General features: G+C 43.7%; 3 protein-coding genes across 8 annotated transcripts; all 3 read left to right on the top strand.

Moving 5' to 3' along the window:
- The first annotated feature begins 71,784 nt into the window (after window positions 1–71,784).
- Window positions 71,785–309,118, top strand: MAP4K4 (mitogen-activated protein kinase kinase kinase kinase 4). Of its 2 annotated transcripts, XM_074991454.1 has the most exons (32): window positions 71,785–72,373; window positions 72,778–72,843; window positions 183,440–183,496; window positions 226,543–226,668; window positions 231,258–231,368; window positions 234,370–234,460; window positions 236,208–236,338; window positions 240,344–240,398; window positions 242,490–242,568; window positions 244,902–245,077; window positions 245,419–245,491; window positions 246,439–246,649; window positions 259,135–259,296; window positions 261,724–261,810; window positions 262,741–262,968; window positions 270,977–271,138; window positions 274,128–274,234; window positions 275,565–275,716; window positions 276,252–276,349; window positions 276,648–276,656; window positions 277,340–277,515; window positions 278,109–278,229; window positions 279,339–279,530; window positions 282,168–282,285; window positions 282,575–282,745; window positions 287,478–287,621; window positions 293,251–293,385; window positions 300,965–301,065; window positions 301,996–302,145; window positions 304,312–304,471; window positions 307,818–307,957; window positions 308,173–309,118. In XM_074991454.1, the coding sequence occupies exons 1-32, from the start codon at window positions 72,317–72,319 to the stop codon at window positions 308,254–308,256; spliced, it is 3,930 nt and encodes a 1,309-aa protein (XP_074847555.1). In that variant the 5' UTR covers window positions 71,785–72,316; the 3' UTR covers window positions 308,257–309,118. The 2 variants fall into 2 exon arrangements, with proteins under 2 accessions (XP_074847555.1, XP_074847564.1); XM_074991463.1 differs by lacking the exon at window positions 279,339–279,530.
- Window positions 309,119–368,639: 59,521 nt separating this feature from the next.
- IL1R2 (interleukin 1 receptor type 2) lies at window positions 368,640–387,415 on the top strand. Its single transcript, XM_074983269.1, has 9 exons — window positions 368,640–368,701; window positions 372,646–372,776; window positions 372,887–373,145; window positions 375,652–375,826; window positions 379,436–379,610; window positions 381,116–381,181; window positions 383,345–383,480; window positions 385,614–385,759; window positions 386,945–387,415. Exons 1-9 carry the CDS (start codon window positions 368,640–368,642, stop codon window positions 387,070–387,072), a joined length of 1,278 nt encoding a protein of 425 aa, XP_074839370.1. The 3' UTR covers window positions 387,073–387,415.
- A 31,032-nt stretch (window positions 387,416–418,447) lies between these two features.
- LOC142011623 (interleukin-1 receptor type 1-like) lies at window positions 418,448–497,782 on the top strand. 5 transcript variants are annotated; one of them, XM_074991401.1, is made up of 14 exons: window positions 418,448–418,561; window positions 418,683–418,785; window positions 456,583–456,631; window positions 465,118–465,201; window positions 467,509–467,575; window positions 469,799–470,030; window positions 473,277–473,466; window positions 477,448–477,622; window positions 480,193–480,258; window positions 485,409–485,529; window positions 487,901–488,046; window positions 492,197–492,340; window positions 493,758–493,922; window positions 495,233–497,782. In XM_074991401.1, the coding sequence occupies exons 5-14, from the start codon at window positions 467,515–467,517 to the stop codon at window positions 495,628–495,630; spliced, it is 1,698 nt and encodes a 565-aa protein (XP_074847502.1). In that variant the 5' UTR covers window positions 418,448–418,561; window positions 418,683–418,785; window positions 456,583–456,631; window positions 465,118–465,201; window positions 467,509–467,514; the 3' UTR covers window positions 495,631–497,782. The 5 variants fall into 5 exon arrangements, with proteins under 5 accessions (XP_074847502.1, XP_074847540.1, XP_074847511.1 ...); XM_074991439.1 differs by lacking the exon at window positions 456,583–456,631; XM_074991410.1 differs by lacking the exons at window positions 418,448–418,561; window positions 418,683–418,785 and adding an exon at window positions 454,706–454,772.
- Window positions 497,783–520,131: the final 22,349 nt, after the last annotated feature.

Here is a 520,131-nt window from a genome sequence, read left to right as displayed (position 1 = left end):
CCCCCCCCCCCGGTTGCAATGATATTGATATTAGCGCTCCCTAAATTGAGCTAGTGGCATTTACAGTGAAGACAGTCGCTTGGTACAATCAAGCTAATTGCCTTAAATTCAAATTTATCTCATAGTGTAGATGTAGCAAGGACGGCCAGATAAGTTGACTGTACATACGTTGATTCCAGTTACGCAGTTGTCAAAGCTGGAATTGTACACCTAGTATCGACTTCCAGATCTAGTGTAGACCTGCCCCGTGCCTTTGGCTCCAGCGTTCTGCAGTGTCTGATATCAGCTGCCCACAGGCACTTGTGAACTCAGGTGCCTCAGGCAGTTTAATGGCTCTAGAGTTCACCTGAGCACACCCTGTCACCATCCAATACAGAAAGACCTCTTTGTTAGTCAAGTCCCTAGAGTAGCCTCTTCTTTCATGGGAACCAGTAAGCACCGGATGGCTCTCTTAGAGCTAACTGTCCTTGGAGCCCATTGAGAAACACCCCAGTTTGGGCTAATTCATTCACTGCATTCACCAGTTGTCCTTGGCATCCCTGGCTTGGGTCCATGACCTGCACTGTGCTGGTGTGGGACCCCTGGGATATCAACTGTGGTGCTTAAGATACCACCGAGCCCCGCTTCTCAGTCAGGCTGGGCCGTCTTTTTCCTGCTCTTACTGAGACGGGCTTTCAAGCCTTCTCTGGGAAAGTACGCAGGCAGGGCCACAACCAGATGCTGATGCAGACACTGAGGTCAGCTCTGGGAGGACCCTGCTGTTCACCTACCCTTTTGGGGTATAAACCCAAAGTTATATGAAGGTTGCATCATACCTCAATGTGAAGGAACATATGCACAGCCTCTTCTCCACCAGTTAAAATTACATACAATGGGTTATATTATAAACCAGAAATAAGTTTACCCAGTGTTTTTTTGGTGCCGTTACTTGCCAGTACTGAGTAGCAGCACCTCAGCAATTCCAGCCATGGGATTGTCTGGGGGTGGGCAGTGGAGAGCTGGCTGAGTACCGGCTCCTCTTTTTTTTTTCTTTTTTTACAAAAAAGGCACTGAGTATACTAATGATGAAAAGATGTATTTTAAGTGATCAATGAGGAAGCACACACAGAACAAAGCAGACTACAAAGAAAATAATATAAACCATACAATCTAAAGTAAAATCACTAAAAAATATATTCTCCTGTGCTCCTCCAAAATGTTAATTACTAACTGGGGAGCCCCCAATAAGTCCCTCCCTGCACCCTTTCCCACTTCATATAGAGCTTCTGTAAGGTAGCAATTCTTTGTTTGATTTTCCCACCTCCCTCTAGAACAGTTCAGCAGTCCCAAGATACAGACTAGGTCACCTGACTCCATTGTCCATGAGTCAAGAGCAGTATGGAACATCTGCAGGGAGGCCAGCCTTATTGACATTCCTTCATACTAGCTGATAGGCCATCAAGCAAGTGCTGTCTGGCTTTTCCACTGCAGTTCCTGAAGTGCCACGGGGGGGAAAATATGAAATACAGATACATAGGTCAACATTCCTAACTTCGTACACAAAAATGATTAATGCATACATGACTGATTGCTGAAGAGAGAGGACACCTGCTGCAGGCTCCAGCCCGGGAATTGCTGAGGCCCCAGATGGTTCAAGCTGGAGTCACTGAACCCCTGGCAAACAACAAAGCTCCTTCATGGGCCCAAGCAGCAATGGATCTGCTGAGACCCACAACCCTAGCTTTTACTCCTGCAATAGTCTGAAGCCAGTCATGAAAACAGTTGTGCTAGCTAGGGCTATGTCCTCACGGCGGGAGCAATTTCGGGTTGCCCACCTCTATGCAATGCGCCTGTTGTCTTGAAACAGCTTTCAGGATAATGGGTATTCTGTTCCGGCATCCCTGTAAACCTCATTGCAGGAGGAGTACACGGATGCCTCAAGATAGGGCTTTATTTCAGCGTGTGGTGCCATTTAGGCAGCACCAGATGCGGAAATAGCCTATTTTGGAATCTACTCAAAATGAGCTATGCATAGCTCAAATTGCGTAGTTTATTTCGAGGTGAGGCTGTTGTGCAGACATAGCTTCAGTGACCAATCACATACAGTAAAACCTTGATTTAATGGACCCTGATATAATGGACTTCAGAAATAACAGATGTTGTCTGCCAGCCCCCACCTCCCAAATACATGCTGGAGACTCACCAGAGCCACCGCCGGAGCTGGAGGAGCTTCCGGAGCAGCTGGGGTCAGTGTGGTCAGAGGAGCAGGGCGCAGGAGCTCTCCTCCCTGAGCCCCATGTTCGTGGAGGATGTCGGTACCCGGCCACCACTGCCTGCAATAGTGCTGAGCAGCTGCCATGGCGTTGGAGGCTGCTGCCTGCTGGCAGGCTGGGGTTGGCCACGCTCTGCCTTTGTGTGGGTAGCTCAGAGCCGGGGCTGAAGCTGCAGGAGAGCTCTGGGAGCTGCAGGAAGTGGAAAGACCCAGGCCAGCATGCAGCTCCTCTCCTGGAATTGGGAGAGGGAGGTGGAGCTGTGAGGAGAAGAATGGGGCAGGAAGCGGGGGAGGGAAGAAGGGGGCAGAGGACAGGAGTGAGGGATGGGCTGGGAAGGTCAGTGCATCATCATACAGTATAACCATTCAGATATAACGGACTTCTGGCATTAACGGACACCTCTCCCCACCCATTAGTTCGTTAAATCAAAGGTTTACCGTACTACAAATAGCAAATAGTTGAAATGAACAGTTTGAAAACAGCCCAGAGATGGAATTTTTTATATAACCTATTTGGTGAATGTTTACAAATAAAAACATTTTTCTGAAGATTACGATTGGTTTGAGAACAATTTGCTGTGTTTCTATAGATGTGAGTTCATTTCTGAACGTCTTACAGTCTTTCATCAGCATTCAGTTTAGATAGGTGATGGAGACCCATTGTGAATGAGACAATATTTAATTTACATTTCAACAGAGTGAGGTGAATAAACATCCCTTATCTGATAGAAAACATGTTTGTCAACTTTGCCTTGATACAGATTTTAAAATATATTTTCAGTATTCATACATAACTTCTTAAATAACCCACAACAGTGCCCAGTGTGACCTTGTGTTTCCTGTCAGACCTTACATGAAATTCTTTGACTGTGCACACCAGAATCAGAATAACTGTGTAAACTTCTTACCCCACAAGTGGGGCAGGTGCCCTGGTGGGGCATGGAAGAACATGCAGGAGGTGGGGTGAGCAAACAGCAGTGCCAGCCCTGTGTGGCAGGTCTTAGGTGAGCAGTGACTCCAAGTGGCTCAGGCCAGCACTGTGCATGAGAGCGGGGACCCTAAGGTCAACACCACGCACACGAGCGGGCTTAGGTGATTGCCTCGAACCAGATCTGTGGGGGGATCCCTAAGGCCAATCCCATGAGTAGAAGGGGCCCGTGTGAGCAGCTTGGGGCAGCCCATTGTGAAAGGGAGGGAGGGGCAGGGCCCAGTTTGATTGAGCGGGGGCCTTGGGACAGCTCCTTGCAGGGGGCAGGAAGGGATTTTGGTGAGCCCCACATAGTGTTCCATTTTCCCTTTGGGAAATAAAGTTGTCCTACATTGAGGAGTGCTTGGTCACAGTCCAACGAACCCTTTTATTAATACATCACTATCCTTGTGTTAATTGTACTTCACTAAGAAGTGTTTTTAGGAATATCCATTCCTGTGTGATGCTCTTCTTGTGAGCAGAATACAGAGGCATATCCTTTGCAAAGCACTGAGGTAATGACTCCATGAATCAAACATTCTGAGTACAAGAGCTGCATGCTGGATATGGGTAGACCCTGAGGGAGGGAGAGCAATCTGGCCCCAACCCACTCTGCTCCCTGGCTCCCAGCCATGTTACTCCGCTTTCTGACAGCGGTGAGTGCGAGGGGTGGTCTCACCCCTGCCCCCAACCCCACCCCGAGCAGTGTGGCTGGGCCCGGAAGCCAAGGGGAACAGAGAGAGCTCGGCTTGGATTGTTCCACTTCCTGCCAGTGAATACACAGCTGGGCCCAACCCTTGCTGCTGGTGCCAGGCCCTCCACTAGCTGCCCAAGCCCTCCTGGGCCCTGAAACCATCCAATGGAGCAAGTGAAGCAGTTTTGTTGTTGTTGTTCTCACAAGTAATAAAAGTAAGTGATAAAAGTGATTAATTACTAATTAATGTACGCTAAAGTGTATCCACAAACTTTTTTTTTTTAGAAAATTATTGCTGGAGTCCAATTATTGTATGAAATTAAATATTTTTGGACCTGTTGCTTAGACTTCAATTCAATTTTACTAGTGTTTCATGATAGGCGATAAACTTTTTACTCCAGAGTAAGTGGAAAAAGAATAAAATGTGTAGCTTTCCAGAATGTAGCATTTCAATAATATCCTACAGGCTTTATATTTTCAACCCAAAGGATTTAAATGAGTGGTTTCAAAAATTATTAATTCAATTATTTCAAGTAATGCTCTAGTCTGGATGTTTTTTGTTGGGTGATTTGCTATGCATTTTGTGGTTTTTAATCCTTTGTATATTGTGATGGCGTAAAAACACCTAAAGCCTTAGATAAGTGCCTTAATAGATCAACAAATACATAAATAAATGAAGACCTTTAATCTGTATGATATAACCACCTTTATTTTCTTAAAAATAGGCAGACTTCTTTTGGATATTGGGGTGGGGAGGGGTCCCATAGTCATTTTCTGCACCTTAGCATAAATGTTAAGGTCTCAGTCAAGAGTCTAGCAAGTACACTTGGAACTGTATGACATGAAAAACCAAGGAAATTTTGTTCAGGGATAGAGTTCATTGGCCAGTGTAATACAAGCACTAAAACAGAATTAGTTTGAGAGGTATCAGAGGGGTAGCCGTGTTAGTCTGTATCCACAAAAATAAGCAGTCCTGATGCATCTGACGAAGTGGGTCTTTGCCCATGAGAGCTTATGCTCCAAAAAACCTGTTAGTCTATAAGGTGCCACAGGACTTCTTGTTGTTTTTGTAGAATTAGTCTGCATGCCTTTCAAAAGTTCCAAAGTTTGTTTTATTCATCTGGCAATGACATTTGGAAGTCTCCAAGGATTTTACATTTTAAGCTCTGTGTGGTTTAGGTCCTAACTTTGTAGTCTGGAGAAAAAGCACTCAGTGTATGTCTGTCTATCCCAGCAGTGTTCAAGTCCCAGGATATATGCTTAGCCCAGATCAATCGGTGTGAGTGTTCTCTGACACCTTTACTTTTGGCCTCATCAAAAAATTGTTGGTTGTATTTCAAAAAAAACATAGCTGCCCAGCACAGCTATCTAATGCTCTTTGATCATGAACATAACGTTTACCTATCATAGAACACTGATCGTAAGAGGTCATCAAGTCCACTACCCTGCCCTCATGGCAGGACCAAGCACCATGTAGACCATCCATGATATCTGTCTAACCTGCTCTTAAATATCTCCAATGATGGAGATCCTACAACCTCCCTAGGCAATTTATTCCAGGGCTTAATCACCCGGACAGGAAATATTTCCTAATGTCCTGCCTAAGCCTCCCTTGCCCATTGCTACGTGTCCTATCATCAAAAGCCAAGGAGAATAATTTTCCTCCCTCCTCCTGGTATCACTCTTTTAGGCACCTGTAAGCTTCCATCATTTCCCCTCTCAGCCTTCTCTTTTCTGAACTAAACAAACCCAATTCTTTAATCTTCTCTCATAGATCATATTCTCTAGACCTTTAGTCATTTTACTTGCTCCTCTCTGGACCCTCTCCAATTTCTCTGTGTCTTTCCTAAAATGTCTTTCCCAGAATTGAACATAATACTGTAACTGAGGACTAATCAGTGCAGAGTAGAGCAGAAAAATTACTTCTGGTGTCTTGCTCACAACACTCCTGTTAATGCATCCCAAAATCATGTTTGCTTTTTTTGCAACAGTGTGACACTGTTGACTCATACTCAGCTTGAGGTCTGCTATGACCCTTAGATCTCTTTCTGCAGTACTCCTTCCTAGGAAGTCACTTTCCATTTTGTATGTATGAAGCTTGATTTTTCCTCCCTAAGTGGAGTACTTAGCGTTGTCCTTACTGAACTTCACCCCATTTTCATCACACCATTTCTCCAGTTTGTCCAGATCAATTTGAATTCTGACCCTATCCTCCAAAGCATTTGCAACCCTCTCCCAGCTTGGTATCATCTGCAAACTTGATAAGCCTACTCTCTATGCCATTATCTAAATCAAGGATGGAAGATACTGAACAGAAAAAACTGACCTCTGTGGAACTCCAGTTTGTTATCTCCTTCCAGCAACTTCTACCTTTCGCTTCTAGTTTCTGCAATCCAGTCAGTTAATGAATGATCTGAGCAGGTAGAACACCTTGTTTCAATATTTGGTTTCCTCAACAATGAGCACAGTTTGCAAAATAAGACTTCAAAACAGATATTAGAACATTGCTTGATGCTAGGGGCGGCATTTCAACATAGAAATTCAAAAGATACTGATGCTGTAGATTTGTGCAGTGAACAGAAGGCTAATTCATGACAACTTCCAAGATATCTTACTACCTTAAGACGTACTGAAATTCATTTCTGAACATAGACTCAAAGAGAACTTTCCCAACATATTCATTGCTCTCCAAATTCTCTTGGCTCTTCCAGTTTCTGTTGCTAGTGGGCAGTGTAGTTTTCAAAGTTAAACTTTATAAAGACATACCTGTGTTTTTGCATGCTGAAAAAGAGACTTCTTGGATAGGCCACCATCCCAAAAGAACATGAAACAGCTTCAAAACTTCATCTCAAACAACGTACCGTGAACCCTCAAGATATGTAGAACCAAGTTGCACGTGTCTCAGGTTAAGGTGACTGCTGCCCTTGACAGGAACCAGAAAACTGCTCCTGTCAGGGGTAGCAGCCTGATTCTTGCTGCCCCTGACAGGAGCAGTTTCTTGCTGCTATCAGGGGCGGCAGCTGCTCCTGTCAATGGCAGCAGGTGAGAGTCAGGCTGTTGTTCCTGACAGGAGTGTGGAAACCGCTCCTGTCAGGGGTAGTAGCCTCAATCTTGGGTGCCGTTGCCTGGTCCCTGGAGTGGCAGAAAGCTGGGAACCAGACTGCAGCCTGGCTTTCCACTTCCCTTCACTTACGGATCCAGGAAACTGACCAGGGCACTGACCCACTCTGGGGACACGGAAACTGCTCCTGTCAGGGGCTCATAGCTGGTCAGTTTCCCAGGTCCTTTGTGTGGTGAGGAGCTGGGAACTAAGCAGCAGCCTGGTTCCTGGCTGCCCTGCACTGGCGGAAACCAGGAACCTGGCCTGCCATGAGCTGGTCACTTTCCCGGGCCCTGTAAACAGCAGGGAGCTGGGAACCAGGCTGCCGCTTGGTTCCTGTCTCCCCACTGCTTGCAGGACCTGGGAAACTGAGCAGCTCATGGCTGGCTCCTGCAAACCCAGGGGAGCCAGGAACCAGGTTGCAGCCTCGTTCTCATCTACCTTTGATTTGCCCAAAAATTTGAATTACGTGGGGGTTGCAGGAACGCAACTCCTGCGTAACTCAAGGGTTTACTGTATTGCCCAATATCTGAAAGCAAAAGCATGAAAACCAAAGTTCTAAATGTTTACACAAATCAATGGCCAAGTCCAAAAGGTTTACAACTCAAAAGCAGACTTTATTCAGTGTCTAGGAATAAAGATTTTCATAGGTTCCCAAAAATCTGTTCCTTTGGAAGGAAGACAGTTGCAACCTGAAATACAACTGTATATAACACTGATCAGAAACGCTGGCTACGTCTCCCCTGTCACAAAACTTTGAGATGGTCATGCAAATAGCCAAATCGAAGATTACTAATGAGGCGCTGAAATGCATATTCAGCGCCTCATTAGCATGCCACCGGCCGCAGCTCTTCAAAATTGCCGCTTTTCACTCCTGTGCAGCTCTCCCAGAAAGGGGTCTGTAGTGGGTCAGTATGGCCTCCTGCGGACCCAGAGGCCGGGGAAGCTATGCCAAGGCCCTGGTGGGCGGGGCCAGAGTCAGGAGACCAGAGGCCCGCCCCTCAGAGGGCGGGGCCAAGGGCTAGAAGAGCCAAAGGCGGGACTCGGGCACCATTCAGTGCTGGGCCTCCGGTCAAGGAGGACGTGCCTGCACGAGCTCCCCGGGGCCAAAGGGAGAGGGCCTGCAGCCGCCCAGCCAGGCGGGAGGAGCAGGCCTCCAGAGGCTCCACGCAACTCCGCATCCGTATGCCCCAAGGAGACTACCCGGACTTCCCGGACCTACCAGGACCTTCCCGCCGGTGGAGACCCCCTGCCGTGGAAGAGGCCCCGGGAGCAGGCTGCCTCAGAGCCCCGGCGGATCCCTATAACATTCGGACCCAGGACCGCCCTGCATCTCCTGTATTGCCACCGCCTGACTACCCTAACGACGTGGTCATGGACGATTGGCCAGGGCCCCCACAGGTGGATGACCCAGAGGAGACCGACCTAGGAGGACCCCTCGACCAGATGGACTGGGACCTGCCGCCAACAGAGGGTGAGGTAGGAAGTGGCCCGGGGAACGTCGCTCACGAACCAATGGCAGTGTGTTGCGGCCTGGATCCCCACTGCCGGGGTTGCATGTGAGCGACCCCCAGGGCCCCGGGCCGGGTCGCAGTGGAGTGGGAGGGCCTGCGACCCCCTACCCGCCTCCCTGACAGGGCCAGCCCCCGCTGAGCCTGTCTATAGTCCCTTGTGTTGCTGCCCTGCCCCAAACTGAGGGTTGGGCCGGTGCGTATCCTTGTGTTGCTGCCCCGCCCCAAACTGAGGGCTGGGCTGGTGTTTTTCCTTTGTGTTGCTGCCCCGCCCCAAACTGAGGGTTGGGCCGGTGCTTATCCTTGTGTTGCTGCCCCGCCCCAAACTGAGGGCTGGGCTGGTGCATAACTCTTGTGAACTGCTGCCCCGCCCTGGACTGAGGGCTGGGCCCAGAACTATATAACTCTTGTGAACTGCTGCCCCGCCCTGGACTGAGGGCTGGGCCCAGAACTATATAACTCGGGTGAACTGCCGCCCGCCCTAGACCAAGGGGCTGGGCGTCACGGGACGTGTTACAGGGTCCTTTTGCGCCAACTTTGAAATCCCCTTATTCTTATCAGCTCATAGGAATAAGGGGATTTCGAAGTTGAGGGGGGGTCATTTTGCAAAGAACCCATCTGGACAAGTCACGCGGGAGCGAAAAGAGGCAATTTCGAAGAGCCGCGGCTGGCGGCATCCTAATGAGGTGCTGAATATGCATTTCAGCACCTCATTAGTAATCTTTGTTTGGCCATTTGCATGACCATTTCAAAGTTTTGTGACAGTGTAGACACAGCCACTGTGTACAACTTAAAATGGCTAAAACTTACTCTGCCAGTATAATTCTGTTAGGATTAATGAAAAATAGAGGAAAAAACATTTTTTATTTTTACATTGTTAATTTTGAATGCCAAGTAAAATAAAGGTAAAATTTCATTCCAGATTTCTCATTTCTTTATACTGAATATCAGGGGAGGGTACCAAAGTCATGATTTACGTAGGGGACCAAAAAGTTTTAATTTAGTTAAACTTAACTAAATAATTTAATTTAGTTTTAATTTAATGCCACTTAATTTAGGCATCCCTGTCAAAGTACTGACTCCATGTTTTCATGTGAGTAGGACCTTTGCTGGGACGTCACTGGTGGAGAAAATACAGCAGTAAGAAGGGAAACGCCTGAAGACAGCACTATACTGCAAGAAACACGTGCAATGACTAAAGAAAATGTATACAGTAGACCCTTATTTTATGCAAGGGTTCCGTTCCCACGCACCCTTGCATAACCCAAATTTTGTGTAAGTAGGGGGGCAGCTTTTTCCCCAGTGGAATGCACGTCCAGCAGCTGGGGAAGAAGCAGGAGCATCTGGAGCTCCTTTTGCAAGGTAAGTCCTGAGCTGGGGGGGGCAGTTGGGGAGGGTTAAGCCCGGTGGTGGGTTAGGGTGGTGGGAGGGGGCAGGGAGGTTAAGCCTGGGGTGGGTTAGGGCTGCAGGGAGTGGAGCTGAGCCGGAGCTGTGTGCAGGGAGAGCGGTTGAACAGGGTGGAGGTGGAGCCAGAGCCCTGCTTGGGTGGTGAGCTGGGCCACAGGGGGTTTTATCCGGGCGGGGGTGGGTGGGTTGAACTGGAGCTGCGCATGGAGAGTTTGAACTGGAGCTGGCTGGGGGTTGAACTGGGGTGGGAGGATGGAACCAGAGCTGCAAGCGGGTGGTTTGAACCAGGGCAGGGGTGGTGGTGAGCTGGAGCCGTGCACGAGGCGTGGTGAGCCGGAGCCAGAACCGGGCATGGGGCTGGGGGGATGAGCCAGAGTTGTGCATGGGTGGTGAGTGGGGCTGGTGGGGGGCCTGAGCTGGGGCCGCGCGGGCCCTGCGGGGCTGACCCAAGGCTGGGGGGAGCAGGATTTTGAGTTGTGCTTAAACTGCGCATTTCGAGGGTTTACTGTGTTGTCCCTCTGTAAAAATATGGTTTGTTCACATGGATGTTCAGATAAAAAATTACCATAAACCTGATTCAGATGTAGTTCTTTTTTTCTAGGAAAAAAAGGTGCCAGAACTCAAGCTGCAAACCGCACCTGCCCCCGCTCTCAGGCTTAATCCCCCTGCATCCTCAAACCTCCCCCAGGCTTAACACTCCCTCATTCATGGCCCCAAACCACGCCCAGGCTTAACCACCCACCATCCAGGATTCACTTACCTTGCACAGAAACTCCACATGCTGCTGCTCCTCCACTGGCCCCGTCTTCTGTTTACTGCAGCTGCATGAGTCCTCCGATCTTCTGGCTTCCCCTGCCACACTGAAAGACTAAGACTTAATTTAACTGGATTAACGGTCAGATCCCTCCTGCCAACCATTAAACCAATTAAATCAAGTGCTAGTCATTCAGCACAGCAGGCAGGGCAGGCAGCCGGAAGAGTGAGTGGTGTTTGTGGCGGGAGGCACAAATGGCCCCTTAAAGAGCCACATACAGCTTGGAGCCAGCCAGCTTCCAAAGTGGCAGTGCTGGGAAAAAAGGTGGCGGAATGCACTTTTGCTGCGTTCTGCTGGAAAAGAAGCCCTGCTCAGATGCATACCAGTAAAAATCCTTATTAAGCTGAAGTAGTTATTCACACTGCATGTCAGCTTCTTTTATTAAATTGCGGCTTTAGTCCTTTGTTCCTCTTCCCACAAGGTCACACTCTCACACCTGCCCTCATACTATCACATCCCTTGAGGCCTCACTCCCATATTGTTTTACCCGCCCACTTCCTCTGCCCCCTGTCACCCACTTGCTCTGCCACCTTTCCCCATCACTCACCCTTATAGCTGGAAAAAGCGGGAGGACCATAGGTCTCCACTTTTTTTAAAGTGATGGGACCATGGCCTCCTGATCCCTCCTTTCTGCTGCCCCTGAAAGGGGGAATGCCATTTGCCATTGCTGTAGCTCTTAGCCACAAGTCTGGTGGAAACTCATAGGACATCATGAGCAAATATATAAATGGGTGTCATTGTACCCACCACACAGCCATTAAAACATAATTTTACCCCAATTTCCCCTGAGAGAGGCTCTGAGATTTGGTCATTAATCTTCAAAGAGGTAGGGCCAACTTTACTTGCTTGACTTAACTTCTTCTAAAAGTTATGGTTGATCCTTCTTAAGAAGGGACTCATTGTTGGTGTGCTCTCTAATCTTTTCCATCCATGTGCAGAATAATTTTTGTGTGCACAGACACGTGCAAATGTGCACCACCAGTAGAAACAAAAAAACCAACTGTGGGTGCTCTGCTAATCAGCTGGGTGGCATCTGAATCTCTTCTAAGTGGCTGCACAAGTGCACAGCTTACAGGTAAAACTGCTCACAGAAAAGTTAAGGGAATTTTTAAAAAGCAAGAACTATTTCTGGCCACAGCAAGAAGTAGTTCCTGTTCTTTCCTGCATGTTTTGTTTCCATTGGTAAAGATTTTCCTCCATGGTAACAGGAGCCAGGTCCATTAAAGCCATGAATACACATCCTATTATTAGTTTCCCACATTTCTCTATATCTGTAAATTTCAGAAGTTAATTGGATATTTACATGGGGGGGTGAGCATTATAGGCAGCATAAAAATATTAAATCAAACATCTTTGTGCTTCAATCATTCAGAAGTCCAAAAGAGCAAAACAGAGATCCTACCTCTCACAGCTCTGTTTCAAACAAAGCCCACAGCTCAAAAGGGAATATTTTATTGCATAAATGATGAACAGAGACAGTGGAGGCAGACAGTGACATACAAGAGTTAATCAGCAACAGCTTTTCTAGAAATGATAATACCCATCAATCTCAGGCAAAATTAAATATGCTGCTGCAAGAACTGCCTAGGACCAGTGAGATAATGATACCCCCTGGTTAAACATCATGTTAAATTTAGTCCAGGTCCCACATATATAGCCCATGAAGAAGAGCCTTCAGCAGCAGAAAAGGTGATTACATAACAATGGCTGCGCAGTAAAGCTTTAGTTCCAGTGGAGAGGCAGTGGCAGCAAGTGTCACCATTTACTGGTCTGCCAAAGTCACGCAAGTTACGACTCAATTCTGTTGCGGATATGAACCCATCTCATGCAACTGAACTCCACTGAAATCCAAAGTATTCAAATTTACAGTACTTCCTCACTGAAATGGAACCCAGGAAGAAAGCAGATTAGGACAAATGAGGTTAGGATTTTAGGAGGCCTCCCCCACTCTTGGTCCCTTTCCCACCCCTCAAAGGGAGAAAAGGACATTTTGGGAAGGAGATGAGGGCGAGTGTTAACCCCAAAATGCTTTTTCAACTAGGTTAACAAAGAAGATGCAAAGTACACCCCCTTTTTCCATGTCTATCATCATGTATTCGTCTAATGCCATGAAACTTCAGAACTGGGTGGTAAGGTGCAAAACAGACAGTACTTTATTAAAACCATGATCCTAGCATACGTGTCACACAACGCAAAACAAAAGTACTTGGTTGTCAACATGAAACAAGGGTTAAATCTCAGAACCCAAAAACTAGTATACACAGTCAGCAGACAGGAAATGAACAAGGTTAAACCAATGCCACATCTTGTAGGGAGGATCCACAGATATGAAATTTGGGAATACTGGACACCACTGAAAAGGAACTCAGGAATTTGATGGGATCTTCACACAGGTGAGCCAATCTTTAGTCTTCTTTTCTTTGGATCTTCTTGGCTTGACACATCACCCTGAAGTTAAGCATATGGGCACTGTGTTGAAGGAACAGCAGATGACAACTGTGCAAGGAATGCGAAACTGACCTACTTATGGAAAGATGAGTCCAGGTAGGGAACCATGTAGAAGTAAATGGAGTTCATGGATGTAGGTCTGCCTCTGGGGCTGAAGCTGTGCATGTGGTCACTTGCTTGTCACTAGTATGGACAGCCCTGAGGGATGGGTGAACCAGTCTTTTATAACCTGTGGTCTCTAGGAAGCTTGTGTGGTCATGGGACCTTCCACTTTCCCACCTTATAGGGAAAGGGTGCCAAGTCCTTCATGAATAAGGGGGCACAATACATATACCTAACAGCAACATTTTAAAACCAAGATGGCTATGACAGTGTAAGGTGGTAAAAAAAGATACAAACAAAAAATTCCTTATGTGGGGTTTGGGGTTGTAACTGGAGCATAGATTGATATAATGAGCCATAAATCCCAGGTCTCTATTCAGTCCATAATTTTAGTATCAAGCAAAGTTACGAATCTAAGCTCCCAGACTCATCTTTGGAAGGTGTTGTGGAAGTTTCCTTTTGCTTGGTCAGCTAGAGGATGAATGCTTTGTCACAAGCGTTCCCCCACAGGGGAGAGGGTGTTTTTGTCTTCTATCATTTTCCTCTTCAGTTCGTTCGAGAACAAAGTGATTGTCTGGTGGCTATTGCAGCATTGCATGCACTGAATGAGGTATACCACAAGTTGTGAAAGGCAGGTGCAGGGCCCATGGATTTTGAAAGAGGTGTCATGAGAGGTGTTGATCATTGTGGCAGTGGAGATATGGTTACAGGCTTTTTCATGTGTTGTTCTGACAGGTCAAGTGGTACTTTGAGTTGTCTTGTAGTGGCCTCTGGGAAACTAGTTTCTGATGAAGAGGTTGGCGGGTTAAAAGAAATCTTTTCTGAACCACCTCCTCTGGCCTTCTAACAAGATCCCCATCTCGCCAAGCATTTCATAAAGTCTAACCACATTTATATAGCGGCAATAAGCTATTCTCTGTCTTATTCTCGATCCCCTTTTTAATGATTCCTAGCATTCTGTTTGCCTGTTTGACTGCTGCAGCACATTGAATGAATGTTTTCAGAGAACTATCCACAATGACACCAAGATCTCTCTCTTGAGTGCTTATAGGTAAGTTAGTCCCCATCATTTTGTATGTATAGTTGGGATTATTTTTTCCAATGTGCATTTATCAACATTAAAATTAATTTGCCATTTTGTTGCTCAGTCACTTAGTTTTGCGAGATCTTTTTGAAGCTCTTCACAGACTGCAAATTTTGCCACCTCGCTGTTTATCCCTTTTTTCCTCCAAATGATTTATACATAGGATGAATGGGATTGGTTCCAGTACAGACCAAGGAGGGAACACCACTAGTTACCTTTCTCCATTCTGAAAACTTACCATTTATTCCTACCCTTTGTTTCCTGTCTTTTAACCAGTTTTCAAACCATGAGAGGATGTTTCATCTTATCCCATTAGAACTTATTTTACTTAAGAGCCTTTGGTGAGGGACCTTGTCAAAGGCTTTCTGGAAATCTAAGTACACTACAGCTACTGTATCCCTTTTGTCCCCATGTTTATTGACAACCTCAAAGAAATCTAGTAGATTAGTAAGGCATGATTTCCCTTTACAGAAACCATGTTGACTTTTCCCCAATAAGTTATGGTCATCTACGTGTCTGACAATTTTATTCTTTACTATAGTTTCAACTAATTTGCACAATACTGAGGTTAGACTTACTGGTATGTAATTGCCAGGATCATCTCTAGAGTCCATTTAAACAGTAGCATCACGTTAGCTATCTTCCAGACAATAGGCACAGAAGCTGATTTAAAGAGTAAATTATAAACCACAGTTAATAGTTCCACAAGTTCACATTTGAGTTCTTTCAGAACTCTTGGGTGAATGCTATCTGGTCCCAGTGACTTGTTACTATTAAGTTTATCAATTTGTTCCAAAACCTCCTCTAATGACACCTCAGTCTTGGACAATTCCTCAGATGTGTCACCTAAAAAAGAATGGCTCAGGTTTGGGAATCTCCCTAACTTCCTCAGCCATAAAGACCAAAGCAAAGAATTCAATTAGTTTCACTGCAAAGGCCTTATTGTCTCTGAGTGCTCTCTTAGCACCTCGATCATCCGGTGGCTTCACTGGTTGTTTAGCAGGCTTCCTGCTTCTGAGGTACTCAGAAACATTTTGCTATTACTTTTTGAGTTTTTGGCTAGCTGTTCTTCAAACTCCTTTTTGGCTTTTCTCATATCTTTACACTTGACTTGACAAAGTTTGTGTTTCTTTCTATTTCCCTCACTGAGATTTAACTTCCACTTTTTAAATGCTACTTTTCTTCTTTCACTGCTTCTTTTACCTGGTTGATAAGCAACGGTGGCACTTTTTGGTATTTTTTAATCTGGGGTACACATTTAAGTTGGACCTCTATTATGGTATCTTTGAACAGTTTCCATGCAGCTTGAAGGGATTTTACTTTTGGCAATTTCTCTTTAACTAACCTCCTCATTTTTTTGTAGTTCCCCTTTCTGAAATTAACTGCTACAGTGTTGGGCTGCTGTGGTGTTTTATCCACCACAGCGATGTTAAATTTTATTACATTATGGTCACTATTGTAGAGTTTCTTATATCTGCTTTCTCCTTGGACAGTTCCTCCCACTTTGAACTGTGAGAGGTGAAGCAGTGAGTTTGGTCCTGAGATGCTCTGAATAGAGGAAATGTTGTTCAGGTCACTGAATGCCATGGGAAAGCAGGTATGATGGCACTTGATCTGATTGATTCCCAAGAATGAATGGAGCTTGCATCGTCAGTCCATGGTGCAGTGTTTGTGATGGAAAGCCCAGTTGTAAAACAACAATGGAAATAATAATAGCAACAAATATTATTAGGTAGGCTGTAGTCCCAGAAAAAGTGGGTGTCAATGGCATCTGACATCCACTGTCTTGTTATGATGCCGATGATGCCCCAACTCTTTTTTGGTAAGGGAGGAAAAGAAGGGAGATCATGCTTATTATTGAGTAGTATGTAATAGTTATACTTGTACAATGTCCTCCTGGCTAGAAGATGGTGGTGGAGACTGGAAGAGCAGGGTGTAGGCTATGGGCAACTTCCCTGGAGAGGGGCTGAGCCCTTTGGACACCTTGTTCCTGGTGGGGACTCCTGGGCTGGGAGAGAAATTCCAGCTCTCAATCAATTTTCAAAAGTAAACAGTGGCCCTTCCCTTGAACCCGTCAGTGGGAGGAGGAAGGAAAGGCGGTGGAGCTTGGAGCCAAACCCTTTAAGGGCATTCAGGTTTCCATACTGCTTCTGCTGTGGCTGGTGGGTTGCAGAGCAGGCTGGAACTAGCTCCCCACTTTACTGTGTCCCTGCTTGTGAGGCATGAGAGAATCATTTGCCCCAGTCTGCGGTCTAAATACTAAGAACGTGTGCAATGCCAGCTGATGGCAAACAATGACTACGTTGAATTTAGCAAGCTCATTATGACAATGAGTCCTACTGGAGAAGATGTACTAAGTAGCACATCATATTAGAAATTTTCAGGCCAGATTTCAACTGTACCAATAAAATGAAGCAGCACCACCACTAGAAGCATAACTCTTTCAAAATGAAGGATGTGGTGGGCAAGAAATCACAGTTAACCCAAACATACTTTGAGTGAAACAGCAACGAAAGGTCCTGTGGCACCTTATAGACGAACAGAAAAGTTTTGAGCATGAGCTTTCGTGAGCAACGACTCACTTCATCAGATGCAGGACCCTTCGTTGCTGTTACAGATCCAGACTAACGTGGCTACCCCTCTGATATTCGAGTGAAACAGTGGATCAGGTAACCTATGCTCTTCAAAACAATTATATTAATGGCTTGCTTCTCTTCAAAGACGAGCATAAAAATGTCACTATCGTATTGTAATCAAGTGGTATTATAATTATACTGCTATAATGTCATCGTCAAATACAGTGTTACAGGAGTCTGGTGATTGTGACCTCAGTGTCACTTGTTAGTTCTTCTCAAGAGGCTCACTAGTAGAAATATCCACGCAGGATCCTGAAATAACTTTTCCTGTTACTGTATGAGAGCATATTAATCCTGAAAGTCATTATACATAATGTTTTCTAGCAGAGTTCATTACACAATCTCAATTACTGCTGTCATTTATTGAATTTTTTAAAGAAATGCATTTATGCAATTCATGCTCTCTAGTCATATGAATGAAACGATTCTAACAGAGATACTATTGTTCCTGCAGTCAGATCTTTAGCTGCGAATTGGAACAACTGTATCTTTGTAGGGGCTGTTTAAGGTTGCCATAATTAAAAGCTAAAACTGCCATGTCATATAAAATGTTTGAGAATGTCTGTTACTGTAATGCCTAGTGACAACAGCACTTAGAAAAAAATCTTGGTATCAAGAAAACTTAATTCAAAAGTGATCACCTCGTAGCTCTACCTGGACATCGGTTTCTGTTATATACAAACAAATGTATGTTTTGCTTGTTGACTGGGCCAAATCCTGCTAGTTCAAAATTAATGGGAACTCGGCATCAGGAATGAGTAAGGGCTACAGAGCTTGGCATATGAGGTGAAATTCATCCTTTGCAGCACAGAACCTGTACTATTTGGCTTTGTGCAGAGGACAAGCAGGAGTTAGAATGGGACCCAACCCCACAACCAATGGGTAGGCTGTGTGGCCATAGAGCTATCTATGCTAAATAATATCCTACCAGTGCTACCTAATCTCCCTCTCTCTCCCCGTCTCTCTTGTTTCTATAGGGTACCATATCCGATGGTGTGCCTCTGCACACACTAAATAGTGAGCACACTGGTGTATATGGAACTGGCCTGGAGACTTGGGTGCCTTGCTGCACGACACCTCTGCCCTCAACTCCTACGCTGGTTTTGCTGTAAATGGCCTTATACCACCCCACTGCAGTCAGCTGAATTTCACCCATCGTTACTGAAGACTGAATCATCCAAATGACCCATCTGAGGTTGCAAGAATTTTCTGGAACATTGTTTTTCAATTTGTTTCCAGTGAAATGCTGCCTTGTCTGTCACGCAGCACTGCTCTTTGCAATAAACTTTCACTTTCCTTTAGGCAGAATTGGGAAGTGTTTTGGTTTCATAGCAAAAAGATGGTTGTTATTGTTATTTATATTGCAGTGAAATTAGTTTTTCACCTGCAAAAGCTGCATTCGATGTGCTCACAGTGCAAGTAATAAAAAAGTTACAGAATTCAACTTACGAAATGTCATCAAAATCAGAACGGGAGATAAACGTGAAAGGAATTCAGATCATAAAATCATAGAACACTAGAACTGGAAGGGACTTCAAGAGGTCACTGAATCCAGTTCCCTGCCCTCTCAGCAGGGCCAAACACCATCTAGACCCATCCTCAGTAGGTGTCTATCTAACCTGCTCTTAAATATCTCCAGCAATGGAGATTACACAACATCCTTAGGTAATTTATTCCAGTGTTTAACCACCCTGACAGTTAGGAAGTTTTTACTAATGTCTAATTTAAACCTCCCTTGCCACAGTTTAAGCCCATTGCTCCTTGTCCTATCCTCAGAGCCCAAGGAGAACAATTTTCTCCCTCCTCCTTGTAACCCTCTTTGAGGTATTTGAAAATTGCTATCCTGTCCCCTGTAACTCTTCTCTTTTCTAAACTAAACAAGCTCAGTTTATTCAGTCTTCCCTCATAGCTCATGTTCTGTAGAGCTTTAATCATTTGTATTGCTCTTTTCTGGACCTTCTCCAATTTCTCCACATCTTTCTTGAAATGTGGTACCCAAAGCTGGACACAATATTCCAACTGAGGCCTAATGAGTGCTGAGTAAAGTGGAAGAATGACTTCTCATGTCTTGCTCTCAACACTCCTGTTCATCCATCCCAGAATCATGTTTACTTTTTTTGCAACAGCATCATACTGTTGACTCATATTTAGCTTGTGATCCACTATGACTCCTAAATCCCTTTCTGCAGTACTCCTTCCTAGCCAGTCACTTCCCATTCTATATGGATGAAGCTGGTTGTTTCTTCCTAAATGGAGTGCTTTGCATTTGTCCTTATTAAACTTTATCCTGTTTACCTCAGACCATTTCTCCAGTTTGTCCAGATCATTCTGAATTATGAGCCTATCCTTCAAAGCAGTTGCAATTCCTCCCAGCTTGGTATCAGCTGCAAACTTAATAAGTGTTCCCTCTATGCCAATATCTAAATGGTTGATGAAGATATTGAATAGAACTGGTCCCAAAACAGATCCCTGTGGAACCCCACTTTTTATGCCCTTCCAGCATGACTGTGAACCATTAATAAGTACTCTCTGAGAATAGTTATCCAGCCAGATATGCACCCACCTTATAGTGGCCCCTTCTAAGTTGTATTTGCGTAGTTTATTTATAAGAATAGCATGTGAGACGGTGTCAAATGCCTTCCTGAAGTCTAGGTATACCGCATCCACTGCTTCTCCCTTATCCACAAGGCTTGTTATCCTGCCAAAAAAAAGCTATAGGATTGGTCTGATATGATTTGCTCTTTACAAATCCATGTTGGCTGTTACCTATCACCTTCCAGATGTTTACAGATGAATTTGTTAATTATTTGCTCCATTATCTTTCCCTGCACAGAAGTTAAACTGACTGGTCTGCAGTTTCCTGGGTTGTTCTTTTTTCCCTTTTTACAGATGGGCACTATGTTTGCGCTTTTCCAGTATTCTGGAATCTCTTCAGACTTCCGGGACTTTTCAATGATGATAGAAACCTCCTCTATCAGCTCCTTAAGTATCCTAGGATGTATTTCATCAGGCCCTGGTGACTTGCAGACATCTAATTTTTCTAAGTAATTTTTAACTTGTTCTTTTTGTCTTTTATCCTCTAAACCTACCCCTTTCCCACTAGCATATATTATGTTGGGCATTTCTGCATTGGCCTTCTTGGTGAAGACTGAAACAAAGAAGTCATTCAGCACCCTCTGCCATTTCCAAGGTTCCTAATATTATTTCTCCCTTCTCACTGAGTAGTGGGCCTACCCTGTCCTTGGTTTTCCTCTTGCTTCTAACATATTTATAGAATGACTTCTTGTTACACTTTATGTCTCTAGCTAGTTTGAGCTAGTTTTGTGCCTTGGCCTTCCTAATCTTGCCCCTGCACACATGTACTGTTTGCTTATATTCATCTTTTGTAATTTCTCCTAATTTGTGTTTGGTGGTGTTGCAGAGGAAAGATTGGAGAAAAATATGGACAGGGCTCATAAATCTGCAGCAACTCTACTCTGTCAAGAATTTCAATAGAAAAATGGTAATTTGGGTAGGTATTTTGATGCCTTTATTACTCATTAAAGTGTCCCTGAAGAGAGCACGGGGAAAACAAAGAGTGTTGTCTTTTTGGGATTACAGTAAGAATGCAAAGTCAGGACTCATGAGTTCTATTACTGGCTCTGCTGCTGACTCACAGTACAACTTTGGACTAGTCACTTTGAGCCAGACTTCATGACCTAGCCTTGTGCAAATGCAGCAAGAAGGAAGATAAACACAAGTCTCTCTGGTGGGTGTTCTAAACAGGTTTTTGTCATAAAATGACTTGGTCTCCACTACGTCACAGGCTCAGCTTCCCCTTTAAGGGCATGCTTGGGCCTACCCCATTCTAAGCTGAAGTCTAGACTGTTAATGATGGGAGCTGGCATGGCTGTCAGGGACTGGAGAGGAGGGGGTCATGTGAAGGAAAGATTTAAATAAACTGTTAGTGCTTTATCTGAGCAATAGACTGGGAGATGCAAGGAAGGGGCAGTGCGCAGAGCTACCTGGATATACCCCTGCATAGGAGCTGGGGGGTGGGGGGGAAGGCATGATGCTGTGCAAACTGGAGCCCACACCCCTGATGTCCTCCCTGGTTCCAACCCCCCTCCCCTGCCCTGATCCCTCTGCTGCCTTCTGAACCCCTTAGCCAAAGTCCAGAGGAGCATCCTCCTGCCTCCCCAGCCCCTCATCCCCAGCCCCACTCCAGAGCACACACCCCAACCAGGGCCTCACTCTTCTGTGCCCCAGCCCTCATTCACCTCCCAGTCTCCAAATCCCTCACTCCTAGCCTGGAACAGTCTCCTACACCCCAAATCCTTCATCCCCAGCCCCACTCCAGAGTATGCACCTCTGGCCCAAGCCCTCATTCTGCTGCACTTCAACCTTGGACATAGCCCAAAGCCCCCTCCTGCACCATGAACCCTTCATTTATGCCAATGCCCTGGAAGCTGCATCCCCAGACGGGAGCCTGCACCTCCTCCCACACCCACCCTCCTGCCTCAGCCTGCAGCCCCCTCCTGTACTCCGAATTCATTGGCTCCATCCCCTAGCCCAGAGCCCCTTCCAGTATCCCAACCACTGCCTCAGCCTGGAGACCCCCTCCCACGCACCCTGAACTCATTTCTGGTCCTACCCTGGTACCTGCACCTACAGCTAGAGCCTTCACCTTCTTGCACACTCCAGCACCCTGAGTCAACCTGGTGAAAATGAGTGACTGAGTGAGGGTGGGAAGAGTGAGTGACGGGGGGGGGATGTGTCGATACAGCTTTGTATTAACCATTTTACAATGTAAATACATGTCTGTATTAACCATTTTCATCTGAGTGTAGATCATCTTCATACAACCTCTGTGCTGTCTCTCCACATGTAACCTTCATTTTCACATAACTTTATATTATCGTCTTTTGTTGTATATCTCTGTATTATTAAGTCCTTTTACACAGAAGCTTTTTATAACTTTGTATTATGTCTTTTGTATTAAGTAAAGTAAAGAAAATGTCCTTATACCCGACCTCCTTATAGTATGAGGTGTGAATGGATAAAGCACGGAAGGCAAACACCTCCAGCAACAACTGCAGTGGCTGGAGAGGGGATGAAGCAAGATCCAAGCACAATAAGACCTGTGAAGTGGGCTCATTACAAGAAGACCGGACATATCCAGGGCCGTGGGAGTCAGCAGCAAGTACCTGTTTTGACAGCACCCTCTTTGAAGTGTGGCAGCATTAAGGCAACACCCAAAAGAAGGCACCACAGATTTTGCATATGCATGAACTAATGCATGACTAATTCCTATAGCTCTGCACTAACTCTAGAGCATCTTGCAGGGGGACCCCCTGTCTTGTCTTGTCAATGTCAGAGCACTGATCTGGCTCAGCAGAAGCCTGGCTCCACCCCTCCCTCATCTAACTCACCTGATCAGTGAAACTGGGGGAGCAACCAGTTGGTAACAAGAAGATGGATATGCTTGTGTGTGAGAGTTAGGATGACCATCTGTCCTGGTTTTACTGGGAAAGTCCCTTATGGAAGCTGTCTCCAGGCATCCCAACTTTTTATAGAAAATAGACAAATTATGCCCTATTTTGTGGGGCTCCTGTTCCCTGGCCCCTGTGTCTTGGGGTGGCAGCCTCTCCTGCCAAGGAGCTCCTCCATGTGGTGGCCACCCTGTTCCCCAGAGCTCTGCACCTTGTGGCAGCCGCTCCTGCTGCAAAGGAACTCCTCTGTGGGGCAGCTACCCCATTCTCTGGTACCCTGGGAGTGGCAGCACCCTCTGCCAGTGAGCTCCACAATGGGGTGGCTGCCTCATTCCCTGGGGCCCTACACTCAGGGGAGGCAGCTCCCACTGCCACGGAGCCCCTCCATGAGTCAGTTGCCTTGTTCCCCAGCCTCCCACCCCTCAAGGCAGCATCTCCAGCTTCATTCCCTGACACTCCTCACTGGGAGGCTTTGGAACACACACACACCCCGGTGGGGGGGGGTTTCTGGAGCTCCCATCCTCCACTACCCTTCATCCCTGGTGCCTCTCCATTGGAAGCTGCAGTGCCCCCATCCCGGGTGCCTCACCCTGGAGCAGCAGTCCCCATTGCCAAGGCAGCCCTGACTAGGGACAGCAGCCCCACCCACGGAAGCTGGTGTCCCATATTTGACATAGAGCACATGTAATATATCTATCTATCTATCTATCTATCTATCTATCTATATATCATATGCATATAATAAAGTAGTGATTGATATATGTATTATCAATAAATGTGGCATTTTGATTTATCCCCCTGCAAAAGATCCACACAATTCTTTTTAGTACAACAGCTGGAGAGATTGAGGGCAGTGTCTCCAAGTAGGGATGGGGCAGGGATGGACTAAGGTGTTTGATTTTGTGTGAGAAGAACTTTAGAAAGTCTTGTCTCAGAAGAGACTGGGGAAGAGGGTTGTACGTGGGCAGGACGTAGGAGAAGGATGCTAGGGAAGGATGATGCTAAAGAAGGAAAAGGCTTGACAGAAATATTGCTGCTGTGGTGGTAGACCCAGTGGTAGCATGTCTTTGTTTAGAAGCCCAAGTCTGGGACTTCCACTAAGCATGGGAAGAAGGCTTCCAGCTGAGTGGAGAAGCCTAGGTAAACTCCGGAAGAAAGAAAAAAAATCAGTCAAGTAGCACTTTAAAGACTAATAAAATAATTTATTAGGTGGTAAGATTTTATGGGATAGACCCAATTCTTCAGACCGCAGCCATACCAGAACAGACTCAATATTTAAGGCACAGAGAACCAAAAAAGTAATCAACGTTGACAAATCAGAAAAAAATTATGAAGGTGAACAAATCAAAGAGTAGAGGGGCAGAAGACGGTTGGGGGGAAGTCAAGAATTAGATTAAGGCAAATATGCAAAAGAGCCACTATAATGATCCAGAAAATTCACATCCCTGTTCAAACCACATGTTAATGTGTCGAATTTGAATATAAAAGAGAGGTCAGAAGCGTGTCTTTGTAGACTGTTGTGAAAATTCCTCTTGATTAAAATGCAGACTTTTAAGTCATTAACAGAATGGCCCACTCCATTAAAATGTTGACTGACCAGTTGGTGAATCAGGAGTGTTCTTATGTCTGTTTTGTGCCCATTAATTCTTTGTCTGAGAGAATTTGAAGTCTGTCCAATATACAAAGCATCTGGGCATTGTTGGCACATGATGACATATATGATGTTAGTTGAGGAACATGAGAATGTGAATAACCTGGTTAGGTCCAGTGATGGTGTCTTCAGAATAGATATGTGGACAAAGCTGGCAACGGACTTTGTTGCAAGGAAAAGTTCCAGGACTGGTGCTCCTGCGTTATAGACTGTGGTTGTGGATGAGAATCCTCATAAGGTTGGGAGGTTGTCTGTAGGAGAGAACAGGCCTGTCACCTAGGGCCTTCTGGAGTGTGGCATCCTGATTAAGGATAGGTTGTAGGTCTTTAATAATGTGTTGCAGTAGTTTGAGTTGGGGGCTCCATCCCATTCCCAGGCCATCAGTGAATCGAGAAATGGAGGTATGTCGTGAATTCTCTTTCTCAGCAACATCCCTTTTGTTTGATGGCCACTGGGATCTGCCTAGGTGTGGAGACCCCTAGAATCAGTCAAGATTCAAGACATTTTTGTACCAACACCCTCATTGTCTGAGCTGCCTTCAGGAGTCCCCAGTTGCAGTGGAGGATCTGAACCAAAATCTCCAGGCTTACATCACAAATAATTGTTCTTTGGGAAGCAGAACTTGTCTCTCTCCTTTATAAGATATGTTTTCTTTAAGCTCATTTCCATTTTTAAGATACATTTCACATCAGCTTCTTCAGTTTAGTTAAAAATATGCCTGATCTTACTCAGAACTTTTTGACCAAAGCCCATGACAAACGTTTCCTCTTGCATCATTATCATTAATCACATCACTTCATACAGTATTTATACAATCAGAATGCCACCCGCATTCTAGACTATTGAAAATCATTCCTAAGTGCTAGTGGAAGGTCAGTTTTTGGCTCCAGATGCACTAATCTCATTACAGAGAATGACTCTTAAAAATACTGTAGGAGAACAGTCTCAATTACAGATACGTCTAAGATGCAAAGTTCAGATCAGAAGCTAAGTATTCTATAAGCTTGCAAATGTTGAGATCTGGAGTTTGGCTCCAGTTTATCCATATACGAGGCCTAATACAATTATCCTTAAAGTAAAGGGAAAGACACCCATTGAATTCATTGAAGTTGGATTGGATCCCTAAGATCAGTCAAAAGAATTCATTGCTGAATCTTGATCCAAGTGCTCCCAAAAGTTCTTGGGTGCTTAGATTCAGTGTGTTCATTTGGACCCCTCTCCATTTGTAAGAGCTGCAAGTGGAGCTGTGTCTGAATCAATTACCCCTTCAGTAAACTAAGTAGGTCCTGATGTAGTATCATTGTGGATTGGACTGTGGTGCTTTAGAACCTTCTGGCTGGTTCTAGAAGTTTCATGTTTACACACATGCATACTAAAGGCTCAAAATTAAGAGATTATTAGAAATCTTTGTGTTTCATGATTCAGCAAGTCTTGAAATATACCACAAGACCCTAAGAAAATTTTGAACTATTTCTAATGGCCAGTTACTCAGGTTTTAGTATAGGAATAAAAGCAAAACACTTTGTTCCCTTGCTGTAGTTTCCTGACACGGAGATCTGTTAGGCCATGGAATAGGCTCCCAAGGAGGTGATAAAATCCGCATTGCTTGTACTTTTAAAAGTTAATTCACTAAATGTTCGGCATGAAACAAACCATCCTTGACAGGAGATGAGTTGATATAAAAGGTACTTCTGTCTAGGTTCTATGATTGGGTAGGAAAAGGAGAATTTGCTAACTTCAGTCTCTGAATAATATAACAAATGGCTTTTTTCCTTTATGTTGCTTCTAGCAGCAAAAGTCCTTCCCCCACCCCCCACACATGTTAAGTGTTATGTGCTTCAGCTCTCTGGGTAGAACTGGTAAAAGTAATCATTAAAAATATTCATTACTAGAAGATTTTCCTGGCATTGCTCAGGTCTTTCTGGGCAGAGAAATGGGGCTGTGGGAGGTGCAGGACTCTGAGCTGGGGCTTGAGGAGGGGTTCAGGGCAAAGTGCTAGATGCATGGGGGTAGTACAAGAACTTGGTTTGATTTGCACTGCCTAATTGGAGGCCCTCCAGGGTTGGCCAAGGCAGAGGCTGCACTTCCCAGGTGGCAGCTAGGAAGCTTACCTCCATTCATGCCACTGTTGCCCCAGTGGGGTTATAGCTATCACAGTCCTCATCTCTGGCCCCTTGCTGCCTCCCTGTAGTCATTACACAGTACAACTGTCCCTCCTAGCAGCCTCCTCCCTTTCTGTGGTATAAAAAACAATTGTATTCCAGGCACACCCCATTATTCTGGCACAATCAGACTCTTACCTTACTTTAACAGGAAGCTGCATACCACATTTGGTGGGCCTAGCTCTTACCATTTAGGAGGAGCTCTTGGATGGACAGACAGACAAACAGACTCACTCACTCACAGACAAATTCTCTCAAATATATAATAGATTAATTTAGCCCCTCTCTGATTTAGAAAAATATTCACAAATAAGCATAATTTTCTTTTCATATACTTGTTTTCAAACACTCAAATTATGGCTTGTGTGTTTGATTTGACTACCAGCTATTCACACTGAGCAGTTGATCACTTAAGTAACATAGCATGGCTTCTGCTCTCTCCTCAGAGGACTGCACCGTATACCAGGTAACAAAGGAAAGACTTCTTGTATGCCTTTTCAGGCACACCATACATGCGGAAGTCATAACTCAGGATTTGTGAACTTTTACAGAAATATGTAGCAGCTTGTGAATATTCACAAATCATCAGTAATCTTGTCCTGCAAATAACAATGAGCTGAATTCAACACTTTCCTCACAAAAATGTTAAGGAACTGGGCTTTTGTTTAATATTTAATCAGCTCTACTTATGAGGTAGATTTTTTTTGGAAAATATTAGCTACTACATTTACTCTATTGAGATGTGTTTCTTAGATTCCTTTTAGCAAACCTCTTCTTAGTTACTCATTTGCAAATTCCTCCGATGTCAGTGGGAGCTGTGTGTACATGTTTGAGGGCAGAATCCACTCATGCCCGATGCTACTGGAGGCCAAGTGTCCAAAAGAAAAAAACCGGATGGTACAACTCATCTTCCACCCTGCTGTGCTGGTGTGCAAGAAAGGGAGAGGATACAGGGATGGGTATAACCTGCACTTTCACACTGAGGAAATGAAGGGGAAGAGGACAGCTAACAGCCTGAAAGACTGGATCTAAGTTACAGTGACTAAAGTTAGTGGAAGCATGACTGTACCAGCTGTATGAGTTTCATTGCACCAAAGTAAGAGTGCGACTCCCTGGCCTCACCCCACAATGATATAGCTGCGTGAAAAGATCTTTGCTTTTCTTTGTCTCCACCCAGTTGGATAAGGGCCTGGTTTTACTAAAGCTAGCTCACACCTGCTTCCTGGCAGCCATTCCTCTGTCATTAGGTGTCTTAGCTTCACATATCACTGTTTCTTGAAATGAAAATATAGGACGGCTTTGTAATTCAAGAGGAAATGTGTCAGACCTTTGAGATGCAGATTGCAATTGCTTTTTATTTGTGTTTGGTTTGATTTTTGGTGGGAAGAGGGGAATGTCGAGTCTCTTCCTTTTTATTTGCTTGAGAATAAACATGCAAACTCAAGGCTTTGGGTAAATTCTCTTATTCCCCCAATTTCAGCAGCAGAGTAATGAAGGAGAGAATTTGGCCCTCATAATAATCTTGCAAATAGTCATAAATGCCACCAGCAACCTCTGAAATAACAAGTTCCAAGCAATTTAGCCTGTACATACGTCCATCTGCCTCTCTGATATTTCGGTCTTTCAGCATATGGTGTCCTCGTGAGCATCATAATTTGAGGATTTTGATATACACCTCTAAATATTTAGTAATACAATGTAAACCCTTTCACAAACAGTATATCCTGTAACTCTATGGCTGTGTTTTGGTAAACTTGTAGTCTTCACATGTCCATACCCTGCAGTCTTTGTCTGGCAAAAGGCCATTTGTCTCAAGCGGGAGCCTAGCTGAAGGATGGCTGAGTCAGGGTTTGGCCTATAGCAAATTTGGATTGGAAAAAATACTTAGCTCATCACCAGGAACACAAAATTTACATTAACCAGAGTTGTTTTTGTGATGTCTCGAAGCAGACTTGTCTCTTCAGTTGTATTGTACATACCTAATAGAGTCTATTTTCAGCTGCAAGACACTAGCGGGAATAGCAAAAGTTCCAGTGATGAAACTTTTAGAGACACTTCTTGTAATGGTCAGCAAACCACTCCAGAGTCACTTTGGCTGGAGAAAAGGCACAGAACTACTCCTGTGCTGCTGTTACTTCTTCTCCTTCTCCTTTTATTTTTCTATGTATTTATTTAGCAATTTTTAATAGATGTACAACTCCTCATCATGTATCAGAAATAAAATCATTGCAACAATTAGCTATTGTTTTAAAAGAAATATTGGCACCAGATCTTTCTGTTTAACTGGTGTTGCCATATTACAGAGTACGCATCATTATCCTTTGTCTATAAAAAAACCCACCTATAACCATTTACATTATTTCATTAAAATAAGTGACATGTCTATTTACACATATTCTGCACCCCAGACACATCTATCAAGTGTTAATGTTAAAAACAATGGACAGATACACTAAGGTTTTTGCAGATGAATGTACTTTAAGTAGTGAATAAAGCCAACCAAATAGCTAAGTATCTGAGACCAGCACAAATATAGAGTTTGTATCCTCATCCAACACACGATTTGCAAACATCAGCCATAGCTGTAAAGTGGATAGCCACAGATTAGTAATGCTCTAAGTATTTATCAGTCCTCTGGCTATGTTGCTGGATATGTAATTAATGTGGTAGTGTTTCCATAACCACAACCTCCCATCGTTTTTGAACCATTTCTCTATGGTTGGACTATTTCTTTTTCAGAGAGGCTACCAATACCCAAACAGCTACTAGTAGAAGAGAGGTCAATTCTCCATTTCTTTGTGTGTGACCATTTCTCCTCGGAAGGCCCAGGAGAATTCCCAAAAGATCACCTGGTAATAAATATCTAACAATTTGTGACCTTTGGTTACAGACCACATTCCAATTCTCCCTAATGTCTGAACATCTCCACCCTGTATGCATAAAATCTTTCACCATGTGTTCTCCAACATTTACACCCATTCACTCTCTCTCTATTTTTAACTGACTGATATAATATACCATTCAAACAGTATCTTCAAGAGTGTTTTGTTATTGTGCTGCCGAGTGAGATTGCTAGTCCTCTTTTCTACATCAAGCCCCATTCGTCTGGGGGTAATTTGTCTATCTAAGTTCTTTTCCTGGCATCTCATATATGGACAATTTTTGGTTAGAAACACTGTCTGCAAAGATTGGTATAGAATATCTATAATTTTTTGTTTCTTAATTTGCAAAACGTTAATGTTTCTGTTAAAGTTAGCTTGGTTTTTTTTTACACAAAGCTTTCTAGACATATGAGAAACGTAATGCCTGACTTAAAAGTACTGGTGCCAAGGGAGAATGGACTAGTTAAATTTAGTTTTGATCTCTAAAGCTAGAAAAGTTTCTTAACTGCATAGGTGGCAGATACAGTGCTTTATATCAATTGCATAAGCAACTTATTCAGATCATCTGCTTCAGCTCCTGGAAACATGATTTGTCATTTCTTTGGACATAATGGCTACATCTACACGTGCCCCAAATTTGAAATGGCCACGCAAATGGCCATTTCGAAGTTTACTAATGAAGCGCTGAAATGCATATTCAGCGCTTCATTAGCATGCGGGCTGCCGCGGCGCTTCGAAATTGACGCGCCTTGCCGCCGCGCGGCGCGTCCAGACGGGGCTCCTTTTCGAAAGGACCCCACCTACTTCGAAGTCCCCCTTATTCCGGGGACTTCGAAGTAGGCGGGGTCCTTTCAAAAAGGAGCCCCGTCTGGACGCGCCGCGCGGCGGCAAGGCGCGTCAATTTCGAAGCGCCGCGGCAGCCCGCATGCTAATGAAGCGCTGAATATGCATTTCAGCGCTTCATTAGTAAACTTCGAAATGGCCATTTGTGTGGCCATTTCGAAGTTTGGGGCACGTGTAGACATGGCCAATGGGAGTTGCAAGGTACAAGTGACATTGTAATGTTTAGATGGGAGTAACTGTGCTAATGTCTGTTTTAAACTTCTGAACAAGGGGCCTGACTCTTCCCTGCCTTGTACCTTGTACAATCTTTTATACCTGTACAGAGAGGGTGCAAAATATTGCTACTTGTGTGAATGAGTTTTGCATCCAGTCTGTCTGAGTGTATGAGGTGCAAGACAGCAAGGACGTGGACATGCTCAGATTTTTAACATGGGAATTAGCATAGTTATTAGTATACAAGCAACATGTTATCGTATTTCCATGTCAGCTCCCATATTAGTAAAATCTAAGAAGTTACCTTTTTCCCTTTTGCATTATCACAACAGCTGAAGGTATGCCTAGGCTTTGTGGAAGATCGACCCGGTCAGGCTTGATCTTCTGACATTCGATTTCATACACCTGCTAGAGACATGCGAAACTGAACTGTGTAGGGTCAGCAGTCGACACCTGTACTCCTCCATATCGCAAGGAGCAAGGGAAGTCGATGGGAGATTTTTTCCTGTTGACGTCTGTGAAGATGGCCAGATAAAGTCGATTGCAGATAAGTCAATTCTAGCTACACAATTGCCATAGCTGGAATTGTGTATCTACAATCAACTTACCTGCCTACTGTAGACCAGGCCTCAGATCACCTGAGGCTCTCAAGCTCAGCCAACCCATGGTATAAATGGAAAGAGCTGATGAAAAAGGTGCTTTCCATAGGGAAACCTTGGTTCTGAGGTTTGCACCCTTCTTAGAATAACCATAGCCACATTGCGAGATTCAGCTGTTCTCCTAGCTTTTTCATAGGGACTGGGAAGTTGGAGGGGCCAGCTGAGACTGAAAGATACTGTAAGAGACCTATGTGATATATGGGCCTGCCCATATTTTAGTGGAATGGATTTTATTTTATTTACATTATAATCTTGTAGCTGAACTAGAGCCAGAGGTATCTGCAATGAATAACTTTGCATAAGTAATTAAACATTGTTCCTACCCTTATACATCAATGCCCAGACAGAAAATCTGCTATCTAAAATGTCTCCAGCAAAACCAAGCACAGCTGATGGCTTTTACAGATACTAAGTAAGTACCCATTTGCCAAACTTAATTAAGCACCTGAGGATCAGAGAGGTTAGAGAGGAGCTCAAATAGAGAACTCCCGTACGTTGCTCTCTATATTTATGATATATTTTAAAAAACAACCCCGAGTCTTCCAACCTGTTATTCAGTTCCTCCTCCTGTGTTGGCTTTGTTTTGTTTGTTTCCTGGGTCATCAGGATTTGGGAGACCAGTGTAGACAGTACGCTTGGCCCTGGATAAGAAGGAAAGGAACAACTTGTCACTCAATAATGAGACTTACAGTTGAATAAGAAATAGTGATGCTGAGTTCTGCAAGGTGTTCCGTCTAGTCATCCTGGCCAGGAGTATGGAAACTGAAATAATAGAGGAGTCTATCAAAAATGTGCAAAGCTTCCAGGAAAGCATACACAGCTATTATATTGCATTGCCTGGAACTGGATGATTATATAGCACTGCAGAAGTACAGAGAGCTTTACAGCAATACAAATGTATGACATAACAGTGACTCTGAAGGTCTAGTCCAGTAGTACTTGTGTATCTTCTTAAGATATATTTTAGAAATGTGCTTCTGTCTGTCCAGCCATCTGTGAGTCCATTTGTTCAAGAACTCTGCCTAAATGGGGAAAGCTATGACCACCATATTCTGCTTCCTGTTATCATAACTTACGCAGGGCTGGGCAAAATAAGGCCCACAGGCTGAATCCAGCCTGCACAGCCATTAGCTCTGGCCTGTGGGAGCCTTAGTTAGCTCCCTGCCTGCCCTACCCCTGCTTGGCACTCAGAAAAACAGCAAGCCCAGTGATGTAGGGGGAAGGGCTTCTCATGCTGGCCCCACCCCCAGCAGAATCTTTCCACTACCAGTTGTCCTGTTGCCAACCAGTAGGAGCTGAGCTGCCCGTTTGTAGGAGAGGCAGCATTTGGAGTACTCCTCCCCCTTCCCTCCTGGCTTGCAGCATCCAGTTCAGAGCAGTACCATGGTCCCTGCAGGTGCTCTGAACATGTGCAGGAGCCACCCACGTAAGTGCCTCCCAGCCAGAGCCTGCCTCTGGCACCCCAGCACCTCCCTCCCTCAAACCCTCTCCTCCCCAGCCTCCACCCCTACCCTACCAAATCCAATCACTGCATCCCTTCCTACACCCCTCCTCCAGGTCACAACCCCCTCCCAGACCCTGCACCCCAATCTTCTATCCCCAGTTGCAACCCAAATCCCTACACCAGACCCCCCAAATCCTGTCACAGGTTACTACCTCCTCCCAGGCTCTGCACCCCCTCATGCATCCCTCCTCCAGGTCAGAATCCTCTCCTGCACCCATACCCACTTCTTGACCCTTCACCCCTTCCTGTATCCCAGTCCCCTGCCTCAGGTCGCAACCATCTCCTTCACTGAAACTCTTCTCCCAGATCCCACACACCCTCTCGCACCCCGATTCCTGATCCCAAGCTCCTGTCTGCACCCAGCCTCCATCCCAGACCCTGCCCCTCTTCAATTAACATCATGGAAGAGTGCAGCCCTTGACCACTGTCCAAATTCTTGGAGTGGGCCCCCATATGATTATTGCCCACTCCTGACTTAAAGCAAAGTGGGGGGTTGGTTGTGCCAGGAAAATGGGATATGTGTGGCTTGCCATTGTTTCGTATCACATGGAACAGGAGGCGTGTGAGAGCAGGGACAGTTATAGCCATCAATGACCACAGGGGGGCCGTATGCACACTGGTGAACAGTCACCCGCTGGCATCAGGGCTCCTGTGACCCTGGCCTGCCCCCAGGAACAGCTGCCAGCTGGCTAGCACAGCTCCTGGCAGCCAGGCTGTGCAACCTCCCTTGCTCTGGGCTGTCCCTGGGAAGCGCTAGCAGGTAGCTGGTGTGTTTCCCACTCCCCCAGGGATGCTGGCAGGCAATGTAGTCCCACCCCAGGAGCAGCCAGTGGGCAGGGTGTGTGGCTTCTCCCACATTGGTCTGGAGAGAGGGCAGTGGGCAGGGAGGGTGGACCGGCCTCAGGGAAAAGCCAGCGGGAAGGGGTGTGCCCCTTCCTCCCCATCAGGCCAGCTTTGACCCCAGGCAACACCAGATAAGTCTTCTAGTATAAATATAAAACAAAATTTCAGAATTTAGTGTGTGATTAAGTATGTCCTCTTGGAGTAGTACCAGCAGTAGCCGTGTTAGTCTGTATTCTAACAAAACAAACCACCAGTCACGTAGCACTTTAAAGACTAACAAAATGATTTATTAGGTGATGAGCTCATGTGGGGCAGACCCACTTCTTCAGGTCTGGAGATATGCCAGTTACAGTACAGCACTGACTGTTTTATAATTCAGAAACCAAAAAAAATTTGAAATAAAAACTGACAAAGCCCATACATAGAACTGAGTTCATTTTACATCATGATTTACAATATTTATGTAACTGCTCACAGACAAACTTGAACCTAAGACTTTGGGTGCTTAGTACAGGAACCTCTATTACAGTTTGAGCTAAACTAAAGCTGCAGTAAAGACTTTCTCTGTATAAATGGTCTAGGTGCCCTGACGTGGGACAGTGACCCACACCCATAGGTGTGAGAGTTACATCTATATCTAGCTACGTATTTTTTCCCCAGTAAAACCATAGATCAACATCAAAACAAAAAGCAGTCAAGTAGCACTTTAAAGACTAGCAAAATGGTTTATTAGGTGAGCTTTTGTGGGACAGACCCACTTCTTCAGACCATAGCCAGACCAGAACAGACTCAATATTTAAGGCACAGAGAACCAAAAACAGTAAGCAAGGAGGACAAATCAGAAAAAGATAATCAAGGTGAGCAAATCAGAGAGTGGAGGGGTGAGGGGGAGGTCAAGAATTAGATTGAGCCAAGTATGCAGACAAGCCCCATAGTGACTCAGAAAGTTCCTGTCCTGGTTTAAACCATGTGTTAATGTGCTGAATTTGAATATAAAAGCCAGCTCAACTGCTTCCCTTTGAAGAATGGTGCGAAAGCTCTTTTTCAGTAACACACATACCTTTAGGTCATTGACAGAATGCCCCATTCCATTAAAATGTCGACTAACTGGTTTGTGGATCTGGAGTGTTTTGATGTCTGTTTTGTCTTGACTTACCCCCGCACCCCTCCACTCTCTGATTTGCTCACCTTGATTATCTTTTTCTGATTTGTCCTCCTTGCTTACTGTTTTTGGTTCTCTGTGCCTTAAATATTGAGTCTGTTCTGGCCTGGCTATGGTCTGAAGAAGTGGGTCTGTCCCACAAAAGTTCACCTAATAAACTATTTTGCTAGTCTTTAAAGTGCTACTTGACTGCTTTTTGTTTTAATAGTATATAGACTAGCACGGCTTCCTCTCTGTTACTATAGATCAACATGTATATATTCAATGTGAAGGGCGACTTTCGATTCTTGGTTTCATCCAGTTTTTTTTATGTAGGTATCCAGATCACAAGAGTCACAATCTGTACTATTTGGCACCTATGCAGACAGATATTCAGGAATAAATGGGCATAAGAACCAGTGACTCTTCTCTGGGTTAGGTTTCCAGACTCTTTACAGGGCAGTGCAAGAGGGCTTGTGCTGCTCTGTAGAAAGGCTGCTGCTACTCTACCATTGTCCTGTTGGAGGGGGCAGGGTAATGAGGCAATTCAAACCAGGCTAATGAGGTGCTGACATGCATCTTCAGCACCTCATTAGCATAATGGCAGCCACATGGACAAACTTCACATTTCAGATTGCCCCCCATCTTCACTGTCAATCTGAAATTTGAAGTTTGTCCGTGTGGCTGCCATTATGCTAATGAGGTGCTGAATATGCATGTCAGCACCTCTTTAGCCTGGTTCGAATTGCCTCATTACCATGCCCCCTCCGATGGGACAATGGTAGAGTAGCAGCAGCCAGAGAGAGCTTCAGTCTGCATGGTTGTCACTCTACTGCTTAGCAACTCTGCATTCACCTTAAAAGTGAAAAAAGCAAAACAATGAAACCAAACAAAAGGCAAAAAAAAAAGTACAAAATGTCTGTCAGAGCATTTAATGAAGGCTGCAGGCAGTACAGACTTCACTTTCCAATAGCATCCCTTATTTTTCAATTGCTTCTGGAAAAGTTCCTCCGCATCCCACCAACCCCTCACCCCAACCAGACATCCAAAAGAGACCTGGGCCTGATCTTGCCTGTCTCATTCACTCTGAAGGTATTAGGATAGCTCTATGTCTAGGAGATACAGGATCAGACCTGTTAAGGGCTCAGCTATAATATTGATTACATCATGATATTTAGTGTTGATACTGTTACTACCACAATTTGGTAAAAATGACAATGAGTGAACAATTATGATAGGGTGAAACAGATACTGATACATATTATACTCCTGTGCTTATTTCCATCTATGGACATTTTGGGTCCTCCTTTAACACAAATTATGCTAGATATAAAATGGAATACATTTGTAAGCATAATCGGAAAATGCTAATATTTTGCATTTGAAGACTACAATTTTTACCTGCAAGGAGTAAATTTTGAGTATATAGAGTCTTGTACAGCAGAAACAAGTTAAAAATAGGCAGAGACAAATATAACAAGGCATTTATTCTCGGCATTAAGAAGATATTTTTTTTAACCAGGGTAAGTAAGAATGTGATCATTTAAACATAAAAAATGGGTTTTTTTTGCCTATAATTGTATTTATTCCTTTTGCTTTTATGAGCAAAAGCAGCAAATGAAAATATGTGTCCTGTATGAACGTGTTCCCTCCAGCTTCTCCTGCTTGCTTCTATATGTTAATGTTTTATCATAGTCTGTTGCCATAGAAATGATTGATGTGCCCAAGTACAGCAGTCTCACTATTCGTCTGTATTTTCATACATTCCGAACCAGAGTCACATCTTACAGTTCAGATTATTCTGATTGCGGGTTGGAGAGAAACTGAAAGGGAACTGACATCCCTCCAAAGGCTGAAACTCATCCAAAAGAGAGCTACATATATTAACATAGCTAATTCTCCTAGATTTATTTGTGACATTTGGTGACATTTACTGAGCCAGTGACTAAGGCTTTGTGAGAATCTCCACATCATTTTATAAAATAGTATCTAGCCTTTGTGGTTGTGGAGGAAACCTTGATACTGTGACTGTACAGGCTCAAAACCCACAAAGCAAACTAAGGACTGCAGGATTTTTCATTTTATGATTGTTTGGGGGATGGAATCAGGATTTTTGATTACGTGGGGTTAGCAGTACTGATAATTCATTTTATGAAAGCCCCCCTCCACCAAAAACAAAGCTGATTCCAGGACGAGCTGCAGACATGATCAGAGTGCATTAGTAATATCACTTATTGAACCATTTTGTTTCCTACGCATGGCTCAAAAACCTATTGATCTAGGGTGATGATTTTCTAGTCTCTGGGTAGGTTGACACAGCACAGCGATTTCAAAAACAGCTGTTATTTAAAAAAAACTATCCTAGGTTCTACATGACACAGCCAGTATTTTGAAACATATTCAAAAGAGGGTGTAGCCGGTTTGGGTCAGTGGGCGGTCACTCTGCCCCACTACCACAGGTACCCATGTCAGCAGTTCAGGGCTTCCCACCTGGCCTCAGGTGGTTGAGAGGCGACAGTTCCGGGGCCTGGCCTTACCTCAGGCAGCCCTGGGGAAGTTAACTCAAGGCAGGGCAGTGCACCTATGCTCCCAATGCACCCAGGCCCTAACTTGGGGCAGGGCATCAAAACACCCACTCAGGAAAGCTGGGTCCTCACTCAGGGCGGCAGTAAAACCACCAGTCAACAAGCCCCAGCCCGAGCTCAGGGCAGGGCAATGCTCACAGTTCAGCTGGGGAAATTAGCACAAATCTTAGCAGGCCCAGGGCCTAGCTCAGGGCAGGCAACAGACCAACAGCTCACAGTTGAGCCCAGGCCCTGGTGCAGGGCAGTGCAACAAACAACCCCAAAAGAGCCCAGGCGCTAGCTCAGAGCAGGGCAGCCAACCCAGTTCACACGATTCCAGACAGGCACAGACACCTCACCTGTGCTGGCACAGAGATGGGAGACTGCCACTGGGCAAGCGGGTGGCAGGAGGGGGACACACATGGGCCTACCCACCTCACCATGTCCCAGCCCAGGGGCCCTAACTGCAGCAGCACACAGGTCAGTGGGGAATCCACACAACAACACACCAACCTGAGACCCTTTAACAGTTCTCTTACCCCCCGGGCCACTCCAGGCCTCCCCCCAGCACACACCCAGCGTCCTACCAAATTCTCAGGGCTCAAGGGGTTCCAGGTCTGGCTGGGGTCTGGGAGACCTGATCCAGGCCTGCGTGGCCTATGGGTTCTGCTGCCTCAGGGTGCAGGCTGAGACCAGTCTGCAGGTCAGTCCAGCCGGTCTTATACAGGCCAGTTCTGCTGGGGTGCACAGGTTACCAGGACCAGCAAGGGCCCTGGCAGCCCAGACCAGGCCTCAGCCTTACTCAGCCGGTCCCCAGCCTCCCAGGCAGGGAGCATAGAAGGCTACCCCGGAGGCTCAGCCCAAAAGTCCTCAGCCCTGGCTTGTATAGGCCTGGCCCCACCGCCTGACTTCCGGTTGGGTGATCAGCAGGGGCCAGGCTCCATACCCAATGGCCGCCAGAGAGGTTCCTCCCTTTCCAGGGAATGGGGTGGCTGCTCCACTGCACTATAGGAGGGTGTGAGTCTCCTGCTGCTGCTGCTGCTGCTGCTTTAGTGGAAACCCCCATCCCCAGCCCATTGCCTGTCCGGCTGCACCGCTGATGATCCTCCTTCCCCAGACTGCTGCACCACCACCACCTGCTGCTGCTGCTTAAAAGTGGGGGGGGGGGGTGCTAGCCGGCTGCCCCCCACTCTGGAGAAAGGGAGAGAGAAGAGGAAAGAGGCTCCACCCCCCCACCTCCACTCTCATCAGCAGTGCGCTGGGGTCCCCCTTCCTCCTCCAGCTGCCTGACTGCCATCCTCCCACCACTGCTGCTCCACACCAACTGTGCCCCCCCACACCCGCTGTGGGGCTGAAGAGGACCTTGTCCTTGGACTGTGGAGGGGGTTAGTGAGTATGTCTGCTTCTGGGGTGGTGGTAAGGACTTCATCCGCTGAGGCGGGGAAGGGGAGAGGCAGGGAGCCTGGCTGCCCTCCCCATCCATCAAAGCCACCACCCACCTGACCATACGGACCACCTCTTCGCCCCTCAGTGGGGCCAGCTGCCACACCTGTTCCACCTGGGATTGTGTTGGGCAGCAGTGTGTGGGGGATTATCCCACAAGTGCTTGGGGGTGCACCCCCCTGGACTTGGCCCCTCCCCACTATATTTGGCGCCCCACCCCCCCCGCCTTGCCCCTCCCAGAGTTTGTTTCTGACCGTCCTCGTGCACATTTGCTCCCTGCCTGGCCCCACTGCCTGGTTACCCGGTCCACCCCTGGTTTTGAGTTCATTACCCCACCCTGCAGTTGGCTTTCCCACCCAAGCCCCCTGCTCCATTTGTTGCCCCCGATTTCTGCTGTCCCCTTCTCCCCAGCCCCATGTCCTGTATGCCCCCTCCCTGACATGCTCGTGTCCCCTGCCTTCCCCTTTGAGTTGCCCCCAATTACTGCACCCCCCTGAGATTCGTGTGACTCCCCCACCCCAGTGCACTGAGTGCACCCTCCCCCACCGAGTTGGCCCCTGCCCTCCCCCCTCCATGAGGTTCCCCAGTTCTTCCCTTGTCTTACCAGTGCCCTCCTCCTCCACCTCCAGCCTAGCGGGGAGGAGTGGTTGCCCTCACCTCGCCTGTCTCAGCAAGGGAGAGTGGTTCCCCTTTCCCCCACTTCTGGTTCCTGCCCTACCCTCCAGTGCCCTCTTCCCCACAAGGAAGCCAGCTGGCAGCTGGAGTCGGGGTACGGGGTATCTGCAGCCACCTCAGCGCCCATGCTGTCAGAGTGGGTACCCTGTTCTCCCCCAGCCACAGGCCCAAGGTGCTGGGGTTCACAGACGTGATCCCAGGCCGCCTGCTGCACATCCGGGCCCGCATGGGGTGGGTGATAATGAATCTTGTCAATGTCTATGCCCTCCATGCAGGCCCGGACCAGTTGCTTTTCTTCCAGCAGGAGGCCTTCTTCCTTAACACCTTGGATTCTCATGACTGCCTGGCCCTGGGTGGGGACTTCAACACCACCCTTGAGGGCCAGGATCACACAGGACTGGTAAATAGCCAGGCTGCCGCAGGCATCCTCAGAGAGATCATGGACTATGACTCCCTGGTGGACATCTGGCGCAATCACCACCCCGACGACACAGTCATTTTCACTTGTGTCTGGGTGCGGGACAATCGGTTGAGCTGCTCCCAGTTGATCCACATTTATCTTTCCCATTTCCAGGGGCGCGGGCCCACTCCTCCAGCATACGGCTGGCCCTATTTTCCAACCACCACTTGTTGGTCATGACCACCTCTCTCAGTGCAGAGAGGCCAAGGCCGGCCTACCGGCATTTCAGTAACAGCCTGGTGGGGGATGTGGGCTTTGTGGTGGCCTTCCAGGAGTTGTGGCTGGCCAGGCGTGGGCAGTGGCCCGCCTTTCCCTTGGCACAGCATTGGTGGGATCTGGGGAAGGTGCATGTCAGGCTCTTCTGCTGCAACTACACCCAGGGCGCCGCCGGCGGAGGCATGTGGCGATAGGGCAGCTGGAGTGGGAGGTCTTAGAGCTAGAGAGGCATGTGGCCCCCGGCCCCGAGAATCCACCTCTCCGCGAGGTGTACTGGGAGAAGCAGGAGGAGCTCCGGGTCCTGGAGGACCACCGGGCCCGAGGTACCTTCATTTGATCCCGCACCCGTCCTTCGGGAGATGGATCGCAGCTGCTGCTTCTTCTATGCCCTGGAGAAATGGAGGAGAGCCCAAAAGCAAGTCACCTGCCTCCTGGTGGAGGATGGCTCCCCTCTGATGGATCCAGAGTAGATGTGTGGAAGGGCCAGGGCCTTTTCTCCCCAGATCTTACTGATGCCAACACCTGCAAGGTGCTCTCGAACAAACTCCCTAGACTCAGCGCGGGAGACCAGGGCTGGCTGGAGCTACCTCTCGCTCTGGCCGAGTTCTCGGAAGCCCTCCGTCTCATGCTGAACAATAAGACCCCGGGTATGGATGGGCTGAACGTGGAGTTCTACCGCAAGTTCTGGGATGTCCTTGGCCCGGACTTTGCCAGCATTTGGGCCGAGTCCTTGCAAAGTGGGGTCCTCCCTTTGTCTTGCAGGCAAGCTGTGCTCGCCTTGCTGCCGAAAAAGGGGGAACCCCATGACCTCAAGAACTGGTGTCCCATCTTGCTCCTCAGCACGTACTACAAAATCATCGCCAAAACCATCTGCCTCTGGCTGCAGTCCGTGCTGGCAGACATGCTCCATCCTGACTAGACTGACACCATCCTGGGCTGTTCCACCTTTGATAACTTTTATCTGGTCCAGAATCTCTTGGAGTTTGGCTGTAGGAACACTTGTTATCCAACTTCCTTTCCCTGGACAAGGAGAAGGCGTTCGACAGGATGGACCACGGGTACCTTCTGGGCACTCTGCAGGCCTTCGGCTTCAGGCCCGATTTTGTGGGGTTTCTCTGGGTGCTGTATGCCTCCACAGAGTGTCCGCTCAGGCTCAACTGGACCCTGACTGAAATGATCACCTTCGGGCAAGCAGTATGTGAAGGCTGCCCACTGTCGGGCCAGATGTACGCTCTGGGGATAGAGCCCTTCCTCCGTCTCCTCTGCTGGAGGGTGACAGAGCTGGCGCTTCGTGAACCGGAGCTGTGGCTGGTCCTGCTGGCATACGTTGATGACATGCTTCTCGTGGTCCAGGACCTGGGGGACCTGGTGTGGGTGGAGCCTGCAAAGCTGTATACTTGGCATCCTCCTCCGCCCGGGTCAACTGGGTCAAGAGCTCTGGCCTGGTGGTCGAGGATGGGTGGCAGGGGAGCTCCCTCCCACTTGTGCTTCAGGCCATCTGGTGGAGCACAGGTCCGGTGCTCTGTGTGGGCATCTATCTCTCTGCCATGCGTCCCTCCCTGCTCGAGAACTGGCAAGGGTTAGAGGCCAGGGTGGGTGAGTGGCTGCGGAGAGGGACGGGACTGCTCCGATGCCTCTTCCTTTGGGGGAGGGCACTGGTGCTGAACCAGCTAGTCTTGTCCGTGCTCTGGCACTGGCTCAACACCCTGACGCCTGCCCTGGAGCTCCTGGCCAGGCTCCAGAGAATGGTTCTGGAGCTTTTTTGGCCGGGACTGCACTGGATCTTTGCAGGGGTTTTGAGTCTCCCCCTGGAGGAGCGGGGTCAAGGCCTGGTCTGCACCCACAGCCAGGTGCACACCTTCCACCTCCAGGCCCTGCAGAAACTTCTTGAGTCTGGCATGTAGTCTGGCGTGGAGCGTCTTGGTGCATGCCTTCCCCCAACACCGCCGAAAGCTCCGGTATGACTGGCAACTCTTCTTTCTTGACCCAAGACGCCTTCTGTAAGACCTCTCAGAGCTGCTGGAGTTCTACCAGGACCTCCTCCAGACCTGGAAGCTCTTTGTGGCGACCAGGCCCTTTGTGGCAACCAAGAGGGCAGACCTCCTCGTGGAGCCCCTGGTACGAAATCCATCTCTTTGTGTGCAGGCAGTGGAGTCTCCCTCGGTGCATCCAGGGTGAGTCCTGGCAGCAACCACTCATGTCCGACACTTCCTGGACTAAGCCAGGGAGTGCTGGGTGGATCCCTGGGTGCTCGCATGCTGCTTAGGGCTCTCCACTGTTTGCAGCCCCTTGCGCGTACTCCAGGCTGTATGGGTGGCCTTGCCGCGCCCCTCGCTCGTCTTCCTGGAGCGACCACTGTAAGAGGGTATGCCCCACCCCCCCTTACTGCAACTCCTCTGGCACTGGTTTTGGGGCACTAATTCATTGAGCCCTCCCCTGGCCTCCTGCCCCCCAGACTCCCAGATGGCTGCACCACCTGCAGCCGGTCTGTTTTAGAACCATGCCTAGTGAACAGCTATACACGCTCATGCTCCATACTCTCCATTTCCTCACCCTCTGGTCTCGCCCTAACACTAAATAGCGGGACTACCTGACACTGAAAGAGGGTGAGGAGCCCTGGTGGGCCAGCCTGTACCCCACCTTGATACCAAGGCCCACTGGGGACATCAGTTGGCAGCTCCTTCATGGAACCATGAGCTTGGGTGGGTATTTGTCATGCTTCACCCCACTCCGTGAAGCCTGCCCCTTTTGCGGCATGAGGGAAAATCTGGTGGATGCCTACCTAGAGTGCGCCAGGTTGCAGCCCCTCTTCTGGCTCCTCCAGAAATTCTATTGAGGTTCTGGCTGCACTTCTCCCCACACCTGTTCCTGCTTGCACACCCAATCCATGGCCTCACAAAGTCTCGAGACCTCCTTGTCATCCTCCTGGCTCTCACCAAAGCTGCAATTTATCATACCGGGAGGAGGATGGTGGATGAGGGGGTGCTCTGTGACTATGGGGCTTACTTCCATTCCTCCCTTATTTCATGCATCCAGGCAGAGCTTTCTTTGGCAGCTTTCGCTGGCTCCTTAGCCAGCTTCGAGGAACAGTGTGTGCTGTCCAGGGTTCTCTGCTTGGTGTCCACTTCCAGTTCCCTCGTTTTAAACCTGTGACCCTCACTGCCCACCCCTAGTTTTTTCTAACTTGTCCCAAGCTTTCAACTGAATCTGGGTCCAGTAGCCCCTCCTGCTAGGCTGGGGGAGGGGCCTTGGTGGATGGGCCTAGCTCCACCAGCACTCAAATAGAGCCCTACTACATAGGGGCTGAGTTATTTCAAAATTGGTAACTCATTCCACAAGAAATAGCACTTATTTCAAAACAGCTCTTTCAAAACAAGCGCTTATTACCTGTGGCTGCATCTACACCAGCAAATTCTTTCAAAAGACTTTTCGAAAGAAGGGGGCTCTTCCGAAAGATCCAGTGGAGCGTCTACACCCAAAAAGTGTTCTTTTGAAAGTAAATCGAAAGAATGCTGCGCTTCTTTCGAACTCACTCTTCCTTTCCCATTTCAGGAAGAGCTCTGCATTTTGAAAGCTTGTTTCGAAAGGAAACGTGTGGGCGCTCCGCAGGTCCATTTTTTCGAAAGTCCAGTCCTCATGGGGCCTGATTTTTTTGATCCTTGGTCCATTCTTTCAAAAGAGCGGGGGCTGTGTAGACGCTCTCTTTCGAAAGAGCAGATCGTTCTTTTGACCCACTTTTTTGTGTGTGGGTGCACTCTCTCGAAAGAAGTTCTTTTGAAAGATCTCTGTAGTGTAGACGTAGCCTGTCTTAACAGCACCTATTTCAAAATAGCTGCTTTGGAATAGCTCTTCCGGAATGACTTATTTCAAAATGAGGCTGTTGTGTGGACATACCCTCTGATGCTTTTGCTTGTGCATGGGGTTTTTTTTTTGTCTACAATGGTACTTGGAGGACAACGGTCCAAGAGAGATGCCTCTTTACTGGCATCTGGAAATTAAGTCACTTTTTCGTTCCTTTCTACAGTGTCCTGTCTCCCTGCCCCATGAATAGAGGATATGAGTCCTCTGAGTCATTTCCTATTTCTGATACATGGTAGATTTTGGCTCACGGAAGCAACCAGCATGGACTAGGCTCTGTCAGTCCAAGAGAGGAATAGTGCGCAGGGAGTATTATGCTAACTGTGTGTCACCCTATGTTATATACTATCAAAACAAAAAAGCAGTCCCGTAGCACTTTAAAAACTAACAAAATAAATTATTAGGTGATGAGCTTTCGTGGAACAGACCCACTTCTTCAGATCATAGCCATACCAGAACAGACTCAATATTTAAGGCACAGAGAACCAAAAATAATAATCAAGGTTGACAAATGAGAAAAATTATTATCAAGGTGAGCAAATCACAGAGCAGAGGGGCAGAAGGAGTGGGTGGGGGGTGGTGTCAAGAATTAGATAAAGCAAAGTATGTAAAAGAGTCCTTATAATGAGCCAGATAATTGCCATCCCGGTTTGAGCCACATGTTAATGTGTAGAATTTGAATATAGAAGAGAGTTCAACAGCCTTTCTTTCCAAATGGCTGTTAAAGTTCCTTTTACTATTTTTGATTTTCTGTGCCTTAAATATTGAGTCTGTTCTGGTATGGCTATCATCTGAAGAAGTGGATGAGTCCCACGAAAGCTCATCACCTAATAAATTATTTTGTTAGTCTTTAAATTGCTACTGGACTGCTTTTTTGTTTTGATAGTATATAGACTAGCATGGCTATCTCTCTGTTACTATTCAATATGTTATATACTATTAGCTGAACAGCAGCATAGGGTCCATAATCTCTGTCCTGTAGGATTCTTTAAGGATCAGTTTAATTTGTAGTTAACCGGGGAGTTTTCAGCACAATAAAACATCATGGGTGGAGGTGGATTCACATAATCAGAGCTCTGAAGCTGCCATGCGATTATTCCCCAAAATACCCAGACTCTAGCTGCACCGTGATTTTTCTTTAACCTTTTGTTACAACTATACAAAATGCCCAGTAGTTGACTGTATTGAATCCACTGCAGACAGCAAACTGAGCTGAGCTCTGAGGGTCTCCAGAAAATAATCTAAAGCGGTAATCAGCTTGTTCTCACTGCACATCTGACACGAAATACTGTAAGTACCTATATGTTTTCTCTCAAGAAAATGAACCACGCTTCCTTGGCTGCCCATCACTTCTACTGGGACTGCTAAAAGAAAACATGGAGATATACACATCTTGCAGAGCTGGAAGGGGCCTTGGGAAGTGATCAAGTCCAGGTCCCTGCACTCACAACAGGACCACCACCATCCCTGACATTTTTTTAAAATTTTTAATTTTTTTTAAAATATAACCTGCCCCAAAACCTTGAAATGCCTCCTGGCAAGGGTTTACAAGGCCAATGCACTAACCACTGAGATATCCCTGCCCCCACTGAGCTCTCTTCTAGCAAGGACAACAGCATTAGGGTTTTCATTCTCATCAGCTGCTTGCAAGTAAGTCTTTGCATGTGTGACCTGAGCTTTTACAAAAAGGCAGCTCTGGATCAAACTTCTACAACTGCCAGCCTCTTGTGCTAAAAATGGGACTTTCCCAATCTCATTCACGGCCTAAGATCACAAATCTAGACAACAACTGAAGGCTAGGTGCACAGGGGACGTACGTGCCTTGGTCCAAAATGTCAGTCTTTCAAATCACATCCTAACCCCACAGATGCCTGAATTCCCAAAGCATCTGAAGCAACCAGAAGTCCTGTGGCACCTTATAGACTAACAGCTATTTTGGAGCATAAGCTTTCATGGGCAAAGACCCGCTCCATCAGGTGAGTTTGCACTGATAAAGTTCCCTAGGCCTCTATTTTCAGCCAGTTGATGGGTGCACCGACACCTCAGTCTTGGCATTACCAAGAAGCTCAGCATCCACTCTCAGGTAAGGGGATCCTCAGACTGGGCATTCTCCACCTATCTCACCAGCAGGCCCTGCCTTAGGTGTGCTCAGACTGTCCAACAGATCAGAGATTACAAAGTGGAGACAGAGGAAGAGGTGTTGTGGGAGTTCTGTCAGAGACAAGTGGTTATGGCACTCCTGTAGGGGGTAGACTAGACCAGTGCTTCCCATACTTTTTCATCTCGTGGCACACTTTTAAGATCTCAAACTTTTCATGGCACACCAAATTTTAAAAAAAGCATAAAATATTGCAAGAAGTAGCTCATTTCAAAATGAAACGTAGATCTATCACAATATTAATGAAAACAATATTTGGCCTCACATTTCTACTAGAATTTTGATGTGAAATGTGATTTTGTTTTAATGAACACAGCTGTGTAGTATTTGGTCCAATGCAGGAATGAGCTACATGGTGCTCTTGAGCCACACTTTTTAATCAGGATCTCCTCTTGCTTTTTAGAAGTGGTAATGAAGAGAAACAAAGGGAGGTGGTCGAAAATGGCAGGACAACCATTATTGCAAGATTTGAAATCAATGGATTTTAATTTCTCCATGTGTAGCCAAAATTGATCCAGTGGATTCTCCCTAAAATTGAGCTCAAGTGTGCGATCATTACTGACATCCAAAAATTCTTCCTTTTCCCTCAAACAGAAGCTCATTGTTGATTTTGCTGAAGATGATGCAAAAGGATTTCAAATCAAATCAAACTGCATGCCCGAGCTTGTCCTGAAGCAAATTCAAATGTTGCTCCACAAGTGGGAGTAGCCTTTCATCTTGGTCTGAGCCAGAAGCTTGCTTGAACATCTGGAAAGAACTGTGACCTACTTCTCTCCAAAGAGAAGACTGGAACCCATTTAACTTGTCTGTGCATGCCAATATGTTCTCATCACATCCTTGTAGCTTCCGATTCAGTGCATTTAGGTGCTCAGATACACCAACCAAGTAGGCCAGTTTTCCCAGCAAGAGCAGAGGCTCTACTTTTACTCATAAAATAAAGGTATTTAGATATTCCATCACAGCTGTGTTTCTTAAAACTTAAAATAGTTGCGTGCCCCTTTCGGGACTTCACCCTTATCAGCGTACCCCCTCTCCCAGCACTTCGCTCCAGATTTTTAGTTGTTTATTTTCTGCCACACGCCCCTAGAAATCTTTTTGTTGATCACTGTTGGTATGTGTAGCACGCTTTGGGAAACACTGCATCAGAGGATCTGGTGGATTTGCAAAATAATGAATGTGCAAAAAAGGAAGCTCTAGATACAAAACAGACAGTATCGCAACTACTTGGCATTTGGACTCACTTGGTTTGATGATCTTGCTGCTCCTCTGCCTGAATGTCTTATTTGCTGGGTCAAGTTATTAAACAAAGCCAAGCTGAAATGACATCTCTCCACAAAGGACCCAACTTACCTCCAAAAGGATATGAATTACTTTAAACGGTGGCCAGAACCAAATGCAAAACAGATTTGTCTCATGAGGACATCAGTGAAGGCATCAGATCGTGAACAAGAGGACAGCTTCATTGGTGCCAGATTGATTTGCAAAAGGCAAAAAGCCTCATACTATTGATGAAACTCTTATTCTGCCAGCCTGCCAAGACAAACATTATCCACACACACTATGGTAGGTCCGCAAGCAGCAAATGAGGTAGCAAAAGTTTCTCTTTCCAACACTACCATCAGCAGATGCACTGAAGATGTGTCAAGGGATATAGAAACAACATTGATTGAGAAAATCAAAGAGGCAGGAAATTTTTCCTTGCAAATTGACAAATCTACAGACATTGATACTTGTACACAGCTATCTGGAGTTGTTCGGCTTGCTGAGAAGGACAGCTTGAGAGAGTGTTATTTATTCTGCAAGAATACAAATGGGAGGAAACACTCAGTGACAGATGTTTCAAAATAAATGGAATTTTGTGGAAGAATTGCATAAGTGTATGCACAGATGGTGTGGCAGCATTGACAGAGAATGGAAAAGGCTTTGTATCCTCACTACCATCTACTAAGCAGATTTACTTACTTATAACCCCTCAGTGGCACACCGTGTGGGAAGTGCTGGTCTAGAGCACCGCCTGCGGAAATCAACAACAAAAAGCTGTTTGAGAAACTCACTGTCCAAACGTCAGTGGATGCAGCCCCATGTGTTTTCTGATCATTGGGACTGAAAGGAGAACTGCGCCCAGAGGCGGCGGCAGGTTTACGGTGTCAGGGCTCTGACAGCTGCAGTTTCATGTTAATGATTTGTTTAGTCGTCTCTTTGCTTACAGCATGTTTCTATTCTTAAGTCACTCTGACAACAAAAGAGATGGCCTTCCTGGCTCCACAGTTATTGGGTCTCAGTGCCTGCATGTCTCATATTAACGTACTTTTGGGAAGGGCTTGATCTCACAAAGGAATTTAGGCAAGTCAGGTGCCTGAATGCAACAGTTATGTTCTTAAACCTCCTGCTCAGCTGCCACCTAGACTTGTAGGAGCCTATGATCACTAGGTGCCTAAGCTTTACTGATAAAGACCTCTAGGATTAAGAATCCCCCCTTCCCCAGCATATTGCAGGACCTGCATACTGCTGCCTAAGACCTCATGCCTAGGTATCTAGCTCACACCTGTATCCCAGAGATGTCCTCCAGTGAGGCCTTCCCCAAACTGTGTTGCCTGTGAGTCCCAATCCAGCAAGAGTGCTTGGACAGCAGACCTTGTGCACGACTGTACTGCCTCCAGGAGCAGGTGGCGATGCTCTCTTTATAACCAAGATGAAAGGCTACTCTCACTTGTGGAGCAACATTTGAATTTGCTTTAGGACAAGCTCGGGCGGTATTTCAGTTAATTTGAAATGGAGTAGTTTGATTGGATTTGAAATCCTTTTGCATCATCTTCAGCAAAATCGACAATGAGCTTCTCTTTAAGGGAAAAGGAAGAATTTTTGGATGCCAGGAATGATCTCACACTTGAGCTCAAATTTAGCGAGATTCCACTGGATCAATTTTGGCTACACATGGAGAAATTAAAATCCATTGATTTTGAATCTAGCAATAATTGTTCGTTATAACCTTTAGCCCAGCAGATTAAAGTACCTACCCAGCAGTGGAACCATGGGCAGAGATTGAAAGATGAGGGACGCATTGTCCTCCTGTACCAGGAGACATTGAAGAGCAATACAGGGCAGGGGGCTGAGATTTCTCCCTTAGACCTGCTTCCTCCCTGTGGAGAAACACGAAGTGTGGCACAGCAGGCTGTGGGGACAGGTGCTCTGTGCCTGCTGGGCCATTTCCCTGACATGCTCAGTGTAGGAGGAGGGCAGCAGAGCTGGGAGGTGCTGAGAACCCCACAGATTTTTAGCTCAGACTGTTTGAATGAATTATAAAGTGTGAAGATTAAAGTCTGTATTAGTGAAGTTTTTCGCTGCGGTTATAAGCAGAATCCTGTCTTAGATTGCGCAGCAATGATTATGTACCGTATCATGCTTGCTCCTAGAGGTCTGAAGATGATAATGGGCAGGGATAGTTCTTAAAGCACCTGATAGGTCCTGATCCACAAAGATAGATACGTGAAGACCAGTTTAGACATGTAAGACACAGTTTTAGAGCACTTGCCTGGCCACCCCCTTTTGGGCTAGGACCCCAATTGTGAGAAACACGGCACTAGGAGATTCCTCTATGACTCTGAGGTCCAGCATGGCCTGTAGTTTTTGGGAAACCCTTTCCCACAACTTCCACAGAAGTGGTTGTAGATTCCCATGGAAGTTTTCCATATTTCAAATATATGTGTGGAGAGAGATTGGAGGACCAAAAGGGAGGCCATTTCTCGGAAGGCCCACATGCATGGTATACCTCTCAAACATCAGCATCCCTGGCATTAAGTGGCCATATACTCATTTGCACACATGTGTAGAAAGAAACCGGTTACTGACCTGGGAAGAAAAATATTGTGTCTGCATTCCACTTGTTTCAGCCAGAACTTATACAACCTTTTACTGACTCTTTAGTTTCCTGCAGGTTGCTCCTTCATTTCTTGCAATAGCAAAAATGAATCTTCATCTCTAATAGATGCTACATGGACACAGAATGTGTTGTCCTGGGGGGTATGGCCAGCATCAGGCCTAGAAACATCAGGAACCAAATAAAAAAATCATGAGACTGGCTTAAAATAATGAGAAGAAACAGACAGCAAAAAATAAACATGTAATTCATTATGGGTCTTTTTATGTGCCTTTGCTTTCTGAGCTTTGAGGGCACACTCAGGTCATGATTTCAGCCTTTTCTCTGCAAACTTGAAGACCTGAAACACATGAAAGTCAAGGGTGCATCTGCTCCCCAGAGCCTACATTGACATATCTGTGCCAACATAGCACCTGAGCTTAGCTGCAGACCAGAAGCAAGCAGGAGGAGCCCAGAAGGAAGCAGGAGTTTTTCTGTTGGCATAACACCAACACCTCCAGAAACAAAGCCCCCTTAGATTCCTAGCATGGGCAGTCATTCCTAATAGACGGAGCAGTGGCCGTCAGAGAGCAGGATTCAGAGACATGGATCAGAGCTGGTGTCAGCAGTCTGAGAGCAAGCCAAAAGACAGGGCGCATGACCCAGGCATTAAGGGCAAAAGGGACCATCATGATCATCTGGTCTGACCTCCTGCATGTTGCACATCACAGAATCTCATCCGTCCACAAATATAATAGTAAAGGAGATGCTGAGTGTCCCATTGGTGATGTTGAATAGTTGGAAATCCCCTTTCCACCTCTTTGCTGCAGTTCTTTATTTCTAAAGGTCTATAAAAAGGCGGTGCCTGCACCTGGCTTGGTTCCTATATACACTCAATGGTGTGCCTTGGGAACGTCCAGGAATACTTACTCTAGCACTAACTGGGTTTAAATCCAAAACAGCAATTATAAATATATCTAACTGATCAAACTAGAATTAACACTTTCACTTGATGACTTAAGGAAACAGGGTTACAGACTAAACTTGAATAAGAGCAATTGACAAAGTACACCAAAATAAATTATACTTATCTTATTATCTTACTGCCATTTACACTGCTATCAGTTATTCCCCTTCAGAGTGTACTCTCCAAAGTGGCAGATACTTGTTTGTGTTTGCACGCTTACAGGTCTTCACCTGGGTTGGAGATGGCTAGTACAGGTTCTGAGTGTCAGTCCAGGCAAGGCAGCAAGCTGAATACACTCATCCCTCGTTAAATGAGTACTTACGAGTACTTGCATAAATGAGGGACACATAGACCCCCATTAGTCCACTTGATGAGTGAACTTCCCCTGTTATTACAAGCTTTACCCCACTCCCCGCAGCTCCAACCTGCCATACTCTGACGTCCCCTCACCCTCCCCATGGCCCCAACCCATGGCAGCCTGACCCCCTGCCAGCCCCGCAGACTGGCCCCGGCAGCCTTAACCCCCCTGCTGGCCCTGCAGCCTCAGCCCGCGGCAGCCTGACTCCCCCACCAGCCCACAGACAGGCCCCACAGCAGGCTGACCCAACCCACAGCAGCCTTAACTCCCCTTCGGCCCCACAGACTGGCCCAGCAGCCTGACCCCTGCCAGCCCTATGGCCCCAGCAGCCTTAACCCCTCACTGGCCCTGCAGACTGGCCCCGGCAGCCTGACCACCGCCGGCCCTGGGGCCCTGGCAGCCTTAACTCCCACACTGGCCCCGCAGACCTGCCCCAGGAGCCTGACCCCACTCCTGCTGGCTTGCAGACCTGCCCGGCAGCCTGACCAACCCCCACTGGTCCCACAACCAACCTGCAGCAGCCTTAACCCACCCACCTACCCCATGGAGCCTTACCCGCCACCAGGGTTTAATCTTCCCTCCTACTCATGGCCCCAAACTGCCCCCAACCTTTAAACTCCCTCCCCGTCCCCAAACCCAAGGTTCACTTACCTTTCAAAAGCAGCGCCACCTGGTGTCAGTCCTTCACCAATCAGAGACTTTTACATGTATTTTAATGGGATTTTAGTGTCCCTCTTAAGAGTTTTCACCTATGAGCAGAAAGGTGGGAACCAACTGTGCTCATAGAGCAAGGGATGAGTGTAATCCCTCTGACACTGGAGCTGGCCCCAGCAGCATTTTAACAGGCCCAGATAATTACAGCGACTTCTCCGCTTGGTTCTGCAGCAGCCTCTAGCTTCTAGTAGCAGTTTTTGTGTTGGAAAATGGCTCCACATCTGCCCAGAAGAGGTCTGTTCAAGCAACATGAGGCTCTGGCTTCCTGAAGTAAGGAGATCCCCATCTTTTCACACTGCCTGGCAAAAAGCCCTAGTTTCTGTCCCTTTTTCTTTCCAAGGCATCATGGAAGTTGTAGTCTCTACAACCAGATCGCAGCACAAAGGATTCTCAATGTACAATATACAATATATATATTGTATTGTGAATTAAGCTGTTTTTATTCTTAGTCCTGGTTCCTTATCGGGGGCACTGAGGTTTATTTTTGGTGTCGGGAGAATAAAGGCCCCTCTGTCTAAAGGTGCCTCTGACTTTTAGTGGGAGAATCCTTTGTGCTGGTCAAACTAGAATGAACACTTTCCCCTCCATTGAATGTTACACTTTACCCTCCATTGAACGTTATCCCAACCAACAGTAGGAACTAATAATATATAGATTATTATTATATATAATATAATATATGTATTATTAGTTCCTACTGTTGGTTGGGATAACATTCAATGGAGGGTAAAGTATAGGACCAATAAAGTAGGCACAACTTAAGCATCTAGCCTGAGGTGAGCATCGCTGTGCAGAACTTTTCAGGTCATGCTTAGAGGATGCATAGTCTGGTTTGGGTTTCACAGGCGTTTTAAAATCTTTTAGCACAACCACTCCATGGTGTGCTGTCAGAATGGACATCTCACTGCTGACACCAGTCAGGTCCTATGTTAACCTCTGAGAGGACCTGATTTCTCGCTGGGACCTCCGTAAGGGTTGTGCCATCCCTTCTTCCTCCTCTGCAGGAGGTATTAACTAAACCCCTTCGGATCTGGCATCTATTACAGACTTACCTATGGCAATATCTATGCCTTATTCAGAGTTTTCCCCATAGGAAAGAACCACCAAGCCTCAGAGTTTAAAGGTGGTGTGCTGTTTGCACTTGTGGGTTGACCTGGCTCAACTGCCCCATAAGACATATCTAATGGTTCATGATACACAGACATATAGTCAGGGTGAACCTCCTCAGAACTGGTCTGTGATGGGGGGACCCCGTACGTTAATCATGGTAGCAAAGTCTGACATAGAATTAATCACCTGTCGAGTTAGGGAAGGAAGTCAAAGATGTCAGCACTTTCCTCTGGTTGGCTGAAGGGGTCGTGAGGTGGTTTCGATATCAGCTGGAACACCCATTCTGATACGTTGTCCTGGGGGAAATGAGTGGTTCTGATGTAAAGTCTTTAGTGGACCACCACTCCTTTCAAGCTTTAGTTGATATACTGGTAGCCCAGGCATTTGTTTCTTCACTATGTAGGGCTAGGAATTCCACTAGTCTGCAAGTCTGTGTTCCCCAGGGAGCCCAAAGTTCCTGATAAGAATGTGATCTTGGGGTTGCAGACCATGGTATCACACTCTCTGGTTATAATACCCTTTATTGCCCCAGATGATCTCATCAGATGCTGCCTGAGCATGCTGAAAAGCAGCACACAAGTCTTTTTTTTTAAATTAGCCATGTACTGGAGGTAAGACTGGCGGGAAGATCCATCCACTGACACGCCAAAGCAGAGGTCTACTGCTAATCGGGCATCACGTCCAGACACTGGGAAATATGGAGCATGTCCAGTGGCCTCACTTTGCGTACAATGGTAAGCATGTACCACATGGCTAACATGCAGGTTCCATGAGATTTTTGCTCGGTACTCAAAGTTCCTAGCATATTAAGCAGAGGGCTTTAATTAAGCATACTGAAACATTCAGGCTGGAGGGGTTTCCTTGAGGATGATAAGGTGTTGTTCTAGATTTTTTGTAGGCCTAGCATAGTTAGACATTCCTGAATTAAGTGACTCGCGAAATCCTCTCCTTGATCTGAGCACATGCACTTGGGCAGCCCATAATGGACAAAGTACTTTTCCCAAAGGGCTTTAGCCACAGTAGAAGCTGTTTGATCTTTAATGGGAAAGGCCTGTGCATTGCTTGTGAAACAATCAGTTATGACGAGCACATGACAAGTATTCCTGCCCTCTGGTTCAGCTGTGAGAAAATCCATACAGAGCAAGTCCATAGGGCCTTCACTGTTTAGGTGAGACAGGGGAGCTGCATTTGTGGGCAGAGTCTTACATTGCATACACCCGGCATAGGTCTTACAATACTGCTCAGCATCAGCCTTCATTCGTTGCCAGTAGAATCGGTCTCGTCCCAGTCCATAGGTTTTATCAAACCCAAGTTGCTCATGGTCATTGTGCAAAGATTGTAGTCGAACAGCATTGTGAAATTGGATATGTAAAACCAATTGTTTTCTTTGTGTGTGTGTGTGTGTGTGTGTGTGTGTGTGTGTTGTCCAGGATGCTTACTGATTCTCTACAGAAGTCCATCCTCCAGGGCAAGTCGATCCCATTCCTTCATTAGGAGTGGTGGCATGTTAAGGTGCCTGCCTTTCTCCATAGCAGCTGGGTTCCGTTTAACAACTGCCGGCCAAATCTCTCCAATACAGGTGTCATATTGTTGTGCAGCCTGAAGCTCAGAACAAGTCAAATGGGGAAGAAGAGAAGTAACTACAGAAGCAATGTTGCAATAAGCTTGAGGAGTAGCATGGGCCATTAGCCTCACAAGATCTATAAGGCAAGCAGGTAACATTTTAGTCAGCATCCCACAAACATCAGAAAGTTGACACAAAGCTCAAACCCCAGCACCAAGTACCTCTTCCCACTCACCCTGAAGAATTGCAACACTATGTGGTCATCTACTTGTGTTTAAATCCTAGCTCTGAATCCAACACAGTGAGGAGCTGAACCTCTGTTTTTCTTCTTCCTTGGCGAGTACTTTCCCCACCAAGTTCTACAGTAGAAGAGAGGCACCACCACTGTTCTGGTTTATTGGAAACAGCTGACATGGCTCAGGCACCCAGCTGCAGGAGACGGGTGGAGGTTAGGCCACATGTCTCGCTTTTTTTTTTTTAATTGGCTTCCTTAGGCATCTCCCTGCTCAGCTTTTGTGGATCCCATGCTTAGGTACTTAACTTTCCTGTAGGGAGCCTGCAGGTCTAACTCCGGGCTGGGTCTAGAGGCAGGGTGCCTCAGTAGTAACCATTTCAACCCTGATTGTAAGTCCCCTGTGTGGATCAAATCCTAAATGCACACAGCACCACCCTGCCACTTACATAGACATACAGGAAAATGGTGCAGGGGCTTTTTACTGTATTTCTATTTCAGTTACCAGAGTCTCCACTGATCTTCAACAAATTACACAGTAGGGTTGGCCTGGAATCTCCAGTAAATTAACGATTAATCATTAATTAAAGATTATGTCATGTGATGAAATCTCCAGGAATGTATTCAACCAAAATTGACAACCCTATAACGCACGCTTGTTGTACAAACAGACACCCACTTCTGAGGTTTGGTGTTGTTAATGAACAGCATAGTTCAAAACAGTGGCATAAACCTCAGCCTCCTCTGATTTCATGATACCTAAGGTTCCTTTTCTACAGATCCTGCCTTAATCTCCCCAAAAGGCTACTTCGTCCTTCCTTATTTCCAGGATGGAGTCTAACAAAGCATTCCAGCCCCAGTAAATTGGTCTTAATTAGCCTGCAGCTCCCTACTGCCTTCCAACGTCTCACAAGGTGGAGCAGCAGGAGGATCCTGCTTGACTGATATGGTACATTTTGCATTTAGTGAGCTACAGAACTTGAACAAATAGGGCTTAATGCTGAAGGCTCTAGTCAAGTGTCTTTATGGTAAAAGAATATCTGTCAGGAGTTTTTAGATGTTACATTGTAGAGCAGTGGAAACAGTGGTCTCTTTTGCACAGAAGGGCTTTCAGCACATCACTGTTAGTATGTGCTTCCATTTCTTGCCAGCACCTCCTCTCTGGGAGCCAGAGAGGCACTTAGTTGATTTCTGACTCTCTGCTAATGGGCACCTATCTCTCTTGGAGAGAGACCGCCATCTGTGGCAAACCTCAGAGAGAATGTTTGGAGTAATTGTGCGATGTGCTTATCTGATGCAATTGTCCTCTCGGGGCTGATTTAGGACCACTGTAGTAACTACAGTCAGAACTAATTGGATTTTTTTAAGCAGGATTCCCAGATGTGATAGCACAATGCTGCTTTGTTCACTAAGCCATTTTCATCCATGCTCTTTCTTACATATGAAGGGTTTTCTTTTTTTCCCCCCAGGTAGAAGGCTTCAAAGCCTTTATCTGTGGGTCTGCAGAACCCCAGCTGGAGCGATTGTTTGCAGGTTTCCAAACCAGGACAACACAAGCGATGTGACAGGCCTACCTTATCATATGCCAGGATGACAGAGAAACTTAAGACTGGTGTTGCTGTCCTATTGAATGTTGGTATTTTTTTAATAAACACTTTTTGTTATTTCCATTGGTGATTGACTCATTTCAACAAATTGGGCAAGTACAAAAAACCCAAAACTCTTCTTTGATTAATTTTCATATGAATTGTGAATGACTCATGGTCACTTAAATAATATTTCCAAGTAAGTCATGTGCAGCAGAATGAAACCTCTGTCCCTATATATCATCTTCTTATGGTCACTGGTTTCACAGATTTGTCTTTTTAACCTTCTGTGTAAAATTAATAATGAATAATATTATTACTTTCAAATCACCCTTCTCTCAAAGATCTCAGACAACTCTCTAAACATTCATTCATTTCCATAACACCCTTCTGAAGCAGGTGAGGATTAATGTGTTCGATGAAGCGGGGGAGAGGTTAAATAATTTGCCCAATGTTCACAGCACGTCAGTGGCAGAGCTGGGAACAGTCACTAGTAGCTGTGTCCTCATACTCCAGCCACCACCTTTTCTTCTTTATTCTGATCATAAAAATCATTGTGCACTTTGGAGTACTTGTCACTTTTCATGAAAGTATCAAAAGATCTGTTTTTTTACTTTGTATTTGCCTAGATGATTCCATGCTTTAGCTAAAACACAATAGATTACACACCAGGGCCGTGTCTACACGTGCCCCAAACTTCGAAATGGCCATGCAAATGGCCATTTTGACGTTTACTAATGAAGCGCTGAAATGCATATTCAGCGCTTCATTAGCATGCTGGTGGCAGCGGCGCTTTGAAATTGACGCGCCTTGCCGCCGCGCGGCGCGTCCAGACGGGGCTCCTTTTCGAAAGGGCCCCGCCTACTTCGAAGTCCCCTTATTCCCATGAGCTCATTGATCATTCTTTAAAAATTTGTCTCCCACCTCTCTGCACATCATTTTCCACAAGTCCCTAAAACTAGGATAAGGATACCGACTTTTTCCTCTGAAGCCCTTTGAGATCTTCTGATGAAAACTGTTATTTCTGATCTAAGTAACATTACGTTATGCAGACACTGCAACCTTATTCTTATGAACATTTTAGAACTAGAGGTCTATTATTATATTAATACCATCTTGGTTACCTTAAACATTGCATCCCCTCAAAAATTATACTGGGGGCAGAGCATTTCCTTCCTAGGTTATATTGGTGGTGAGAGAATGGAAAGTGACTGTTACAAAGTATTGGAACTCTTGTCTAACAGACAGCTGGTTTTTAAGAGCTGCAGACAAACATGGCTACCCCTCTGAAACTAGTTTTTATAAAAGGTGGCATGATTTCAGCTAGCCAGGCCTGAAATTAGCAATAGAATAAAAATATGTTTTGATGCTACCTTTTTAATATAGGTAGAAGAAAACCAAGACAGAACTTATTTTATTTCATTTTATATTTTCACACTGCACAATTTTTTTTTACCTCTGCAGATGGAGGTTGAAGTTTGCTGCTGGCATAAGTTGATTGGCATCAGTGCTATTATGGCAGCAGAGAAACTTGCAAGAAATCTTGGTTTAAGTAACAAATGCAAATTAGTTTGGTGGCCTCACCTCCTTAGTGGATATCTATTGATGTTGCCAAACCCCTCTTAGGCCATACCTACACTAACTCTGGAAGACCAACCACTTAGGATCAATCTTCCAGGATGCCGTTTCACACATGTACAAAATGGTGCATTCCAGGGCCATTGTTGACCCTGGAACTCCCTGCAGGCCATGAAGATTAAGGAAGGTCAAGGGGAGGAACCATGAAGATAGGCATGGAAGTTGTCAGTGTACCTAAAATCGTATTGCAGCCAGGTAAGTGTAGACGTAGCCTATAGAACAAAGCAAAGGACTAGAATAACGGAACAGCTGAAGGTCAGGACTTCAGTTTATTTGGCAGAATTTTGTGAGAAAAATTGCATAGCACCTTAAGTACAAATTTAGGACCTGCTCCAGGAAAATAGCCTATGAGAAAAGCCTGTGAGCAAACGTTTGTAACCCATTAATTTCAGTACCTAAGTGCTTTTCTGAATCGGTCTTAATTAGTATTGAACTTTCTTCCACATGTATGCTGCTGCATCTTATCAATCCTATCTGTCTTTTTCATACCAAAGATATCGCTAAGGTACAGGAGAGGAAGAACAACATAATTCTGGATCATATAAGTGGGGTATTTTTAAAGGCAGTTTGAAAGTCATCTGCACTGTCCTTCTATTCATTTGTCCCTTTAGCATTTTTTTGTTTATTTAATATTCAAGCTAATCTAACTCAGTGTAAAGTAAGCCGTATATCCATGTAATGAGAAGAATATTAATAATTATTACAGGCCTGCGGCGCAATCCTTACTTTCGCTGGTGACCACTTACTCCTGGAGCAAACCTATTAATCCAGATTCTCAGCTGAAATAAAAGGAGCAATGCCAGTTTATACCAGGTGAGAGTGTGGCCCTTCAACTCTGTTGGACTATTCATGAGTGTAAATGCTTACCAAGATGAATGAGTAAGGATTACACAGTGAGCCCTATAACATTATTTAAATAGCCAAACAATTAATAATGCCAAAATGATAAAATGAGCTCTTGAAATTCTATGTCTTGTAGAGCTAGTGGTTGTCTGCGGATCTAATTTCTTTGTTCAAATGTTTAAACTACAAGAAGGATAAACCTACATTTTAGAAGGTAAAATATTGCATTGGTTCCAAAGTTAATTATTAACAGCTATATTGGAAAGTCTTATTGAACTGGAATGGCAAACTGTCACTAACATTTGGTTTGACAAAGCAAATTGCAGACGATAGGTAAACCAGTCCAAAGGACCTTTTTGGGAAGAAATGATAAGGCCCTTAAAAAGTGAAGGAAGGGCAAATGTCAGTCCCAGCTCAGTTACAGCTAAAATACTCTGCTTTGCATCACAAAATGGAAATGTCCTGGATTCTTTGGCGATATTTTGATGACTCAAAATCCACAATAAAACTTGAATATCTGGGGCATTACACTGTGTCAAAGATCTGTCCAACGGTGATGAATGCTGTTTCAGTTTAAAGATATATTACTATTATCAGGTGTATTGCTGTTAGATTATATATTGCATACTGATGGCTGTAAACATTCATGTTGACACTTAGTGCACCCAAAGACCATACAAATTTAAAGAGAATTTAAACTAGTAAGGCAGAGTATTAATTTTTAAAATCCTTACCTGACATTGCTTCCACTTATAGTTCCCTTCAGCAGCAAGAGCCTTTTGTCCAAATGGATTGTTAATTGCAGCTTTTTTAGAAATGGATTGTGATAACTACCTCCTCATTTCTACAGTTACTTCCAAAATACAGCATGCTGCTCCCAAACCAGCCCTGTCCCACAGCTGTTCCTGAAATAAACAAATGGTACTTGAAACCCAAGGACTGAAACACTATCATGGAAGTGTTTTAAAAATGAAAGCTTGCTCTTAATTGTTTATGTGTCTTTTAACTCAGTTCATTAGCCTCTAATTGGTGGGCTCCAACATTTCCTGTAACTTTAATTTCACTCTTTATCATTTTATCTCGCTGAGGTCCCAGTCCTGCAAAGAATTCTGAATTCACCAGGACTCCAGACCGTGTAGAAAGTTAAGCACAAACATACATATTTCTAGGACTGAGGATTTAAAGTGGAAGTCTAGTCTGATCTCTGACTTTAAAAATGACACTGTGCAGCTGCATGCTTAGGTCACTGTATCGCTCCCATTGAAGTCAATGAAAACAATACCATTGGTATTGTATGGAATTGGATAGGGCTCTTATTGTCCCTCAAAGACTTCTATATCAGATAAACTCGGTTTTTAACTGCCAGTCTCACAAACTCAGTTTGCACTTGAGGACCTGTCCTTCGACTCTCTGGTTGTATTATATTTACAACCGTATTCTTGTAACCAGCTCACAAGCCATATGTGACCTATTGCAAACAATCTGGACCCTGGTTGAGTTATGTCTGTGGAGCAGCTTTTTTTCTATGACAAAACCACGTCCCAGTCAGTCTGTGCCTTCACTTCTGCCATGGCACCTAAACATCATCTGGGACACTCCAGGTGGCTATCCCATAGCGCATCTGCATACGATGGGGGACATGTGTGAAGTATGATACCACCAGCATGTACGCAGCATGTTCTGGTGTGTCCTAACTCAGAGCTGCCTGGAAGAAAGACTGGCCAAGCTATTGGTGTGCTGCATGTGCACTGCAATATAACAGTGTTGCACCCTGGTTACGGGACGACAAACCTGTTGGCTTGGGCTATTACTACTCTGTCACCAATCGGTTAAAAGTTGTGGTGTAGACAGGGCTCAGAATAAAGCTGGGTTCTTCCTAGTTCTGTTTGTTACCTGTGACAACAGGGAGATTTTGTGTTGTGTCTCCAAGAAGTGTTGTATAGAATTCACCGCCAGGAAGGTAGTCGGAGTGGAGGCTAAAATAGTTTTAGGTCACTTTTGAAGCTTGTTGGCTCTCGGTTTGAAGAACTTCAGTGATGATTCAGAGGCATGAGGGCCTGTTTAAATCAGGGCAGACTCCCCAGGCTGGTCTATTGATTGTGGTGCTGTTCAAAATACCCACAGTATTATGTAATGTACCCCCACCCGAACATACCCTCCTGTTCCCATCCCCAACCCTCTTCCAAGACTTGTGAAGGGGGTCCTCGAGTGGCCAGGATTTGTTCTCAGAAAGCAATGTGTGTATTGAAATAAAATGGAAAGTGAATTTCATGTGGAACAGTCCTGTGCCTTCACAATGCATGCATGGGCCTAGAGAGTTTTGTTGATGTCAGTTAAGTTGTCAATGAAAAAAGGAATAATAACCTCAGTTGCGCACGTTCACAGTACGCTCTGCCTGTCAGTGGAGCGTGGCCACACTTGGTGCTCTAACATCGACAAGGAGAGCCGTGCCTTGTGGGTAGCTAGCCCATTGTACTGCTTGCTGACTTCTGCAGCTAGCAGTTATGGGAAGGCAGAGTGGATTGCAGTGCATCGTGGGCGTGGGAAACTTCACTCATAGCCTTACAAATATTACAGAGCATGCAACAGACTCCTAGGACCACAGAAATATTTTCCTCATTTAGTTCTAACCTGCCATAAAGGCAATGCCAGGGCACTTTTAATCCATCAAAGGCACATTTCATGGTCATTCTATACCTTCTCAGCCTACTGCAGAGCTCCTTGCTGTTGTTCAGGTTTCCTATGTAAGGCTTCATGAGCCAGGGGTACAGTGGATCTCCCTGGATCACTATCGATATTTCAGTATTCACCACTGAAATCTGGCCAGTTTTTCTGAAGATGCACCTTACTGGACCATCCTGCATTGATGTGAGTGAAACTCCCATGATGATCCACAAGAAATATCCATTTCCATTGATGTACTCTGTCGCAAGATGGCCCAGGGCCAAAATTGGAATGAGTGCCAGCTATCATCCTTCAACAGTTGAGAATCCCATTGTCACAGACTCATCTATTATTTAGATTTAGCTCAGTGGTTTGAGCACTGGCTACTAAACCTAGGGTTGCAACGAAGGGTCCTGTGGCACCTTATAGACTAACAGAAAAGTTTAGAGCATGAGCTTTCGTGAGTTAACTCACTTCTTCAGATTCTTCAGTTAACTCACAAAAGCTCATGCTCTAAACTTTTCTGTTAGTCTATAAGGTGCCACAGGACCCTTCGTTGCTGCTACAGATCCAGACTAACACGGCTACCCCTCTGATACTAAACCTAGGGTTGTGAGTTTAATCTTTGTGAAAGTCATTTAGGGGTCTGGGGCAAATAGTTTTACAAAAAAAACTCTCAGGGATGGAGCTTGGTCCTGCTGAGAGGGCAGGGGACTGGACTTGATGACTTCTCAAAGTGTCTTCCAGTTCTGTGAGATACGTATATCTCTTTGTGCATGTTGCCAAGACTCATAGTTCTTCATAGCAACATGGCCTTGCCCACTTGTGTTAACATATGCTCAACTGCAGCTTCCACACAGCAATTGCCATGCACTTTTCTATGGAGAGGGCAGCTCTCATTTTGGTGTGCTTGCACTTCAGGGCTGGGGCAAGCTCTGCCCATTACTACCAGAAGGGGGCCTTCTGCATCCAAAAGTTCTGTAGCTACTGCTTGTCATCCTAGATCTTCATTATTTAAAAGAGCAGGTTAGTCTATCTGTAAACCTGATTAGTGATGTTTGCTTTACATTCAAACATGGTGATACCAGTTTCAAAAGAACATGGTAATCATAAAAATCCTGGGCCAAATTCTTAAGTATGGCTTACACACGATGGCTGTGTCTACACTTGCATTCCTCTTTCGAAAGAGGTATGCAAATGAGGTAGATTGAAAATGCAAATGAGGTACAAATTTGCATGCCAGCGCCTCATTTGCATAGTCTAATTTCAAAATAGCTTCTTTTGAAAGAAGAAAACCAGTGTAGACACTGCTCTTTCGAAAGTACACACCATCTTCGAAAGAGCAGTGTCTAAACAGCTTTTCTTCTTTTGAAGGAAGCTATTTTGAAATAGGAATATGCAAATGAGGTGGATGATATGCAAATTTGTATGTTATTTGCATTTTGATTTACCTCATTTGCATACCTGTAACCAACCAGGCTTGGGTTCCCCAGAAACAAGGCTGCACCCAGAAGGCAAGTGCTATATATTATTGAAAGCGCGTGACACCCACGACGGGAGCCCCGGAGACGCCGCAGTCACCAGCGGGGGAAAACCCAACGTGTCGGAGCTTCGCTCGGGGAGAGGCTCTGTACCAGGCCTCCTAACACTAGCTGATAAAGCTCAACTCATTAACATAAGATTGCCTAAAATTGCCTATGCATTCCTTATCACTATCTCTTGTGGCCTACTGCCAGCATAGCCTTGAAGTCTTGGCAAGCGCACCTTGTTCTGCAGTAGTTCCCATGGCAGGCAGGGTTAGTTGTTTTGCAGCTTTTCACCTTGCACAGACTGGCCTGTTTGGAATTCTCCTGAGGATTCACAGAGGGGTCGGACTGCACTCTCGACCGTTACAATGTCTTCTCGCACCCTACACTCCTCCCCGTGTCCCCTTTGTGAATTCCGAGGCTAGTAGGAATCAAGTGAGGTGGTTGATGCTCTTCTGGCAACACAGCGTGCACCTGTGGAACAGACTTGATAACAGCATATGAGAGCAGTGAAAGCAAAGCTACACAAAAGGGTTTAGTTTTGCAAGAGAGCAGGAGTAGCACAGACGCCTATAAAGCATGTGTCCATGAGCTGTCCCACGGCCATACTGTGGGGCAGACAAAAGTCAGATGCATTGATGGCAGTTTGTGCCAATGCTACATATACGTTGGAGCTGTCACTGATACGTGGGCCCCACTTTGAGGCTGTTGCTACAGCAGTCCAGAGGTACCCGTGACCCACCCCATTAAGGGGATCGGGGTTCGTACAGTAACAGGGGCGACGCCCGTGACCCCCTCAGTGTCCTGCAAAGCCCACACCACTGCTAAGATTTGCTTTTCCAGGGGGGTGTACCTACCTTCGGCTCTGCAAAGGGTTCATGACCAGAAGCCGATAGGTTTTTTTCGCTGGGTTCCTACCTGCTGCCACAGACCCCAGGATGCCACGTCACTGACAGTTGTTACCTCCAGTTCAAATGGTTGGCCCTGCAGCGGTGCAGTGAGGCAGGCATGTGCCACCACCGCCTCTTTGCAGAGATTAAAGGCTCGTTGGTGCTTCTCTGTCCAGTTCCACTGGGTGGCTTTGCGCACAAGCTCCTGTAAAGGATGCATAAGAAAAGCAAGGTGCAGAATAAAAGCATGCCAGAAACCGAGAAGGCCCAGAAAGGTTTGCAACTGCTGTTTAGACGAGGGTGTGGGGAACGCCTGGGTGGTATGCCGCACTTTCGGTGGAATGCATTTGTCTGTACCCATCCACAGTACACCCAAGTAGACCACACTGGTGGCTGGCCCCTGCACTTTCTTGGGGTTAATAGCCCACCCCCGTTCCTAAAAACCTGTTACAACGGTGTCTAGAGCAGCTTGAACAGTCGGTTCATCTGATCCCGAGATCAGAACGTCGTCGATGTCGTGGTAGCAGGCCGTCTGGTCAGGGAGGTCCAGACGCTCCAGATCAGCCTGCACTAGCTGATGGCAGATCGTCGGGGAGTGCTTAAAGCCCTGTGGTAACACGGTAATCATGTACTGCTTTGTTAGCCACGTGAAGGCAAACTGCTCTTGACTCTTGGGATGAATGTCAATAGAGAAAAACGCACTGGCCAGGTCTATGACGGCATGCCACGGCAAGGCTGCCATGGTGATGCGCTCCAGGATGGTAACCATGTCTGGAACTACAGCCGTTAGCTCCGGGGTTACCTTATTGAGTTCTCGATAGTCCACTGTAATGAGCCACAATCCATCTGGCTTCTTCACTGGCCAGACTGAGCTGTTGAAGGCGCTCAGCATGGGGCGACTAATCTCCGCCTGTAGCAATGCAGCAATAGTGTCACTGATCTCGTGCTCTCCACCAGGAATACAGTACTGCTTGACTAACACCGGGGTCTGGAGGACCAGCAGGTGCACAGGGTCCCATTTGGGATGTCCCTGCAGTAGGGGCTCCACAGTTCTGATTGCCCGAATGTATCGGGGGTGCCCAAAGGCAAACAGCCCATACTGTGTATCCACACACCGGCCACACCAGATGTCCATTCCAATGATGTATTCACCTAAAGGTGCAGCCAGCACAGTCGCCCGGAAGGGAGGGGATTTCCCCAGTGTGAGGGTGACCTCCACTGAATAAGCGGTGGTCTCCGCTCCTCCGAGGCCCTGCACGACCACCGCGTGACCCGCAGTCTGGGTAGAATGCAGAATGGTCACCTCAGCTCCAGTGTCTAACAGAGCTAACACATGCTGCTCCCCTCCCCGGGGCCACTTGATGGTTGACGGGATGAATAGGTGCTGGTCCCCTGCTACCTGTTGCACAGCCACAGCCCGTACCACAGGGGACCCACCTCCCTGTCACTTCCTAGGGGGAAGGGTTCAGTCGACCAGGGCGCTGGGCTCAGTCCTCCCCCCAGCTCCTGTACCTTTCTGTGGTGCCTGGGTCTCGCCCGCCCTCTTGGAGGCACCCACATCCTCACTCCGCTGGGTAGGCGGCAGTTGTAACCAACGCTTGTACAAGTCTGGTGTTGGCAAACCATTGATCTCCTCACGGGGGACTCCTGCCTTCAGCAAGTCCGTCCACATGGTTCTCCGGGTCACCTGAGTGTGCCCTTTCTCCTGTCCAGAGGCTCCCGCCCGACCACCTTTTCCTTTTGTGGCACAGACCACTTTCACGCCTATGACAGCCTCTAACTGCATCAATGTTCCAACCAAGTCACCTACATTCCCGCCCGCTGCCATGACCATGGCCATAAGGGAGGCCTTCAGCTTGAGGTGAGCAAGGTGTAACAGAGTGGCCTTGATGGATTTATGGACCCCTATATTGTCCGGTCCCATGTCAATGAAAGCCACAGCCCAAGCCATGCCCAGCTGCCGCAGCGCACTCACCCCTTCTGGGATCATACACCAGGGCCTCACCAGTGCTTCCAGTTCCCCTGCAGAGGGGTAGACCTGGTCCACCGCCGCAGTCAACCAGCGGTACAGGGACGGCGCTTCCACGGCATGTCCCTGTGCATCAGTAATACCTTGCATAGTCTGCAGCGCCTGTCTGACCTGTGAATCCTGGGACAACATGCCCATCTGGTGGAGTTCCGCAAACAGCAACAACACAGTGTTGCCCGCGTTGTCCTACACACGCACTAGCTAGGCCAACAGGCCTTCCCCTGGCTCCTGCTTAAAACTCTTCACCACCTCCTGCAACTCACTTGTCTTAAATGTTCGCCAGACCTCATTACAGCGACCTCCTTGTGCCCTCAACTGCCGAATGGGGCGCGCCTGTCTCAGGTCGGTTAGCACAGCTTCCCCATTCACCTCCTCAGATGAGGAAGAGCTCCAAATGTTCCCATCCCATGTCTCAGGGTCCCAAGTGGCTAGTGCAAGGACCACATGCACTTTGGCCGTTGACACTGGTTCTTTCCCTAGTTTAACGCGCTGCTGATTCACAACTCTTGCCACCAACACCTCACAACGATGGGTTAACTCTTGCGTCCTTTTGGACTGCGAGGTAACCACCTCCTGCGCTATTGCCTGTGCATCTGCCAAATCATGACATTCCTGCTCCTTCCCGCCAGTGCCTTTTGCAGGCGGAGAAGCTCATCATCCAGGGCCCGGAGGGCAGTTAGGAAAAGCCATGCTACCTCTCCCACTGCCCTTTTTTCCGTCCCTGGCTGGTGGCTCAGGCGCAGCCAATGCAACGTGCCTTCTACCTGTACCGGCGTCACGCCTGCCGCCTCCTGCAACTCCGGCCAGTCTGTCGGGGCTGCCCAACAGGCCACCATCCGTGCTACCAGCCCCCATCGCTCCCTCGAGGGACATCCTGGTATGCGCTGCAGGGACAGCGCTGGCTTCCCTGCCCCACCCCGCCAGCTTTTGACCAAAAACGCATCGTACCTGGAGAACCCTGCTTGCTGCGCCAATTGTAACCAACTAGGCTCGGGTTCCCCAGAAACGAGGCTGACCCAGAAGGCGAGTGCTATATTTGGTTTATTGAAAGTGCGTGACACCTGCGACGGGAGCCCCGGAGATGCCGCAGTCACCAGTGGGGGAAAACCCAATGCGTTGGAGCTTCGCTCGGGGAGAGGCTCTGTAACAGGCCTCCTAAGACTAGCTGCTAAAGCTCAACTCATTAACATAAGATTGCCTAAAATTGCCTATGCATTCCTTATCACTATCTCTTGTGGCCTACTGCCAGTGAAGCCTTGAAGTCTTGGCAAGCGCACCTTGTTCTGCAGTAGTTCCCATGGCAGGGTTAGTTATTTTGCAGCTTTTCACATTGCACAGACTGGTCTGTTTAGATTCTCCTGAGGATTCACAGAGGGGTCAGACTGCACTCTCGACCGTTACAATGTCTTCTCGCACCCTACAATGCCTCTTTCGAAAGAGGAATGCAAGTGTAGACACAGCCACAATGTTTTCACACCTGTTCCATTTTAGTGTGATTGAACAGTTCTTAGACTTATCTAACTCATGAGGACTTGCAGCAGACACAGTGGTCCAAAAATGAAGCCTAGGATCAACGTGATGTAGGCATGTGTCCTACCTATGCCCCCTTTCCTACAATTGCCACCCTTCTCTGGTATGCCGATAGCAGGAGACTTAGAGAGTGGATGAGGTAATATCTTTTGCTGGCCCAACTTATACCTATGAAATTGACAAACTTTTGAGACACAATAAAGATATTCTCTCACCCACTTTGTCTCACTCATATCCTGAGACTAGCATGGCTACAACTATACTATCTGGCTTTCACCACTGCAGAATCATCCCTTGCACTGGGATGATCCTCTCTGAAATGTTCACACCTTGTTTAAGGACAAATTGCATCTCCAGAACAATGCAAAGTTGCTGCATGGTACCTGAGGTTCTGGCCAGTGTTAGTCTGCTTTACTAATAATATCCTCAGTTGTTATGATTTTTAAAATCATCTGCACTCTTCATGTTTTTTTAATTTGTCTTACCTTTTGTATTTCAATCTGCTTGGACAGCAGAACCAGTCTAGTCAATTTCATACACTTTGTACTGTCAATTTAACTCTCTGGTTCTCACTCCCCAGCACAGTGCTATTGTGTTTGACTTTCCAACAACCCAGGAGAAATTCTGACTTAATAATAGTTTTAATTAAATGTAATTCATGAAAACATTTCTATTCATATTCACTCCTCATTCACAAACAATAAATATTGGGCCTAGATGATATGACAGTGACATTTAGGAATGGGCCTATATGTTCCCTTCTGCTATTCTGATGAGAGGAAAGCAGAAGCTGGTGGAAAAAGCCTGGAGGACACAGGAAGGAGCACCCTGGATCTTCAACATTCCCCCGTCTTCCTTTGGAGCTGGAGAAACTTCAGTCAAAGGATGACTCTTAGCTTTCCGTTCCCTGGAATCCAGCAGGAACTACTATGCCTGGAGGCAGTGCCTCTTGTCTCACCCAGGAACTCCCATGTATCTGAGGGAAGTATTTCACAGACCCTTGTGAAGTTTTCTGAGTTGCTAGTCTCCTTCCCAATGCTTTTTATTTTAAGAGGATAGGATTTGGCCTTTCATTTTCACCTGCAGGATTAGATTTGCTTTATGAAAAACGCTCTGTGGCCAGAAAACAATCTTTTCAAGATACACAACTCCTGCTATGAGAATTGCATAGCTGGAGTCGATGTTTCTTAAACTGATTTTTGCTGCTGTCCCCACAGTGGGAGGTCAGTGGGAGAAACTCTCCGGTTGACTTGCCTCACTCCTTGTGACTGTGAGAATTATCAGAGTCGACAGCAGGGCCCTGATCGTTCGATTTAGCATGGACCCAGTAAGCGTGCTAAATGGAACGCCAGGAGATCGGCCACCAACGTGTCAATCTTCCGTCAAGTACAGACATTCCCCCAGAGGGATGCTTTATGCTGAGCTCTTTCTGGGATGTCTTCTCAGACTTGCAGGGTTTACAAACACTCAGACAAAACACTGACTTTTAAAGTTTAGGCTTAATGAGCAAACGCTTTAGTACTGCAGTGTCCAATGCACACGCTATTCACCACATGTGGTGAACGGGGCAGCAAAATATGGCACGGTAGCTCAGGAGAGCCACATCCATGGGGCACCCCTCCAGCTGCTCTGTGCATGCGCCCCACCACTTGGTGGCACAAGTGTGTGGTGGCAGTGGCAGCCTCTGCTGTAGCTTCTCCGGCGTGATACCTGGAGCGTCAGCTGGGAGCCGTGTGACTCCTTCAGCCTTTGCACATCTCTTGCTGCCCTCGTGCCTGCGGCCCAGTATGGCCTCAGAACCTGGCAAAGCTTTGGGGCCTGGTATGGCGCTTGCGACCCTGGCAGCCCCAGATACAGTGGCGGCGACTCCAGTGAGTCGGCTGGAATTTATGGGGGTGGAGGTAGGGCTGGCTGGGGATGTTTGGCTCTGGGGAAGGGCATTATTTAGAGAGAGAGGGGCTGTGGTCAATGTGCAAGAGGACAACCACAAGTGCGTTGACCCCCGCTTTACTATTGGACTCCAATGCATAAGTAAATTTTATTTTCCAATAGCACCAATGTGTGTTAGGTGCTTTCTCCATAGAAAAGAACACAGAACCGTTTTCTAAGGACTTAGGCCCTATCCTGAGGAAGACTTAGACAAACACGCACCAGAATCTGTGTCAGCTCTGCAAAACCTGTCACTCTGTGTAAGCACTGGGACACAAAAGGATGAAGCACTCACAATGGTGTAAATTAAGAAAACTCTTATTGATACATTTGGGTAAAAATGTACTTGTAAACTTTTTGAAACATTGAGCCCTGATCCTGTAATTACACTCATGCAGCCTGAGCTCTTCACTGAAGTCCCATGGAAACCAAAGGGCTTTTACATGGACCAGGGGTTCTGTATATGCAGGTATAGTTGTATGATCCAGCCCTAAGTTTGTATAAAAAAAGAAAACTTTTGAAATGTGAAGATACTTTAAAATTCTTACTCTTCAACAGGCTTATTTTGTTCTTTTAATATTTCCTTGTCAGAAAACTTGAATTTACCATCAACTTAAATAAAAGACTTGAAAATATCTTTATGCAATATTATGGTTAAGAGTTTTAAAGGCAAAATAGACAGGACAACCGTGGTATTGAAAGCACGTGTAAATCAACTTCCTAGCAGGCAGATAAGACTTTTTATTATTGTATACAGTGACCTTAATTTTTCTGTTTTGATATTGCAGAGAAATTCATTAAGAACCCAATCCTGCACAGATTTGTGTGTGTGAGACTTATGTAAGTAGTCCAAATGAAGTAAATGATACAACTGTGAATAAATTTATGCCCATGCTGTCTATCTTTGCAGGAACGGGGCCTAAGACAGGAGGTGTCAATAAAGGTATTTGTTAAAAATATCTTTTTACAGGATTGTAGGATCTGATTCTGGAAGCTATTGTTTGTCTTCTACTTTTGTGAAAAGCCATTGGGATGCAGGATGGTTTGGATGTGGGTTAGTGATTGCCTCAGTAGGGCATGTTGGACACAGGGTAAATTAACACAGACTGATTTTTTTTTCGTTATTATTATTATTTTAGCAAACCCACTGCCATAGCACTATTTTACTCTTTACTGATAATCTGTTGGTGGTGTTAACAATGGTGATTTTGAATAATTCCTAGATGCATAGAAATGTACAGGGAGCAGATCATGTTTTCTCAATGCCCTTTGGTCACTCAGGCTATGTCTACACAGCAGTTATTTCGGAATAACAGCTGCTATTTCAAAGTAATTTTGTGAGCATCTACACAAAGCAATTGCTATTTCAAAATAATGTTGAAATAGCAGATGGCTTATTTTGAATTTGTTAAATCGGTATTCCTCATTGTACGAGGAACAGTGCCCACTCCAAAATAGATATTTTGAAATAGGGTCTATTTAGAAAGGGAATAGAGGCTATCTCAAATTAAGCCATAGTGCATCCAAGGACACTCTTTCTAAATAGCTCTATGGGGTCTGGATGCTCTGTTTTTTTCAAAATGCACTTTTTGTGTAGCAGAATTGTTTTGAAATAAGCTCTTTGGAATAGCTTATTCTGAAATAATGCTCCTGTGTAGACACCGCCTTTGTAAAAGTAGCGTAACTCTACACATAAAAGACATTTTCCCAACCTGTGCAACCCAGCCAACCCTTGTGATCCCTGAAACTGCTCACTGGCACCACTCCAGGGGGTAGATTTTTGATACTTCCATTATATTGACGCCTATCAATTCAGGTCGCTGAAAAGGCATCACATATAATAAACACAGCTTCTCATTTACACAGTATTTTGGATGTTCAGAGTGTTGTGCGAACACCCTTCTCAATCCTGATGTGTCCCTCAGTGCTGGAAAATATTGCAAGCCCTTTCCCCTTTCACTGTGGATGCCTCTGCTCTTCTTCTGCTGCCAGTCTTGGGGATTTGAGCTAGCTATGGGTCTAAGAGGCATATGAAGCGTGCATTGTGTGTGTATGTCTAGCTCCAGCCATTGTACATGTGTGTGATGTGTATCACCAGCCACTGTGTGTGTGTATGTGTATCTCCAGCCATTGGGTGTGTGTGTGCTGTGTATCTCCAGCCATTGGGTGTGTATGCATGTGTGTGATGTGTACCTCTAGCCATCATGTGTGTGTGTGTCTCTAGCCATTGTGTGTGCGCACGTGTGTGATGTGTATCTCCAGCCATCGTGTGTGTGTGTGTGTGTGTGTGTGATGTGTGTATCTCTAGCCATCGTGTGTGTGTGTGAGTGATCGATATCGCCAGCCATCGCCAGGGCAGGGCAGGGCAGGGCAAGGTCCTTCAGCAGCGCGGAGCGAGGCCAGAGTTAGTTATCTATTGTTCTCGGCCACACCCCTGTTGAATATTGAGCGAGCCGCCCAGACACTCACCCGCTGTGGCTGGGAGAGGAGCCGAGGCTTTTTTTTTTCCCAGAAGTGCTCTGGGGTGGCGTGTGTTTCCGCCGGTTTTTCCTGCTGGAGAAGGGAAGGGGGAGCTGTTTGCTCTCTGCCCACGATCTCGCTCGGATCCCTTTTCTCCTCCTCCCGGGCTTATCTTTGTCTCACTCCCGGCTCTCAGCCCAGCGCTGCTGGTCGGAACGGAAGCGCCCCGGCTGGTGCCTTGTGCCCGGCAGCCGGAGCCCAGCAGCCCCGAGAGGAGGAGCCGGAGCCGGGCGCCCGCGGATCGCTCCTGGGCAGCGCGCTGGGTGGGAGCGAGCGCCCTATGCCGGAGCGGGGCTGGCTGAGCGGGGCTGGCGCTGGGTGTGTAGTGCCCGTCCGCGGGCGTGCAGGGCAGAGACCGGCTGGGAGCCGCCGCTGCACCCGCCGCCTTACCATGGTGTAAATCCGCTTCCGATCCCCGCTGGAGAGAGGCTGGGAGCGCGGAGAGGGGGAGGAAGAGCCCAGCCCAGCCCAGCCCCACTCCTCGCCGGGAAGCCAAGCAGCGCCCGCCGCCGGCGCCCCATGCAGCAGGGCTGCCCCCCGGCGCGGCGGGAGTGAAGCGGGCAGCAGCCGGGGAGTGGGGAGCGACCCCCTGAAGCCGGGAAGATGGCGAACGAGTCTCCGGCTAAAAGTCTGGTGGACATCGACCTCTCCTCCCTGCGGGTGAGTGCGGACGCCGGGCTCCTGGCGGGGCTTTGTCCTGGCGAGCCCGGGCCGGGGCGGGGCGGGGTGGGGTGGGGTGGAAGGAGCTGCCGGGGTTGCAGTCAGCTCTGGGGGGCAGCTGCCGCCCAGGAGGGGCACTTCGCTGGCCAGCCCGGCAGCTCCTGGCCCGCCCCCGTCGCGGGAGCTACTGGGGGGGTGTTGAGCTGCGGGGTGGGGAGGGGAGAGTACAGCCCTGGGCTGCTTTCCTTTGTTTGCATGTATTGGCATGTGCGTGGAAAAACAGGGCGCAACAGCTGCACGGCCAACCTCCGCGCTCGCTCCAGCCCCTGCCATTAGCCCAGCGCCTTCCAAAAATGTAACCACCCTCCTCGCCTCTCCTCTCCCCTCCCCCTCTGATTTTGTAGGACCCAGCTGGGATTTTTGAGCTGGTGGAAGTCGTTGGTAATGGCACCTATGGGCAAGTCTACAAGGTTTGTGTCAAAATTTCTCTTCTTCATCTTTTTTCTTTTTTGCCCAGCACCTACTTCCCTGCTTTGTTTACTGCACATCGGATGGCAGGCTCCCTCCCCCTATTCTGCACAGGAAAGTTAAGGACAATAAAAAATGTCTTGTTGTTTTGTGACCAGCTGGCGTCTACCTTTCTCCATGACACTCCTGGGGTTTCGAAAAGGAGCATAAATTACTTCCTTGGAGTTACCTCTCCTGACAGGGTCTAGGGTCTTTCTGATTTAACGTATAAAATAAAGAACACAACAAATGACGGCTCCAAGGTACTGTGGTTGTGAGGGTCCATGTAAGTAGATATGGGTGCTGTTTGGACACCGAACTGCTTGCTCTAATGGCAGGTGTTGATTTTTGTGTTTACATACCAATAACAAATGACCTGACTTAAAATTGTACACAGTTTCCTTGCTGGAAATGTTCAAAATTCGTAAGATGCAAAGGATAGGGTAAAGGGGGCTGCATCCATTTCCTACTTTGCTGTGCACAGTGTACAGGGTGTGGATGATGGGGGACGACCAGAGCAGGATGGATTATTTGTTTGAAGATGGTAAAATCAGAATTCCTCAAAAAAAAATGTTTGATATGTGTGTGACTTAAAGCAAAAGGAAGATAGTGAGAAATTGGTTTCACACCCACCTGGACAGTCTGCTTCACACAACGTTCAGTAAGTGGAACATGCAGATCCGAGAGTGCATGACTTGGTAAGGAGTGGCCGTTATAAGTATGATTTAATAGTGATCCACCATGCAGTTTTAACAAATGGGTTAAGGATTGAAGATGTCAGAAATTATTTATGCACAGATGCAAGGGAATGGGGGGGGAGTAATTGGAACTAATAGAACATGGTTTTCTTTTATTAAGAGAATTTACTGCTATCAGTCTCTCCCTACATGAATAAATAAGCCATGTAATGTGCCTTTGGGTAAAGGAAGTGCATTTAGGTTTGTTTTAAGAGGGTGAACTTTAGGCTGGGTGAGGGAGAGAGAGAGCATGTGTCTCTTTGTTAGGCAAGTCAAAATTTAGAAGTAGAAATGAAGTTAATTTGCCTCTTTCAGTGTGCAAAAGGTGGATAACCATTTGGCTCAACAGGCCTGTGTAAGATAGGAAGATTGATTGGAGGCTGACCTTTGGCATCTCCCTCAGGCTAACCCATCTAATAATTATTTTTCTGTAATCTTTGTGCCCACAAAGCTTGCATCACCTGAGCCCTCCTTAAAAGAAAAAGTAGGGTGTGTCCAATTTTAAACTCCCTTATTAATTATTGCAGTTGGTAAATTGCTAGCTGGCTGACTTTGAATTAATTAGTGCAATCCTTGTTGGGTTGAGTGACAATAGGCAATGTACATTCATTTTGTTTAAGTAGCATAGAATACTCTAGCAACCTATTTTAAAAACTAAGCTGAACAAATACGTGCATCAATTTGAAACAATAGAAAATCATGCTAGGTTTAAGTGTCAATCACTTCACTTTGATGACACACAAGCTCTCAGAATTTTGGCTTCAGTATACCTACTATTACTTTTTTCTGTATTGGAAAGTGATAAAATAGCTCTCCCTTCCTCCAGTAATTGTTTTGAGAAAAACTGATTGGGTACTGCAGTTCAGAGGTTATTTAAATACTGCTTTGTTATAGAAAGAAACCTCTCTGACATCAGATGGTGCATGGGTAAGTGGTGTAATGGGCTAATGTAACCACACCAGGTTTACCCAAAACATAAACACGTCATAATGGTTTATTTTATAAAGAAGGGTGTGATTCTAAGCTGCTTATGAAGTTGCTTTGGGTGTGAAGAGAATGCACAGAGGACCCTAGAGCAGTATTTAATCTCCCTCCTTACTCCAGCTGTACTATTTTTTTTTTTGATGGTCTGGGAGGGGGTGGTAAATCCCTTGTCATCTAAAGGCGAGACTGTCATTTGTTGTAAAAACAAGTTTGACTTGTCTGTGAAATACATGATTAAATGAACCATGTGTGCCCTGTTCCCCTCAGCCCCATCCTTGTGGTGTTTACAGTTATAATTCTTACTTTTTGAGATCAAGTCTTTGTAGCATGTCTACAAGCCAGAAAATGATTTCCATTAGACAAATTAATGGCTAGGAATTTTCAGACCTGACTAGTTTGATTTATTTCCATGTTTGTTATTGACATCACGACTTCAGGAACACGATTGTCTGACTTACTGTCACTGCACCCTACGTGTAAGAAAATGAAGACAAGATTTTTTTTTTTTTTTTTAAAAAGAGCACCTAAAATTAGGATCCTAAATCATCTTGTAGGTGCCTAAATAAAGCTCCAGTCCTGCAATGAGCAGTGTGTGGTCAGAGACTTCACCCACAAGGACTTTGGTGGAGCTTTGTGCTATCACAAGGGCCTGCCAACAGTAGGGCCTAAGTGATGTAATTTTAAGAATGCTGCGTGAGCACTCAGCTACTCCTGTTGAAATCAGCAGATTCTCCAGTTTTTGTTCTTTCCTCCATAGCTCTGCTTATGCCTCTGTGGTTCCCAGGGGAGACATGGTTTGCACTTGAAGAGGAGCGTGTGAGGGATGGTGAATCAGGGAAAAAATGTTCATGAGAGTTACTAGGCTATATGTGACTGAATGAGATGGAAAATTTTTTGTTATCGTATGTTCAGTAGAGGCTGATTAGTTAAGTGATTGGTATTTTGTCCCAGAGTCTAAAATTGTTGCTAACAGCCCCTCAGCAGTTAACTTTGTAGCCTGAGGAAAGAAAAATCAAGTCCACCTTGACCAGAAGTTGTTTGTCCTGTAGATTAATTCAGCAATATCTTATTGTTTTTTTCACATTTCTGAGCTAAAGTGTTCTGAGTTGTATTTGCTTTGGTTGAGGAAGAAAAGAGTTAACTTTTGTCAGCTACAATGAGGAAAGCTAGCCTCTGAATCACTATGGATGTAGGTAACTATTACGCCTCCTGTTTTAAAAAGAATAAAATAGTTTTACAGAGCAAAAAAATTCTTATACTTCTGTGAGAGTAGTTTCTCTTCAACAGGTTGATATCAACTGGTCTTAGGCTAACTGGCATGTAGAGACTTGTCCACATGCATACATTTCCTTCTTTCCGGCCAAAAGAAAGAGTTTGAATGGTGTGATGGATTGTTCAGAAAATTTACCTGCTGTTGCCTTGTTTATGTTGGGTAGCCTTCAATACCTTTTGTACACAAATAATAGAAAGAAAGTAGTTATTAAAGTTATGGAATGTGTTACTCAGATTTATACTCCCTATTTAACTAGTATAGTGCGCTCACAGGGAGTTAACTGAATGACATTGAGTTTGGCAGGGAAATGGTGTTATCATGGTTGGTTGTGGTCTGTCCTTTGGAATAATGAAGACTTCATATATGGTGGCCTCTGGTCCTTGACTCAGTCAAACTTTATCAGAGCATTTAAGTGTCGCTGGAATTGACAGGTATTGATTTGGCAACCTGTCTTTGGAATTTTTGGAATCATTTGCAAATATTGCAGGAGCAGTTTTGCAGTTCTGTAACATTTTTTTTCCCCTACTTCACAATAGTAAACCTTACGTTAAAGGGTAACTTGGTTCACTCCCCCATTGGAAATGTTTACCAAATTCCGTCTGGGATAATATTTAAAGCTGGTAGCAAATAAGTTTTTGATTTTGTAAAATGTACAGCAGCTATGTAAATTATGGACATTCAGCAACCCTTTAAGAAATTTATTAATGTTAGATCTGTTTAAACAAATTCATTCTAGATGCATATTCTGTAAATTAACTCTAATTTGAAATGAATGCACCATATGGTGATTTTTTTCTCTTGTACTTTTTTAAAAAGATAACTTAAGATTTCAACATCTTTAAGTTTTTATTCATGTGGTGTCATTTCTCCCCTTCGTACATCACAGAAATATTAGGTCTTAAAATATAATGACTGGGGATAAAGTGTCCATGGTAGTTTTGAGACATAGTTATAAAAGTGCTAGGAAGCTCAAAATTAGGGATGAAACTCCTAATTACCATTAACTCGTGCTGGTGTTGCATTCTGAGAGCTGGTGAGAGCAAATTCATAGTGAAGCCTTCTTTTGTTGATTTCTGTCACAGCCGTCCAAAATTGCATGTAAATGATCTGTATTGTCTAACCTCTGGCTTCTGAAAGGACATGATGTAAGATGTACTCATTTAAGTGATTATTTGAAAATAAGTTTAAAAATAAGAGAGAGAGACTTTTTCCTTGATGAAGTCTGCTCTATTTTTATCTTAATGCAGTTTTGTTTTAAAAAATGGCTTTATTTTTCTGGGCTTGATATTACTAATAGCCAATTGTTTTTTTGTTTGTTTTTGTTCTCCTGCTAGTAAACAGACAACATTGTGAATTCTGATGATGTTGAATGTGAACACAATTCCAGTCTTATCGCTGTAAAGACAAACTGTGATTGGTATCCATGATGTCACTTGATTTCATGAACTGTCTCAGGCCAGCTTATTTAAGGATGAGCTGCCCTCCTTTTAGCTCTTACTTTCTGGGAGAATTCAATTGTGTAGTGGTGGTTTTCTTGGGAGGAAACAGGGATGCCAAAATCACAACTGTGGTGCGGAAAACTGGGTTGTGTTCTCCATTCTTTTTCAAAGAAAGATCACTGAACTTCTTGATCATCCTTCACCTCCATATAATTTTAATTAAATATACAAAGGCTGGGCAGGTGGCCAGTGGGGATTACTGTGATATTTACTTTTATTTAAAAAAAAATGCAACCTGCTAATTGTGAGTAACCACATGTTCCTCTTGCTGTTACAGCCATCCGCCCTCCCCCATTCCATCTGTCTGTCAGACCTGCTTTTCTGTATCTTATCTTGCATCAAATTGCAAGCACTTGGCGCAGGGACTCTCTCTCTTTCTCTGAGCATTTCATACCGTGTCGAGCACAGTGAGGCGCCGATCCTATGTGAGGCCTGTAGCCACTATTGCACTGCAACATCAATAGCTTGATCTAAATCGCCTTGAAAGTCAGTGGAAAGTTTCTGATGGCAGTCAGAAGTTTGGTTGTACCCTTTTCCCTTTCCTCTGCCTGTTTTGCTTGTTTCTGTACTATATTATGTAAACAGCTGTTGTTGGGAGACCACGCCTCAGCACTCAACTCACCCTGTTGCGCTCATTTTCTTAACTTTGGCGAGGAGTGTGCCCTCATGCTTGCACAGGAAGGTGATTCTTGGTGCCATGATACCTTGTCACTCCCCCACCCCTCCGCTGGTGGGCTGCTCACGCTCCACAGCAGGGTTGTTCCTTCTCCACAGGGTCTAGAGAAGCCCCTCCACTGGTCTGGGGGGCTGAATGGGAGGAGGTTGTGGGGAGAGGGCTGCCACCCTGCCAGATACCTCTTCCCCCTCCCCCCCCCCCAACGGAGTTTACAAAAACAGAATAATACAGACTGAGTAGGTAGTATTCTCTGTGGAGCCTCCCCCAGAGGGAGGACTGCTGCCGGGGGCAGAGGAGTGCCATCGCTGCAGAGACAAGTGATACTACAGGACAGGAGGCTGCCTCTGCAGCCACGGTGAGGTAAGTTCTGCTCCTTGCTGGGCTAACATTGGCAATTGCATGAGCACCTTCTGGACATCATATAGTGTTCTCCTCCTTGCCCCTGCTGCTGTATCTTGAATTAGAATAGGTGATTAGTTAGCCCTTTATGTCATCCCTTGCATTTGTAGTTTTAGTTTAAGCCTTAAACTTTTCTCTCTTGCAGTCTAGCATTCCTTTCTCCCTAGAAGTTTCGTCAGTGAACTATGTAGTTTGAATAGCAATTTCAGCTTCTCAACACTTGCCCGGTCTACGTTTAGATTGATTTAGCTACAGCACTTGGAGCCATGAACAATTTTATGTCTTGAGCCCCTCTAGTTCCATTGACCTAGTCGCTGGTGTAGCTGTAGCTCAGTCATCTGAAGAATTCTTTGTTTGATCTAGCTACAGCACCAGCTCTCCCAGAGATGGACTAATAAAATCGATGGTAACGCCAGAGATCGAGTAAGTAAACAGTCAGCGTAGGAAATGTCTGTGCTATGTAGTGATAGTGGCACAGTTGCAGTGGCTATAGTGTAGATAGGGTCTGTTCTTCTTGAGATCTACCATCCTTAGTAATTGGGGGGTGTCTTTTTTTTTTTTTTTTTGCATTTTTTTTATTTGCATTTTTAGCTCTAAACTTCAGTCTTACGAGATAATTTCTCACTTCCTCTTTGCTCTGGATGATGTTGACGTCCAAGAGAGTGATATCATCACTTGCACGATATGGGTTGACGTGGCCACATATCCTAGCAGATCACCTACAGCATTAGATTTGGCCCCAGTCCAATTCCCATTGGAGTCAATGGAAAGAATTCTGTTGACTTGATTGAGAGGCAGTGTGTAACTCTAGCAACTCTGTAAGATTTTTGTTGTGTTTTTTTTTTTTTTAAATCAAATGTTGCAAATTAGAGCATTGAATCCCGCCTTATTTAAAAAAAAATTATTCCTATTCGAAAAGGGACATAATCAATTTCAAATGTAATCTGCTCAAACAAAAAAAAAAAAAGTAGCTTTACGGTACTATGGAGAAACCCTGCTATCAACTTAGCAGTTTTACTGTCATTCCTTAATATTTTTCACAAAGATGTTTTTTTCCTCCTTTGTTGTGGTGGGAAGGGACCTTTTCCCCTCAAATTTGGAGACTCTGATGCAGAACATTGCATGTGAAATTCTGCTCAGCAAACAGTCAGTCATTTTAAAGTTGGTAATGCCTCTCTAACAAGGGGTAAACAAATCAGACCTGACAAATCAACTAATGTATAGCGTGTAGGATTTTTTTTCTTGGGAAGTGACATTCACTTCCTCATAATCTACATGTTCCCTATTAAATTGCTTTTAATGTTGCGAGTGAACTCTCTGAGGCTGTGTCTACACATGCTGCTTCTTCCAGAAGTGGCACACTAATGAGCTATTGGGAGGATGCTAATGAAGTGCAGGTGCAAATTTTCTGCGCCTCATTAGTATATTGGTGCATGGTTCAGAGTCTGAAAGAAGCTCTTCCAGACTCCGAAGTGCACATGCATATCTGTGGCCCGTGGGGATCTTCTGGAAGGAAACCCTCCTTCTGGAAGCCCCTTCTTCCCCAAAATTTACGGAAGAAGCAGCACATGTAGACACAGCCTAAGGATATGTCTACACAGCAGTCTTATTCTGAAATAAGATATTCTGGAATAGCTTATTTCGAAATAATGCCACTACACACACACGTGCATTTTGAAATAGCACTTAGCAGGTGTATTTCAAAATAGCTGTACACACCGAGCCTATTTTGAAATACAGCTGTTGGACGCAATATGACTTATTTTGAAATAGGCACAATTCTGTGTCTTAACAGTACCTGTTTCAGTCTATTTTGAAAAGCTTATTCCCCATGAAATGAGGCTTGCCAATTTCAAAATAAGTCAACTGCTATTTTGAATTTATTTCTAAATAGGAGTTGCATCATCTAGATGCTTGGTTATTTTGAAATAACGGCTGTTATTTTGAAATAACGTTGCTGTGTCGACTTACCCTGAGTGAGAAGTGGACATAAACTGGTACCTTGAAATGATAAATCTCTTCTCTCCCTATTCCCCCCTTCCCTTGTACCAACCTACAGTGTCAACCTATTGGATCTAATTGGGTGCTCAGCTACTGTAGCAGGGCAGCTGGAGGTGAGATTCCAGGGCCCTGTCTCTTCTCCTGTGTAGAAGAACATGATCAGTTTAAAGAATCCTGTTGTAACAGCCATATGTTTTACTAAGGTTGGCTACAGTCCAAAGCTGCCAATGTGCTGGTGTCATTTGATTCCCCCTCCCCCAATTTTGACTTGGATATTAAAAATTGAATAGTTATTTTTATTTTTAGCATATGTTTTGCTTTCTCCTCACAATTTGTGGGAAGCACTGGACTCCATTGGTTCAAATGTTTGTTTAAATCCATGAGTTCAAATAATTTTTGTCTTAATTTTTTAATCCTTAAATTATGGGCTCCACCTAGCTGACAAAAGTGTGTTTCCCAGGCACTTTAGCCAATTAAGAAGTTTTAGCAGAGTACCTTACACTGCTTTGAACATCTGCAAAATACATACTTTTTACAATGGTGCTTGTGGCCAGGGGAAAAAAAATCCACAATCATATATTTTTTTCTGCAGTACTAGAACATAAAAATTGTTTGTATTTTTAACAGATACAGACACCATTCTCCCAAGAAAACATCAGTTCAGGCCTGTTTGGACTTCTGGTGCAACATATTTGCTGGGCTTCACCTGCTTCTATTTGACTCAAGTTATAAAGTTTTAGCTACGTCTACACGTGAAGCCTACATCGAAGTAGCTTATTTCGATGTAGTGACATCGAAATAGGCTATTTCGATGAATAACGTCTACACGTCCTCCAGGGTGCTGGCAACGTCAACGTTCAACGTTGAAGTTGTGCAGCACCACATCGAAATAGGCGCTGCAAGGGAACGTCTACGCGCCAAAGTAGCACACATTGAAATAAGGGTGCCAGGCACAGCTGCAGACAGGGTCACAGGGCGGACTCAACAGCAAGCCGCTCCCTTAAAGGGCCCCTCCCAGACACAGTTGCACTAAACAACACAAGATCCACAGAGCCAACAACTGGTTGCAGACCATGTGCATGCAGCATGGATCCCCAGCTGCAGCAGCAGCAGCCAGAAGCCCTGGGCTAAGGGCTGCTGCACACAGTGACCATAGAGCCCCGCAGGGGCTGGAGAGAGAGCGTCTCTCAACCCCTCAGCTGATGGCCACCATGGCGGACCCCGCTATTTCGATGTTGCGGGATGCGGATCGTCTACACGTGCCCTACTTCGACAGTCAACTTCGAAGTAGGGCGCTATTCCCATCCCCTCATGGGGTTAGCGGCTTCGACGTCTCGCCACCTAACGTCGATGTTAACATCGAAATAGCGCCCAACACGTGTAGCCGTGATGGGCGCTATTTCGAAGTTAGTGCCGCTACTTCGAAGTAGCGTGCATGTGTAGACACGGCTTTTGAGGGCTTCCTGAAACTCAGAACATTGGTACAGTTGTCCTCTTCTCTTACTCTCCCACCACCCTGCTCAGCTCTGCATCAGCCTGTCAAGGCACCAGTTGGGAATACTTATGTCTGTGTGCCCTGAAAATAGGGCTCTATATACATAATAGAAATGCTGAGAGACCGTTAACTGTAGCACCACCGATATGTACTATAATTCTGTGATAACAGAAAGTACGTACTGCTCCAGAGAGGAGTTGTAGTGATATCCAAATTTTTTAAAAAAAGAAAGAGGTTTTGTACAGAATGGAAGCCTTAATGGCAATTTTTGGTGCTTCTCTAGAATATGGATAGTGCTTTGTATATTGTTAGTTTCTTTGCAATGGGCTGATGTAGTGAAAGTAGGTTGCAGAATGAGCACTCTGCACAGACACACTCACTCACTATTTGCATATTACATACCATCTAAGGAGATGGGCTCCAGCCCACGATAGCTTAAACCCAAACACATTTTTAGGTTATAAGGTGCCACAGGATTCGATCTCTTTCAGCCAAAACAAAGAGAACGCCTCGGAAGCTCATCTTTTTGCAACATTTTCTTAACTGGATTTGTTCTTTTTGAAAGTACACTTAGACAGACACTAAACCAAGCACTTAAGTGTTTTCTCTTGCTTTTGTGATGCTCTTTATTAAAGAGTGTAATGTGTGTATTCACCCCAGTCTGTATCATATTTTAAAGTGTCAAGGTCTATACTTGCAAATAGAATACCTGTCAGTGAAATGGAAGGTCGCCTGATCCAAGTATCATTTTAAAGCTGATTTATTTTATATGCCTTTTCCAAGGAGTGAATTTGCTTTTCTTTAGCCAGTATCATCTCTTCACTGCTCAGTTGTCATATTTATAGTAAGACTTGGTATTTACATATAGATATATTTTTATTCTTGTAGAACTCCTGAGGAACCTGACTGAAGAGAAGCTCTTGCTTTAAAAACAAGCATGTTGTCTGCCTCCACTCTTATGTCCACAGCATCAAGCTTGTTGACTTTTTTTTTTCTTCTCCTTGATAAATTGTGCTTGTACACAGGCCATATTTATTTATTTATTTATTTACTATCTTAGAGCAAAGCAGTCGGAATACCTAAACTCAACATGACCAAAAGGCTGTAGGTGGGTTGAGAATAAATATTTGACATCAAATCTATTCATCTTGTTAAAGATAAGTTACTGTGCTTGCCTTGTACCTCTTTCTCCACCAGCTCTATTAGTGCACACTTTCCTTTAGCCCAAAACCAAACTGTTGAAGTTTCACCTGGCTCTGAATCTTATTTTTAAGTTTGTCTGCTATAAATCTGAATGCGCTTTGTATTCATTAAGACCAATTAGCTTTTTAAAGCAGTGCATTTTACACCCTTGGGGCAACTGCAGTGGGTTTCCCTTAATCACTTTAGCTGCGGCCACACTAGTCCAAAACTTTGAAATGGCCATGCTAATGGTCAAATCGAAGAATACTAATGAGTTGCTGAATTGAATGTTCAGTGCCTTATTAGCATTCACATGCTTCCTGCAGCAGTGTTTCCAAAGCACCGCCTTCGAACTTGTGCGGCTACACGGGGACCCTGCACATTTTGAAATCCCCTTATTCCTCTTGCTTTTAAATCAACTTTTGAGCATTACATGTAGCAAATTTTTGGTATGAAAACCCTCTGTCCCATGCCCTCCCCCTCCCAAACAGCGTGTGTAGCTGGGCCTACACTGTAGAGTTCTGTCGACAGAGGAGGCCTTCTGTTGACAAAACCAGGGAGTGTCCACCATTACAGCTGAGAGGAATAAGGGGATTTCGAAATGTGTGGGCCCTTTCAAAAAGGACCCTCATTTAGCTGTGCTGAGCTGTGTGCGTTCAGAAGCGGTGCTTTTGAAGCGCCGCAGCCGGAAGCGTGCGAATGCTAATGAGGCGCTGAATATTCAGTTCAGCACCTCATTAGTATTCTTCGATTTGACTATTAGCATGGACATTTTGAAGTTTTGGCCAAGTGTGGCCATAGCCTTTGTTTCCTAAAGCCATTTGCTAGGCTGAGCAATCAGTTGAATGGTCCAATATAAATCTGAAATGAGACGGAGTCTGTGCATTCCTTTCGTCTTCAAGTCATTCAAATTAATTTCTACAGAATGAGACTGGAAACTGAGGCACTGACAATAACTTGTCTGAGGCCACCCAGCAAGTTTGAGGAAGAGCCGGTATCCAGATCACCTCTTATTCAGTCCTGTACTTCAGTCACAAGACCATCATGTTCCCCCTTAAATAAGCCACAACATTTACAATATCCTCAAATCAGGGGAGTCTGAGTGCTGGAGGTAGCTCTAAAAGAGTGATTTGAGCTGGATGGAATTGTTCTTTGCTAGGTATGTGGCACACTTCCTCAATATTGGCATTCTGTTCACAGTAAATACCTACTATTTTTGTGCCACCTTAGAGTTGTTGCGTTAGATCGCTGTTTCCCAAACTGCGTTCTGTGGGATGTGAATAGGTATTCCATAAAAAAATTGGTGCTTGCGATTATTCTTCCTTCTAAAATATTAAATATAAAATTGTGTGTCTCAAAAATACTAAGGTATTTGAATAGTATTTGGATTGTAGGTATATTGATATTTGTAACGCACTCATGATAGTATAGTTGTTATGCGACTTGCGCCAAAACAGTCGGAGTTGATTCAGCTAGTTTTGGCACAAGTCATGTTCAGAGAGATTGCATGATGATGCACCTGATATGAGGCTCTAACTCTCCAGCATTGTTCCTATTATTAAGCAGATTTGTGACTTAAAGATGCAAAAACACTCTTCACATTTAAAAACTGACAGATGTTACTTATTTTTATTTTCCAGTTGTTTTCTCTAAAGATAACACATTCGTAAAAACAGAATTTGAAGATGTTTTCCCATGCCTAATTTGTTTTGCATTTCTTTTTCATAAAAATGTTCTCAAGCTTTAAGGAGTGAGAGTCCTCTTTGAACTTTCTATTTTTGCACAAAAGAATGACACTAGCCTATCCTTCTTTTGGCTTTTATACTGATGTTTTGTTTTGGGTTTGTACTTAATTTTCATTACTTAATTTTTATTTTTTATAATTAATTATAGGGTGGCTAACTCTTGTAAATTAACTTTTGAGCAATACATGTAGCAATTTTTCAGTATGAAAACCCTCTGTCCCATGCCCTCCTCCTCCCAACCAGCATGTGTAGCGGGGTTTACACTGCAGAGTTCTGTCGATAGAAGAGGCCTTCTTTTGACAAAACCAGGGAGTGTCCACACTATAAAAGTGTTCTGTCAAGAATCTGTTGACAGAATCCAGCAGTTTTCCCATCAGAGTTGTGTCGTGACCATACGAGGTATAGGGCCTCCATCATCAGATTCTGTCAACAAAAAAATAATGTGGACGCTCTGGGGGCACTCTGACAGAGAGGGCTTCTGGTTCACTGGGCTGCCCTGTTTGCAGAGCTTCCAGTTGGCTGTTTTGTATTGCAGAGGGCTGGGGAGTCTGGTGGCTCTGTGTTGATGGGGAGCATGTATTAGGTGTAGACATGTTCTGTAGACAGAGGTTCTGTTGGGAAATAATGTTGACAGTAACTTCTGTTGACAGAACTTAGTAGTGTAGACACAGCTTATGTGTTCTGTCAATATAGTCCAAGCCCAAATGTGTTCCGCAGCCAAATTAATACAGGAAGTGCTGCCTTAGATAACTGCTTATGTGGCTTTTTTGAAAACAAGTGCTCAGTGTAACTGCCCAGATGCAACGGTATTTCACTCTTCTCCTGCACTGTAGTTGGCTAAACCATTTTTAAGATAGTGGTTTACAAAACTACTTGGATAATTTCCCTTGCCATTTACTTACGGTTAATAGCTTATTTAGACTTCTAAAATTTGGTATAACTGTACAGTTTGAGTAGTGCTTAAGGATGATGATTCTAATAGAATTTTATTGTGAGAGATACTGATTGTTTCTGGGGGAAAAATACTGTTTTAAGAATGCATTAAATTAGTCATGCATGTTAAACCAAAAAAATTAAGGTATTTTTGGTGGTTGTTTTTTTTTTCTTTATAGTTGCTGCTATGTACTTATAAATTATACTTAGATATTATGGAAGATTCAGCTAATGAATCTGTATCACAAGATGTAGACACAAAGGAGTTCATCAAGTACTGTAGGGAAGCCTCTACTTGTGTTTTTTTTTTTTTTTTTTTTTTTTTTAAACCCTTGCTTTATTCCAACAATTGTGTGCTTTTTTTTAAAGTGATACACACACATTCAGACACCCGTTTGTGCCTTTGCACAAATGCAGCATGTCGATTTTCTAAATTTCACCCAGCCGAGCTGGCATGTTTCCATTATTCTTGTTTAAATTGCCACCTTCCCATGTGTTTCTAGTGTAGTCTTGTGGGGGAGGAAAGAATGGCAGTCTATTAATAGCTACTGTACAGCTTCCCCCCTTCATCTGTTACAGATCCTTGGAATGCTTTGAGTAACAAATTAATGAAAACCTTATTTAATGTAAGTGCTGGAGAAGGCATATTCTCTCTTCTCCCCACAGAAAAAGGGGAAAAATCCATGATCATCTTAATCTTTGGAGGTGGCAGAGACTGAAATGTACACCTTTCTAAGCTATCTGGGTACATTCTGTGGGTTAAACTGTAGTGTGTTGACAGTGAATATGGAGGACAATTATTTCTAGTCATTTAAAACACAGTGGAGTTGCTAAATTAGTTCAAAAGGGGAATGGGAAAGAATTTTTTGAGTATGTTACATGGTAGGGAATAAAACCTTTAATATTGACCTAATTGTTTTTGTAACTCTTGTAATAGTTTTATAAGCGCTCTTGTAACTCAGGTAATAGTTTTATGTCACCAGTTTTGTGGTTTTCAGATCTAGTGGCATAAGGCAGAAGATCAGTAAATCATTGTCTGTGAGCAAAGCTACCTTTTGCTTTCTTTCGATTTCCTGTGAGGTAATGGAAGAGTGCCCTGTTCTCCTAACGGACACAACAGAAAATTAGTTATCAATGCACCTGCTTTCTGGTTAAAATTGTCAAGTGGTAAGGGCGCCTTCTTGTCTAAGGGCATGTAGTTGCAGCTCTTGGGCAAGCTGGAGAAGTACAGTGACTCTTCGTAGACCACAGGAATTTTAGTTAACTGGTCAAGTTGCCTACACCTCGGGACATGCTGGTGGTTGTTGTGGAGTGCCTCCTCTGTGGTAGTGTTCCTTTAAGTACTTATTTTGAGGGGGACCCCACGCACCTGTAGAAGTTCAGGTTTCCTATCTGTAAGTTTTCAAAAGTTTTGAATTGCAGAAGGGATGGGGGAAGGAAGGAAGCAAATGCTGTCAGTGGCGTTTGTTACTTTGTTCTGGTAGCGAACCATGCCTTCCTTGGGACACACTGTATAGATTTGTGTTAAGCGCCTGTGTTGGAAGCTCATTGACTTGTTGGAGGCTGAAGTTATGCATGAGCACAATTAAGCAGGTTATAGTCTTACTGCTTTACTTAGGTAAGAGCAGACAAGTTAAATGAAAGGGGCTATAACTGCACAGATACTGAAGGTGCAGTTTTAGTCAGAAAACTAACTTTAAGAATGACCCCCTCTCCGAGGCGACAGATCTACTGGGTCTTGTCTATTGGCCTTTGTGACTCTTTACTCCTATGAAATCTGCAAAGTCAACACAGCTGAGAGGGTATGAGCTGGGTCCAATTCCTTTTTATCATCATGAAAAATGTTCTCTATATTGAAGCATATTATACCTGAGCCAACCTTCTGAAACCCGGAGGTTGCACCGGCATTAATGACAAAAGCATGATTTGGCCCACAGAGCTTTTATAACATGTGATTATACACAAGCAGTGGTTAAGAAAATTGCAACAAACCACAACAGAACTCAGCCTGAGCTGACAGGGCCAGTGATTAGGGGAAAACCCAAATCTCTTGTTATCTGTAAACTGGGGACATTTGATTCTGGAATTTGAGAAGTGATATTCAAGGAGCCTCAGGATGCCTTTTGTGCCATAGAACCATACTAAAACTTGCCGTTTGATCAAGGTTAGCTGAAGAAATTGACGTAAATTTATTCAGGTTCCACTAACCACTAACTGGAGTGTTACCAAATGTATTATGTTAACAACTAAGAGTAGAAATGACTAGACTGGTTTTAATAAATATTTTATCCACTAAAAACTTTTTATAGTTTGTCAGATAATTAATGTTTATTTCTTCTTCTGTGCTTCATCTGTAGTAGCTAGCAAAAGCACAAACTTCTTCCAGTAGAGCCTTGTTTTTAATCTGACCTTGAGACACCTCAGTCTTGAGTTTCGTTAGAGGGGCATGCTTGATATATGTATTTCAGTGTGCTGAATTACTTGAGTTTCTTTTGAGTGACCCTGGGCTGCTATGAAGCATATTGGAGATAGCAGATTAAATTTACCGGGGACTTGCATCTGAATAAGTGTCCAATCAGTTAAACAAGTGGTTCTCAAATGGAGGCCTATATGTAAAGGATTGCAGAAGACATAAATGAATTCTGTTCAGTCTTCCTACAGCACTATAGATTTCCAAAGGGGTCTGCATCTCCATTTGAAATTTAAGGGGTCTACAAACATAATTGAGCACCACAGAGTTAAATTGCCTCACTTCTGTAGGAATTTTGCCTCATCAATAAAAGCTCTGTCAGAGAGTCTGAAAAGAACTATTCTTCAGCGAATCTGGAGTGTCATGATCTGAATGTTTTTGAATGAAGATGCCTCTGTTGATCAGTTAAGATGTGGGAATTACATCCTTAACAAATGTGGCCTGGATGAATATATAATTTATACATGTAAATATCATTTGAAGTGAAAACAGATCCAACAAAGTAATAGTGCAGCAGAACGAATCCTTCATATTAGAGCATGTGAGTATGTGTTCCTTTTAAGTAATGTGTTTTTCCCCTTCCCCTAGAAACACATGGGGAAGATCCTCAGCTGGTGGTATTCTGTGTAGTTCTGTTGAAGTAAAGGAATTATTCTGAATTAATATCAGATGAAAATTTTGGCTATACTGTGTGAACTAAATCCCCGAAAGAGTGAGTTAGCATGTTTTTGTAGAAGACCAACTTTCACATCAAATATTACATGAAATATGCATGTCTCATACCGCCATTTACCTTATGTCTTCCATGTCTTAATACCGCTCTGTGGTTTTAACTTTCTTTCATCTTCCCTCTATGGAAAATGTCATTGCTAATTGTGCTGTTCTTCACATGTTCCCTCCCTGCCTTCTCCCTCTCATCAGCTCTCTGTCTGCTGTCTTTTTCTTCTCTCCCTGTGTTAAACTTTTCTTTCCTTCCTCTCTTTATGGTACCATATCAGGGCGTGGCTTGTATGCTGGGGTGGTTTTTGTACTAAGTTAACTGTGTACGTTTAAAAACAGGGTTAAATTGGCACAATCCAAGGAATAGACACAATTCTACCAGTATAAAGGTTCTTATTTCTGTACATTAATCACTCTCCGCTCCTTGTTCTTACATCGTTTTCAGATCTTTCTCAGGATCCATTTTTTGGGGGTAGAGGAGGTAGTAGCAGTTCTCCAGCTTTACCTCTTCCGAGTGTGGGGAGAGAGGCTATGGGGAGGGAGAGTTGTGCCCTTCTTCCCCCTTTTCTCACTGGAGATGTGTCAGATGGATATTTGCTACCTCTAAGGAAAACCCAGCATTATTTTTCTTTTAGGAGAGAAATAATCCTCTCCATCTCTCGAAGCTGTGGTGATATAAGAACATGCAAATACCTATGCAGGGTCAGGCCAGTGGTCCAGCTATCCTGTCTTCTAACTGTATCCTGTCCCAGTATCCTGACTTCTAACTGTCTAATGCCAAATGCTTCAGAGGGAATGAACAGAACCAGCTGATTTTTGTCAAGTGATCTATCCCTTGTCATTCATTACCAGCTTCTGGCAGTCAGAGGGTTAGGGATGCCCCAAGCATGTCATGGCATGCTTGACCATCTTGACTAATTGATGGACCTTTCCTCCATGCACTTACGTTGTCCTTTTTTCAACTCAGTTATTCTTCTTTGCCTTCACAGCATCCCCTGGCAATGAGCTCCACAGATTCACTGTGTGCTGTGTGAAGAAGCACTTCCTTAGGTGTGTTTTTAAACCTGCTGTTAATTTTGTAGGGTGGCCCCTGGTTCTTGCACTGCATGGAGGGATAAATGGCACTTCCTTTTTCACTTTCCCACCCCAGTCATGGTTTATAGCTCTCCCTCAGTGTAGGAGCACCTGAGTGGGGATCAGTTGTTGGGGAGCTACTTAAAGCTGCTTGTTTTTTTTTTAAACTCGTGTGTGAGCGGGAGCTGAGTGCTTCGTCTGGCTTCTCAGTGCTGCTAAGGAGAGACATGAGGGAATGCTTTTTTTCCCCTTTCACAGATGTAAAGGGCCCACGACCAGAGAACCTTGCCAAATGGAGGTTTGTGGGGATTGTACGGGAACTTCTTTTTGCCCTCCTGCTTGCTAATCTGTTACTCATGTTGCCTTGTGGCCATGGACCCCCAATTTTCCATGTCGGATCCATTCCTACTCCTGTTCGTGCCCTCCCAACCACTCCCTAGAGCTGAGGCAGGAGTGGAGCCAGGGCTTCTGGAGGTGGCAGAGATGTGGAGATTTGGATGAAGTAAAGAGGCCAACGCTGGGGCCACAGCTTGGAAGTGGGGTGGGGCTTTGCTGGGATCAGCCAGGCTTGGGAGCATGGCGGGGCTGGGTTGGAAACAGAGCCAAGGCTAGGGTGGAGCCAGGAGACAGGGCTACAGCTGTGGGGGCAGGTAGGGGGCTGGAGTGAATCTGGGAGTGAAGCAGGTTTTGGTGGCACTCCTCCTCCTCCCATGGGGACTGGCCTGTGCCCTGCTGCATCCCCCTGGATGTTCCTCCCCCACAGTTGAGGAATCTCTGCCATATGGATGGAGTGACTGCTGCATGGAGGCAGTGTACAAAGGGAGCTCGTAAAGTCTGTCTCCCACAGCCTGTCTTAGACTAGGATTTAAGGTACAGGGTTAGCATGTGGTAGCTAATGACCCTTGTGTTAGAAGCCTCATCCAGACAGGACCAAAGGCACTCTGTCTTATCATATGCTAACTTCACATTTTAAACCCTGGACTAGACAAAAGCCTTGAGGTTGTGACACTCTGTGTGTGTGTGTGTGTGTGTGTGTGTGTGTGTGTGTGTGTGTGTGTGTGTGTGTGTGTGTGTGTGTGTGTGTGTGTGTGTGTGTGTCCGTCCTTCACTAGAACCCAAATACAACATAACCAACAAACAGTAGTAAAATGCGGAACTCTCCTCTTACTAGCTCCTGTTTGACTAGAGGCTTTTTAATGTGTTTTTTAATGTTTTCTATTTTTGCATAATTTTAAATTTCTTTCATCCTCTTTTTTTAAAAAAACAAAACAAAACAACCAATCAGTAACTTAGTGTTCAAAATAATATGTAAATGCCTTCATTCTTGACAAAGTATTGGGCTTACATCCACTTGTTTTTGAAACTGGGGGATTGATATTTTCAGTCACTTCATTCTTTCCTAAGACAAACTAATCCTCTGACTTGTGGTGAGAGAGAATGTACTGTCACAACGTAGTCTTGTGTGAAAAGACCCTGCTCTTCAGTCTGGTTTTCTCCCTGGTATAAGTAGATACAACTCCCGTTGACTTCAAGACTTAATATGTTCCTGATTTTTAAGCCTGGATTCGGGGATATCTTGCTCAGTTCTGTGCTGTATGCAAACGCAGAATACATACAGCTTTCCTTTAAACTGAGAAGTAGTTTGGCCATTTTATCCAAGGCTGCTTGACACTGGTGTGGGCACGCACTGAGTGGGTGGGAGGGAAAGTCTTAACCAACTAGTGGATAAAGGCGGGGTAGGTTTATCGCCTCGGCCTTTTGAAAACTTTTTCCCAAGTCTGCTTCTCTCAACAGGCCCTAGGTCTTATCTTTAAACTGCCCCTTTAAGTCTTAAGATCTGCTTCTGCAATGGGTTGGCTGCGTCATGGCCTTGAAAATGCATGCCTGGAGGGAAGTTTTGTTACAAATATTAGCAATACATTTTAGCAAAACATTTAGTTTCTAATCTTTACACTCTTCAAAACATTCTCAACCATGACTACTCGGAGTGAGTTTAAAAACATTTCACTGTTGATTCTGGTGCAGATGTTTGTTTAGGATCTCTTTTTAAGCAGTTAAAAGCTGTAGCAAAAATAGAGTCCCGTTCAGTTGCATCACGTGAAGCAGACAGCTAAATATTGACAAATTTAATAAGTGCTTGTACTTAGATGCAAGATGCCTAAATACGAGGATGGATGAACTTGAGTGCCTGGTATTGAATGGAGATGTTGATATAGTAGGCATGATGTAAACTAGCTGGAATACTGATACTCTATAGGGTGTGGCAATACCATGGTGCAAAATATATGGGAAAGACAGAACAGGTAGTGCCAGTGAGGTGTGGCACTGTATGTGAGAGAAAGCATAGTCAAATATAGGGTAAAAATCTGAAACGACTCAAACTGTACAATAGAATCTCTGTGGATAAAAATTCCATGTTTGAATACTCAGAGTACAAGTTGCACCTCCTAAAACTGGCGCTGTGGTCCAGCAACATCCTGGGTCCAGCAGGACCAGGAATTTTCCTGGATCAGAGCCAGCAGGAGGGCAAGATACAGTCCGTATGCTCCCGCGGCCTGGGGGGCTGCAGTTGGAATTCCCAGCAGCCCCACGGAGGAGCAGCTGTGTGGGCCAGAGCCCATGCTCCCAGCAGCCCCGGGCGGGGGCAGCTGCTCAGTGCCAGAGCTAGGGCTGGCTTGCCAGAGTCAGCTTCTCTGGCAGCCCCGCAGGGCCAGGGCTGAGGCCGGTGTCCCCACCCCTCATGGGGTAGCATAGGCAGGAGCCCCAGCAGCCGTGCAGGCCAGGACACACACCCCCGACCAGCAGATGGGTGAGAGTCCAATGGGAGCATGCGGGGTGAAGGCGGGCAGTGGCTTGGTGGTCGATGGCAGGGAACCTCCCCTGGTCTGGCAAATTCTCTTGTTCAGGACTGGTCAGGTCCCAACCGGGGAGCCACACCCTGTATCGCACTACTACTGTACCAAGCCTCTTGTTCCTCAGGATTGTGATATGTGAAATCAGTGGGGAGATTAGAGAGGCTACAAAAACAGAAGACCCAGTAATAATAATAATAATCTGCATATTGACTCGGTACATGTCACATGAGGAAGGGGTACATAGATAAATTTTCTATACACCATTAATGATTGCTTCTTGGAGCATCTATTCCAGGAACCCACGAGAGAAGATGCAATTCTTGATTTAGTTCTAAGTTGTACACAGGAGGTAAATGTTGCTGAGCTCTCAGGAATAGTGACCATAATTTTTAAATTTTAAATGGGTGAGGTGAGGGGGGGGAAAAAAGGGGATGGAATACCAAATAAATCCACCACAGAAATATTTAACTTAAAGGTGGAGGGGGAGTTCCACAAAAATGAGGAGTTAAATTAAATGGAAACTAATAGGAGAAGGTCACAAGAATGAAATGATTGCAGGCTATGTGGAAACTTCAAAACATCCTAACCAAGGCTTAAACTACACGTATGCTCCTTCCCACTCCCCAATATGCCACTATGGCTAAAAGCAGAGTGAAAGAGGCAGTTTGAGACAGAGGGGCATTTAGAAATTGGAAGTCAAATCCTACTGAGGAAAACAGGAAGGCCCGTAAAGGCTGGCAAAACAACTGTAAAGGGTATAATTAAGCAGATAAAGAAGAATTTGAAGCAAAAAAGGCAAAGATTATCTGCAATCTTTTTTAAAAGAACATGAGAAGCAGGAAGGTTGCATAACAGTGAGCCTACTGGATGATCGAGCTGCTAAATGAGCACTCAAGGGAGAGACAGCCATTTGGTGAAGCTAAATGCATTATTTGTATTGTTCTTCACTGCAGAGATTGTGAGGGAAATTACAACACCGGAGACATTCTTTTAAGGTGCCATATCTGAGAAGCTGTCCTAGATTGAGATGTCAGTAGAGGAGGCTTTGGAACAAATTGATAAATTAAACAATAATCGGTCATCAGCACTAAGTGATAGTTACTCAAGAATTCTGAGGAACTCAAATATAAAAGTGAAGAAGTGTGGGGTATACCTTATTTAAATCAGCTTCCATATCAGATGATTATAGCTATTGTAACAACATTTTTTTTGTTTTAAAATAAAGCTTCAGAGGTGATTGTGTCAATTACAGGCCAGTAGGCCTAATTTCAGTACCAGGGTTGTAACTATCTTCAGGAACAGAATTCCCAACATACAGATAAACATGATATGTGAGGAGTCAAGATGGCTTTTGTAAAGGAAAGTCCTGCTTCACCAATCTGTTAGAGTTTTTTGGGGATGGGGCATGATATCAAGAAATATGTGGACAAGAGTGTGCCAATGGATATAGTGAACACAGACTTCCAGAAAGCCTTTAACAAGATGCCTCACCAAAGGCTCTTAAGGAAAGTAAGGGCCATCAGGGGAGAAGAGGGAAAGTCCTTTCATGGCTCTGTAACAGGTTAAATGATAGGCAGCAATACATGGTCAGTTTTCTCAATGTAGTGAGACAGATAGGAGGGTCCCCAAGGATCCATACCTGGATGAGAGGCTGCTCAGGGCTTTCATAAATGATATGGAAAATGGGTGAATGTTGAGGTGGTAAAGCTTACAGAGAATACAAAATTGCTTAATGTAGTTAATTACAAAGCAGTTGGTGAAGAGTAGCAAAGTGGAGCCTCAGAATTCTGTGGCTGGTCAAGAAAAGTTCAGATGAAATTCACTATTCAGAAATGCGAAGCAATAACATTGGAAAATGCAATTCTAGCTACACAAACAAAGTATTGGGATTTAAATTAGTCATTCCCACCGGAGAAAGAGATCTTGAAGTCATTATGGATAGTTCTCTGAAAACATCTGTTCCATGTACAGTGGCAAGAAAAAAAGCTACCAGTGCTGGTGACCATTAGAGAAGTGAGAGAGAAAATGTTATCATGCAACTATAATTCCATGATTTGCCCACAGCTTGAGTGGTTCTTGCAGTTCTGGTCACTCTATTTTAAAAAAAAGCCAAACAGATAAATTGGAATTGGGGAATAATACATAGAAGTGCAACAACACTTAGGAAATGGAACAGTTTCCAGATGGAGAGATTTTAAAAGACTGGGACTGTTCAGCCTGGAAAACGGATGAATAAAGGGGGTAAGGGAAATATCATGGATGTCTATAAAATCATGAGTGATGTGGAGAACGGGAACACCGAAGGATTATTCACCTTTTCATGTAACTCTAGAACCAGGGATCATCCAATGGAATAGGCAGCATATTTAAAACAAATGAAAGGAAATACTTTTTTCACACAATGTGTAGTCAGCTTGTGGGAAGTCACTGTCGGGATGTTGTGAAGATAGAAAGTGTAAGGGGGTTGAAAAAAATGAATTAGTTAATTTCATAGAGCAAAGGTCCATCAATGACTCTTGTTCAAAATGGGCAGGGACACAATCCCATGTTCTTGTTGTCCCTAAACTTCTGAATGTGAGGGAATGGATCATGTGGTGATTGCCCTGTAACCACACCAGTAGATTTATTCCTTTGCTTGGCACATGCTGGCCTTGTCTACACTTACAAAAAATTTCGAAATGGCCAAATCGAAGAATACTAATGAGGTGCTGAAATGAATATTCAGCACCTCATTAGCATGCTGCCAGCTGCGGCACACAGCTCATCTACATGGGGGTCCTTTTCGAAAGGACCCTGCCAACATTGCAGTGTGACCACAACAGCCATCCATCATGACATTCTTCATTGTCTCTCGATAGTGTTTCTGCAATCCATAACTTTTAAAGAAGTTATATTGCAAAACTAGTTAGTGTATGCATGGAAGAGGGAGGAGGGACAGATCTGAGATTGATCCACCCCTAGCTCACTGTAATAGGCATTTATAACATGGTGCACCATGGAAATTAAATGAAGTCACCAGTATTGCCTAGCTGAGAGCAGCCATGCGGAGGGAATGGTTGCCAGTTATAGCATCAGAGAAAAGGCAAAATGCCACAGCCTATTTCACAGGCAATTTTTTTTTTTAAGTCAAAGCTGTAAATGTTAGAAACAATCCTTTCGAACATATACAGTAGTTAACTGCCCCACCACACCCAAAATCAAAACAAATGTCAGCTGAGGTATAACTCTTAATACCAAACATTCCTCTCTCTCTCAGAATATAGTTAAGAACGCTAGAATGGCCATAGTGGGTCCGACAAATGGTCCATTGGGCCCGTTCTCCTGGTATCTGACAGCAGCTGGTGCCAGGTAATTCAGAGAAATTGTGCAGAATGTCACCTTTCCAAAAAACATTAGCTGCGCTGGCAGAAGCACTTTTCTATTTGCATAGTTGCCCTCTTCACTGAGGGTTTGTCAGTAGAGCTGTGCTGTTATGTGTGGGGTGCAGAAGGAGTGTACTCTTGACCTACATGGGTATGATGGTGTAGATTTTAATGTTTGCTTTTCCCCAAGGTTTTGGCTTTACTGCCATTTTTGGCCACGGTCTTCCTGTTTGAATGGGGTCCTTGTGCCTGTAAATATGCTTGCACAATCAGGGCCTTAGGAGCTACTTGCTACATCTCCTCCCTCGAATTCATTATAATGAAAATATCCGAGGAGTAGCTGAGTTAGTCTGTATCTGTTAGTCTATAAGATGCCATAGGACTTCTTGATGTTTTGTGATGAAAAGAGTAACAGTTGGTGAGAGCAACCAGAAATGTTATGTGACTGTCCTTTGAATCTACCGCTTAATCATTTTCTTTGTTGATTGAAAGTCCCCCACACAAATGCAAAGGTCTCGCCACTCTTTGGGCAGACTTTTAAAACTCAACTGGGAGTTACATGCCCTTATGTTTTGACTCGTAGGTTGTTATCTTAGATCTGATCTTTTCTTCACTGCACAGGAAGTGTCTGGGTGTTTAAGCAACAGGAAACTGTATGCACCCACATTTATCAGCTTGCTTCCTGTGCGTACCCAGGTGAAGCATAATTAGTCATCTACCCATAGCTTCTCTTAAAGACCCCAGGCAAATGCTCTGGTTGGCAAAGAGAAGTGGTTCCCAAACTTTTCGTCATCCTGCCCCACTTTTCATTTTTTGGGGAAAACCTCACGCCACACACCTCTTTTTTTTTTTACTGCGGGCCAGCCATCCCAGCCGCCTGTGAGCCACCTGCCTGAGCTCCTTCCCTCCCCCAAAGCCAGGCACCACCAGCCCACCAGCATAGTCTAACTCCATTCTTCTCCTTTCCCCCAACCCACACTCACTCACCTTTGCAGGAGGCAGCTAGCTTCACATGGGCCTTTCCCGGCTGCCCTCTTTTTATAGTGGCTGCGCTGAGTCGCCCGGGTGAAGTGGCAGGGGCTGAGACCCAGAAGCAAGGTCTGGCTTTTTCTACGGGTGGGGAGAATGATGGCGGGGGGAGGGGGCTGGGTTGCCTCGTGCCTCCCCTGGAATTTCTTCACCCACCCAGGGGGCATGCCCCAAGTTTTGGAAACCATGGTATAGAGGGTGCACCAGGAAACAAGCACTGGGAATAGAATAATGGGGCAACCAGTGATGGTGCCTTTATGTGCATTTAATCTACAACCACACATGGTTTTTCTTCTACCAAGTCTTGCAAATATTATACACTACCAAAATGTCCAAAATTCTCAAATTTGAGTGTCAACAGTTTTGGCTGAAATACTTACTTTGCCTGATTTTTTTTTTTTTTTTTCATTGAAGGTTTCGGGTTGCTTTTGTTCTTCTTCTTCTTTTCCTTTTTTTTATTTTCCCCCCAAGCTCTCCCCTTGCTTCTTTCTGATCCGAAGAAGGTGCCAATTGTAGGAGGATTGACCCAACGTTGTTTGTGTGTGGGAGAATGCTGTCTGGTTCATTTGTGGAAGATGCACATTGATTCTGTAAGAAAATGATCTCGAGAAGGGTGTGTACGAGTGCATCTACGGGCTGAAAGGAGGATGAAAAGATACTGTTTGGGGGCTGAGAAGTGACCAGGTGTTTATATTTGTCGGTAAGTTTCCTAGCAGCAGGCGGAGAAAATGCTTTGCTGAAACTCCAGCTAAATGGGCAAATCTGAAAGGCAATCCTTCTGAAAGGATTTGATGCTGACCTGTTTAATGAGATAAGTAGACAAAAGTTAATTGCTTCTATTTGGCAAACTCTGTAATAAAATGGGTTCTTAAATAGCAGGGAATCACTTCCTTCCTTCCATTGACTTCACCATGTCTGTAGCAATGGTAGCTGAAATATTTATAACTATCTGAAAACAGGATTAAATTCCTGGAGAGGGTTTAAATTGCAGCATGTTTCCAACTTTACCCTCCTGAGTGTTTGGATAACTAGCCCAAATATAAGGGAGACATTCACTTTGCCCTCAGACATAGATCACATTTGTCTTGCTCTGCCACAGACAAACCTTTCTGTGCCATGATTTCAGAGCTGGGATTGTTTAAAAGAGTAGGGTGATTATTTTATAGAGGGAAAACATGCCACACAAAGGCATTGTGCTGTCCGAGGGCTGTTCTTGGACACCAACTGGATTAGAAAGTTATCCCTTGTGTCAGTGATGAGGCCAGCCCCCCCCGCCCAGCCTTGAAAACAGTATTCAAAAAGGACAATAATTTAGCTAAAATGTACACTAACCACTCTCTTGAAAGAAAAATCACAGTAAAGAAATGCATCTTGGGCACAGATTAAGTCACATGTTTGGAAGAAGAACATTTCTCCCAAGCCCAGTTGTGATAGTGGCTTGCTTAAGGGTGAGATGATTTTTTTTTTTTTTTTTTTTTTGGTATTAAATATTAGCTAAATCTGTAGTAGACTAGAATTCTAGTTTTAGTTTTAATTACTAAAGCTTTTAAGCCTAAAGGGCACTGGCATTTCCCCTTCTCATGACATTGTAACTTAATCCTTTCTTGTAAGCTGCAAGTTGTGCTTTCTAGAAAAATGTATTCAAAGAAGTTACTTCAAATTAAAATAACACATGGTGCAGTGATCCTATTTCCTAGCAGTCTGGGACTGATTACTTACTTATAATCATAGTCTTATAATTGGAGATGTTCAGAACATTCCCTGTGGAATTAATGATAAATGTCAAACTCTAGGAGGTCTGGTGTCTTTGCTCCTGTCATTCACTGCACCAAGAATGCTTGCTTGTCTTATTACTGCATATGTATTCTTTATACAAATACTCACCACCTTCTTCTCCTCCTCCTCCTGCTGCTGGTGGGGAGGAGGGACACCATTTCCCCCCACCCCCCATCACTGTTTCTTTTGAGATGTGATAGCCTTCTTATTATGCATATAGCAAGGAGAAGGTTTGCTGTCAACCTTAGGTTTCTAACGCATAGGGGGCTTGTCTACACGACCACCTTCCTTCGAAGGAAGGATGGTAATTAGGGTGTTGGAAGTTTACTAATAAAGTGCTGCCGTGCATAGGCAGCACTTCTTCATTAAGCAAATCCCCCCCTGCCCACGGCAACTTCGAAGTTGCTCCGGCACTTCAAAGTACTGGCAGGTGAGCCGTGGCTAGACACGTGCTGGTACTTCGAAGTTGCCGTGGGCGGGGGGATTTGCTTAATCAAGTGCTGCCTATGCACCGCAGCACTTCATTAGTAAACTCCCAACACCCTAATTACCATCCTTCCTTTGAAGGAAGGTGGTTGTGTAGACAAGCCCAGGGAGGGACATGTGAATTGCATGGATCTAAACTTCTGTCTTATAAATGTATGGCCTCAGATACTCCCGTTCTTTACACTGGTTGGTTGGTTGGTTGGCTTGCTCATTCGTTTATTCTTTTGATTGGCCATCTGTGAGACTGCCTGCCTTTAACTGAATAAAGGTTGGACCTGTCACCTGATTGCTTATGCAGACTTGTCCTTCCACAATGTCTTGGCTAAAGGCTATTTGTGTTGCAAAGATATACCTACTTTTGTCCCCTCTCATTGTCACTGTGTTGCCAGCACTCTGTTGTTTTGAAAACATTGAATGGTGGGAGTTAGAGGGAGAGAAGATAAACAATTTCTGGTAGCAATTCCCTGCCGCCTAGTGCTGCTTTGTTGCTGCTTTTCAAATAGTGAGCACTGATCCGGGAGATAGAAGCTTGTGGGGGAAAATAACTGCGTTTTAAGTTTTCTGGCAGTCTAGTTTTCCTTAATGAAGGAGTATGCTTGTGTGTGGGAGGGGTGTAAGTTGAAGATAAAATGGTTGATCCTGTGTGAACAGCTGTAACATGAACGTCTGGTTTAATGGCCTTAAAAGAGTGGAGTGCTGGGTTTCTCCCAGTGGACATAGGTCGATTTCTATCTTGAGGGTTTTTCACATGTCCAAACACAAGGGACATAAGAATTTCAGAATTGGAAGATGTGGTTGAGAGTGAGTGCCCCCTGTCCTTTTCCCTGTTGGCATGGTTCTCAGCCCTACCGTTTATCCTCAGTCTCACTAGGCCTTTCCCACAAGGGTTGTGTATGTAAAATGGCTCAGACGCTGGATGGAAATAAGAGGGGCAAAACCAAATACTTCACCATGGCGAAAGTATGGTTTGGGTTGATTTGTCTTTTGTGCCAAGTCTCAAACCCATCATCTTGCCTGCCACAGTCTCAAGGCTTCCCCACTCTTTATTTGCGGAAAGCTCAAGTTGCTTATTAACCAGACTGGGTGAAAGAGTGCTTGTTAGATACACACCTGTCTTATCAGCTGTGGCTAACTGTCTTCCCTGACGCTCCATCTCCTTAGCCCTCCTTGATAGTGCCTTTAGCCGTCATGATTCATGCAGTTTGAAGACTTTAATTGAGAAGTTGGGTCGCACGAAACATTTTGCACTGGCCTGTTGCCTTGTGCAACAAGTGATACCGCCCTCAGTGGTCTGGTGTGAAAGATGTGCCTTCCCTGGGGCCAAAACATGGCTGAACCATTACGGACCTTACTGTGAGGCCAGGCCTACAAGAGGAGTGCTTTGTAGTTTATTTAAACCCTGCTGTTCTCTGCCCTCCCTCAATCTGGGGAGAAAAGCCACACTAGTAGACATGCATTTTTTGCTGTCGTAACTGGTCTACAGTACTCTTGCTTGCGCTGCTGTATTGGTCACAAATCACACCCTTGACCGACATACCTGAAACGGCAAAAGCTTGTAGCATAGTTGTCTGTAGCTGTGTTGCTGTGCTAGCGATACTTAATACAGCAATGGAATGGGTTTTTCTGTCATTGTAGGGGATAGTCTATACTGTGTATTTAAGCCAGCTGAGTTAGCTGTGTAGCTCAAGGTTGTGAAAAGTGTCATGGCCTGTGCAAAGTAATTTGAGCTAAGTTGCTGTGTAGATGCTGCTTGGTTGGTTGACAGAAGATTCCTGCTCCACTGCTATAGTTAAGTGTTTACCCTCCAGTGCTGCAACACCACAATATTGTTTCTGGTGCAGTTGTGCCCTAGGAAATCTGCCTCTCAAAACACGATCGCTACGTCTGTTGAAGATTCTTCTGTCGTCTGAGTGGTGTCCATTTCAGAGTTCAGCTTGTCTCAATTTGGTTGCACAAGACACAACATTTTTCCCGGCCTTCTCTAGTTAAACCAACCAACTTTGTAGTGTAGCCCCTCCCCTGGAACAGTGATAGGTCAAGCTCATTCAGAGGAGGTGCCATCCTGCATCAGGTGGGCTCTTGTCCTGTTGATTAACACCTGGACAATGCCTGACGCCTGTTTCACATCTTTCCACTTCATCTCAATTACACAAGTCACCGGCTGCCAAAAAAAAAAAAATCTGGGTTATTGCTCCCAAAATAGATTCAGTGCTGAGCAAATTGCTCGAGCAAGCTTTCTTTCCTCAGAGTGGTTAACGTCTACCCCACTGAGACCCTTAGACAAATGCATCAGCCTCTGTAAGAGGCCCTGTGTGTTTTGCTGCTCTTGCTGAATGCTGTCTTAAAGGTGTGAAATCTGTGCTCTCACAACCTGTCTGTACATGCAGGATATCTGTCCCCTTCGTGAGGACAGAGCCTAATCGGTCATAGTGGTGACTGTCTTGATGTGATAACAGTAGTAACCTCAGGATGGATGTCTTGTCTGCACTGCGGGGGGCGTGAAATCTTTCCACCGGGAGCAGTTAATTGAAATCTGTTTTCAGGTTTATAGCGACAGGACTCTGTGATACTACCCTCCCAGGACTGACACAACAGCACATTGTGGGTGCAGAGTGCTATAACAGAGTCTGCCCGTTTGCTGCATCTGAGTGCCTGGCATCACGGCCATTCTGTCCCTGGGGACCCTCTCACCCTGAAGAGGATGCACTAAGCTAGCTGGCGGGTGGGAGAACACATGGCCTGTAGGGGGAGCCCCGGAAAGGAGGAGGACAGCGCTCCGGGCTTGCCAGGGACTCCTTTGTCTGTTAAGGTGCATGTCCTTTTTGGGAGCTTGTAGGAGCTAGGCGATCCAGAGGTTGAGTAAGTGAGTTACCAGTGCCAGGCAGAGCTGTGAGCTGCAGTGTGCACAGACTAGACCAATCTGGAGCTCCAAGATGCACCCCAAAACAAAGCCTTTTATGGCCCATCCTGCATAATAGTCCTATATCTGCCTTGGACTGCAAGTAGTGGGAGGTCTTTCCCTGCTCAGAATGATGGTGGCCTGGGTCCCCTCCACTACCTGCACCCCAATAGTGAGGGTAGATCTGCTTCAGTGTTGAGCAGGCTGGATGACATTCTTCTCATACACCACGCAGGTCCTTCCTGCCTGATCCAGGGATGACTTTCTGCTAACCCATTATTGGATCTTGCTTAGAGAATCCCCATTATGGTGTATACAGATGTAGCACACAAGAACATGGTGTCTTCCTTTCAAGAGGAGAACAGATCCTGTACTAGAGCTTACTTCTGTCTCCTGGCCTTTCTACCATCTACTAAATGGAGAGAACAAGATACTAACTCTTTATTGATGGGCCCAGCAACCTGGGAAGAATACTTTTCTTTGTGCATATTTACATATCACACAGCATGCTGCAGGATGGTGAAGGGGTCATTTGAAAGGGAGGGGTGGCTATTTCTGCAAGTTTGAAGTCAGCAGCTGGGTGCTTCTCACTCTGCCTTAATTTACATTTCTGTTCTTTCTGGATGCACATCCTTACCAAAATAATCAGTGTTGGATGTTCCTCTTTAGTTTTACACATTGACGTTGTTTAATATTGGATGTTATATCTTCAGGATAGTGTTTATAAAAAAAAAAAAAGAATTGCTCAAAGAACACTGCAGTGGGTCTAAAGAAATTCAGTCAAAGTTAACTTGTAACCTGCAACTTTTTTTTGTGGAAGTGATTTTTATTTTCCTTTCAGAACAGTAAATCCCTAGAGGGGCTTATGAAAGGTGAATGAATGCATAACAATAGCGGTTCTATGCAACAGTAGAATCAGACAAATTTAGTATATGTATCTGATGGAGATTTGTTGATCAATGTTTCTCTATACTTAATGTAGACTGTTTAATAATACATTGAATACATTTGACATTTGTATGAGACTTTTTTGGGGGCTCAGGATGTAAAAATCTCCCTTGTTTTTGGTCTGTAATCATGTGCAGTTAATATTTGCTAGTGAGACTGCTGCAGGGAGAGAACTGACTACAGCCACATCCATCTATTGTATATAGTTCCTTAGGAATTTCTCTAGAGGTTGAACCTCTCTAATCCCAAACTCTCTCATCTGGCAAAATCCGTAATCCGGCATGATTTTAGTTAGCTGAATGACCGCTTATCATGGGTGTGGCCAAGTTTCCCGTGTCCCATGAAGTTTGTCCCATCAGTCCTGGTGCTTTGTGTTCTGTGCTGTTATTTAGCTGTAATTTACCCTTAAATGTCTTCTATGATCCCAGTAAGCAGTGGAAGTGTTAGTAATGTGCGTGACAGATTTGACCTTCCGTGGTCTGACACATTCGTTTGGCGCCAATCAGGTCCAGACGGTGCTGGACTAGAAAGGTTCCAATTGTATTTAGCTGTAAAAATACTAGGGCTGCCGTTGCAGGTAACTGGATCCCATGGCTCTGTCCCACTCTGCTTCTGCCCATCACAACCCTGCCCCACTGATGCCTCTCCCTCTCCTCATGCTTGTTGTATTGTTACCACATGCCTCCGAGGCTCCCCCGTGCTCCCTTTGCTCTGGGCTGGGACATAGAGTCTGTCTGCAGGTAGGACGTGGCCCTGGCTGAGCAGGGGCTGGCATGAGTTGATGACCCCATGCCTCCCCACAGTAACTGGACTTCTGATGCCAGGTCCTGTTGGTTGAAAACTGGACATTTGGCAATCCTAAATTCAAAAAAATGGAGTCTCCAGGTAAAATGCTGAGTGACACCCTATCGTCACCCCACCTAATAAAAGGAAATCTCTTATATAGGGTAATGCCACTTACACTGAAATAGGGGGAACAGGAGAATTATTCACCTCATGTATTGCATAGCTCTACCCCGCTCCATTCTTACCACCTCCTTTTAACTGGAACCATGGGACACAATTCTGCAATGTGCTGGATGAGCTCCAAAGTTGTCAGCACACTCATGTGCTTCTCTCTGAGTACGTGAGTGTGGCTCAGAGCCCAGGTGATCAGCATTTTGCAGAGTCGTGGCCCATGGCATGTTTACTTCAGCCACTGTAATGTGCTGGGGTTCTTCACTTTCTTAACTTTAATGGTTGATAAAGGAGGGGCAGACTCTGAACTGGATTGTCATATCAGTGTGTCTGGCTGAGCACGTTAGCCTGGTGTTTGGATCCATTTCCCAGCATTCTGCAAGCGTCATACATCACTGGGAATGTTCACTCTAGCCACTAGTTGCATGTGGCCGTTTGGCTGCTGGAGTGTGGCTAGTTGGCTTGAACAATTAAAAACTCAAATTGTTGCATTCAAAAAATTTTTTTTTAAATCGAAAAGCAAAAGTATTAGAGAATAAAAAAATAGTTCAGAAGATCTTGCTGAATTTTAAAGCCACTGTCTGTTAATTTGACCTATCTGCTTGATGGGTCAAATGATTTACATGTTCAGAATAATGTGGGAAGTTCACAATAGCAGTAGCCACTGTAGTGGCTACTGCTTCAGCATGGGTTGGACCCTACAGTATCTGAAACTTGCTGGCGTGGTGTTTCCCGTCTCCCTGTGATGCTCTAAGTCTGTCCCTGGTTTCTCCTTGGGTACATGAGCATCTCTGAGTAGAGAAGCTAAGCTCTATACTTTGAACATTGACACTGAGTGGAAAGTAAAGAAAGGTGGTGCTTTGTTCTATGTCCCCTGGGTGCTAAATGTGTCAGATAGGAAGTGAACAGCACTGGGTCTGTGATCATTCCCCTTCCCTGCTCGCCTCCCCAGTGGTGGTATGAGTGTGGGAGGAGAAGAACCGTCCTGAATGTCTGAGCATCACCTGATAAAACTGGGTGGCAGGCAGATGGCACCTGATCTCTTCCCCCCGACTTTTCTGCTTGAAGTGGGGTTAGGAGGTCACGTTGTGTGACAGTACAGTGCTGTTGCACCGGTTGGGTTAAAGCCAGTTGTTTTAATTTGCTTCCTTTCTGGACTTCATGAGAGACTTTTTGTGGCACCTATTTCCAGAGAGTAGAAGCCATCCTTATTCCAGAGAAGTGGAGATGGCCTGTACTGAGTGCTCAGCACATCTCCTCATGTCATATGCCACAGGTCTTCTATGTTAGCATGTTTAAATTTGAAAATTTAATGGAAGAAAAACTACTTGTCTTTTAGCTATTTAGCAGCTGATGGAATGGGATTTTTATCCACCTTTCTTGCACACAGGGGCACTGGAGGGGTTTTTATTACCCTTTTATTTATTTTAAAGGAGGAAGCTGTCTTGGCAGGGAAGCGAGCTGAAGAATAAAGGGAAGAAATTCAAATAGAAGGCAAAAGGGAATTTGTTCTCAATTACAGTGAAAGCATATTCCTTCTTGGGATAGACTGGTGAATCTATTGTTTTCCCCACTTCACTTATGTCTAACAGTCTTTGGGTGTGCTTATAATAAACATCATAACTTCCACTAAATGAATTTTAAACTGCTTGATTCTCCACCCTGCACCCGTGAAACATCCATAAAAAAGAAACTTCCTCCATCAAGCAATCCCTTCAGGAAAAATCCTGAGTAAATAGCTTATGTGGTATGCCTTGAAGGTTAAGAAATTAGGGCTCTGTTAGGCCACTGTGCAGCAGAGGGAATGCAGATAGCTTGCCATCAGATTACAAACCTGGTGGCTAGATTAGTATCAGAAGGGTGCAGTTTTTGAAGGCACCCAGACATAAACATATTTACACTTTGAAACCAATACCTTGAATTCAGGGGGCCAACAGAATTGCTGAGCCTCTGGGTCAAGTGGTCCTGGGGGACAGCTCTGTGCTCCTGGTAGGGGCGGGGCCTTGGGTGGAAGAGGCAAGGCTGGAGCAACAAGCCATTTAGTGCTACAATGCCTTCCCCACAAGCCAGCCCTTGGAGCTGCCCGGAGTTGACCGCATAGGGCTCTGGCAGTGATTTAAAGGGTCTGGGGCTCCAGCCATTGCTTCTGCTGCATCAGGAGCTGGGTGACCTGGGCCCTTTTGAATTGCCAGGCCCTGCCCTCCGGCGTAAGAGGCCTGCTTGAATTGCACTCAGAAAGGAACTGGAAGCTAGTGGAGTCTATGGAAGCACAGGCACAAGTGGTCACTTGTATAGGGATCCCATTGGTGTTTAGGCATCTGTACTCATAGCTGAGGTCGTTACAGTTCTCACATAGCAATTGTAATCTAGTCTGGAGGTGACTGAAGACATGGGCAGCTCAGGTCCGCATTTGAAAGAAAAGATAGCAGCTTGCCAGCTGCAATTGGAATAAAGTGCTGCTCCCTGCACAAACACAAACAGCTGAGGATCCAGGACCCCCAAGGAGGTGGCAAACTCAAAAACTCCCATTAGCCTCCAAGGCTTGGGAGCTGTGGCGACTCTCTATATTGAATATTCGGAGCAGTTTGTGGCTGTAAAGAAAATTCCAAGTGTGTGACTAGTATCCACTCTGTTTATGGTCGCCATGAGGCTTACAGCTTTTGAGAAACTCTGTTCACAAGTCATTATGCTTATGCTTTGGCTGGGGGGAGCGTTACTGTTCTCCAGCACCAGCAACTTTTTCCATCCATATGCAGAATTTTTTTTTTTATGCATACTGAGGCACGTGTGACTGTGCACCACCAGAAGAAGTACAGAACTTAACTGTGGTGCTCTGCTACTCAGCTGGGCAGCATTTGAATCTCTCCCGAGTGGCTGCCCAAAGTCACAGCTTGCAGGAAACCACCGACGATGGCGGAAAGTTCTGTTTTCGCCACAGTAACCAGATTGTCTGGGTGGGCAGAGCCAACCTGTGGCTCAGTTTCCAGCAGTGCTGAAAAGCTACTAAAGTACTGAATTTAAATGTGACTTTTCCTGCGTCATTGAACAATGTGGTAATGAAGAAACAAGATATCATAGTGATGAGCATGTTAGAAATGCCTGGACATCAATAAGCTTTTGCCTAGTGGGTGATCTCACCTCCCCGAATGTGAAGATCGGCTGCAGCCAAAGAAACTGTTAAAGGAAATCCGAGCTGTTGGCTTGTTTGCTATGCTTAATGGCTCAAAAATTGAATTTTAAGCTCTTGAGCCACCTCAAAAGAAGAATCTAAGCCTGGCCTACACTTACAAAATTTAGTAACAGAGAGAAAGCCGTGCTAGTCTATATACTATCAAAACAAAAAAGCAGTCAAGTAGCACTTTAAAGACTAACAAAATAATTTTAGGTGAGCTTTTGTGGGACAGACCATAGCCATACCAGAACAGACTCAATATTTGAGGCACAGAGAACGAAAAACAGGAATCAAGGTGGACAAATCAGGAAAAAAAAATTATCAAGGTGAGCAAGTCGGGGCCGGGGGGGGGGGGGAGAGTGTGTGTGTGTCAAGAATTAGATTAAGGCAGGTATGCAAACGAGCCCCTGTAGTGTCCCAGAAAATTCCCATCCTGGTTCAAACCACGTGTTAATGTGTTGAATTTGAATGTAAAAGAGAGTTCAGCAGCCTCTCTTTCAAGAGTGTTGTGAAAATTCCTCTTCAGTAACACGCAAACTCTTAAGCCATTAACAGAATGGCCCACTCCATTAAAATGCTAGCTAACAGGTTTGTGGATCAGGAGTGTTTTTATGCTGTTTTGTGCCCATTAATTCTTTGCCTAAGAGTTAGAAGTCTGTCCAATATACAAAGCGTCTGGGCATTGTTGGCCCATGGTGGCATAGATGATGATAGTTGAGGAACATGAGAATGTGTCCATGATTCTGTGAATCACCTGGTTAGGTCCAGTAATGGTATCTCCAGAAAAGATGTGTGGACAAAGCTGGCAGCGGGCTTTGTTGCAAGGAAAAGTTTCAGGAGTGATGTTCCTGCAGTACAGACTGTGGCTGTTGGTGGGAATCCTCATAAGGTTGGGAGGTTGTCTGTAGGAGAGAACAGGCCTGTCACGTAGGGCCTTTTGGAGTGTGGCGTCCTGATTAAGGACAGGTTGTAGGTCTTTAATAATTTGTTGCAGTGGTTTGAGTTGGGGGCTGTAGGTGATGACCAGTGGTGTTCTGTTGGCTTTTTTGGGCCTGTCTTGGAGTAGCTGGTCTCTGGGTATTCATCTGGCTCTGTTGATTTTTTTTTTTTTTATTTTTTTTATTTCTCCTGGTGCGTAATTCAGGTTTATGAATATTTGGTAAAGATCTTGTAGTTTTTGGTCTCTGTCAGTATGATCAGAGCAAATGTGACTGTTCCTAAGGGCCTGACTGTGAATAATGGATCTAGTTATGTGTGCAGGATGGAAGCTGGAAGCATGTAGGTAAGTATGGCCATCAGTGGGTTTCTGGTTCAGTGTGGTACCAATCAGGCCATCCTTGATTTGTACTGTAGTGTCCAGGAAATGTATTTCTTGTGTGGAGTAATCGAGGCATAAGTTGATAGTGGGGTGCAGATTGTTAGTCTCTGTGGAATTCTTCTAGAGTCTCTTTACCATGGGTTCAAATCATAAAGATGTCGTCAATGTATCTTAAGTAGAGGAGGGGTAATGGGGACAAGAGCTGAAGAATTGTTGTTCCAGGTCAGCCATTTTAATGAAGTCATTAAATCAGGTCATTTTAATGGAGTGGGCCATTCTGTTTAATGACTTAAGAGTTTGCATGTTACTGAAGAGGAATTTTCACAACATCCTTGAAAGAGAGGCTGCTGAACTCTCTTATATTCAAATTTGACACATTAACACGTGGTTTGAACTGGGATGAGAATTTTCTGGGACACTATAAGGGCTCATTTGCATACTTGGCTTAATCTAATTCTTGACTCCCTCTCCCACCTTCTGCCCCTCTACTCTCTGATTTGCTCACCTTGATAATTTTTTTTTCTGATTTGTCCACCTTGATTCCCATTTTTCGTTCTCTGTGCCTTCAATATTGAGTCTGTTCTGGTATGGCTACGGTCTGAAGAAGTCAGTCTGTCCCACAAAATCTCACCACCTAATAAATTATTTTGTTAGTCTTTAAAGTGCTACTTGACTGCTTTTTTGTTTTAAAAAATTTAGCTCAACCTTGGTTAAAAAAAAGTCACACTTGGGTGACGTTGTTAATCAGACCCTAGACCTTCCCTAACCACTCCCCAACCCCCACTGCAAAAACCAGAGCCATCTAGGAACTTTTTTGAAAAACATCTGTTTTGAGCAGGCTTAAAGTGCCAGAACCCCTGACTCCATAGACTCTTAAGAGGTGTACCAAGTTTAAAGAAGATTCAGATAAGTATGTGTATTTTACAGCCCCTTGCAATGTTGTCATTTAACCAGGAAGGCCCACGCCACTCCACGCAAACCTTTTTGTGGATCATGAGCCGGCCACCCATGGGGACAAAATGCATTTGCTTATTTCTAAATAACCATCTGATGAAGCGGGTCTTTGCCCAAGAAAGCTTATGCTCCAAAATATCTGTTAGTCTGTAAGGTGCCACAGGACTTCTTGTTCTTGTTGATACAGACTAACACAGCTACCTCTCTAATACTTAAATTTTTCGTATTAGTTTACTGGAGCATAAAAATGTAGGTATGCAGCTGTAACGTAAGGGGCCAAAGCGGGGTCCTCATTGCGGGGGCAGGCTGCAAGTCCTGAGCCTGTGGCCTTCCTGCAAGGTGGGCCGCATTTTGAGAACCTCCACGGGCCACACTTTGAGAACCACTTGGCTAGAGCGATGGTGAAGGGAAAAGGTTCCTCTCTACACAGCCAGCAGCAGGATTCCGGCGTGAGGGGTGTGAAGAGGCCTGTTCTTCTCTCGGTGATGTGCTCAGGTGAGTTGAGAACATCCCCTTCCTGATGTTCTCAGGTAAATGAGAACTGCCCCCCACACTGAATACAACTTGGCACAAAAGCTCCTCTGTTCTCTTCTTCTCACTGGTGTTCCCACCGCCTTCTGGAGGGCTTTGCCTCTTCTCAGGTCCCTGCCCAAAGAGCAGGCCCACCCAGGTAATAGTGCAAACACAGGGAGCAGCAGAAGCAGCTTGGATAACCCCAGGGGGAACAAGGCTTCTATGTGGGGTACAGGGTGGAATGTTAGGCTTGCTAGGATGGGAAAGATGCCTGAGATCTGAGCATGTGCTTGAGAGGGAATAATATGGGCCTGACAGGTGCTGCTATATCTGTTGTTCTCCGGTTATACTGCCACTCACCCCCACATCTACCTTCGCAGTGTCACCCACAGCCTTCACTGGAGCCCACAATCTCTCCTCCTTTCTGATAACACCCCCCCCCCACACAACCCACCCCACTTACTATAGCCTCAAACCTTACTCCCCTACTCTTCTGCCCCATCCTTAACCCTCCATTCCTAGGAAACATTCTCATGTCTAATGCCACTCATGACTCAAATTGTAGTAGCCACCTCAGTCCAAAAAGCCTTTGGTCTTTGGAGGGGCTTGCCTCTTGTAATGAATTTATTTTTATTGAAGTGTGAGCTCAAACCCAGCAGTCAGAAGAGAGTCTGTGAACAATCCAGTCATTCATATGTTCCAGTTTAGCAGTACAAAATAGAAAAAGGAAATTTTGGGGAGGAGGCGGGGAGGGGAAGAGGGCATTTGTCTAACTTGGAAACCCCCTCAGTCAAATGGCCCCAGGCACACTGAATTTCAAAGTGATCTCAGTAAGGCTACATTTACATAGCAGCCTTATTTCAAAATAAGCCATTCTGGAATAGCTATTTTGAAACAGAGCTGCCCCCCCCGCCACACCCACGGATTTTGAAATAGCACTTAGCTATTTTGAAATACATAGTTTGTGCACACTGTGCTTATTTCGAAATAGTGCCTGTTTCAAAATAACTATTTCAAAATGGGTGCTATTAAGACAAGGAATAGTGCTTATTTTGAAATGGCTGTTTCAAAATGAGCTCTGTCCTGCATCTTAGCAGTACCTATCTCTACATTTTTGAAGTAGATGCTATTCCTCCTGCAATGAGGTTTGCTGTTTTTTTTTTTTTTTACCCACTATTTTGAATTTCTTTCACAGTAGCATGTATGTAGATGACGACAGCTGCTATTTTGAAATAATTTGGCTGTGTGGCCATAGCCTAACTGTACGGCTCTCAGACGGCTTACAGGAGTTAAGCATTAGAGCATATAAAAGGGGAGGAATGGAAACCTCTATCTTTTTTTGGTTGGTGTTGGTGCATGTGTGCTGTAAAAATGTACCTTTTGCTTAAATACTGTTCTCAGTTTGGGTCTCAGATTTAGGGGGTGCCATGCAGTACTTTCAGTGAAATGCAACCATTTGAGAGTGTTTTGACACATGTCAAATCAACAGTTTGACTTCTATCTCTTTGCAAAAAAACACCCACCTGGAAACTGGTTGAAACTCTTTTTCAGGGCTTATCTTCACAATCCCTAGCTCAGAGGATGCCAAATTGGGGTCACTAACCAACTTGTATCCCCTGAGGGTTGCCCAGTTGCAGAGGAATCTGACTAAGCATGTTGACTTTAGGGGCCTTATTAGGTAGATCTTTAAACAGAAGTTATGATGCAATCTTACTATAGTTGTGCTGCTTCACCACTATTATGTAAGGTTTTTTATCCCATGACGAACTTTGAAAATTCAGAAGGAATTAGAAAAAACCGAGAGGTATTGACAGAGCAGCACCCTTGGTCTGTGGCAAGTGGGGAATTGTGCCAGGTGACCTGCACTGTGAGGTTGCGGGGAAGGGTTGCCATTTATATCTATCACTCTAATCTGACACCACTTCTTGTTCTCTGATCTTACAATGCTGTCAACGTTTCAGTAAATACTGCCTGTTTTAGCATTTAGGGAACAATCGGTGCTTGTGTAGAACTCAACTTGGGATGCTTGCTGCACGTCACACGGTGAGGCCACTTCTACGCTTCCAGGAAAATCGAGGCTGCCATCGTCGATCATCCAGAGATCAATTTAGCATACCCAGTGGGGATGCAGTAAATCAAACTTAATGGGACACCTCTGTCAATGCTGATACTCCGAATGATAGGCAGGAGTAAGGGAAGGTGATAGGAGCATTTGCTCCCATCAACCTCCCTTAACGGAGAAGGTGCGAAAGCCCGAATCGAGGAATGTTAACTCCAGCAGTGTAATGAACGTTACATTAATTCGACCTTCTACAATAACACAGAACTGGCCTGAGTGTCTGTGTACTAGAGAGTCTTAGTTCATCTAGTCTGCTGCAGCAGGTCATCTGTAGTCTCCCCCCCCGCACCCCCCATTCTGCCTTTTACAAGCCTTGATTACAACCTGCAAGGTGACTGCAACACATGCTTGCTTCTAAATTTTCCCAAAACAGTTGTGTGCACTGTCCAGTCCTTTCCTGAACAGTTCAGAGAAATCATGCGGTTGGTTGGTTTGCCTCAGAGCTTATTAATTGGTAAATACACTTTGCTTTACAAAACAGCACTGAGTTAGTTTATAGTTCATAGTAACAAATAAAATAGTTGTTAATCTGACCTATGTTAATTGATGCCAAGTAAAAGGAATAATGTTAGAAATGGTTAAAAGCAAATAAAAGTGAAAACATTCATTTAAAAGTTTTAAAACGTACTCTAGCAAGGGTCAGGCTTCATTCAAGGTGGTTCCTCTCACTTTTTTTTCCTTTCTCCTTCTCTGTCAGGACTGTCCATAGAAGCAGGATGGGCTGACTTTCCTTGTCTCCTTCAGGCCGTATCTACACTTAGGAAAAACTTCAAAATAGCCATGCTTATGGCCAAATTGGAGAATACTAATGAGGTGCTAAAATTAATAGTCAGTACCTCATTAGCATGCTGCCAGCCGTGGCACTTTCTCGCACGCGGCTTGGCTGCACGAGGGTACTTTTTGAAAGGGCCCTGCAAATATTGAAGTCCCCTTATTGCTATGAATTAACATCAGCTGATAGGAATAAGGGGAGTTTAATGTTTGCAGAGTCCTTTCAAAAAGGACCCCCAAGTAGCTGAGCTGTGCACGAGCAAAACGCAACACTTTCAAAGTGCCGTGGCTGGCAGCATGATAATGAGGCACTGAGTATTCATTTCAGCACCTCATTAGTATTCTCCGATTTGGCCATTAGCATGGCAATTTCTAAGTTTTTCCTAAGTGTAGCCTCAGTGACGCATCTTTGCCTACATAGGTCTTTCACCTGTATGCAGTTCCTGGAGACGTCAGCCCCTCTGCATCTTGGGTTGAAGGACCCAATTCTCTTAGCTTACAAGAGCTCAGTTCTCTTATCTCTAGGGGTGGATGCCAACGATGGCTTCTGTCTTCACTTATATTTTCCAAAGTTCAATGACTGTGTTTCAACAGTCCGGATGACCTCGTGCTGTTCTTTCCTTTCTATGGGCTTCCCAGCTCCCTGTTTGTAAATGGAGCTCCCATTGTTTTGATTCCACCATGCTTAATTCACGTAGACTGATAAATAGTTGCCTTTTCTCTTGTCCAGATGGGAAGCTGTTTCTGCTTGTTTGGCCTCAGACTTTAAAGCATTGTACAATTAAGTACCATATTTTTGATATAGCATTCATATGGACATTTCACAGTGCTGTTAATCGTTGGTGTGTCATTCGTTTCCAGAAAAGACCTCACCCTATACACTCATATAATACAGTGATGCATCAGCTCGTCTGATTCAGTAACTAATCACTTGAAGTTCAGCCCCCATATTTATAGATCAGTACGCCTTTGAAATGGAGTCTTCTGAGGGATGTCCCTCAATGTAAAAGTTATTTGAGCTGTGAACAACGTGATATGGAGTCTGGTGGTGAGGGAAGCTCCAGATTCTTTCTTACTCCACTTTTTGGTTTATTGGCAATTTTTACCCAATATGTAAAAATGGACCTTGGTTGTCTTTGCTTGAAAACAGGGCTGGCCAGAGAATCAAATATACAATTCTTTGTAAGGCACAGCTGTTTATCAAGTCCCCCTGAAATGCCTGGCTTAATCACACTTTTATCATAATTTGAGCATCTCTCTGTTACTCTTAATGCAAACTGCCTGCACACGCCACACAAGACTATCAATGATCATTGAATTATTAGTTCATAAGTGATACCTCACAAGTGTAGGGGTTGGAGTTCGGGATGTTGGCGTGCCGCCATACCCCCCCGGCTTGTGCTGAGCACATTTCAGTGGCGCTCTCAGCACTTCCGCTGTAAAAATGGTTCCGGCCACCACTGTTAGCTGTAAGCTGAGCACTTGAGTGGTCCCCAGGAGAGATTCTGGGGCTGCCCAGCTGATTAACACAGAACCCATAGCTGGTAGGATGTGTTTCTATTCATGCTGCACATTTCCACATGACCATGCATATAAAATTTATTCCAACCATGGATGGAAAAAAAAATAGATGGAATGCTGCCAGCCACCCTCTTCTCAAATCTTTAAGTGTCATAACATGTTTAGAGGATGTTAAGTTAGGTGCTCAGCCTGATGTCTGCTACTTTGGTCTCACCTAGTAAATCAGGAGGAGCCTAGAGTTGAAGAGATTTGTATATGATTAAGGGTGGCATGCAATGACTGTAGACAGTTTTAATGAGTTTCAGATTGCTAGAAGCAGCTATCCACCTGCCGCTAACCATGAAAGCTGGATGTTGCAAGCGCTTTCCTTCTGTTGTAAGTTTTTACCCTCAATCTTGAATTCTTAAGTAAGCACATCAACACTTTCATATGGGCCTTTTTTCTTTAGCTTTTATTCTGAGTAGTCCCATTGACTGAAATGGTTCAACAGGACTGATGAGGATCTTCTGTATCCTCCATCCAGCCCCTTGCTATCACAGGTGATAATGTTAAATGTGCTTGTAAGTGTCTGCTGGACTTGAATCTAGGGCCTGGTCTACACCACTGTGCGCCATTGATCTAAATTATGCAGCATCAGCTACATGAATAATGTAGCTGGTGTCTTGGCTCCAGTGTGCTGATGGTAGGCACTCTCCCATTGACTTCCTATATGCTTCTCATTCTGGTGGAGTATTGGAGTCGATAGAGAGTGCTCAGCAATCCATTTATCATGTCTGTACTAGACACGATATATCAACCCCCCACCTGTGTGGATTGATTGCTGCCCATCAATCCAGAGAGTAGTGTAGACGTGCCCTAAGACTGTGCTGCCAGTATTAAAGTTCAATATATCAGTGTTATCATTAGTAACATAGCTATTCATTTTGCTGCCTCATCTGAAATATATTTTAAGACTTCTTTCTTCAAACAAACATGTTTTTATTCCTATATATTAAAAAATCATCTCCAAAATATTTTCCCCTGAAATCTGTTTGAAGAGAGGTGAGGCTGTCCTCCAATATGTTGTATTGATAGAACAGGATGAAAAGCAGATTCAAGTGTGTATTTAAAAAAAAAAAAAAAAACAACACAAAAACAAACTTGCCCTTCGGCCTCTTTTGTGGTGACTTTATGCTTGGTGTACATCCCATTCTCTTCTGGAAGATGATGGCAAAATCTTAATAGGAGATCAGATTACCAAAATCATGTGAAACTCTGATTTCAGCTGTGGCTGTGCCTTCCTAAAAGAGGGCAAAACTTATTAAAAGGAAAAATGTGGGTATTGGGTAACAGGGAGGTAAAAGGAAGGTCCAGAATTGCTGCATTGGATTAAAGCCATATGCAAGGAGCATTTGAATCCAAACATTGTATGTTACTTTCAAACTAACAGCTCTTGCAGCTGTATTGTTCACTTGGTTTCCCTTGAATTTGTTATGAATTTTTCAGTGCACTAGAGCTGCTATGTATGCTCTACATCAATCATACATGTTAACATATTAGAGATGTGGTGCCAGCTGTTCTGGTAGGTGGCTCATATCTTTAAAAGGGAAATTTCTAAACTGAAACTGTATTCCTAAACCCACTGAATTGCGAGTCTTGCTCCATTTCTTGACTTAGCTCATCAGTCAACATTTGTGTCCTTCAATTCAGCATTGGCAAGGAGAGAGCTCTGTATAATGGAGCACCTGGTGATTGCGACTACGTAAACGGATGAACAGTATTCCCCTAATTGCACTGGCGATCCCTGATTATACTACAGAAAAACACACTCTTGAAATGTAGTTGTGACTTAAGGGTACTACAGCATGCTTTCTTGCATACTAGCAAGCTCTCTTTTAGACTAGGCTGCAATAAGGTTAAAGCATGGGTTACTTAGCATTATTGTAACACTTCATATCTCCACCAGGCATATTATATTGGAGCAGTGTCTCATTATGTCACACACTTGCATCTATTTAAAATGGCTGTTTTTGGAGAGTACACTATGTGTTAATGAGAGGTAAATTATAGATCGTTATTTCTTCAGGTCAACCCAGTATAGAGGTTCAATAGTTATAGAATTTACAGAGAAACTCGGTGATTTTTTTTCAAAGTTTTGTCACAAAGGTGAAACAATAAAAGATATTAAGTTTGTGTTCATTCAGAGCATTTTCACACCTTTTTTAAAAAGCAGAGAGCCACTGGTTCTTGCTAACTCTTTAAAGTTCAGTAGGGCATGGTGCCAGATCCAGCTTGTCTTACTGAATGGTGACATAGACCTCATTGAGGCTCCGTGTCGGAGGAAGGTGAGAATGAGATTTGGTCCACCCTCTGAAACTTTCATCCCCAGTTGTGCAGTAACAGGCTGGAAAGTAATTGTGGTTGATGGATATTATCATTAGTCATTCCAAGTGCAGGACTGCTGTGCAGCACCAGCGTGCATATGTTATCCGAACACCATAAATTCTGCCTGTAATTATTTTAATACATTGCATGGTTAGTTCTCAGCAGCATTCTGTGCCTTCTGCTCTGATTGGCTACTGCATTTAACAGTCCACATCTGTGTCCACAACAATCACGGCTATCTCTGATGCCTGCCCTTTTGCTCCATCTTTTAACCCCACACTGTGCAGGTGTTCTCTTCTCCTCCCTGCGATCCTTTAAACTACCAACACTATAAGAGCACTGTTCATAACACGATTTAGTTGCCGAACATATTTCTTTACCTGTGCTACTAATGCTGCTACAGGTATATACTCGTGTAATGCATATATGTACAATGGGTGTAGCATATGTAGTTTAATCTGGTGTGTGTGTATGTGTATGTATGTATGTATGATTTAAAAACCTGTGCACTCTTCTAATTCTCCCATTTATTTGTGCTTAGACTGCAAAAACAAATGCTTGATTTTTATTATGCTAGCTCTAAAAAATGTTTGGTGCTTCACATAAATGCGAGAAGCCATGTCCTGCCTTGAAGAGCTTTCAGCCTAAGTAGAAAACATAAATCGGGGCGGGGATGGGATGGGATTCAATAAATATTTAAATAAAATTGCTAAATGAAATGCTTCACTTCTGTTAATAGTTTCACTTCAAGGGGCTCGCTGCTGTACAGCATTGACTACCAAATGCTGCAAATAACATTTTACCCTGGAACTCACTGAGGGAGTCCATGAAAGCATTTCTGTTGGCTTTAGGTTTGGTCAGCACCCACTTTGAGTCAGTCATTTACAAGCTTCCTTCCTGTATTCCCTTCCTCACAGCATCATCCTGCCTTTGGGATGGGCTTACAGGCAGGGGATCTGTGCTGCCAAGCGCTGTGGAAATATCTGTGTCAGGTAAAGGTGTGATGATCTCTTATGATCTCTGACGTGGTTGGGCTGGCAAAAGTCCAAGGTAGATGTAGCTACACTGGTGAAAGTACAAGTTTTCAGGTAGTTTGTTTTGCTGTGTTTAAAGCCTGGTTGTGTTGTGCAGTTGTGGCCACACTAGGAATGCCTTGCTAATATCGCATGCTGGTATTGCTGTACTAAAAAGACTTGTAGTGTAGACATGTCCACTCTCCTCCTGCCTCTCATCGGCTCTCTGTGTAAAGCTTTACCATTAATTAGCAAGGGGGAAACATTTGCTTTTAAGAGAAACGGTTGTGGGAGAAGAGGGTGCTGTTTATAAAATAAAAGGACTCATTTGTAGTGGTGGCCAACCAACGGGGCATCCAGGGAGCAAGGGTTCCAGACTTCTGAAAGCTGAATCCTCCAGCCCCTTCCCACTCCCTCTTGGGATAAGGAAACTCCCTTCAGTCCTGCCATGGCATGAGGGCAGTGCAGAGGAAGGAGGTCTATATTACTGCTACCGTAAGCCCCTCTGCCCAAACAGTGCTTCGCACCCACCAGCTGGGCACACCATGTACTTCTGGGAGAGACTGGCTTGGAGGAAGCTGCTGTGGGGGAGGGGTGAAATTACATGGATGACTGAAAAAGTTACAACTGCACCCTGGGCAGACAGAGAAGTAGGCTTTGTTCCAAATGTCTGTTCAGCCCGATATATGGTTATTACCTTATTAACCAGACTTTCCTGCTAATACCTGGTTTCTTCTGATAGCTCTTGGTGCCTCTCTCTCTCCACCCCATCAGCTCTTGAAAGCTTTCAGTTGTACACCATCATGTGTGAGAAGGGGGGATGGGAAAAGAAGTGATGTGGACCAGGCTGGGCCCAAGCAGAACTCGACAATCTGTTTTCAGTTATTTTTCAAAAATCCAGTCTCAGAACATCTCTCGTCACCGTCTCTTCCATCCCCCATTTACTCTGTATCCACGAGGTATCGTATGGGACAGGCAACGCAAACCAAGCGCCCACTTCTGTTTCTCAGTGGGAGAGTAAATGAATGTGTCACACTTGGATTGGTAACTGGTGCATAATTTAACCTTACCCTGGGGCTATAGAGTACGTTTTACAGCCTTTCTTTATAACATTTCCTTGTATCTGTGCTCTTTTGTTTCGTGTCCCTCTTGTTTGCTTGAATGCTCTCTTTGTTAGTTTACTGTGTTTCCCCTTTGTGAAGTAGGCATCCCTTAGGTGTGCGACTGAGGAGCAGTCAGGTGTGGCTGAAGGCCAGAGGAGAAATCCTACACAAATATGTGGAGGAAAAGACATACTCCAGTTCCTGGTACTGTGGTGATAATGATCTTTAAGTTAAAGCAGAACATCATGGTTTGAAATGTAGGACTTGAACATATCTCAATTCCTCTCTCCACCCCACACCCCCACTGAACTGCAGGCCAGGCTCCTTTCTGTTGGATTTTTAAATGCTGTGAGAATATTGGAACAACCTTCGAAAGAACCTTCATATATTTTCTCGTCTAATCCTGTTGCTTGTATATTCTTGGGACCAAGTTGTAAGGGTGCCTAGAATTTCAGGGAATGGAATAGTAACAGAGAGGTAGCCGTTAGTCTAAATTCTGTCAAAACAAAAAAGCAGTCCAGTAGCACTTTAAAGACTAACCAAATAATTTACTAAGTGGTGAGCTTTCGTGGGACAGACCCACTTCTTGTGAATGGGACAGGACCAGCATCCATGTCAAAGGCTGTATGTGGGGGTGGGTGAAGAACATGATTTGGGTGACATATGGTTTGCCATTAACTTTCCATAATGTTCGCAGTTAAGTATCTACAGCGGTTCTTCACAAATATAGAATTCTGGCTATTTCTTCAGCACTGCCCTGATCTCAGCTGCTGGCCATGCACACATCTCTCACATGAGCTTGCTGGCTTGGTCTGAGACAAAAAGTTACACCTCGCATAATTCCTTTGGAGTGAGGAGGCGAAGCCACTGAAGTGCTGGTAGTCAGTCCTCCAGTTCTTCCACAATTCCCATGATGGCACTTAGCTAATTAGTCATTTTTAACATGGGTTCTGCTGGCCACTTTGCATCCAGGTCTGACTTGGCCCAATGCGACTGGTTGCCATTGAAGTTCAGTGGCCTGTTAACCCGTAAACGTGCTACTGATAAGCCTCATAACATCCCTATTCCAAATTCTAGAATCAAAGGCTGTCATGCACCTCCTGTTAATTTGCGTCGAGGTGAGTTAATTTTTGTACCTGTTGATTATTCTCTGAACTCCATAAATTTGGATTTAGTTACCTTTGCACTGCGCGTCTGACTTAATAATTGCTCTTTTGTGTGACGGCTTGGAGAATAACGTGGAGACGAGTGTTTGAAAGTACTGTAATACTTGGAGAAAAGCCAGTGCTGCTCCTCTCTGTAGGTGGGATGACTACCCATCATAAACATGATGATTAACACAGTTATAACAAAATGAAAAAAATCCCTGAAACACACCCTTTCTCCTTTTCGCGTCATCCACTGTTGGCTTGAGGCAATGATCCTGCAGTTTGTCTCAGACAGGTGACTCAGATGACGGAGATGGAAAAGAGAAGTCTTGGGTTTCTGTTTACTGCAGTATCATCCTTTGTGCCTTTTAACTGCATCTCTTACTTCAGCAGTACAGACAGCTGTAAAGAGTATACCAGGCAATCACAAAAACTCTCTGCTGTATTACAGAGAACCACTTGGAATGTGCATAGGTGTGATGTTTTTGCTTTCCAGAAGAAGCCAATGTGCATTTAAATGAACATTAAAAGGTTCTCAGAAGTGCATTGCAAAAGAACCTTAAGACGTGCAGACAGGCAAGATGGTGAAAATTGTGTCCTTTAAACTAATGAAAGACAAAGGTCACCTTGACTGATTTAAATGGGCTTTTAGGCCAAACCTCAACTGCAGGCATGGAGGCTGAGAACTCATTACTACTTGTCATATCAGGGACCATATAAGAAGGTAGAAAATGTCTGTCCTAAACTTCTCTGAAATAACTTGTTTTTGGAAGCCAAGCTCATGATCCAGGGTTGTTTAGTTTCACAATTGCACAAATATATGCAAATGGAAGAGTAAACTGATGAGCTAATTGGGGCTCCTGAGATCTAAAAGCTGGCATCTACTGGCTCTTTCCTCTAGTTTTCCTTTTAAGCATGGAGGTGTCAGTTGCAGAGCCCAAAAGGTCTAGAACTTTCATCTAATGCTTTGGCAATAGGTCTCTGGGCAGCTGGGCTTTACCTTTTTTTTTTTTTTTTTTTTTTTTTTAAAAACAAACAAAAAAAAAACTTCACGTTTTCTGTATGGGTGTCTGATTAGTTGGAGCGTGAAAGACAAATCTGATAAACTTCAGGTTTTCATGGCTGGTGAATTCTGCCAACAAGCAGTTCTTTTGACTACATCACCGAAGGTTCACGTAAAAGGAAATACGGGCTTGTTTGGCGTGTTTTGGTTTTGGGTGCCTTTTTAAAGCTATAATTACAGCCAATGTAAATTATACAAAATACAGTTGTTACAGTTCCAGGAATCCTAGAAGGTTTGTCATTGTCCTTCCAAGTTACAAAGTGAATCCCCTGCGTTTTAAATCATTGGTTTCCCAAGACAATGGATTAATGTCATGCTTGAAATACGGGGAGGCTTGAAAGAAGTCCATCTCATCTGTGAATAGAGACACAAGCAATGTACTGACATGATTTTATTAACGATCCATATTCTTTAGATGACGATTCTGTTTTCCTTGCAACTGATCAGTCAGAGAATACTATAGAAAGTTGTTCTTCTCCCTGCCCCTACTCCCACAAAGTCTTGAAATAACGGTAATAATTGAGTCCATGTGTGACCCCGAGCATGAAAGAAATTGTAGCTATGGAAAGTACAGCTTAAATAATTTGGATTTTTAATCATCTCAGTACACAAAATGTAGAGGGATGTCAGAGCATTGCAGGTGGTAGCGGAATCCTCCTGCACAAATCCTAGTGGATCTGTTGTCTGAAATGCAGCTTATTATCTTAACAATTAATCTTTCACCCATTATAATTTAAAACACGAATAACCTGCCTCATCCCCCTGCTTCTTTGCCCCTCAGAATTCCTCAGTCTCCCACTTTTATTATGAATCTCAAGCCTTGCCCAGATCAGATCCTTTAGTACTATCTAGCCATATGAAACCTTGAAGGGCTGTGTTTGACCTTGGTTGTCTGCAGTTACTGAACATTACCCACTTGTTGTGAAGACAGAAAAGAATGTTGACATTCACAATGTGAAAATAAATATTTGAAGATAGGTTTTGGTCTGCTCAATTTGCACTGTCAGCATAAACAAAATCTTTCCCTTGTTTGCTTTGTAAGGATCCTTATTTGAGCCTTCACAATACTCCCCTGTGTAATCCAAGAGCCTTTCACAGAAGGCATTTTTACATGGAGTGGTTTATAAATTTTGTGTTTGTTTCTTTCCTCCTCCCAAATTCCTGGTCTATTTCTTGCATATTCCCACCAGAGAGCTGGTTGATACTAATGAGTGCTGTTGAAAACTCCTTAAAGCATAGTACTCTGCTATTAAGTACAGTTTCCTGATTGTAAATGAAAGTTATTCTCGATTATCCTATAGCACACTTACAAGACTGCATTACTGTGCTCCTAAGGTTGGAAGGATTTCTAGAATCCCCTGCCACACCACACTGACTCTGGTATCTCAACAGAGAAGGAAGACTTCTTTCCTAGGCTAGTTGCCTTCAGGGTAGTTAACCTTGCCTGGTTCCTCTTCTTACTTCGAGGGAGGAGGATCTTGAGTTCTTCCCAGAAGCAACAGACAACTGACGGTCACAACCACATTTAGACAACCTGCTTTTATTTAGGGAGGAAGAAAAATAGGAATAAGGAACAAGTGTTAGCTCTGAATCTTGCCTGGATGCAGCTACTGGAGCTGCGCTGCTTACTGCAGAATGGGAGAGCTGAGTTACAAAGATCCCACAGGCTGGTAGTTGTGTTCTTACAAGCTGGCGACTCTGCCTCCCTCTGTTTGCCCATTAGTCAGTGATTTAAACTTTTTAGCTCGCCCCTTTTGGCCATTCCCAGAGGTGTAAATCCAGCTCTTCGCTTATATTGGGGTCAGCGACCCCCAGCACTTGTGGCAAGAGTGGCACGTGAGCCAGTTTTCTTTGGCATGCAGATAGGAGCTCAGCCCCACGCCTGCTCTCCATGCAGCTCCCTGCAGTGGCTCCCAACCCGTGTCTCGTAGTGTCTCTGTGCTCTGGCTGGGACCGGCAGTGGCTCTGTTCCTGGGACCGTTGGTGGCTCCTTGCCCAGGGCCAGTTGCATATCAGGGCTCCCTGCCCAGGACCAGTGGCAGCTCTGCTCCCAGCCAGTGGGGCTGGCTGCCAGGCCAGCTGAGCTCTCTTAGCAGCGTCTGTTGCTGAGGCTCTGTGGTCCTGGGGGAACAGAGATGTTGCTGGACCAGAGGATCCAGGATAAGAGAGGTTCAACCTGTATTAAAATCCCAGACGTTTTTAGATATTTAAAAAACCCTCCCAGATGGAGATTTGAAGACCAAAACGGTGAAGCTGTGCACCTTCAGTTATTTGTTAATGAAGCTGCTGTAGGTAGGACTATTAGTGACTTTAGAAGATATCACCAGCACTCACGTAGAGGTCAAAAGGTCGCATTTTGGCCCTCTGCCTCAGAACGGTTGCTGACCCTGGTATACATCTTTCCTCGCCCTCACTTTCCCGCTGTCATGCCTGGCTCTTAGAACTCTGGTGGACATGAAATCTGGGGCACAGCCATAGGTGTTTAACTTTTTGCCACCCTGGATGGGCCCTGCCTGTTTTGGAAATTCAGCCTGTTTTAAATAGATAAGAAATATAAAGAAAATGGCCCAGATGGTCCCTTACACATGTTTTGTCACAGCCCAGCAGGCACTGCTTATGTGTTGGTGTGGGGCTAGGGGCAGAGGTCACTTCAGCATTTCTTCACTGCATCTCGCCTGTGTAATGGGCTTACATGTTTTGATAGGTGTGCTATGCAATAAGTAGCTGGCTAGAGCAGAAATCTGTGACAGTGATGTGACTCTGCAGTTTAAAGAGGTGAATAGTATCTCCAAATGACACTCCCAAGGGGCACCTTTTAGGTGGGATGGAATTATACAAATAGTAATTTGGCCAAGACACAGAGTAAAATTCTCCTTGCCGTGGGAAAGTACGAGGCAAGAGGTCTCGGGAGCTGCGTCTACACTAGCAGGTTCTTTCGAAAGATTTTTTCAAAAGAAGGGGGCTCTTTCGTAAGAGCCCACAGAGCTTCTACACACATGCTGTCTACACTAGCACCCCCCTTTCGAAAGGGGGGTGCCAATGAATATGCAGTGCCTCATTAGCATAATGGCGGCCGCAGCATTTCGAAAGTGCCGCTTTCGATCGTGCGCGGCTCGTCTACCTGTGGTCCTTTTTGAAAGGACCCCACACACTTGGAAATCCCCTTATTCCTGTAACCAAATTTGTAACGAATTTGTGTTCCACAGAGAAGACAGGATTCAGACAGCATGGTGATCTTAAAACACTCAAACACACTCATAGTCGTGTCTACACTTCAAGTACAGAGGTGGCTGTCACTGTTTGAGGAGCACTAGTGGTAAATTTTAGAGTTATGGGGCTTGCTCGTGTTTTTTATTAAAAAAAAAAAATAAAAAGCACCCCAGAGACTCCCAGGTACTGCAGTTCTGTGATTTACTGAATTCAGAATGGTTTATGCTTTAATAGAATTCCAACTGTGGATTCTGCATTCGCTTTTGAAAACTTGAGGGATTTTTTGTCTTTGGTTGACACCTTATATGAAATTGTGAGGAAGGGCAAAAAGGGCAGTACTAGGTTTGCTTTGTGTTGAGAGATAGAGTGCTGTTTTCTCTGGTACAATAATAATCTTGTAATGTTCTGTTGGGTAAACAGGTGTGCGAATACTTAAAAGTCTGCTGGAGTCTGATCTCTTTAGCTAAATCCATGGTCAGGAACAATAACAGACTGGAGTCTGAGTTAAAGTGTTTGCTAAGCTTCTTTGTTTTCCAACAGATTGATGTAATGGTTAATCTATAACTGTTTCAAGGGGCTGGGGAAGGAAAGAACGAGTTTCTTTTTCTAAGAGAACCCAGGAAAAGTACAGGTTGCATCTCCCTTGTCCAGCACCCTTAGGACCTGAGCAGCCCTGTACAAGGGATTTTGCTGGATGAGAGGTGGTCAGTGTCCTCAGGGCTCCCTTCCCGTTACCCCAGCCACTTTCAAGACTGCTTTCTTGTTGGCTCCCTGGCTCTGTGGTTCAGTGGCCGCTTCCTCCCTGCAGCTTCCCAGCCCTGCAGCTCCCTGTCTGGCTCCTGGCCCTACCGTTCCCTCGATGGCTTCCTGACAGCTTCTCAGCCCCACTGCTCCCCGATCAGTTCCCAAGCCACCAGGTGCTCACTGCTGGCTCTCCCATCACCTGAGCCTGCTGACTTCTGCTCCCCAACTTCCCTCTTTCTCCTCCATCAGGGGCTCTGACTCTAGCTCCGTGCTCCAGCAGGGCCTCGACCCGCTCCCCGCCCCATGCTGCAGCAGGGCTGGCAGGAGCTCTAGCTCTGGCCAGGGCCAGGCTGCTGGCCACTGGTATGACCTCAGCCCCTGTCCCACTGATGCAGTTCCTGCCCCAGCCCCAGGGCTCGGTGGTCCGTCAACATCCATGGTCATGCTGCACAATGGATGCTGCTGGATGAGAGAGTTCCAGATTTAAGAGGTCAAACCTGTACAATGAGCTGATACCAAACACGTGGGCAACGCTGCTAAAAACAGGATGAGTCTCAACAAGGAAAACTCTTGATCATTATTAACATCTCTTTAAACAATTAAATCAGGATATTAGCTGTCCGGTCATAGCTGAATCATGATGTACTAATATGGAATATATTCATTTTGTAAAGAAATAAAGGGGAAGTTAACCTGGTAGAGTTTTAGAGACTGCCATTAGGAAGGAAAGATTTTTTTTGTCTCCACTTCCGATATGGAGAAAAAGAAATAAGAGTTTACTCTCCCACCCCCCCAGAAAAAAACTAATGTACCAAAACCTTGAGAAACTAACTATACCCACTTGGTTGGAACTTGGTTAAACACAAGCATTTCTAAGCATTTCTGCTTACCTCCCTCAGGGGATTGTGAAGTTATTGTAATATGTCAACATCAGTGCCAGTCCAAACCACTTAAGTAGTGTAACCTTTGGGAATGCTTCCTCTAGATTCTTCTGTCCACATGCAGAATAAATTTTATGTGGACCATGGCACTGGATGATGTGCACCACCAGTAAAAAACACATTCTACCATCTTTGAGTGTCCTGCTATTGCGCTGGGTGGCATTTGAATCTCTCTTGGATGGCTGACCAAGTGCTCAGTTTACAGAGAACACTGCTGGGTACCTTTCCCACGTGTCTCGGAATCCATTTTGAAAAGCCACTGGTACACTATGGGATTGTAGTGGGGGAAGGCGCTCTTTGTTCTGTCAATGACCTCTGTCTGTCCTGACTCTGAAGAAGTGCACATTGAAATTTGTTGAGGATTGCCGAAAGCAGGAATAATCTGAGCAGAGTTTGCTATGATATATGTTTGAGGCATTTCTCTGCACGCATGCAAATTGCTATATAAGAAAGCTCAGAGGACAAATAGTTCCTGCAGTGTTAAATCTGGTGTGGAAGATCATGCTTATTTTTTCAGTGCTAATGAACTGTAAGGAAACAATGGATGCATTTGAAAATGTGAAGTGTTCAGGGGGCTAAGGAAAATAAGAGCAAAGTGCTTGTTTAGACATCTTGATTTGCTTTAGAATCCTTGTCCATTCCATATGTTGAACAGCTGTTTAAAATGTAATACCTTTGTCTTCTAAATCAGTGTAGTGAGGGTAAGGTGGCAGCTAAAATTGCTTTTAACAGGGGTCTGGTCCACTTAAAATGGCTAGTTGAAGAACAAAGAATTAAGAGCTTTTAAATGTATTGCCTATGAATATGTATAATACTAGTGGACCACCCACAGGAAGTAAAAGAATCCTGATGCTGAGGGATTTACAGACCCTCACCTAGCATATGGGGAACTACATTTGCTCTTTGTGTATGAAACAACAGGTTTTATAATATATTACATGTGTTGAGCCTTTGATTAAGAATTTGCCCTCCGGCTCTTTTAGACGAGTGCAGACAAGAATACTGGAAGTTGGGAGCAGGATATTTGGATTGATGAATCATATGTTGGTTGAAACAGAAATAATTGGATTCTTGGTTTCATTTATTGATGGGTTTACCCACTGCCACGTGGTACTGGCTAAAGCCATGGTGTCCTGTGGCGAACAGGACACTGTGGTGTGCTGATTCTGACGCTGGAGCCTCATGCAGCTCTTGGAGCCTTTAAATACGGGTCCTCCTGGAGCCACACATGGGGAGTGCTGCCTGCTCCATGCACACGCCCCGCTGCTTGGTGGAAGAAGTGTGTGGCACCAGTGGTGGCCCCAGTGGCTCTGGTGAGTCACCAGCATTGATTTAGATATGGGGCTGGGGCTGCCTGGCTGTGCGGGGAGGAAGAGAGCATTTATTTGGAGGTAGCGGGAGGTAGGGGAGCCTGGCTCTGGGGGAGAGAGAGGGGATTTATGAAGGGGAGGGCTGTGGCAAATATGGAAGCATGACAACCGAAAGTGTGGTGATCTTTGAATTCCTGTTAGACACCACTGGGCTAAAGTCTGCATTTGTGTATTTCTAGGGAGGTGAACAAGTCAGAGGGCGAATCAAGTGTTCTGGTGCAAAACTGAGAGCTCTCAGTGTTTGTTTTTAAATGTAATGTGACCTGGTGCTGCATTATGGTTCGATGGAGCAAGCATGCAAAGTGCCTTAGAAACAGCAAGTTTGAAAAAGTAGAGAGAGAAACTTGATGGCATTACAAGCAATGAAATTTTCTTTGGATTGATTAATGGGACTTAATTTTTAGTGTGTCCCCCCCCTGTGCATTCACTGATGTGGGTATTATACTGTTCATATGAGACAGGGCGGGTGAGATAGTATGTGTAATTGAACTAACTTCAAAAGCTTATTTCTCTCCACAACAGTACCCAGTCCAATAAAAGATATGACCTCGCCCATCTTGCCTTGCCGATATCCTTGGACCAACATGGCTACAGCACTGCCTTATAGGTCTGCTAACAGCTGTTAGGAGCAAGGAGACTTCCTCCGTCTTCGCCTGTCAGAATATAAAATTAAGACTTTGTCTGTATGGGAAATCTGTACAGCTTTAAATAGACCAGTGTCATGAAAGCAATGTCTGGGTTGAACCTTTCTAAGATGGAATTTCCTAGCCCAGCAACGTGACTGGTCTGGCATCATCAGTAACCCTGTGAGTGCTCCATGGCTGGCATGGTCACAGGGGAAACCCCGGCGGTTGGGGCCAGGAGCCTCGTTGGACTAGCAAAGAACAGGATTATGGAGCCTCTTCTCCCTAGTAGGGCCATGGGCTAGAGCAGTGGAGCCTCAGCACCCTTGGGGTCAGAGCAGAGGAGCTGCAGAACCTCAGGGGCAGGAGCAGCAGCGACTGGGGTGGGAAGGAGGGGCATCTGGGAGCGGAGGGGCAAACATTGATCTCCTTGGTCTGGCAAATTCCCTGGTTCAGGACTTGTGAGGTCACGAGGGTGCCAGACCTCACCCTCTAGGACCCCTGTTTAGTGTTGGTTTAAATTACACCAGGTGCAAGCACTTCTTTGCTGGTATAACTTATTCCTATATTTATACTTTGGGCTGTATGAAAATTGCAGGCTGTGATTATGTGGCCGAAACCTCAGCTATTTTAGTGGCTGCAGATTTGTGGCATTTATGACCCTGTGCTCAGGGGTGCGCAAAGTCAGGGGTGCGCAAAGGACAGGGGCAGGCCCCTTCATGGTGCAGGGTGGAGGTGTGAAATTTCATAAGGGGGCACAGCACAATCAACTGCTGGGTCTCAGGCTCATCCATCTCATTAGAATTGTTAAACTCTGTGACTGTTTTATGTGTGTGCATTCACATTTATCTACCCATTAATAGTGTTTTTACATTCTACAGACTTATTTTCTTACGCGTGCCAGAAGTCCCCCCCGCCACCCCATGAATATAACCAAAATTTCTGTCTGTCTGGATTACATTAGATGGGTTGCGGGGCCGTGGTAACTGCAGGGATGAAAAGAGGGGCTTGGTGAAAAAGGTTTGTTCCCCCCTTCTCCAAGTGACAATGACACTCGCTGGAAGTTGGAGAGGCAGTCAGGCCAAATTTGAGTAAGTGACATTGGGACATGGTGCCCTGACTGCCCTTCTGTCATGCTTGCCTTTGAAAGCCAAATGGGACACATGGTATATCTTCTGTGATGCTGTCCTGGAAGGCTGCATGCCCAGAAGTGCAACTTTAAAAATGGAGGCTTCAAAAAATCAAATTTCTACCGGCCTCACCTGTGCTAGTATAAGTTGTCCCCCTACCAGTGTAACTGCATCCATACTTGGAAGGCTGCAATCTTATGTTATAAAAAAGAAAGCATTCCTAGCCAAAGTATAGAAACTGCAGTGTATGGAAAAGCCCTAAGCTGAGCCGGTAAGTCACACTCCTTGGGCCTTATCTACTCTGCATCTTAACAGACACTTTTTTGCTTTGCCTTGCCTAGTCAATATAAACCAGGCAAAGTGTTGATTTTTGTTTCTGAAAAGCATTTCTCAGAGATAGAGAACAGAAAGAATGAATGTGGAGGAAACCATACTTCTTTTCCATCTCTGTCTGTAGGATACTTTTAAAGCTATTGTACAGTAAACTCTATCATATCTGGCAGCCCTGGGGACTGGGAGGTTGCTGGATATTCAAATATTCTGGATAATAGAGAGGTATACCCAGCAATGCATAACACTAAAGAAAAACAAGATTAAAGATTAAGAATCAAACAAAAATATATGCAGAGTACTTATTTACCAACAGTAGTATTGTACACTGCAAACGTATACCATATTTGCTGTATTTGTTTGTATTTACTTTCACTATCCTGTACTTACAGAAAATGTAACTAAAATTTATTTATGGATAAGATGCTGGTTATCTGAGAGTTCCAGATGATAGAAAGCTGGATATGAAAGAATACACCAGAGAGAGAGCCATGTTAGTCTGTGTCCTAACAAAACAAACCAGCAGTCATGTAGCACTTTAAAGACTAACAAAATAATTGATTCACTTTCGTGGGGCAGACCCACTTCTTCAGATCTGGAGATAGTGCTGTACTGGAAATTGTGCGAAAGTGAATTGACATGATGGTTTTATAGCAAAGAAATACACCCCCCCCCCCCAAAAAAAAAACAAAAAACTGACAAATCAGATACATAGGCCAGAAAGGGGGATGAGGGGAGAGGGGGAGAGAAAATTACTTTCTGGTAGTATCAGTTGAGTGACTTGCCTGTCAGGTCACACTTGCAATGAGTAATTTTCTTTACCCCCTCCTCCCCACCCTTCTCCCTGCCTTCTGGCCTATGTATCTGATTTGTCAGTTTTCATTTTTATTTTATTTTTGTTTGTATTTCTTTGTTATAAACCATCATGGCAATTCACTTTCAGCACTATTTCCAGTACAGCACTACCTCCAGATTTGAAGGAGTGGGTCTGCCCCTCAGAAGCTCATCACCTAATAAACCGTTTTGTTAGCCTTCAAAGTGCTTCATGACTGCTGTTTTGGATATGAAAGATATTATATGGATATTATCATTCACTTAATTTCAACAGTGCATGTGTTTGCTTTAATATAGCTCTTTTTTCCCGCAAAGTATATGGCAATTACAATAATGGCTGCCTGGCATTTCGGCTGTCGTCTTTTTAGGGTGTGAAAGAGTTAATGGTGAGTTCTAGACTTTGGAAAGCTTAATTCAACTTTGTGTGCAAAACCAGGTAGAATAAATACAGATGTTCTGCCAGTTACTGAAGTTTTAACTAAATGATGTTGCCTGCTTATTCTTATTCACTGGCAATGTATTGTCCTATGATGTGTCAGCGCATGGACAATAATATTCTTTGTCTCGTCTATTTTAATTGTTCATTAAATGGAAGGATAATTTCCTACAGGATTTGAAAAACGTACCTGGTACTTGGTAGCCTGAGGGATAACCCTCATTGTCAGGGTCAAAATACCCTGTTGATAGCTGCAGCCTTGCTGGGTGAATAAATAAGACTCTCAGTGAACCTTCTATTTAACCAAGTTTAAAAACATAAAGCAACCTGCTAGTTCTTTTCCAGATCTCATGGCTTGTCTACAAGATGAGTTACAGTGCAGCAAACTAGGGTGTGAAGCTACAACTCTTTTACTCGCAGTGAACAAAGTTGCCATGTGGACTCTACTACCATTTGTCTGCTTTGACTTGCCAAACTTCTAGTGCATGCTAGGTGGATCAACATGGCCTGTTAACGCACACTGAGTTAATGTGCTGTAGATTCACATCTGGCCTGATGCATGCTAACTCCAAAAACTGATGATACTAGAGTAGGGTTTTGTAGCCTTCAGCTAACCAATATAGCTACAGCAGAGAATATGTGGCATTGGAGCTGTGAGCAGGGAAAAGACGGCTCACGAGTGAAGAAGTGTAGGAACCAACAAAGCACAGGATATGATAAATTTTATTGATTCCTAAAGTGCCATGTAAACAAGGAAACAATAATGCAGTGGATGAAAAATGTTTGCACATACCAGACACTGTGTACCTTATTTTTTTTTTCTTTTTATTGACCTAGATGACTGAGTTGATCTGGTTATCATAGGGAAGAACTATTGGGCAGTGCCAGGATGAATATGACTAGTTGGAACACACTGAATGGCTTGAAATTTTGATGAATTGGGAGGGAGGGAGAAAAACTCATGGAAACTTTCTTCTAGTTCTTTTTCTTTCTTTCTGCCAACTCTCTGGTTGGTTGGAAGGTTTTGGGGGAAAAATCTTGTGTCCAGTTTTCCCTAGATGAGGGTTTTTTTAAATTCACTCTGGTATCTGGCTTTTCATACTTATGCTGTAAATTCAGATAGGCTTAACATGCATTCTTTTTGTATGATGCTTAGCACTTAACATTTTTCAAAGAGCTTTAAAAACATTTAATCCTTACCAGGTATTGAAGTAGGGAATTGTTACCCTTGTTTCCAAGGTAGTGGCAGGATAGCGTTTGAGGGAACAACATATGGAGAATAAGACGCTGAAAGATTAGTGACTTGCTCAAGGCTCGAAGTGACTTGCTCAAGGCTCAGTTAGTGGCAGAAGCAGGGTTATCACTCCATTGCATCTGGTTTCTAGTTCAGTTATCAGTCCCCTAGATCTGGGTTTGTCAGCTCCTAAGATGGGACCCACAACGGGGTTGCTAGAATATTTCAGTGTGTGGGGTGGTGACTCCTGTCCCGTGGGGCTGGCTGGACTTACCTCCCTGCTCCAGGCACTACTGCAGCCTCTGGGGTCCCAGCACCACGCAGATTTGGCTCAGCCAGCATGAAAACAGCAGCCCCGGAGGGGGCTAGATGTGAGTGAGTGGCACTGGAACCCCATGAGCCAGGTCACAGCCTCCCCAGTGGAGAGCCAGGCCTGGCAAATCCCACCACACTGGAGCTGTGCCACTGTGATGAGTGTCAGGTAGGACCCTCCTCTCCTCGGGGTGCAAGACCCAACTGAGTTGGCCCTAAGCCAATCAACCCATTCAGAGTCAACCTTCCAGAGTTGGATTTCGTGCATCTGGTAAAGGCGTAAGGGAGGTCAGTGGGAGAAATGCTCTGGTCAACCTCCCTCAGTGAGGACAGACCTTACAGTTGACTGCAAATATGTTGATTCTAGCTACGCAATTGCCATAGCTAGATCTGCATATCTGCAGTCAACTGTAGTGTCTAGTGTAGACCAAGCTTTAAGGTTTGAGAACTGCTGCGCTAGACCAGGCTACTTCTCTGAAAAGTTGGTAGTAATCTCCAGTGCTACCAGGTAGTGTTGATGAAGTGTGTAGGGCCTCCTTTTAGGTAGGAAGGTGGGGGACAGAGACCTCCTGGATTGTTTCATGGCCCCTTGTAGTAACACAACTGTTAAAGCTCAGCGTTGCAAAAACCCTCCGATCAAGGAGGGCTGGATGCAGCTACCTTAGGAGCCAGTGGAGAGCACTTTTGTATGCTCCCTTTCCCTTCAGGTTTTAGTGGAATGTCCTCATCCCTTGGGGACCTGGTATCCAAGTGCTTCCTTTGCCAGGATTTCCTTTTTCAGTTTTTGTATTTGGAATGTTCCCCCATTTTTCTTTTGTCACATAATTATCACTCTGCAAGTAAATATGTGGTACGATGGCAATGTGAGAAGTTAGGTGCTGTTGTTACAAGGGTCTGGCTGGAACCTCTAGGTACAGCATGTCAGAGATCACTGCCTCAGGCTTTTCTCGAATTCTGTACACTTAATTGGATAAGACACCTTAGGCAAACAAACATCTTTGACACAGCAATATATACCATGTCGAGGACAATTAACTGCTTTACGGGTGAACCATAAATTACTGCATGCTGACTCTGTTCTTCAGTTCCTGTTTTATAGTGTTTAACCTTAACTGTTCCCCCCCCCCCTTTCCTTTTTTAATGATTTGAGTTCAGTTTTATCTCTGTTTAGAACTTTACCTTACTAGATAAAAAATAGAAGTTCTATTTTGAAATGGCTCAAGTGAGCCTAAGAAAGGAGTTAATTTTCTGATGTTTTGTTCATTATGTATGCAGTTTGAACTGCTCTAGTTCAGCACCCTCAGAGCCTGAATAGTGCCGAACGATTTTCCAAACCACAGGAGGTCAGCATCATTTAGCAGCATTACCAACACATCTGCTGCATGTTTGTCTTTAAAGTGCTACATTTCTGCTCTTTTGTTTTGTTGGAATACAGGTTAACATGGCTACCTCTCTGTTACTGGGCTCTTAAAAGACATTTAGGGGTTAATTATAGCTACATAACAGTATAGAATGCTGAGACCCAAGACGGGTAGTTTAAACAAACTTTGTGGGAAACTTGGCCACGCGCCTGATAAGTGGATATCCAGCTAACTAAAATCATGGTGGACTAGGGATGTTGCCAGATGAGACAGTGATGGATTAGAGAGGTTCAACCTGTACCTAGTGTGGATTTTCTCAGAGTTGAAACCACTAAAAGACAGAAGTGCTACAGCTGGGGAAATAAGTGTGTGTGAGTGTGTTTTGGACCTTGCAGCTGTTGTAAAGTGCAAATGTGGTCCCTGAAGTAGGGGGATGGTAAATAAAGCAAAGGAGACTTTAAAGCGTTCTTTTAGAGAACAGATAGTCCCTGCTGTGTAATTGAAAAGAGAAAAGTTATTGGTCAGCACCAGAGATGTTTGCAAATTAAAACATCCGAATTAGAACTGAGGAAATAGGAGGGCCACATCCTGGTCAATTACTTCTCCTTTGAGTGGTAGGAGTAGGAGAGCAAAGAGTCCAGTTTGGATTAGGCAAGTGGAACCTAAAGCAGTATGTTGTTCTGTTGCTGTCTGCATCTAGATTCCTGATGTGAGAGTACAACTTCCATGAAGATCCTTTTAAGGTTTTAAAGGAGCCATGGTGCTTACATTATATATATAATATATTTATATAAATATATAATATGCGTTTGGGATTAAACCAAAGTAACAATATATCTCTCTTAAATCCTGTCAGTGGTCTACTTTCCAGTTACTCCATAAAGGAGCATGTCACTGTTACCCAGAATAAAATGTTAATGTGGAGGAGGGGTGACATCTCACTTTTGTACCGATTTACTAGGAAGGCATTGTGAGAGGTCCTTCAGGGCAGCTCAGCTCAGAGCAGTGGTCACAACAGGAGGCCTCGGATATAGAGCAGAGTTCTGTTCTGTGTTAATTGGTTATTTCATGGGGTTCTCTGACTAGCTCTGAGCACCAAAGATTTTAAATTGTAAGCTGTTAAATAGTAATGGCCACAAGTAATGTACTCTCATACCTAAATAGGAGAATTGTTGGAAACGATTGCCTCCTTGTTCACGTCATTCAGGAGGCATCGAACTCATTTCCCCCCCTTTATTTCTGTGAATGTTCTAATAGAAGGGGTAGCAGGGTGTCTTCTGCCTTTTTCCCAGTTGGGTTTTACTTTGTGTTGTGGACAAAATCTTCCTCTATGAAGTATGCTGAGCTACAAACTCCAGACTTACATCTATGCCACAACATACAGCTGATTTGAGCTGTGTAACTCCAGCTGCATGAATAATGTACCTTCCATTACCACAGAATCTGTGCCACAGGGGTTGATGGGAGAAACAGTCCTAAAGACTTCCCTTTCTCTTCTCACGTGCGGTAGAGTAATAAGGTTGACGGGAGAGTGTTCTGTGGCTGATTTGGTCTTAACCAGTGTTCCGTCTAATCTTTTCTGTCTGTGTGAGGACTTTTTCCATCTATGTGTGCACCACATTTTTTTTTATGTTCACTAAGGTTTCATGTGAAAAAGATGAATTAAAAAAACCCCTTTTCCTTATTTGTTCCCATAACATAAGAACTGGAGGTCACCAAATGAAATTGATAAGTAGCAGGTTTAAAACTAACAAAAAGCAGTTTTTCTTCATGCAGTGCATGGTAGGCCTGTGGAACTCCTTGCCAGAGGAGGGTGTGAAGACCAGAACTTCAACAGGGTTCAAAAAAGAGCTAGATACATTCATGGAGGTTGGGTCCGTCAATGGCTGTTAGCCAGCACGGCTAGGGATGGTGTCCCTAGCCTCTGTTTGTCAGAGGCTGAAAATGGGTGTCGGGAGAGGGAGCACTTGGTGATTACCTGTTTTGCTCACTCCGGAGCATCTGGCGCCAGAAGACAGGCTCCTGGGCTAGATGGATCTTTGGTTTGACCCAGTATGGCCGTTTTTAAGTCAAATGTGCACCATCAATAGAAGTACAAAACCTAGCTGTGGGTGCTTTGCTAATTAGCTGGGAAGCATTTGTGCAGCTGCACAAGTGCACAATTTCTGGGGAACGTGGGTCTTAACTGGACCCACTAAATCAGTTGCCAGTGGATCAGTCTCAGAGAGTCAATCCATGCTGCAGTGTAGATGTAGCTTTAGGCTGTAAGCTGTTTGGGATCAGGGCCTGTCTTTGTTCTGTGTTGGTATAGCACCTAGCAATAATGAGGTCGGGGGCCAAGAGTGGGGTTCCTCGGTGGTACAGTAATACAAATACTAATTAATTATAAAGAATCATTGACTTGTTTCTTCCCTTGACTTAAATCATGATGTCATTCCGCTTACTGGCCTACTCGTTGTTGGTCTATAATATAACCTAAAGCACGAGGGCTTATGTCCTTTAAAAAAAACAAAAACAGTGAGTATAATGTAACTGTAGATATTTTCATCCACGTAAAGGCCTACTCGTTAGCAAGATTTAAAAAAAAAAGGGGGGGGGTAAAAGACTCGTTGTATAAATGAATAATTATCCTCTGTAGTTATATTAGCATGGAAAATACAATATATGGCGTCCTGCTTTATAAATCATCCACTGGTTGCCTTGTGTTAAGAAGAATTATCCCCTGTGCACATGGAATTCCATAACTATAAATTACAAATATTCTTACACCACCCTCTGAAGCATGTGATCACTGGTAGAGACTTGGTATCAAGCTGGGTATTGCATACATTTGATCTGCCCTGGTGTGTCCATTGCAGGCTTCTCTCAGAGTGAGGTCATGGCTGTACTGCCGGCACCACAGGGGGACAGCTGCAGTAGGGCCATCTATTGCATAGATGCTTCCTCTGTTGACAGAAAGGGTTTTCCTGCTGCAGTTGGTGATTTGCCTCCCTGAGCAGCGGTAGCTAGGTCAGTGGAAGAATTTTTTTGATGATCTAGTTTGGAAGATAGCCCAGGTGAACTATGGTGCTCAGGAGTGTGGATTTCTCAACCCAAGCAGTCTAGCCAGGTTTATCTAACTTCTAATTGTGTACCAGTTCTGAGACTCATTTTCTCTTGGACGGAAGAAGGGTTATTGAGATGGCTCTAGCAAAGCCCATCTGGCATCATTTGCAGTCCTAAGATTTCCTAGGATCCTTTTAGTCTGATTCTAAGCATGCATATGGTACAGAGATGGCCCCAGTGTTATTGGCCAGGTTCCTACTTCTCCCTTTGAGGTGTTCTGTGGAGCAGGCAGTGGTGCTGCTCTCTCCTTTGAGAGTATTTCTGTTTTGCTGCAAGAGGGGTCTCTGGTGGGTTGTCAGCTGAGATTATTCTGAAACCACTCCCCAGGAGGCCCAGATTAACCAATGTGCACCCAGTACTTGTATGCACAGGGATCCCATCTCAGGGTGGCCTGTGGTCACCAGGGCAGGGAAAATGTCAGCCATAGCGCTGAGTCCCAGTAAGCCGTATTGCAGTATCACTCATGCATACTTGGCTTGCTTACCTCTCTGTCATGACAGGACAAGGCAGGCCAAACCTGAGTGGCGCAGGGCTATGTGATTGTGGGGAGAGTGCGGAAGTGAGGGGAGCTGGGTATTGGGGATGGGTGGAGCTGCCCTGTCCTTTGACAGGAGTGAAGCACTGAGTGGGAAGGTAGGAGGGTGGGGACGTTAGTGAGGGGCCTGTGGGCAGCTGATGAGGCGCTGGATGTTAGTTGTTGGATTGTGGGTGGATGAGGGAGCGCTGAGTGTTACAGGGACTGTGTGGTGAAGGATTGGATGGCCACTGAGAAGACACTGGGGTGAAGTGGGTCTGGGGGACTGGATGTGAGGGGTAAGTGGGGGATTTTGGAGACTGCCTGTTGGAGTTGAGGTGAGGGCGATGTATGTCAGGGCTACTGGGATGTGTGGGGGGCTTTCACGGTGGCTTGTTGGGGTGTATATGGGGTGGGAAGGGCATTCAGGGATGGATGCTGGGGGAGAGCGGGGGACGCTGCTTGACTGTCTAGTTTATGGAGGGTGGGGGCAACTTCCATGCTGTCCGAGATCCCAAAATTCTTTAATCGGGGCCTGCTCTTCAGCAAGTATGTGAGGCTGGTGGTGAAGACAGCTCAGCAGTTTTGAGCTGTGTTGCCATTAGTATTCTGACGATCTTCAGTCCCCCATCTCCTGCTGTGTGTATGAGATAGCATTGTCGCTGCTGTTCCAGCATCCTGCAGAGCTTGGGGCCTGGAAGAGAGCCAGCTGGTTCAAACTCAGTCCAGACAAGATGGAAATGATGCTAATCGTTCGCATGCCCTGTAAGGCTTGGGCCCTGTGCTTCCTTAGAGACCTCTTTTCCTCCCACATTTGAGGCGTAGCATGTTCTGTGGCAATCTCTAATGGTAGTTCTTTATCAGGGTCCTTTGGATTCTTCCTGAATGCCCTGGAAATTCTGCAGCAGCTTCTTTGAAATTCAAAAGTGAATTTGTTCGTTGAACTAAATAGAAAATGAATAATATAGTTAGGATTCTCTCCAGCATATTGCCTATTTTGGCATTTACAGTTGGCTGATTTTGTATTCTCAGCCCATGGTGCGCTTCAAACTTTGGCCATAAAGTGTTAGCTGCTTTGTAAGATTGGTCAAGCGTAGGATGGTTGGGGAGGAGAAACTGGAATTTTGGCCATTTGGGGCTGTTGGTGGGGGAGGCATGAGAAGTAGTTTGAGATTGTGGGATAAGCTGTTAGTGAAATAAAGCACAGTTGATATTCAAATTGTCATCTTTAAATTCTCAAAATGAGGCAGCTGTAACAAATTAGAGTTGTTCTTTCAAGCTACCTGCCGAGTCAAGAAGAAAGCATGTTGGTTTATACTTGGTTCCAATTTTAAATTTTCTAAACCACAGCTTAAAAATTGGGCCAAAAATCTTCAGTTAAAGGTGGCTTCTTCTGCAAATTCCAAACTACAAAATATGGTTCTTGAGGTGATCTTTAGGACACAAAACCAGGGCCTGCCTTCTGTACCTTCACACCCTTTTCCCCTCCTGGGGAGAATGTGCAGAGATTCCATTATTTCTTGGGAGCAGGAGTGGGAGAGGGTTGAGAGATTGAAATAAAAGAAATCCTTTAATTGGCAGTGAGTTAGTCTGATAATTTGTTAGGTAATTTAACGTTTCTTCACCTGGCATATGCACCTAGGTGCATTTTATCAATCAAGGGAACGACAGATGTTTTCTCATGTGGCTAGGCCTTGTTTGTATTCACTGAAGGGAATTTTCACTGATTTTAGCGATCAATAGCCAGCCACCACCAGAGGTACAAATGTATCTTGTCTGCACTTCCAGTTTGCCCTCGTTGCAAGTATATTTGTGCCTGTAATCATGGCAACTTCCTAGTGTAGGCAAGACCAATGTGATTTTCTTCTGTCTTGCTGACTCTCGTTTCTAGGAGTACACTTAAACTTGGGGAACAGGTCTCAGTTCCACCATTGGTTTTTGCCTGAAGGCTGGAACTCATTCAGTTCTTATATCAAGCACTTTTATTAATCTGTTTACTTCTTTAATGCAGTTGATGGGACATAATTATTCTGTTTACCATAATAGCATTTTAAAAACTCTTAATTTTTAGTTTGAACTACTTAATGCTCTGTTTGTGTATAAGGCTTTTTAAACACACTTCTAGGCACTTACAAACATGGGGTATAAATAAGCTCATGAAATTCCAGTTTTAATATATAATTATGATTGTTGTTTCTGAGTATCCACGACACCAGTGGTAAATGCTGCTTGCTTCGATATAGTAGGGACTATATTTGCTTTCCTTTGCCTCAATATGTAACTCTCTTTTTGAAGTTAATAATTGAGTTACATTGGTAGAGATCGCTAAGGGGATCAGTTTCCCCAGCACTTGCATGAAGTGTCGCATAATGTATAATGTGCACACATACAAACGACGGTGATTCAGGAGCATGTTACTAATGTTGCAAAGGCAAGCACTCAGAAGTGAGGAAATGCCAGGTTTATGATTGCCCTTTGTGCACCTTTTCTATGCTCTGGAGGAGACAGAGGTCCTGTGCAATGTTCCCTCTAATCTTTTCTGTCAGTGGATGGGATAAATTTTACTGTCTGCACCAAGGCATGTACACAGTGGAAAAAAAACCTGATGGTGGGTACTCTGCTAATCAGGTGAGCTGCATTTGAATATCTCCTGAGTGGATGCACAAGTGTACAGCTTACAGCAAATACTGATCCCAAGGAAAATGTAGCATGCGATTATGTAATTAAATATTGTATTATAATACCAACTCACAAGAGGCTTGAATTAAAGCTACACAGGCAGTGGGATAGTCTCTGTACTAAGTTACATAGAAACTTATATTCAGCTCCTTACTTTGTGTTTATTGGCATAGCTCTTTTGCCTTTAGTCTGCCCCTTGCTTTCTTAATTGTATATTGCAAAGGTAGAACACAAATGTTCACTGTGTCTCTTTGAATCTCTCCAACTTTGGCATTCCTTGGAAACCACCATTCTTGCAAAATACAGATGTGATTATGTACATGTGCTTGTCTTCTGGCCTTCCAGAAGATTTGTTTTTTCAACTCAGTCTTGCCCAAACATATCAGAGGATAGGTCTGACTTGCCTTGGTCACCTTGATGTAAATCCACAGTGCCTGGCATTAGTGGAGTTACTTCTTATGCTCACCAATGTAACTGAGAGCAGAATCTGACTCTTGCACTCAGTAATGGTTTATTAATCCTATAGGAATGTGCCATACATCTGGTGGAGTTTGAAGTTGCTGTTCCTATTTAAAGAGATTTGCTTGTGGTTTCCACCCACTTTTAGCTACAGTTGGCTAGAGTTTTTTCCCTAATTGTTTGGAGGATAACTGCATAGCACAACCTTTCTTCAGGATTATCTGCAGAGGTTTAAGACATGCTGATTACTGAAAGTGCAGCAGGATTGATGTGTTTTACTTTGAATACCTATGCAGATTGTAAAATAAAATATAGTAAACTCTTTCTTATTTGGTACCCCTGGGACTGATATGTTACTGGATAGTCAGATGTGCTGGATGGTGGGGAGGCGTCTTTACGGTCCCTGACGCAGCTCTGTGCCTGCCTGCAGGGGGCTCTCATCCTGCTGCAGCATGGTGGTCTTGCTTGGCTCCTTCTTTGCGGCCTTGTGACGGGCTGGCACCTCTTCCCGTTCAGATCTTGGCTGCCGGGGTAGCTCCTCCCACTGCCGGCTGCCCTTCTTCAGTGATGCCTCTGTCTCCTGGGTGCCCTGTGGCAGAGCCTCACCATGCTGCTTCTATTGTGCTTGCCCCAAATGGTGGGGTTCCCCCCACCCCCCGAGGTCAGCGCAGTTCTCTCCAGAAACCTCCAGGTCCAGCATGGCCATGAGCTGGAGGCCACTTATGGGAGACTCTGGGGCCCCGCACCAGCTGGAGCAGCCCACCCCTCCCGGATAGTGCAGCGCTTCCCCTTGGTGTATTGCATAGTTATTCCAAAAACACAAAGCAAAAATTTGGTTTTGCAGAAGGACTACACTTAGGCTGTGTCTACATTAGCCCCTTTCTTCGAAGAGGGCATGGTAATCCGCCAGAGCGGAGAATACTAATGAAGTGCTGCGATGAATACACAAGACCTCATTAGGCTAATTCTCCCTGCAGCAGGTTTGAAGTTGCAAACTTTGAAGCGCTGGCATGCCATGTAGCCGCAGCCACTTTGAAGTACTCATGCAATTTCAAAGTGCCCTTACTCCCCAAAATTTTTGGGAGTAAGGGCACTTTGAAGTGACTGGCTATACAGCATGCCAGCGCTTCAAAGTTTGCAACTTTGAACTTGCTGCGGGGAGAATTAGCCTGTTGAGGTGCTGCATATTCATCGCAGCACTTCATTAGATTCTCCGCTCAGGTGGATTACTGCTAGTGTAGACACGGCCTTAGAATCTTAAAATACAATGTATTGCAAGATCGTTCAGTTCTAATGTGGAAAAAACATCCTTATGTCTATAATTAAAGTGTGAACTGCCTTGTGTCATTATTGGCCATTTTTTCAGAGGCAAATATAAGAAGTAAGAAACTGCAATACACTTTTGATGAAATTACATCAAGTTTAGCATTCTCGTGCCATGTCTCCATTTTGAACCGAATTTTACTGAAGTGAATGGTGATGCAGTTTTGTATGGTGGTAAAGCTTAAATTTGTTTTTAGCACCTTCCATTTAGAAGGAGTCCCTAAATTATTTACGATCTGATTTACATGTGCCTTAAGTTACCCAACTTTGAGGTGAAAACAGAAACTACTTAATGTAGTATGGAAGCTATAAACAGAAAAAGAAAATAGTTTGTAACCTATAGAATTAAAACACCTAGGGAAGTTTTTAATATTAGTTATTTATGTAATAACCTGTATTGCAACTTGACTGGGACATTGGATCTCTAATCTTGCAAAACATTCCTGCCTTTAAATAACAGGTTGTTAGTAACAAACTTTTTCAGTATTTTTTTGAATTCTAAAGGTTTTCATTTACAAACCACAATTTGTTTTTTTTTTTTCACTCTTAGTTTTGATTGTTCTGCAGTGCTACTTCACATTGTTCTGTGAAGCAAATAGAGTTTGTGGCAGGTTGCCTTTTGATGGATAACAATACAGGTGATGAATTAGTGCAGAGCAACTTTCTATGCACTATGTTGACCTGACAGCTATGAACTTTAGGCCAAACGGAATGCATATGTTTTTTTCTAAATCATGTTCCCAGTTAAAATCAGACTGAAGTTAATAAATTGGTTTCTCTGCTGTTTCCTTAGTAACAGAGAAGTAAAATTACTACATCTGTCAAACGATTAAAAAAATTTCAAGTAATCACACTGTTAAACAGTAATGTAATACCACTTACTTAACTATTTTGGATGTTGTCTATATTTTAAAATATTTTGATTTAAATTACAGCACAGAATACAAAGTGTACAGTGCTTACTTTTATATTGATTATAATATTTATGCTATTTAAAACAAAAAAAAGTATTGTTCAATTCACCCAATACAAGTACTGTGCTGCAATCTCTTGATCAGGAAAGTTAAGCGTACAAACAAAGCTTTCAGAAACAAAACAATGTAAAACTTGAGAGCCTACGAGTCAACCCAGTCCTACTTCTTAAGCCATTTGCTAAGGGAACGTCTAGACTACCCAGAAGATCGATCTGGTCAGGGTTGATCTTCTGGTGTTTGATTTCATGTGCCTGGTAGAGACACATGAAATCAAACAATCTGGGGTCTGCAGTTGACCCCTGTATGCCTTAATATCATAAGGAGTAAGGCAGGTTGACAGGAGAAACTGCCCCTTTGTTCTCCCTCTGTGAAGACAGCCAGGTAATTCAATTGCATGTAAGTGAATTTTAACTACACAGTTGCCATAGCTAGAATTGCATACCTGCAGTCGACTTACCCACCTAGTGTAGACCAAGTCTTTGATAGACAAGTTTGGTTACAATTTGTGGGAGATAATTTTGCCCATTTCTTGTTTACAGTGTCACTTGAAAGCGAGAACAGGCATTTGCATCGCACTGTTGTAGATGGTGCTGTAAGATGTTTACTTAACAGATGTGCTAAAGATTCATATGTTCCTTTGTCCTTCAGACACCACGGGACATGTCTATGCTGGTGACGGAGTCTGCTTGGTAACAGTCCAAAGCAGAGCAGACTGATGTATGCTCATTTGCATTATCATAGATGCCACCAGAGAATGTTTCAGGTTTGGTAGTTTCTGCAGTGGAGTATTTGATCTTTTGAGACATCTGAAAGCATGCTCCAACCTTGCCCCCTCCACTTTTGGAAGGCACTTCAGATACTTAAGCCTTGGGTCCAGTGCTGTGGTGGTGGTTGGTTGGTTAGCTTTTGTTTTTCTTTTTCTTTTTTTTTTTTTTTTTTTTTTAAAGAAATCTCCCATTGGTACTTTTGTTTGCATTCTGCGACAGTATTGTTAGAACAAATATGCTGGCTTGTCATCTGAGACTGCTATAACATGAAATACGTAGCAGAATGCAGGTAAAACAAAACAGGAGACATAAAATTTTCTCCCAAGGAGTTTAGTCACAAATTTAATAAACACTTTATTTTTTTTAGCGATCATCATCAACATGGAATCATGTCCTCTGGAATGGTGTCCAAAAAAAGCATGAGTAGTCATAAAAAATATTTACCATATCTGGCAGGTAAAAATCTTGCAGTACCAGTTGCAAGAGTCCCATATGAATGCCTGTTCCCACTTTCGGAGCACAATATAAACAAGAGGTGGGCAGCCTTTTCTTCTGCAAATGTAGCAATCAGCTGAACAAGAAGTAGGACTGAATGGACTTGTATGCTCTAGTATTTTAAACTGTTTTTTCTTTTTGAGTGCAGTTATGTAACTGAAAGTCTACATTTGTAAGTTGTGTGCTTCACGGTAAAGAGATTGCACTACAAGACTTGTCTGAGGTGAATTGCAAAATACTATTTCTTTTATCATTTGTACAGGGCAGATATTTGTAATAATAATGTACAGTGAGCACAATACACTTTGTGTTCTGTGTTGTAACAGAAAGCAATGTATTTAAAATGTTTAAAAAAAATCCAAAACTGTTAGTTTAAATTGGTATTCTGTTATTTAATTGTCCAATTAATTGTAATCAGTTTTTTCCATCACGCTTAATTTTTTTTAGTTTTTATTGCAATGAATCAGCAATTCTAAAAATATTTATATGGTGCTGTTTACGGTAAGGTAATGTGAGGGAAATGTATGATTTTTGGCTCACATTATGGCATGATAACTAGGCAGAATTAATAAAGAATTTTGCATTTGTTGCTTGAGATGGGATCTAAATTTAGATTCTTCTTTAAAAGGTTCGGGGGGGGGTGTTTCAAGCCACACTACTGTGTGTTCAATGGTGATGGGGTAACATCATTGCATAGAAGGTTTTTTATTTTGGTGTCACAGTTTAGAGACTAATTGGAGAGATACTTGCATGCTGTGCTGAAATTCTTAAAGGCCTCCTTGTAGACTTCCTAGCAAAGGCCTTTTGTTCTGTTTCTCAATTCACGTGACCACAGCTAGGGGATAAATAACTGCTGGACATGTGCAAAGCAAAGGATTTACTTATCTCCCCCTCACCCGCTGTGGGTCCATGACTGATTTCTTTGAGCATGGCCCAATTTTTCCCTTACAGTTAAATTCAGCTAAAAGAAAAATCTACCCGGCTGTTGCTGTAAAAGCCATGATGAGATGCTCTTATAGAGGATCTAAGCAGCTTTAGTATTTTAACTGGTAGTAACTCTAAGTTTTGATAGCTTTTTGAATAATCTACATTGTTGGCCCATGCAGCCTTTTTTTCTTAAATCTTGAAAATCAACTGTAGTATTTTTTTCTCCTGCTTCATGCATGCTTTTCTTGTCTTCTTTGAACATGTTTGCCAAAGGTAATGCCCTCGCTGTGGCTGTAGCTAGATGCTGCTGATGTAGACTTGCCTTTATATGGTCTAATTCCTCTTTATTAGGTTCCGCAGAGCTCTGCTGGTGGTGGTATTGAACATGATTGACAGAACTTGTATCAACAGGTACTAGAGCAGTGCTGCTTCTTCTTTTAAAAGACTTTGTGGGATTGTGGGTCAGGGGAAAGTCTTATGGTGCTGCCAACTGTCTCTTTAATGATCTCACTACTGTTTTTTTCCAGACAGGAAAGTTTTCAGTATTGTGCCGAATAGTTTCATATTACAAATTCTTTCATCTGGTTCTTTTTTACTGGCCTTTCTTCTGACTACCTTCACACTGTACAAGCTGCAAGATAATAAAGCCCATCCATGGAGCCAAGATTTAGACTTCATCTGTTGGGCTTTGCTGTTCCTTTTTCTCTTCTCTCCTTTTTACATTTACTCCTACATAGTTGATTTAGAAAGAAAATTACTAGACCTAATGAAACTTGAACTCCTCTATTATGTTAAACTTAGTATCAGAACTGTATCTAAGGATTTAAAGCTGACCAGTATATTTAAAATTAATCAGGTATTAAATCACTGAGCTTTGTCATTAATCTTTATTGAGGGGGTTAGCTCACTGCACATTCTCGACTGACATTGTCTGTAGGGAGGAGCAATTAAAATAGAACTCAGAAGTTTTTTTTTGGGGGGAGGGAGGGAAGGTTTGATGGGGAAGAGAGTCTGGAGGGGCAGAGGAACTTGATAAATGCTTTTAAATCTTTTGCAGGCTTGGAACAATAGGTATGTTAAAAAGTGTTAATTCTTGGCAACTTTGGCTAGGCTCTTGGCTGAAAATCAGCAGAGCTTAGGGCATTTTATAAAAGCTGGGAGCCTCAGGAAAATAAATGTCTAGGTTGTGTGTGGGAGGGGAGCATCCTTTTTTTTTACTAAGTGGGTTTTTAAAGGATTTTTTAAAAATAAAGTAAATATATTTGATGGGCAGTCATGTGTTTCAGTGGTGGGTACGTAAGGATACCTACACAGATGCAACATGAAGTACCTAGTTAGCGTGGTTACATTACTGTCCCCTAGTACAGTGGTTTTCAAACCTTTTGCTGGCAGTGCAACTGAAGAAAATTGTTGCTGTCCATGACCCAGTAAAGCTGGGGATTTGGGATGCAGGAGGGGGCCTCTGTATTTGGGGGGAGGCTCGGGATTGAGGCACAGACCTATCCCTCTGGTGGCTCTCAGTCAGCAGCACAGTGGAGGTGTAGAGGCAGGCTTCCTGCTGGACCATGCTATGCACAGGAAACGGTCAGCAGCAGGTCTGTCTCCTAGAAGGTTGTGCCGACAGCTCAGTGTAGCTCTCACGCATAGGGAGCTCTGCTGCTCATGGTGGGGACTGCACACAGAGTCCTGTGGGCCCCCCTGCCTAGGAGCTGGACTTGCTGGTTGCTTCTGGGGCACAGTGTGGTGACAGAACAGGTGGGGATTCCCCAGTGATTATTGAAGTGTCTGTCAAAACGCATCTTTTGCTGTCCGCCAGGGTGCTGAGCCATTCCAGGACCCAGTACTGGATCGTACCCCCAAAGTTTGAAACCCACTGCTGAATAGATTTTCTGGGGGTGTTGCAAAAATGAAATATAGGTGTTTTTTTTCACCTAGTGCAAAATACAAAGCAAGGTGATTGACACGCCACAGAATATCAAGCTTGCATCTGGGCTGCTACAACTTAATGAGTTCTTGAACCCTGTGGTTCTGATAACTTTCAGAACTAGTTTCACCTTTGAAGAATGCTGGATATTTTTTGTACTGAAGTATGGGTAAATATTCAAGAAATCACTCAAAGTTTTCAGACTTTGAAGCGTTAAGTTTAGACAAAATCTATGTATTGGGCTTGATGCTTTATGGACTTGTAGCAGTGCAGTTACTGGAATAAATCCTGTGTATTTATTTTTAGCCTCTGATATTGTCTGTTAGGGAACGTATCATTACTAATGGAATACATATGAGTCTATCTTACTGTCATCTTGACTTCCTTTACTCTATAATTGTTACCAAAACTGCAAGAGTTCTGTAACTGACTCTGTGGTGGAACTTGAAATAACTACTGGTGGTCTTTCTTGTTTCTGGACACTACCCACATCACAGACACTGCACAGTTGAGCAGGCTTTGCAGTCTGTGTTCAGGAGAGGCCCTGGAAGTGTGAGGAATGTTCACAGGTCAGGTCAGAACTATGTGAGATAAATTTGTACAGCATTGGCCTGCACGGGGAGTATCTCAAGCTGTACTGATGAGTCCTTTGCTTTCAGTATAATTAAAATTGACAAAAATACAGAGTCTTACCAGCTACCTTCCCTGCGCTATTACTTCCAGGGAGAGGAGCCGCTTCTTGTCAGAGAAAATATACCTTGTTTTGGATGAATTAACATTTGTACTGTTGGTAAACTTAACCTCTTGTGTTTTTGTTACATTTCTATAATGCTCACCCCGTAGTCCTTAGGCGTTATGATCAACCTTTTCAAATGGCTGTCAATTCAACTTAATGGGCAGTCCTGGTACTAGCAGCCGGTGAAAGCCAGCGTCTTCCCAGGCAGCTGGTTAAAGCCAACGTCTTCCCGGGAGCCGGTCCTGTCCAATGCTCCCTTGAATGTTTTTCCATCCATGAGTGAAATAAATGTTATGTGCACCAAGTAATGTGCAGACATGCACCACCAAATAGATATGCCCCTGAGTTTCTCCTGAGAGGCCACCGAGGTACTCAGTACCTGTCCCATTAACACTGTTGGAGATGTCCTTTTAAAAAGCTTGCTAATAAGCAACAGCCATTGCTGGTATTCAGATCCCATTAACGCTGATGTTTGAAGGATTTAGATCATGGGTGTCCAACATTTTGGCTTGCCTGGGCTGCATTGAGTGAAGAGGAATTGTCTTGGGCCACATATAAAATATATAGTATAGTTAGTGTATATAAATCACATAATAATGTTAAAAGTTTACGATCTTGTGGGGCCGCATTACTAACTGTCCAGGGCCGCATGCAGCCCGTGGGCCACGGATTGGACATGCCTGATTTAGATACTGGCCGTGACCATTGCTTATTAGCAACTTTTTCTTAAGGAAGCCACCCTGCTTCAGGCAGGTTTGTGAGGCTGCAGCCAAGGAAGGCATGTCCCTGCACTTCCTTCTGGGACTGTAGCCCCACAAACTTGCTTGCTCACAGGGACTGCCCAGGAGGTAAGGGCAAGGAGGGGAGGCTGTGGGCAGGAAGGAGCTGGGAGGTGGTTGCAGCCTGGATGCAGGAGCTGTGTGGGACCTCTCCCTGCACTCTCTGGATTATATCTTGTGGGGGGGCTACACATAGGGAAAGAAGTACAAGGATGGGCCAAGACTCAAACCCCAGTGAGCTCCGGGAGAGAGAAGGTGTAGCCCCAACACCCCTATTCTCTGTAAATCCCTGGCATTTGGCCTTCCTGGGCCACTGCCTTGCAACCCTGCCTTCCTGATGATCAGCAGCTGCTGATTAACCGTTTTTTTCCTGACAACAGATGGGTTGGTAATAAGATGAAATTACTGTATTATTTTTCCTTTGGGAGTGCCTGAGAATCTAGATTTGGGTCAGGCTAAGTGTCTGCAGCCTGAGCTCTGGAGCCGCATGCGGCTCTTTTAAGGGCTTCTTTTGGCTACTGGTGCTATAATTGCAAAATAATATTAAAAACGTACTCTCTTGATTTTGTTTTGATAAACAGTGAATGTCTGTCTAAAAGCCCCCAAATGAGCAACTCCTATTTAAATAGCAAACTATATGTGAGCACAAAATTTTAGTCAACTCCCCCTAGCATCCTCCAGAGAGAGTGAAAGGAAGACAGTCGGACAAACACACACTTAAATGTGAGGAAATAGAATACGTAAAAAGTTGGTGAACATCCTGCAGTAAGCATGTATCTCATTACAAATCATTGTGTTTGTGCTGCTCTTAAAATAGAGTTACAAAAAGTAAAGTTTGACGTTATTTATTAAAGACAATCTCATATTCATATGCATTGCGGCTCTTGAATTGAATTTTTTACCAGATTGAAAAAAATGGCTCTCCTTGCTCTTTTGATTGCCATCCCCTGTGTTAGGCTCTGTGCAAACACAGAATGGAAGGACTGCCCTTGCTCCCAAAGACTAGGCAATCCATATGATGAGAGATTTGAGGATTCTTAACTTTGGGATCCCAACTTGAGATACTTCAAAGGTTCTTGGTTACTTCAGAGGATGCTCCGTACCTGCCTTCTGAAAATTTGAGTCCACTGATCACTAGTTGATGCTGGAAATATTGACTTTGATTGCATAAGTAATTGGCAGCAAACAAATAATGTGTTCTGAGGTTAATCTGCTTTTTCTGTCAATATTTCTCACACTAGTCTTAGAAACTAGCTCAGTGAATTAATAGTGTTGTTTGCATGCCCATGGCAAATATGTGTTCCTATACAGGGATTTCAATAAAAAAAAAAAATCAAAGAAGCAAAATTAATGACCAACTACCACCCAGTGGACCTTCTATCTTTTCACTTGTGTTTTGAAATATTCAAAATGATGAAGTACATAGATTGCAAGCTCTGTGGGGCAGACACCTGCTTCCTGTCTTGGCTGCTCAGTGGGCATGGTAATACAAATAACAACCGAGCAGCGCCTTTCTTAGGAAGAAGCCAGTTTTGTGTAGAAGGGTCATGAACTCCCACAGCTAGAAACTCTGAGGGCGGCTGTGGGAGTGGGAGCAGAAGCTGAGAGAGTGCACACAGAAGAAAATGGGCAACCGCTCAAAGGAGGAAGGGCAGACCAATTTGCCTTCATATCATTTCTTTAGTTGACTGAGATACCATTTCTTTATTTAAACATGTAATTATTGCAAGTTTTGGCATTTTCAATTTGCAGCACAAGTGTCTTACAACTGCAGATTAATCTTTCCATGAGATGAAAATCTATTAGATGAAAATCCTCTAGAGGTTTAGGGGTGAAAGCCTTACTGCTGTAGAAGGAAAAAATACATGCTTGTTCCTCTACTGCAAGTGGGTTATTATCTACCAGAATGTGGTCATATCTTTTCTCAGTTCTCAAATAATACTGTATGATACCATCTCGGTGGCATTTCCTGAGGAAAGTTTGCAACCCTGTCATCCCTTACACCACCCAGCATGTTTTGGTCACACAACGGAGAAGCTGTTGTGATAGGAGATAGGAAAAGGAGAGAGAGCGCGCATAACTTCAAGTGAACACTTCCTTTGCTGCAAGAGGAAAGTGTCTATTGCATCTTTATTCTCCTGCCTCATTTTCAGTTCCACTTTGTTACAGCACATATATCTTAGCTGAGAGAATATTCATCTGGGCACTGTTAGCTATCAGGGTTGCATAACATGTTGATCCAGTAAACTTGAGTTTCCCTTTAAGTCCAGGGTTATAGTTCAACCCATGTTGTCATATTTTATGTTACTTGGGGCTGTGAATAACACCCCACCCCCCTCCGCAAAGAGCCATAAGTTAGAACATTGGCCTTGTAAACCCAGGGTTGTGAGTTCAATCCTTGAGGGGGCCTTTCAAGGGTCTGGGGCAGGATAGATTTAAAAAAAAAATCTGTCAATGATGGTGATAGGTCCTGTGGTGAGGGCAGGGGACTGGACTCGATGACCTCTCAAGGTCTCTTCCAGCTCTGTAACTCCAGTTATGCTGACATAAGGACTTGTGTGCGCATGAGGACAGGAGAGCACTCAGCACTCTAGAGCGCCTTCAGAAGGTGCAGTACAGTGACAGTGCTCGATGTGCAGGTATGCCCTTGCTGTCCAGCCCAAGTTACTTTACAGCCTACAATTTAGGCTAAGTCTACGCTTGCCATTCAAAGCTGGAGAATCCCCTCTTTGTGTAGAAACTGGAGGAGCCTGCCAAATGACTCAGAAGTTTCTCCACAGAAAGGAAACCACCTCCACAAGAGGTGTATAGTTTTTACTCGTAATACTTTTATGCTGATGTACTGCTGTTTACAGAACTTTAGGTTCCCTAGGATATTGCACAGTGCCTGAGTTACCACTCTGGCCCGTAGCTCTGATACCAGGTAGACATCCACCCTGCTGCCTTCAAAGCCTCAGGAGCTTTGAAATCGCCCTTCCTGTTCTCTTGGCAAGTGCTCGCTTACCTTTCCATGGTGACAGTGGCTGCTCCACAGAGCAACCCACCTCCTGCCTGGAGCAGTGTGGAGCTACTGAACCTAATCGGTGTTTGGAGAGAGGAGGCTGTACAGTGACCCAGGGTACCCCATGATTGCTCCCTCCAAAGATCTGTGCTTAAAATGTAGAGATGTGCCTTGTGGGAGATCTGTGCACTGCTCCTATCAGTAGAGCCCTACCAAATTCATAGACAAGCAAAACGTCTCAAGGCCATGAAAGTAGTAGCAGCAGCAGCACTGCTTCTGAACACAGTGGTGTGGAGTTGTGACTTATTCATCTGTCCTTTCACCTTTTGCTTAGGCCTGCTCTGCCCTGGGGTTTACCCGCTGGGTATTTTGCAAGAGTGAAAATCTTGGGTGTGAGTTGCGGTGCAGTAATATGACCTCTGACTCGCAGTGCTGCTGGTTTCCCTGGACAGACTGATCCTGACCTCTTATCACAGTGGACTCATGTACCTTCATGTGCAGAGTTTGGATTTCACACCCAGATGGATCCCTGACCTTCCCTTTTCATGTATTCTCAGATTACTTCTTGCCCAGCTGCACCTTTTGCTCCTTTCAAGCATGTTCTCTCTTCCACGTGCTGTTGTTGCTTTCCTACTTGTGACCTTCACCTCTAAACAAGGCAAAGAAAATACTGAGAGAGCCTCTGCTGGAGACTAACAAAATACTCTTCTGTAAATTGTTGCTTCTTGTGTGCAGAGCAGCATGCTGTTTAAAAGGGCTTTTTATCCATATCATGTTCCACTATGGAAATCTCTCTTCCAAGATTTTTTTCCCCAAACAGGTTTCTTAAAATTACTCAAAATTACTTGTGTGCTCGATGGATACCAACAGAGAGGTAGCTGTGTTAGTCTGTGCTTCAACAAACCAAAGCAGCAGAAATGTAGCATTTTAAAGCCTAACAAAAGGATTTATTCGGTGATGAGCTTTCATGGGACAGACCCATTTCATCAGATCCAGTTCAGGTTCTGATGAAGTGGGTCTGTCCCACAAAAGTTCATCACTGAATAAATCCTTTTGTTAGGCTTTAAAGTGCTACATTTCTGTTGCTTTGGTTTGTGTGCTTGAGTACATGATCCTTTCCATGTCAAGAAGTGAAAGAATTTCTCTTTGCCGACTGGGGATTTTAGCTTTCCACCTTTTAGATTCCAAATGGTAACTTTCCAAGTCATGTCCGCAGCACCAACCCCTCATTCCCCTGAAGAGTAATTGGAGGACCAGATTGCAGGAAGGACCTTGAAACTGGAAATATGTTGTGTCTGGCTAGGGTAAAAACCCAAGTTCTCACAGAGGCAATCTGGAAAGGACTACTTTGGTATTGCTGCTGGGTGTCAGAATTACTTATGCTGATAACTAGGACTTCCTTTAGCATGGTAGTTCTTAAAAGAAGTCATGGAAGTGTAATAAAAATAAATGGTCTACATCCCCAAATAAGTATTTTCCTATGTCAGTGAAAATAACTAGCACCGAGCAAAACCCAGACACAGTGAAGCCATTTGTTGCCATAACACAGCAGACCTTTTCTGAGACGATTTTTTTTCTTACTGTGGTGGAAGCAGAAACCTAATCACCCAGGTGCACCTTGTATGTGCAAGCAGTTCTCGGATTGGGCTTTTTGTTGCTACAGCTGATCCTCTTCTGCAGCCCGTGGTTTTGTTTGGTAGCTAGCCTTCCCCATTTGTAGTGAAATCAATACAGGTGCACGCATCCAGGACCGTCCAGCTGAAGAAGTGAAAACAAACACAAAAACCATGACACCCGCCCCACCTTAAATAAATTGCTTTGCACTTCTGTGCTACCATTGCGACCCCGATCTGAATGCACTTTGCTTATAGAGCCTCGTGAAGAAACACATTTTTTATCATTTTCCAGAGAAGGAAAAACCAAAGGAAAGAGAGTGTAAGTTACACATTTTCAGGAAGCCACCAGAACTGCTGGGACTCTGAACAAGTGGGCAAGTGGGAAAGAGGGGGTGTTTTCACGCGCCTCTAGGCTCAGGGCCTCAGACAGAAGGGGTGTGGCTAGGAATTAACTCCCCCCTTGCTGCCACCCCAACCCTTCACTGCTGCCTGGAGCAATGCAACCTGGAACTCCAGTGGTGATTTAAAGCAGTGGTGTCCAAAAGAAATTCACCACATGCCACAGACCCCCCACTGATTGCCTCCCCTCCCCCAGCCAGGCACTCCTCCTGACCCTCCCTGCCGGTGACTCACCAGGGCCGCACTGCCACTCCACCTGTTCCACCCGCACAAGCTGTCCCGGCTCCAGCCAGCTGCAGCAGAAGCCTCCTCGCTGCTGCCACCACTCGCTTGTCCCACCACATGGGACAACTGACTGAGCCACATTCGCCACATCTAGCTGTCCTGTTCGCCACGTGTGGTGAACCGGCAGCATATTGGACACCACTGATTGAAAGGGCTTGGGGCTCTGCTTGGCGCTGCTGCAGTAGCTGTGTCCAAAAGCCGTAGGGCCTTCTGAATTGCTGGGGACCAGGGCAACTGCTTCTTGGCTTCCTTTCTCTGCTCTCCCTCGCCATTGGTGGGCCTGCATACGACAGTCTCACAGGAGGGCACAGGCAGTGGTTAATTGTGACGCCCTCCTGAGAATTGTCCTTAGCAAAAAATTTTTTTCTTTCCCTTGTTGAACTCAGGCATCTATGTAGCTTTAAGGGAACCTGTACTCATGATCCTACTTCATTAATTGGTTAATTTTAAATTAGAAGACTTAAACATCTTCAGTCTTTAAGATGATGAAGGCGAAGAGCATCACGTTTATGGGCGAACTGCTGCTGAAACTCACAGCTGTAAAATATATTGCCAAACAGGGTGCAGGAGCAAAGGAAGTCCAATAAGCTTAATGCTTAATTGATTCAGTTTAAGGCCTATATGCATATGCTAAGTAAAGCAATATAAATTTAGCTTCTAGTAAGAGGTTTAATTAAGATTGTACAAGAGGTTCCATTACGAGCCCTTAATTGTAGGCCCTCTAACTAGCTGAAAAAGTTTCCATATCTGTTTCAGCCCAGGAGTGGTGGGAGACTTGCTTTGCCATTTGAATTCAGTGGGATGAATGGAGGAATAGAGTTGGTCATTTGTACAAAACTCCAGCTTACTTTACTTGTGGCTAAAGCTGAAATTTTAAACTGAGGAAAATTGGCATGAAGGAGATATGAAATGTGCACATGCTCCATAGAAGCCCTCAGAAGAGACTGAACACCCTTCCTTAAAATCATGGATATGAGTAACGTAAGCATATCTTGCATTTTAGAGAGTCAGTAATTTTTGGTGCATTCTGAGCTAAGGGTGCATTTAAAAAGGTGATTCTGCTTTTCGTTATGCCCAGATAAAGCAGTGGAAGTGTTGGTAATGTGCTAGAAAATACTGACCTCCTATCATCTTGTTTGGCACTGGTCAGGTCTCAAGGGTGGTGGAAGAGAGTGGTTTAACCTGCACTCAATTTAGAAAATCTTTTAGCAGTTGTAGGACTCTAGAGTTTGGTAGACACTTTCCAGTACAATTATATTTTTTCTGCCCCAGAGAGTTTACAGGGTAATTTCAGACGTGTTGCAGCAGAACAGTCATGAGGAAGGGCAGAGTTTGTAGAACCAGTTCTAGTCTGAATTAGACATCAGTTCAGGAACGTGTCCCTGAATAGGGGGACACCTATTGGCAGTACTGTCCTAGACAGGGACAGGCTTAAGTTCTATCTAGAATCATTAAGGTTGTTGCAGGAGGCAAGGCATCTGGTGCAGAGCTGTGGGGCTGCATGGGCCATGGCCTGACCTCTAGCCATAGGGAAACTAGTCAGGTGCATAGGACAGCAGATGTATGGGGTAAGCACCTGTTTATGGGGATGTAAATTGCGGAGCACCCTAATGACCCTGTGTAGGTCCTGCTGGCACGAACTAAAGGGCACCTACTTTGCATTAGTATAGTCCCAATTTGAACAGAACTGTGTTAACATGCACTAGGAACCTTGTTAAATTCACAGCAGCAGATTCTGTATAGGACCCTTATGCCTGTACACATTGGAACGCACTGGAATTTGTACCCTTCTCTGTGGTAACAGGTAGACAAGCCCTTTTGGCTAGGAGGGAGGGGGAAAGATTGTGAGGGTGGGGGGCCTCTTGGCTCTGGACAGGTGGCCGCAGAGGAAGAGGTCCTGGCTGGTCCTGGTTTCTGTGGGGGATGGTAGAGGGGAGAGGTCCTGGCTGACCCATGTTTCCGAGGGGAGATTTTTCCCCATCCTTTAAATGGCTCTGCAGAGCCTCTGAAGCAAGTGTCCATTTGGGTGTTTGTACGCTCACGTCCAGTGAAGGCCTGGTCCTGACTTGAGGCCTGTGGGTGCTATGGCAGTACAAATAAATTAAAAAATGTCAGTGAACCACTGCCCTGATCAGGGGAGGTATAAATCTGTTCCATCCCAATAGGCTGCTGTGTATCACCTTGAATGAATATTCAGCATCCTGTTTCCCTTGGCAGCCAGGCATTTCTGCTGGCCAATGGGGAGGCAGAGTCCTCACCTTCCTCCCCATCCTTTGGTAGAAACCTGTGGCGTAAGCCCTGTAGATGCTTTACACTTTGTGAGCTAAAGGATTCCCATTGTGCTGGGCCCCTGTGAGTTGGGATGGGCTCCATGCATTCAGACTCTCATGTAAGCACACCAATGTAAGCACCCCGTAGTTGGAGTATGGTTAGGTTCACTTCAAGATGATTTCCCACGTGTAAGCAGCACTTCCCACTGCCATGCTGGAGCCTCCACTTTATTTATTGACAAAATTTGCATCAGTGTGCAAAATTTTAACATACAGAGTGCAGAATTCATATTTTTTTAAGACAGAATTCCCTCAGGATAATATCTGTACCTAATCATTGTTAGATGTCTTCTGATCCTAGTTCTTAATCTTCCTGTCCTGATAGAGATGAGAATAAGAAGTTTTTAGACCACTGCAGCTTGTTTCAGTGCTTTACTGTTATTCCAAACAAGGGTTTTCTTTGGAAGTGTGGCTCTGTACAGAAGATAATTGAAATGTTTCATCTTTATTGTTCCACTGAATTCATAGTGTACTTGTGTACGCCCCCTTTAAACATTGCGTATTATATGCAATTATCTGTACTGCCCTAGTAAGTACATTATTATCTTGAATCAGGTTTTAGTAATACTATAATATTCTGAGGAGTCTGAGGGATATAAAATCTCATTTTATTTATACTTCAGGGCCTAATTAGAAAGGTGCTTAAGCCTCTGTCAGTATGAACTCCATCTGCTTCCGGGAGGGCAAGAGAGTGGCTGTCTTTGCCTGCTCAATAGTGCAGATGAATCACTGGTATTGATTGCATGACACATTCTTGTGAATGACCATAATTTTTATGAGTGACCAGGGAAATACTAAGTGAAATTGACCACTGACAATGCCAGTGAATGCGCATGCTAAAGTGGTGTGTAATGCTGTTTTCTGATGTACTGACTATGTAAGGAACAATTTGATCAAGATCAAAACACACGCCATTGCTTTTCTGAGATTTCCTCCGCACTCCCCTCCTTCTGGTAATCATAAGTAAAATCTTGGCAGTCATAATGATGTGATAAGCATCTTACAAATTTTACATCCTTCATCAAACAGGAGAGGCCAATTGTGGTGCCTCCTTGCAGTGAACTGTCAGACTTGGTCTGAATGTCCAGGCTCTTTGAATTTTCAGAACTTCAAAGGTTGTGGTTAGGGTGAGCTGCCTTTGGCACCATCGGCAGAGTGGCATGGGAGGATTTGACCAGATTGTGGAGCACCTCCTTTCTCGCCGCAATCAATACATGGACTCTCACGGGTTCCAGTACATTTTTAACCTGGAAGTATAGTCACTGGTTATTCCAAGTATTGCGGCTGTGTCAATGCTAAATAAATCAGGAAATATAAATGGCAGTCATTGTCAGAGAGAGTGAGTTAGCATGTTAGCTTTATAAGTACAAAATATTTCTACGGAAATGAAGTTTAGAAAGTTTTTTGTATTCGAGTTTATAGATAAGATGTACATTTCCTTCTGGTTAGCTTCCTGTTAGCTAATTTCAGACTGATAATGTCTTATGATTTCTTCGAAGCAGTATTTTAATTTTTAAGGTTTTTTGTTTATGTAAGAGCAATGTATTGAATAGTGTTTAAACCTGTTGATTTTCAGTTTCCATTCTGAGCAGCAGTTAAAGAACTAGCACTGATTTTAAAAATTAAGGATGAGCTCTCTTGTCTTAATGTGGTTGTTTGTTGAAGTTCCTTGGAGTTCAAAGATGTGTCGAACATATGAGCTCCTTGAGTACCTTTGCTCTTTCATGAAGAGGGTTTTCCAGTGAGGGCATTCTGAATAGTAATATCTTTAACTAGAAAAACTGTTGATTCCTCAGACTGTTCTGCCAATTTAGCATCATTGTTTGCGTCATAGCTTTCAGTGAAGGCTGGTAGGTTAGTTGTCAAAAGCACACTCTCTCTCATGATTTCTTTGTCCTCAAAGCATTTCCTCTTCTTCCCTGCCTCAAAGATAAATAATTCAAACCATCATTATACGTACCTCAAACTCGGGGTCTGTAACCTGCAGCCCTGGAGCCACATGCTTAAGGACTACTTTGTAGCTCCTGACACTAAATTACAAAGTTTAAAAAAAAAAAAAAAAAACCTAAAAACCCCTCCTGATTATTTTTGATAGACAGAGAATGTCTAAAAGATCAACAATGAACAACTCATGTCTAAATAGCAGATGATACATGATCTTGTTGGATAAGTTTAATGTGCAGTGCATTGTGGGATATGATACCGTAACTGTGTTTTGATTGTGTTGCTAATAAAGTCTTGATTTTTGAAAAGGAAAAGGAAGCTTGCAGCATTCCTGCTGTGAAAGACAACACACATTTTAAGAAAGAAAACTGAAATTAAATGTGAAATAAAATTGGCACAATTGCTGTGGGGTTGGGAGTGAAAGTCAGGAAGCAAAGTATGAGGAAATAAAATATGTAAAAAGTTTGTGGAAATCCTGCAGTAAACATGTATGGCATTACAAATCATTATGTGCACGCTGTTCTTAAAATAGGGGTTACAGAAGTATGGTTTGATGTTATTTAGTAAGGACTGTCTCATATTCACATAAGTTGCCGCTATTGAATTTTTACCAAATTGGGGGGGAGGCTCTTCTCGCTCTTTTAGTTGACCATGAGTTCACTACAAAGGATATCTTCAGAAAAAACATTTTTAAAGACTGGAGAAAGGAAATGACTGCAGAAGAAAAGAGTACTATAACCTGCTTCAGAAATTTCTGTCCTACACTGACCCATGCCTCAGACCAATGAACATCTGAAGAAATGTATTATGAGAGGCAGGTGTCTGCCATATATTACTCCAGGGGTCAGCAACCTTTCCAAGACAGAGTGCTGAAATTTCATCTTTTGACCTCTGTGTATGGTCAGAGTGCCCGTGATTCTTTTTAAAGTCACTATATTCTTACCTACAACAGCTACATTAATAAATTAAGATGCAGAACTTTACTGTTTAGGTGGTGGCTTGTACCATTAGCGGGTCTTTTGTTAAACCACAGGCTGCATGGCTTTGAGCAAGCTCTGGGCTGCATGTGGGAGGTGGAGAAGGCCTGAGCTCCTACCTCCGGTGCCAATGAAAATCAGCTCGTGTGTCACTCTTGGCACATGTGTTAGCCTGAGACAGACAGAATTACAAAAACTACCAAATTTGTCAGAAGATGGGCTGGTCTGCAAGGCTCTGCCCCCTCCGCCTCTATCATCAGTTAATGTGTAGTTATGACAAGGTAGTAGAGTAAAGATAACAGTGTTTTATTTAACTATAATAAAATACAGTAACAGAAAATAGGACTCCCTAGAGCATACAAAATATACTGAATAACGGCTTGGTTGTTAGCTCAATAACCTTTGAAAGAAAATTACCAGGTAAGGATGGATTGGACAATACCATTTTCCCAGGCGACAGGAGAGTTCAGGAATTAGCTTTTGGGGTGTTCTGGGCTGCAGACAAGAACTGTCAAGCGGGGATGTGATCTTCTTCCCTCCTCTTTCCTCAGCTCTTGACTTGCTGTCCTGTGTGTGGAATGCCTAAAGGAAGTGACCTCCTGGGATGCGTGTGGGTGTGTGTATAAATTGTCTCTAACTCAAAAATAAGACAAAGTAAATATCAAAGTAGACTGACCTACAAGGCCTACCAATCTTCAGACTGCTGCCCTAGCTATCAGCCAGCCTCTCTCTAGCTCTCTCTGTCAGACTGGCCTACAGGGCCTAGCAGCCTACAGCTGTCACCCTAGCTACCAGCCGTGACAGGGGACCTGGAGAGTGCACCACAGGAAGCTACCACACCGAGGTAAAAGGCAGCTGTCATTTGAGGACCTCAGAGCACTTTTTAAACACCACAGAATTATGCCATACAACGTGGCTGTGAAGCTGGTAAATACTATCCCTGTTTTTATAGCTGAAGAAGCAGAGGCATAGTGGAAATTTGAATGACTTCCTGAAAATCACACAGGAAATATATGGCTATAGATGCAAATACAGTCCAGCTCAACTACCTGCAAATCCTTTGTCATCCAGAAATACTGTGATGCTGTAAAAACTCCTGCATAGGGAAAAACAGGCATCTAACTAAAGCAAGCACCCTAAATTGTGCTTCAGGTCATACAGGTACTCCTAGTGTTAAGTGATCTACATGCACCTTTCACCTTTGAATCCTGACCTGGAGCACATTGCACTGGAGAGTGGTTTACTCTCAGTGTTGTGTTTTCTCCTTTAAATGTCTTTGTAGCTTGTGGCAACTTCTGTGGCAAAAAATTCTGTGGAACCTTGTGGGTGGGCGAGCGAGTGTGTGTGTGAGAGAGAAGAATACATTTTCCTCTTTGTTTACTGTGCTTAGAGAAACCTTCTGATACATGTGTGTCCCCTGCAAGTACAGGGTTAATGGTATTAAATTATCTTTTCCTTTTGCAATTAATTATTGCAGAGTTTTGCCTTTGGAGCAACACCAAATTGCATGCACATGCTATTATCTATCTCCTTAATGTTAAAGCTACCTTACAAGGAAGTGCAGAGGTGTTGTATTCTGACAAAAGGAAATATTTGGGTTTTTTTCATTAATAAACTATAAGGTCTTGCTTGAGAACAGTGGAAAGACAGAACTTAGAATAGAGAAGACCCTTCCTTATACTTTTGCCTTGGGGATAGAGTAACAGACATGATTTTTGCCTAGCTGTTACTGCTAAATATTGAGTTCAGCAAAAATCAAGGCCAGAATTTTTTTCATGTTTGGTTACATAAAAGTAAGCATCTAAGTCCATATTTAAATACTTACATAAATGATGAAGTTCTTACAGGTCCTATTGGGTTCGGTAATACTTTAAGAACTATATACTTTATTGCCTGTAATAGAAAACTTTTGATACATATGGAAGATAACCTTTGTTTCTCTTATCTTAGTCTCTGCCTGCCTGTCTGTCCTTCAACTGTCATTTCCTCAGGGATGATATTGTTCCTTTGTCTGAAAAAAGCCTATCATTTGTTGTGGGTGCTGCTGCGAACATGTAATAAACAGTAATAAAAATTAGGCTGTTCTGTACCTCTGAAAATTAGTCTGTTTTAAAATACTTGACTTCAGGTACCTTAGTTCAAAAGCTTTGGTCCATTAACTAGAATCAAAAAGGTAGTGAGAACTGGCAAAAAGTGCCAACGGGTAATCTTGAGTTTTGGGCATCGTTAATGGATATGAGGAAATCTTCCTGAACTACTGCTGCTATTGCCGTCCTCCAATGTGTCCTTCCTTTCTCAGTTTTAAAATAAATAGATTATTCTGATTTTTTCAAAGTCAGACTAGAGGACTAAACTTAATCCCTCTGACATCTACAAAAAGTCACTGGTATCATCCAGGCCTTTCTTTGTTAGAAGTGAAGTTTGATACTCTTCGAAAAAACAAAACAACAACAACAACAACAACAACAAAAAACCCTCTGCATAAGTACACTAGACAAGTGATAGTGGTAGCTAGGATTACTAAATGCTGGAATTCCTCATGCTCTTAATCTCTTCGATGGACACTTGTTTTCTGAGCCTGTCTGTACAACGGGCTGTTGTCATGTCTTCGTTTTCCAACAGTCACAATACAGGGTTTCTTTGTGATGGCTCATGGTAATGGCAAAAAAAGTTAATTGCCTCAGAAGAGTAGGACAAAAGTTGGTTTAGTTGTCGTGTAAGTATGTTTTTAAGAGTACACAACTTTGCATTTACATAAACCTTTTAATAACTGAATAAGTATAATGGCTTCAATAAATTATGCACAAATAGTCAATTTGCAATCTGATAGACATAGATCGCACAGGAAACACAGCAATGTGGCATACAGAAGGTAAGGACTTTTTGCATTTCAGTAAAATCCCGTGCACCTCTGTAGGTAAAAAGGCGTGACTTGGGCAGGATTTGGCCTTACAATACTGAATTTTAGAGAATACCAGTAGTTATGCCATAATCCAGTGTAAAGTTTTCTTACGTCAGCTGTCCAATAGAACAAGGCCTCTTTTGTAAACAGTGCTGAGTGTAGTACTCACCACTGCAAGTGGTCCCCCTTGCTTTTTGTGAGACTGCTCACATTTGCAATTACTGCAAGTGATTAATATTTTGAAAATCTGGCCTGCTGGGAGCCAGTTATGAATTTTACTGTGACAAGAATTTCATAGGTATGCAGGGTATAATCAAACAATCAGTTTCAACATACTGAACTGACTTCTGTTTTCAGTTTGTTTATATAGTTATTACAAAGAATAACGATACAACTGGTGGTAAATTTAAATGCAAGCTTTAAAGAAGTCTAAACTTCTAAGAAATCCAATTTTTATTATAATTGGACAATAAGGTAGTTGAATCTTACCCAACTTCAGATCACTATAACTGGGGAGAGGCATACACGTGAGAGCAAACAGGAAAGTGTTGTCTCAGATGTGGACAGAAGACTTAAAACGTCAGGATAATGAAGGTTCTGAAATAGAGTGTTCATTACATACCTTTTCTGTGTGGTGTAGGGATGGCAGAAGAAAAAGGGATGCAGTGTTTCTTAACCTTAGCAGCTGCAGTTGGTACAATAAATCACTACACCAGCCGCTAAGGTCCTGGTTATAGTATTTTGACAAAGTACATGCGATATTTAATGCTGCCAATTTCCAAATGTATTTGGGTGGCAGTCAACCTGAGTTGTAGCTTCTGGGCCAACAGTTCCCAAAGCTGTCGTATGCCGTTAGCTAGCAAACACTCTCAAAAAGTCTTATTGAGGGAATGATCTTCAAAAGATGGAAAGCTTTCTGTTTCTTTTCATGTTTGTTTAAAAAATTTTAGTGCCTGAAAAGGGCAGGGAATAAAATGTGAGGAAAGCGTAAATAGATGGTAAGAATTTCAGTTGGGTTGTGGTTTTAGGATTTTGTATGCTGCTTTTTTGTTGGGACTGTAAACTCAGGGATTAACAGCTGAATATTTGAAAAACAGGCAAGATTTTAAATAATCACATTTTAAAAAAATATTTCCCCTCTGTGGTAATAAAATCCTCTTTCTGAAACTGATCTTTTTCTGTTGTACCCCCAAAGAGAGCGCTTTTTTTCCCACGATAATTTTCAGTTTCTTATCCTCCTTAACTGCTACAGTAAACTCTTTCATATCCAGCATTCTGTCTTCCAGAGCTCTCAAATAATGGTCATTCTAACCATAAGTAAATTTTAGTTAAGTTTTCCGTAAGTGCAGTCCACTGGAAAAAAATACAAATAAATACAGCAAATAGAATATAAGTTTACAGTGTTTACTACTGTTGTTGGTAAATAAAGTGCTCTGCATATATTTTTGTTTGTTTCTTAATATCTAATCTTTTTTCTCTTTAGTGTTAGGTATTGCTAGGTACATCTCTCTATTATATAGAATAATTGAACATCCGGCAACCTCCTGGCCCGGGCTGCTGGATATGAAAGGGTTTACTGTATTAGAACAGCTCTCTGTTGTGCATAATACAAAACAGATCGAAAAGCTGGTCTTTCAACTCGTGGATTTTGACTTTTATTTCACATTTGGGAGGGGAAAATATTTCACCTGACAAAGCAAATGAGTGTTGGTCTGGCTTTTAGCTCTCTGATAATAAAATAGGTTAGTGACACGGAGTCATTTTTGGAGAAGGGAAAGAAAAGCGAGGAGCCAGCCAGGCAGATGTTGAATCTTGAAAGGGTGAAGGCTACATAGAATAACAACCTGACCTCTTCTTCAAGTGCTGTTCCCTGTTGTATTCCACTGAGGGGTTTGTGCATGTGACTGCAGCCAGAATATTAGGAAGTAGAAATGTCTGTTGATCTCTGCATGTGTTGCTTTGACTCATGGTTTCATCTGAGGTGATGCAGGGTGGGGCAGGCTGACCAAACTCCCATTTCCTTCTTGCCCCCGCATGGCCTGTGCTGGAGTTACTACTATTCTCTCATGCATGATGAACCTTAAAATGTGTATATATTGGGGGTGGTTTTTTTGTAGCTTTTGCTGTTTTTAGTGTTTTCAGTAGTATTTGGAGCCAAACTGAGACTAAAGGAGACTGGTTACCCAATTGCCTACCCCCTGTGCCCACCAGTGGTAGGGCAACTGTATTCCCCTAGGGTAAATATGGGCCACCTTGGGGACAGGGATTATCCTGGCTAAAACAGGACAGGTGGTCACTTTGCATCAGGCAATGGCTGCACCCTTCTTCCCACCCAGCCCTCTCACCTCAAGCCTGCTCCTGAATCCCCCCAACTACTGCTGCACTTTACCTCCCATGCAAATGCCCATACCACAGCCCGCTCCTGTGCCCTCCCTCCCAGCCAGAGACCACACACCCACCTCCGGGCCACTGGGGCTGAGGAGAGAAACAAGCCTGCAGCAGGTTTTTCAGGGCTCATTGCTGTAGACTCCAGAGGGACTCTGGCCCTAGCCCCATGCCGCACAGGTCTTCGGGGGTGGGGGGGCTCGGCCTCACACAGTACAAGGCGCTGGCCCTGGCCCTGGCCCTGGCCCTGTGGTGCGGCGAGGGCTGGGGGGGCGTGGCTCCACCCTCTCGCCACACAGAGCTTTGGCCCCAGGTCAGCAGCAGCCGGCGCTCTGGTAGGGCCCCAGCCCTGCGGGGGGACTCTGGCCCTGTGGGAGGTGCAGGGGGGCCCTCACACCATACAGGGCTCCAGCCTTGGCCCTGTGATGTGACGGGGGCGGGGGGGTGGGCTTTGCCCCTGCGCTGTGCAGCCTCTGGCCGCAGTAGAGCTCTGGCTGTGCCACAGTCCCATGATGGGGACTGGGGGTGGAGGGGACTCTGGCGATGGCCCCAGCCCTGCACTGCAGGGGCCTCAGCTCCCCTGCTCCAGCCCTCACTTTCCTGCATCCCCAGCCCAACAAGGCGGCTGGGGCTGACTGTGGCATCTCAGTGGTACAGCAGGTGAGGAGCTACATTTTAAAATTGGGGGAAGAAAGCTCAGTGAGTCTCCAGCCAGCACAGGAAAAGGTAACTGGGACAACTGGGTCCCATTTAAAAAAGTAAGTTGGGATGCCTTTTTGGCTCCCTTAATACAGGACCATCCCACCTAATACAGGATGGATGGTCGCCCTGACCCGTGGGGACTGGGCAGTGCTGAAGATGGCAGGATTTAAAATCTTTGCCTTCTGCCTAGTTCCTTCCAGATGTGCAACAGACACCAACACTGCCTTGACTGCTTATGAGAAGCCCACATGTAATCCATGTGCAGTATCCGCCAGTCTTTCCCTAGCCGTACGCAGAAGTGCCTTAAGAAGTTCCCATGAGACCTCAGTCAGACCCAGGTTGGGCAACCTCATGCCCTGCACTTTGGCCAGAGACAGCTAGGAGTGTGCCTTCAGTTTTGGCTGTACCACCACTGTGGACCCCCTGCAGGAGGCTCGTTGGGAAGTAAGAAAACATGCACTTAAGCATGGCAGTAAGTCTTCTTTATTCAGGTAAGAAAAGGGTGAAGCATCTTTGTCAAGGCTAATCCCCACTCTGACACTTCCAGTGCAGAAGGTGGGGGCCTGCAAGAGACCTTAAAACCACTTTGCCCTTATAGGCTTCTGCTTAAAAGCTTCCCAAGGTCACAGATTCCCTGCTCCTGGGAGGTAGCTGCTACCACCCAAGCGAGAAAACCCACTTTAGAACTCAGGAAGACACACTTGAGATGTCTCCCTGTGGGTAACCACAAGCTCTTAATCCTCACTTAGGAGAGAGTTTGGAAACAAAGAGGAAGAAATTAAACTGCAATTTGATAACTAACCTTGTAGTCTTAGGCCTGGATATACACAGGCACTCCCCTAGGACAGAGGAATCAAGTCATTGCCTTAAAAAAGGTAATTAACAGAACAAAAAATAAAGTATACCAAGAAAGTGATGAAGCATACTTGGCTGCTAGGTGTTACAAAGTAACAACAACAACAACAACAACAAAAAGGTTATAGTACAGAGAATTACTTCCCTGGGATTCAGTTTAGAAGTTCCAGTGTACATGAGGGAATACCTCAGCCAGCCTAAGAAGTTGCACGCCAAACCCAAAATAAAAAATAATCTGATTGCGTCAGACTAAACATTTCCTTTCTACTTACATATTTGTATGGCCAGGTTGTGTTGTGCCCTGAATATTTACTGGATTCATTAAGCTTGCTCTGGATCAAACATCTGTCTTTGTGCTCTGTCCAGACAAAAGAAGGACCCTGCCCAGCAGGTAACTGCTTCAGTTCAATCCCTCTCTCCTCACAATTGGCTCACCTGGCTGCTTGCCAACAGAGAACCCTCTCTCTCTCTCTCTCTCTCTCTCTCTCTCTCTGGGTTTAACCCTTTACAGGCATGCGTTCATGACAGTCTTCCATGAGTTACAACTGTGGGAAGGCAGCATGTTCCAAGATGCACAAATGTGAGAAAAAAACCTCCACACAAACCAGTTGCTTCTCTGATAGTTGGTGCCAAGCCCCACATGCTGTCAACATTGGCCTCCTGTAAGACAAGGGATCTGTCGGTTCTGGGGAAGTCCTCTGCTCCAGTACCAATTCTGGCTGTGGAATGATGACCATTCTTATGGGGAGATCTGATGAAATGCCAAAATGTTGATCTTGGGAGAACCAAGAAATTGCGCTACAGTCTGTCTACCTGTGGAGAGAGGTGAGAGATCCCACTCAGGCCATACTGCAGTCAAGACATGCTTCATCGCCTCTTACAATGGTTTACATGTGTCCCTGAGTTCCAGCAGTGCCACCGTTAGAATGGGGATCTGAGTTTTTATCCTCCGAGGACTCTGGTGGAACACAAGGGCTGCCCATACTCTGCCTGATGCTTTGAGCCCTTAAAAATAATGTCAGCACTGTGGCAGCGACCTTCTGTCCAATTGCAGTGGAGATACTGGTTTCTCATGCCCTGGCGCCCTCTGCATCCCCTGCTGGATCTGTCATAGTGTCTGTATGGAGGATTCTGGACCCAGCATCTGCCATTGGAACCTGCCTATGTTACAAAGGAGGCTTCCCCTTTATCCGCATCAAACACTGCCTTGAGCAGATAGTTTGAACTAGTTGCGGAGGAAGAACTATTCGTTCAGATTCTGACAGTACCACAAGAATAAAAGCATTTTCCTTTGTCCTCTCTGTGGCCCTGTCTACACTAGCCCCAAACTTCGAAATGGCCACGCAAATGGCCATTTCGAAGTTTACTAATGAAGCGCTGAAATGCATATTCAGCGCTTCATTAGCATGCGGGCGGCCGCAGCACTTCGAAATTGACGCGCCTTGCCGCTGCATGGCTCGTCCCGACGGGGCTCCTTTTTGAAAGGACCCTGCCTACTTCAAAGTCCCCTTATTCCCATGAGCAGATGGGAATAAGGGGACTTCGAAGTAGGCAGGGTCCTTTCGAAAAGGAGCCCCGTCGGGATGAGCCGCGCGGCGGTGCGCCGCGTCAATTTCGAAGTGCTGCGGCCGCCTGCATGCTAATGAAGTGCTGAATATGCATTTCAGTGCTTCATTAGTAAACTTTGAAATGGCCATTTGTGTGGCCATTTCGAAGTTTGGGGCTAGTGTAAACATAGCCTGTGTGATGCAGTGAATTTGGCTTGTCTCTCACCCCCAGATGACTTTTGTCAGTTTCAAGATCTCCTGTGAAGAGTGGTGGAAAAACTCTGTATCCCCCTGAGGAGAAGTACAGGACAAGCTGCATTAAGTTTTGTGTCATGGCTTGTTTCTCAGTACTGTGAAGCATTGGTTTGCTGGTCAGCGATGCCATGCTCCAGCCAGCTCACACAGTTTGGCGTAGTCTGACCCCATGCTTGACTGTTCCTAAGGGGGCAGAAAAGAGATGCTGTGTGCCAGCAGAGGGGTCTGAATTTCTTTACTCCCAATTCCCTTCTGTTACATTGTACAAGCAGCAACTGAACACTACAGATAGCAACCCCGTAGTCCATCCAGGCTGTTAGGAAGCACAAATGATTGGGACTTCCTGGGACACAGGCTTTTCCCATCAGCTTGCCTGTATTCTGGATTTTGAACTGGCAAGTCTTGTTGGCTAAATAGGAGTTCCTAAACTGTAACAAACTAGAGCGTGTTACCGAAAAGCTGCAGCAATGAGATGGAGCATGGTTCCAGGCTATCCTAGAGGAAGGGAAACTGGTGGCAGGAGAGAGCTTCGGTTGACCGTAGATGTAGTAGAATACCGTAATGTGCTTCCAGAGCATTGTAATGTGGAAGGAATCATGGCTTTATTCATCTGGGCCCATGACAAGTCTGCATGGAGATTCTCTTTCTTCAATCCACCCCAGACAGGATGATCTAATAGGATGTGTAGCACACACAGGAGACATGACTCAAGTCATGTGGATGCCTCGGGAATCCCAGATGCACATTAACTTCCTGGAACTCCGGGCAGTACACAGATGGTGTCAAAGTTTTCTCCCGTCTATTCACTCCTACCGTGTGCCACATGATGAGAACATCACCCATGGACGGCAGGTGAATTGGCTGTTGTAGGATGCTACCCTGACCCCTTTTCCAGACTCCTGTCTTTGTTCCTCTGCGTCCACGGTCTCCTAAAGCACCCCAGCCTTGCCTGCTGATCCCCCAGTCCTCGGCCATTCCAGAGAATGTGATGGACAGACAGCCACAGCTCTGGTGCACGGAGGGGGTAATGCCTCAGCCCTGGAACACTGAGCAGGTGGGGCATCAGGGCAGTGCCCCCAGTGGAGCACCAGGTGTGCACCAGCTCCAGTCCCCTCAAGTCCAGGCAGCAAGTCATCAGATTCCACCCCCAGCCTGGGCCAGGAAAGAGGTGCGGGAACATACCCACGCTTCCTCTTTCCCCTCCCTTCCTCTCTTGGATATAGTTTAATGGGTTCAGGGGTGACTGGACTGTGTCCTTATTATGAGGGTTGGCCCATTGGCTTACCTTTTTCATAAGTTGGTTGTTTCCAACCTGTCTGGCTTCCTGCACTTGGTTCTGTGGGGTCCTGCTTCCCTTCCCTAACATTGTCTCCTCGCTTACCTTGAAGGCACCCCCAATTTCTCTACATCTCCAGCATCCCTATTATGCCCCAGCTCCCTCAGCTGCTGAGTAATGGAAGTCTGCTCTGATTGCCATTCTCCTTTGCTGAAGGCTCAATTAGCCTGTGTGCTATTTTCCCAGCATTCGTCTGCCCACACCTTTCTGTGTTGATTGTCTGTGCAGTGGTGCCATGTTAATAGGTTTGATGAATGGTTGGTTGTGCTGGGATAAGTTCTGCAGCTTTAATCAACGCACTCAATTGTGAAATGTAGGAATCGTTCTTCACAATTGCTCGCTGGGATTCATTTAATGTGTGACTGACATTTGCAGTCGCTTACTGTCAAACTAGCATGGTGCACAGCATTGGTTTTCCCCAGAATCGCTACTGCTACGACTCTCCACGAGCTGTTCTGACTGTTGAGCTGGAAGGGGGACTTGGTTTTGTGCTGTTGCAAATAACCAGATGTGTGGAGTCCAGGAAGGAGTCCCAGGCAGTGGTCAGTCATCTTCTTCGCATAACTCAAGGGACTGCTCTACTAGTGACATTGGTCCCTAAGTGTATTCTGCATCACGTTGGAGGATGAGTAATAATTCTTGTGTGCAACAGTAGTGATAGGAAATTTTATTTTTGCTGTGGTGCAAATGTTATGACTCAACATTAAAAGCTCTGTAATGTACAAACTAGATGTAGTTATAGAAGGCTTACAAATTTGGGACAGAAATCCCACAAATCTTTTTTTCAGTTGAAGTAATTTTTGCTTACTTGAAAAACAAGCGTGTTTTTATTGATGCCATCTAGAACAGCTAGGTAGCTTAAGAAACCAGGATAATCAGACTTTATAAATTTGTTTTCATTTCAGCTTTATTTTTACCATGATTTCACACCTAACTGTTGTCACCCATCTCCCTCCTTGCTTTACTATTTACACTAACTGTAGAACGTGTAAGTCAGTCTTAGCACTTGAAAATGCGTAATGAAAATCCAGCCTAATTGTTGTTACACTCCCCACCCCACTTCAAGATAAACAGAAGAAATAAGGTTAATATGAAAAGCCCAAAGCCAGAATATGTGAAGGCAGGTAGATGCTCTAAGGTGTTTCATTCTTCAGTTTAAGTGTATATGAAACAAGAGCGAAACTCGCCACTTCTCAGTCGCAGCCAGGCACTTGGGGGTACGCAGCCAATGTGGTTGCTACTGGAACTGAAATGCATACAGATGCCTGTGTCACACAGCATTCAGGGCATGCCATATTGGGGGGTGGGAACAATATCGGTCAGATGAGGGCCAGGCTGTGCGTAATGGCTCTGAAGGGTTGTCTATTAACATGGCATTGCAGAATATATACTTCACTGGGTAATGGGCGGGGGGGCAAGAAGAGAGAGATAAGAAATAGTCCACCTGCAAAAATTAATCGTTGAAGGATTCTGTTCCCTGCTTGGTGTTCTGCTTCCACACGCAAAAGTTAAACTGCACCACAGAACCAGCCGAATAGTGAATCATAACTGAGATTAGTTTTCTGCAGAAAGGAGTCATTTGGGGGTCAAATGTTATGTTGAGCAAAGGGGCTCTGTTTGTTGTAAGATGACAGGGCATCTCATAGACGTTCAAAGGAGAAGAGTTAATATTTTGTAAACTTGGTTGTAAAATGTAAAGAACACGTTTAGCCTGCAGTTGCATATTTTTAATTAAACCACAGTTAGTAATATAAAATCTTTTCCCAAGTGTATTTCTGATTTCTTGCCAAATACATCTGAGGTTGTGAAACAAAACACCTTGTCCTTGAAAACTTGGCAAAGGGACAGTCACCCTCTAACAGCTTTGTGTCCACATGAACCATTTCCAAACACTACTACAGTATGTTTTCAGAGCTTTGAAACTCTTTCTGCGTTGTCAGCACTAGACTCTGACTTCAGCCCATATGGCCCTTTCTTTGCCAGATTTGCAAACAACAAAGTCTTTCCTTGGAAGACTCCAATTCCATAGTTTACTTAAACAATGGGGCTGGAAGAAAGGGGCAAACCCAACACAGTTCTGGTTAGGATGCTACTTGATTGTCATTTGGGTTGGATCACCAAAGCTTGATACCACCAAATAGTCTACATGAAATCTGTTGAGGAGCACATTTAGGCTGCTTTTTTTGTTTTGTTTTTGTCCCCCACCCATACTTTTGTGATTGGTAGGTAAAGCACCCTTGGATTCTTTGATTGCGTTTTGCCATATGCTTAAGAATATGCTAGTTGCTTCCCGAAAACAAGACCAGACGCTTTCTGGGCCCCAAGACCATTCAATCTGAATTAGATAGGGTTCAGGTGAGGATCATGAACAGACCAAACTGAGGGGAACAGAGGGGGAAGACACGGAGAAGATCTGTACAACCAGCATTGTATACTGCAATGTTTTGTTCTTGTTCCATTGAAATCAGCCCTGTCCTGCCCTCTGCCTCAGTATACTTATTGAATCGCAAGTGGTGTTTTCCCCCCAAATATGACTAGAATATTCAGTTGTAACTTATATGCACAGTTCTTTTCCTAAAAGAAGTCTGTTAGTACCCCTGCTTCAACTGGTCTGAAGATGACTTTTCAGCATCCTGATTTCATTCCTACTACTGCAGCATGTAAGCCCCTACTTTGCTGGTTATGCTGAATAACAGAATGTGGAGTGTTTTCTCCCCTCCTCCTGGTTTTGAGCGAGGGTTTGCCTGGGGTGAGAAGGTTTGTGCTTTTCAAAACGGCTGTGTGAAAACTCCTTCAGCTGGTGGTATTACAAGCTAAAAAGGGATAGGCACCCTTTCAGTGCTTTATTGATTATAGCTCAGTCCTATAGAACTCTGTTATGATTTTTTTCCCTTCTTCATTTTTGTCTTCTGGTCCATATCTGCCTGTCCAAAAGTATTACAGTTGAACATGTGCAAGTCCATCAACAGCAGCAGTTGAGGGCATTGAAATGGGTTAGGCCAGGGGTCTGCAACCTCTGGCTCTGGAGCTGCATGCAGCTCTTTAAAGACTTCTTTGTGGCTCCTGATTATTTCCAATAAACAATGAATGTCTAAAAGTCCAAAAATAAACAGCTCATATCTAAATAGCAAACTATATGTGAGCTCAACATGTTGGATAAATCCCCCTAGTGTCCTCCAGAGAGTGAGTGAGTTTGGAAGTGAAAGTCAGGAAGACAGTGGTGCAAATACATACATAAATGTGAGGAAATAGAATATGTAAAAAGTTGGCGAGTGTTCTGCAGTAGCCATGTATGGCATTACAAAACATTGTGTGTGCACTGTTCTTAAAATAGGGGTTACAAAAAGTACGTTAAAGGTTTGACGTTACTACTTAAAGACTCCCTCGTATTCATGTGCATTTCAGCTCTTGAATTATTGAGTTTTTACTGAACTTGGAAAAAATGGCTGTTCTGGCTGTTTTGGTTGCCAGTCCCTGTTTTAGGCTAATAATGGTTATTTGTCATCCCTCAAATTCTTGGTCGCATAGTTTCTTTGCCTGTCTTAGGTGAAATAGCAATGGATACTTCCACTTGCTGTGCTGTCATGGGTCGGTCGAACATTGTACTCACAACGTTTTATTTTTCCCCGTAGCTGTTGTGCAGGCATGTTGGTTTTATTCACACCCATGTAGCTGCTGTGCTCGTTGATTTGACCTCTTTTACTTTCTTCAGTGCCCATTCAAAAGTTGTGACTATTGCCTGCTTGACAGTAGAACAAATGAAATAAGGTTTGTGTATGCATATGCTCCCTTTCCTCCTTCTCTCATGGTATAAGAAAAGGATCTTGTTCCTTTGGCCATGGAACTTTGACATAGAAGTCTCCCAGGAGAAGTCGACGCTTTTCAAAACAGCCCGATGTGCGTCATTGTAGAAAGCACAGTGGATTCTGCACTTCGTACTTTGTGTACATGTCACGATTTTGTCCTAAGCTTGGTTGAAGCTGACCTGCATGCCATCTCTGGCTATTCCATGGAAACCGTGTGCACGTGTCAACACACCACACCAGCATCAGTCTGAAGCTATAATCTGGTTCCTGGGAATTTATATTTTAAGGCAGTTGTTAGAGTGGCAAAGAAAACTTCAAACTAGGAGCTTAATGTAACAGCAGCATAAATGTTTGAGTCTGCTTAGAACTATTTAATTGGGTGTTTTTTGTTGCTTTTTTTTTTTAAACAAAAATAGAGAAGGTCACAGATCTGCCACAGGTGCGCAGTGATTGGAAGGTACCGGGATTTTTTAATCTTTCTTTTTTCTTGATCCGAGAAGGGAGCAACTGCAAGGCATCTTTAGAGCTCTTTGGGTATACACTCATCCCTTGTTAAACAAGTACTTTTATGTAGGAGTACTCGCTTAAACGAGGGACAGGTTTACTTACGTTTGTTCACTCTATGAGTGAACTCCCCCCGCTAATATGAGTCTTACCCTGCCCTGTGGCTCCAACCTGACACAGCCTGAGCCTCCCACCCCACAACATGCAGCTGTGGCAGCCTGCCCCCCGCCCCGTGGCAGCCTGAAACCCCCCACCATCTGCCAGCCTGTGGTAGCCTGACCCCGTACCTCTGCCGGCCCTGCAGCAGCCTGACACCCCCCCACCCGTACCTCCACTGGCCCTGTGGCAGGCTGACCCCTCTGCCCTCCACCAGCCCTGCAGCAGCCTGACCCCCCTGCTGGCCCCGTGGTAACCTGACACCTCTCACCCGCCCTGCGCTGGCCTGTAGCAGCCTGACACCCCACCTCCCCTCCCCATGAGCCCGGTAGACCTAACTCGCGGCTGCTTGACACTCTCCCCACCCCCCCCATGGGAGGTCCCACCCCCACTCCATGGACCCAACCAGCCCCCAGCCTTTAACCCCCCCTTCCACTCATGGCCCCAAACTACCCCCAGCTTGCAACTTTTTCCAACCCACAAACCCAAGGTTCACTTATGTTTCAAAAACAGCGTCACCTGCTGGCACTCCTTCGCTGAGCTCTAGGAACCAATTGGAGACTTTTACCTGTATTTTAATGAGAACTTAGTGTCCCTCTTATGAGTTTTCGCCTATGAGCACAAAGATGGGAGCCATTTGTGCTCGTAGAGCAAGGGATGAGTGTATTCAGGCCCAACCCAAGGTGGCCAGGCTCAGATAGCTCAGTGAGTTGCATGATCATATTTTGAATATCTGAGTAAACTACTCTGAGCAGCACCTCATTCTTGTCAGTCACGTGGGTAGAACTTCCCTGCTGGGCAGAGCTTAGAGAAGTTCTCTTCCCCTTTTTCTTTCCCCGTCTGAGTGAGGATGTTCTGAACTAGCTGGGTTGATTCAGCCTGTTCATTGTCCAGAGGTGGATATATTCAATAGTACAGCGTGACTCTCACTATGATTTAGAAAAATACCTTAAAATTTACTCCTGTTGGCTTTGTTTGGTTTGGTTCGTTAAATTTCCCATGACACTTCTTGGTGGAGTAGCAGTTCGCCCTGGTGTCTTTTGGCTGTGTTTCCCTGTTCTCCATGACCACACTTTGTGCCTTTGTCAGACTGGCTACTGACAACATCCCAGACGTATCTTCATTTTGAAGAGTGGTATTCTACAAAGTAAACAGAACACAGTGAAGTGTTTTGCAATGATGCTTACAGCTATAAGCCCATGTTATTCTCAACATGTACGCCCGTGTTCTTCATTCTGATCTAAACACTGCTTTTATGGTTCTTCATCCTATTTATAGTCCTGTCTTTTATTTTATAGTTGCCAGTAAGAGAGACTGCTCTGGATGGTCAGCTGGAATGAATCAGTACTGGAAGTAGAGGGTTTAATAAATGGTTAAATCTTGAAGATACAGTGACAGACTTATTTGAATATGAGAGAAGCCAGTGGCATGGACAGCAGGGCCAGGAATTTGCTAGAAGCTCTGTCCAGTGCTCTCTGAGGAAGCCAGTGGTACGCTGAGCCAAGTCTGTGTGTATGTGAGCGGTGAAGCAATTCCCTTACCATAATTTTATCCCAGTTTTTTTTTTTTCAGTCTTGACCCTATCAGATGGTTATCTAGACACACAGTTAAAAATGTAGAAGCACAAAGAGCAATAGATTGGATGTGAAGAACAGTTAGGGGTGGTGATGGTGGAGGCACCTTTCCTGCGAGGACAGAGAGGTGGAGAGAGCATGGACCCAGCTCTAGGAAAGGCCTGGGAAAGTGGGCAAGACTGTACCTCCAGAAAGTCACTGCATGTGGGCTTTAGCAGGTAAAGAGAGGAGGTGAAATCCAGCCCAGGGAGCTCCTTAGTGAGAGTGTTTGTTTCTAGCTTCCCCCATTTAAATAAGTGGGGCTGTTAGCTCAGGTGTTGCAGTTGAGGGTGATTTAATGTAGGGAGGGGAAGGAGGTGTTATAGTACCACAGTGTCCAGTACATTTGCCACTTGCCCCATGTTGTGAATGGGACCGTGTGTTGTGGTTGAATACAGGGGTGGCCAACTCGCATCTCTTGGAGCCTTGAAATGTGGCTCCTCCTGAGAGCCGCACGTGGGGAGCACCGTCTACCCGCTCCACCCACACACCTTGCTGCTTGGTGGAAGAAGCAGGTGGCAGTGGCGGCGGCTCTAGTGAGTTGCCAGAATTGAATTAGAACAAGGAGGTGGCTGGGTGTGGCTCTGGGGGAGGGGAAGGGCATTTATTTGTGGGGGGGCTGGGAGTGCCTGGCTCTGGGTGAGCCTGGCTGGGGGGCGGCATTTATTTAGTGCGGGGGTGTCTGGAAGTGTGAATAATGTGGCTAGTATGGAAAGATGACGACCACAATTGTGGTGATCTTTTGAATTCCTGTTGGACACTGCTTTTATAGTACATCCAGATCAGAAAAGCCTTGAAGGCATATCATGCTGTGCAGCTGCCATCCAGCCTCAGTTTCCCCACTAATCGTCACACCTGACAGTGTCTTCTGGGTTGCAGAGACTTAAGCCTATGGCTCTTTCCTTCCCAATTCCACTCCTTCCAAATCACTTTGAAAGTCCAGTGAGCCTAAAGCAAAGTAAATGTAAATTCATTACCCACTTCCTGGAGATCAGCTAGGTACAAGTCCAGGGGTCTCCAAGAAGTGGCCTGCAGCCACAATCCAGCCTACGGAGCCTTTTTATCTGGCCTGTTGAGCTGGCAGTGAGACCATTTTTAAAAGGTGGCTGGCCGGCTCCAAGCCACATGTGGCTCTTTAAAGAGCTGCTTACAATACCTGCTGGCTCCTGTACAGCATGGAAGGGGCAGCTCCTAGCACCCTGCCACTATGTACATGGGGGGGAGCCAGCAGGGGTTGCTCTGGAAAACGTGGGCTCCATCCCTCATGGACATATGGAGAAGCTGGGCTAGAGGGGTGCATGGGGGGATTGGGTCTAAGGCTGGGGCTGGGGGTTTAAGTTTGGGGTTGTGGGGGGGTTTAAGCCTGGGGGCAGTTGGCGACAGTGGGGTGGCAGTTTGGGGCTATTTTGTATTTGGCCTCTGGAACATGTAAAATATTATCATGTGGCCCCTGTTGAAAAAAAAGTTGGACACCCCTGCCACTAATCTGCTGTGCCACCTTCGGAAAGTTGTTTCCCTCTTACCTTTTTCCTACCTTGTCTGTTTGGATAGTGAGCTGCTCTTGTCAGCTACTGTCTCTCTCAGTATGTGAGTACAGTGGAGATGCTACCCTGATACAAACCATAACAATAAATCAGAGCATAGTGCTGCTTTCCGTGCTGTGAATTTGGTAGTGAAGGTGTCAGAGGAAACATGGAGCCATGAAGACAGCTTTATGTAGACATTCTGCCTTTCATAGGCCACAACCTGAGCCTAGGCATGGCATGATACCCAAGCATGCTGTCCTTGTTTCCCTAATATAGCATATTGAATCAGCAGTTTCTAAAGCAAGGTAAAGAATAGGTGTTCATGGGCCTTCTGTGCTCTGTGCCCTTTTGTTGTTAACTATAAAGGGGCAGCACAGAATCCTGCTCCGTCCTTAAGACTAAAATTTATTTTGGGTCCCTTTTGTTTATTTAATATTATTTCTTAAATACAGCTGGCCGAAGAAAACATAACCTAGTTCACAGAAGAGAACTTAGTTATGCTTTTTTTCCTTTTGGGTTCTCTGCTTAATAATTGAATTATTGAATTATTTGTGTGGCTCTAAAGTAAGCCACTAGGTCTTACTACTAGCGTTGTTTGCTGATTTTTTTTCAGGAAATTTTGATGCCTGCTAAATCTGAGGTAATTCTTAGCTGCATAGTTGGTGTTGAGAGCTAATTAGTTCTTTTGTAAAGTATTGCACAAATCCTTAGCAACAATACTGTTTTAACTACAAATGCAGTTTATTTTCTTGCTTAAGATCACTTTGTTTTATGGATGAGATTCATTTTTATTTTTTCTCCTAATCTCTGTCTCCCAGCTGGTTGTATTCACTTTGACCAGCCTTCAGCTTTGCACTTGTGCGCTCTCTCTCTCTCCCCTCCGCCAATCTCCACGTTTCTCTGAGAAGGAGCTCCTAGCAGGTCTTTGGTGTGTTCAGTGAATAAGGTACTCAGCATGAGGTTGCCTGAGGGCAGGTTCTACCTTACAGGGGAAGGTGGAATGAAGGTGTACAATTTCAGCTACATTGGTTACATAGCTAAGTAGCTTAAGTCGACCTACCTTAATTCGGGTTTCTGAGTCGTCTTCACCAAGAGAGATCTTGAGAGAGTTGTCTGCGGTGCTGAGTGGCAGAGGATTTGTTGCAAGTATAAATTGGAATAATGTAGTAGCATTGCCTGCAGGTATCAGCCATTCTGATAGAACAGAGTGATAGTCTAGTGCTGTAGCACTGTATGCTGCCCAGGGCTGTTAGGACTTTGTATGTATATCAGAATCCAGTAAACAAGAAGCATAATGGAAAAACTAATTTTGGCACAAGGGCGCTGCTTTGGGGAAGCAATAAAAGGAAAATGAGACGTCAGTGTTCACTTGACACTGTGTTTGGATGTTGTCTGTGGCTTACGTGCATCTTGAAGCAGCTAAAATGTATTACTGGACATTTTTGGTTTAATCTCTTTCCTCCCCACCCTGTAGCTGTCTCTACAGTGGAAAATAGGTTAGGGCTTCTCAGAAGCTAATGGCACCTGATGTTTGAGACAATCCACCCCTGTGAATTATGAGCAGTGTGGGCTACCTTCCACCTATAATTAGTAGCATCACCTCATACTGTGTGTTCTTGCCATTTGGCTGGGGAGCAGAATTCCAGGAACATTCTCCCTTAAGGCACAGTAATATATGTTTGGTAATGAATGCAGCTTATTTGAAGTACGTATACCGGGTGACTTAGCTGTGTGTGGTTAGAGGGAAAAGGAGATACAGTGTTACATGTTTTGGCTGACTTGAAAATTTTAGGTAGGGCTGGAGTTTATAGCCCTTATGTATATCCTGGCAACTTACTAAAGGTTGCATATTTGATTTTTTTTTTTTTTTTTCAGGCATGTATCTCTTAACTTCACTGAGATGAGAAATAAACATCAGGCTGCTTTGATGCTCTCTTGATAACATGTTTAGGTGTCATGTGATCTGGTTAAAAGCAGATTTTTATTCTAGATCTTGATATGTGTATGAGCATTTGAGACCACAACGTAAGGGGGGGAAAAAAAACAACTGGATTAATATGTGGGGTGAATATGTGAAACTCTCCTATGTCTTGCTTATCTCCGCTTTGTGTTAGGCCCTGAATGGATGGTTTAAAAATAAAATTGTGGAGTAACCCTCTCCATATTTTTTTAAAAGCTTGCATTCCTTTTTGGGGAGGATAAACAGATGTTTTAAAATAAACAAACAAAAGCCAGGAGAAGGGAGTCAGTGCATCAAAAACAGCAGTTAGTAAGGGGGTGTGGAACTGGAAAGTTCAGTCACTGAACTAAATTGAGTGAAATTGTACCTAGGACTTTATCATTAAGGTTCACCCACAGTAAACCTACAGCTGTGATTTTTGTAACCGTTTGGGGACTGTGTTAGCGTAACTGCTTGCACTTAACTGGGTAAGTCTGTATGCCTGAGCTTTTTGCCACCTTCACTGCATATTTTGCATTCACGCAAGTTCTCAAATTGAATCTTTTAGTACACATTAGATCTCCTCTAATCTGGAACTCTCTTGTCTGGCAACATCCATAGTCCATCGTGGTTTTAGTTAGCCAGATGCCCACTTATCATGGGTGTGGCCAAGTTTCCTGTGATACCATAAATTTAGTTTCCAGCCACCAATCCTGGCTGTCTGTTCTGTGCTGTTATTTAGCTGTAGTTTACCCCTAAATGTCTTCTAAGAACCCAATAAGCAGTGGAAGTGTTGGTAATACTTCAAGACAATATTGGCCTCTGGTGGTTTGGCAAATTCTCTTGTTTGGCACCAGTCAGGTTCTGAGGTTTCTAGACTTGAGAGGTTCAACCTGTGGTACCTTCTGGACAGATATCCTGTCTCAAAACTTATCTTAAAACTGCTCAGATCTGGGCAGTGTAGCCAGGGATGCACTTCGGGAGAGCAACACCAGATGTCATGTGGAATGGCATCCTCATCATGTAGAAAAGAGCTCTGTAGAGCATCTAACCACAGCAGGGAGAGAGTGTCGATGACAGTGGTATCATTAAGGGTTTTTGAGCACACAGGAAAATAGCTGTGTCTCTAACAGGAGCCAAACTGTGCATCAGTGGGCAGTTTGTAGGGACGGTGCATGGTGATGGATGGTACATAGGGATGTAAAATCCCGTTTAACCAATTAAATGGTAGTTTGAACTAGTTAATTGGCTAAATTGGGGAGGTGTGACTTGACAATCTCTCTTCCACCACCAGGACAGGGACTGCTTCTCTCAGGCTGGAGTGCCTCTACCCAGGGCATGCCAAGGACCTGGGTTGCTTCCGCCCTGCTGGAGTGTCCTTGCCAACGGTGCTGCCTCAGGTGAGGGGCACTCCAGCATATCCAGTGTAGTCACCATCCGTGGCAGCCAGATTGAGCGTTAAAATCCCTAGATTTATAGTGCGCCTTGTGGAAACAAATAATGGATTTTTGCCTAATGTGTGTTAACAGGTTACAGACATGCTCAAGAGCTGCTGTGTGGATGAGGCCTTAATCTCTGGTTATTAAGGCCTTGTCTATACTACTGCAGGCTGTCAGCTCAAGTTACAAAACTTGAGCTGTGTGAGTGACATAGCTGAAGTAGAGATATTTAGGTCTGCTTACTGTGGACCGCTGCTCTCCCATCCACTCATCTTGCTCTTCTTGCTTGATGGAATGTTGGAGTTGACTGGAGAGCACTCAGCAGTCGATTTGCTGCAATAAATCGACCTCTGTGGGATCAATCCAATGGGCAGTGGAGACATACCTAAAGTATCTTTGGTGTTGGGTACTATCCTGTCCATCTGGATTTCTTCTGTCATCAAATCCATAATTTGTTGATGAGATTAGGTAATTTGATAAAGAACCTCTTCTATAAGCCTTCCCAAAAGCAAACCTGGCAATGATTCTCTGAAGTGCACTTTCCAAAACAGTAGTACCTGGACACTTCCTGGTGTGGCAGATAATGTTACACCAGCATTCTAAAGTTCTTACAAGTCTGCATTTTGGAAGGGAGCACTTGAGAAAGCAAACAAGTGAACAAAAAAGAAAAAGCTGTGGTAATGCCTATATTTTCATTTAGCCCTTGCTTTTCCTTGTGAACATATATTATAAAGGAAAAGAAATTTAGCTTCACTATGTTGCTGTGGTTTTAATATATAAATCTGTTTGTCATACAGAGAAATCCCATGTGGACTTTAAATATAGAGCATCTGAAGTATTCCATACATTATGAAGAAAGTATCTGGAATGACTTTATATGACTGGGGCTTAAATTTGGCTTGGGATGTTGGGAATCTTGCATTTCCCACAGTCTGCAGTTTCCCTGCTTTGCAGTCCCTTAGGAGGATTATGGCAAAGCCGCTCCTATCCCTTCCCTAGGATCAGCAGAGTGATGTGTTAGTTGTAGTTGCTCTTTGCTACAGCAGCTGTGGCCTCAAGGTGACAAGGAGCAACAGAGGGACCCCCCAGGATCTTTTGAAGCTGTTGGAGAAGGACAGCTTTTCCAAAAGGAACTGAGGGTGGTATGTGGCAGTCATCCAAAGAGGGCGAACCTCTTGGAGCGGAATGTCGCCTCTTCTTGGCAAAGACTGGGAGTAATTTCAGAGCCCCTTTTTGGGAAAGACCAGGCCATCAGTAATACATGGCTTTAAGGCAGCAGATAAAACTGGATATAAAAATAGATTGTGTCCCATGTGTCGTTTACTTCTTTTATTCTTTTCTTTTTTCAGTCCCACCATTTCCCCCCTAGCATGCATGTTGGCAGCGTTGTTCCTTGGGTTGTTCACAGCATGTTTTTTCCTACGGAATTAATACCAACTTTTTTTTTTTTTTTTTTAAAAAACCTCCATTTCTCTGATTCAGTTTCCGTTTCAGATCTGGCTTCTGTCCCCTTATTTTTCATACCCCTTGAAGCAGCAACGGGATGGCATTACCATACCATGTAATCCTTATGAAATGCTGCTAGTGGCAGCTCTGTCTTCAGAGCTGGCCTCCTGGCCAGCAACTGCTGGTCATCTCTGAAGCCAGCACTACTATCACCAGTAGTCCAGTAACAGTACTGCAAACAGTAACAATACTGCAAACCCATCCCCCAAATAAATTTGTGAGCCGCAACCCCTTTTTGAGCCATGATCCCTATGGTTACACCACTGTGAAAGTTCCAATTTAAATAGCTGAAATCATGAAACTTACGATTTTTAATATCTGATGACCAAGAAATTGACCTGAATGGACCATGGATTTGGTAGGCCCCTAGTTACATAGCGTTAGCAGCTTACCAGGCAGTTTGCTGATAGGTAACATCTCTAAGATGTACATGACTCAGAAGTGGCTAGTGATTTTTGGGGTGCTTTGGGTTCACCAAGTTCGAGAGGTTTGTTTACAAGGTCTGTATTTTCACAAAGTTGCTGAAAAGTTGCTCAGAAAATAAGGCTTCATTCAGGTGTGTCAAAATTAGTCAAGCAACGCCACTGGTTATTTTTGGAAAGTCTGGACCAGGGTTCCTCTCCTGCAAATTTGACAGATTATGGAGGGGGAACGGCTGTAGCAATAGGTAGTGTGATTGGCCACTGTTAGTCTAGCTTGAGGTAGTAGTGACCTCTGTGGTTTGTGAGGGTTCTCTAGCTGTATTTATCTGGAGCAGAGAGGAGGTCAGAAGAAAGTCCGAGGTCAGAGAGATGACTAGAGTTTGTTGGCTGGTATAGAGAAATGTGTGTTAGTCTGTACTTAAAGGAAGCAATAGCAGATAGGGTTGTGAGGGTGGAGTTCTAGGTATCAGGGTCTCTGTGGAAGAAATGGAGAGTTGTGGGAGAGGGAGCATGTGTTTTACTACAGGATGACTTACACACTAGAGCATTGTAAAACCAGAGGCGCATCAGGGTTACTGCCAGGAAAACAAGGCAGGGTCAACACCCTGCAAAGTAATAGTGTGACCTTGTTGAACTACCTCCTGTAAAACACCACAGGTGCCTCTCTCCATTAAAGATTTTACAGTGAGATAATTATTGTGCTTGCTTTTTTTTTCCCAACCCTGTAACCTCCCCCCACTTCCACACTCCTGTCTGCCTTATCCCCTCTTTTGAAGCAGTGGAAATAAGGTCTAAGAAAATGTCCTTTTTCAGAGATGGTATGACTCACATGCTTTTCCATGGTGTTTCTCCGGGTTCACAGCAAAACATAAATGTAAAATAATGCTGGTGTTCTTACTTTCTGCCTTACCTAAGCATGCTCCCAAGATACCTTTTTAGAATGAATAGCGCTTGCAGTAACTTGCCTTATAATCATGGTTAAAATGTGGTTTTCCTATCTATGGGAGATTGATGTAGACCATGTGAATTGTTCTAAAGAAAATGGAAATGAACAGTAAAACAGAATGAATTTTTTTTTTGACATAATTGTAATTTGGCAATCTTGCTAATTATCCTTTTAATGAGAAGTGATTTATCTCCACGGTTCTGTAAATGCTTTAAACTAAACTCTTTGGTTAGCTATCAAAAGTATTTTTCTGCTGTCTTTAACATAAAATAATGGGGAAGATAATGGGCAAAAGGGGATGGGGAAAACCCACAGTCTGGAAATCTTGTCTTAACTGCTCTACACTGTGTGTTCAAGTGATTAGATGGAATGCCGTTGCTGACTCTCCGTTCTATTTTTCAGGGTCGGCATGTCAAAACAGGTCAACTGGCAGCCATCAAAGTCATGGATGTTACTGAGGTAAGCAAAGGAAACATTCTGTTTTTAGAAATGGGGATGGCGGGGAGTGGGGAGCAGAAGCCCTGAACAATAGGTATTGGTAAATGGTTTAACTTTTTTAATTTTAAAAGCAGCACAGCTCTCCTGTGAGAGCCATCACTTCCTGTTTGCAGGAGCTGACCTTCCAGAGAGTCTGCCCTTCTGTGGAGTTCTGTGCTCATGAGGGCTAAAGGCATATGCGTTTGAGTCACTGCAGATGGGTCCCTAAATATGTCAGAATCAGTAGCATCTCCTTTTCAGAAAGTTCTCCAAGGATGATGACTCTGATTTTTAAATGTAATTTCAACCTTCTCCTTTGCAGAAAAAGGTTATGGGGGACACATGGCAGGAACTGGAGGATCATAGTTTCACCAGTACTTTTGAATACATTTATACCCTTTTTAGGCTGGAAGGGAAGTGGGTCCAATAAAAGTTCCCAGTGGCTTGAAAGCAGAAACATCTGCTCAAATGATGAGCAGATTGTTGGCAGAATTCAGCAGTGTAAAATAGTAGTTGTAACTGACTCAGGGGGATTCACTGTGGAGCGTTAGCTGGGAAAGGGGAAATTAACCCAGCCAAAACAAAAATGTCTATTTTTAAACCTGTCCATATATAATAACTTTAGTTTTACTCTGTTCAAAAGGAGATTAGTTATAATTAATAATATATAAAACTGATCACAGTAAAGAGGGTTGTTCTTGTATATTCCACTCATGTTGAACTCTCAATGTGGTTATCACATAGACTTCAGATGTAAGAATCAGATAAAATCTTTGTATGGGTTTTGGTAGCATTATACTGGTTAAGCAGCCTCTGAAGAGTACATCATCAAGCCAAGTACCTATTGTTTTAAACCTGTTGACTTCATGATTATTTTTGTAAAAAAAAAGTGCATCAAAGCTCATGGTGTGTCAGCACAAAGCAGGTGATCAGCAGAGCAATTATGTTGCAGGTAAACGTACATCTTAAACACACATTTATTTGTCAAGAAGATCGCCAGCATGTTTTGTGTTTTGACATACATGTGCACACGCTTACAACTTGACATGTTACCTTGGACATGGGATCCCAGGAGGGTAGACTATAGTCTTATGGGTAAACCCTTTAAAAATGTATAACTAGCAGCCAAGGATAGTCTCAGAAGTGTAGCTGTGTTCGGCTGTAGCTTCACAAAACACAAACAAAAAACAAAATAAAAAAAAACCAAGCAGCCCTGTAGCACCTTAAAGAATGACACTCTTATTTAGTAGGTAATGAGCTTTTGTGGCTAAGACCAACTTCATCAGATTCATCAGCCAAGGATAGGTTAACTGATTGATAGAATTTCAGTTATGTCTCTGAATCTCTGTGTGATGTTATCAGAGTGAAACTGGCAGATCTTAACTTAAGCTGTTGTGTCTGCTAAAAGCTAGACATCTTTTCTTCATAAAACAGGCTAATAAAATTCAATTTTCAGCTATAATATTATCCAAAGCAGGCTCTTTGAAGAAGGACTGTTGTATTCACTAGAGTTAGCATGTAGGCAAAGCAGGGAATACTAGGGTGTGTCAACTTTGAGTGAGTGCTCTTTAATGGCAGATGATAGCATCAGTGCTGCAAATACTCACAAATCAGGTTATGGAAGAACCCTTAATTTTGTAATAACCTGAATCTGATTACCCATCCCAGATCTCTCTTTATGGCATGCACATAACAAAGTTTGGATCAAGAGGCTACTTTAAACAAGGAAAACAGTAGAAAAATATTCATCACGTACAATGTGACTGAGTTAATGTTGGGAGAGATGCCTTAGCTATGAGATTTTCTTCTTTGGAGCACTTGATTTTGCAACCTTACCATTCCTTTCAGTTTACAGCCCTAATAGGGGAGGAGGAGAAGAAGGAAGGGAGGAGAAATTTCAAGATACTAACTTTCTGCGCCTTGCAAGTATCACAAGCACCCCCAATGGCATTAGTAAATTCTTTGTTCCAAAGTAACAGGTTTGTGGAGGTTACAGAGGGATGCTGTACATTCTTCAGTGTTGGGTAAACAACTTCCATCACTAACCCTTGCCCTGAAGACGCTGGGTTTCTCAACTGTAGAATCTCAGGGTACATCTACACTTACTGGGAGATTGACCAACGTGGTCAGGATCGATCTTCTGGGGTTCCATTTTGTATACACACCTAGTCGAACTATCAGGAGTTGACCCCTGTACTCATTCTTGCGAGGAGTAGGGGAGGTCAGCGGAAGAGTGAAGACAGCCAGCTAAGTCAATAGTAGATACGCTGATTCCAGCTAAGCAATTGCAGTATCTGGAATTGTATATCTAGGATCGACTTTAAGGTCTGGTGTAGACCTCCCCTCGTACTGCTTCCATAGGAGGCCTTAATTCTAGAGATTGCTGGACTAAAGGGCTGTGTGTGCATATGTGAAAATAGGGGTTGACTGGAAGCTGTTTTACAAACTTAACTGTAGTGACTGGGACCAATATGATTGCTGTACTACAGGTCCAGCAGTGTTACTTGTATTGAGAAAAACATTACTACTGAGCTTGCTGCTCTGCTTCAAAAGCAGGCATTTTTCAGTCTGGCTGCTGGCATGGATGGATGCCAGTGATGGTTTTGTCAACATTCTACAAAAGAGGCCTCACAAATGGCTTTCTTTTTAATCAGCTCCTTGTAAAAATGCTCTTTGGAAGATTTAAGAAGGTAAAAATATTCACTATACCTGAACACAGCACATATGCAATCTTGAACTGGTAAATAATAAAGGCTAAATCCTGCAAACATTTGCTGCTGCTGTGAGTTAATTCTGTTTGGAGTTGCTGAGTGTTTGTAAAACGGGACCCAAACAAGTGTCAGTAACTTCCAATTCAAAGCAAACTTAACTTTTTGATCAGTGCAAAGAAGTAGAGTCATATAATGCCTGCTAGAGTAAATGGAAACTGTATGGCTCATACCTCACACCACACTGTAAGAATGTTGTCCTTGGTCAGAACTCATGCTGCTGTGCCTTGTTTATATTTTATTTTGAGAAGAGAAAACATTGAGGTCTGAAAATCCCATGTCAGATTAAACTTTGATTTTTTTTTTGAGGCTAGTTAGTCATAGTATTGAAAAATAAGTACTCTTTTGTATAGAGAGAGCCTGTCTTTTAAAACAAACTTTGACCTTTTTAAAAAAATTAGGTTTATAGCTCACACTTTGACTTTTTACTGGTGGAGCAGCAGAGGATATAGAATGAGAGGTCTTCTCAGGAAAACCAAAACAAAGTTTAACCAGTGTGCATGAAGCGAAAGACACTCTGCAGCTCAAGGGGAATCAGCTGCCTTAAAATGTAACAATGTATGAGCTATTCTCTTATGCATAGTTTTAAAATTATTTTTGGGACCTTTAACCATTTTTCTCCATCTGTTGTTAGGGTCATGCCAATTTCACTGTCCTTTTTGATCAGTTGCACAGTTATAGGATTTAAAAAAAATGCAAATGCCATCATTTTATATATTTAAATATGAAATTTTGTGATGATGTAGAAATCTGACCCAAAAAGGAGATGTACAGGAAGGTCACAAAGTTATTGTAGTGGTTTCAGTGCTGCTGCCCTTACTTTTGTGCTGCTGCTGCAGCTGGTGGTGTTGCCTCAGAGCTGGAGAGCAGTGGCTGCTGGCTTTGAGCCCAGTTCAGAAGGCGGAGCCGCCACCATCAACAATGCACAAGCACAGCGTTGTAGGATATTGCCACCCTCATTTGTGCCTTGCTGCTGGCAGGCTGCTGTCTTCAGAGCTGCATGCCTGGGTAGCAGCTGCCACTTTCCAGACACCCAGCTTTGAACTCAGTGCAGAAGTAAGGATAGTAATACTGTGACTTACCTAAAATAACCTTGTAAATCCCCTGCAACTCCCTTTATGGATCAGGACCCCTAATCTGAGAAATGCTGTGGCATCTTCCCTGTGAAATCTCTACAATTGGGGTAAAAGCACACAGGACCAGATTTCATGGTTCATGGCATATTTTTCATGGCTGTGAATTTAGTAGGGTCCTATCATATATTTCATCTCTGTGGGCAAATAACTTTTAAAATAAAAAGCCTCACGGTCAGTCTTTGATAATTCCATCACAGACTCTGTTCCTTCCTGGACATGTTTTAGAAATGACCATACTTGGACAGAAAGTTCCTCATTCTGGTCTTCCCCTAACTGAACTGTCACATATTTTGACTGGCAGGTTATTACTGTAGAGTGTTCTTATAGCATATCAAATTAAGCATGAAAGTTGTATTATCAGATATGATTTAAGCATGATTAAAACATGACAGTCACTGTTTGATTGAATCCGGTCATTTTCATATACATCAGGAACCTTTTAAACATAGCAAAATGTACCTCACAAACCCGCTTCTATCTGAATGATTAGTTGTATCTGTTGTATCTACTTTTGGCTGTTTGACTCTTTCAGAGACTTTCTGTGTTGATCTCTCTAGGAATAAATCTTGATCCTTGAGTAGGAGACACTTCCTTTTATGCTTCAATAACTGTGGTTTTGAGTGAAACGTCAATCACAGTACTAAGTCATTTCTCCTGTTTAAAGAAAAAAGCAGTCAAGTAGCACTTTAAAGACTAGCAAAATAGTTTATTAGGTGAGTTTTCTTGGGACAGACCCACTTCTTCAGACCATATCCAGACCAGAAGAAGAAGAAGTCTGAAGAAGTGGGTCTGTCCCAAGAAAACTCACCTAATAAACTATTTTGCTAGTCTTTAAAGTGCTACTTGACTGCTTTTTTTTTTTTTAATAGTGTATAGACTAGTATGGCTTACTCTCTGTTACTATTTCTCCTGTGTCTGTCTGTCATGTACTTGACACTGCTCCCCTTCTGCCCCGCCTCAACTTTTGGGTCCCTTCTGGATTCTACTTACAAAGGTTTTTCCACATAGCTCTTTGATGGTGGTGTCTCTGAGATAACGTGTCCAGTATTCCCTGACTTGTTCAGTCTAGTCTGTATAAAGCTGTACTAATTAAATGACTGGATAAAATACCTTGCAGATTTGTAAAGGAAAAGTTGGATTACTTTTAATTGCTTACGTTTTAATTCCTTTTTCTCATGTCCTACACAAAATGTAAGCAGCCACTGGCAGAAATATATGTCAAATCTCTTGCATTTAGAAAATACAGACCTGGGTTAAGAGGTGTAGTAGGTTCTGTCCCCAGCTTTGCCACTACCTCTGTATACTATTATAAACAAGCCACCTATCCTGTTTTTGTGCCGAAGCCAAGCTCTACACTGCACAATTTAACTATGGCAGACCATGCTTGTTAGCTTTTGTGTTAGCTGTATGTGGTTTAGTTCTGAAGGTAGATAAGGCCATCCCAGACTGACCATCGTGTCAGCAGATTTTATCATGGGTAGCTGATGAGATACTGATCATGGTTAGTCCCTGAAGTCTGGCAACATATGTTGTCCTGCAGGTAAGTTAGTAAAAGGTAAGGGCTGGTCAGACATTCAGACCTGACAAAGACAAAGGGATACCTGAATAATTTTCTAAATGTTGCAGATTGTTATAGATGGAAGGAGTGCTTCCCATTGATTTGTCGCATTTCAGCAGTATTGATGATATATGGGAGGAGGAATTTCAAAAAGGAAATTAATTTGTTAAAAGGTTATCAATTCCCTTAGGGTGGATGCCCTAGAACAGGAGTGAGCAAACCTTTTACATAGGGCCCCACTTTTTCTCCCTGCCTCAACCCATCTAGTGTAATCCAAACCAACAAATGTTTCGGTTATGTTCATATGGGAGGGGTGAGGCAGGGGAAGAACTTTCAGCATGTGTAAGAAAATAAAAATGTAGAAGGTAAAAATTTTATTAATCAGTAGATAAATGTGCATACACATACATTAAAACAGTAATATATTTCAACGTTTTAACGAGATGGATGAGCCTGCGACCCAGCAGCCGATCATGCTGCACCCTGCTTATGAAATTTCACATTTCCTTCCCACCCCGCACCTTGTGCATTTCTGCCCTTGAACTTAAAAACAGAACAGTGAAAGCTGTTGGAGGATTGGTAGGGATAACACAGCATCCGAATGTTCTTTCCAGCCAGAGCTTCATCATGATTCGAACAAAACATTTAAGCGTTGAATGACTTACCCCAAGATAAGCAAGCAGCATCTTTACTTTCTTGTTAGCCATTCTCAAATGCCAAGAAGTGGTTTGTTTGAAGCTGCAGGATGCAGTTGCTAGAATTGTCAGCCCATTCACGTATGAGTGACAGGAGCTCAATTGTATGATGAAAGCAGTCTTCAGTGATGCGATTGCTTAAGATTTTGGTTGAATGAATAACTTTGGGTTGTGTCCTATGTGAAGCCTTCAACCCTAAAGAATTATCCAACTGATCTGTGGGTTCCAAACAAGAAGAACAGAATTAAGTTGTGCTTGAATTCAAAGAAGAGAGTCTGAGTGAAGGGGCAGGGATTATTAAAGAGCTGAACACAAACAGGTCATTGTTCGCTCATCTCATGGCTGTGTCCAGATCACAGCATGATGTGGATCTATATGAGACTTTAGGAAATAACGACAGCTGTACTATCAGAACTGATGTTTGAGAGTGACGGAACACTGCACAAGTGCCTGGTAAAAAGCCAATTAGTGCACATGTATGGTCTTTTCTAAGCCAGCACCTACTGACAATGTGACCTTATGCCAGCAGAGGCCTTTCAGCATAACAATCATAAACGTCCACCCAGATGGAGCAGTGAATCTGAGGGGCTCCTAGGACAACCAGTCAGGCCCCAGAAGACCCATATACAAGGAAGGAGCAGAGCAGCTGCCTGGACATGGAAGAGGGGAGACTGGATGCCTGGCTGGCTGAAGAGCAGCAAGACTGTAGACTGTCCAACATGGACAGGCTGAGCCCAGGGAAGTGGACCCTGAACCTAACCAGAGTGAGCGAGGTTACCATAGTGAGTCTGACTGGTTGGTTCATATGCTATCTCATAGAGCTGGAAGGAATCTCGCATCCAATCCTCTGCCCTCTTGGCAGGACCAAGCACCATCCCTGACTGATTTGTTTTTAAATCTGTTTGCCCCAGACCCCTGAATGGCCTCCCGAAGGATTGAATTCACAACCCTGGGTTCACAAGGCCAGTGCTCAAACCACTGAACTATCCCTCTCCCCAAGATTGAGACCAGGTGAGTACTGCTGAAAGGACACCCACTGAGGGTGATGGTGTGAGCTTCTGTTGGGTTGTTAAAAAGGCAGTGCTCCAGGAGGAAGTAGAGGCATAGAAGGGAGCCAGTGTTTGGGACTTGTGTGGAGGACTGAGTCACTGAAGACCCACTGAAGAAATCATTGTCTGGAAGGGAACCTGTGACACATGAGTCCCACCCCTGTTCCAAACAGAAAAAAACAGCAGACTCTCACCTGACTAGAAGGGTTGTGAGAGGCAGGTGCAGCTTTGTTCCAAGATTCTGCCTTTGTCCCTGTTTCTGGGATAGAGTTGCTGCCTGTTCCTTACATGTGTTCTTACCGTTCTGACCACTGAAAGCTGTTGCGCTCCCAGGCTTCCAGAGCCTTTCAGGAGGTGATGCTACTGAAAGATTGACTGTAAGGATGATTTGATTCACTCTCTGCAGAAGCCTTGCCCAAGAGAATCAGAGAGTCTCTCAGAGTTTGTATGCTGAGTTTACCCTTTGAAGACCACCGTTACCACATTTGCAGAGCTGCATCGGTGAATATTTTCCCAAAAGCAGACAAATGGAGAAGAATTGCCACTGATGAGGGATGAATGGGTACCTGCTGTTAAGAGGGCAAATTATTAAGCAGCGGAATAGCTCTGGGAAGGTTGGGCACATACAAAAATACCCTCCCCGGATGAGTCTTGGAGGATGGATTGTCATATGAGTTTTGTGTGAAATGCTGTGTGCTCTGAAATCAATCTTTAAGCTAATCATAGAAGTGTAGGACTTAAAGGGACCTCAGTAAGGCATCTAGTCCAGTCCACTGCACTCAGGGCATAAGTAGGTAATAACTAGACCATTCCTGACAGGCATTGTTCAACTTTTTCTTAAAAAGTATAGTTATGGAGATTCTGCCACAGCCCTAGGCAATTTGTTCCAGTATATTTAACCTCTCCAAGAGGAAATTTTTTCCTAGTGTCCATCCTAAATCTCCTTTTCCATTGTTTTAAGTCTATTGCTTCTTGTCTTTATAATGTTAGAGACAGTATGATCCTAGTTTGTTCATAAGAAGGTCATGAAAGACAATATTAAAAGCCTTACTAAACATAAGATATACCACATCTACAGCTTTCCCCATCCACACAGCTTGTTACCCTGTCAAAGACAGCTTTTAGATTGGTTTAACATGTGTTGTTGACAAACGTATGCAGTTACTTATTATTTTCTAGGTGTTTGCAAACAGATTGCATGATTATTTTCTCTGTTATCTGTCTGATTACAGAAGTTAAACTCACTGGTCTCTAATTTCCTGGGTTGTCCTTAGTCTCCTTTTTTATACACTGGCACTTTATTTGCCCTGTTTCAGTTGTCTGGGTTCTCTCTCATTTTCCATGAGTTTTTGGAAATAATTGTTAATACTCATGTGCAAAGACCAGATGGAAACTTTTATCCAGCAGTGTGCCTTGTATGGATTTATGTGAACATGGCGTGGATGAGGATTAGTCTGACACTATGGCTACGACATCAAAATAGTCTATTTCAATGAATAACGTCTACACGTCCTCCAGGGCCGGCAACATCGATGTTCAACTTCGACGTTGCTCAGCCCAACATCGAAATAGGCGCAGCGAGGGAACGTCTACACGTCAAAGTAGCACACATCGAAATAGGGATGCCAGGCAGAGCTGCAGACAGGGTCACAGGGCGGACTCAACAGCCAGCCGCTTCCTTAAAGGGCCCCTCCCAGACACAGTTGCACTGAACAACACAAGATACACAGAGCTGACAACTGGTTGCAGACCCTGTGCCTGCAGCATAGATCCCCAGCTGCCGCAGAAGCAGCCAGAAGCCCTGGGCTAAGGGCTGCTGCCCACGGTGACCATAGAGCCCCTCAGGGGCTGCAGAGAGAGCATCTCTCAACCCCCCAGCTGATGGCCGCCATGGAGGACCCAGCAATTTCGACGTTGCGGGACGCGGATCGTCTACACGGTCCCTACTTCGACGTTGAACGTCGAAGTAGGGCGCTATTCCTATCTCCTCATGAGGTTAGCGACTTCGACGTCTCACCGCCTAACGTCGAAGTTAACTTCGAAATAGCGCCCGACGTGTGTAGCCGCGATGGGCGCTATTTCGAAGTTGGTGCCGCTACTTTGAAGTAGCGTGCACGTGTAGACGCAGCTTATATGTAGCAATGTTGCCTTAGATGGAGATGCCACGTAAGAAGATTTTGAATATGTTTTCAATCCTACTTCTTACACCTACTTCCCTAGGCTTACCAAAGATCAATGTGTTGCTTACCTAAAAAAGACAACACAGTGTTAAAATATTTTTGTAAAAAGTTGATTTTAATGCATTGTATTGACTGTATAGCTATTAAATTACTCTGTGTTGATCATGTTTGGTACCATTGCTTTCATAGAAGAGGGCTTTCCAGCGATAGTGAACTCAGGCAGTTTCCAATTACATTATAGCACCAATTTTTTCCACTAGTCAGAAGTCCTGGAGCTGGAGCTAAGGATTTGTGGGGAGAGGGAGCACCTTTGGCATGCCACAGAGGGTGACACTATTGAAATTATGATGCTGTACATATCTAAGACACCCCTCTTACCTTTCTATCACAAACTTACCCACAGAATGAGACTGTAGTACATTAGGCTGCCAGATTGTCTGTGCTTTACAGGCAGATTTTCCTTCAGCCTCGATTCAGGTAACAGAGTTGCTGACAGCCACATTGACATGTGCCTGCTTCCTGATGTAGATCAGGTCTGAGTTTGCCCATCTGTAATGCTTACGTATCCAAGTATTTTTAGTTGTTTCTGAAGGGTGAGAGGCGTATTTGTTTTTGTCAGTGGCTGTATAGTTCTTGCATGGGCAACATCAGCTTGAAGATTTAGGATAGGGAAGAGGATAGAGAGAGCCCTAACAGTCTTCATCCTTCTCAGGCCACTGTCTCCTGAAGCCTGCGAATCCTTTTCTGCTACTCTAATCTGTTCTGAAGTGACTTTCAGCTTCCATCTAAAGAAATCTCTGAAACCTTCTTTTTAAGCTGCAAGGAGTTTGGAAAGGTCTCCCGTCAGCAGTAATGTATCATTTTGGAGAAGGGGTTACACAGAGTAGTCTGGCTCTGCTGTCAGCTGAGCAGCTTGTTACCGTTAGCAAATTCAGATGTAACGCAGAGTCTGCACCAGTTCAGAGCAATTTAGCTCTTTTTTCCTCCTCCCCCTCCATGGCTTCACCATGGCATTTGATCTCTTTGCAGCTGTGATGGATGCTTAGCCAATTAACAGACCTGCGCTTGCACAGTTTGTCATGCTGACTGACATCTGTATGGGGCTATTCACCTCCTGGAGCCCTGACAGTCCAATTTATTGGATCCCTCTAGCTAGGTCTGCCCCACAAATTGCGTGTGATACTTTTGTTCAAACAAGGCCATTCATTATCACAAAAAGACTTGTTTGCATATTGGACCCTGCCATGAAGCCTACAACACTGAAGTTATATCATGATCCTTTTATGGCAGATGGATGTTCATCTGTTAATTCATAGTTGGTATACACTAGAATTAAGTTAATTCAAGACAGATTTTTCCCTGAAGAGTGAAAAGAACCGAAGTAGTGGAAACAATGATTTTATTGCTCCACAAAGAGAATGAATTTAACAACTGAGTCTAGTCAGTTATTTGGACCTTGGACATATTCCAAATAGGTTTCCAATTGCAACGCTGCAGCCATTTGCTAGATAAGGTTGTTTTCAGTATGTGTTCAGAGTTCTGGGGTGGATTGCAAGACAGTCATGCTAAAGAAGTCTGAATTGGGGGGGCAAGAAGCCTACGCACCTGACAGAAGGGTTGCCTGTTAGAATTTAGCAGTGGTGGGGTGTAGGTGAAAATGGAGAGAGGGTGCCATTGGTGAATTAAGCTCTTGGGTGTTAGGGAGGTAAGAATGCAGTGCTTAATTTTCAATGAAATCATTGTCTGGACTCAAGCGCTTAATTTACATTCATAACTGATGTGGCAAGGCACAGGTGCCAGGGCTCTGAACTGTCACACCTACAGGTGCTGGTACAAATGAAGCCCGCTTAGACTGACTGAAGCAAAATCATTTGGAAGCTGTAGAAGGTGCGGAGTGTGACTGTGGATCAGGGAAATGTACAGAAAGAAGGTTCTGGGCTGCCAGGATTCAAGCAGAGAGCACTTCACAGAGATGTCAGCTAACATGTGGAGGGGGCTGGAGGGGAGGATGGCAGAAAAATGGTATGAAATATCCTGCCTATAGAGGACTTTTTTTTTTTTAACATACTTGAGCTTTTTCCTCATTTGTGCTGAAACTTTAATCTTCACTAAAGACCAATTATTACATGCTCTGTATTTTGTGAGACTCTACTGATAATATTGATTTGTTTTTTAAACATGCTTTAATTGAGAACCTGGATGTTACAAGGCTGGAAGAAGTGAAGGTTATCTGACTTTTGTAAAGGTCCTACGTTAGTGGCATCACTTGATATCTTAGCATGTGAGAGAGGTTGAGAGACAGAGAGGGAAAGGACTTTTGACCAGGAAGTATCACTGTAGATCATTTAGTAACACTCCCATTTCTAGGTCAGGTCCTGCCTCAGGAGTTGGCCTCTTACCCAATGTTGATAGTATATTGAGGTGTATTAGGAAGGAGGGTGGAGGGCTCTGGTGTCAGACCATGCACCCTTAATTATGCCAGTTCTAATCTCTAGGGCTATGTTGACGCGAGCGTGATCTGTTGACAGAAGTTTCTGTTGGAAGATACCTTCTGGCAAAACTTCTGTCGAGAGATGACAGCCAGACTGCCAAGCAGATTTAAAGAACAATCCGCTCAGTCTACAGAGTGGCCGGGCTGCCCAGTTGCTCTCTAGACAAAATGACCAACCGGAAGTACTGCGGACAGGGCTGCCCAGTGTCCTGGAAGCCCTGTCTGTCTACAAAGGGCTCCCCAGAGTGCCCAGACCAGCCTTCTGTCAAGAATCTGTTGACAGAAGCATTCTGCCTCCTGGGGGAGCAGCAGAATGCTGTAGACAAAGCTGCCGTATGCTGTCATTTTACTGTCGACAGGAGGCCTTGGGAATGTGGACACTTCAAGCTTTAATGTGAAAACATAAGTTTTGTCAATACAACTCTCTAGGCATATTCTAAAGCTTTGGTCCTATCTGCCAAAGCAGCCTTGTTGAGAGACCCATTTTCCATTTGGTTGTTCTGTCAAACATTGTAACATGATTTGCCTTATACCTGTGTCGCTGGGGCTGAATTGGATTTATAACTCTGTTGAGGGAACTGTGCTGCAACCCTGAATACAACATAATTCCCATAGTATGGACACGATATAATTATTTCTCCCAGGCATAACTGAACCATGTTATAGCACGTTGCAGTGCACCAGGTAAGAAGTGGTTTACTCCACCTCGGCAGTAACTGCTTTGTGCGAGCAGTTCTTCAGCGTAGGATGTGCAGGCTGCTTTGATGTACTTGGTGTAGAACACAAACCACATCATGAAATAAAATTAATTTTACGTTTACTCTTGTTGTGAGTAAAGAGAGTCTTTATTAAATTTTTTATCTTGTGGACAGTTCAGGATCTGCCTTGTCTGAGTTAATCCTTTTCTTAAATTTTCCATCTGTTGCCCTAGGATCACTGTAGCAATGTTAAGTATTGGAGGCGTAGCCATGTTAGTCTGAATCTGTAACAGCAACAAAGGGTCCTGTGGCACCTTATAGGCTAACAGAAAAGTTTTGAGCATGAGCTTTTGTGAACACAGACTCACTTCATCAGATGCTGGTCTTGGAAATCCAAATCCAAATCCAAAGATTTCCAGGACCAGCATCTGATGAAGTGAGTCTGTGCTCACAAAAGCTCATGCTCAAAACTTTTCTGTTAGTCTATAAGGTGCCACAGGACCCTTTGTTGCTGTAGCAATGTTGTCATCAACAGCAATGTAGTACAACCAGTGTAGATCAGCTGTGGCTATTTCGATGCTGGTTTGTCCTTAGTATGAGTAAGATAAGTGATACAGTTCCAGAATATGCAAACAGACTGAAGTTTGTTTGTCAGCAGTTCTGATATGTAGTAGTAGTAGTAGTAGGCATCCTTCAGTCTGCATAGACTATGGATCGCGCCCTTTAAAGTTTCAATTGAGGACTTCATTTACAGCGTCTATTGTGACTATGAAGACCCACACGAGAGTGACAGTCCTTGCTGCATCTCTTGCAGATGTAGTGGGTGTCTGGCAAGTCCTTATTGTGCTTTTTGTGCGCTCGCTTCTCCTCTGCTAGCTGTCTGATCTTCATCTCGCCCTTCTGAAGGCCCTTGTGTAACCCCTGCCTCCATCTGCCGCGGTCATCTACTAGTTCTTCCCAGTTGTCCAGCTCGATGTCTACCACTCTGAGGTCTCTCTTGCAGACATCTTTGTAGCGCAAGTGGGGGCGTCCGGGAGGTCTTTTGCCAGAGGCTAGCTCACCATACAGGATGCCTTCTGGAATCCTTCCATCATTCATCCTGTGGACGTGGCCAAGCCAGCGGAGTCGACGCTGCCTGAGGAGGGTGTAAAGTGAAGTATGCATAAATTTCTGCAGGACCTGGGTCTTAGTACTTGGTTACACCTGCATTGGGAAAAATGCAGACTCACAATTCTTCACTGGTGGATGCTACAGTTGAGAAATGGCTTAGGTGTTTTCACTGTCACACCATGTAACTCAACTTAAGGCCTGTGTATACACTGACATTGTTTTGTGAAATCTCCTACTCTTGTTGTAATGATGCCAAGAGTAGCATTAATGTGAGGGTTAATACTATTGTGCTGTCAAATTCAGAGTACCAACCTAAGAGAAAAATGTCAAACTTGGAAATTTTGGTGACTAAAATGGCAAATTCTTAAGTGAGTTTCTGTGGAAAAATTATCCCCCTCCCTTCCCCCATTTAAAAAAAAAACAACTGACTACTGCCTATTCTACACTGCAGTCTCTCCATGGGTGGTGAATTAGGTATCTCATTTTCCTAGAGTAGTTGATATTACAGTGGCCATAGAAAGCTACATGTTTTCATGCCAGCATAAACCCCATTATAACCAAATTACAGAACCATGATTGAATTTTAGGCTATGTCATTTTATAACTAGTATGTTTTGACTGTGTGGGCAAGAATAGGTAGTAAATTATTTATTGTAACTCAAACTCATTAAGCGTGATCATTTTTTGTGTAGATTGGGCTTTAGTCTTGCGTGTGGAATGAGGGCTCAGAATCGGGAGAATTAATTTGCTTATGTTAATATAAAATCTAGTCAGTCTTAAAACTTCCTGTGTGTGTTAATTGCAATTCCTGAGCTACACCTGTCCAATAGTCCCTCCAGCCAATGCTTTATAATTTTTATAATCACATTCCTTATTTCTGGAAAAAATCCCCTTTTGCAGTATGAAAGACCTGCACTGTGAAAACCCTAACAATAGAGGGGAAACTGCAAAACGTGCTGTATCCACAGTACAGCTAAATGCATAAAGTAAGCAGACCTCTGTGTGGGTGGGGTGGGGTGGGAATTAAGTAATCTTTGTGCCCTTTGTTATAGTAGTTTTAAAAATATCCAGATATATTTTTTTAAGTTGGTGTGTCGTCTTTGAACTGGCCGTTTCACCGTGCATTATCATTTCAGTGTATCACATAGCATTTCATTGTGGAATCAATCTCTATTCTCTTGTCTCCTTTTCAGCTGTTTCCCCACTTTCTCCATATAAGAAACGTAAGAACCAACATACTGGATCAGAGCAATGGTACATCTAGATAGCTTCCTGCCTTCTGTCACTCCCAGTAGCATTCTTTTGAGTCAAGAAGTTTTCCAACATTTTTGTAAAAGTACCAAGAAGAATCAGTATCAGAGACGTAGCCGTGTTAGTCTGTATCTTCGAGAACAACAAGAAGTCCTGTGGCACCTTATATCCTTGCCTACTGACAGCCTGCCAACCTTAAACAAATTCTCACCAGCAACTATAGACCCCAACACAGTAACTCTAAACCTGGAGCCAATCCCTGCACCAAACCTCTCTGCCAACTCTGCTCACATATCTACACCAGTGATATTATCACAGGACTTAACATCAGCTATACCATCGGGCTCCTTTATCTGCACATCTACTAATATAATACATGCCATCATGTGCCAGCAATGCCCCACTACAACTTAGATTGGCCAAACTGGACAGTCTCTATGTAATAGAATAAATGGACAGAAATAAGACGTCAGGAACGGTAAATTACAGAAACCTGTGGGTGAGCACTTCAATTTCCGTGGACACCCAGTAACAGATTTAAAAGAAGCAGTCCTAAAACAAAGAAATTTCAAAAATCAAATGGAGAGAGAAATCTCTGTGCTGCAATTTATTTGCAAATGTGACTCCATCAATCAAGGATTACACAGAGACTAGAAGAGGCCCCTTACAAAAGCAGCTTCTCTGCCCTGAGTGTTAATATCTCCCCATTAGATTTTGACAGTGGGCCACATCCTCCTGTCTGATGTGGCTTGTTTTTTCCTCTTTTGATACATACTACTGATAATGGGCCATTTCCACCTTGCTGACTAGACCTTGTAAGCTGTGGCCCTCCCTTTTACTGGGACCCCAATCTTTAAATACCCCTCTGGAAACCCCCTTTCCCCCCCCGCACTCATGCGTCTGATGAAGCAGGTCTTTGCCCATGAAAGCCTATGCTCCAAAATATCTCTGTTAGTCTATAAGGTGCCACAGGACTTCTTGTTGTTCTTGAAGAAGAATCAGGTAATTTTAAAAGAAACCACCCTTTCCTTTATATGGAGAAGCTGTAGCTCTGGAAGCCTATGCAGGATGGTACAAAAAAATCCCAACTTTTGGGCCATTAGAAATCTCCAGCTGGAACTTTCCTAAGGTTATGGGCCTTCAAAAGTTGTACTGTACATCTCAGATTATCTGATATGATCTGGTTTTTTTGGCTGTTTTTATTTGTTTGTTTGTTTTAAATATGTGTGGTTATCTTCTAGGGATGTAAATGTAATATGGTATTGTAATTCCTAATGAGAGAATAGCATGTAGTCTGAATCCCTTGATGGCGTTCCTTTACGAAACAGAATACATAAGAGGTTGCATATAAAAGTTGCTGGCTAAATTGTAGTCTTCAAACCAAACCCTAGCTGTAGACTTTGTGACAGAAAGTGCTAATGAGACCGGATAAGATGATTTTCCGTGGTCCAAACTGACTTATAACCAAGATTAACACTCCCTTCTATACCTCGTAGGAAAATATTCTCCTTTGAGCTTGCCTCATTTCTCAGCATTAAAAGAAGCAGCATTTGGTGCATGCTAGATGTGAGAAATGTGCTGGAGATGTTGTACAGATGGATCTTAGTGAAAATGACCCATGTGGGAAAATATTATGTTTCCTTTCACCTGAATAGCCTGGACCTGGAAGTGTTCAGATCCTGTAGAGCCAGCTGGCTTAAGTGTATCACTGACACACATTCAGTGGTAGCTATACTGAATCCACAAGGGATCAGAACAGAGAGGTCCTCATCCACCGCAGAAGAAACCTGCAAAGATCTCGTTACCTTTTCTCACCTTGCAAAGATCATCTGTATGGTCTTTATAAAAGCAGGATAGTCTTATTGTCCTGTTCTTACAACTGGAGTTCTTCAGCAGGAAGATTCTCTGAGCCGCAAGCCTCAAAATAGATCAAGTAGCACTAAGATTAGGGAGGAGGTACTGTCATCTTTTGGCCATATTTATCTGTCATTCGTAACTAATTTTTCCTTACTGGTCTTTATGCGCTAAATCTCTTGGGCTGTGAGAGAAAGAGACTGACACTTTCTGGGTCAATGTTCCGGTAAATATAGACATACCCTCTATCAACCCTCAATCTTCTGGGGTTTGATTTCGCGCTGCTAGTGCGGACATGCTTAATCGAACCATCAGGGCTCTGTAGTCAGTCCTGGTACACCTCATTCTCGTGAGATAAAAAACAAAACAAAACAAAAGAAACCCTGTCACGGATGGTGCTTGGTCCTGCCAAGAGGGCAGGGGACTGGACGTGATAACCCCCTAAGGTCCCTTCCAGTTCTATGAGATGTGTATCTTCACATATATTATAACAGAAGAGTTTCTCCTGTCAACCGTCCTCTGTGTGGATGGCCGTAAAAATTGATCTTAGATTTGTTGATTCCAGGTACACAATTATTACATATCTTAGATCGACTTTTCAGTCTAGTGTAGACCTGGCCTGAATCAGGATTCTCAAAGGAAAGTTTAATACTCGGGTTTCCTTACTGGGGGTGCATTCATCCCAGGTTTCCCTGATCCATGTAAACTCCTTGAGTATTTCTATGACAGACTCTTCATAACAATGAATGTAGCGACTTCAACTAAGTAACAAAACTACCGTTAAACCTTTACAGAAATAAAAAGTCAGTGTTTTGAAGCACTTCTTGAGCAAAGAGAAAAAGGCGTTTGGCAGTACCTGGAGCCCCATGGATTGAGCTCAACTATTTCTGATACTTACAGGAAAAGAGGGCACCGTGGATTTATATTAGTGGAGAGCCCAGTCCTAGAAATAAAACTTCCATTTGCCAGTAGGATATATGAGGTGTTTCTGCAGCTTTTCACCACTACATGGATATTTTCCATTGCAGCCAGTTTTTTCTTCCTCTAAATTGAATTCCGATGGCTGTTTCTAGTTTTAAATGTGTTGGTAAGAACTGAGTGGAAATCCCAGTATAAATTCAACAGCCCATATAACATAAATTAACTGTATCTAGCTTGTCAAAGCATTTTGGATGCAAGTCCAGGAGCAGGCAATGAGAACACACACATGATCCCTGAAAATCTCTCGCATAATGTGAATATTTTAGCAATCTGAAATTTAACTGGAAAAATGTGCAAAAGGGAAATCCTTGTGAATGAAGTCCCCACTCCCTTAGCCACTAACCTGCTCCCATGAATGCTACTGCACACGGTTGCCTATAGTGATGCACTGCTTTGGAAAGAGTGATGCTAAAAACGTGGTTTAGGAATGTTTTTGACTGAGTGTTATATGTTTTACCTCTGTAGCTTTTTCTCCGTCATTTTTGTCTGTGTTCTTACCGTGCAATGGATCCGCTTCTAAATGGTAAACGAGGCATTTTGTTTACTTTTGGTAGGCAAATTTCCCTTCCTCCATTATCACCTGCTGTAGAAATTTACGATTTTGCACTTTGAAACAATTATTATATTTAATTAAAAGGTTTTACAAAGCCCTAGTTAAACTATAAACTTATATAGAATTGTGTGGTGTGTTTATAGACCAGAGAGAGTTGTGTGTAAATCATCATGAAATAGGTCTCCATTTAGCCCCTGCTTCCATGCCAGGCTATATCTCTTCTCCTTCTCCCCTTGCCCCCATTGTTTAATTCTGATTAAAGTAATTTGGAGGTGAATTTGAGTAGGTAGTCTGAATAGTTGAGAGGACCCTTTTTCTTAAACCTGTGTTACTAAGCTTTTATTTGCAATGCAAACTAGTGAAGTGTTGTTGTTGGCACTGCTATCAAAAGAGATGATCAGACTTAGTCGTGTACCCATTCTCTCTCCTGTACAAACACAATGAAGCAAACCTATTGAAGTATTTCTCCTGCACTCTGGGAACGGAGGAAAAGGAATTTCACTTGCTTATTTTTATGTTTAACTACTATGGATACGTAGTTTAGGTATAGCTGAGATGATCCTAGTACATTAGAGAGACAAGGTGGGTAAGTCTCTGCGGTAATATCTTTTACGGTACCAGCTTCTGTTGGGGGAGAGAGAAGGTTTGAGAAATGCCATGTTTATGTGCTGTAATGGGTGTTTACAGACTAAGCCTTGCTAATCTGAGAAATGTTCTTCTCGTGTTAATAGAGCTTTTGCTAGTGACAGGTAGTAAAGCTCAAATGGGTCGGTTAAGATATTCGCTGGAAGGTAAGTGTGCACATGCACAACTATGACCCAGAATATGTTCCAGAGGAAAAAACAGTGGGTACTGCCCTCATTTACACCTCTGTAATTCCACTGAACTCAGTTAATTCGCTGGGTAGTCTTTTAGTGGAGATTTTCATCAGGTTGACGAGGGGTTTAACCTGACTTGATGTAGTGTAAAGCAGAGGTTCCTAAGCTTTCGTTTGCTGAGGCACCTCCTTGCCTGTCCCTTCTGAGGCTTATATCACACACTTCCTCCCCTCATGGGGGCTGCAAGAAAGGAATGCAGGTGGAAGAGTGCCCTAGTTGCCCACAGCCTTCCACTCCATGAAGTGGTCAAGTGATCTTGTCCCACTTCATTCACCTGTCCAGGGGAAGTGAATGGGGGCTGTGCTGAATGTCCAGGGTCAGGACATGAGGAAGGCTGCACTCTGTGAGTACCAAACCTCCCTCCAGGATTCAGTTGTTCTGAAAGTGAGACTGAGAGTACTGGTATATCTGAGGGGAGCGGAGACAAAAGAAGAGACCATTTATTCTGGCCTTCTGCATGGCAAAAATGGTGATGAGAACACCAGAAACTGCTGCTTTAGTCAGTGGCAAATAAAGATTGTGACTAGTAGAAAGGATGAAGATGAACTGGAGGACTGGACTTGGCTTGAACTATATTTGAGCTTGAAATATACTGTCTTGTTGTTTATGCTTTAGGCAACAGGTACTCATGGTGGAAAACTGACTGTCATACTTGGTGCCAAAGACAGGGCCATTTATAAAACACCACTGTGATGGGATGTGGTCACAGAAGACCCGTAGGTTTCTCCTCAGGAAATGTTCAGAAATTTCAAGGGCAGGCAGAAGACAAAAATGAAAGAACCTAGGTCTTTCTTTATACTTTCCCCCTGTGGAGGGGATTCCATTGTTCTCTTTGGCTACATCTACAGGGAAGTTGCTGTTTCGGGTTACAAATGTATGATGATTGTATGATGGGATACAAATGTATCCCAAAATAGCAACACACTGGCACTTCCCCATGCTCAAAATAGCGCTGCCATTTTGAGCACGGTGTTGCGTAATGGAACTTTTGGAATAGCCACTTATTCCAAATTTCTGTGCCATTTTGAATTCGGACTAAGGAATTTTGAAATAATTTATGCAATTTGCACAGCACAAATTATGTAAATTATTTAACAAAAACTCACTGTGTGGAGTGAGTAGCCTTTGTGTAAAAGTATATGCCAAGGTGAAGAGTGTGACATGAATGAATCACCTGTCTCTGTCCTTTTAAGGCAATCAACTGTAGTTTCCTTGCTGGGTTAAATGTAGACAACAGAGTTCTTCAGATGTGGTTTGGAACCCACTACGACCTTTTCTCAGCCAAGTACTGCTATTTCCTCACCAGGCATACTCTCACAATAGGGTAACCACACCTTCTGTTGAAGTCTTCACAGAGACAAACAGTTGGAACACAAATATGCAGACAATACTTAGAACTTCACTACAAAAAGGATACATGCACAAAAATAGGATTCATAGGTCCAACAGATAGGTCATACCATGGAAAAGGGGGAAACTCCAGAGCTGAAAGCGTGAGTTTTGACTGATAAGTGGAAGAACCAGGCTCTGCTTCCAGGAACTGTGAGAGACCAATATCTTCTGTGGACACTTACCGACCAATAGGTTACACTATTTCCAGCTTTTACTGTTGTTGATGATTTTCTCAGATAATTTCTCGGTGGAGAATTTGCTTTCATGTGTTTTATTACTTTGCCTTCTAGTTGTCCTTACGCTAAGAATGTGAAATAGGGTGAGGTTTTTTTCCTCTCAAGATATGAAGCACATAAGCATTTGTGGTAGGCAGTAACGTTTTTGAATGCTCCTGTACTTCCCTGTAGGAGAAAAACCTCCATCATGTAGTTCACCTGTCCACATACGTCTAACAGGTGCACATGCTCTTGCTGCTGTGATCAGAAGTGAAGTGTTGTGTTAGAGAGTACATGTGAGGAGGCTGGTGTATATACTGCTTTACTCTGTGTTGCTTTCTTGGCTGTATATGGGGCATTTATAGAGGGACTGAAGCTGTTGTTGAAAGTGGGGAGTGTGGTGAGTGGGGATTAAATTAAAGGCTGTTGTCACTGCAGTTCTTTTAAAAAGGTTTTGATGTGGGAGGATGAGTCTTGCTCCTGTCCAACTTTATTTTTTATGGGAAACATTAATATATTGCCTGTTTACATTATAACCTTTTATCCCAAGTGCTTTATACTTTATATATCATATACATCATCATCATCATTTGATTGGGTTTTATGTAGAAGGCTCAATGTTTAGTGTTAAGAGTTCTGGACTTCCTCCGTTTATATCTCCCATCATTATATGGTTCAAAGTTAACATACCACAATTAAAAGGCAATATTAAATCATTAGCTTTTGATTATTTTGGCAGAAATGTCCAGCTATTCTGGGACTCTAGTTGGAGCAGATTATGAAAGCTCTGTCCATTATCCCAAAGAAGGAGCTTCTCTGCCCTAGGTGTTAATATTTCCACATTAGACTGAGAATGGGCAATATCCCGCCCCCCATCTTATCTGACCTGTTTTCTCTGTCTTCATACATACTACTGATAAAAGGCCTTTTCCACCCTAACTGAATAGCCCTTGTCAGCTCTGGCCCTCACTTTTACTGGGACCCCACTCGTTAAATACCCCTCTGAAACAACCCCCCTCACTCATGCATCTGGTGAAGCGGGTCTTTGCCCACGAAAGCTTATGCTCCAAAATATCTGTTAGTCTATAAGGTGCCACAGGACTTCTTGTTGTTCTCGAAGATACAGACTAATATGGCTACCTCTCTGATACCTGGTGTGCATAGGTGATTTTTGGTAGCACCGTCCCCTTGTGCTCCCATCAGCTTTCAATGGCTAGGTGCGGTACCCCTCTGGGCGGCCCCACTGCACCTCTCTCCCCTGCAGGCACTAGTCACCGTGCTTGTGTACATTATACGGTTTCTTTCTTCTGTTGCTTGGGAGTAGGACTCCAGCAGTGTTTGGCGTTGTTCAGATATTTCAGAGCTCCCTGAAGCTGACCTTCTGCACACATGAACTTTCACTTCATTTCCTCTCTCCAGTTCAAAGAGATCTTATTTCTTATTCCTTTGTGCAGGACTTGAACAAAACTTCTGGGGACGTCTGCATTTGGCATGCTGCTTGGCAGCATTTCTAGGCCAACCACAAGGCCTTTGCGTGGCTGGCAGGCTTGCTTCAGTCGGTCCCTTGGTTACACAGAATGTCTTCTGCTTTAATGAATCCCACTCCCCAAAGCACTGTGTCCTGAGTGTAGCATCTGTTGCAATCCACAGGTGTTGGCTGTCCCTTTCAGTGACAGTGCTTTAAAGGGGGTTTCTCTCCATTTTAGTGAATGGGTCTATTTTAGTGCAATCTGGTATAGGTGAGCGGTGAATTGGGCTCTCTCTGTCTCTGTTTCTTTCAAACTGGTTAAAGGCTTTCCAGTCTGTGACTTTGTCATCTTATTGGGCTAGGGCAAGTAAGAGCAGTAATAGTTGTTAGGTTGAGCAGACTGAGCATGCAGTAATAGTGCTTTTCCTGCTTATGAATCATCTTCCCATGAGACCCTGGCATGATAGTATTACTTCTGTAAACAATTTGAAAAAGAAACTGTTTATGCAGAAGAGAATGGCTGCCCATTTTGCACATGTAACAGATGAATAGTCCTTAAATGAAGCCATACTCAGATGTTAGATTTAACTGCTGCTATTCTGCAGATGCTTGCTGATTGGATTGGCTAAACCAGCTGGAGCTGTGATTGGCACAGAAGATGCTGTAGCCACTGGAGACTAGGAAACTGAAAAGGTCTTCTTTCCAAGAGAGATCAGATTATTTCTGTCTAGGAGGATTTCAGTAAAACACATTACGTGTGCACTTATTTTACAGTCAAGCTGCTGAGTATAATTTTTAACTGAGAAAATGGGAAGAAGAGGTAGTCTGTGACTTCATTTGAAAAACAATAATGCTGCCGTTGAAAGCATGAACCAATCTGCTTGGGAAGTGAATATGCATATGCGTGCATATGTTTTCAGTCAGATGGGGAACAGACGGCAGCTGAGCTATAAATGATCATGTTCTGACACTTACAGGCTAGGACAGTATCTGTGTCTGTGGGTGTGATGTATAACAGGCTGCTGGGAGTCGTTTTAGCCCAAAGTACTTTTTATAGAGAAGAAGGGAAGGACCAGAACAGTTTCCAGTAGACTCAACGTTTTCCCCTCTTGTGCGGTCAGAAGTAGCCCCCCAAATATACAAGGATCACATTCTGTATTTGGGCTCTTTTTGGGCAGTGCAGGATAGTTTGACCTTTCAACTTTGACATAATTTTCATGGCTTGTTTTAGCATGCGACAGACTCAGAGAAGAGTTCCTCTACTTGTTGGTTGGGTCGAATGAGCAGTAGGTCACTTTGCTGCTGCTGGCTATCCACCTCAAAGAGTAGCGTTATGATTTATTTGTATAATACAGTAGCACCTAAAAGCCTCAGTTTGTCAGATGTTATAGAGATATCAACTGTCCTCATCCCAAATTGCTTACAGTCTAGAAGAGAGACAGTGTGGACAAAAGCTGGGAGGAGGGAAGTTATGATCCCAGTTTACTGAACTGAGAGACAGTAAATAAATTGCCTGGAGTCTCACAAGAAGTCTGAGCAGAGCTGGGAATTGAACCAAGATCTGCCAAGTCCCAGGCTAGCACCTTCATGGCAAAAGTTTTTTCTTTGTGCAGCTTCATCTTTTCCCTTCATCAGGATGTGGCTTGAGGAGCAATTTGCCAGGGCAGCTCAGTTTTTTTAGTTCTTTTTAGGTGGGCAGTGGAGTGGCACAGCAGCTCTGGTTTTCAATGGGAACAGGTTGTTTTATAACTGGAAGGCTGTTCTCAGCTCCATGATAAAAACAAACTTGTGTTTTGATATAGGGCTCTTCTATGCTTTGGGTGAGGGATAGCTTCAGTGGTTTGAGCACTGGCCTTGTAAACCCAGGGTTGTGAGTTCAGTCCTTGAGGAGACCGTTTAGGAGCCTGGGGCAAATAGATTTAAAAAAAAATCTGTTAGGGATGGTTCGTGGTCCTGCCAAGATGGCAGGGGAGTGCACTCAATGACCTCTCGAGGTCTCTTCCAGGTCTATGACATATCTATATTTTCTCCAGGCTTATTTGCTTAGCTGTTAATTACAGCCTCCTTGTCAACTGCTCCACTATGGCTATAAAAAGCAATACATTGAAATCTGATGTTGATAGAAGAACTTGCTGCATTTATTTTGTTCAGAGGTGGGAAGGGGTAATTTTTCTAAAGCAGGTACAGTAATTGGTTGCCTCTTGTCAGTTCTCCTACCTCTAACAGAGCTATGACGCCATGTCTGATAGATGGACTGTAGGATTTTGTGACTGTTCATTGTGAATTCACTCTCCCAGTGCAGCTTAACTGTGAGGTTTCCAAGCATGCTCAGCAGTGCTGCTGCCAAAAACGTCTGGTCCAAGAATATGGTTCTCTTCTGCTGGCAGCTGTACGAAAATGGTTTTGTACGTAATGGAGGAATGCCAGGCATATTCGCTTGAGCCTAGCCTGAGTGCATCTCTAGCAACCCAATGTCAGCGTACCAAACGGAAGCAAAACCTCACCAGCCAATGTATATACTGCTCACTTAGCGTACTTACGTACCTACCTTCCCAGCCATTCTCAGTCTGCCATGGGACAAAAGCCTCTTCAGCCTGGTTCTTGTCCTCTGAGCTATTGAGTTTGGCACAAACATAAGGTTAAATTTGACATGGACTGCCGCAGCTGAGTGTGTTTCTCTGATGGCCACATTCATTATCACTGACTCAAATTGTGTGCATATTGTCCACGTCAGCGTCACCAGGTATATTCTGAAGAAAATGTTAGCAGTGAATCAAGTGACTTGATTGTCTGAGGGTGAATTATAACTTGAGTGATTAGGTCTAATGATTATACTAGACTGACATAATAATCATCTTGTCACTCAGCTGTAAATCATTTTTATCATAGTGTTCCTTTTTAGTAGTTAATTTTCCAAGTGCAAACAGACTCTAAAGGTAAATTATAGTCTGCTGAGCCTAGAAGAGAGATTTCTTCTTGCTTCTGTAACCTTTGGGGTTATCTACGTGGATCCTTTTCTTGAGAACGGGCAATTTTGAGGAGAAATTTTTGCTCCAATGAAGCTGCTGTCAGCCTGTCTTTTTTTTCTGATTGCTTCCATTCTGCCTCATAGTTCATTCACACAGACTAGGTCCATTCTTAACATTTTTTCTTGAAGATGTCTCTTTGGCAGAATACTTCAGTGATGCTGAGAAGAAGACAAAAGTGTATCAACCGTGCATCTGTTCTGAGATCAGGTGCAGGCATATTTTTAGCCTTTGTGATGAGAGAGACTCCTCATGATGATATGTGTCAGGCTTCTGCATAGCTGCCGCATCCCCTCCTGTTTCCTGGGTGAGAGCATATTGGAAGTCAAAAGGCACAGCGGTCAACATCTAAACTAAACCTTTCTAAAACCACAGCCACCATGGACAGGTTTACACTAGACCTTAAAGTTGATTGTAGATAGGCAAGTCCATCTACAGCAGTTGCGTAGCTGTAATCAACGTATCTACAATCGACTTGCCTGGCCGTCCTCACAGAGGGAGATTGACAGGAGAAACTGTCCCTGTTGACTTCTCTTACTCCTTATAAGATTGAGGAGTATGAGGTTCAACTGCCGACCCAATAGTTTGATTTTGCGCGTCCCTGCTAGGTGGGTGAAATTGAACCCCAGAAGATCAACCTGGCAAGGTTGGTCTTACAGGTAGTGAAGACATACCTTGACTCATTTCTCGGGTGGTCACTTCATGAGGGTAGGAATGGCATCTTCCCGTGTGTTTCTGAAATGCTTATTATACAGTGTGTCCTTAATCCACATCCAGTTTTACAGAAGCTACTGCCAAATAATCCAGGAGGAGTTGTTCTTACTAAATGCTGCTAGTGGTCAAGAAAAGACATTTCGAGGAAATTTTAAAAACTCTTTGTACTTGCTGTGGGATTTTGTGTTGTTTTTTGGAAGGGGATAGGGAGAAGGAAATACTTAAGAAATGCCCAAGATGTTTCCAGAAGCTATTTTAAATTGAAAATTGCATTTTTGAAAATTTGGGGTGATATTGAACCAGAGCTACCAAAAGGGGGCTGTAATTATCTTCTGGCTGAGATTTCTTTTATGTTAAGACTTTCAGGCTGTCTCTGCACTACAAAAATAGCTTTGAAGTTTACAACTTTGAAGTAAGCAACTTGAAAGCAGAGTATCTACACACACCCTACTTTGAAGTTAAACTACTCCATGCCCGGATATGGAGTAAGGACTTAGAAGTAAGGGGGGAAAAAAATGTGTGTAGACTCTCTCCTGGCTACTTTGATGTAGTGCCTAACTTGAAGTTAACTTTGAAGTTTAGTTCCTAGTGTAGATGCGCCCTTAGTGAATAAGTGCTTTTACTCACTGTCATTCAGTTGTTCACAGAGATGTATACAAATTTTGAGGTTCATTTTATTAACAGTGTAGGAATCCTGGTTGTTTCATTAAAGGGACTCTACGTTGAATAAAGTATCCACCTGGACTGTGGCTTAGGACCCCAGGCTGATTGCAGCTTGACCCTGTATTTGAACCTTTCCTTTTTGGTGTAGATGGGTGTGTGTGACGGTCACCCACAGTAAGGATTAAACATTGCTGTTAGCCGCATGTTCCTGTCACCTAGGTGTTTGGCATATTAGACATTGTTTTGTCTGGCAGTTTACCTCCATAAGACTCCTTTGCTTAAAAAAAAAAAAAAGTGTTAAATTTCTTTCTTCATAGTGTGTGTTAAGTGAAGTGTGTTACTCTGTACATGGATTGCCAGGCAGCAGGCAAAGTGTTTTAAGTGTGTTTTTATTTTTAAAGGCATTCTCAAACACAGCAGCCCGTCTGTCAGGGTAACCTTTGCACTTCTAGATGTTTTAAAAAGGAGAAATGGCAGTTGTAATGTTTAAGGCTATGTATATATTAGAGACCTTATAGTGGTATGGCTGCACCAAGGCAGCTCTGTGTAGCTGCTCTGTGCTGCTGGGGAAAAACCCTCCCATTGGCATGATTAAACCACCACCACCAACCAGTGCTATAGCGGGAGTAGCAGGAGAGCATCTGCCACTGACGTTGCGCTCTCTACATTGGTGATTCCTTTGGCGTAGTGTAAGTCAGTCAGAGGGTATTTTGTCACACCCTCAAGCAACAGAAATTTTGCCAATGAGTGACGGTGCGGACCCAGGCAGTTAATGAGGAGAGCTTGCTTAATTAAAGCCTGATCAGACTTTTTGGAACTGGTTGGCTGAAAGGGTCTGCAACGGCCTCCAGTCTGTGGTTGGAAACTAGCTCAGGTTGGTAGTAATCGCTGTAGCCCTCTAACGGCTGTTCGTTGGCCTTTGAAGAAAAGTTTCCTATTTCAATCCTCTTCTTTTTGGCTGCTGTCAACATTGCACAGATGATTGTGGTTGGCACTGAAAGGATAGTGAAGTCTTCATTGGGAGAGCCTGGATTGATTAGTTGTAGAGACTGAATGGACCTTTAACTGCTAGATGTGGCACACCAAGTGCACAGCTGACACTCAGGTCCGTGGATTGTCATTGGGAAAATGAGATTTTTCCGTCTGTGTCATGGTGGTCACTAGCGCATTCGTGTTGCTGGAGGGGAAGGAGGAACAAGAGATTAGTGATGGCACCCTGGGGTTGAAGTGGTTGGTTTTGGCATTTCACGTGGCTCCATAAATAGCAGTTCCAATTGCAGAGCCACTCCATCACGGTCTAACAAATAATTGCATATGATGATCTTCATTTTTTCTTTCAATAATTCTGTAACATCTCACCCTCTGCCTCTGACCCCTCCCCCCAAAAAATTTAAGGCTATTGAGCTACGCACAGGAAATGGCAAAGCTAGTCTCCCCACGTAATCTTGACTACTCCTGTGATGGTATGCATTTTGGTGTTGTCCTTAAGTATTATAAAGGATCTTTTGCAGAGGGATAAGGCAAAACCCCACATTCATTGGTAATGCGTATATCAATCAGTACTGCATCATATGCATATGTTATATTACACTCATACACTCACAAATACACAAGCCTCCCCCCATCCTGTGTGTCTGATTTTGTCAATTTTTATTTCAATTTTTTTTGTCTCTGTGTTATAAAACCGTCATTCCATTTCTAGTACAGCACTATCTCCAGATCTGAAGTAGTGGGTCTGTCCCACGAAAGCTAATCATCTAATACGTTATTTTGTTGGTCTGTAAAATGCTACATGACTGATGGTTTGTTTTGTTAACATACATGGCTACACAAAGTTTCTATATAAAAGGACTTAATATGATGTTCTGTGGAAATGAAGGTTATATATGGAGATGACCTTACACGCTCATGAAAATAATTAATATAGAGATGTATGATGTATCTGCAGTAATATCACCTTAGATGGCATGATTATTTTTTCATTTTCACTGTTTCTGCCTCATTCCAGGGATCTGCTGAATGGTGAATGAGGGGGATGGTGAAATGAGTGAAGCAGGAATGTGGCAAATCGTTGCCTCATGCACTGGATGGATGAGTTGCATGGCCACAGTAGTATCTCATGGGGATGGGGGGCAGACATAGTTTTAAACAACAGGGAGACAAATATCTGCTTAATCTTGTTCCCTGAGTGCTGTGTGACTTGCTGGCTCAGTGCATCTTGTACACGGAATGAGTTGGATAGCTCGTGGGAATGGTTTTCAATGTACTTGTGTAGTTACAGAATGTCATAATGCAGTGGTGCCCAACCTTTTTTTTATGGGTATGGACCCCCAATAAACCCCCACCCCCAAGCCATCATAGACCCCCATCAAAGCCAATTCTAGTAGCCAATTCTATGTACACTTCATTAAATGAAAAAGGAGACCACAACGCAGATTTTTTGGGCAGCCGTTAATAACCTTATTGGAAGTTATTTAATTAAAAAATAACGGTTGTAATGTTACAATTTATTTAAAATCATTTTCTATGACGATTTTTATATATATAATTCACAATCCCCCTGCCATACCCTCACGGATTTCCAGGGTCTACAGACCCCAGCTTGGGAGCCAGAGTCATAATGCATGCACAAGGCTAGAGCTAAGGTTACACCACTCTTGTTACTTCCTGACATGAGTGCTTCATTTTTCCACCTTAACTTTTCTCTAATGTAGTAGTTTTTTGTGTGTAATGAAACAACAATGTATAAGAACATATTTAGTATTCCTCACTTAGTTCTGCCTCAAAGCCAGCCCTTCCTTTGGGCACACAGATGCTGCTTCAACTTTTTTTTTTTTTTTAGCCCCTGCAAAGCCTCCAAAAAATCCTTTCTTTATGACAGCCATCTCTCTCTTTGTCAGGGGGTCCCCCTTTTGTATCCACTCTCATATTTACATCTTGTAGCGAGAATTTTCCTTTAATCATGTACTTCAGAAATTAGATTCTAAGCAAGAACAAATATTTTTAATACAAGTAATGGTGATGCAAAGTAACAGTTATGTAATAAGAAAGAGTACTTCCCTATTCGGTGGGATCTCTAGAAAACTAGGGCGACCATAATCTCCCTGTACCAAATGTGGGACAGGGAGTTATCAGCAGGGGAGGGGTGGCTCCTCCGTGCTCCACCAAGCCCCAGGGAGCCGAGAAGGAGGCAGCAGCCGCCGGCACTCCTTACCCCACCAGCCCTGGGGAAGCAGCAAGCACCCCCCACCTCCAGAGCCCTGGAGAACTGGCACAGATGTGGCAGCCCACTGTCCTCTGGGGCCAGGAGCTGGTGGCGGGAAAAGGCCAGCAGCTGGAGTGGGGTGGGTGGGTGGCCCAAATACAGAACAATTAGGCCCTTTTAAAAAATAAGTTGGGGGATGCCTTTTTGGCGTCCCAAATACTGGGTGGATGGTAACCTTATAGTAACAGAGAGGAAGCCGTGCTAGTCTATACACTATCGAAACAAAAAGCAGTCAAGTAGCACTTTAAAGACTAGCAAAATAATTTATTAGGTGATGAGCTTTCGTGGGACAGACCCACTTCTTCAGACCATAGCCAGACCAGAACAGACTCAATATTTAAGGCACAGAGAACCAAAAACAGTAAGCAAGGAGGACAAATCAGAAAAAGATAATCAAGGTGAGCAAATCAGAGAGTGGAGGGGTGGGAGGGGGAAGATCAAGAATTAAATTGAGCCAAGTATGCAGACGAGCCCCTATAGTGACTCAGAAAGTTCCCATCATGATTTAAACCATGTGTTAATGTGCCGAATTTGAATATAAAAGTCAGCTCGTCCACTTCTCTCTCTAAAACGGAGCGATAATTTCTCTTCAGTAACACACATACCTTGAGGTCATTGACAGAATGCCCCATTCCATTAAAATGTTGACTAACTGGTTTGTGGATCTGGAGTGTTTTGATGTCTGTTTTGTGCCCGTTGACCCTTTGTCTAAGGGAGTTAGAAGTCTGCCCAATATACAAAGCATCTGGGCATTGTTGGCACATGATGGCATATATGATGTTAGTAGAGGAGCATGAGAAGGTGCCCGTGATTCTGTGAGTAACCTGGTTAGGTCCAGTGATGGTATTTCCAGAGAAGATATGTGGACAAAGCTGGCAGCGGGCTTTGTTGCAGGGAAAATGTGGGTTGAAGGCTAGTTATTTAATGTGTAATATCACAGATGTGATGGAGAATGTATATTTCTTTCATCTGTATAATTTAATTGTCCATCTGAACAGGAAGCTCTTAAGTAGCCATGACCAAGAATCAGGGCACCAACCTGGCTTTGCCCTCTGGGGTTGCTTTCATGGTTGCTTTCTGCAAATACTGTGGTGCCTTTGTCTTAATAAGGTCAGTAGCAGTGCACCCATAATATTATGTAGCTTCTCTCATTGTGGTCTTGACACCAGGCATGCAGTGAGTAACAAGGTGCCAGAGGCAGAATGAGATAAAAGAGAATATTATAGTCATAGTGATTGGGGGAGTAAGTCATTCTGGGGAGACAACAAATGAGCATTGTCTTTAAGTGGTTTTGGCTCCTCTTTTCATGGCTCCTTTGTTCACACAGTGCTGGTTGCACAGGCAGCTTCAGGCATTGGCTGGAAATCTCTTTAAAAACTTAATCGTCTATCACAGGGGTATGCAAAGTGGAGGGTGGGCCCCCAGGGGTGCTTGAAATTTCAAAAGGGGGGGGCAATACGAGGGGCTGCTGGGTCTCAGGCTCATCCGTCTCATTAAAAAATGTTGAAATTTGTTACTGTTTTTATACGTATGTATTCACATTTAAATAGGAATGAATAAAGTTTTTACATTCTAGAGACTTATTTTCTTACATGTTCCAAGAGGGGTTTTTCTTCATAGGAACATAACCAAAATGTGTTGGTTTTCGTTACGTCAGACCGTTTGGGAGTTTAGGAGGAAGCCTGCTAATTTCAGGGATGAGAAGTGGAGCCTGACGTGAGACGTTTACCCATGCCAATCTATCATACCCCCTTACCCGTCCAGTTACGTTTCACTTCCAGCGCTGTCAGTGAGGCTTCACATGTAAAGCAGGAGTTGTCCACTCACTTGCTCTGCAGTGGCTGCTTCAGCTCCTCTCTGCATGCAGTAAAGGGTAAAAAAGGCTATCTCTGTTTGGAATGCAGCTGTGTATTTGGAAAATGTACGCAGGCGTGTAGCTGTTAAGAAAAGTCCAGGCGCCCTGGCAAGTTCCAGTGAAGCAGAGATTTTTTTTCCGTACCAAGAATATTCTCATATCTTGCAGTCCATCCTGGGCATTAGGCCAGTGTATTGTCATTCTGCTGTTGACGATTCTATCAAGTGATAAATACCCACAAACCAAAATTGTTTTAGTAAGATTGCGTGGACATGGTTTATTAATCGTGATTCACTTTGTAGATCCGGTATTGCCATCACATGCAAGATTTTTCAAAGAGGTTTTAGGATTTTTTCCCACTTTATTTTTTTTGGTGGGGGGGTACATAATGAAAATACGGGGCAGTTCAGCAGTTGTTTTTTAAGGAAACTCTAATTGCTGGGCAGCACTGCCTTCCGGTGAGCTGCACAGTGCCAGGCCTCGACAGAATGCATAGGAAGTTACCTATCCAAGTGTTTTTGGAAAATATTGTCCACTAAGTGCTTATTGTACCTGGTAGTTACTTCACCATTTTATTTATCTATCTATTTATTTATTTATTAAAAGGGATAAAGTGGAAATTTTCCTATTCATTCTGAAAACACTTTTAGGAAAGATCTTTGAAGTGCATAGGTTGACTCTCGGTGTCATAGCTCTTCATGTTGATGTGTTCTAGCTGGGTTTTATTCTAGTCTCGTTGTGTTCAGCTACACTATCACTTTAAAAATAGCGAATTTAAACAATTAGCTAATTATCATATTGCTCTTTGTCTCGTGAGAAGTACTGTCACATATTGGGTGTGGTAATTCATTTACCACACAGTGTGTGTTGGGAACAAAACAAAAACTTTGATTTCTAAGTGCAAGGTACCCAGTGGACAGAAGGTGGCACTATTCCAGCTAATAGGCTGAATTCTGTTTTGTGATGTTTGTAAGTTTAAATCTTGAGAAATGGTATTACTGTATTGTGATAGATTTCTGCATAACTATTATTGTAACTAACTAGTCCGTTTACAGGGAAGGTCCTTTGTTGGCATACTGAATTTAGACATTCCTAGAGGTACTAAATGGCCTTAAAATATTAAACTAAATGAAAACTGGAGAGGAATCCACTTGATTTAATCATGCAGCTTTTACAAAAATACAGCTTACTGCCAAAATTACTAGTAATCAGACGTTCTGTCACAAACAGCTGGTGAATGTATAAGTGAAAACACTTAGAGAAGTGGTGTCGCAGGCAGAGACAAAGAATGTTTCTATGGCTGTTTGTATCCACTGATAATGGCCTGCACTGGTAATTGGTGCCAGCTGCATAAAATCACTGAGGGACTTACCAGCTGCCTCTGCCTTCCAAGGAATAGGATGTAGCCTTATAATTCTCCCTCAGAGGGATACTTTCTCTCCATGATCATTTTAAACTTACTCTCTGTTTTTGTGACCAATGGGCTCTGGAAATTGAGAACAGTAATAGCAATTGTGCAAGGTCTTTAGCATAGGCCAGAGGTCCAGTTTTCAGTTCACCTTAAATCGAACGCACAACAACCACCTTTCTTTTCCAGCCCCAAGGTTTTTTTTTTTTCTTTATTTTTGGCACTTTCTAATTTTTAACCTTGTTTAATAAAAATAATCTAAATTTCAAATTGAAAAGCCACTTTGAAGTAGAAAATGGAACTTTTCATTTCAAAATATGTCGAAGTGGAATTTTTTTTTCCAAAAAGTGTTTTTAAATCAGGAGATTAGTTATAAATGGAATTGTCTGCCAGGAAGGATCATTTCTGACCAATCAGCATTTTCTGACTAAACATTTAGGCTATATCTACCCTAGGGAGGAAGTTGATTTCAGATATGCAATTCTAGCTACGCAATTAGCATAGCTAGAATAAACATACCAATTTTCTTACCTAGTGTGGTCCAGGGCTTAGAAGTCTTGAATTGTTGCCCCTTTTCCATGCAATAGCAAGGAGTACAGAGGTCAACAGCCAAGCCCAGAGAGGTCAGTTTTGCCGAGTCTTAACAGACACGGCAAAGTTGAACTCCAGAGGATCGATCTTCCCACAGTCGATCTTCGTGTGAGTATAGATTTATCCTCAGTTAACAAATTAACAATCAACTCTGCTAATGAGCTCTCCACTTTTTCATATTATTATTTATGTTTCCATAACATGTAGAAAGCTTAGGTTAGCTCTACAGTAGGGAACACAGTCTACTACACATATGCAATTCTAGCCATACCATTAGCGTAGCTAGAATCAATATACAGAATTGACTTTTTGCCCTAGTGTAGATCGGGGCTCTTCGGGCACACGCTGATGTCCTTTTGTGGAGTGCCAGGGTCGATGGCTGAGCGCAGACAGATCAATTTTGCTGCATGTTAACACATGTGGCAAAATCAAACTTCAGAAGATAACCCCAGTGCAGCAATCTTCTCTTAAGTATAGACATACCCTTAGTCCAATTGACATTGTTCAAAGGCCCTGTCTCATATAGTTTACAGTCCAAGGGCTCAAACCAACAAATGCCTGCACATTGTAACAACTTCTAGTATTGGGGTCTAAGTACATAGTTCAGTAAAACATGCTGAAAGGGACCACTCATGCGAGTTAGCAAAGTGGTCTCTTGCAAGAGGTGATCTCTCTGCAAAGGTCTGCACACCAGAAAGCAGAGTGTTCTGTGGCCTCTGCGAGTAGTGGTTGGTTATTGCGATCTCTCTTTTCAGCTTGTCTCTTAGAGCAAGTATGGTAGTAAGTGCAGCAAAAGAATGATTGAAACCTAAAGACTGATGCAGTAGTCCTTGGGTTCAAAAAATTGTAATACTCACCAGTAAGATTGAATTGAGCAAATGAAGTTGTGTGTGTTCAAGACACGAGGAGTCATTCTTCCGCTCTACTCTGCACTGGTTAGGCCTCAGTTGGAGTAGTGTGTCCAGTTCTGGGCACCACAGTTCAAGAAAGATGTGGAGAAATTGGAAAGGGTCCAGAAAAGAGCAACAAGAACGATGAAGGGTCTAGAGAACATGAAGAAAGGCTGAAAGAATTGGGCTTGTTTAGTTTGGAAAAAAGAAGATTGAGGGGTGACATGCTAGTGGTTTTCAGGTATCTAAAAGGGTGTCATAATGAAGAGGGACAAAACTTGTTCTTTTTGGCCTCTGAGGACAGAACAAGAAGCAATGGGCTTAACCTGCAGCAAGGGAGGTTTAGGTTGGACATTAGGAAAAAGTTCCTAATTGTCAGGGTGCTCAGACACTGGAGAATATTGCCTGGGGAGGCTGTGGAATCTCTGTCTCTAGAGATATTTAAGAACAGGTTAGAGATAAACGTCTATCAGGGATGGTCTAGACAGTACTTGGTCCTGCCATGAGGGCAGGGGGCTGGACTCGATGACCTCTCAAGGTCCCTTCCAGTCCTAGCATTCTGTGATTCTATGAAAGTTAAATGGTTATGTATTTTTTGTCTCAAACACTACTTGATTGTTTTTAATGACATTCGCTGATGTATGACATCTCATTTTAATTGTGTAGATCATGGGTGTCCAACCTTTTGGCTTGCCTGGGCTGCATTGAGTGAAGAGGAATTGTCTTGGGCTGCATATAAAATATATAATATAGTTAATGTATGTAAATCACATAATAATGTTAAAAGTTTATGATCTTGTGGGGCCATAGTACTAGCTGTCCAGGGCCGCATGCGGCCCGCGGGCCACGGGTTGGACACGCCTGGTGTAGACCTTCAGGCCAATGGAAGAAAAGTTTTTATTTATTTCAACATGCTTTAAATATTCAGAGAACAGGCCATTTTTGTCTGCTAAAAAATCTATATTTTTTTTCTGATTTATTCTGGACAGATTTTGGAAGGCTTTGGTCTCATTTAAAAAAAAAAAAACCAACATGATATTTCTATGCCAGCTAATATCTTTTAGACTTATGCTTGCTAAACTACCTCACCACAGATTAGTGATTTTATATTTATTATCTTTCATAGTCACTCCTTTTTTCTCTCTTGTGTGTGTAACTCGTTAATGTAAATTAATATAATAGATAATCATGAAATGGAAGATGAAAGTAACTCAGTTGTTAGCTTTAAAGAACAAAGTCACAAACTCCTAAATTGCTAGGCTGAGCTGCCTGTATTGTTTCAGAAGAGTAGCTGTGACAGTCTGTTTCAGCAGAAACAACAGATTCGAACCCACAAAGGCTCATGCCTAAATAAATTTGTTTAGTCTTCAAGGTGCTGAGGGACTCTTTGTTGTTTTTGCCTTTCTTGTTTATCGTGGTTAGGAGGCAGTAGTCTGAGTGTAAAGTATTAGTTTCAATGCAACTTTCCAAAAGAGAAATAATTTAATGGCGTACAAGGCTATTGATTTAAGTGGTGGTGGGAAACTGAATCCTCTTTAAAGATTTGGTGATGCTAAGAGCACTGGAGTTGTTCATCTCTGTAACCCAGAGTTCAAATTTGATGGAAACCATATGGTAAGGTTGGTCTTTTGTCTTGTGGACTAAAGTCCCTTGAAAACTAAAGTAACAGGTTGTTGTATTGCATTGTGATTGGTGGTGGTTAAGGGAGAGGTGGCTGCTCTTGGTCAGGGCTCTTGCATTGGCCCAGCTGCATGGGATAACTGACAGTGCTTTGCCTGTGCTAGATTTACCCAGTTCTATCAGCCTTCCTTCTGCCGTTCTGAAATGTCACTAGGTGTACTCCTAAAAGCTACTAGACTGAAAGTCATCCCTGACTATAGCCCTGTAGGTCTAGTCCTGTATCTGTTGAAATCATTGTGAGCATGAGTGAAACCTGCACTACACAGGAGTATTTTTAAATAGTATTTTTGAGAAATATGTTGTTTGTATGCAATGTCTTTTTCTCTGTGACCCTAAATATGGGTGGCCAACCTCCAGCATGGCCTATTATATTTCATGGTTTGTTGTGTTTGTGTGGCTTCTACAAAAGCATACAAAAGACCTTTGATGGATCAAAAATCAAGCTAAAGAGCAGAGGAGTCCATTAACTTCAAACAATATGTCATGTGGCTAGGAATGATGAAATTATTCTTCTTTCTCAGGAACGATGTTTACAGAGGGCTTTGATTTACCATATTGTTTTTATATTTTACACCATGTTTAAGCATATTTTAGAAAGAAAAGTTAATGAAAAGATAAAAACCAGTTAATTCTGATGTATTTGGAGTTCTCCCACATTAATAATTAAAATTGACTAATGTAGAGGAGAGAGCTTAATTGTAAAGTAAATACTATTTTGTTGAGTGTAGAGCCTGCTATTTTTATGCTAAGAAAAAAGCTACAGCAATGCGGTAAATATTTAGCTAGCATTCTGTCACCTGACACCTGCACATGCTGGGAATAGTATACTTTACCATTAGGCCTTTTGTAAATTGCGGTGTAATTTACTGTTTAAAATTCCCCATTATCAGTTGCCGATACTGTGGGAGAATCAATAGTTTTGCTGCCTTCCCCTCAAACTGAGGCTTTAGTGTCTCATGACATGTCTCTCAGTCTCCTGCCAGCCCTCTGAGCCGCATATGACAATCATCAGAAGTTCAAGAGCTAGGCACACCTGGTGGGGGCTCCGGGCTTCAGTCTCACTGTGATGTGGTGTAGCTAGGGAATCGGCCCTGCAGAGAAAGGGAGTCTTGGGACCTGAAGGAGGTGCCTGTCCTTGGAGGATGTGGAGCCCTGAGCCTTGTGGGCCAGATCCAGGCAAGCTGGGCACAGATCAGCCCATGGGCTCTACCTGGCAGGGGCAGGAAGCAGCCCCACCTGTGCTTCTGAGGCTGCTGCCTCCTGTTCCTCCACCCTCCCCTCGCTGGGGGGAGCAGCAGCATAGTACTGCCTGGAGGGAGTCTTCCCCTGCTGCTCTGATTGTCCAGAGTTGCAGCCAGTCAGAGCTGTGTGGTGGTGGTGCCTGGGAGCACAGGAGAACAGCCTCTCTGGAGCACTTTTCTCCATGTTGCTGTGCCCTCAGCTGGGGAGGGGAGAGCGGGGGCAATGCACAGAGTTAAGCACCCCCTATTGCCCAGGCCACTCCTGCGCAGACCATCCTCCTCTGCTACTGCATCCCCTCATACCCAGGTGCCCAAGACCACCACCCTGCATGCTCTGGCATCCTCCCACGCAGCCCCCAACCACAGCCTGCTCCTGCAGCCTTCCGCCTGGCCAGACCCTTTGCCTCTAGCTTGCTCCTGAACCCCCCAGCCCACCCTCTCCTGCCACCCCAATCGCTGCCACCCCCCCAGCCTGTTTTTGCATCCTCCCTGCCACCCACACCCTGCACCTGCTCTCTGACAGCCCCCTCACACACACTGAACTCTGACCCACCCCCATTGCACTTTGGTGCCCCTGCCTGTGGTGCGTGGGAGTGAGATGTCTCAGGGGCCACATGAGTAAGGGTTTCATGGGTTTTTTAATTTTATTTTTATTTTTGGCTTCTCGTTTTTATATGCCCCCATCTGATTTTTTTTTTTCTCCTGTGAGTTTGTGTCCCTTCAACCCAAAAAAATGGTTCCCCACCCCTGAGCTAAATCAGCAGCGCACAGATGTTTGCCACAGAGCTAGCACCTGGGAGTTGCCTGGGAAGGCTGATGAGGGCAAGGGATGGAGCATGCCTGTGAGGGGACACGACTGCTAGGCCCCAGGCATCTCTGGCAGAAGGCCCTAGCCCTATGGACCTCAACCCTATATTTTTGGGACCCCTTGACACCAAGCAGAAACCCTGAGTTTCCATGCCCCATCCACAGCCTGGCAGACAAAGAATGGAGAGGGTATTGGAGGGCTCTGGGAGCTGCACTTCATAAAAGAGCCATGTGTGGCTTGGGAGCTGTACTTTGGCCCCCCCATTGGTATTATAGTAAACTCTTTCCTATCTGGCACCCCACCCGATTGGGAGGTTGCTGGAAATGCAAGTATTCTGGATAATAGAGAGGTATGTCTAGCAATGTAAAACACTAAAGAAAAACAAGACTAGATATTAAGAAACAAACAAAAATGTATGCAAACTACTTTATTTACCAGCAACAGGAGTATTGTACTCTGTTAACTTATGCTGTATTTGCTGTGTTTATTTGTATTTATGTTCACAATACTGTACTTATGGAAAACGTAACTAACCTTTTCTTATGGTTAAAATGCCAGTTGTTTGAAAGTTCCGGGTGACAGAATGCTGGATATGAAGGAGTTTACTGTAAAAGGGCTCCAGGTTGATTGATTGTTAGGATGGGAGCATACCTGCTGTTTGTCTTCACTGGTAGTTTTCCAGTTCCTCTCCCTTCTTAACATTACACTCATCTGTCACTAGACGAGCTCAACTGATTCCCAAATTTCTGCTCATAGGCAAAAACTCGTAATAGGGACCCTAATTTCTCATTAAACTACATGTGAAAGTCTCTGGTTGGTTCCAAGTGCTCGTATCTCAGCGAAGGAGAGGCAGCAGGTAGCACTGCTTTTGAAGGATAAGTGAACCTTGGGTTGGGGGTGGGGTAAAGAGGATTATAGGCTGGGGGCAGTTTGGGGCCATGAGCAGGAGGGAAGGTTAAAACCTACTGGTGGGTTGGGTCCACGGGGCGGGCAGGGGTTGAGGCTGAGGCAGGTTGGGGCCATGGAGCTGGTGGGGTGTTAGGGTTGCAGCGGGTTGGGGCTACAAAGCCAGTGGAGGGTTCAGGCTGCTGCGGGTTGGGTCTGTGGGGCCAGGGAGGTTTCAGACTGCTGCGGGTTGGGTCTGCGGGGAGGGCGGGGGGTTCAGGCTGTGGCAGGGAGGGTCTGCAGGGCCAGTGGGGGGCTCAAGCTGAGGCGGGTTGGGTCTTTGGTGGGCATTCACTCATCTAGCGAACAAAAGTAGTGTTGGGGATTTTTACCATCCCCTGGGCATAATCATCCCCGTGGGCCAGGGGATACAAGCCTTTGGCCACATAAAATCAGTGCAGGCACATGAGAAATCTAAATTGTCATAGGCTGCCATTTGGCTGCAGCACCAACGGTCCCTTTCGGTCAGTTGGTTTCCCCGGTAACCTGAATCCATGAATAATTCATAAGCACTTGTTTGAATAAAGGCTCCTGATTGGGTGGAGTTCCAGTTTTCTGGAAGCTTCCAGACCCGGTTGGACCTGATTGAAAACTGTACCTGAGAAGCATGAATATTTAAATTAGCTCATGAATAATGCATGGAGACTGTCTATAAAAGTAAGGATCGCCCCTGCATTCTTTGGCCCTGGGAGCTCGCTGTCAAAACAGCGGCACCACCTAGGGGAGTGTGGTTGCTCCAGCAACGTCCACTGACCCTTAGGCTAGCCTTGAAGGCGAAGATCTTTGTGAAGAGCTCCTGAGGGATCACCGGTGGCGCCCACCTGCTGCTGCTGGGCCAGCGCTGCCTGATGCCGCCTGCGGCCCCATTGGTTTTTTTTGAAGCGCAAGATTTCTTGTCACAGCACCTGTGTCAAGGGAGCAGCAAGCGGGCCCTGTGGTAGAGCGGCCAGGTGGCGAACTGGCCCCGCCTTTTTGGCGGGGTACTGCGTACCTGGCTGCAAAGCCCAGGGTCCCACCGCCTAGTGGCACCAGCGCTCCCGCCGCCTCCGCCATCTTGCGGCATCGACGCCTGCACCTGACTGGACCATGCACTCAAATACGGCCTAATCTACCGGACTCGACTAATTCTCCAGGACACGTAATTTACCCTATCTACTGAACCGATAAGGAATAAACACCACCGTCTGGGTTTCGGGGCCCCCTGTGGAGGAGTAGCGGGTCGCGCCCCTTACACTGCAGAGTGGTCTGACGAGGCCCCGCAAGACCCGAGGGCCTGACCCTTCAAGGCCAGGCCTTTGCTCAGGCAATAGGCACACTTAATTATAGTGGCTTTATTTATTATTAATATTGCTAGAGTCTTCCAATAGTTTAATAATTTATAATAATAAGCTTAAAATTAAATAGGTACACATTACCTGGCAAGGTGAAGGCTAATGCCTCCCTGGTTCTCTAGCCCTTTTTATCCTCATTCCCTTATCCTATTATTCAGAGGGAGTCTCTATTGGGCCCCTCGTTTATCCCCCATTATCGAGGTCCCCTTTTAGTACAAGGGTTCCTCGCTGCGGCCGACCTGCGCAGGATCGCAGGTGGTGGCGTTTTATCTCCCCATCCGGTAGCACTGACAGAAAGGTCTGGGCACCGGGTGTCCCCTTTGTTCCTTTTATTGTCTCAATTCCCTTTCCCAGCATATTTAATTAACCAACCACTTTACTTTGCGGAAAAATAAAAACTACATTTATTCAAGAGGAGCTTTAGCCAAGCACCATGAGTATATCATACATAGCCGTAAGTTAAATACACACATACTGTTACACATTACATAAAGTGTTCTTTGTTACTGTTCCTTTTGTTAACCCTGTTATATGTTTAATAAATAGTCAGTTAGTTTGTAACCTATTCTTGTGTCTCAGTCTTCTTTGCCGGCTCCCTCCCGCCAGGTGGGTTCAGGGAAGGCACATAGCTCCATTAGTGTTCTCAGGGGTAAGCACACTCTCAGCTCGTTGGGCTTGGGGCGGTCCGCAGCTGGGTCCTTGGGACTGGGAGGCGCTTGGCACCTCCCTGGTGCCACACAGACCTTTTGGGTCGAGGCGGGGGAACCTGTCCTATTGTCTTTACATAACAACTTGTCGCGTCAGGTAGGTATGCGTGTCCCTCGTTTTAGCGAGTACTCGTAATTAAAGTACTTGTTTAACAAGGGATGAGTGTACCTCCGTAGACCATCATTCTGCCTTTCAGTCATGTGTTCTGCTATTCGCCTCAGTCTTTGCGCACTCTGTCTGTACTTTGAACCCTCTCCAGCCCTCAGGTCTCAGATGCCTGTTGGGGAATCTGCTCAGAACTGGGTTAACTTTTTCTGACGTTTTTCCTGGAAATGCATTTTTGGAGAACTTAACTATTTGTAAATTTGGGGTTAATACAGTGAATGTTTTATCAGAGAAAAATGTTGAAAACAAATTTTTTAAAAGCCAAAACAGTTCACTGGGAAACTGTCAAAATGAGGCAGTTTGACATCTGGTTTTGACATCCAATCGGTTTTTTTTTTTAATGGCTCTTTAAAGCAATATTTAGAAAATTTGTTCGCCCCACATAAATGTTTTTTGTATAGTTTAGAAAAAGCAAAAACATTTAGTTTGGGGTTCAAACAAAACAAAATCCTTTTAGCTTTATTGTGGTTCAGCCACTGAACCAAGAAAAAAAAACCCAACCCCTCCACCAGTGATTTGCTGAGTGTACTGCTTTCTGTTGCATGAAACCTTTTACCATTTGGTTATGGAAGAAAACTAGCTTCCTCTCTTTGCCTATGCGGGAATGCTTGACCAAGGGAGTAAAACCCCTTCCTCTGTCTTTGTGTACAGTGTCCTGTTTACATGAAGGATCCCAGCCATGCTCTTCCTGCCGCACTTGCTTTTCCTCTGCAGCCATATTGAGCAGTGCAAATGACTCATTCACATAAGTCAGACAGCTTCCTCAGTTGTCAAGTTGTCTTCCTGATGCAGACCGGGTCTGTCTGTTGCTCTTTGGACAAAATAGGCTCCCAGCCAACCCACTCCTGAGAGCACACTTCAGCTGTGAAAATTTGCTCAGCACAGTGATATGGGATTTTAAATATAATTGGTCAAATTTTTTTCAACTCCAGAAGTGTTTCAAGAAGTCAAGGAGTGGAAATCCATACCACCCCCGCAAAAACAATGTTTCCATTTCAGGATGGTTTTCTTTTGGGTCTATTCTAGTTTTGAGCTGCCCTCTGCAAGTCACTTTGGAAGGCTTGTCAGCAAGTTTTAAGTGTTTTGAGTTTAAATTCTATGATTATAATAACTTTGAAGAGAGAGACTTTCCTATTTACCATTATTTTTGATAAAGGAACCCCTTTGGTCTTTCCAAAACACTCTTGTTCAAACACACTATGTATAGGAAGCTTTTATGGAATTGAAATCAGTTATATGTGAATCTTTTTTTTCAGTCACCAATTTCTTTTCAGTATTACTGAAGTTCTGGAGAATAAATACTTTTCTCCATAAGCACTGGAGTTCTGTGGCATGAAGCCATATTGTGTTTACTGATTGTACTGCTGATGTAAATTGAACTTTCACATATATCTATCCATGCATGAGAGAGGAAATAATTTATTGTGAAATGAAATACGTGCTTTTTGTTTTGTTCTGAAGGATGAAGAAGAAGAAATCAAACTGGAGATAAATATGCTAAAGAAATACTCTCATCATAGAAACATCGCAACTTATTATGGTGCTTTCATTAAGAAAAGTCCCCCCGGACATGATGACCAATTGTGGGTAAGCAAATATTTCCTAAGCATGCTCATAGGTTTATCCCTTTTTGGTAATAATTTGAGGACAACAGAAAGATTATATTGGGAACATAACATTAATGAAATTTGGTATTTCATGAAAGGTGTTTTATTATAAATTACACAGTCTTGGTTGTACTAGCTTAAGAAAATAAAGCTAAAATTTGCTATTAATGTTCAGTTCATCATAAAAATCTTGGATCTCTGTACACAAGAGATATACAGAAAGATCTGAAAGCATTAGAATATAAGCTAAGTTTTAACTTAATTGGCATCACAAAGACTTGTTGGGATAAGTCTTATGACTAGGTAATTGATATAGTTAGTTGAAGAAAAACAGGTAGCATAAAAGGAGGAAGTGTTTCATTGTATATCAAGAATACGCACGCATTTGCGCTGAGATCCATAAGGAGGTGAAAAGTAGACTAGTTAAAACTCTCTTGGTAAAGATAAAGGGGTAAAAAAATGGGGGTGATGTCATGGTGGGGGTTTACTTCAACCCACAAATCAGGAAGAGGAAGTTAATGAGGCATTCTCCGAACAAATAACAGAAATAGACTATGTCTGCGCTTATGTGGAAGGTCAACAGCTGCTACACGGTATTTGGTATGCCCGTCTTCACAGGAGGTCAACAGGAGTGCTCCTCCCATCGACCTTCCTTAATCCTTGTGGCTCACAAGGGCCGTGTCTACACTAGCCAAAAACTTTGAAATGGCCATGCAAATGGCCATTTCAAAGTTTACTAATGAAGCGCTGAAATACATATTCAGTGCCTCATTAGCATGCGGGCAGCCGCGGTACTTCGAAATTGACGCGGCTTGTCCAGCTGGGGCTCCTTTTCGAAAGGACCCCACCTACTTCGAAGTCCCCTTATTCCTATGAGCAGATGGGAATAAGGGGACTTCGAAGTCGGTGGGGTCCTTTTGAAAAGGAGCTCTGTCTGGACGAGCCGCGCGGCAGAGAGCCACGTCAATTTCGAAGTGCCGCGGCCGCCCGCATGCTAATGAGGCACCGAATATGTATTTCAGTGCTTCATTAGTAAACTTTGAAATGGCCATTTGCATGGCCATTTCGAAGTTTTTGGCTAGTGTAGACATAGCCAAGGAGTTCTAGGGTTGATGTGGATCCTGGAGTGCGCTGTTTTGCACATGCGCAAAACGGCGTTACAGAAAGTCAAACCTAAGTGGTTGATCTTCTGGCGTTGGTGTAGATGTAGCCTCAGTTAAAACGCAGAACAGGTAATAATGGGGAACTTAAACTATTCAGACAACTGTTGGAAAGGTAACATGGCAAAACTCAAAATTTCTAGTAAGTTCTTGAAACATGTTGGGGCCAACCTTTTATTCCAGAAAGAGGAGAAATTAAGTTGGCACAGAGGGGACAGCTTTTTACTCAATTGTGGTCCACAAGGAGGAATTGGTAATGAATATGAGGGTGGAAGGCAATTTGAAAGCAATTATGGAGCAATAGATTTCATGATTCTAAGAAAGAGAAGGACGGAGAGTAGCAGAATAAAAGCAGTGGGCTTCAAAAAGCTGACTTCAACAGATGCAGAGAACCAGTTGGTAGAGATTCATGGGGAAAAAAATCTAAGGGATAAAGCTATTCAGAATAACTGCCATTTTGTCAAGGAGACAATATTAAGGGCACCACTGCCAACTTTCCTGTTGCAAGGGAAAACTAGGAAGAATAGTAAGGCCAGTATGGCTCCATGAGGAGCTCTTAATGTCCTGAAAAAAAATCCCATAAAACTGGAAATATGGGCAAATTGTGAAGTAGGAATACAAAAGGCTTGAACAAGGATGTAGGGAGAAAATCAGAAGGACTAATGCACAAAATGAGTTACACCTACCAAAGGAGGGACCTGAAAGGTCTTTAAATACATTAGGTGTGAGAGAGAGAGCAAGCAAAGTGTTGGTCCTGTAACTAATCAGTTCTTGCCTGTGTGTGCACGAGAGTTTTTAATTGTTTAGCACAGGTTCTTCCCTTTCAGGAGACTACACAGACGTTTTTGTTCGTTCCTGGTTTGATGTGACAGACAACAGTGATGATAAATGTAAACAGAAGCTTTACTTAACACTCAAATAAGTCACCTTATTAATAATACCAAACAACACAACAGTTGCTCAGAGAGAGTTTTTAGAGTGGATAGTGTACGCACAGATCCTTAAACATTACATGAAACAAGCCAGAAGAATTCAGTCAGTGGAGTACATTAAAAGAAAGCAGGTTGTGAACCAGCATTTACTGTTTTAGGAGCCTGCTGCATCCGGAATTTAGGGAACAAAGTCACATCTTTTATACCCATCCCTGATTTGACCTTTCAGATACATAGGCATATAATGTTTTCCGTGATCATCATAACCTTTATTTCAGCCCTTTATCTGTGTGATGTTCCAGGTAATTATCATTAGGAGTCTGATAATTGACCTCAGCAATTTGTGAATTTCTTATTAAATCCTTTACGTCATTGCAGTCTAGACGCCTAGTTACTGTGTTACACAATATTGTAAAAGCCCCCAGACTGTCAGCCTTTCTCAAGGTAGCTTTGCATGCATGTGGTATACTTGCTTTTCTGCTGTCAACCTGTTTGTTAGGCAGAAAAGGAGGGCACAACTTATGCCTTGTGGTTAAGTCCTGAGGCATACTTTGGATAACTGAAAATCAAGCGTATCACTCAATGCCTTGCACTCCATAAATGCCTAATACCTCTCATATTTTTTTATTTCCTACTTTCCCCAGCACATTTCAAGTTAATAGCACTATAAGCAAAATATGCCTGTGGTGTTGTTGCAAAGGTGGAACGGGGCCTAAGTCAACAATCCTATGTAGCAGTGGAGAAGATCTAATAGCAACTGATCATATCAAGACTGTTCTGTTTTAGTCGTCACTAGAAAGGTTAATAATGACTAAGATACTTAACACAATATTAACAACAGGGGGGAAGGACCACCAGCTACAATAAAGAAGTAACGGGTTAAACAATATTTAGATAAGTTAGATGTGTTCAAGTCATCAAGTCCTGATGAAATCTATCCAAGGGTCTCTTAGGAGTAGCAGAAGCAATAAAGAACAGGAGCTGTTATCTTTGAGAACTCATTGAGGAAGAGTGGGCTCCCAAACCAAAGGAGAAGGGCAAATGTAGTATCTGCCTTTAAAAGGAGGAACAGAGGATTCAGGGAATTATAGACCAGTCTGCTGAACTTTGCTACCTCAGAAGATACTGGAACAAATTATTAAACTATCAGTTTGTGAAAACTAGGGGGAAGAAAGGTTGTAAGGAATAGCCAGCATGGATTTGTCAAGAACAAATCATGACAAACCAAACTTTACTAGATTTTTGAGGGAGACAGGTGTAAAGGAAAGCGGTAGCTGTGATATGTATTGTTTTTTGTAAGGCTTATGACGTGTGACATTCTCATAAGCAAAGTATGTAAATGCCATCTAGATGAAATTACTATAAGGCTGATGCACAACTGGTTGAAAGACCGTACTCAGAGCTGTAAATGTATAGTAAATTGAATCTTGTAAGATATGTTTAATATGTATGTGCAAATATGTTCAGTTAAACATTAATGTGTGGGGTGAATTTAGCTTTCAGTAGTGAAAGGGATGTGAGACAGGCATGCATATGTTTTAGAATCAGCATATCTAAAATCTGTTGGCATCTAAATCAAATTTTGGAAATCTCTGAGGGTACTATGAACAGAGGGAAGTTGGTTTTCAATGCATGGGTGAACAGAGGTTATTTAAATGTGAAAGGTTTTCAGCTGAGTTTGCTGCGGGTGACAGTATTCAGCCCCTCAAGAAGCTGAGGTTTAAATGTGCTTGCAAAACCAGTGCCTCTTCTGGACGCTTGTAAATAAATGGACGCTGCAGAGAATGAGATGGGTTGTGTTGGTGTGATCAGTTTAACTCCTTAGCACTAGGCTTGTTGAGTTATGGTATTAACAGAAAAGATCCAGATGCCTAGCATCAAATTACAGTGAATAAATGAGCCTTTGAAGATGAATCAACTAATATGAGGCATATTACTTATACAGTAGGTCCCTTGCTATAATGTCCTTTACAATAGCAAATTTTGGGCTATAGCAAACATGGTCCCTGGATCTCACCTCTAGCCCTGCTCACTGTAGTGGAGAGCTGAGAAGTCCTCTGGCAGCAGGACTGCAATCGGTGGAGGGCTGACAGCTTCGGCAGCCTGGGGTTGCGATGGGTGGCTGATCGCTCTGCTCCAGCCGTAGTTCTCCTCTGGCTGTAGGAGCATTGGGTAGGCAGAGTGCTCCTCTGGTCCCTCAGCCAGAGCGCCCTTCCTCTCCCACATGCATGCACTGGTTATGCTGGAAAAAATGGTTTGAATCCCCACGTGCTCATTAGGGTATACTGTATGTCTGCTACACAAGAGGCAATGAGTTCGGATTCACTCTCCATTTGGAGACCTTAACCTTGACCATTGTCTCTGTGTGACACAAGCATTGTACCGAATGTTACTGTGCCCTTCCGTTAGTTCTTTTGTTGCTGTGCACAAGTGTGTGTTTTGTACTTAATGCTGGCTTTGTCTTTGTTTATTTGCAGCTTGTTATGGAATTCTGTGGAGCAGGGTCTATCACAGACCTTGTGAAGAACACAAAAGGGAACACTCTAAAAGAAGACTGGATAGCGTATATCTCCAGAGAGATTCTCAGGGTGAGGGAGATAATACGTTGTGTCTGGGGGAAAAATACAGTCCTATTTCTGTATTAATACAGATACAGCCTAAGAGAGATGGCTAGGTTGAGCTTCTAGCAATAAAAGCCTCAAATAGCTGCTGTGTACTCTAATAATGGCAATCTTTCTGAAAAGCAGATAACTGTGTCATGAGAGACCATTGTTAGTGTTCGAGAACCAGTTTCTGTACCACTGTAGCACACTGACTAATGTAACACCTCAGTATCAACACTAACATAATAAAAAAAAAAGAGAGAGAGGTTTAGGCCAAGACTTTAAGAAGTTCTCAGTGCTTCCTCTATTCTCTGTGGCCATGTCTACACTAGTCCCAAACTTCAAAATGGCCATGCAAATGACCATTTCGAAGTTTACTAATGAAGCACTGAAATGCATATTCAGCGCCTCATTAGCATTTGGGCGGCAGTGGCACTTTGAAGTAGGCGGGGTCCTTTTGAAGAGGAGCCCCGTCGGGACGAGCCGCACGGCGGCGAGCCACATCAATTTCGAAGTCCCCTTATTCCCATCTGCTCATAGGAATAAGGGGACTTTGAAGTAGGCAGGGTCCTTTCGAAAAGGAGCCCTGTCTGGACGAGCTGCGCCGCAGCGAGCCGCGTCTATTTCGAAGTGCTGCAGCCGCCCAAATGCTAATGAAGCGCTGAATATGTGTTTCAGTGCTTCATTAGTAAACTTCGAAATGGTCATTTGCATGGCCGTTTCGAAGTTTGGGGCTAGTGTAGACATGGCCTGTGAGTGAATGCCTTTCAAATTCCTACTCTCAGTGTTTACATGTGACTCTGTTGCAAAATCACACGTGAAGCAGAATGAAAACTCCTGTGTTGGATTAGGCACCTCTCTTGCTCGTATACAGTACTTTTTGGAAACAGGCTGTCCTCTACATTAGTTTGAAAAATGGAGGTTTTGGGTTCATTACATTTCAAGTCTCATTTCCAGCTGATACAAGTGAGTAGTGTCTCTTGACTTGGCGTTTGATTGCTACGCGGAATAAAACTGGTCCAGCTTTTCACAGCCAGTTTAAAAAGCAAAACACCTCACATCCTTACAGTTAATACAGTATGTGAACAGAATTGCTCTAGTAATAATCCCTGTACGTGAAGGGTTTTATGTTACTGTGAATGGTCCTTACTAAATCAGTGCTTCTGGAATCCACATTTGTGCATTGTGCATTTATACACATCTGGCAGAGGGATTTTTCACGGAGAATCTTGGCCTACTGCCCTAATTCTGAGCCATGGTGCAAAGTGCTGCTGTTGGGTATTTGGGCACATTTTTTCTTCTTGTTTACCAGCAAATAGGAATGTGGGTGACATGAATACCCAACAGCAGCTGTATTTTCGTCACATGGTGAACTGACTTCAGTACTGCAATATTTGGCTTGACTCATGTTTAATTTCCATTGGATCTGCGACACCTAAGAGATTATATGCAAATTCTTTCTGGAGTGCAGCATTCAGTGTTAAGCATGTTCTGGGTTCCCATCAGATAAGGATATGAAGCCACACTTAGTGTTTAATAAAGAGAATTAAAGTTAAATGAGCTAGGGGGCTAAAGACTAGTGTAAGTGAAAACCTAGGGAAGAATATACAAAATGCATCTTTGTATGCCAGATGGCAGCTGGGCAACTGTCCAGAATTTGAATTGCAAAAAGTAACTAGTCTTTGATCTTTCTTTGCCCTCCTATTCCACCCCAAACACAGACATACTTTTCCATATGATTAGATGCAAAGAGATGAGAATATGTGACTATTTTCCTGGCTGGGGCTGGGTGGCATGAGGCTTTGCAAATTGTTGTGCTAAGCCAGAGCAACCAGAAGCCTGAGTTTCACAGAACACAAAGTCTGTGTTAATGCCCAGTAGATGATGTCAAGGACGTTAAACGTTCATAGCATTGGCTCGTAACATCTGCAAGGATGAGTTTCAAAATGTATTGTTTGTCATACTTCCTAACGGTTTATAAAAAGAATAGCCAAACTGTTCTGCAGGCCAATGAGCGTTTAATGAAGAACACGTGTTAGAAAATTCTTTTTTCCAGCAGCTTACTGCTCTTTTAACCTTCTGTAACTGTAAAATTTAAAAAAAATAAAAATATTTTAGGGCAGCATGAGCAAGCAAGATGACGCCACTAGAGAGTTTAATTTTCCAAACTGGCTGCTGGAGAGAAACCAAAATCAGTTGCTGAGATGTTTGTCTGTTGCTCCACAAATTGCAGTAGATAGTAAAATACCCCATATGTCTTGCTCCTTTTTCCCCACCACAGGGCTTGTGGGGTGTGATGCTCAGAGGCATACATCCAGGTGCTGTATCTGCAGAAAGAACCATCTGCCAGTGGGTTTTGTTTTGTTTGGGAAGTATAATGCTCCTTTTTTTTTTTTTTTTTTTTAATGCGGTCTGTTTTGAAGGAGAATGATCAGAGATCAAATTTATAGAGGCTTAACAACAGAACTCTAACTTTGCAAGTGTGCTCGTCTGTTGCCTGTGTACATTTACCCCAGACATAAGTTGCATACCCTTTTCTCTTCTCCCGAGATCTATTAAAATATCGGTGGGTTGTTCATTTCCCAGGCTAAATTCCAGTTCTTCTGAAGGTGACCCTGTGTGTGGCTGAACTCCAGTTTCATTGAAACTTTGTGTGAGCTAAAATTTCTTAAGGCAACAGCTGAAAAGCATATGTAAAGCACAGATGTTGGACTTCTTTTGTGTGCATTATGTGCACAACCTGAGGCCTTTCTCCCTGCTCGTTTGTGAAAATCTAGGCAGGTGGCATGCTAGTAGACATCTGCTGTGGATTGTATTTTATGCATTCAAGAGCCCAGTAGTCACTGGAGAACAGCGTGGGCTCTTTTTAAAATGGCTGCTAGGGTAACTAATTAAGTACAGCACCTGAGTGAACTCAGACTTCATATGGACTGTTACTACTAACTCAGCAACCTAAACCTAGATCTCTTCCTTTTTTTAAACGAAGGGACTGGCACATCTTCATGCCCACCATGTGATTCACCGGGACATCAAAGGGCAGAATGTATTGTTAACAGAAAATGCAGAGGTGAAGCTTGGTAAGTAGGCAAGCATGTCCGCTTCCTTGTTGTTTACTTGCTCTCTAACTTTATTTTATCTCTTAGTGTATCGTGCTCTTTAGTACAATAATCTGCACTGTCATGCTGCCGGGTGTATCAGGACACTGGCCTTATTCCCTCACCCTCTTTCAAGGAATGGAGGAATTGTTATGGTTGTGGCTGGAGGCTGTTGGCTCTCGTAGCAAAATCAGTGGGTACATCGCTCCTCCCTCCCTTGTTCTTTGTATGGCTGTGCAGGTCAGTTTAGAGCTAGAATTGATTCTGCTTCTGTTGAATTTGGGCTCAGAAGCCAATGACACAAAATTAGGAAGTGTTGTATGTCTTCCTTTCTACCTACATTCAGTTTTAGAATGTTGGACACTCGGGCTCCAACCCAGTATAATACATATAGTACTCAAATTTGATCTGTGGCATGAAGTCTAGGTTGGGTCCAGCCCTGGAGTGGCTGTGTGGAACCCTTGATGGTGTTAACATTCCTGGCCACTTCTGTCCTTGACAAAGGAGTTCACATGAGGTCTATTCTTTGTTCCCTCCCCGCCAGCCACTTACAAATTTTTCAGACATACTCTGTGTTATAAGAGGTTTACACGTAGTGAGGTTTAACTACGTTTGTTTTGAAACTCGTCCTCCAGGCTCTAGGTGAGTGGATGTTTTCATACTGATTTTATTTTTCTTCTTCCAGTTTCTACACGTTAACATTCTGTGCATGTTGTACTGTAACTGTACCACCTTTCATCTGGTGAAATGTGGGCCCAAGTTCAGGAACTCATTTCAGGCCCACACCCCTCATGCCATGTGGTGTACCTTCTTTCAAGATGGAACCTGGAAGGATACTGTGTCTGCTGAGGTGGAAGTTCTCCAAGGAGTTACCTACTCCTTGGTCCTCTAAGCAAGACACAGCAGCTCCTGTACTGTTGGCTTATCTACACCGGTTTTACGTGGATTTAATTAGTAGAAAAACAGAGATAGTTGTTTGAGTGCAATCCCTAGTATGGCTGCAGTCAGACCATTATCAAAGGCCCTGTGACCATATATCTTGGTGTGTCAAATATATATTTACCAAAACAAGTTACACCCCTGTAACTATGTGCATGTAAGAGTGGTTGCATCAATTTAACAGAACTGTTTTTCCTATCAATTTAATTCATCAGTAACGGCAAAATCTGCATGTGGATGAGCCCCAAATTAATATTTTTTGAACTGCACTCAGCGTTTGCGTGCCACTGTGTCTTTTTCATATGTATGTGTCCTCTGAACAATACTTGATTTGTTTCTGTCCTGAATTTTGGGCAGAGAGACTGGAGTATCAAATGGTGGCCCAGCTGATCTGGTGGTGCTGCACTACCATGAGAGCGCCTATGAATACCAGGTTCTGTCTGTATAAGCCAAGATACTAGATACAAGATGCATGATTTTTGCAGATAGCAGATCTTGTCTCTGCCCAAAGACCATTTTTTTTTTCCTCATTCATTTGCTCTGGGATGGGTAGCCCCCTACATAATACGAGAGGTGTTGGAGAGCTGGGTATATATTACTTCTCCTGACTTCATGGTCTGATTCATGAGGATGCTGGCTGTCTAAGTATTTATCTTAATAGTTTCTCCTGAACATGGCGCTCCCTCATGGATCTTACACATGGGTATATTTTCCAAATTATCTTAGAGAAAGTAATTGTAGCCTGGTTTTATTTCCCTCTTGTTTCATTTTAATCTTTTCCCACCCACAGTGGATTTTGGTGTTAGTGCCCAGCTGGATAGGACGGTGGGCAGGAGAAACACATTTATTGGAACCCCATATTGGATGGCGCCAGAAGTTATTGCCTGTGATGAAAATCCAGATGCGACTTACGATTACAGAGTAAGAAAGTCCTGTTCAGACAGTAATAGAGTAGTTCCTGCTAGTGTCTCATGAGCATGAGTTAAGACAGTTCTTACACGTGTCTCTTACACTGTCTCTGTGTATGGTTGTGAGAGTGATTTCTTGTAAAGGTAAAACTGTATAACATGAGTATAAAGTACAGCTTGCTACAGCATTGTCATATTTAATTACACTGTATTTGTTGCATATGCTGCAGTAGCTGCAAAGCGCCTCAGTCATGGACTGGGATCCCGTTTGCTAGACTCTGTACAAAAAAGTGTGGAAGAGACTTAACTCACTTTATTGTTTTTGATCTCTGTCAATATCTTAGCATTTTAATTTACCGTATTCTGCTTGTTGTGATAATCTCAGAACTTTTTTAAAATTTACTTTCAGTAGAGCCAGAATGTGAAATGGAGATTTTTGCCAGAGAACAGGAGATACGCTATGGTACAGTGTAACATAGAAGGAACTGGGTTGAGATATAATTTGAATGTTAGTCACAGTAGCTGGGCATAGCTCTCTCCAATCCTTTCTTCCTTCGCAAATAGGAAGCCTTGGGTTTGTAACCTGCAAGCTGAAATTTTTGTTATGTCGGCCACTAATCCTGTGCACCATTTCGATTTCCAGTTCTGTTGACCATGAACGTACAATAATGCCCTTTTTGCCAGAAAGAAGAGAACCCTCTCCACACACAGATCTGATTTCCATTTTCCTTGGCCCTGTGGGCCTTTCTCCATCCTTCTCTTGCACTTTGTTCCCTTGATCCTTTTCCATGCTTACATTTAATGGGCTAAGTATCTCCTGAGCGCTCTCTGCCTAAGGCTGAGCTAGTAATTAGACTGTCTGTCAATCAAGCCCTCTGCTGGAGTGGAGGGGAACAAACTGGATACAGTAAACTCTTTCATATCTGACAACCCTGGGAGAGGGAGGTTGCCAGATATTTAAATATTCTGGATAATAGAGAGGTATACCTAACAATGCCGAACACTAAAGAAAAACAAGATTAGATATTAAGAAACAAGAATGTATGCAGAGTACTTCCTTTACCAACAAGAGTAGTATTGTACATTGTAAACATATACTGCACTTGCTGTATTTATTTGTATTTACTTTCACAATACTGTACTTAAAGTTTACTTATGGTTACAAGGCCAGTTATTTGAGAGTTGTGGTTAATAGAAAGCTGGATATGAAAGAGTTTGCTGAGATTATGGCATATAGTGATGAGAGTGCTGGTTCAACTGCTTGTTCTCAAGGACTCTGTCACAGTCACGTTAAAGATTTATCCATCAAATGGTATTTTCGTCCAAAAATTAATTAGACACAACTGGTACTGTACTGTGCTGCAAATACCACATCTAACCTCTCTAAAACCAACCCTGGCATGGTGATATTTGCACCAACAGTTGTTTTTGTTTTGGCCACATTGTCTAAAGCTAAATTATAGAAGCCTTCTGCCAAGTGCCTTTGAGCTTGTTTCAGAGAGCCACAAGAGAAGGAATAAAATAAGGAATGTGTTTCCAATGTTTACTCAGACTAACGCGTCTCTTCAGGCGTTAACACTAGGAGACATAGCTAGGAGATGTGAAAGGCTGTGGTTATAGATACCTTGAGCATTAGTGCTCACAGATTGAAGTCAATGCTTAAGTTAGATAAATCTCCATGGTTAATATTATGTGCACCTGGACACGTAGCTAGGATCAAGCCCATTTGTCTCAGTGAGTAATTTTACATTCTGATTGATTGTTGTTCTGATTGAGATATGTGAAAATACTTAATCCCTTTCAGGGTGTAATTAATAAGACATAAAGGCAAAGGTTACGTGAGATAATGGATCTCAGTCGATAGAAATTATTTTGAGGGAAGGGAAATCCCCAAACTATTCTACATTAAAGGGAATCAAAGTGTAAATGAAGTCCCTTAGGCATACAAAATCTATGATTTACGCTCATCTCTCTTAAAAAGCTCCCTTATTGCCCTGATGTGAAGTGGAAGAACTTTGCATAGACATCGTAATATACTCCTTTTTTCTCACAAACTTCATTTTTTACAAACTTACTTTAGTAGTTGGAACTGATGGGTTGAGCTAGAAGAAACTGGTGTCTGGCTGGGAAGATTCTGGTACCTGAAAAGGCAGTTGTGCCAATGCTTGGAGCTAATGCCTTGTATGGAGAAGTGTTGGGCCACCCATTCCAGTATCTCTTCTCAGGTTCAAAAAGGATTGTCAACCTGGAAACTCTGAGCACCATTTTTCTGAACAATTATTCTCTTCCCCACTATCATAAGGGCTGTTACGGTCTCCTTCAGGACCTGCTGTAGTTTCTTAACCTCAGTTCCACTCCAGGACTTTGCTGCAGTCATTTATTTTTAAAACAAAAAAAACAGTCCAGTAGCACTTTAAAGACTAACAAAATAATTTATTAGGTGATGAGCTTTTGTGGGACAGACCCACTTGTTCAGACCATAGCCAGACCAGAACAGACTCAATATTTAAGGCACAGAGAACCAAAAATAGTTCACAAGGTTGACAAATCAGAAAAATATTATCAAGGTGAGCAAATCAGAGGGCAGAGGGATGGGGGGAGTCAAGAATTAGATAAAGCAAGGTATTTAAAAGAGCCCCCATAATGAGCTAGAAAATTGCCATCCTGGTTCAAACCGCCTGTTAATGTGTCAAATTTAAATATAAATATTTATAATATTATAAATATTACATATAAATATAAAAGAGGGCTAATTCTTGACTCCCCCGCCCTTCTGCTCTCTTATTTGCTCACCTGGGTAATATTTTTCTGATTCGTCAACCTTGATTACTATTTTTGGTTCTCTGTGCCTTAAATATTGAGTCTGTTCTGGTATGGCTATGGTCTGAACAAGTGGGTCTGTCCCACGAAAGCTCACTACCTAATTAATTATTTTGTTAGTCTTTAAAGTGCTACGGGACTGCTTTTTTGTTTTGATAGTATACAGACTAGCATGACTATATGTCTGTTGTTTCTTTTTGGCATTCCCCTGGCAAAAGAGAATCTCTAAACCATAGTTCTGATTCAGCAGGAAGAGCAGTTATCTCTCTGTTGTTTATTTTTGGCATTCCTGTGGCAAAAGAGAATCTCTACACCGTAGTTCTGATTCAGCAGGGAGAGCAGTTATCCTCTGGTTCTAGAGGCTGTCTAGAGTTAATCCCCCAAAAGATTTCCATTCTAAGTTTTCCCTTGCATGATCTTATAAACAGTATGAGACTTCTGGCATGAGGCGCTCACTCTGGCCACCATCATCTAAGGAACAGTAGGTTTTCAGTTTTCTTGGGCTGATGGCCATTTGTCTGTCTCTCCTGGCCTTAAAAATTTATGCTGCTATGACTTGGTTTAATTTTATTGGGCACCGCAAAGGTATGGCAGATTTGCCAATAAACAGTGATAGGTTCAATTTAAAAACAAACAAACAAAAAAAAACAACTATTAGTTTACCAAGAGCAGAAAAGGATTCTGATTTTCAGCTATTTTATTTAAAAGGTTTTGTATTTCTGATAATTAGTGCATCTGAAAACTGACTTGTTGGTTTCACTTTTGTCTCTGGGCTATTCATTTTCAGGGTCTCAAATGTAATGAGAGGGCTGCAATGTTTAGACTGCAAATACAATCGGGGAATGTTTAGATCTTTCCAGTAACTATGTGCATGGGAAATATAATTATTTTTTACAGAATTTAACTTTTTAGGCAAATATGACCTAAGTATGTTTTGAAATGTTCTAATATAAAAGTGTTCATATACATTAAGAAGTTATACGTGTATAATTTTGTTCATATATCATGTAAATTCTGTGTGGTATCATAATTTTATTATAAGGTTAAAAGAAGAAAAGCCATTTTAAAAACTCTTTGTTTAAATAACCTTGGTAGCTGGTTTTAGTTTCTTACCTATGGTACATTAGCAGATGCCATTGCCTACGTATGGAAAACGAGAACGTATGCCTGCTAACATATGGGCTCTCTCTCTTTACAGAGTGACCTTTGGTCATGCGGCATTACGGCCATTGAAATGGCAGAAGGTGCTCCCCGTAAGAGATCTATCTGTTTTTTCCTAAGGGGCTCATTAAGTCAGAACCATGTACTTATGAGTTACTGGTTGCTATTCAAACCCCGTGTTGAGGTTTCTGAAAATGCACTGATGATGTGTCTTTACTCCTTTTTTTTTCCCTGCTCCATAAATATAAAATCCTATAAATGGCAACTCTGTTAAAGATAGTACAAAGTTAAAGCGTAACTGTGCAAGGATTGTAATTGAACTTGCAGTGTAATAAAAATGACAGGACTATTTGGACGCCAGTAGGGTCTGTAAACTTCCTAACCATGAAATATATTAATCTTTGGAAATGTGTCCACGTGGAAGTGGTAGAAACCTATTGCTTGGGATATTTAAAACCAGACAGGAGGGGAAAAAATGCTAACAGTGCATTTGCTTGAATAATCCTGCCCTGTCAGACGGGATGATTTAGTAAATCCTTTCTATTCCTGATTTCCATGAGTCTGTGTAATGATAACATTCTTCTTGAACTCTTAGATTTACCTAATTAAATCTCCTCTTATGAATTGTTTTTGCTTTTATTGGATGGTGTAGAAGAGCCTTGGAAGATTGTGGTTTAAATTATAAACCTAGCTTTAACGCTGTCACTGAAGAACTTTTAAAAGCAGACTATTTGAATATATTCATTCAGTAGTCAGATCTAATGAGTTGTGAAGGCTAAAATTAAGAATTAAAAATGTTTAACTTTTCCATGGTTCTTTTCTTTTTTCCTCCCACACCTCCTCTGTGAAGATTAACAAAGCATAAAACTGACAGCAGCAAAGGAAGCAAAAACCAGGATGTAAATTAAAAAAAAAAAATGTTTTTTTTTAAAGTAACTATTTCACTTTTAAAACTGCAAATTGGCTTTTTTCTACCACCCTACACAGACATTCAGGGATTTAAAAAAAATATGAAAACTAAAACTTTACTTTTAAAAATAGCAAGCTGAGGTACCTAAGTTGCTTGTGTGCTATTGAAAGACCTGATGAATAGGTCCATCCTGGAGGTGAGGTTGAGATGATCAGATGAATGGTGGGATAGACTGAGTTCTGTCTAGCTTCAGAATGGTAACTGCATTTTAGCCCTTGCTTACCACTCTGATTTTTAAATCTAACATAGAGCTTGGTATTCTTATTCATATTCATGTTTTAGTAGGTAATTTTTGCCATAACATTATAAAATAAATGAATTAGAATTTAAAGCTGGGTGTGTAAAACAGAGCTGTACAAACAAGCCATTCTATGAAATTTGTTTATACCAACTTCCATAATGCTTTTTATGTAAGTCTGTTGGAAAACTAGGCAAATAGCTAGATGAGGTGATGTACCCACTGGAAGACCTCTGAGTACCCCAAGGGGTATAGAGACCCCTGGCTGAGAACCACTGGTTTAGATTGGCCCTTATACTAGAAGAACTCGTAACACTGTGGGATGAAATGAGTTGTAATGAACCCCTCACAAGTATTCTTTCAGGTCATTCCTTTATATTTGCTCTCTCTACAAGATAGGTTTCGCTAGCCTCTGCTAAGCATGGGAGACGAGGCCATCCACACAGCCTACTTTTTCCCCCTACCATCTATAGCTCTCAGTGCCTCCTTTTCTCTAGCATTCTTTAGCAGTGTGGTACAGCTTAAGTTGAGCTACTGGCAAGTCCTGGTTCGCCACAGTAGCCCCTCGTTCCTGTCCTCACTTTGACCCCAACCTGTTCTGTCTTTGTGGACTGTGACACCAGCGTGCCCTTGTGTTTTGGAGAAAGATGTGGGGACAAGTGCCGCAGAGGGGGCTGACTTTTTCCTTCCCCCAGGAAGGTGGAGATCAATGCACAGAGGTCCCCTCCATGTTTCGATCTGAGGGTGTAATTTAAGCCTTTATTTTTGGCCACCTTAATTTCAGAGTTAGGAGGAGAACTGTTGTCTAAACTTTTGCGTGCTGCTTAGTGTCGTTCCCATGTCCATCATATTTGGGCATTGGTGATGGGGAAATAGTGTGTGGAAATGAAATAATCCTGAAGTGAAGACTGTGAAAATGCAGAATCATGAGAAGTGAAAAAACAACTGAACAACATTTTTTTTTTTTTTTCCCAGCTCTCTGTGACATGCACCCAATGAGGGCACTGTTTCTTATACCCAGAAACCCACCACCACGGCTAAAATCCAAGAAGTGGTAGGTAGAGACTACTCTATTTTCCCTAGTCTGTTTTGTTGTTTCCTTCACAACAGAATACTTCCTTATCTTTTATTTTATGGCATGCTTTTTTGTTACCCTTTCCACAGAACTGTAAAATGATTGCAGCTTGCTAACATTAATCTTTTGTTATCTTTTGCACTATTGAATTAAAGTACAAAATGAGATGTGCATTGATTATTTTTAACTTTTTTAGCAAAATTCTGTCTTTGAATTGTAAGACAAATGAGCTGTTCTGTTGACAGTGAAGCATCATATTAAAGTGACAAATTATACCACAGCTCACAGCTTAGACTTGTACTGCATTCCTAAAATGCAGTTTCTTTTCTACAATACAGTATTATAAAAAAACAGATCAGAGCCATTGATTTCTAGTTGCTGAGTTGAAAAGAACTATTAAAATTAATGAAGGCTTTTACTATAATTATTGCAAACGGTTGAAATAGTTCTTCTTGCCAGCTGGGAATAATCCCTTAACAATACAGAATTTTCCTCCCCATTATTAGACACAACTCACTTGTATGAAGCAATAATTTTCTCTAGAAGAAGGGTTTATGTAGGTTGAACATGATAACCTTACAATCATCAGTGAAAGCCTCAGCATTAACACAACTAACAGTTTACTAAGGTTTCTTTGTAAGTGAAGTGGGGGGGTATGCTTGTTTCATATAAGAAAGATGCCCTCTGTGAATGGAAATTGTGTTACTGTGACGTTGAATGCTTGTGTGCTGTCAAGGAGAAATTAGTAAAATGATGTGACCAATTACACTGATCTATAACATAATTCTTTGTTGACTTCGTGCATTGGATCATCGTCTGAAATGCTGGAATGTCTTTCTCATGCAGCAATAACTATGGAGCACTCATGTAAATGAGTGTACTTTAAATACAGTTTTGTAAAACAAGGAGTTTAGGAATTCATAGTTATTCACAGAGTTTTGAAAAAGGATGACAACAATGCTTGTTTTAGATGTAACCGTTCCTTGTAATATTTGTCTATTTTGCTAGTGCGTAAGAATCAGAAAATTAAACTAGCTAAAAACAGAGATGCTAATTTTTTTTTCCTTAGCAAGGTGAATGAAAGGCAAAAAGTTAACAGGAAAAGCAATGGAAATACAATTTTAAGCATTACTTCACTCTACTTCTATAAGGAAAAAATTTAAATTATTTTTATCCTGACAGTCTCTCTTTAAGTGTGTCTCATAAACTCCAGGGGGCATTGTGCACCAAATAAAGAAAAAAAATCCATGCATTTTATTTTTGAAAATAAGATTGCATAACCACACCTGTTTCAGTTATTTTTGTGATGTATTTTAAAGTACCTGTCAGCAAGTATGTCAGTAATAATACAGACATACAGTTTTTTTCTCCCAGGAGTGTTAAAGAAATTCCATAACAACCCATTTCCTGTTTCTCTGCACGCCCCCCCCCCCAATCATTTCCAAGCCCAGCCAGAAGGCCAGATACCCACAACCCCCAGCCTTCCCCTCTCAAACCCAGGTGCAGGGCCTCCCCCAGAGCCTAGACAACCTCTCCCGCTGAGATCCAGATTGAGACACAGTCTGATGCTCAGCCCCAGATTTGTATGGCATTTCCTGTGTTCTGCCCTTTCCTTCCCTCAGGGAATGTTGGGAACTGTAGTTGTATAGAACACTCCAGCTCCCTCTCCCCAGGAGTGTCTCCTGTGTGCAAGCTGAGCTCTACCGAGTCTAATGGCCTAGAGTGGCAGTTAGCCAGCATCGCAGCACATTTGCTTGCAGTGGGGAGTGCCCACACAATGTTACTTTCTGCAAAACCTCCCTGCTCCCCCGATAATATGCATGGAACGATTGCCACTTTAGCAAGATAATACTGTGATTTACCAAATGCGTATTCCCCATTCCCTCATCCATCCAGAGATTAATTCAATTCCATTGCTAACTTCAGTAGTGAAATCAGAGATTAATTTAGTTCTTTGTGCCCTGATTGAACCCAAGTATATGGCATTCAGAAAATCTCATGTTTAAAAATGCATAGTTAATTCATTTAAAAAATCAAAATGTTCTTCAGTTCTAACAGACCTATCCCACTAAGCCAGGTGCACAGAAAAAAAGTTTAGTATTACTTGCAATAACAGAAGAATCCCCATACTGTTTTGGCAGCATTTTTGTGGCTTTTTTGAGGACATCTATCTAAGACACTACTTGCACTGCTAGACAGAGGCATTTTGTTTGGCAAGAGAGACATGAAGGCTTTTGGACTAATGAGGAAAAACTGAAAAGTGGATTATCTGAGTATTAGCTCTACACTTTTTTCTCCTCCTTTTTCCTCAGGTCAAAAAAGTTCTTTAGTTTTATAGAAGGCTGTTTAGTGAAGAACTATATGCAGAGGCCCTCCACTGAGCAGCTTTTGAAACACCCTTTTATACGTGATCAGCCAAATGAAAGGCAAGTCCGGATCCAGCTGAAGGACCATATAGACAGGACCAGAAAGAAGAGAGGAGAAAAGGGTATGCAGACTTTTAAAACTGTGCCTGTGTTTGTGTGTGTATATATTTTTAAAAACTGATGAAGGTGATACTCTACCAAATTACGATTCTATTAAAAATGTAAGACTTTATAGTTATCTTTTTGGACCAGGCTTGTGGATTAAACTGGAGCTCTCATCTAAACAAAGACCTCCTTGTGTTTCTAAGATGAGATGGCATTTGAATGGCTCTAAAATGTTGTGTAAATCTGATGGTTTGAGCTGTTCAAAACTGGATTGCTGAGGCCCTATGGCAGGAGTTAAGTATTTTGAAGGAAAAAATTGTAAGAGCCACCTGGAATCTTCTTTCTGCTTTCTTGCTAGATGAGACAGAATATGAATACAGTGGAAGTGAGGAAGAGGAGGAGGAAGTCCCTGAACAAGAAGGAGAGCCAAGGTAACAAATGCCGATAGGAAGCCATGAAAAGACATAGATAAAATCATTTTAAAACTGCCTTGCCAAATGTGGAGTATGCTTTTATTTCATAAGCCTCTACATCTGTTCTTGAATGCAATTAATCACATACACTAGTGATACAAGAATCCCAGAAGATTTGAACATTTGCTCAGATCTCTGAACTTCTTTGAGGTCCCCATCTTGGCCGCTATAAACATGGCTAGACCACTAAAGAACTTGATACCCTGTAAAGCAATGGCTTTCCAGACTGCAGTACCTCTTTGGGAATTCTGATTTGTCTTGTGTACCCTCAAGTTTCACCTCACTCAAAAAACATAAAAATACACGTGTCCCAACACACTCTGACTGCAATATTGCTTGCTTTTTATTTTTACCAGGTCCTTATAAAATAAATCCATCGAAATAGACATATTGTACTTTCATGTCAATGTGCAACATATAGAGCAGTGTCATTGTATCGACTTTTCGTTTGTACTGTCTTTGCTCGTACTGTTTGTGGCCTGTTGTAAAAGAAAGCAAATGTCTGTAAGTGTTGATGTATCCCATGGAACACTTCTGCATTCTCCCAGGGATATGTGTACCCATGCTATAGAGGTTGTGGGTGTGTGAGTCTGAGTGTGGGTGAGCCTGGGTGTATCTGGGGATCTTTTTAATCAGATCTCTCTTGAACTTTAGAGAGAGAAGGCGGGCACATTTCGAGGACTGGGAAAAAAGTTTGAGTTGGCTGTTACTTTGCCTGACCTGATTTGACACATTCCAGAGAGAGTACCTATTTGATATGCATCCAGTATCTTTACTTTGGAAGAGAAGAGATTAAAATTTAAAGAGTGTGTGTGTGTGTAATATGTATATAACATTTATTTATTTAACAGCTCTTTAGGTTTTGTGGTATTGGGGGGGACACAACTTCTTTTTTGCTTTTGCAGCTCGATTGTCAATGTGCCTGGAGAATCTACCCTCCGACGTGATTTCCTGAGACTGCAGCAGGAAAACAAGGAACGTTCAGAGGCTCTTCGGAGACAACAGCTGCTACAGGAACAGCAGCTCCGAGAGCAGGAGGAATACAAGAGGCAGCTGTTGGCAGAGAGACAGAAACGCATAGAGCAGCAGAAAGAGCAACGGAGGCGTCTAGAAGAGGTAGAAATAGAAGAGTGGAGATAAGGTGGCGGAGCTCCTGTTAAGCTTATTGCCCTTATTAAAATATTCCTACTGTTCCCTGTATATGGTGCAAGAACAATATATATCCACTAACCAAGATGTTCAAAACCAGGAACCTAAAGTAAGGCTCTTAAGAAGTCTCTTGAGATGTGGTGGTCTGATTTCCAAAAGTACCCCAACACCCTGTAGCTCCTAGGAAGTAATAGATTTCAAAAGCCTCAATGTATTGCCTTGTGTTTTGAAGGGAGATAATTGTGTGTGTGTGTACATATCTAGTGCTATTCAAAGGAGCAAGCAATTAGCCTAGAGGGTTTTGGTGTATTATACAAAAGGAAAGCCCTTTTTTTTTTTGGTGGGGTGGCTGAGAGGGAGTTACCGGGGTACAGCTTTCTTAAAACAAATCATGTCACTAAGGCAGCTTGCAGAAATACCTGGTCATGGAATGTGAGAGTTCTTATAGATCAGGTGTTCTCAAACTTCAGCGCACCATGACCTCCTTCTGACAGTAGAAATTACTACATAAACCCAAGATTGGGGGGCAGGCGTGAAGCCCAAGCCTGCCTAAGCTCTTCCAGCTGGGATGGAGGGTGAGAGTGTAAGGGCCCTAGTCCCAGAGAGGGAGCCTATAACCTGAGCCTCACCTACCAAGGCCTGAAGCCCTTGGGCTTCTGCTTTACCCCAGACTGTGAGACTCGGGCATTGGCCCTGGGCTCTGTCTACCATGCCTAGCAACCCCATTGAAAGGTATTTGTGACCCACTTTGTGGTCCCAACCCACAGTTTTAAGAAAGCTCTAAAACTGTGATTTTCAAACACCTGCATTTGGGGCTAATGTGTCTTGAGTAGCAACCAATTTTTGATGCAGTTCATTCTCATGTAAGGCATGGGAGGCAGTTGTCTTGCTCTAGTTGGTACTGGTGAGGCCCTGTGTTGGATTAGTATGTCTAGTTATAGAGAGAGTCTAGAGGAGAGCCTGAAAATGAAGTAGGATTTAAAAAATCTACCTATGAAGAAAGGTTACACAAAATTGGGTATGTTTGGTCTTGCGAAGACTGGAAGGGGGCACCTATTTAGGAGTCTTCAAAAATACGTCAAGGGCTGTTAGGAAGAAGATTGTGATCAATTGTTCTATCATCAGTGGACAGGGAGAACAGGTAACGAACTTAATCTGCAGGAAGGGAGATTTAGGTTAGTTATTAGGAAAAGCTTATAAGGATAGTTAACCTCTGGAACAAGCTTCCAAGGGAGATTGTAGAATCCCTATTATTGGAAGATTTTAGAGCTGGCTGGACAAAATTCTGTCATGAATGGGGTAGCTTCACTTGGTGCTGCTGCACTGTAGAAGGCTGGATTTGAGGACTTCTTGAGGACCCTTCCAGCTCTGCAATTCCTTGTGTAATAGCATAAAGATATATGGCATAGAGTACCCATTATTCATTTCATAAATATCATAGGTAACCAGTGATACATAACTGTAATATATTGGATTTTTTTCTCCATTTGTCCTGGAGGAGACATGACATTTTCATACATTTTTGTATCTATACGCATCTTTTTTTTTTTTTTAAATTAACAAAATCCTAGGCAATTTTTTGCTTGTTTACTCTGTGGGGTGTGCTGACTGTTAGCTTTATTTTTGCCCAGAAGTTTATTGTACCTCACCTTTTGCCTTATGAGTCATCTTAATTTGTTTCTAATTTTTTAAATTTAAATGATCACACACACAGGACAGCTAGTAAGTAAGTAAATAAAAGGTTCTTTGGGGTCTAGCAGATGGAAAGTTTTTCTAAACAATTTTGCAGACCAAAACTGAGGCTGGGACATGAAGTGAAACCAATCATTTGGCTTGTGCGAAAATACAGGGTCAAATTCCAGTTATCCTCAAATGACTCTTCTTTGATTTGCTGTTGCAGCTGTTCATCTGGCATGTCGTTCTTCACCAAAGCTATCTAGTTTTCCAACCACTAGTAATGTTTAACAGTGCAGAGGGGACAGATTAGCTCCACATCTGATGAAGCGGGTCTTTGCCCACGAAAGCTTATGTTCCAAAATATCTGTCAGCCTATCAGGTGCCACAAGACTTGTTGTTTTTTAGCTGCACATAGTATATCAAGTTTACACGCACTTATTTACGATTTGGAACTTCTAAGATTTGCATCATGTATACAGTAAATAATGCAACCTAAAATTCACAAATGCTTTTTAGGTCACCTGAGGACTTTTTCCTCAACTGCTTCAAATGTGTGGGTAATGTACTGTTTTTATAAGGATGAATTGATAGCAGGGATCCAGCCACACACATGGAACAGGAAGGAGCTAAACAAGCTTCCTTTCTCATCCCTCTCTCCCTCACCACCCTCAAACTACCAAGAGAAACATTATTGCCATTACAAGTCTTGGCCTGTATTAAACAGTCTGTCAGTTGTTCAGCAGTGTTATTGTTGGGTTATGAAGGAAAAAGGTGAAAGCTAAATGAGATGCCTAACTTTTTACTTGGGTGAGGATTTGCATTAAAACCTTTTGGGGTGACAAAAATCCAATGACTCACTTAATTTCCTGCATGATGATGATAATCTGAAATTGCAGTTAATACAAAAGGAAATCTTGTTTTAAACACCCAAAAGCTCTTGTTCCGGGCAATTTTTTTTTGTAACTAAGTGATGTAACCCATTTAATCTGTCATGATCAATATGATCTTTTAAATCTGAAATTGCTCTCTGTTCCAAAGGAAGAATGCTGTAAATAACAGAAACAGAAAAATGTGTTTTCTAGGAAGAGGCTAAAGTTTCACTGAAGCCTGGTGATTTAGGAGTTAGTGGGTATATGTGAATTGTGCAAAAATTTAAAAAAATGAAAATGCTTGGTCAGCTGGAAGTTGCATTGATTCAACCCTACTCTCTGCAAAAAGACCCTGCAAGGGAATGTTCTTGTGTATTAAGAGACCCCAGTATTTTGTAGGTATATACCCAACTGCTTCTTGGATGGATCTGTGTGGCAATATGATAGAAAAAAAATCAATCAATCTTTAGATAACCTATGTTTCACGTGACTCTTCAGTTCATTTCAGCATAGGGATATTGGATAGCTTTTCTTTCAGTTTATAAAATCATGTTTTCCTTTCGCTTAACAATATTCCTTCATACTTCTTTAGAAAGTCAGAGCCTTGAATAACTTGCTGCTGCAAAAAAGACCCCAATCTGATTGATTACACCTGAATCTCTTTAATCCAGCAACCCTCGGAAACCGCATGCTGAATTATAGAATTTTCTGGCCCACGGAGGCTGCTGCAGGGTCTGGGCTTGAGGGCCATAGGAATCGGTGTTTACTAGTGCCTTGTTCTTGGGGGGTACAGGTGACTCAGTCCCCCCCGCCTCCCTGGGCTGCTCCAAGACACCTATAGAAATCCTCCAGAGAAGTGCATCACTGTGTTACCATTCCCTAGCTCCAAGGGAGGGAAATGGCAGTGCGCAGAGATGCGTCCTCCTCCCTCTTCCACTGTCTGGACCACAGGTGTTCCTGGAGCAGGGACATCAGGATTACGGAGGTTCTAGTGTCTTAACACAGTGAAATGGCATATTGTGGAATGATGCATGTGCAAATAGAATTCCACAGTAAAGAGTTGAAATCGTCCAAATCTATAACCAGTGCCATATTCCCACACTTTTTATGCTGAAATTACCATGCATGCTTTTTTAGAGAAAAGGAAATCGTCAGTAAGAAATTAGTTTTAAAAAGAAAATGGCTCCTGCCAAAATTCTTACACGTATGTGTAGTCCTTTTGAATTTTTCATTTTGGATCTTCTGTTCTTGGAATCTTCACTTGAGAGATTCTTAGGAAAACTTTAGTCAAAACAAACCACCTTCAGGAGCATGAGGGGAAGACATATTCTTAGATCACATGAATACTGTGTCACAGAGAAAAGCAGAAATCTTTTCCTGTGACTTACTTTAAGAAAGAAAACCTTCATGAGGTGAGTTCAAAGTAGTGTTGCTTTCACATACCCTGGTTTCATCAGTTTGGGTATCTGGTGCTGCTTTTGGCTGGTCTGATGGAAGTTAAATTTTTTCGTATTTCTGAAAACTTAGAGGGATGTTTTAGACAATAGGTAGTCTCCCTGGGCATGTAGCCAGCATGTATTTTTTATTTTTCTCTTAAATTAAAGTTGAGGGCTTGTTCTTACAATTCTGGCACAGATCCTAGACAGTTTAGACTGAAACTGGAACAAGAACAGTGGTTAGGACACATGCCAAAAGTGCATTATTCTAGCACTATTAGAAAGAAGATTGGCTTTTAAAAGGCATATAAGTGACTTCTGAAAACAATTGTTTCAGAGACCTTATAATTTCTGCATTACTTAGAAGGAGGAAATTATATATTGCTGAAGTGCAGAAGATTATGTGAACCTTTGCACATTTTTGATTAGACATATGCTTTGTATAATAGTTACTTGTGTGACACCTCAGACTTGGGTGACGAAAAAGAGAAATCTGAGCTGTCCCAAACTTTTTTTTTTTTTAAGTGCTTGCCTTTGAGCTTTTCTCTCCAACAAAATGGAAAAAAAGCAATCCTAGGCTTGAAGGGAATGTAGAAGCATCTGAATTAGCATATGGCAAAACTCAGTCTTGTTTGATTTTGCAAACTAAGAACTATGTGGGGCAAGTCCTGTTGTACTGGAGCCTCCAAGCTTAGGTCTCCTAAATTCTACAATAATACAGGTAATAAAAATAATCTCCATAGTTCATAGGGTTCTGATATAATTTGTTCCAGTTAAACTGGGCACAGCTGAGGCAGGGAGGATGATTTTGCTTTTTATTACAAGACCAAAAGAGGAATGGTTTCCAGGCTTCACTTCATTTGAGTTGTCCACATTTTGGGTTGTTTACACTTCTGATTGATGTCTTAACACGATTATTTTATGGTCCTCCAAGTACTCGGTCACTAGCATTAATGCATGTATATATCTCCCTTCCTGTGGATAACAGATGGCTATATGGAGGCAATTTTATATATATTCTAGTTGATGCGTTCATCATTAGTGATATCTTGTACAAGCTAGTGTACTGTATTTGTTTTTGTACACATGCAAACTGCTAGTTTGCGTAACTGTATTGCCCCCTTCTGGTAAATCACAACACACAGCATTGTCTGTGAACTCAGATCTGTTAGGAATAGCCATACTAGGTCAGACAAAAGGTCCATCTAGCTCAGTATCCTGTCTTCTGGCAGAGACCAATGCCTGATGCCCTAGAGGGAGTGAACAGAGCAGAAATGACCAAAGCGATCCATCTCCTGTCATCCATTTCTAACCTCTGACAAACAGAGACCAGGGACACCATTCCCGCTTGTCCTGGCTAATATCCATTGATGGACCTGACCTCCATGAATTATCTGGATCTTTTTCGATCCCTGCTAAAGTCCTGGTCTTCACAACCTCATCTGGCAAAGAGTTCCGCAAGCCTACCGTGCTCCGTGTGAAGAAAAACTTCCTTTTGTTCACTTTAAACCTGCTCTCCATTAATTTCATTTGGTGACCCTCTCCAGTTCTTTTGTTATGGGAACAAGTAAATAACTTCCTTATTCACTTTTTCCACACCAGCCATGATTTTATATACCTCTGTCATATCCCCCTTAGTCTCCTTTTTTTCTAAAATTAAAAATCCCAGATTTGTTAATCTTTCTTCATATGGCACCCATTCCAAACCCCTCATTATTTTAGTTGCCCTTTTCTGAACCTTTTCCAATGCCAGTGTATCATTTTTGAGATGAGGCAAACACAACTGTACACAGTATTCAAGATGTGGGCGTACCATGGATTTATATATAGGCAGTAAAATAGTTTCTGTCTTACTCTCTATCCCTTTTTCTAGTGATTCCTAGCATTCTGTTCACCTGTTTGACTGCTGCAGCCCAGAGGGGATGCTTTCAAGGAACTATCCACAATGACTCCAAGATCTCTCTCTTGACTGATTATAACTAAATTAGTCCCCATCATCTTGTATGTATAGCTGGGATTATTTTTTCCAATGTGCATTACTTAACATTTATCAATGTTAAAATTCATTTGCCGTTTTGTTGCCCAGTCACTTAGTTTTGTGAGATCTTTTTGAAGCTCTTCACATTTTCTCCAGCTAAAGAAGATCTGAAAGAATGCCTTTAGCCTCAGTGCAAGGTAGCCTATACCACCCAGCCCGCTCCAGAACCAGGCTATAGACCAGATTTTCTGTATTTTTGTGATGTATAATTAGAGGTATTGTAACTAATTTACTTACTTTTAAACCAGAAGGAAATTATGTAAGTGGTGCACAGAGTTCATGTCTCAGACCAAATAAGGAGGTATCCTCAGTGGTTTTTCCTTGGTCAGGCCTAACTGTGACTGTGAACGCACATTGTCAATACTCACTCCTCAAAAAAGGTTTTCTAAAATTACCTGCCGAGGTGTGATCTTAGGTGGAAAAGCCGAAGTGCACAGTGGTAGATGGTCTTGTTTTAAAAGTGAGGAAATCTGTAGCTAGTTAGTACCATCATCACTCATGGTATAATCTCTGAGCCTACTCTCTTTATCCCAGCACATCTCTCTTCGCCTCACTGGGTGAAAATAATTCTCTGTATTTAGTGCTTGCTCCTTCAGTGGCTTGGTTTTCACGGGCCATATTCAAAGAGAAGGAAGTCCTTTTCTTTTAAGTGGACTCTGCCTATTTGAGGGACCTTGGGTAGGTGGGTTTTTGGTAAGCAGTGCCAGGGGCCTAGACGTCCATTCCTTTGGCAAGTCAGTTAAAGTGGTAATAACAGGAAGGTAGAACTAGTGTAGAGAAACTCCATCCATTTGTGTGCTTTGGCACCCAGACAATGGTGTGGTTGTGCTTCAGAGATTTGTTGAAGTGCAGACTGGTGGCAGAGTTCTTTTCTGTTTTCCTTCTAGTGGGTAGTAAACATACAAGAAAGCCATCTTCTCTTTTATTTATATCACGGTGTGGGAAACTGGTATGTTCCTTATGATGGGACCCCAAGCTGTCACCTGGACTGTGGAACCATTGAACCTTCTGCCCCACCAATTTGGGGTCTCTCTCCCACGCCAAGATGCTGTCGCCAAGCTACAAACCTCTGGCAAGTGCTGCATTTACACAGGCCTCCATAGGCAGGGACACATCCAACTGAGGTACATGAATGCTTTGCCAGCCAGTCATGACCCACAAGCAGAAAGGTGCCAGTCAGTTCTCTGTAGCTCCACAGCCTGGCACCACAGAAGTGTACCATCTTGCTCAGGTCAGAAGCCTGACCGGTAAAAGTTCATTAGTCAGTCCACCCTCCTTCAACGTAGAGGGGACACCCACTAACCTTTCTGAAACCTCAGCTCACTTTACAAACAGATCAACCAAAATATACTAGTTTGGTGAGATAGAAAACAGATTATTAGCTGCAGACACACTTTAAATGATTATAAGTAGTGAGCATAGAGCTCAAAGTTTATTACCTGAGAAATAAAAGTACAGTAAATTCATTATGAGTTCTGTAAGCCGAAACTGAGCCGAGCAGTGTTTCAACCTGGTAGGTGGTACAAACAGTTTACAGATCTTCAATATGCAAGCTGGAACTATCTTCCAGCACCAGACCACCCTCTCCAGTTTAACATCTGTGGGTATATCTACATTTACTGCAAGATCGACTCCTTCAGGGTCGATCTTCCAGGGTTTGATTGAGCACACCTGGTGGGGACATGCTAAATCAAACCAGTCAGCCTGGGTGGTACTCATTTGTTGCGAGGAGTAAGGAAAATCAACGGGAGTCAACCTCCCTCTGTGTGGAGAGCCAGAAAAATCAGTCTAGGGTATGTCAGTTCCAGCTATACTGTTGTCATAGCTGGAATTGCCCTATCTTAAGTCAACTTTTTGGACTAGTGTGGACACTTGGCTTTTGTTTTCCAGGTATTAACTTGCTGGGGGGAGTAAGGCCAGGTGATGTCACTTGATCTCTTTTTCAGTGTCTTTGAGCTTGCTGGGCTGATCTTTAGTTACGATGTGGTCAAACAGTCTCCATTGTACATGTGTTCTCTCTGAGATAGTCAGTCATTTGGGGGACTGGATTCCTTTCAATGAGCCATCAGCTCATCTGGCTACTCCATTTTTGTGCATGTGAGCATCACACAACCTCATGACATATTTCAATAATGCACACAAAGGAGAACTTCCATTACTTCCCATACAATGCTAGCACATATGATCCAAGATGATGATATGGTGAACAGATTGACTCTTAAAATGATACATCACAAGCATGCTTTTATACAAAACATATCCTAGTTATATGAGCAAAGTGAATATGGGGATTGCAGGTTATGGCTCTTGGTGTGGCATGTCACTACCCAATTTTTAAGATTTTTGTTGCTGCTGCTGCTGCTATCTTATCAGGTGTTACTATTTATCGTTGGTGCTGAAAACCTCCCATCCCTTCAGGAAATGATAGATTCCTTTTATTAAAATGATCCAAACTGTCTCCATCACCCAAAAAATGAAAGACAGTGGCCTGAGATTTCCAACATGATGTCAAAGAAAACTGCTAGAGAGTCTGGTGTCATGGAAGGTGTAATGTCTTGTGAACCATTAAGATGAGAAACACATGCTGGGATTCTTGTCTTGTAATGCTGTACCAATTCCATTTCTAGTCCTGGTGTATAATGAAGACGGATCTTAAAGCTGCATTTTTCTCATTACCTGCCTTGCTTCTTCCAGCTTAATACTGACACTAATCATGCAGCTGAATGTCTTGTGAGTAACTGAACTGCATGTTTAGGGTTTATGTAATTTGATAGGTAGCATACAGCAGTGTTCTGGGTAAACTAAGTGCTTGGGTGACCCCTCAGGAGAAATTCTGATTGGCAGGGTGCCTACAGCTGACAGCATATGTTTCCACCAGTGGTGCACATCCACACATGTCATGGCGCACATAAAATTTATTCCTCCTGTGGATGCTAAAAATCAGAAGGAACCCTGGTATACAGTATGGCTGTCTACACTAGAGAACTTTGTAGACAAAACTGGGGTATTGTTGACACAACTCTCAGAGCATCTACACACAAAGTGTATTTTGTCGACAGAAACTGTTGACAAAAAAGCCACCAAGGTGTTCTGGGGGCTCTTCTGTCTACAGAGTATGTCAAAAGATCAATCCGCTTTTATGTGCAGATGCGATCTATTGACAGAAGTTTTGTTGGAACATCTCTTCAAACGATAACTTCTGTAGACAGGCGCTTCTAGTATAGACATAGCCTGTGTGTTTTAGAGACCTATGCTTGCTCTACCTATCTTAGACTTGATTTTTAGCTGTCAGTATTTTGAGAACAGCAAGAGTTGAAATGGAGGTAGGGGGACAGCAAGAAAGGAATCTGAGAATAATACAAATGTAAGGTCTGTATATGTATCTATAGTCCTGTTAGGGCTATAGATACAACAAACCAGCACAGCTTGTTTAGTTAATGCTGGCCCCACAGCAATAACGAGAGAGAAATGTTGAACTGTTACGACTATTTATGCCCAGAAAATACTTTTTTTGTCTTTACTTTTGGGGGATTAAGAGGTTTTCTTAAAACAAGAAATTGTGTTTAAATAGTGTCAGAGCGATTGTGAGAAGAGTTAGAGCTCATAAACGCGCCTCTTAACTAATCACAGTTTGCTGCTCCTTGCATCCTCTAGACAATCTCATCATTCTGCTTCCTAACTTAGAACCTGTGAGACTTGATTAGCCAAGAGGCACACTTGAATGTTTTCACTTCAATGTAGAGTTTGTTTGACAAGAAATTTGCAGATTCGGAGACAAGAGCCCACTTAACCCCTTTAATGTGCTTTTAAAAACTAAAAGCAACACTTAAGAACTCTGCTGTTTTCCTGAGCTGCCTTTACTATTTTTGTATCTCTGCTCACTGAAAAGAAGTAGTTTAAATGAGAGAAATCTAGGTGTCTGCATAGAGGGAAAAGTGCACCAGTACTATGTTTAGAGTCTTATAGAACACATTCTGGAGAAAAGAGCATAATTCCTGTTTAATGAAATTGGAAGAGGAAGAGAGAAGATGGTGGTGAATAGAGAGGTAAAATCCTCTGTAATTATTTCACTGGTTAAATGTTAAGTTTTACTGGTTAACCATTTAAAAGTGGTGAGGGGCACAGGGCTTGTGGACATCAGGCTACACAAGGCTGGAGCTAAAGCCCCTGCCTACATAGGCAGAAGCCCCCCCACCCCACACACACACACAGGTTAGCCATAAGCAGCAAGCCTGATCCATTTAAAGCAGGGATTCCCAAGCTATGGGTCAGGACCCAAATGGGTTGCCCTTAGGTTTTCTAAGGGTCACCAGCTGGGCAGCTTCGAGCCTCGTGTGGCTCTTTAAGGAGCCATTTGCAGTTCTCGCCGCTGCTGCCATTCACTCTTCCGGCTCACAGTCCCTGCTCTGCTGTGCCGAAATGGAACTCAATTTAATTGCTTTAACAGCTGGCAGGAGAGATCCAGCCATTAGACCAATTAAATTGAGTCCCATTTAAGCATAGCAGGGCAGAAAACTGCCTGTGCTGCAAGAGGGGGAGGGGAGTAGCAGGGCTGCAGGGAGCTGCAGAGAGGAAGTGGCAGTGGCCTGGCCAAAGAACAGTGGGGGGCAGCAGCAGTGCTCATGTGAGGTAGGTGGAGGGGTGTTTTGGGGCTATGAGGGGCTTAAGCTTGTGCAGGGTAGGTAGTTTGGGGCTGCAAGGGGTTTATGCCTGGGGTGGGGATGGCGGGGGTGAATCAAGTTTTATAAAATTTTTTTTTCCCTGGGTAGAACCTCTCCTCCCACCCCGTTTTGAATTGCCTTGGGTCTCAAAGTCTTCCTGAATTGTCAAAATGGGTCGCCATCTCAAAAAGCTGGGACCTGTTGATTTAGGGCGAGGCTTACCACTTAACCCATTAAATGGTAATGTCCCCAGTGGTGAATCCCCCCGACCAAAGAAAAGCTGGAACTCTGCCAAAAGACGTGGCAGGCATAGGGGTATGTGAAAACAAACATCCCTAAGAAAGTGGCAAAGCTTCCAAAATCACTGCTAGACTGAAAGCCTAAAGCATTGGTCGTGTGTTTCCGAGCCTTAAATTTCATTAGTCACCCTCCTTGCGACCATGCTCCTCTACACGCTGGGAAAGTACTGATCCCATTAGGGCTCTTTATTTGCATTTTTATGTACTGTGCAGTGGGTGGGTGCTTAGCAAAGCAAACAGCAGGGGCAGGCACAGAGACAATGGCAATGGGCTTTTGGTACTTCAGTGTGCACTATTACAGAGGAGGACCTACAGCCTTGGCCCTGAGTACTCCATCACTGAAACGCAAGTCTCCGGCGTGGGTCCTGCTTAGTGACTCTCTAGCTGAGCCAGCTGATAGACTGCAGAACTTGTTTTTTTATTGAATTAAAAGTGTGGAATACAAGAATACGCATCAAAGTTTTCTCTCGTTACCTGGCCTCTACATTTGGTTCTCAACAAGTTGCGGAACCCCGTATCAAAAGCATGTACGCGCATTGTAAAATTGTCAGGGGCAATAGGTTTTGGCAGCCAGGTCTTCTGGACTTTGGGGGCATATGGGCAGCAGATTGCAATTTTGAGATAGGCGCATTAGCTAGCTCTTACTTGTGCAGTTACAAGCAGTTAGACTGAGGCATAAATGTCGGTCTTGCTTGCTAAATTTGTGCTGTGTAGGCATGAATATGAGTTCATGCCTCTCAGAGGTATTATTCTGGGATGTCCTCAGACACAGGCAGACATACCTGCCCCAATTTACGTTTGATTAATGTTTGTCCATGTGATCATAAAGACATAATCATATGTGGGGTTCTCCCCCCCCGAGAAGTTTAAATATAGATGCGTTTTATGTTCTGGAAAGGTTCTGGGCAGCCTCAGTTCCTATTTAACAATTGTTTCTTTTGTAAGTGCATGGTGCCTTTTTATCACTTGGATTGTTGCATCAACAGATTGATAGCAAACAACACGTCACATTGACTGAACGGCTTATTAAGTATCCAAAGGCTTCTTATTTTTGCTGCAAGTGGTGTAGAAAGAGACTATTTCTTTTTTTTTTTTCTTGGCAAAATTTGGATAATAGGGTGGTGGAATACAGAAGGTGACTGCATGTTACTACCTCACCACATTCTTTCCTTAGAGATATTTCAGTTAGAGCTTTACATCTTGTCCTGGGTCAGCACAGCTGCAGTGAACCCCCTCGTGTTAGAGGAAAGGTTATTGGGAGACTTGTTCTGAAGATGCTTGAGTGTATAACCGACCACTTCTTATGTGTGGAATAGATTACTGCATACCAAGGAACGCTGTTCCTAGTTGCTGGGGCCTACAGACTTTACTTACCAAACTTTCAGTAAAAATCAGCCCCAACTTTTTCTTTGGTAACCATTTTATCTTTTGACGATAAAATTAACTCTCCCCACCCTCCTCCAAAACTCTAGCAACAAAGAAGAGAACGGGAAGCTCGAAGGCAACAAGAGCGTGAGCAGCGAAGAAGAGAACAGGAGGAGAAAAGACGGCTAGAAGAAATGGAGAGGAGGCGTAAGGAAGAGGAAGAGAGGAGGAGAGCGGAAGAGGAAAAGAGAAGAGTGGAGAGAGAGCAGGTGTGTACACTGGGGTTGTTGCTCTAATTTTTAAAAGTTAATTAAATACATCTACTAAAAAAAAAGCTACCCGTGAGGAGTCCAGCTGGCCTCTTTGTTCTTAACAAAAACAAGGAAAAGAAGAATATAGTAACCTCCATGTCTCTTGTAAAGTGAAGTCCTAAACATTGCCCACAGAAGGATCAAAACTAAATTTACACCCAGCATTTGACTAAAACCCACAGAAGAAGGAATCTGAGCAACTACCAAAAAGGGTTCTTGATTCTCCTTGTTGAACAGTAGCTCTCATGGGATCAGCCAGGTCCAGAAGACCTTAGTGGAAGATGGACACATTATTTGTAATGCTTGGCATTCTGGATGAGTTAAATCAGAGGCTTAGTTATAACTCTCTGAATATGCCAAGTTTAAAAATGAATCCCTAAAACTATAGTAATATGAGTTGGATTGTATTTTCTTTTTTTATCCTGGGGGCTGGAGAATCCCCAGTCAAGCATGCCAATTCAAACATATAAACTATCTTATATACTGTATGTGGGCATTTAATGTACAAAGTGCACAAGAGGTCGTTCAAACTGTGTAGCACTCAGCTATGGTACTTTTACATGAAATCTGCACACTTAAAAATCCTTTGTAAACTTTAATCGGGGTCATAATTACTTTGTGTGCTCCTTAATATTCATTCCAAATGAAGGGCCCAATCCTCCTTCAACAGATAATCAATGCCAGAATTCCCAGCAACTTCAGTGGAGGTAGGATTTGACCAGAAATATCCAACATTTACTTAAAGATGTGGTACCTAATCCTTCTGAATTCGGTGGACTCTGTTTTAAGAGATGTTTGGAATAATGGGACACAAATAGTTGAGCCTACTGTAATGTATGGAATGAAGAGTAATTTACTTTGAGAGATGTCTTTTACCTCAAATAGCAACTTAAATTATGAAGACACAAAAATGCAATGGCAATGATGGAAAACGATTCACTGAAACAGTCAAATTGTGCTGCAGAATATTTTAAAGAAATGTGACACATTTTCTTTATTTTTTTTCTAAACCTAACTAGAGGACTTGCCAGCACACTTGTAATAAGCTGGTGTACCTCATTGATCTATCATCAGACTTTTCTGTAGTTCCTGTCTCCATAGCACTGACCCATTAATTTCTTTATGCATACACTGTGTGTGCGTGTGTGCATGTGTGCGTGTGTGTGTGTGTGTGTATTGCACGCATGTATATATTACATACTTTCGTTACTTGCATGATAGGATGTTACATGCTTGGATAAGGTGCTTTGTAGTCAGAGTTGTTCTAGGGGGCCAGGTGAGATTAGAGGGTAATCGTATTAGTTTTCTACCTCTTGATGTAGATTTAACTATGGCTAGGACACAAGAGAAAGTGAGTTGGGTCTAAAATCTGTTTCCTGGTGGATGTTTTTTTGTTTGTGTCATAACCATCACATATTTCAGCAAGATTGGCAGTGTCTGCTCAGGAGAGGCTTCTGATTGGGCTAGATGGGGAGATGGTAGGTCAGCTGTGAACTGCATTTGGCAGAGCCCCTGTGGGGAAGCTTGCACAAGGTCTGCCTGTACTATGCCTGGCTCTTGCTGTTGCTAACTGTTCATTACATGAGCGTGACAAACTAATTTTTAATAAAACTTGCATGTGATTTGTGTTGGCTGTGTTGAGTAAGACTTGCAGTGTTTAACTCAAAACTTGTAAGTGCATTTGCTTCTTTTGAAACCACTTTCCAAGTACATAAACAAGCACCTGCCCATGCCCTGAATATCACAGTAGTCCAAATCAGGATACATCAGCCAACTAAGAATTTTAGCTTATAGGGGCTATGTCTACACTAGCCGAAAACTTCGAAATGGCCATGCAAATGGCCATTTCAAAGTTTACTAATGAAGCACTGAAATACATATTCAGCGCCTCATTAGCATGCAGCCGGCCGCAGCGCTTTGAAATTGGTGCGGCTCGCTGCCGCGTGGCTCGTCCCAACGGGGCTCCTTTTTCGAAAGGACCCCGGCTACTTTGAAGTCCCCTTATTCCTATCTGCTCATAGGAATAAGGGGACTTCGAAGTAGCTGGGGTCCTGTTGAAAAGGAGCCCTGTGTGGGCGAGCCGCGCGGCAGCGAGCTGCATCAATTTCGAAGCGCCGCGGCCGCCCGCATGCTAATGAGGCGCTGAATATGTATTTCAGCGCTTCATTAGTAAACTTTGAAATGGCCATTTGCATGGCCATTTCGAAGTTTTCGGCTAGTGTAGACATGGCCAGGGATTTCTAAATTGTTCTCTAAGCATTAATCCAGAATGAAGAGAAGTTATTACTAAAGATGACTGGAAAAGTGCCTTGTGGTGTTCCACTCAGATGGTTCTGATGCATTCCTTTTGAATAAATTTATTGCTGGGTAATTTCTATGTGACAGGAGTATATCAGGCGACAGCTAGAAGAGGAGCAGCGGCACTTGGAAATTCTTCAGCAGCAGCTGCTCCAGGAGCAGGCCATGTTACTGGTAAAGCACTGTATCTGTTTTGTTCAGTAGCCATAGGATTCATTCATGTGGCCAGACCTAGGCTTCCCTTAGTTGGACACAGCTGCCTTAACTGTCTGAACAGTGGAGCTTGATTAAAAGGCCATTTTATGTTAGCACAGTGGGCTGAAAGGCACCTGTGAGAAGTATTGTATGGTCATCCTGCTTTCCGTGCAGCAAGAGGAGGATGTCTGCTAAAGTTGAACAGTTTTGGTTTGGCGGTAGGGTTTCTGAACAGACCTTAGAGAAGTAGCTGTGTTAGTCTGTATTATCACAAAACAAAACCAGCAGTGCTGGAGCACCTTAAAGACTAACAGTATTATTTATTAGGTGATCATCTGAAGAAGTGGGTCTTTCCCATGAAAGCTCATCACCTAATTAATAATATTGCTAGTCTTTAATGTGCTACAGGACTGCCTGCTTTGTTTCGTGAACAGACCTTGTCATGCAGTGAAGAAATAGATAGCTTATGCTGTGGATCAAAAGCACATGATACATAAATCAACCCCAGGGTACAATGGCCTAGTGTTCCAAATTATTGGGTTTTTTTGAACGTCACAGTGGTTTTAGTCTAAATTTTGTATTAAAATACATTTTGCTGTAGCTCTCCAGTTCCATCCAGGTTAGCAATACATTCTGAACTTTCCCAACAGGAAACATATATGCCATTTTGGTCCAGCTTAGTTCTCTGCACCTTACACTTGAGCAGTTCTTTTTTTTTTTGTAAATAATAAATAAAAAAGAAGAGCCGGTACTCAGCCAGCTCTCTCCCCCATCCCAACCCCCGGCACGTATCAGCACAAAACAAGCACTGCACTTAAGGAGAAAAAGAAATGTATTTAATGGGATGGAGAGGAAAATATCTTCCATCAGTTCAATGTCACGTCTTGCATTACTCACATTTTCTCAAAGGAATACAGATGGCGAGAGATGGAGGAGCATCGGCAAGCTGAGAGACTCCAGCGCCAGTTACAACAGGAGCAAGCATATCTCCTGTCACTGCAGCATGATCATAGGCGGCAGCAGCAGCAGCAGCAGCAGCAGCAGCAGCAGCAGCAGCAGCAGCCAGAAAGGAATAAACAAAGCTATCATGTCCCTGAGCCTAAGTCCCATTATGAACCTACTGAAAGAGCACGTGAGGTAACTTTTTTACTCTTTGATAATATTTCAATGATGTGCTCCCCTGTCCTCACAGAGCAAACATCTTCACAGCTGTGATTCTGTTTTAATGGGGCTCAAAAGCATTGGAAGCCAAAGCATCAATATGAAACATTGGGTAGTCATTTCAAAAGTGACTTCGGCTCCCATGAAGCTCACGGTGTAACTTAGAAATCTAAGTTACTTTTGAAAATTGGAATTAGATTTTTAAGTCATTTAAGACACTAGAACACTGCGTCGAAGTAGCCTATTTTGAAGTAAGAACATCGAAATAGGCTACTTCAACACGTATCGTTTACATGTCCTCCAGGGCTAGTGCCGTTGATGTTCAACGTCAAAGTAGTGACAGGGAACGTCGAAAGGAGCCGCCCCGGAAGGAAATGTGGAATGTCCACACACACAAGCGCTCTCCGTCGAAATAAGGGGCCAGCAAAGCCTGCGGACTGGGTCACAGGCTGAACTAGCCCTTCTGGGGCAAGAGCAAGGCGCTCCCTTCAAGGGCCCCTCCCAGACACACTTGGACTGCACAGCACATGGTCCACAGAGCCGACAACCGGTTGCAGACCCCATGCACACAGCATGGACCCCCAGCTGCAGCAGCAGCAGCCAGAAGCCCTGGGCTAAGGGCTGCTGCACGCGGCAACCATAAAGCCCTGCAGGGGCTGGTCAGAACGTCTCTCAACCCCTCAGCTGATGGCCGCCATGGAGGACCCCGCTATTTTGATGTAGTGGGACACGGATCATGTACACATGCCCTACTTTGACGCTGAATGTCGAAGTAGGACGCTATTCCCATCTTCAGATAGGAATAGCGATTTTGACATCTTGCCACCTAACGTCAATTTCAACGTTGAAATAACGCACAACGCATGCTATTTCGATGTTGTGCCAGCTACTTTGAAGTAGCTGGCTAGTGTAGATGACCCTTAAGGTACATCTACTCAGCACAATATTACAAAACGAAATAAAGCTCACTGCAACGAGTCTTGGAGCCCAGGACAACTGACCCAGGCTCATGCTGCAGGGCTAAAATTAGCAAAATAGATGTTCTGCTTAAGCTCTGAGGCCCAGGGAAGCTTATATATGAATGATGTGTTGATGAAAAGTTCTTACCAAGGGATGTGATGGGGACTGATTTTGTGTTTTTTACAGCAGAGTAGTCTGCTTACTTTGTAGCAGACATGTATTTGTAGTCAAGAAGGCAGCACTACTACTAGTGCTGGTTCCTGCGTGTATGCCTCTGTGGGTGTGCATGAGATTCACACACCTGGAACTGTAGAATTCTTGTGAATAGCGTCTGCTGGTCTGCGCAGGTGGCTTGGCCTTCGGTGTGCTTCACACTGATAGAATAAAGAGCAGAGCAGACCAACTACCTCTCTGATCTCTTCTTACCACTTCATGAACTTGGTTGGATGCCAATGTCTGCAACTCTCCTTTTAGTTTCTTCAAAGATTGCCTAGTGTTTTTCCTGTATTGTTCTTTATAGTTGGTAAGTTTTATTAGTTTACATAGATTTTACCAGAGGGCTTTTTTTTTTCTTCTTTCCTCTAGTTAGCTAGATTCCCTGCCTCCCACCTCATTATGAGGTATTTGACTATGCCATGGAGAACTGTGAGGCACAGTTGGATTTGGGCTGAAGGACCCCCTGTACAATGGCCTGATTCAGCATGGAGTGTGCCTCCTGTCACTGGGCCCAGCTCTGTTCCAGTGCAGTCCATATCCCGAGACACGCTTTTGTGGTCTTGTTGGGAAGGCATAAAATGCTCACAGAAGCATGAGAGCAGGCTTCCCTTTACATCCGCTTGAAAACCTCCAACACAGCTCTGCCTAAATTGATCAAATCTACTTGTTCAATCCCTGAGGGCTTTCACTGCTGTGGTACCATAATTCTCCCTCTCTGGCCTCACAGAGGCTCCTTCCTTGGACCCTTTCAGCACAAGTGGACTATATCCTTTTCTCTTGGATGGTGAGAGACACCAGAAGACATCTTTCCTCTTCCTGAGCTTCAGTTTCCGCCAGCACCAGGACTTTCTTTTGGGGGATGTTGCTGTTGACAGAAACCTAGCCCCTCTTCCCAGCTTTCCCTGTCAGAACTACTGGCATTGCCATTGGATGTGGGGCCTTTCTTCTATTCCTTGAGAGAATCTGAAACACCAAAGGAGCTACCAACTTCTCCTCCGAAACATGTTAGTTCAGATGGGAGATCCAGAGTCTTCATTTACCAACCTCTACCTTGGCATTTGCCTCTTGCTGTGGGGATCCCCACAATCCCATCCTGATTTAGTGTACTAGCCATACTGGGACACATACACCAGATGAACAGAGCCCCATGCTTTCTGCCATTGAGTCACCCCACCATTCTACTCCAACAGAACAGTCAGGAGTTTTCCTTGATCCCACAGAAGAGAGAGTCTAAGAACCAGCTCTGCCAATACACCCAAGATAGTTGCCTTGAGCTCCTGATGAGGCAGTCACCCTGGCATCTCTGTTCCCTACAAGTGACTATAAATAGTTCAGGATTTATTGCAAAGGGTAATAGAGGAGCTCCGGATCTCAAGGAGGTCCAGGACCCTTAACACAACCTCCAGGATATCCTGCAAACTACCGGATCCAATCAAATAGCAGCTTCAGTTAATGAAGATAGTCTGGAAGCTGCTAGAGCAGTCCGGAATAAGTCAGCCACCTACACTGCTACCTGCAAGTGGCCAGAGAAACGCTATTTTATTCCATTTAAGGGAGTGGAATTTCTCCTTACCCATCCTGTACTGAACTCTCTGCTTGTACAGTCTGCCACAAAGCTTCTAGACAATGTCTTCTTAAATCCATTCCTCCTAACAAGAAGGCTAAATGTCTTATTGGGAAGAGACTAGCCTTTTTCTAGCCTTCAGTTTCATATAGAGAACTATCAGTCACACTTAACTAAGGGCAACTTTCTGAATGGTTCCAGATTCACAGAGTTAATAGACACACTAACCGTAGCAGGACAGAGCTTACTTACAGGATCTCATTGAAGAATGTGAGCTGGTGGCCAGAAGCACACTTTCATCAATGGTAAATGCAGCAGATTCATTGTTTAGGTCCGTGATGCACTGTGAATCATGGCTACATGCTCCGGGATTTCCCAGGAAGGTCCGAAACACTTTGGTGTACATGCCCTTTTGATGAAGCCCAACTTTTCAGTGGGCAGATGGATGAGTTCTTACATGCTTAAAAAGACTACAGGGCCACCTTGCACTTCTGGGGCATATATACACCTGTCCCAAAAAGGAAATATCACTCACTGTCATATAGACCTAGACTGGCAACTCAACAGTTTTATCTCCAGCAATCATATGAAAATCCTTGTGAGAGGCAGGGTACAGAAGACTAATTTTCCCGCACGTGCCACATCTACTGCAACATCTCCATCCCATTTCCTGTTGACAAGGTTTTCTTGAGAAGAGTTCAAGAGCGGGAAACCATTAACAATGGCACCAGTAACTAAATCTTCACAAACTCTTTGGGGGTCATTTAGCACTCATATTTCCAACACTGAAGTGCCATGACAACAGGAACGTAGGTACTGTCTATCATCCCCTCAGGCTATATGATGACATTTATTTCCCTGCTCCTCCAAAACCCACATCCATGTTCTCCTGGTGTCATTCTTTGAGGTGGACTCTCCAGCAGGAGTTGAAAGCCCTTCACCAGCAATGAGCAATAGAGCACTTATTCCTTCAACAAAAAAGAAAAGGTTTTTACTGTACAGGTTGAACCTCTGTAATCCAGCACCCTCGGGACCTGACTGGCACTGGACAGGAGAATTTGTCGGTCAGGTCAAGCATTACCAACACTGCCACTGCTTACTGGACTCTTAGAAGACATTTAGGAGTAAATTACAGCTAACTAACAGCACAGAACACTGAGAGCTGGTGGCTGTAAACAAACTTCATGGGATCACAAGGAACTTGGCCACACCCATGATCAGTGGTCATCTGGCTAACTAATATCATGCCAGGTTATGGATGTTGCCAGACAAGAGAGTTCCACGTTAGAGAGGTTCAACTCATAGATATATCTAGTCCACAAAAAGGAGGAAGGTTGGAGACCTGATCCAGATCTCTGCAGGATTTAGTCACAAGATGAAATTTCACATAATCATTCTGGCATCAGTAATCCCAACCGCAGGAAGACTTGTGGCCTACAGCTCTCCCTATGAAGGATAATTACTTTCAGTGGGTACTCCACAAATCGGGCCCTGATAACTTCCAACACATGGTGCTCACATTCAGCCTCACCACTGTCCCCAGGACTTTCACCAGTGTCTTTCTGGTTCTAGTAGTTCATCTGAAATGGAACAGTTTAACTGTCTTCTCATTGCCAGGGCATGACAGGAAGCCTAGGAGTCAACCTCATTACTGCTTCAACTACATTCTTCCCTCAGAGTCAGTGTGATCTTGAAAAAGTCTATCCCTCAGTCCATCACAGATGATAGACTTCATTGGAGCTTCTCTAGATTCTCTCTTCACAAGAGCTTTTCTACCACAGGACAGGTTTCACACCATGAGTACTCTGGTAGATCAGGTCAAGCACAACCCTGATGCTCCAGGCAGAACTTTTCATACTCTCCTGGGACACATGTTTTCGTGCACTTAAGTTACTCCGTTTGTCGGACTCCATCTGTGCTACTTTCGGGCATGGCTCCAGTGTATTCACCAACCAATCACAGCATGACTATCCTGGTAACAATTCCAGACTAACACCTTCTCTGATCTCATATAAGGATCCCCACTGGGTATGTGTGGATGTTCTCTTCTCTGTAGCTTTACCAGACAAGGTAATCATTACAGTCACTCTGGCTGAGGAGTCCACTTGAGCAGTCATATGACACAGGGTACTTGGGTGCCTGAGTAGGGCAGGATGGACATCAACTTTCTGGAGCTCCAAGCAATCCAAAATCTTGTGAGGTTTTTCTGCAGTTTATTCAGTCTCACCATGTTCTCATAATGTGAGACAATGTAACCTCATCATTTTCCCATCGACCAACACAAAGGGAAAGATCCACCCCTTGTATGTGGAAGCAGTTGCCCTGTGGAATTGGTTTGTCAGGAGTTGTCACCTGTCTCAGCCTCTTACCTTCCAGGAACTCAGAATGGGTTGGCAGACACCCTCAGCAGGTATTTTGCCATCACTCAAGTGGAAGTTGTCCGATTCAGTTGGGAATAGAATCTTTGCTCAGGAGCGAATCCCCAGCTTGGATCTGTTCATCTGCCAGGTAAACAAGAAATGCAAACTGTCCCATGCCAGAGGAGCACTAGAGCTACAGTTATAGGGCAGGGCTTTTCTCCCCCACCTCCGTCAGACCATCTGAGCTGTGCGTCTCCTCTCTTACCACTCCTATTTAGTCTTATGGAGAGCTAGTCAGGGAGGACATGCTTCCTTGTCATCCCCAATTGGCCCAGAAAGTTTTGGTTCTCAAATCTCTTGCGGCAGTCAGCTCATCCTCAAGTCAGCATCTGTTTCTTTCCTGATCTTTTGACTTGGGAGAAGAGCGTACTCCAGCATCCCGTCCCCAAAGAGCTTCATCTTGTGGCTTGGTTTGTGGATGGGCATCAGTATTAAAAAGTTACTGCTCTGCTGTACAGACCATCCCTTACAACACTGGTTCTCCACCAGGTGAATGCATGTCCCCATGAGGACACACAGGTCTTCTGGGGGTGGAGGAGGGCATTAACTCATCTAGATGTTTGCCTTGTTTTATTACAGGCCACATAAGAAACACTAGCACAGTCAGTACAAATTAAAATGTCTTACAATGACTTGTTTATACTGCTCTATATATCGAAATGTAAGTGCAATCTTTATATAGCAATTTATTTTATAAGTATATAGTAAAAAGGAGAAAGAAAGCAAATTTGCAGCTATAGCGTGCTCTGACACTTCCGTAAAATTGTGTGGTTTTTGTAAACAGGTAGTTTTTAAGTGAGGTGAATTTTGTGAGGTACACAAGGCAAAACAAACTCTTGAAAGTTGCACAGTAGTCTGGAAAAGTTGAGAACCATTGTTCTACACAACATCTGTTTTAACAAAAGTATGGTCTTTCCTTTCTTCCGATAAGACACATTACCTATTGCAAAGATTGCCCTAGCAAGCTCTTAACGTCTTGAACATGTCTGATAAATGGTTATTTTTGAACATGCATTAGGACTGTCATTAACAAAATAAGTTTTGTACCTAGTACTTACTGGAGATATAAATGTTATATGCAGTGTCTTTTCTGTTTAAATTTTTTTTAAAAAAGTGCTGGTACTCAGCCTGCTCTCTCCCCTCCAAAACCAGTCTGATGGCTGGGACAGCCAAGGTGCCAGTAGTCAGTACTGGCAAGTACCACCACAAAAATGCACTGGCTCTGTGAAGGTAAATAGTCTCAGAGGGGTAGCCATGTTAGTCTGTAGCTTCACCAAAAACAAGCAGTCCTGTAGCACCTTAAAGACTAACTCACTTCTTCAGATTTTCAGACTGGAGTAGATAATAAGAATCCAGGATTTATCTCCAATCCGATCAAGCTGGTCTTACCCATGAAAACTTCTTCGCTTTTAAGGTGCTATAGGACTGCTTCTTTTTTAAGAAGGAAAAGACTTCAGCGGTCTTTTTATTTGTGGGTTTGAGAATTTTTTTCTTTTTCAAGTCCAGGATACTCTTATCTTTTACTAACTCACAATATAAATAGTACACTATTCTATTCTAAACAAGCACAATTTCAGATGCTAGAAAAGCATCAGTAAAGTGAATAATATGACTTTTCTTTATGGCTGTTCTTGTTATGATTGTACCACAGCATTTGAGCACCTGTATAGCTTTTGGTAACCGAAACAGACTGTGAGGTATGGAACAGATTCTTCCTTAATTTTTCCTCCAATCTCACCACTTAAAAATGGAAGAAAAGCATTAATACTATTGGATGAGAAGAGAACAATTTTAAAAAAAGTAACTGTCCAATTCAGGAAAAAACGGTGATCCACTTACTACCACCCTAAATGCTTCAGCGTGACGTCATCTAAATGCTCCACAGTGACATGAGATAATACCTTCATTTTGGGATCATATTCAGTTAAAGCAATGCCAAACGGGGATCCATAGCGGCCCCTGGAGCAGAAATCCACAAAGAAAATCAAACATGCTGCCACCTTGGTCAGCTCTCAGCACTTCCCCTTGAGGACTGCAGGCTGATTGTCTGTTCCTCTGCGGCAGATCCCTTGACAGGAAGGTCTGACAGGGCAGTGGTTCCAAAACGGATGAATACATCTAATTTTAAGGAAGTGGAAGAACATTTCTCATCTATCAGTCTTCCCTGGGCCTCTCTACAGATTTTTCTTTAATAACCAGTTGAGTCCGGTTGTCACAGACTGGGGGAAAAAAGCCTCAGGAGAGGTAGGCATGTTCGGCTTGGTCTACACTAGGCAAATAAGTCGATCGCAGATACACAGTTCTAGCTGTGGCAGTTGTATAGCTAGAATCACCTTATTTGCAATCGACGTACCTGTCCATCCTCACCGAAGAGGATTGATGGGAGAGCATCTCTACCAGGCACGCAAAATCGAACCCCAGATCAACCCTGAGAAGGTTGATCTTCTGGGTTATGTAGACATGGTCTTAATCCATATCTGCAAAAGCAACAAGGAGTCCTATAGCACTAGATGGTAACAGATTTATTAGGACATAAGCGTTGGTGAGAACACCTGCTTCATCAGATGGACTGGAGTGAAAATACAAAGGCAGGTGTCTATCCGCCCTGTTTTTCATGGTGTTTCACAACCTCCTGCATGCTGCATCTTGGTATGGATTCCAGACTAGACTTACCCAAGGCATTGCTCCTGCACAGCCAGCATGTTACATAACTGGAGAAAGATTTTTCTTCAGGCCTCATGTGCTTGTAAAGAAAGAGAGGTGGTTGCTCTCGTATTCCTACAGTATTTGACTTCATTAACAACGTTCTTTACTTTTGGTTTAGGTGGAGGATAGATTTAGAAAAACTAATCAGGGCTCCCCTGAAGCACAGTCTAAACAGGCGGGCAAACTGCTGGAGCCACCAGTGCCTTCAAGATCAGAGTCCTTTTCCAATGGAAACTCAGAGCCTGTCCAGCCTGCACTGCAAAGGCCGATGGAACCCCAGGTAAAAGCAGAATATTTGGGAGGGGGTGGAAGAAACTCAGAGGCCCCAACACACTTAACTTTAGGTTTTTAGGTCTTGACATATAAAAATACATATTTTAAGTGTATTAATACTTTGCAAAGTGACTTATTCAACAGATGGGCTCCCTATGTGTGTTCAGAGTCATGCCTGTTTATTTTAGTAATGAGCATGTGGGTTTTATTACTTTTTACTTCTCAGCAGAGCCAGCCTGCTTGAGAGAGCTGGCTGCATTCTGTCACTATGAGTGCATCAGCAGAATGGTTGGCTTCATTGCAACCCAAATTATACTGAGGTTGCACAGTTCGCGATTTGGTCCAGACAGTCTCTTTATTGCTGGAGATGATGTGCAGGAAGAAAATAATCAAGTTTGACTTCTACATCCCTGCAGGAAAACTAACTGGATTCAAGAACAGCTGATTGTCTAGATTGTCTTGTTTCCTAAAGAATCTCTTGGTTTTGGGAGGCTGTTGAATAGAGTTAAGAGTATGAACGTAAAAATAAATGCACTCTAAAGTTTACAAAAAGCTCATATATAAAACTGGAATACATTAATTGAATTGAACTTGGCATGCAGTTTCTGTGCCTGTGCAGAAAGTTTGTTTATCAAAAAAAAAAAAAAAAACATAACAAAACTGTTTCCTTTTTTCCTTTGGTGCCTCTCTATACAATTAATGAGAATGATGACTAAAGCTGTCTCTGCTTACCCTGTTTTGACCAGATATCACAAATGTTTGGGGCAATTGCAAAATCTGAACAGAAGGGAGAGTGGGAAGAATCGTGACAAGATTTCATCTAGAACTTAGATTTTCCTGGCTTTCTGAGAGGCTTCTAACAGTATTTGATAAATTTGGGCTTGTATATGTTTACTTTAGGCTAACCATTTCAACAGTTTTTTGAAGTTCTGTCTCTTGCACAGCTGTGTGTCATGAGACAATTCAGTGGTATGCTTATAAAATCAAATATAAGCACTTTCATAAAACTAAGGTGAAATGTTAATTGTCACCTAATGAATAGGTGGGAAAAATATATCCTGGGCTTGTGATCTTATCTGAAAAGGTTTAATCTCCTAATCAGTTTCAGAAACCATTTTTGAAGTAAATGGCTTACTGAACTCACCATTGAGAAGGGAAAGGGATAGAGGGTCAGTTTGAGGCTTACGTATAGGTTTGCCAATGTAGCTTAAAGGGTGGAGTTGCTGCTGTGTGTTTGTGTTCTGCATATAAGATATGGTTTATGTATGATATGCATTAATGTATTATGTAACAGAGCATGTAACATATTTACACTGCAATGACTATGAAGGAAAAAACACTTATGTTTTATGATCTTCCTTCAAAAGTTTTGTGTTTTTTAGTAAATTTAAGATTTTAGTTACATTATAAATCAGAATATATTTAGGTCTGCTCTCTTGACAGTATTCCTAACTTGATGGATTTCTTCACTGTGATATTTGCTTCAAATTGTGTGTCCAACAGCTGCTGCTTTCTAAGACCTGATCCAAGTCCAGTGGAAAGGCTGCTGTTGATTTCATTGGGCTTGGGATCAGGCCCTTAGTGTAGCTCTTGTTTGTTTGTTCGTTTGTTTTTTCTGGTTACTAGCGTATGTGTTTTTGAAGAGCATATCTCACCAAAATACATACATGCTGTATTTCCAGTCTGCTACGTTCTCTGGGCACCTTCCTTGCTTTATGATTCCACCTCACGCCTGCCTTATGCCATAACCAATTTGTCTCCTCCCTACCCCCTCGCCTTTATTCTGTTTTAAAAAAACAGTTGTACAGAGCGCATTGAATGTTTTATGTTTTGTTTTCTTGTAAGGTACAATGGTCCCATCTGGCATCTCTCAAGAACAATGTTTCCCCTGTCTCGCGATCCCATTCCTTCAGTGACCCTTCTCCCAAATTTGCACATCACCATCTTCGTTCTCAGGACCCATATCCACCTTCACGCAGTGAAGTGCTAAGTCAGAGTTCTGACTCTAAGTCGGAGGTACCTGACCCCACTCAAAAGGCTTGGGCTAGATCAGACAGTGACGAGGTGCCTCCAAGGGTAAGGAGTAGAAAGACAGACATATGCTTTTTTTTTTTTTTTTTTTTTTTCTTCTTCTTCTTCTTCTTCTTCTTCTTTTTCAATTTGAAGCGTGTGATCATTTAGGCCCTACAAAAGCCAGGCCCACAGAGCAGTGCCATTACTGGAAAACATGTTTTGGAAAGGAGTTTATACTATAAATATCTAGTCAATTGCCCCATGATAACATATTAAAAAGGGAATTACGAACTCTGATGAAAATAAAAAGTATTTACACACTATGGCTCTTGCAGAGAAGTGCATTGTTATGCTAACTTAACAAATAATTACAGTATTCAGGAAATAACTTAAAACATCCCTGGCATGATAGCTTACAGTTTATTTTCTTCTACTTCTGATTGTCAAACCATAAATCATGAGTTTATTTAAAGTTTAGATGGATTGGAACAAAAAAGAAACATTCAATATTTTTTCCCTTTCTGCTTGGGATTTGCTTCTTCCAAGTATGTTCGTGCTTCCCGCCAATCTTTGCCTCCTGCTGATCCATAACCGGACATGTGTTTGGTTCCTTTGAGCTTATTTTCCTAATCCTTATGCTATTTTAGTAAAATGCTTTGTGTTGTCGCCTGTTTGGTCAAAATGCAATATGCTTTTAAAATGTCTGAGTGGTCTGGGGGTAAGGAGCGTATATGTTTATCTTGCAGCTATTTAGGTGCATTAGTCTAAACTTCCAGTTCTTTTCAGTATCCAAACAGCAACCCAGCCAAAGTTCTTTTTTTATTTTTTTTTTTATTTTTTTTATTTTCCTTCATTTTGTCCAATTATACTGACTTTGCCTTAAAATAACATTATTCAAAATGTACGTGTGGTGGGAGGAGACTCTTAATTTTTCCACTTTCTTCTTTCTTCATTAATTTGTATTGTTTCTTTTTTCACCCAAGGTACCTGTGAGAACAACATCCAGGTCTCCTGTCTTATCTCGTCGAGATTCTCCACTGCAGGGCAGTGGGCAACAGAATAATCAAGCAGGGCAAAGAAACTCCACAAGGTTTGTAAGCCCACGTTGCCTTAGCTCTCCTGTTTTGTAAGGGAAAGATTAGATGGAAGCCAGGGAAAGGATCAGTGGCATTATCTCTCCAATGTGAAGGAATGAGGAAGATGGACCTATTCTCTCTGAGCAGTTACTGTTGAGTCACTTTCACGGAATAGTTTACTACTACAACTATTACTACTACCACTTAACCCTTGTACTCCGTGTGGAGCATAGGTCATCTACAAGTCTCCTCCACCTCACTCTGTCTTGAGACAAAACATCTAGCTGGAACCAGGAGGACCCCAAGTTGTTTCCTTCAGTTTCAGTGGACCTTCTCTATGTCGTCCAAGGTCTTCCTCTTTTGCGTTTTCCTTGAGGGCTCCATATGAGAGCTTGACGGACTCTGCTGGATGATGGTTTTCGGAGAGTGTAGATCCCCGCTTTCTTTTGATTTCGATGTCAGTTGGTTCTTGTCCTGCTCTATTCCAAAGCTCCTCATTTGTGATAAAGTCTTGTTGTTTGATGTGAAGGCTGTACCTCAGGCATCTGTTTATGAATGTCTCTAGCTTGTGATTTGAAGACTTTTTAGTTCACTTAGCAAATGCTAATGAAACTTCTTCCTGCCTCTGCACCTTTGAAGGGGCTACTCAAGCAAGCCTTTCAATATGTAGCCTTAACATTTATTTAAACAGGCCCAATCATGTGGATGCTTAGTATCTGGCATTGTACTGACTGCTGCAAAAGGTATTTTTGCATTGCAGAGGGGGCTTTTTTCTTGATCAAGCATGGTGCCCGTTAGTAAGTATCTACAGGAAGCCAAAGGCTTTTCAGCTCTCAAACATTTAGATTTATATAGCCTCAAACAAAAAGAAGCACAAGAAACAATATGGCGTTGTTTTAATTTCTGTTTGTTAATTTATTTTTGTTAAAGATTGGTTCCTCTGGTATTAGGATGGCTGGCATGGCTGCTGTGTAGGATGTGAATTGCTGTGAAAGTCAGAAGCAGGAGGATTAGTCCACTCCTCCTCAGTACATCTTTGTTTTGTTTTTTTTGTTTTTGTTTTTTTTTTTAAAAAAAAGAAAAAGAAAAGAAAAAGAGGATTCAGCACTCATCTGGCTCCCCCTTCGCCCCGCCTCCCCACCCAAGGAGGGTTCCCATGGCCCCCTGCCAGGATCCTGCAGCTGGGGCTGCCGAGGTTCTGGTACTCAGTAGCGGCAATTACCAGGACAAAAAAGCACTGCTTATTCTGATCAGTAATTAACAAAATACTGATGAGTGACCAAGCTTGATTTTAAGTTCTTCTGTCTGACATTAAAGTTGACCAATGCACTTTTTTTGAGACAGCAATATAGAGCCTCGTCTGCTATGGGAAAGGGTGGAGAAACTTGTGCCGAGACCCGGCAGCGGCAGTTCCTCTGGCTCAAGTAATTCCAGCTCACAGCCAGGATCCCATCCTGGATCTCAGAGTGGCTCTGGTGAACGGTTCCGAATGAGATGTAAGTCTGCGGAATGAAAATAGTCTATGTAAACCCCCAGGTGCTCAGTGTGGTATGCTGTTAACTCTTAGAGCTATTGAGAATGAGTGAATGTTTTCAGGCTTTTAGGCTGACTTCCAGTTTGAATTTGTGCTGTGGACATAAGGTGACTATCCCTTGACATAACCAGTGTAACGTGAGGGAGATGAGTATTTGGGTCTTCTCTACACTGTGTATGTGCCCCGGTTATAGACATTAATCGCAAGCCAATGATGTTGCTGAAGTGATGCAAACTGTTAGGGGCACATCATCAGTTGGGTGCAAACTGAAGTAATTGAAGCTGCACCAGTGCAAATCACAGTGGATTGTGTTTTTTCCTTTCAGCCCTAGCAGTAGTGCAGGTAAGCTTGTGTCTGGCCCCCTGTGAATGAAATAACCAATATAGACAAGGCCTTGTGTTCCTTTCACCATAGAAATAAAAGCATTCCTAACTTAACAATGACCCATCTTTTTGTGTGTGTGTGTGTGTGTGTGTGGTTTTTGGTTTTGCACATAGCATCATCCAAATCTGAAGGTTCACCATCTCAGCGCCAGGAAAATACAGCCAAAAAACCTGAAGAGAAGAAGGAAGTCTTCAGACCCAACAAGCCTGCTGTAAGTTAAACATATCTGTGTTGGTTATCTGATTTTTCACTTGACGTTAGGTAGGTCCATTACAAACACTTTCATGGTGACCCCAAGCTTTGAAAGTGAATTAGAGATTGGGTTTGGCAGTTCCAGACTCTGAAGCGTTAAACATTTAAAGGAACTTTATTTGCTTCTTGAATTTATTTCTATTTTCTCATTTTTTTTCCTTCCAATCCTCTCCTTTCATTCTGTGTACTCTTCGGGTGGCTGGACCAATGTTGATTCATATGACTCAACCATGCCATTGCTGTGCCAAATGGTGCAGGGAGAAGTGGTAAGCACTTAGTTATGACAATTGAATGTCACAGCATTTTTCTTGCCATTATGATGATAACCTATTGTGCCTTTAAATGTGTTAGTCTTTAAAGTCAGAATAGATTATTCCAGTGGTTCCATCTAAATCAAAATCTATTAATCTGTTGTTGATTCTTGTATTGCCATACCACTCAAGTGCTCCATCAAATGAAATCCTTTAAAGGAGCACAGTGTCACTCATTACATCAGTTTATAAACAATGTGAAATGTTTTATACAGCCCATAGTCAGTTGAACAGACAGCCCAGTAAATTTAGGCTTTATTTCAGCTTTGCTGCCAAAGTTTCCTGCGCGATAGCTCGTCACTGTGCAAGACTCCTGGGGAGGGAAAACGATGGGCTCCTTGAAACAATGTATTTTAGTGTGATCATTGCTTTAGCAGTGCAGGTGGGAGGGAGAGGAGGCAAAGACCTACGTAGTCTTAAATGACCAGGTTTTTGTTGTTGTTTTAATATACCAGTGAAGCACAAAGAAATTAGCAAGCCAACAAAAAAAACCTGTTGCTGGGAGCTAAGGAAATGCAGCAGCAAACTGAACAAACTTGGTCCCTGCAGCTGAGTTGTCAATACTCTGCCTCTCCTCTCCAATCTGCAACTTCACTGTTGCATTTCATGTTTTTTATCCCCCGTCTCATGCATGTTAGGATTTAACTGCCTTGGCAAAGGAATTGCGAGCTGTGGAGGATGTGCGACCGCCCCACAAGGTGACAGACTATTCATCGTCCAGTGAAGAGTCAGGGACGACAGATGAGGAGGAGGATGATATGGAACAAGAAGGAGCAGATGAGTCTACATCTGGCCCAGAGGATGCCAGAGCTGTGTTAGTTGTTCTGTGTTGTTTCTAATTTTTGTGGCTGTTGAAGAAAGACCTTAATGTATATTTTGTTCATTAGCACTCTGTAATCAAGAGAGCTTTCAGGAGTCTGTCAAAAACGCTTAGTTGTCAGTTAATACTCACATTTCTGAAACGCATAGGGTAACGTCTTCAAAAATGTTCTGTTTTCAGAAGTGACTTTCGTTTAAGTCCTTTTGTAACTCAAGGAACAAGAGCCCAAATCGCTTTTTAAAACAGGACTTAAGCGCCCAAGTTACTTTGACACCTTTTTCTGACAATGTGATGCTTTAAATCTTAGTTAGTTTGTCCTGTGATACCAGAAGCCAAATTATAGTGTTGTGTGTCATTACCTTCCCTCATTTGCATTTTATGAAAGGAAAAACACTTGTTTTTAGCAGTTTTACAACTTAGAGATTCTCCAAGAAATAATTTTTTGATGAGTTATATCAATATTCCTTTCTGGACACACCTTTAAATAATCTTAAGACATGTTTTTGATACAAATACCTGAAGACAGAACTAAAACAGAAGTGTTATGGTGGTGTCTTTATCCAAGTTATTTCTTGCTTGATGCACAGATCAGCTCTGAACTTGAGCAATGGTGAAACAGAGTCAGTGAAAACCATGATTGTCCACGACGATGTGGAGAGTGAACCTGCCATGACACCTTCCAAGGAGGGTACTTTAATTGTCCGACAGGTATTGTATTTCCTTTCCTGCACAGTGTTGTTCCTTTTCTGTGATCATTAACCCACTTCCTCATTTACTCATTCTGTTTTTTTACATTTATGTTTGTTGTCTGTGTTATCAAGACCCAGAGGTAGAATATTTAGGATGAGCAGACATTTGATGCATGCAGAGACGAGAGTAGCCTCCATCCCTTGCTGCTACTGTTTTGCATGCTTTGCCGTGACACCTATCTTAGCATCATGCAGAGTACCTCAAAGTTTGTGTCAAAAAAGTGATAGACAAGCTGCACTCAGAAGAGAAGAGCTTAATCTGGTTTTCTGGTGGAACCAGACTCTGGATCTCAAGAATCAGAAGGGTGTTGGGGGTCGGGGGGGTAGTGCTCAATTTTTTTAACAGCTTTAAGCCTTAAGTCGACAACGTACTAACAAAAAAGCAAGGTAGTGAATATTTGGTGATGGGGTCTTGGAGGGAACATAATAACATACAGGGCAGTAATTGTGGGTGGTTTGTTGTTTGGTTTCCTTCTGTTTTGAAACGCAACATTTTTTATGATTGCAAAGATGGTTCCCAGTGTATTAAACTAGCTTATTCATTAATGAGTCTCTTAGTTCGTAGGACCTTCTCAGTAATCACATTCTTGAGTTTTGCAACGGTGTGTCAGTTTTTAAATTGAACCCTGTGGTTTGCTAATTAAGAATTCATGGTGACAGTTTAAGTAGCTAGGTTAGGGAGCTCACCAGCTATTCCAGGTTCTGATCAGAATGTGACTGAAGCTAGAATTAAATAAAATGATGGCAAACAACAAATAGAGAGAGTTTTTCTGTGTAGTAGTAGCACAGCGTAAACTTACTGGCATAGTTACTCTGGTAAAGGAACTGGCCTTGCAAGTGAATCAGATTAAGTGAGAGGCCCACATCTGCTTGCCAGAGGTGCGGTGTTTACTCACTTCTGGAAGCTCAGCACGCTGCTAACCCAGACATCGAGGCACAGGTTACTTGGTACATTAAAAAAAAAAAAAAAAAAAAGAGAGAGAGAGAGAGGGAAAATAGGTAAAGCTGATAGGGATGTAAGCCTTAAGCAGCACTTGAGCAAGACAAGTGTGCCTGTTTTTTCTACAGAGTACAGTTGACACAAAGCGTGCCAGCCATCATGAGAGCAATGGCTTTGCCGGTCGCATACACCTCTTGCCAGATCTCTTACAGCAAAGCCATTCCTCCTCCACTTCTTCCACCTCCTCCTCCCCATCCTCCAGCCAGCCGACACCCATCATGTCCCCACAGACACCCCAGGACAAGCTAACTACTAATGAGGTATGTCTTGCACCACAGCTGGCTGCTTTCTTAGGGTTATTCCAGTATTGCTTAATAGCTAGTTGGCAGAGGAACTCCAGCCAATCTTGCCCTGCTTTTTTCTGTCACTTTTCTCCCACCCCCTAAATAACACGTTTCAGTTCTGTGGTAAAAGCCCTTAACTCTAGATCAGTTTTACCCCAAACTTGCCAGTTCACTATTTTTGCTTTCTACAGTGAGTCATTAATTGCATGGCTTTTGTTTAAACTAAACTTGATTATTGTATATTCGGACAAGTATTTTTTTAATTGCTGCATTTTTGGGAAAGTAATCATATAAAACCTGGTATTTTTGTCTTGACTTTTACCATAAAAAGGTGTAAATAACTAGGCATGTGCAAGTAGTTCTCTTGTACAAACTACCAGCACAATATAAGAAACTGGTTCCAGCTTCACTGAAGGATTTTACTTCTTGAAATTGCCACCTGGGGGTTGGTGACCATTTCAGGAGGAAAGCTGAATTGTTTTGGGTATTAGTTGTTAGCAGCTCTTCAGGCTTTAACGTATTGTAGTGCTGTGAAAAATTACCATGGAAAAATGACTCCTGCTTATTCTCCAAGACTGCTTTTTATCTCTGTTTGAAGTCCTATCTGAGGACTTTGCTGTTGCAGAATTTTATGCCTGTTATCTTTGCTGGCTCTACAGTGCTAAGAGGGACTGTGTTGCATTCTTGTAAGCCTAGAACAGAATTGTTCACTAAATCCTGCTTATATGGACCATCCTCGTACTTCTGCAATTCTTTGAAGATGATGGGGATGCACGGATGTGAATGAATTTATCCTGAACATCCTGTAATGCTGGTGGCAAGGAATGAGAAGAAAAGAATTAAGCATGACATTCAGTTTTCAGGTTGCACAGGCAGGCTTGGCATCTTTAAACTTAAATAAGTATGATGTGGAGTCAGTCACTATACATGTGCCACAACATGTTGCTTTTTCTCAGAATAGAAGTGAACTTTAAACACACAGGTGCTTTGATGTCTGTGCCAGGCTGAGGTATTCAGTGTACAGCTACCAAAAAAACCTAAAGTAATAGTGATGAAAAATTATCAGAGAGGTAGCCGTGTTAGTCTGTATCTTTGAGAACAACAAGAAGTCCTGTGGCACCTTATAGACTAACAGATATTTTGGAGCATAAGCTTTCGTGGGCAAAGACCCACTTCATCAATGTTTCACAATAGAATTTAAAAACATTTGTGAAATGTATTGAACGTTACGGCAGAAAGCTTTCATTTTATCACAGAAAGTCAATCAGTGTAATGCTTGTCATTCTTGGTTTTCAGCTATGCTTCATTAGTCTTTTATCTTTCTAAAAATATCCTCTGAGAGGGTACTTAGACCAGTTCAGTGATTCAAAGATATACCTGTTCATTACATTTGTTCTAAGTAACAAATAAGCAGCATTGAATCAGCATAGTTCAGACTAAGTTTGGACAATGAGATTATGGCAGTTGTTTGCAGTGGCATTGAAGTTATTAGTAATGTAGTTGAAAATACATTGCTTTGCAGAAACGTTCAGTATGACTAAGTCCAGGAATTATATTTAGTGAGGATGGTGGAGGTTTAGAGGGGAGAGGGGTTTTAGACTGGTTAACAGCAAGGAAACTCTTCTCGCCCTGTTTGCAAAAGCATAAGATGAGCTTAGCAGAGACACACCACTTTTGTCCACAGTAACTTTACACATACAGACAAACATACTTTCACCTTTTGATTGTTTTATACTTGTATCATTCTGCTTTCATGTGCAATGTCATCACTGTAACACTTAACTCACTAAACTGTCAAGGGTTTTTCAGAGTCATTCCATCACCACTTTTAACAGTTTGTTGTGTCACTTGTCTTTCTCCCTCCTTTGTGTTTAGAATACCAAACTAAATAAAGCAGCAGAGCTGTGATCAGTTACATGTTCATAACTTCATATCACTGTTTACTGCACCTTTCACACTAATGAGCCCCTTATTGATACAGGTGTGATATTTGCTATGAGAATTGATGGTGGAAGAAACTGCTGGAGCTTTCTGGCAAGAGGCTCAGTTTATTTAAAAAAAAAAATAGAGGATTAACACCAACTGCCACACGTTGAAATTTCATCAATCATAGATGTGAATGCCTGATCCCAGTTGTATATAGATTTTTGTTGCTCAGCTCAAGAGATCAAATTCAATAACACATTAAGTAAGCTCATTTCAGAAGTTGTAAAACAAAAATATGTACATAGTGGGCAGTTCACAAATAGAAAAAATATGGAGTGAAAGTAGCACTAGCTTCCAATAACTTCATGAGTACCTTGAATATTTTAACCAACGACAGAGACATTCCTTTACTTTTGCCTGTTGAAATGACCATTCCTCAAATATCTCCTTTAAAATAACAGGGATAAAGAACATGCTAACTACTTTTTTGTGGTAATGTGTGAAATGTGCATATATTCAGATGTGATACCTGCCCTGTATGTATGTAGGAAACATAGAAAGTTGGGGTTGGGGAAAGGGCTTCAGAAAGAGAGAGGGTAAAATTCTGTGGTGACTTTGGAAATGTTTCATTGTTATCATCGCTTTTTGTTGTCATTTTTATTAATAAAGTTGAAATTTACATTGCAGACTCAGTCCGCTAGTAACACACTGCAGAAACACAAATCTTCCTCCTCCTTTACACCTTTTATAGACCCCAGATTACTACAGATTTCTCCATCTAGTGGGACAACTGTGACTTCTGTGGGTAAGTAACGTAGATGCAAGAAGACAACTGGAAAAAAAAAAAAAAACAAAGAAAGGTTTGGTGACTTGCCTTGCTCTTTAAAGTAGTTTAGAATGTTTCCATCATGCTTATTACTTGATTTGCACTGGATTTGCACAGTTTATTTTCTTTTTCCATTTACATTTCTTACAAAAAGAAAGGCTTGTTTATTGTTATTAGTTACTGAGCTGGGTTATTTAATAGGAAGTATATGGTAAATATCTGGTACTGAGAAGGTAGTATTACAGGTGCTTTTTTTCTTTTCCCCCAGTGGGATTTTCTAGTGAAGCCATGAGGTCAGAGGCGATAAGGCAAGATCCCACCAGGAAGGGATCAGTTGTCAATGTGAATCCTACCAATACACGACCACAAAGTGACACACCAGAGATTCGCAAATACAAGAAGAGATTCAATTCTGAGATTTTGTGTTCTGCCTTATGGGGTAATGTATATTTGCCTGTTTCCCTTCCCTTCCCTCCTCTCCCCTTTGGTTTTGGGCTTTTTTCAGTTAATGATTGATTGTTTTTTTAAATATCGCTAAGCACGTGAGGAATAGGTGGGGTTTGTGTTACAGCAGTTATCCAGTGTCCAGATAAGGCCATGCATTACAGCACAAAGAGGGACTGAAGGTGGTCGCTTGTAACTTCTTGGTATATATGAAAGCAGTAGTTCCACATCTCAGACCACACCAGTTAAAGCTTAACAACCTAAAATGGGATGAAGAATGTTCTACATTAATTCTTTTAGTAAAGAGAAATAAGCGTCTCATGTTTTAGGATATCTGCATACTAATCAAAGCTCAGTCTGTCCTTAGTGAGATCTAGTTACAGTAAACTTCAATATCTGGCATCCCTGGCCCAGGAGGTTGCTGGATAATCAAATATTCTGGATAATCTAGAGTACTCACTTAGACACATCATGGAAGGGCGCAGGGAAGCACGGAGTCGTATATTCTCAGAATTGAATAATAATAATAATTCAAAATTTTGTCAGCCTGTTGGACTGTCCTTTTGCCACTTTTAAAACCTCTTTTATTATATGTCTGCTGCAACTTTTATGGGGTTAAGGTACTCTTTGTTGCACATTTTGTGTCAAAACAAAGTTTATTTGGTTAACAGTAGGTTCAAAAAGGGTATTGCATTTCATTTTACTTCTCAGACTTCTTGCAGACACGTCACCAGGCTTGATTAGAAGCCTGTGCTTCATGTTATAACTCTAATATTAGTCACCTCCTACCACACAGAGCTGGAAGGGACCTTCAGAGGTTGAGGCCCGTTCCCTGCTCTCACAGCAGGGCCTATGACTGTCCCTGACTTTGTTTGTTTGTTTGTTTTTTTAAGATCTCTAAACAGCCCCCTCAAGGAGTGAAGTCACAATCCTGGGTTTAGCATGCCAATGCTCAAATCACTGAGCTATCCCTCCCCACCCACACATCAGTCTACTTGGAATCACATAATTAACTAAGGAGAATAGGCCAAGTCATTTAGGAAACGTGTTTGAGACTGTGGGTCACATTTTCTTCCCAACTCTGCTCAGTGCATTTGGACTTACGATCACAGGGCACCAATGTGCTGTTTAGAGTTAGGGCTCAGTAGCCTGGGCACTAATTTACATGAGCATCAGCCTCAGTTATCTTGTGACAGAGGAGGACTGGTCTGGTACTCATTTCCTACCTTGGTGTGCCCTCTTGAGTAGGTTAGTGTAGGAGTCCTCTCCAGTGGTTTTATAACAGTGGAAAGTTTGCCTGTGCTATGAGAATTCAGCACCGGCAACATGAATTGCCAGAGTCCTGCTCTTTTGGTACCCCGTCTCATTATTTTTTATGCCTTAAAACAAAAGCACTAGACAGTTGTCAATGTTGGAAAAAGCTGGAGGAGAAAGAGTTGATCTTTCCCCAGAGTCACAGGATTAGTCAAACCAATCTAATAGCTTTCTTTGATAGAATAACGAGCCTTGTGGATAAGGGAGAAGCGGTGGATGTGGTATACCTAGACTTCAGTAAAGCATTTGACACGGTCTTACATAATATACTTATCAATAAACTACGCAAATACAACTTAGATGGGGCTACTATAAGGTGGGTGAACAACTGGCTGGATAACTGTACCCAGAGAGTAGTTATTAATGGTTTTCAATCCTGCTGGAAAAGTATAACTAGTGGGGTTCCGCAGGGGTCTGTTTTTTAGGACCGGTTCTGTTCAATATCTTCATTAACGATTTAGATATTGACATAGAAAGTACACTTATTAAGTTTGCAGATGATACCAAACTAGGAGGGGTTGCAACTTCTTTGGAGGATAGGGTCATAATTCAAAAGGATCTGGATAAACTGGAGAAATGGGCCGAGGTAAACAGGATGAAGTTTAATAAGGACAAATGCAAAGTGCTCCACTTAGGAAGGAACAATCATTGTCACACATACAGAATGGGAAAGGACTGCCTAGCAATGAGTACAGCAGAAAGGGATCTAGGGGTTATAGTGGACCACAAGCTAAATATGAGTCAACAGTGTGATGCTGTTGCAAAAAAAGCAAACATGATTCTAGGATGCATTAACAGGTGTGTTGTGAACAAGACACGAGAAGTCATTCTTTCGCTCTACTCTGCGCTGGTTAGGCCTCAGCTGGAGTATTGTGTCCAGTTCTGGGCACCGCAGTTCAGGAAGGATGTGGAGAAATTGGAGAGGGTCCAGAGGAGAGCAACGAGAATGATCAAAGGTCTAGAGAACATGACCTATGAAGACAGGCTGAAAGAACTGGGCTTGTTTAGTTTGGAAAAGAGAAGATTGAGGGGGGGGACATGATCGCAGTTTTCAGGTATCTCAAAGGGTGTCATAAGGCAGAGGGAGGGAACTTGTTCTTCCTTGCCTCTGAGGATAGAACAAGAGGCAATGGACTTAAATTGCAGCAGGGGAGGTTCAGGTTGGACATTAGGAAAAAGTTCCTAACTGTCAGGGTGGTCAAACACTGGAACAAATTGCCAAGGGAGGTGGTAGAATCTCCATCACTGGAGATATTTAAGAAGAGGTTAGATAGATGGCTCTCAGGGATGGTCTAGAAAGTGCTTGGTCCTGCCATGAGGGCAGGGGGCTGGACTCGATGGCCTTTCGAGGTCCCTTCCAGTCCTACTCTTCTATGATTCTGTGAATCTATGATTCTATGATGAGCCTGGGGCCACTGTAACAGTTTCATCGGCATCGCGTTGTACACGTTTTTGATGTGTAGGTAAATATCAATCACTATTTTACTGAAAGAACTCAGAGGTGTAAAGTGACTTGCTCAAAGTTATACAGCAGGCGATTGCAAGAAGTAGGCTCAAACCCCACCTCTTCTGATACCTGTTTCTCTACTTGATCCACTAAATCAGTGGTTTGCAGCCTGTGGCTCCGGAGCTGCAGGCAGCTGTTTAAGGACTTGTTTGTGGCTCCTGACATTATAATTGTAAAGGGCAGGGAGGAGGGCAAGAAGAAAATCCTCCTGATTGTTTTCAATAAACGGTAACCATCTAAAAGCCCAACAGTGAACAACTTGTATCTAAATAGCAAATGATATGTGATCTTGAAATGCTGGAAAGGCCCCGCTTTAATATATGCAGTGCATTGCAGGATATGATACTGTATCAGTGTTTTGATTGCGTTGCTAATAAAGTCTTAATTCACGTGTATTTCAGCTCTTGAATTACTGAGTTTTTCACCAAATAAATACAAAAATAACGTCTCTTTGCTATTTTGGTTGCTGACCCCTGCACTAAATCATAATTATTTCCAAGCAAGTTTCTTAACTTCCATGTGACTCTTCCTCCATGTGTAAAATAGAGGGCAATAATATTCAGTATACATGAGGGCTGAAAATGTGTGTGCTATAAGATTGTGGTAGATATATTGCTCTCATTCTGGCTGTGGCCACACTTGGCCAAAACTTCAAAATGTCCATGCTTATGGCCAAATCGAAGAATACTAATGAGGTGCTGAATTGAATGTTCAGTGCCTCCTTAGCATTTGCATGCTTCCAGCCACAGCACTTCAGCTGAGGGGAATAAGGGGATTTCGAAATATGCGGGGTCCTTTCAAAAAAGACCCCTGTGTAGCTGCTTTGAGCTACACACGTTCAAAAGTGGCACTTTAGAAGAGTCGTGGCTGGAAGCATGCGAATGCTAATGAGGCGCTGAATATTCAGTTCAGCGTCTCATTAGTATTCTTTGATTTGGCCACAAGCATGGCTATTTCAGAGTTTTGGCCAAGTGTGGCCACAGCCTCTGTGTATTAGGAAACTGGCTCACCAAAGCCGTTTTCTGCCATTTTTCAAGCCTGGGTGTCTGCCCATAGCAAAAGTTTTGCAGATATTCCGAATGCTTGAAAATGAATACTTTTAGGTGCCTAAAGATAGGTTCAGGTGTGATAGTTTGAGGCCATTGAGCTAAACAACTTTCTTGGGAAGCACAGTCATCTAGGTAAACATACGAGACCTGAATTGTAATCTGATACCACCTAGCTTTCTCTGTTTCACTTCACCTCTCTGAACTAGATTCACTCTCTGTAAAGCAAGGATATCATATGGGTGCATGAGGGCAGTGGGGGAGGGAGAGGAGTAGGAAATTGGGACAGAAGAAGTTTCTGCCCAGTATTCTTTCAATGGGGGTGGATGTTTTGGAGGGCTGTTACCATTCCATCACCTCTTCATCAGCCAGTATTATTAAAGCTCACTAGTGTCAGTTTTTGTCCAAACAGAGGCTTAATATTTTTACTTGCTTGCATGTGAATAATTTTTAGTCCCATAAAGTTTGTTGCCAGCACCAGTGCTGGCTCTCAGCGTTCTGTGCTGTTATTTAGCTGTAATGTACCCCGTAATGTCTTCTAAGAGCCCAGTGAGCAACGGAAGTGTTGGTAATGCTGCTAAACAGTACTGACCTCCTGTGGTTCGGCAAATTCTCTGGTTCAGTACTGGTCAAGTCCTGAGGGTGCCAGACTGGAGAGGTTCAACCTGTGGCATATGTGTGATAAATTTGATATTCCACACACCTATCCCAGTTAGCAGGGAGGCTCTCTGCTTGTCCACGCATCTGCCAGGCGTCCAGATTGAATCATTACTGGGTTGTTCTGTAAAGCATGATTTCATCAAAATACCCGGAAAATATGCATTGGAATTTGGGTGATTTGTTTTTGTTTTTTAACCTAGGAGTGAATTTGCTAGTGGGAACCGAGAGTGGTCTGATGCTGCTCGACAGAAGTGGTCAAGGAAAGGTTTATCCTCTAATAAATCGAAGACGGTTCCAGCAGATGGATGTACTCGAAGGCTTGAATGTCTTGGTGACAATATCGGGTAATGCTCATTTTCTTCTCATTTGTTACTTCTCTGTAAAGCAAACAAACAAAAAAACCTGTAACTTTTGTATTGTGCAATATTTCATGATGCTCCTGAAGTGTTCCCTTGATATCTGTTTGAATGACACCATTAAATCATCTGACGCAGCGTATAGTCCAATAGACTTGTAAACCAAGATACCGCATAACCCAGCTTGTGTAATGTTCATGAGTTGGTGTAGTCAACATCAGTGACGAGAGTCTGTGGTTCAATCTCGTGTGAAATTCTTTTGGCTTTGTTTACTCTTTGCATGAGTCACGATTCAAACACTCTGACATGTCCGGTTTTGTTTCCTTCAAGAATATTGCTTCCTCTAGTCAGGCACGTTACATTAACCCTGCAGAAATTGGTTCAGCTGCATATGGCTTAAGGATTGCTCTGCATCCTGGCTTTTACAAGAGAGCAAAGGAGTACAGTGAGAAGGAAGGGTTTCTACCCACAGAGGCTGCATCTATCTTGTGAGCCTAGGGATTGATGCCCAGCTTGAGCAGACATACTCAGGCTGGCTCTCATCGAGCTATCATGACACACACAGTAGTGGAGCCACGCTATCTTGGGAAGTAGCCATAACACAGTGGGCTGTCCACCCTAAGTGTGTACCTGTGCCACTGCTGCTCATGCTACTGTGTCTGCTCTACTGATTTTAGCATGCGAGCTGGATGAAAGCTAACAGAGATTCCAGCTCACAAGATGACTTGGTGGGGGATGTCCACTGCCTTTTTCTTTCTAGGTCTCCTTCCTACTATGCCACCTCTCCTGACTCCCCCACCAGGTCCTGGCTAGCCTGAGACTGAGTTTTCCCTGGGTATCTTTGCATTCCCTATTTAAAATGTTCTCTCTGCCTACATCAGTCAGAGTGAATGGAAATGTGTAATTTTAACCAAAATTACCCCAACAGTCTAGGTCTGGTTGGTTTAAAGGAACTTCATTTTGAACTGTGTAAGTATGTAAGTGTGTGGGCCATCATATGTTCAAACGCTTTTTTTTCGGGAAATGAATATTTGAATGTGTGTGATGGTAAAGTTTGAAAAACATCTCTTACAGGTGTGAATGAATTACTTTGCATGAGGAGTGCAGGAGGAAAGTGAAAGAAAATTTCATTAACATACAGTGGGATTTGTTTGCTTTTCAAAACTGTAAACATTTAACTGATGTGTTTGCTATTTTCACGAAAAGCTGAAAAATGAATTGCTTTCATGCTTTTATTTTATTATTGTGACACTAAAAATAGTCTGATACAAGTTGACAAAAGCAATTTACAGGTCCTTAAGCTGGTAGGAGACCAAGATGCATCAGATGCTCAGATACAACTGTGATGAACGTCATAGAAATGGCTGAAAGCAAAGTAAATAATTCAGCAGTCATAAACATGATCACTTGTCCTTACAGAGCACATTCTTAGGGATTTTATAAACGTTAATGAACAGTTGCAGCACCCTAGGGAGAGAGTTTAGAATCACAAATAAGTGGAGCTGGTTGAAATTTTTATTATAAATAAGGAAAACATTGCATATTAAAATGATTTTAGTCTCACAACAAGCCTGTGGCAAAGCCAGAAATCAAATCTCCTGACTCCCAGTCATGTATTATAACTGCGAGACCATGGTGGTTCTCACAAGAAATGATAATGCTTTTAGTTGAGGGCCAAAATAGAGTTTTGGTTCTCTCAGCATTAACACTTGACAGAAACACCGGAGTTTTAGAAAACTGTACAGCTCTAAACCTCAACAGCTCCTATTTTTTCTTAAAAAGCAACAAGGGGTCCTGTGGCACCTTATAGACTAACAGAAATGTATGAGCATAAGCTTTCGTGGGCAAAGGCCCACTTCATCAGATGCAGGTAGTGGAAATTTGCAGAGGCAGGTATAAATAGGCAGGCCAGAGCAAGGCTGGAGATAACGAGGTTAACTCAGGCAGGGAGGGTCAGGCCTATTACCACCAGTTGATCTGGAGGTGTGAACACCAAGAGAGGAGAAACTGCTTTTGTATTTAGCTAGCCATTCACAGTCTTTGTTTAATCCTGAGCTGAGGGTGTCAGATTTGCAGATGAAATGCAGCTCAGCAGTTTCTCTTTGGAGTCTGGTTTTAAAATTTTTTGCTGTAGCGTAGCTACTTTTCAATCTTTTAGTGTATGTCCTGGGAGATTGAAGTGCTCTCCTACAGGCTTTTGTACATTGCCATTTCTGATATCTGACTTGTGTGCATTTATTCTTTTCCAAAGGGATTGTCCAGTTTGTCCAATGTATATAGCAGAGGGGCACTCCTGGCACATGATGGCATATATTACATTGGTAGATGTGCAGCTGAATGAACCTGTGGTGGTGTGACTGACTTGGTTAGGTCCTGGGATGGTGTTGCTGGTGTAGATATGTGGGCAGAGCTGGCACCGAGGTTTGTTGCATGGGTAGGTTCCTGAGTTAGAGTTGCTGTGGTGTGGTGTATAGTTGCTGGTGAGAATTTGCTTCAGGTTGGCAGGTTGTCTGTAGGCAAGGACTGGCCTGCCGCCCAAGGCCTGTGAAAGTTGGGGATCATTGTCCAGGAAGGGTTGTAAATCACTGATGATGCGCTGGAAGGGTTTTAGCTGAGGACTGTAGGTGATGGCCAATGGTGTTCTGTTGGTTTCTTTCTTGGGCTTGTCCTGTAGTAGGAGTCTTCTGGGTACATGTCTGGCTCTGTTGATCTGTTTCCTTACTTCGTCGGGCGGGTATTGTAGTTTCAAGAATGCTTGGTAAAGGTCCTGTAGGCGTTTGCCTCTGTCAGAGGGGTTGGCGCAAATGCGGTCGTATCTTAGTGCTTGGCTGTAGGCAATGGATCGTGTGGTGTGTCCGGGATGGAAGCTGGAGGCATGAAGGTAGGCGTAGCGGTCAGTGGGTTTACGGTATAGGGTGGTGTTTATGCAGCTGTCGCATATTTGCCTGTGGTGTCCGGGAGGTGGATCTCCTGTGTAGACTGGTCCAGGCTGAGGTTGATAGTGGGGTGGAAGTGGAATTCCTCCAGCGTCTCCTTCCTATTTTTTCTTGAGAACCCTTTTCCCTTCTTCCCCCGCATCCTCTCTTTATTCTGGGTGCTCTTTCCTACGAATGCTTCCTGTGAATGTTTGTCACCAGCTATAATTGAATCTGTCTGTGACTACAGTGTTGGATCAACTTAGCTTGTTTGGCAGTTCTGTAAATGCACGCGTAGTCACATCTATGTAACTAATCTTGTGTGTCAGAGTGGAAGGCAGAAGAGTTTCCTGCCTCTTGTGTGATTCTTTCTTTCATGTCTAGTAGACCACAAAGATTCAGTGGATGCACTTCAAACTTTTACAAATCATTATGAAAGCTATTTCTGGTTTGACAGATGCCCTGTACTTGCTTATCTTGAGGCCAGATCTGAATGAAGAACGGCTTACTGGGTGAATCTATCTGGATCCCTTCATATTGGTCCTCATTTGGTGAATTTTAGTTAATGATGGGAAAAGAAAATCAAGCCGTGTACTCTGGGAGTAGGTGTGTTTTCTTGAGGAGGCTGTTCAGTGTTATCCACTCCTGCTAGGTTCTGTTTAATCCTCTAAGAGGCCGTGTCTGCGTGCGCACACACAGACCCCCCCCTTCCGGAAGGGGCATGTTAATGAGGCACTTCAGAACAGGTTAATGAGACACTGACATGCGTATTCAGCACCTCATTAGCATAATAATGGCCAGTCGCGCTTTGAAAGTGCTGCTGTTGAAATGCAGACTGGCTGTATAGACACAGGCGCTTTGAGGTAAACCCCATGCTTTGAAATTCCCTTGTTCTCTTATCACATACTTTCCCTCACCCCCTCACAAATCATTTTGTTGCAGGGATGTCTTGTTTTCCCAAAGCAAATTTTCATAGCCTACTACACAAATTTATTAGGAGAGGATGAAAATTCATATCAATATAAAGAATGGTAGTGACCCACAGTGTGGCACTGTTGTGTGTGAGCTGTCTGTATGTGGCTGCTTTTGTTGTGGTGACCCCTTCGCGCAGCAAGCCTCTGATGTGACACTCCCACAAATGAAAAGACTTTATTTTACATTTAACATTCTTATAAATGCTGGAGGTAAAGCGGGATTTGGGGTGGAAGCTGTAGCTCATAAAACCCCATGTAATAATCTCACAACCTCAGAGGCTTGAAAATCATATATGAGTTCTGCAAGCCAGCGATCTCTTGTTCACAGTCACACGGCTTCCATCTTGCAAATGTCTCTGTGGAGTAGTGGCAGTACTGGGAAAAGAATTATTTTTATGGTAGGTGTGGTCCATGAGAACTCCTCCTGGAAGCAGAGTGCCTGCCTCCTCTGTTGCCAGCTGTATTTATGGGCTTCCACTTACATCTTTACAATGAAGCAGCTGGGAGCCAGGATTAGAAAAGCCAGGATTAGAATAGCTAGGAACCTGTCAGCTCTTCACAGACAATCCAGCAAATGCTGTATGGCTCAACAATAGTTTGTCACTGAACTCTGCAAGAGCCACTAATGAGCCGAACCATGAAGCTACTATTCCATATTTGATAATGTGTCCTATTTAAAATTAGGTTTATTTTAGTTCCTTCCCATCACATGCCACGGTTTCTTTCTTCCTCTATCAGTCTACCATGAAACTTGGCCTCAGGGGTGACCATTTTGAGTGTCCCTGTAAGTGTCCAGGCTGCCCTTTCTCCCAAAATCTAGATGATCATGTCTCTGGTAAACAAACATCTCCTGCTTCCTGTCCTGCTTGTAGTGTTGCGCCATTTGGGACACCAACAATCTGCCATCATTTAGCAAGAGGGACAGTGTGTTTTGGCAACATAGGATGGTCTCATTATAAGTCACCGCAGCTCATTCTTAGTGCTGTTGTTAAAAAAAATTTTTTTACATTATACGCATTAAATATAAACATCATTCCACAACACTCTGTTTGAGACAATTCTTCCCTCTTTGAATTATTTTCTAACCAAACCTGTGCTGTTTGGGTACAACGGGATTATTAGAGTGGTCAAACAGTGCTGGTCCGAAGGTATGGTAACTCTAACATCGATTCCAGTTTCATACCCTGCTTTGCTTTTTACCCCCTCTCAGACCCGGTCCCAGTGTAAGTAAATAATTTTCAACCACAAATTCAGCACACTCGTTGCTGATGTGACACAAATACAAGCTGCTGTAGACTATAATTGTATTCAGTGTCTGCACACAAAGGATCAATGATTGCTGTTGTGAAGTTACAACCTTACTATTAAAAAGTGGGGTGATTAAAAACAAAAACAAAACAGACCCAGATCTATGAGGTTATTAGGACATAATATTTGGAAGGATTCTTGTACACTCCACATTGATCACAAATGTAAATTTAGTCTAACATAATTTAGTCAGAGACAAGTTGAGCTCAGTATAGCAATAATTGGGTAAAAGATACTGGCCTGTGACACCCAGGATGTAAGACTAGATGACTGAATGATCATTGTGGCTTCAAAACTCTTGAGTGCGACCAGATCACTTTGCATTCACAGCAGTTTCTTCTATCTTGGTCTTTTGGTTTGTCTTGTTTTTGTGATCAGCATGAAATTCTTGTTAAAACAAATATTGCATTTTGTGGCTAGGTAAGAAGAACAAGTTGCGAGTTTACTACTTGTCCTGGTTAAGGAATAAAATCCTACATAATGATCCTGAAGTAGAAAAGAAACAAGGTTGGACAACTGTGGGCGACTTAGAAGGCTGTGTGCACTATAAAGTTGGTAAGTAGCGAATGAACTGTAACAATCCATCAGGATAAAACAAGGTAACAGAAGTCATACTAAGATAGTGCTGTTTATATTAATTCATTCCCCTTAGCTTTTGTTTTGCCTTGTTTCTCTTCAAGTGATGGTCCCTATCTGTATTGCATACCTGGGAAAAACAAGCATCCCTGGAGTCTGAATCTGGAATTTCTTACATGCAGTGTCAGTGGACGATCTTTCCCCATGCTCCCAAGAGCGTGAAGGTTGAAGCAAGCCAATGCCTCTCCAATTTCTTGGTAGCGTGCATGGTCTAAGTTAGAATCTGAGCGGAGCCAAGCCCTTCCCCCCACCCCACCACACTCACTCACCGTTCATCAGCCTCACCAAGTGGCAGTGGCCCTCCAAGCTTGGGAATGGAGGCTGTCTGGGAAGCCTAAAGAGAAGGCTTCACAGTAGAGTAAGGGGTGCAATCATAGGCATAAGGACAAATCATCTATGTCTGACATCCCTCCCACAGTCAGGAGAGCAAATATACACAGGGGCTAAGCTCTTGGGCATAAGTAGATCTCAGCAAGAGGGGACTTGCAAGGATACTCGTCCGACTGTTCAGATACTGTCTGTAGTTGAGAAAATACGGAATAAAAAGTCCTGGTTCTTCTATCCACTTTGAGAGCCAAGGTGTTACTGGTCGTGATGTAGCCCCAGAAGTGGAGTGGTTGGAGGGCGCATCTCCCTAGAAGACATCTTTGTTCTCCCTTATCTGTATTCACCACTCCTGTTGGGTCTGTGTATATTCCAGGATATTGTTACACCAGAGGAGCTTTCTCAAGGAGATGGAATTGCTACCCCATTTCTTCTGCTAGCTTAAAAGAGTAGGTATCAGTCGCACTAGTGATCAAGGATCCAGACCTCTCTTCCAGTGAGTCAGCAGCTCCACAGGAGTCTCTGAGGCACGAGGAGAGGTGGCCCCAGACAGACACCCTAGAAGGTGAAGATTCCAGACTCCAACCAGTGGCCAGGGTGGTGCCCTATGTCAAGGGTTTCCCCTCTAATGATAGATCGGCCTTACTGGCAATATTGGAGACTGTGGGAACCTGACCCAGACCCCCACAGAACACTGCAGCAGTCATATTTGCTATTGCCCAGCCATATGCAGCTGGCAACGTTGGTGTATTGAGAGAAGGAATGTGTGTCAGAAACAGTGATTCTAGGAGCAATTTTGGCATTGTCCCTGGATGAGGCAGTTACTCAGTCTTCTCCAGTTGTGCAGGGTGATTTTAAACTACACCAAAAACTCACACACAGGAGAGTGGCAGAGCTAAACATCCAGCAGGAGGAAATTCAGAAACCTCAGCACAACTCACCAAATATTTTCCAGCCCCAGTCAAGTGGTGTTCCCCCTCAGCAAGGCCATTGTAGATCCAGCAAAGTCAGTTTGGTGCACCCCTGCTTCCTGTGCTACCACTTACAAAGGCTAAGAAATGCTACTTTGTCCCTCTGAAGCTTCTGCTCTCAACCTCAGTGAAACTCCTTGGTATTGCAGGTGGTCACGGAGCTGTCCAAGCAACAGCACCTAAAGGTTACTCTCTGTGATATGGGACAGAAGAGATTCAGCCTTCTGGGAAGCAAGGTGTTCTCATCCACCTCCCTCCCTCTCACAATCTTTAGTTATCAAGCCCTCTTAACTGAATGTGATTTTATATCAATTATGTAAGGTTTCTACAGCCTAAGGAGCAGCTCCCTGAGGAGATTAGAGCATGCTTGCTGACCTTAGTGGTTGAGGGCACATTTGTGGCCAAAACTTCACTCTAAGCTGTGGTGAACATGAAACAGAAGACAGAGGAGGTACAGACCTATGAACCTACCCCCTGCAAAATTTACTGCTCCTTTGTAGTATAACCCCAGATAAAGAGGTTCTTTTGATGGGACTGTTAAAATCCACAGCTGTTTTTGATGAGTCTTCATTCTTGTTCAGGCATTTGGAAGCTGCCTTGTCCAAACCAGAGGACCCTAACTACAGACAAATGGGTATTAGCAGTTATCCATGGTGGCTGTCTAGTTAGGTTTCTGGCATTCCTTCCCACAAAGCTCCTTCTCAGTTCCTCTTCAGGGACCACTCTTGCAAGAAAGTTTTACGAGTGTGGGAGAGCACCTTGCTCCTTCAGGAAACCCACAGAAAATATTCCCGCCCAACTCTTTGCAAAAGAGTAATATTCTCCTTTCCTCTTGATCCGCAAAAAGCATGGAGAATGAGGACTGATTTTTTTGATCTACGTCAGTTAAACAAGTTGATCTGACAGCTAAAATTTTGCATGATACTCTTGGCATCAGTAATTCCCTCATTAGAAGAGGGCATATGGTTTGTGGCTCTCAACAGCCTAGAAGAGGTTCCTCAGGTTTCTCTTTGGCCAGTGATTTAGGCTTGCTTGTGTGGATAAACTGGAGAGGATTTGGGTAGTGATCCCTTCCTTCACACCAACACCCAAGGCAAATTCATGATTACCAGTGCCACTTGAGCTGGGGTGTGCACATGAGCAATCCAATGGCACAGGGTGTCTGGACCTCCCAGGGGTACAGAACGCACCACTACTCACTCGAACCCAGGACAGTCTGTCCAGCCTGCAATGCCTTCCTTCCACTTATCAAACACAAACATGCTCAGATAATGTCAGACAATATGACAACAGCAGTTTATATAAACAAGTAAGGGGAAGAAAAGATTTTACGTGTCATGCACTTGAAGAAAGAGGTTACTTGCATCTGGAGTTTCTTTGAGATGTGCGGTCTTTATCTGTATTCCACCAGCCATCCTCCACCCCCCTGCCACAGAATGGTTATAATGCAGTAAGAACAGAGAAATGGCAGTGGCATCATCCTATGCTGCCTATTATCCCCTCTGTCAGGAGCACAAGGAGACCTATAGAGCGTGTGCAGGCCAATGGAAACCCCTTGCAAGAAATTCCTGGTGTATGCGTCTCTTGTGGGGAACAAAGAGAAGCACAATGCATCTCAGAGCCTCCATTTCCAGTGTCATGAATAAGAATGAATTTTTACAATTTTCTCTTTGAGACGAGGTGTTGTAAAAACAACAAAAAAATAAACCCCCATAAAACTAGTATGCTTTTTTATGGTATCAGGAACATAGGTTTAAGTACATGATGTTTTATAGATTCCGTTCCCTCTTCTGATTTCCTAATGCATTTTCAGATTGAGCCAAATGTAGTTGTGGGGTGAAGTGTCTTTCCATTACACAGATTGTTTTTAGCACTTCGTAAATTACTGAGATTAATTAGGTTATAGACCCATCTGAACCGGAACCCACGATGGATGGTTCAGTAGTTTATTGACAACACATATAAGCCTGTTACCTTGCCAATAGGATATGCAGGAAAACATCAATAAGCTGGCTCAGTTTCAAAATGAGATATTGCTGTAATGATGCACTGCAGTGGCACTGGAATGATTTTGCTTTAAGGTGTACTTGTTACTGCAACTAACTTGTCTTTCAAACTCATGTCTTTTTGATTCAAAGCTTCATCTTTTGTCAGACTGCTGGTCAGTGTATACTAGCACTCTGATGAAGCAACCTGGTAACAGCACATGAGCCGCTATCTAAAAACGACTCCCAATAGTGAAGGACATGAGATTAAGGCTACTTCTACACGTGAGGTGGCATGATAATGAGGCAGTTTGAAGCAGGCTAATGAGGTGCTAACATGCATATTCAGCACCTTATTAGCATAATGGCAGCTACACAAATTTCAAAGTGCAGACTTCGAATTGCAGATTGACAGTGAAGACAGTGGCAGCTTCTAAATAAGCGCCCCACTTTAACATTCCCGTACTCCCACAAAACTAGATCGGAGCAAGGGAATGTTAAAGTGGGGCGCTTATTTAGAAGCTGCCACCATCTTCACTGTCAATCTGCAATTCGAAGCCTGCGCTTTGAAATTTGCATGGCTGCTATTATGCTAATGAAGTGCTGAATATGCATGTTAGCACCTCATAAGCTTGCTTTGAATTGCCTCATTGGCCGTGTCTACACTATCCCAAAACTTCAAAATGGCCATTTCGAAGTTTACTAACGAAGCACTGAAATACATATTCAGCGCCTCATTAGAATGCCGGTGGCTGCAGCACTTCGAAATTGCTGCGGCTTGCCACTGCGCAGCTCATCCAGGCAGGGGTCCTTTTCTAAAGGACCCTGGCAACTTCGAAATCCCCTTATTCCTATCTGCTGTCGAAATCCCCTTATTCTTATTTCCGTGGCCATTTCAAAGTTTTGGGATAGTGTAGACATGGCCAATGAGGCAATTCGAAGCAGGCTTATGAGGCGCTAACATGCATATTCAGCACTTCATTAGCATCTCCTGATAGGAATAAGGGGATTTAGAAGTTGCGGGGGTCCTTTTGAAAATGACCCACATCTGGGCAAGCCGCGGCAATTTCAAAGTGCCACGGCCGCTGGCATTCTAATGAGGTGCTGAATGTGTGTTTCAGACTTAAGTATGAAGTGATATTTATGGATTTCAGAGATGCTTGAGGCAATTTATGGCTCTCCTAGATCATAAATTACTCTTTGATATCTAAGACTGGGTATATTCCAGAAAACACACCAAGCAGACGCAGAAGGGCATCAAAAGTTCCTTTCCACAGATAAGATGACTTTCATACACAAAACCCCTAAGAATGTTTTCAAGATAGAGAGGACTGGACAAAAACTGTTTTGCAGAGAGGCAGACTCACTTTAACTGAATGCTTGAAACATCATCTTATAGATGAAAATGTGTTATGTTTTCAGTACTTAAAATTCACTGATTTAACTTCCATGTTGAGTAGGTGGAAGAGAGTTCTTTCTGAAGAACAGCTTTATCTCCCTGCCACTTGCCAGGAGAAAACAAATAAACAAGAGAGTAGTTAGCAAGAAAATAGCGTGTGGTAAAACAGCGGTAGGGTTTTCTGCCATGCAATCACTTTGGATTGAGGCTGGCTATGAATTTCTTACTACTCCAGGAAACTTTCACATACAGCAAGGTCTCAGAGTATGTGAGGGTTCCGTTCCAGGCACCCTCGTGTAACCCGTATTTCGCGCAAGTCGGGGTCTGGCTTTTTCCCCGCCAGAACACGTCCTACAGCTGGGGAAGCAGCGGAAAGGCAAGTCCTGGGGTGGGGGTGCAGTTGAGGAGGGTTAAGCCTGGTGGTGGGTTGGGGGAGATAAGGCTGGGGTGGGTTAGGGCTGCAGGAGGGAGGGGGCTGGAGTTAAGCTGAACTTGTGTGCGGGGTGGTGAGTCAGAGCCCTTCTCAGGTGATGAGCCAGGGTGCAGCAGGAGGTTGAACCGGAGGATGGAAATGGGGCCATATGCAAGAGGTTTGAATTGGAGCCGCATGTGGGGGGGCTTAAAGCTGGCCAGGGAGTGGAGGGTGAACCGGACCCACGCGTGAAGGGTGGTGAGCCAGAGGTAAAGGTGGCAGGTGAGCTAGAGCCGTGTGCAGACAGTGAGCTAGGCCATGGGGGGAGGTTGAGCTGGAGCCAGAGCCAGGCATGGGCGGTGAGCCGGCGGGGGGTTGAACTGGGGGTGGGGTGTTGAACTGGGGCTGTGCGCAGGGGATTTAAACTGGGGCAGGAGTATGGAAACAGGGTCATGTGCGAGGGGTTTGAATTGGAGCCGCGCATGGGGGGTTTAAACCAGGGCAGGGGGTGGAGGGAAAACCGAAGCCATGCACGAGGGGTGATGAGCCAGAGCCAGGTGTGGGGGTGGCAGGTGAGCCAGAGCCATGAGTAGGTGGTGAGCTGACAGGGGGTGTTGAACGGGGACCAGGGAGGTTGAGTCGGAGTCGCGTCTGAGGGGTGGTGAGCTCGAGCCAGAAGCAGGGGCGGGGGGTGAGCAGGAGCTGTGTGCAGGAGGTAGGTGGAGCTGAGGGAGGCGGCTGAGCTGGGGCTGTGCAGAGCCAGCAGGGGGTTGAGCCAGGGCCGGGGAGCAAGTTAAGTGCAACTCACAATTGCACGACAGGGTTTACAATAGGAATCAGGGTCGCATAAGAGCGGGGTTGCATACTCTGAGACCGTACTGTACTTCGTAACCTGGGAAGTAGACACCTGTATAAGCCAGTTGTGCATTACCCACCCACAACTGGTGCCACAAAAAAGGCTAGAAGAAATAGAAATTGAGGAAGCCCAATGGTACCATCCTTCAAAAACTCAGATGGAAGTAAAAATTGGAGAGCCTGTAGCTCTAATTAATGGACACTTTCTATTTCTCCAGGTATTTCCCTGTCCCATGTATCTTACAGTCAGAGCAGTAGTTGCCAACAGAGCTCTACCAGAAGTTCAGTTCTTGTGTTATACCTGAATGCAGAAGTTTGAGAATTCGCAGATTAGCTATGTGATGAAAATACTACCTTTTCTGACCTATGCAACTTTGTTCCTCCCTAAGAATGTAACAAGTCTTTGCTAATGATACAACAAATAGGACGTTTTGTGGCTGTTTTTCAGCTTCTTGTTTTGGGGAAAAATAAACCACTCAAAAATTTGAAGTGAACCACGAAAAACGTTCTGTGTTTGCCTGGAGGTCTTTTTAAAAAGTATTTTAAAAATTTCAAACTCTTTACCAACGTGGAGAGTTTTTACATTTTCCTCTGGCAGGAAGCCTAAACTGTAAGAAAAGAAGAATAGATGTTGGTCAATACTTGAAATGTTAACCTCTTTTTGAGACTTTTTGGGAACTTTTTTTTCATGCTGCTTCCTACCTTTCCATGAGGGTGATTATCCCCCACTCACCGCCCCATGTTAAATATGTCCCCAACTAATGCAGTCATTTTAGATCTTAGAGGTAAAGTTGCTACCTTTGCTTTTAAAACTGACTTTATCTTCCTTCCTCTGAGTACCTTGCTGTCTTCTTGTGTCTTATGCATCAGATTAATCACAAAGCAATAACAGCAACATTGTGAAAGCAAGTCAGCCCATTAACTCTAGGTATGTCTGTACTTACCAGGGGGTTGGTGCACAGCGATCAATCTTCCAGGGATCAGTTTTGCTATGTGTGTGAAGATGTGGCAGAATTGATCTCTCTGGGCTCGGCTGTCAACCCTGGTACTCAACGCTGCCATGTGGAGTAAGGGGTGTCAGCATGAGCCCAAAGAGGCCCAGTCTACACAGGCAAGAAAGCTGATTCTGATTCTTCGATTCTAGCCGTGCAAATGTCACGGCTAGAATCACACATCCAGTGTCTACTTTTATCCCTAGTGTAGATTAGGCCTCTGACTTCACTGTGCTGTTTTATGTGAAATAGGTCCCTGACCTAAAAGTTAACTTTCCTTCTTGAATATGTAAGATGTATCTGTTTTGTAAATAATATATAGGTTATTCCCGACATGGGTATTCATTGTGTCACTGATGAGATTAAGTATTTTTGTGAAGCAAATGACTGAAAAATGCTTATTGCTTTTTAATTCTATTTTAAACTACTTGGAAATAAGAATATAATTGCAGTATTAACCAGAACCTTCACGTGTTTAAATTATGTAGCAATCTCATAGTTTTCAAAGTTAGTTAAAAGTTTGGAGTTGCTGCTGAGTTCATTTTCTTGTTTGATTTCAGTAAAATATGAACGAATCAAATTCTTGGTAATTGCTTTGAAGAGTTCTGTGGAAGTCTATGCATGGGCACCAAAGCCATACCACAAATTTATGGCCTTTAAGGTAAAGTATGTGTTAACCATTTTGGGGATTCTCAAATGTGTATTTGCAGTCGCAGGGCTGCCTTTATAAAATGTTTGCACAACCCACCATGTTGATATATAGTTACATGTTCTCTTGTAAATCTGTCACTAATTCTGGATTGTGTTTTAGTGCCACTATTGGTGTTGGTTGGATGAAAGAGTCAGCGTATGTAACTAAATTAAAATTCTGAATTGAAGCTAAACATAAACCATAAATGGAAAACTGAACAGGGAGGTTGCTCAGGGCAACATCATGAGGTAGCGGCAGAAGAGCAGTCAGTTGTGAGGCTGTGGCAGTGACTCCTGCTTAACGAGAATGAAAATTTAAGGCCTTGCTGGACTTTTCTCTCCTCTTGAAGGATAATTTATTTTCAGTGGTCACATAAAACATATGGAAGAAACTCACTAAGGTTGTGACTCTCCAGAGTGTGCTTTGATTCAAGGCAGATTCATTTTTGAGGTATTATATGGATGTGTTTTGTTCTCTTCATATACAAATCATGAGAGAGAGAGAACTGAACCAAATCCCAGTCTTGCTGCATGTCAACAAATTGCTATAAATTATTGGAAGTCTTTTTTACAAACTTACAAATTAAAAAAACAAACTAAAGGAGTTTGTATTTGATTATTAGTTTTTATTTTTGCTTTTCAGTTCAGGGAAGTTGTTTAGGTTTATAATAGAACATGGCTGAATCCTGCACAGATATGACTGTTCTGGCCTCAGTCCAGAAAACCACATGAACAAAGGCTTGCCCACAGGGGAATGCCTCAGAGCTGTAAAGCGAGGCATATGTTTAACCGTGCTGCTGGATCGAGTGTGATGACTTTGCAGGAGCAAGCTGCCTCTTTTTTTTGTGTGAGTGTGAGAGCAGAGATAGAGAATTGACTCCTTTTATTTACTGTCTTGCAGTCATTTGGAGAACTGGTACATAAGCCATTGCTGGTGGATCTAACTGTAGAAGAAGGTCAAAGGCTGAAGGTGATCTATGGTTCCTGTGCTGGTTTCCATGCTGTTGATGTGGACTCAGGATCGGTCTATGATATTTATCTTCCAACACATGTAAGAATTGCAGCTCAGTGTAGGATTTTAATTTTTAAGTCCCCCACTCCCCTTATTTCTCATTAAAAGGGTATCCATGTATTTGAATGCTATGGTGCAGTCATACCAAGAGGAGCCATAAAGAAAAGTCATTTATTCCTTTTGCTATGTTTTTCTGACATCTGAAGTTGTGACAATCAGTTGTGAGTCAGTTAAAAGATAAGATCATCTTGGACTTAAAACACTGGATCGAAAAATAAAGAAATCCTAAAGTCTTTTCCCTCATAGAACATTTACATTGCCATTAGGTACAAAACCTTTTGTTAGTGCTAGTCCCAATACATGTTCAAACTAATGAATTAACAGACATGCGCAAGATCTTGAGAGCTCTCTTGCTGTGGTACACATTACCTATTGCAAGGATTGAACTAGAAAGGAAATGACATAATGTTATTAATACAGATGTTGTGTAAAACAGTGGCTCTCAACCTTTCTGGGCTACTGTGCCCTTGTCAGGAGTCTGATTTGCATACCTCCTCTTCCCCCGCCCCCAAGTTTCACCTCACTTAAAAACTACTTGCTTACAAAATCAGACCAAAAACTACAAAAGTGTTACGGCATGCTGGAGCTGAATTGCTTACCTTATAATTAATTATTGCCAAACAATTATAAAATAAATCAGTTGGAATATAAATATTGTATTTCGAGTTCAGTGCGAAACTTGAGCCTGTTTTTCACTTCTGAGCCTTGTCTGAAGCTCCAGGCGGCAGCACTGAAGCATGTAGCTTAGTTTTGCAGGGCCTCCTGTGGTGTGGAACCCTGGGCATTTGTCCTGCTTGCCCTCCTGTAATATTGGCCCTGCACTTATAACCCCTCCATAACCTATTCCATGACACATACCTGGGAGGGTAGGGGGTTGGGTGCTTTAACCTCACCCTACCCCCCCGGTTAAGAAACGCTGATCCAGATGAGTTGATGTACACACTGGAAATCCTCTGAGTATCTCCCAGATACATGTATGCCTGGTTGAGAATCATTGGTATAAAAGATATAAATCCGTCTTCTATCAGACCCTAACCGTTCTTAAACGTTTTAAAAAAAAAAACTGAAAGGAATTAATGAAGTGTAAATATGTGAGTGTGTTGACAGAAAAAAAATCTTTGGACTGGAAGTAAGGAATGGTGAAGTCAGATGAATGCTATGGGAGTGAGTGAGGGCACAGTCCCTACTCATGTAAGAGCACATCTGCATTACTTGGAAGATTGACCCTCTCAGGATCAGTCGTCTGGAGTTCGATTTTGTGCAACTGGTAGGGATGCATGAAATTGACCTATCGGAAGTTGGCAATTGGCCCCCGTAGTCCTTGCTATCGCAAGGAGTAAGGTGCATCGACGGGAGAAACTCGCCCATCAACCTTCCTCAGTGAGGATGACTAGGGAGGTCGATTCTAGCCTCACAATTGCTGTAGTTAGTATTGTGTATCTGAAATTGACTTATTTTCCTAGTGTAGACCTGGTCCAAAACAATGGTGAGATCAACGACAGGTGGGTGGAAAGATGAGGCAAAGTAGGGCTGTAGCGCCCAGAGGTCCCTCAAACAGCTAAGGCAGGACAAGTCTGAAAGAGGAGATATTTCTTCACAATTGTGTTTTGGAACAGTTGTGTGTGGGAGGGGGATTCTGCTGTGGACTTTGTGGTGTGCTCATGGATTTCTTTGAATCATAGAATATCACAGGATATATTACATGGTTCTCATTCAGAGCATACCTGCCCCAAAGTGCTTACAAGCTAACCAGTTAAATGATGGGAGTGAGTACGTAAGCATAAAGATGCAACACAGAACATGAGCAGCCGAAGGGGGAATATGAGTAGAATCCCAGTCCGGTGCTCAAGGCCCTGGTTTGCTTTGCCTCGTTACTGTGTAGCTAACTCAGCACTGAAAATCTGAATTGCAGACTAATGAAGGAGCCTCTTCAGGTCATACAATAGAGTCAGAAAGTTAAATATTCTGTAGGTGACAGTTTAATGTGACTTAGATATTGATAGATGTCTCCGAAGGACCCTTATCGTAACTTGGCCACAATGACATGTATTTTCTTTCTTCTTCTTAAACAAAAAGTATCCAGCCCCATATACTGTAGCAGGTCATGTGAAAAATAGTATCTTTGCTTTTGTTTTGCTTCTGTAGATCCAGAGCAGCATCCAACCACACGCAATCATTATTCTCCCAAATACCGATGGTATGGAGCTGCTGGTTTGCTATGAGGATGAAGGGGTTTATGTAAATACCTATGGGAGGATCACCAAAGACGTGGTTCTGCAGTGGGGAGAGATGCCCACCTCGGTTGGTATGTATCCTGTGAGAGTGGTGTTCATCTGATCATTTTTTACTGAGTTTTGCTTAGCATGAAATCTAGATAAAGATGATGGAATAATGGGGTAAACAAAACAACTTACTGAGCAGTAGGCTCTTAGTAGACTGCTGAAAATAGAAGTAATTTTGCTAGGCAACCTCTGAGTTGCTATCAGCTGTTTGTAAAGGGATTTGACCTGGTATAATTTTGAGAGATTTCTTAATTGATAGTAGCCTTGCATATGATCTGATATTCTTACCGTGATCTTAGGCAGTCAAGTTTTTTATATTAAAATAGTTTTAAATTACTGTAATTAAGTACAGAGGAGGCACTTTAATGAGACAAATGACCTACCATCTTCCTTTCTATGACAGTTAGCTCCAGGCTAGTTCCCCTTAAAGTTAACTGACTTCAATGAGAACTATTTTGGGTCCCTACTGTTTGCCCCTTTTAAACGTTAGGGATCAGATTCTCAACTTGTAGCTCTGGTTGAAGTTGGTGGAGCTGTAACAATTGACACTAATTCTTGCCTTTTATATTTTATATTGAATTTTATAATGCTGTGTTTGTGGTTAAATTAGCCCCTTGTCCCCAAAACCCCTAAATAAATAAAACGTTCAGCGATATGATAAATATACTTGTACCATAGAAGGTGACATAGTTTAATTCCCCTATAAATTAATAGTCAAATACTGTGTTGTATAAAATGGCAATACCATTGGATATCTGAAACTTAACTTTTTAGGATGCCCCTGCTAATTCTTGATTTTATTTTCCTATTAAAAGTACACCCACAAATCAGAGGCAGCTCCTTTTTTCTTAGTTAAATCCTTTTGATTTTCTTTGAGTGATGATCCCTATGTATATTCCACACAGGCATGTGTGCCGTATACTGGAGCCCAGAAATTGCTTGAAAACTGTACCACTTACTTTTCCTACCACCTTATAAGGGCTCTCTTGTGCTCTTTTCCCACAACTGGAACAAGATCACCATGGACAGTTGCACTTTGGAAGATACTGCATCTGGGATAGATGCTCCACAGAGTTTGTTTCCTTCCCCCCTCAAAAACCCTCTTCCTGGTCGCCCTTCAGGGACCACTCTCACCCACTGATTTTTCACCAGAAAGTGGAATCCCTTTTATTCAAGGGGACAATAGAGCCTATCCTGCCTCTGTAGCAAGGGAGAAGGCTCTATGACTCATAATTCCTATTACCCAGAAAAAATGGGAGTGGGAAACTATTCTGTGCCTTTAGCAACTAATCATTGTCATCCAAAAGTTGAAATTCAGGATGATTACACTGACAGCTCTAAACCCCTCTCTTGAGGAAGAGACATGGTTCGGAGCTCTTTATATGAACGATGCATATTTACACAAGGACATTCACCCTTCCCACAAGCATTTCCTGTGTTTCATGGTGGGACAAGAATGCTGCCAGTTTCTGGCTCCCTTCTGCATCCAGGATATTCATAAAATTTTTTCTCTGTGGGAATAACACAGAAGTAGTGCTGGAGCTGTGGGGTGTTCCCATCATGTCCGTGACATGATCTCTTGGGCATTTGTAGAAGCAAAAATCTATTTTGTCACCCACAAGGATCATAAATGTCATAGAAACACTACTAGACGCTGTGAGAGCATTTCTTCTCACAGGCAGATTTCACACAATGGAACAATCTGGTGTATTACGTCACCTGCAAACCATGTACAACAGTGCACCAGAGTCTCTCACTGTTGGGCCACAGGTATCTATGTGATGCTGATGTTCATCCAATTCCACTTCCAGTGACTGCAGGCTTAGCTCAGCTTGAGTTCCTGGCCCAACAGGGCTGCATTGACTCCAAAGTAGTCTCCTAATTCTCCCTCACTTGTTGGTTGAACCAAAGTCATGAAGTGGAGTCCTTTCATCCCTCCCATGCCAAGAGCCACCGTATTGACAGAGACCTCTCTTATGGTATGGGACTTTCACCTGGACTGTCACACTGTTCAGGTTACTTGAACGCTGCAAGAGATCAGGCTGCATTTCAACTTACTTGAAGTGAGGGTGGTCCACCTTGTGTGCAAGGCCTTTTTTCCCCTCACATGCTCACTCCATGTACAGATAATGTCAGGCAATATCACCATTATGATGTGTGTAAACAAACAGGGAGGGGAGAGATTTTGTCTGTTTTACCAAGAAGTAGTCAAGGGTCAGAACTGGTGCATCAGAAACCATATCACAATGCAGGTCACATGCCTCCCAGGGGTTTTGTGATTTTACTTTAACCCTGTAATAACCATTGACCTACTACAAAAAATTCTTTTCTGCTAGCACCACAGTCTTCAGCAAATGGAAATTGGGAGTGACGTACAACAAATAAAGTGTCCCCTTTGCTTTTCTTATGATGATGGAAAGGAGACCTACAGACACATTTTGAAAACTATTATGGTCCCATTTAAAATACAGAGGCTATCTTTCAAACTACTACAGTTTTGCAGAACGGAAGAAACTTTTTACGAATATGCCAACTGTAAAAGACTGTTGCTTTTTACATGAGCAATTTTGCCCACTCCACTATATCAGTTTGTCTGTCTGCTTTTGCTGGCAGACTATGTGGAGGAGGATTACAATTAGTGGTGTGATAATTTCACAAGAAACCAAACTGAAAATTGCGCTGTTATAAAGGAAAAAGATTTTTGCTCCATTTTAATCTTGAGTTCTGTTTTCTTCATTGTTCTCAACAACTATTTAACCTTTTCTGCTGGAACACTTAAGAAAAACATTATGGCTGTGGCCACACTTGGCCAAACCTTTGAAATGGACATGCTAATGGCCAAATCAGCGAATACTAATGAGGTGCGGAATTGAATATTCTACTCCTCATTAGCATTTTCACGCCTCTGGCTGCAGAGCTTCGAAAGCAGCGCGGCCAGAAGCGTGCAAATGCTAAGGAGGCACTGAATATTCAATTTAGCGCCTCCTTAGTATTCTTCGATTTGGCCATTAGCATAGCCATGTCAAAGGTTTGGCCAAGTGCGGCTACAGCCTATGTGTAAAACTCAACACTCAGCCCGTTTAATTGAGAGTTGTGATATCTCCCATGTTCACTTTAGCCCTCCAATATTCAGTAGTTTAGCAACAAGGATAATTCTAATGCTAAATAGAAGCAGTGAAATAAACTATTTTTTTAAATAAAATCTAAACTTGAACTGTTCTCGCTTTTCTATATACATCATAAAGAATGTTTTTTAAAAAAAGGTAAGTTTTTTATTTTCTTTGCCAGCCACCTTTAAAATAAAGGGATTTTTCGATTACTATATGTTACTCTTTAACGTATGGTGGGTTTTTTTGTTTGTTTTCAAAGCATATATTCGATCCAATCAGATTATGGGCTGGGGAGAAAAGGCTATTGAGATACGTTCAGTGGAAACTGGGCACTTGGATGGTGTTTTCATGCACAAAAGGGCACAGAGACTCAAGTTCTTATGTGAGCGTAATGACAAGGTAGGGTGCTTGCTTTTTCTGTTTGTTGTTTTGGTCTGGTTTGGTTTTTTTGCTTGCAGTTTCTTGCATTTGGTTATACCATGTAATTTAACTGCATTCTGAATATCCAGAACGTTGAAGCTTCATGCAGATTTCTGCTTTCTTACTATTACTTACTTATCAGAAATTGGTGAGCAAAAAGGTACCCTCATAAATGGTTTTCTCTTTCTTCACAGGTTTTCTTTGCCTCTGTACGGTCTGGCGGAAGCAGTCAAGTTTATTTCATGACCCTAGGCAGGACTTCTCTTCTGAGCTGGTAGAAACAGTGTGATTTGAGAAGGGATTGCTGACATCCACAGTCGTCGAGATTCTCATGACTTGGAATTACTAATAACTGGAGTACAGACCTGCACTGATGCAAGCACGCCATCTGAACGTGTGTGTCGGCATCACTAGTGTTAGGTTTCTTTTTGTTTTTAAACTGAGGCTGCAATGCAGCTGGTGCTGTAAAGATATTACCATCAGGTGCTATAAGTCTGTGAGATTTGGGATCACACTAGAAAGCAAGAGGTCTTTCCATCCCCCCCAACCCTCTTCAGCTCCAGAATTCCTAGGCTTTGAATGACTCTGTCTGTTAGTGTGAAAAGAGAGAGGCTTATCATGAACATGCAGTTGGTTTGACAGGAGGCAGGCAAGAGAAAGTGAAAAATGGTGGTGAGCGGGTCAGTCTTGCTGAAGCAGAGGGCAGGTCTAATTGAGTCATGTTAACAATGTATTTAATTGACATTTCTTTTTTGTAATGTGACGATATGTGGACAAAGAGGAAGGTGCAGGTTTTAAGAAGTTAATATTTATAAAATGTGAATGACACAGTGGCTAGGATAACTTCTTTTTTTGGGGGGAAGGGGGTGGAATTCTTGTTTTTGTTTGGTTTTTGTTTTGGCCTGGGTCAAGAGCTTCGTCCTTTTTCTATGTACCAGGTTTTGCCTAAAACATGTGCAGATGTTAAAAAGTTGGTTCATTTTCTATAATGATTCTGTGTTAGGACGGAACTTGGTTGTGTCACAGTATTAGCACTGCCTCAGTTAAAGGTTTAATTTTTGTTTAAACCTAGAAGTGCAACAGCAGTTTTATCACAGTCTGCACTTGCAGAATTAAAAAAAAAAAAAAAAAAAAAAAAAAGTCCAAACTACATATGTTTATTTTTTGTGCCTACCTCATTGTTTTTAATGCATAAAAGAGGTGGTTTAGTTTATACATTTTAGAGGAAAAACCATTAATGTCTAATTTAATCTTAATACCAAAACTACGGATGAAAAGTTTGACTGTTATTCTGTAGCAAGTTTCAGCAGAAGAGGAGAGTAGTCCATTGAGATGGTTAAAATAGCCTTATGGCACTGAGACACTGACTAATGTAATTGCTTACTAAGTTTGGAGATCAGACTTTTTTTTTTTTTTAAACCAACTTCATCAGTAATTGGAAGATTGATGAATTTAGTCTAAAACCAGAGGTTTCACTCTTCTAACGTGGGTTTAGTAACAAACAGGTAACAATAACTAGTTTAGTTCTGTCAACAGTTAAATGTTGTAGGAAAATTTTTGGGAGGTGATGTTTTTGTTTTCTAAGAATACAATGCACTAAAACTATTTTAAGAATGTAGTTAATACTGCTTATTCATAAAACAGCATATTCTTGTGTTTAGGTGTAAAATCCCAGCTCGGCTCTCTTCTCCCCCCCCCCCCCTTTTTTTTTTTTTTAAAGTCAGTTTTATTTTATGAATAAGTTTTTGGCATTTGTAATAAATGTCTTAAGTAATAATTTGTTTAATGGCTACATGTTCATTACTTGAGAAATCTTGTGTATAGTAATCTGTTGGTGATGTAATAATGCACAGTGTCATGATTCAACCATATTTTATTTTATTTTATTTTAATTTTGGTTTTGGTGGGGTACTTTGACAGCTGCCTTAAGCTGTTCATTTAGTGAACAGGCTCTCAGGTCTCATCGACATGGGCAGCTTCTGTTGGCAAAACTGGGATTTTGTTGACATAACTCACTGAGCGTCTACAAGGTTAAAGTGCTCTGTTGAGAGTTTGTTGACAAAACTCAGCTGTTCAGCTGGCCATGTTATACCTCCCCCGATCAGGTATAGTGCCTCTGACAACAGTGTTTTGTCGACAGAGTACCCATGTAGACACCCTTCCGGTTCACCGGGCAGCCCTGTTTGCAGAGCTTCCAGTCAGCCGTTCCATGGAGAGAGGGCTGGGTAGTCTGGCTGCTTTCTGTCAACAGAGCGGATTGCACATTCTATCTTCTTTTATGTGTAGACGCAATCTGTCGACAGAGGTATTGTCAAGGTTTCTCTGTCGACAGAGGCTGCCCATGTAGACGTAGCCTCAATGTTTCACGGGCTTGGTCTTCTGCTGTGTTTAACGTACTTTCATGGCATGATAGGTAGGGCTTTTTGAGAATTCTTTAGTCAAACATTGTTCAAGTGACTGGTCACTTGATTGCTTTACCAATAACAGCACCAACTAGACAAGTGCTTCGTTTGGCTTCAACCCTGACTGCTGTAAAGTCTTCTAGTCTGACCAGCATTTTTGCTGGAAATTCTCCTTTGAATACCTGAAGCAATGTAAAAGGGAGCTGGTGTACACAACACCCACACACATATCAAGAAGGCCCTTACATTTGCTGGCAGAAGCGTACTTAGAAATATTTTTTTAAATTGTTTGACTTTTGGATAGCACTGAAGGACAAGAGTGGGGACATGTTTCTTCAGTCTCTGTTACAATCAGCCAGAAGAGCTATCAGTTCTCTGTACTTTAATGAACTAAGGGGGCTCAGAAGTCCAAACATAATCATAGACATGGATGTAATAACAAGATGGCCCTGTTGCGTCATTAACTGACACTGATCAATTTAATGTCATTCTGCATGGATTTAATTCTTACAGTGCTGCGTTGTTAGAAATGGATTTAGTTCTTGTCCCCACCTCCGACTGCCTTGGAAATCAGTACCATTCATATAGATGAGAGTGTTCCAGGGATTCCCCACGTTGAGATATGTGCTGTGAAAGTTCTGCTACTTCTGGAGGGAAGCACAGTTCACTGGAGCAGAAGTGTCAAGGTGGCCAAATGACAAGAAAAATCAGTGTTACAAAACCACTACATACAGAACATTGGACTCATTCAACAGTGCTTTTTGTGAGAGCAGGAAAAAAAGCTCCTAGATTTAGTTTTAAGCTTTAATAACTTTCTGTATCTTAAGTCAAAGTAACCCTAACTGTATGACTGCAGTGTTCTTATTTTTATCTTATGCACATGTTATTTTGGAGAAAATGTTTACAAAAATGGTTTTGTTACACTAATGTGCATCACATATTTATGGTTTATTTGAAAGTGATTTTTGTGGGGGTTTTTTTTTAGTTTTTCATATTAATAGTAGTACACTTTCTGTGATTTATAACCCCAAACTCTGCTGATTATAAAGATGCTAAACGAATAATACAAATGACAAACTGCGTTAAAATTACTAATTATAGAACTGCAAAGCAGACTGGTGACAAGTAAACACTCAGACTTTTTTTTTTTTGCAGTGCTATCTAACTTGTCTTCTGTGTATTATGGATATTACTGTTTTTCCCCCATTTTTCCTTAAATAAAGTCAAAATGACACCTACTGTATGTGAAAAGTATTTTAAATATTTTTCTGCTGCTGGAGAATCAGTGTTTACTGCCTTATTCCACTGAAGATGAGAGAGAAAAAAATGTTATCAAATCTCATGCTTTTACTAGCGCCTCAGCTCCTGGAGCCAAATGATTTCATGGGGATCTCAGTTTTCATATTTTTTAATTTTTGCTTCTTGAGGTTGTGTTGAAAAGCTTTAAAATGTAAATCAGTTGCACACAGAGATTTGGAAAACTAAAGACACGTAAAGGTAACCTAAAATGGTTGGGGTTAAAATGTTCTGATGGTGAAGGGTGATATTAGTATGCAAATACAGTGAAGTGAAATCTATGTGCAGATCTCAGCAGGTAAAAATTACCTGGCTCCAGTCCTTTTCTTGTGCTGGTAGTTGCTGGTACTCAGAGTACCAGCACTTCGTCAGTCCCAGCCATAGGATCAGCTGGGAGGGCAGGGATGGATACTGAATACCGCCACCTCTTTTTTTTTTTTTTTTTTTTGTTACACAATAGGAACTGCCTAGCTCCATTGAAATCCAGACCTGCCAAGTGCAAGTCAAGGGAGGAGTTTAAAAAATTAGCACAAAGCTCCCGCTTGGCTGTATCCCGTGCATGCTTTCCATCACACACTGTTTTCCTTCCGTAGTGGGGATTAAAGAAAAGGCCTTGTTGTGTAGGCTGTTGCCAAAACAGAAAGTGTGTGCTTGCAGAGCAGATACGTGTTCAGGGTTCCCTCTCCCTTTGACCATAGAAGCTAGCCATAGGTTGTAAGCGAGCCCACCAATGGGCGGGGGAAGTTGGATAAATGCTCAGGGGCCCAGCATTTTGCAGGTGCCTGGAGTTTCCTGCAGCTGCTACTGTGGTGGCAGCTGGAGCCCTGGGCCACTATGAAACTCCACAGAAATGCTGCTGCTGCGGCTCTGAGGGCTGGGGAGGAGAGCCCGGCACCATGCTCCAGGTGGCCCTAAGGGCTGACAGCCTCCAGCCTCTCCCCTTCCACCTGGGGCTCTGTCCCTTTCAGCGGCACAGAGTATGGCCACCCCACCCCTTGCTCCCAGGCCCACAGTGGCTGTTGGCCCTGCTGGTTGTAAGTTAATAAAATTTGCTTCTTTCGTTTTACATAGATGGGAAAGGCTTCTGAAAAATCATTGTTCTGGCCTACAGATAACCCCACTGTCTTGACTTTAGAGTCCAATGGCTGTTCAACGAAAAATAATAGGAGCAATTTATTCTTAGTGAAGCTGTAGCCGATTCTTTCCCAATGCCTGATCCAGGGTTAGAGGATTTCCTCAGTAGAAGTTGCAGAAAGTCAAAGAAGAAAACAGTTGTGCTTGCCTTGTGGGCTTGTCTACGTTAGAAAATCGTATTATTTAGAATGTTTACAAAAATGGTGGTAAACACAAGTTAGCACTCAGCATAGGCAAGGGCTGTCATTTAATATTGTGGCAGCTGATTGTAGTTAATATTAGTGATCATATTTGAGGTCCACATACTCAGCAATAGGCTGTGGAAAACATGGAAGTGTGTCATACTGTACAGGAATAAATGCATCATACTCTACAGGGAAAAACTACAAAATTGCAATGGGAAGGCCACAGGAAGAAGACAAAAAGTCTTTTTAAAAATAGCACTAAATATCCCTCTGTGTGGCTTGTGTGTATGCAAATGGACAAATTGATCAGGCCCACAGAAAATGTGTATGTGGGGTGGGAGATGCAAAATAACAAAGGAAAACCAATGTATTGAATAATGGCAATAATAAACTGTAGTTAGCCAGATAAAGTAAAAGTTTACATGGCCTTGAAAAAAAACTAAGGCCATGTGAACTGTAAAATGCAAGTTGAAAATAAATATTAAAGATATATAAGCAAAGACTAGTTTGTAAACAGAAAAGTATGACACTATGAGAACAAAAGTAAAGGAGGCATTTCTACTATAATGGCAGGGTCTGGAGAAGGTTTGCTCTGTGTGATTAGGATTTTATGGGAGCTGAGAGGAGTAAACTTCAGTTTAGTGGCTAGGGTTCCTTCATAGAGAGAGGCTGTTAGCAGAGTGTCTTTGTTGGACTGTATTTTTGATAACTGCTCATGAATACCTAGAGACTGGGTACTCATGTTGGAATTTGAAATGGAATATTGAAGTGTAAAAAGAAAAAAAAGATCCAGTTGAAATGCCCTAAATCAAATGAAAGAAGCACATCTATGGCAGGCAAAAGATTTCTGCAGTGCCGTAAATTTAACAGCGATGAAGTAGCAGAAACCATGAAACCTTGCTTATAATGATGGATGCTGGATTTTCATTCTTAACATTTAACACCTCATCCCATTTTACTGCCATCTGTAGTGTCCATCTCTCTGTTACTGTGAATAACTCCACTGCTGGTGAAGGACTTCCAGGTTTCCTTGGCAAGCTGTTTCAATATCACATGGGCACCTAAGCTTTGCCATGCAACATTTGACGAAGCCTGTTTAATTCTGAATGGTTCATGCAGTACTAGTTTAGAAGAATATCATAAGGGAAAGGTCTGTCAATGCTAATCTTGTCTACCTGTAGGTAGTTGCCCCCTACCCTTTTTTTCCCCTTTTGTTCATTTTTTGTGATGCCACACGTTCAATGATGGGAATGGTCTCATTTGCCAGAATTTAAGCTCCGGGTAGTGGGAATTACGCTCCCTGCTCATCTAAAGAAAGAACACACCAGTATGGGTCAGGGATGGATGTTCAAAGAGTAGCTTGTCCAGCTGGGCTGTGAGAACTGCTGGAGAACCGTGGCGGTGATAGAGCAAGGATGGGTCCCAGGACGTACAAATCAAGATGATGATAATTTCAGACCAGGATCACGATATATCTTAAAATGTACAATGCCGTTTGTTTTTTAAAACATAAATGCAGCATTCTGAGGTGGAATAAAAGGAGGATTTAAAGCTGAGTGTATTGATCTTGCTGTGAATGGGGGGTAGGTAACATTGCTGCAGAGCCCACATGTCCCACAACCAAGAGGGGTACCTTCAATCTCGGTTTTCTTTGAGCTCAGATCTCTAGAAATGGTACAAATAATGCTACTGTGTAAGGTGCTGACTTGCTTAACAATGTCTGAAGACAGCTGCTTTTAAAATACACTTAACATCTTATTCTCTCCGATGTCTCCCTCTAATTCATCCTGATCTCAGTCTAAAATTGAAAATGGCAGGAAGAATAGTCTGATATTTAAAAGCATACATTGCAGTAATAGTTTGAAGTACCATTCCAGTAGGAGGCTTAAACCACATGGCAGGGGTTTTTCCCTCTGAACTAAAAAAGGAAATTGGTTTAACATTTCATACTGAGGCCATTGAGGTTGTTCTGTACAGAGTAAATAGCATGTGACATGGGAGAGCTAATCTAATTTGTTCCAACTATGCTTTATGGTGCTCAGATTTTGCTTACTGGCTGGCTGTGAAGTGCTGTTTCATAACTTCATGCTTGTCATTCAGCATAATTTGTCAGTTAAAAAGGAATTTCTTAACACTCAGTTTAATTTCATAATTGTACATATTAAATAACCTCTTCCCACATGCTGTTATGCATGTTTTTGGCAAACAAATACAGGAAAAAAAAGGAGATTTCTTAATATTTTGCTCGGATCTTTCTATCTCAAAGCTCTTGAGTTCTCAGCAGAACCCTGTGACTGATGGTTGGTAAGATTCCCGTTTTGTAAATATGAGTTGTTGAAACAGGGAGTCAGTGGCAGAATCAGTAATAAAACACAGATTTGCAGATGGCTTAGCTACTGAACTAAACTACCTCCTTGAAATTCACACTGTCCTGTCATTCTTCATTTAATCAAGATGGCTGACTAGCCCTTAAAGAAAACACACAGCCTTTCCATTGTAAAGAAATTCACAAATCTCTCCCCTTTGGGCTTATGCAGAGTAAACATGATTTGCAAAATTAGATCTGGTGAGAAACTGAAGCAGAGGTGGGAATTAATAATTTTTTATTAAAAAAAAAAGTTCCTGTTTTGTGTAAATTTATTTTTTCCAGTTATTATTTGGTCAATCCTTATTAAGTAGAGTAATCCTCATGTTAGTCCCTTGCTCACTCAGCGTGGAATCTCCATCTCTGGAGATATTTCAGAACAAGTTAGATAAGTGTCTATCAGGGATGGTCTAGAGAGTACTTGGTCCTGCCATGAGGGCAGGGGGCTGGACACAATGACTTCTCAAGGTCCCTTCCAGTCCTAGTATTCTATGATGCTACGTGATGAAATTGTGGAAGGGGGGAGTTCCTTTTTTTTTTTTTTTTTTTTTTTAAGTCTAGAGAATTGCACACACTCTGTTAAAAGAATATCAATGTTGCGAAATGAAATGCTTAAAAAATAAGAAATGCCTTGGCAACTGTAACTCTGCCATTTTGTGTATGCGCATTATGGGGACAATCTTTAACTACATGATGAGATGCCATCTCCCCACAGGCTCAACCTGTTTGGGAGATGGATCAAATCTGTGCAGCAAAGGAAGCTGTTGAACTCCTGCCTGATTTGCAGAAGTAGGTGTAGTAAGTGCAAGGGAATGCAAGAGAAGGAAGTGAGGCTCTGACAGTCAAGACATTCTTTTCTTACATTCCTCTTGCATTCTTGCATTGCAAGGATGAACCCGTAATTAGTGACCACCCCTAAAAAGTTGAGTTAATTGATTTACATACATGAAAACTGTCAGAATTCCTTCTTCTGACAGTTTCCATATGACTGTATTTTCAGGGTATGACTTGTTTACACTGCTTTGTATATCATACACTGAAATGGAAGTATATTTATATTCCAGTTGATTAATTTTATAATTGTATGATAAAAATAAGAAAGGAAGTAATTCAGTAATAGCATGCTGTGTGTCACTTTTGTATTTTTATGCCTCATTTTGTAAGCAGTTTTCGTGAGCAAGTTGGGATCACACAGGACAAATGGTACTCCTTAAAGGGACACAGTAGTCAGGAAGACTGAGCACAATGGGACTCAGTACAATTTGGCCAGGCTGGACTACATCTCCCATGATGCATACATCAGAGTCATGTGACTCCCATGATGGCCATTAAGAGCATGCTCAGCTGGAGACATTTTGGAACTTGGAATCTTTCGGGAAGCTAGGGCCTATAGGAGAAAGTGGGGGTCCCAAAAGAACTTCCATTAGGCACTGAGCTGAAAGGGAAAGGCATGAACATTTTATTGAACTGATTTGACATTAGATGCATCGGATCAGTACGACAAAACAAAATATTCCCAGTTGGGTCAATCTCCCCTGAAACTAAATAGTTCATTTCAGTTTTCCCAGTGGAAAATACAAATGTTTTGACAAAATGTAGATTTTCCTGCAGAAAATTGCAGTATGGCAGAAACTGTAGGTTCTATTGTAAAGTGTTAGATTATTCTAGGCACCCTTTGAGAAGACTTAGATGGAGGTTTTCAGAGTACAGTAAACCCTTGATTTATACAGACCCCGATTTTTAGTGGACTTTGGGAACAACAGATGTCTGAGAGCCCCCACTGTTCCCAAAGTCCATAAAATCCTAAATCCTGCTCCCCACCCACTCACCACAAAAAAGTAAGGTGACTTACTGGAGCCACTGCTGCTGCAGCTGGAGGACTCCTTGCTTCCAGCCACCGCAGTCCGCTGCAGCTGAACCTTCCGCCACTGCCTGGATCACTGCTGCCACTGGAGCTGCCACATGCTCCTCCCACCAGAGGTAGGGCAGGTCAAGTCTCATGTACATGCCCCACCCCTGGTGGGAGGAGCACGTGGTGGCTCCAGAAACGGTGGTGGCCTCTTGAGGCTGTGGTAGTCTCCAGCTGCTGTGGTGGAGTGCCTCCAGTTTTAGCAGCGCTCTGAGCTTTGGCAAGGCACCTGCGGCCATGGTGGCATCTCCAGTCAAAGCACTCCAAGCTGCAGCATGGAGCCTTCAGGCACAGTAGTGCTCCAAGTGGTGGCGGCGGCGCCTGCCACAGGGGAGCTGCGAACGGCAGTGGCGCTGGGGAGGCACCTACATATTTTTTTGAGGGGTGGGGACTGGAGCTTGGGGAGTATGGGGGGGCAGGTGGGCACTAGGCAAAAGTAAACCTGTTTTAGCAGACTTCTGGGTTTAATGAACACCCCTCTCCCCCCATTAGTCTGTCACATCAAGGATTTACTGTAATAAGCATTTTCTGCCCTTTATAGCTGTACACTGGCGGTCCCGGTAACTTTGGTTGCAGTTATGCATAGGCAGAGCACTCTTGCAAATCAGACGCTGGGTGTCTCAAGTTGAGTACCCAGAAAATAAGAAGTACAAACTGACAACCTTGTGACTTGCTCAACACCAGACTGGAACTTTGGCAGAAGCAGGGACAACATTTCTCCAGGGTCGTAGTCAGTTGGCTTAACCGTGAGATCATCTTTTCCCCTTCCTGTTGTTCCTTTCCAGCTTTGCAGTTTCTGGCATGCTACAGAAAGCAGCCTTATTTATTACACAAACAGGGCAAACATCAATTCCTCTTAATGTATTTTCCTAATTTTTTTTAACTTACCTTGAAAAAAATTCATGCTATAGAATGATGTTGTCTCTCCCACATTGGTCAACAGCAAGGTTGAAATCTGTACATTCACAGCACAGTCCTCTATCACTTAACAGAATAATCAGCAGTATGAGGAAATATGGAGTTTACACTATAGAAGGGCAGACAGATGTTCTTCACTCAGGCTGTGTCTACATGGAAGTGCTATTCTGATATAAGATATTTTGAAATAACTGGTTTAAAAGATCAGATTTTGAAATAACATGACCACCCAAATTACATTTCAAAAGGACACCCAGCTATTTTCAAATAGCATTTCTGGGTCCATAGCACTATTTTGAAATAGTGCCATTGGATCCCATTATGGCATATTTCAAAACAGTGCTATTCCGTGTCTGAATAGTGCCTGTTTTGAAATAGGCATTGTTCCTTGTGGAATGAGGTTTACTGGAATCAAAATAATGCACCCACTATTTAACTTTTATTTTGAAATTGTGTGTGCATCGTTTGGATGCTGCTAAAGTTATTTTGAAATAACTGCTGTTATTGTGGGATAACTTTGCCATGTGGACACAGCCGAAGAGATTTCCCAACTATTCCTAGGCAGCAGAGGAATGCTGAGACTCAGAAATAATGTTTTGTTCCAGAGGTGAATGTTCTCCTCTAGTGTTTACGGAACTTTCTACCCCTCTCCTTCCCCAGTCTCTCCCTGATCAGTTTTGCTTCTATCTTCCCTTCCCCAGCCCCTGCCCCTGTTTTGTCCCCCACCTGTGGTGTATCCTGGTGCCTGCCACAGTATTCCCCCCACCTTCGTTTCCTATCTTTACCACTCTATGCTACGTCTACACGTGCACCCAACTTCGAAATAGCTTATTTCGATGTTGCGACATCGAAATAGGCTATTTCGATGAATAACGTCTACACGTCCTCCAGGGCTGGCAACGTCGATGTTCAACTTCGACGTTGCTCAGCCCAACATCGAAATAGGCACAACGAGGGAACGTCTACACGGCAAAGTAGCACACATCGAAATAAGGGAGCCAGGCACAGCTGCAGACAGGGTCACGGGGCGGACTCAACAGCAAGCCGCTCCCTTAAAGGGCCCCTCCCAGACACACTTTCATTAAACAGTGAAAGATACACAGAGCCAACAACTAGTTGCAGACCCTGTATATGCAGCACGGACCCCCAGCTGCAGCAGCAGCAGCCAGAAGCCCTGGGCTAAGGGCTGCTGCCCACGGTGACCACAGAGCCCCGCAAGGGCTGGAGAGAGAGTATCTCTCAACCCCCCAGCTGATGGCCGCCATGGAGGACCCCACTATTTCGATGTTGCGGGACGCGGATCGTCTACACGTCCCTACTTCGATGTTGAACGTCGAAGTAGGGCGCTATTCCCATCCGCTCATGGGGTTAGCGACTTCGACGTCTCGCCGCCTAACGTCGATTTCAACTTCGAAATAGCGCCCAACACGTGTAGACGTGACGGGAGCTATTTCGAAGTTACTGCCGCTACTTCGAAGTAGCGTGCACGTGTAGACGCAGCCTATGGTTCCTGCCTTTCTTCCTCGCATTGTACACCTTCTCTCTCCCCCATCATCAGCTCCCCTTTTTCTCCCTCACAGGCCCTGCTCCTAACCTTTCCAAGATTCCACCTCCCTCTTCTCCTTCACTCACTGCCTTGGTTCTCACTGCTTGCTGTTTCTTCCTTCCAAACCTTGCTGCCTGGGTTCCAGCAGGAGGAACACTGAGAGCATGAGAGAGAAACTCCCTGCTGTGAAACTTGCCAGCCAGGGTTGAAAATGTTTTTGGTGCCTTTTCCAAGAAGCTGAGTCAAATAGAAAAACGCACAGCAATATGGTAACACTGGAAACTGGTGCCCAGGGTGACTGCCCTGCTAGCCTGCCCCTTGAAACAAACCTGGCCACCATGACCCCCACTGGGATTATCCAGGGGGGGAGTAACTGAAGGGGAAGTCCTGCCAGCTCCAGCAACACAGCGCTGGAGTATGCAGTGCAGACACATTGTAAGAGGGCCATAGGAGGTGGGCGGGGATGGAATATACTCATTGCAGAAAAAGTCTTTGGGGAATTTAGCTGCAAACGCTAACCAGGCATGTGCACATGGCAATATTTCAGCATTGTAACCTGGCCAAATTTGCAGAGAGGAAGAATGTGTTAAAATTCAGTAGAAGAGTTATTTTTTTTCTTCGAACCACCCAGCATCTGTTTGTTTTGTAAGAGAAGAAGTTCTGAATACCCTTCCAGCCAATGTCCAGTTGTCTCTGATTGTGGGGAGAGGTCAGTCCCAGAAGGGCAAGCATTCAGTAGCAAAATGGTCATTTGCCTGAATAGTAGTATGATAGTGGTGGAGGAAGACATTGACCCTTTGGAGATATAATGCATCCTTTGCTCTGACTGTAGCAGGATTCTCTTTGTCATTAGAGCTGGGAGTTGTAGCCTGTCTATGGTGGGGATTTTAATATTTGTGTGCAGCTACCAGTATTTCAGGTTGGGGTACCATACCAATGCAAGCATTATATTGTACTGGTGTAGCAGTTGTACACTGCAGTTTATACAAATATCCCCAAGGGAAGAGAGGCTTAGTTTTAAGATCGCACCTATTTTGGCTGATCTGGCAATTCATGCAAATAATATTTTAACTACACAAATGTGCATGTATTGCAAATGATAATTTGAATTGAAAGCCTGTTTCTTACTTGTTGAACTATTTACAAACCAATTTATTTTACTACAGGACCATCACTAATTTTCAGAGAGGTAGCCGTGTTAGTCTGTATCTTTGAGAACAACAAGAAGTCTTGTGGCACCTTATAGACTAACAGATATTTTGGAGCATAAGCTTTCATGGGCAAAGACCTGCTTCATCAGATCTGATGAAGTGGGTCTTTACCCACAAAAGCTTATGCTCCAAAATATCTGTTTAATCTGGAAGGTGCCACAAGACTTCTTGTAGTTCACTAATTCCCAGTTACACAGCCAAATTTTCTGAGCTGACTGGCAATGTGAGCCCTGACTAATGCAATTTTGTAAGAGAATTCTCAGCGATTGAACTAACTGGCTGTGCTGACTCTTAGCCCTCAACCACTGCGTGCTTAAGGGAACCACATAAGTTCCTTTTGTATTAGAAATACTCTTAAGCAAGCACATGTTGCAAGGTTTAATCAAACTACAAAGAAAATGATTCCCATGAGAAGGTGACAAACAATGAAGACTATCTGGCTTCCAATCAGGTCTTCATTTGCATGACTTCTTTCAGCAGACTGTGTGTTTCCTAGAGTGCTGAGCAAATGCCTATAAATGTTGTGCAATAAGGAATTATACCCTGTGAGTGGCTTTCTCATGACTGGGGCTCTTGTTCGGGGCAATGAGTCCAAATTGTTCCAATCACCCAAACCACTGTAACGTTAAAAAAATGTGCAACTCTGCAAGGCCCACACAGTTAAATTACACCAATGTGGAGGATGTAAATGCTGATCTTGAGAACGTTAATGGTTCTTGCAGCATCATGCAACTGTGTATAGATTGAATGCTTTAGTATGGCAGGTCCCTGACTCTGTGGTCCATGGAGCTATTGGCGTTCCATGTCACCTACAGAGATGAAGGCCCATTTGTGACATTTGGGGTGTGTGCATGTGCATGGCCTAGAAAGACGTGGAAGATGGCTGGGATTCCATTCTAGATATTGGAGGTGGAGGTAGGGCGAATACTAATATAGAGGAAGTCACAGGTTTATGGAAGGAAAGAGAACGACTTGACTTCCATGTTTCTCCTTAGCGTTGCAATGCTAAGGTTTATTATCCTTAAAAGCTTAAGGGTATGTCTATACTAGAAAATTAGCTCCAGTTTGTTTAAGGTTGATTTTCTAGCACCTGTTTCTGTAAAGTTGAAGCTGCATTTCCACACTGGTAAATAAAGACGATGAAGTGTGTTCTCATTAGTGTTGCAAGGTTCAATTTTGTCAGCAGTGCCCTGTAGGTACCTATCCCTCAGTGCCTGCTGCCCCGTTGCATTGTGGGTTTCTGTCCCACTGTGTAATGGGACAAATATATACCATGGGTCATTATGGATGGGTGTTGTCAGCATCCCAGAGCGTACTTGTCTCTTCACTCTCCCTTCGGAAAAAGTGTTTGCGCCCTTTTTTCATGCAGACCCCATTGCAAGGCTAACATGAACTCATGCAGTTTAAAACAGTTGTGGCAAGAATTATGAGCACCTCATGCATTGTGCTGTGGTACGTGTGGAGCCTGATCAGCCATGAGACTGGTGAAGATTCCGAGGATGTGAATATATACGAAAGGGAAACACTGGAGAGGAGGAACAGGGAGTTGCTGGCTGCACTCGAAGCTTTGTACACAGTGGTGCACCAGTTCTGGTGCTGTGAAATGAGCTCAGACTAGTGGGACCACATTGTTCTGGAGGTATGTGATGATAAGTAGTGGCTACAAATTTTCTGCATGCGTAAGGCCACTTTCCTGAAACTTTATGAATTGCTTCCCCCACCCCTAAAGCACTGTGATGCCAAAATGAGACCTGCTCTGACAGTTCAGAAGCATGTGGCAATTAATCTGTGGTCACTTGCAGTGCCAGACAGCTACCAGTCAGTGGGCAATCAAGTCAGAGTGGGCAAATCTACAGTGGAGACTGCTGTCATCCAGGTAGCCAAGGCCATCAATATCCTTGTGCTATGAAAGACAGTGACTCTGGGAAATGTGCAGGACATAGTAGACAGTTTTGCCGCAGTAGGGTTCCCTAATGGCATCTGGGCAATGGAACACATCCCTATCTTGGCACCAGAACACCTTGCCACAGAGTACATAAACTGAAAGCAGTGCTTCTCCATGTTGTTGCCAGTGCTGGTGGATTACAAGGGCCATTCCACTGACATAAATGTGGGATGGTTGGGAAAGGTGTGTGATGCATGTATCTTTAGGAACCCATGTCTGTTTAGAAAGCTGTAGCATGGAACTTTCTTTCCAGACCAGAAAATTACCATTGGAGGTGTGGAGATGCCAATAATGATTCTGTGTTACCCTGTGCTCCCTTGGTTCACAAGCAGCCTGGACCTCAGTGAGGAGCAGTTCAACTGCAGGCTGAGCAAGTTCAGAGTGGGAGTAGAATGTGCCTTTGAACATTTAAAAGCCAGGTCCAGGAGCCTCTTGGGTTGGTTAGATCTCAGTGAAAGCAACATTCCCCTTTTGGCAGCCTATGTGCTATGTAATTTATGTGAGAACAAGGGTGAAAATTTCATGCCAGGCTAGAGGGCAGAAACAGATCACCTGGCCAGTAATAGGGGCTACGTTAGCATCTGTCACAATGTGCTTCTCCTTTCTCTTGCTGGGGCATTGAGCCCTTCCCTTCCCCAAGGGGCACGTGGAAAGAAAGGGCCGGGGGCGAAGCATGGTGGCGTGTTTGGACTATTGGGGCTTTGTGTCTCTCGCAGTCCCAGCATGTTTCTACTCCCTGCTCTGCTGGGACAGTGAAAATTTCCATTCTCCTAGCAGCCTAGGGAAGGGAGGAGGTTGCCACGCTGTGGTGGAGGAGGCTTTCCTTCCTGAAACTTTCTCAGGCACCAGTGACTCTTGGAGTTTCCAGGAAGAAGAAATTGAGAATGGCAGGAGCTGGTGGCATCCCTTATGCCATGCCACGCCATGCCACGTAGGTGCTACTGAAAAGGATGCCAGAGCCAGTCCCCTTTGGATACTGCTGAGGGAAAAACTAGCATCAGTGCATATGGTGAGCATACCCACCTAATATGAAATGGGCATTAGCAAGACAACTCTATGGTACCTACTTATAACTTGGCCACGTTGTGTAGCTACAGCATTCCTATGGTCTCTCATATACATATGAAGGCAAAAATGTAAATAGCCTGTGCAATAGGCTGAGGAAACCAGAACTACGTAGGCAGAAGTTGCGATGCAAACACATTTGCAATTCATGGATGACACCCAAATCTTCTCTTTCTGATCGGTGCAGGGAATCTTTCAAGCAACCTCACTGGGAGGTGGGTGGGGAACAGGAATTGGGCTTGGCTGCAGGTGTCAAGTCATCAATAGATTTAAGAATGACATGAAAAGAAGCCATCTTACTTCTCTAGTCCGTAGCCCTGGCCAAAATGCTAATTGTGTATAATGCTCTTTTAACAGTGCTACAGTTGTAACGAGAGAGGTGCTGGCACTCAAGCAGTCTTTTGGACTCATAACTGACCCAGAAAGCCCAGAGGTGCTGGGTTTATGGACTGTTAAGCTCAGACGTGCCAGAGTTCAGCCCTGGCACAAATTAAACACTTTCTGTCATCTTAGTATCTAGGGAGGAACCAATGGTGTCTTTGTCCAAAAACATGACCACCCTGTGCAGAAGCATCCTCAACTACTTAATTTAGATGGTTATGCAACAACAGACACAGGCCAGTGGGCTGCAGCAGTCTGAGAGAAGGTAAATAGATATACAGATAACAGTTTTTTGTTCACTGAGCAACTGCGGCAGGGACTGCACCTGAGCAACCAGGAGTGCACTGAAGCCAATTAAGAACTTGCTAGAAGCAATTAAGGGAGACAGGCTAATCAGGATCCCTGCAGCCTGTGAAGAACCTGCTAGGACTAGTTCAAAAGGCTCTCCCTGAGGGAGAGTGGCGCACAAGTAACCGGAAGAAAGATAGTGTGCTGTAAAAGAGCTGGCGGGGAGGAGAGCAGTCAGTTACCGGGCGCATGGTGCTGGGAAGGGTCACTGGGAGAAGTAGCCAAGGGCAGGGAGAGAAAAACTACTGTTACCATTGCCATTAAGGATCCCAGGGCTGGAATGCAGAGCAGAAGGCAGGTCTGGGTTCCCCTCAACTACCCCCATGCCATCCCAGAGACATTCCCTGAGAGGAATGTCTGATTATTGAGTCTGTTCTGGAATGGCTACGGTCTGAGGAAGTGGGTCTGTCCCATGAAAGCTCATCACCTAATAAATTATTTTGCTAGTCTTTAAAGTGCTCCTTTACTGCTTTTTTGTTTTAATAGTATATAGACTAGCACAGCTCCCTGTCTGTTACTAATTCCCTGAGAGGGAGTACTAGGACTAATGAGGGTTTTCACCCCCAACCAGTTTACTGGCCTGTGATGAAGGTGGCTCAGTAGGCTGTGATCCTTGCCTCCCAAAAAGAAGAGAGGCTACACTGAGGGTCACTGTGAGCCTCTGACACACCCACTAACTGCCTTTTTGGACTGCCCCCCAAGGCAAAGTCAGAGCTCTGCCACAATAGGTAATGTCAGGCCAACAGCTTGTTTAATTTACCTCAGCAGCAGCAGTTGTTCTACAAGTTTCTTAGTTCTGATGCGTCTGTGCGCTCAAAGAGCATCATTTCACAGCATAGCGTCTGTTTTGAAAGCTTAGTTCTCCTCCTCCTGATAGGGAGGGTGCTGGGAGTTCAGAGTGGAAGGCATTGTATCCTTCAGCAGTTGGCCTGGAAGTTTATAATCTATTCTATTTTGTTGCAGATAACAACTGCTTGAACAAGAGTTTTATACCCTGGTAAAGATGGGTGCAGGCTCTACCATTGTATCTCTCCACTGAGCTTCTGGTCATCAAATATCTCTGTGTCAATCAATTCTTAAATATTTTACAAGTGTGTATTTGTGTTACACTTAAAATAATGTGAATTTATAGTTGAATAATTCAGCCCAATCACACTTTGTATCTTTTTAGTTCTGTGATTGCTCTATTTGAATGTTATTAGAGCTACTTATCTTTGGTTCAGATGTATGTTTCTTTTTGTTATATCTTAGAAACAGTTTAGATACTGAAGGTGGTGACATCCGTGCTTATTACAAATCCCAGCTGGGAACGTAGGCTCATTCTCACAAAACAGCATGTGTGAATGAATTCTTTAAACATCACTACTAGCACTGGGCTTGAACTGCAAACTGAGGTGTGGGTTTGGAAAGGACTTAGTTCTGCAAGCTGTGCTCTCAGGTTCCATTTTGGCTACCAACGTACCAAACTATGTAATTACATTTCAAGTATCACTCCCAGCACTCTCACAAGTTTCACGTTGTTCAGGCCTGGTGTTTTGGTTTGGGTGCATGGCCTCCACTTATTTTTGTCTCATGGTTACACAACGGATGCATTAAAGATTGTGCTGTATTAATTTGCATCAGACTTGACTAAAAGAATGAACTGTAACTTTTTGGGATTAATTGCACCGAGCTGGAATTATTTCCATTTGGGGACCTACGTGAGACATGGTTCAAGAAAGTGTGGCATTGCTGAAGGGAACAGTAACTGATGTGGGAGGTAAGGGCGAGGAAGCCCCAGGATGCCTCTAAAAATAGAGCTAGCTAGCGAAATAACATCATTAGCAGCATTTTGCATAAACAGCTGTTGTCCTGCTGAGATCCAAGGCTACACTGTATAAGAGAGGAAAGAGCAATTCACTTTGTGGTCTGTGATACTCTGTAGAATGAAGAAGAATAATGTACACAATATCACAAAACCAGAATATGGTTTTTCCAAAACTAGCCTGGCTATATTTTATGGAAAATGCCAGTTTTTCCAGAGCACAAGAACAAACATCACAGTGAGTTCAAAGTCACTTTTTTGTTTTTTTTAAGAGCTAGAATAAAGTGACTTTCGAAAGGGTACTCTACATCAATATAGCTTTATTATGCTTCAGAGAGGGAGTGGGGACTATTACTTTAGCACCAGGTGACAGGGTACATTTACCCCTTTTATTGAATATTAAAATATGGATTAAATTTATATTAAAACCTTAAAGCAGCTATAGAGCTGGTCAGAAACCAAACAAGGTTTTCGCAACGTAAAATGTTAATGGAAACATGATCTTTTTCATCAAAATTCCCAAACACTGAAAAATGTTCATTCACTTTAATTTTTTAATCATCGCTGTGGAGTTCTTTGGAAGAGAAGTCCAGGGTGGGGCAGAATAGAGAAGTCTATCAACCTGTGAATCCGCAAACTTCACAGCCTATCCAATTTCACTTTAATGGCAGCTAAGAAGCTAATACTTGTCACAGATTTGAGATTCAGCATGTGTACCAGTGTAACTCGATGTCACCAGCACTTAACATTTCATCACGAATCTGGTGATACTTGATTCCTTCCTCCAAGGGTTGGTGCTTTAAAGTAAAGTGATTACGTGAGGCTCTTCATTACACAAGAACATCGCTAGCTTTCACAGTTGAAGAGAAAAGTTTGAAACTGTGACTTAAGTGCTCAAAATCCCCATGGTAAACGAATACCTGAAATTAAAAGAACCATGACTCTGAAGTTAACTTTATGGGGTTGCAGAGGTTGGGCAGAGCTGATGCATGTGTTTTGAATGTTTGGAGTTCCCAAGAATGAAAACTGTTCTTATTAACCAAACTTTCTGAATAGATAACCTCTAATATTCTGACCTGACTATACTAACTTTAAATCTGCTTAATGATATTGCAAAAGACTGGTCTTTCCTACTTCTAAACCACAGCTGCTCACAATGACCTGTATTTCTCAAGCTAGCACATGCGCAGGTCTGCCTTGGTTCCTTTTGAACCTGAAACACCATTAGGCAACACTGCATGTTGCAATATCCACAAAGTCCTGAAACAAAATGTTTTAAAGCTAGTTTGATATTACACACACACACACACACACACACACACACACACACACACACACACACACACACACACACACACACACACACACACACACACACACACACACACACACACACACACACACAGGCCAAAAGCTATTGCGCTTGCAGAAGATTTGATATCTTGCTAACAGCTGCATCCCAGAAAGGCTTTTACAGAAGGTTTGACAGACAGTCCTGCTGTACCAGTGCTCTGGATAGTATCTGAAGTAAAGTTCAGGTTTTCTTCATGCACATCAATCGCTGCTTCAGATGGCTCTGAAAACAGCACTTTTCTTGTGTAACAGATTTTCAGAGACATGGTTCACCCAAGCAAAAACACTTGAGAAATGCACACAAGTTATGTAAATATAACTTGGTGGTGGTCTAGTTCCTGCTCATGTTTGTAAGGCAAAAATATATCTTATTGCTGTGTTAAGACCCAACAGATACCAAATCTGATATGATGAAATATGAAAGAATTTGAACCCAGTCCTTTAGTTCCTGAATCTCAAAGGGACTTCAGAGCAAATTGTAGGATTACCTGCTCAACCTTGGCCCAGGAGGTGGCCTTGCATGGGGGTAGTATGGTTTTGCATGAGCCCAGTGATTTTAATATGCTCCTAATGCACATTGGAAACTCAAGGGCACTGTCTGAAAGGGAATGGCCTTGACACATTTGAGCACCAGCATGGATGACCTTTGCACACCCACTCTTCCCATCACTGAATAAGGCTTTGTGACCACTGTACTCTACTGCACTGGGGCTAGTGACCTTTGCACAATTGCACGGCAGTTCTCTTCTTGTCAGCGAGTCAGGAAAAAAGCACTGTCTTGACCACAGGCTATATGAGTCTTTAAAACTTGAGTCTTAAAGACTTGTGCCTTATGGGCACCAGCATGTGATGAAAATGCCTCTTACAAGAACGTCAAAGGTGGCAAAATAACAGGATCCCACAAGGTGCTGTTTCTTCATGTTCTGAGAAGTAGAAATTCCAAGGAACAAATGGTCCCATGGTTACAACATTGTAAGGTTTTGAAATACTTGTTTAAGTTAGTTACATTTGTAAACTAAACTGACATTTGTAAGTTAGTTAGTTACATTTGTAACTAAACGGTTAAACTGTTTGTTAAGTTAGTTACATTTGTAAACTAAACTGACATTTTCTTTGCTGGCTACTTGAGTTGTAAACAAGAAACACTGCACATCTTTCTTGGGCAGACTACCTTGCCAGGAAATTTCAGAGGACATCACTTCTATCCCATTGGAAAGCCAGGTAGAGATAAGACCTGTAAGGATTTGAAGCTGATGAACTTCAGGCTTTGTTTTATTTTAATTATCTGGAATAAAATAACTCGAAGCTGTAAATTGAGAATGCAAAATTTTGAATCTGGAAATAGAAAAGGCAAGTTTTATTGAGAGATTAAATTGCATGATCAAGCTGCAGACAATGAAACTCAAACCCTGGTTGTTCCCCAAACATCCAGTTACCATAGCTCCCCAGGAAGATGTCAAGTTACAAATCAGCATCAGCAAACTCCTCAAGCCCTGAAAATATAAAACTGTTGCTAGTGTTGTGTTTTGTAAGTTGTAGCTTTATACCTGTTAATCTGCCAGTCGTGCCAGGTTTTCCATGCTAGAAATGAGTAGTGGCTAACCATCAACATATCAGAGGGGTTTCAACAAGCGTATGGAAGTTTGGATGTGCGGTGAAGTTGATCTGAACCAATTGACTTTTTGCAAAATGAGGGTGAAAATTTCCCAAGAACAGGATTTTACACACTGGCCATGTCTACACTGGCACAAAACTTCAAAATGGTCATGCAAATGAATTATTTTCAAGTGATTCTTTCAAATCACTTTGGAGACCCATTATACCAGTGGGGAATGTTGCGTTTTGCTGCCATGTGGCTCGTCTACACCAGGGTCCTTTTTGAAAGGACCCCGCCAACTTCAAAATCCCCTTATTCCTATGAGCTGATAGGAATATCAGCTCATAGGAATAAGGGGATTTCAAAGTTGGCGGGGTCCTTTCAAAAATGACCCCCGTCTGGACGAGCCATGCGGGAGCAAAATGCAGCAATTTCAAAGAGCCGTGGCCAGCGGGATGCTAATGAGGCACTGAATATGCATTTCAACACCTCATTAGTCATCTTTGATATGGCCATTTGCATGGCCATTTGGAAGTTTTGTGCCGGTGTAGACATAGACACTATGCACCACTTCTAGTTCCAATTGCACAAAATTAGCCCAAAATTAATGGGGAAGGAGACAGAGAGACAAGATGGGTGAGGTAATACCTTTCATGGGACCAACTTGGTGAGACAGACAAGCTTTCAAGCCACACAAACATTTTTTAATCACAGCTATAGTGGTTGTGGTTATAAGCAATGGTTTTACAGCTCAACTGGGGTGCTGATGCCTAACAAACTATTCTGCGTAAAATTTGTTTGTCCTCCCTTTGAACAAATCTTTTAAGCTACATCTACACTAGAGAGTTTTGTTAACTAAACCCTGGTTTCATCACCAAAACTCACGGAGTGTCCAAACTAAAAATGTGTTCTGCCAACAGACAGTAAATCAACAGAGCGTGGCACTTTGGTTGATACTTCTGCCTCTCCCCCATGAGGCAGAATGCCTTTCTTGACCGAATCTGTTGACAAAAAAGATGCATGGACTCTCTGGGGGGCCTCTGTCAACAGACAGGGCTTCTGGGTCACTGGGTACCCCTGTCTGTTGTGCTTCTGGGTGACTGTCCTGTCAAGAGAGCAGCTATGCAGTCCAGCCGCTCTCTGCTGACAGAGTGGATTGACAGAGCGATCTGTTTTCATGTGTGGCTCCAATCTGTCGACGGAAATTTTGTCGGGAGATTTTTTCCAATGGTAACTTCTGCCAACAGATGGCTGTGGTGTAGCCATAGCTCCTCTGTACTGTCTGTTTGCTTTCTTTCAGGGGGAAAAATGAGAAAAACTGAAAGATACAAATTTTGAAGCTGTAGATAGCACCTATAACTGATGGGAGTTGTGTTTCATAGCACTTCATTGGCACATGACTGCAGTAGTACATGGCTACAAGAGAACAGATCACTTTTAACTGCTCATTAAGCTAGATATATTTTCACCAAAGGAATCCAGCACATTTTTCCACTTTTTTTTATTTCACAAAACCCTGCAAAATTGTCACCAATTCTGAAAGTGGTGTGTAGCGTGCACTCTCTGTGGCAATATTTTCCACAATCCAGGGTTGTTTTCTGTGTATTCTTTGTCAGTGGACTTCAGTTAGAAAACACTGAATTATTTTCAAGTGAGTCTTTCAAATCTCTTTGGAGACCCATTATACCAGTGGGACAAGTAATCTGACTTTCTGCTGCTTTGTAAATGCTCTAGCATCAAAGGAGAACAAAGGGCTTTGGAAAATGTCTCTCTTCGTTACAGGTCTCAGAAATGAAAAAGAATGGGAAGGTTCTGCTTCAGGAAATAAAACCTCCACAAAATGTGCTATGCAACTTTAGTAGCTCAGCCAGCAAAATACCAAAAAAGCCTCATGTCTTTCCTAAGCAGTTTCTCCACATTGCCGTTTCCGCCATCTTGCTCTTGTGATGTCACAGAAGAGCATTCTGATGGGGTTAATTCCCACAGGACAAAACAAGTGCCCAAGTAAAATGGACCAAAGTGAACCACCTAGCCAAATCTCAGCCTTGGATAAAATGGGCCCCAAAGTTGAGCCACTGTTGGCATTGGTTTTGGAAAAAGTTGTTCCATGTTCTCAGAGCCATTTGCTGGTAAAATCCTCTGGCACTACTTTTGCTTTCTCCAACATTTGTCTCTTTGTAGCATTCTAGTGCAGGGGTGCACAAAGTGGGAAGCAGGCCTCCTGGGGGAGGTGAAATTTCATAAGGGGGGCTTGGTATGATTAGCTGCTGGGTCTCAGGCTCATCCGTCTCATTAAAAATGTTGAAATATGTTACTATTGTTATGTACTTGCATTCACATTTATCTACTCATTAATAAAGTTTTTACATTCTACAGACTTCTTTTCTTACACATGCAGAAAGTTTTTTTTCTTATGAACATAACTGAAATTTCCATCGGTTTGGATTACATTAGACAAGCTGAGGGGAGCGGGGGCTGCTAATTGCAGGGATGCAAAGTGGGGCCCAACATAAAAAGCTTCCTCTCTCCTGTGCTAGTGAACCAGTCTCTCTTCCCTAGTTGAGGTAAATATTCCTTGCTAACATTAGAGGGCAGCATCTCCCTCTCTCCTTTCTAGCTTGCCATCACAAACTTATCTCTGAGTAGTAACAGAGAATTACTCACCAGGAGAAGTAAAAAAATAAATCGACAGGGCCAGACGCACACCCAGAGTCCAGCTACTCCAAGATCGGCCCAAAAAAGCCAAGAACAGAACAGCACTGGTCATCACCTACAGCCCCCAACTCAGACCACTGCAACAAATTATTAAAGACCTACAACCTATTCTTAATCAGGATGCTACACTCCAGAAGGCCCTGGGTGACATGCCTGTTCTCTCCTACAGACAACCTCCCAACCTCATGAGGATCCTTACTAACAGCCACAGTCTATACCCCAGGAATACCAATCCTGGAACCTTTCCCTGCAACAAAGCCCGCTGCCAGCTTTGTCCACATATCTTCTCTGGAAATACCATCACTGGACCTAACCAGGTTACTCACAGAATCACGAGCACTTTCTCATGCTCCTCTACTAACATCATATACACCATCATGTGCCAACAATGCCCAGATGCTTTGTATATTGGACAGACTTCTAACTCCCTTAGGCAAAGGGTCAATGGGCACAAAACAGACATCAAAACACTCCAGATCCACAAACCAGTTAGTCAACATTTTAATGGAATGGGGCATTCTGTCAATGACCTCAAGGTATGTGTGTTACTGAAGAGAAATTATCGCTCCGTTTTAGAGAGAGAGAAGTGGACGAGCTGACTTTTATATTCAAATTCGGCACATTAACACATGGTTTAAATCGTGATGGGAACTTTCTGAGTCACTATAGGGGCTCGTCTGCATACTTGGCTCAATCTAATTCTTGATCTTCCCCCCACCCCTCCACTCTCTGATTTGCTCATCTTGATTATCTTTTTCTGTTTTGTCCTCCTTGCTTACTGTTTTTGGTTCTCTGTGTCTTAAATATTGAGTCTGTTCTGGTCTGGCTATGGTCTGAAGAAGTGGGTCTGTCTCATGAAAGCTCACCTAATAAACTATTTTGCTAGTCTTTAAAGTGCTACTTGACTGCTTTTTATCTCCGAGTAGTGACAGAGAAGTAGCTGTGTATTCTACCAAAACAAAAAAGCAGTCATGTAGCACTTTAAAGACTAACAAAATAATTTATTAGGTGATGAGCTTTTGTGGGACAGACCCACTTCTTCAGATCACAGCCTTAGCAGAATGGACTCAATATATAAAGCACAGAGGTCCAAAAATTATCATCAAGGTTGACAAATCAGAAGAGAAGAGGGATGGCATGGGGGGAGGCGTGGGGGGGGGTGAGTTAAGAGTTAGATAAAACATCAAAGTATGTAAAAGAGTCCTTGTAATGGGTCAGGTAATTGCTGTCCCTGCTCAAACTGCATGTTAATGCATCGAATTTGACTATGAATGTTAGTTCTGAGCATTCCCTCTGTAGACAGCAGTCCCTTTTCAGTAGAACACAGACTTTCAGATCTTTAACAGAATGGCCCACTCCATTGAAGTGCTGGCTGACAGGTTTGTATATTTGGAGGTTTTTGGTGTCTGTTCTATGTTTGTTCATTCTTTGGCAAAGAGGGTTTACAGTCTGTCCTATATACATGGTGCGTGGGCATTATCTCTGAGGATTATGTGTTTGCTCACTGAGCTTCCTCTCTCTGTTCCTATGTTACCTGCAGTTACGAGGATGGCTTCTGGCAGAACAAATCCAGGTCTCTTTTAGGAAGCTTTAGGGACCATATATTTCAGGGTATGCAGCAACTGCTGTACCTCTTGGGTCTGCTCAACAGCCCTGGCAACTAAAGAAATGGGGAACTGAGCTGAACCTTGCAACTTTGTTCACCCTGGGGCCATGTCGTGTGTTTTGTAGAGATGAAGAGCAACCATGTATTTTTGGTCCGTATGCCATTTGGTTCATATTAAAGGAAAGAGACTAACAATGCAGTTTCCAAGTGAGAGCACAATGGGTGTGACTCACTTTCCAACAGCCGCCATCCTGCACTAACTCTGGGTGGGTGAGATTGTGACAGGCTTGGGGAAGCAATTTAATTTTATTACGTTGAATGTGACAGATACTGCGTCTTAGTGCAGTGATTAAGGGGGGAACATGTTGTATTAATTTTATGAATCATTGTGGGCCAGAGGCTGTATACAATTATGAGGGTCAGGGTTGGTTACCACAGATCCTCCATGCATTTAACAGTGGGGAATGATTAAGCATAGTAACTGAAACTGTAAGCACCTCCACAGAGGTAATACCCCCAACAGTGCTGTGCATGTGGTGGGTCAAAGACCAGCCAAAGACGTGGTGTTCAGGTTAAAAAAGCGGAGCTTAACTAGCACAGGCAGTTCTTTTGATTCATCAAATGGGCAGGACCTTCTATCAAGCAGGCCGCAACTCTTGGAGGAAGGCTGGAAAGACTTTGGCTTCCATCAGGCTGATGGCTGACTGCAGGTAAGCTTTCAGCATGCACTGAGGCATTTCTGGGGTTTCTTTTTATTGTTTTACCTGTAATACTTTTACCTAATACTTAATGTATTTTGCTTCGTGAAGTCGGGTTGGCAGCTGGCGAACACTGTCATGGGTGATGGAGGAAGTCTAACCTCAGGGGCTGGACACTGATTGGACTTGCTAGGGAGCTACAGAGCGATTACAAGTCTAAATCCTGAGTCTGGAGGAAGAGAGAGGATCTCAACTCAAGAGAGGGGATAACCAGGACACCTGAATTTTTAAGTCAATGCCCAGAGGAAAAATGGGTGTGGTGGTGTCACAGGTGCTGTTCACCCTTACATTGTGACAATGAGTATCTTTAATTCCCTTTGAAGCCAAGTGCTTGGCATATATACTTTTCTGAGAAGAATCTGTCCCAGTAGCCTCCATAATCTGAAATCATTTGGACCAGCAAGAAAGCAGAGCCACTTGAGGAGTCAGTTTGCCGCAATCTGGCTTCAGTTTTAAAAAGACATTTGGCTTACTCATCTATGTACGCCCGTTTGTTTAGTTAGAGGATATGAAATTAACATCACCCTACAAGGTGGTGGTACAGGGTGTCCTCTATATGTCAGGGATGGGAACTGTAAACTTGTGACTTAAAGCAAAATGATGTATAATGATGATTTTTCCCCCCTAAGAAATAATGTAAATAGAGGGGGACATGGATTGTAAGAGACTAAATTTTGCCTATGTGAGCATTTCAAACCCTAATGTGCCACTCACTTACCAGACCAAACATTTAAAGTATTTTAAGCATCCTTTAAAGAACTGATCCTAACCCCAAATACATTTTTAAACCATTTTTATCCTATGTGCAGTATGAGACAGAGGAGAGTCACAGAAGAAGCTGGGAGGGTATGCTAATTTTCCATTTTTGAAATGACATAATGACTTTTAAGTGCAAGGAATTTTTACTTAGTGTTCCTCAAAGTTTAAGTGGTGGTACTGTGAAATAACTTATACTGGAGCTAATTACGTTGACGACTGACTATTGTATGCAGTCTTCACCTGGACACCTTGTGTCTGGCTGTGGCAGTACAGGAAATCTTCCTCTCTCGGGTTCCCATGTCCTGATTCTGCAGTGGTTTGCTGTCTTTGTGGCCCACCCCTCTGGCATGGTCAGTCCTTTCCAGGGTTAAAAGAAAACAAATTACATCTTAATTCAAAGTAGCCAGCTGGGCATTACATAGTCCCTAACATGAACACTGTTCCTTCAGAGACCCAAGGCCAGTATTATCAGTGCTGACAATTTCCTAATTAAGAACATATTATAACCAGCACGAGGAATTCTTTATTATACCTTGTCTGAAGAAATAAAGAAGAATTGCACACAGAGCTAAAAATCAGAGGTAGCCTAGATACGAGTGATAGTACACTGGTCACAGTTGTAACACCGCAACAAAATGCCGTACAGCCCAGCAAAAGGTACACAGCTATCCATATGCAGCTTGATGTTTTGCTAGAGCCAGTTTCATAAAGCTGAAAACAATTATGAACCAAATCATTCAGAAAGGAAGGAATTAATTAGAACAAACCTAATTGGGATTTATTTCAGAACAACTTACTATGTGTCCCATAATGGAGAAAGAAGGCCAGGCTGATAAAGAAACTGACCTAGTTTAGGAAGGGTGTGTGAAGAGCCATTAAAAATGGACAACAAATAGAAGGAAGGGTGATAATTAGTAAAAAAAAAAAAAATAGAAAGTATAAAAATTGATAAGGAAAGCAGAGAGAGACAAGGAGAAATCTATGGTCAGCAGAAGAGTTTTGTTTCCAATTTTTTTTTGTAAAAACAATATCTACAATGGTATGGATTCACTGCTAGAAGAGAATAGTAGAAATATCAATAAGATGGCATAAAAGGCAAAAATATTCAGTAACTATTACAAGTCTGTATTTAGGGAAATCCAAATACGTAGTTTCTGCATATGTCATGATCAGCACCTTTTTTGTTTTTTTGTTCTTTTTTCTTTAAAACAAAAAAAAATAAATAAAAAGCTGGTACTCAGCCAGCTCCCTGCTCCCCAACCTCCAGCCAATCCCATGGCTGGGACTCCACTGGTCATGATAAAACTCTTTCAATTTCACTAGTGTTACAGGAGCATGATAAACAGAAGCTTCTAAAGTTAAACATTTTAAAATCAAAACAAAGTAGCAGAAATGTAGCACTCTAGAAGTGGGTCTGTCCCACCAAAACTCACCTGATAAATTATTTTGCTAGTCTTTAAAGTGCTACTTGACTGCTTTTTGTTTTGATAGTATATAGACTAGCATGGCTCCCTCTCTGTTACTAGTACAGAAGAAAGTTTTTCACCTGAATAGTTGCTAGCTATTCAGCGCATTGCAGCTGCTAGTACAGGTTGAACTACTCTAGTTTGGCACTCTCTGGTCTGGCAACATTCATGGGCCAGCATGATTTTAGTTAGCTGTATATCCATTTTTCAAGTGCTACATTTCTGGTGCTTTGTTTTATTGGAGTACAGACTAACAGAGCTACCTCTGTTACTATTTTAAAATCAGTAATTCCAGATAACTAGCATCCAAGAGTTTTCAAAAGCTGCCTTAGGAACTTGGCTTGATCATTTATGCTGATTTTCTTTAAGTTTTGGAACATTGGGGAAATTGCAGAAGTCTGGAATAAAGTTAGTGTTGTGCCAATTTTTAAATGACTTGGGTAGTTACATGCCTGTCAGCCTGACATTGATCTCAGACAAGAAAAAGGAGTGCCTGAAATGGGACTTTACTGATAAAGAATTGAAGAAGGAGAATATAATTAATACAAATCAACATGGTTTGATAGGCTATAGCTATTGTTGAACTAATTTATTGTTTTTGATGAGATTACAAGTTTGGTTGACAAAAGTAATAATTGTAACAAAACATATTTAGATTTCTGATATTGCATGATTTGATTTAAAAAAGCCCCCTAGAATCATATAAAATTGACATGGCAAACATAACATGGATAAAAAACTAGGTCCCAATATGTAACTGGAATCAGGGAGTGGAGTAGGTGTGTCTCTTGTTGGGGTTTCACTGGGTTTGATCGTTAGTCCTATGATATTTAATATTTTTTACCAGTAATCAGGAAGAAAACAAACAAACAAAAAATCACTATTTGTAGATGACACAAAAATTAGCAAGTGGAAGTGCAGAGAACAGGTCACTGACATGCAAGCTGTCTCTGCATGTGCAAATAAATTTGAAATTTCTGGCCCTCTTTCAAAAGAATGCAAGGAGCATCTACACATATAATGCGTTCTTTCAAAAGAAAATCAGAGGAACATGGTAGCAATTTTGAAATCCCTACCTTGTACCTGTATTAGAAAGAGAATCCCCTTGCAAAATTCTCTTTTGAAAGACGTGTAGATGCTCCACGGCCCACTCTTTCGAAAGAGGAGTTCACACTGAGTGCCAAAACACCCTGGCCCATAGCAGCAGGGCTCTGTGATCCCTGCGTCTGGTCAACTCTTAAAGCTGTATAGACCCAGAAACCCCGTGGCAGGAAGCTGAGTGTGTGCTAGCAGCACAGCCATGAGCTCAATATCCACCCCAAAACTAAAAGAAATTAAGTCCAGCAGCCACCTGCCGCAAGAGCCCAGCTACTCCCCGCCCCCCGCAAGCCCTTACTGAGCTCCCAGGAACCAGCAGCAGAGGGGAAAAAAAAAACCAAAAACCTTCCTCCTGGAGCCAGAATTGAGACCTCCTGGGACTTTGGAAGGAAGAAAAGGTGTTGAGGGAGTTGGGGGTGAAGCACCACAATGCTGCAGCTTTCACTCGTCTCATCAGTGGCCTTGGTACCAGGGGCCACCCCAAGCGCACTCTGGACGAAGTCTAGAGTAAAGCAAAGGAGCTCTGGCAGGGTTATGCCTGAGCCAGGGATGAGCCTGGAGACTCAGGGGCAGGTCCTTCTAACTGCATCTACTACCAGGAGCTCCAGTCCATCCTGGGGTCCCGGGACAGCTCCCCACCACTTGCTGTCCTGGACACTGCTGTGGACCAGCCCAAGGCAGAAGCCCAGGAGCTGGTACCAGGGAACCAGAGCCAGGGGCCAGACACGACCTTGGAGTGGTTGAGAGACAAGGAGGAGCCCATAATTAATGTGCCCTCCAAGTTGTCCATCCGGGCAACCGGGAGCCAGACTTCACTGGACTTTGTCAAGGGACTCTCTGGTAGGTTCCTGGCAGGGCACACATACCCCAGATGGTGGACCAGGGGTGATGCAGCTGGCAGCAGGCCACACACATGCCCAGTGGTCCCATCTGGGACCCATCCCAGCTGGCTATGGTCCCCAGCATGCCATGATGCCCTCTGGTGACAGCCAGTATCTGCCCACATGGACAGTGCCCTGAGACACACATTCAGAGAGAGATATGTGGGGCTGGACCACACCTGTGGACTGTCCCACATGGGTAGGGAACCTCCACATGCCTGCGATACCCCAGGGCTGCCATGCCCAGGGCTGGGGGTGTTGCATGGCCCTGAGGACCATGATCAGGGACTGAACTGCTGTCCTCTCCTTTCAGATGTGTCATTTGTGGGATGGGAGTCCCATACCCTCCCTGGTCCTGGAGAGACCCCCGGAGGTGGCAGGGAGGGACCAGACGCTCCCCCCCCCCTAGCACCACCCTGTCAGGCTCACAGCTGCAGACCTTAGCAGCGGTCGGGGGAGGAAATCACCAGCCTCCACCAGGCTGAGGTGGTAGAGTGACACCTCTAGCTGGAGGAGACTAACATGGCCTGTCAGAGGGGGGCCTGGGACAGGCTAAAGTGCAACCTGGAAGATGTTAGGGGGATGCAGCAGGAGCACATGGCCAATGTGGCCCACATCCTGACCCCTGCCGCTGAAGCCCTCCCATGGCCCTACCTGCCTGTGGTTCCTGCCCCATCCCAGCCCTGCCACAGATGCCAAATCTGGGGAGGGAGGAGATCTTGGGGCCAATGGGGATCTTGGTCTTCGACTTCTGCCCGAGTGAGCCCCCCGCCTCCCCTCCAGGTTCTGGTCCTTCCAGCCCCCCAATGTACACAGAGCACCCCAATGTACAGAGTTTTTGAGTTAGTTGTTTTATAGATTAAGAAAAAAAAGTAGTGTAAAGTAAAAGTTTTATTTTTCCAAAGATCTCCATGTCCTGTGTTCTTGGTGAGGGGGTGGTGGGTGTGGGTGCATGGGTGAGTGGTGGCGGTGGCGGTGCGCATGGTGAGGGGTGGTTGTGGGTGGGGATCAGTGAGGTTTTGTTGACAAAACACCGTGTATTTATACACAAAGCGCCTTTTGTCAGCAGTGTATCAACAAAACCCAGCACTGTCCCCGACAGGATTCTGCCTCTCCACCCTAGGTACGACCGACAGATTTCTCTCAACAAAACAGCGTGTAAACACCCCCAGGGGGCCTCTCTCGACAGACAGGACATCCACAACAATGGGCAGTCCTACCTGCTGTGCTTCCGGGTGCCTGTTTGGTCCAGAGCGCAGCTGGGCAGTCTGGCTGCTCTGTTGACAGAGTGGAGTGCTCTCCCGATTGGCTTTTGTGTGTGACCGCACTCCGTCAAAGGAAGATGTGTCATAAAACCATGCTGAATCCCACTTCATTGTATTCCGGTGCTTTAATTCTTTACTGTTGGAATCCCTTATTGTCTTTTCTGTTGTTTTGCCTGGGACTGATGTCATCTTAATTAGCCTACTGTTACCCAGGTCATCCTGCTTGCCTTTTTTGAATACTGGCACCACATTTGTACTCTTCAAGTTTTATGGACTCTCCCTAGTATTCCAGGATTTATTTATTTAAACAAACTAACGAACAAAAAAAATTAGCTGGCCAGAAATATCCTCAGTCAGCTCTTCAAGGTACAAATTATCCAGGCTGTCAATTTTAAAAAAAAAAAAATCTTTATCACAGATAAATATCAGAACGCAGCACTTTAAAGACTAACAAAATGGTTTATTCAGTGATGAGCTTTCGTGGGACAGACCTACTTCATCAGATCAATCACATTTCCCGTGCAGACTGACATAAGTACAGAGGTCCAAAAATATAGGAATAAAAACTAACAAATCAAGTACATAGGACTGAAGGAGGTGGGTGCGATTACGTAGAGAGAGTTGTCAACTGGAGTTCAAATTCGGCACATTAACACTTGGTATGAACAGAAACAACAATTACCTCACACATTACAAGGACTGCTTCCCTTTCTTTGATGCTTGTAATTATCTAAGGCAAGACTCTTGACACACCCCCACACTTTCAGTCCTATGCCCTTGATTTGTCAGTTTTTATTGCAATTTGTTTTGGACCTCTGTACTTATAGGTGCCTGTCTGTATTGGGAAGTCTATTGATCTAATGAAGTGGGTCTGTCTCACGAAAGCTCATCACTGAATAAATCATTTTGTTTGTCTTCAAAGTGCTACTTTGCTACTGTTTTTTGTTCGAATACAGACGAACGTGGCTACCTCTCTGTTACTACAGCTGAATGTTGTTTAACATTGCCCCTGATTACTAATGCACTGGAAAGTACTTGATCACCCTCATGTGACGTGAGTACTCACATATTTTAAAGTCAGGAAGGACAGGGTGGTAATCGATCATGAGTTCCTGCACATCACAGGCCACAGAATCTCACCCACTTGCTCTAGCATTAGGCACCTAATCTCTGGCTGTGATTACAGAGAATCCCCCTTTTTACTCTAATTCAAACCCCACACGACCCATGCCTCATGCTGCCAAGGAAGGTGAAAAATGTCCTGGCTTTCTGCCAATCTGACCTGCGAAAAATTCCTTCTTGACCCCAAATATGATGATCAGTTGGACCTTGAGCATGTGGGTGAGACCCACCAGTAAGACACCTGAGGATGAATTCCGTGAAACAACTCAGAGGCCTCCCTGGCCAGTGTTTCATCTGTCTGTTGGAGATATTTGCTAACAGAAGACACACAAGGGCTTGGCCTACACTAGCAAGTTCGTTCAGAAAAGCAGTCCCTTTTTTGAAAGAACCTGTGGAGCGTCTACATACAAAATGTGCTCTTATGAGCTGAAATTGGAGGAATACGGCACTTTTTCTGCCAACCCTCTTCCTCTCCCAGAGGAGGGAGACTGCCTTTTTCCGAAAGAGTCTTCGGGGAAAAAAAAGTGTGTAGATGCCCCGGGGGCTGTTTTTTTGAGCAGTCCTCATGGTACCATATTTTTCATTTCCTGGCCCATTCTTTCAAAAGAGTCGGGGGCTGTGTGGGCACTCTCTAGCAAAAGAGCGATCTGCTCTTTCGGTCCGCTTTTTTGTGTGGATGCGCCCTTTCAGATGACCGTTTCTTTTTTTCGGAAGAGATCTTCCAAAGGAACTTTCTTGTGAAAGATCACTGTAGTGTAGACCTAGCCAAGGGCTATATGCCAGTCCAGGGTACCCCATCATGCTCTCCTTTCCACAAACTTATCAAGCTCACGATTGAAACAAGTTAGGGTTTCAAGAACTCTGCGGCTCCCCTTCAAAGGCTGTTCCAGAACTTTACTTCTCTGATGGTTAGAAATCTTTGTCTATCTTCAAGCATACACTTGTTAATGGCTAATTTATAAACATCTGTTTTTGTGCCAACATTGTCCTTTGCTTTAAATAACTCCTCTGCAGCCCCAGTATTTATTGTACTGCTGTGTTTAGAGCAATTGTATCTCCCCTCAGCTCTCTTTTGGTTAGCTAAATAAGCTAGTCCTTGAGCCCTTTTGTAAGCTGAGTTTTCCATTTCTCTGATCATTCTAATAATCTTTCTCTGCACCTCTTCCAGCTGAATTCATCTTTCTTAAACATAGGAGACCAGAACTGTGTACACTCTTCCTGATGAAATCTTACCCATGCCTTGTACAATGATACTAACAGCATCCTTTCTCTGCTGGAAATTCCTCACCCGATGCATCCTAAGACTGAATCACTACTTTCTTTTCAGACACACCATATTGGTGCTGGCTCATAGCCATCCTGTGATGCACCAGTGCAGCCAGATCTTTTTCCTTTTCTGTCATGTGTTGCTTCCATAAGTGCATGACTTTGCCCTTTGTACTATTTAATTGCATCCCATTCTGATTACTCCAGTTTTTAAATTTGTCCGAACCTTGGAAGATATTCTTGTTCTCCTCTGTACTGGCATTGCCTCTCAACTTTGTCGTCCACAAATTTGATTAGTTTACTCCTATTTTCTGTCCCTTTCATTAATTAAAATGTTAAATAAGATTGGACATGAGGCTGATCTTTGAGGAATTCCATTGATAACTTCCTTCCAGCCAGATAGATCACCTTTCTACGTGACCTGTTGTAATCTCCTCTTTAGCCAGGTTCTTTGTCCTCCCCATTAATTTTCATATTGTTTCCTGCCTTGTCCAGTGTAATTGATTCTTTCCAACAAGGAACTGTATCAAATGCTTCACTGAAATCCAGGTAGGTTCAGTCTGCTGCATTTCCTTTGTCTAGAAAAATCAGTTATCTTTCCAAAAAGATCAAGTTGGTCTGGCACAAGCTACTTTTTGAAAAACTGTGTTGTATTTTATCCCAATTACCATTTACTTTTATCTCTTTAAGGATGCTTTCTTTCAAAATTTTTTCTAAAACCTTACATACAGTTAAGGTCAAGCTTGTTAGACCATAGTTTTTCCTTTCAGTATTAGTAATTCTTTAGTCAGAGAGCACAAACACTGAGTTTATGAGGTCATTAAACAAACTGCCTATTTGCAATTTTGTGTTCCAGTTCCTTTGACATTCTTGGATGGTGATTGTCTAGGCCCCTGATGTGACTCTTATTAAGATACTGATTTTACCTACTAGCTTGGAGATGGTCATTTCTGTTTCCATAGCCTTGTTCTCATTAGCTACTCTGCCCCTCAAGTTCCTCATTATCCTTCTTAAAAACAGAGCATATGTGGAGGGCAGGCCTGAGTTCCTCCATCTGGCATCTCACTGTTTGCCATGGGAGAGTTGATTTGAACAGTGGGATGCACCAGAGGGGAAAGGCTACTTTGGAAAGGCATCTGGCCTGTGCTCAAACTGCTTGGAGGGGCAACCGTCCTCCAGTTTCACCATGCTGGCCAGTGATGAGTATGGCTAAGTAAATGGCAGGCGTGTGCCCCTGAGGAAAGCATCTAAACTGAGGCTTGCTGCAAGCCTCTGAGGTGAGTAATCCATCCAAAAGAGCAGAACCCACCAAGGAGGAGGAACACATGCAGATCGCATGGAGATTACCTGTTCATTCTCTCTGAAGCACCTGCCATTGGCTACTGACAGAAGACAGGATACTGGTCTAGTTGGACCTTTGATTTACGCCGATGGGGCCGTTCTTACGGACTTATTGTAATTAGCTATGCCTGCCTAACATTGTTCTACTTTACAACTTCTAACTTCTCCTGACTGATACTTCCTCACCCTACTATTCCCATTCCCTATGTATAATTTTTATTTCTAATTGCTGTCTTTACTTTGCTATGAAACCAGGATAAGCTTTTAGCCAAATTAGTGCTCTTTCTTGGTTATACGTTTATTTGGTAGGAAAAACTGTTCATCAAGTGGGGCCTAGTGCTCAGGCTGGCTAACCAACTGGTCATCTTGAGCCACTATAATTATGACTCCTGGGCCTCCCTCCTTCAATGTAAGGACTAGTTACCTGAAAACTTGCAGGAGGAGTAGTGTCTCTAACTTGAACAGACATGAGCAAGCACTCAAAGAAAAAAAAACTTGAACTGTTATTTGTCAAGATGTGTTGCTCACATCTATTGGATACTCACCCTCCTTCCTCACTGGTGGAGTAGCCAGCCAGAAGGAGCCGAGGGGTGCTCAGGTTGGCAGGGTCATATACAGGCGTCCACACTGGTGCCACTCCAGGTGGCTCTACAGCCAACCTGATGGGTATGAGCTAGGGTGAAACTTCAACACAGTTGTGCATGCAGCAAGCACACACCTAACTTGAATGGATCTGAGCAACACATCTTGCAGAACAACAGTTACAAAGGTGAGTAACCATTTTATCACTTTTAATCATTTTATCAAGCGGGTCTTTGCCCACGAAAGCTTATGCTCCAAAATATCTGTTAGCCTGTATGGTGCCACAGGACCCCTTGTTGTTTTTGAAGATACAGACTAACACGGCTACCTCTCTGATGCACTTTATCACTGCTCCCTAGGCAACCACTAGCTTCTAGTCCTGCGATTAATTCTTCTTTATCCATCATAATGAGTTCCAAAATAGTGTTACCGCATTTTTGATGCAATACATTTGCTGGAGGAAAAACTTTAAGAACATAAGAACATAAGAATGGCCATACTGGGTCAGACCAAAGGTCCATCAAGCCCAGCATCCCATCTGCCGACGGTGGCCAATGCCAGGTGCCCCAGAGAAGGAGAACAGAAGACAATGATCAAGTGATTTATCTCCTGCCATCCATCTCCTGCCCTTGTCATGAAGGCTAGGGCACCATACTTTATCCCTGGCTAATAGCCATTTATGGACGTAACCTGCAAAAATTTATCAAGCTCTTTTTTAAACCCTAATAGAGTCCTGGCCTTCACAGCCTCCTTGGGCAAGGAGTTCCACAGGTTGACTGTGCGCTGTGTGAAGAAAAATTTCCTTTTATTAGTTTTGAACCTACTACCCATCAATTTCATTTGGTGTCCCCTAGTTCTTGTATTATGGGAAAAGGTAAATAATTTTTCTATATTCACTTTCTCCACACCATTCATGATTTTATATACCTCTATCATATCGCCCCTCAATCGCCTCTTTTCCAAACTGAAGAGTCCCAGTCTCTCTAGCCTCTCCCCATATGGGACCCTCTCCAAGCCCCTAATCATCTTAGTCGCCCTTTTCTGAACCTTTTCTAATGCCAATATATCTTTTTTGAGGTGAGGAGACCACATCTGCACGCAGTACTCGAGATGTGGGCGTACCATAGTTTTATATAGGGGAAGTATGATCTCCTTTGTCTTATTATCGATCCCTTTTTTAATAATTCCTAACATCCTATTTGCCTTACTAACTGCCGCTGCACACTGCGTGGATGTCTTCAGAGAACTATCCACTATAACTCCAAGATCCCTTTCCTGATCTGTCATAGCTAAATTTGACCCCATCATGTAGTACGTGTAATTTGGGTTATTTTTTCCAACATGCATTACCTTACACTTACCCACATTAAATTTCATTTGCCATTTTGCTGCCCAATCACTCAGTTTGCTGAGATCTTTTTGTAGTTCTTCACAATCCCTTTTGCTTTTGACTGTCCTGAACAACTTGGTGTCATCTGCAAACTTTGCCACCTCACTGCTTACCTCATTTTCTAGATCATTGATGAACAAGTTGAACAGGATCGGTCCCAGGACTGAGCCCTGGGGAACACCACTAGTTACCCCCCTCCATTGTGAAAATTTACCATTTATTCCAACCCTTTGTTTTCTGTCTTTTAACCAATTCCCGATCCATGAAAGGACCTTTCCTCCTATCCCATGACCACCTAATTTACATAAAAGCCTTTGGTGTGGGACCGTGTCAAAGGCTTTCTGGAAATCTAGGTATATTATGTCCACTGGGTGCCCCTTGTCCTCATGTTTATTAACCCCTTCAAAGAATTCTAATAGATTAGACAGACACGACTTCCCTCTGCAGAAACCATGCTGACTTTTGCCCAACAATTCGTGCTCTTCTATGTGCCTTGCAATTTTACTCTTTACTAGTGTTTCTACTAATTTGCCTGGTACTGATGTTAAACTTATCGGTCTATAATTGCCAGGATCTCCTCTAGAGCCTTTTTTAAATATTGGTGTTATATTGGCCGTCTTCCAGTCATTTGGTACCAAAGTGGATTTAAAGGATAGGTTACAAACCACTGTTAATAACTCCGCAATTTCACATTTGAGTTCTTTCAGAACCCTTGGGTGAATGCCGTCTGGTCCTGGAGACTTGTTACTATTCAGCTTATCAATTAATTCCAAAACCTCCTCTAATGTCACTTCAATCTGAGTGAGTTCCTCAGATTTGTCGCCTAAAAAGGCTGGCTCAGATTTAGGAACCTCTGTAACATCTTCAGCCGTGAAGACTGAAGCAAAGAAATCATTTAATCGCTCCGCAATGGCACTGTCTTCCTTGATCGCTCCTTTTATATCTTTATCATCCAAGGGCCCCACTGCTTTTTTAGCAGGCTTCCTGCTTCTAATGTATTTAAAAAACATTTTACTATTGTTTTTTGAATTTTTGGCTAGCTGTTCCTCAAACTCTTTTTTGGCTTTTCTTACTACATTATGACAGTTAATTTGGGAGTGTTTATGTTCCTTTCTATTTTCCTCACTAGGATTTGACTTCCACTTTTTAAAAGCTGCCCTTTTCTCTCTCACTGCCTTTTTAACATGGCTGTTTAGCCATGGTGGTTCTTTGTTAGGTCTCTTACTGTGTTTTTTTATTTGGGGTATACATTTAAGTTGGGCCTCTAGTATGGTGTCTTTAAACAGTTTCCATGCAGCTTCCAGGGATTTTAGTTTAATTACTCTACCTTTTAGTTTCTGTTTAACTAGCTTCCTCATTTTAGTGTAATTCCCCTTTTTGAAATTAAATGCCAGAGTGTTTGACCGCTGCGGTGTTCTTCCCAACACAGGAATATTAAAAGTTATTATATTGTGGTCACTATTTCCAAGCGGTCCAGTAACAGTTACCTCTTGGACCAGATCCTGCGTTCCAGTCAAGACTAGATCGAGAATCGACTCTCCCCTTGTGGGTTCCTGTACTAGCTGCTCCAAGAAGCAGTCATTTAAGGCATCAAGAAATTTAATCTCTGAATCCCGTCCTGAGGTGACATGCACCCAATCAATATGGGGATAATTGAAATCTCCTATTATTACTGTGTTTTTTATTTTGATAGCCTCTCTGATCTCCCTCATCATTTCAGCATCACTATCACTGTCCTGGTTAGGTGGTCGGTAATATATTCCTAATGCCATATTCATATTAGAGGAATGAATTGTTATCCATAATGATTCTATGGAACATTTTGATTCCTTTAGGATTTTTACTTCATTTGATTCTATATTATCCTTCACATATAGTACCACTCCGCCACCCGCACGACCTGTTCTGTCTTTCCGATATAATTTATATCCCGGTATGATAGTGTCCCACTGATTTCCCTCATTCCACCATGTTTCTGAGATGCCTATTATGTCAACTTCCTCCTTTGATATGAGGTACTCCAGTTCACCCATCTTATTAGACAGACTCCTAGCATTAGTGTAAAAGCATGTTAGAAAACTACCACTATTTATATGTCCGCCTTTCACAGACGCGTTGGATTTTTTTATGCACGATTGTTTCACATCTGATCTTGCCCATATATTATTTCCCACGTTCCCTATCTGACTAACTTCTAGGGAATCCCTGTCTATGGAGCCTCGTGTAAGAGAAGTCTCCGTCCGATCCAGGTGCTCCCCCGCACCAATCGGCTTTCCCCCACCTCTTAGTTTAAAAACTGCTCTATGACCTTTTTAATGTTTAATGCCAGCAGTCTGGATCCACCTTGATTTAGGTGGAGCCCATCATTCCTGTATAGGCTCCCCCTACCCCAAAAGTGTCCCCAGTTTAGAAATTCTAATGATGTTTTGCTACTGATTGCACAAGTAACCCAAATTAATATTCCCATAACACAATTGTTCTTTCTGTTGTGTAAAGCCTCTGCTCAGTCCAGTACAATGCAGATATAAGTTCTGTAACTTTCAGTCATCTCTTGGTTTTAAGTCTTGTAACTTTCTGTAAGCTTTGTAACAGCAGTTTTGTTTCATACACTTAGCTTTGTTCTATAGAGTTATATTTTATTTCACAAGCTTTGTTTTGTAGCACCTTCTAGGTATCTATTAAATATTAAAAGTTAGTAACCATTTGTTTATAGATATAAGAAATCTGGAAGAAATCCTGGCTGTTAGAAAGTTAGGTGTGTCTGCAGTTTCTTTTAGAATTATGAATATTTGTGTGTACACAAGGGAATTGGTCCTGGAGGCCAGCCTGTTTGGACAACCAGCTGCCAATAGCACCTTAATGGCCAGAGAATAACAAGAGCTGAGCCCTGCAAAAGAACCCACCCACGAAAAAGACAGAGGCCCCGACAAGAGAAGATCTAAGTCCCATCTTCTGTTAGCTGATGACTTGGGGTCATACAGAGTCCTGTGGCAGTGGGACAGGACACTTGTTATTGGACTGAAACACATAAAAAGATGGGTGCAAAGCTATAGGAGTGCTTCTTGCCATCACCACTCTGCAGGAGTTAGTCTCAGCTGGCTGGGAAGGGAAGAGGGGGGCCCTGGGGCCCTTCCCCTCTCTCTAGAATGGATGGTACTGACAGTTCCTGAGTACTGCACTGCCTGGAGCAAGCTGACAAGTTGGTTGCACAATCAGTTCACTGCCTCACATTCATGACTGCAGTCAGACATGTTGGACCCGCTATGCCTTGGTTTCCTCAGCAGTCCCCGTGCAACTCTTCACCTTTCTAAGGTCGCCTGTGTGAGTGCAGGAGGGTATGAGTGTGTGCGGGCGTGTGCTTGAAAGCTAGTTCCCCTTTTTCCTTCAGTTCAACAGTGGTATTTAACAAATCCCTGTGAGCAGAACCCTGGTGTGGTCTCTAGTGTAAAACTGAGGTAACACTTTTCATACTTTAAAGTCAGGCGCTCCAGTCCAGGGCTTGTGGTAGGAAAAATCACAGCCCTGACGGAAAGGGAACAAAAAAAAAAACCCCATACATTTTACTTGACAAGAACATGAGAATGGTCTTACTGGGTCTGAGCGATGATCCGTCGAGCACAGCCAATGCCAGATGCTTCACAGGGACTAAGCCGAACTGGGCAATTGTTGAATGTTCAATCCCTGGCTTCCAGTGCCTGCTTCTAGCGGGCTGAACGTGAGGGACAACCAGAGCGTGGATTCATATTCCTGACAGTCTTGGCTAATGATGGACGTATCCTCCAAGAACTTAACTAGATCTTTTTTTAACCCACTTATACATTTGGACTTCACCTGAGCCCCTCCAGCAAGTTCTATAGCATAACTGTGTGTTGTTTGAACAAGGACTTCCTCACGTTGGTTTTAAACTTGCAACCTATTAATTTCATTGCATAACCACTGGCTCCTGCATTATGTGAGGAAGTAAATAACACTTGTTTACTTTTTCTCCCACACCATTCACGATTTTCTAGACCTGTATTATTACCATGCCCCCACCACCGCCCATACTATCATCTCTTAAGGCTGAACAGTCCAACTTTTCAACCTTTCCTCCCATGGAAGCTGTTCCATACTGCTAAACCAGAGATCAGCAACCCTTGGCACAGGCGCCAAGAGTGGCACTCTAGCTGATGTTCACTGGCACCCACAAGGCAGGAGCTCAGCCCTTCTCCTCTTCCCCCATGCAGTCAGGAGCTTGCGCAGAGCCAAGCTGCCTGTGGATTAACAAAAGACCAGTTAAAGCTACCAACCACCATCTAAACAGTAAAGCTCTGCCTCTTCATTTACTAGTGAAGCTGTTTGAAGTAGGACTATTAGTGACTTTAAAAAGTATTACTGGCACTTTGATGATACATAGAAGTCAAAAGGTCAAATTTCGGCCCTCCCTCTCAGAAATGTTACCAACTCCTGACACCTGCTCTAAATATTTTTGTTGCCTTTCTCTGTACGTTATGTTTATATTTGAGACAGGAGTAACCTGACCTGCATGTACTCATGGTGTGGATGTACCATGGATTTAGATAGTGACATTATGATATTTTCTGATTTATCTATCCTCCTAACAATTCCCAGCTTTGCTGTTTCTTTCCCCCCAGCTGTTGCTCACATGTTTTCAAAGATTCCAAAGTCTCTTTCTTGAATGGGAATTGTTAGTTTAGACACCATTGTTTTATTATGTATAGCTAAGATTATGTCTTCCAGGGTGCATTAGTGTGTGTTTATCTACACTGAATTTCATCTGTCATCTTGTTGTCCTGCCACCTGTTTTTGCAACTCTTCACAGTTAGCTTTGGACATAACAGTTTTGAGTAATGTAGCATTGTCTACACATTTTGCTATCTCAGTGTCCACCCCCATTTCCAGATCATTCATGATTATGTTGAATAGTACTGGTCCAAGCATAGAGTCTTCAGGTACCCGACTATTTACCACTTTCCATTGTGAAAACTGACCACTCTTTCCCCCTATCTTTTAATTAGTTAATGATCTATGAGAGGATCTTTCATGCCATCTTACTTTCCTTAATAGCTTTGAGTGTGAAGCAAAACGGGTTTGTAACAGGTTAAACCAGAGTGGGCTCCCTTTTGGTAAACAGCTAGGTGAGCCAATGGGAAGAAAGAGGGATTTTTTGAACTGAAGCGGTTAGTTAGTGGGGGGATCTTTCTTTTGTCTGGCTGGAGCTGAGAGATCCAAGATGCTTAATACTGAGCAGGCTTAATAAATCTAGTAAATATTTAGGCCACAAATCTACCTGGGCACATAGATACATAAGTAGAGAGGAAGTGTTTAGCCAGATATGACCAGGTCATTTTTTATTTTGGGTCTGGTGCAGAACTGCTCAGGCTGACTGATGTATTTCCCCCATATAGTGTAACTTCTAAACTGAATCCCAGGGAAATAATTCCCTGTGCTTTAACCTTTTTTAATGTAGCTCTGTAACACCTAGCAACTGCTTTATCACTTTCTTGTTGTATTTAATCTTTTGTTTTGTTAATAAATCACCTCTTTTTTTTTAAAGGCAATGATTTCATTTCTGGGTCCTAGAGAAGGGTCCGTGTATATTCATGCCTGCAACCAACAGGTCAGCGATCAGATTGCAGCTTCATTTCTTCCTCTTTGTTTCAAGCTCTCTCCAAAGGGGTGAGAGAAATGCTTGGGGAAACCCCAAAGGGAGACAAACCAAGTGTGTCTTCCTGGGTTTTAAAGAAGGCTTTTTTCACTTGGGTAGTGGAAGCTACCTCTTAGGCCCAGGGAATCTGTGACCTTGGGAAGCTTTTAAGCAGAAGTCCATAGATGCAAGGTGTTTTTAAGGTCTCTTGAGGGTCCCCACCTTCTGCACTCGGAGTGTCAGAGCAGCGATCAGCCTTGACAACATTGTTGCATGTTATTTTTGCTTGGCCCTCTCTCTGCTGTGATAGTTTTGCATATAATGTGTTACAGCTATTGCACCATTTTGAACGTGTTTAGCAACTGTCGTCTGAGAACCTTAAGGTACTTTCCAAACATTAATGAATGAACCCACACAACACTGTACTGAGTCTAATTTATGGGAACTGTGGTTGGGCCTGCTAACAGGGGGCATGGGGTAAATAGAGGGCAGTTGCTGACAGGGTAAGCCTTTCAAGGTAGCAGCAGGGGCAGCTGGAGCTCTGGGCCTTTGGAATTGCTACAGCAGCACAGCTCTGGCTGCGCACTGCTGGGAGGGGGACCAGCACCGTAGTGCTGGCAGTGCTGATGGCCAAATGTCCTTGATCCCGCCCCTTCTGCTTGTGGCTCCACCCTTCCAGGATGCGGATCATGGCCCTCCTTCCACCTTGCCCAGGGCACCACGGCAGCTCTTGGCAGTGCTGTTTGTGATTAATTGATAGATAGATCTAAAAGATGGATCCACAAATTACTCACCCCAGATTACACAAAGTAGGTCTTCACTGCAGAGTTAAATGGGATGATCGGCACCAGTGCTAGTTTGCATCTGACCATCCACACTACAAAGCCCCACACAAGTTCTGTGTCCTTATTGGTGCTGCACCCACCCATGTGCCTCAGTAGGATTTATGAGGACAAATCCTGGGGTCTTTGCTCTGCAACAGGCTGACTTGCTCTGATGTGTTCCCAGTGACTTGTGGGAAAACTGTTCATCCTTCTGGGCAAATGGCATGGGAACAGAGGACTACTGGCACTCAGGCGGTCTAGCCAGCATCCTCACTGCAAAGTGTTTGGGTTAGTAGCCGATGTCAAAACCTTGCTCGGGTTTTAGCCTCCAGTCATCTAGCTCAGAACAGAAGCACTAACAAACTCAAGTGAGAGAACTGCATGTGTTAGCAAGAGCATAGTTAATAGCAACACACACATAAGAGCCAGAGTTAACTCAGGAGCAAAGACCAACACTGCTGAAAACAGAACCTAGACTCCTGATCCCAGCTCCTCCCTGTGTTTTAATCCTTCTTATAACACTTAGCTTGTTTGAAAAATGAGTCCATTTCAAGAAGCTGAGCCTTTGTTTTTCCTCTGCTTTGTGGTGTTAGGATGCCATAGCATTCTTAGAAGGTGCTGACATTCACCTTCGAAGATGAGAAGGAACATATACTGTACCGGGCAGCTTTGAGTTACCTTTTGCCTCACATAACTGGCATGCTGCACGTTAACAAAGGAGCTGATCTTTGATGCAATGCTGTTCTTTGTCCATCCTCTGACAAATTTCATTTACCAAAAAAAAAAAAAAAAAACCCCCTACACTTTCACCAGGATACAGGACGTGTTAACCAATGTGTTCTCCTTCTCATTGTACAATTTCCTGATGGTTTGCTCTCTGTGACACATTGTCCCCTGTGCCGGTTCCTTTCCTTGTGTGCTCTTGTCAAAGCAATAGAGGAGATTCACTGGAACATCTGCGGGGAGCAAATCCAACAAAGGTCCTCTATTCATTTGATTGACAGCTGGGCAGGTGAGACAAGCAAAGGCTCCGCTAAAAATGCTGCCAGTTGCTGTGTGTGTTTCCTGGCATGAAATGAACATGCCTTTGTTCCCAACCTATTATGATGACTCGATTGTGTAACACAAGAGCTGCCATGGAATGGGGTTGCTCTTTGTCCTCCTGTATCTGTGATATTTTGAACTGCAGAGTAGTTGACTATGGCTGTGCCCAGGAATCAAATCTGAATTAGGTATGTGGCCCTTCCACAGGTGTTATGGGTCTGTAGGATTTGTATTGTGCCCCAATTCTAAAACAGTCTCTTGGAGAAACCCCTAAGGTGTGCCCAGCCTCCAAGGGACTCATTCTTCCTTCACAATTGGCTATGCAGCCTCACGGCCTCCTAGACTGAAATAAGATCACCAGCACTGCCCCTTTAAACTGAGAGTTCTCCTAGGGGAATCCAATGGAGAGGGCTGTGTAGGAAAGACTTGGATGCTCTTTAAAGATGAGCGCACCCAAGATGGTATTTGCTGTGACACCCCAAACAGCACTTTTGGAAGAGGAGGGTTCCTTAGTCAAGAGGAGCACAACGTTGGAAGTCTTGGGGAAAGCACTGAGAAATAAAGTTTAAAGCACAGTCCATTCTAATCAAGAAACAATCATCAGCCAAACTGCAGTGAACTCCATTGTTGGGGTCTGTCTTTATTCCTATGGTCTGGAGAGGCAACACAGAAGCACGCTGCAGAGACAACACAAGACAGTTTATGCTGACCCAACGCTGTAACTATCTATACTGAAATGTAGCTTCCACTGATGTAACTCACCCGTTATGCCAACTTAATAACTCCACCTCTGTGAGAAGCATAGCACTTAAATCAATGTAGATAGGTAGACACAGCGTCGGTGTGGAAGCTGAGATTTATGGTAGGTCTGTGCTTACCGGGAGATCATTTTAGTGGGTCTAGCAAAGACATGCTAACTCAACTGCTGATTGCTCCCTTGTCAATGCTAGTACTTCACTATAATGAGAAGTGCAAGGGAGAGTTTCTCCCATTGACCGTTCCTGCACCTCACAACAGTGAATATCATGTGGTAACTTGACCTCAGGTATGGTGACTCCAGCTATGCTGTTCCTGTAGCTGGAGTTGCATTCCTCAGGTAAACACTACCCTGTAGTGTAGCCCTGTCCTTAACTTATGTTGACTCTTGTGGCCTCCAGAAGATGCCCCACAATGCCTCAATTTGAACCATTTTGAACTCGGCCACCTGGAGGCCAAATACTGAAGTTTCCCTCTCCCTCACCTTCTAAAGCCCAGTGAATTTTTGAAACTCTATTTCCTGTTTGTTTGGCATGGAGAGTTCACCTAGCAACTACCCAGCTGACTATGCCAGCTACTTCCTGCAGATGTGCATCTGCCTGGACTAGACAGGAGATATTGGATCTCCCAGGCCTGTGGGAGAAAAGACTTAATTTTGTAGTGTGGCCAATCCCGAGGTGGGAATTATCTACAGCCAGATCACTTGGGACCTGGAAGAAAAGGGCTACAAGACTGATCAGCAGCAATGTTGCATGAAAGCCAAAGAGCTGCAGCAGATGGACCAGAAGTCCAGGGAAGCTCATGGGGTGAGCCCTGTGGGTACTTTGGGGGACCAGATGGTCACAGGCCCCCCCACCATGAACGGTGACGAGGGGGCCAGGTGATGAAGATATCCAATGGTGCAGTAAGCCAGGACCTGTTTTTGACTCCTGGACAATCCAGCCCATCCCTATGGTCCTGCATGGGCAAGCCTGATGCAGGGGAAGGAATCTCATGTAAGTATGCGGCTTGTTTTGATGTTGCAGGGACTCGTCTGTTCATTTACAATACTTATGGTAGAAGGGGTACTGAAATAACCGTTTGAGATAGAGTTACTGTCTGCTTCACATTCCTGGGGACAGTTAGGCAGAGGGAGCCATGACAAAGAGTTTATGTGCACTGAGATGTTTCATGAACCCTCTGTAGAGCAATCAAGGAGACTTTCCTGGAGGTGCTCTGCAATCTGATGATGACAGGTTCTGGAGCGCGCTGCCTTATTTCTTCTGCTGGGGTAGGGCATGTTCACATGCCACTCTGTGATTAGTTCTGCAGGCACCATTGCAGCCTACAGCCCCAGTCCGCAGCTGGCTGCCTGACCCAGCTATTCCTTTTCAGAGGACATGCTCCAAGAGATCCTGCAAGTTTCTGGTGCTTCATCTATGAAGCACTGGGCTTGGAGGATTACCTCTGCAGACAGCACAAGCAGGGCTGAAGCAGAAAGAAGAAAGATGCAGGGAAAGGACAGAGAAACGTGGCAGTAGCAGATCATAGCGTTTCTCAAGAGTCAAAAAGACGGGCTGGAGAAACAGTTCCAAGCTTCCCTCCCTCTGCAGCCCAGAGAGCACGGCATTCTGGGACAGCTCTACACGCTCTCCCTGCCACATACATTCTGTGTGGTGGCCGTTGATGCTGCATCACCTTTACCACTTCACCCTTGGCAAGAGCACAGGCAATCACAGCCCCATGCAAACTGACCCGTAAGAGACATCGTAAGTGCATGTGTTTGCGAAATGGGAAATGGTGGTTCTTTCCCTCTCAAAGACACTGTCCTTTGTATTCATAGCTCCATACAGTCATAAATGTGTCTGTTTATAGGGGTTTGGAATAAAGGTCTGTTTATGGAAACCTGCTTCATCGTTATTTGTTCACAACATATAGTGGCTGGGGCTTGCATCATTCACAGATAATAACAATCAGTGCTTTTTCAATGTTATATTAACAAACACACAGCACATGTTATAAGGGTCATACTGAAGTGCACAAAAAAAACCCCCACCAAAAATAAACAAAAAACAAAAAAAAACCCTCAAAACACTGATAGGCACAGCACACTACAGCAAAACACATTAAAACAAAAAAGCAGTCAAGTAACACTTTAAAGACTAACAAAATAATTTATTAGGTGAGCTTTCGTGGGACAGACCCACTTCTTCAGACCATAGCCAGACCAGAACAGACTCAATATTTAAGGCACAGAGAACCAAAAACAGTAAGCAAGGAGGACAAATCAGAAAAAAATGATCAAGGTGAGCAAATCAGAGAGTGGAGGGTTGTGGGGGACGGTCAAGAATTAGATTAAGCCAAGTATGCAGACGAGCCCCTATAGTGACTCAGAAAATTCCCATCCCAGTTCAAACCACATGTTAATGTGCTGAATTTGAATATAAAAGGCAGCTTGGCTGTCTCCTTTTCAATAGTGGTGCAAAAATTTTTCTTCAGTAACACAAATTCTTAAGTCATTAACACAATGGCCCACTCCATTAAAATGTTGACTAATGGGTTTGTGGATCTGGAGTGTTTTTAATGTCTTGTAGTGAGTCAGTATGGCCTCCTGCAGATTCAGAGGCAGAGGAGGCTGCGCAGAGGCCCTGGCGGGCGGGTCCGGGGCCAGAATACCAGGGGCCTGCCCCTCAGAGGGCGGGGTCCAGGGCTAGAAGAGCCAAGGGCAGGGCTCAGGACCCATTAAAGCCTGGGCCTCCAGGCAGGGAGGACGCACCTGCACGAGATCCCCAGTGCCAAGGGCAGAGGGCCTGTCGCCGCCCGGCCAGGCCGGAGGAGCAAGCCCCCAGCGGCTCCGAACAACCCCGGATCCAGATGCCCAGGGGGACTACCCGGACTTCCCAGACCTGCCAGGACCTTCACGCCGGCAGAGACCGCCCACCTTGGAAGAAGCCCCAGGAGTGGTCTGCCCCAGAGTCCCGGCGGATCCCTACAGCCCTCCGGCCCAGGATCACCTCGGGTCCCCTGTGCTACCGCTGCCCGACTATCCCAATGACGTTGACATGAGCGACGGGCCGGAGCCCCCGAAGGTGGACGACCTGGAGGAGACCGACCTAGAGGGACCCCCTGACCAGATGGACTGGGACCTTGCGCCAGCGGAGGGAAAAGTAGGAAGTGGCCCGGGAAACGACTCTCCCGAACCCATGGCAGTGTGTTGCGGCCTGGATCCCCACTGCCGTGGTCGTGAGCGAGCAACCCCCAGGGCCCCAGGCTGGGTCGCAGTGGAGTGGGAGGGCCTGCGACCCCTTACCCCCTCCTTGGCAGGGCCAGCCTGCGCTGGGCCTGTGCTAACCCCTTGTGCTGTTGCCCCGCCCCAAACTGAGGGCTGGGCCTGCGCTTAAATGCTTGTGCTGTTGCCCTGCCCCAACTGAGGGCTGGGCTGGAATTGTCATACTATTGTGAACTGCTGTCCCCCCTGGACTGAGGGCTGGGCCAGAATTGTACCATTATTGTGAGCTGCTGCCCCGCCCTGGACTGAGGGCTGGGCTGGGATTGTACTGCTATTGTGAACTGCTGCCCCGCCCTAGATTGAGGGCTGGGCCTGTATTGTATTATACTGGGAACTGCTGACCGCCCCCAACTGAGTGCGGGCCAGTGTTATAACCCTTGTGGTGGCCTCCTTGCCCTAGGCCAAGGGCTGGGCGTCCCAGGACTTCTTACACATCTGTTTTGTGCCCATTAACTCTTTGTCTAAGGGATTTAGAAGTCTGTCCAATGTACAAAGCATCTGGGCATTGTTGGCACATGATGGCATATATGATGTTAGTTGAGGAACATTAGAATGTGCCTGTGATTCTGTGAATAACCTGGTTAGGTCCAGTGACACATTACTGTGACTTGGTATTAGGAGTGTCTTTCAAAGACTCTCTGAGTTGCACAACTCCCTGCTGAGGTCTGTATATAACCCTGGTATCCGGCTACTCACAATCATTCTTCTTCTGCAGGGGCTGAAACTTTCCCTGCTTTTCTTCAGAGATATTATAAAGAATGTGATAGTTGTAACGACTGAGATTTTTTCTACTGGGATTTAGACTCATGATTAGAAAGTGCCAGAGGCCTTTCAAACCACCAAAGGCGCTTTCAACTGCCATCCCACACCAGCTGAGCCTGTAGTTGAAGCACTCCACTCTGCTGGCCAGTTTTATTAATAATGGCAGTAAAAGCTGGGCAAGGTCTCCTAAGATCATTATTAGCATTTTAATATCCCCAGCTGTAATTTTCTGGCATGAGAGAACACCCTTGCTTCCAGCTTTTTGAACACATCTGTGTTCTTAAACATGCACACATCATGTACTGTCCATAACTATCCCATGAGGATGTCAGTAAAGTGTCCCTGATAATTCCTCAGCACTTGCAATACCATAGAAAAGTAACACTTTCTAGTGCTGTACTCTGTGCCAAGGTAATCTAGTGCCAGAATAGGGCAATGCATGCTCTCTATTGTCCTGCAGCACTTCAGGAACCCACACTGCTGCAAAACCATCTCTATGGCATGTTGCCCAGAGTCACAGCCCATCATAGCAGGATGTGATTAATGGCCTCGGCACTTGCATCACAACCAACTGCATGGTGGATTTCCCAACTCCGAATTGATTCCTGACGGCAGCAATCTGACATTGCCCCCTTCCACACAGCGGTTGCCACGCTCTTCGCTGTCAGTGCGGCTCTCCTTTGGTGGTGCTGTGTTGGGGAGAAAGGAGCTTTTGAAATTTTGGGTTTCCTTTCAAAGGAACCCCATCTAAATGGCTAGTTTGCAATTTGAAAGCAGCACTTTCAATACTCCAGGTGGTTGCCATTATGCAAATGAGGTGATGAATATTCATATCAGACCTCATTAGCATCTTTGACCCACTTCGTTTCCATGCCCCTTCCGAAAGAGAGGGTCATGTGCAGACATAGCTGAACGAGAGCCTATTTTGAAATAGGCCATAGTGGCTACGTCTACACGTGAAGCCTACATCGGAGTAGCCTATTTCGATGTGGCGACATCGAAATAGGCTACACGTCCTCCAGGGCTGGCAATGAAGGGCTCATTTTTAGTTGCCATCCTGTTGGCCAGGTGGGTTGGGGAGCTTATGGCTTTGATAGCTGAATCTCCTTACATGGTGTTTACCATGGAGAGAGCCTTTCTTTGCACTCATACCAAGTTCCTCCCTAAGATTTCCTCTCCTTTTCATATCAATGAACCCATCCACTTACCTGTGCTTTTCCCAAAGCCACACTCTAATTCTGCACATGTGGTGTGGCATACCCTGGATGTTTGTTGGGAGTTAGCCTCTTACATTACTCACACGAAACCTTGGTGCCAGTCTCCTTGGCTCTTCCTCTCTTTTGCAGAATGAGCCAGGGGCCATCCGGCTGTCGAAGTGGATGTCCACCTGCATACACACCTGTTACACTCTTCACTGGAAAGACCTTCCAGGTGCTGTTACCGTCCATTCTACCAGGGCCATGTTCTCCTCCACCACCACCTTACTCAAGAATGTAACCCTTATGGACATATGCAAGGTTGTGACATGGCCTTTGAGAAACATGCCTGCACAGCAGTATGCTTTTTTTACCTTCGATTGCTTCCTTCGTTCAAGTGGGACAAGCAGGTCCATCAACTGTAATTGTTATTGGGCTCCAGACCTACCTCCAAAGTACAAAAACTGCTTTACAGTCACCCAGAGTGGGGCATCCATGGCGACACTACTTGGAGAAGAATAGGAAGTTACTCACCTTATGCAGTAGTGATGGTTCTTCAAGATGTGTCTCCCTGTGGATGCTCCATTTTATTTCTTCCTTCCTCTGCTTTGGAGTGTCCTGATCTATTTGCTGGGGTAGAGAAGGAATGGAGGGGCCTGCGCCTAGTGCACACTAGATAGCATGAAGGGGGCGCTACTGCGCATGCACGGCACAGGAAGCCACGGCTATAGAAGAATCTGAGCACTGGCACAAGGATGCACCAACAGTGACACACATCTCAAAGAACCATTATCACTGCACAAGGTGAATAACTTCCTTTTCTTGATATTTTGTGCTAAACAAGCGCTCAATTGTTCCTCCTTTTTATTTGCCTCTGTTGTTTAAGACTCTACTGACTACTCTAATCAGATGGACCCTTATAAGATTGGTTCCCATTCTACGGAGATGAAGGCCATCCAAAATTGGTGACCCACTTTTCCCATAGAGGGTGAACCAATATGCTGTAAAACCAAAACTTTCTACAACTAAACTAGCTAGTGGTTAATCTTCAGAATCTTCCACCTTGCATCGTCCTTGTCTTGTGGGACAGTAAGGATCTCTGAGATCACTTGGCTATTCCTTTCTTTCAGCCAACTTCCAAGTTCTCTGAATAGTCTGTAATATCTCAGGTATATATGAAGTACTATGAGTGCCAATATGAAAGATCACCAGTGGAGTCTTGCCAACTCACTGCAGAAGTCTATCTAATGTTGCGTTCAGATCTCATGGCTTGGCAGTGGAAAAACAGCACAACCTCTGTTCCATTGTTGGCCAGCACAGTTTTGAACAGAGAACTATACCTAGAAAGAGCACCCCTGACATTTCCTCTTTCAACATCCTTTAAAATCCCCCTGTGTTTGGCTCCTATGTGCATCATTACATGTGACACACATTAGAATTGTGACTTGGGTATTTGTTTCTTTAAACAGTGACTCATACATAACCTTCTAGTGTTTTGTATAAAGTAGATATGTGTTGTTACTAAGCTGGTAATTTTTATCTCTGTATTTGTAAAAAAATAAATACATCTCATAGAAATGTGATTCACAAAAATGAAAAAAGAGAAATGGAAAGATGTACAGACCGTATTAAGTTGAGTCATTATTTTCACTAAAGATTAATGCTTCGTGAATGACCGCACTGAGATCCATGTGATTAAAAATAAATGTTTAGTATTATCTTTGTAATAGCTTTTATATTTACAGTAATCCATCAAGTATATTGCCTGAATTGAGTGGTGTTCTCTTATCTTATTCTATGTAGTATACACTGGCTTTTACTGCTTATGAAAATAACTTGTATTGTCAACAGTTTATATTTAACCTTTCAGTAAAAAGACAGTAACCAAATGCTGTTTTTCCAGCTGTTCTTTCTTCAAAGCTTTTTTTTCAAATCAGATTTGTTATTGTTGTTCCAATCAACATAATTGCATTTCAAAGATGGCTAAATAGGGGGGACCATAATTCCCAAAGGGAAAATGGGATATTGTGTGGGGCTAGACTGAGCTGCTAGGCCAAACCTTACCTTCCCCCTCACATGGGCTGGTCTTTCCTACCTGTCCAAGTCCCCTCTGTGCCTGGAGCTGGCTAGAGCCCAGGCCTCTTTCCCAGCCTGGGACTGGCATTGTTGCTTGCCAAATTCTCCCTGGCCCCTATGCAGGGCTGTGGCTGGTGTTGCTGCTTGCTCGAGCCCTGCCTGCCCCTCACCTGAGTCCTGCTCAGCCCCACGTGAGCCTCCTCACCGCACTTTTTTAAACAAAATTAGGCATTTGTACCCTTTGCCCATATTTGGCAAAAAGTCAGGACAGCTGGGATAGGGCAATACAAGTTATTTTCATATGCAGGAGAAGCCTGTGTCTGATATATAGCATATAAAAGGATACCACCTGACTGAGGTACTCTAGGTTATCAGTTGTTGCAAATATAAATGCTATTATGAAGATAATACCAGCTACTTAGTTTTAATCACGTAGATGTCAGTGCAGTCAGTCCTGAGTTATTCAATCTTTCTTGAAAATGCTGAGCCAACTAAATGCAGGCTGTGCATCTTATGGTTTCTCCCACAGGGGGAGGGAGGCAAATGAGAAAAAATGTTCCCTCTCAGTATTTGGGAAGGACTCAAATACTGTGATGATAAGAGCCAAACGAATAGCTGAAAGTTAGATAAATAGCCCCTTTGGTTTAGTGTATGGGGACTGCACATTTTGTCATCACTGCTAGATAATCTGGGCTTTACAATGCACACAGAAGAGCAAAAAATGCCTGGTCCTAAATCACGCTAGTTCACTTTGCCACCCTATTTTTTGAATTCAGTGCTTTTGATTTTCTTCTCCCTTGAAAAACAAAATCAACCACCGTCATCCTCTTTTTTTCAGTCATTATTTCTTCACTGTATCAGTCCAAGGCTGGATTGGAAAAGCCGTTGTCAGCTGCTAGTGCATGGTTGCAACTGTCAGTGTCAAAGCCCCAGGCTTCCTTCAGTGGAATTTACACAGGCAAAAGAAGACCTAGTATATTCTAGGAGAACAACCTAACACTGCCAACGGTTCTCACTTGTCCCATGTCCCTCAGCTCAAAATGAAAACAGGGTAAGTGCTAATGTAGATGGGACAAACCGATTTGTTACTGAAAGTGTGATAGATCCATGTCACTAGGCCTTTCTATTTTAGGTAGTTTTAATAAAATTTCCCACTAATTAGCAGCAATGTTGTTCACTCTCTGGCAGAAAAGGTTCCTTTTTCCTCAATGAAAGGTGTCTCTCTCTACATCTGCTGTGGTGGCTCTATCTTAATCGCTGCAGGCACTGGATTTTGCAACTGTTGCCTTTGCCTTACTCAGTGTGGTGACTCTTGGGATAGGGATATTTTTCTTTTCCAACTGTGGTCAACTTAATCGGCCTAGAGGACCTGCGCAAATTGTTTTCACAGACCTTGTTCTGAAACACGGACTCTTATGTAGAGGTGTTGATGTGCCCTGCGCCTATTCTGAAAAACTGTGAAACAGTGAAAAGAGTTTATCAAAACCCAGTAGAACTGGCATCTACTGCCACAGAGCAAAGGAAAGAGAATGTGGGATAACGTCTCTCCCCCCATTGCCATGCCAGATGGAAAGAAGAGATAGAAGTGGGGGAAGTAAAAGATGATTATGAAAGACGAATCCAGACTGCAGATTGTGAAGCAGTCTCCCTGGCCAAGAGGTGACCATGTAAAGCCATTTTCCAGATAGCCAGCATTTTTTTGACACCCCCCGCCCACAGGTGAGCAAAAGGACAATAGAACTTCCCTGGCATGCAGTGCTCTATCCTGCGCTGTCGGGGCTGTCCAGCACAGACACAAGATGAAAGGGGTTAAGATGGCCAGACTGGGTAATTAGTTCCACAAGCTGCACCGGGAGGAGGAGCCAGAGGAAAGGGAGTGAAAGAAGGCTCAGCTGGGCAGGAAGAAGTGGGGCCTGTATAAAACCAGGTGGCTGCCAATGGAGGGGGAACTGGAAAAGACTGCAGTCATTCCCTGAGTGGAGGAAATTTGTAGACTGGCATACCCAGGGAAGAGGGAAGGTGGATATGTGGGAAGAGGACCAGGGAATAATAGCAGCTCTAGAGTTTTAGAAAGCTGCCTGGGACTGCTATTTGTAGGGTCTCTGGGTTAGGACCTGGAGTAGTGGGTACCCTAGGTCCCCTCCACTGGCCAAAGGCAGAGTCACCAAAGTCCAGGGAAGGGGCTTGAGCTGAATGAGAACTGAGCCCGGAAACAGAGCTGTGGATAGGCCCTGTTTTACCCTGGAGGGGGAAACGCTGAGTGATGTTGTTGAAGGGCTGTGTCACAAAGGAGGCACCATGGGGCTTGGAAAGAGAAGATCTGCGCAACAGGGGTGGAGCGATGACATGCAAATCGTGGATGGAGTGTTGGTCTTGAGCTAATCTCTGGCATGACCAGGAGGAGGTGCCAGTCCAGTGGATGAGCCACACTTTTTATTGCACGCTCAAGAGGCAAAGATTGAAAGCCTCATGTTACTGAGCCATCACTCCATTCATCAAATAGGCTACTCATCATCGCTGAGAATGTGTGTCATCATTCATCGCCCTCGGTTCATGCTCACATGATACAGTGCTTCTCCTCGGACACGATCATGTATTATCTGTAGTAAGTACAGCAATGGCTGGTGTTGCAAACCAATACTAGGCAAGTATTTATAGCCGCCGTTAGTTCGGTACATCTAATCATGGGACCTACTTTTGCTCTTTGTTTTGTTTCCTCATCCCATCTCTTCAGTTTCTCTTAAAGCTGATAAGCCTCTGTTTTAACCCCAGCCCTCTGTGGACCACCAGTGATGTAGTACTTCTCACTGATTAAAAAATACAGTCAGACCCCAAGATAAGCCCATTCAAGTTATGAGAATTCAACTTTACAAGGAGTTTCATTTAATACCCCTACTTCAGCTTACGAGGCATTTCTTCGCATTTCCGAGGACCAATTTGGAGGCTGGCGGCTCTGGTAGGCAAGCACCAAGGGGATGGAGTCGGCTGCATTGGTCTTGACGAAGAGGCTGTGCAGGGGGGTGGCGTCGTCGTGCGAGAGGGCGGCAGTCTGCTGCATGGAGGTAGACTCGTCCGAGTCCTGGTAGTAGATCACACCGCTCTGGGACATGTGGATGCTGGGCGTGCAGCCCATCCCAGGCCCACTGCTGCCGCTCACACCCTGGGCAGCTAGGGGTCTGCCTCTGCCCTGCCCAGCTGTGCCTCAGGCGCCGCTTGCCACCTGCGGCGTTCCATCCCGTTTAGCGCCTGGCTTGCCCACCACTGCTGCCTCGGCTGCTGCTGGTGGAGCCTCTCTGCCACGCAGCCCCACACAAGCGAGGCATCGCCCCTCGCCAGCCGGGCCCCTCCCCCCGCCCGCCTAGCTCCCCGTGCGGCCAGCCCCTGGCAGCGCCCCCTCCCCACTTGACCCAAGCTGCGCTCAGGCCGGGCTGCCTCCCCGTGCCCTGCTCTGCCCTGCCCTACCCCTTGCACTGGATTTAATGGGATTTGGTGTTGTTTTAGCAGAAATGGGTGTAAATTTTGGGGCTCAGGAACGCATAAATTTTTTTCCCATTGAAATTAGTGGTAGTTACATTTTCGGCTTATGAGAATTCGCTCTAAGAGGGGTTTTTCAGGAATGAATTACCCTCGTGAGGCAGGGGAAGACTGTAATTAAAACTAAACTAGGGTTGCCAAAATGAACAAACACAGAACATTTTCTGATCCCTTGATTTACTTTGTGTGTATTTACTTAGTATCTTCCAAATTCATTAATTCACAATGGGTTTCCCAGACAAGGACATTCTGCTCTGTCTTTGGTCACATGAGGCTGTCTCAGCAAAATACATTGCATCTGACAGTTGAATGACATAATACATAGAAACGTCCATCTGAATGGAGTTCCTCTCACAATCAGTGGGGAAGTCAAGGAACTAAGGGGCAGGAGAAATGGATTGTGTCTCTGTCTGTCACTTTTTCAATAGTTGCCCAACCTCCCTGGCGCCTGCACTTCAATTTCTGAATCTGTACATTGGGGATGCTGATACTTTTCCTACCTTGTAAGCACTTTGAGAGCCTCAGATGTAAAGAGCTGCATGAATGCTACCATATGCTGATGCTGGGTTGATTGTGATGTTTCAGTGAATGAAAAAAATGTTGTTAATGAAACAGGGTGGTTGAAAGAGGGATAACATTGAACACTGACCAGAAAACAGAAATCTTTGCAGAGAAGTGGGGAGAAACAGAAATCTTTGCAGAAAAGTGGGAAGAAAGAAACAGAAATCTTTGCAGAGAAATGTGGAGAGAGAAACATGGGAAATAAATAAGCTTTTATTCTTGTATTGGAACCGGGAAGAGCACAGCTCTGTTCTGGCATATTAGTTTCTGCAAAATAAACTTGATGCATAACCAAACCACATAACTACATCAGCTTCCTTAATATGATCTATAAGTATGAATCAGGATTGCATCAATTTCTGGTTTTAGACGGTGGTATTGGTAACAAGTCATCCTAAAATTGCATGGCTTTCAGAGCACCAGGCTGCCAAAAACACTAGGCTTATCTTTCATTTCCTCATAAGCTATATTAAACAGGATTTTTAGCCTTTATAGACTTCATATTTAAACTTATTGCTTCATGATGAGCGCATGAGGTCAGTCCACTGACCTTTAGCGGGGAAAAGAAAGTTCTGAGGAAAGAAAGAGCATTTAGATCATAATCCCATGGTGTCCAGCTAATTCTGATTGCAAACTAACTATATTATTCTGAAAATACATTTATTTTCAACTCAACTAGCCACAACTCAACTGGCAAAAAGCCACACGTGGCTAGTGGCCAGCATGTTGGACGCCACAGTCATAGTCCATCCTTTCCAATGCACCACATAGTTTTTTTTTTATCTAGTTGCCATAAAAATAATTATTTTAGAGTAGGTTAAAGTTTGCGTTTGTTACCTTCCCTCACGAACAATATAGGTAGGAGTCTCTTAGAATATGAGAGGGCAATTTTACCAAGTTCAGAATGGGCCTGACTGAGCCTGACAATCTTCTTGACAATGTATGCAAGTAGTTTACAGTTTGTGGGGAGTTCCCATTCCAGTGTGTGTGTGTGTGGGGTCACTAAATGCAATAAAGGTGTCTGTGCCATTTGGCAGGCTCACAGACCTGTTGAAATCAACTATCTTTTCCTATTGATCTATTTCTTTCAACACTTGGTGAAAAGTGGATACAATCCTCCTACCAGATTTCAAGAAGAGACTTCTACCTGTATGGTTTATGAGAGAAGATGGTCATTTAATATAAACCCAAAGTTTGACCTACTTTAAAATTATATCTTTTTATAGCACTTAGAGGACTTTGTGCTGCACAGGAAAAGATGGGTTCTGATCTAATACTTTTTTCCCACTTTCAAAATGCTGTAATTTATGGGGCCAGGGGTCTCTGCTTTAAAAAGTGGTACAAAAGGTCCATAAAACCAGTAGATGTGATGTCCCCCAGTGGGGAGAGTCCAGAAAGGATGCCTGCATCGTGCAGGATGGCTGAAGCCCCACTAGCCTGAGCTATTTTAACTTGGATTTGATTTCACTTTCTGGCACGCTCTAGAGAACTGGCTGTATTAGAGCCAGCGCTGGTGTGGGACAACCCTCTGGATCAGGAAGTCTTAACTGGTTCCAATCCTTCATCATGTTCATGCTTAATAAATAGTAAGTCTAGACAATCTACATTTTGTAGAGTGCCCTTGATAACTGTGTCGTGTGCGCTCGGTCATTTTATTTTATGGTAAATTGAATTAATGCTGGTAATAGGTGTCTGGTTGTGAGGCCTTCTGAAGTAAATCATTCTTCCACTCTACTCTGCGCTGGTTAGGCCTCAGCTGGAATATTGTGTCCAGTTCTGGGCACCCCAATTCAAGAAAGATGTGGAGAAATTAGAGAAGGTCCAGAGAAGAGTAACTAGAATGATAAAAGGTCTGGAGAACATGACTTATGAAGAAAGGCTGAAAGAATTGGGCTTGTTTAGCTTGGAAAAGAGAAGATTGAGGGGGGACATGATAGCGGTTTTCAGATATCTTAAAGGGTGTCATAAGGAGGAGGGAGAAAACTTGTTCTTCTTGGCCTCTGAGGAGAGAACAAGAGGCAATGGACTTAAGCTGCAGCAAGGGAAGTTTAGGTTGGACATTAGGAAAAAGTTCCTAACTGTTAGGGTGGTCAAGTACTGGAATAAGTTGCCAAGGGAGGTTGTGGAATCTCCCTCGCTGGAGATATTTAAGAACAGATTAGATAGCTGTCTATCAGGGATGGTGTAGATAGTGGTCGGTCCTGCCGTCGGGGCGGGGGACTGGACTCGATGGCCTCTCGAGGCCCCTTCCGGTCCTAGTGTTCTATGATTCTATGAAATCCTCTGTCTAGCCAGCAGAGCAGTTTCTCCAAGTGACTAAAGCCAGAGGAGGAGAGGTTTCACAAGAATGTTTTTCGTACTCTGTTTACAAACTAGCTGCTCAAACGCATAGTTCTTAAACAATACTCTAATGCATTTTAAAATGTATACTACACCAAGAAAGGAAAAACAAAATGATGAAAATTTATATTAAGGTTTAATGTAGAACTGATTTGTAAAAAGTGAATAAATGATTGGCTTAAATAGTTTATTGTGGTGTCATTTTTATTTATGATTTGTATTGTGGTTTTCTGGGTATCCACATTTTGGAAAAGAACCATATTGCCCTGACCTGTCAGGAAGACCTAAAACAATAACAGCACAGCTTATAACCCTCTATAACATCTTCTGATATGCTTGTAACACGTCTGGAACATACTTAGGAAATCTGTTCATCAGTGGTTAACACTTATATGCCATTTATAAATGGAACTTTAGCATGCAGTGTGACAAACAAAAATCCACTGTCAATGTTGTAGAAAAAATAGGCAAAATTAAAAAAGGACTCATTTTTGATTCACAAATTTCAAGCAGCATGGAAAGCAAAAACAAACAAACAAACAAACAAGGCTTGTGGGGATGTCCATTTGGGTTCTGTGACAAAATTTATTGAAGAGAAAGAAGCAAAGGCCATCTACTATTTGGTTGTTAAATACATTGTGTATTTTTCCATGCTGAATTAGGAAGTAAAATTATCAGATGAGCTCCTCATCCACAGGACATAAGTAGATTACTGTTCGTCACAAAAAGGGAAACGTAATAACATTTTTAGCACCAGTCACTTCCCCTGCTTGGGAAATCTCCCACTTTTCCCCCACCCCCTTTTATCTCTCATTCTTTAGAATAAGAAAGGTGTGTCCAAAAAGTGTTCAGTTCTGACACAAAGCTGATTGCCCAATGTGACAGCATTTCCGTTGTGTGTTGAGCTGCATATAAAGCCATCTACTAGGACCCTTCCAATGCTAAATGAAAGCCTTGCCTACAGCTCCCCAGGAGATGCCACTGGACAGAAGAATGAAGAGTCAGAGGTAAGTAAATGGGAGGGAAATGCGATGTGGAAAAAATAAAGTTGTCTATTGCAATGTTTCTTAGATTATGTTCCATGGAACACTGGTGTTCTGTGAACAGCTCGTGGGTGTGCCACGAGTGTTTTGTCACTTTCTTGATAACATACACCTAGGGTGTATATTTTTTGTTATTAAAATCAGATACAGCAGTACTTCTTCATTGCTATGATACCTGATTAAATTACTTCAGTTTGTTTTTACTGTATAGGTTTCTAGGGGTTTTTTTTTGGGGGGGTGGGGGGCAGGAAGTGATGTTCTGACAACAATTTTTTTAAGACAATTTTTATAGTTCTTCCAATGAAAATATTATTGTTTGGTATTCTGTGGTTTCATAAAGCTTAAGAAACACTGCTCTCCTGGTTTGTAGAGACTGGTGGACCACAAAATAGAGGGACCTTAAAAGGTGAACAACGAAGCAAAGTATTTTCATCATGCAATAATAAAACGAAGAGAGAGGGAAAACTTTGCTGTAGGATGTTGTATATCTTAGGAACAGTTAATTCAACAGTTTCCCTGCTCCTTTGAAGAAAGTGGGGCAGATATCAAGAGATGTTTGCAGTAATACAGTCCAGCTTAATGGAATTTTGTTTTTGTCAACCCTGTGAAGAAGGCAGATAACCCTACCCTCAAAATGCATAGTTACAGTCCAACCAGCAGCTGTTGCCTAAAATGAGCTAGTAGAAAGGATAAGGCTTGAATAAGCAGCTTGGCAACGTAAGTAGAAGAAGCTAGTTTATATCTGTGTATATAAAATGTATGCTTTTAGCACATTTTTATTTAAATATAGAATGGCTGTGAATTATACTCTGTGTGTGTGTATAATGTAACGTATATTGTGTGTGCACAGTGTTAATCAAAAGGAAGACTACTGAAATCAATGGAGTAATAGCCGTTTAAAATTGGTGTGAGATGAGAAACAGCCCTGTTGCATTAGCATATATGCATATAGAGACTACTCTTTGCTCTTGTGAAGTCAACATGTATGGTAGCTAATGAACAACTGGCAGTGGATTATACCCATTATATTTTAATTTTTTTTCTGTGTCTGTCTCAGGTATTCAACATAGTTACTGTTTGTGGGAATTCAGCTTTGCACATGGGCTTTACTCATAATCACTTGTGTGCACCAATGATTATCGTCATGCTGAAAACCCATTGGCACACAAATTGAACATCTGGAAAATTGCATGTGTGTGTGATTTGGCCACAAAGTTGTATTTTCCAAATGAAGCTCCTTAAAATGTTGACTCATCATTTTCATTTGCTGTGAGTTGTTCCACCAAAGCTGCTGGGGTGGCAGAACTCTAGGGGTGATTGTATGGATCACATGAATTGAAAAGATTGGCAAAGCAGATGGATCTATGTGCTATGTCAGACACATTCTATCATGACACAAGTCAGCAGAGGAAAGTAGTGAGGGCAAAAAAGCTAACTGGTTTTAAGTTTGAGCTTAATAAGTCTATGGAAGGGATAGTATGATGAGATTGCCTGCAACTGTTATTAACAAATCTCTCCCTACTGCCAGAGTTGGGGCACTAGATAGGGAAAGCTCTGAGTTTCTACTGAGAAGTTGTTTCCAGGTGTTTGCCCAGTAGGTCTTGCCCACATGCCTAGAGTCTAACTACTGATCACATTTGGTGTTGAATTTTCCCCAGTTCACATTGCCAGAGCTCTGGAGGGCTTTGCATTTTGCTCTACAGGGAGAAGCAAGGGTCACATTCTTTGAGCTAGAGTAAATGATGGATTCTCTGTGCCTTTGAGGCTTTTTAAATCATGGTTCGAGGATCTCGGTAAAGATCGACCTGCTCAGGGGTAGTGTAGATGTAGCCAAACATTCAGAATGCAAAGCTTTAAATCCCCACTCAGAATCTATCTTCCAGGGTTCAATTTTGCAAGTCTAGTACAGACGTGTGAAATTGACCTCTCAGGGGTTGCACTTGACTTGTGCACTCCTCATGATATGTTGACCTTCCTCAGTAGAGATAGCCAAGTTAACTGAGCACAGATACGTCTATTTCTAGGTACGCAATTGCTGTAGCTAGAATCGCGTGTGCATGGTCAACTTATTTTGCCTAATGTACACGTAGCCTTTGTTTCCTCAGGTTTCCTTTTGGCTGAGTTTTATTTATCTACTGTCATGACTGCTAGGAAGATGCAATTGTTTTACTTGTTCTTGCAATTCACAGTAAAGGGATATCTCAACCTTTTTTAGTTGACTCAGTGTAAGTTAGATATTTCTGTTTACTAATAGTGGACTGAATCAAAACAAACTGGGTCCCAGTTGTACCTGTCTGGCTATGGTCTGAAGTGGGTCTGTCCCACTAAAGCTCACCTAATAAACTGTTTTGCTAGTCTTTAAAGTGCTACATGACTGCTTTTTGTTTTGATAGTGTATAGACTAGCACTGCTTCCTCTCTGTTACTATTCAAAAGTTTAAGCACTCTGACACTTCTAATCTCTCAAGAAAGTCTCATTCATGCTTCACTTTCCCCTAAGAAACTTCCCTTCTCACCTGTTCAGCTAACACTAAACTTTTTCTCAATTTGTTTTTGACCACTGCTTCTACCTGCTCTCTGCCTCATACCAGAGATATTCTTGCTCTTTTATCATTTGTGTGCACTCATGCAAGTTAGGTGTGCAAATTATACACTGTTGGTGTTTCATTGCAGTGTAGACTAACCCTCACAGTACCCCGAGATGCCATTTTTATCTCTACAATGTGTTGTGAACTGCTAGCACTTTTCTGTGTAGAGAGGATCCTCCCAAACATTTAGACTATAAATTAACAGGAGATGTTTTCCCATTCAAAATATTTTGAATATTTCCCTCTACTGGGGTTCCAATAATCTCAATCTATCTAAAGCAGTTTTTAGTATTTACCCTCTGCTTTATTACTTTTAATCGGGACTTTTGTTTTGGAAGTATTGTTTTATTTCTATTAAGAATCTCGTATGAGAGATTACAACGATAGGAGCCTCTAAAAATGGATAATACAGCTGTCATCCACTTGCAAAACATGATACACAGTCATGTCAACTCTCCCATTGGTGTTAATTAGCTAGGAAGTCATGCTTCATTGTAGTCCACTTGCTGGGATAGCAGAGGCTCACAAACATCTGTTCCTACCAGTATTTGCTTAAACATCTCATTCACAGCTTTGTTCCAGGGAAGTCAATGAACTATATGTCACATGAGTCTGCTGAAGTGTATGGCTTTAAACAATCCGGTACTGGGACTTCTGCATTTTTACATGCTCTTCAGGATGGTTTCTGTGTGACTGTGGTGGGGCATTCAGTTCTACTTGTCAATTGGCATAATCAGAGATATTTCAGACCCAGTCTGAATCCATTCTGGAGGCCAGGATTCAACCCCAGCTGCAGTGTACCTGGCTGCTGGCCTGGATTCCAGAAGAAATGTCATGCAAAGACAAGCTGCTGAGTTGTTCTTATTAGTCCACACAGCCCATCATCATCACCAACCAGGGGCTCAGCACTCGTTGGTGTCCGATGCATCCTTCACTTTTTCCTTCCATCTTTCCCTGTCCAGTGTGAAGTGGCTTAGTTTCTGTAGACTAGTGCCATATCAATCTACTATATCATCTACCCCTTCACGGAGGGGTCTACCTCTCCTATTCGAGCCGTCCATTGTGCTGAATACCAGGGTCTTGACTTTTCACTTGTTGGTCATTCTGCAGATATGCCCAAATAGCTGTAGCTTCCATTGTATCCACACAGCCCAATAACCACTACCTCCAAAAATATAGTAGGCTACATGTTATGGACGCTGGGGACTATGTGGGGACAAATAGGGTGCAAGAGTAGTTAACCTTATTGTACGATATGAGGTGATGCTGAGCACTTCTGTTATCTGGTGTACTGTTTTACATGGGGTCTTCCCACATGCAGGCTTCAAGATGCTGTTCCCCATTGTTCTCTTTCCTGCTTCTTCTGGAAGAAAATGGCTGGGCTCCTGCTGGTTACCTGTACATACATAATAGATGTCTCTGCCTTCAGAATCCAGCGTTTGGAAAGCACAGGTAAATGGCAAAACTTGCCTCAAAAGTTGAACCAGAGTATTTGTTTTCCTCTCTCATGTATTTCTTTTTTAAGTGAAACCCTGATGAAACAATTTTTCTGGTCTATGTAGAGACCTGCCAGGATCACACCACATATTTCAAGCAGTACTTTGTACTGAGAGGAGAGCCTGTGATACTGAAGTGCCCATCCTTCAAATACAAACACTTGGACTTTTCCAGCCATCCCTATAACCTGACATGGTCTAAAAATGATTCAGAAATGATGAGGCCAGGAGAAGATGAGAAGCCAAGAATTTGGGCACAAGGCGATGCTCTTTGGTTTTTACCAGCATCATTAGAGGACTCAGGACAATATATCTGCACTCGAAGGTAGGCGTTTAAATAAAAATCCAGTCCACTCACCTACTTGGTTTTGCTTAAAACTCTGTGTGATGCTGGGGTGGGGAGCACTGGCAGGCTGTGGCAAATTTTGATGGACCCCATGCCAGGGCCAAGAATATGCCTGGTGCTGAGGCTCCTCAGGCCTGTATAACTCGCCACCTATGCTATTCAGTAGATGTAGGCTGTCTGGAAAGTCCTGTTTTGAAACTTACATAAATAAATGCTTCCTTGGTCACATGGGAAGGCGATACTAAATATTGCAGGACAGGTGTCTTTAGCATCTAGAATTTGTACAGTAGTATGTATAGCTGTCACCCCATAAATGCCTGTGAATGATCAAACAGCAGCAGCCAGGTTTTAAATAAGTGCTCTGACTCAGATTTCTTATTTGTTTTTTAGATTGCCACTGACAAGCCCTGTACAATTAAGATATTATTGAATCAAATGGGTGGAGAAGCACAATTCCCATCAGAGCTTCTGCTGTTCAGCAGGATTACAGTAATTTTTGCCTGCAAGGCAGGGTTAGCATGGCAAGATTACCTCAGTGAACACAACAAACTCAGGGTTACAAGGAAAAAGCTTGAACTTGTAAAATAAGCAACCACCACAAAAACCTTTCATTCTTCCAAATGCAACTCTGGTAACTTTTTAGAGTCCCTGCTCGTGACCTCGTATTGACTCAGACTTGACTTACTAGAAACCAGCTACTGAGAGAAAGCAAGGTACAAAGGAGTTAACTGACCTATCCAAGGTCACCTGGTAAAGATTAGAATCTAGCGGTCCTGACTACCAGTCCCCAACTTTAAGCACTGCCTTCATACTGATTGAGGTATTCCAATGAAGTAATCTTAATCTGTTGATGGCAAGAAAGACACAATGGCCGTTTCTACACATGCCACTTTCGGAGATGCGGATGTAAATTCCTGATGCCTCATTAGCATAAGAGCTAGAAGAAGAAGAAGCTCTTCTGGACTTCAAAACAGTGTGTAGACGCTCGGCCCCTGGGGGATCTTCTGGAAAATTTTTGGGAAGAAGGGGCCTCTGGAAGATCCCTTAGGAGCTGCGCTTCTAAATGCTGTTTTGGAGTCCAGAAGAGCTTCTTCCGAACGACAAATCATGTGACCTTATGCTAATGAGGTGCCAGGAATTTACATCCGCATCTCATTAGTATATTTCAGGCTGTTTATTAGCATGCCACTTTCTCCGAAATGGCCATTATGTTCAAAATATCCTTGCAGTTGCTATGCCACTGAAATTTAATATTACCTGTCTGGCCCAGTGGAAAGGAATAAGTAAAGTCAGACCTTGCAGTTCTGGCTGAATGACTTATCACAGGGCTGGAAGGGACCTCAGGAGGTCATCTAGTCCAGCCCCCTGCTTCAAGCAGGATCAACCCCCACTAAGTCATCCCAGCCAGGACCTTGTCCAGCCGGGACTTAAAAACCTCAGGGATGGAGAATCCACCACCTCTTTAGGCAACACATTCCAATGCTTCACCACCCTCCTGATGAAGTATTTTTCCTAATATCTAACCTACACCTCTCCCTCTTCAACTTCAGACCATTGCTCCTTGTTCTGCCATCTGACACCACTGAGAACAGTTTCTCACCCTCCTTTTTAGAGCTCCCCTTCAGGAAGTTGAAGGCTGCTATTAAATCACCTGTAAGTCTTCTCTTCTGTAAACTAAACAAGCCCAAATCCATCAGCCTATCCTCATAGGTCTTGTGCTCCAGACCCTTAATCATTTTTGTTGCCCTTCACTGAACCTGCTCCAGCAAATCCAAATCCTTTTTATACTGGGGGCCCCAAAACTGGACACAATATTCCAGATGTGGCCTCACCAGTGTCGAATAAAGAGGAATAATTACTTCTCTAGATCTGCTCGAAATGCTCCTCCTAATGCACCCCACTATGCCATTAGCCTTCTTGGCTACAAGGGCACACTGTTTACTCATATCCAGCCTTTCATCCACCATAACCCCTAGGTCCCTTTCCATCGTACTGCTGCTGAGCCAGTCGGTCCCCAGCCTGTAACAGTGCTTGGGCTTCTTCCGCCCCAGGTGCAGGACTCTACACTTCTCCTTATTGAACCGCATCAGATTTCTTTTGGCCCAGTCCTCCAATTTATCCAGGTCCCTCTGGATTCTCTCTCTACCCTCCAACGAATCGACCTCTCCCCTTCATACGTACGGTCAGTATGAAGAAAAATGAGACTCTTACCTGCATTTTGACAGGGTTATTTATAACATTAGAGTAGAGGATAAAAAGTGAAGGAACATGGAAGCTAAAGGGGTGCCTATCACCTCAGAACTGAGTCATGTCAGCAGGACAGTATGAGTAAGCTTCTGCTGCCTATACTGTCCTGGTTCTGTTGCAGAGGGCCATGGTGTCTAGAACTATCATAAGCACATCGTACGAGCCGTAAATGCATGCCATTTCCCCTTCTTATGTGTGAGGGCAGGCCTGTTAACGTCTGCCTTTCATATGCTTGCAGGAATTCCTCCCACTGTGCTGATGTCTCCATTCACCTGACAGTTTTTGAGAAAAATGCTGCACATGCAATTTCCTATCCTCAAATTCTCATCACGTGTACTTCTGGAAAACTTGTTTGCCCTGATCTGGGAGATTTCATACAAAAGGAAACAGACTTGGAGCTGAAATGGTACAAGGTAGAATTTTCACCTCTTGTACAGGCTCAGCATTGTGGGATTTAATGCCAGAAAGGACAACTGGATCATGTAGTCTGGCCTGTATGTTACAGGCCATCACCACCACTCAGCCTCTGCACAATAAACCCAACAACTAAAACTGGACTAGAATATTACAGATCACAGGAGACCCACGATAATGTGTCAAATAGCTGGGAACAAGGTGCATCCAATGCCCTAGACTCCTGCAGTGACAGAAAACTGATTTCCTGACAGATATCCCCAAATAACCCTGGCCTGTGACATGCACCTTGTGCTGCTGAGCAAGGCAAAAACTCAAGGTCTTTCCTAATCTGAGAAGGGGGGAATTTGTTCCTCATTCAGTATAGGCCATCAAGTAGACTCTGAGCATGTGAGTGTGATTCAGTCAGCCAAGCACCTGAGAGAGAGAATACTTGTTACCACTTCAAGGCACCCACCCACCTTGTCCAGAGTCCTAAATCTAGTTGTGGGCCCCTCTCAGGCTTCAGAGGATGAAGACAGAAAAATATTCCCCAGAACACATTGGAGAGGGCACAGGGAAGGGAGGGAACATTCCTTGCTGACCCTTCTAGGTGACTGACTGAAGCCCTGCATCATGAAACACCAAATGTGAACTAGAAGGGACCCTTGGGCCTGCCAAGCCCTGCCTTTACTAGCACAAGCAACCCTGTTTTACAATCCTGCTCAGAAATCTGTTCAGATTTGCCTTTACTCTAATGAGGTTGTTTAGCCCCACAGCTCTGACAGTTTCAGAACCTCACCCTTCTGAGGCCTAGCAACCTTCTCCTAATTTCTAGCCTGAATCTGTTCACGGCCATTTTATATTAACCTGTTCTTGTGCCCACGCGGCTCTCTCTGGTATTTACCCTCATGTATTTGCAGAGAGCAATCTCTGCTGTCTTTTTATGAGCATAAACAAGTCACATTTTTTCAAGTCATGTCTACCCTGCAGTCAAAGGTGTGGCCATGGGGGCTGACAGATTTTCTGGGCCCCTGGGCAATGGGAGGGAGAGGGGCAGGAGAGCTCTGTACTTTCAGAAGGGGCAGGGTCTTGGTCTGAAGTGGTGGGGCAAGGGACAACCAGCCCTCAGCACTGGCCAGGGCATGCTACTCTGTGGACTCCCTGCTACCTCAGGCCATCCAGACCTCAGAGTGGCCCAGAACGTGCTGCATGGGGCTCTGGTGATGATTTAAAGGGCCAGGGGCTCTGACCATAGCTGCTCCTGTGGTAGTGGTACTGGCTGAGAGCCCTGGGCCCATTTGAATTGCCAGGACCTGGGGCAACTGCTGCCTTTGCTCCTCCACTGCTCCCCTGTCAGTAGGCCTGGCTATAGCTCAGCTGTTGCTGGCCTGTGTCAGACAATTCAGGCTTGTGGTGGTTTCACTGCAGGGTTAGACATAGCAGGGTAGGTGTTTTGGTCGTCAGCTGGAACCTGGGCTCAGAGACCCGCAACGGATGAGACTCTCATGGCCCTGGCTCCAACACACACCTGAAAGCCTACACTGCTATATTTTAGCCCCACAGCCCAAGCCCAATGATCCTGAGTCAGCTGGTCCAGGCTCTGAGACTCAGGACCACAAGTTTATAATCACAGCATGGACATACCCTTAATTTTCAGCTAAGCTCGTTCTTTTTTTTTTTTTCAGCCAGAATCTCTCTTGATTCTTCTTTGAGGAGACAAAATGTACCATGTTGAGTATTTTTTATAAAGTTAGTATTTCCACCTGCCAGGTTATTTTTAAAAAAAGTCAAGATATTAAAGTTCTTTTTTTTTTTTTATAGTCTTGCTTGTTGTGCTTTAGTATTTGATGATTTGTATAGTCCCAAGGCACAGTGCTTTACAGACAAGGGTCCTGTCTCAGGGAATATATATTCTAACACTCAGATATTGGAAATAAATTCTGAACTATAGATGCATCCATAAATGCCTGCAGGTTTGGGGTCTAAATAGATAATAGGCAAGCAAAGGCTGGGGAAGAAATACAATGAGTGAGTGAACAGTGAAATTCCTGCATGTTTTGTTAGTTCCACGGCTGTTTTGGTGAACACACTAAGGGAAGGGTTATATTATGTGGACTTCTTGGAGATGTGAGTTTTGAGGAAAGATGGAGGCATTGTGGAATGGGCTGGCAAAGAGAGAGACAGAAAAAAGGCAAGGAGATGAGAGAATGAGGAGAGGGTTTGGGTAATTATTAAAATGGCCATTTAAAACTAACTCAGAGACCTTCCTATCTAGTGCCCCAGCTCTGGCAGTAGGGAGAGATTTGTTAATAACTGTTGCATAAAAGTTGGCTTAGGTTATCTGTCTCCACCTTTTAGCTTCTATTTTTATCCCAAGTTTTTTGTTAAGGTCTCATTTTTCTTAAGTCCCCTTTGTAGTTAGCAAAGAGGGCAACATGGATCCAACACTTAATAACCTGTATTGCTTTGTAAAATGTCTGCCCATTGCCTCTCATTCCTGGATTCAGGGCTCAAGGTGCAACATCCTGAGCTCTTTCAGAATTTTCCTGACCCAAGCCCTGCCTCCCTCTCTCACTGTCTTCTTTTATGTGAGAAGTTCCTGTAGCTTGCTCGTTACATGTTGAGACTGTGCAAAATGCATTATTTACTTACCATGCTCTTATTTTAATGCCTCACTAGCCAACAGTGATGATCATTTTGTCCAGAAGTCTGTTCTGCACAATTTGAAACTCTGCAGTAACTATTTCTGTGGGTGCATAGGTCATTAGGCTGATTTCCAAGGCATTGTTTTTGCTGGGGGTGAAATCATGCTAGTAAAGTTTCCCTGTCCAGCTTTCAGCAGAGGAACCTGATACAGTTTACTTGCTTAGGAAACATAAAATTCAGTTCTACAACATGATTAATAGCATGTCTGCCAGAAAAATACAAAAAAAAAGAAAAAAAAGAAAAGGGCCTGTCCAGAGTGGGAAAGAACACACAGGTAGCTAGTGAAGTTCAACAGCCATGGGGAAAATAACATATTGGCATGGGAAAATGTATGATTGATAGCATGTTGTTATATCTCCTACAGGATTGTTCAGAAGGGAGATTCTGGAAAGAAGTCCATTATGCATTCTCTTTAGCCAACATCTGGAGTCTAAAATAACATTTGAAAAAATATGTTAATAATAGCAATGCATCACCCCTCGCATAGGTTGATCATGAAATATTTTACAGTTATTGGAGATATACATCTCCTAGAACTGGAAGGGACCTCAGGAGGTCATCTAGTGTAGTCTCCCTTGCCCTCTTCACAGGGCCAAGCACCATCCCTGGCATCTATTTGCCTCACTCCCTAAATAGCCTCCTCAAGGATTGAACATGCAACCCCCAGGTTTAGTAGGGCAATGTTCAAACCACTGAGCTATCCCTCCTAGCCTTGCAGCCCTCATCCCTAAAGTAGCACAAGTGTAGTTTTGTCTGTTTTACAGATGAGAGGAGCGAAGTGGTCAGAGTCACCACAAATGTGATATAAAATTTTAGCTAAGGGAATAAATAACTTCCCCAAAGTTTCCACAGATAATCAAATTGAGGGTCTTATCATACCTGTGCCCATTTTTACCCTTTGGTTGTTCTTATTTGTTTAGGATTCTGTGCTTGTTGGTGAAGACGATATAAAATTCAAAACCCTGAAAGGCACAAACTTTCTCTATATCAACTCTGTGTCAGCAAGAGATTCGGGCTATTATACCTGTGAAATGGCTTTTACCTATGGAGGCGAACAATATAACATCACCAGAACTATTCTCCTAAAGACTTTGGGTAAATACTTCCTGCTTGAGATGGTACAGTACTGTATAACATACAACATATTTGACCAGAATGGTCTTTGTCAATTAAATGTGCAGAAAGGAGCTCCCTTTAGGTCTCCCACTGTTGCAGCTGGTTGTCTGCCACGGAAACTGGGATATCAAAGCAGCATGCATGCTGATTACTTTTAATAATAGTCCAAAACAGTTTCACAGAAAACCCCAGGCTGTGCTCAGCTCAGCTCAGCTCTTTGTGTGGCTTGCAGTTGAGCTGACACTGGGATTAAGCAGCACATTTCATGTACCATATGTTGAAAGTGCCCTGTGGTAATTAAACTGAATAATTTGTCATGGGAGCACATGCAAATATCTTCAGAGGGTTCAGGAAATGTAATATTTAGTTTAACTAATAGGGGATGCTGGGAAAAGACATTCATCTCACTTTCTCTTTTGTAAAATGGCACTAATTGCCTTGCCTGCTGTACTAAGAAACACACGAGGGCAGTCTTTAATTTAGTTCTATGTCTTTACACAGCACAAACAATAGAGGGCAGGCGTGTTACACGTATGTTGTTAGATTTTTAGCAAAGACTAAGAAACATGGCTCTGCATCTTTCCTATGGACCCTGCAAAAGGCTCCAATCCTTCAGCCCGTCCTTGCTTGATCAGACTGCAGTTTAATCTCTCGCTGGCTGCAGAATGGTCTGGTAACCTGCATAGAAACAGTGAGTGCCAGCCTGTGGACAGAGCTGAGACAGTGTGTGTGTGGTGCATATAAGCACCATGGTAAAAGGGACAAGCAGGACAAGTTGTTCAGGGCTGCCAGATTACTGCTCTTTACTAGCGGGAGCAAAGTTTAAAGGGGGAGTACGCCACCAAGGGTACTTCTACACTATGGGAAAGCTTCCAGATGGCCATGCTGATAGGGGATTTTGACTTTTGCGGGGTCCTTTCGAAAAGGACCCCTGTGTAGACAAGCCGTGCGCCAGCAAAACACAGCACTTTTGAAGTGTTGCAGCTGGCAGCATGCTAATGAGGTGCTGAATATTCATTGCAGCTCCACTTTACTATTCTCTGATTTGGCCATTAGCATGGTCATTTCAAAGTTTTCCCCTAGGGTAGACGTAGCCTAAGGGTTTTATTTGGATGCTGAGTCTCATTCTTGCCCTGATGTCTCTCCTTAAGCATTTACCTCCTCTATTCACAACTCAGGCATTTCTTGCTCTGTGCTCTCCTGAGTTTGGGGATAGGTGTAGCGGGAACTTGAAACTTCATGCTCAGTAGAAAGGGCTGTATGTCTGTGGCCACCTAATCCTGCAGCTATTCTCCACTTGTTCACATCCACCTTTTAAGCACTTCAAAGCACTCTGGTACTTTGGGGGTCAAGACCTCAGTCTAAGCAGATTGTGTAATAGTGTTCCCTAGCCTGTGTCCCTTCCCTTGAAACCACGATTGTGCTTTGTGAATGGTATCACAGAATGCTCTACATTGGACCTCATGTTCTCTTAATCCTGACAGACCAAGAAAAGAGATTCAGACCAGCGATTATATATCCAGATAAGAATACTACATTAGCTGTTCTTGGTAAGGCCAATAATGATTTATTTGTTTCTAAAAGCAAGATGTACTCAGCTCCACTGTCTTTGATTTAAACCAGCTGAGGATCTGCCCTATGGTGATTTTCATTTGTTCTCTGAAACGTATCACAAAGTTATTTTCCAGTAGAAGTGACTAAAGAAAATGACCAGATGTTTTAATACTTAGTTAAACATGTTCAAGATGCTTACCGTGTGGGATGAGTTTATCCTTCCTATTAATAACTTCTCTTGTGTTGCATTCTGTAAAAGGCTCTAGGTATGTGGTAAGCTTTGAGTGGCCTGTGTGGGGGCCTTGTGGGGAAGAAATGATTTCCTTTGTTCTAATGTTTGAAATGTAACTTCTCTGGCTCTTTGATTGCTAATTACAGAACATATCGGTGTGGTCTCAGTGTCATTTCCTTGTAGGTTATGTTATAACACAAACTTTAACCCCCCCTTTCCTCCCCCTCCCAGTGACTCCAGCATACTGTGGTGTCCAACCAGTTCTGAAACAGTAATTATTTCTATACCAAACTAGCCACATTATTCTCACAATATATTTATTGTTCAAGCAACTAACTACACTCAACTGGCCAAATAGATACCTGTGGCTAGTGACTAGTGGGTTGGACACCACAGTAGTAGACAGTTTTACTCTGCATGGTTGTGTGCTGTGAGACTGATTATTGCAGGGGTGGCCAACCTTTTTTCATCAGGGATCCCATGGCAATTTTTCACATGTTCTGGGGGGCTGAACACAAAATAGCCCCAAACCCACCCCCCGGCTTAACCTCTTCCAGCCCCAAACCTCCCTCCCACCTCTCGGCTTGAGCCTTTGCAGCCCCAAACCCAGGATTAACTTACTTCACACAGGAGCGCCACATGCTGCCACACCCCACTGCACCTTCTCTGGGCTGCCATCTCCTCCTCAGCATGGCTGTGTGGCTCCCTACAGCCCTCCTACTTCCTTCCCCCACATACAGTGCATGCGCCTCTCTGCCCTGCTGTGGTGAAATAATGGGACTCAACTTAAAGGTTGGATCCCTCCTGTTGGCCATTAAACCAATTAAATCAAGTTCTACTCTTCTAGCATGGCAAGGAAAGGAGTCGGAGGAGGAGTGAGTGACATCAGTGTCTGGAGTTGCAAATGGCTCCTTAAAGAGCTGCATGTGGCTCGGGGCTGCCCAGCCTGCCTTCAAATGGCACTGCTGCCAGCACCATGGGCCAGATGAAAAGGCTTGGTGAGCTGGATTCTGGCCCATGGGCCATATGCTGACTTCTCCTGGATTATTTACTCTCTTGCACCTTGTATTGCCTAAAATGAAATTCCAAATCAAAATTCTTCCCTTGTCCACCTCAGGGCTTAGTATTTGATATTCATTTTACATTCAATCAGCACAAGCATAAATGATTAGTTAGATGTTTTATTGGACTCTCTATTTGCAATATGAAGCAGGTGCATCTGTAACTGCCCACAGGTGGACTTGAACCCATGACCTCTGTAGCTTATTACATGAGCCTCTACCGTTTGAGCTAAAGGTCATGTCCCTCTCTCTGCTAAGGCTGTAGAGGAGACTACTTTTCATTCTGTATAAGTGGTCTAGGTGCCACTATATGGGACAGTGAACCTCATCTAGGTGTATGGGTTACACTTCTTGTGCTAAGTCTATATTACAGTTATTCTGGCAAAGGGTTCTAAGTTGTGCACTGTGGCATTTGCCTCCGGAGACCCCTCTTTACGTTTGATGTTCACTTTCAACAGGCTTGCTTCCAGCAGACAGTCCAGCTGCAAATGACGTTACACTGCCGGCTAACTGGCTTTTGCTTGAGCTGTAAATCATTCCCTTGACGCACGCTAACTGCCATGTACCGAAGCTTTGTTCCACTGGAATGTGGGCTGGTCTTCTGAGTGATGTGGTTACAGATAATGTTACCAACTAATGTATGAAAAAGATAGATAATTGGTTAGTCTCTGAATAATGGGGATTACTGCCGAGAAGCAGAGCATTGGCTAGGAGGTCAAAAATTCTCTACTTTTCAAGGCTACCCACAAAGTTAAGAGAAACCCATGCTCAGTCTGTAGAGAGTTTACCAGCACTTTCAGGATGTGAAATAGTGCTTGTTGATACAGCTATGAATGTCTTCTTTTTCATATTTCTTTTGAAAACAGACTCCAAACTGATCCTTCCATGTAAAGTATTTATTGGATCGAGTAACCATTTTCACACAAACGTCATGTGGCTAGCAAATGATACTTATGTGGATATAACTTATAAACAGGGCAGAGTTACAGAGGGAGAGCGTCTGTAAGTATTAAGGCAATGGCATGATTTTTGTTTTTTGTTTTTTTTGTATTTTATTTTTTTTCACTCAGAAATGTTTATAAGGAGATTGCTGCTACTGAATGCCAGGGAGGGACATGGGAAATGCTCTATTGAAAAAAAAGAAAATGGAAATAAACAACCAAATTACACTGAACAAAACCCAGCACGACTATTAGTTCCTGAATAAAATTGTTGCATTTATGTAATTTCATTTAAGACCTAACCTTGCAAACGCACAAGCAAGAGGCCAATCTTATGACACGCATAGACCAATTGACTCCAGCAAAACTATGCACATCTATAAAGTTGTTCACTGGCACAAATAACCAGGCTTTACTAAGGATGGCTAAATGGCAGAAAACATGCTGAGGGAGAGGTACAATTTCTAAAAATTTAGCTCTGGTATTGTGTTAGTACTGCATGAGTTTAAGATATTTATGACAGGAAAAGAAGATATTCTAATTGGGGTTGAAGTTCATTGCTGGGGAAAAGGCCAGCATAAAGTCTGCGTGCACCTCTTAAATATTCCATCTGACCTCAAAATGGACACTTTAGTGGAATTTTAATGGCACATATGTCTCTGCACAGAGGTGAATTTTTTCCAGCTGGATGGTGTCTGCAAGTTGGTAGCAAGCAGGGATCAAAGTAGTTGCTAGGACAGGGACTGTTAGGCAAAAGCTGGGCCAGAGATAGATCAGAATTTATCATCAGGCTGGAATCAGGAAAGCAAGGTGTACTCAGGAGCGATAGCAGATCAGAAGTCTTTGTATTTTCCCAGGCAACGTCCCAGGGCACCTCCAGAGTTAAATAGGGAGTTGTGGGTTAACCAGAAGGCTGAAGGGAGCTGTTGTGAGGGACTCTTTGGGCTGTAGTTCCTGTAGCATCTGATCTCCATGGTGCTTTTTGGAGGGAGCTTGCATGGCAATCTAGTGGTGATGTGGGACTCTCAGGTGTCCTTGCCTAGAAAGTCTTGGGTTCCATTTCTGTGAATCCTGCAATTCCGCTAGACACTCAAAATTCTCACCAGAAGCCTCCAGTGTTACAGCCTCCAGTTTTATTGTGCAGAAGAAGGAAGATGCCAGTGGAGCGGAGCACATGGGACTATAAACTCCCAGTGCACAGAACATTTATGATGGTTAAATCATTTGTCATCTGTTCAATAAGGATTCAATCATAATAATAACTGTTTAATTAAGATATTCCTTTCCCTCTCCACTTAAGTCATTATTACAGCAGGCTGGAAATTTTTTGATACTCTTTTCCACTCAACTCTCAATTTAGACACAAGCCTCATGCATGTGAGCAGTCCTTAATCAGGTGAGGGGCTCCAACTGGACTGGCCTCCCTCAATCACTATCTCTGCTGACACCAAGAACTAGAGTCAGAAATCCTGTCTGTGATATTGAATGAGAAGATGACCTGTAGAGGAAAACTAGTGGGTCCTTTGTCTGTTTTGCTGCCTCTATGATCCACAAAGATCTGAAAGCCTTAAAAAAACATCCTGCATGCATGTTGCTGTTTGTCTATACTACGTGGTTGATTGACCCAGTCAGGGTTGATCTGCTGGAGCTTGATTTCGTGTGCCTGGTAGTGACATGCGAAATCGATCTGTCTGGGGTCAGACCCATGTACTCTTCGCTAGCACGAGGAGTAAGGTAGGTTGACAGGAGAAACTCTCCCATTGACCCCCCTCAGTGAGGACAGGTAAGTTGATTTCAGACACCTCGATTCCAACTGTGCAATTGCCGTAGCTGGAATTGTGTATCTGAAATCAACTTATTCCTCTAGTGTAGACCTGGCCTAAGAAATTTGGATCTTGTTTACTCTGTTTTTCCTAGGAGACTCTATGAATGAAAAGGTAGACAGAGTGTACTGAAAAATCGGACCATTAAACAATCAGACTAAGCAATATCGATGCCACAAAGGCAGCGTACAGTGAGCAGTGGGGTTTAGAATGGACCCCTTACTGCTTGTGGAAATAAATCAATATCCAGAAGATTTTGCTAGGCTTGAAGTGTTACAAATGGGTAATGGAATGCATCAGAATCACAGAAATGATTATATTCTGGAAAAGCTGGGTATAAAAAAATGACACTTGCATTATTTTTGTTCCAGGGAAATTGTAGAAAATGATGAGAACTACATTGAGGTGCCGCTGGTTTTTGATCCCGTCAGAGAAATAGATTTTTATACAGATTTTAAGTGTGAAGCCCAGAATAGTTATGGACGCCAAGTGCTGCCAACAAGGGTCAGACAAGAAGGTATGTATCTTAACTGCATGCTCAGGGAAAAGGCAGCCAGCTGTGTGTGTTACTGGCTGTGAAATCCAGCTAAGCCTTGTTCCAATAGCTAGGGCTGTGCTTGGCTTATTGCTCAGCACATAGTAGCTTCTTCATTTACCCATGTGCTCACTGTTCTGCACAGGCTTTGGTGTGCCTCTAGAATGCCCACTGTCTGTATAGAAACTCTCTGTGGGTGACTTCAGTGACATTCTGTCCAGCCTTAAGGCTCTGTGTATGAGGCATCCAGCTGCTGGATAGGACCTAAGATTTTAAAGATAGTGGGTGATCTTTTGGTCCCAAGGAAGTCAATGACAAACTCCTGCTGACTTTAAAGAGCTAGCATTTTACCCAGTGCCTTTGGTGAGACCAGCAAATAAGGGAATGGCAGAACAAGGAAAGCCTTAATGTCCCAGTTTGCCACAGATTAGGTCTGAAATAACAAAAGGTGAGAATTATAACTGGCTTAGTTGTTTTTGTGTACGTTTGCATGGAAGCTAGCTCTTATTGCCAACTGTGTTGTGATGTGAAAGGCCACGGGACATATGGACCAAGAAACAGCTAAGAAAACACTATGAAATAACACATTTTTGTTTGCATGATGTTGGTGAGTGACTAAAGTTTGCTCACTTGGCACTGGAAGTGCACAGCCACATTTACCGGCTTCATCCTAGTCACAAATTACTCATGTCGACTGTGATTTGGTGTGTACTCTTTTTAGTTGCCTTGCGAGGTATTACTCACGGCTTCCATGAGTTGTTTAGGTACCTAGGTTTTACTCAAGTGAAAGAAATAATATGGATGGAGACAGATCTTTCTGCTAGTTTTTGATTCTTATGTGAAAGATAAATAATATAATTCCAAAGGGGCTGAATTATAGTTTTCTTGGAAAATAGTTACTCTAGGAAATTAGCCCAGCTTACTTAAGTAAAAATGTCAGCTTTGTTCAGTTTAGTTCACAGTAATTTTAGGTTCTTCTGCTGCAGATCTCATTCTATGCTATTCTTACACTTCTTACCTAGGGGGTTAACCACATTAAAGCCAGTGGGAATATTCATGAGAAAAAGGGCTGTAGGATCAGATATAGATTTTTCTTGGGAGGCTTTTCTGAACTTACATATATTTTTTAAACACACTTACCTAACAAATTTTCTTTGGATTTTACAGCATCCAGTGCCCTCTGGCACATTGCAGTCGTTCCAGTAGCTCTGACCTGCCTGATTTTGGGAGGATTATGCATGCACAAATGCTGGAAGCAGAAAGCTGGTAATGGATATTCGTTAGCCAAATCTTAATGGGGAAAGCCTGCATATTGGTCTTCAGCCATCAACCAGAAAGTTTTCATCTAGCCTGTAGCTTGAATGAAACGAGGCGAAATATCTCAGGCACACAGTTATTTTCCAGGAGGGTGGATATTAGTTACTTTCTCTTATCGGAAGTTGTGTGACTTGATTAAACTGTAAATATAGTGGGTTTTGTATAAACAAATATGTACAGGAAAGTGTGCTGTTATTGTGCAATTGGAGAGCTTTCTGCAGTGTCACAAATATGTATGTGTTGCTCCGGTGCGTCTCCTGTTTGTGAGGAGGAAAGGAGTTGTCCTTGTAACTACCATGACCTTATCTTAAAGAAAGTAATAATAAAAAAGTGTCATCAGCATGTTAGTTCCCAGAGGAACAATTCCAGTGGGGGCAAAGGTGTTGTTTGTTTGCATTGTCTACCCTTATATTTTCTCAGATTGAAAAAAAGATCCAGACCCCTTTCCGCTGCCATAGTCAGACACGACAAGGGGAATTAGTTTCCTGTTTGTGTGCTTGTCCACAGAAATCTCAGGTTCTGTTGGCTGTTGCTCTACTTGAAAGATTACTCACTTATGTGTGTTTTCCAAAGTAAATGTACAACATTACGTCAGTATAATAGACACAGTAAATATGAGTGGAGAATTCCATTTTGTTTAGTCAGCAGTAGCCTGGAAACTCGAGATTCAGCACCAAATGTATCATAGCTTTTTTATCTTTGCTATGAAAGCAATTTGGAGGAACACCACTGAAATCTTGGAACAGTAAATGCATTTTCCATAAATCATTTGACTAATTCTTGCTTTGGTTCCTGGATGTGATTTGACAGCCCACCAGTAAAAATACCATAACCTCATCTCAAAGTATCTACTAATTTTATGTACCTCTGTTACACATAGTGGGCTGGATTCATCAGTACAAGTCATGAATTATTCCACTAAAATCAATTAATCACACAAGTGTAAAACTTCTGTGAGATCAGAATAAGGTTTAACATGTTGTACTTTTAAATGAAATATACAAAGGGTCATATTAAGTACACAAGGGCTATGTCTACACGAGAGCCTTTTATAGACAATTGGGATTAACAGACAAAACTCGTGGAGCGTTTACACGCAAAATGCATTTTGTAGACAGAGACTGTTGACGAAAATGCTGTGTAGATGGTCCGGAGGACCTTTTGTTGACAGAGAGTTTAAAAGATCGATCAGCTATAATGTGTAGACAGGATCGGTTGACAGAAGTTTTGGCAGAACATCTCTTCCAACAGTAACTTCTGTAGACAGATGGTTCTAGTGTAGATGTAGCCAAGGAGCAAATCACACCCTGTGGGACCAATTAGAGCAGCCTAACACTATTCCATCATTGACACAGGTCAGAAAGAGAGAAAAACATTGAGTAAATATGCTCAGTCTTGGACTGGTAGAATCTCAATGATTAAAATGAACATAGTGCTTGGATTATTCTTTCTCTTTAAACAATCATATATGAAAGAATAGAGTAACAGTTACATGATATGCAGTGGCTATTATCTTCATGTGCATGGGAAAGACATTAAAGTTTTGGATTTGTATAGGTTCCCAAAATTAGCAGGCCTCCCAGTCCTCCCATATAAAATGATATGATCAGATATTTCAGATGAGAGGCATTCTCAAGTGACTGTGACAGAATCAAAGCCAACATTGATTCCAAATAAACAGAGCCCTGCACAGATATGCCTAGGTCATCGGTGTCCAACAGGAATTCTAACATCGCTATATTTGTACTTTGCGAACAACAAGAAATCCTGTGGCACCTTCCAAACTAACAGATATTTTGGAGCAAAGACCCGCTTCTTCAGATGCATCTGATGAGCTGGTTCTTTGCCCACAAAAGCTTAGGCTCCAAAATATCTGTTAGTCTAAAAGGTGTCACAGGACTTCTTGTTGTTCTCAAATATACAGACTAACACGGCTACCCCTCTGGTACTTGCACTTGTCAGCTTTCCATATCAGCCACATTATATTATACAACATTTTATAAGGCCAGGCACTCCCAACACCCACCCCCCATTTCAATGCCATCCCCCTTCTCCAGAGCCAGGCACCCCCCACTCCTACCATTCTAGTTCAATGCCGACGACCTGCTGGTGCCGCCATCAGGGCTGCTATCGCTGCTGCCACTGCCACATGCTTCTTCCACCAAGCAGCGGGGCATGCGTGAGGACAAGGCCAATGGCACTCGCTGCATGTGGCTCTCGGGAGGAGCCACATTTAAAAGCACCAAGAGCTGAGGGTTGGCCACCTTCACATTCACCATAGGCACAACGTCCTGTTCCCCACATGTGGCAAGTGACGAATGTTTCAGACATCCCTGACCCAGGGTGAGCTGGAGGGGAGCAAACAATCTCCATGGTGAATGCTTTCAAATTTCAGGACCTCCCACTACTAAGGGAAGGGTAGGAGACAGTTATCAACCTTTAAGTCAAGACCCAGCCACTATTTCCAGAAGAGGGGAGGAAAGGGCTCCTTCCCAGTCCACTCCAGCTGGTTCATTGCTAGCCATTGCCATTATAGCTCCCGACAGGGGAAGAGTGTCCAAGTCAATCAACACTAACTAGCGCTCAATTTAAAAATCCCATTGAATGATGTATTCTGGTTTACTGGTAAGAGCTGGTGTGTGTAACTGCCCACAGACAGACTTAAACCTGGGATCTCTGGAGCTTAGTGCAGGCACCTCTACAGGTTGGGCTAAAGACCAGCTGGCGCTCAGCTCAGGCTGTAAAGGACACTTATTCTTTCTCTGTGACGTGGTCTAGGTACCACTGCATGGGACGGTTAACCACACTTATGTGGGTAGGTTACATGTGCACCGCATGAAGCTGTGCTAGTAGAAACCCTGGTGGAGATGGAACTATGTGGACCACAGAGTTCTTCTGCCAGTAGAGCTCTGAATGCAAAGTCATTCTTTGAACTGGATCAGACCAATTTACATCTCTGAACAGGGGTGTGCGCAGGAATTTTGGAGGGGCATATTCAACGCACAAGTTATGCACATAAAACCATGTCAGCCCACACACACACATCATATGCAGAGAAATAAAGAGCCATATGCCCACCATTTATGCAAGCCTCCCCAGGGATGTGGCAGTGAGAGCAAATGAGTGCCTTTGGTCCTGGGCTGGAACAGTTCTGTGCCCCCTCTGCAGCTTGGGGCCAGAGGAGCTTTGTGCCCAGCTGATAATAAAGAGGCCATGCCCCTACTTGCAGCCCTCATGCACACTCTGACCCCTGAGGAGCCAAACTGCTTAGCTCTTTCTATTTTCTTGTTCCACTTGTGGCTGGAGATGAATGTGCCAAAATGCCACCAGGGAGGCTGGTTTTGCAGCATGCCCTACCCTCTCCCACAACAAGAAGCATTAACGATCTTGTGGACCTGTGCTTGTGAAATTTCCAGTTCAGTTTTGCAGACCAGATAAATATATTCGTTGTTTCACATGCATACTTCAGCTGAGGCTGTGCATACTTTGTGGTTACCCACCGTAAGTCTTGAGGCACCTCAACCAAAAAGTAACCCCTGACTGCTTTACATTTAGCCTGAAAGAGGACTAAAACACCTGAGCTATAATTCATCTGCAAATTCGACACCCTCAGCTCTGGCTTAAACAAAGACTGCAAATGGCTGGCTAAATACAGAAGCAGCCTTCCCTTCCTTGGTGTTCACACCTCCAGATCAACTGCTGGTAGTAAGCCTCACCCTTGCTGACTGAGCTAACCTTGTTATCCCCACCCTTGCTCTGGCTTATTTGTACCTGGCCCTGCAGATTTCCAAGACCAGCATCTGAAGAAGTGAGTCTGTGCTCACGAAAGCTCATGCTCAAAACTTTTCTGTTAGTCTATAAGGTGCCACAGGACCCTTCATTGCTAAAACACCTCTGTGATTTTACCATGTGTGCACCACAGGCTCACACTTTGAATGGTCTACTCTCCTCCCTCTGCTACTTTCCAGAGGGATGCTACAGGACGCTAGCTTTGAATGCCCTTATTTTTATGTAATCAGAAAGTAGTGAAGTAAAAATGCTGCTACCTCGTTAAAGAGCTCTGCTGCTTCTGTGTCATCCTATAGCTCGGGGCCAATGTAGTTCACCTCTCTGTGACTCGTCAGCTCCCTGTGATGCAAAACAGTGATTTTTCTTGTCTGGCATAACCCAGCGATCAGTTTACAAAGCACTGGCCCTTGACCAGAATGTGCTGCAGTCCAGGTCAGGTTCGCAGCTTTCTAGGAGGCTGTTACAGGCCAAAGCAGTTTGCAGACTGCTGTAAGCTGTGCCACATGACAAACTTGCACCCATGCGCCAGTGGGATCTGAGAGTGTGGAGAGAAATGTGGCAAAAAAAGCCACTGCTTTCCCAGGTGCGCTGGAACAGCACCCTTGAAGAGTCAGCCGGATATAGGTGTTGCAATGCCTTCCAAATATATTGGTGAATGTCAGACTATGACAGCTGGTTGAGTTTTTTAATATTTGAATTTCTCTTCTGTCTCTCCCCCTGTTTCGTCTTTAATGCCCATAGAACCTAAACACAAGCCTGTGCGTTAATGAATACGCTCCTTTGTGCGATGACCAGCAAAGTGTAAATAGCCCAAAAGTGAAATTCCCCCTTTTTATAGATATGCAACCTACCTCACTGGGCATCCATCCGTGAGCTTCACTTATAAAGTGTGCTTTAAAATTCAATAGCAATACAAGACTCAAGTGACATATTTGGCATCTGTCAAAGCAAAAAAACAGTCCAGTAGCACTTTAAAGGCTAACAAAATAATTTGTTAGGTGATGAGCTCTCATGAGACAGCCCCACTTCTTCAGATCATCACAGTGCTCCAGCCCTGTCATCATGATCTGAAGAAGTGGGTCTGTGCCCTGAAAGCTCATCACTTAATAAATTATTTTGTTAGTCTTTAAAGTGCTACTGGACTGCCTTTTTGTTTTGATAGCATATAGACTAGCATGGCTCCCTCTCTGTTACTATTTGGCGTCTGATGTGCCTTTCTACTGTTGTTCTCGGCAATGTTACTTTCATTACATGTAATGATGCTTTCATTTAAAATGGGAGTGGGCCTATTCTGCCTTGGATGCAGTACTCTGGGAGTTACATTCAGCAAAGCTTGAGCTGTGGGATAGAGAAGTCAGACTATTTGTTGCCTTTGGCTTCTGCAGATGCTTGATTCTAAGCCTGCGTTTCTGGGAATGGTTGACTAAGAGTGGGAAGAGCTGATATGTATTTATCTATGTGCCAAACCAAATTCCGAAATGACTTGGAACTCGCAAATTGCCCACTCATCCTCGCTCTGCCTCCACCACTCTATTCCATTCTGACTATTACAGGTTGAACCCCCTCTAGTCTGGCCCTCCCTCTTCTGGCAATATGCCTAATCCAGCATGATTTTAGTTAGCTGGACGACCTCTTACCATGGGTGTGGCCAAGCTTCCCGTGGTCCTATAAAGTTTGTTTGCAGACACCAGTCCTGGCTCTCAGTGTTCTGTGCTGTTGGTTTGCTCTTGTTTATGCTAAATGTCGTCTAAGAGCACAGCAAGCAGTGGAAGTGTTGGTAATGTGCTGGACTATACTGACATCCTGTGGTCTGGCAAATTCTTGTGTTTGGCACCAGTCAGGCCCCAAGGGTGCTGGACTAGAGAGGTTCAACCTGTATTTTTATTATACATTTGTGTTATGGTAGCCTGGAGGAGCCCTAGTCCTGGCTTGGGATCCCACAGAACAAGAAGACAGTCTCTGACCCGAAGAGCTGACAGTCTGTGTTTTATGTTTTGCTCTAACTTCTTATTATTTGTCATTAACTAAACTGGAAGCTTTTTGGGAAAGGGACTGCATTTTTCCTAGCTTCTAACACAATGGGGCGTCAGAGTGAATGGAACCTTTGGGTGCTACATCAGTCTCTTTCACCACGATGTAATTCAGTGCCCCTGCATAGTATGATTATTTCCATTGAATCCTTGGGCCAGATTCTGCGTAGGTGTCCATTGTCACAGCTGCACTGGCTTTAAAGTATGACAATTTGTACTAGTTGAGGATTTGGCCTCCTTTTTAGTGCTACCTTTCCTCTCACACAGTAGGCAGGTTATCACTTCACTAACATCATGTACCTTGTGAAACACCTGATGCTCAGTTAAAGTTCAGCATTCACGGGATCAAATTGTACCATCCTGACACATTCCTCTTTCAGCTGACACACCAATTGATTGAGTTGGGAAGTTGGTCTGGGTGAGAAAGGATAGCAGGATCTGTTTCACAGCCAGTAAATGTTGCTGTGTAATTGATTTTGTGTGCCTAATTGGTGGCAACCATAATTTTTATCCTCCTTTTTTGAAATACTGTTTGCATCTGAGGCTTAACATTCCATGCTGCTGGATGGTTTCTTACTCGCAGTTTTAAAACGATCTATGTCAGCGTTTCCCAAACTAATTTGGCCATGGAACATTTTTAGGCTTGGAATATATTGATGGAATGTGCTGGTCGGGGAGGAGGGGGACTGACAGGGCTGGAGGTTTTTCGTACCAAAAAATTGCCACGCATAAATGCTCAAAAGTTGATTTACAAGCGTCAAGTTTTTCAGCTGTCTTCTGTTTTACAAGGAACAAATAACAACAAGAGAAGATCACCTGAATGAACAACTAATTTCCTTCTGATAGAAGAATGGTTATCATTTATATAATTAAGTATCACCATTAAAAAGTTAGGTAAAAACCCAAAACAAAACAGCACTATAACAGCCAAAAGAAGGAAGGTTAGTGTTATTCTTTTGTCCCAAAAGAGTAAGGATAATATTGTTCAAAAATTACCATCCTTCTGTAAAGCCTAGAAACATTTTTATGAAAAAGAAATGTAGAACAAATTAGGTATGGAAAATATTGTTAAATTTTGTGTTTTATAAACTTGTTATTTTTACAGAAGACTATTGGAAAATAAAAATAAAAAACACTTGACAGTTCTTTTAACGGGAAAAGTATTTTTGCATCTTTTGGTCACAAATCCACTTACTGTTAGGAATGATGCTGGAGAGTTGGATCCTCATATCAAGTGCAGCATCAGGTGATTTCTCTGAACACAACTTGCACCAAAACAATCTGAATCAGCTTTGACTGTTTCGACATGAGTCGCATAACAACTACGCTATTATGAAGGCATTATAAATATTAATACATGTACAATCTAAATACCATTCAAATACCTTCGTATTTTGATACACACCATTTCATATTTAATATTTTAGAAGGAAAAAAATTACTAGCGGCAAATTTTTTTTACAGCACACCTATTCACACTGTGTGGAACACCGGTGTTCTGCAGAACACAGTTTGGGAAGAATCTTTCAGCATGTTTTTTGGAAGTTTGACAAGGGTGCCTATTGTCACCTTCCCTGTTTTTGATCACAATGGACTGAATTATGAACAGGACGACAGCTGGCCATCAAGGAGGCATTCAGTGGACACTTTTCAAACAGCTACAGGACATTGATTTTGCTTATGATGTCACACTCCTTTAACACCAACATGAAAGAAAAGGTCACAACACGAGACAGAATTGCCTCAATAACTGGACTGAGCATTAACAGGGGAAAGACCAATACAATGAGGATCAACCAGTCCAACAACAACACCATCACACTGAGAGGGGATGGTCTGGAAGATGTGGAGCAATTTACCTACTTGGGGGGCTTGTCTACACTTGCCCCCAACTTCAAAGGGGGCACGTTAATCAGGGCAATGGGAGTTTACTAACCAAGTGCTGTGGTGAATACGCAGCACTTCGTTAGGCTAATTCTTCCCCATGGCAACTTTGAAGTGTCAAACTTTGAGATGCCAACATGCGTATAACTATGGGCACTTCAAAGTGTGCATGCTACTTTGAAGTGCCTTTTCTCCTCAAAACACACATTCTGGCACTTCAAAATTTGACAGTTCAGAGTTGCCAAGGGGGAGAATTAGCCTAATGAAGTGCTGTGTATTCACTGCAGGACTTCATTAGTAGTCTCCCATTGCCCTGATTAATGTGCCCCCTACGAAGCTGGGGGCAAGTGCAGACCCAGCCAGGGAGTATTATGGGCATAGATGGAGGAACAGATAAGGATATCGATGCCAAGATAGGGAAAGCATCAGCTGCATTCAAGATTCTCTGTCCCATATGGAGTTCACACATAACATCTGTGAAGATGAAACTGCAGATCTTCAACATAAATGTGAAGTGTGTGCTTGTATGGACGTGGGACCTGCTGTGCTAAAAAGTCTTCAAATCACAAACTACAGACATTCATAAAAAGATGCCTGAGGTACATCCTTCATGTGAAATGGCAACACTTCATCACAAATGAGGAGCTTTGGACCACAGCAGGACAAGAACCAATGGACACTGAAATTGAGAGAAGAAAGTGGGGATGGCCAGGCCACACACTCAGAAAACCATCATCCAGCATAGTCCATCAAGCTCGCACACGGAACCCACAAGGAAAACACAAGAGGGGAAGACCTCACGCAATGTGAAGGAGGTCTGCTGAGATTGAAGGACAACAACTGGGTTGCTCCTGAAGCCAGCTAGAGGCTTTGTCCCAAGACAGAGTGAAGTGTAGAAGACTTGTAGATGACCTATGCCCCATGCGGAGTACAAAGGTGTAATAGTAGTGGTAGTAGTAGTAGTAGATCTAGACTATTAAATGGTTGATAAGCTACAATGCAGTTACTACACTATGCTGCTGTGAATCAAACTTGGCTTGCAAACATTGTTAAGGAATTTATTATCATCCCTCTTTCCTGAGTTAGACCTCCAATGCCCTTATTTTCAGTCATTTCCTCAGCTAAGAGATTTGGCAGATCAAGATATGTAAATATATTGAACGCAATTGCTGGATATGCCTGCTAAGCTGCAAATCGTTGTAACCCTGTCCAAAGCCCTCCCTTTTCTAGCTGATGAATAGAGCTGTCAGTAGCCTCAGGACAATAATCCTTATTGGAGGTTGGATCTTGCTCGTTTCTAATTACAGTATATTAGACAAGTTATCTGTCCTTATGCCCCCAGGGTCTTTGGGTAAGTAGACTGGAGGAGGATCTTCTCATACTGGCATTTCTCTTCCCACACTGCTCCATGAATACCACTCTGGGTTTGTTTGTTTAGTTGCTTAACACACTTCCCCGTGTACAGAGGGCCAGAATTGTGGTTTCTAGCTGCAGTGCCAAACCAGGCGTGTTATGGTATACCGGTAGGCTTTGCACTTCAGGCAAAAAAAAAAAAAAAATCCTGCCGAAACTAGCAGTGAGCAGAAGGCACATGCCCCAGAATGGTTGTTTGCCTGTCAGTCAGCTCAGTAGTGATAACATGCTAAAAGCACAGCAGTGTTATGGCACAATAGAGTCCAATGTGTGCCACCACAAAATTGTCATAGAACAATGATGGTGTCCAGAGGCTGAAACATCACCCCTAGAGGTGTGCCAGCAGTCCTTTAGAATAGGCTGGGCCAACTCTTCGCATACGGATGGCCTGAGCTGATAGCCTGCCACTTGGTATGGGCCACACTCAGCAGAAGTGATTAAACTAGAAATAGATTGAAGCTCGGGCTCCCCTGCCAAGCTATGTCAATGTAAGGCAGCTTGCACTGACCTAATTATGCCAGTGTACGCACGACAGCAGTGGTGGGCAACCTGCAGCCCATGGGTTTCGTGTGACCCATGGGGGTTCTATGTGTCACCCACAAGACCTTTTGTTTACCATGACCATCTTCTGCTGGTTTCTGGCTGCATAGTCTCTTTCTCTCCTTACCCATATCACTGGAGTCGCATGCATGGAAAGCAAGGGCACGTGAAGTGAGGTGTGTGCTGACTGCACACAACATTGACTGTGAGAGTCTTGTGCTCCCTCTGTGTCCAGTCAAAGTGTTACTGTGATCCAGTCAGCACACCCTGCAAATGCTAGATATGCAAGTACAGTTGGAAAAGCTATCCTATCCCAGCCCATCTTGATTATTACATGCCTGTGGCCCACTGAGCTAAGGGAGGGCCACTCATGTGGCCCACACGTTAACCTTGGTTGCCCATCACTACACCATAGCCTTGTTCCTGCCAGTGTAAATACGCTGCTACAGTGACATCATAACACCACCTCCACAAGGGGCTCAAGTCAGTGTCGTCAGAGAGACACAGGAGCTGTATAGACGCTGGTTACTTACATGGGATGCCAGCTACCGTTCTTGTCAATTTCACAGCTTCCTGCTGGAGAAGTGAACCGGACAAGAAGACCACGCTGTGGTGGGCTCCTGCTGAGGAGCTAGGCACCGCTGTGCAGCATCTGGGCGCTCCCCACAGAACCCAGCTTGCAGCCAGGCCAAGAGCAGGGAGCAAGGCAGTCACAACCCAGAGGCTGCCTGAAGGCCCCCAGCTCCTTGCTTCCTAGGAGCAGCCTGCTGGCTGGATCTAGGCTCCCTGTGGGAAGCCAGGAAGCTGTCCAAACTGTGGAGAGCTCACAGTCGGATTCCCAGCTGTGGTGGGGAGCCGAGGGCTGGGAGGGGCGGACTTCAGTGTCCCCTGCACGCTGAGCACTTGGCCACCCAGGAGAGTTACAGGTACTCACCACCTAATCAGCAGAGTGCCCATAGCATCCACTGCCAATACATGTGTTTCCACTGGTGGTGCACATCCTCACATACCTCAGTGCACATAACAAACATTTTTACTCTGCTTGCGGATGGAAAAAATATTAGCGGGAACTCTGATGGGCAGCTGTGCTACCTGCAGCCCCGATAAGAGAGCTGGCAGGGGAGGCAGCTGGGCTTCCAATGGGGAGCTGTGTATGAGTTGAGAGCAAAGCCTCTCATCTACACCCCATGGCCTCTCCAAAGTCCGTGTAAGTGCTCCTGGTGACAGCATGCACCATTGACAGGAGGGCAGTGTGGACATGTATTATTGTGAATTACTTACCTTTCTAGTGTAGCTCTGCCCAAAGATAATCGTGTTGGTAACACCTGCATGTTTTGACTATTTGAAGTTTTCTTTTCTTTGACTTGCCAGGTTGGGGAATCTGTTCTCCAGCTGGCAAGTAGGCATTTTTAGTGCCATTTCCCCTCACCCCAACACGCAGCAGCTTGTACCAATCTAGCACCTCTAAAACTAATGACAGAGTTCTATGCTTGTGAGGTTTTGTTGGATTGTTGCACATGGGTCTGTCTGCTAGGGGTGTGATTTGTAGAGTGAACAAGTGTGTTGAGCTCCAAGTCCACCATAGAGGCTATACATGGTGTGTTGCATTCTACAAATCTCGCTGTTGTCATATAGACTCTAAAGTCATGCAGTCGAACCCAAAGGGTCATGGGAAGTTCACAGGCCAGATGAAACTGTTGAGGGCTGAGTCCAGCCCCTGGGTTTTATGTTTGATGCCTCTGGATTTATAAAAACTCTCTGAAGAATTACTTTTCATGTCTTCTAGAAAAACAGGATGGAAAGCTACTTTTTTGTAAGCTACTGACCTAATCTCTCAGTCATCCCATGTAATAATAGACATGGTCTGGATATGTTGCAATCTGACTTTTTATGGGTGTACCAGTCACTAAATTTATAACTGAATGCTCAAGTTGCGAATATTTAACCTTCACGTCAATTGTTTTCTTTTTCTTTCTGATTTGAAAACACTTCTTTGAACTGGATTGTGGCGAAATCTTGCTATGGGTTGGATTAAAACATTTTGAGTTGACAGGGATAAATTTGCGTCACATGAGTATAAACACAACCCCACCTAATACAAACAGCGTGAGAAGCTCTGCTCAGGAGCTTTTGGGTTGGGTATTGTTTTGAGTAGGTGTGTGTGGGAGTGCAAGAGAACACACAGGCCCTGAGGTCACAGACCGGAATAAAGAGAGCACGAGAGAGACCAGAAAAGGCAAACGGGCTGTTAAGCGCAAGGGAACCCTGAAAAGGGCTAGGATGAGCGCTTTTGAAGGTTGGCTAAAGAAGTTTGGAGTCTGTAAGCTAAACACCAGCTCCATCTGGTTCTTGTTCCTTCTGGATTCAGAGACACAGGACTTTGTACCTTCCATAGCTATGCCTACACTAGAGTGATCTACTGACAAAAGTTATCGTCAGAAGATATTTTACGACAAAACTTTTGTTGACATACAGTGGCCAGACTACAAAGTGGATCACTCTGACTTGGGTCAAAAGTGCAAAAAATACCTTCAATTCTACTTAGGCAAAAATCAAAAGCAAGTCAAATAGTCTGATGGTTTAGTTTTGGAGGTATTTTAATCTCCTTTAATCTCAAAAGAAAGTAAAGACAGGACTGCAGCAGGGATGTGATGACATGTGTATGTTACATCTTGTTTGTACTGACAAAAGCATAACGTAAGAAGAATTAAGTTTTAAGAATTAAGGATTCATTCTAGGCAAATAGCCAGCAGTTACATGTCTGTGGCTTCTTAGCATTCACCTGTAATGTGTCACTAGCATTTGGACTCAGACTACTAGACCTGACTCCTGCTTGAACCATTAGGTACGACTGCCTACGACCCAGTCTCTTGGGATGTGCCCCATTTCCTCTCCCACTTCCCTGTTGGTGGGCCTGCTCCCTGTTAGGGAAGGACAACTGCACCACCTTGTTTCTCTGGGTCTTTCAGTACTTCCCTTTACAGGGTGGATACACCCACCAGCCAATCTTTGCAAACAAAAAAACAGGTAGCACAGTTTACATAAATGTGCATGAACTGACACATGCTGCCCATTGGTTCTAATAATGTCCGCATTGGACATTGCAACTAGCATTCACTCCACAGCTGCTTTCGGTCTCTCCTATCTTCCATCCGTCCACACACTCGTTATACACAACTTATTCCAACACAGGCCTCCGTGTATTCCAGCCTCCCCTACCTGCACTTTCAGTACACTCACTGGCCGTGTCTACACGTGCCCCAAACTTCGAAATGGCCACGCAAATGGCCATTTCGAAGTTTACTAATGAAGCGCTGAAATGCATATTCAGCGCTTCATTAGCATGCGGGCGGCAGCGGCGCTTCGAAATTGACGCTCCTTGCCGCCGCGCGGCTCGTCCAGACGGGGCTCCTTTTCGAAAGGACCCCGCCTACTTCGAAGTCCCCTTATTCCCATCAGCTCATGGGAATAAGGGGACTTCGAAGTAGGCGGGGTCCTTTCGAAAAGGAGCCCCATCTGGACGCGCCGCGCGGCGGCAAGGAGCGTCAATTTCGAAGCGCCGCTGCCGCCCGCATGCTAATGAAGCGCTGAATATGCATTTCAGCGCTTCATTAGTAAACTTCGAAATGGCCATTTGCGTGGCCATTTCGAAGTTTGGGGCACGTGTAGACACGGCCACTGAGTCCACAAAGCCACTCAGTCTGTGCACCCAGCTGCACATTCCATACCTTGTGAAGAAGCAGAAGGTGCTAGGTGGCCTATGGTACATAGGTGGGGGCAGAGGGCATGTAGGGATGAGGGGGTGGAATGCAGGGATACAGCTGGGGGATGTGGGCCGAGGTCAGAGGTGCATGGAGGTGAAGGGACCATGGGCAGAAAGATCAGGGTGTAGCTGCTCTACAAAAGAGACTTAAATCCAAGGGCTGAAGCCCTCAACCCTCCGTTTATCCGGTTGGGGGTGGAGGAGTGGTGCTACAGCCAGCTACACAGGCTGATGGCTCAATCTGTCTATAAGCCTGTACAGCTGCTTTGTTTGGCTCTCCTACCCCAGGAGGCACCTGGAAAGTCAGTCAGACAGATGGGATTTCTCTGTATACTAGGTTTTTTTTTTTCCTCCTAGCCTCCGGAAGGGGGCCTGAAAACATGCTGTTGAGGAGAGAAAAACCTGTAGAGCAGCAAGTCTGGATTCAACAGCCCAGGTTCTTCCAGAGTGAAGAAAGGGTGAATACCTTGGAGCCTGCACATCTGTTATCCTTACCCCTGGGAGAATTCTGTGATACTGTGCCCATGTAACCCACCCACGTAGGTGTGGTTAAAAGGCCCATGTAGTGGTACCTAGACCACTTCACAGAGAAAGAATGTGTGTCTGCTACAGCCTAAGATGCGTGCCGGCTGGCCCTTAGCTCAAGCTGTCGAGGCACCTGCACGAAACTCCAGAGGTCCCCAGCTTGGTGCTGCCTGGCGCGCAGTTACGCATGCACCGAAGTCATGCCCCTGCAGATTTCTTTGCTTTCCCACAGAGAGTCACTTCTGATGGAGTAAAGGAAGGCCGCAAGAGCTGTCAGAAGTCCCTCCCCAGCAATTCAGGCAGGTCAGTTGGGTGCTCAGAGTAGCCAGTAGAGATGTAAAATCATCACCAGCTGGGGAGGAGGGGACAGTAATGTGTGTGCGTGTGTGTGTGTGAGAGAGACAGAGACAGACATACTCTGTGCTCCACTGTGCAGAGGCAAAGGGATTTGGCATGTTTCTGAGGAAGTAGGTGAGGGGCAGGCTGCACCCCCTCTGGCAGACCAGAATGTAGAAGCCTGCCTGCCTGCCTGCCTAGTGAATTGTTCCCATTGCTCTTAGTGAATCGTCCCAGGAGTATAAAACAGGTGTAAAACTGTAAGGCTCCTTTACATGGCCAGAATGGTGTAAAGGAGCCTTATTGTAAAGTACATTGTGGCCTTATAAATCCTCATGATATGCCTAGTGATTAGAATCAGAGAGGTAGCCGTGTTAGTCTGTATCTTCAAAAACAACAAGAAGTCCTGTGGCACCTTATAGACTAACAGATATTTTGGAGCATAAGCTTTTGTGGGCAAAGACCTGCTTCGTCAGATGCATGTAGTGGAGATTCCACAGGCAGGTCTCCACTACATGCATCTGGTGAAGCGGGTCTTTGCCCACGAAAGCTTATGTTCCAAAATATCTGTTAGTCTGTAAGGTGCCACAGGACTTCTTGTTGTTTTCTAGTGATTAGAGCTGGTCTAAATTTTTGACCTGGAAAAAATTTCCTCTCAAAATGTGCTCCATGAACTGTTTGCTACTGTATCGGAGGGGCAGCCGCGTTAGTCTGGATCTGTAGCAGCAACGAGGGGTCCTGTGGCACCTTACAGACTAACAGAAGAGTTTTGAGCGTGAGCTTTCATGAGCACAGACTCACTTCACCAGGATGCACCTGAAGGATGCACCTGATGCAGCGAGTCTGCGCTCACGAAAGCTCATGCTCCAAACTCTTCTGTTAGTCTGTAAGGTGCCACAGGACCCCTCGTTGCTGTTTGCTACTGGCCTTTCTAGAATTGCTCAGTAGCCAAAATAAGTTGTGAATTTGAGGCCCCGTCCCTCACTCACTCTTTGGGTGCCGAGGGTGTAACCCTGAGCATGTGGGGTGCATATTTTTAACTAATAACTAGAAATAGTGGGTCAGGACTAGCTATGTCGCTATTAGGCAGCAGAGGTTTGGGGAATTTCGTGCAGTGCTCCCAAATCCCATTCTCCATCTGCTGTACCACAGTGTAAATAACGTTATGAAAATAATTGAAGCGGTGTGATTTATATTGCATATTTTTAAGAAATAAGAGATGCAGATTTTAAAACATTATATGAAGATTTTTTTTATTTTTGGTGCAGAATGTTTGGTTTTCTTGCACAGAAATACCCACAAGAATAGAGCTTGTAGGGCCCCTCTGGGTAGGATGTCTGCAAGAACCTCGTCAGAGATGAGGTGACCGGTGTGGATTTCCTGACACATGACCGTTTCCTTAAAAACACAGTATTTACTTTGGCAGTGGGGGCGGAGCGGCAGGGAACAATGATTTTCAAAAGAAACAAGACTCTGTGTGCATGTTTAGTCTCTGCCCGTCTTACACCACCTCCGTACAAGTTGGACAAGCTTCCCTCTTAACTGAGAGGAGCACCGATGGAGCAACTCACAGCTATGTGGACAGCAAAAATCATCCTGTGACCCACCCTGGTCACTTATGCCCCTTGTGTTTCCTATTGGCCGCTGCCAGAAAGTCTGTCTCATTTTTAAGTAAAAGAGCAGCTCTGCGGCCCCACTGGGAGTTCATTACTGTACTGCTCAATAGCTGCCTTTGTTCCTAGGTCCAGGTGTGATCTCCCCTAGTGTTTTCATTTTATTTTTTTCCTGGCAGGCTGGAGGATTCAAGTGATGTCTAGCCAGGAGTGTACCCTAGTCTTGGCTGCACTATTGTTTGGACAGTTGGACCCAATCAGTCTCAATGGAGTGGAATCACTGGCTTACTGGCCTTTGTCAATGACTGTGTGGAAACTCGCTGAGCAGATGGGACATCTTTGGAAGTATGACACACACAAGCCTGGAAATCAAGTAGGTACATATTTTAGATAGAGGTAAAAATATACAATTAAAACTGGCCTTGACTGGTTAACTCTGGACTGATCCCTGACACCTATTCTATTTGTGATGCTAGGTGTGACCTCATGTGTCTCAGGCATGCGAGGTCACCTTTTGTGGAAAATGTGATTGTTTAGAACAAAATGGAGTCCCAAACGGGATGATCTTTCATGTATGGTGCAGACAAGTTCGTGCTATCTTGAGGACGCCATTTTTAGCTCAGCACCTCTCTCTTTCGAAATTAAGCTCCAAGGTGATGCAATCTTTGTGATGTGCATAAATATTGTCACAATATATCATAAATTTAAATGCACACCTTATCCAAGAATCCCAAATATGTGACAAACACTAGCCTTTCAAAATGTGAACCAAGAGCATAAATTATATATACAACAACAAAAATCTATATAGCAGGCAACTTAAAGTGACATGGGGTAAATGTTTTTAATATGAAGTTATCTAGGACTGTATCTTGTTTTCCTGTTGTCAGTGATCAATAAACTAATGCACATTGAGAACACCAAGTTAATGCGGGAGAAAGTTAAAGCTGTGTTAAAAACTTGCAAACATAGTAAATCACAGTATGTCCTCAGGTACTGAATAATAGAATACCCGCAAGTCCGAATTTCATCGCTTTAGACAGCGTGTCAGTCTTGGCACAGGCGATGTTTAGATTTTTATTGAAGGACATATGAATTTTATTGAAAATCAGCAAATAATTTTCCATTGCATGTGGCTTTTTAAATGCAACTCAGAGACATTTTTACTTCCCTGTACACAAAACAGCTATAATTCAGTTAGTTTTATTTAAAATATCACTGATCTCTGCCAATATCTGCACAGGGCAATTGTGTTAATTTTTGCTATCTGTTAAACACACACATTCATAGATTCAAACCATCACATTTAAACAGAAGATAGTTGTGGCATGACTGTCCTCTGTCTGCCTTAAAGCTCGTGGGTGATGCTATTTTAGGCTTTTTGGACAAGCTTCTCAAAGGTCTTTTAGATAGGTGTCTCAAACCTAGCTTTGAGGATCTGGGGCTTTGTGATTTATATGATGACTTGATGTAGTCTAAGCCACAAGTTTAACTCAACACTTAATGTTCAGTTAATTGTTTCAATTTTATCCAGTTCATACACATGCCAGAGAAAGCATAGCTGCATATGCCACCTGGACAGCTTTTTTTTTTTTTTTTGAAGTGTTATCAGACGTTCCTTGATTTAAATCTCAGGTTTCAGAAGCTGATCTGCATCAAATCAATTTCTGTGTTGTGCTTTGAAGATTGAATTAGCATGTTATTTTTAGGAAAAGACAAAGAAAAAAGTCATAGAATGACTTTCAAGATGTTCGGAACCCAGCGTTAGTCACAGTAGCCATTACATTTGCATGGGGCATTAACCACCAGAGATCTGACACAAGTGTATGCTGCCAAATTAGTTTCTATGTTACACAAAGATACTTAGGGTAAAATTCTGGTCTCATTGAAGTAAATGGAAAAACGCTGGTTGGTTTCAGTGAGACCAGGATTTCACCCTTTTATGTACAAGTTGAACCTCTCCCATCCAGAACCCTCAGGACCTGACTGGTGCCACATGAGAGAATTTCTTGAATCACAGGAAGTCAATATTATCTAGCAGCATTACCAACACTTCCACTGCTTACTGGGCTCTTAGGAGACATTTAGAGGTAAATTACAGCTAAATAACAGCACAGAACACTGTGGCTGGTGACACAGGACTGGTGGCTGGGCACAAACTTTATGGGACCGTGGGACATTTGGCCATACCTATGATATGTGGTTGTCTGGCTAACTAAATTCATGCCAGATTATGGATATTGCCAGACAAGAGAGTTCTGGATTAGAGAGGTTCAACCCGTATAAGGTTCACCAAGCTATTTTAAGATCCAGAAGTCGAGTTTCCATCTCATCCAGCCATCTGCAAATGACAGCATACTTAATTCTGTCTTCGACACATGTAAGAGGTCTCAATTAAGGTAGCACAGGCAGTCTCCATTCTGGCATCCCATACTTTTGAGTGCTTGACTCTGCAGCCTTCATACTGGTCTTTTAATTTGTTTTATGAATAAACAAACCACTTGAGTTGTCACCTAGAGGGAACCTTTATATCTACTGTACAGACTCTGCTGTTTAAGCTAATGGAGTAACTGATGGCTGCATTGGTTGTAATCCTCTCTTTGGACGAGCATTACCGGAGGATGAGACATACAATTTGCCAGTGGGTTTCACAAGTGTTTCCTGGCAGCAGACAAATGGCAAGAATTCAGGAATCCTGGGTTTTATTCCTGCTTTTGTACAGGGAATGTATCTTAGTGGTCTGTTCCTCTCAGCTTGGCCCTTTCCATTCCATCCCATCAAACTGTCCCTGTCCTAACCTTGGGTCTTCCCCACCCTCGCTCTTTGTCCCTGTCCTGCTCTCTTTGATAGCCTAAGAACAGGCAAGAGAAAACTGCATCAGAGGTAAGCTTGAGGACTGAGACTGGGTAAGCAATCATCTGCAATTTGGCTAGGAAAATACAAAGTGTGAAATCATGTTACTTTCACACACAGAATGGTTGTTCTGTTTCCTTAGGTCTACTCAAGAAGAGAAAGCAACAAGAAGTCCTGTGGCACCTTATAGACTTACACAATTTGGAGTATAAACTTTTGTGAGCAAAGACCAGCTTAAGTTGTCCAGGAACTTCTGCTGGCTGATGACATCCTACACTGAGATCATGCATGTTGACTGCAGTAAAAGGATTGTGTGTGATTTGTGTGACTGCAGGATTTACAAAGAAGGACGCCTCTCCATATTTTTGGAATGAACTAGTTTGCTAGAAAAGTATAATAGAATTGCAAAGCTCAACCAGTTGCTAAAGTATTTTACTTAGTAGTCATTATGTGATAAGCATATTGCATTTTAACTCCACTGTTAGGTTTGTGATAGCCGGGGCAAAGTTCTCTGTGTCCCTGTGCAGGGCTGTTTCAGGATGCACTTGAACCTCAGAAGTGTTTGTATAATGAAGGTGCACCCTTTCTCTTTGAGATGTACTTTAAGTTCTTGAACTCTAAGCTGTGATACTGCTTCTTACTGCCCAAACATGCTGCTGCTAACTGGTCAAACCAGCTTCCTCTTAGCGGGTGAAAACCTTGTGTTCCAGAAGTCTGAGACCATTGCATCATGACAGTTTATGACTAATGCCCTTGATTACAGTTCTTTGCTCACACCCTGGCTGACATCCAAGATAGGATCTGTTCCAGCTCTCGTTGAAGTCATTGAGTCACCTTCTGAAGAGTGAGAAATTCTCACTACATTTAAAATGTTGTATACAATGGAAAAAATTGTCACAGTGGCAGGAGAAATGGGAAAAGACTAGCAGCATGGGCTGGGTAGAGAATATGATAAAAGGGAAGAGGCGAGCAAGATGTGAGGAAATTGTTTATTTGAGTTTCTTTTCTTCCCCTGTTGTTACTTCAGCGAGGATAAGAGTAGACCAAGAGTCAAGGAAAATAATGGAGAGAGATGGCAACATGACATTGAGCTCTATTTAACACAAGCCTTAGTGATGCAGTTTGGTCCTCTATGATAGGGTTGAGCAAGCTTTTTATGTCAAGCTCCACTTTTGTCCTGGCAATTCAAAGCCCTCCCCCCTCCTCCCCTCCACCTGTCTATGTAATCCAAACCAGGGGAAATATAAAACCTTTTGGGAGGGGGTAAGAAAATAAGGATGTAGAATGTAAAAACTATTAATTGGGATACAAATGTGAAGACACGTATAAAAACGGTAACATATTTTAACATATTTCAACATTTTTAAGGCGATGGATGAATCTGAGACCTAGCAGCCAGTCGTGCTGCACCCCTATACGAAATTTCATGCCTCCTTGAGCGGCCCACCCCCTCTCTTTGTTCACTCCTGCTCTGTGAGGCAGACCACACTTTGGGATCCAAGATTTTGCTGGCCCTGTGGAAGCTGGTGTTTGCACCTCTAATGTGATGATATAACGCCTGACAAAGCACGATGGTAAAAATGACAGAAAATGGTATATTTAGGAAATTCTTTTTATCTCTGTTTTCCAGTTCACAAATATGTGTCAGTTGCAGTAATAAGTTCCACATGTTCTGCAAGTAATGCTCTCTGCCCTCTGGGTTTGCCTAGGCAGATGCTCCTGCCAGATGCTGACCTTGCCTCACTTATAAGTGTGCTTCTCGCCTCTCAGTTGGCCTACAGCTATGCATACCTGGATTTGAAGCCTGCTGTATTTAGGAAACTCCAACTAGTACAGACTGCTGCAGGATGCCTCCTTAGAACCATGCAGATGGCTGGGAGTACATCAGACCTTTCCTGTGCGCTCCATGCAGGCTTCCCGTCAAGTTTTGAATCAAGTTCAAAGTCCCAGTCTTTATCTTCAAAGCGCTCTATGGCCTGGGTCCAGAATATGTAAAAGATCACTGAAAGCTTCAGGATGCAGACTGTGGTCAACACTCCTCCGGCACAATGAAACTCACAACAATACGAGTAATGCTTCTCGGTACAGGAAATGGTATTTTTTTCTCAGGAGCCGGTCTGAGCATGTGGAATGAACTCTTCCAGGAACTACACCACCTTCTTCTATGGCTACATCTACACTCTTGGAAGGGGCATGGTAATGAGTGAGTTGGGAAGATGTTCATGAGGTGTTGCCAAGAATATGCAGCGCCTCATTAGCACAATGGTGGCTGCACGTGATTTTAAAATGATGCTTTCAAATTGCGCACCACCTATGTGGATGGGGGCCTTTTGAAAGGACCCCTGACTTGAAAGCACCTTCTTCCTATTTGGTTTTAGGAATAAGGGGTTTTCAAAATCTTGGGGGTGGGGTGGTTCCTTTTGAAAGGCCCCTGTCTACACCAGGGGCATGCAATTCAAAAGCGGCACTTTTGAATCACACGCAGTCACCAGTATGCTAATGAGGTGCTCCATATTCATGACAGTCCCTCATTAGCATCTTCCTAACTCTCTTATTACCCTGCCCTTTCCAAAAAGAAGGGGCTAGTGTAGACGTAGCCTCAAAGTGTAAGGCCCATTTCTTTGACCCGCATTTTTCCAGAATTAAAAAAAAGTTACCCTGTATTCTAAACACACACACACACACACACACACACACACACACACGCACACACGCACAAAAGCCCTGCCAAAATAACGAATACCACTGCATATGCTTCTCCTGAGAAACATGACAGTTGTGAGTCACACTGCTTAATGCGTTAGTAGAAGACACTCAAGCCTTGTGCTGATGAGCATGGTATAAGAACCTGTACGAAACAGGTTAGAATAGAAATTTGGTAAATAGAGCTCATAAGAAACAATATCTAGTATATCCTGATACTGAATTTAGTCTCAGATAATGTTTCTTGTTTTTCTTAGTTACATTGGTTGTCATTTACTTATAGTATAATGCAGGCAGTTGAGGAGAAGACTTTTTTTTTTTTTCTTTACTCCCAGTACTGGGCTTTATGATCCATCCCTTTTCTCTAGGTTGCAGTACGCCATTGCAGCCATTTAACCTTGGTGTTACCATAGCTTTATCAGAGTTTTTGTACACATATGCAAAGTTAATTTCTTTTTTGTTTCCTTCTGGATCTTATATAGGGAGGAGTTGAACTTTTTCCTAAAGCACCAACACTTTGCATTGACAACTGAGATATGCTGAAACTTCCTTGTTTGAAGCAAAGTTCAAATGACAAGGGGTAGAAAAATCTTGAAGTACACTCTGGCAACCTGAACTTTCCATTCAGTTTTAGGTAGGAAGTTAGTCTTAACTTAGTGTTCCGTCTCTGTTGTCTGGACTTCTACAGTCTGACCAGCTATGGTTCTGCATCCCCGAGAGCGCTCCTGGGTTGGAATACTCTCAGGGAAAAGTTGGGTCCCACATGGAGAAAGGCAGGGAGACTGCAGAGCCCTGTGGCTGGCAGCCAGGAGCGTGGCCCCGCAGTTAGTGGTGGAGTCTGGGAGCACAGCCTGCTTCCTGTGGGGCTCAGTGTGCCCCCACAGGGCTGCACTTCTGCCGCCTGGCTGCGGGGCTGCACAGCCACCCTGCCTCTTCCCCCGAGTGCTCCCACCTCAAGTTTCTGTTTGGTGAATGCTGACCCCTCTGCTTCTACCAAAGCGGAGACCAGCAGCCAGTGGCAGCAGAGGGGCCAGCATTGACCTCCCCTGGGCTGGCAAATGATCTGGGCCTGAGGATACCTGACCTGAGGCCTAGTACAATTAGTGGTTCAGAATAGGTGGCTGCATACCACTGTTGGATGCATGATCCAGACACTGTATGCTGGCTGAAAAGTACTAGGGGATCCTTCAGAATGAATGGTGTTATGTGTGTGTAAAATTAACATTTAAATCCAGTGCGTTTGAAGCCCTGTATATTTTTTTGTCCCAGGCTATTAGGGCACATACAAACCTGATGAGGTCATTGTAACTATGAGAGTAAACTCAAGTAAAGTAATCTGAACCTAGGACTGTTTTTCTTCTATTTATTCACGGACCATCAAAGATTTTAATCCAAATATTGGTCATGTGATTAAAACATGCCATGAGACCAGAAAGGCTTAAAAATCCCAGGCCAAAGTAGAGTTAGCCTGTAAAGGTATTAAAAAAAAATAGAGTCAGCCTGGAGAGGAATAAAAAAAAAAGCAGTCCCGTAGCACCTTAAAGACTAACAATTTTATTGATTAGGTAATGAGCTTTTGTGGGTAAGACTCACTTATTCAGATTCTGGAGTAGAAATAAACAAACAGGGTAAATATGGAGCAGGGAGGGTGAATAAAGGAGGAGGAGGAGGGAGGAAAAAAAAAAAGAAAGAGATAGAAAAGAAAAAAGCCAGGGAGGAAGATGGAGAGGAGGGGAGTCATATGTCATTAGTAGGATCAGTGGAAGAAGTAATTTAAGCTAAGTGGATGGGTACCACCCCCGTAAATGTCAAAGGTGGGGAAATTGTCCTTGTAATGCATAAAGTAATTGAGATCCTTACTGAGGGCCAGGTTAAATGTGTCAAACTTGCAAATCAATTCCAGTTCAGATGTCTTCCTGTGTAATCTGGTGTTAAAATCTCTTTGTAATAATACTGTTACCTAAAGATCCTTTATAGGGTGTCTTGCGAGATTAAAGTGTTCCCCTACAGGTCTGTGTGTATTCCAGTGCCTGATGTCTGATTTGTGTCCATTCCTCCTTTGGCGCAGAGATTGTCCAATCCCTTTTTGTGAAGCTACAGACTAACATGGCTACCCCTCTGAGACTGTAGAGGCCTATGAGAAAAGTAAATACATGGTAATTAAAGTGTTTCAATGCTAAAACAACAAGGAGTCTGGTGGCACATTAAAGATTAACAATTTTATGATGGCACCATGTTTTTGAGAGTTGCAATTCACTTTGTAAATTCATGAATTGAAAGAAACAGGTGGTAGAGATACAGGGATGGGAGTGTTACATCAGAACTACTTCAATCATTGTGGATGTGGTGCACTTCTCATAGCGATAGGATGCTGAGAATACCTTACAGGGAAATTTACTTATTGTAATAAGGGAGCCATTCCCACTCTTTATTCAGACTCATTCTGAGGGTGTCCAATTTGCATAAGAAGTCCATCTCAGCGGTTTCACATTGCAATTTTTTTTGGAGTTTTTTGCTGAAGAATGGCAACATTCAAGTCTATAACTATAGATCTTTTAACCAATACTCTTTTTCCCCCTTTTTTTTTTTAAAAAAAAATCAGTTCATAAGAATTGGCTATAAGCATGCTTTAGGAATATAGTCTGAAATATTTAGTAACCTAAATGGTAATGGTCCAGTCCTCTGGAATTGATAGAGCTTTATTTGACAGACATGCCTGGGTGGTGGCCCAGGGCTGTGTACTTTAAGGGTGTTGTATCGTTTGGATTTCTGATTGACCAGTTAGGCAATGGTGGGCAAATACCACCCCATGGGCAGGATCCAGTTCACCAGGGTTAGCCCCTACAAAACAAAGCAGAAGAAATATAGCACACTAAAGACTAACAAAAATGGTTTATTCAGTGATGAGCTTTCATGGGGCAGACCCACGTAAGAGCAATCTAATTTCCAATACATACTGACATTTACAAGTACCAGAGCCTCAAAAAAAATAATTGCAATAAAAACTGACAAATCAAATGGGACTGAAGGAGGAGGATGAGGGGAGGGGGGATGTTAAGTGTCCTACCTGAGATAGTTATGAGCATCTAAGGAAGGGAAGCAGTCCTTGTAATCCCTGAGGTAATTGATGTCTCTGTTCATACCATGTGTTAATGCGTCAAATTTGAATATGAATTCCAATTAAAATTTTTTCCACTGTAATCTGTTCTTAAATTCTTTGTGCTCTAGGACACAAATTCTCAGGCCTTTAACAGAATGGCCCACTCCCTTGACGTGTTCATTGACCAGCTCATGTGTATTGAGTTTCTTGATGTCTGCTTGGTGTCCATCTATTCTTTGGCAAAGGTTTTGTCCAGTCTGTCCAATGTACATAGTGGCATGATATTGTTGGCACATAATGGCACATATAATGTTGCTGAAAGTGCACGAGAACGTGCCTTTGATTTTGTAACTAACGGGGTTAGCCCCTGGCAGTCAGGGGTGTCATTTCAGGTTTTGGTGTATGGGAGCAATGGGGCTGACAGCTGTGCCAGACCATGGGGCAAGGTGGGAGGAAGCCTGGCTCCATGCCCTGGGAAGGGGCCAGGCTAAGGGCAGAAGGGGCAGGGCTGATCCCATGCCGCTTAGGGCAAGAATTTATTGTTTCTTCATGGTACCCCGTAGCAAAGGTGTTCTGGGAAAAAGTCCTTAGGATTCAAAAATGCATTTGCTATCCTGCTGAGGAATCGAAAGTGGTATATAATAGTCTGGACCCTACCTAGTAATCTGACCCAAGCCATTGTAAAGGAATGAGTCTCTCAGACAAATGCAAAGTGGAACTAAGTGGAAGAATAGATGCCCCGCCCTGGAGTACTGTCATTCCTCCCAAAATTGGAGAGGTGGAAAAATAGGAAAGTTTTAGATGAAATTTAAGCAATATTTGTGGTGCAATAGCATGTTTGTTCCTTGACTTCACGGTGCTCATTCTTTAGCTCTGCTGCTGTTACACAGAAGCATTCCTAGGTGACAGATCAAATAGCCAGCCCAGGGAGAGGGGGAGGAGAGAGAAGTGTGATCTGCCTTTTCAATCTGTGGCTGAGGACAGGCAGGGTGGGGTGAGCCTCAAAGAAACAGCAGAGCTGGAGATGTATAAATAAAGTGTCCTACATTCCTTGTGTTCCTCGGTAGGGTGACCATCAAGAGCTGTAAGCACCCCTCTACCTGTGGAGGTGCAGGTAAATATAGCTGCAGTGGCCTGCCACAAGCTAACTCTGGTTATCAGGTGCTGTCTTATTGCCCAGCCTTGCAATAAGGTAACACAGAAACTATTTTGTGCTGGCTTGGTGACTATAAATATTGGAATAACTACCAACTTTGGGGATTGGCCATCTGACTTCCTGCAGTGCACCCTAATGGAGTGCCCTCTGCTGGCCCCCCCAGGTACCCATCTTTCCCTCTCTCTCAATTCTCTTTTGTTGAAGGTTCATAGGAAAAATTATAGCCTGGCTACATATAATAGCTGTCAGACATAGCATTTTAAAAAGTTGTATAAACTTTACTTGCATTTTTTCCTACGTTTGCCTCTGTCTTGCCCTCTGTAAGTTTCCACTGAGTTATTTGCTTTTATCAGGAAGACACTTCAAATGTTTCCTTCACTGTTTGTTTTCAACTGGCTTACGCAATGGCTATTTTGGCTGTCGGGAACTGGACTTTAGAATGGTTCACATTAGTATGTGATTTTCACAAGCTTATTGATTTCAAACAGCTTTTACAGCATTGTAGACTTGGCTTCTAATTTGGGTCCCATAATTTTATTCCTGAAAATAACTATGGCAACAAAGAGGTGCACTTATACTGAATTGAAATTACAAACCAAACTGCTTAGTGTCAGGATGCTGTAAAGTGCACTAAGAACTGTTTGCCTACATAAGAATAAGAAGGTTGCATGTGAAAAAAATATATATTCCAGAGATCATGAGTATGGTTCATGATTATAACTTCACAGCTTTATCATTCTGATGATGACAGCTATGAGAAGTGACTGTTTTTAGAAGTGTGCTGGGATAGTTCCATAATCATTCCATTTAAAATGAAAGAAGAAAAACATGCCACCAGTTATTTCTCCCTTGTCCATTAGGTAAAGGGCATTGCAAGAGGGTGAGAGGAAGGCCAGGCAGGGCGGGGGTTAAACAGGACCTGTTGGCCCAATCAGCCCCACCCCTGCAGCCAGTGTCAGGCCTGGAGGAGTATAAAGGGAGGGAAGCCAGCCTAGTTCGAGGCTGACTAGCCAAGGGGCAGGAGCTGGCTCTGAGGCAGCAGGGCCTGAGCCAGAGCTGCCACTCAGGATCCTTCCCCAGCACAAAGGCGGGGGGGAAGCCCCTCCCAGGGAACCCCCACCACCAGAGGGGAAACTAGGTTCTTGGGGCCACACCCCAAACTTATCCACAGACTCTCGTGTGGGGCTGAAGACCACTAGGCCTCCCTGTCACCGGGGGAACCACTCGCAGGCCTGCTTACACTTATAGAAGATTCACAGAATACTTAGGCTGCATCTACACTATGAGATAAAATCAAATTTAAGGCATTTAGCTCGATTGTATCAAGTGCCTGTCTTCCCTATAAATACCATTAGCTCGATTTATAGACCATTAAAATCGTTATAGTGTCGATATAATGTTGTCGTAACCTGACGGATTTAGCGTTCAGGTTGAATCTAAAATTCCGAATGAAGGGTAGTGTGGAAGCGCCATGTGTTTAAATAGAATTCATTAGCCTCCAGAGATGTCCGATATGTGTCCCACAATGCCCCACAGTTCTCTGCTCTGGCCTCTTCCATGTCCACTGCTCTCACGTGCGCAGGAATTAGGCAACAGGATGGCCATTCCAATTTGGCACCTGGAAGCCTGTGGCTGTAGGGTCATGCTTGTACGAGAGGCTGAAAAATCTTTTTTCTTTCTTTGCTATTAGAGCGGCTGTGGGGTCTGTGCGTACCCCTGGTAGCTGCTTTTTTTTTCTGTGCTGTCTGACACCAGCTGCTGCCTCCCCTCCACCCCACCCCCATACCATGTGGCAGCTAGGCTGGGGTGGGGGTTGTGCTTGTATGATAGGATGAGAAGCTTCTTTTCAGCCATTTACATTTTGTCCTGCCCCCGACATTTCCTCCTCCAGAGGTGCCACACAGCCTGGAACATTCCCATGACGAGATGCATCAAGTGGCCTGACCCCAAACCAAAAAAAGGATATGCTGAACATGCTGCCAGGAAGCTTACACATGGTAAAGGTCCTGGAGGCACCCCAGGGAAGCAACCCTTGGCGGATATTAGGGGGCCGACTGCTATTCAAGGGCTTTCCAGCCGACCATGGGGAAGGCTCCCCCGGAGGATAGGAAGTGCCATCCAAAGCTGAGAGGGCAGACATTCAGTATGGGCTTGATGCAAAGGCCACTGGAGTCAATGTATCAGTTCTCCAATTACCACAATTAACCAAGTAAGGCTTGTAGTGACCAAAGGAACCATTATTCAATTTATTTCAATGGGCTTTGGCTCAGGCTGAATTTCTTGTCAGAGTTATGGGTTAATCCATTTCAGATCAATGATCTGGAGTGGGAAGATCTTCTTATGAAAAACCCTGAAAATACTCTCTCAAGAGAATTAAAACCATTGTCACTCGAGTGGCTGGCCTCTGAGAGAAAAGGAACCATAACTGTTTTAATGAGCCATTTGCATTTTCTGTGTAATGCCTGTGTGTACTGGCCTTTGTGAGAAAGTTCTTGTTCTGAGGATCTTCTTTGCCAGGAGGTCTAAATCCAGATCCCAGCCTCCATTTTACACAGCTGTTGCTCAGATCTGCCCTAAGTCACAGTTCATTCTCCAGGTTGCTTGTACAGCAGAAAAGCTGTGAGCTACCTCTCTTTTAGGGCAGATTGCAAAGCTACAGTATAACTACCTGAATTTCTGTCCTCAGCCCCTCCCACTTCTGCAGGGACTCCAGTGCTTTGACATCCCATTTTGGAAACTTGTCAGGTGGGAAGCCCAAAGTCTTTTTCCCCCCCAGCCCTTCCTAGGTAATTTCTACATTGAGTCCAGCCCCCTGCACTCAGAGCAGGACCTATCACTATCTTGGGTAGATACTTATTTAAATCTATTTGCTCTGTATTCCTAAACAGCCCACTCAAGGATTGAGCTCACAACTCTGGGGTCAGCAAGCAAATACTCTAACTGCTTTGCTACACCTTCTCTCCTCTCCTTTATGAAAAGCAAATGACAAGCAAGATTCTGCCTAGTAAAAGGGACGTTTGCTTAACACAGCAGGGGAATGAGGGAAATGAAATGTAGGAAGATGTCATTAGATACCCACAGCTACTTGCAGGGCATTTTTCCCATGCTGCACCAGTGGAAAAATACCCAGAATGCTATGGGGCTCAGGGAACTGTGGGGTAAGGTCCTACAACACACTGCTGCAACAGTCGATGTTTGATGATTTGTGTGTGGCAGCAAAAAGTCGAATTTGTGGGGAGTCCGTGGGAAGGTGAGGATGCTCAAATTGTAATTTATAAAGCCCAGCATCAAAAAATCAATTTTAATAAAGTCAGTTTTAGTTTGTAGTGTAGACTCAATCTTAGATGGCAGCACACAACCCTCAGCATGTCTAAAGAAGCTCAAGGTATGGTGGTTTTATGGGGCCATTGTGTGTAATTACAGGATCTTGGCATCAAAATGGTGTGTATTATTATACAGCTACCTCCTCAAAGATCCCATGAATGTCTTGGTGAGTTTCCTAATTGCTAACAACTTTACAAATTTTGGTTGTGGTGTAAAAGGCTTCCCCTCAACTACTGGGCTTGAAGTGAATAGGGAGGTTGGGACACAGGGCAGCTTCTAAATAGGGAGGTTGGGACACAGGGTGGCTTCTAAACATTTTATACTGGATAGCATTGCTGTTAGTGAAATGACATCCGGGAGAAAGATGGTGCTTGCATCAACTCGGGCCTTAGAAAACTGAAATGTGAAGTACTGTTTCAGCTCATTGGCACGAGAAAGCCAATATGCTAGCTAGAGAGTCTCAAAAAGTCAGTAAAGAGCTACTTCTATGGGTCATTGTATATTGTTCAGCCCCCTGGGTCATGCAGGCAATAACGTTAACTTCCAGAATCTTGATTCTGCCGTTCCTACTCTTATTGATTATAGTGTGAATTCTACATGAATAAGGATTGTTGGCTCCAAATGTGTACTGAGCTCTGGTTTCTCAGCTCAGACTGCTTGCATCCATTCCTATGGAAGGCAAATACCCTTAAAATTCTCCACAGTCACAGGATGATGTTGTCCCTTTAAGAGGGAGCAGGGCCATCGCCCTGATACCTCATCAGCTGACCCCATTAAGCTTACAAAAGGCCACCTGGTTGCTGTAAGGGAGAGGCAGGAAGTGAGGGTTGCCTTAGAGTACAGAGTGAGATGGTTAAAAAGGGATAGCTGTCAGAGCCTGGAGATTGCGTTAGCTCTTGAGGGAGGCTGAAGGCAGGAGAGTACCAAGGGAGGTTTGCCAGCTGATTGCCCCAAGCTGGGAGCAAGAGCAGGAGAAAGGAGGCTGAAGGTCAGACAGCAGCAGCATGAGGAACCTGCTGATGTCCAGGCTGGAGAGCCAAAGCTGAGGGGTGGGGAAGGTTGAAACCAGAGAAGCAACAGAAGGACTTACCTGAAGACATCTTCGGCATCAGAAAGCTGGAGCCAGGGAAACAATAAAAGGGTTAGGGGAAGTGAGAGGTGGTCTCCTGGTGAAAAGGTTGTGGCATTCCCACTGGAAAGGGAAGGGTTGCATTCCAGTTGGGAGGGCTGAAGCAGCTGCCCTGGGAGGGGAACTGAGGAGGATTGTTAGAGTCAGGTGTAGCAGAAGACGCCAGAATGTAGTATCTGGGACATTCGTCTCTGAATGGAAGCACTGGCTTTGTGTTCAGGCTTTGCATAGGAGGGAAAGATATCTTGTAGCCTCTTACCACTGATACTAGGAGCAATTCTGATCATAAATAGCTGTTTTAGGCTATGGCTACACTAGCCCCCACCCTTTCAAAAGGGGGATGGTAATGAGACACTTTGATATGGTAATGATGTGCTAACCTATTTGGTTATAGGAATAAGGAGATTTTGAAGTGTGCTAGCTCCTTTCAAAAAGAATTCTGTTTCGATGAGCCACATGCAATCGAAAGTGGCGCTTTCCAAGTGCTGTGGCCACCATTACGCTAATGAGGTGCTGCATATTCATTGCAGCATCTCAGCACATCCCGAAGCGTCTCATTAGCATCCCCCTTTTGAAGGGGGGCTAGTATAGACATAGCCTTAATGATATTAAATAATCCCCTACAGTTATGAAATTATCTGAGCTGTATAGGAGCACGTTAGGATCTGCCATATGAGATCAGATCACTGGTATCTGTAACCAAGCATTCTGAAAGAGAAATCTGGCAGCAGCTGACTTTCTAAAAGCTTTAATCTTTCATTTGTGGTCTGTTATATAGTCTACATACACATCTGGGTCTCACTGTTTATGTTGTTTAGCCCCGTATACATTTGGAGTAGCTGTATTTGGAGTCCACACGTGCAAAACTGGTGTGAGATCAGACTCAGTGTGTGCATTCATGGAAAGATACCATAATGTGGATGAAGGTGTAACAATTGAGGAAATTATAGTGTCAAATAAAAAACGATCCATGGGGTTTTGTTACTGAAATAGATGCTGCTATTCAGTTCAGCAACTTTTCGCAGAATTTTTGAGGGATGCGAATGGTTAAAATGAGAGCTGTTTAGTGGTTAATGTGAGGTGACTAAAGCTTGCATTTTGCAACTTTCTGGCAGCTTTCTGACATTCCTTGGCAATATGCCCAGCTCAGAGTTTCTTGTTCATACTTCCTGACTTGTGCCGTTCCTAGAGGATTCAAGGACTGAATCAGCATATGCAAAGTATAAGACAAGAACTTTCCCTTTTGTTGCTGCTCTTTCACAAACAGCAATACTTAACAACAAGAGCAAAACAGTCTAGCAGCTGTCCTGTACGTATATCTTCATGTAGTGTAAAAACTGGGCAAACTGTTTTGGGGGGAGAAAACAGATGTGGAATTTGAATTAAGTGCTGCTTGTTGAAAGTGTTTTCTTAACTTTCTCCCAATACAGGGTTTAAAAGATCAACTACAGCTCAGCTCTCTACCTTTGGAGGATCACCTACAAGAGAAGCACTGATGTGCAGGTGCCATTCCCCATTTCTTTGTGACGTAAGGTAGCTAAAGTTGATTTGTTTATAGGAGTGTGTTCTTTTCTTTGGATTTAATGTTGTCGTTAACTTTTCTAAGTTGTTCAGTAAAATGACACGCTTTTATAAGACATTCTGGTTTTAAGGGCCAAACCTAAGTCCGCTGAGGCCACCTTGACTTCACAGACTTTGAATCAGGTTCGGAAAGATTATCAATCTGCCAATGACTTCTCTTTACTACCAGACATAGTAACAGAAATGTGCTTGAGTATAAATTCAGCTAATAGATGCATTGCATCTCAGTAAATTTGAACAAAGATGATCTCTACCTTGCAACTTTATATACAGTCCATAAACAGACATGGACACTGAGAACCATGAAGCACTAATTTCTACTGAGCACTCAGTAACCACAGTGTGTAGGAAGCTGTGGACGATGACTCCTGTACTCAGGGAAAAGGTCAGCCTCTTGTGGGATGCCCTGCGTCACAGGGAGTTGCAAAATTCAGAGGAGAGGAATGCTCACACGAATGAGCTCTGTAACTCCCATGCTGTCTGGAACTTATTTTAGATTTGCCAGTTTTCTTTCCTGTGCAAGTACAGGCATGCAACTAATAAGAGCTTCTCAGGCTGTTGTAACGAGGATGTATAACAGTGATGGATGACCGCAAGTGTTGAGCGGGCCACATAAGTGTTCCTCCTTTACCTCAGTGGGTTGCAGCAGCCTGAGGCCAACCGGGGTTTCACTCACAGCTGCCCTCCCCGACGTGCCTCTTGCATGCTGGGGCACCAGAGCACCACATTTTCTTGCTCCTCACCCTCCCTCCCAGCACTTTTGAAGCACTGCAAATTTCCTGATTTGCACTCTGTTCCTACTCCTCTCCCTCCTTCCCTCCCAGAGCTGGAACACCTGTAATCAGCTGATTCTTGGTGTTCCAGCTCTGGAAGGGAAGGACAGGAATGGGGCTGGAGGGTGAATCAGGCAATTCACAGGCTGCCAAAGTGCTCCAAGGGAGGAGGAGGAGCAAGGAAGTGTGGGTCTCTGGTGCCCTGGTGCAGAAGAGGCACATGGGGGAGGGGAGCAGCTGGGTGTCTGTGGGTTACAGGTGGAGTCCCAGTTGCCTATCACTGGTGTAGAACAGGTCATGGGTATTTTGGCAAACTACCCACTGGAGTCAGAAATCTTCTAATCAGAAGACAAAAATAGCTGGGATTGCCATAGACTCATAGGGCTGGAAGGGACCTCAAGAGGTCATCGAGTTCAGCCCCCTGCCTCAAGCAACTAAGTCATCCTAGCCATGACTATGTCAAACCGTGACTTGAAAACCTCTAGGGATGGAGATTCCACCACCTCTCTAGGCAATCCATTGCAGTGGTTCACCACTTGCCTGGTGAAGTAGTTTTTCCTAATATCCAACGTATTCCTCTCCTTCTGTAACTTCAGACTATTGCTCCTTGTTCTGTTGTCTGTCACCACTGAGAACAGTTTCTTCCCATCCTCGTTAGAGCTCCCCTTCCGGAAGTTGAAGGCTGCTATCAAATCATCCTTCAGTCTTCTCTCCTGCGAACTAAATAAGCCCAAATCCCACAGCCTCTCCTCACAGGTCATGTGCTCCAGCCCCTTAATCATTTTGGTGCCCTCTGTTGAACCTGCTCCAGCAAATCCACCTCCTTGTTATACTGGGGGGCCCAAAACTAGATGTAATACTCCGGATGTGGCCTCACTAGTGCCGAATAGAGGGGAACAACAACTTATTTAGATCTGCTCGAAATGCTCCTCCTAATGCACCCCAATATGCCATTGGCCTTTTTGGCTGCAAGGGCACACTGTTTACTCCTATCCAGACTTTCTTCTACCATAATGCCTTGATCCCTTTCCGCTGTACTGCTGCTTAGTCAGTTGGTTCCCAGCCTATAACAATGCTTGGGATTCTTCCGTCCCAAGTGCAGGACTCTACACTTCTCCTTGCTTAGCGGCATCAGATTTCTTTTGGCCCAATCCTCCAATTTATCCAGGTCACTCTGGACCCTAGCTCTACTCTCCAACACATCTACCTCTCCCACTAGCTTGGTGGCATCCGCAGACTTGCTGAGAGTGCAATCCAGTCCCTCATCCAGGTCACCAATAAAGATGTTGAACAACATCAGCCCCAGAACTGAGCCCTGGGGCACCCAGCTTGAAACTGACCGCCACCCAGATGTTGAGCCATTGATCACTACCATCAAGCCAGCTTTCTATCCATTGTGTAGTCCATGGTTTCGCAAACTGGGGGGGCGTGTCCCCCTGGGGGTGTGTGAAGAAATTCCATGGGGGTGGGAGGCAACCCAGCCCCTCCATAATTTACCCCACTGAAAGAAAGAGCCAGCCTTTGCTTCTGGCTCTCAGCCCCTGCCATTTTACATGGGTGTCCCAGCACAGCTGCTGTAAAAAGCAGGCAGCTGGCGAAGATCCATGTGGAGCTAGCTGCCTCCTGCAAAGGTGAGAGTGTGGGTTGGGGGGAGGGGGAGGGGGAGGAGGAGGAGGGGTTAGATGGGGACCTGGGGGGTGCCTGGCTCAGGTGTTGGAGATGGGGTAAGAGCCAGGGGCTGGTGGTGCCTGGTTTTGTGGGGGGAGGGGCTTGAGTGGCTGGCTGGCTTTTGGGACTCATGGGGCTTGGGTGGCTGGATCTGGCCTCACAGGGATCAAGCAGCTCAGGCCAGTGGCTGGCCCCTGCAATGCAGGGCTTAGGCAGCGTGTGAGCAGGCAGTTGGTCCCAGCAGTGTGTGGGCTCAGGTGTCTGGCCCCAGCAGCGTGGGGTTCGGGCAGCTTGGGCTAGTGGGTGTGCAGCTGGCCTGGAAGCGTGGAGCTTCGGTGAGTGGCTGGGGCAGCTGGTGGGCAGGCAGATGGCCCCAGCAGTGTGTGGCTCAGGTGGCTGGCCCAGCAGCATAGGGCTTGGGTGGCTCAGGCTGGCGGGAGGGCAGCTGGCCCTGGCAGCATGAAGCTTGGGCGGGCAGCTCGGGCAACTGGAGCAGCGGCTGGCCCTGGCAGAATGGGGCTCAGGTGGCCAGCTGCAGATCTGGCAGTGCAGGACTCAGGTGGGTGGAAGATTGGCGTGGGCAGCTCTGGCCACTGGCACAGGGCTCAGGCAGCTGGCTGGCTGGGGCTGCACCAGGCACCCACAAAGGGCCAAGAAAAACTATTTGTGCTTATTTTTAATTTTAAATAACATTATGTCAAGTTTTTGTGTTTGTTTTAAGTTATGAATTGATTTTTTTGTTAGAAGGGTGGTTGGATGGTGGTAAAAAAGAGGTGGGGGGGCGTGAGGGTTTCTCCAAAATCAAAAGGGGGCATGATGCCAAAAAGTTTGGGAACCACGGTTATAGTCCAAGGATCCAATCCATACTTCCTTAACTTATAGGCAAGAACATTGTGGGAGACTGTATCAAAAGCTTTGCTGAAGTCAAGGTATATCACATCCACTGACTTCCCCATGTCCACAGAGCTTGTTACCTCGTCATAGAAGCTAATCAGATTGGTCAGGCAGGACTTGCCCTTCGTGAATCCATGTTGCCTACTTTTGATCACTTTCCCCTCTTCCAAGTGCTCCAAAATGGATTCCATGAGGATCCCTTCCATTATTTTCCCAGGTACAGATGTAAGGCTGACCTGTCTATAGTTCCCTGGATTGTCCTTCTTTCCTTTTTTAAAGATGGGCACTACATTTGCCTTTTTCCAATCATCTGGAATCTCTCCCAATCTCCAAAAGTCTTCAAAGATAATGGCCAAATGCTCAGCAATGATGTTTTCCAATTTCCTTAGTACCCTGGGGTTCATTAAATCCAGACCCATGGATTTATGTACATCTAGTTTTTCTAAGTAGCTCTTAACCCATTCCTTCCCCACCGAGGGCTGCCCTCCACCTTCCCATGCTGCATTGTCTAGCACTGCAGGGTGGGACCTGTTCTTGCCCATGAAGACTCAATCAAAAAAACATTGAGTACTTCAGCTTTTCTTATATCATCTGTCACTAGGTTACCTCTCTCAGCCAGAAACGGCCCCACACCTTCCCTGATAATCCTCTTATCGTTAACATACCTGTAGAAACTCTTCTTGTTACCCTTCACATCCCTTACCAGCTGCAGTTCCAATTGTGCCTTTGCTGTCCTGATTACTGCCTGGCATTTTCCAGCTGTATGTTTATACTCTTCCTTAGTCATCTGTCCAAGTTTCCACTTCTTATACACATCCTTTCTGAATTTAAGCTGACCAACAATTTCCCTGTTAAGCCAAGCTGGTTGCCTACAATAATTGTGTTTCTTACTATGCAGCTGGATTGTTTGTCCCTGTGCCTTCAGCAAGACTTCTTTAAAATACTGCCAGTTCTCTTCAACTCTTTTCCCCTTCATCTTCATTTCCCAAGGGATCCTGCCCATCAGTTCTCAGGGAGTCAAAATCTGCTCTTTTGAAATCAAGGGTCTGTATATTACTGCTCACCTTCCTTCCTTTGTCAGAATCCTGAAATCTACCATCTCAGGGTTGCTGCAGCCCAAGTTGCCACCCACTTCTATTTCACCTACTAATTCCTGCTGTTTGTGAGCAGCAGGTCAAGCTGCGCATAGCCCCTGGTGGGTTCCATCAGCACTTGTACCAGGAAGTTATCCCCAACATTTTCCAAAAACTTCTGGATTGTCTGTGTGCTGCTGCATTGGTCTCCCAACAAAAGTCTGGATGATTAAAATCTCCCATAAGAACCAGGGCTTGTGATTTGGAAGCTTCTCTGTCTGAAGAAATCCTCATGTCCCTCATCTCCCTGATCTGGTGGTCTATAGCAGACACCAACTACAACATCACCTCGATTGCTTCCGCCTCTAAGCGTAACTCAAAGACACTCCACTGGCTTTTCTCCCTCCTTATACTGGAGCTCTGAGCAATCATAAGGTTCTCTCACATCGAGCAGAACTCCTCCTCCTTTTCTCCCCTGCCTGTGCTTTCTAAACAGTTTATACCCTTATTAGAACCAGCCCACTGAATAAGACCTTCTCATCAGCCAGCTTGTGTAGCTCAACAATGATTTGCTGTTAGTGTTGCTTTCAAGCCCACTCTGTGATAAGTATAAACCACCTCCCCTCTCTTTGTGTATTAGAACTGCTTTAGGGGCAGGTGTTCTACACTGGAAGCATCTGTCTGTGGAAGTTACTGAGAGAGAAGATGTTCTGACAAAACTTCTGTCGATAGATCGCATCTACACGTAAAATTGGACCAATATTTTGGTCCACTCTGTTGGCAAAAGCCCCTCCCACTCCCCCACAGCATCTACACAGCTTTTTGTCAATGGTTTCTATCAACCAAATGCATTTTGTGCGTAGATGCTCCGCGAGTTTTGGCGACAAAACTCTCTAGTGTAGACGTAGCCGATGGCATTGGTGTGGCTTTAGAGACTGTTTATGGAACAAAGAAGAATATATAACTTTTGGTTTAATAAAGTCACAAATAGTTTACATACATGCAAATGAGGGCAAGCTAGACTATTTATGGCTCCATCACTATAGTAGCTCAGTAGCTATCCTCCTTTAATACATTATCCTCACAACTGTCCTTTGAGGTAGGGACCTGCTGCCATCTCTGTTTTACATATGGGGAACTGAGAGATGCAAACTAAGGGACAGGATTTAAATTGTACTTGGATACCTATCTGAATTGTGAAAAGCACCATCCTGGCTGTCTTAAGGTTCAACCCCAGACTCATACCTTAGCTACTGTGCCACACCTCTCTGCTGAGAAAGAGATGAAGATGTTTGGGGCAGGGAGGGGGGTTACAGTCCCATAAAATGTATTTTATGTGCTATTAAGGGAGACAAAATATGCTTAAATTAATGCTGGGGAAAAAGACTTCTAGTTCCTCAAGTCTTTGTTTCAGAGATTTTATAAGTACTTGTGTATGTTATGAAATGTTGTTCCTGTTATCAACTGTATGAAATAACTCTGAAATGACAAAAGACTCTTGTGTAAACCAGCACATAAGCCAGAGGTCAAAGTTTTCTTACTCCAATTATGACAGTGTTACACTAGGTGAACTTGTGTATTTTACTAAGCTTAAAAAGTTTTGCATTAGAGAGACAAATTGGGTGGATAATCTGTTTTTTCTGTCTCTCTCATCAATAGAACATATTGGGCCAATAAAATATATTACCTCACCTCCTTTATTCTCTTTCTCCTTCTTCTCCTCCTCTGTTCTGGGACCAGCACAGCTACATTAGCACTGTATCTTACATTAGTTGCAGTTTCAGAAGTGCTTTTATTTTTTCAGCTCTTTTTTAAGCCAATTTTTCCAGTTTCAGTAGGAGCCCAATAAAATTGGCATTGGAGTCATTTTGACTTTAATAAGAGCTGGCTTGGATCTACGTCACAAGCTGCAAACGTGGGCCTGGGGCATACAAATATGGCCAATCAGACATGCAAATGAGACATTGATTTAAATATCTCATGCCTCATTTGCATATTGCCATGTGATCTGGTTTCCAGAAGAGCCATTTCCAGAAGCCAAAGCAGCCATGTGATCAGGGTTCCTTCAAAAGAAAGCCCCCACCTTTCAAAAGCACCCTTCTTCCTAATATTTTTCTTCTGGAAGTCAGATCAAGCCAGAATATGCAAATGATGCATGAAATATTTAAATATGTGCCTAATTTTGTCTTTCTAACAGCTGCATTTGCATGCCTCTTCAAAAGGGAGGGGCCATGTAGACGCAGCTATACTATCTGTTAAGTTTTCCAGAACCTGTGTTTTTATTGTTGTGGCAGTTGATTATTTCAGGAAACATGGAGTTTCCAGGTCCTCAGTGAGCACGAGCTTCCACACCAGCATGTCATTGATGGCTCTCATGACCTGCAGTGGACACAGAGTGGATACACTCATGGGTGTGCACAGGGGTGCCCCTGCCCCATCCCTGGCCACAACAACCTCCCTACAGGTCCCTCCTCCCACAGCTGGAGCACCTCTTTGGCAGCGAGCCTGTGTAGGTCCCCCGGGGCTAGGCCTCCCTGCTCCAACAGTCCAAGCCCTCACCCCCCACAACCCCGAGAGTTCCCCTTGCCTGACAGCTCCCTCCCTGCTCCCCCTAGCCAGGCCGGGGCCTGGAGCATGGCTTACCTCAAGGGCGATGGCCCTGACGGTGGACTTGTCCACCACGAATTGCTGCCTTATGGACTGGTAGCTGTCCGGGGTGGACAGTTTCCATATGGCAATGGCCATGTGCTTCTCGATGGACAGGGCTGGCTGCATCGAGGTGTCCTGCCATTGGAGGATGGGGGCAAGCCAGCTGCAGATCTCTAGACAGGTCTCCTTCAGCTGGAGATTCTGCAGCTGGCCCACATTGTCCATGGTCACCCTGTGCCACCAGTCAGTGCTGGTGGTGTGGGTTCAGACATGCAGGATGGCCAGGGCGGTGCCCAGCAGTGGCAGTGTTGGGTTGAGACCATGGGCCTGGGTCTCCTTCACCATAGGAGGCCAAGGAGAGTGGCCAGCATGCAGGTCAGGACAACCCTGCGGGTCTGCAACTGCTGGGGTCCATGACTGCTGGTCGGGGAAGTCAGGACCAGGGGCAGGGGCAGCCTTGCTGCAAGCAGCAAGGCCAGGCCTCAGCAGCTTGTGCAGGGAGGGGCTGTTGGGGAGGAGCCCTGTAACGTGTTGCATGGCCAGCGGCCCTGGAAGAGCTCTCTGGCCACGTGACCCCATCCGCAGCGTTTCCTGCCCTGTTTTTCTGGAAGAGCCTCCATGCATGGGTAGACACGATCTTCTGGACGAAGGGGCGGTTCTTTTGGACCATGTTTTACATATGGACATGATCTTCTGGAGGATCTTTTTCTGGAAGATCGTGCATGTGTAGACGCAACCTAAGAGGTTGAAGTCATCTGGGTAAAAGGGCTCAAATAGTCAAAGGTGATTAGGCACCTAATTCCCATTGATTTCACTGGGATTGAGGTGCTTAAATACCTTTTAAGGACCTGGGCCAGGATGATGAAGGCTGTTGCAACACACAGGGTTAATCGATGGGCCTGAAAAAACTTCGATAGTTTGTACAAAATGAGCAGTGTCTTCGAATACCACAACTGGTTGTGGTAGTGGTCACTCACAAACAGAGTCTGAGTTGTCAGATTCTTCAGAAATGGACCCACAGGCACACTGTTAGACAAGCAGGAGAACAATCAAAGAAGCAGATGAGGGAGGCAATGTAGTAATATCAGGAAGCAAAGATGGAGATCCAAGGTAATACTGGACTATGGACCAAATGCTGTTGGCCTCACCTATCAATGGGTTTGTTCACAAGAGTACAGCAAACAGGATGTGGTCCTAAATTGTGAGTTCCTTCCTAGGCTGGTGAAAAGCTGAGAATTGCAAGCTCACTGGTACTGTCCTTTCATTTACATGGTTGGAAACTGGGAGTTACTCTACTGAAGGCATCCAACTGCCTTAATGTTCTTGGGTATAAAAGAAGGGGGGGATGAAGACTACTATATCAGCTGACAGTGCAAAGCTGAAATGTAAGGTCTTATCAGCATGCCCTTGGTGTAACAATATGAGTTAAAATGAAGAGGAGAAAGTTGAGTTTATTTCCCAGCACAGTTACTACATAACCAAAGTGGAGACTGGGAAATAAAATGGGAAAATTCCAAGAATGAACAAGCAGTGAACTTCAAGCACATGCTGTGTAACAGGAAATTCCCAATCTGAAGTCTAAATTTAAACAGCTTTTGTTATTTTCCATCTCTATCTGCCCCTCAGTTTAGAAGGAATGTAAAGATTAGGAACCTTGCTCAAGTATTAACAAAATCAGAGGAGTTATATTTAAACAGCGTTACCTCTCCTTTCCCTCTGGGTCGATTGCAACTTCTCTGGACAAAAACTACAAATTTTGGATTTGCTTAATGGACATCGAGCAGTGAAGGGCCATAGCTAGGGGAACGCCACTGCACATTGAATTATGCCCCAGCAAGTACTTGCAAGAATTAATGCTGAACATTTAAAGTACAGACAGACATGGAAAGGGCCAGCCAAAGTAGAACTATGCTGCTAGTGGAGAGGAAAGGAGAAAATGCCTATCTGCATGAATATTCTGCAGGAATGCTTCCTTAGTGCTATAAAAGACCTGGACTTTCGTCTACAAAATGGGAAGCTAAATCCATCTCCCCTGCTGGCATGAGACCTTCAAAACTCGGCACATGGAAGCTCATTATGATTTTTCCCTCTCTCCTACCTTTGTGTATTTCTGGGATTTTTGTTTTAGTTTTGTTTGTTTGGTGATGGTAGTGGTGGTTGTTATTTCTACGTGATGAGGAGGTAATGAGGCACTATTTGGCTAAGATTCATGAAGAATGTTTCTCTCTCTTTGGGTACAGACGTGGTTAGTAGCTAAGCAGGTTCATTGGCCAAAACTACCTACGCTGGGATGCTCAGAGGCCCCATTCTCAGTCCTTGTCCATGGGTGTCAAGTTAAAGCTTCATCCAGGCATTAGTACTCCTCAGCTGCGTCTACACGTGCACGCTACTTCGAAGTAGCGGCAGTAACTTCGAAATAGCGCCCATCACGTCTACACGTGTTGGGCGCTATTTCGAAGTTGAAATCGACGTTAGGCGGTGAGACGTCGAAGTCGCTAACCCCATGAGGGGATGGGAATAGCGCCCTACTTCGACGTTCAACATCGAAGTAGGGACGTGTAGACGATCCGCGTCCCGCAACATCGAAATAGCGGGGTCCTCCATGGCGGCCATCAGCTGGGGGGTTGAGAGATACTCTCTCTCCAGCCCTTGCGGGGCTCTGTGGTCACCGTGGGCAGCAGCCCTTAGCCCAGGGCTTCTGGCTGCTGCTGCTGCAGCTGGGGGTCCGTGCTGCATATACAGGGTCTGCAACTAGTTGTTGGCTCTGTGTATCTTGCACTGTTTAATGAAAGTGTGTCTGGGAGGGGCCCTTTAAGGGAGCGACTTGCTGTTGAGTCCGCCCCGTGACCCTGTCTGCAGCTGTGCCTGGCTCCCTTATTTCGATGTGTGCTACTTTGGCGTGTAGACGTTCCCTCGCTGTGCCTATTTCGATGTTGGGCTGAGCAACGTCGAAGTTGAACATCGACGTTGCCAGCCCTGGAGGACGTGTAGACGTTATTCATCGAAATAGCCTATTTCGATGTCGCAACATCGAAATAAGCTATTTCGAAGTTGGGTGCACGTGTAGACGTAGCCCAAGATAGCAAAGGCAAGAGTCAAACAATCATGGTGGAACTCCTCACTAATTGAACTTTGCCTGGATTGAGAGCATTTGATCCAAAGAATGTTGAGGTGGTGAAGAATACTAATAAATGAGCAAATTAAAAAAAAAAGTTACACAGTTAAAATGACCTATATTAGCAAGGTGCCAATATGTCTAATTAAACAATCATGTTATCTGAAGAGACACCCAGATATCAGAAGTAAGGCTTAAACTGAGTCCTTAATTAGCTGGGATTGTAGTCACTTCTCAACTTCTATGGCTAGATCATTTCCTTTAAAAATCCAGTTTTCTAACACTGTACTGTAGTTGCATGACAGTATACATAATTCATTTAAAATGTTTAGCAACTATATAAACAACTTGTTTGTAGTTTTGCATCTTTCTATAAAGTTTTCTTGTTCTGTTAGTTACTTTAATACACTTCATCTCCTGATTTAGAAAAAAATTGTACATAATGTTGAAAAAGGCAAGCTATTGGGACGTGGAATTCTAAAGGGTGTTTATAAATCAATAAGGCCCGATTCAGGTCTGCTTTATACCACTGCACCACCACCAATTACTGCAGAGCTCCTCCTGATTTACTGTGAGAAGAGAATAAGTTCTAACATGAAGTGTCCTTTGCACATCCTGTATTATGAATTCTTGCCACTTTTACTGCTTCCCTATGGCTGGCTGTGTTTTTCCAGAGCCTCTTATCTTTGTTCTGCACATGTTAATTAGTGAAGTCCAGAGTTACTGGCATTTGGGATTGTATTTATTGGTATTACCATAACATCTAGGAGCCTTACTGACAAACCAGGACTGTCCTCGGGGAAATTTTACGGAAGCCCTGTAGAATTAAAATACAATATCAGAAGTCTTAGAAGGATCAGGTTTTACTGAAGAAGACCCCAGTCTTGGAGCGATTTACACATATGATTAACTTTACATGCCATGAACAGACCTAAGCCTGCTGAAGTATGAGGGGCTGGGGTGGGGGTGGGGATTGGGGTCAGGGAGAGCAAGGGGGACAGAGCCTGGGGCTCCTGGCTGCTACCGCCACGACTGCAGCAGTGGCAGTGGTCAGAGCCCTGGGGCCTTTCCAGTAGCTGCTGGATGGCTGGACAGTGCACTCTGGGCAGCTCTGAGGATGCGGGGGAGGGAGGCAGGCACGGTGCACTCTGGATGGCGCTGAGGCTGGGTGGCCCAACCCCACCCCTTCCACCAGAGGCCCCGCCCCTACTAGGAACATAGAGCTTCTTTAAAAGAAAAAGACACATTTGTTACAAATTCTTGTTCTCATTTGTGTGTATGCGTATTGGTTTGTGTCCTGATTCTACAAAAGGATCTGACTCCGTGGAGTTCAAATCTCTTGAAACAGCAGGGTTTTGTGGACAGTAAGATGGTTACGGTGGCTGTTGGGGGTTGGGGGGAAAGGTAGGGACCAGAAGAGAAAGGCTTCCCCTCTCCTTCCCAGTGAGAGAGAGAGAGAAAGAGAGAGAGAGAGAGTTTGTCGCTATTTCATCATAGCGAGTAGGTCAGACCACTAAGAATTGGACTGACATCACCATTATGAACATATATGCTAGACAGATTTGGGATGTTGTTTAAGATTGAAGCAGCTAATGCACCATTTTTCTAAATTAGTAACAAAGTCATCTGCAAAATGGAAAATTTAAGTTGGTATCTTGGGGTTTTGGGGTTGAAGTCTAGCTCTTCTGAAGACAAAAGGAGACAAACACATAAGGGAGAGAAAAAAAGAATAAGAAAACAGAAGGCACCATATTCAATACTGAATTAGACAAGTTTCATAGTGGTATAACTCTCAATCACTGTTAGTTATATCAGCATAAAACTGGCATAACCCAATTTCAGTTCACAGCTGTTTCTTGCTGGTGGTTCACTTACTGGAAAGTGTTAGCATGCAAGCATAACTTCATTAGTCACTCCAGAACTTGCAAATTTACAAGAATTGAGCTGGAATTCAGTGGCTGAAATTTTGTGCAGGTTGAACCTCTCTAATCCAGGACTCTCTCGTACGGCAACATCTGTCCTCTGTCTTGATTTTAGTAAGCTGGACGATCACTTATGTATCGACAAGTTTCCTGTGGTCCCATAAAGTTTGTTTACAGCCACCAGTCTTAGCTCTCGTGTTCTGGGCTGTTATTTTGTTGTAATTTACCTCTAAGTATCTTCTAGGAGCCCAGTTAGCAGTGGAAGTGTTGGTAATGCTGCTAGACACTATTGACCTCCCATGGTCTGGCAAATTCTATGGGTCAGCACTGGGCAAGTCCCAAGAGTGGCAGACTAGAAATGTTCAACCTGTAGAGAGGCCTTAGAAAAGGGGAAGACATGAGGATGTTGTGCTATCTCTGCCTTCACTTTCTGAGAAAGATCATTCACAAATTTCTAAGGTCATAGTGGCAATGTTTCAAGAACCTGTCACTCACCACCACTTCATATGTATAAGCAGCAGAAGGGTTCTGTTATTGTGGGAAACTTCCTGGTTTCAACATTATTACAGTTGAATTGGCTAGCAAAAGGATCTGACTCCTCCTTTCCTTTTCCCAGAGGCCTGCCTGACCTCTAGAAATCCCCTTCAACTCTTCTGTGTGGCAGAGTCCTTCTAATGCCAACAAGGCTGATGCCAGGATTCTTGGGTAGCGGGGGCATGGGGTGAGGGGCTTGATTCCTAATCTTGATGGGGTCTCTTAAGACAGGGGCTTGGGTGTCCCTACTCTGGGGCACTCTCTCCACTCTGGATGCTCTCTGACTCACTGATCATTACATACAGCTCAAGCAAATTGACCAGCGACTATTTTTTTTTCTTAAAGGAAAAACTTCCAGCAGAACCAGCAGGGCAGGTGACCGGGATCCCCAGAGGCAGCTGAAACCCTGTAGAGCTGGTGACTGGGAACCTAGGTTGCAGCGGGGCCTCTGGACTTGGGCTGGTGGCTGGGACCCTGGCATGGGGGCAGCTGCACCCCTGTGTCCTGTGCCTAAGCGATGCACTTGAGACAGAACTGACCCAGCCCCCGTGCTGCTGCTGCTGTTGCTGCTCTGACTCTTGCTGCTGCTCTCCTTAGCTCAGTCTCACTCAGGCCGAGGCAGCTCCACTCATGTGGAGGATGAGAACCCATCAATCAGGCTGACCCTGGATCATCGGCCTCTCCCCGTTTCCCCGGGGGACTGTTGGTCTCAGGGTCTTGATGTCCCCTATCTTTTGGTGCTGGGAGATGGCCAGCCAAAACCACCACATTTTAGTGAGGGGCCAGAGTCCCCTTCTATATGCAAATGTGCTGTTGAAAAAAAAAAAGATTACATACAACCTGAAATAATCAGAGGTTTTGCAATAATGGAACTTTTTCTTTTCCCCTTTGTGAACTGCACATGAACAAGAGAGCCAAGACATGGGCGTCCAGCATACCTCTTCCTTAGTGGCTTCTCCTTGACCTCAGCTGCCTAAAAATAGGGGAGAGAAGGCAGAGGAGATTGCTTGGCAGAGTGAAACCTACCTCCTTGGTTGGAACTGAGTGCTGACGGCCTGAAGGTTGATTGAAAAAGCAGAAAACTCATTGAAGGATGGATAAGGTTGCTGTGGGACTGAGCTGGGAGGCACTATACCAGTGCAGCTGCACCAGCTTTGTTTCCAGGCATGTTTTCGTTGAACCAGTGCGCAGTAGTAACCCAGTGCAGGTGAACAACAAGAAGTCCTGTGGCACCTTATAGACAAACAGATATTTTGGAGCGTAAGCTTTTGTGGCAAGCGCCCGCTTCATCAGATGCATGAGTGTGTGGGGGGTGGTGGTTTCAGACTCTTTAAATGCCCCTCTGAAACCACCCCCCTCACTCATGCATCTGGTGAAGCGGGTCTTTGCCCACGGAGGCTTATGCTCCAAAATATCTGTTAGGCTATGAGGTGCCACAGGACTTCTTGTTGTTCTCGAAGATACAGACTAACACGGCTGCCTCTCTGATACCAGTGCAGGTGGAGATTCTGCTTAACCTTGTTCCAAGGTGGTGCACTGGCAGGGGTACTGGTGATGCTCTTCTGGGACAGAACTTTCATGGATGGATCCCTGTTGGCCTTGGATGCCGGCTACCCAGTTTCTCCAACAGGGAATGGCTGTCCAAAACTCATCGATGGCTTTGAACATCTTACGCAAAATATTTTACAGCCATCACAGGCCTCTGAACTGCTGCTGACAGACTCAGTACCCTGTCTTTGTGGAGGAAAAGATGCAGTTAAAGGCCTCCATCCTTCCCACTAAATGGCCAGCTCTTAAAGACTAACATGTGAAAAGTAGATAATATTTTTCTTTTGGATGTTCCAGAGTAAGATCAAAAAATAAGGTTTTCTGAAAGTGGGACAAAATGGACCTTCAAGACAACTGAGTTCTCCTATTTGGTTTCCTGTATTTGCTAACCTCAAAAACCATGAGTCAGATTCCAGAAATCATGAGATTGACTTAAAATGCATGAGGTATTTGAGTCTTTAGGGTTTACTTCTGTTGCTCTTTCCAGTTTCCCTCCTCAATCATGAAAGTAAGAAACTTTTTAAAGAAAAAGGAGAGATTCTCACATAAGCACAGGATTCCAGGAGCTAGGGTTGAAGAAAACATCAAATAATGTAAGACTCATGTTAAATTATAAAAATCACAAGAGTTGGCAACACTGGGGCTGGCAAATAAGATTATGGACATAACAGGGTTAATACATGCTCACAAAGGGAAAAAGTTAATTAAAAAGGATATGGTTATCTACCCCTACCTCTTTGATTCCCACTGCAGTCTGTTTTCTTTGTCTGGACCAGATGTCTGTGCAGGCAGAGCAGGGAGAAATTTTATCCTTTAAAGATATTCTAATATATTTTCAGTATTAGAAAATATATCCAAAACCCTAACAGTTCTATGCAATGATGTACACACCTGTCCTCTTCATATAAAATTGTGCTCACTATGGAATTTATAGTACATACATTTTTTCATCCTTGAACTTCTTAAAGGTATTGATCAATTTGTTCAAAGGTTTGTGTAATTGGTGCGTGATTTGTCGTTCACTGTGTGGGTGTCATACACCCAGCAAAACAGAGGTAAAATCCTCCCTGTGTTCTGTCATAATATAAATATTTAATTATAATACACTTTAAACGCTGTAGTGCCACAACTGGTGAAACAGTGTTCTAAAACCCCACAGCTAGTGAAATGCAGAAGTGTCAATTGGAAGCAGAAATGTGTCCTCATGAATAGCTTTCTACTTTAAGGACAGGAATCCTCTCATTGCCTATTAGATATGCACTGGAACTGATGGGTACACATTTTTAAGGAAGAAGAAGGTGTAAGAGATGGTACAAATTATTTCTTTCATTGATCATAAATATCCATTGCAGTGGCTAGTCCTTCGTCAGGAAGAGAAGGTTTAGTAGGTCAAAAAGAATAGAAAATTGTCTGTGTCAGTAATATCCTGTTTAGTTAAACTGCCAAAATAAATGACTGGAATGAATAGCTTCTTTTTCCATCCCTTTTTAATTCTTGCCTCCTTCAGTTTTGAAGCACTTTGTTTTGTTGGTTTTTGAAAGGAAGAATGCGTTTTGAAAATGGGAATTTGAAAAGTTAAGTTCCTGCTTTCCAGCACTTCACACACAAAACAGACGTGCCTGATTTTTTTGTGCAGATGCTCCGATTACACATCCAGTCACTTAACTGGATACACAGATGCAGGCCTGCTGATGGGGTTGGGCGCAGTAAGGCGGGAACAACTGCATAGGGGCCTGGCATTTGAAAGGTAGCCCAGCTGCTACCACTTCTGCAGGAGCTCCAGGACCCTTTGAAATACCATAGGAGTGTCAGTCCATGGCTCTGTGCAACTCTGAAAGCTGGGGAGGAGGCAGTTCTATGCTCTGGGTGGCCCTAAGGGCTGACTGCCCTTGGCCGTGTCCTTTCCACCTAAGGCTCCACCCCTTGGATGGAGTGGAGCTGGGGCCCCCACGCCTTGCCCCTGGACCTGCGGTGGCTGTCGATCCCATGGCACAGATGGCCTGTTAGCCATGTGCCTGGCTATTTGCAAGAGCAATGGTCTGACCTGCACACACAGTCATGATGTTTCTCCACGTGACTCATGCACTTATTTGTACTGGTGCATTTCGTGTCTGCAGCAGTGTTCCTTGTAAGCTGAGCGTTTGGGCGGCAACCCAGGAGAAATTCAGGTGCCGCCCAGATGATCAGCAGAGAGCCCAGAGCCACCCACAGTGTTTCTCCTGGTGGTGCACATGTGCACATCTTGGTGTGCTCATAACAAAATTTATTCCACCCATGGATGATAACAATGAGAGGGAACAGTGGTCTGCAGTGCGAGTAATCAGGTCCTGAATGTTTAGGCCATAAATTCTTAGTTCCTATAAATAAGGATGGCCCCAAAGGAAGATCCTCAGCTGCGGACCTTGTCCCTAGGGTTTTTTAGAGTGATGCATCATGACAGTGAGTATTAGGGGTTTGGAATGGGTATCACATGAAAAAAAATTAAAGAGACTGGGACTTTTCCTCTTAGAAAAGAGGAGACTAAGAGGGGGTGGGGATATGATAGAGGTCTATAAACTCATGACATGTGTGGAAAAAGTCAATATGGAAAAGTTATTTATTTGTTCCCATAACATAAGGGGTCACCAAATGAAATCAGCGGGAAGCAGGTTTAAAACTAAAAGAAGGAAGATTTTCTTCATGCAGCGCATGGTAGGCCTGTGGAACTCCTTGCCAAGGGATGTTGTAAAGACCAGGACTTTAAGGGGGATTCAAAAAAGAACCAGATACATTCACGGAGGTTGAGTCCATCAATGGCTGTTAGCCAGGATAGGTAGGAATGCTGTCCCTAGCCTCTGTTTGACAGAAGCTGGAAATAGATGTCAGGGGAAGGATCACTCCGGTGATTGCCTGTTCTGTTCACTCCCTCTAAGACATCTGGCATTGTCCACTGTCGAAAGAAAGAATGCTGGGCTAGAAGGGCCTTTGGTATTACCCAGTAATACCAAATACCATGAGGATTTTTTTCTAATATAACAAAGTTATGAGACTGGGTTAAGTTTAATCACTATTTAAATTTTGAGATTATTTAGTTCTGTAATTCTTTTGTAACTTAATACATTCTTAATGCACACTTGTCAGTCTCTCTGAAGTTTTGAGTATTGTCAAACTCCTTGCATAATTTTGATAGCATTACTGCAATTAGGACCGGATCCTGTAAATTGAACTGCTGGATTTTGTGTTATGGTGAAATGCTCTTCTTGGACTAACTACAAATATATTCTAGTAAGGCTCATTGCAGTTTGACTCTGCTATTCAATAAACTCATTGCTTAAAATGGCACAATTTGTATTTTCAATATATGACAATTTTATGTAATTTCAGATGGGACACAAAGGAAGAGCTTTCAAAACATTTTGGCTAGTGCTACATTCACCCCTACTGCCAGCAGCTTGATGCAAATAAGCAGTCTCGAAAACACAAAATGGCCACTCATTTCCCTATCCAAGTGGCTCTTGTGTATATGATGGCAGAAAACAAGCAGTGACGGCGTGGTTCTGCTGGCAAAACCCCCCCTCTGTCGCCAGCTCCTTATCTCTCTTTTTTTTTCCAGGCATAAGGGGCTGGTGAGGGGGATGGGTGAGGGGGTTTGCTCACAGCACCACATCTTCATTGCTTGGTTTCTGTGGTGAATATGCAAATAACCTGCTTGGATATGCAAATGAATGGACATTTTGTATTTTTGAGACTGCTCATTTGCATCAAGCTGCTGGCACTAGGGGTGAGTGTAGCACTAGCCTTTGTGACTTCCCTCCACAACAATGGGGCAGAATCTGTGGTCCTTACTCACTTTGGCTGCTTCTACACTCTCACTGTCACGTTGGAGGTGGCATGGGTAATGAGATAATTTGAAGCAGGCTAATGAGGTGCTAGCGTGCATATTCAGCGCCTCATTAGCACAGTGGCAGCCACATGAATTTCAAAGTGCAGACTTTGAATTGCAGCCTGACAGCATAGATGGGGGCAGCTTCAAAATAAGCGCCCCACTTCAGCAATCCCTCAGGCTGATCTAGTTCTGTGGGAGGAAGGGAATGTTGGAAGTGGGGACTTATTTTGAAGCTGCCCCCATCTACACTGTCAATCTGCCATTCGAAGTCTGCACCTTGAAATTTGCACGGCCATCATTATGCTAACGAGGCACTGAATATACACGCAATCGCCTCATTAGCCTGCTTCAAATGCCTCATTACCATGCCACTTCCAATGGGAGACTGAGAGTGTAGAAGCAGCCTTTACTCCACAGCTAGCCCCTAGTTTAAAAAAAAAGCCAAACAAACAAACAAACAAACCAACCCTCATTTGAGCTACTCATGATATTGTCTTATTCCAGCTTAGAGATATTAAAGACCTCTGGAAGAGATTTCCATGAAAAGAGTAGTTCATTACATCTGTTAAAGACTTAGTAAAACAATGCTCATTTTACATAAAAGCTAGCTTTCCAAGTATTGAGCTGGAATTCTGTATCAGAAAAATGAATTAAACAGCTATCTTCAATTTTGAAAAGTACCAAAATAAGCACAAATATATTCACATATTTTCCATCAGTAATTAGAGCAGATACAAAAGTAATTGTATGACATGTACTTACCCAACAAACCCCTCCCCAGAAAAACACCTCTCTAGCCTATTAAACCAGACTATTTCCTGTCACCTTCCATCACCAATTAGGTCACTTACCCACAATGACCTTCTTCAGCTGAAATGTAACCATGCGGTTTAAGATCTTTTAAGATAAATAAAAGCATGTATGTATTTCATTGTGATGCTTTGGCATCAAACCTTCCATAAAATTGTTTAAAAAACTGAATTTACACTACCTGTCATACAGTTTTCTCACACACATCTCTTTGATATAGTTTAATCTTTCCTTCCTTTTTGTTTATCTTACCTTCATCTATTTTGCTATAATTTTTAAACTATTCTGTTTTTTCCACTTTAACTTCCTGAGGATGCATTTTGGAGTCTAGTATTTTATTTCTCCCTTTTTTTTTCCATTTTCTTTTGCCTGTTTGGAAAAAAATATGCATATTTAATTACTGTTACCTTTTTCTTTATCAAACACGTTTCTTCTCCTTATATGCCTTCTCTCTCATAAATTTCTGTCTCCCATTCCACCTCTTCCCTTGTTTTTTGCTGTCCAATCCATCCCCACATGTTTTGGTTACAATGGAAACTTCGTATTGTTGAACTCAGGATATCAAAAATATTCATTGTTGACAGTTTATTTCCTACATGTACAAGGGGAAGTATTGTAGGACTATAGAAGAGGTTCAGCCATTGTTTTTTCCTACAAAAATAGGAGTAGGTCCCCCATACTCCCAATTGTTTGTACAGCTTGCACCTAAGACTCAGAGCAGATAACATTGGAATTGTTTTGATTCCTATGACACATGATGATGCCAGGCAAAGGAACTTGCAGATACATAAAGGGTGCGTCTACACTAGCCGGCTACTTCGAAGTAGCTGGCACAACGTTGAAATAGAATGTGTTGCATCTACATGCGCCATGTGCTATTTTGCTGTTGAAATTGACGTTAGGCGGTGAGATGTTGAAATCGCTATTCCCATCCGAAGATGGGAACAGCGCCCTACTTCGATGTTCAACGTCAAAGTAGGGCGTGTGTAGACGATCTGCATCCTGCTACTTCAAAATAGCGGGGTTCTCCATGGCGGCCATCAGCTGAGGGGTTGAGAGATGCTCTGTCCAGCCCCTGCGGGGCTCTATGGTCACTGCATGCAGCAGCCCTTAGCCCATGCTGCATGCATGGGCGTGCACAGGGTCTGCAACCGGTTGTCGGCTTTGTGGATCTCGTGCTGTGCAGGCCGTGTGTGTCTGGGAGGGGCCCTTTAAGGGAGTGGTTTGGGGCTTTGCTGGCCCCTTATTTCGACGGGGAGTGCTCGTGTGTGTGGACGCTCCGCATTTCCTTCCAGGGCGGCTCCTTTCGATGTTTCCCGTCGCTACTTCGACATTGAACGTTGATGGCACCAGCCCTGGAGGACGTGTAGACAATACGCGTCGAAGTAAGCTATTTTGATGTCCTTACTTCAAAATAGGCTGCTTCAACGTAGTGTGCTAGTGTAGACATAGCCATAATGGGTTGGACTGGAGGCATTACCTATTACTAAGGTTGGTTTATTAAGGGGATGAGACAGAGAGAGAGAGAGTGCCTGTTTTCTGTTCCTTATAATTTTTCCAAACTTTAATTGTTCAGGCGGAAATTTTCCAAGCACATTGTTTCTCAGATTGCATTTGGGAACCTTTCTGCCAAAATCATTCAGCTGTTTCTAAGAATGAGGTTAAGGAGAAGTCACTATTTACATATGTTAAAAATATTGTGGTTGCTTTTTTTTTTTTTTTGAGTGTTCCTTTTCCAGCACCTTCTCAAATTGTAGCTGGGACTTGACTTTTGGCAGGGAAGTGGCCTTAATGTCACTTTCCCATTCCCATGAAAATCTGTTCAAATTTAACCAAGTAACAAGCCTTTAAAAATGACGAAAGTCTGATGGACTCAGCGGGGACTTCAATTTTAGCAGCTAAAACATGTTAAGCCTGCTGATGGGAGTGGAGGAGGGGTGGCAAAGGGGACAATTGCCATGGGCCCCTTTGAAGTGCTCTTGCCGTGCTACTGTGCTGCCCTGCACAGCTGGGGGCGAACAGCACCTCAGTCTGGATGGTGCTAAGGGATGACTGCCTTTGGCTCCGCCTCTTCCACGATTGGCCCTGCCCCTGCTGGGAGCATGGAGCTGGGCTCCCTTCCTGCCTTGCACCCAGGCCCACAGTGGCTGTCGGCCCTGCTGGATTCCATCCTTACTGAGCATGTCTCAGTCTCTCACCACTCCTGGCGCTGACCAAACTGGACGTTGCACACCCACAGCTCAGGCCTAGGGTTTGACTGGACTTTTACTGTGGTGGCTGCGTCAGCAAAGGGTAGGGACAATCCCTGGCACCGGAGAGCAGAAAGCCCGTCTTGTCTGTGCGCTTAATTACCGCCTACCAGCACCCGAGTAGCATTCTGGAGGAAGTCACCTATTTCAAATGATTGGCGGAGAAAAGCCAGACCAAGGAGAGAGGCAGGAGGAGACTGGGGCAACGACTCTGCCTGAGACTGGAACTGTGCAGAGAAGAGACTGTAAGTGGGAGTTTAGGGGGAGAGTGATACCAAGTGGGCAAGCAGAGTAGGAGACAAGGGGAGGACAGGCTGGGATTGGTTGGGAGGGGAGGCTGGGACTGTTTGCCCAGGGAAAGTGGGACTAGGAGCTAAGGGGCTGACAGACTTGCTGGGCCCCTCGACAAGGTGTGGAGGGCCAGCTCTGTGCTCCTGGAAGGAGCGGGGCCACGTGCAGAAGGGGTGGGGCTGTGAACAAGCAGCTCTCCGTGCTGCCCAGAGAGTGACATCCTCATCACAGGGAGAGCTCAGAGCCATCCGGGCCGCGTGACGTGGCACTCTGGTGGCAATTTAAAGGGCCTAGGACTCTGCCAGCTGCTGCTCCTGCAGTAGTAGTGGCAGCTGCCAGGAGCCTGGGGCCCTTTTGAATTACTGGGCCCTTGGGAAACAGATCCTTTTCCTTCTCCTCCCTCCCATCGACGGGCCTGGTAGGAGCCAGTGAGGGACATGGAGGTGAAGTGGGACCCAGCTGGTGGACCAGTGGATCGGGGACAATGGAAGAAACTAGATAAATTGGACTAGGAGATGGGGATTGGGAACCAATACTGGTGGAGGGCCAACTGAGTGGACAAGGAACTTCAGTGCTGGTGTGAGACCTGGGATTATATGGACAAACAGACTGGAACAAGGAGCCAAGGAAGAGTGGCATGCTAGACAAGGAGCCATGTAGGGTGGGTGGGAACAGACTGAGATGGTATGAGGATCCTGGGGATGGAGAATAAGAGCCAGTGGGGAAGTGAAGCACAGAGACAGATTGGATGAGGGGCTGGGAGGGAGGAATTTGGAAGTGGCTGGACAAGGAAACTGGGGACAAGGAATGGGGATGGAAAAGGAGGAATTGGGACTGGCTGGATAGGGAGGCTGGGATGGTGATGAGAAACCCAAGATTGAGTAGGCAAGGAGAATATGGCTGGGACAAAGAATCAGGGCAGGGAAATATCAAATTTGGAACAAGTTGGTTGGAATGGATGTAGGAGAAGGGGTCAAATTTGGGGGAGGTGTGGAACAGGCAGAGTCATCTCTGCCCGCTAGAGAACACTCTTTTCCGGAGCCTGGAACGGAACCCTGTATCCCTGGGTCTCCGTTTTTTTTAATGTCAGCAAATAGCTATGTGCTGTACTGGCATAGTGCGCTATCCCTTATGGTGCTGGTCCACATCGACAATGGCAAGGTACTGCTGCTCTCATTAGCATTAGTGGTAAAAATCTGAGGAGTGGATCTAAAGAGTCCAATTCTGCTCATGACCCAGGTAGGCATCAGTTCCATGCCACATGATAGACGTGTTGTTTTTATTTCTCAGTTTATGCTTTCAAAAAACTAGGAATCATAGACATTAAGAAGTCATCAAGTCCTGCCCCCAGCTCCTTGGCAGGATGAAGTAAACCTAGATCATCCCTGACAGGTTGATGTCCAATCAATTTTTAAAAAATTCCAGCAATGGGGATTCCACAACTTCGCTTAGTAGCCTATTCTAGAATTTAACTACTGCCCATCTTGTAATTGTGCATTTGATTTTCCCCTTCCTTTGCACTTGTCTTTATTTCATCTTGTTAAATTCAGATAATTTCTCTAGGTTGTTGAGGTCCTTCTTACATTTTAATCTTGTCCTACAAAGTGCTTGCAACCTTCCCAGTTTGGTGTCAACTACAGATTTTGTAAGCAAACTCTCCACTCTGTTGTCTACGCCATTAATGAAAATACTGAATAGTATTTGACCCAGGACTGACCACCGTGAGTCCCATTAGATTCTCCTTCTCAGTTTGACTGCAAATCATCTAAACCATCTAAAATCAACCCTATAACATTTCAATCAGTTATGCATCCAATTTATAGCAAATTCATCCCATACCAAGTTTCCTTAGTAACAGAGAGGAAGCCGTGCTAGTCTATACACTATCAAAACAAAAAGCAGTCAAGTAGCACTTTAAAGACTAGCAAAAGAGTTTATTAGGTGAGCTTTTGTGGGACAGACCCACTTCTTCAGACCAAGTTTCCTTAGTTTACTTATTAGAATGTTGTAGGGGAATGCGTCAAAACACTAAAATCAAGGTATATCACACTACCACTTTCCCTTTATCCAGTAGTCCACTCACTCTCTCAAGAACAAGATTAGGCTGGTTTGGTGCAGTTTGTTCTTCACAAATCTGTGCTGGCTATTCCTTATACCCCTTTTTTCCTCCAGGTAGTAACAAATAGATTGTTTAAAGTTGTTACTGCATCTTGCAAACTAAAATTACATTAAATAACATTATTAAGGTTGCAAAGTCAAACACTTAAATTTAGGATCAGTGTGCAATCTTAATTTGGTCCTCAGGTGTGCATGCAGTAGTATACAATAATTAATTATAGGATCGCATGCTACTTTTGCCACATGACTCCTGACTCATTCAGTACACAGGATGGACAATGAATAGTTGGCAGCTGTGCAATGTTTTGTTTTATCCTCATTGTTCAATGTGTGGCCTCATGCCTAATCTACTGTGCACAATCCAGTCTTCAGAACAGCGTTTGAGTGATTAATTTTCTCATGTCGTCTTCCATGACAACCACTGCAAACTTTTGAGTGCTTCACTTTGCAACCTCAGTGTTCTATTGAGTCTTCCCCCCGCCCATGCGAGAGAGAGAGAGAGAGAGAGAGAGATGCTGCAAAGTCACAAACAGGACAATCTGAGCAATTAAAATGCAAGCTTGTATGTTGACAATTAATTTGCCATAGTTTACATAAACCGTGATTATGAAATATAGATGATTCTTATTGTGATTAGCATTACCTAGCTGGTAGTACCTCCCTGAGATGCCTGCAGGCTCTTGGTAACCCACTAATCTTATATCACTGGCAGTCTTAAAAGAACCTCTTCTCCTAGAGGCAACAATGGGTCCCCTCCAGCAGCTCCAAAAGATTTATACATGCTATCACAGGACTACTATCCTTAAAATATTGTAAATGGCAGCCACTGGGGCTGGTCACTGATGTTTTAATTAGTACATTTTATATTACTTTACTTTGCTCAGATTTGATGACATTACTGTGCAATTTTGAAGTATGACTGTGGTTCTTGTGTATTTTATGCTGACCCTGCACAGGCACTGAACAGCCATAGCAATTCCTCAGCTGCTGATGGCAATTCAGCATAATGGCACTGCTCTTACATACTCTTGATACTTGCTTGATACTTACTTACTTGATACTCTTACATACTTTTACATAGCCCTACTGCTCTTGATATGGGGCCATTTCAACCTTGCTGAATAGAACTTGTCAGCTCTGGCCCTCCCTTTTACTGGGACCCCACTCTTTAAATACCCCTCTGACACCCCACCCCCCAACTCCTGCATCTGATGAAGTGGGTCTTTGCCCATGAAAGCTTATGCTCCAAAATATCTGTTAGTCTATAAGATGCCACAAAACTTCTTGTTGTTCTCAAAGCTACAGACTAACACGGCTACCTCTCTGATACTGCTCTTACATGTTACTATCACCTCAGTTTTAGGATTCTTTTTGTTCCTCTTGTATCTCATTTTGCTTCCTGTGGTAAATTGCCGGCTGATGATGACCACAAAGGTGAAAGGCAGGGAATAGCCTTGCCCTAAGGCTGCCGCTGTAACAGACACTCACCCAAGAAGCCCCCTCACGCAGCAGGCATCTGGTCAGGTGCAAGGTCCATCCTCTCCTCTTGCTGTTCTCACTGGGGGGGCTGGGAGATGGGGGCTGCCAGTTATGTCACTTCCTCCTCGCTCCTGTAGCACAGGTAGAGAAGTCAGGGATCCACTGTTGTGAGCCTGCTGCCTCAAGCACTGATGGTTAGCAGGTCTTTTGCAGCTCTGCACGAAGCTGCTTTCAAACTCTGAGGGACCTGGGTCTGTGAACAGTGCTGGAGCTGAGCACCGAGATGTGAATATTCATGAGGCTGGGGTTAGTGTTTCTGTGATATGTGTCTATGTGGTTGCTGGTGAGTATTTTCTCGAGATTGTAATTTCCCCACCTTCGATATTTGCAGAGCTGGCAGACATTCTGCTTAACTGACACTTCCCAGAGATTCGTTTTCTCTCTGCCCCCTCTTCACTCCCCCCTCCCTCCTTTTTAATTTTTATATTTAGCTGATTCCTCAGCTTTCTCTCAGTTTTCCTCTCACTTCTGTTCCAGAATCTGAAGGAGTGGGTCTTTCCCATGAAAGCTCATTACCTAGTAAATATTGTTAGTCTTTAAGGTGCTACAAGACTGCTTGCTTTGTTTTGTGAGTATGTTGTATGATTACCCTATAAAACATTGCCAGAAGCCAATTTAGGCTGAAGCATTTGAGCTTTAATGGATTATTAAGCATGTAGAACGTAAGTAGGGACTTTGTAGCCAGTTTTATTTCTCTAGTGTTCAGGAGTCACAAATTCTCATGGTTGCCTCTCTTGTCAGTTTCCTGTCATCTTAGTACACTAGGGCTACGTCTACACGTGCACCCAACTTCGAAATAGCTTATTTCGATGTTGCGACATCGAAATAGGCTATTTCGATGAATAACGTCTACACGTCCTCCAGGGCTGGCAACGTCGATGTTCAACTTCGACGTTGCTCAGCCCAACATCGAAATAGGCACAGCGAGGGAACGTCTACACGCCAAAGTAGCACACATCGAAATAAGGGAGCCAGGCACAGCTGCAGACAGGGTCACGGGGCGGACTCAACAGCAAGTCGCTCCCTTAAAGGGCCCCTCCCAGACACACTTTCATTAAACAGTGCAAGATACACAGAGCCAACAACTAGTTGCAGACCCTGTATATGCAGCACGGACCCCCAGCTGCAGCAGCAGCAGCAGCCAGAAGCCCTGGGCTAAGGGCTGCTGCCCACGGTGACCACAGAGCCCCGCAAGGGCTGGAGAGAGAGTATCTCTCAACCCCCCAGCTGATGGCCGCCATGGAGGACCCCGCTATTTCGATGTTGCGGGACGCGGATCGTCTACACGTCCCTACTTCGATGTTGAACGTCGAAGTAGGGCGCTATTCCCATCCCCTCATGGGGTTAGCGACTTCGACGTCTCGCCGCCTAACGTCGATTTCAACTTCGAAATAGCGCCCAACACGTGTAGACGTGACGGGCGCTATTTCGAAGTTACTGCCGCTACTTCGAAGTAGCGTGCACGTGTAGACGCAGCTTAGGTAGCAAAACATAGCTGTGGTATATCTGCCTTCCTTTCTCCCAGGGAGAGAGAAATCAGGTGAAATCTAAAGAAAAGTCCAGAGCAGAAGGGCTGCAGTCGGAAACCCAGAGAAAGGCAAGACTAGTTTGTGTTTTTTATTTTTGAAAAATGTTATGAGTGACTCACCTTGAAGATGCAATTCTGTTTGGCACACAGCAAACTTTTCTGCCTTCTGCCACCTCATCCCATGTGGGTGTGGTGGTGTGCTGGTTGCCGAACCAGGACCAAAATACAGTTTATTGCTAGACAGTCTTATGAATGTGCCAACAGTATTTTTTGTAACTTTAGCATCAAGGACGGGCTCCCACTGCAGGTAAACTGGGTGCCATAGAGTAGAAGACATGTCTCCATGCATAAAAATGATATAGATAGAGTACAGGTTGAAACTCTCGTCCAGCAACATCCATAATTTTGGTTAGCCGGATGACCACTTACTGTGGGTGTGGCCAAGTTTCCTGTGGCCCCATAAAATTTCTTTACAGCCACCAGTCCTGGTTCTCAGTTTTTTGTGCCGTTATTTAGCTTTAATGTACTCCTAAATGTCTTCTAAAAGCTCAGTAAGCAGTGGAAGTGTTGGTAATGCTGCTAGAGAATACTGACCTCCTGTGGTCTGGCAATTCTCTTTTTTGGCATCAGTCAGGTCCCGAGCGTGCTGGACTAGAGAGGTTTAATTTGTACTAGTCTCTTCCCTCAGCTCAAAAAGCAAGTGTCATGGTTTGGGTAATAGCCTCTTAATAGAAGAAAAGCTGGAATTTTGGAATCAGAATTTTGTGTGTCTGTTGAAAATGACAGCTGATATTGTTTCATCTATATGCAGAAAGCGACCATGTGCTTTCAGTAAAGGTAATTTTTATACTAAGAAACTTAACATATCAGACAAGAACAATTATTTTTCAAGAGAGAACGCATAACGGGAGTGCTTTGTTATTTGTGACCTCTAATTCAGTACGGCCTACCTCCATTGCTGACCTCAGAAAACTCCTTGTATTTAAAGATGCAAGACAAAGAGAACCAAAGTATGAGCTCTCCTTGCGTAGCTGTGTCTGTCACAGTGAGGTTTGGTCTCTCCTGGCTGACAAGAAGAGAAGCTATTCATCTAATAGAAACTTTTCACTCATGTACCAAAAAGCTACAGTAAAAGCAGTGTTATGCAGCATTTGGATAACTGGCACTCTCAACTAACCAGCATCTGCTCTGCTGCTGGCTGCCTGGCTGGGGCCAGTGGAGCAGGCCATCTGCCAACTGCATGGCAGAGCAGACGGGCTGCCAGCCATGGGGCAAGCCACCCAGCTGGAGTGGGGCTGGCTGCCCATCTGTGGGACCAGTGGCTCTGCTCTACTATCTGGAAAATTTGATAATCCAGCAACCCCTGATCCCCAAGGTTGCTGGATAATCAAGCTTCTACAGTGCTGTCCAATGTGAAAGTAGTAAGAAATTACTAATCCTAGTCTCCTATATGCCTGTGATGTAACCAGCGGTGGTGGGGGAGAGGAGAGAGGTGGTTTTTAATCATATATGGAGACCACAATATACTTTTATCTCGTATTCAAAAACAATCCATTTCTTAGAGGAGGAAAATTAAATTTTATTTCAATATTATATTATGGCTTTGGACAATTTGTGTCAAAAATTGTATTCTGGCACAAGTCTTGATTGTATTGCAGAAATGCATCATTGCCTCCTCAATATCCTTTATATGTATGTGTCTCCTATTCCTATAATGTGAATTTAATTTCTATACCTAATGTCCCTCCCCTGAGCAGCTTGCTCTCTCCCTCTCTCTCTCGGCCCCAGTATCTTCCTTCCTCTTTTTTCTAGCAATATTTTAGTCTTTCTTAGAATGTTGAATAAAGAGTCTAAAATCAGTTCCTCATTTACCCTGATTCAGTTAACATGCACTATATGCAGCTGAGAAACATAAGCACAACTAAGACTGCATTGCGGTGCCTATGGACGGGGGCAGAGATAAAATACAGTCTAGGCTAAACTGAGGGCTCTGTGAGGTTGCGTCTATACTATCAGATACATTCAACTTTGTTCATATCAGTTTTGTAATTCTGGAATTATTAAGTTCAAATTGGACCATCCTCACCTCCCACATGCTCTTCACAAAGTCAGCTCATTGCTGCCACACTCAAATTGGCAAACATCAACTGTTGCAGTAGTGCATGATGGGAGCCTATCCCACAGCTCCCTCAGCCATGTAGCATTCTGGATATACTCACTCGTCTTTGACATCATCTTCCCACATTGCAATTTCCTTATTCCCCTCCCCTGCTAAGCAAACATCCAAAAGTAGGGCATCCACACAGACAGCAAAGCAGTTTACAGAAATGTCTTTCTTTTGTAGCTGAATTCTCAACTGGCCATCCACTGAGTGTCCCACCTCCTGTGACTGCATCTGGTCCCTGAAAGTAATACGGGGCCCTGACTGTAGTCTCAAAGTTAGAAGAAAGAGGAAAGAGAAGTCTAGGAAAAAAGATTTTTGATTCTATAGAAAATAATACAGGGACCCCAAAAAGCTTGAAGAACGAGAAGATAGGAAGGTTTTTCAGAAAAGAGGGCTGCTTATGGGGAGAGTCTTTGGCTTTCCAGTGCACTATAAAAGGCTTCTGTGCAATGATTTTTCTCAACTGGCCATCCACTGAGTGTCCCCCCTCCCATCATTGCATGTGATCCCTCAAAATAATACAGGAGCCTGGACTGTGTTCTAAAGTTAGAAGAAAGAAGATAGAAAAGTTTAGGAAAAGAGAATTTTTTACTTTCCCTGTCACTACACAGACACTGCAAACACGGGCAATGGCAGTGAAATATCATATGCTGAACTTATAATGCAAGCAGGAATCTCAGCTAGCCCCCCACCCATGTTTCTGAGGGGGCCAAAGCATGAAGACAGATAAGATGAGATGTTAGCAAAAATATTTAATAACCAAAGTATCAAGCCAGCGGGTGTCTGCAATGGACAGCAAGCTCCTGAAAATATCTGTGGTGGGGTGTTTGTGCTGGCGGGCAGTGGGGGGTTGCTGTGGTCTGCGGCTGCAGAGCTGCTTGTACTGTTGAAATAGCTGAAGTAGTCCCCCCTGACTATTGTAGGTGCTGGAGGAGACTTCCCCACAGCAGCTGCAAACCCCCAGTATCTTAGCCACCAGGGAGACTCCCCCCACAGAGGCTGCAAGCCCCAGTGACCCCATGCTATGGGCAAGGGGGGTTCGCTGGGGGGCCAGTTGAAGTGGTCGTCCTCAAGTATCTTAGCCGCCGGGAGAGACTTCTCCGTGGGGGCTGCAAGTTCCGATGGTCCCACTCTATGGGTGTGGGGGTGTTCAGTGGGGGCCAGTTGAGGTGGTCCTCCCTGAGTATCTTAGTTGCCAAGGGAGACTTCCCCCCAGCAGCAGCAAGCCCCTGAATATCTTAGGCTATGGGGGAGACTTTCCCTCAGTGGCTGCAAGTCCCTGAATATCTTTCCTGCCCTTGCTGCCCTAAAAGTGCAGCCTAGGACATGGTGCTGCCTGGCAGTATGGTCAGCACCGAATGGCAGGTACATCCTTTTACTGGGTCAGGGGCTACCCACATGATATGGCAGAGCACAGGAAAGACCCAGACTGCATGGTGCATGGAACCTGCTGTGCTTGGCCAGCACCTGGCACTACCCACCTTGCACATCCCTTATTATGTGCCCCCAGAAGTGAGGGCAATCTTGCCTCCTGCTCCTCTTGCTTTCCATGAGGGGGTCCTGCAGGAGGATGCTGCTCTGGCCCTCCAGATCTCAACATCATGCCTGTGCTCAAGAACCTCCTCAGCTGCCTTCAGCATGTTACCAGAACCTGTTGCATGGTACAAAGCCAGTTCATCTCTGGAGAGATCTGCACACACTTGTGCTTCACTCTGTCAGCTTTCTCACTCTTGTGTCCTAACCCCAGTTAGTGGGACCTGAAGCCACCTGAGGAGGGTGAGGAATCCCACTGGGTCATCCTGTATTCCAGTCTGGTTCCATGGCCCACTGGATATATTGGTTGAGTCCAGGAGATCTCTGAGGGTGCCAACCAGAACCAACCTCCCCAGCACCAAGAAGGACTCCACCACATACAAGTGAAGATGGGGATTGTGTAGCAGAAATTTTGCTGGGACAGACAGAGGCAAACTGTGCCCTGGAGGCCACATCTGGCCTGTCAGACCCTCCAGTCTGGCTCCTGAGCGCCCACAGAGGAGTGGGGTGGGACAGCCTTGCTTGGGAGGAGCCAGCCTGACTGCTGGTCAGCATGGTGAACAGGGGTGGCTAACCCTTAACCTTTGGCCTTCTCCCCTGCAGCTGCAGCACTCCCAGCACCCCAAGGGTGTGGTCACCAGGTCACAGGCCTAAAGGGAATAGACAAACTGCATGAGAGCTGATGCAAGAAAAATTGTTCATTTGCTCAATATGCCTGTTAGTGACACATTTGGTGTTTTTGGGATGAATTTATTTATAATATGCTTGGCAAGAAAAATCCTTCACCAAGTGAAATATGCAAATATCACTACTGGCTCACAAACTGGCAGTGGTGATAATGCACTTTTTTTGTGTGTGGAATGCACTTTTGTCTTTAGTACGATTTTTTCATTTCATGACTGTAAAAAGGAATTGCCAGACAAGTGTTCCAGTTTTTTATTCTGAAAATAGGGTCACTTGATGTATTGATTCAACCTTGGTGTGAAGTTATTGACAACAACAGTTGGAGGTATCTTGTACTATGAGTCTCTTGTGCCATGGACAAATGATACGTTGATACAAATCTATAGCAGACTTTGAGGCCCCTTTCCAATCAGTGTTTTAGATTAATGAGGATGTATTGTGAAATTGTTGGTGGTTTTTGGCAGTCAGTTCTCTCCAGATGATGCGCAAAGTTCTGTGTTTTTACATCCTAATATGCCACTAATTAATTGTAAGTAGTTCTGTTTGGGTGTGTGGGTGTGTATGGAGGGGTGGGTAGGTGGGGGTGTTCTGAGTCTTTGACATAAGCACATTTAGTAATGTCATTAATAAGTGTTTCCCACCATGTGTCATATTTAGGCTTTACAGATATTTTTAACCATTTCAGTGGATAAAATCATGTTTATTTTTAAAAATTTTAAAAGTTTTCTTACTGATTTACTTTTTCACAGTTATGGGAAATGATTAGAGGAGGGTCAGACAATCATTTAATGATGACAATTGGTGGTGTGACTCAAAAAGAAAAAAATGGTTAAAACAGAAACCGTCAACATCATATATCAGACCACACAAAGCAAGGACATGCCTGTACCATGGCCTTGTTTACACTATACTGTCGATCAACACTGCAGCGATCGAGTCACTGGCTGCCGATTTATTGTGTCTGCTGTAGGCATGATAAATCCATTGAGCTTGCTCTCATCAACGCTGGTACTCCACCAAGATGAGAAGAGTAGCCAGCATCCATGGGACAGCAGCTCCCAACAACATGCAAGATGATGTGGTGAGTAGGTTGACTTCAGCTACGCTATTTGAGTAGCTGAAGTAGGTGAATGGTGCCGGTTCAGTATAGATCAGGCCCAAGTCAATGCAGGCTATCTGTTCCCTCGGCGTTGGCAGCTGGAATTACACAAGAATTCTTTTTCTATGCATTTTTCAGTGCTCTGCGTGATGAAGCCAAGTTGACCTAAGTTTAAACGTACACCAATGCTAACCATCCTTAAACAGTAATTTCTCAAGAAGTATTTTTGTTACTTTGCCATCTGTCAGGAGGTGTTATTATACATCGACGTATCGTTTTTGTCCGTTCGCTTGGGTAAAGTGAAACAAGTTGGTCCAACAGAAGATCTTACCTCACCCTGCTTCCCCTTTTCCCTCTCATAGCCTAGCACCACCTGGGCTACACGCACACTGCCTACGGTGAAACTGACATTTCGCAAAAAAATCAAAGTGTGCCAATGTAAGGGGGCTGTTGGCCCCTGGCTAAAACTCAGGGGGGGCTTTGGTTGGCTAGCTCCCAGTACTAAAACGGGAAGAGTCCAAGAGAAACCAGGTGCCTGGGGTGAACTTTTCCCAGAGACAGTGGATAGAGGCCAACACTCTAGGTCAGCCAGATTGACAGGTTGGAGAGGCCAACGAGGGAGTCAGGAGTCCAGGTCCCATTCTCCGTGTGAGCTGGGTTTTGACTGGGTTTCTCAGAGGAGAGGGCTAAGAAGAGCAGTAAGGAGCACAGCTGTGCTGGGAAGCAGACCTGCAGTGACAGAGCCAGAGGCGCACACAGCCCAAGGAATGCGGCTGTGCTGGGAGGCAGACCCGCAGTGACCAGAGTGCCAAAGGGGTCAGGGAAACAATGAGAGGAGCTGGAGACTGGCATCGCAACACAGTCGGCAGCTGGGTCTGGTGAGCAGATGGGACCAGCAAAAGGAGGTGGAGAGGCTCTGGGCAGGGAAACACCACAGCTGGGAGGCCTTGTAGGCCAGACTTTGAGAGGGAAGGGACCTGTCACTTAAGAGCCGGAACTCCTGTGGTCACTGCCTGAGCAAGCGTGATCAACTTGCAGCCCCACCCCTGCAGCACAGGCAGGTCCTGAGAGGGAGCCTTATGAGGAACAGACTGAATTGTGCTTACGCTCAGCAGACTGCTGGTTGTGATGGCCCTGTGCCACAGAAGGGGACTATTTGTTCTCTTTTGACCTTTCACATTTTTCCATATTCTTTTATTTTCAGTCAGTTGCTGTGTAATAAATTGTATTTGCTTTGCACTATATGCGGTGATCTGTGGCTCAGAGAAGTGTCCGCTGTGAAGAGAGCACCCTGGAGTGGGGACACCCTTGCTCTTACCCTCAGTGACCACTAGGTTGGGGGTTCAGCCGCAGGAAACCTGGGCCTAACCTTGTTGGGATTTTAAGGACTCTGCTACTCAGAAGAGTGGAAGGGAAGCCCTCAGGGTCAGGGAGGCCATTGGTAAAGGAAATGGGAGCGAGGATTCAGATCCATTTGCTGGTCCACTTCACCGGGGTAGTATAGAAGCCAGAAAAATTCCCCAGACACTAGTGGGACCATTCCCCTGCTTACACCAAGCCTACTCCCATTCCTCATATAACACGTGAAGGGGAGCAGATGCCTGTGCTTTGAACTGAAGCAGCATGAGCTCCCTTCCACTTACAAGGCGCTACAGGGAAGTGTGGCCTTGCAGAAGGAGGGGAGTCTGGGCCTGGGCTGCTAGGGAGAAATTCTTAGCATTTACAAACAAGGAACTGTCCTGTGGCACCTTATGTAACAGATTTTTTTTTGGAGCAGAGGCCTTTGGGAAAAAACACCTGCTGCGGGTCTTTGCCCCTGAAACCTTAGCTCCAGAAAAATCTGTTAGTCTCAAAGGTGCCCCAGGACTTCTCGTGGTTTTTGTGGATAGGGACTAACACGGGTACGCAGTGAGGTGGCAAAGTTTGCAGATGACACCAAACTGTTCAGGATAGTCAAAACCAAAGCAGACTGTGAAGAACTTCAAAAAGATCTCAGCAAACTGAGTGACTGGGCAGCAAAATGGCAAATGAAATTTAATGTGGGTAAGTGTAAGGTAATGCACATTGGGAAAAATAACCCTAATTATACATATAATATGATGGGGGCAAATTTAGCTACAACAGATCAGGAAAGGGATCTTGGAATTATAGTGGATAGTTCTCTGAAAACATCCACGCAATGTGCAGCAGCAGTCAGTAAAGCAAATAGGATGTTAGGAATAATTAAAAAAGGGATAGAAAATAGGACTAAGAATATCATACTTCCCCTATATAAAACTATGGTACGCCCACATCTTGAGTACTGCGTGCAGATGTGGTCTTCTCACCTCAAAAAAGATATATTGGTGTTAGACAAAGTTCAGAAAAGGGCAACTAAAATGATTAAGGGTTTGAAACGGGTCCCATATGGGGAGAGGCTAGAGGGACTGGGACTTTTCAGTCTAGAAAAGAGGAGACTGAGGGGTGATATGATAGAGGTATATAGAATCATGAATGGTGTGGAGAAAGTGAATACAGAAAAGTTATTTACTTGTTCCCATAATATAAGAACTAGAAGACACCAAATGAAATTAATGGGTAGCACGTTCAAAACTAATAAAAGAAAGTTCTTCTTCACACAGCGCACAGTCAACCTGTGGAACTCCTTGCCAGAGGACGCTGTGAAGGCCAGGACTCTAAAGCTGCGTCTACACGTGCACGCTACTTCGAAGTAGCGGCACTAACTTCGAAATAGCGCCCGTCACGTCTACACGCGTCGGGCGCTATTTCGAAGTTGAAATCGACGTTAGGCGGCGAGACGTCGAAGTCGCTAACCCCATGAGGGGATGGGAATAGCGCCCTACTTCGACGTTCAACATCGAAGTAGGGACGTGTAGACGATCCGCGTCCCGCAACATCGAAATAGCGGGGTCCTCCATGGCGGCCATCAGCTGGGGGGTTGAGAGATACTCTCTCTCCAGCCCTTGCGGGGCTCTGTGGTCACCGTGGGCAGCAGCCCTTAGCCCAGGGCTTCTGGCTGCTGCTGCTGCAGCTGGGGGTCCGTGCTGCATATACAGGGTCTGCAACTAGTTGTTGGCTCTGTGTATCTTGCACTGTTTAATGAAAGTGTGTCTGGGAGGGGCCCTTTAAGGGAGCGACTTGCTGTTGAGTCCGCCCCGTGACCCTGTCTGCAGCTGTGCCTGGCTCCCTTATTTCGATGTGTGCTACTTTGGCGTGTAGACGTTCCCTCGCTGTGCCTATTTCGATGTTGGGCTGAGCAACGTCGAAGTTGAACATCGACGTTGCCAGCCCTGGAGGACGTGTAGACGTTATTCATCGAAATAGCCTATTTCGAAGTTGGGTGCACGTGTAGACGTAGCCTAACAAAGTTTAAAAAAGAGCTTGATACATATTTGGAGGTTAGGTCCATAGATGGCTATTAGCAAGGGGTAAGGTATGGTGCCCCTAGCCTTTTGTCCAAGGCGGGAGATGGATGGCAGGAGACAAATGGCTTGATCGTTGTCTTCGGTTCACGTCCTCTGGGGCACCTGGCATTGGCTACTGTTGGCAGACGGGATACTGGGCTAGATGGACCTTTGGTCTGACCCAGCATGGCCGTTCTTATGTTACATTCTTATGTAACACGGCTACCTCTCTGCTACTTGTTAGCCTTTAAAGAGCTCCAGACCTGCTTGTTTGCTGGGGCTGCCAGGGGAAAGGAAGTAAACCCGCCCGCTCCTAGTCGCTGCACCGCCTGCTGCTCCTGGCCCCCCCTCAGCCTGCAGGGGGACTGGGGCGGAAGGAGGCTGGCCTGTGGCTCCCCGCGGCCGTGCGGAGGGGGCAGGTCGCTCCTCTCGCTCAGTGGGAGAGGCGGCGCGCCCTCGGATGGCGCCGGCGGACAGAGGTGAGGGGGTGGCGCGGCCGGGGGTTCGCGGCTCCCTGCGCGCGACGGGGTTTGCTGCGGGGCTGGGCGGCGGCAGAGGGAGCAGGCGGGGGAGCTCCTCTCCTGGGCGGGCTCCGCTGTTCTGGAGGGAAGCGAGCCCCGGGGCCGGGCCGGGCCGCCAGCGGGAGCCCTCGGTGCAGCTGGAGTGGGGACTGCCCTGACATCTCGCCCCGCTGCCGAAAGCCGGCCGGCTGGGGGGACGCCGCCGGGGCTGGAACTGGGGGAAGTTGCAGCCCTTGGGCCGCTGTGGTTTCCACCATACACCACGTCTGCAGGTTTGGGTCAGGGGATTTCCAACACCCCCCGCTCCCCAGGATACAGCTTGTTCCAGCGCCCTGAGAAGCCAGGGGGTTTCTAGCCTTGTTCCTTTGCAGAGCCCTGGACAGCTGTAAAGGGAGCAGCTTCTTTCGTGTGGAAGTTTCCTTTGGCAATCATAGCTATAGGCTGCCAGGCATCCCAGAGCCGCAGGCTGAAAAACCACCGTGTCCTGTGGGCGTGTGGCAGCTCGCAGGTGTGAAGCTCAGGGGTAGCTATCTGCCTGTCCCCCCCTCCGTGTGTTGTAGAGTCATTCATTCCCTGCATGCTTGCATCACCCTCTTGCCTGTCAAGTTGGTGGCAAGTGAAATGAGGGAGGATATGTGCATCCCTGGCAGTTGGATGCACTAACTGATTAGAAATAATTTCACAAAAATCAAGGCCATTCTTGATCTCTTCCAAATTGATCAGCAATACAAGGAAATTTGGATGGGCATTAGTGTCTCTGTGATTGTTTCATTTGGGAATAGGTGCTGTTAAATTGGTTGCAATTTAGCTTCTTTCAGAAACCAGTGAAAGTTTGTCTTTTTATTGGGTTCATGTTTCAGTTTTGGATGTTAACTAGTAGAGTAATCCAACTGGATCTGTCAAATGGTATAGAATGTCTGGTATGGTGGTGGTTAGGGAAACAGCTGACAAGTGCAAACATACTAAAGTTTTCACAGTGTATTTTGTCATTTGTGAGTCCCTAACTGATTTAGAGAACACAGCTCTGTTTTCCTGGTAAGTACAATATAATATGTCACAATGTCTGTTTGGAGCTGGCTCTGTAAACAGTAGAATGCGAGGGTTTGAGTCTGGGAACTCTGCTGAGTGAAAAAACTGATTTTAGTTAGTTAATTAGTTAGTTAGTGATTTGATTCACTGGCAGTTGCAAAAAACCCAGAAACTTGATTTGACTAAAACCAGTTGGATTTTTTGGTGAATTGAAAAAAGTAGCAATAGTCTTTTTTGTGGAATGGAATATTTTATTTTGGGGCATTTTTAACGTTTGCCTTTTTAAAATAAAATCAAAGGAAATGAAAGGCTAGATTCATTGAAAACTTTAAGGGCTTACGTGACAGTGAGAAACCCAGATGTGAGTTTCTGCTCAGGAGCGGAGACTGGAGATTGGGTCTTCTCCTCTCCGGAGTGAGCGCCATTTGCACTCTGTATGTTAATTTGGCCCACACAATTTTTTTAAATTTGCAGTTAGTTGTTTGACTTGGAACTATATTTTTCAGTGAATAAACTGCACCATCAAAAATTGTTTCATTTCTCATGTCATGGTTAAATTTGCCTGTATTTTAGTTTAATTTATTACTTATTTTGGATTTTCTGTATATTTTCATAGCTAGAATGTCTATTTTACATTTTTTTTGGTTTTCCTGAATATAAAGTATTAGATACCTTGCTAGTCAGTGATGTTTGTTTTTTAAGTTTGTATTGTTTTTTTTTTGTTTTTTTTTTTTTACAGATAATGTATTACTGTGTGCAATTGGAAGCAGAAGATCATGTCTAGAAAGGTAAATTGTAGCAGTGCTGCACTATTTCATGTTATGTTTGGAAGTATTGATAACAGGAAATGGGACAAATTTTGGCATAAACTTTGCAATCCCCTAAAAATCACCAGAAACAATATATTTGAAATGACCAATATGGAGAGTTAATTTTTATTTACTGACAGTGACCCAGGATCTAAAGTTTTATTTAATGCTTTACTACATCCTTTGTTTTGTTATCCAATGTATGCAAATAAATCCAGAATGCTAGACTTGTAAGAGGAGGCCTTGGAATTATCCTTTTTTTTTTTTTTTTTTTTTTTTTTAAAAAGCTGTTCTAACTAACATATACATACTTCATGCTGACATTTTAAAGTTGATTATGTAATGACTGATACAAGAATTTTTAGGCAATTGAGTTCCTGCTACTTTTTGATGGCGGTTGCCTTATGTGAGTAACCCTAGTTTGACTGTGCCTTTGTTCATCTTTATCCCAGAAAAATCAGCAGTGTAAAATGGAGATGATTTTAACAGGCAGGCCGAATGCTGGCAATAAAATCTATCACTCTTATTGACTTTCTGATGCTGCTTGGCAAAGCGCTGTGCGTAGTCTGTACAAACATGGGACGGAACAATGTATTGCTTTACATTTGTGTGATTATTTTTAAGAATAAGTACTAGACATTTACTATTTTATGTGAACACTGAAATTCTTCAGAAAAGTATAGCATTGGTGCTTAGGCTCATTAGAGAAAGCATCACTAGCCATTAGTGGATTTTCTCAGTCTTCAGTATCTAGTGTTGAGTAGAGCGAGATATTGGTCAGGTAGGAATTGTCAGGTTTCCCTACGCAGGTCCACTGTGTATCTAGACAACTTTCTTATTCCAAGTCATGCTTTATGTATGTTTTAAGGCTTCCTTCAGGGCCCTAACATTTAGGCTAAGCCATGTGGTGATTTTTACATCGGTGTAGTTTGTTCACTCTAAATTCCGGGACTTAAATGAAGTGTGCCCCCTCCCCCTCCAGTTATGGAGCTTTTGTTAATCATTGAAGCTCTGCAGCTCTGCATTTAATTCTAATTGACTGACTAGCTTTCTGGGTGGATATTCCATGATGTATCATTCTGCAGCGTGGCTGCATTTTTGTGTGTGGTATATTCTGTGGTGCATATCAGAAACTCCAGCAGTAATGGGACTTTGGATCAAACCAACAAAGTCCTGTGATTCCTCTCCTGGCATCCTTCGCTCTCCCAGTGTCTGGTGTCAGGCAGCTTAGATGATCAAGTGCTGAATGCCAGCAACATAAGTCGTTATTAGAAGTAGGTTGATGCACATGGATTTTGAATTATTCAGGCAGATGGGTTCGCCTCTGAAGTTCCAGAGGATGGTTGATGCTGTGGTAATATAGCTAACAGAGAAGGGGGAGGATGAAACTGAGCCATTGCTTCTACAGAGTGTGTACCTGGAGAACTGGTGCTAGATGGAGCCCTGCTGCAAGACATGGTCAACTAGTATTGCCTGAGTAGAAAGGGTGTTGGTGCAGAACTGGGCTGAGGGAGGCAACTTTCCCTGAAAAATGCAGAGAGATCTCCCCTTGGCCAGAGTTGCAGTGGCAGATTAATGCGAGAGTTTCCCTCAGCATATTTTCAAGTGTTGCCACCCATATCTGGAAGCTCGCCAGCCTTAGATGTTACCATTCAGAGGTTAAACAGTTTGGTGTTGGCAGACAGACTGCTGGGTCTGTTGTCATGGAGGTTTGAAATGGTGTGGGGAGAATGCTGCTGTGCCGGGGTTTAAAGATTGGCAATGCAGAGATGGGGTCGCTGTGGCTATTGATGGGACATATTCCTATTCTATGCCAACCAACTGCATCAGGCTAAAATGTTTGGATACTTCTGCCTGGCAACGGGGCGGTGTAATTGCAGCACGTGTAGATGTACGTAAGTTAGCTTTGGTTTAGCTGTACCAGAAGTGGTTCAGATGATTGTAATGAAGCTTGTTACCCCTGGGCTGTCCCAGCATGGACCCTGGGTGAATAACAACATTTGAGCCACTTTAGATCCAGGTAAATTAAAGCTAGCTCTCTTCAGGTATGTCTACACACGCTGCAATTCTACCTCTCCGCTAGAGTGCAGAACAGGGATATGGCTCATGAGACATGTTTACCATTTCCCACATGCAGGTTGCCAGATTCTGCTGATTTTTGTCTGTCTTAGGTTTAAGTGACATTCACATTGTATGCATGCTAATTATACTCAGCATTGATTGTGAGAGCCATGCGCTCCCTCTGCCTCCAACTGAAGTGCTGCTGTGGTTTGATCAGTGCATCCCACATATTCTGGGTATGCAAGTGAAGTTAGCAAAAGTACCCAAACCTGGGAGACAATCTTGCAGCCCACTGAGGTGAAGGAGGGCTTCTCATGCAGCCTGCTCACTAGCCTAGGTTGCCCCTCACTGGTGTAGAAACACTATTGGCAGAAGAGGTTCTTCTCCATGGTGCTGTAAGGTCTGATCTGATCACCACAGAGGTAGTATCAGAACTTTAGCTGAGACTAGTGTTGTGTTGGTTTACATGGGGAAAGTTTCCATTTGTTTAGAAAAGGAATCGGTTGTAAACATATGTGGGAATATATCTTGAGCACAAACATGACAAGACTGTCAGTATTTATGAATGTCTTCACTCATAGTGAGTCACCATTGTAGAGTGGACAACTGTTGGAAGTTCTTTTCTTGTAAATGCAAGTTAAATGCAACTAGAAGTCAGTCACCCATATACATTTTTTGTTTTTTTCCTCATATATAATCTAGTTTTTCTCAAGTGTTATGCATTACTAGGTATACTACTCTGTTATCCAGACATGAAAGAGTTTACTGTAGTTCTAAAATAGGGTATTTTATTATGGAGTCATCAATAGAGGTAGAACCACTTCTAAGCCAGAAAAATACAACTTTTGTTAAGGAGTTGTATGCCCAACCAGTGTCTGAATACAAAATAATTGCATAATCTTCCAACTATACATCTCTCTTTGGGATGTAGCTCATGTAATTCTGGAATCACAAGAGGTTATTTCCCCAAATATCTTACCACTGTTCAACAAACCAATTTGTTAGTCAAATCTAAAATTAATCTGTGCTTCACTAGAAAACTTGCTTCCAACAGGCTGTCTAGTTTTGGTAGTTTTGCCAGAGCAAAGATATAAGTCCTGTTTAAAACTCTTGTGAGGGCTATTGGTGGATGTGACAGGATGTTTAGCAGGCTGTCTGTAAAGGTTTCAAGAGACATGACTTCTCTTCCTGCCTATACCTAAGGAGGCCATTATATGACATGACAGGGTCTGTTGGCTTTGTTGTGTGTATGCTTTTTCCACTCCCCACACCTTACTTGTTTTTTGGAGTTATGGGTTTGATTCACTGATCCAGAAAACCAGGTACTGCTTTTCATTAGAAAGGAAGAAGCTTCTGAATCTCTGTTTATAGCCTCTCTGGACTCTTCCTCGTTAGGATCTAGTTGCTTGTGTAGCCACCTTAATTGCACAAAAAACTCACATGATGAATGTTGACTATCTGCCACTGTTTCAGTGAATCAGATTGGGCAGGGTCCACAAGCTCCACTGACTTCCCCCTTCCCCCCAATGACTTAGGAGATGCTGAATCTTGATTTTTGTGTTGGATTAGGGTTTTAATAGGACCTAGGACTGGTTAGGTTCACAAGAGAGTTTCTGTGCTCTAAGAGTCTGGTTTTTAAGCTCAGTGATTAGAGCTTTTGCCTTGTAAACCCAGGGTTGTGAGTACAGTCCTTTAGGGGGCCTTTTAAGGGTCTGAGGTAAGTTAAATTTAAAAATAACAATAATAAAAAAAATCATACAGGAGTGGTGATAGGTCCAGCTGTACCTCCAGGGGACTGGACTTGATGACCTCTCAAGGTCCCTTCCAGTTCTAAGGGGGTCGGGGGTGGGGTTAAAAAAAAAACCAACTTGGCAGGGTGCTATGGTGGGCAACATTTTCTTTAATTTCAGAGTGGGAAGTCTCAAACCTCCATTCCACCAGGCAAGCCCAGGTTGCAAATGCACATCTGGGTCCTTCAACATATACATCTTCTGCTGGAGCTGCAGGAAGCTTTCTGTTTTCACTCCCTGATTGGCTGTTCACCAGCTTTGGTTATCAGCTTGAACATTTGGGTCAGTGTTGATTCCCTGTTCAAATGGATACCTCTTTTTCCTTGTTAATAGTGGGCAAAACATTAAGGAATGAATCCACTTATTCAGGACAAAACAGCAGCACCTTGCATGCTGGTGCTTTCCCAGCCTGCAGCTGTTTCTTCATGATAGGTATGAAGAGACTGAGTCCTGAGAGAAGGGTTTCGCCTGTTGCCAGGCATAGCTGCTCAGATTGTGTCCATCTTGTCTCACACAAGCCCAAAACTGCAAGCTTATACTGTTTCATCTACGGTGCAGTCTGTGCTGGCTGTCCTGCTTGATACATGGTCCAAACTTTCCACGTACCAAACTGGGTGTTCGTCCTGGATGAGACATGCTCCGCTCAGAGTACAAGTGTTTAAGGCACAAAGAGACTCATTTTACCTTTAATATTTGCTTGCTGTGAAATCCCAGTGTGTACGGGGCATAAAATCTCTTCCACTTGATCATACAGCATTTCAGCAAAATCCTTTGTGCCTGACTAAATCAGTGGGAGGAGAGCAAACTATATAGAAGACTCCACAGTAATTTGCGAAACCTTATATTAGTAACTTATTCCATTTGAAACATTTGCCTTTTATTCACAGTCATCCTCACGTGCAGGGCAATTAGATAATTCTTTTAAAATAGACCAACATTTTTAGCTACCAAATCTAATATTTTGATATCCATTATTGCCACAGAACACTGTCCTTCTGGATCTTGCCTTGTGGCTGTTGAGGTGCTATTGTTTACAACTGTATCTGGGAAAGATGAGATGGGGAATTGAAAATGAGATGCCAAGCCTTTCACTGTCCCAGATTCTGCCTATAAAGGGCTACAAAATCCACTCCCATTCCACCTATCTAGTAATGCTCTTGCTATTTTACAGTTGTAGATTGAAGCACTTTTTGTTCTGCAATGTTAAAAATTTCTTATAATTATGAAGGGAAGGTGTTTTTGGTGCTGCTAACACTTATCCTGTCCTTGACTGTGTGGACTGTCTGATTTAAAATCTGGAACAGAAACTCTCTTGTTGGTCTGTCAGTTAAATCAGAGGTTTTATCACACATCACGCTGTCCTTGGGCAAACCGTTCTCTGAGTCAGCATTTGCATTCTGATTCTTTGAATGTTGGACCTGGTCCACACTCTACTATACTTTGATCCCAGTTCCTCCTCTGGTTTATCTTCCCAGGCAATCAGAGTGCCAGCTTTAATCTCTGACAAAGCCTCTCCTAAAAACTTCAGTATCTTGCTTCATTTCTAAAAATATCCAGTTATCTTCTAAAACAGAGTGGCTGTATTAAATATCTGCCTCTCTGCACATAAAACTTCAACAAGCTTTGCCAGTTCCTTTTGTGCGACTATGTTAGGAATATCCTATTCAAATTCATTAGATGCTCCAACAGTAGGGTCATCTTCCTGGTTAGCAATATTTTTAATCTTTTTTTAATTGATCTTTTAATTTCTCTTACTCTACTTTTTTGCTTAAACTGCATCTCTGAAGTAGTCCACAGTATCAATAACCAGTCATAGCAGAGATTTGAAGAAAGCAGCAATTAACTTTCCAGTTATTAACCTTTATTTAAACAAAGTACATGCAAATTCCAAGGAATCTTGCTCATTTGTTAAATTTACCATGGTGTCCAGACCCCCACTTCCTTCAAAGACTGGCAATAGAAGATGTAACAACAGTCATTTAAGTTATTTGTTTACTTACAGCTGCTTGTACCAACATAAAGTAAAGAGGCATGCTCTATACAATTATTCATGTAAAAACTGGCTTCTGTAATATTATGTATTCTTGGCATATTAAAATCAGCAACCTGACTCAATTTCCCACATATCCTTATTGAGATCTTTGGATTCTCTTTGGACTGGAGCTAATGTAGGTAGAGGGCAGGTATGACTTCACCAGTGAATGTTTCTTAATGACCCTTCAGGTTCTTTTGGGATCAAAGGGTCAGTCTCACCAAATACCCATGTTAGATACCAATCCAGGGTGACTGAAGACCTTAAATCTATGTTCTTGAGCCAGTACTGGGTTTCTATAATCTTTAATACCACCAAAAATCAAATTGTGTACTTAAATATCCACTCTTTTGCATAACACTAAAATAATTTAAGTGCCGTTGATAACAAGAAACACAAACAATTCCACAGTCTACTTCAAGGGAACCTGTGTTACAAAACTTAAGGATTCAAAGTGAAGGAAAAAGCGAGAATGTGCTCTGTAAAGCCTTCCTGACTTCCCATTTCCGAATGAACCTGAAAATCGTTTGATCAAAGTATTTTATTTGTGGAAGGAAATTGACTCACTAATCTACAAGAATTCTTTGGCTCTGTGTGTGTGTGTGTGCGCACGCACGTGCACATAATAAGTATGTGGACAAAGGGGATCAATGATTATAGTGTGCTCTAGATTTTCAAAAAGCCTTTGACAAGGTGCCTCAGCAGAGCTGTAAGCAAAATGAGCTGTCATGGGATAAGAAGTTCCTCTCCTGGATTGTAGTTTGGTTAAAAGGTAGGGATAAAGGGTCAGCTTTTAGAATAGAGAGTGGTAACTAGTGTTGTATCCAAGAGTACTGGGACCAGTTCTATTCAACATATTCATAAATGATCTGGAAGAAGGGGTACACAATAAGGTGGCACAATTTGCAGATGATACAAAACTAGTGAAGATAGTTACGTCCAAAGCAGACTGTGAAGAGCTACAAAGGGATCTCACAAACTGGATGACTAGGCAACAAAATGACAGATGAAATTCAAAGTAACACACATTAGAAAACATATGAACTGCCAGATTTGGAGGTACTGCGGCTAAGGCCTAACACAGACTAAGCTTTGGTTATAGAACAATGTTAATATGTATCTGTGAGATGCCCAAATATTAATAAAGTTATTGTTGCTGTTGAACCTTGAGGACATCTACTAGAAACAAGGTTTAGATGCAAGTTTTCATCTGTTTTCACGGTAAAAAGACAATGAACAATATTATGGAGAATACGGTATATCAGGAATGTCGCTTATCCAACTATAACTGGATGTGTCCATCATATTTCAACAGTTTTGGCATTTAACAACCTGCTGAAGTAAAAGGAGGGCACTGATATCTCCTTAATGATAACACATTGATTGCAAACTGTGTTGCAGCAGTTCACATTTAAAGGATTTTGTGCCAAGAAAATATTTTTAAATGGAAAGCTTATCTTCTGTGGATTGTGCTGGTGTATCTAATTTTCCAACAGTTTAAGGATCTGATGGATTTTCATATTTATCCCCCCACATCTATAAATTTTACTGTTCTTAATGCATCTTCTGACCTGATTAATCCTTATCTTTCACAAGCTGCATAAATATAAATAAAATCATATTTTAAACTTTTTTTTTCTTTGTTACTGACATGCAAACCCCTACATGGACATGATTTAAAAATGTCAAGTTCACTTACTGCAGTTTGTGTGTGCGTAGATCCCATTGGATTGTTTCATCCTTCTTCCAGGAGTGTGTGGCATTCTCACACTGTATGGCCGTGTCTGCGCTAGCCCCAAACTTCGAAATGGCCACGTAAATAGCCATTTCGAAGTTTACTAATGAAGCACTGAAATACATATTCAGCGCCTCATTAGCATGTGGGTGGCCACGGCACTTCGAAATTGATGCAGCTCGCCGCCGCGCGGCTCGTCCCGACGGGGCTCCTTTTCGAAAGGACCCCGCCTACTTCGAAGTCCCCTTATTCCTGTGAGCAGATGGGAATAAGGGGACTTCGAAGTAGGCGGGGTCCTTTCGAAAAGGAGCCCCGTCTGGACGAGCCGCGCGGCGGTTCGCCGCGTCAATTTCGAAGTGCCGTGGCCGCCCGCATGCTAATGAGGCGCTGAATATGTATTTCAGCGCTTCATTAGTAAACTTTGAAATGGCCATTTACATGGCCATTTCGAAGTTTGGGGCTAGTGTAGACACGGCCTATGTTTTCAATCGCTTTCTTTAAAGGTTGTTGCAGAATGCTCCTTTGTTGGCCCCCCCCCAGTTTTTCTTGCATTTGTTTGGCATTAATTCTGACGCCTATGTGATATCTCCTTTTTGCTAAATTGTATCTTAGTAGTCATATTTAATAACCTGAGAACATGTTAGTAGAGGCGGCATACTTGGAAGTCTGTCCATGAACACCTGTTTTGGTTTTACCCCCGTTGTCTTTAAATGAAGAAGTATTTTGCTCTATAGTACTGAATGTATTTCCTTGCTGGTTGAATTAGGATGTCCCTGGAAATTTGCTTTATGCTTTTGTTTGCATTATGAATTTTTTATTTTTGTAAGATTTGTTTTTCTCTTTTTAGATAAACTTAATTTTCAAGGATGGTGACCAACCATTTGGCATGTGTCAGGAAAAATACATATAAGAGGATTAAATAAAGACTAAGGTATGGGTACTTTATTTAGTAAATCTGAAAATGTGCACTTAGAAGCTGTTTAATAATGGCCTGTAATAAATTCCTCAGGTTCTCTTGAAAGAACCCTAGGAACACAGGGTAGGAAGAGATCTTGAGAAGGCATCCAGTCCAACATCTGCACTAAAGCAGGGTTAGGTAGACCTAAACTATCCCTGACAGGTGTCTAACCTGTTCTTAAAATTCTCCAGTGACAGGGATTCCACAGTCTGTTTTGGAGGCCTATTCCATTGCTTAACTAGCCTTCTAGTTAAAAATTTTTCCTCACATCTAACCCTAGTGTTCCTTGCTGCAGATTAAACCAATTGCTGCTTGTCCTATTTTAGCTTAGCTCTGATACAACAGTTGGCTGTTTGCTTACGTGTTTGGTTTCACATACGTTTCTTTAAAAAGAATACTGTGGAGTCCAGACATAAGCATGAAACTTTGCTATCTGAAAAGAGAATGACCCTGGGGTGGTCATGGGGGAATTCTGCTTCTTCTACCATGAACTAGGCAAACTGTATGTAGTAATCTAGATCACAGGTTCCCAAGCTGCGCTCAGTGAAAAACGGGGAGAGCTACTCCAGTCTGGTTGGAGCAGTTCCACTTGTGCAGGCCCTGCAGGGGTAGAGCAACCGCCTGCCCACAGTGGGCAGGGGCTGCTCTAGCCCATAACAATTAATATTTAACATCCCTAGATCACATGGTGCTGTCATTTGTCTCCTGCTGACAGAAACAGAATGGTTAGAGGCAGAGATCGCATTAAAAGAAAAGTGTGATTAATTTAGTTAAAATGATGCAATACTTCGTTATTACTTGAAAAAGAAAGAGAGGGTGTTACAATGGGAAGGAGTAAGGCACTTGGAAGCTGGGTAATGGGAGATGGATTGGGTAAGGGCTTGACGCTGGTTCGAGATGAAGAGACTAAGAGGAAAGTATGCTAATGAACTGGGGGCAAAGAGGAAGATTCAGAGAGGTTGCCTGAAGGCTAATTTTAGGCATTTGGAGCTAGGTGTCTGCTGGTCTGTGTTGGTTGTCAGAGAAACTTAAAGGAAGCTTCTTATATTAGTGCTGAGATTGTTTATACACACTAACACATGGACAAACTTGTCTGTGCATTTTCTCCAGCCCTTAAATAGAGTGTGCATGTTAAGAACAGTTAATTCTTCCCAATGCATGTTAGTGCTTTGAGCTGTTTGAATTCGCAACAACTGTAATGTAGTCCCAATACGCCAGGAGCTCTGTTTTTTCATATACGTGCATCCCTTGTTTGCTTGTTTATTTGTCTTTCTTATCCAACACCTCCACACAATTCATAACAGAATTAAATAATTGCAAAAGCACATTCTACATAAGGATTGTGTAACTAATTCCACAACTGGCAATAGTCAGAAATCTTTGATTGCCTGTGGAACTTGATACATGTAAAAGGCACAGAGCATGCCAGGTTGCTAATAGAAATCTTTAACACTGAAAAATGAAAGTTTACCCATCTTTCCTTTGTGTAACTTTGCAAGCCAGGATTTCTAATGATTAGTACTGTAAAATAACTTATTTGCCACTTCTTGAATGTGTCATGCTAAGTACTTAACTGGATGCAAATGTAGCAACAAGCCCCTTCATCTCAGGATGAAGCTACATTTACCTGACGATTGACTGCACTGGAGTTCGATTTTGTTAACACACGTGTGAAGATGTGGCAAAATCGATCTCTCTGGGCTCAACTGCTGACTCTGGTACACTTAGATTCTGATATGTAGATTCTAGCTAAGGGCATAGCTAGAATTGTGTCTTGGGAATCGACTTTGTACCCTAGTGTGGCTCTAGCCTGAGATTTGCACTGGAGTCTTTCGCCAACAGAAAATTATAAACTTGTCCACACTTAAAATTTCTGCCACTTGAGAGGTACTGACATAAAAACACCAAAAAAAAAAAAGCTCTACTGTAACAGCTGTTACACAGAAGAGGACTGAAATAGCTATATTAGTATGACAGCTTTATACCAGCATAACTGTATCTAAGCAAGGACTTTAACTAGTATACTATCAGATAAATCACACCCTTTAGTGATATAGATATATGGGTAAAAAATGTTTGGACCAATTATTGCTGTGGTTTAAAACTTTCATGGGAAGGTGCTAGCTGAGCATGCTCAGCTGTTCTCCCAAAAACGATTAATGCCCTTTTTCTTTGATCCTGCAACAAATGCAAAGGAGCTATGAGTATAGTGGGTGTAGTATAGAATAAAATTTACAATGCACTTTTAGCATGTTTAATGAAGTATCTTGTTTTCCATAGCAAAACATGACATCTCCATTGTGGTTCATTTGCTGTGTAATTCCTTTTGTTCCTTCACTCACTGCTGGTAAGTCAAACATGTTTGTTAATAACTGCATTATTTCTAAAACGAGTTATTTTAGGTATGCATATGATTTAAATAATAGCACAACAGAGAAGGCTGTCTTCTACAGTAAGCCACTTTAGTGCGAGTTAAGCACAACTTGAAGCTACTCTGGCCCCTTCCCCCGCCTTCCCCCAGCAGCATGGCTGACAGCTGTGCCACTGGAAGAAGGCAGGGAGAATCAGCCAGAAAACTGACCTGTTGTGGAGGGCTGGTCAGTTTTCTGGTCCTGCAAGCAGAGGGGAGCTGGGAACAAAGTGGCAGCCTGGTTCCCAGCAGCCCTGCGCTGGTGGAACCGGGAAACTGATCAGCCATGAGCTGCCTCCTGGTTCTCTGCCACTCTGGGAGCCAGGAAACTGACCAGCCCTCATAGGCTAGTCTGTTTCCTGGTTCCTGCAAGCCCCAGGAGCTGGGAGCCCAGCAGCAGCCAGGTTCCCTCTCCCTGCCTGACTTGCGCAAAAATTTGAGTTACACCGGGGGGTTGCAAGAACGCAATCCCCGCATAACTCGAGGGTTTACTGTACTCTACCATATCAGAGGTGTGGGCATATTGGATGCCCTTTCTAGGGTGTTATTGCATCAAAGATGACATGGAGTGCATGATGTGTGGCGTGACAGACTTGTACATGTATCAAAGTATAAACTGTACAAATATAGAGGGGTAGTCACGTAGCACTTTAAAGGCTAGCAAAATAATTTATGATGTGATGAGTTTTCATGAGGCAGACCCACTTCTGGATGGGTTTGCCCCACAAAAGCTCATCACCAAATAAATTTTGTTAGCCTTTAAAGTGCAACATGACTGCTTTTTTTGTTTTGTGAAGATACAGACTAACACGGCTACCTCTCTGTGAAATATTGAGGGGTATTTTTTAAAAATAAGTATCTTAATCTTTCTTAAAGGTACTTAGCTCTAGAATTGAAATGGCCTTTTCTCTAGGTATCAGCTGACAGGATAGGATAGGATAAGGGGATTTTGATGTTTTCAGGATCCTTTTGAAAAGGACCCCCGTGTAGCCGAGCCACGCGCCAGCGAAATGTGGCACGTTCGAAGTGCAGCGGCCAGCAGCATGCTAATGAGGCACTGAATATTCATTTCAGTGCCTCATTAGTATTCTCCAGTTTGGCCATTGACATGGCCATTTTGAAGTTTTGGCCAAGTGTGGCCACAGCCTCAGTGTTACAAAAATAAGGAAAAATGTGAAATTGATTCTGGGGCAAGCTGTCCTGCTGTGTTTATGTGGCTGTGGTTAAACTGACCACTTAAAAATGTTAGCTGGTTATGCATATTCTAGTTTCAGTTGTGGTCCGAATATTCGCATCCCTTGCCATTTTGTTTAAGGGCTTCTTGCAAGTATGCACACTGTGCCTGCACTTGTTACACAGCCATAAATTATTGGAGTCTTGATTATGCTTGTCACGATAATAGTGTAATGCTCAATTAAGGTTTGACATATTATATGAAAATCTGGAAGTGGCTTGAGATATGGCAACGTGTGGGACTTATTACAGGGTACAGAACTAAACTGAAGACTTCTTTTTTTTTTTTTTTCGGTCTAAATTATTGACTCATTAGTGACCTCATCTGGTCATGTTACATGATGCTGATTCAGATCTTTGTCTAGTTTCTTGAATTGGCTGTAATGATGTTCAGTGCCAGAAACCACCACTGAAATGTCCTCTCTAACCTGGGTTTGGTCCTACCATGCCAGAATTGAGTCATATTGATCAGAGTACTGCCAAGGGCAGGTGGGTGGCCATTCTCTGTACTGCACTTATTGTGACAGGTTCTGTATAGCTGATCTAGTGTGTTGTATGAATACTAAAATTCACTGTTTACTTTTAAATGGAAAGAACAAGAAAACTACGCTCTGAAGATAGTGAATTTCAGTGAATTTGTCAAATATTTGAATACCACACTTACACTGAAGCTACTGGAGCTAACTAGATCTATTGTGTGACCCTCTATTGAAAGGATGTTGTATGACTTGAAGTTTTGTAGAAGTTCTGAAGTCCTCAAATGAAAGATGCAAAACAAATACAAACAGTAATTATAAATTGTTGTTGAACAATACCTCAAGTCTTGTATCCTTTAACTGAATAATTTGTTACCTTTTACAATAAAATTAAGGACAAATTAACAAAAAGGGAAACAATGTTGATTGACAATTTCTGTTTGTTTTTTAGAACAAAGCAAGCTGTCTACTTATTTCGTACTTATAGGAGAGCCTATTGCTATCGATTGTCAAAGAGCTAAACTTCTAGCACCTGACTCTGACTACAATGTGACGTGGTATAGAAAGGGTACTGATACACCGATAACTACAGAAGCACATTCCAGAATCCATCAGCAAGATAACTGGCTTTGGTTCATCCCTGCATCTTTAGAAGATTCAGGATTTTATGGATGTAACATAAGGTAAAGGCCTGTCATTTTACAAAATAGTTTTAGATGCAAAATTGTTCTACAAAATGGAAAAATGATCGCACAAAGTACAAAAATAAGTTTTTGATGTTTATCTAGTGCAGGGGTGAGCAAACTTTTTATGTCAGGCCCTCCTTTTCATCCCTGCAGTTAGCAGGGCCTTCCCAACCTGTCTAATGTAATCCAAAATGATGGAAATTTTTGGGAAAAAAAAAAAACCAAACCCTTTCTGCATGCATAAGAAAAGTATGTAGATGGTAAAAACTTTATTAATCAGTATACAAATGTGAATACACGTACATAAAAACTGTAACATATTTCAACAGTTTAAAGAGATGGATGAGCCTGACACACAGCAGTTGATCTGTGCTATGCCCCTCTTAAGAAATTTCATGCCTTCCCTCAGGGGGTCTGACCCCGCCCCGCTTTGCACACTCCTGATCTAGTGCATAGGGACTTTTGCTTTTGCATATTTGAATGGAAGCAGTCAGATTGCTTTTCAGCTGTGGGTTTGACACTATAGAACTTCAATTAAAATGATACTTAATGCTTTTATAGCGATTTTTCATCAAAGTGTTTTAGAAAAATTAACTGAGTTCTTTTGAATTGTAAATTTGTAAGAATGTTTGTTTTTTTAAATATTGCAGTTAATAAAGAACTTCATATTTCATCTTATAGTCTGATTTTGACAGATTATAAAACATTTCTACTTTCTTAGTTTGATTCAGTTAATTCGAAGCATGAGAAATGTGAGGATGTGATGAATTTGACTTTGAGTCACATTTTAAAAGGAATACTCATCTATGGTAACCATACATGTCTTGCTAAACACTACTATATTTTTTAAAGTATGAATTAAAACACTAACAGTAAAAGCAGATACAGCTTCTGAAAGTCAAGGCACATTGGCACACAGACAGCTTTGCCAATTACCCTCTAGGCTTTTGGGATTTTTTTAAGAGGTCTATGATGATCTAAATATTTTTTTTATCCTAAGTGAAAGAGCCGGAACTGAACAAGCAAAGTAAAAAGTAAAGCAATTCTTCTCATCTTTCTCTGGGATTAAAAATCTCAGTTTTCCTTACTTTGCAGGGTGGGCAGAAGGTCATCATAAGAGTCTGCCTATCTTAAGACTTTGTATATTAGAAATAAAGATTAATATTCTTTCTGTACAAACAGTTTTTTTTAAACCCAAAAAGCACAGCAGCGGGTGGACTGAAGTTCTCCTTTTCACTTTGATGTTTCTGTGGTATACTGGCTATCATCCATCCTCACTAGCTCTTCCAGAACTCCATTCCAGAGTACTTTGTAGTAATACAACGTCTGTATCACAAGGTCATGAATTAGGATCACCTGGTTTGATTGTGAATGCAATGACATAGTCTGGAGCTGGGGTTGGCAACCAAATGATCGAGCCATTTTTTTAATTCAGTAAAAAACTCAATAATTCAAGAGTTGCAGTGTATGCGAATATGAGATGGTCCTTAAGAAATAACATCAAACCATGCTTTTTGTAACCCCTATTTTAAGAACTGTGCACACACACATCCCACAATCCACCGCACGTATTAAAGGGGGAATTATCCAATGTTTCGAGATCACATCATTTGCTCTTTGGATATGAGTTGTTCATTGTTGGGCTTTTAGACATTCACTGTTCATTGAAAATAATCAGGAGGGTTTTTCTTACGTTGCAATTATAGCATTGGGAGCCATAAAGAAGTCCTTTAAAGAGATTTATGTGGCTCTGGAGCTGCAGGTTGCAGACCCCTGGTCTGGAGGCATAATTCCAGAGGCATATAGCTCTGACCATGCACAGAGCTTTAACTTCTGATTTATGACCTGACCTGCACTAACCTTTGAAGTGGCAACTCATCAAGAATTAGGAAGCACTGAGGATAGAGGGAGTGTGGCTCTTTTATACCCCATCAAGCAGTCCAGCACATTTTTAGTTCACATAGGAGTCAGACTTGCCCAGTTTCTAATTATTCAATTTTGAATTTTGGCAATATATTATGTCAGGCACTCCTAATTTTACCCTATTGTGTGGGAAGAAAATCGTATAGATTGGTCCTAATAACATAACAGGTGATATAACCTAAAACTTAACTTTTTTTTTTTTAAAAAAGTTCAAGTGCATTTTCCTGTTGGGTGTTGCATGTTTTTCTCAAGTCTCTGTTTTAAACCTGTCCAACTTTCAACACCTGGACTTTGCTGACAAAAAGAGATTGATATGTCTTTTAAAACTTACATCCCCTTCTTTTTTGAGTGCCTTTAGAATTTCAGTTCTGACAAGCATGGAAACTGAGTGAACAAGCATTATCAAAGAACACTCATCTCCCACTTGTTCAGATTTGTGGTCTGCATTAGTCATCTTACATCTATCTCAAGTTGGTGATATCTATAGCGGTATCTTCACAACTTACTAATTTAAAATTGCTTTACGTAAGATCCATCTTGGTGACCCAGCCCTTTCCATGACCAAACTTAACCACTTCCCTTCTAATTTCTCATAGTTTTCAAACTCATGGAAATACTAAAAGAAAACTATAAAAAGAAAATTGTCTGATAATGTAAACATTCTTTGATCATGTGTCTCTCAATTGAATTATTTTTCAGAGTACGTAGTGACTTTTGAGCAGTGAAGGAGAAGGAAAGTGAGCTACGTGCAGTTCGTCAGGCTTAGCTGCTGTTGGGCTTGCCAGATGGTCTGTTTACCTGGGCGACCTCGGGCACGGTGCCCTGCAGCTCCCAGTGGCACGGTTTGCCATTTCCAGCCAGTGGGAGCTGCAGGACGTGGTGGACCATCCCACAATTCTTTCCACAGCTCCCATTGCCTGGGAACAGCGAACTGCAGCTACTGGGAGCTGTGAGCAGCTGTACTGTACCTGCAGATGCTTAGGTAAACAAATCATCTGGTGGCCCACCGGCGCCTAACCCTAAAACACTGTGTGGCTCACAGGCTGGAGGTTCTCCTCCTCTGCTCTAGATGATGTGGGGAAAGGGAGTGATCATTTCACAAAAGCCTTTAACGCTGATTAGCAATGGTGTGACTGTGGCAAGATTTTAAAAACTTTTAAAATCTGGATTAAGGAGCCCAACTTTGTTCATTTTTTAAAATCTTGACCTCTGGCCAGAGTCTCATTTCCACCCTTGCATGTCAGGCTTTCATTCCTTGACTGGACTGTTGAGGACATAGGAAGTTATTAATGGTCCGATTTGTTGCTCTTCTCATTACAGCAATTCTGCCATCTCTGACAAAGAATATATACAATTAAATGTTGTCCAGTACAATGATGGCCTCTGTTTTAATGGAGAAATAACATATAAACAAAAAGTGTTTATGTCAATTGGTGGAAAGATTACATGTCCTGACCTGGAATATTTTCATGATGAAAATAATACTGCACCTGAAATACAGTGGTATAAGGTATTGTATATATGTATTTGCACTGTAAGGTTTTTCTGTCATATAATTTAATGCTTTTACTAAAACAATTGTGCATGGTAATAAATAAAGAATCATAGAACACTAGGATTGGAAGGGACCTTGAGAGGCCATCGAGTCCAGCCCCCTGCCCCAATGGCAGGACCAAGTACTATCTAAACCTTCCCTGATAGATGTCTGTCTAACCTGTTCTTAAATATCTCCAGCGATGGAGATTTCACAACCGCCCTTGGCAATTTATTCCACTGTTTGACCGCCCTGACAGTTAGGAACTTTTTCCTAATGTCCAACCTAAACCTCCCTTGCTGCCGTTTAAGCCCGTTGCCTCTTGTTCTATCCTCAGAGGCCAAGAAGAACAAGTTTTCTCCTTCCTCCTTATGACTCCCTTTTAGATACCTGAAAACCGCTATCGTGTCTCCCCTCAATCTTCTCTTTTCCAAACTAAACAAGCCCAGTTCTTTCAACCTTTTTTCACAGGTCACATTCTCTAGACCTTTAATCATTCTTGTCGCTCTTTTTGGACCCTCTCTAGTTTCTCCACATCTTTTTTGAACTGCGGTGCCCAGAACTGGACACAATACTCCAGCTGAGGCCTAACCAGCGCAGAGTAGAGCGGAAGAATGACTTCTCGTGTCTTGTTCACAACACACCTGTTAATGCATCCCAGAATCATGTTTGCTTTTTTTGCAACAGCATCATACTGTTGACTCATATTTAGCTTGTGGTCCACTATAATCCCTAGATCCCTTTCTGCTGTAGTCATTCCTAGACAGTCTCTCCCCATTCTGTATGTGTGAAACTGATTGTTCCTTCCTAAGTGGAGCACTTTGCATTTGTCCTTATTAAACTTCATCCTGTTTACCGCAGACCATTTCTCCAATTTATCCAGATCATTTTGAATTATGACCCTATCCTTCAAAGTAGTCACAACCCCTCCCAACTTGGTATCATCTGCAAACATAATAAGCGTACTTTCTATGCCAATATCTAAATCATTGATGAAGACATTGAACAGAACCAGTCCTAACACAGACCCCTGCGGAACCCCCCTTTTTATATTTTTCCAGCAGGATTGAGAACCATTAAGAACTACTCTCTGGGTACGGTTATCCAGCCAGTTATGCACCCACCTTATAGTAGCCTCATCTAAATTGTATTTGCCTAGTTTTTTGATAAAAATATCATGAGACACTGTATCAAATGCTTTACTAAAGTCTAGGTAGACCACGTCTATCGCTTCTCCCCTATCCACAAGGCTCGTTATCCTATCAAAGAAAGCTATCAGATTAATTTGACAAGATTTATTCTTTACAAACTCATGCTGGCTGTTTCCTATTACCTTACCACCTTCCAAGTGCTTGCAGATGATTTCTTTAATTACCTGCTCCATTATCTTTCCTGGCACTGAAGTTAAACTGACTGGCCTGTAGTTTCCTGGGTTATTCTTATTTCCCTTATTATAGATGGGCACTATATTTGCCCTTTTCCAGTCTTCTGGAATCTCTCCTGTCTCCCATGATTTTTTCCAAAGATGATAGATAAAGGCTCAGACACCTCCTCTATCCCTCCTTGAGTTTTCTAGGGTGCATTTCATCAGGCCCTGGTGACTTGCAGACATCTAATTTTCCTAAGTGATTTTTAACTTGTTCTTTTTTATTTCAACTTCTAACCCTACCCCTTTCCCCCTAGCATTCACTATGTTGGGCACTCTTTCATCAGACTTCTCAGTGAAGACTGAAACGAAGTCATTGAGCATCTCTGCCATTTCCAAGTTCCCTGTTACTGTTTCTCCCTCCTCGCTGAGCAATGGCCCTACCTTGTCCCTGGTCTTCCTCTTCTTTCTAATATATTTATAAAAAGCCTTCTTGTTTCCCTTCATGACTGTAGCTGGTTTGAGCTCATTTTGTGCCTTAGCCTTTCTAATCCTTCTCCTGCATTCTTGTTGTTTGCCTATATTCATCCTTTGTAATTTTTCCTTGTTTCCATTTTTTATACAATTCCTTTTTTATTTTGAGATTGTGCAAGATCTCCTGGTTAAGCCAAGGCAGTCTTTTTCCATATTTTCTATCTTTCCTACACAGCAGGATAGCTTGCTTTTGGGCCCTTAATAATGTCCCTTTGAAAAACTGCCAGCTCTCCTTAGCTGTTTTTCTCCTAAGCTTTGCTTCCCATGGGACCTTACCTACTAGCTCTCTGAGTTTACCAAAATCTGCCCTCCTGAAATCCATTCTCTCTATTTTGCTGTTTTCTGTTCTACCCTTCCTTAGGATTGTGAACTCTATGATTTCGTGATCACTTTCACCCAAGCTGCCTTCCACCTTCAAGTTCTCTACCAATTCCTCCCTATTTGTTAAAATCAGATCTAAAACAGCTTCCCCCCGGTAGCTTTTTCAACCTTTTGGAATAAAAAATTGTTTCCAATACAATCCAAGAACTTACTGGATAGTCTGTGCCCCGCTGTATTAGCTTCCCAACATATATCTGGATAATTGAAGTCCCCCATCTCCACCAAATCTGGGGCCCTGCTTGACTTTGTTAGTTGTTTGAAAGACAAGGGTTTTTTCCTGTGTAATGTGAATGGGTATCTTAACTGCCAAATCTGTTAGAATATTATAGGAAACATCATATGACTATACTTACATTTACATTAAGAAACCCCTAGCCCCTCTTTTTCAAATCATATTCTAAAAGATCGTGATCTGTACTCAAATTGTAAGATAGTCCATAATATATTTCAGCATTAGAAATTTGTGATCTTGCTATATGATACTTAGGTGCATAATTGGTTAAATATGAAGTAGATGAACATATTACATTTTTAATGGTGCAATTAGATTCACTTTTGTAGCTTACAAATCTTAAAAAGCTGTTGGACATGCTTTGTCTACCAAAGATTAAATAAATAATCTGGCACTTGACATTGTTAGTGCAGCTTCAGCTTGAAAGACAATCCATTTCATCCTAACTGTTGAATTTTCTGCTCCACTAATAAGAAAATATCTGACGTTTTAGTCCATCTGTGCCTGAAAGGCTTCAGATTCTGGCCCTCCAGCAAGCTAAATTACTTAGGGGAACAGCAGGCCTTCTGTGCAAAGACCAAAACCCACCAGCTGTATTATAGGGGTCCTCTGTCTGGTGGGGGGCGAGGAGGGGTGAGTGAGTATGATCTGACGGAGCAGATCCCAGGATGAGAGCAAATTGTCTGAAACTCTCTCTAGGCAAGTGATTGATGTTGGCTCCCTGAGGAAGCATCTAGAGGGTTGGCATTTTCCTGTGTGAATGCTGGGAGGGAGCATAGAGATTCAGCATCACTGAGGACAGAGGTGCATAGAGTTTTAGGGGTGCTTCTGTAGCTTTAGACATTCATGTCCAAACTTTTTGTCATATGCATATCAGCACAACGGTTGTGGGTGACTTACAATGCAGATAAAATCATCAGCAGTCTATGCATTTGATACCAAACTGGATTATAATTTGTTCTTGAAAATACTCTAAAAGCTACAGTTGTCTCAGTATGGTAGTCCACTTAATTCAGTGGGATCGATTGAAAGGAGTACACTATATTGGGGCTTTATAGACTGCTCTGGCTTTCTGTTTGCCTCTAGATGCAATTCAGATAGTTGATCTTCAAAGTCACATGTGGTTTTTGGGAACATGGGAGGAATCGCATCTTTATGCATGCACTGTAATTAGGTGTGGAAGTGTTGCTTATGCTGCTGGACAATACTGACCTTCCATGGTCCAGCACATTTTCTCTCTTGGTAGCAGTCAGGTACTGAGGCTGCTGGCAGAAAGGTTCAGCCTGTAACCTTGAAAGCTATCTTGCCTGATTCAGAGACTGTGTGGTAGTATTTATGCACAGAGCAGGAGCTGTATCGTACATGGTTCAGATAACGTTCTTTTGGCAAATGCTTTAATAATCAATATTAAATCATAAATCATAGCTATTTTTGCTTTACTTAGGAATGTAAGCCTGGATTACTGGAGGACAACAGATTTCACTCTTTAAAGGGTGACATCTATCTTACGATTAATAATGTAACTATGTATGACAAAGGAAACTACACATGCCAAATAACATATACCTATATGGGAAAACGACATAAGGTTTCACGAACGATTTATGTAGACATTGAAGGTATCATGTTCTGATTTTTTTTCTTTAATTATCTTTGGTTCTTCTCTGTTAAAGTTTATGCTTAATCTAGTTATTTGCCTGGCAACACTCCAGCTAATCTTGGAAAATTAAAGCAATTAAAATTTTTCGGCACGATTCTTCCTTGGAATGTTGGAAATAAACTACAATAGAATTTGTGTTGTAACAATTACTCTGTCCCCTTCTGAAAATTTGATGAAATGGATTTTACCCACAAACTCATTACTTACTAAATAAATTTGTTAGCCTTTAAGGTGCGACAGGATTGCTTGTTTTTTATTTCCCCGACACGTATTTTGTATCAATTTTAAGGCTTGTAAATCCCCTTGTGGTAAAAGGTTTACTACATGCAATTGAAAAAACACTGGACTTGAGAGCTGTTTCTTTGTGAGGAGATGGTGAGAGACCTGTGACAGCCTGCATTATAGCAAAGAGCGCACCCCAAAACTATAAAATCCCAAAGCAGTCCATAATCAGAAGGGAGAACTCTGGTGCCAAGTTACATGACACCTGTATTTGCTGAGTTTGGGATGTTGCTGGATCAGCAACTATTGTAGTTCTAGAATCTTGAATGTGGTTGGTGGACAAAAACAGCTTTTTTTCTGCTTCTGCATCTGGCTACCCAGTTTTGGTGTCCTCTTACAAAGCCAGTCCTTATTAATCTATACCTCCTAGGTGTTGGACTAGACTATCGCAGTGTGGCTTGTTTGGCACTATATAACACCCACTATAAGATTTCAGAGGGCACAAATGTGTCATCTTGACTGCTTTGGTGGTGATAGGTAATGGGAATATACTCTACCCATTTTTCAACAGTTCTCTTGTTCTCTGTTTTCTTTTGGTTGCAGTTCAAGGCTTTGGCTTTGATTATCTGGGATACTGCCAATCCCTGTGTTGTGCCACAGCATTTGGAATAAGTTTAGTATTCAATTAAACTCCTAGATTAATCTGCTTCCATATGTTTATGCAACGTTGTGGTGTCAAATATTGACTAACGCAATGAGAAATACCATGAAAATAACCATTCTTCAAAAAAAAAAACCAAAAAAAACCCAAAAACTCCTTGAGACGTGAAACTTTCATTTTCAAAATTTTTGATTTGCTGTCCTCATAGTTTAGATACAGTAATCCCTCAACATGCGCAATTTCGAGTTGTGCTTAACTTGCATTAACGTGAGTTAAGTGCAACTCAAAATCGTGCTCCCCCCGGCCCTGGTTCACCCCCCAACCCAGGTTCACATCCCCTGCAGCCAGCTCACCATCTGCAAATGGCTCCGGCTCACCACCCCTTACACATGGCTCCGGCTCAAACCCCCTGATTCCCCGGCCCAGATTCAAATCCTCTGCGGCCCAGCTCACCACCTGCATCCCAGTTCAAACTGCCCCCCAGCCCCACCCAGCTCGGCTCAACCCCAACCCCAGTTCACCCTCCTGCAGCCTGGCTTACCACCTGAGCATGGCTCCAGCTCGCCACCTCTGCCTGTGGCTCTGGCTCACCCCACCCCCCCACCAATTCAACCTCCCTGCATGAGGCTCTGGTTCAGTTCTACCCTCCCCCCCCGTGCCCCACTGCAGCCCTAACCTATCCCAGGCTAAACCCCTCTGCCCCCTCTCACAGCTCCAACCCAGCGCCAGGCTTAACCCTCCCCAGCTGTCCCCAAACCCCAGGGCTTACCTTCCAAAAAGAGCTCCAGTGTTCCTGCTGCTTCCCCAGCTGCGCAGTATGCATTCCGCCAGCGAAAAAAGCCGCCCCCCGACTTACTCAAAATTGCAGTTATGCGAGGGTGCATGGGAACGCAACCCTCACATAACTTGAAGGACTACTGTACTTGCATAACACTGGTTGGTATTGTGTAAAGGCCTAAACAGAACAGGATTTTATCTGTGCTAAGAGGACAGCTGTTACTTGCTGGAGACTGCTCTTGATTGATTAAGCATACAAAAAATCTGATTCCTGTCCACTATACGCTAGAGGATTCTGTCCAGATGTGATTTTACCTAAATAGATAAAACAAAAAAGCAGTCATGTAATACCTTAAAGACTAACAATAATTTGTTAGGTGATGAGCTGTTGTGGGTTGGACCCACTTCTTTTGTTAGTCTTTAAAGTGCTATGTGACTGCTTTTTTGGTTGTTCGAAGCCTGGTTACCTCTCTGTTACTAAATATATAAAACATACATACATGAAACATAGTTTTGTGGTGACCACCGAAGAGGCCAATGTTTGTCCCTGTCTTTCCTATCTCCTTTGTGAGTATTATGAGAAATTGTTGGTATTAGGCTTCTCATAGCTTTGTTATGCTAAATATGAGAATTTTTGCTTTGTTTACCCCTAGAGTGAAAGCCTTTAACCAAATAACAGCAAATTTATTATTGCAGATATGACACACAAATCTTACTTCAGAACGTCCATTTAGTATTCAGGATTTGGGTAACAGAATTGTCAACTACCAATCAAATAAAACGATTGTAAAACTAGCAGTGCAGTAGCAGGAGTAATGGCCACTGGATATTGATACCTTTTTATATTTTCTTTATATTTTTTTTTGTAGAGGGCCCTAAGAAGACACCACCAGTGTTTATTTATCCAAATAACCATTCAATTGAAGTAGAACTTGGTAAGTAGTTGCCTTGTAATAAATCAGTAATCATAGTGCTATAATTCTAGAAAAGACCTCAATCGGTCATCTAGTCCCTCTGCTGAGGTGAGCTAAGTTTTACCTACATCATCACCTGACGGATGTTTTGTCTAACCTGTTCTTGAAAACCTCCAGTGACAGATTTCAAACAGTAAGCTTTTCCTAATTCCTATCCTACCTCTCCCTTGCAATTTAAGCTCATTACTTCTCATCTTGTCCTCAGTGAATAATGAGAAGAATGTTTTACCCTTCTGTTGTTAGCAACTTTTTACAAATTTGGATCCTGTTGTTATGCCCCAGTCCCCACCTTAGTCTTCTCCTGACTAAACACAATTTTTCAATCTTTCCTCTGAGGTCTCATTTTGTAGATCTTTAATCATTTTTGTTCTCTGAACTTTTTTCAATTTGTCTACATCTTTCCTGAAGTGTGGTGCCCAGAACTGAACACAGGACTCCAATTGAGGCCTTCTTGGTGTTGAGTAGACTAGAAGAACTACTTTTTATGTCTCGCTTACAACACCCCTGATAATACATCCCAGAATAGTCACTTTTTTGCAACAGTAATACATCGTTGACTTCAATTTAGTTTATGGTTCACTAACGATCCCAGATCCTTTTCTGCAGTTCTCCTTTCTATGCAGTCATTTCCCATTTTGTAGTTGTATAATTGATTATTCCGTCGTAAGTACAGTGCTGTATTTACTTGTTCATAAGCCAATTTTTTTTTAAAAAAGTGAATCAGAGGGAGGGTTGACTTATGAAAGGTCGTTTAAACATGCACCTGGTGCTTTAGCAGCCATGGAACCCTCCTGCTCCCAGTGACTGTGCTTCATCAGTCCTAGCCAATGGTAGCGGCGGAAAGTGGCAGCTTAAACATCTCTTAGCTTGTGTCGCTTACTGCAGCTCCCATTGACCAGGGCAGTCAAACCACAATCACTGGGAGCTGAAGGGCTCCATGCCTGCTGACACTCCAGGTACACCTAACATCTAGGCATGCCAGCGGCTTACCCTAGCAGGCTGGGAGCCTGTGTTTACAGTCCCTGCTGTATTTTAAAACTTGGAGTCAAATGCAAGTTTTAGTAGATTCATTTTAATGTAATCTAATGAAAAACCTGTTTATAATAACTGAAAAAATGTATTCACATACCTTCCGAATTAGAAATTATTTGAAATATCCCTTTACTGACTTTAAAGTCCCATATCATTTTAATGTACTTACTTAAAAAGTCTTAAAATCCTTCAAAGTCCAAATCAGTCTCCAACTCACCAAACAGTTCATTAAACTCAACTTCAGTTGTAGCTGCTCCTGCATTGTCATTGTAGATGTCAGCAATGTCATTTTCACACTCAGATGCCTAATTATTCGCCTCCATAGTGTCCTCAACAAATATTGCGCACACGTTCTTGACCCACTGAGTGACCAAAAGATTCCTGCCTTTTGTCACCTTCGCCATGCCTGAGCACATCCAGTCTGGCCACATTTTGCATAACCTGACTTTAAAGGGTTTGTTCAGGCAGACATCAAACAGAAGTCAAGCCTCCAGGTATCACAGTCAAAGTTGTTTTCATTTTTTGGCCTCATTTCAACTCATCTGTCTTGTGCGCCTTGAACATGTCCCAAACAAGGAGAGCAGGTTTCTTGAGAAATGCTCCTGGTCTCTTATTCTACATTTTTTGTAGACCTTCAGTAGTCCCACACCCATCCATCCTTTATCATGTGCACTTACAATGACACCTGCAAGAAATTTCACAGTTTTAGCTAAGGTTTTTCTTTTAAAAATAACAGGAGGGAGCTTTAATCCATTGGCCAACCATGATAAAACCAACATAAAATGGATGTTTTTCATGCCTAGTGATTTTAATTAAAACTGTTTTTTCACCAGTGCCAGTTACCATTCTGTTGCTGGGCAGATCAAATGTCATAGGAGGTTCATCCATAATTGCTATTTCTGACAGCTCAAATGCACATTCGTTTTGATGTTTTATAATAAACCTTTGGAAAGATTCCTTTTTTCTTCCAGATCTCTTGGTGGCTTTTGTGTTTTCTTTGTTCTCTGGCACAGACAGAGTTCATGGCAGTTCATGAACAAACCCACTGATGCGACAAACATAGATGGCTTTACTGACTGGCATTTATTGTCTTTCTAGATTTGCATAGCATGCAGAGGTATTCCCGTTCTAGTGACGAGATACCCATTTTGTCACCATTCAACAATCCAATTGCTGAGATCTTCCTCTAACCCAGGAAGTGAAGCACATTGTGTTTTGGTATTTTTTTTTCTTGCTTTGTGACATGTTCCTAAGAGTTGCTTTTATTTTTTCACCATTCTTTCCCCTGCTTCTCATTGATACAGAATTCACAATTGCTTGCTTTTGCATATTCAGCAACTTTAAGTTTGAATGCAGCATCATAAGCAGAACATTTTCTTTTGATTTCACTATTGCTCATTTTAAGTGAGTATGAAATGGTGTATGAAAATCTTTTGAAAAATAATTTCATTGTAGATTTTGAAGGATTTTGTCTAGGAATGTCACCTGCTTTATCACTGTCAAGTTCTTATTGTTTTTTGTTCATTTTAAAGTAGCCCTGTAGATTGGCTTGTCTGCGGTGATAACAGGCTATTTAAATTTTATTACAGATTCCATTGAGTCTGCACGTTTTCACATTGGTTTGAGACTTAAGCTTGGTCTACTGTAGGTAAGTAAGTCTATTGTAGATATGCAATTCTAGCTATGGTAATTGTGTAGCTAGAATAGACTTACCTGCAATTGACTTACCTGTACGTCTACACAGAGGGAGGTTGACGAGACAAACTCTCCCATCTACCTCCTTTACTCCTCGTGATATTGAGGAGAACACGGTTCGACTGCCAACCCCAGATAGTTTTATTTTGCACACATCTACCAGGCGTGCAAAATTGTACTCCAGAATATTGATCCTGACTTGGTGGATCTTCCCCATAGTGTAGACGTACTCTCAGGAGGTCCACTGACACCATTGTCATAGTACTGTCATTGATTGTATTTTTCTGATTGGCTTGTAAGGTCTAGTAGTTTATGAAATGGATGGGTCAAATTTCATGCAGATCTGTGGCACTGCTCTTTTAGTGTTCATTTTAAATCAATCTACTCCACTAAAAAAAAGCCTTTGCAACTTTAAATCCCTGTAATGTTGACATCAGTAAATTATTTTACAATCCATATAAGTACTGTATATGCTATAAATGTAATGGTAAATATAATCTAGTCCTGTAAAAGAACAATACTAGAAAAGGCAAACAGTTATCACTAGGAAAATTGCACTTCAGGGAAGCACATGTTTTTAAGTGATTTGTTTACTTGGGCATAAATGATATTATCAATATCTATACATTTTATTTATATTAGTACAGTGTAGTTTTTATCTGTTATAAAATAGCATGTATACAATTTTTAATTAAAAATAAAATGTTAGCACTTTTAAAGAAACTACAACAGGGGTCAGGATACTTTGGCCCCCAGCTTGTCAAGGTATGTCACTGAGGCGCCAGGACATTCTGTTTATCTGGAGTGTCAGCAGGTACAGATCCCCTTAACTCCCTGTTGCTGTTCCTGGCAAATGGGAACAGCAGGAAGCAGCATGAGCTGACAGACATGCTGGCCACCACCAGTTGGCCTGGAACAGCAAATTGCCAACACTGGGGGCTGCAGGGCTCCATGCCTGTTGATGCTTCAAGTAACCAAAATGTCCTGGCATGTCAGGGGCTTACCCTGATGGGCTGGGAAATGAAGTTGGACAGTCCCTGAAATATAGGATCGGCTTATGAAAGAGTCCAAACAATTTTCCATTTTTGCCTATTCGTCTTGAGGGTGGGGAGCAGCTTGTAAATGAATGGGCTAATGAATGAGTATATACAGTACTTTGCATATGTCTTTACTAAACTGCTTGTTGAAAATGAAGGCCTGTGGCACTTTAGAGACTAACAAATTTATTACATCATGAGCTTTCATGGGTAAAACTCACTTCATCAGAATCAGAATTTTACCCATGACAGCTCATGACATAATACATTTATTAGTCTCTAAGGTACCACAGGATTGCATGTTTTTGAAGTTACAGACTAACACAATTACCCCTCTGAGACAGAATGAATTGTAGTTTATTTCAGACCATTTCTCTAGTTTGTCAAAATCATTTTGAATTCTAATCCTGCACTTCAAAGTGCTTGCAACCCCTCCCAGTTTGATATCATAATAGCAACCTTATTTGGTGAGGCTGGCTTTATGAAGTACTCTGTCTGGACTTCTGTGCCCACCCTGTAGATCGGCTTCTGCTAGCTCCCAGGATCCATCTTTTGAGAGTATTCCAGCTTTGGATTCAGTAAAGACTTCAAATGAAGTCATCAGACAAAAAGGAGCATCACTTGCGTGGGAACACCAGGGGCAATTCCCAGTAAAAAGGCTTAATCACCTCACTGCTCCTATTCTAAAGGGACTCCACTGCCCACATGGATACCATAGGAGCTTGGAGTGAACAGGGCTCTGGCATGATCTTGGAAATCAAAGTTAACTGCCTCTAGAACAGAGCCCACAGCATTGGATTTACCATAATAGCTGGTGCACAAGCCCTTACGGAGGTATTAACCGAATTGGTCCTGCTTCTTGATGTTGCTCTCTTCAGCACCAAGTGTGTCAGTGCTGGGTATATCCATACCATCAGCCTAATACTCTCTTGTCCCACAAGAAGATTTGCAGCACCCTGCCAGTTGATACTTTCTCAGTATGAAGTGCTGAAGGGTCTCCAGCTCTTGAAGGAGTCAGAATCTCCTCTGCTCTCCATTGGGCTAAAGAACCCTATCATGGTACTGATGCTCAGGGACTCATTGGTCCAGATTATCTCCCCATTTCTGATGGTCTCTAGAATTACTGTGCAGATGTGGCTCTCTGGACATCAGGGGAGGCCTCTTTCTCTCCCCTACTCCTCTGCTCCTCCTCCACTTAAAAAAAAATCTGAATGATGATTTGTCTACATAAACCATGGTTGTGAATCAGAAATGTAAATAACTATTTCTCAAACTGTTTACATAATGATATGAGCATGCTTGCTTATGGTTCAAGATTTTTAATTGCCACATTTAAATGTTTTGTAGGGTCTTACGTTGTCATGGACTGTAATATATCAAGTAGCATAAGTTCTTTGACCCCGTACTGGGAAGTCAAAGACGAGGATGGTGTTTTCTCTGATTATACATATGAAGAAGAATTTTATGAGTAAGTATTCTTAGAAATCAAATTGCATATGGTTTGAATTCTAAAATGTTTTAAATTATTTGGTGTGAAACATCCACAAAAGTAACAGTTGTACAAAATAGTGTTTAATTTTGTATTTGTAGGACTTGAAGAGACCTAAAGAGGCTATCTTGTCTAGGCTGTTGTATTCATGGCAGGACTAAGTATTATCTAGACCATCTTTGACAGGTGTATAACTAACTTGCTCCTAAAAATCTCCAGTGATGGAAATTTCACAACCTCCCTAAGTACAGTAGGATCTCACAATTCACAAAATTAATGTTCACAATTTGAGAACCTAATGCTCAATTATTCATGAGCGGCTGCTTCCCCAGGGCCTCAGGCAGGAGCACTGGCAACTGCCGCTTTCCCCCAGGGTCCTGGGCAGGAGTGCTGGCATCTGGTTGCCACATTCGTGAGGGTTCTCAACATGGAACCCTCACGAATGTTGGGATCCTACTGTGATTCATTCCAGTGTTTAACCACCCTGGCAGTTCAGAATATTTTCCTAGTGTGTAACCCAAACCGCCCTTGCTGCAATTTGAGCTCATTGTGACTTGCCTTATCCTCAAAAGTTAAGGAGAACATTTTTCTCCTTGTAACAATTTTTTGTGCATTGGAAAACTATATTGTCATGTTCCTTCTGAGTCTTCTGTTCTCCAGACTAAATAAACCCATTATTTTCAGTCTTCCCTAAAGAATGCTAACAGACCACTGAAAATACTTCACTTTCAGCAAGTCTGACATGCATTTAATAAGTATTTATTTTTTCTTTAAGTAATTTATTGAGACCATATTATCTCGACTTTAGCAATTCATAATAGTATGACAATATTTCACACTCTTTATGCATAGATTAAAGGCTGCTGTCAACCAGCTCTGCTGGAAAAAGTTTGCCAGTATTGGAACAATTCATTACACGTATGATAGATGTTTCCTGGAGTTCTTTTAAGATCAGCTGTATGTATGCACGCTGTGGCCACATTCACAAATTACATGACATCTGCCACTGAATCAAGTTAAAATGTCATAAAGCAAACATTTCCTTGTTTGGAACAGAATGGCACATCCACTATTATGCAGTTAGAAGAGTCAAATGCAGAAAGTAACTTGGAAAAAAACTGAACTTTAAAAGACAATTACATCTCAAAAGGGGACATTTTATAAATCTTTAGCTGTTCTAATCTTTCATAGGGAAGGGGTATGCGCTGTATTCAATATTTTTTTCATGAGGTGAGCCACAATTATGTAATGTGTCTTACTTCCTTTTTTATTTATAGGTAAGCAGCCCCTGTCAATCCACTTGGTGAGGATTTTTGTCTCTGCAATGTGCAGGCCTCAGTGTTGTTATGTGTGTAATAAAATTGGTTCTATTCCCTAGCACTGCCAGTTCCAGACACTAATAATGAAGGCAATCCTGGAAGGGCAGCCTATGCCTGAACCGTATGTAGCTAACATTGTGACTGGTTCACTAGGGCCTAATGCTGAGCCCACTCCTCCTAAGGTCAGGCTGTGCCCGTGGGAGCCCACTCATAGGCGATGTATGGTGCATGTACATGGAGCCAGATTTTGGCTGTCAGTGGCAGGAAGGTGGAACTCTTGCATAGTTATGCTGCTTCTCTGCAAGTCTTTTGTAGCTGGTGTTAGTGATTAGCTATTATAGTTGTTGAGCTAATTATTTTAATTGTCCTGTTGGCTTAATAAAATCCTTTGCCATAGGTAGTTAGATGCAGAATCCCCTCTCTCCCTTTGATACTAGAACTAGAGTCATTATGGCAGAATTTAAATCTCCAGGATTTGACCTACTTATCCTGGGATGCTTTTATGACACTCAGTCCCTCATAGGTGCCTTTTTGGTTCAGGTGAAAGTCATACTTCATTGGTGCTCCATCTGCTGCTCTGTTCCAAACAGACTCCAAAGGCTATGGTTCACCACCTAAACTTTTTTGTTCTAGAGTATTTCAAAGAGCCATCTCCAATATGCAGAAGGAAGTCGCTAAGGTTCAATCCTCCATCTGGTCCTCCTTAGCTAGTGCATTCCAAGAGCCAAGATTTCATTCCAAGCTGCATTGCTGAGATGTCCCAGTTGTCTATTTAGGTCAATGTGTTGTTTTTCCTTGAGAAAGGAACATAACTCCAGGAATGAGACATTGTTTCCCCTCAGACTCTTGTACCTGAGGAGAGTCAACATTAGGTTTTCCTCGAGCTTGACCACCAATGGTTTGTGTGTGTCTGCATGGTAAATTATTGTGTTACAAGCCAAGGTGTGGTTAATGTAATCAATTAATGTAATGAAAATTAATGTGTATTAACTTTTCTATCTACTGGTCTGTGCTTTTTTTTATGCTCACAGAAAACCTTCCAAAGGAGGTGGTTTTATAATTGGAACAAAATTCAACATTTCAAAAGTGAAAAAAAAGGATTATTCTCTCAAGTTTTTCTGTTGTGTTTGGCATCCCTATGGCAAAGCTGAAGCATATGTTGTACTAAAACTTCCAGGTAAGGGGTAAAATTATTTTATAATTACAATTCTAACCTGATCATGTAATGAAAAGCTAATGGAAGGGGAACAGTGTGACAAAGATTTGCTAGTATCAACAACCATAACTGGCTAAAGCAACTCTGCTATAAACAGTACATGGCTGAGATGTTACAGTTGTAAACTTATATTAAGTAAAATATTTTACGCTTGTGTTATTACCAAATTTTAATAAACTTTGGACTCTAGTTCATTAGCTTTTCAGAAAATATCAATGAAATATTTTTCAGTAAAATAATAAATGGAAGCAGACTCATAATTAGCTTGTTCCAGACTTGATAATTACTGCTTAGCAGTTAGCACTCTTGTCTTCCTCACTCTTAAATTGTAGCTGCCCTTGTTGCATTTGCACCTAGGGCACATCTACACTAGAGTTTTGTAGACAAAACTCGTGGAGTATCTACACACAAAATGTGTTTTGTCAGCAGAAACTGTCGACAAAAGCCCATGTAGACGCTCTGGGGGGCCCCTTTTGTAAACAAAGCAGATCAAAATATTAGTCCAATTTTATGTGTAGCCAGGATCTGTTGACAGAAGTTTTCTCGGAACAGCTCTTCCAACAGTAACTTCTGTAAACAGATGCTTCTAGTGTAGATGTAGCCATAGATTTTTTTACAGATGTTTAAAATATATTTGCTCTTTTCCTGCATAGTTTCTTTCAAGTTCTTCTTTCACCATTTTAAGAGTATTTTTCAATTAATTACTTTCTTCAGTACACTATTTAGTCGTATGAATAATACTTCTGTTCTCCTGTCATTAATTGAAGGCTAAAAAAAATCAGAAAAGACAATTTGGGCACAAATGGTATGGCTACTGCTTCACTTTTGAAGTTAACTCCACAACCTCAACATCTCTATGCTTTTGTTGAGGTGTGGAAGAGGATGAGAGGCTATACTTAGTGGTGGCTGCTGCTCTAAAACAACGGGAAGTCCTGTGGCACCTTATAGACTAACATATTTTGGAGCATGAGCTTTTATAGGCAAAGAACCACTTCCTCAAGTGGGTCTTGATGCATCTAACAAAGTGGGTGCTGGCCCACAAAAGCTTATGCTCCAAAATATCTGTTAGTCTACAAGGTGCACAGGACCTGTTATTGGTTTTGCAGGTGCAGAGTAACACAGCTACCCTTCTGATACTTGCTTATCCTCTGATTCCCTCTACCCTCCTGACTCCATAAGAAGATAGGCAGGAATTCCATGCACATACCAGTTGTACACTCTGATTTTTGTTCTGGAGTGTAGATTTTGCTTTGTTTAATGCATAATGTGTGAAACTTTAAGAAGTCCCTTTTGCCAAATTCATTGTTACTCAGCAGATAATAAGCAGTTAATGCTGAATTTGTCAGTGCACGTTCACAGCTTTCAAAGTTGAAAAACTGAAATGAGTACAAATGTGCAAATATGAGAGCTCAGGTAACTCTAAGAAAAAAAAACAAATTATGTCTCTCAAGCTTATTTAAGCAGAAGTTGAGGCAGTCTGCTTTAGAATAGAGTTGTCAAAATACCTGAAAAGTAATGATATTGAAATCAAAACTACAGTTTATTGCAAGGTGTACCTTGATAATTCAGCCAGTTTTTACTATGAGATTAATAAACAATGGCTTGCATTTAAACTTAATCTAGATAAAACTATTTTGGAGGTAGTTTTAATCACAAGGGCTGTGTCTACACTTACCAAAAAACTTTGAAATGGCCATGCTACAGGCCAGATTGCAGAATACTAATGAGGTGCTGAAATGCATATTCAGTGCCTCATTACTATGCCAGCAGCTGCAGCACTTCAAAATTGCCGCAGTTCGCTCCTGCGTGGCTCGTCTACACCGGGGTCCTTTTCAAAAGGACTCCACCAACATTGAAATCCCCTTATTCCTATGAGCTCATAGGGATAAGGGATTTCGATGGTGTTGGGGTCCTTTCGAAAAGGACCCCGGTGTGGATGGGCTGTGCGGGAGCGAACCACAGCAATTTTGAAGTGCCGCGGCTGCTGGCATGGTAATGAGGTGCTGAATATGCATTTTGGCGCCTCATTAGTATTCTGCGATCTGGCCCGTAGCATGGCAATTTCGAAGTTTTTGGTAAGTGCAGATGTAGCCAAGATCTTGTTTAACAGACCAGGAAGCAGTGAGGAGTAATTAAATGTTAGGAAGGTCAATGCTATGTAACCATTCAAAAGGAGGGGCATGGAGTTACCATAGTGTTCTCTCTCACACTAGGATACTTCTCATAGTATCTTTTAGTGGAGGTGGCTGTGATGACAACTAGTAGCTTAGTGTGCAATAAATTACTGGCTAGAGCGAGAGGGAAAGGGAGCTAGAGTTTATACATGCATAGCAGAGTGGGGAAGCCTGTAAGATTTAAAAATAAAGCAAAAGCCCAAAGCAGTTTTTGAGTACAAGAGGACAAACTTACATTCTGTAGTGGATATAACTACATTCATGAGAATGGGGTCTACAGAAATATTACTCTTTGGGACTTCTGGCTGTGAATCTTAATCCTCCATTACTGCAACCACAAGCTGTGTCTACACGTGCCCCAAACTTCGAAATGGCCGTGCAAATGGCCATTTCGAAGTTTACTAATGAAGCGCTGAAATGCATATTCAGCGCTTCATTAGCATGCGGGCGGCAGCCACACTTCAAAATTGACGCTCCTTGCCGCCGCGCTTCGAAATTGACGCTCCTTGCCGCCGTGCGGCGCGTCCAGACGGGGCTCCTTTTCGAAAGGATGCTGCCTACTTCGAAGTCCCCTTATTCCCATGAGCTCATGGGAATAAGGGGACTTCGAAGTAGGCGGCGTCCTTTCGAAAAGGAGCCCCGTCTGGACGTGCCGCGCGGCGGCAAGGAGCATCAATTTCGAAGCGCGGCTGCCGCCCGCATGCTAATGAAGCGCTGAATATGCATTTCAGCGCTTCATTAGTAAACTTTGAAATGGCCATTTGCACGGCCATTTCGAAGTTTGGGGCACGTGTAGACACAGCCACAGAGGGCAGGCTACACTAATGTGGCACAAAACATTCCTTTTACAGTGCCATTCATACTACTTGTGGCTGGTCTCATTTGGTAACTATCCCAAAATATCAAAGTTTGGGTGCCTAAAGTTGTATTTTTAAAACCATATTTAGTCACTTAAATAAATATGGCTTGTTTATAGCAGTGTCAAGTGCTAACAACTCCCACTCAATTCATTGGGAATCTTCCATTTGTTCCTGTTTATAGAACCTTAGCACTTAGAAACCTCTGCCACATTGGGCACACACTGTGCTAGGCACAATGCAATCATTTGGTAAATGACTGTTCGTGATACAGAGTAACGAGAGAACACATTTATGCATTCACTTTCTGTTGTTCTCTTGTGGGCTTGCCTTACTATTTACTTTTTCCATGGTTGTTTTGCCACTTTTTAATCATAAACTTGTCTACCTTTGCAGCAAGTTAGGCTGTGAATCTGCCTTCTCCCAGCATGATGTGGATGAACTGCTGGTGTGCAAAACAAAAAAGTGGTCATGTAGCACTTCAAAGACTAACAAAATAATTTATCAGGTGATGAGCTTTCGTGGGACAGACCCACTTCTTCAGATCCCAGGCTGGCGTGCAGCCTGCTGATGTACATTCAAAGTTTGTTAGAGGGGTCTTCAGCTAGTTCTGTTAACACAGTTAGTTGTGGGGTAGAGTCACACCCCCAGCTTGCTGCAAATTGAATGTTTGTGTAGACAAGTCCTATGTCAAATTTACAGCAGAATTCTGAGTCAGCTGTCATGTCAGAATAAATACCAGCAATTCTTCACTGGTTGCAAAATAAGATCGCTTTTTATATGTGTCATAACATTTTTGACTGAAAGGTGTCCTCTGGGGAGAGAAGATGGAATGCATTCTGGTTTTACTGGCTGTCTGGCAGTTTTATGGTGAAACTGAGCACTCAGGAAGACGTGTGTGTATTGGGGGTGGGGGGGATTGTTTTCCTGATGGCATGGTTTCAATCCTTACACAAGTAGTCAGCTTGAAAGAAGAAATCCAAATGGTTGGATTGTACAAAATGTTTCTTGTCTGACACAAAATGCAGTACTGAGGTATCTTTTTGTTTGTTTGTTTGTTTTGACTCCTTGTTAATACAGATCCAAACACTCAGGGTTACTTGATTGGAGGACTTGTTTCACTGGTATTTGTAATAGTTGTTGCTGTGTTTGTCTACAAGATATTCAAGATTGACATTGTGCTTTGGTATCGGAACTCCTGCTTACCTTTTCTGAGTAAAGAAGGTAAGTGTTTTCTTAAGATGACAGTATTTAAAATCTCTCTTATTGGAAAGGCATTCAGGAAGTGACTCTGGAGTGTGAGCATCTCATTTGGAGTTCCCCTTGTGGGTGGCATTAGGTGTGAAATGTATGATGAAAACTGTCTGCACATTTTCTGATGTGGATGATGTAAAATGCTTCACATTTCTAAAATGGAAGTGATGGGCCTGTATACGTGATAGCAGTGTGCTGGCTGTTTAATAAAATGTATTGTTCTTTGCCTGAATATGGCTAACTGAAGTATTCTTCACTTGCAATATGCTTTCTTTGGCTATCCCTCAGTGCAAGGATGACGTCTCCTAACTGGGATTCACTGGTAGGTTTTCAAGTTGCTGAGGAGCCAGAGCTAACTTCCCTCTAATTACTGTTCAGAAGGGTAGCAATCAGTCATAAGAACATGCATTTTTGTGAATGAGCATAACAAGAAATCCTAAGCATCTACTTGTTTTTAAAGATGGTTTTTCTCAGTCCTACTTTAGGCTGATATTCTGCTCTTTCTACAAGAGGGCAGAATACTGGGAATTAAGGTCAACCATGAGGGACTTTAGGCTACATCTATGCTTACCTGGAAGGTTGATGGCTATTATGCAATTTTAGGTATGCCGGTTGCATACCTAAAATCAACTTTGCAGCTGCCAACTTCCATGGCTGTCCTCATGGCAGAAGGTTGATGGGAGTATTCCTCCCGTCAACCTTCCTTAATCCTGACTCCTTGTGAGGAGTTCTGGGGTCAGTGTTGACCTTGGAGCACACCGTTTTGTGCATGCATGAAACAGTGCCCCGGAAGATTGACCTTGAGCAGGTTGATCTTCTGAGCTAATGTAGATGTAGCTTAAGAGAGGAGAGTTAAGTCTCTATTGGTACAGTGTTTTTAATAACTGCACTGAGGTAATTACTTGAATAGTATAAAGTTTAATTAATCAGGTCATCTTGGAAATTTTATTCCATATACATCTTAGCACTCCTGATCTTTTTCAGTTGGGTTTTATATATATATATATATATATATATATATATATATATTTTAAATTTCAGAACATAAGCAGTAAACGACAGTTCTGGGTAACTTGGAATTAAATAATGTGCTGTACTTGAACCAGATATGTTGGTGATATTGCTTTTTTGAATGTATTGATATTTGTTTTTTTTTCAATTTAGTATAGAGCAGAGACCATTCAAAGGAAACCAATTTTACCTCTTTGCTTATTAAAGTTAAAAGGTCTATGCATACAAACTATTACTTAAATAAGTATAATTATTCGCACTACAATAGCTTTAATTACAAATTTTGGGCCAGTGTCTGTGGCGTGTGGGAAAACTTATAGTTTACTGTCTTGCTAGATGTTTTTTTAATCTTAATCATTCCCTTCACTTTGTTTAGTTTCAGATGGGAAGCTCTATGATGCCTATGTGTTGTATCCAAAAAACAGAGTAAGCTGCCTCTACTCGCCAGATATCTTTGCACTGAAGGTATTACCTGAGGTGTTAGAGAGACAGTGTGGATACAATCTCTTTATATTTGGAAGGGATGATTTACCAGGACAAGGTAAGATTCTTTAAAAAAAAAAAAAAAAAAAAAATCAAAATATCTGTTTTCTTTCATCAGTCTCAAAAGTGACCTCCTAAGTAACCTTGCAATAGATATAGGCAACCTTGTGTGCCCCGTGCAGACTGGCAGTGTATACAGTCTCTTATCTGCATTGCTCTCTCCTCTGTAATCCCAAGGGTAATGTGGAGGTACCGAATGTGGTGCTCCCATACAGCCCTGTCTGCTTCACAGCTTTCCCTCCAATCAGCTCCTACTTCTTACCTTGGTATGTCGCTAACCTGAGCAGCTGGGACTGGTGTTCTGATCAGAAGAAGAGGAGTGGGAACAGTCCACAGTGTCGGAGACAAAGGCAGAGCTGCACTTGCAAAGGAAGGGAAGGGCCTAAGCACCACATCTTTCATGGAGTTATGATGTCAGTGTAGTGTGTGACTTGTGTCAGCATGAGCAACGTTGTTGTGTTGCCAGCCCTCCTGGTTTTGCTGGTGTCTCCCAAAGGCTACTGCAGCTAACTTAGGAGAATTTAGGCCACTAAAAAGCCAGAGCCTTGGTGCTGCATTGCTCCTGAAAATATCTGGCACACTTCTGTGGCTCCTGGAGGGCCACAGGGTCTCTGTGTGCTTCATACACCTACAGCACCAACTCTGCAGCATCTATGGGCCAGGAACTGCAACCAATGGTAGCTGTGGGGGCGGTGCCTGCAGGTGAGGGTGTGCATGGAGCCCCAGGTTGTCCTGGGCACTTCCAGGAGTGGCACAGATCCATGCCAGTTAGGGGGCCTGCTTGAGCCTTGCTGTGCCACTGGACTTTTAATAGCCTAACATCTCCTGGTTTGGAGGGACTGTGCCTGCCTTGGGGACCAATGTAGGAGATTACTCCATCCCCTACACCCTCACTTCACTCTGCATTTCCCTCTCTGACAGGACCCCTCTCCTGCAGCTTCCCGATGCTTTTACCCTGGGATCGCTTGATGCAGCTTGAGGTGTGACTTCTCCTGCAATCAGAGCTAGCTAGCCCCCAGACTCTCCCTCTGGCACATGGGCAAGCAGTTCCTATTACATGTGTTAGCATACTAATGACATTTTGGTAGCTTTATGTAAAGGTATGTATGGGATCAGCGTGGTATTTTTGTAAATAATGCCACTTTTTTTTTACAGCTAGAAGTATACTATCAATGAATAACGTGGAATAAAAAGACTAGTAGGACATCTTTGTTTCTGCAAACTAAACAGCCTCTATATGAAATTAACAAACATTGTGTAAACTTATGCAGGAGTTAAAAACCTTTCTCTGCTTTTCTTTGTTTACAGCTGTGGTCAATGTTGTTGATGAAAAAATCAACCAAAGTAGAAGAGTGATAATTGTGTTAGTACCAGAATCATCCTGTTACAGCGTGTTAGAAGATAACTATGAAGAGCAGTTGGCTGTGTACAATGCTCTTATCCGTGATGGAATTAAAGTTATTCTAATTGAACTGGATAAGATAAAGGATTACACAAATATGCCAGAATCCATCCGATATATTAAGCAAAAGCATGGGGTCATCAGATGGAAAGGGGACTTCTCAGAGAGCTCCCATTCGGCAAGAACAAAATTCTGGAAGAATGTCCGATACCAAATGCCACCCAGACCAACTGTGTCTTCTCCTGAACTACAGTTATTACCATCAACCTTTAACTCCCCACATGAAATAAGGTTAGAAAGATGACACTGAAGTTCAGTTTTAATAGCTGTGAGCAGCTCACTTCAGCTGCTTTTTCAGTGGTTGTTTATAGGATGCCCACTATGTGTTATAACACGGGCCGTTTCAAAGCCTACATAACATCATCATTGACAGACTTGAAAAGCTGATTCACTATCCATTTCCCTGAGCCTATCAACAGAACATCCTGAGGCATGGCATCAATACTGCAATGGCCTGTATTAAGCACTGCAAGACTTTTTCAAAGAAATACACTTTTTGTAAGGAAAAAAGAGAAAAAATTCTTTGTACTTTTACAGACTTCTCCCCTCCATCCCCAATAGGAAAAGGATAAAAATGAAGGAAACAGTGTGTTATATTCTGACTTTTAAATGATGGGTTTGGGTTTGGTAATGCAGAGTTTTGAATGAAGCAGTTAAAACTCTACTCATTTGTTGTATTCTGTTCATCATGGACTCATTCAATCCACTACAAGATGAATCATTATAATACATCATGAGGTGTTGTTCAAGGGGAGAGGTGAAAATGATACATTGGACATGAAGGGGACCTTGGGACCTTGTATTGGCCTGTCAAAGACTGGAATCTTTTTCAATATTACTTTCTAGAGCAACTCTTACAGTAGCTGATTCGGTAAGACTAGAAATGTTTTTATTGTAAACTGTTTTCAACCTTAACTTCAAAAAAAAATCCATTCAGAGCTAAAGCTTGTGAATTGTCTTTGCATCTTCAATGTTTAATGAAAAAATCAGATGATTGAGTTAAGTAAGTGTATATGTACATTATCCCCTTCTAAGAAAAATCAGATTTTTTTAAACACAGTCAACTCAGTTGGCAAATATTGCAATTTCATATGTGGCTGGGCCACAGTGAGTAACTCTTGCTGTATATAACAGTGTGGAAAATTAAATAGCTAACCAAGATATTTCTAAAATTGCATACAGTACAAACTTGTTTGTTTTTAATTGTTCTTATGCATGCTAGTTGCTCAACTATTGTATGACACTTGAGTTTTTATACACAGATAGCGGGATAGTTTGAAATCTGTGGGGCTGTACAAATGTCTAAGTGCAGATTTCCAAAGTGGAGCAGTTGGGATTTCCTCTCTTGTATTTGAAGAGAGACCCCATGCCACCCCAAAACCTGTTAGCATGAAACAAAGATTATATAAGGAGGTACAAATTTACTTTTCCCCTGGCAAAATTAAATTGCCCGCATTTACATACTGTATTTTAGATATGCCTTTTAAGTCATTAGCTTTAATGTGTGCAATTTTGTAGTCTTGTTATTTGACTACTAAAACTTAACTCTGTACTGGGTGTCATACGTTTTGAAAAGCCTTGATTTCTGAATTTTCATGAATGGATGCTCAAACATTTCCCTGAAAAAACTATACATTATTCAGCCTTGAGTTCAGTATTTTTAGATACTGATTTACAGTATGATCAGTCTGACACTCCTTGTTTTAAAGCTGTCCATTAATTACTGTTATATTCTGTAAAGGATCAGGATACATGTTCTGTAGAAGATGTCCATCTTTATTACTGACATACGTTAGAAGAAATGGGTGAAGTTGCGCTTCTTGAAGGATTAATTTACAAAGAATTAGTCCTTCCTTTTGACTAATCTGATCATGAGGAATTAAGCAACTACGAGTGGTGATATGGGCAACACAGGTTTATGTAGGTTCTGTCTCCATTTCTGTCAATAGTCTACCGTGTGAATGTGAGCAAAGCACATCACTGCTTTGTGCCTCAGTTTCCCAAAGATGAAAATGGAAATAATACTTGCCTTCTTTGCAGAGTGTTTGGAGATCTATTGATGAAATGCACTGGATAAGCTACGTATTTTAAATATGAATGTGTATAATATAACACACACATCAGCATCTCCAACTGTGTATTTTATTCTTGTTAAAGAAATATTGAATTTATTTTTTGGTGTACTGTCCACTAGATTTTAATGCGTAACATGAGTTTTGGAAAACTTTCAAAAATTTGGTAAAAATACACAATGACCATATAGAAGATTGAGCTTGTTGGGAGGAATGAAGGATAGCATTTTCTTCTCCCACTAATGAATTGAGTCAAAGGTGTATAAATATAATCAAGCAGATGACATGGGGCCTTCATGATTTAATTTCCTATTTTTGTGTTTAAAACGGTAACCTAAGTAATACATTTTTACAGTCTTGTACTCAGTTTTCATTGCTATGCAGTGTATTGTCTGCTGTTCTCATGTCCTACCCATGTGCTACTTTTTCAGCTCCTGTTTTACTGTGCATTTTGTTTCCTCCCACTCAAATTTCAGTGCATTTCAGCACCACACCTCATTCCTGGAACATTGTCTTGTTAGCCTGTCAGACTGCCTCATTTTTCCAATCCCTTCTGTAAGACAGGTATTTCAGTGACAGCTAGGTAGGAAGTTTCTTTCAATCTCTTTGGGAGTGGCAGTGTCTAGCTTTTGTATTCAAAAAGAAAGCAGAATTCCAGCCTGATCCCCAAACCCTCTCTGTTTCTCTGAAGGCAACTGGATTTATTTTGCCCCAGTGTCTTATATGGCCCTTTTGCTTTCTTCATGATTTACAGGGATCTTCTTTCCCTATCTACTATGGCTTACTCTCCTACCAGATTAAAACCCACTGCTGTGGGATGGGAACTGCTCTTCTCCTACTGTGTCCTCTCAAAAACTTGAGATGAAATCAGTAGAAACAATGTCTAATGTAAAATTCACCTAAGGCTATATCTACACTGTGCTTTCACTGGTAAAACTTTTGTTGGTCAGGATTGTGAAAAGAACAATCCCCAACCAACAAAACTTTGCTGACGAACTTCCGTCATGGAATGGGCTTTCTCTGTGGAAGACACTCTCTCACTGACAAAACTACGTCAGGGGTGTTTTTTATCTTGTTTGTTATCAGGAGAACATTCTCCCACTGACAAAGAACTGCCTACAAGCATTTTTCTGTATGCCTGGTTGCAAAATTCAAGACCCAGCATGCATTTTGCTCCGTTAGAGAAAAGAGATGTGCTCTCTCTCCTCTCTGCTTGACTCAACCCACTTCCTTTTCCAGTTCTAAGTATGTACTCCAGGGCTGCCCTTAAGTGGGTCTGGGCCCCAGGACATCTTCCCCCAGTATCCTGCTCTTCTCCTGGCTGGGCCCCTTCCCTGAAACTCCCACCCCTGCTCCACCTCCAACACACTTTGTCCCACAATAGCCATGCTCCCATCCCATCCCTTAGATACCGTCCCGTCCCATTGCAGCAGTGGGCTGGGTCTGGGTCACTCTGCTGCTGCCACCGGTGAATACAGGAGCAGCCCCAGCTCCTGCTGCTAGCAGCAGGTCCCCAACTAGGATCCTGGGCCTTGAAGAGCCCCCTAGAGCACGGAGCCCAGGATAACTGCCCTGAACCAGCCAATGGACTGGTCCAAATTTACGCTGAGCCCAGGTGGAAATACTCCTGAGTGGCAGGGCAAGTAACACCTATCTAATTCCTTTTACTTGGAACCAAAGCTGAATTTAGGCACAAACTATATTGCAGTTTAGGGCCTCAGATTATGAAGGGCCTCTAAAGACAAAGAAAATTACTAAATATGTTTTTTGGTAATATTACGGGGACTCTCAGACTTGACGTAGCTTAAGGCCTCAGCATGCCTTAACCAGCCCTGCATGGAACTATCGCTTTCCTAAGAAAACAAACAAAACCCCCTAGATTTTTCTGCTTTTCACCAATCAGAACCCTCCCTAGTTTCATCTCCCTATAATCAGAAACTTGATTTTTAGGTGGGAAGGGAAAACCTTTAAATATTGAAAAATTGGGAAGGGAAAATACTTAAATATTATGAGGATGAGTTATACCTGTTTAGATAAATGTGAATGATTGTCTCATATTCTACTTACTTTTTCTGTCCTTTCACTGTTAGACAAACTTGACAGAATAGTGAAACAGGGACAACTTGGGTTCTGACATGCAAAACTTCCATTGCTATAGATACTTTAATTTTCAACATAGTAAGTACCTAGGGACAATCTAACTCTGCCATGAAGCCTCTATGAGGTCCATGCCAGTCCCAAGCCTGGATGGAGGAGGAGGGTTGGTCAGATGTGTGTCGATGTGCTGACTGTCAAACAACAATACGAATGAAATCTGATGCCAGTGCAACTAAATGATAAAAGATGCCAGCTCAGATGTCACCCAGATAAACAAGGTCCACAACACCAATCAAGCAATCGGGGTTGGGTTGATAAGTTGGCTACTGAAAGAAAATTACAGCTAACACATACGCTATCCATTGGAACATGGAACATCCGAACACTGTGGGCAACTGGAAAATTAGAGCTGCTTCGGAAGGAAATGGAGAGATACCTATGTGATATTGGATATTGCTTCGGAAGGAAATGGAGAGATACCAATACTTGGACTGGCAGAGATGCGTTGGATGGCATCAGGAGAGATATGCGGTTGTGAAGTCATTTGGTCAGGAAACGAAATGAAGCATGAAGCAGGAGTTGGATTCCTTCTTAGTAAAACAGCTAGAAGAGCATTATTAGGATACAAACTTTTGAGTGCAAGAATGATGGTAGCGAGATTCAAACCATTCAACATCTGTCATTCAGGTTTATGCACCCATGTCGGACATTATGGAGGAAGAGATTGGGCTTTCGATAAAGACTTGACAGTGGAGGAGACACTGAAGAATGATGTGTTGATCACTGGAGGAGATTGGAATGCAAAGGTTAGAACAGATAGCGAAGGTTGGGAGAGAGTCATGGGAAGGTTTGGATATGGAGAAAGAAACGAACAAGGTGAGAAACTGCTAGAGTTTGCTATAGAGCATGAGATGGTGATCTGTAACAAGATTCCAATAAAAGGACTGTAGGAAGTGGACATGGCGATCGAATGGCAGGAAGTCCAAGAACATGATAGATATGATTTTGATAAGAAGAAGATGGATAACATCAGTACAGCAGTGCCAAACTTTCCAAGGAGCGGATATAGACTCAGACCAGTCTAGTGATCGCACACATCACGATAAAACTCAAAAGAAAATGTAAGACACAGTTTAAGAAAAGAAGAGATATGGCGAGGCTATGTGAGGAAGAAACAGGAAATGCATACAGAACAGCGCTCGAAGAGAAGGTTAAGAATATTGCCAAAGAGAGAGATCTAGAAAAGAGAGTCACAGGGATAGCCATCGCTAGAGAAGAGGCAATTGAGCAGAATGTTCCAGAAGAAGAAAAGATCAATAAGAAGTGGATTACCCAGGAGACACTGAAGTTGGCTCAAGAGAATAGAGCGTTGAAGATCAGATGAGATGTTTCTGAGATGGCAGAATGGCAATATAGGGTGAAATGGAGTGACGTAAGGAAAGCAGCCAGAAAAGATAAGGCGAAATGGTTAGAGGAGCAATGTGAAGATATAGAGAGGTAATACGATGAATGTAAGACCAAGGAGGTGTATAAGACAATTAGAAATATTAATAGGAAATGGCAACCAAAGCAGATGGTGATCAAAGATGAGAACGAAGAAGTGCTCATGAAAAGGGAGAAGACTGTGCAGCGATGGATGAGATATTGCACCTATCTATACAAAGCACGGTTGGACCCGAGTGTCTCAGACGGACTGATTGGAGAACTGAAAGAGATCTCTCCACTGAGAGATTCTCCACTGAGAATCGAGAGCGAGACTGATATTTCGAAGGAGGAAGTAGAAAAAGCAGTGAAATGACTAAACAACAACAAGAGCCAGGAAATAAGATCACGTGAGAGATGATCAAATACTGCAGAGAAAGCATGATTCAGGAAATACACCGACTATATAATATAGCATGGAAAGAAGGGAAGGCACATAAAGAATGGGCAAGATCTGTGCTAGTGACAATACCCAAGAAAGGAGGTACATTGGAGTGCAAGAACTATAGAACGATTGCCCTAACGAGTCATCTAGATAAGGTGCTGATGACGATACTGACTGAGTGACTAAGATAGCAGAAAGAAGAACATACAGCAGCTGAGCAAGCTGGGTTCAGAAAAGGATAGAAGTGCCATACAGCAGATATTGGCACTAAGACTAATAGCGGAGAAAGCGCGATGAAAGAACAAGAACATATACGCTTGCTTCGTCAATTTTCAAGAGGCATCTGACAGTACAGTATAGATTAGAAAGTGACTTGGGTGGTGTTGAAGTCGTACAGAGTGGATAGCAGACTGATACGGATGTTGAAGGATATCACTGATAATGCGGAGGCAGCAGTGAGAACATGCGGGGAGTTGGGAAGTTGGTTTAAAACAAGTAGAGGTACAAGACAAGGAGATCCAATATCAAGTATCTTCATCACACATCTGGAGAGAGCGATGGACAAGATCAAGGAAGAGGTAGAAGGGGTATCTATGCATAGGAAAAGAATTAACAACTTGAGGTTCGTGGATGATATATAGTTATCATTGAGGAAGATGAAGAGAAGCTAGAGAAAATGGTGCAGGTGTTAAATGAAGAAGGGAAGTGGTATGGACCAATTAGGAACATCGATAAAACAAAAAATGGTATTTGGAGATAAGGAAATAGGAAGGAAGATCAGTGTTTGATGGTATTGAACTGGAAAATGTTGAGAAGTTCACATCTGGGGAGCAACATAATGTATGATCTAGACTAAGAAGGAAATAGTGACTAGAATAGCAAAAGCAGGAGTGAGTTTGAAGGCGATGAATAAGATCTGGAAGAGCAAAGCAATTAGCTTAAGAACGAAGCTGAGTGTCTTGAAAACGTTTGTATTCAGCAGCATGTTGTACAGAGGTGAGAGGGGTGATAACGAAAGATTTGAAAAGAATAATATTGGCGTTCAAAAGGAGTTGCTATAGAAATATTCTGAGAATAGGATGGATGCAGAAGGTCACCAATGAGGAATTATATAGGAAGATACAGCTGAAGGAGAACCTGCTGCAGAAGGTTATGAAACGTGAGCTACAACTATTTGGGCATATTTGCAGAATGAACGACAAACGAAAATCAAGACCCTGGTATTCAGCATAATGGACGGTTCGAATGGGAGAGGCAGACCCCACAGAGAATGGATTGATGATATAGTAGACTGGCGTGGAGCTATTCTACAGAAACTAAGCCACTCTGCACTGGACAGGGAGAGAGAGAAGGAAATAGTGAGAGAGGTACCAGACACCACTGGGCATTGAACCCACAGTTATTGATGATGATGCTGATGACAGGGACAATCTGGTGTTGGGTAATGAAATTTTAGGTACCAAGCAGTGGGGTGCATGCGTGGAGTAGGCTAACAGCACTCTCCACGTGCGGCTCTCAGGAGGCTCCAAGAGGCCTCAGAGGCTCCACTACTGGAGCTTCTGCCAGAGTCGCTGCTGTGCCAGTGGGGCGCATGTGTGGAGTAAGATGACAGCACTCTCTGCATGTGGCTCAAGAGCCACAGGTTTGCCTCCCCTGTTCGTATTTGTTGCAATGCAGTGTCTTATTCACCACAGGTGCTGAGTTGTGAAAACATTGGACAGTGCGGCATTAGGTGATCCATCCCTTGTTGCCTGTTTCAGTTTCTGGCAAACAAACTAGTCCATCTGGGCTAGTTGCCATTGATGTTCCTATCCTCTCTCAATTTATTTCTTTTGTTACAGCCTTTGCCTTCACATCATGCACTGGCAAGGCATTCCAAGGGTTTTATTATTATCTGACAGCTTTAAAATGGTTAGTGCAGCAGAGAACTGGCCATAACTCCATGCGGTTTTGGGGATCATAGATCTCTTCTCCCCCCGGGACTTTCAGACGTCCTAGCAGTAGCCATTATTAAAGAGCCTCTATAAAGGGCACCGCAGGAGTGCTTAAAAATCATGCCTACCGTTGATATGGTCTTCTCTCTAAGGCAGCTGCAGGAGAAGTGCAGGGAGCAGAGAAGGCCACTCTACATAGCCTTCATCGACTTGACCAAGGCTTTTGACTTGGTCAGCAGGGATGGTCTGTTCAAACTGCTCCACAAGATAGGCTGTCCTCCACGGTTACTGAAGATGATCCAGTCATTCCACGAAAACATGAGAGGAACCATCCAATATGATGGCGCATTATCGGATGCTTTCAGAATCAGGAGCGGCGTCAAACAAGGATGCGTGCTTGCTCCGACATTGTTCGGGATCTTCTTCGCACTCCTCCTGAAGCATGCCTTTGGATCTTCAACAGAGGGCATCTTGCTGCACACAAGATCTGATGGGAAACTGTTTAACCTTGCAAGGCTGAAAGCGAAGTCTAAGGTGCGGGAAGTCCTCATCAGGGACATGCTGTTCGCAGACGATGCTGCTGTAGTGTCTCACACAGAAGACCAGCTTCAAAAACTGCTGGATCAGTTCTCCAAAGCGTGCAAGGACTTTGGGCTTACAATCAGCCTAAAGACGACGAACGTACTCGGTCAGGATGTTGCTGAGTCCCCATCAATCAGCACTGACAACTATACGTTAGAGGTTGTCCACGAGTTCGTTTACCTCGGGTCCACCATCACTGACACCCTGTCGTTGGACACTGAGCTAAATCGGAGGATCAGAAAAGCGGCCACAACTCTGTCTAGACTCAGCAAGAGAGTGTGGAATAACAACAAGCTGTACACTCACACCAAAATGCAAGTCAACAGAGCCTGCAGCCTCAGCACCCTCCTTTATGGCAGCGAGACTTGGACCCTGTATGCCCGCCAGGAAAAGAGGCTGAACGTCTTCCACTTGCGTTGCCTCAGGTGCGTCCTTGGAATATCATGGAAGGACAAAGTGACCAACACCGCCATCCTCAAGCAAGCTGGAATCCCAACCATGCACACCCTCCTCAGGCAGCGTCGGCTCCGCTGGCTTGGCCACGTCCACAGGATGAATGATGGAAGGATTCCAAAAGACATCCTGTATGGTGAGCTAGCCTCTGGCAAAAGACCTCCCGGATGCCCCCAGTTGCGCTACAAAGATGTCTGCAAGAGAGACCTCAGAGAGGTAGACATCGAGCTGGACAACTGGGAAGATCTAGCAGACGACCGCAGCAGATGGAGGCAGGGGTTAGACAAGGGCCTTCAGAAGGGCGAGATGAAGATCAGACAGCTAGCAGAGGAGAAGCGAGAGCACAGAAAGCACAATAAGGACTTGCCAGACACCCACCACATCTGCAAGAGATGCAGCAAGGCCTGTCACTCGCGTGTGGGTCTTTATAGTCACAATAGATGCTGTAAATGAAGTCCTCAATTGAAACGTTAAAGGGCGCGATCCATAGTCTATGCAGACTGAAGGATGCCTACTACTAATAAAGGACTTGGGTTTATTCACCAGTCCCAGGGAAGGCTGGGATCCTAAAGCCTGCCAGGGTGTGAGATCAGTCCTTGAGGGGGCCATTTCAGGATCCGGGGCAAATAGATTTTTTTTAAAAAAGGGATGGTGTTCGGTTCTGCCAAAAGGGCAGGAGACTGGACTCCAAGACGTCCCGAGGTCCCTCCCAGCTCTATGAGCTGTGTGATGTGCTACAGGCTGGGCCAGAGGGCGGCGGCGAGAAGTTGCCGCGTGCGAGGCAGGACAGTCAAGCAAAGCGTTTTTCTCCCGTGAGCCAAACTCCTCCTCTCTCCTGGCTGATCGATGCCGCCCGTGCCCGCGCGTGAGGAGCGTCCTGCAGGCGCGCAGGGAGGGACGCGTGTGCGGCGCGCTCAGAGCGCCACTCACTCACTCACCCCCCCCTCCGCGGGGCCGCCCGCGCTTGTCCTACCTGCTGCGGCGGCGTCAGGCGCGGTGCGGCCGCCCTTGCACGCTAGCGGCCCGACTCCCCGATCGCGGCGATCGACAGCGCCCGCCGCACCCACCCCAGCGCCTCCTCGCGCCGGGGCCGGGCTTGTCCCTCCCGTGCACCCGGGGGCTGTCGAGCGGCGGGGGAGGGCTGCAGTTGCGCCGGCGTCGGCTGCCGGGCGGGCTCAGCGGCCCCAGGAGGACAGCAGGTAGGGGCCGGCCTCGCAGGGGAGGGAGGGGGAGAGGGGCTCGGCTCGGCTCGGCTGTGCTGGTTCCCAGCGCGCTGGAGTCGGTGCAGCGCCAAGGGGCGTGTGGGGGCGGGGGCAGGAGTCTTCCCTCCCCCCAGGGGAGCGCTCGGCTCCCTCCGCCCCGGGCCGGCTCCCTTCTCTCCCTCTCCGCCAGCCCCATGGGGAAGCTTCTGCCTCCCGGCCCGCAGGTGAGCCAAAGGGAGAAGCCGCCTAAAGCCCGGCCTGCCCCTTGCGGGGAACGGGCCACTCCGCTTTCTCTTCCCTGCCGCAGCTGAGCTGCAGCCGCTCCCTGCCTTGCGGAGCTGAAGGCCCGCGGGTTGGAGGGAGCTGCTCCTGGGATGGGCAGAGCGGCGGTGCTCCTGCTCTGCGAGGGGACTCCCAGGCGCCTTTCCGGCGCTGCTGCAGCCGAGGTGGTCATTGGCACCTGGAAAGGGTCTTTGTCTCCTGGGCCTGTCTTAGCCAGGTGGGTCTTTCTCCTCCCCCGCCCCATCACCTGCAAGGAAGGTTCCCTGGGTCGGATTTTGCTGTTGACTGGGGTCGGTACTGCCCCTTGCCTGTAGTGGATTTGCACAGCTGTAAGTGTTGGGTGGGGGGGTTGACCAAAGAGAGGTTCCTGAGCCTATGCAGCTGGGAGCCTGTCACATGCATATGCTCTCTCCCCAACCTCCCTTTCCCCCCGTGCTCCATCTACTAGACTTTGTGTGGGAGAACTCAGGGTGTCTGCCTTGCAGTGGGGTGGCAGGGTAGGGCTGAAGGCACAACCTTTGGTGGGTGTGCCCTGGCTCTCAATCTTGTGATGATTGTGGCTGGGGCTGTGGGTAAGTTTGACCAGCCTGCAATAGAGAGACAAGGTGAGTGAGGTAGCATCTTTTATTGAGCCATCTTCTGCTGGAGAGAGAGACAAGCTTACACAAGTGCTTCTTCGGGTCTGAGAATCTCTTTCCCCAGCAGAAGTTGGTCCATTAAAGGCTATTGCATCCCGCACACACTTCTCTCTAGTGCCCCAGGGTTCATATGACTTCAGCAACACTGCAAAGGACCATGGAAACCAAAAAGCACTTCTGAGTCACTGCAACGAAGGGTCCTGTGGCACCTTATAGACTAACAGAAAAGTTTTGAGCATGAGCTTTTGTGAGCACAGACTCACTTTGTGAGTCTGTGCTCACAAAAGCTCATGCTCAAAACTTTTCTGTTAGTCTATAAGGTGCCACAGGACCCTTCGTTGCTGTTACAGCTACAGACTAACGCAGCTTCCCCTCCGATACTTCTGAGTCACTGAAGCGGAATCCAGCATGCTTTGTAGGTATTAAAAGCATTAAGAACTGTTGCATGTGATTGCAGTCAAGAAACAAATGTGAACAAACAGAAGCTTAAACTTGGATAAGAGTGGGTTTTGACTAGAACAGCGAAAGCAAGAGCGAGTATGACGGTGATGGTTAAGATCTGGAAAAGCAAAATGACTAGCTTAGGAACGAAGCTGAGTGTCTGGCAAATCTGTGTATTCAGCAGCACGTTGTGCAGATGTGAGACATGGGTGATAACGAAAGATTTGAAGATAAGGATATTGGTACTCGAGATGAGTTGTTCCAGAAAGATCTTGAGAATAGGATGGATGCAGAAGGTCACCAACGTGGAGTTATACAGGAAGGTATGGCCGAAAGAGAACCTACTGCAGAAGATTATACAACAAAAGTTACAGGTATGCAGGCACGTCTGCAGAATGAATGACAAATGAAAAATCAAGACCCTGGTATTCGGCATAATGAATGGTTCGAATTGGAGAGGCAGACCCCGTAGAGAATGCGGAAATGATATAGTAGATTGGTGTGGAGCTAGTCTACAGAAACTAAGGCACTCCACAGTGGACAGGGAAGGATGGAAGGAAATAGTGAGGGAGGCATCAGACACCAGCGGGCTGAACCCATGGTTGTTGATGATGATGAAAACAGAAAATCTTTCATCTTTCCAACAGCCTTACAGTGTAGACTCTTCCTTTGTCTGCATGTATTTTAAGTGCCATTTGGGCAGGGTCTGTTTGGGGAGAACTTCCCTTAGCAATACCCCAATGCTGTCTTGATTAGAGGTATTTTAGATAGTTTTAAATGTACATCTCTGTTCACAGGTTACTTCTGAGCTTCCTTTAAAGAATGCCTTTAATAAGCAAAATAACTGTTCAGTCTGTTCTCTATTTGATATTCATGTGTAGATGGAATTATGCCATTATTAATTTAATATTTAAGAGCAACTAGTTTCACAGATCAGGTGGGCTACAGTAGCTTTGCCACCCTGGCAAAAGTCGCTGCACATAAACTTGATAGCATTTACTACTGTAAAAAACCGAATTCAAGTTGGATTGTCCTTTCTGGAGAAGAGCTCTTCCTCCATTCCCTCGAACTTCTAAAAATATCCCTATGTGGCTAATCTGTAGCTGCTTGTTATGAAATAGAAGGTTTTTGTTCTGTTTTTTGAATGTTGAGTAAAGAGGAACTTAGCTTTAGAAGTCTGGAGGGGCACCACTAATGGAGGCACCTGCATTTGAGGGTTACAGGAGGAAGATGGAGAAAGGACTAGAGAAAAGAAGCACACTAGGAGGAGTATTCTTGGGGGATCTGGCCAACAAGGGAAGTTCTGAGGCCAAAGAGATTTAACGCAGGGATCTAGATCCTCTCATTTAGCTTGCGTGATGTGTTTTTAATGTTAGTAGTAGTGCTATTTCTCAGTAAACCCAAAGTCTCTGCACTGATGGACTTTGTCTCCATGTAGTCCAGTAGTTGGAGAGATTTATGAATTATATTTTGAGGGCCAGGATAAACTGGCTGCAGGAAGTATGTGAGAATGGCGTCATTGTTTCTGCTGTGCGTCATTTGCTTTCAGCCCTTGTGTGTTGGTGCAAGTAAGACCTGATGGGGAGAGAGTTCAGCAAACTGGTGTCAATGTGGTGGGAACAGGTTTGGGAGTGTCAGGAACAGGCAGAGCTGTCCCATCCATTGGATGGTTGGGGGCAACTGCTCCAGGCCCCACACTTTGATGGGGGAGGGTGGGAGATTAGCAGAGGGCCTGGCCTTCACTCTCAGCAGGGATGATAGGAAATTGAGCAACCTGACCCTGACTGCCTCTGCTCCCCTGGCTACCAGCTGCATCTCTTGGGAGAAGAGGGTTGGGGGCAGGATAAGATCCAGTTCCCTGTAAGATGTACACTTTTACAGCCACTCAAGAGAGATGCCAATGCTGCCCAGCTGATTAGCAGGGTGCCCACACTTTGGTTTGTGTTTCTGCAGGTGGTGCATACCTGCAAATGTCTTGGTGCACATAACAAAAGACGTACTCCACACACGGATAGAAAAAATCCACACATGGATGGAAAAGATTAAACTGAATGTTGAATGGGACCACCCTGTACACTCACCATCGTGGGAAGCTTAGTGATATGGCTGGGAGGCTGCCATTAATGAATACCTGTAAAGGATTAAGCCCAGCAAGAGTGGGGTTCTCTGTTAGCAAGTAAACACAAACAAACCGCAAAACAGGCAAATGTCAGTGAACAATTCCTTGACATCTTTACATCAACATTTCCTTCATATTTTAGTGTGAATTTAGTATCTGAAATGATTAAGGATTGTTTAGTGCAAACCAAATTTTTTCAAAAGAAATTAGATGTCTCCATCAGAAAGAGTTTAGCTCCTGTAGACTTCTCTTAACTCGTCCTTTTGTGGTCAATATGCCTATGACCATTTATGCTATGCTTGTGATTCTTGTTATAATTCATAAACTAAACAGAAGATGAGGTTGGTCTGTACTTGACTGTATGGTGACTAAGTTAAGACATGTCTTTGTGATTCTTTATTCAGTAATGGAACAGCCCCCATATTGTATCTTAGGTCACTATGTTTCAGATTTTTTGAGAGAGAATTTTTTTTAAACCCCCTCATGCTATTCATAGGCATAGTTAGAGCTGATCAGAAAATGTCCAAAAAATGTTGACATTTTGGTGGAAAGTTAAAGTTATTTTAATTACTTAATCAGCTCTAGGACTAAAAATTGCTGGGCAATATCTTGCTCAAATTTCAACTTTTCTTACGCCGTCTCTCAGTATAATTTTTCCCTATTGTTTCGCTTTTTTTAAAAAAAATTGTATGTATTTCTGCAACCCAATGATTGCCATTTTCAGTTTACAGATTATGAGAGTAGGTGTTATGAGCTATATTTAGTGTGTGCATGTTTATGTCATACACACGTACATAGTTTATAACATAACATACTTTGAGCATTTTAAAAATATAGCATCGAGTCAGTTGTGGTGGAAAGAACTGCACAGTGAATTACAGTCTGGTTGTGAAGGCTGCAAACCTCTTAAGACATTTAGTCAGACCTATGTGCAGTGCTGGGGAGGAACAGATGGTCAAAATACAACTAGATAAAAATGACACAAGGAAAGTAGGAGAGAGGTCCTGATGGCCAAAGTTAGACTTCTAGGTAAGATATTAAAGACCTGGGCATCCGTGCTGGAAGTCTCTGAAATGCTTCTGGTTCCATACCTAGGCCAGTGAGGTACAGTTGCAGGGTATCTGAGTATGGTGGAGATGGAAGTGTATGGAGGAAGGCTTTAGGTTTATTAGGAACTGGGGAATCTTTAGGAGGAAAGATGCCTGTGGAAAAAGGATGGGTTCCACCCAAACCAAAAAAGAACCAGATTGCTGGCCTATAAAATTAAAAAAGCTGTAGAGGAGCTATTAAACTAAGTACTGGGGAAGAAAGACTACAGGTACAAAGGCACACCCAATTTGGACTGAGACATCATTTAGGAGGTGGTTAACTAAAGGGGATACTTTATATTCTAGACGAGAGGATAGGAAAGAAGTGGCTCCAGTAGGAGTTGAGAAGAAATAGTCAAATTAAAGAGTCTTCTTCAATTATATCAGAGAATGCTAGACAGCCAAGTATAGACTAGTGCTTATATACAAATATTATAAGTTTGAATACTAAGTGAGAGTACATGAATGCCTGTTTTTAAATAGGAATCTTGATATAATAGGTATCACAGAAATTTGATGGAATACAGTCATACCCCGAGATATGCCCATTCAGGCTACGAGAATTCAAGTTTACGAGCAGCTTGATTAAGGACCACTGCTTCACCTTACGAGGCATTTACTCGAGTTTACGAGTGCCTCAGCGGGATGCAGACACCCTGCAGCTGGAAGAAATCAGCCCATCCTGGTCCCGCCCCTGCCACTCGCTCCTCGGGTGGCTAGGGGCCTGCCTCTGCCTTCCCTGCACAGCTGTGCCTCGGGCACCGCTCACTGCCTCGTGGCAGTTTCCCGGAACCCCCAGCCCAGCCTTTACCTGGGGCTGGGCTGGTCTCCGCCTCGGCGCTGCAGCAGCCGGTGGCCTCTCCCAGGCACTTCTGGAAGATGTGGCTGCTGGGAGCACAGTTCATCCTGGCCCTGCCCCTGCTGCTCGCTTCCCGGGCGACTAGGGGGCCGCTGCCACCTGCTCTGCGCATCTGTGTCCTCTGCCAGGTAAGCCTAAGTGGGTGTTAATTTTGGGGCTCAGGAAGGCATACAGTTTTTTCCCATTGAAATTAAAGTTAATTACATTTTCGACTTACAAGAATACACCCTAAGAGGAGTTTTTCAGGAACGAATTACCGTCATAAGGCGGGGGAAGACTGTAATGTTAATCAATGGGACATGGTAATATCAGGGTACAAGATACACAGGAATGACAGAATAGATTGCACTTGTAGGGGAGTGGCACTATAAGTGAAAGGAAGCAGAGTCAAATGTAGTTAATTTTCAATTAAATAAAGTGTATCATAGAATCTCTATGCATACGAATTCCAAGTTTGAATAATAGAAAGAGCAGGGCACAGACGTCGAAATACAAACTCCAATCCCATACCAGGACGCTTGTCCCCTTTCGAAGAACTAAATTGGAAGAGCACACGTAGACGTTCCACATCCCACTTTTCAAAAGAGGGGTCTGCCATGGCACTGGTCAGCTGGAGCATGCAGCTGCTCCAGCCAGCAGCAGCGGGGCTCTATGATTCCTGTGTCTGTCCACCTTAAAGCAGCATGCGTGCAGGAACCCCATGGCAGGAAGCTGAGTGTGTGCTAGGAGCAGCCCCAGCACAAGCTCCAGCTGTATGCGCTGAGCGACACAAGAATGGTCAGCACACAGCCCCACGTGAGCCCCAGCGCCGCCCTTGCAGGGCTCCCACCATTCGGGGGAGGGGGTGGGAGGGCCCTGTCCTGGACGGAGGGGGAGCCTCCTGGGCCTCTGGACAGAGGAGGAAGCCCTCCATGAGATGGGAGTCAAACAGCGAGATGCCACATCATTCGCCTGCCTGGCCCAGGGCTTCCTTATAAGTGGCCACCCGGGGCGTACTGCAGAATAGGTATGCAGTAAAGTTAAAGAACTGCACCAGGGCTATGCCCAGGCCTGGGACCAGGCCGGCTGCTCCTGGGTAGCCCCAGCTACCTCCCTCTTCTTCTGGGAGCTCTAGGGCATCCTGGGGCCCCAGGACAGCTCCCCGTCACCGGTGGTCCTGGATACATCAGCGGACAAGCTGCAGCTGGAGGTGGAGGAGCAGCCCAGTCTGGGGACCCAGGAGGCTGACGTGACCACTGAGTGGTCAAGCAAGGAGGAGAACCTCGCAATCTATGTCCCCACCAGTTCATCCAGCCAGTCTACCAGGAGCTGGGCATCTGTGGATGTCACTGAGGGATCCTCCGGTGCGTATGCGGTGGGGTGTGCACCATGGGGTGAGGGCGACACACCAGCCAGCCGGCCACACACAGGACCAGTGGTCCCGGCCTACACACGTGACAGCTTGCTGTGGTACACGGCAGCCTGTGGCAGCCCACTGACAATGGCCAGCACCTGACCCAAGTGGACAGTGCCACAAGCTGCACGTGAGGAGGTGGCCAGTCAGTGGTGGACAGCACCCGAGGACAACGCACCATGGGCTGGGAAGGCCCACCCGTCTTGAGAACCGCCCCCCTGCTGCCCTGCCATCGGATGAGATGCCCAGCCTGTGGGAGCGGTGCCCCAGTGAGGGTAGTGGCCTATGGCCAGACCCCTTGCAGGCTGTAGTATGTTACCGACACGCCGTCCCCGTCTCCATACTGCTGCACCATCCGTGAGCTGGGAGAGCCCAGCACCATCCCTGGTTCCTGAGAGCCCCCCGGCAGATGTTAAGGGCAGCTAAGCCCCACCCCACACCATCATGTACGGCCGCTGAAGCCGTGGCTGGAAGGGGTAGGCCATGTCTGCTACCATGCAGAGCAACATGGTGACGTCTTCCCCCACTGGGATCTCCCGCTGGGGGATGACTGCCCTGGCCCCCATACACTGGCAGAGCCCAGAATTCTGGAAGACCTGGGCGTCGTGGGTGCGGCCGGCTCAGCGCACATAGATGTCTGTGAATCAGCCTCTAGTGTCCACCAGGGCCTGGAGGACCACTCAATGGTAGCCCTTTCTGTTGACATACTGTCCAGTGCTGTGTGCTGGGGTGCGGCTGTGGATGTGCGTGCCATTGTTAGCCGGTGGCTGGGTAATGTGCGGTGAGGTACCAACTATGCCCTTGTTACCATCCGAGTCTTTAACTGCTAGAGCTCAGGGCTCCATCGTAGCGGGCAGTCTGGGCCGGACTGATGGATGCCCCAGGGTCCTAAACACCCGAGTCTTTTACTGCTAGAGCAGGGAGCTCCATTGCAGCAGGCAACCAAGATTGGTTGACGGGTGCCCCAATGGTAGCACTAAGAGCCTTTCCACACCTGAGACTTTAACTGCCAGGACGCACTGTCCCGTCGCAGCGGGCAACCAGGGTTGGTTGACGGGTGACCCAGGAGTCTGCCCCGTGGAGGCGGCGTGACTCTACGCTAGGCTCTTAGCACTCTCACCTACGGCCAGGCTGTGGTAACCAAACGGTTAAAGTTCTTTTTATTGCGCCGGCTGTGTTGCAGTGACAGAGAGTAACAGCAGTCAGGCTTAGATCTTAACTAGTTACAAGTTTATTAAGCTACAGTTATAAGCGTGCGGTTGCAAAAGGCTATTGTCTACTTCTTTATGCTAGCAGAGTACAGCTGTTAACAGGTTACATTACAATTCAATACCACGACGTCTTAATGCAACAGCATCTATCTATAGAACTCTAATTCTTTAACTGTGCACACCAAAAGGAGACCTTAATATGGGTATATCTTACCCTCCTTGCGTCTCTCGATACCAGTGTAGCCAAGCCAGGATCGGTCACTCAATTCCGCGGAAAGACGAATACGAGGTTGGGCGTCCCCAGTTGCGGACCTCGGGAGGCAATCAACTGACCCAACCAGCAGGTAGTTGGTGAAGATGCACTCAGAGTTAGAGTGCTGCTGGGCCCATCTTTATACCCCTTGGGTCACGTATCCTCTTTCTTATCAGTAGTGCCAGATCGTACTGGTCTGTCTTTTGTGACGCCAGTTTTTACAAGGGCAATTCTTACTTAGTTTGCACTTTGTAAGACAGGAGATAAGCAATTTTGGGAGTACAGGACATTCTTTTACAAGGGCGGAGATGTCTCTTCTGGGATGGCTGTGTGGGCGCATCAAATCCATCAATGCCAGCTGGGGTAATTTCCTGAGGCCCCCTTATTGACAGTTTGCCTGTTAGCCTTTTATCTGTACTTTCTGTTTCTCAGGGTCACGATGAGCTAGCACATCTGGGCCTCTGTGGGAGACATCAAAGACTGTGCTGTCAGCAGCTGTTCTGTGCCCTGTGTGCTTGTGAGGCACCTTGGGTGAGGGGGGGGCAGCAAACTGGCTTGTAAGGGGGAGACCTTTGTCTGGCTACAGCTATCTAACTCGCCAAAGCAGTTTGGGAAGCCCAGGTCTTTGAAGCCTGCGATGGCGGCATCCGGATCTCCCAGGCAGACGACCCTGTGCAGCAGCCTTGTGCTGATGGCTCTGATGACCTGCATGGTGGAGGGAGGGGGACATGTGCTCCCATGTGGGTGAGGTGTGCCGTCCCGCTCCCCCCAGCCCCGGCCTGCTTCCTCTGGTCCTGCTCCCTGCCTCTCCTGTCCTGTCCCTGCCCTCTCCCAGCCTGTCCCCTGTCCACCTGGCCCCTGCAGCCAGGGCTTCCCACCCCCCTGGCCCCCCGCACCTGTCCATGGGGGCACATGACCAAGGCCTGTCTTACTTCCATAAGTACAGCCTGAACGGTGGCCTTGCCCATGCTGCACTGTTGTCCTGTGGAACGGTAGGAGTCTGGGGTGGCCAGTTTCTAAATGGTGATCATGACCCACATCTCCAGGGTGAGAGTAGGCCACGTGCAGGTGTCCTGGTGCCGGAGTGCGGGGGCAAGCCAGTGGCAGATTTCCGCGAAGTTCTGCCTCAACACGCAGAAGTTTCACAGCCACCATTTGTCATTCCAGTCCCCCAGCACCAGGCGCTCCCACCAGTCGGTGCTGCTGGGGTGGCTCCACAAGTGCCAGGGCACCCAGGGGGTTACCTGGCAGTATCCTGGGTGGGGGGGCAGCATGGCCTTGGGGGGACTGCTCAGCCACCCGAATAGATGGGGGGCAGCTGTGGCGACAGTGTAGAGCACTGACAGCAGGGTCTCCAGGATGAGGGTGTCCTCATGCAGGAGCTGCTGCTGTGCCTCTATCCTGGAGCACGAGTGGGATCTGCCAGGCTGGGGACAGTTGGGCAGTACTTAGCTCCTCTAAGGGAGTGGCTGGTTGCAGCCCTGGAAGGGCTTGTTGGCCTTGGGACCCCATCCGTGGTGTTTTCTGCCTCCCTTCTTTCAAAGGAGAGCTTGGAGGCGTGTGGACGCTCCCTTTCAAAAGACCGTGGTGGTCCTTCAAAAGGGTGAAATGGCCCATCAATCCACTATCAGTGTGTGGTTGCTCCCTTTTGATAGCCACTATTTTGACCTCCAGATGTCGATTTTTCACCCTTTTGAAGGAGTGCTCATATGTAGACCCAGCTTAAGAGTATAGCAGTAGCAATAAATTACCAACCACCTGACCAGAATGGTGATCCTGAATTTTAAATGTTTTGAAGGTTAGAGAGGCTACAGAAACAACTGCAACAATGACAACAACAAAAAACAAAAAAAACAGTAGTAAAGGGGGATTTCAGCTACCCTCATATTGGCTGGATACATGCCACCTCATAACAGGATACAGAGATAGAATTTCTACACACCATTAATGACTTATTCTTTGAGCAGCTTGTCCTGGGACGCTCAAGAAGAGAGGCAATTCTTGATTTAGTCCAAAGTGAAGCACAGGATGTGGTTCAAGACGTGAATGTGGAGGAGGTACTCAGTAATGGTGATGATGATGGAATTAAATTTAACATCCTTGTGGAGGGGAAATGCTAAGGAGACTCACCATGCTGTCATTTATCTTCAGGATGGGGAATTACTCAAAAATGAGGAAGATAGTTACATGGAATTTAACAGGAACATTCACAAGTGGAAAATGCTGGCAAGCTACTTGGCAGCTTTTTAATAATACCATTATAGAGGTTCTAATGAAATATATATCCCAAATTAAAAAGTCAAAACATGATGGCTGGGTCTACGCTAGAGTTTTGTTGACAGAAGGGGAGTTTTGTTGACAGAAGGGGACTTCTGTTGACATAATTCAGGAAATGTCCACAGACTTAAAGCATTCTCTCAACAGAACTCTGCCTTTTCCTCAACAGTATTATCCCTCAAAAATTTGAGGCATAACAATCTCTGGACAGACTACTGTCGAAAGAAGTGCAGTGTAGACACCTCTGTCGACAGAGAAGGCTTCTAGTGGCCTGGCACTCCTCTTTGCAGAGCTGCCGCTCCGTTTTCTGGCACCAGAGGGCAGTGCAGCCTGGCAGTTCTCTGTTGACAGAGCAAGTTACATGTAGATGCAATCCATCGATGGAATACTGTCAAGATTTTCCTGTCGACAGTAACTTCTGTCAACAGATGCTTCTAGTGTACACATAGCCTAAGAAAACAAAAAGCTACCATGGCTAAACAGCAGAGTAAAAGAGGTGATTACAGGTAAAAAGGCATCTAAAAAAATGGATGTCAAGTCCTATTGAGGAAAAAGAAAGGAACCTGAAATATGGCAAGTCAAGTGTAAAAGTTTAATTAGTACTCCTCCCACCCCCCCCAAAAAAAAAGAAAAATTGAAGAGCCACTTGAAAAAGATAGTAACAGAGGGGGAGCCGTGCTAATCTATATACTATCAAAACAAAAAGCAGTCAAGTAGTACTTTAAAGACTAGCAAAATAATTTATTAGGTGAGCTTTCGTGGGACAGACCCACTTCTTCAGACCATAGCCAGACCAGAACAGAGTCAATATTTAAGGCACAGAGAATCAAACACAGTAATGAAGGAGGACAAATCAGAAAAAAATTACCAAGGTGAGCAAATCACAGAGTGGAGGGGTGGGGCGGGGGAAGGTCAAGAATTAGATTAAGCCAGGTATGCAGACGAGCCCCTATAGTGACTCAGAGTCACTAATCTAATTCTTGACCTTCCCCCTCCACTCTCTGATTTGCTCATCTTGATCATTTTTTTTCTGATTTGTCCTCCTTGATTACTGTTTTTGGATCTCTGTTATCAGAAATGGCAATATACAAAAACCCGTAGGAGAGCACTTCAATCTCCCAGGCCACACAGTAGCAGACTTAAAAGTAGCTATCCTACAGCAAAGAAATTTCAGGACTGGACTCCAAAGAGAAATTTCTGAGCTACAATTCATCTGCAAATTCGACGCCCTCAGCTCTGGCTTAAACAAAGGCTGTGAATGGCTGGCCAAATACAGAAGCAGCTTCCCCTCCCTTGGTGTTCACACTTCGAGATCAACTGCTGGTAGTAAGCCTCACCCTTGCTGACTGAGCTAACCTTGTTATCCCCACCCTTGCTCTGGCTTATTTATACCTGGCCCTGCAGATTTCCAAGACCAGCATCTGATGAAGTGAGTCTGTGCTCATGAAAGCTCATGCTCAAAACTTTCCTGTTAGTCTATAAGGTGCCACAGGACCCTTCGTTGGTGTTAAAAGTTTTTAATGTAGCCTGCAGCAGATGGAGTAGTCCGCTATCCTAAAAGTCTTTTGAGCACATCCTTTGTTAGGATGGGTCAGCAGTTCTTCCAGGCTCAGCTCATAGCAGACAGTGGTAGAAAAAGTACTGCAAAAAGTTATTTGAGTAAAAGTACATGTAATTAAGTACAACTCCAAGCATACTGGGAAACTGCTTGTGTTTAAGTACAAAAGTATCTCATCCTAATTTTACTTAAGCATCTAGAAGTAAAGAGTAGCTGTCTTATGGAAGTCTACGGTTAACCACCTGAGTTGTTATGTGGCACCATTATTTTTCAAGTACATCTTGAATCTCTCTGGTCCAGCACTCTCTTGTTCAGCAACATCCATAATCTGATATGATTTTAGTTAGCTGGACGACCACTTATCATGGGTGTGGCCAAGTTTCCCATGGTTCCATAAAATTTTACACCCACCAGTCCTGGCTCTCAGTATTCTCTGCTGTTATTTAGCTGTAATTCACCCCTAATGTCTTGTAAGAGCTCAGTAAGCAGCAGAAGTGTTGGTAATGTGCTAGAAAATATTGACCTCCTATTGTCTGGAAAATTCTCTCACCCGGCACTGGTCAGATCCCAAGGGTGCCGGATGAGAGAGGTTCAACCTGTGTATATATAGCACACACACACACACACACACAAATATATATATACACATATGTAGCCACATATATATAAAATGTGTGTGTGTATATATATACACAATATATATATTGTGACAGACTGCTCGACCATCCTTAAAGAGTCCTGTGCTTCCACGCAGCTCTTTGTGGGCCTCAGAGACTGAGGCAGGCCTCTTTCATTGGCCTGGGACTTCCCGAAGGCAAGGGTCTCCCTTTACCGAGCCATGTTCATCATAGGTCAGTCCGAATTTGGAGTGGAAGAGGTTCCCTCCTCCTCCTGCCTCGAGCCATTCTGGCCCTACCCCAGTTGGTCAGCCCTACCAGGGAGAGTGGTGGTGTGGAGGGGTGCAGTCCCACCAACTGCCCTGGACTCTGGCCCAGGGACCCTAGGCAGGGAGGGAGCCAGTGGAGCTTTTTGCTCCTGCCCCACGACAGCTCTCTTTCCGTGGGCCTTTTCACCCCACCACCACCTTCTGAGATCTTTCCCCCAGTATGGTGACGCTGAGGTGAAGTCTGGTCTGGTCTGGTCTCCACATCTCCAGCCTCATTCTGTCTGGGCACCATGCTCCCTCCTTTCCTGCTGCCTGGGGAGAGCCTTGTATAGAAAAGCCTGAAGGACTTCACTGGTCCCAGATGCTTCCACACCAGCCTGATGCTCACTGACCCGATGAGTCCCAGCTGCCTATGCAGCCTGTAGGACTGCGCTCTCCAGGAACTTACAAGGGGAGTAAAAAGGGGTTCCACCAATGCCCAAAATGTTTCCCTTCCCCCAGGCACCTGTCGGCTGCGGACTGTGCTCTGGCACACGTGTGTGTGTGTGTGTGTGTGTGTGTGTGTGTGTGTGTGTGTATTATCTTCTATGTACATGCATATACTATACATTTATATTTCAAATCTGGAATTTAAACTTATAAAGTGAAATACTGTCCAAATTAAATAATAGGCATGAAATTGCAAATTCCTGGGGGCGTTGCCAGGACTAGGGCTGCTTTGGCCTGGCTGGAGCACCCCTGCCTACAGCCTGCATGGGGATGCTGCAGACAGGGGTTTCTCTGACTGTGCTGGAGCGCCCACCACTCATGGCAGCACTGCAGGCAGGGACGCTCCAGCTAGGCACCCCAGCTGCTTCTCCCCGCCCCGCTTAATCAGTTAACCTGCTAAACCTAGCATTTAACCGGTTAACCAGTTAAATGGGATTTTCTGTCTCTAGTCTGGGTGGAAGGTAGGGTGCTGTAACAGGCTGGGAGTGGAGGTCTGGCTGGGAGGGAGGTGTAGGAGTGGGCTGAGGGTGGGGGATCTGTTTGCCCTTAAGTAGGCTCCCAGTTATGAGCCGTTCCAGACAGTGCAACACTCTTTACAGTAAATGTTTTAAAGGCCAAAAGTATAAAATGGATTAAAAAATAATTCGGAAAGTTTATGGATGACAGGTCCGTTAATGGCTATTAACCAAGGTGGTCAGGCACACAGTCCCATGCTGTCAGGAACCTGACGCTGAGAGTGTACAACAGGTGATATTTTCACTTGATAATTGCCCTGTTTTGTTCATTCCCTCTAAATCACCTGGCACTGGCCACTGCCAAAACAGTGGAGACTGGACTATCTGGACTATTAGTCTGACCCAGAATGGCTGTTCTTCCTTGAGCGATTGCTTCTGTGCATTCCGATATACGTGAACATGTACCGCATGCACAGGCATGGGAAGGTTTTTTCCTCAACGGTAACCGCCGGGTCAGCGGTAACACCCCCTGCGGCGATGGCGGCGATGTTGCCTATAAATACCCCTGCTGACCCCACCCCCTTCTCAG

The sequence above is a fragment of the Carettochelys insculpta genome, chromosome 1 (assembly GCF_033958435.1).
Source record: "Carettochelys insculpta isolate YL-2023 chromosome 1, ASM3395843v1, whole genome shotgun sequence".
Taxonomy (NCBI): domain Eukaryota; kingdom Metazoa; phylum Chordata; order Testudines; family Carettochelyidae; genus Carettochelys; species Carettochelys insculpta.
This window is presented reverse-complemented; position numbering and strand designations above follow the sequence as displayed.

What these genes read in the sequence shown, in the direction of transcription:
- MAP4K4 (XM_074991454.1), top strand. Translation starts at nt 72,317, where the DNA reads ATGGCGAACGAGTCTCCGGCTAAAAGTCTGGTGGACATCGACCTCTCC. An exon ending in CGGCTAAAATCCAAGAAGTG is followed by an intron (nt 242,569 to 244,901) that starts GTAGGTAGAGAC and finishes CTTTTTCCTCAG; the next exon opens with GTCAAAAAAGTTCTTTAGTT. An exon ending in AAAGAAGAGAGGAGAAAAGG is followed by an intron (nt 245,078 to 245,418) that starts GTATGCAGACTT and finishes CTTTCTTGCTAG; the next exon opens with ATGAGACAGAATATGAATAC.
- IL1R2 (XM_074983269.1), top strand. Translation starts at nt 368,640, where the DNA reads ATGAAAGCCTTGCCTACAGCTCCCCAGGAGATGCCACTGGACAGAAGA. An exon ending in CCAGCGTTTGGAAAGCACAG is followed by an intron (nt 372,777 to 372,886) that starts GTAAATGGCAAA and finishes TGGTCTATGTAG; the next exon opens with AGACCTGCCAGGATCACACC. An exon ending in TGGAGCTGAAATGGTACAAG is followed by an intron (nt 375,827 to 379,435) that starts GTAGAATTTTCA and finishes TTATTTGTTTAG; the next exon opens with GATTCTGTGCTTGTTGGTGA.
- LOC142011623 (XM_074991439.1), top strand. Translation starts at nt 467,515, where the DNA reads ATGACATCTCCATTGTGGTTCATTTGCTGTGTAATTCCTTTTGTTCCT. An exon ending in GATTTATGTAGACATTGAAG is followed by an intron (nt 477,623 to 480,192) that starts GTATCATGTTCT and finishes TTTTTTTTGTAG; the next exon opens with AGGGCCCTAAGAAGACACCA. An exon ending in TGTTGTACTAAAACTTCCAG is followed by an intron (nt 488,047 to 492,196) that starts GTAAGGGGTAAA and finishes TTGTTAATACAG; the next exon opens with ATCCAAACACTCAGGGTTAC.